At 41.5% G+C, this 503,094-nt stretch overlaps 4 protein-coding genes across 18 annotated transcripts; 2 read left to right on the top strand and 2 right to left on the bottom strand.

Annotated features, from left to right (window-relative positions):
• Positions 1–41,560: 41,560 nt before the first annotated feature.
• On the top strand, positions 41,561–380,627 carry SHANK2 (SH3 and multiple ankyrin repeat domains 2). 8 transcript variants are annotated; one of them, XM_083408314.1, is made up of 24 exons: positions 41,561–41,951; positions 81,888–82,116; positions 99,777–99,980; positions 103,437–103,508; positions 104,853–104,961; positions 105,128–105,279; positions 106,235–106,402; positions 113,425–113,541; positions 119,050–119,127; positions 136,088–136,154; positions 178,557–178,866; positions 185,425–185,594; positions 192,745–192,858; positions 222,355–222,430; positions 236,477–236,559; positions 238,149–238,273; positions 321,926–322,061; positions 325,232–325,312; positions 330,040–330,060; positions 352,059–352,118; positions 352,354–352,484; positions 357,934–358,045; positions 360,678–363,093; positions 376,224–380,627. In XM_083408314.1, exons 2-24 carry the CDS (start codon positions 81,913–81,915, stop codon positions 376,795–376,797), a joined length of 5,580 nt encoding a protein of 1,859 aa, XP_083264440.1. In that variant the 5' UTR covers positions 41,561–41,951; positions 81,888–81,912; the 3' UTR covers positions 376,798–380,627. The 8 variants fall into 8 exon arrangements, with proteins under 8 accessions (XP_083264440.1, XP_083264443.1, XP_083264445.1 ...); XM_083408319.1 differs by lacking the exon at positions 41,561–41,951 and adding an exon at positions 48,106–48,225 and having other exon boundaries at positions 361,719–363,093; XM_083408313.1 differs by lacking the exon at positions 41,561–41,951 and adding an exon at positions 48,106–48,225.
• Positions 339,459–352,052, top strand: LOC310677780 (uncharacterized protein). The gene is made up of 2 exons (XM_083440998.1): positions 339,459–340,771; positions 346,234–352,052. Exons 1-2 carry the CDS (start codon positions 340,684–340,686, stop codon positions 347,088–347,090), a joined length of 945 nt encoding a protein of 314 aa, XP_083297124.1. The 5' UTR covers positions 339,459–340,683; the 3' UTR covers positions 347,091–352,052.
• Positions 380,628–392,432: 11,805 nt separating the features above from the next.
• Positions 392,433–430,084, bottom strand: CTTN (cortactin). 3 transcript variants are annotated; one of them, XM_083434720.1, is made up of 17 exons: positions 430,037–430,084; positions 428,395–428,465; positions 417,900–417,983; positions 417,105–417,178; positions 414,452–414,581; positions 411,301–411,411; positions 411,038–411,092; positions 410,032–410,142; positions 409,000–409,110; positions 407,691–407,801; positions 403,947–404,002; positions 402,881–402,950; positions 401,790–401,938; positions 398,384–398,497; positions 396,974–397,157; positions 396,245–396,313; positions 392,433–394,201 (listed from the first exon to the last, which is right to left on the bottom strand). In XM_083434720.1, exons 3-17 carry the CDS (start codon positions 417,981–417,983, stop codon positions 394,065–394,067), a joined length of 1,566 nt encoding a protein of 521 aa, XP_083290846.1. In that variant the 5' UTR covers positions 428,395–428,465; positions 430,037–430,084; the 3' UTR covers positions 392,433–394,064. The 3 variants fall into 3 exon arrangements, with proteins under 3 accessions (XP_083290846.1, XP_083290847.1, XP_083290845.1); XM_083434721.1 differs by lacking the exons at positions 428,395–428,465; positions 430,037–430,084 and adding exons at positions 405,836–405,946; positions 421,547–421,626; XM_083434719.1 differs by lacking the exons at positions 428,395–428,465; positions 430,037–430,084 and adding an exon at positions 421,547–421,673.
• Positions 425,817–479,580, bottom strand: PPFIA1 (PTPRF interacting protein alpha 1). 6 transcript variants are annotated; one of them, XM_083422502.1, is made up of 31 exons: positions 478,315–479,561; positions 476,683–476,946; positions 459,279–459,380; positions 457,675–457,839; positions 455,726–455,800; positions 454,596–454,697; positions 453,917–454,138; positions 453,026–453,172; positions 452,077–452,211; positions 451,308–451,391; positions 450,585–450,716; positions 449,926–449,988; positions 449,010–449,089; positions 448,733–448,880; positions 446,920–447,143; positions 445,603–445,837; positions 444,148–444,177; positions 443,165–443,316; positions 442,550–442,722; positions 441,233–441,326; positions 439,177–439,258; positions 438,885–439,085; positions 436,866–436,928; positions 435,934–435,960; positions 434,708–434,883; positions 434,514–434,611; positions 432,938–433,113; positions 432,586–432,654; positions 430,037–430,202; positions 428,395–428,465; positions 425,817–427,213 (listed from the first exon to the last, which is right to left on the bottom strand). In XM_083422502.1, the coding sequence occupies exons 2-30, from the start codon at positions 476,944–476,946 to the stop codon at positions 428,407–428,409; spliced, it is 3,744 nt and encodes a 1,247-aa protein (XP_083278628.1). In that variant the 5' UTR covers positions 478,315–479,561; the 3' UTR covers positions 425,817–427,213; positions 428,395–428,406. The 6 variants fall into 6 exon arrangements, with proteins under 6 accessions (XP_083278628.1, XP_083278629.1, XP_083278630.1 ...); XM_083422503.1 differs by lacking the exon at positions 444,148–444,177; XM_083422504.1 differs by lacking the exons at positions 435,934–435,960; positions 444,148–444,177.
• Between the last annotated feature and the right edge of the window lie 23,514 nt (positions 479,581–503,094).

Genomic DNA, 503,094 nt, shown 5'->3' with positions numbered 1-503,094 from the left:
TTGCAACCTCCATCTGTAGAGTAGTTATGTGACTCCATGTTTGGATACAAGCATTTAACAGGATTTAACGCTGAACAAAGACCTATTGCTTCCTTCAACTTCAGGCACACATTTAATGATGACTAGTTCCTGTGTGAATAGCATGCTTGTGTGTAAAGCATCTGACTGAATGGTGAATGTTGCCATCCAGGGAGCTTCGTGGCTGGGCAGACATTAGAACTTGGGTGTTCTCAGGCTCAGTCCAGCACTCTATCCCACGATGCCAAACTGGTTCACAATCAACTACACAAACTGTAGATGTTCGATTTTCTTTACCCTTGTAGCAGAAATGCATTTCAACACCCCCCAAGTCTCAGCATAATGCTTTGTTTTTGTGAAATCATCATAAGTGTGTGGTTAATTTACCTGCCAGAACATTGGGCTTGTTTTTCCTCTCACTGTCCCTGAGTGCTTTGGCCAATTAAGTGGCTTTTAATTAACCTTCTGCTGCTGCCCTTGTTAGGCAAAAGTAATAGCTGCTAAATAAATAATAATCCTTCCAAATATGCTATCATAATTATTGGGAGCTTTAATGATTGTGTAATTAACCATGTAATGCTAATGTGACTTGCATTAATTGCACAGCCACTAAACAGATATGAATAAGCAACCTGTTTTAATTTGTTTATTAAAAAAAGAAGCTGTTTTGAGATGTGATTCGTAGCAAAGTGGCCTGGAGTTTTAGTCATGTCCCTAGTTAACTCAACCAGGTTAACTAAAGTAAGTAAAGTCTACAAACAAATAGTAATCTATCTTCGTGACTTAAGATGCCAAAGAAACCCAGTACCAAACAATACATTTGTAATACATTGTAATACATTTGTTGGTATAGGGTTGGAGACAAAGAAGCACCTGTGGAATGGAGGGGTAGAAGGTGACTCTCCCCTCACCCTGACAGCTTCCCCAAGTCCCTGAAAAAGCCTGGCATAGAGGGCAGCTGGGCAGCTTCCACAGCAACCCTCAAAATTCACATACAGAAAAGGGGGCCTCCTGCCACTGCACTAATCTGTAGTGGCAAGAAATACAGTGATCTATAGGAAGGAATGGCTGTAAGTGGTTAAGATTCTGTTTTTCATAGTGAACCAGTGTAAGACATAAGGCTTTCCTTTCTTTCAGCCAGTAGGCATGTGGTTCTTTGAGGTTGTTTAGAGCTTGCTTATGTGGGTTGTCACAGTGATTTTCTTTTTAATTGATTATCTGCATTGATGAGGAATTTAGTCATATGCCCTTATTCATTATAGAACTCCCGACTATCTAGCTAATTGTAGGAAATTCCTATAAAGAAAGAGAAGCGCTCTCTCTCTCTCTCTCTCTCTCTCTCTCTCTCTCTCTCTCTTCAGGGACAATATGCAATTTAATTGCCAGCAACCCTTATTTTTGGGAATTAAAATGAACACTGCAGCTTGTGAAACTTCAAGAAGAATTACAGCCAAGTTTTTTTCACTCAGCATTGATTAGCACCAGTCACTAACTGGTGTTAGACCAACTAATGAGTGGGGTTTTTTTGCGGGGGGGGGGGGGGTCCTCCCCAATCCTATGATTTATAGCTGTAAAATTGGATTATGAAGAAATGGGAAACTACTAAAATGCTGAAAATTAACACCTGAACAAAAACAGATAGGCTGGTCTGAAACCAGTGACTTATCGTAGAAATGGAGTAGCTGGACATTCCCTCCTGAGGTCTTTCCCGCCTCACATCCTTGCTGGAGCTGATGTCATCAAAGCAGGTGTGTGTATGTGAAAGACAACAGAAGAGTGAGGCAGTCTTGGAGCTGGGATGAAAAGAGGCCCAGAGGCCTGGACTATCCAAAAATTATGGTTTTAGTAAAACACACACACACACTGCAAAAAGCCAGAGACGTAGGAAGTAGGGTGCGGGCCGCCCTGGGTGCCATCTCTGAGGGGAGTGACAAAATTCCCCCCTGGGCTGGGATCGCCTCAGATTGTCTCGTTGATAGCCCCCATGGGTGGGGTTCACCATGCTGATCTTTCCCCTGGGCGGGGATCGCCACGCCAATCACACCCCTGGGCGGCCCAGCCTGCCCTGTGGGCAGCCCGCCCCCAGGTGCACAGCACGTGTGCTGCTCCGGGTGCCCGAGTGGCTAGCTACGCCACTGCAAAAAGCACCAACTGAATAGTCCATCAACATCTAGAGGACTACTGAATTTCTACCTCTGCTGTAAAGGAAGGCGTATGCCCATTTCCCCACTTTCGATTTCATCGCTTTTGCAAGGAGTATCCATGACCAATAGATCCCCTGTGTATTGTACTCCATTGTGGTTGCTTGGAGAATAAAATGCTAATGTTTCATCACAGACCAGTAGATTAGCAATATAACCCTGAATGCATTTATTAGAAAATAAATCTGATAAATATTTTTAGAATAATCATATTTCTGTTCCCTGCATTCCCCCTCCCCCATTTTTACATCTCCCCAATAGTTTTCATCATAGCACCATGATTTTTATTTCTCTTTGATATTTATTCATTTTATTTCAGCACCAATGTCTGGAGCAATAAATCTTGCTGGGGTATATATTTTAGCACGTTAACTTAAAAAGGACAAATGTCAAGTGCCTCAAGAAAGAAAAACGATTCAAATATACTCTTGAAACTAGTGTTGACGAGCGGTACACCAGCATCTTCTTCTGAATCAGGTACATGATTGAGTATCATTTATGTGACTGGGAAAATGTTGTTGACCGTGGATGTGGTGGCAACTATGTTCATGCCTGAAGTGATGTCAGAATTATGCTGCCCTCTCATACTCTGCATTGAAACTCTCTTTTATGTCACACATTGATAAAGATGTTGAGCAGGGGAATCAGCCTCTGTTTGGCATATGTTGCCTGAAGCAGTTGTTTCACATTGCTTCATAACAAGGCTGACCCTGAGTGCAATATATATATATATATATATATATATATTCTCAGAATAGGCATGCTGAAAATGGTTAGTTTAAATTGTCGCTCTAAGAGTGACAATAAAAAACTCAACGGAGGAAAAATTTAACCCGTCAAAAGAAAATTACATTTCTGAAGAACTCTAAAGGAAGCAATTTTTTTGTCCAACTTGCCAATACATAATAACTTCAGAATGGAGCTGTGTAGAAGGAAAATCTCACTGGTGTATTTTCATTCTCAGAGACCAAATACATAATTTAAAATATATTCTTAGAATTACCTTCCTCCCCCTTAAACATGCTACAACTATACAAAGTGGTGACATGACAAACTTATTGGACTTGCAGAAGGCAAACCTTCGGATCTGTGTACCTTTGTGTGCCTTTAATGGAATTAAACTCCCAACAAATCAATAATTATTTTAATCATTAACACACTTACTTTTTAATCAATGCATTAAAATGGATGACGTTTCCTGCACATTTTACATCATTTTCATATAACCAAACAAGAGCATCTGTGAAGTATTCTGGGACCTGTAGGGTTGTTCAAAGAGTCAGGGCAGGGGAGTGTGGAACCCCATGCACTTCATAGAGGCGCCACAGCACAGTGGTTACTTCAGTCCTATGGACAGCATATTAATATAGTAGCTTAATGAGATGTTAGACTTTGAGGTTGTTTTCCAAAGTCACCAGCTTAGAATCACTCAGTCTGAGACAGGCAGGCAGTTCTCTAAGGAGCAAATAAACCTCTAGAAAATACTGCTGAAGGATATTGCCAGAATGCTGTGTTGATTCTTTTTTTAGAAATTATAGGCAGAAGCAGATTCTTGAAGGACAGTGTCTATGGATAGCATTGCAATAACCATATACATAACTGGAAATCTCCCCTTTTCTTTCTCTTTCCGGCAAAACAACATTCTGTATTCAGAAGTCCTTGTCTTGTAGCTATATTCATCAGGCCAGCTGGGACCGAGGTTTGAATTGTCCATGCTCAGAATATGAATCTGCATATTGCAGCTGATTTCATTTTCATGATGGAAGGCGCTTGATTATATTTTGAATATATACATGTGGGATCCTATTCAAAATTAACAGCCTGGTATATATTGTGAAACAGGAATTAAGTAAATGCTGAGTCTGGGGGGGGGGGAGAGAGAAAATGTAACCCCCTTTTCTGCTGAGAATGTGTTCAGACCAGAAATCCTGCTAAATTTACGTACTTGTCCTTTGTTCCCCCCTAGAATCAGTTACATCTTTCCTATTCATGCCTTATCCTCCCAGATTCTCAAGAATAATGATAATTTTTGCAAGTGTACTTGTACAGCTATGAATATGTACTTCAGTAAAGAAGATGTAACATGCTGAAAAGTGTGGAAAGCATGTTGCGTGGACACTCTTCTCCAGGAAGGGGCCTTACAAGAATTCAAATGGACACTTTTTCCTCATTCCCCCTGTTATAGAAGTATGCCATGTAATACATGTTTTAACCCACTCCTACCCTATTGTCACAGTTTGCCACTCTAGCGAAGCTCTTCCACAAAGTGCATATGACAGCACCCCAGTGTATGCTTTCGGTAGCTGTAATATGGGGCTGCCCACCTGCCAATCACCAGACATCATAGTGACATCAGATGCTGCTGTGCTTTGAAGCTCCAACTGTTGGGACTTCAAAGTGCAGTGCAGGGCTGTTAGAAAGTCCTTCTAAACCTTGATTTCTGGAAGTTCAAAGACCAATGCTAAGCTGTTTGAAAGCAAACAATTCCATGCTGCTCTTTGGGGCCGGCTCAGTCTGCCTTGTTATTCCCCATTCTACTCCTGCCCTGCCCCCGTTCCACCCCATTCTGCCCTCTTCTGGGTCTGAAAACAGCCCACACATGCACGGTCACACGTTCTTTGAACACGTGAAAAATGAGGGTTGCCTGTATGAGAACAGAATCCTTCAAATTCACACTCATCTGAATTTTGGGGTGTAGTTCTCCAACTAAACAATGCTTACAAAAATGCATGTATTAAGAGGAAGTGTGTGTAGAAATGAGTGTATTAGTGAAAATACCATGCAAAAATTGCATGGTATTAGCAGAAATTGAATGTAGAAATATGCAAATTAGTCAAAATTGTGTTTATTATTCATGCCAAAATGCTGAAGAGGTTTTTAAAATAATAATAATAATGATTGTGGGCTGCTGAAAATTTTGCAGAACTGAATTTGAGAGTGGGAAAAAATGAGAAAATGAGGGAGCTGAAACTGACTGATCCTCCTATCTGGACTTGTGAGCCAGTGACGTAGATGTACAACTTCAAGGCTCCAGCTTTCCCTTCTTCAGAGTCCCTTGTACTTCTTTCTTACGGTTCTTTATCTTTACGATGGTCTGGACAGCCCTTTAAACAGAAGACAACCTTCACAGAGAGGACAAAACATCCCTTCAAATTTGAGGGCTTTCCTCTGTATAGCCCTCTCCTGGCCAGGGAGGGTCCATTTAGTTGTCTTGGCTAATAACTGTTTACAGTGCTATTTTTCTAGAAAAAGAGGTGCCGGAATGCACCATGAACGCCTCCCTCGTTCTCTTAGAATGGCAATGGAGCCCACCTGAGAGGCGCCAGAACTAAGTTCCAGAAAGTTCCAGCTGAAGAAAAGCCCTGTTTATATATACTCAATAATTTATCTAATTGTCTCTTCTTCTTTTTAACCACTAGTAGACATAACCATATAGCATGGTAGCGAATTCTACAAGGTAGTAATGCATGGTGTGCTGAAGTCCTTCCCTTGTCTCTTCTGAAGCAACCAGACAAAGTAACAGTTAAGTTGTGGGAGAACATATCAGACAACACAGCGATTCTTCCAAGCAGCTCTTTATTTGTAAGCTGGAACAGAACTGAACTGAGGAGCTCAGTCAGCCTGCTTATATAGAGCTCCACTAGAATGCAACAGTAACCATTTTCTGTAACTAGCCAATCACTGAATGTCACTTTTGATCCTTCATTTGCATACAAACTATCCAATCACTGAACGTCACTTTCGATCCTTCATTTGCATAACCATCTACAGTATCCCCCTGCTGGCCCAGGGTGAGAACTTCAGTACATAACACCCCTCCCCACCGATATAAGGTGTTAGTTACAATCGTAATGGTTACCTTATATACAGCACTACACGTAATGGTTCAATTAGGCACAAGCATATCGGTTACATTTCACATACTTAGACCAACAGTGATACATGTCCAACAACATAGTCCTTTAAATCCTGCTGGCCCAGGGTGAGAACTTCAGTACATAACAGTAACAGTCTTAAAATATGTGCTTTTGTGTGTGCAATACTTAATCTCAAGAGCAGTCCTTGGGATCTTGTTATGAAGGCTGCTGTACTCCAAATGAGTAGACGACACCCCTTGGGCTGCTTGCATTGCTGTATTTGCAGAAAATCATTGCTCAGTGAAATCCAGGTATCTGTTGTTACCCTGCAGCTTCCATGGCAGCAAGCTGTGGTATGTAATATTTTTTGCACACAGATGATCCTCGTACATCTGCCAGGCATTGTTGTATGTCGGGAGGCAAGTCCTCCACACTCAGCAGCTTTATTTTATTTTCCCCGGCACTCTTGTAAAGAGCATTTTTTAATTGCTCACCATGTGCTAAATCAGTAGTCTGGCCCACACGCACAGCGAGCACTGAATTAACATGACATGACCCAGAGATGCAAAGGGATTTCTTTCATTACCAGTGTTTGAATGCAGGGGAGAACGCGAGCTGCGTTTCCAAGACAACCACCAATGCTTAGAGAGCCAAGCAGACTAAAGAGCAAGTTTTTCATGTGGAGGAAATCAGTTCAGACAATATTCTTTTAAAAGGCACACATGAAATGTAAAAACTCCTTGTAGAAAATTAGCTAAGGGGAAAGGTGGCAAGCTGTACAGCACGGGGTAGGAAACTCTGAGGGCCTTTCTGGTCAATCAGTTTATAGTGCAATAAATGCGCAGCTGTCAAGTTTCAAGGACACTAATGATTTTTTTTAAAAGAAATAAATGGAAAAGGCCCTAAGGAGGACACATGTATTCAGATTTCTTGGTTTGCCCTCCCACAAGAAGCAGCTACTCAAAAAGCAACTACTCAGTGTAGCTTTTTACACACATACATTTAGCTGTGATTCCTACATTGCTGAGGGTTGGAGAATATGACCCCTTGGGTACCTTCAAACTCTTACAGTTATATGATTCTATGATTTTAAAGTACATTCAATGCACATTCCTCTCCCCAAATAATGCTGGGTGCTGTAGTTTGTTGGGAATTATAGTTGTTGTTGTTTAGTCGTTTAGTCGTGTCTGACTCTTTGTGACCCCATGGACCAGAGCACGCCAGGCACTCCTGTCTTCCACTGCCTCCCGCAGTTTGGTCAAACTCATGCTGGTAGCTTTGAGAACACTGTCCAACCATCTGGTCCTCTGTTGTCCCCTTCTCCTTGTGCCCTCCATCTTTCCCAACATCAGGGTCTTTTCCAGGGAGTCTTCTCTTTTCATGAGGTGGCCAAAGTATTGGAGCTTCAGCTTCAGGATCTGTCCTTCCAGTGAGCACTCAGGGCTGATTTCCTTAAGAATGGATAGGTTTGATCTTCTTGCAGTCCATGGGACTCTCAAGAGTCTCCTCCAGCACCAGGGAATTATAGTTATGTGATGGTAAACCACAGTTTCCAGGATTATTGAGGGTGGTGGGGGTGGAGAAAAAGTGCTTTTAATGTATTCTTGCATGCCACCACAATCTCCTAGCAATGCAAGATTCCAGGGGTTCCAGTCGCTTACCCAGGGTTTGGTTTCTCCTGGAGTGATAGTAGTGGAAACTGTGCTGCCTTTATGATATATGATTTATTTACACATATATACAACCTGAGCTTATGGTGGAGGGGCTCACAGCATCAACACCCCAAGAGGGACTTGCTTCTCTCTTAGCCACAACCTTGGATTCCAAGAGAAATAATTCATGGCTCTGTCTCTGGCTTCCCAGATTCTACCTTCTAACTCCTTCTAGAAGGTCTCCTACCTTCTAGAAGGTCTTTGCCCTTCTAACCACCAGTGAATTGAGAGGGCGGGGTGTGTGTGACACAGAGTCACTTCCTTTGTTACCTTTTTTAAAATAATAATATTTATTGAATTTTCCACAATACAAAGACAAATTTACAAAGACAAAAAACCAAATACCACAAAATAGAAAAGGGGAAAGGGGAAAAAAGCAAAACCCCAAAAATACATAAAAACACCCTCCCTCCACCCCACCAACACACACACACACACACACACAAACAAACAGAAAAAAGAGCAAAAACATTCAAAAAGAAAAAAATTCAATTTTTCAAATTCCATCTTTCTGTAACTTATTTCCTCGGCCTCCTCCCACCTCCCTTTTTGTATTCCAGTTATTAATCAAATCAGCAAATTCTTTCCATCTTTCACTGTTTACTGCTTACTACTTATTCACTTACTTCCTTTGTTACCTTTATGGCCCATACTTAGAGGACCCCATCACCTCACCAGGAAGCTAGCCTGACTATTCCAGGAATTGAATCCGTGCTGGATCCAGGAATTAGAAGGAGCTCAGACATACAATCTGTTTCCCCAAATTCATAACACTACCTCTAAGTTCAAGCCATCTGTCCCCATATTTGCAAATGGACAGCTGAGATCACATACTTTAATAGGCATTGCACTTGCACATATATTACAGAGCAGGGCAGTGGGTACCACACAGTCTTCACTGAAGCATCTCACCTAGCCGACTGCCCTCCAGTAGAGTGGAGAATGTTGTCCTGTCACCTGGGTTGAAGATTCTGAGTGGCTTCTACACACTGAATGAGGGAGGAATCATCTCGTGCTCTTTGCTTCAGGCAGCCAAACTTCTTGGATTGGCTCAAATTGTAAATTCCAGTTGGTATGAAATATTTTATGTGTGTTAAAGGCAGATATTGGGATACACTGTCCGGTACATCTAACCTTAAGATTGCAGTGATGGTTGGATTAAAAGATGCATTGAAATCCAGATTTCAGAGTTTCAGTTCATTCAGGACAATGAACCTACACTTTCTTCCAAACTGGTACTGACGATTCTTGTCCTCTTGAATATTCTGGATGCATCCCACTCCCACCTAGTTAGAATAAGTGAAAAATGGAGTGCTTCATGTTAGAGTCGCAAGGGAAAGATGTATTGCTTTGTGACAATCCAAGTCTCTCCTAATGGAACTTGGGTAAGTTTTACTAATGTATTGTTTAAATGCGGTATTGGATTTTCCAGCACAAACAATACTGAAGTGGCACTTAATCACTCAGCCCAGGCCTAATGTGCATCCATTCACTAAATCAGGTAAATTGCGGTGCCAAAGGAGTGCTAGTTTAGGATTTAATGTCGAGGTTTAACTTTAGCTTTGCCTAATTGTATTTGATGTTACGGCCTTCTATGCTTCCGCAGGGGTGTGCATTCTCTTCCCACTGGTCTCTGTCAGATGGTGTGTTTTGCTTTGACAGAGGTATTCTGCATGAAGTAAGGTAACGGTGCTTTGCAGATTTATTTACATTTCAAGGCATCGGTAGAAGGTTTGCAGAACACTTACTGAGAACAGAAAGAAAGGAGGGACAGAGAAATGAGCCCCCTCCCCCCAGATACTCAAAACCAGGAAGTTTATTATGTATAGAGCATCCAACACGCTTAAGCTAAAGGAGAGTAGTTCTGGACACCCTGGTTGTTGAGCTTTCATCCTGGTTTGTTTGCAGGGAGATTAGACAACATCGACTATTTGATGAGCATTCCTTCTGATTTGTTTGTGATGAGTGTTAAAGCAAATGTTATCTCACACTTTCCAGGGTATCTTTCCATTTTACACATACTTTTTATTTACTTTCCCAAAAGCCAGTACACACAGGCTTTTGACCAAACCTTATGAAATACCCAGAAGGAAAAAGTTTAATAACGAACTGTGCAGACCAGGACAGGCAGAAGTTTTTAGTGAAATTTCTTTTAAACCAATGAAAACAAATGGCCAAGGAAAACAAAACATTAATTTATTTTTTTAAAAAATACTTATTTAAGGAATTTATATCTTGCCCTTTAGCCAAAAAGGCTCTTAGAGTGGGTAACAGAAACTAGCTAGTGACATTTTACCGGCTTAAACCTTGGAGTTTCAGAGAATGCGGAAAGTTCATTGCGTATGTATAGGATTGTACTACTTGTGCACTGTCTTTTTAAGAATTTTATTGTATAAGCATAAGCATGAGAATTGCTGCTGGATCAGATCAAAAGCATATCTAGTCTGGTATCCTGTTTCACACCCGGCTATATAGCGTCTTGCCCCAGATCTGTGCAATGAGGATAAGTTTCAAACTGTTGCTGCAAACTCATTTATTGCTCGTTCATACTGCAATTTTAATTTATCATTCGCATCCTAGCCATGCCAGGATATGTTAATTGCATAAATTGCTTTAGTTTATATGGGAAGCTGCCAAACGTTCTGCTTAGATCTTTTAATTACTTCAGAAAACGTTGGAAACTACTAATAATATCTGACAGCACTGTGGTTATTGCCGTGCTGATCACAGGACAGCAAGACAGACCATGTGATCTGTGGAAGGGTAATTAAATAATCAACTTCAGTATTTTCCTATGATGGGCTTTCCAGTCATCCTTTTAATCCATGAAGGCTGATGATGTCCAAAGGCCGGGAGTCCCAGGTAAGGTTAGGTTTTACTTTCGATTTGCCTTTCAGTGTTTTAGTTTGGATGTTTACATTTTGGGCTGGATCACACTTTCTCTGCTCTCAAAACCCAGAAACCTAAAAGTTTCCAGCTTATTACTGCCTCCTGCCTTATTTACGCCACTAATCTCTAGCCCATTTAAACAATGCACACCTTATTCCTTCCTGGCACATTGATGGAATCTTACCCTCCTTTACAACAGGTAGTAGAAGAGATGGAGGCAGCAGTGTAACAGGAAATGAAGAACAGAGGCTCTGTAGATTTAGCTGCTTTAGCTTCTGATCAGCCTTTTGAAGAAGCATGTGTCAGGGCTGCTGCTGCGGGCAATGTCAACATTCCCCACAATGCATAGAAGTTTAGTCTGGGCACCAGCATTGTTCAAGCTCAGTTGGGTTTTTGCCTGTTCAGGCCTTGAGCACTGGGATCAGATTTGGGTCAAAACTGATCTGTGGTCTAAGCTAAGCAAAGGAAAAAATAAAACACCACTGTGGCTTTCCTATAGTGGCATTACAATCTGCCCTACTTCATTATTCCCTAGCTCGCCTCTTAAACTATGGACATTTTATTAGCTACAAACACACACAGTTATAACACACAATGATTGCCTGTTTTGTCTATATAATAAGCATATGAGACAATTTTTGTTTTGTTTTCCTTTGAATGTATTCTTAATGCTTCCCTGAAACAGTTACATTAGACATGGCAGATGTCTCATATGTAGTTGTGTAGTCAGGTGGATTTTGCATCACTACTTTTCTGAGCGGGGTTTACTTCCTTCCACCTACCAGCAGGTGTCAGACTTACACAAAGTTGGCAGAACTGGCAAACTGGCTCTCCGCTACTCCTTTCAATAAATGTTCTTCTGTCTAAAAGTTCTACAGTTTAGCTCACACTTTGGGGCTGTGTCCTGGGCTACAGGGGTACAGTCAGTGCTGGATTTACATATAAGCTAAACAAGCTATAGCTTAGGGCCTCACTCTCTTGAGGACCCCCAAAAAAATTTAAGGGGGAAAAAACTTGGATGTATATTTCTAAAATATAAGATAAAAAACAAATAAAATAAAACCAGCAACAGTGTTTTGTGTTGTGTAGGCTCCTATTTGTTATGTGCAAGTGGCTTTAGATATCTGTTAGGTCCAGAAATTACCATACAGCGTATATTCAACACAAAAAACAGTGAGGATTTGTTGTTGACAAAGGACAGCTGGACATACAAAGGGCCCCATTACCTTCTGTAGCTCAGGGCCTCATCAAACCTAAATCTAGTCTTGGGTACAGTAAGTCACAAGCACACGTAAGTACAGGGTATAAAGACACTCAGAGGTGACACATGGGCTTTTATAGCAAAGCACAGAAGTAGGGAAGCTCTCTGTTTGAAGGACTGTCAAAGGAGTCCTATTTAAATGGATGTCCCATCCAAGTCTGGTTTGAGATAAAAACCCTAAGAGATGAGACCAGGAGCCTTGAAGTTGCCCATCAAGGAAAGGACACAGCCCATTGGGTCAAAATTTTCCCCGCCAAGGTTAAATGTATTTCTATTTAAATTATAGTAATTATTTCTAAACTGCATCTATATGTACAAATTAGCATATGCAATTTTTATGCACATCTGTGTTTTCTTTTGTCTTCTTTTTTGGCGATGCACCAATGGTCACCCTAAAGAACCCAATTTAGCAAGCAGCTTGCGTAAGATACTTCAGCAGAGCATGAAAGAAAAACTTGGCTATGATTTCAGGAAAACATACTCATGGGGAACTCTGGCATTTGTTTTTACAAAGTCTGCTGATTTTCATCCGCTATGCTTAAATTGGTTGGCTATGCATTCACGTTTTCGTTGTAAATTTTCTGGCTCCATCGTTTAGTTCACAGCAGCTCTAAATATGGGCGTTTGGGGTTTGAAAAATAAAATAAAATATATCAGTGCCTTAAGAGTACTGGGCTGAAATTTGCTATTAAAAAATTGTGGAAAATTGGGTCCCCCCACCCCCAGAGATTGCCCAAACTGTCACCCCCCATATAATGTTTTGCAAAATTCTCCCCTCAGTGTTTTCATCTGTGAATACAGCAGTCCCTCTCTTAAAATGTTGCTGTCTCTCAAAATGTAGATGAACATGATGCAATTGTGCCATGTGCTGTCCTTTCCACAGCTCACGTCTCACCTCTCAGCAGCATACAGACGCAAGCAGCACACCACCCAATGATATCACATGCCATATCACAGGAAACCATAAATTATGAGGAAAAACGGGGAGAGATACAGAATGCTGGCAGCGCAGCTCCATGTCTCTCATAATGTCTTTTTCCACTTTCTCTATAACCAGGCCTTTGGCTGATTAAACATTTGACAGCCTTTTAAACGTCCTTATGGGACAGGGGTTATTGGTTTGTTTCATTATGTATTTTGTGTTCTTATTTGGTATTTGTATTTTTATTATTTCATTATGAAATTTTGTTTCATTATGTATTTTGTGTTCTTATTTTGTGTTTTTATGAACCACTCTGTTATCTTTGGACAAAGGGCAGGAAACAAATTTAATTAATGAATTAAAAACAATAATTTTCAAATTAATATTGCATTGTGCAAAATCTCTCACTCTCTTCAATGGATGCATAAAGCTGCAGCGCTATGAATACTTACTTGACAGTAAGCCCAGCTGAACTCAGTGTGTTAATAGGCAATGTTTAATAATAATAATAATAATAATAATAACAACAACAATAATAATAATAATAATAATAATAATATAAACCCATTTACTGGGTTTCCACAGCCACTCTTCCAACAAATTAAAACACAATACGACATCAAACACCAAAAACTTCCCTGAACAAGGCTGCCTTCAGATGTCTTCTAAAGGTCAGACAGTTGTTTATTGAATGGGAGGGAGTTCCACAGGGTGAGCACGACTACTAAGAAAGCCCTCTGCCTTGTTCCCTGTAACTTCACTTCTCTCAGTGAGGGAATGGCTAGAAGGCCCTCGGAACTAGATCTTAATGCCCAGGCTGAATGATGGGGTTGGAGAGGCTGTGATTTCATTGCAAAAAGAGCAAAAAAAATAAAAATAAAAAATCTTTCTGTTGCTTGCAAGTTCTTGTCTAAGTTTTGATTGGTTTGGGGAGAATCTGTATAATGTGTCTTCTACATAGCTCAGTGTTTCCCAGATAGTTTCTTGGGACCTGGCAGTGCAATAATGGAGCGCTTTTATTATACATCGTTACCACACAAAGTCTGAGGGTTCTAAAAAGAGTCTTTTCTGTCCAACAGAAAACCAGCCTTATTGCAAGGACCATAGGAAGCTGCCTTAACATCGAGGCAGAAAATTTGTCCATCCAGCTCAGTATTGTTAACGGAGGCAGTTGCTCTCCAGGCATTCAAGCAGGTGCTCTTAGCAGCCCTGCTGGAGATGGCGGGGACTGAAGCTGGAATCTTTTGCATGCGAAACACGCACTCTGCTATTGAGCTATGACCTTTTGTGGCATTTCTGTACCACAGCAATAAAGTACGATTCCAGGCATACGACTGAAGTCTTGTCTCGATTATTTTGACCTTGCATTTCTGCTGGGATTTTACAGCTTCCCCTAGTGCTGCCGTAGTTCAGCGGCTGATATGATGAGGCCGTCAGATCCTTCCCCTGCAAAAGGAAGTAACAGCATGTAGGCATTCTTATGCTTCAAGGGCTCGTGACAGATGCTTACATGGAACTCCTTCAGCTTCGTTTTCGTTTCAGGGGATTTTAACAAATTTTGAACTAACATCTGCAAGGTGATGTGTGCTGTCAGCACCTATTACCTGCACCGGATCTGTCTTCCAGGTATGCAGCAGAAATACTGGTTTTCTTTTTGACTTCTTTGTTATAACAACAAACAAATGCATTCAGGGAAAGTTTTAAATAAAACAAAACTATATCCAGAACAAAAACAGACACGAAAAAGGTTGTGAAAACCACACAAGGAGCTGTGTTATCGTAGATGTGGCTTTAATACTACATATTGATTTTCCCCTTTTATTTAATAAAAAAAGTCCAATTCTTTGTGCTTACATGGGACACTTTTTGTGCGTAGCTTCCCTAACTTTCTCTCCTCGGATATAATAATATTATGCACTTGCACAGAACTCTTCCTCTTCATTAATTAAAACTGATGCCAGTTAATGAATTACCCATGCTTGCTCATTCCATTATTAATTTCCAGCCTTCTAGTGTCTATGCATGTTATTCCCTCCACAACCTTATTATTCATTGCAAAGAACTACCCATTAGATACTGGTAGGTCCCCCCCCCCCCCAGCACAACAGTCTTTAGCTTTTTATTTAAGCATTGCCTTTCTTGCTTATGGCAGCCATGCTTGTAGTTCCTTAATTTTCTCTTTTTGCGGGTGGAAGGGATCCATCAGAGTCATCAGTCTTCTTCAGTCCAATCCTAACCACATTCACTTGATCTAATAGTGCCCTAGAACGAGTGGAAGACTTTTACTATCACAGGAGGTAGTCACTATTTGTGCTGATTGATTCCCAAATGCTGCAGACGGAACAACATTTCAGCCTCGAACACTGCATTCACTGCAGAGTGTCCAGGCCTTCAGGAGTAGTGTGAAGCAAATGGGGACTGAGAAGAGAAGAGGAGCAGGGAGGGCCCTGCTCTGTGAACAGATTTCTGCTTCTCGTTGTTAGGATCCAGCTGATTTTCGTGGAAGCAAGTTCCAGTGGGACATATTTCACAGTAACTACAATCAGAATTGTAAAGATTCTAGAGGCTCCCTAGGTATGTCTGAAGAGTGTTATGTGGAGTAATTTGGAAGAAAAAAATCCTGCTTTCTATTTTTCACTTCTCTGTGAAGAAAGTGCATTTCTGAAATAAACAGCTATGCCTGAAGCTTGCCCTTATGAGAGTGGATGTTGGTAATCTTTCGCAATATGGCGCCTAGCGTAAGGCCAAATTTTGGTGCCCCAAATAGTTCTTCTCAGTTATGAATCTTCTCAATTTTATACCCCCTTGGTTCAGCACCCTGGGGAGGGGGTTGCCCCCACCACTCTAAATCTGACAGTGACCCTTGCATTTTTTTCATTTTCAATGTGCTCTTTTGCCCTTTAATACTTTGACGCAATCTGCCTTTGCCTGAGGGCTGGCCATTGCTGATTGTGTTTCATATGTATTCAGCAAGACTAAAGTCAGATGGGAGACAGATATTACTGTTTTACCCAAAACACCACAGTAATGTCATTGTCTATTTGTTCCCTGTTTGCTAACACAAGACCAATAAATAACAAAACATTAGCACCAGGGCATTCCGGTTTTCTGTTCGCCTGAGGTTGATTAAAAAGCATTTCACCCAACACCACTATCCATTGACCATCTTCTGTGCCTCACTGTATGCCGCTCTGGAAGGTTTCCTCACCCTCAGGTCCCATTTCCCCACATATCTGAAGGGCTGCAGGAGAAAGTTGAGCCGTGGAAATGACTTTTGTGATTTTCAACATTGCTTTCTTCATGAAGACAAGGGCCTCATGGCGCACGCCTTTGTATGGGTTTCCAAACTGAGATGCATACGTGTTATCAGACTACTAAATAGGTTGCATCCCTGAAGTTGCCATTTGCGTGTTCAGACCCAGAGACCTCCCCCCTAAATAAATTCACACTTGACTCAAATTTTAGTTTTGGTTTTTGGCAGAATTTAGGCCACAACTTTATTGATTACTGAAGGTGAGTGGTTGCATAGGCTCTGGTTTGACTAGCTCCCTGTACCCTTGCAGGCAGCGCTGACCCAGGGCACCAGCATAGGTCAGCCAAGGGTGAACACCTGGGTAGGCAAAAAGCCGGGAACGGACTATGTTCATCACCCAGATGCCCCCCTGGACTCAGGCACAGGCACAACCCACTCTCGGTGGTTGACCAAACCAGTTGAGTCCCTGGATTCCTTTAACGGAATACCCTTCACATAGGGATGGTGAGATTGCTCTCCCATCCCTATCACCTGAACCAGTGCCTATCCGCCACATGAGCACCGTGCTCGTCGCCAACCACTCACACCTGTAACCAATCCCTTAACCCCGTTGACACGGAGGTCAGCCACAAATCATTCCCAATTACAGACAGGTGAACCCCATCAAGCCTGTAAAGGGACGCATCACAGAAGGTAATGCCTGGGTGACGGATCACTGTCCTGCCCAAGGCCAGAACCTTCTTGGCCACTGCGCTCTGGACATGCCTCCTGGCCCTCTCAGGCATTGGCTACCATGCCACACACATTGCTGCAACAGCTGCGACAAAAAAAATTTGAGTCCAGGAAGAGCTGCCTTCAACTCTTCCAAGTCCTCCTGCATGCGGGTCCGCAGGCTCAAGCTGGGAGCTTCCGGCAAATCGTTCTCGCCCAGCTGCACCACCATTGCCGCAGGCGTGCATTCCACAGACACCTTCGCCTGCACCATTGGGAGAAGCTCCTCCCAATGCATTTCTCAACTGGACACCCAGGAGATGCACATGTGGTCGGGGAGTCCAAGCCTGCGTCCGAATCCAGACTCCACCACCCTCCTGCCAGCCCAGTGGACAATGCTGTGCCTGACTATCCAGATGTGCAGGGTAGGCAGACCTAGGAATGAACAAAACAACATTAATAACTGCACCTCAGTGCTGCATCCAAACATAACCCCTGTATGCGTCAGATTTCCAGCGGCCCCAGCGATGGACAGGCCCCAGTGTGCAGCGGTAGTAGCTGCACCAAAGCAGAAAGAATGAGGTGCAAACTCACTGGTCAACAGGCCACACGTTGCCAGCACCTTGCGTATTACTGCAGCAAATTGATGCCTCCTTAACAGGGACCCATCCTCGTAAACCAGGAAGGGACCATCCCCAGGTGGGCGAAGTGACAAATATCTCTTGGCATCCTGGACAAAGGCTGGGCTTACCACTGGCAGGTGGGCTCATCAAGGCGCCTCTGCCCAACTGGTCCGTTTTGGAATTTTGAATAGTGAGCATCATCAGAAAACTCAACGTCCTGCAAAAGCAAACCCCTGGGAGCCCTTCCCTGTGCTGCCTCCAGCACCACTTTGCCCACACACAGCTTAAGCTGAGGGACCGCAGAGGCCAGAGCTGAATGCAGTGACTGAGATGGACCTCTAATCACCCTCTTGGAAGGGAGAGCAGGACTGGGATTCCTTTTAGTAGGCATCAGGATCCCTTCCTTACTGGGTGGAGGGGGTACCAAATCAACGTTCACACAATACCAATGGGACCCAGGCCATTAAGATGGCGCTCCCGCCAAAACAAGATGGCACTCCCACCAAAACTAGACAGGGATGAACCTGTCCTTGCAAAAGGAACCCAAAATGGTGGCCAGAATGAAAAGAAGGTGTTTTCCCCGGCCTTAGACAATACCCAACAAGCCTTTATTCAAAAGGGGGCACACAGAAATCAATATTGCAAGGAGAGGGAACTCTCAATGCAGCGAAACTACTCAAAGCGCTAAACGAAAGCAGCCAGAGAGTGACAATCGCAAATTGCCCAAAGTCATGTTAGCTAAAACCCCCAAGCTGCAGGTGCAGCCAGGGACACCAGCCGCTGCAAGGAGAACCGAGTAGGCAGAGAAACAACGGGGAGTGGCAGGCTCTGCAACTGGGAGCACTCAGGGGCTGAAGCCCCTATGGGGCAAAGCCCCGCTAGAAAGAAAGGAGGGGGGGGAGAGGACAACTTAAAAGGGAAACAATAAAGAAAGCAGTAACAAAAAGGGGAAGAATAACGGAAAGAAATCACCAAGACGATCCGTCAAAGGTAAGTCTCTCAGCTGCACAAAAGACACACTGTTAGCTTGTTCCGAATGCATGAGCCGAAAGAGGAAGCTCTGGGTCACATGCATGGGTATAAAAAGGTCCCTCGATCTGTTTAGACTGCGCCCCATTGGCCAGATTGAACACAACATTGAGGGACCTACCAATCGGGTGTTGTGGCTAACCAATCCAACCCACCCACAACACAGGAGGTCAGTCTCCAGGTCTCACCGCAACATGTGCCCTCTTTTAGGGAGGACACGATTTGCACAGATCGTACAGCTGATTCCATTCCCCCCGCACACACTTTTGCTGCTGCTGCAAGCTCTCTTTGCTCCATCCCACCCTGTTAGCTTTGTTTCGATAACATCTGTTTAAGAATATAAAAGGAGGCACAGAACCTCGCCTATATGGTTATGACCTAGTTTTTGCATTTCACTCAGCTCAAAGACAAAAGAAGGTGAGAATGTTTGAGGGAATGAAAAAGTGATTAATTGGCCTTTGTTACCTGCCCCAGAATACAGAATGAAATTGGGACGAGATTTTCCCAAAGCTAAGTGCACAGAGAGCAGCAGCCAGGCCCACTCTGATCAGCAAAAGCACAATCCTTACAACATGACACTTAAAATACAAATGATTCAGAAATGCTGAACAGCACCTGTCAGATTAAATACTGGATGAACTTCACTGGGGGGAGACAGGTGGAGTAACATCTTACTCAGTGTCTTTTGATATTTTTGATCAATATATACTCCCAGGCCATCTGTTCAGGATGGGTATCTGAGGCACTGAGGTATCTGAGGAATGGTTCATTCCTACCTGTGCAGTCACGTACACAGAGTAGCATTGGGTCATAAATACATTATTAGCATATTTCCATCTCAGCCAGAACAAGGTACATACAGTACTTACTGCGGCATAACTCCAGCTCAGCTGGGAAGGCCAAAGATCCAACAAAGCCCAAACTTTATTCATCCTGTCAGATCTTTGGTTTGTATTGCACTGCAAAACATACAGCACCAATTCATTTCTGCAGTTGATCATGAGGTAATGGGTGCTCATTTTTTCTCGGTAATTTTTCCAACCTTAATGCCATTTCGCTTCATTTCTACATCAATTTGTGTACTTTTGTTTGCCTTTATCATAACATGCACATTTTTGTACACAACGTCCCTAATACGTGCCTTTTGGCTAGCAATTTTCCCTAATAAAATGCAGTTCTATATCTTATTTCAAGCAAGCTCACATAAGCTGATTTTAACTATACTGCCATCCTGCCCTAATAATATGTGTAAAAGGACTCAGTCAATGGGGATGGGAAACCGAAGCTTTTATGAACGTACATCCTCATGCAAAAACTTTCACCCAAGGAAATATTCTTGATGAAGCATGTGTGCTTAATAGAAATGTAATTCTGGAAATACTTGGATCATTTTTCAGAAGAAAAAGCTTTTTTGTAATTAATATAGCAGTAGAAATTATGTTTTCCACATATAATATCAAATAGGAGGGAATGCTACTCTTCTGTTTATAAGCTAATTTAGAACACATTGGACGCGGGTGGCGCTGTGGGTTAAAGCCTCAGCGCCTAGGGCTTGCCGATCAAAAGGTCGGCGGTTCGAATCCCCGCGGCGGGGTGCGCTCCCGCTGTTCGGTCCCAGAGCCTGCCAACCTAGCAGTAGATAAATAGGGACCGCTTACTAGCGGGAAGGTAAACGGCGTTTCCGTGTGCGGCTCTGGCTCGCCAGAGCAGCGATGTCACGCTGGCCACGTGACCCGGAAGTGTCTTCGGACAGCGCTGGCCCCCGGCCTCTTTGAGTGAGATGGGCGCACAACCCTAGAGTCTGTCAAGACTGGCCCGTACGGGCAGGGGTACCTTTACCTTACCTTTAGAATACATTATCAAAATAGCTAAATCCTGTGCAAACAGTCCAAAGCAAAATGACATTTGGGGATGTTATCTCTTCCCAGTCTTTTTTGTTTTTTTTTTGCGGGGGGGGGGTGTCAACTCATTGCAGCCATTCAGAAAATTGGAGTGTGTTTCACATAAATTGTGGCTGCCTTTCTTGTGCATAATGGAAAATTCAAGCTAAATGTTACATGAGACAGAAAGGTAAAGCTTTTGAGATGAACTAAAAGTCTAGATTTCGTTACATTGCAGCAAATGTGCGATACTTGTTTTTGTAGATTTGCTCATATGAATGACCACGTTAGCACAGCTGCGAAGAAGAGCATATCTCTAGGCTGCTAAGTTACAAAATGGGACACAACTAACACACTGTAGTGGCGTCTAGATATTTTGAGAAATGAGGACACAGGAAATAGAACATCAGCTATATCTTCAGCATAACATAGTCCAAAGACTGCTGTCTGGCTGCTATCTAAGGCCTGCCTGCTTATCGGGTATACTTCTCAGTCAGGTGATAAACCTGGGTTTGTGACTACTTCAGGTTGCAAAAAGGGGGCTGATGACAATGCTCCTTCAGACAGAAGAGCCAATTTTTAAAATGTCCAGGGTAAGGATAGGTAATCTAGTATCCCTAACGCCTAGCCTTTTTATATGTGGAGGGATATTTTTTTTAAAATGGAAGAGCTTTCAGTCATATGAGCTTCACCCCAGAGTCTGAAGTGGTACATCAGAGGCACAGATCTACTGCTTCAGTGAGCATTAGGCCTTAAAAGCAGGTCTCCTTGCAGTTTGTGGTAACAGACGCAGCTTCCAAATGAAAGCCTTATTGCTCATAAGGCACATAAGTCTCTTGCTCTTCTGTCCTTGGCTATGAAACTTAATGTACTTTCCACTCTGACATGAACACTCCTCATGTCAATCTACTCCATCCCACCAGACCATCCTTTCTTTATGAACATGCATGCAGGATAGCCCTTTTAACATCTCAATATATATTTCAGAGATGGTCATGGTGAAAATAATGCGGACCCTTAATATGGCAATTATAACCTTGTCACTTAAGGAATCTCCAGACAAGCCATTAAATCCGTTAAAGAAAGTAATTGGTCAGAGTGTGTTCTAAAATCTGCCACCCTTGGACAAAAGAGCTGTAAAAGATGCTGAAATAATTTATAAGGCAGGCCAGAAAACACATAGAGAAAACGTTTTAAAACGTTCAAATTAAATAGGCCAGAATGAGCCAGAGACTGTTTTACAACAGCGGCTGAGTGCAGTCCTAGATCCCAGGTGGACAAACTGCAGCAAACAACAAGGTAAATGTAGTTAGCAAAGGGCTGGTGTCAAATGTGTTCACAGTTCAAATGATGGTGTAGCTTCCCTGTGGTGGGCTCCCCATGCCAAGATTTCAAATATGCTAACTATTGGGGTCTTAAATGGGACTGTTGTTAAGGAAGATTAGTACCATGGTGCTTAGAGGTCAGAGGTCTTTGCCCCTGTGATCAGGGCTTTTTTCAGCCAGAACTTGCTGGAACTCAGTTCTGGCACCTCTCAGGAGGGCACCAATCGCCATTATAACAGAACAAGGGAGGTGACCATGGTAAATTCAGGCACCTCTTTTTCTAGAAAAATAGCACTGCCTGTGATTTTATCTCAAAATCGCCACCTATAGCTGTTTCTAGACACAGAGGAAGCTTCCCTTGGGAGCAGTGGAACAGTTCAGAGCATATGTCTGGGTCTTCGCTACATTCAATAACCACTTGCCTGTCTTTCACCTGCCTCAGACCCAAGGCCTTTTTGTCCAGCTCCTTCTGGTTCAGCCTCAGCCAGTCACACTCAGAACTAGCTTATTTATGTCCAGCTAGCCTGTCCTTCAATCCATTAGATCTGAGTGATATAGAATTCTACCCCTCATCAGACCACTTTCCCCATCCAATAAATTTCTATCCAGCAAGCCAATCAGAAGTGAAATTTAACAATCCTCTAACTCAAGTATAAAAGAGAAACCAGCTTTTCCCAGACTAATTTTCTGCATCTAAGTAACTGCCAACTGTCAGTCAGCAATGGATACTTAGTATTTAAATTTAGCCCTTCACATACCCCACCTACAGCAAACTCTTATACGCTGTACAGTAGTACCTCGGTTTACGAACTTAATCTGTTCCGGAATTCTGTTCTGAAACCAAAACCCTTTCTAAACTGAGGCACACCAGTGTGGTGTAGTGGTTAAGAGTGGTAGTCTCATAATCTGGGGAACCGGGTTCGCGTCTCCACTCCTCCACATGCAGCTGCTGGGTGACCTTGGGCCAGTCACACTTCTCTGAAGTCTCTCAGCCCCACTCACCTCACAGAGTGTTTGTTGTGGGGGAGGAAGGGATAGGAGAATGTTAGCCGCTTTGAGACTCCTTAAAGGGAGTGAAAGGCGAGATATCAAATCCAAACTCTTCTCTTCTTCTTCTTCTTCTTCTTCTTCTTCTTCTTCTTCTTCTTCTTATGAGGCCTCCCGCCGCCAATGGCCTTCTACCATTTGGATTCTGTTCTTAGACCAAGGTAAAGTTTTCAAACCAAGACACTATTTCCGGTTTTGCAGAGTTTGTAAACCAAATAATCCTTAAAAACCGGACTGTTCTTAAACCGAGGTACTACTGTATAAAACAAACCCTATATAACAAACCCTGTCTCAGTAAACACATTTAAAAGGTATTCCGTCTATAGAGGCCATTTGATGTCATTTTGCTTTGGCCCACTGTTTGTATTTTTCTTTACAACAATGCCCATGTCCTATTAATGAATGCTATGATAACATTTCTGAAATAATAAATATTGTTTCTTTGGTGGGTCCAAACAATTTGAGAAGATGTGTAAAAGACCCTACCCTAGTTACAGTTTAATAAATAAATGGTGCAGCAAAAGGAACATTTTAAATTTAAACTGCAACACTCCACTTTCTTTACCTCTGTTCAAAGGGACTAAGCAACAACGACTGTAAAGTATCTACCCACTTATTCAGGAGACCTTAAAAACATATTAATATCTAATAATTTTTTTTAAGGAAAGCAATGAAGTATAACATCTTGCTTACCACATAGGCAATTTCTTATTTTTTCTTGTTGATGAAAAATGTTGAAGCTTAAATTGTAAAATAAATAAAATTTATTTACATAGCTTACCACAGGCTAAGACTCCACATATTATTTCCTCATGTTTGCATGCGCTTTGTGGTATGATACTTACTTGGTAAATTGCCACCTGCATTCTGCACCATCAGTAAGACCACAATAGGAGTTAATATTTGTTAAACTGAAGTAACTATTCTTATTATCAGGACTTAAATATACCCACATGTAACAACATTCCTTTCCTATCTTATATTTCTGTATATGTGAATCACAGATCTGCCTCTATAGCTATGTTTAATTGCTTCAGTTTTTACAGCCATGCTAATAACTGTGAAACAGCTAGTTCTGTATTATACTTTGGGTATGTTCCAGCTCAATTAAACTTACTAGCAGCTCTATCATTTACTCCAATAGTCTATTTTGCACCTATTATGGTTGCTAATACTAGCTGGACATGGATGCTGAGACAATTAGTATAATAATGACTCAAACCCCAAGGTTTATACTGAGCACATTCTTGTACTTCTCAGCTGGCTGAATTCATTAACGAGACTATCATCCTTAGCCATTGCTTAGCCTTGTATTTTTGTTCAATAAAGTAATAAATTGAACCTGTACTGACTGCCAGGGTACTGAATTAGGTGCCTGAATACTCTGATTTGCCAAGGCAAATCTTTTCCCCCACAGTGCTTTGTGTATTGATGGCATTAATATTGTGAAGCTCGTAAAATCAATGATTAGTTTAAAAGTGTTTTGCATGTTTTATAAATTAATCCGTTAATGCCGAATAATACTGAATTGTTCATATGATTGCCTTTCAGGAGTGTGCAGCCTATCTCAGATGAGGTATTGAAAAGTTCATTTAAAGTTAAGTTTACCATGAAACAAATTAGTTCTGATGTTAATGTTGATAATTATTATCATTTTAAACCAATCCATCTTGGTGCAAATCAAATCAAATTTTTGAAGATGCAGTAAATCTGAGGAAGTTCCTGTTTTTATTTATGACATTTGAATCCTATTCATCTTCCAAAAAGCCCAGGATAGCATGGTGTGGTGAAAGTCCAGAATTTTCAACACTTATGTATAACTTGCCTTTGAATGTGTCCTTAGAGGTCTGAGTTATGGTGGCATGTGAAAGAGCATTCTCAGTAGTGGCCCCCAAGCTCTGGCACTCATGTTGTAAACATTTTGGCAACATGCCAAGGCACACCACTGGAGGAGTACATTTTACCCTGGATATAAATTTGGAAATGCTAAGTTTGTTAAACAAAATACATGCTTGATAGGAAAGATCCCAGTTCTAACTAACTACAGTGGAGATACAAAGAACCATGCTTTTGTTGTTGTTGTGAGCAGAGGAGACACGTTATGTCTCCTCACTCAAGCTGAGGATGAAGAAGGAAGGGGAGGGGAAAGAGGTCAGCAACCCTGAGAGTATCATTCCTGAGGGAAAGTCAGCACAGGTTAGGTCAGAAAGGACAGTTTAGGAAATTTGGAGGTTCTCTCTATCAATCTACTCTTTCCCATGCAGACATACCACCAACCTTCAATACAAACTGAGTCGCATCCCAACACTTCCATCACAGCCATGGTCATTTCTGCAAATTTACAAAAGTGTTTTGTGATTCTGCTTGTTTATCTCTTATCTGAAATATACCACAAAACGTATGTTCTACTCCCCAAGCATTGTGCTGAAATCTGAGAGATGAAAGAAATCGCATTTCTTACTGATCCTTTCAATCTGTTTCTATAACTTAAAGCTGCTCTTTCTGGAGACAGATGCTAAAAGGTTGACTTTCCCATGAATTGTGTTGGTTTAAAGAAATATGTTAACTTTTAAAATGAAAACTGAAAAAAAAAACTAAAGAGGAAAACACCATATCACGATAAGGTAAGACATGAGACATTTATCTTCTGAACAAAGAAGAGAGAACGATATCAATTAATGAAATAAAATGGTTAATTTGCTGCCACAGGATATGGTTATGGCCTCTTAGATATTTTCAAAAGAGGGTTTGACGAATTAATAAATAGTTGTTTCAATGGCTACTACTCATTATATGCAACCTTCAGGTTCATAGGCACTATGCCACGGGTTCACAAACTGTGGCCCATGGTTCACAAGCCTCTTTCCTGTGGTACTGTGGTAGAGAGCCAGTGTGGTGTAGTGGTTAAGAGCGGTAGTCTCGTAATCTGGGGAACTGGGTTCGCATCTCCGCATGCAGCTGCTGGATGACCTTGGGCCAGTCACACTTCTTTGAAGTCTCTCAGCCCCACTCACCTCACAGAGTGTTTGTTGTGGGGGAGGAAGGGAAAGGAGAATGTTAGCCGCTTTGAGACTCCTTCGGGTAGTGATAAAGTGGGATATCAAATCCAAACTCTTCTTCTTCTTCTTCTTCTACTTGGCATGTCTGTGGATTTGTGACTGAAGATAGAAGATGGACCCATTGCGATAAATTTTAATTTTAATTGTATTTTAATTGCTTTTATTTCTTACATTGCAATCGACAGCACTGCAGTTTGAATTCTATGGACAGCGCACTACAATTTCTACAATAGGCAGTAAAATTAGAAAGTGGTCCACCAAGACCCTAAGCAATTTTCAAGGCACCTGTGTGGGGTGGGGTGGGGTTTGGGAGCCACTACATTATGCTACGTAATCTCAGATGCTTGAATTAACATAAGAAGCATCTGGTTTGCCACTGTAGTAACCAGGATACCAAACCAGAGGGACATTTTTTCTAATTCAGCAGGGTTCTTATAAAGTTTTCAACTTCTACCTGATTCAAGAGAAAATTGACTAGAAAGAAACTTGACACTGTAGGCTCTGCAGGCCATTGTATTAAACTTTCCCCCAATATATATTTTTTAATTGTTGCTAAATGTGGTGAATTGTTGTATTAAAAACCGTAAAGATATACAGCTGAACTTGGTTTTACCATATTTAATAGCTCTGAAGTACATGTTCCGTACCAGCAGGAAAAGACAAGTGTTTGCTACAACCAAAAATCACTCTTCGAACTCTGGTGCTTATCCTCAAATTTAAATGCTAGAATCTAGATAATTTTTTGAAAATAACCACAGAATATAAATTAGCATTTTTCCTGAGCATTTCATAGAAAAATTAGCTTTCAAATTCTCAGGGTGTAAAAATGTCACATAGCCGAGTTCTTAGGGGTAGCACAAAAGGAATGAATATAGCTACACTTGTTAGCTTTCTTAAATTTCTGAGTCGCAGTTCAGTGTCCTGAAAATTCCAAGTCCAAATTTTAGTTCACTCCTTTGATGTAGTTTTTTAGGTGGTGGTGGTGAGGTTGGTTTTACTGTAATCCCAGTTCCATAAAGTAACAGAAATGCAAAACACACATTTTCATTCTTGCTCCTACAGCCTCACCTTCCTGCTGGAAAGTGGAAGTGGAAGAAGATGAATAGGGTTACCAATGGAGAAAAAACAATGTTGCACAGATAATGTAACATTTGAACTTTAGGAAATAATTGGTTTGTAGCCTGTGGATGCAATCCAGGCACTCATTAAAATAAGAAGCAAAACTCCTATTGATTTTAACAGAATTGGATTGCACCATTTTAAAATCTGGCATTCAGATAATATCCCAGGGCACTGTCAATATGGTCAACAGATGTTTTTATCTACCCTGCTGCCTCACAATATTTAATTGCAGTGATTTAATATTATTTAAATCAGATCAAGACTAACACTTTCATTTCACAGTTCTCTTTTCTTATGTTTGCTCAGCAGCTCTGGATGGCAGGCCATGTAGGTCATGTACATCAAAAATAAATGAAGGGGAAAGTGTAGTCACATCACATTGATGTAACACTGTGGCTGCACTCTCCGCCTTACACTTGGTGAATCTAACATATCTTACATCTGATATGTATGCAAGTATTTATTTATGTATTTGTCAATTAAATTTATATCCCTTCTTTCCTTCCAAGGAGGCCCAAGCTACAAACACACCAGTGAGAAAACTATGCGATGAAAAATAAAATAAAAACATGCAAAAACAATCACATGCTCTCACAGCTGAAAGGAACAATAATCTGTCTGGGTGAAAAAGGAATGTTTTTAATTCCAGTTTGCTGGCCAAGAGCACAGGGAGATGGCTCCGCTGTTCCATTCCATGGTTGTTAGAGCACTAATAATAATAATAATAATAATAATAATAATAATAATAATTTATTTATACCCCACCCATCTGACTGGGTTTCCCCAGCCACTCTGGGCGGCTTCCAACAAAACATTAAACATTAAACATTAAAAGCTTCCCTAAACAGGGCTGCCTTTAGATGTCTTCTAAAAGTTTGGTAGTTATTTTTCTCTTTGACATCTGATGGGAGGGCGTTCCACAGGGCGGGCGCCACTACCGAGAAGGCTCTCTGCCTAGTTCCCTGTAACTTGGCTCTCACAGCGAGGGAACCGCCAGAAGGCCCTCGGCGCTGGACCTCAGTGTCCGGGCAGAACTTGTACACAGAGAGAGCGTCCCAAGGCCTTTCCCAAGTTCTTCCTGTCTAGGACTGCACTGTTAAAGGTCTTGATTGTTGGGGTTATAAGGTAATAGGGAGAGAGTCAGGGAGCCACAAAGAGTACTGCAGTTGTTACAATCAATGGCCTTCTTTTTCAGGAATGAAAGTGGCTGAATTCTGTATGCTCACTAAACACAACATTTAAGAGCAAAGCATTTTGTTAAACCCTTGGCATACTTAAGTTGCTAACATGAAATATGGAGGTGGCCCTTCTCCAGCCTAATGCCCTTGAGATGTTTTGGTCTACAATTCCTAGCAGCTCTAGCCATGCAGCACCAGCTCTGGCTATTTTCCTTTTTTAAAAATTGCATACCTCAATTTATGTTTTAACTAAAAATCCTGTTCACCTTGTAAAGAGTAAACACAAAACACTTTAACTGAGATGAAACATATGCCGCTTGTTATAAATATAGGTTATTTCAATGATGTCTGTCACATAGACTCATATCTGATGTATATCATATACAGTGGTACCTCGGGTTACATACGCTTCAGGTTACATACGCTTCAGGTTACAGACTCCGCTAACCCAGAAATAGTACCTCGGGTTAAGAACTTTGCTTCAGGATGAGAACAGAAATCGTGCTCCGGCAGCACGGCGGCAGCAGGAGGCCCCATTAGCTAAAGTGGTGCTTCAGGTTAAGAACAGTTTCAGGTTAAGTAGGGACCTCTGGAACGAATTAAGTACTTAATTTGAGGTACCACTGTAGTGGCTTGGGATCACTTTTCCTAAAGGACTACCCTTCTCCGCATGAGCTTGCCTTTTTCCCTGAGCTCATAATTTGAAGCCTTTTCTATGTGCTGCCTCCATCCCCCTGTTTTGGGGATGCTTTCTCTTGGAAGAGCCACTTGGCATCAACCTGGTCATCGTTTTGGTCCTGGATAAAGGCATTTTTGTTTTCCCAGGGCATTGGACAGCATCAATGATATTATATTGTCCTATTCAATTTGTTTTTAACATTGTTTATGTGCAGTGGCGTAGCGTGGGGGGTGCAGGGGGGGCCGGCCGCACCGGGCGCAACATCTGGGGGGGGGCGCTCGCACTCGCAGCTCTCTGCCCCTACCTGGCTCAGTCACTCTCTCTCACTGCAGTGCTGGCTGTGCGAATCCGATCCGAGCCGCTGGGTCGCAGCCCACTGTGGAGGGGAGGGTGCCAGGCGTGCGGTGCGGTGCAGTGCGGAGAGAGAGCGAGGGACTATTTGGGGGAGGGACAGTGCAGCGGGGTGGGGGCGCAAATTACTTGCCTTGCCCCAGGTTAGGGGGCGCAAATTACTTGCCTTGCCCTGGGTGCTGACAACCCACGCTACGCCACTGTTTATGTGATTTTATTGAATGTTTTTACTCTGGTTGTAAAACATTTGGAGGCTTTTTAATTATTATTTTTATGATTTTCAGTTTTATACATTTCAATAATTTTACAATCTTTAACATTTCAAAACTCGACTTACTTCCCCCTCTTTTTTATATTTTCTGCATATTCCAAATTAACTTAATCTACTTATTTATTCATCTACTTTAAATATATGCTCTTATAAAACTACAGGTTATTACAGTAATCCTGCCAATGTTCTTATCAATGTTCTTTATAATTTATTTGTAAATAAATAAATTGTAAATATTGTAAATATTCAAGAAACCATTTCCATTATTTTTTTTAAAAGTTTGTTACCTTGGTTTCTTATTTTTCTGGTAAGTTTTGCTATTTCTGCATATTCCATAGGTTTTTGTATCCATTCTTCTTTCGCTGCATCTTCTTCTTTTGAGGCTTTTTTTTAAAGCAGGAAGCAATGTATAAACTGAATAAATCTACACCTAACTTAGAAATATATTTATTTCTAAAAAGAATCGCATTAAATGAAGTCAGAGGCAGTTTATTCAATTCCCACCCCCCCACCCCCATTCTCCTTAAAAGGAAAACTGTATAGAAACCTCACGGGTAAATTATAGAAAGTGAACAGCCGATTTGGGTTTTATCGTTCGCATGAGAGAACTCCCTTTGGTAGAATTACAGCTCAATAATAAACCAAAGTAGAATGTTCATGTCACATTGATTATAATTTGTGTGTGACAAGCTGTTTGCAAACCTGTTCACAAGATGTCTATGTTTTTATTTGTGTTTTCATTTCAGAGTTATGAGGAAAGACAATACCTTGTCAGTATCCCCAAAATACAGATTTATCAAGGAACGCTTTACCTTAATTTATATATGTAGGAGAGTTAATTAGCAGAGCGGGGGGGAGTAAAAAGGAACTTTTTAGCGTTTCAGGGATATTGTCATGAAATGACTGCCAAATAAAATTATAGAAACTCACAGATTAGAATAAATGACTGGTGCAAGTTGCTAATTAACTGAACAAATCTTTGGGAAACAGAGCAGTGACATAAGACAACACACTCATTCCCACAGGTTAAAACTATCAGAATTTCTGACAGAGCTATCAAAAGACATTATGGCACCTTTGACGTGAGCCTGCAACTCTGAATGCCAATCCTAAATTTAATAATCAACATGTTTTTCCTTCAGTGATACCTCAGATCCACCACCTGAGGCATTTGCCTTATTTTGCTAGATGGGGCAACACATTCAAATTAGGAACAGAAGCAAAGGTGATAAACTAACAGGAAGGATTCGAAACCGGCGGGACCAGAAATTCACAGAAAACTGGAGTAAATTTATGGACTATTCTAAAAGTATTTGTGAAGATCAGACGACTTTTGTAGGTTTGCAAGAAGTTTTGTGAGGAGTATTATTGGAAGTATTGCAAAAATGGAGAAGGGGAAGGATGATTTGTTAAGAGATGTAAAGGCAATATAAAGTTAAGAAATGCACAAGAGGTGGTTAAAACGGTGGATCATCAGAGGTGCTGATGGAAGTCTAAAAAGATTGTATAAGTGATAAGTTTTGTGGTACATTTTACAATTTATATGTTAAAATCAATAAAAATTATTTTTTTAAAAAAGGAACAGAAGCAAAGGTTTTAATTAATTCTTACATGGAGCTGACTATATTGTCTGTAAACCTTTCTTTAACTGGCACAGTGCCAATGAATAATAATAATAATAATAATAATAATAATAATAATAATGGTTGAACCAGCTATCAGAACCTGGACATGGAAATTTGAGATCTTAGGAACATTTTGAGCAGTTATTTACACTGGCCCATTGTTGACTTCAACACATAACATATAGTAATGAAAGTATTTCCATAAGTACTTTCCATAAGTATAAGTTCCATAAATACTTTCCATAAGTATTTCCATCTAGAATTGGCAAAAATTGGCTTCCCAGCTTTGTCAGCAGGGTACCCACTGAGTATAATTCTGTTCTGGAGATATTCTCATAGGCAGGAGCAAAATTTATATCCAGCCATGACATATTATTTCTTTTATTTGCAAATGTATAATCAAAGTATTGTAGGACAAGTAGCATGCCTGCTGACATTGTGTTGAATTCTCAGCAAGCTGTTGTTGCAGCCTCCAAGGCTGCACCTCAGTTTGTAGCTAACTCTCAGATATTTCTTCTTCGTGTTCAAAACTTTCAAATTCTCCTCTATCTCTGGTCTCACTCTCAATCTTACAGTCTGCAGGTAGATTGCCCATTCAGGATAAATGTCCTCCGACCATTAGTGAATTTCAACCAGTGACTTCTGAATGTTGGCAAGCAATCAGCTCTCACAGCTGGTCCCAAAGTTTCCATAACAATGTGGAGTGGAACACAAAACAGTAAGATGAAAAGTGGCTATAAACTCTGTCCAACCACTGAGAAGTTAGAAAGAGAGACTTCTGGTGGCATGATGAATACTAGTAACAGTGAAGCATCAGAACGCTTCTCGCTTAATTGGCATATTGCCTGTGTAGTCATTCCAGGGCTTCAGCTGAAATGTTTTGTCTCTGAATTATGTGGTTATTTTTGTACAGCAGATACTCCAAACTAACTTCATTTGTTTTCTTTTGGTTTGAGAGGTGGGCGTGAGATAGCCAGCACTGCTAAAGGGACAACAAACAGTTCTTATGTCTGGTAAGAAGTTTCAGCTGTACAACCACAGAAGCAAACAAACCATCAAATCCTGTTTGTGGCTTGAAACACAACAAGGTAATTTCTCTCAGCTTCATTTCAACCCAAATTTGGGCAGAGTTGTCCACATCAGAGAAGCGGCAAGGATGTCTTCATCTGACGCACATGACTTTATTGGTTCCTGCATCCTTCCTGGAACTCTTATTCATTAAGCTGTCATCTGAACTTGCATGTTCATCTATGTCTGAGTGATGGCAGTTAGGGTATGCTCATTTTACTGCTTACTCCACATCCAGTTTCCTAATTGGATTGAAGGTGATTGGGGCGAGGGACGCATCCAACAGCAGTATTTGTCAAGAAATTACAGGATCTATATGTGTTGTGGCTAACATTGTGTGAGTGGGGCTTCAAAAATTAGCAGTGGAAGCACACTGGATGCATAATGTGTAGTAATGTGAATGCAACCTGAGTTAGGAGAAGTCTGCACCGGATTGGCTGTGTCCTTAAAAGAATACATCTGCATAGTCATATAGTTACAGCTTTTTAATTTCAAGGGGGTAATTTTGAAAGCATAAAAAAGCTTTGCTATGAAAGCTCCTAATAACCCTTTAATTATTATACCAAACATTATCCAGTCCATTAACTTTAACAAGTCTGTAGCCCTTTGATGACTGTGACCTGATTCAGCAGCAACCATTATCTGGGCAATATAGTTGCTACTGGAACAATGTGGAAGCCTAATCACACAGTAAGCTATTTTTAATTTTTTAATTTTATAAATTTCTCCCCTTCCCTTCAAAAACATCTAAGGTGACTTCTACCACTCAGATGTTCAAAACCAAACTAAATTAATCAATGTACATGATATTATATCAAAGCAGCAATAAAAAGCAGGCAGCCTTCAAATCCCAATTAAAACTTGCTGTTTTTTTAAAAAAAAGAAAAAGGCTAAAGCTCAACACAGAAGTTCACTTCCATAGTTTGTCAAGGAGTATATTTCAAAATATTGGGTCACTGCAGAGAAGGCCCTGCTTTGCTCTGCACCTGTTGTAATTTGCCCTTCTGATAAGATCCTCAAAGCTTGGGTTTTCTCTGGTGGGGCTGAAATAAAATTACAGGGGCATCACTATGATCATGTGGTCATGCCCCTCAACTTATGCCACCAGGCATAAGCTGACTGAAACAGCACTTAGTACTCATTTAAGTTTATGACTGATTGCCACAATCACTTATGCATTGCTTTTACTTCACACACACACACACAATCACAGAACTGTAGAATTGGAAGGGACCCCAACGATCACGTAGTCCCACCCCCTGCAATGCAGGTATCTTTTTGCCCACATGGGTCTCAAACCCACAACCCTCAGATTAAGAGTCTCATGCTCTACCAACTGCATTATCCCATACATGACATGTATTTCTGAAATAGTTCAATGGCTGGCTGTCAGCCATGGCGTGATTGCTTTCTGACCAGAAACCCTGTGGACAATGCCATTGGTGGGATTCTTTTTACCTTTGAACTTGCCTAGCTTTTCAGCCAGCAACAATGGAGTAGGAAAGATGCTTGCCGCAGCTCCACTGGCTACTGCTTTGTTTCTGGGCACAATTCAAAGTGCTGGTTATGACATCTGAAAGACCATATTCCCTCATACAAACCTGCCCAGGCTTTGAGGCCCCTCTCCCACTTGGTAAGGACACAGGAGAGGCCCTTCCCAGAGAACATAGATTGCCTCCCTCCTTGTTCCTTCCACTGGCAGTTGAATACTATCTTGTTCCAACAGGAACTGACTGTTTTTAAAGGGCTGTGCTCTTTTTATTGTAATTACAGTGGTACCTCGGGTTACATACGCTTCAGGTTACATACTTCAGGTTACAGACTCCGCTAACCCAGAAATTGTGCTTCAGGTTAAGAACTTTGCTTCAGGATAAGAACAGAAATCGTGCTCCGGCGGCACGGCGGCAGCAGGAGGTCCCATTAGCTAAAGTGGTGCTTCAGGTTAAGAACAGTTTCAGGTTAAGTATGGACCTCCGCAATGAATTAAGTACTTAACCCGAGGTACCACTGTATTTGGATAGTTTTTAACAGATTGTGTGTGTGTGTGTGTGTAGTTTTTTAATGTTTACCCCAATGTTTTTAGCTGTATTTATTTTAATATGTAAGCTGCCTTGAGTCCCTGGATAAATAAATAGGGAAGAAGAAGAAGAAGAAGAAGAAGAAGAAGAAGAAGAAGAAGAAGAAGAAGAAGAAGAAGAATGCAACAAACTGGCCCTTTTGAGCCCAAGCATTCAGAGATACATGGAAAGAACTCATTGGGAAGCAGTTCTGGCACCACCGCTAGTAATGTATGATACAATCCAAAGGGTTTTGACTTTGGAGTAAGAAAAGTGCACATGGGCATCCGGGTGCCATTGTAATGGACACTACGCTAGCATATTGTGTACAGTGCTGGAAATATCTGTAATGAAATAACAGATCACAAGGGGGTTGAGAGAGTGATTGTCAACTGCCTATGGAAGCTGAAGATTAGCATGAGACTGCTATCTTAATCCCTGTTGTAGAAAAGACATATGAGAAGTGTTGCATGTAAATTCTTCTAGATTTAATCAGTGGAATAAAGCACAACAGATCAAACACATGCAAAATATTATTCACAAGTTACAGTAGCCATCAAGCTACTACTTAGAAAGGGAGCCAGTGTTGTGTAGTGGTTAGTGTGTTGAACTAGGGTCTGGGAGACCAGTGTTTGACTCCCCACTCGGCTATGAAGCTGACTGAGTGACTGTGAGTTAGTTGCACTACTCAGCCGAACCTACCTCACAGTTTTGAGTTCCTTGGAGGAAAGGTAGGTCATAAATGTAATAAATAAATAAATATGGATGGTTTTCACACTGTCAGGTCAGTGTCTTGAGGGGAGGCATGACAACTGTCTTTGAATATATGATGAACTATGATGGAGCAGACTTGTTCTCTTTTGCTCCAGAGGGCAGGACTTGAACCAACAAGTGGAAACTATAGGGAAGCAGATTGCAATTGAATGTCAGGCGAACTTCCTAAAGGTAAATTGCTCTTTAGCTGTTAAACAGGCTGCCTTGGGAGGTGATGGGCTGTCCTTCACAGGCAGAGACTGGGTAGCCAGGTGGCTACCCAGCATCCTGCATTGTAGATCCTGCACTGAGCAGGCGGTTGGACCAAATGACTTCCAAGTTCCTTTCCAGCTCTTGATATACAAGTACATTATCACAGCTGGGATAGCTGAGTTGGTAGAGCTGGTAGAGCATGAGGCTCTTAATCTCAGGGTTGTGGGTTCAAGCCCCACATTGGGGAAAATATCGCTGCATTGCAGGGGGTTGGGCTAGGAGGTAGTCCCTTCCTCTTTGTCCCTCCCGTCGCTTCAATTCTCTGGTTCTGTGTTGCAGTGGTATACACTACATTAGATAGACACAGATTATCTGAAAAATAAAAATGAGATTTCAATAGCTACTCAACAGGATGTCTATTTTGATACCAATAAAATTAAGTTTCATACAACATGTATTTTATGTGACAGGAGAAAATAAGGTGCGTATAATTATATAGACATGAGAGAGAGAGAAGATGACAATAAAATGAAACAGGCTTGGTACTGAGGTAGTTTAAAAGAGAGAGAAAACAGTGTACCTCACTGACATCACAATTTCATTGAATGATAAATCTTAGAAAACCATATTGGCAACACAAACAAACCAACCTTAAAAATAAGTGTACCGCTCACAAGGTAAAGAAAATCCGAACCCAAAGACAATTATAACATTTTTCTTCTTCATGATGCATTTCAGTAATCTCAAAACAACTCATTGGATGCTTCAGTTCCAACTTCAAGTTTTATGGGCCCGTTGGACAAGGAAAGCTTTGAGGAACTTACCCATCTCTACTTGCCACTGCTTGCACTCTCTCAGACGTCAAGGTGAACATGCAGCTACAGGACCAGGGCCAAGAAGCTCCTGATGTTATCAGCAGTCCCTCTGCTGGGCTGCAGGCTTCAGCAGGTGTCTGATAGTACTGCCTCCTGGTGCTGGCCCTGGGATGCACTCAACCTGGGCAAGATCTTAACAGTGTTCATCAGACTTGGGAAAGGGGTGGGGAGAGGAATTAGGTCTAATAGCTCTGCTCCATTCCTATCTGCATTCACACCTATGTGTGAAAGCACCTATGTGCATGTGAACTGTATGTGCATTTGGGGAAACTTTGAATAGGTAGAGTTCCTAAGCCCATATGTATACACTTTGGGTGCTTTTGAAATGATTAAGCTCTTTCAGACATGCACCAAATGTTCCTAAGTTTGGATAGGGCTAGTGACTGTGAGCATAATCCCTACTCCTCTCTACATATGTTCAGATGCGCTTCTGAACAGTTCAAATTGTTATGCTTATGGTTAGCCGCTCTGGATGCTAAAGGGCAGTATAGAAATGTGTTACTCAATAAATAAAGCAGTGCTCTCACTTATCATCTGGAAAGTTAGGAACATATATTAATTGTCTGATGGTCACAGAAACAGTCAAGCATTATTACACTCAGCTAAAATGAGCCGTGAAAACGATTGCGCCTGTCAATGCTGTGTCATAATCTATCATCATTACATCATGAGACATTGATCAATACAAATACTACCAAAAAAGAAAGGCAAATGTAGCATCCTAATATTGGTCTATTTTTCAAACTGAATTCAAATTTTAATTGCACAAAACAGTGTGTGTGCATGTGAGTGTATGTGGTACCTTTTCAATACAGGTTGGGGGAATAGTCAATATTTATTAGCATCACACTCACATAGAAACAGGAGGCTGAAGTACTTTAACTATGAAGTGATACTCAGAAATAGTTGAGATCTTTAACTGAGGTAAACTAGTGTAATTGCCCCCAAGTTCACATTGCAGAAAATATAGCTTATATTTGGCACATCACTCAAAGCCTTATTCTTTCCATCTATTTTTTTTCTAGTCTAAATGATTACCTTTACATGCCTCCTAAATCTTCTGCATTATTATGACAATGCTTCAGGTTCTGTCAGAATAAGAACTTAATGTTTTCATTTTTCGTTTGGTCACAGCTTTCAATGCATTTATTGAAAATGGAATACAAGGAATCCCTCTTCATGAACTATGCTGTCCTATTTTCAGCGATATCCCTAGAGTTACGAAACAGGATTTAGCTAGTCAGTTTCCTCTCGTCAACTGGAAGAAGAAGAAGAAGAAATGTTCATATGCTTTAAAAATTAAAGACCTTGGTTAACCATGTTTGATGGAATGAAAACCTTCCATTAAAAGATGGATTCTACTCTTTCATTTTCTGCTAGTGATTTCTGGATAAAATTTCAAAACTGCCTTTTTTCTTTTGCTTACAACAGGCAACAGAAAGGGATAACCAACAGCGGGAACAGAAATGCTATAAAATAGCTTCATGGCTTGTAACTAGCAAATGTGAAAATGGTTTTTACACCTGCAAATGCATTTAATGCCTCTGTCTGTACCTTTGTGGTAACCATGTTTTTACATTTATTATTATTATTATTGTTGTTGTTGTTGTTGTTGTTGTTATTATTATTATTATTATTATTATTATTATTATTATTTCACATTGCCGTCACTGCACAATGTGATTGTGTTTTGCCTTTTTGCATCAGTAAAATAAAACAAAAACAGACCTCTGTCTCAAGGAGCTCATAGCTTGAAATTTGAAAGTGGAGAGAACTTAGGAAGGAGAAATGCAAGGGGAAATGTATAAGGAGAAAGGAATGCAGTTACACCAGTGATCAAAGTGGGATGGGATGAGATGCCATTCCAGTTCTTTTAAGGCAGTCTTGCCTAACCACCCCCTTCCTTTTTTCTACCAGTTTGACAGTGAGTTATATGCAGACTTCATTGCTGTTGGAGGTGAAAACATAGATTCTGGGGAGGAAATTGAAGGAAAAGACAGGCAGGGCCATAGTATGGTCACATGTTGAACGGACCTCTCTTTGAAACACTGTCTAGTGCAAGTCCAGATTGAAGCTAAAGAAACAAAAGACAGGAGAGCAGGAGCCTTGAAGCTGCCCATCAGCAGTTAGGACTGGACAATCTTGCGCAACACTTTGCAAGCGGCTTACCAAGACCTGAGGAGCCCCTTTTAGCAAGACTTGCAGAGTCCTGTGCACAGTGCTTTGCAAGCACCACCAATCAGATGACACCCACTATTAGACCTGTGGGTCCCCACCCCTGGCTTAGATGCATATTTCTCACATGTGTCTCACACAGCAGAGTGATATTGACCACATCACCATGTCCCCTTCTGCCTCTTCTGCAATCCTGTACCTATTTACCTGGTAGTATGCCCCATTAGACACAGGGACTTACTTCTGAGTAGAAATGGCTTACCATTGTGTTGTTGTTTAGTCATTTAGTCGTGTCCGACTCTTCGTGACCCCATGGACCAGAGCACGCCAGGCACTCCTATCTTCCACTGCCTCCCGCAGTTTGGTCAAACTCATGCTGGTAGCTTTGAGAACACTGTCCAACCATCTCGTCCTCTGTTGTCCCCTTCTCCTTGTGCCCTCCATCTTTCCCAACATCAGGGTCTTTTCCAGGGAGTCTTCTCTTCTCATGAGGTGGCCAAAGTATTGGAGCCTCAGCTTCACGATCAGTCCTTCCAGTGAGCACTCAGGGCTGATTTCCTTAAGAATGGATAGGTTTGATCTTCTTGCAGTCCATGGGACTCTCAAGAGTCTCCTCCAGCACCATAATTCAAAAGCATCAATTCTTTGACAATCAGCCTTCTTTATGGTCCAGCTCTCGCTTCCATACATCACTAATGGAAAAACCAGGGCTTTAATTATAAGGACCTTTGTTGGCAAGGTGATGTCTCTGCTTTTTAAGATGCTGTCTACACTTACCATTGTAGTGTAAGCTAACTCTACAGTGAAGCCTTGTGAATGCCAGGACTTCAGTTCCTCCTGCACAGCAGGAGACATGACTACGACTCTTTGCAAAGTTGTTGTATTTTTTATTTGCCATGGGGTGTGGGAGCCCGGCAATTTCTGGGCGACTAATGCATATGTTCTAGGCCAAAAGAGGGAATGGCTAAAACGTTTAAGAAGACAAGAGATCCTAGGTTAGTCTTGTAGAACCAGCAGCACAGTGTGGTGTGTCATACAATTAAAGCCATTATCACATATTTCACTGTACCTTTAAAAATCTAGAAACACAAACTGTTGGACCCCTGGTCCTAAGTGGTCAAATTAACTGTTGTCTAAAGGCAGTAATGAGGAGGGCAGTTGTACTACTACAAAGCCACCTGGGGTGGTAGTTAAATGAATATGCCAGGTAGGATTATAATTTATTTAAGGTTTTCCCACTCTGGCAGAGAAAAATATATATTGCAGGGCAATGTGAGGCAATGCCAGGATTTACTCAAGGGGGAATATCCCTATATAGTTCCCCACATTAGAGTTCCCAGTAGAGCCGTAGCAGGCCAGGCGGCTATACTTGCTGGATGGAGACAAGTGTATCATTATGATAATGAAATTCTGACTGAATCTGGTTTAATTCTTGGGTTTTTTTTAGTAATGCTGACATTTTAAACACTTCCTGGTTTTATTAAAATTGATTTTGCTATATACATGTAGTTTTTATTGTTTTTTTAAAGCCACTTTCACAGTGGAGGCGGGCACATTAGGGCAAATGGGGCACTGCCCCACCAACCCCAGCCTGCCCTCAGCCAGTGTCACCAGCCTGCCTTAACTTCCAGCTAATCAGCTTCCTCCTTTTCACTCTCTTAGCAGACAGGAAGGTGGGGACAGAACTAGAATTAGTTGGCTCTGCCTGTCCTTGAGTCTGGCTCCACCCACTACTCCCTGCTTTCCATGCTACTGGTCCCATAGGGCACCGGCCACCCCTGAACTTTGGAATGACTTTGCTCAGAAAGGCAGTACTTAAAATAAATAAATAATAACACACACACATCCACCCTAAAGGAGAAGAGGGCAGAGATTGGCATAACATTTGCATATAACTATTTAAATTACACTAAATGACTATTGTAATTTAAATAGGGGGGGAAATGCACTTCATCACAGTGGTGAAGGCTGTGATCAGTTGACTCTCCAGGTGTCCACTGCTGATGGGCAACTCAAGGTTCCTGCTCTCTCTTCTTCATACGATATCTTTACACTAGACTTGAACAGACAGTTCCTCAAATAAAGGACTATCGTCTACAAAGTAGGACACATGGTCACCCTAAGTTCTGCATTCAGTTCCCTAGAACTGCTGTCCAATGGCTCTGGAAGCTCAAAAGCTTGACAATTCACCCAGATATCAAAGCTCAGAGCTTGTAGCCCTGGAACAGATTGGCAGGGATGACAGGGCAAATTGTCTGAATTTCCCTGCCCCTTCTTAGCTATGGATTTGCGGGATATTACAATTTTTCAATGTTAAGAGTGTCCTATCCTCAGTGAGACGAAGGTAGGGACTGCCTACATGTAGAAAACTATTATAGGAAATTGTTTCCTAGGTGGTCTTTTCTAACTGACAGCAGCTCTTCAGGGTTTCAGGAAGAGGTCTTTCCCAGCCTGTAGGTGGACATGGGACATTCTTTAATACTACTGCGGTCCATAGCTTGACACCTAATTTTAAGCTGAAAATTAGATTATAGATTTTCCCAAATGCATTCCAGGCACCAGTTCGGGTTTTCCCATATGCATTAAGGCACTCTAAAGGCACAAACAAACAACTGAGTGTCACACATGCAAATATATAGTGCTTTTTTTCTTTAAAAAATGTTTAGGGGTGCTCTCATTTTCATACTCATATTGAAATATTGCCCCTCAGTGGGACCAAACTTAAGATTCACAAAATGTTTAGGGGTATACCTCCAGCCGTGTCCCCCCAGAAAAAAAGCACTGTGTGTGTGTGTGATAAATATAAAATCTGGCAAGTGTGAATGTTTTACTGAAAGCTGAAGCGACCCTTGAAGAATCTTCTGGTCAAGGCGACCTTCATTTTGTATGCAAATGTAGGACAAGTGCAAGAAATGCAATGAAAAGTGTGTGTGAAAATAAAATAAAAGTCTTTTGGGAAGACACCCTCAGCTCCTCCCTATAACCTGCACGCTGAAGAATGGCCTTCTTCGCCCAACTAGGTGCGCGCAAGGACTGTGTCAATGACAAACAGAAGATATCGGTCCCACTCGACCGGCTCTTCCACGCTTTGCTCCGAGGTGACTTGTGGTGGGAGAGAAGAGAGCTGCTGCTGCTCCTTCCTTGCTCACAACGGCACTTTCTGTGGAGATTTCTCTCCCCCCCGCCCCCCCCCAATCCGAGCGTATGAAATCAAGAGCAAGGTTGGCTCTTCTCTTGTCATCTGTGCCCTCAGGAAACGTCGCCTCTCGCCGAGCCTCGGCTGCAGTGCCCTTCTGCGCGCGCCTTCCTGGATCTGGGGTGGGCCGCTGGAAGTGAGGCGTGAACAGAGCTCTTCTCCCCTCAGGGGGGGCGGGCAGGGGAAGAAGCCGGGCACCGGTCGCCTATTGTCACATCGCATCCATTTGCAGCGTGTGCACGGGAGCGCAGCGCCCAGCTAGCTGGGGAGCTCTCTCTCTCTCTCCCTCTCCTTCTCTCCATTCCCTTCCCCTTTTCCCAAGCAAGTTGCCAGGCGCCTTTGCGCACCGGACCTTTTCACATCCCCAGCCCAACTTTCCCGTCGCCTTGCTGATTCCGCGGCAAAACAAACATGACGGATTACAAAAGTGGCGGCGGAGGGAGCAGCAGCAGCAGCAGCAGCCGCGCCGACCCTTTGGAACTGAGGCTGGGGTAGTAGCGGGGGAACCAGGGAGGCGCGCCGAGGAGAGCGCGAGACCGACGCCGTCTCCGGCGGAAAAGCTCGCCCAGCCCCGCGCCGCCTCACACTGCCGCGGGCGCAGGTAAGGAGAAGCTTCGCTGCCCCTCTGCCCCACTGAGGGATAAGTAAACAAGGGCTGGTTTTTTTGGGGGGGGGGGCTTGTGCTGCTGGTTGCCGCCTGTTGGGGTGTTTTGAGGGAGACGTGAGGCGGCCTCAGCGCTCACAAGGTTAATTTGTTCGCCTGCTTCCCTCTCAACTTTGAAGGAACCATTCTCTCTGCGCGCTTACTTGGGAGCAAGTCCCCCATTGGAGCCGGGGAGGCTTGTTTCCCCGGGAATATGTCGAGGAGCCGGAGTTAACCCCTTCCTCCCCTTCTGCGCCCCTTCCAGTGCCTCTCGGCTGTGTGAATGAAGGAGAGAGAAAAAGAAGAAGAAAAAAATAACTTTTAATAACTAGGAAGGAGGCACCTCTGCGTTACCAGGGAGCGTATTTGAAATTAGTTATTCCTGAGAGATGCATGCCTGGGAGGGTGCAGCCGATCAGATACATTTTGTGCAAGTAAAATGCCATCGATTTCACGATGCAAGTCGTCGCGTTTAGCATTTTAGCCGTCGGGGTTCATTCTCGCCAAGGGGAAGCCCATTCATGCCCTGTGCAAATTGTATGCGGCAAGGTCAGGACTTTACATTGTCCATGGAAGGTGAATTCAAGTCTTTCTGCCTTCTTCCTGAACACACATTCTCCTCACAGCCTGGTCTTCTTTGGGTGTTGCCTCGGATATGCACATCTTTGTCCTCTCCTGCAGAGAAGAATTCAGGGGCAAAGCAGGGTTGTGTTTGGGGTCCCCACAAAAGAGACTGACCCAGCTTCTGTATGCCTGAACTATGTGTGCAAAGAATAAGATCTATGAATCCATGGACACAAGTTTCTTCCTCTGTTAGGAAAGGCTGAGAAATAAAAAGAAAAGGTTGGTGGGGGAAAATAAATTCCCTGTTTGTTCCCCCTTGTCTATCAAGTTGCCCTTTATCAATTGCTTATGCTTGGTAACAAAGAATTCAGTGTACTCTGAAATAAGACCCATGGCAAGTAGCTCAGGTAGAAGAACAAATGGGGAGTATTCCGTTGTGTACGCTGGAAAACCTTGACAACAGGCAGCTCCTCTTGGGGAGTTCTGGTACTTGTTTTTAGCTGCACTGTATATAGTTTATGTTGGATAAGGAAAGAATTGGTTTACTCCTCCCATCAATGATGGGGAATTTCTGCCTTTTATGCTGCTGCTGTTCTTTTTGAACCTTTAATAGAAAGTCAACAGGTGCAAGTGCCTTGCCAGGAAAAAGTATAGCAATTCTTGCTCCCCAAATTGTCATTATAGCAATCTACAATTGTAGCCTTGTAAAGTAGAGTCTACCTCTACTTTAAGAGGTAGACTCTTAATTTCACGTTTAGGACTCAGGCCTTCACTAAGAGAAATGGAGATAATTAATATGCTCTATTGTGGGAGGCAGTGGAAGACAGGAGTACCTGGCGTGCTCTGGTCCATGGGGTCACGAAGAGTCGGACAAGACTAAATGACTAAACAACAACAATATGCTCTATCCATGCATTGTACTGCTAATACAGGTTCTGTTGCCTCATCATATCAAGTGCTCGAGGAAAAATTTGGTGTTTGTGAAGAAATTTGGGGTTTCCACAGTCTTGACATAGTAAGGCAGTTTTGGAACATGTAGTTTTGGTACTTGAAGCTGAAACGTGTGTTTATGGGGGCTTCCCCTCCATTCTTCAACTTTGCCTAGTATAAACAGGGCAAGAGAAAGTTGTAATTCCACACAGCCCTTCAAATGCTGCTTCCGCTTCGCTGCCTAGCCAGAGGCAATACTGTGAGCAGTAAAACTTCCTGATATTTTCAGGTCACAGTACTCCCATTAATTGCATGCATTAATGCTGCTATCATTCTTTTTAACCAGTAGCTAAGTCCCTGTTTTAAAGAGCTGAATTGAGATTTAGGCTGTGAAGTATGCTTCAGTGGCTGCAACATCACTGCACTCAGCTTTCATAGCACCAGTTTTCTATGGAGAGCTTGCTCATAACTGAACCAAAACTGGACTGTTTGTTGCATGACAGTTTCTAAGAAAACGGATTATATGGTCACCTCTTAGACCATACAAAAGGAATATGTATTAATCAGTTTGCCTGATAGGAAAGGAATCCACTGAGTTCAAATCCTGATGCATTCCCCCCCCAAAGGCTTCTCAAGAAGATATTGCAGGCTAGTTTCATACTCAGTTCATCTCTCTGAAGTCTATCCATATATGCATTTGCACTGGACTTTAAACTGAGGGTCTGGCTCTAATACGCATGCAGCAAAGTAGGGTGATAAAATGGGCGGTGCTAATTCAGACTGCGGGTGGGAGATGCCATTTCTGAATGCATAAATTCCTTCCAGGTATATGTCTAGCACTGTGAGCTGGGCTGCTATAACATTTTTCTCAGGTGCTCTAGCTTTTTACTTGGTAAGACCTTTTTTCCACACAAGGAAGCATTCAAAGTATGGGGTCTCCTAATGGCAGCTTGAAGTGCTGCACTCCATTCCTTGTTTCTACCACTTAATTCTTCTGCAAGTGTAGACCATGCCTGAGGAAGGAGTTGAAGTGATGGGGTCACACACACGGCAGTAGTAAATTATCTTTCTTTGTGTATCTTCCCTTCCCAAGGTACCACTGTGCTTCTCTCAGGAGGGTGTACCAAACACTTCTTAACCTGTGCCTAACCCTTTTTTGGCTTGAGGGGCACATTCCCCATTGACTAACCCTCTGTCTGAAGGCTGAATGCTAGCAGTCTGTGTGGCCATATTCAAAGTGGGTGTGGCCAAAGTGGATGAGGGGGTAGCTCTTTTTCAAAGTCACAGAGAGGAAGACACACACACACACAGCTGACAGACACACTCTCATACATAACAAGCAGCAGACTCACTTTTTCCACACACTCTCTCACTATTCACTGACTACCTATATTGCCTCTTTACCCTGCCCATCAGATCAATCTGATGAGGTTTGCTTTTACTTCATGGGAGATGCTACTGGAACCATCAAGTGTTAAATTTTCCCACCTGCCTTCCCTTCTCTCCCCCCCCCCCTATGCCCAGGACCCTTATGAGGAGGAAATACTGCTTAAGTATTTAATACTGGGAGGCTGGATCTGGCCCAGGGGTCACCAGTTAGCTACTCCTATCTATCATCTATCTATCTATCATCTATCTATCTATCTATCTATCTACCAGAGGTCTACCAGAGGTCTCAGGGTGGTTCATAGAACAAAATCAAAAGATAAAACTACAAAATATACAATCAAAATAAAAACAACAACCCAATACCCCACCCTGCTAACAGGGAAAAAAAGGGGCATGGTGCCTCATTGTATGATTTAGTGTCTTCTTTGGGGTGGGGGCATAAACCCATGGATTGAGTAAGGATGATGCTGGACCATGAATCCTTAATGCTTACACTGATTTGGGATGAGGCAGTATGGGAGTACTGAAAATGGATAAGTGCTGGGATAATCTTAGTGTGGACCTAGTTCAGGTGGAAAACCTCAGAAGGGTTTTATTGTTGTTTTTTTATGGGAGCCTCCAAAGTGGATATTTCTTTGAATCACACTGTTCCTTAACTTTTTCTGTCATTGTTTGTCCTGTATCCAGGCCAGCCTTTCTGTGTCCTATTTGACCTTGTTCGGCTAGACTGGTTTATTATGAGAGAGAGAGAAAGAGAGAGAGATCGAGAGATCAAAAAGCAACTAGGTCTATTACAACATTTTCTTTCATGCTTACTTTCCAAAGAAACAAACGAAAAAGTAATGCGTTGGTTAATGTGTAATTTAACACAGGGCAGATGACTATATGATGAAAGAGTGATAGTTAATGTCAACGGTCCATTTACACATTTCCCTCCTATGTTCTGCTTTTTGTCTGATTTTACCCCCGATTCCACCTTAGTGGGTCATGTCAATAAGAAGTGGGTGGATCTTCATAACCAGAGGGACAAGAGACTTTCCCTGTGGAGAATTATCACTGCAGGCAGAATCCAAGGCTTAATTTAGAACTTTAAGGAGTAGTACCAGAAATCATCTCTGGAACATAACAAAGTCATTACAAAGAATTGAGTGCATCTGAGCATATGATTTCTTTTCCACAACTGAGTAACCACAGTCAGGCCAACATGCAATCTTGAATTGAAGGTAAGGTTTTTTAGAGGATAGAGTGTGGCGTCCTTGGATGTTGCAGACTTGTCTCTGTAGAAAGGAAGCACTAGAAAGGTGGCTTGCTGAATTCCCATGGCTATCGGATGCTGGTATCTAGCCGGTCCTATTGTTTTTAGCTGCCATTGTTGTGTGTTTTACTGGTTTTTAGTTATTCTGTTATGTGATGGTTAATTTTTATGTTCTATTCCCTGCCATGGTATTTATGTACAAAGGTGGGATATAAATATTTTAAATAAACGAGAAAATAAATTTGTGATTTATCTATTTATTATTAGAAAATAGGCATTGAAGGGAAATGGCTACAATGGCAAGCCTCAAACTGCTTTCCAGGCCTTAGAGGTTGTTGCATTTTTCCCAAGGGAACGGCCACCATACACCAACTAGACACCACATCAGATGGATGTGGTGGTTTCCCTTCTGTTGCTGAGGGAAAGGGTGGCTGGTGAATACAAGAGACTTCTTCTCAACTGCACTACATAGCTTTTATGACTGTGTATAAAAGAAATAATAATAATAATAATAATACCTCACCCATCTCAGGGTGGCTTACAGTACATATAAAAATTGTAGCAAAGGTCGTCTCTTTCTCCTTCCTCTGTGCGCCCTCCAAATCTCTTCTAGGTTTTGAGGAGGGCTAAGGACACACACAGGTGAGGAGAGTGGGGAAATCCTTGTGTTGATGGGGCATGGTAGTTGAAAACTGCCCAATAATTTGCAGTCCATGGCATTCTGATGTCAGCATGGTGCTTGTTATTACTCCCTCAAAGGCCCCCACCTCTCTTTATTAGCTGCTTATCCTTACTAAAAATGTGCACAGATGTGGGTAACAGAACTTACCTATGTCCCTTTGGGTGTACCTGCCATCTCATTTAAATGGGAACCTCCACTGCTATGGACTGTTAGTAACTCAATGCAGCAGCTCCCTGGGTTACAAATCCCAGGTGTTCTAACAGCGCCTGTGTAGTGCCTGAGTTCCTCCTCTAAATAGTACACTGGATGTGTGCATTCTGCAGTCACATTATTGATGCTGTCTGTGTCATGTTTCCATTGGTTTTAAGACAAAGTCCTTGTCATGTCACAAGTCCCTCGAGTTCATATTAAAGTGGGTTTGGTCCTTTCTCACATAACGCCCACTTTAAAAAGTACTTTAAAAACCATTCTTTTTTTCTTTCTAGTTCTCTAGTTCTAAATGCATTTATTTCCTCTTTCAACCTTCCTGTTCCATTTCCAAAGGCAATATTTCACACTATCTTATCTCCTTTGGATGGCTTCCTTACTGGGCATTTACTGTGAAACAATCATGCTTTGTTCACACATTTTTAATAGGGCACCTGCATGATTCATGATCAAGACATGCCCTTCCCACATCTTACCTTTTCAGCTTCTAGTTTCTTTTTTTGAAGTCAGAAAATCCAACATTTTAATATGCAATAACATCTGTACGATTTCCTCAAATGTAGATGGCACAGCTCTTCTAGCCTAGATAGACCAGTAATGGGCTGTATAGATGGCAATCTCTAGCCACTTCCTTTCCTGTGGTCTCTTTCTCTTTCCCCTTTCTAGGAAGCAGTTCTAGCACTTTAACCCTCCCCTTTCCAAACATCATTGCTCTTATATCAGTTTCCCTTGCCCTTCAGTTCCAGCAGGAAGGGAACAACCTTGTTCTGGAGCGCAGTGAGATTTCCAATGCTCCCCCAAACCTTGGAAGTTGTGGGAATGGGCTGATCACTTGGCTATAGAATGTTACTTGTATCCTAAGAGTTGGAAAGCAAAGTTCCTTTTCCATTTCCAGTTTAGCAGAATAGCAATGATCATATGCTGCTAAATTGTCCACATCTGGCAGCACCTTTGGTGACTCTGTTGAGAAGACCTGCACTTTCCCCTCAGCCTTTTCCCTTTTACATATCAATTGGTTTTGGTGTGCTGTGTGATTGGCAGGGGAGAGAGGAGGCTGGGCTGCAGGATAACACAGGCTCGGGCTCATTGTTCTACAGTTTCAGCTGAAAGTCAGAGCACTCCCCGGGAAGTTTGCCTTCTATAAATACATTTCCTCATCCTTGTGCCAGCTCTCCTAAGAACCGATATTTTGAGACATGCCACAGGTAAGGGTTCTGTGTACCAAATGGGTGGTTTGGGAGAGGGAAGCTGGAAAGTAACAAGATGAGTTATAGACATGCTTCTTCCTTCAACAAGTGAAATTCATTTTAAAAAGGAGAAATGCATTACACAAGCAGCTGCTGCACGTTGCGCTCTTATGCTCCTGGCTTCAGTTTCACTGAAAGATTTTTGTTTACTTTGTTTTACAAGGTGGAGGGGCCTCACACAGAATAGTATTCTTGTATACCTAGGGCCCTTTCAGAGATTGGAAGTCCTTTTGAAATGTCTGATTTTGTTCAAGAAGAACAAAACTACTGCGTGATTAGTGTTTAATCTTTCAGTAGGAGAATACGGCAAGAGTCTGCGATCTTTTCTTTTCTGGTTTTCGTATGTGCTCACCCACCCACATGGATGCAGTGTTAAAAGTTGCTAAAGATGGCTATTGTTTCTCTTTGCTAACTTGTTTTTCACTTCTTCAAAATGGAAAGGCACATGTAACAAAGTACTTTTTATTAATGCAAACTTTTAGCTTTACTAAGCCGGTTTTGTTGATGCATGGCAAAGCTGCTGATTTTTTGTTTAGGAAAGTTTGATACGTTGGCTTTTTCAAGAATTAAAATGCTTCCACATTAACATTATTTAAAAGGAAAACTGAGAGCTGGTTACCACAGTTGCCTTTGCATGTGCCAAATATGGGCTGAGTTTATCTGCATTATTGCCAAGTGTGCATTGTTGGTTCTCCAATTACCTCAGCATTTGATCAAATTACTGGTCTCTCCATGATGAAATGAGTGAACCTTAGCCAGTACCTAATTTATAAATGGAGAGAGCTATGGCTGAAGCGTTCCATCTCTTTCCTAGGTATCTTGTGTGCTTCCATACTGAGTTTACGGGGGTATTCAGCAATAACAGGATAATTAAGGAAAGACTCTCCTTACATGCTCAAAAAGGCACTTCCCTCTTATTTACTGCTTCACATATTAAGTTATTGAATGGAGATTGTGGAGCTGATCCTGGGCACAACTGAAGCCCTGTCCTAAGCAATCTGGGTACACATAAGATGATCAGGCTAAAGGTTTATCTCATCCACTGTCGTGCTCTTACAGTGGCCAGCCAACCAAATGCCCATGGCTACAATGTTGGTCCCCAGTTGTGAGTCAGGGAATTGACCATGGTTTGCTCTGATCACTTTGCTACACTCCCAACTGCAATATGGATCCACTCAATCTATCCCTTGGGGCACTGGGTGAATTAGATGTTTCTGATGACATTCCAGTTTGTGTTTGTAATTGAATTGCGTTTGTGCTTCCCTGTTGTGCAAGCCAGGCAAGAAAAAGATAGCATGGACACCCTCATGGTGGCCATTGATAATGTGACTTTTCTCTTGAAGCAGCTGCTGTTTCTAAGAGTCTGACTTTTGACAGAATCGTTTTCTGTGCTTTCTCTTGAAACCTTCTGAATCATTCAGCACCTGTCCTTTGAAACCATGTATTCCAGCTATATCATGATTCATTCTGATAATCAGCTTTGAAGGGACTTGAGTTTACACTGAATGCTTTACTCTGGAATTTTTAAGGTTTAGCACACTTCACTTTATTACCCCAGTGGTCTTCTAACAGCTCTTTAATGTTTCACAAACCATAAAAAGATCATGCTAACTAATTCTGAATGTGGAACTTTCAGAAAAGAATTAGAGAGCCTGGTTCAAGACGTAACAAAGTTGCATAATTGGATTGTTTTCCCTCTGTGTAATAACCACTAGAAAAGGCTACCCTGCATTGAATAATTTATGTTTCTTTTACAGTGGTACCTTGGGTTAAGAACTTAATTCATTCGGGAGGTCTGTTCTTAACCTGAAACTGTTCTTAACCTGAGGTACCACTTTAGCTAATGGGGCCTCCCACTGCTGTCACGCAACCGCTGCACGATTTCTGTTCTCACCCTGAAGCAAAGTTCTTAACCCAAGGTACTATTTCTGGGTTAGCGGAGTCTGTAACCCGAAGCATCTGTACCCCAAGATACCACTGTATTTCTTTTAAGTGGGAATCTTTGGTAGCGTTTTCTGATTTATATTTTACTCTTTTTAAAAGTCTTTTTGCTCTTCACATCTCTTGGTGGCTTATGTAATTAATTGTGCAAAAAATAAAAAGTACAATTGGTCTACAGCACAATGTCAATAGGCAGCATAGTACAATTGGTCTACAGCACAATGTCAATAGGCAGCATAATTTCAGCAATAAACTGCGCCATACTAGCAGAAAAAAGCTTCACCATCCTCCTAAACAATTAATTGGCAATATAGTATTCTCCGCAAGGGGCATGTCTATGGCAAGCACCAGGAGTGAGGACTTGAGCCAAAGGGTTGTATCCAAAGTAGTGCTAAGTAAGCCTATCAGTGCAAAGATTTCCACCTGGGCAACAGAACTCCAAGCTCTCTTCCATATGCATGTCCCCTATATATGTTATGGGGTTTTCCCCAATCCTCCAGAGCAGATTTGGGGAGGGCACAGAAGGAGAAACTGAGGTGGTGGTGGTGGTGGTGGGGGATCCTGTTGTGCAAATGGAAATCCTTGCATGGGGTTCCCTCTTCATCAGAAAATGTCTTTCCAGGGCCTGGGTTAGCAGAGTAACATCACCAGTAAGAAGGTTATACCAGTCAGACTTCTGATAGTAGCAGCACCTTTTTTTATGTATCTTGGGTGATTGTAGAAGGCAGTTATAATACGGAAGTTGCAATGAACTTTACATAAAGCTTTGACAGATGACCAGTTTTTGCAATATATTAATGCACAGTTTTAATGAGCTGGTTATAAGATTTTTGCTTTGGGTTTGAGCACATCCAGATTCAGCCCCTATTGTGGCTTGAACATGTCTGAAGGAGACCTCCATGTGCCTTTTTATAGGATAACCCAGTGGTCCTGGATGTGCTTTGTAGCCCTTGATAGCCTTAGCCTCCATGAATTTGTCTAGTCTGCTTCTGAAGCCACCACTACATCTTGTGCTAGTGATTTTCATAGTTTTAGCTGTGTGCTGTATTGTATACACAGGGTATGTGACACATTAAATGGCAGCAAACGAGGGTTAGCCACTGAATGCTCAGTGATGCAGGATTGGTTGCAGCTGACATGTACCTCTGAGATACATATATTTTCAAACATGCTTTGCAATGTTAGGTATACACTAATTTTTGGGATACCTTGAATACTCTATTAATTTGAAGATAAACTAAGTGGTGCTGCTATGTACTTAAGTCAATTTATTTCCTATATGTGGAAGTTTCCAAGATTACAGAAGTTCATAGCTTGGGCCTTTTCTTTGAAAAACTGATGCGCTGTCACACCCATTAGTTTGGTTAATGGCAGGTTTTATGTATAAAATATGTTTTATGCTCATTTGTGAGAAAATAAAATAGAAAGTGCTTTTGAAATCTACCTTTTGTTACAAAAGGTATTAGAAGCATTTTTTAAAATAATGAAGAGCTATAATTACTTTTCAAAGGCTTTTTAATTTCATGCCTTAGGAAAGTATAACCTCTGGCAATGTTATTATATGAATACATAAAGATCAATGTGAATAATAATATATAATAAAAGCATGCTTTAATTATATCCAAAGAATGGCACAACTAGTTCTGTGTACCTAAAGGTTATGCAAACAGTAAACCCTCCCAGGCTGCATAGCAAACAGCTTTTGAAATTGAAACAAGTTTCAAACATAGTTTGTGATATGACATTGCCTTCTGCCTTTCAGTAAAAAAAGGATAAATTCCCACTGGACATATCAAAAAAAGCCTCTGGTTACACCTATAGTAGAGCTGGATTCCAGCCATTGAATTGTTTACTTATGTCATATTTAATTTTTAACCAGTGTAGGAGAGTTACAGAAGTAACAGGTAAAAGCAACAATGCATCACAGACCAACGTGGACATTCAGGCTGATATTTAGATTAGAATGACTGTTGCAAATGCCAAAAATAGGAAGTGTACATGGTACACTGGAATAGGAGTATAGACGGGACACTGAAGCCTCCTTCAGAAATACATGTAGAACAGATTCCAACTATATTTTTAGGACACAAGTGCAAAGATATGTGCTGTTTGATAACAGAATAGACATGGTGGTGAGGAAGAAGGGTTGTCTTAAATGCACCAGTATCCCAATTTGTTTCCATATGAAAAATAAAACTGGGGTGAATAACTTGATTCTTGGACATAACTCTACTCATCAGACATCTTCACTAAAAATTTGTTTAGCTTGGTGTCATGAGGATATCTCAGTTAGTAAGAGCATGAGACTCTTAATCTCAGTGTTGTGGGTTTGAGCCCCACACTGGGCAAAAGGTTCCTGCATTGCAGGGGGGTTGGACTAAGTGATCTCTTCCAACTCTACAGTTCAATGTAGAAGTTAACAGACTGGCTGAGCATCTCGCACTGGTGATTAATAGGCATGGCCGAAATAAGCACACGTTGTATGGGCAGAGTCAGGTCTGCCTGACTATTGAAAATCACACCAAAGGTAGCCATCAGTTGAAATAATGGTTTCTGATGACATTGCTTCCACAGATAATTTCAAAATCAAATTGCAAAAAATACTTTTCTCAGCAGGACCACTTTCAGGAGATAATTAAGACTGGGGATGGATGGAAATAATCTAAGTGAGTAAACAAGGAAATGACTGACCACTTATTATTATTATTATTTTTTAGAAATGAAAAGCTAGACTGAACTAAATACTAGTGCTATTTCCTTCCCCCCATGGATAGACCCTAGAACAGTGGTGGTGAGCCTATGGCACGAGTGTCACAGGGAGCACTCGGAGCCCTCTCTGTGGGCGCCGTCGCCCCAGCACAGAGCCAGCAGAAGGCGAGGGTGGCGTGTCAAGTCCTCAGCTCAACTTGGGCAGCTGGAGTGCCATGTGCGTGGTGGGTCGGCGCAGGAAACTGCACGGCCGGAGTGGGATGTAATGCCGTCAGGGCGCCGACTCTCCAAAATGGGGGTTACAGCTATTCTTTGGCCCAAGTTCATTGCGCCCAATTGCACAGAGGCTTCCGGAGCATATTGTGGCAATTAGTATTTGGTGTGAGTGGATTGCGGCAATGATTATGGTGGGCCCTCAGTTTCTGATGTTGCACAAGCAGGACAATAAAGAGCTGAAATCCCCAAACTGGCCCGTCTGCTGCAGCGCCTTTAGGGCTCCTTTTGCTCAGCCACTCTGCGCGGGATGTCCAGACAGAGAAGGCGCCCTTGTGGCCAGGGAGGCACAAAGGGAAGGGCCAGGTGGGGCATTGGTGCCCCCAAGCAGGTGCACATGTTGTTTTCAGAGGCTGGGCGTGGATCCTGGTACTTGTGTCGCCTCGGGTGGGGCATCGGGTGTGTGTGCAAAATGGAGCCACAACCCCCAGAGCATGTGTTTCCCCTTGGGGAGCCTCCACTGTAGGTGGGGAGGGCGCACCACTCTGCACATTCTCAGAGGCGTGCTGCCATGTTGGTGGGCCACTGGGAGTTCCAAGTGGCCGTCTTCCTTCCCCTCCTGCTGCTGCGAGGTTGAGGCATCACATTAATTGTTCAAAAGCATGCCAAATGCAAACTTTTACCTTTCAATAAAAAGTTGCTTGCATCATTCAAAGCTCTGTTATTGTGTTTTACTTTTAAGACAAAAGATTTTAGTGTATGAGTTGTTTTTTCTAAACTAAAACCTCAGTGTTCAGGTTAAATTGCCGTGTTGGCACTTCGTGATAAATAAGTGGGTTCTGGGTTGCATTTTGGGCTGTTTGGTCTCTAAAAGGTTCGGCATGACTGCCCTAGAACATCACACAGAGTGAGGAGATGGGAGATGTCTCCTGGCAGGTGGAAATGCTTGTGCTGATGGAACTATCAAATTAACACAATGTTGAATTCCACCTGAAGTGGAAGTTGTGGGTTATGACTAATTAAAATGCCCTCATAGCCATTTTGCTACCGACTCGACTATAGCCCTTTTTCTGGCTCAGTTCCCACATTCTCCTGTTTTCCGCTATTGTTTCCTTCCTTAGAGTGAATGAAAGAAAGTTCTTAAGAATGTAAGTTGATTCAATTTGTGTGTGTGTGAGAGAGAGAAAAACTTTGTAATCAAAATAGTTTGCTGAGAACTGCATAATGTAAAGCTTATGGGAGAAAGGTAAGAGTGACAATTGGCAGGCTAGGTAGTTATATAATGGGGAACTGTGTTGAATAGGATGGAACTCTGTGTGCACAAATGAATGACTTCATGTTCACAAAATTTAATTAGCTGCCACAGTAATTTGCCACTGAGCAGAAAACCTGAGTAAAGAGTTTACATTAGAAGTTATTTGCTCTCTGATTGGAGTTAGTTTGGTTTGTTACTTATTTTAAACAAATTAACTAAAGCTAAATAGTTCTAAAAAATGGCCATTACTCTGATTTTGTTTATATATATACATACTGTATCTACAGCTGTATACACATCTGGATTCCAAACTGATTTAAAATGCATCTAGCAATTTAAGCAAGGCAAAAGCTCAAGTTAATATTTTACTAGCAATTGATAACAGGAAAATGCCATTCTAATGACATCATTTGGATTGTGCCAATTCTTAAAACAAGAAAACAGACTCTAATCTGAAGATTGGAATGCAGAAAACTTTCTTCATGAGAAACTACTCAAATCTTCTTGTTTCTTAAGACAGCTTCTGTGAATTGTTTGTTTTATGCCTGTCTTAAATTATGGAGCAAATACAGGGATGGTGAATATATTCTTATAACTGATGTCTCATAAAATGCAACCTGTAACTTGAAATTTTAGATAACAAATGCTCATGAAACTGGAGGGTGGCAAATAGGTAGCTGATTTTAAAAAGTATATCTTGAAGACAGCCCCTCTTTGACAGATTTATATTCTCAAAGTAGGAATAATATACCTATCTAACTTTTCAAAATGCTTTCTTACTTGAACCAATAGTATTCAAATGCAGGACTTAGCATTGTCTGTTTCCAATGCCTACTAATTTTGGGGTAAAGGTTTATTAGTAAATTGGTTAAAATAATGGATAATGTGAAATATGACATTTGTTTCCTAAAATAATGAAACATGCTACTGTATTCTAAGTAGCTGGTTTGTTTTGCAAACTTAACATTTTAACAGTTGAAGTTAAATAAATATTAAAGCAGTAAAACAGTTATGTAACATGCTGATTAAAAGAAATGGAGCAGAGACCTGGGTTTGTTTTTTTTAATATCACAATTTACTGAATTTGTCTTTGGGGAAATCTAACCTAGAATGGTAGAATGAATTCATCCATCCGAAAACAACTTGTGAGGCCATTATGGCTCATAGTACACTGTGGTTTTTTAATTTTTGGAAGCTGCTTGCTGTTGCACTATGAATATTGAACACAATTACTTTTCAAAGGTAAATTATAGTTTAATAAACAATAAATAATGACCCATACTCTTGTTTTAATTTACCTTAATTCACCTGGTCTCCTCTTGAGGTTAGAGTCGAGCTAATATACCTATCAGTGTGTGTTCAGGGTGGAAAACAAGTTTTTCATCTTAAACACAAAGTGGGCATTTTGTGTCTTTCCTAAGCTACTCTAACCAATCAATAAGTAAGCATTATATTGGGATGGAAGCTAAAACCACCTCTGCACCAGTTGAAAACCTGATGTATCCAATGTGTGCGCAGCCTGCGAAGGAAGAGTACAAATACACAGCCAGAAAATACAAAAACTGTGTAAAAATGATGGACACACCTTGGAAATTCTACCAATGCCCACCAATCAGTCCATGACAGCTACATGCAGCGTGGAATCAAATTAGCTCACAGTGACTGGGACATGTCCCAAGCACACACCCCTGCATTGCAACACACAATAGGCATGCAAGGAAGAGGCGAGAAGATACACAACACAGCACCCACATAGCTTGCTGGGCAGGATGCCTTCAGAGAGCACACACAACCTTCCTAGGACAAGGGTTCAAGACCATTGAAGGGAGGCAAAGGGTCTTTTGGGAAGCAGCCAAGTAGACAGAACAAGGGTACAGTTGACATGTGCCAATGGTAGCAGCTTCCAGTGGCTCATGCACAGGACACAGGGTTGGGGAACAGGAGAGGGTGATCAAGCCCTTGGAAAGGCAGGGAAGGGTCCACCTCATAGGTGCAACTGAGGCATGCAGGAACAGTGCTGCATGGACCAGTGAACTGGCTCCTGCATAAACCCTCTAGACCAAGCATAGGCGAACTTGGCCCTCCAGATGTTTTGAGACTACAATTCCCATCATCCCTGACCACTGGTCCTGTTAGCTAGGGATGATGGGAGTTGTAGTCCCAAAACATCTGGAGGGCCGAGTTGGTCTGTGCCTGCTCTAGACTTTCTGTCCCATCAGTTCTTTCCTTCTATATGCCTGATAAGGCAGGCCTGCCATGTACTATCTCCGTCTCCATCCACCCGACTGCTTCATACTCTTTGGCAGCAGCACCATATTGCCTGTGCACCTTTGCACTCCAGCTAGCATGAGTGAGCAGGGTGTAGGGGCACCATAGGCCCTGAGCCCTATTGAGGCAAATAGGTTAACAACCCCACAAGAAGGGTTGGGAGCATCCTGGTCATGGGCTGGACCTCTTTAATGGATGACACATATCAGCACTTGATCCTGTGGATCCTGAGACTATAGGACAATTGCTTGTGGAGTAAGGGGAGAGGTGCTGAGAGAATAACAAGCAATTGTCATCAGCTGTACCATGTACAGTGGTACCTCGGGTTACATAAGCTTCAGGTTACATATGCTTCAGGTTACAGGCTCCACTAACCCAAAAATATTACCTCGGGTTAAGAACTTTGCTTCAGGATGAGAACAGAAATTGCACGGTGGCAGCAGGAGGCCCCATTAGCTAAAGTGGTGCTTCAGGTTAAGAACAGTTTCAGGTTAAGAACTGACCTCCGGAACTGACCTCCGGAACGAATACAGTACTTAACCACTGTACTGTAGTGTACTGTAGTCCCTGGAGCAGGATGCAGAATAGGTCTGAGGGACTAACAGAGAAGAGCAGTGCCACCTGGGTACTTAGCCAGGCCTCAGCCTCTTCTGCCAGGGTGGGTGGTCGTGGGGACTTACCCACCCCTGTTGCAGTTTGTAGGGATATACTGTGTGTTCAGTACCTGGTTGTTCTGCTTCATACATCTAGGCTGTGACACTGCAACACTAATGAGTGTTTGGCTGGCAGTAGGTTTGAGTAGAGTGGTTGGACTGGGTCTTTGCTTACATGGGTGGTTGAGTGTCTTCCTTGTATGTTACCTGCTGTTATGGGCAGAGGATAGAGTATCAGAGCAGTATCACTCACACTCAGACATGACACAGTATTCATGAACAGCAAAAAGGATGAGTAGAACTATGGGAGCCATAGTTCAGTGCATGCAGGAGGCCCTACGTTTGAACCCTGTCATCTGCAGGTAGGGCTGGCAGAAAACCCTATTTGAAATCCTGGTGAGCCACTCCCAGTCAGCGTAGACAAAAGTGACCTAGATGGACCAATGGTCTGACTCAGTACAAGGCAGCTTCCTGGGCTCCCCTTTCTCTTGTTTATTGTGGAGCTTTAGATGCATGTTTCTGGAGTGCAAAGGCAAGGTACCTGGAGTTCTGGGCTGAGAAGTATAAACAATGTGCTCAAATTGAGACATGCTGCTTTGTGCACAGTGCTCCCTTTGTGTTTGCTCATGGGAACTACCAGAATGCTTCCTTGGAATCTCTGTGCCTGGGGCCAGAGAGGTAGAACTACATGGAGTATAACACATTATTGTTTCCCCATGTGCATTTTATATATTATTGGTAGCTTGTTATGATTGGGTCCTGTGTAGCATCATACTTTGCCATGGTGGCAGCATGGTCATTGATATTGAGGTGCCTCCCCTCCAATCCCTCCCACTGAAGTCAGTGGGATGAAAAATTCCCATGATCAGTGCAGATCCACTAAAATGCATATACTTTGCTATTTTATACCAGTTAAGAATCCTATCCTTAGAAATAGGATTGAACAAGAAGCACACTCTTAGTGAGAGGTTATGGGCATTTTAGAAAGGTTTCTTTTTCACTTTATTCATTTTGTTTATCAGAGACATCTCCAAGCTGGAGTTGTTACGGTGATTTTGCAAAATATAATGTCGTTTGGCCTTTCTCATGTTTCACTTTGTCCTTCTGTAGTACTTTTCCTAGTCTTTTGTTGTCCCAGTAACACTTTGCCCTTTAAATGGCTTCAAATAAACTTGTGTATACACTTTGGCTTCCACATGCCTGTGCCATGGGAATGAGGAATTCTGTGTCTCCCAGGAAGACAGTAAATCCCCTCTGTTTGCATTTTCTGGAAGAAGGCAACTATGTATTTCTTCCTGAATTATGATTTGTAGTGCATTGCACTACACCGATTGCCTGTTTCACACCATGTGCCAACGTTTATTATTACTTTATAAAACCCTGCTTGAAAAATGCTTACATATTCAAAGATAAAGAAATCAAAAGTTAAAACGGAAGATAGTACTTTATTTTGCAGGCAACTATGTATCTGGTGTGGCTTATTCTTCTGTTTAGGCTATTCGACACAAAACGTAAGATATTTTAATAAATGAACCCTGGTTATTTTTTGAAACGGAGCCATAAGTTTCTCAATGGAAGAAAAATCTAGAGAAGAACACATTTCTACAAGTGTACAATCAAAGACAGCATTCAATACCTGCAAACAGAGGGAGACTTTGTTTTACAATAGGCTCAGTTCTGTATTGACATTCTTCCGTGACATTGTAGAACAAACCTCTGTGCCAAATTAGTTTGTGCATGTTATTCTCTGTCACACACTCGGTCACCATTATGCTTGAAATGTAAGCTACAAAAGAGTGCATTAAGAATGAAATCCTGAAGGTGGGGAGGGGTGAAAACCAAAAGTGGTTGATCCGCCTTATGCAATCATAGACTCATAGAAGCATAGAGTTAGAAGGGACCCAAAGGGCAATCTAGCCCAACCCCCTGCAATGCAGGAATCTAAAGTAAAGCATCCATGTTCTGCTGGGATCTCACCAGCAGGTTGGAAGTAAGGGTGGAACATTCATGACAGAGGAGCTTTTCTTCACATAGCACATAGTTAAATTATGGATCTGGTTTTCTCAAGAGGCAGTAATGTCTACCAACGTGAATGACTTTAAAGTAGGATTCATGGAGAATAAGGCTGTCTGTGGGTACTAATCACAAAGTTTATACTCTACCTCAACTGTCGGGAGCAGCATGCTTCTGAATGCCATTTGCTGGCAATCACAGGTGAGGAGAGCCCTGTTGTTCTCAGGTCTTGCTTGCAGGCTTCCCAAAGGCACCTGGCTCTCCCCTTTGAGAACAGGATACTGGACTAGATGGGCCATTGACCCAGTCTAGCAAAATATTTTCATGTTCTTTGGTTCTCTGACCTTTCTTAGTTCCACCATTCTCCCGCCAACTAATTTCCCTCTCAATGGGAATTCACTTAAACAAGCCCATTGCTGGCATGGTTAGGGGCATGCCAGGAAAATGGAAATGCTATGGATACTTCATGTCTTTCCACACCCCCCCCCATCCACCTCTGATCCATCCCGTTTTTGGCTCTACCAATGTTAGAACTCTGTGGTTGGTAGGGGACGGGCTAGAGAGGGTTTTTTTTGTGATGATGAGAAGAAGGCATTTGACATGGGTTGTCCCTCTCTGAGGTTGGACCTCTCTCTGCGTCCTCAGAGAGGGAGATCTAGAGTGGTATTGAAATCAATGAACCTAACTTAGTCTTGGGGTGGAATTCAATTCCACGCTAAGGCAATCATCATGTCAGCACAAGCATTTCTTCTTGCTGAACAGAACAATCTCCCCACTCCTCCCCCTGTGTGCTGTTCTGGGGGCTCTCCTTAGTAGTTTGGGGAGGGCTCTGGGGGTGTGTTGGGGAGGAGAAGGCAGAAAATCCCACTGCGTCTAAAGGATTTGTTGCGTTGGTTTCTGCTAGTGCAACAACCTAGTTGAATCTGGCCCTGTTCAGTGGGCCTTAGTTCAGTATCACCTTCTGTGTTTTCTGTGGCCCCTGGGACACCATCCCAGGGGCCATAGGAATGCAAGCCCATATCTATCTATAGGGATTGAAAATCTGCTGCTTCCTGCTGCAAAAACTAAGACTAAGGACCAAGACAAGGTATTCACAGAACAGTCACAATCAGTTTCTTCACCTGCAGTGTAACTTCACAATTTCAGTGACATACAAACAAGTTGGCCACAGGGTCAGCTGTCAGTCTCACCTCATGCTTCAGAAGTTCTGTCTGGCTTTTAAAATGATTTTAAAGTGACACACGTGCACAAGCATTTTTAAAACAGTTGCAAATTTGCTTTGGGGGCTTTGTGGAGATGTGTTGGTGATAGGACAGTCCACTCCACAGTTTCCACTGAGTCTAGGAGAGCCACAATGAAAACTTGCAAAACTGTTTTGGAGAGCTCACCCCAGGAGTGGAAATTCATACTGAATGGTGTGAGGACACTTTGAAACCAGTACTTCCATTCTAAATACATTGATCATATTTGCACAACACGGTGAGCCATAAACAATGGCTTACAGTGAACAAAAGCATGCTTCTGGATCGCTCCTGTGCCACACCAAATGAATCATCCTAGTAAGCCATTGTTTTTGGAGTACTGATTGTGATCTGTTTGGGAGAAATAAACCACTAGTAGTGGTTCACACAGTAAGCCACAACTTGTGGTTTGATGCTCTGAGCTCAAGGGAGCATAGGAGGCCTGTGAAGCCCAAAGCAACAAATGTCAGCACAGGTGAGATCTGGGAGCCCCATTTTCCAGTTCCTCATCCTTCTTTCCCCGTGTATGACCCTGCTATTATAGCCCTGGAGAACAACAAAAAAGAAACAGGAAAATGTTTTTCATACCATTTGCACAAATTAATCATTTTCCCCATGCTAATTAGATACTCATCTGATTGCATTAGCACTTTGTGATGAATCTCAATTAGCACTGCTTATAGTTGTGTTCCATATGTGGATCATACTGGACTTCCAGTGCTCTGTGCCCTCTATTTCTCCATTGGATACACCCACACTGCCATTTTGTTCATTGCCATAGAAATGACTGGGAGAGGAGCACAAGTTACCCCCTTCTTCAGCGTTGATTCAGGGTTGTCAGGTGGTTTTCTTATGACCCCACCTATGTCCTTATTGTTTTCTACTATAAAAGTGAGCAGTAATAAGTGGAAAGTGAAGTTTTGCTGTTGGAAATACTGTTGTGGTGGGACACAACTATTCCCCAGCCCAGACGCCATGGTTGCTAGAACCTGTTGCCCCAATTATATTTTGCACGGCCGGGAGTTCTCTCTTCAGCTTCCTGCTAACACAGATTTCCTGCCCTCCCACCCTTTCTTCTTGCGTTCGACACTCTGACCTTGCTATGGACCTCGGTTGGTTGCCTGTTGAAGGGGCCTGGTAGTAATTTTTCCACTTGGCAGATTGGCACCAGCTACTTGGTTTTTCGCATACCTCGTAGCAAATCGTCACAACTTCGTATGGTTTGGTGGTTAGGCATTGGAAAAGCTTGTTTATGGGAGGGGAGGTTGTGGTCATCACCTGCCCCTCCCCTTTAAGGGTATTCTGTTAAAGGAATCCAGGGGTCGTGGTTCCTGTCCGAAGCCTGGGTAGAGGCTAGGGCCATGGCATGACCTCTCTGGTGACCCTGAGGGGACCTCTGAATTGATGTACATCAACAGGGCTCCTCCTACTGGTGGTTAACCATTGTGAGACTTCCTTCCATAGCTGTCAACTTTTCCCTTTTCTTGCGAGGAATCCTATTTGGAATGAGGGAATTTCCCTTTAAAAAAGGGAAACATTGATAGCTATGCTTCCTGCATGGCGGGCAGGAGTCAGATATAGTCGGTTCGGGTCCAATGCCTAAGCCAATACCACTCACATTATGTAGCCAATAAAGTTGTGGCCTTTATTAGCCCATTAACCTAAAATACTGGTGTCTACGTGTCATATTCATAAGTGTGTGGGGCGGGCGGGACCTTGACACGCAATCACATACATTAATTTCAAGACCTGTTCATTGATTTTCTGTACAAAACTTTTAAGTACATCAGGACAGTGGTCCTTCTGGCCCAGCATCCTTTTCTCCCAGTGACTAACCAGATGCCTGTGAGAAGCCTAAAGTTGGACAGGAGCACCACAGCTCTCGGCCCACCTGTGATTGCCAGTAACGAAGTACTCAGAGGCATAATACCTCTGACAGTGAAGGCAGAACATATAGTAATCATGGCTAGTAGCCACTGGTAGCCTTGTCCTCCATGCATTTGTCTAATTCTCTTCTAAATAATAATAATAATAATAATAATAATAATAATAATAATAATTTATTATTTATACCCACCTATAAAGCCACTCCACCTTGTTAAAGCCACCCAAGCCTTGAATAGCTTGTGTTGTAATCAATTTGCAGTCTTCTGCTTGTTCTTTGTGAACAGACTACTCTAGCTAAAAGCTCAACACATCGATACAGTATTTTACCTGACAATGCTTCTAGGAATGAAACCTCTAATGGATGTTACTTTTGCCCCCTTTGAAACAATTTTACGTAGTTAATTCATGCTTCGTTTCCAATTTGCTAAGAAGACATCACATAATTAATTTGTGATGGTACATAGTAAAAATTCAGCACTGCAGGGCTGCTCATCGTTATAACCACTCAGTGGATCGAAACATTTGAATTATACAGCCTGTGAATGTTAAAGGAAAATTGTACATGCCCTCCATCTGTGGAATGTTCTCCCCAGGGAAGTTTGCCTGGCACCTTCATTATACACTTTTAGGCGCCAGGCAAAAATGTTCCTTTTTAACCAGGCCTTTGGTTGATTTCATTGACACCCTATGTCCTCTTAAAATGGTTTTTTGGGGGGGATATTGGGTTGTGGTTTTATATTTTGATTTTATTCTGTGAACCACCCTGAGACCTCTGGATATAGGGTGATATAGAAATTCAAATAATAATAATAGATAATTCATATACTTTTGTCAGCCATGGTAATGTTTAAAAATGGTATGTATAGTTTGCTTCATGCAAACAGCTGGTTTTGTGTCACAGTCTTTGAAAATGAATTTACTTACAGCCCAAACATGAGCATATTTACTGAGATGTTGGTCTCATTGAGTTTAGTGGGATTTACTTTCAAGTAAGTGTGCATTGCTTTTTTTATTAGTAATATCTGCCATTTAAAGAGAACTTGCACAGCATAAAATGAAGGGGATCTGATTGCATACCATACATTATACAGCACTTCTCCGTATTTGTAACCTAACATATTTAGAATAATTTACTTGATAAATCCAGAATGTGATCAACCTATTTTTAAAGATAACAGGTGGTTCATTTGAATTGCATTAGTAAATTCAAAGTACACAGCATTAAAAAAACAAAATCAGGTATCATCAGTGCTGTCTGCAGTTGATATGCAGTCAATCAGTTTGTCAGTCAGTCAGATTAACTTGCTAAAAGCCACTGATCACCACAAAATTATAGAAATACAATATGGAAGTATATTTTAAGCATAAGTGGTCGCCAGCATATTGGATCCCATGATGTATAATGAAATTTTGTCTTAATATTTTGGACACTAAGGCCAGTGTAGAAACCTTGTATGTAGTGTATCCACAGCCACCAGCAAATAACATTGATATGCATCTCAATTATATGTATGTTTTATTAGACAATGGCACTTTTATGTTCAATGTTTAATGTGTGACATTTTAATGTATTTTTAATCTTATTGGAAGCTGCCCAGAGTGGCTCTCAGACATGTATGGATAAGTACTGCCGTCAAGCTGTTTGAAATATGCCATTTTCAAATATTAAGTCATGATGTAACTCTTTCCACAGTAATTTTGATGTCTGTACGACTCTAAAGATGAGTAAATAGTCCTTCACCCTGTGTTCTTGCCCTTATTCTGATTTTTAAAATACTGAGATAATAAATACTCCGTTTAAAATACTCTGTTTAACTCAAACTGAACCTAAGTTATATTGTTTATGTATAGCTAGTATGGATAGTTGATTTCTGTCATAGGGTCTTCTTATAGGGTTTTTATATAGCTTCTGTTCTACACTGTTTACATAACTTTGTGACTTTAAAACCCCACCCGTCTTCAGCATACATGATGACGATGCTCTGGGAACGTTTGGGGAACACAGTACAAAACATACTGGCACAATGAAACCTTGGTATGATGGATCTTGAATATGTAGGAGATTGATGCAGGAGAGACATGTTTTATTGCAGCTAGGGCAGATGCGCCAGTTGTGCTGCTGCAGATGCTCCATGGTGTTTCTTCTATCTGTGCTCCACCCAGCAGTCATTTCTCCTCTGGTCACTGCTATGGATGCACAGCCTGGGAGTCATTTTGGACTCACAGCTGTCCATGAAGGCGCAGGTCAATTCTGTATCCAGAGAAGCTGTCTACCAGCTCCACTTGGTATGCAGGCTGAGACCCTACCTGCCCTCGGACTGTCTCGCCAGAGTGGTGCATGCTCTAGTTATCTCCTGCTTGGACTACTGCAATGCGCTCTACATGGGGCTACCTTTGAAGGTGACCCAGAAACTACAACTAATCCAGAATGCAGCAGCTAGACTGGTGACTGGGAGCGGCCGCTGAGACCACATAACACCAGTCTTGAAAGACCTACACTGGCTCCCAGTATGTTTCCGAGCACAATTCAAAGTGTTGGTGCTGACCTTTAATGCCCTAAACAGCCTCGGTCCAGTATATATGAAGGAGCATCTCCACCCCCATCGTTCTACCCAGACACTGAGGTCCAGTGCCAAGGGCCTTCTGGCAGTTCCGTCACGGCGAGAAGCCAAGCTACAAGGAACCAGGCAGAGGGCCTTCTCGGTATTGGCACCCGCCCTGTGGAATGACCTCCCATTAGATGTTTAGGGAAGCTTTTAATGTTAATAGGCTATTGTATTTTAATATTCTGTTGGATATTGTTGGATATGGCTGGGGAAACCTAGCCAGATGGGCAGGATATAAATAATATATTATTATTATTATTATTATTATTATTATTATTATTATTATTATTAGATAAACAGCTACCTGACATTTAGAAGACATCTGAAGGAAGCCCTGTTTAGGGAAGTTTTTAATGTGTGACATTTTAATGTATTTTAATCTTATTGGAAGCTGCCCAGAGTGGCTGGGGAGACCCAGCCAGATGGGCAGGGTACAAATAATAAATTATTATTATATTATTATTATGATGGATGCACAGCCTGACTGTCTGTTTCCAGGTGCTGCGGTCGTCTGCAAGGGATTCCCAAATGGCAGGGTTGATAATATAGCTAATGTGAAGTAGAATAAAAAAATGGGTAGAAGTGCAGTTAAAATAAAGCTGAGGAATGACCTCGTGGAGATAAAAACTTGTTCCTTCCTCATAGTTTTCTAAAAGGGGACATAGACCTGAATATTTCAGGCGGTTTGTGGCAGGGTGGGCTCCTAATCTGTATGTTTGTTGTAGTGTTTCCATTGTTTACTATTTTATTTTACTTTAGTTTTATATTGTTTGATTACATTATTATGATTTTTAATGGCTTTGATATGAGAAAGTTGGTATATCAATATTTTAAATATGTAAGTAAACAAACAACTAAATAAAAGGAACCTCTTAATTGCTTTTTTCCTTTGACCATATGTCAATAGAAATAGCACATTGGGGCAGAATTTGGCACAATCTAAATTCTCCAGTGAATGGAAGGCAGATGTGCCACATAGTCTTCAAAATATTAATTATTACTGGGGGTGGGTCTTGCTGCCCTGTAGAGAAATGATAACTAACGAGCATTTGGGGAACCATATAAATTATTGCTCACAAAGGTGCAGAAGAACAAAATGGAGCCATCTGGACTGCTACACAATCACACATTTTGCTAGAGTGAAGTGATCCAGAAAGTCATTTTATTTATAAACATCTGTTGAGAAGAAATTAATTGAAATGTGTTTTGTGTATGAGCTGTTTTTACTGTTAACTGCAGGCATTCCATATTAGTTTGTCAACCAAGCAAAACGCTTTCTTGCATTAGCTAAGCATTAAAAGCCAAAATTGTTTGGGTTTCCTAAGTAAGGTTAAGGCTACATTTAGTCCTAGAGATTTGACACTGTATGTCCCAGTGTATTCTTTTCTAAGGGCATTTAAAGTCTCTTTAAGAAAATAAATAAGGAAATGTAAAACAATTTTTTTCCTCCATCCAGCTAGTGAATCACAAGTGCCTAGCTGGCACCATTGGCGGTGTGTACAGGTATCCTAACAAGATATTTTGGACCCAGTACATTGTATGTGAATTGGGTCTTCTGTCACAAGCACAACATAGGGGTAACTTTACCCTCTTTTTTGGGTGGCGTGGAGTTCCCAGAAATAAATCAACACCCCCACAGAAATAATGAGATGTCTGACAGATGGAATGTAAACTAGTGAAGCAAAAATCTCATAGTGTTGTAAAACTATGTTACTGTTTGGTCAGTTTATTTTATGCTGGCAATGCTACATTCAGCTCAAGGTGAGTTGTGGTATTTCAGGTGGTTGGCGGGAGCGTGCATCCAAAGAGATTGTAACATTTACAGCAAGCAAGGTTCAGGTGCCCGCGCTTGAATTAATTCATGATTCAGTGGTTAAAAAGCAAGCAGTGTCTCCATTTGCTGGTTATTTATTTATACCTCACGATGACCGCAGCAACGTTACCACCACAAGTCATAAACTGCCACCCTTTTCTTTTCTGAGTAGAAATGATTTGACATGAACATACCTGTTTTAGTATTATTCAAACAGAAACAATCCACACCCCAAAACCCCAGTGATACCCTCACCCCATGGGGAATTTGGCATCATCCCAACCTTCATTTCCCTACAAAACAAAGCAAGACAAAACCAATACGACACAGCAAGATGCTGGATAAAAACACCGGACTACACTGCAGGGTTCTCATACACTACTCTCTCCCAACACCCCCTCTGGCCCAATATTAGTACTACTGTATTGCAACACTGGGCCACTTTCCAAGGCTGATGTAGCCCATGCTTTAAATAAAAAGAAGCATGTGAAATGTTTTCCCCATTTTTCTTATTTCCCTTAATTTAGTACATCATAAATGTACTGTGTTAGTTTTCTGAAGGACATTAATAAAGCCATTTGGAAAAGTGTAATATATAAACATATGTACATGAGAGGGGAGGAAGGCAACCATACATTCAGCAAATAGCTCCATCAATCCAGGCGTAAAAAATAAATAAATAAAAGTGAATAGCCTATTCCATTTAGCTGTATTTCAGATAAACGTGCAGCATGATGAATTGAACTTGCTCTGTAAGTAAGTTTAAAAGTTCTTAAACATCAAGGGTAGATATCAGCATAGTTCATGGCTTATTGGCTGTAATTTTGTTTGAGCTTTGCTCATGAAGGTGTAAAGCTTTATCTTACTTTCTCATTCCAGGATGCCTTTTCTCTTTCCTCTCTGTTCACGCTCCTGACATTTATGGAGTCTGCAAATGGGAAAGGCAGCTGCAAATGAGAACACCATGCTGCTTCATAATCAGAAGCAATGTGTGGATGGAGCAATGTCAGAGATAGGCTATAAATCTCCCTTTTCACCTTAGGTGTCATGGTGCAATTGTAAGTTTTAAAGAGCCACAAGAAGTTGAAATCCTGTGTTGAATCTGGCAAAGCGTGTTCTCATTAAAAGAGAGCACGTGTTGCGGTGGGGGCCAGCCAAGACACCCCTCTGTTGCCAGGCAGTTTGGGATGGTATGGCTCTGGCAGGGATTGGTAGCCTGAGTTGATGTTGCCAATTTGGGGGTGGGAACAGAGTTTTTTTAAACAGTGCTCGCGGCGATCTGCTTTCTCTTTCGCTGCGTGCACCGGATCACCCGCCAGCCCTCCCTTAATTTGGGTCTTGTGCGTTGACCTTGCTATGCCTGTCATGGGGTCGTCTGCAGTTTGGGCAGGGTCCTGGTAGGAATTTTGTCCATTTGGCCTATTGGCTGGTGCCATTTGGTTTTTGCCTACTGCGTAGCAAATCGTCACAACTTGAAAGGTTGCAGTTAGGCATTGGTTAAAATTGGTTGGAGGAGGGGTAAGGATTGGCTGGACCTGCCCCTCCAATGCTGCTGCTGCAAGGGAATTCCATTAAAGGAATTAAGGGGCTTGCCATCCTTTCATCCAAACCCCTGGAATCAGGTTCGGGCCGCGTTAGCCCCTGGGAGCATGCGGGGAGAAGCTGAGGGCCTGTGGCGCAGCTCCAGTTCTCCCCAACATTGTTTCCCCTCAATGACAGAAGTCAGTTCTGTCCCCAGGTGGGGGGACAGATAGTCCTAACCAATGCCTAAGCAACCACTCACATCCATGTATGTTAATAAAGTTGTGGCCAAAATTATGCCAAAAAACTTAAACAAAAATTCTGTGTGAAGTGTGTGTTATTGGGGTGGGGGTGTCTTGGGGACCTTGACACACAACCAGTTACTTTAGCAAGAAATAAGTAAGTCAAGGAAGCTATATATTTTAACATATTACATTCATTAAATTTTGTTCAATTGGGTTTATTCACAGTGCAGAGGAGCATGACAGTGTAATCCTATATAATATATTTAGTCAGAAGTAAGTCACTTTGAGTTCAATAGGACATTCTCTTAGGTAAGTATATGTAGGACTGCAACCTTACACATAATAATTGGTTCATTTACGCTACAAAGGTATGCTATTTTTGGGATGTGTATGAAAGTTCCGTTTATTTAATGTAGATGAAAAAATAGTTCACTGCAGAAGTGTTTTACGGTCCTCTCTTAATAGAAGCACACTACTCTCTCTTTTTCTTTTTGTGAAAGTGAACTTGCATTATAAAAGTCAGCTATGAATTTTATTTCTTCAACTTTGTATTGACTTTGAGGAGGAGTTTCTCTTCTGTTCACTGTGTCCTCTACTCCCTCTAGCAGTGAGTTAGAGACCAGTAAATCATAGGAATAGATATGGTCTGGTGGATATGATTCACAGAATTGACTTAATTATCCTTTCCCCTCCATGGAAAAGAGAGGTCAGCTGGAAATTGGCAAACAGAGAGTTGTGTGTGTGTGTGTGCTTATAGCAAACTCAGGACTAGCAGTATCATAGTGCTGTCAAGATGGCGAACTCTAGAGGTGCTAGTGATATTTTTGTGAATACATTTCATATCAGTTGGGAGAAGTGAAAATACATCAATGCTTGCTTATTCCAGTGCTTGCTTATCAGGGCCGTCTTCACCCAGGGGTGCAAGGGGTGCGGGGCCCATGGGTGGTGAATTCTGGGGGGTGCCAGGCGCTGAACCTGCCTAAGCTCTTAACTATCTACCTGTTATGAAATAATAATTTTGATCAAGCTAGAAAAACAAAATACATATATACCTAGGTATTACTGAAATGTATACCTACTGTTTCACTAAAGGACTTTCGACTTTGTGCGCTCATTTACCAAAGACGTGCCGCACCAGCGCTTGTCATTCACAACGGCGGCACTTGTCAGACTCAACAATGGTGCTTGTCATTCACAACGGCGCTGTGCACACGAAATTCACTCTTACATCAAAATATTATGTTACATATTGTATTGAGCTGCTATGTCACAGCGGGGTCAGTGGCACCTTTGACACGACTGATGTTTCTCCTAAGTAGGTGCTTAAACAATACTTATAAGTTTAAGTGTGGTGGTGTTGTATACTTAAGTATAAGTGTATTGTAAATAAATGAGCAAATAAAAAAGTTTGTTTCTCTTTCCTCCCTTCTTTTGTAAAAAAGAGATAAGGCCTAAGCGTAGTGTCTGATATAACCATAAGAAAAGTTAATTTGGGGACTAAACTAAATTTGGGGGTGCTGGGCGTATCTTTGCACCCCGGTGGTGCATATGCTAAAGACAGCGCTGTTGCTTATTCCCCTTTATTTCTTCTATGGCATTTGTGCTCTGTATGTACCAGTGCAGATTTGCTGCTGAGGTTGACTGTGGATGTGTGATCAATCCATGCAACTGAGTTTATTGGTTTACAGTTTGCTTTTGGTTTACACTTTACCCCTTTTGAGCTATTAAAAACATTTTAGATGAACATCACAGTGGCAGAGTCCTCCTGCTCCCTCGTACATTCATTATAAGGGGATGTATCCAATATTAGTCATAACTCAGAGTGACTAGGCCCGTTAATTTCATGGGGTTTCCGCTGTGTAGGTAGATACAACCCATTATACATGCAACCCGTGTTCATGTCCTGCGTGTAACCTTTCCATGGCCATCAGGTTGGTTACTGTAGAAACAGAATGCTGAATATCTGGGCCTTGGTTCTGATCCAGTAGGGCTCTTCTTATCTTCTTACCTTTGCATGTGCAGGCTCCCTACACACACAATGAACACACAAAGAAAGAGAGGAACTTGCTGCTGTGATGCTGCCCCAACCTGTGCTCATTTAATCTTTCATAGCAGAAAAGGGATTTCTGCCATGTTTGAATACTTCCTTAGTCAACGTGTTTGCATCTGTGTCTTCAGCAGTGCTGGTGCTGAGTTGTCCCATGACATCATCTTTAAACCTGCACATTTCCTTTGCAGATTGTTTCTCATATCAGCAACAACACTTACACAAATGTAAGCAGAAAACAGCTATACAACCTCCAAGGGTTTCTGCTTGGCCAGGACATCTTAATTCACTGTAGCTCACTTTCACATGATTGAAAATATGGCTCTGTAGCTGTCCTTGTTGTGGGTACAGCTTCAAGATAAATATCCATAGCAGACAGAACTTTATTTGAAGAAGAAGAAAAATAATGCAATATGTTCATTTAACTCGGTTTCTATAATGTATTTTTTAAATATTCCAGTGCAAGATTGAGTTGTTTGTTTCCTGCAAGGGCTTCTAAATGCTTTCTGCACACTTTGATTATAAAACTATAATCATTTCTGTTCCTTGATTTCTCTAAATGTTCTTAATAATATTATAAATGGTAATGAACTGAAGTTGTGATTAGAATAACATTTTTGCCTGTCATATCACTGTTTCTGGGGTGGATATATTTTAGCTATTGCTCTGCCCAGTCACTGGGCAGCAAATTCAGTTTTCCCTCTAAACTCACAGTCCTAATCTATTTCATTTATGTGGCATTCCTATAACCTCTTACCTAGGAGTAAGTCCCATTGAACTAAATGGGACTTCGGAGTAGGCATGTATAGGGTTACGGTGTTGGCATTTCTGCATGTTCACAGTTTAGACAGAAACAGATTAAAATCTGAATAAATACACTTCTACATAATTATTCATTTGTTATCCCTGAAGCGTGTTTCATGTAAACAATTCATGTGGGGCTTGGGTTCAGTGTTCTTGTGAGCAGAACTCCATTCATGGGATGCTCCCACTAGAGGAACGGAATTAGGCATTTTTGTTGTTTCCTTCTTCAGCCTCCTCCTGGATGACATTGGAGGGGAAAGTCCACTTTCTTCGGCTGGATCCTCTGTTGTACTGTATGTCAGCCCTTCCATGTGCTGAATGAGATGGGAACCATAAGTGTTTCAAATGCACAGCAAAAGAATCCCCATCTCATATCCACTGAATCCAGTTCAGTGAAGGATTTATTCAGAAGCCTTTATGTGGTCTGTTTTGAGTACCTCCCTTCCTCTCCAATGATGCCGGAATAGAATCCATATGGTGTGAGCCCCAATGAAATCTTCCCTGCATATCTGCTATAGTAGGCTAGTTATTCTTTTCAGTTACCACTTGTGGTTCACTCATATGTGAGCTTTTCTTTTGAGCTGTGATAGCCAGCACATGCTGGAAGGTTTAAGAGACCAGTCTTATAACCTGTTACAGTGGTACCTCGGGTTACATACGCTTCAGGTTACATACGCTTCAGGTTACAGACTCCGCTAACCCAGAAATTGTGCTTCAGGTTAAGAACTTTGCTTCAGGATGAGAACAGAAATCGTGCTCTGGTAGTGCAGCAGCAGCAGGAGGCCCCATTAGCTAAAGTGGTGCTTCAGGTTAAGTACAGTTTCAGGTTAAGTACGGACTTCCAGGACGAATTAAGTACTTAACCCGAGGTACCACTGTATTTGCAGTCAACACATGTGAAACTTGCTTCTGTCGGCAATCAGAATTTACCACAAAACAACTCGGGAATGGTATTGTAGGAAGGCAAGGAGGATGGGTGTTGTGCTATAAAACTATAACACAAATAATGATAATCTGTGGGGATGGAAACAGCCCACAAAGGGTACGCATTATCTCATCATTTAATATATATTAGAAATGTTTCACAACTGCTACTTTAAATTGTAACATTCAGGAGCATTGTTCGCAATTCAAAAATCATTTCTAAAATGTTAGATAAATGAGTTCCTGTTATAGCTCTGACAGAATTGAAGCCAAAACAAGGTCACTGTGAAACTAGAGAAGTACAACAAATCTTCTAGGATGAATAAAACCTTAAAGGGGCAACCACCCCAAATAGCCTAGAGATAATTGTGAATGCCCAGTAACTAGGTATCCATTGAGGGGGGGAATCAAATAAGCAGGGTGGGGAAATGGAATGGAATACTGTATCCTGGAAGACTGAATGATGGCCTGGGAACCAGAACAGGAGCACTCTGCACTGCAACATTTTGTTGCCAATCCCTCTTGGTAGAAATTAATTGACAAGTGCACAAATCCCTGAGGCCTTCCACATTTGCAGGTTATTGAGGCTGAGGTCAGAAACATAGTCCTGCTGTCCTCTTCTCCATGCATGGTTTGTATTCATGGAGAAAGGTTGAACAGGCCTTTCTGTCTGCTATTAATGTGTTTATGTAAGGAAAGCACCAAGTGACAGAAGATTCTTGGAGTGCCAATAAATATGGACAGGGATTTAGAAAGGTTTTTGCCCACTCTTTTAATAATGTGTATGTGGAAGCAATTATTCATCTATTTAAGATGGATGTACAGTGGTACCTTGCAAAACGAATGCCTCGCAAGACGAAAAACTTTCAAGATGAAAGAGTTTTTCATTTTCTGAGTTGCTTCGCAAGACGGATTTCCCTATGGGCTTGCTTCGCAAGACGAAAACATCTTGCACCCTTTTTTTAAAACGGCCAATGCATTCCTATGGGAAATCGTCAATGTACAGTGGTGCCTCGCAAGACGAAATTAATTCGTTCTGCGAGTTTCTTCGTCTTGTGAATTTTTTCGTCTTGCGAAGCACCACTGTGTATTGACGGTTTCCCATAGGAATGCATTGGCGGTTTAAAAAAAAGGCGCAAGACGTTTTCGTCTTGCGAAGCAAGCCCATAGGGAAATCCGTCTTGCGAAGCAACTCAGAAAACGAAAAACTCTTTCGTCTTGCGAGTTTTTCATCTTGCGAGGCATTCGTCTTGCGAGGTACCACTGTAATAAGTTTTTATTACTTCTCAGTGGTGAAAGAGGGAGTTAAGTCCCTGTAATGTGAGGCTGGGTTGGGATTATAGAGTTATGTAATATTTTATGTATATTTTATCATACATTTTTAAACATCTCAAGGCTATTTATTTACAGTAATGAGAGCAGGAGGTGGCATTGCAGGGCCTCTCCATTGGATCTGCTGAATGAACAACAGGCCTCTCTCTCAACCATCAACAGCTATTCCTCCATCAAGTTATATCAGAGGGTGAGAGTCAGGAATGCAGGTCCCCTCCACTGGCTTTGCTGAAAGACCAGCAGTGTTTAGTTCCCCCTTTTCAAACTTTTTCGTTCCTTTTGTTCACTGCAAAATCGCTGTGACTAAGAACTAGTGCCTGAGCTTGCTTTTTTCATCCTACCTTCCAGTCTCTTTCCCTTTTGTGTCCTGGCTCTCAGACTGTGAGCCCGAGGGCAGGGCTGCTGTGGGAGCCATTTTACAACAGCAGCAGCAGCAGCAACAGCAACAACAACAAAGATGAGAGATATTATAGATCAGGGGTGGCCAACTCCCAAGAAGCTGCGATCTCACAGAGTTAAATCTGGCAGTGATCTACCTCCCCCCCTTTTTTGGGGTTCATGTCAAAGTTCTTGAGCTTTTTTTAGGGTAGCTTCTTTGGGGGAGACAGTGATCTACCACAAACGTCCAGTGATCTACCGGTAGATCATGATCTACCTGTTGAATGTTCCTGTTATTACTGTTTGTGTAATGAGAAAGTCCTTTCACTTGTACTTATAGTAGATTTTGCCAGTGGATATTCTGTTGGAAACAAAGGAAGAATCCCCTGAATGCCTTGATTTCATATACTTAGCAACTCTAGCCTTGCATATCTCATTGATGTAGTCCACTTGTAGGTGGACAATAAAAAATGCTTTCCTCTTGGACAGAGAGTAAAACTAAGTAAATGCACAAATATAAAATTAATAAGCATCTGTGCTTCTTTAACACTAGGGACATGGGCTTGGGCAGAATACCTTCTGTAAGCTTTTTATAGTCTATTATGTTAGAAATGTTATTTAATCCCTTATGCCCTTTCCTTTTCCAGTATTTTAAAGCCTTTTCATATTTTCATATCAAAGTATAGGCTGAGATTACAGACTTGGAAGATTTTAGCGAAAGCAAAAATTCATGGGGAATAGGGGAAGGAATATTTTTGTAAAGAAAGATTATTTCACCCATTATGCATAAAGACAGTAGAAAGCATTTTTAAAACAAAAGGGCAAAGCACTGTTATTCCTCATAATGAAATATATGCAGTACTTTCCTTATTCTGCAACAGTGTTAGAAACTCAGATATATAAGCCAGGTGCCAAATGGCTCCTTAAACCAGACTTTCAGTGGCCAAAATGGAATGTCTAGTTGCCATTTTGGGCAAGACGGCTCTAAAGTCTTATTTTTCAAATAATGGACTGGCTGTGACTGAGTATCAGTTAAACATCTGGGCTAGTTCAGATGACACCTTGAGCTAGGTTAAAAACTTAGAAGCTCAAAGAAGAAAAGCCACTTTATCCAGGGACACTCCATATGCATATTGGCCTATTCCCACCTCTTTTTCTTAATGGTGACACAAACCATTCATAACATAAGAACACTCTTCATAACTGTAAGCAGGGCAGTGGGGCAGGGTAAGTATAAACAAGCTACAACAACTGACTATAACCAAGGGTCATCTTGTTGAACCCCCTACAATTACTCAGAGAGGGTGGGGAGGGGTATTACACCACCCTTCTGAGTAATATCCTTCCCCACCCTCTCACTTTATATAAGGGTCTGGTGACTTCTGTTTCAGTGTACAGTGGTACCTCGAGTTGCAAATGCTTCAGGTTACATACGGTTCAGGTTACAGACTCCGCTAACCCAGAAATAGTGCTTCAGGTTAAGAACTTTGCTTCACGATGAGAACAGAAATCGTGCTCCAGCGGTGCGGCAGCAGCAGGAGGCCCCATTACCTAAAGTGGTGCTTCAGGTTAAGAACAGTTTCAGGTTACAGACCTCTTGAACGAATTAAGTACTTAACCCAAGGTACCACTGTATCTGAAGAAGTATGCATGCACACGAAAGCTCATACCAATAACAAACTTAGTTGGTCTCTAAGGAGCTACTAGAAGGATTTTTTTTATTTTGTTTTGACTGCAGCAGACCAACACAGCTACCTACCTGTATCTAAAAAGAAAAGTTTTACAGGAAAGTTGTTTTGTGATAGAATATAGCCTTGAAATTGTATAAATAGGATCCTGTTGTCCCTGAAATGAAGAAGGTACTGGAGATATTAAGATGAGGAATTATTAAAATGATGCAATGAAGATGGCACCTATTAATTTGTGTTTGGAGGTATCACACAAGTCAAAATCCAAGGAAGGGTTTGCTTGGGGTTACCCAGGGCGAAAAGAGCTTTTAAGATCTTCCTTGCTTTGGGATACTATTGCGAGATCTCATGGTACAATGCTACTGGATTAGAACAAAGGTGTATGTAATCCAGCATTCTCTTTCCCACTGTGGCCAACCACAGTGGCTGAAATTTAATATTGCCTATGAGTGAAACTATAGTTGTCAATCATTTCGTGTGTGGGGTTCATCCCCAGCCTCTGCACCCATTGGCGGAACACATATAAACATGCCCTGCCTCACCCTTTCTGGGTTCAGCACCATTTGTGTGTGTACGATTGTGCATCATTTGGATGTGTGTTAATCGGTTGTTGCCTGTTCAAATATATGTTCTTGCCAAGGTGATGTGAATGTAGGAGGTGTATTTGTAGGGGGAAATCGGGCAGAGAAACCTTTCCTTTGTTTACCAGTTCTCCCTGCAAATGCCATCTCACCTGCCAATCATTTCCCCATCTCACAGCCTAGCCTCAGAAAGCTGTCAGGGGGCTTTTGCATAAAAAGGAGGCAAGCCTTTTTTTTTTTGGAACCCCGTGTTTATGTCATAATGTATCATTCAGTTTTAAGGTTCCTGCTAACTTCAGTTTTTTTAAACCAGTAACTAACTGTGATTCTCTATTACCTTTAACAATAACAAAAGGATAAAATATAGAGGAAATAATAATTTATAATAAAAATTTTAAAAAGCACACACTTTGAAATCCAGGAAAACAAATATATGAGCTCTACAGCTGTTATCAAATTACCTGAAACAAAAGGAGCTCCTAATAATTCATGTGATCATTGTTTGGTAGCTGGTCTAGTCTTTTGTCTTCACTGAAGTAGGTAAGACAATAAAAAGCAGGATAAGGGAAGAAAGGGGGAAGGGGCAAGGAACATTATTGTGGTTAAGTGCCAATGAGGCAACCAGTTCATGGCATATAAATCACAAGAGCAATACCTTATGTCACTATAGTTGTCATCTAAGAAAGGTGTTTTGTATATACTAATATACAAAATACTAGGGATAGTATTCTACAAATGTGTCCTGCCAGCACAAAGATTCCCTCCTGTGCAATGGAACTCCCCTCCCCCGCAGGCCCTGCTCCCTCTAAACATCACCAGGTGGTTGAGGGAACCCCTAGAACAGATTTAAGGGTACGTGGGGGAGAAGGAGAAGAGGAGAACATCCTATTGTGCAGGCAGAAATCCTTGTGCTGCTGGAATCATTGCCGTACCACTGGTATTGAATTCCAACCTAGGAGTTCCACTCTCCAGTCATCAAAAGCCACCTTGAAGGTCTCTGGAATGAAAAGTGGGATTAAAACATTGTAAATGAATAAGACATTCAGTGGAGAGTTGAATTTCCAAGTAAATTATTAAATACCCATTCTCTCCTGGCTGATCAAGCAACACAGTTTCTCTGTAGCCCAGCTGCTTTTGTATTCAGCAGGGGGCACTACTGTAATTTGTACCTGAAATATATGCTCCTTTATCAGATACATGTGAGAATCAATAGTGGGCCATGTATGAGAGAACTTCTGTTCTCTAGCATCAGGAGATGAAGACCAGGTGGTATAGAGGATGTGAGATAGCATGTGTGCTATGAGCCACGGAAGAAACTTTGGACTTGTAAAGCTACTCTCGTACCTGAGGCAAGTGCCTCCGATTTATATTTCCAAGACAAGAAAATGCAAATGTTAGCACCATCACTAAAATCAAGTGGAGTTTACTTCTTTAGATCTAAACTTTTGCATTGGTTGCATTTTAAAAGCTTTAAGGAAAAGAAAGTATTTTAAGAAGATGTTATTAAAAAGTTTAAAAATAATACTCAGCAAGTTTTATAAATTAGAGACATAGTTGTTTCTGTGCCGAACTACTCATTTGTGTGCTTTCAGAGTATGCCAATCTGCTAGCTAGAATGAACAATTTAAATTTCTTTCTCATGCTGGTGTTCATCACATCTTAATGATGTGTTAGTGCAATTCTCTAACATTTGCAGTAACATTGTTTAGTAAATCTGCACCACTAATGTATCACTATATTGCAATAGAAATAAAATCCTTCTCTCTGTGTGTATTTAATGAAGATTGAAACCAGCATTTAATATGTTTATTCCTGTAATGCAAAAGATTGGATTACAAAAACACCTATTCTTCATTTACACTCTTAGTGCCACTGTTTCTATAAATCTTGGAGCTCGCAGAGAAAGCAATTATGTCTGAAGCCATTTCTGGCCTGATTTGTGCATAATGTTAAATCATAGTTAAAAGTAAATTGGGGTTTAATGTGAATGAGCAGTGTGCTGATGAAAGCTGGAAGGGGAAAAAACCAGAGGCTGGTTTAGCATTATATGTGAACTGTTGCTTGAATTCTGTTTCTCTTCAAACAAACCACAAACAAAAATTCAAGATTTGTTCTTTGTCTCACCACCTGGTTTACTTGGGGAAAAGAGGCCACATCTGCTATTGGTAAGCCAACCTCTGGTTTGCTGCCTCCTGGCTTTGGAAAGAGCAAGTTCAACAGTATCTAATAGCATGCTGTACATTTGCACTGAACTACTGAAATAAACAATGATTGAAAATTGTGTGCAAACTGGACCACAAGAAACAAAAGTCTGCCTTTTACTTTCTTTCTCCCCCCCCAGATTTTTTCCTAGCAAGCCTCCTTAAATGTGTTTTCAAGCCGTGAGTGATGGGGTCATTTACTAAAAGATGACTCAGTGTGATAAAACAATTATGAAAATGTTTTCACAAGGTTGTCTTTGAGCCAGCCCTTGAGTACAAAGCATTATATCTATCTCAGGTTCTGACACTGGCTTAATGTCAATGATGTGTCTATGTCACAGATAGCCAAACTATGGCTTACCGAGGCCGCACAAAAGTGCAGAGTCCCGTAGAAGCTTTTACAGCTAAATGACTCTGCTTTCTCTTTTTTACATTCGTACCACACAAACAAATTGCAGCTCTTTATTAGCTGTGGTTCAAAGATACACTAAGCCAGACCTTGACTTAGTTCACTGTAGCACAGGAGTAAAGAAGAATGCAGACGAGCAAAGTGACTGCAGGCTGCTTGTCAGCAGTCCACATTTTCATGCGGTCCTGGTAAGCCATAGTTTGGCCTACCATAATGTGCGAACCAGGCCATTGTGTACTTATATATGAGAAAGGAGGAACAACTTCTTTCTGTCAAAATTCTCCAGATGTCATGGACTGGCTGGATGCCAGGGAGTGGTGGGAGGCACCAGCTAGGAAACCCCCAGGGGAAGAAGGTTGGGGGCCAGAGGACTGGTGGTGGGATGATGATGAGTAATCAGAAGGAGCAGGAGCAGACTGTGAGGAACAGGTGTCGGAAGCAGGAGAGGTAACAGGGTTGGGTAATCAGGAAGACACGGGAGCAAAGAGCAGTCCTGATGAGATGAGGCCAGCTGCCGAAGAGTCCAGGGAGTCTCCCTCTCCTCTTGCGACCAGGTCCCCTCCCCCCTGGTCTCCCAGAACATGCAGAGGAATGAAAAGAGCAGAGGAGAGATTGGTTGTGTGCAGCCACAGTCTCTGATTGCTTGGGGGGGGGGAAACCTTGGAATAAAGCATTAACTTCGCTGACAGTGTTTTTTATTGCTGACCTACACCTGACCTGATACCGCATTATGAATAATTTGATAAATCTTTGGAAATATGGGGCATAAATGTATTAAATAAACAAAACTTGTATGTTTGATTCCTCTTAGTTTAAGAGTGTGCTCCCCTTCGCAAACAATGTATTCAGCGTAAGTCATGAATATTGCACAGCTCAGTTTTACTTCTGTAGGTTGTGCAAATGCGATTTACCCCCCTCTTCACTGGAGTTCCCATTGAACTATGCATCCAAGCTGCTTTTTATGAAGGGAGAAAACTGATATTTAAAATATCTTTTGACTTCTAGCCATGTTGAATTTTGCTTTGTCTTTTTAAATGGTGCAGACGGGCCAAAATCTTTTTCATTTGTCAGTGGGAGAACAGAGAAGCCAGTGCAGTGTTTATGCTCTCTGTTGAATTTAAGGGACAATACTTCAGAGAGCTGTATTAATCCACAACTCATTGAAGCATACTAAAATGAAATATCCCCTCGAGGAATTCTCTGCTCAAAAGAAAGCCAATGTAAATTGATTTCTTTTCAAACACGGAATTTCAAAGCAATGTTTTAACATGTATTATTAAATATGGATTTATTATATCTGAAGTAACTGCATACAAGATAGCATTGCTCGAATGTATAAAACTGTTACCACAAATAAGATCATTTTACAATATTGGCAAAGTACACAGCAAACAGCTGCTACTGTTAATTACCTTTATGTCTGTGAGTCCAGGAAGATTTGCTTCTTGCCTTGCAGGCCTCTTCCACCTGGCTTGGGAGGGTAGGTCCCTGACTGACACCAGATGTTTTGGGACTACACTTCCCATCGACCCTGACCACTGAGAATATGAGAATGGGCCTTTCCTGTGGTGGCTCCCTGTTTGTGGAATGCTCTCCCCAGGGAGGCTTGCCTGGGGCCTTCATTACATATCTTTAGGCACCAAGTGAAAACATTTCTCTGTAATCAAGTTCTTGTGGGAGTGCGTGTTACTGGTTTGTTTTTGTTTTATTATGTATTTTGTGTTTTTATGTTGCAAAACACCCTATGATCTTCAGGTCTACAAATTTAATAATTAAATAATAAACCTTACAAAGTTGGTCATTGTAATTACAATTTGCATTTTAGGAATAGGGAACAGAGTCTGAGATACTAGAACACTGAATACGTGCAAGAAACATATGTTAGTTTTGAAAGTCTCCATAGACCTTGTCCATACTGACTGTGTAGTTCTTAAAAATGAATGAACATAAGGACTCCTCCTACAATCCTGGCCCTTACCCTCACATACATTCCTTGAAAGCCTGAAGAAACTACTATTGACCATTGGCCATATTGCTGCCGGTGTTGCTGCTGCGGCTGCTACTATTTATTGAAATAATCATGCAAGGTTGATGTGTTTTATATGATATTTCAATAGCCGATTAACTTTTAGTTGTTTTTTATAATGGCCGTTAACTATGTGGATGTTTACAGATAGATAAACAGATAGACAAATAAATAGACTTTTGCCATAGTTTTGAAAAGGACAAATCTAGCATGATATGGACTGCATGCTATTCTTCCAATGCTCCCATTAAAGAAATCAGCCTGAAATATACATGGGCATTGTATTTCTTTACAATTACAGTGGTACCTCAGGTTAAGTACTTAATTCGTTCCAGAGGTCCGTTCTTAACCTGAAACTGTTCTTAACCTGAGGCACCACTTTAGCTAATGGGGCCTCCTGCTGCCACCACGCCACCGGAGCACGATTTCTGTTCTCATCCTGAAACAAAGTTCTTAACCTGAGGTACTACTTCTGGGTTAGCGGAGTCTGTACCCTGAAGCGTATGTAACCCAAGGTACCACTGTAGCTCCCCCCCTGTAGGTATGTAATATTCCCAAATGTAATTTATAGCATTGTTCACCAGACAGAAACCTGGCAATCCTGCTGTTTATACAGAGACTTTGCGTCTGTGGAAGAATTATTACTGATACTGAGAGGAACCATGTTTTTCATCCTTTACTGTCTCTCACATTTTATTAAACTGCAAATGTTTTTAAATCTCAGTTACACTGGTTTGGCTGATAAATAGAAAAAGATAAAATATTTATATAGATTAAAAAAACCCCAACCCTCCTCCCTTTCTGCTGCCTGAACTACATTCAAAATGTAACCAATATAATTTAATTTTGACTTTGTCTATTTCAGCCAAATGCAGTAAGAGGTGCTGAACATGCCTCGCAGTCCAACGTCAAGTGAAGATGAGATGGCTCAGAGTTTTTCAGACTATTCAGTGGAATCTGAATCAGACAGCTCCAAAGAAGAAACCATTTACGATACTATCAGGGCTACCGCAGAGAAGCCAAGCAGCAGAATGGAAGACTCCAAGAGCAATACATTAGTGATGCGGATTATAATACCTGACCTACAGCAGACGGTAACGTGAACTCCATTAAAAAGTTTATTGACCAAGGCCATACATCAGATTTGAGCTGAAGTAGTCAATTAAACTATTTCAGAGTCTGGTCAGGATGTTTAATGATTAAAGCATGTAGGTAGTAGTTCTGTCATGTAGAATCATAGAAGCATAAACTGAAGTTATAGGGTATGGCAATAATTTTAGAGCAGTTTTGTTTTCTACATTAACTAAGATGGAATGTGTAATGTACCTTGTGCATGTTACTTTGGTAAGTAGACTGAAAATCATTACAGCATGCATTCTTTCATTTGCTCATTCATATCTGGCAAGAAGAGGCTACCTAGAATACAGGGAGTTACCGTATTTTTCGCCCTATAGGGCACACTGGCCCATAGGACACACTTTTTTGGGGGGGGGGGAAGTAAAGGGGAAAAAAATCATTTCTCCCCCCCAACCCCAAAGAGCAAAGAAGCCGTGTCCTGGCTTCGTTTTTAGCCTCGGGGCTGGGGGTCCGGGAGCAAAGGCAAGGTTGCGCAACCTCGCCATCGCTCCCGGAGCTTGCGGGGCTGGGGGTGGGGGAAGCCCGAGCTTCCGACCCCTCTCACTCTCCAGGCTTCAGCGAAAGCCTGCATTCGCCCCATTGGATGCACACACATTCCCCCTTCATTTTTGGAGGGGGAAAAGTGTGTCCTATAGGGCAAAAAATACGGTAAATCCTCACCTTTTGTGGATGTTTCTATGCATATTCCCACTGTTCCTTTACATGTTTTTCCAATATGTTTTCAAAGGGACTGAGATGTAGATTTTGAACTCTTTAAAAATCCTAAATGAAAGGGTTCTATGTTCTGATTCTTTAATCTCTATTTCTCAGAAGTACTCCTTAGCCACTGGAATTCAATAAAAATTAACAAAAATGAAATGAGGAATGTGGTTTTCTTACTCCTAAGTGATGGGTGGTACAAGAACCATCTGGTGAGATGGAAGGGTACTTTGGGCTGACAGGAAATATGTGTATGTCCTCATTAATTTTCTATTTTAGTCACAGATTTAGTGTGGCAAGAATCATTACTTTAATTGATTATGGTATTTTAAAAAGTAAATAAAATAAAATAATTATGTATATCAGAAATAAGTCAGGGAAAAAATTAGGACAATACAGTGGAACCTCGGGTTACGGTGGGGATCCGTTCCGGAGGCCCCGCCGCAACCCAAAAACGCTGCAACCCAAAGCGTCGCGTCTGTGCACGTGCGATTTAGTACGATTTAGCGCTTCTGCGCATGCGTGAATGGCGCAAACCTGGAAGTAACCCGTTCTGGTACTTCTGGGTTTGCGCCCATCTCAAGCCGAGGGTGGCATAAGCCAGAGACAACGTAACCCGAGGCTCCACTGTAGTTACATTTGGTTTTATTCAATACAGGCATGGTTGGGGACTTGAAACTAAATTCACAGTAAACTGGGGGATAAATGGAGGGCACAATTAAGTGTTTTTTAGTCTTATTGATTTCAGAGAGGGAGATTTGGGCATGTGTATAACTCTCCCATTGAAACCAGTGAGATGCCAAAGTGCACAGGGTAGCGGGACTACAAAATCCCGACATCATTTTAATCTCTTATATTCACGTTTTAGCCTTGAGTATTTGCCAGGAGTTAATTATTGCCTTTACCTGGAACTGTGACCTGCGCTAGGTCACCATTAATTCTCTGGAAACAGTTTTCCGATTGCCTACATTTGCATTTTACAACTATCTGGTAGATGTGACACATTATAGTATCATCTGCTATTCCACCACATTGTTTCATTTTCCCTTTTATTCCCTTTTTTGACTAAAACAGTTAGTCTGGCAAAATATACTGTAAATTATGTTGATGTAGACAGAATGAGTGCTCTCTTCTAGCTAAAAGCAGTGTCTTATCTCTTAGGTGGCATTCAGTGCTGCAGAATCTGAGAGTCAAATTAGATATGACAGATCTGGGTGGGTTTTGTTTTGTTTTAACGTTAAAAGGTGCACATAGGTGTAGGGAGCTAAATCCTTCTCCTGCCTTGCCTCCTACGAGTAGTACATTTCCCCTCTTTCCCCAGATTTGAAGTAATTGACTGTGGACAGGTAGCTGGGAAAGCAGTGTCTTCATCTCTGCATCCCTTTTAATGTAAAAAAATTGGATCCCTCTATGCTTTATATGTGAATGAGGCAAAGACATGAATAAACAATTGTGGTTGCTTTTCCCCACATCTACTTTGATGCTGAGAGTTCAGTGTTTGCCCCAGAGGCATAGGGGTGTTCCAGGTTCCGGCCTGAGACAGGGAGAGAAGTACCATCTGGCATGTTTGGTCTGTTTTCTTTCCCATACATTGGTGATGTGGCTGGACAAGAGAGTGAAAAGAAGAGAATCGGTCCATAGCTATTTCACTGCAGGGTGGATAAAAAGCAATGTATTGTTGTTGTTTTTAATTTTTGATTTAAATCATTTTTTTTATTATTAAAATTGGATTTTTAAAATAAAATGCTTCTGGAGGAAAAATCTTACTAAATATAGTTTTCTCTTTAAGTTACAAAGGCTATTCATCAGGAAATAAGGATTTGTTTTAAGTTTTTCATGTGTGCTAAAACTCAGCCTATGTTTTTTTTTAATTGTTTAACCACATCAGTTAACAAACATAGATACATATGCTATAATGTTATTGTTTTATTTAAATAAATTGTTTAAATTGTTATTAAGGAAATTATTTTTCTCCTTCCAATAAAGCACAGCAGAAAAATTGTCCAAATATAAACAGTTAACTTATTAAAACTCACAATAATTTCATAATTATCTGTCTATGTATTTCTAATGGTATAACCAAATCAGTAATTTTGATATAACTGTAAAAACTGCTCTGAAAATTTATTATTCCAAAAATGAAACCTTCCACTAGTTCTAAATATTAAGATGACACCAGCAAGAATAAGTCTTTCTGTAAAAAAAAAGATTTATATCAAATCTTACTGACTAAGTCAGATAAACCAAATCCCCCCTGTTTCACTGGTTATTCCATTTAATGGGAATCAAATGGCTCTGACTTGTTAGATCATGTAGCAGTAATATTTGGTGAGCTCCCTTGCTGAGGAGCAGGAGTCGCTGGCATGGCAATGCTGTGCCATTATCTTCCCGACAGGGATGGTGCAGGCTGGGGAGGATTTAGGGCTGTGTAAGTGGTGTGCAGGGACGCGGGTGGCACTGTGGCCTAAACCACTGAGCCTCCTGGGCTTGCTGATCAGAAGGTTGGTGGTTCGAATCCCCACGACGGGGTGAGCTCCCGTTGCCCAGTCCCTGCTCCTGCCAACCTAGCAGTTCGAAAGCACGTCAAAGTGCAAGTAGGTAAATAGGTACTGCTCCGGAGGGAAGGTAAACGGCATTTCCGTGCACTGCTCTGGTTCGCCAGAAGCGGCTTAGTCATGCTGGCCACATGACCTGGAAGCTGTATGCTGGCTCCCTCGGCCAATAAAGCAAGATGAGCGCCGCAACCCCAGAGTCGGTCACTAGACCTAATGGTCAGGGGTCCCTTTACCTTTAAGTGGTGTGAATGCACCGAGAGCTGAGCTGATGGGGTGCCGTCTCAAAACCTAGCATGGCTTTGGACAGGAGGCACAAGGCCTCTGGCAGTCCCTAGAGTCTTCCTTCCTAAAGCCTAGTTAGTGCTTTCCCAGCCCTGCCTTTGGGATGACAGCACAAGTGGGGTGGGGTGCCAAATTTTGGCCTTGCACAAGATGCTGTAGTACTCAAATCCACCACTGATGCAGGGACACGGCAGTGGCAAGGTAGAGGCTGAATGTTATGCACCAGTGACCCTGCTGTTGGCAGGACTGCAGTGTGGCCCTGCACTGCCCCTGCCCCCCAGTTACTCCTGATGTAAAATTTTCAACTGTAAGCAGTTACCTCCTTTGGTAGTAGTCCTGGTGGGACAAAAGGAATATGATCCACAGGGCTCCTAGTTTAACAGTGCTTTTCAAACACACTGGGAGTTGAATGGGCAAGGCTTCCAGTGCTTCAGGCTGGCATTGCACATTCCATGCAGGTCAAGATCCTGGTCTGCTACTGCAAAGTAGGGACCCAACACTATCATTGAAGGGAGAGGGGAACGGTTAATCATTAATATTATCTACACATAGTAAATTCCGACACTCTGCTAGGATGGTTACACAAGCTCAAACCCAAAAATGCAGTTATTTGCAAAGTCTAAATCAGACAGGTCAGGAGGCCGTTTCCTGTCTAACCAGCTATCTGAAACTGCTGATGTTAGTTACAGGTCAGAAGGTCGTTTCCTGCCTAGCCAAAAACTGCTGTCAACTAAAAACCACTAGCAAGATGTTTCCTGCTTTGCTTCTGCTTTAAGTAATGCAAGATAAGAAGAGATACGAAGGGAATGCTTAGCTAGCAAAAGAATACACGTGTACAAGGAGGTGGGAGGGGGTGCTTACTGAGCAGAGAAAATGCTTAACCAGCAGAAGAAGTGCTTAGCTAGCAGCCTTAGCCAGCAAATATAGATGTGCCATATAAGGAATAAGTTGGAAACTTGCCAGCTGATTGGGGAAGTTTTGGGGGGAGGTCTGGGAGGTGGGTAAATACTCTAAAGTATAAGAAGGCTTGCAGATGCGTATTGCTGGACAGTCAGATTTCAGAAACTATATTCTGCTGACTGTCTCTGTGCACAGATTTGCAATAAAACTCTTTTCTCCAAAGAAGAAACTTTCCTGGAATTTTTTTATTCTCTTCTCGGTCCTGGGGACGCGGGTAAGCAATTCTCTGGCACAGTAAAGGGCATAAGCCTACAGCTTGGTGCGTTGGCCGGGAATTGCCCCACCCCAAGGGGGCCGGGAAGAGCCAGGCTCGACCAGGTGAACAGCTCGGACCGGAGTTTGCAGGCTTCAGCGCGCACCCTACTGATTCGTGGGGGAAACCGGCCACACCGCTCCTGAGTAGGGACCTCGGTCGAGGGAGGAAAGAGGACTGGCCAGGAGGGAATCCGCAGCGGAAAACGGTAAGCCCAAGGGACAGGGCGTGGGCCCCAAGGAAAAGGGGGGCGAGGTCTGATCAAGCCTCACCTGGTTGTGCAGAGGGCCGCCAGTAAGGTTGGGTACAAGGGAAACAGAGGGGAGAACTGGCCGATTGCAGTAGTTTGCCGCCAGTAAGGTTGGGTACAAGGGAAACAGAGGGGAGAACTGGCCGATTGCAGTAGTTTGCCGCCAGTAAGGTTGGGTAAAAGGGAAACAGAGGGGAAGTTGTATTGGTGTGTTTTGTGTGTTGCATGTTGAAATTATAATGGTGTGATTTGTATGTTATATGTTGCATGTCAGATACTCCAGTGACTGAATTGTTGTCAAGTGTGGGTCGGGGCCTAGCGTTCCCCTTGGCCGAGCGATTGCAGGGTTGTGCGTTTTCTGCCAGGGCGACCTCGTGCAGACCACAATCTGTATCGTGTGAACTGTGAAAGAATTTACAGCCCAGTCAGGTGCGGAGTATCTGAAAAAAAAAAAAAAAAAAAAAAAAAAAATAAAAATGGGGTCTGGGGCAAGCCAATGTAGTCCTCTGGAATGTTTTTTAAAGAACTGGAAAGCGGCCACAAAGCATGATGATTGGGGAATCAGATTGCGAAAACAGAGAATGAGGACATTATGTGAAGTTGACTGGCCCGCACAAACTAATTGGCCGTCAGGAGGAAGCTTTGATTTGCAACTAATCAGCCCATTATACCAGAACATATTGAATGTCCACCCCGACCAAATCCCTTACATTTCTACTTGGAAAACCAATGTAGAAAAGAATCCACCGTGGTTGAAAGCCTGCCAAGGCGACGCCCCACGAAATACAATTTGTACAGTTCGACCGGCAGGGAAGGCAGAAAAGCCCCCGGTGATACCAGACCCAGAAGATGAGGAGGGGGGAATCATCAAACCGCCACCACCCTATGCTCCACCAACTGCCCCTCTAGCAATTCCCCCAGGCCCAGGTCCCCAAGCACCGGGAGGAGCTAGCCCCCAGCCTGAACCCCCCAAGGCTGATGAATCAGAAGAGGAAGAAGAGGATGATGAGGAATTTGTAAAGGGATTGGTTGAGTTAGCAAAGAAGGGAAGAGAGTGGACTCAGTATCAGTCTTTGAGATTGCAACAGTATGTACAACCCTATGCGGAAAAAGTGGATGTTAGCCCCCACGTGTTGGCTGCAGCAGGATGCTCCTCAACACAAGGGAAGAAATGGCAGAAGGAATGGATAGAAGCAGCAACCAGGGCAGCCTTCCATAAGTCCCATGAGGCACAGAAAAAGGGTGGGGTCGGAGTAATGCCCCTCCGAAGGGTTTATGACCCACCGGGACCTCCAGGGCCTGGTGGGGCGGAGGCACCACGGACCTACACGGTCCAGCATATACCCTTTTCAAGTGCAGATGTTTGTAATTGGAGAAATCAAAATCCTTCCTTTGAGGAGAATCCAGCTAAAATTATAAAATTGTTTGAAGGGATTTTTAAAACCTATAATCCCACTTTTGATGATGTGCAGTATTTGATGGATGCGCTGCTAACCACAGAAGAAACTAGGCGAATCCATGTTGAAGCTCGAGTACACATGAGAGCACAGGGAACACCGGATCCAGACATTATAACAGGATACCCTGATAGTACCCCGAATTGGAATTATCAGACTGCTGATGGCCAGAAAACCCTCACTACCTACCGCCAGAACGTATTAAATGGTATGAGAAGGGCAGCCAGGAAACCCACCAACTTTGTGAAGGTCAGAGAGGTAGTGCAGGGGAATGAAGAGGCCCCAGGGGCTTACCTGGAACGCCTGAAGGAAGCCTACCGTCAGTATACTCCTGTAGACCCAGATGAGGCTGCCAACGCCCTTATTGTAAAGGCTGCTTTTGTAGCTCAGGCAGCGCCCGATGTCCGCCGAAAAATTCAAAAACACGAGGGGTTCATGGGCCACACCCTTGAGTGGATGTTAGAACTGGCTCAAACCACTTACAATCAGAGGGAAGAAGAGGAACAAAAGAAAAAGGAGAAGTATCAAGCAAAGAAGTTGATGGCATTACAGGCCACCGCACCCATCCCTCAGAAAAGAGGAAGTGCCCGGGGAGGAGGGCAAGGCCGCCTGGGGAGGAATCAGTGCGCCATCTGCCGGCAGGAAGGGCACTGGAAAGGAGAATGCCCACAGGCCCACTTAGGAGGGAGAGGACGAGGAGAACGAGCCCCAGGCCCAACCCCCAGGGGACCTGGACAGGAACTGAGACCTTGGTCATCGACAAATGCCAGCAGGGGTAGAGGACGTGGACAGGGACCTCCCTGGTACCCCTCAGCCCAAAGGCAGCCCGGCATGATGAGCCTGAGAGAGGAGGAAGAATACTAGGACAGACCGGGCCCAGCTGCTTTAGGTTCCCGTGAGCCCATGGTCAAAATACAAACAGGGAACCAAACTATCCCCTTTATGGTTGACACAGGAGCCGCCCACTCTGTTTTGCCAGTACCAGTGTCCAAGCCCACCAAGCAAACAATTAACATAATAGGAGCTACAGGCAAATCACAAAGAGCCCCATTCCTGCAATCTGTTGTCTGTCGCCTGGGTGGCCAAGTAGTCCAACACAAGTTTTTATATATACCAGAGTGTCCCATCCCATTATTGGGCCGAGACCTGCTATCAAAATTGCAAGCCCAGATTTCCTTTCAACCGACAGGAGAAGTGACAATGACTACAGGGCAAACAGGAGAGCTTTCCTTAGAAGTACCCTTAAGGGAACACTGGCGCTTAATGATGGTAAAAGAAGAGGAGGGGATTATTCCAGAAGACCTCCTGCAAAAAGTAAACCCTGGTGTATGGGCAGAAGGCAACCCGCCCGGAATGGCAAAGAACATCCCACCTATAATAGTCAAGCCCAAACCATTCGCCAACCCTGTGGCTGTGAACCAGTACCCTATCCCCCGGCGAGCTGCAGAAGGAGTATGGGTACATTTGGAACGGTTACTTCGCCATGGCATCCTGAGGCAGTGTCAATCTCAGTGGAACACCCCACTCTTGCCGGTGAAGAAGGAAGATAACTCGTATCGTCCGGTCCAAGACCTCCGATTGGTCAACCAAGCCGTGGAAACCCTCCACCCCAATGTGCCCAATCCTTACACACTGTTGAGTTTAATACCTCCTACTGCCTGCTATTTCACGGTACTGGACTTGAAGGATGCATTCTTCTGCTGCCGTCTGGCAGAGGAAAGTCAGCCCCTGTTTGCATTTCAATGGATGGATCCAGGAACAGGCACCAAGGTGCAATATACGTGGACGAGGCTTCCACAAGGTTTCAAGAATTCTCCAACCCTTTTTGGGGTAGCATTGGCCTCGGACCTGTCTAGCTTCCCCACCAGCCCACACAGGGTCTTGTTACAGTACGTGGATGACCTTCTTTTGGCCTGCTCAGACGAGGACACGTGTATGAAAGCCACCAAGGATTTGTTGAATCACTTGGCTGAAGCAGGATACCGGGTATCTAAGAAGAAGGCCCAAATATGCCTACCCACTGTAAAATACCTTGGATTTGATATATCCCATCAGCAACGGACCCTTAGAGAAGAAAGGAAGCAAGCCATTATCCAGATTCCAGAGCCAAAGAATCGCAAAGAACTTCGTGGTTTCTTGGGCTCGGCAGGATTCTGTAGAATATGGATCCCTGACTTCAGCACAATTGCCAAGCCTCTGCACGAGTCAACCAGAGGAACTGAAAAGGACCCCTTTGTGTGGGGAGAGGAGCAACGGCAGGCCTTCAAGGATCTGAAAAGGGCATTGCAGCAAGCACCAGCGCTGGGTATCCCAAATCCTGAGAAGCCTTTCTCCCTGTTTGTGGATGAAGACCAGGGAACAGCAAAGGGAGTGCTATGCCAAAAATTGGGAAGCTGGCAGCAGCCCGTGGCATACCTATCTGAGCGCCTGTCGCCTACAGAACAAGGCTTACCGCCGTGCATGAGAGCAGTTGTGGCAGTAGCCACCCTACTGAACAAAGCAGACAAATTTACTTTTGGCCAAGACACTGTTTGTGTGACTCCGCATGCAGTCCCAGCACTGCTTGACGTGAAGGGTACCTATTTCCTCTCCCAAGCGAAGATGAGGAAGTGTCAGATGTTATTGTTGCACCCACGTTTGAAGTTCCAGGTCACCACCGCCCTCAACCCAGCTACCCTGTTGCCGGTAGGAGAAGGTGAGGAGCAGACGCACGACTGCATTGAAGTAATGGACGAAGTATATTCCAGCAGGCCTGATCTCAAAGACAAAGCAGACCCCCACTGGCTTTCATGGTTTGTGGATGGAAGCAGCTTTGTCGAGGCTGGGCAGCGAAAAGCAGGCTATGCAGTGGTAGCCCTGGACGACCAGGTGGTCGAAGCAAAGTCACTCCCGCCTGGAACATCGGCCCAGCTGGCAGAACTAACTGCGCTTACCAGAGCCCTGAGCCTGGCAAAGGGACAGAAGATAAACATCTATACTGATTCTAAGTATGCATTCCTGACCTTACACGCCCACGGAGCCTTATGGAAAGAGAGAGGTTTGCTTACCTCCAGAGGAAACCAGGTGGCCCACCCACAAGCTTTGTTGAACCTTCTGGATGCTGTATGGGAGCCTGAAGCGGTAGCGGTTATCCATTGTTATGGACACACAACTGGACCAGGGGAAGTGGCCAGAGGAAATCGATTGGCAGACAAAGTGGCCAAGGAAGCAGCTCGGGAACTAGCCCCCATCCCGGTTATCGGAGCACTAGTCCCAGAAGAGATTTTAAGCACCGCTGACAAGCCAGCTTATACCAAGCAGGAAAAGGACACTGCAGACGCCCAGGAACTGACATTGACCAAAGAAGGATGGTACCTTACCCCTGATGACAGGATATGGATTCCAGAGTCTCTTTCGCGGCAAATAATTCAGAGGTACCATGATTCAACCCACATAGGACCCGATGCTACAACCAAGCAGCTGGAAAAATGCTTCTATATAGCCCACCTCTACCAACTGGCAGCCCAGATTTCCAGGAAATGCCTGCTGTGTCAGAAGAATAATCCCAGAGCCGGACCACTGGCTCCCCCAGGGGTTCAGCACAGTGGAACGGCACCTATGGAAGATCTTGTCGTGGACTTTACTGAATTACCCCGTTGTGGACTGCACCGCTACCTGCTGGTAGCAGTGTGCACCTACACCGGATGGGTCGAAGCATGGCCCACAAAGACTGAAAAGGCATTTGAAGTAACCAGGTGCCTGCTTAGGGAAATCATCCCTCGCTATGGATTGCCAAGGTCCATAGGATCTGATAATGGACCAGCATTTGTTCATGCAATCCTACAGGGGCTGGCAAAAGCGCTCCAGATCAACTGGAAGCTGCATACTGCTTATAGACCCCAGAGTTCTGGAAAAGTAGAGAGAATGAACAGAACTCTAAAGAATCAGCTGTCCAAGCTGACACAGGAAACCGGGTCTAATTGGGTGGCCATGTTGCCCTTGGCATTACTCAGGGTCCGCAGTCTTCCGTCAAAACGGACCCACTTGTCATCTTTTGAAGTTCTGTTTGGGAGACCAGTCCCATATGTTAGAATGTTAAATCCGTATGTTAGCCAAGATGTGCAACTGAATAATTATGTACAGTCACTCTCCCGAGTTCTTTCTTATCTCAACAGGTGGACCCAGGCTCGCACCCCATGTGTGTTGACTGAACCGTTCCATCAGTTCGAGCCAGGTGATGAAGTGTGGGTGAAAGACTGGCAGCGAGCCCCCCTACAGCCCTGCTGGAGGGGACCATACACCGTGCTACTCTCTACTCCTACTGCTGTGAAGGTTGCCGGCATCACCCCGTGGGTCCACCATACTCGAGTGAAGAAAGCCATCTCGGATTGGACAGTAACACCAGATCCAGAGAACTCCCTTCGGCTGACCATCTCCAGACGCCTGGCAGACGACCGCTCTGCTGATATCACACCGGAAGCTGATATCTCAACGCACAGCTGAAGAATTGGATGGGAGGGGCGCCCGCGGGCAGCGTCCCCAACTCCGTGCCAGGACTAACCCAGGAAGCTCACCAGGACATTTAATATTTCCATAGGGACTTTCTCTTTTCTTTTTGTTATCTGCTTTATGTCCCACAGCCCTGACCCCACTGAGCCATACCGCATTTATTGGCCTGATGGACTCTGCTACGACTGGTTCGTCTTACCGGTGGTAAGAGATGGTGTGCTCTATGGCTATTGGAAACTGGGATTTGATGAGATTGCCGTCTTAAAACACCCCACTGCCCCGTTGTGGCTCCTCTCCCACACCACTGTCCGGCATGCGTGGATAGTGCTCATACGGGAAGTTGCAGAGACGCTCGAACTCTATCGAGTTCTGGACCGCTTTTGCTGTTGTGGGAGGGTAGTCAACTGTTATATGGGAGGTAGAGCACTGTACCAACCTCATTTGATAGACCAGGTCCTACTCTTAATGCAGGCGATAGATGGGACGGAACCTATCTTAATGCAAGTATTGCAGGGGTGGGAGCCTTAACCAGGTGTGCATTGAAATTGCTAAACAAGTGGTTCAATCCACCCATCAGGGTTAGCAGAAAAGTTGACCCACGTAGTGGGAGCATCAGCTCACCAGTGGACTCTCATCCTTGAGGCTCAACAGATAGTCGGGCACAAATATCAGTGAGCTCTTCAACAATGAGCACACCCCCTGAATATTGGTGGGAGGAACCATGGAAGGATTGGGGTTGGTGGATAGGGGTTATCTCAACCGCTCTTGTCATATGGATGTGTGTTTTCTTTTGCTGGCATGAGCGTCACCGATTTTGTGGGAGGGAACAACCAGCCCCCATCCCCTTGACCCTTCTGGTACTAGCCCTACTTGGGTTGGGTCTGGGAGATGACTCACATATACGGAAAACCGGCCGGTCAGAGCCCTATCATCAGATTTGGAGTAATAATACCTATGTTAGAGATATAGATCGTTTCTCTTCTATGCTTAATCTTTCTGAATGCTGGGTTTGTATGCATATCCCTCCACAATTTAAGAAGCCTGGCATACTACTGCATAGTATTCCAATAAATGAGTCATTTAGAATTAGTAATCTTATGTCAGATGGTCGCACCTATTCACCCCCAGTGTTTCTGTCACTCATGGAACAGGCACCTCGTTGTCTCCGTTTCAATCATAACAGCAGCAATTTTTTAGGTCACTATCCATATTGCAATTGGACTTATGAGTATATTAACGGATCCTCCTGCTTCCAAAAAGGTACTTCCATTTATGATGCTATGTGTGTCGATTTTTATACTTGGTTTACCTGGATGACGGCGCGCAGCAGATCTAACTGCCTGCTCCAGTCTGATTTGTGGTTGCTCTGCGGCACAAGAGCCTACAAAGAAATCCCCTCTGCCTTTTCTGGAACCTGTACTTTAGGAGTAGTCGTACCCCTGGTGTATAAGATGGATAAGCTCCCAACAGTCCGTCTGCGTAACAAAAGGGACGCGAAATCACCTATTAACCAGTATACCGGCACAGCCATCTCTAGGTCCCTTCTACCCCCTTTGGGTGTAGCCATGAATTACCGGGATCTGCATAGATTGGCAAACTGGACCGAGGCTTTGTTTAACTCCACCATCTCGGCCTTAAAAGCAATTAATAAGGAAATGTCAGAGATAAGGGAGGTAGTCCTTCAAAATCGTTACGCTTTGGATGTAGTCCTTGCCTCTAAGGGCGGAGTTTGTGCCTTAATTCATTCCCATTGCTGCATGTACATTTCAGACCAGTCAGCAAATATTTCAGCCACCATCAACCACATGGAAACAATGATAGCTGAAAACCCGCTGAAAGCCACCGGGAGTGATGCATGGGGTTGGATGTATTCCTGGCTCCCTGATGGCAGTTGGCTCAGGAATGTTATAGTATTATTAGCAGGACCGCTATTAATCCTTTTGCTTCTTTGCCTCTGTATCCCCTGCTTATTGCAATGCTTGCAGCAAATGATGCAAAGACTCCTGTCACGGAAGCTAGGACCCACAGTCATCGCTGTGATGAGGGAGTATAGGCCCATACCCCAGAACGAACCTAAGTATTAGGTTGTTCAGAAGAAGAGGAGGGAGTGAAGGGAGAGGGGAACGGTTAATCATTAATATTATCTACACATAGTAAATTCCGACACTCTGCTAGGATGGTTACACAAGCTCAAACCCAAAAATGCAGTTATTTGCAAAGTCTAAATCAGACAGGTCAGGAGGCCGTTTCCTGTCTAACCAGCTATCTGAAACTGCTGATGTTAGTTACAGGTCAGAAGGTCGTTTCCTGCCTAGCCAAAAACTGCTGTCAACTAAAAACCACTAGCAAGATGTTTCCTGCTTTGCTTCTGCTTTAAGTAATGCAAGATAAGAAGAGATACGAAGGGAATGCTTAGCTAGCAAAAGAATACACGTGTACAAGGAGGTGGGAGGGGGTGCTTACTGAGCAGAGAAAATGCTTAACCAGCAGAAGAAGTGCTTAGCTAGCAGCCTTAGCCAGCAAATATAGATGTGCCATATAAGGAATAAGTTGGAAACTTGCCAGCTGATTGGGGAAGTTTTGGGGGGAGGTCTGGGAGGTGGGTAAATACTCTAAAGTATAAGAAGGCTTGCAGATGCGTATTGCTGGACAGTCAGATTTCAGAAACTATATTCTGCTGACTGTCTCTGTGCACAGATTTGCAATAAAACTCTTTTCTCCAAAGAAGAAACTTTCCTGGAATTTTTTTATTCTCTTCTCGGTCCTGGGGACGCGGGTAAGCAATTCTCTGGCACAGTAAAGGGCATAAGCCTACATCATCTACCATTCAGAGATACAGATACTTGGCAGCTTCTGTGTGCAGCCTGTTCCAGTCTGGAGACCAGCTGTCATGCTGCAACCCAAGCTGGGTGGGGGAGGAGCTGGTCCCCATTATTGCAGAAGCTATGGAGCAGTTATAGTTGAGAATAGCACATCCTGAAATGGAGCTGATGGCCACTGGTCCCTGGGGTGCTGCAGGCTTACTTGCTCCAAGTCCCTCCTTTGACCACTTTGTATATTCATGATTTGTGGCCTTATATCTTAATAACAAGTTCGATATTTAATCCAGCTTTAACAGAGTAGGCCCACTGAAATTAAGGGGCTTAATTTAGGCATGTTCAGAGTCTACTCGGGGTAAAACTTAGTTGAATGTCACCCCAATAGTTTAGCCAGTCATTCTACAAATCTTCAACTTGAGTCCATGCCGGATTTTACAACAGTTGATGTAGATGGATTTTTTATTTTGCAGTCTCTTACTACTTGAGAAAAGCCTGATAAGTTGTACTTAACCTTTAAAAAGACTGCGTGTTTTCTAAGCAGCATGTTATAATTCAACATGCACTGCTCTCTAAATTACAATGATTATATCTGAGCAGCCATCACACTGGAAAGTTAGTAGCCACACAGTTTCCATGCCACAGTTGTTCTTCAAGCAAGACGATTCAGATACAGTACAGTGGTACCTCGGGTTACATACGCTTCAGGTTACAGACTCCGCTAACCGAGATATAGTGCTTCAAGTTAAGAACTTTGCTTCAGGATGAGAACAGAAATCGTGCTCCGGCAGCGCGGTGGCAGCAGGAGGCCCCATTAGCTAAAGTGGTGCTTCAGGTTAAGAACAGTTTCAGGTTAATAATGGACCTCCGGAACGAATTAAGTACCTGAGGTACCACTGTAACACAATTGTTATTCTTTTTGTTAATATTACTGTACTGTGCAACATACTCAAAACACCTAACCACAGTTCTGCTGTCCTATCCACTGACAGTGGAATTTCTTTCTCGAATAGTAATTGACATTGTTTTACTCTCTCTTTTGCCTGCAGACACTGATAGTAGTTCACTGGCCATGTCAAACATTTTTTTGGTGTAGTTTAGACACAGCTATTCCATGGAGTCTGCCAGCAAACATATTCATGTATCACTACGTTAAATGGACTGCCCGCCTGGAGGTTAATAAGGGCTGTTCAATATGTATGCCAAGGTGAAAATCATATTTGAGGAAGGTAGAAAGCCTAGGCTGGAATCCAAAGTTCCTCTTCCACTTATTATTTTCTTTTTGCTGGTAGTTATATGTATAGCTTGCGTAAAGCTTGCTCATCCTCAGGCAAAACTGTCTAGTCTTTCTACTTCTGTCACAGTTCTGTGGTTCCAGCCATATACTTATCCTATTTAAATCAAAACCATTTCCTTTTTCCATGGAATGCCCTTGGAAATGGAAGCAAGAGAATGTCATCACATCACGTCATTTCCCAGGAGTATTTAAGGTTTCTGGTTTTGGTGTGTGGTGCAGCAGTAGGCCAGCAGCAGCAGCAGAGCTGCCAGTTTGCTGATTATTGATTGACTGATTGATTTAGAAAGCTACCACCTGCTGGCAAACTTCTCTCACTTGGAACTCCTCTCTGGGCATCTGATTTACCAGAATTCTACTGGATGTGCAGGGAAAGAGGACAACAGTTCAGGCAGTGCTGGAAATATCATAGAGTCCCAAATGAAAGAGTACTTGGACTGCTTTCATTGCCAGATTTAAGGAGTAAAATTGATAGTTACATTCACGTAACATGTGACAAGTAAAAGGATCTAGGAGTGAAAAGGATCTAGGAGTCTTAGTTGACCACAAACTTGACATGAGCCAATAGTGTGACGCGGCAGCTAAAAAAGCCAATGCAATTCTGGGCTGCATCAATAGGAGTATAGCATCTAGATCAAGGGAAGTAATAGTGCCACTGTATTCTGCTCTGGTCAGACCTCACCTGGAGTACTGTGTCCAGTTCTGGGCACCACAGTTCAAGAAGGACACTGACAAACTGGAACGTTTGTCCAGAGGAGGGCAACCAAAATGGTCAAAGGCCTGGAAACGATGCCTTATGAGGAACGGCTAAGGGAGCTGGGCATGTTTAGCCTGGAGAAGAGGAGGTTAAGGGGTGATATGATAGCCATGTTCAAATATATAAAAGGATGTCACATAGAGGAGGGAGAAAGGTTGTTTTCTGCTGCTCCAGAGAAGCGGACACGGAGCAATGGATCCAAACTACAAGAAAGAAGATTTCACCTAAACATTAGGAAGAACTTCCTGACAGTAAGAGCTGTTCGACAGTGAAATTTGCTGCCAAGGAGTGTGGTGGAGTCTCCTTCTTTGGAGGTCTTTAAGCAGAGGCTTGACAACCATATGGCAGGAGTGCTCTGATGGTGTTTCCTGCTTGGCAGGGGGTTGGACTTGATGGCCCTTGTGGTCTCTTCCAACTCTATGATTCTATGATTCTAAGTATAAAAAACCCCCTATTAATTGTGGTGTGTGTGTGTGTGTGTGTAATTTCAGCAGCAGTTTCCTTAATGGCCTACTGCTACAATTTTTTTTAGTATTTATTAACTTGTTTTAATGAACAATTAATTATTAAAATGAATGGGTTGTATCTAACTAAATTATACTCAGAGTAGACCCATTGAAATTACTGAACCTAAGTTAGTCATGTCCATTAACTTCAAAGGGTCTGCTCTGAGTAGGACTAACATTGGATACAACACCCAGAAACAACAATTATAAATACAACACAAGGATAATTATTATAAATAATGAAAATTAAAAATGAAATATTTTAATTTCCATTGATTTTATTTCAAGTTAATTCCCATTTTATACTTTAAACTTCACATCTCTCACTATCCATCTATGATGTAAAAACTTGAGGCAGAGTATTTATACCAATGTCAAAGGACATTTCTTATAATTCTGCTACTGAAAGGCACTCTGAAACAAATCAATGCAGAGAAGCATTTTGGAGACAGCTTTACATCTGTATTCATGAGCAATCATCTCATTCATAAATGCATTAATGTGTGATACGTATTATTGCAGCATCTGCTCAGCTGTATATTTTCCTGCTATATCATTAGCAGTATTTCTTCAATTTTGGTTTGAAAAGTAATTAGCAGAACCTAAAGCACAGCCTACTATCCCTTAAACAGAAATTTGTAAGCACTTATAGTATTCCAAATGGATGACCATCTGTAAACATAATATATCCAATGCAGCTCATAATGTCATGAGCATATACTGCAATGTCAATTCAAATCAGTTGCAGTCTCTGTGGGCGCACAGGCCTTGTTAGCGGACCACAGTTAAATGACAGCAGCAGAACAAGGCGGGCTGTATGTAGATGCATGCTCAACTATAGCTGGGGGCACAACTTTTAGTCATAAGCTGGTGCATCTGTGTACTTGCTGCTTGGCAGATTTGGACAATAAGTACAGACTTCCCTTTTCCTTGGCTACCACTCAATCATGGTATCCTGATATTACATACGAACTGCATCATTGTAGTCACCATATCACAATGTTTGTCTAGTTTACATATGGAAATGCTTGTATACTGAAAATGTTCATATATTATCTTTAATAGCATCTACTGTGAATCAGAAAGTTTAAATATGATATGTCTAGGTAAAGGAGAAAAATATGCAATACGTCATTATCTCCTGTGGGATGGACAAGATTGTTTGCTTTATATAAAGCATCAGCATTTATATTAAATAATTAAAGAGGTACTCACCTTATGTAGCAGCCCTGATAATTTATGTGAATTGATTTATGTTTTGTGTGTATTAATTGCCTTTTCTACTTTTTGTGTTTTCCAGAAGTGTATTAGATTCAATCCCGAAGCTTCTGTATGGGTAGCAAAACAGCGAATTCTTTGCACATTGAATCAAAGTTTGAAAGATGTTCTCAATTATGGCTTGTTTCAACCTGCGAACAATGGGAGAGATGGGAAATTTTTGGATGAAGAAAGACTTCTTATGGAATATCCACAACCTGTAAACAAGGGTGTTCCAACCTTAGAGGTATTTTAATGAACAATAATTTATTTAAGGTTTGCGTACCACAGTATGAAGGTTGTTGTTGATTTTAATTTATTAACTGCCCTTCACCCTAAGGTACTTGTATAACGTATATACAGAAGACTCACATCCTGGTACTCTGAAGCTGTTTTGAGTGGGGAGAGAGAGGATCTGAGAAAAGTTACAATTGAAATAATGGAGCTAATATGATGGGCACTTACATAGGATCTTGTCAAGAATGTCTCTTGCTCTTTGGTAATCCTTGACAAAGTGCTCTAAATTTTGCTTCCAGGTCAACCACCTTTCCCCATTCCGTTAGTGCCAGCATATACTGTGACCATTGACTCCTCCTGAGCCCTACCTAGCAGGCTATCTGTTCTAAACAATGTGCGACATCTTCAACCTCAGCCCCAGGCAGGCAAATAATCATTCAGTGCACCTGCTTGTCACCAACCCAATTTATCGATGCCACTATGATGATATTACGGGACACGGGTGGCGCTGTGGGTTTTAACCACAGAGCCTAGGACTTGCCGATCAGAGGGTCGGCGGTTCGAATCCCCGTGTTGGGGTGAGCTCCCATTGCTCGGTCCCTGCTCCTGCCAACCCAGCAGTTCGAAAGCACATCAAAGTGCAAGTAGATAAATAGGTACCACTCCAGCGGGAAGGTAAACGGCGTTTCTGTGCGCTGCTCTGGTTCGCCAGAAGCGGCTTAGTCATGCTGGCCACATGACCCAGAAGCTGTACGCCGGCTCTCTCGGCCAATAAAGCGAGATGAGTGCTGCAACCCCAGAGTCGGTCATGACTGGACCTAATAGTCAGGGGTCCCTTTACCTTTACCTAATGATGATATTACACACTACAAGGAGCCTCCTGCTCCCATAAAATTTCTCACTGTGAGAGGATATCTGTTAGTCTCTCAAGGAGTAGGTCCCTTCTTCCTCAGAGTAACATTGCACTCCCTGAAAGTGGGAAGCTACTATTGCCTCCCTGAAGGCTTCATCCACCAACAACTCTGAGCTTCTCCAGGTCAGCCAACTTGGCCAACAGAAGTGAACTGGTCCCCTGAGGTCCAAGAGCTCAGTGTCTAGCAGACGGGATATTTGTGCATTACTTTCTACTTGCATACCTGTCAATATTGAATAGAATTACCTTGGTGCATGGGATTTGTTAGGTCACAAGGGGGGAAACATAGTCCATGCTGCCCTTCTCACACAGCTGTCAACTCCGTTTGTTACCTTGTGTTTGCTTTGTCAGTGGGACCAAGATGCTTCATCAGCTGGATTTCTCTTACTTATAGAGCAGCTTCCCTATCAGGTTGCCCTAAATTTATAGCTCTAGTTAGCTTTCCCTAGCAGAGGCTGCAGCCAATTGTGGGTCAGGAGAGTTGCTCAGTTACCTTTTGGTAGTGTTGCTTCTAGACACAACTGTCATAGAGTTAATTTGCTAGGGGATGAGGAAGGAATGCCTGGACTAAGTCTTCTTTCCTAAGGGGGAAGAGATGGGAAGAAGAAAGAGACTATTTTTAAAAGGAAACATTCACAACACTAACGGTCATTTCTCTTCCTCCAGAACTGAAGTAAATGATTAAGGATGGCAATTTTGCTCATCAACATGTCTAACGATCTTCCTTTTCTTCATCATCTGTGCATAGTAGTTTTTGAATTTCATTTAGTAAACAGAAGTCTATTTTTGACTTTGGTTCCAATGTATAATTACACGTTTTGGGGGAATTGCAACATGTTGAGAGCATGAACAGCAACTGCTGTATAGTTTAAATGAAGAAATCTGGGGGGGGGGGGAGTGAGGTTATTTTTAAAAGAAGAATGGTACAAGAATATAGAACTCCACTGCTTTCAAATTTGAGATATAATTATGTGAGTTGACAGGCCATGCCTCAGGGGACTAGAGCAGGTGTATTCTAAAAAGCATTTCTTTTCTAATCTTTGAATACAAAATCTTACAATTCCATGTTCTTATGAAGGAGTTCACTATATTCTCCTATGGACAGGAATTTCAGTTTATTCTGGGTGATCACAAACAATTAATTTCTTACTGTTGGGCTAGAATGCAGCCATCTATTTGCAGCAGCACCCATTTCTTTGTGTCTAGAGTATGGATCTCGTGGAATTCATTCGTTGTGAATTATGATCCAGACTGAATTAGAGCATTATCTCCTGGACTAAAGTACAGATTTGAAGACTGTTAACCTTCAGATTTCACACTGAATCTTGCTATGTAGTTTTCAGTTAAAACACACATGCACCAAAGGGGGGTGTCTATTTTAATGTATGTTTTAGGAGAAAATACGTTAGGAATTTGAATCTTGTGAGAAAGGTTAAAATATGTATTTAGATGCACATTTTGTGCTGAACCATTTTTTAAAAGCACATATTAATGCAGAAATGAGACAGAACAAATAATGAATGAAAGCACACAAAAGTGATACAGACCTGAAACAGACTTATTTGCTCATCCCTGGTCTAAAGTGATAACACAGGTGAGTTGAGAAAAAAAGGAACAACAGGGAAAGAAACTGAACCCATCTGATACCAATTTTTGCTGAGCTATTGCTGTGCTGCCCTAAATTTCTGCTTACAGAATATACTCAAACTTTGAAGCTTCATAGTGTTCTTCTTTATGTATAAGAATTCCTCATGAAAAGTGCCATAGCGTATGAAAGCCTAAACATATACTTTTAAAGAAACTCAATAAAATACCGTATTTTTCTGTGTATAAGACGCCCCAGGTATAAGATGACCCCTATTTTTTGAGCCCAGAATTAAGAAATAAACAATTGCAACATTCTGTGTATAAGACGACCCCCAATTTTAAACTTTAAAAATTTTGGGGAAAATATAGTCTTTTACATGGAAAAATACAGTATATAGGGCGCAATCAACTATAGTTGGGCATTTTAAAGGCTTGTTGTTTTTAATGGATGCACATACACCCATGATATTTGACATTTATAAGTTCAGTTCATGCTAAGATATTGTTTGGCGTGATTAATAAATGGACAAATAATGCTTTGTGATCAGCCAGCAAAACAGAATAGGAAACCATGGTTGAAGTAAGTTTCCAAACTATGGTTTGTGTAGACTATGGCTTGTGGTATCTGAAGTGCTTCTACAGAGAGATGCACATAGAGATAGGAAGTGGAAAAAATGAAAGCAGACAAGCAGTTCTAAACCATAGTTAATTTGTAAGTATGGAAATTCAGACAATGGTTTTGGTTGTCAAGAACAACTAACACAAACTATGATTTTGTGTGCTGTCTTAATTAACTCATAAGCATTCTGTTGGTTGTCCCAATATCTTGAATGTTATGGAAACTGACCCTTCAAAGCATGTTAACATTTTCCTGGTTGCTTTTTAAAATAATAGTCACCATAACTATTCTTTTTCTAGAATATTTCTAAAATAAAAAGTAACATTCAAATAATGTTGCCATTTCAGTTTCGGTATAAGAAAAGGGTGTACAGACAATTTAATCTTGATGAAAAGCAGCTAGCCAAGCTCCACACAAAGGTATGTCTAAGTGAAGAGCCTCTAATGTGGTAAGAATAAAGACTAGCAGAAAATGTCGTTTAAGGTGTATTTTAGCGACTTTTGTTAAAATCCCCCTGATTATAGGAACAAGCTAAGGAAATTACAATGCAGATAGCAATCAGGCTGTTAATAAGATCTGACACTGTGCACATCCCCCCCCCCCATTTATTTAGTTGATCTGGTGAAACATTAAGAGGCTAATATCATTAATAAAAGCCTCAGCGCCTAGGACTTGCCGATCGAAAGGTCGGCGGTTCGAATCCCCGTGGCGGGGTGCGCTCCCGTTGCTCGGTCCCAGCGCCTGCCAACCTAGCAGTTCGAAAGCACCCCCGGGGGCAAGTAGATAAATAGGGACCGCTTACTAGCGGGAAGGTAAACGGCGTTCCTTGTGCGGCTCTGGCTCGCCAGAGCAGCGATGTCACGCTGGCCACGTGACCCGGAAGTGTCCCCGGACAGCGCTGGCCCCTGGCCTCTTGAGTGAGGCGGGCACACAACCCTAGAGTCTGTCAAGACTGGCCTGTACAGGCAGGGGTACCTTTACCTATCATTAATATATTGAAGGATTGTCGAAGGCTATGAAAGAGCATTAACACCAGGCCCATGCAGGTGGGTGAGAGGCAGCCAGGTACACTTGGCCTGTGCCCTGGAGGGCTAGGCCAGCCCAGGGGCCCTGCTAGGAACCTGCTGGACTTAACACTGTCAAGCCAAGAACAAGACTCCCATCCCATGCCTCAGACAAGCTCTAGTTTAACACTATTGCCCTGGGTAGGCATTATTTTAAGCCTGCAGTGCACTGTTGTTGTTGTTTAGTCGTTTAGTCATGTCCGACTCTTTGTGACCCCATGGACCAGAGCACGCCAGGCACTCCTGTCTTCCACTGCCTCCCGCAGTTTGGTCAGACTCATGTTTGTAGCTTCGAGAACACTGTCCAACCATCTCGTCCTCTGTTGTCCCCTTCTCCTTGTGCCCTCCATCTTTCCCAACATCAGGGTCTTTTCCAGGGAGTCTTCTCTTCTCTGCAGTGCACTAGCCACCATTTACTAACATGTGTTCACACAAAGATGTATAAATGAGGTAGATTCCTATGCATAGGTGTTTAACACATATCATCCTGGGCTCCTTTTGGAGGAAGGGTGAGATATAAAATCTAAAAAATAGTAAAATAATAAACCAAAAGTAAATGGGCAGTAAGGTGTGTTTCATATGCATACTTTTATTAATGTTTACACATGATTTTGGATACACACTAGATGACGATTGTTGCTTATAACTAAACTGTATATTTTACAGTAGTAAAATATTTCACATAATGCCATCTTTCAGGCTAATTTTCGAAAATGTATGGACCACGTTCACCACCTGTCTGTTGAAAAACTAACAAAGATGCTGGACCGGGGACTTGATCCTAACTATCATGACTTGGAAAGTGGAGGTATGAAGTAAATGATTCTTACGTGTTAGCAGAAAATACACACATATTTAGTAAATTGCGAAGAAGAAATGTCTAGTGTATATGCAGTGAGTTGAATTTATATTCTTTATATAACTTAAGAGGAGTTGCATAATTATTTATTTCTTTTCATTCTTTCCCACTTTAGAAACTCCACTGACTTTGGCAGCTCAACTTAGCAATACTGTTGAAGTTATCAAAGCCCTGAAAAATGGAGGAGCTCATTTAGATTTCAGAGCTAAAGATGGCATGACAGCATTACACAAAGCAGCTAGAGCCAAGAACCAACTTACCCTGAAGGTAATTCATGTGTTATGTTCATTATGCATTGTTTTATATAGAAGAGTGAACGAAGGAAAATGCTTAATTATCAGCATCCTTAATGGATCTTTTAATCTACATTCACTCAAAGGTTTCTTTTGTTGGCTTCGGACTTCCAAGATTAGCTTTCAACAAAGAATTCATTTTGGTGGAAATAAAAAGGGTGGTGAAACTTTACCTTGTTGCCTGATAGGTAATACCTGTTTGTGGAAAATGGGAATAGAGCTACAGCAATTTATCTGACTTTGGAAGAGAATATCCGTTTCAGCGGGTTACTATCTTTTGTAGTGTTTGCCCTTTAAACTTAATGTGCATGGATTTCTTAATTTGTTGGGGTTTTGGCCATGTTGTTCAAACAGTGGAACAGAAGAATAAGCGTCTGTATTTTGAAATTTCCTGATGAAGGACCTAATAGGTCAGAAAGGTGCTGGGTTATGCATTTTTGGATATTATTTATTTAATGCTTTGTTTTATTTAACAACATTTTGCAATAATCAACAAAACTCTAATCCCAAAATAAATACATTAAATATAGATCGACATAAGAAAAACATTTATTCTAGAAAAATTCAAAACCTACTTGAATGTGCTGTTGGAGGTAACGGTTTTGTTGACAGTACTGTTTCTATGGTCACCTGCCATTCTTGGTCACATATATGATGTTATGTTTTGCCGTTATCACAAAACCCCAAATTTCATTAAACCTTTGTGAGGAATTCAGTGTTGCACTAAAACAAACATTCTGTCAGCACAAGCGCGCCTGCTTGGTTGACCAACCGACCTTCCCTCTCGTCCCCTGCATGATATTCGGGGGTTTTGAACAGTATATGTATGGTGTGTACATTGCCTTATGCAGAAATAAGAACCATAGTATCTGCAAATCATCTTTGTTTAGTTATTAGTCTAATTCTTCAAAACCTATCATTACTTACAGACTCTCTTAGAACTTGGAGCATCTCCCAATTATAAAGACAGCTGTGGACTGACACCGTTGTATCACACTGCCGTAGTTGGAGGAGATCCATATTGTTGCGAGCTCTTGCTTCATGAACATGCTACTGTAGGTTGCAAAGATGAAAATGGATGGCAAGAGATTCACCAGGTAGGAAAGATTAACTTTGGTGCATTAAGATAAGTCCAGGTGCACAGTGCAGCGGTGGAGCAAGCCGATTGGGCACCTGGGGCGACACGCATGCCGTGCGCCCAGAGGTGGGGCCAGCCACCCCCAGGGCAGGGTAAGCTGTGGCAGGACGCTCCGTGGGGCCTCCAAGGAGTCTGCCTGCCTCCTCCCACTCAGTCACCCTACAGCTGAGGAGGAGGCAGCGGGCGGACTGTTTGGGGCAGTGCGGAGCCTGCGGGCGCCCAAGCCACCACGCCACTCCCAGGAGAGACACGTGGCTCTGGCGTGCTGCAGGCCCGGTATTTTGTCACTGCCTTCAGGGGTGACACCCGGGATAGCCTGCCTCCACACACCCCTTCCTCCGCCCCTGGCAGAGTGAGATTTATTTTTCTGTAATCTTAAAATATATTAGAAGCATCTCCAACAATCTACACCTAGCACATGGTCGCTCCTTTAGCTTTGTACAGACATTACTCTTATTTTGGTAAGCCATTTCAATTAGGGTAGACCTGAGCCTACTTACATCATTTGTAGTAATTTCTGTGGCTGTTGAAAAAAGGTTGCCAGTTTTGGGTGATTTTTGGCACTCAATGTGAATACATTTATGTTCTTTCAGTGCTGCCCTTTTGTGTGATATTTCCCTTTCTTTTTTTCTTGATGTCTTCAGCCCCATTTCCCTGACTGTCATTTAATCTTCTTGGCTGTGATAAGCCATGTGATTTTGTTCAGGTAATGATATAATGGATGCTCAAAAATTGGGACACTTACAGTAAAGAAGAAGAAGGGAGATTGTGCCAATAAGAAATAACAGTAGCTAAGAGTACAAAAGAATTCACTTTGGTGAAGTGAAGTTTGTTTGGCTTCATCAAATGTGATCCATTCAAATCAAATATTGAAATGAATAAAATACATGGTACAACTCTTGTTTGTTTGTATGTTTTCTATACTGCCCTATACCTGAAGGTCTCAGGGCAGTTCACATAAAATAATTTAAAATGTTCACATAAAATAAAATAGTTTAAAATGCTTTTCCTTCTTTCAGATTTTTGGTCTACTTTTCTTGATAATTAATTCTGCCATTAGAATGCAAATAGTTGTCTGAGCCTTATCTATGTGGGCAAAATGATGTAGATTATTGATAAGGAATGACATGAGAAAAAACACATTTCTTGACATGCCAGGTGCTGTGATCATTGTATGTGTTGCAGTGGAAATTTGACCCTTTGGATCCTTTGTTTTTAAACCAGTCTCTAAATTTACACTTTATGAGCAGCCAGATAGTACATAGAATCATAGAATCATAGAGTTGGAATAGACCACAAGGGCCATTGAGTCCAACCCCCTGCCAAGCAGGAAACACCATCAGAGCACTCCTGACATATGGTTGGTTATGGAATCTTCTTTCTTGTAGTTTGGATCCATTGCTCCGTGTCCGCTTCTCTGGAGCAGCAGAAAACAACCTTTCTCCCTCCTCTATATGACATCCTTTTATATATTTGAACATGGCTATCATATCACCCCTTAACCTCCTCTTTTCCAGGCTAAACATACCTGATCAAATATAATCATAAACATAAAGCTGTAAGAATCATGGTCTCCCTCACTTTGTAAATGAAGCTCTGAAACAATTGCAATAGAACAGGGTTCAATACAGTATTTAGCAGGCTGAACCATCTGCTCTATCATTAGAATGGTGAAGCTTTCTGGATCTTACTTCATAGCAGTGCTTCTGGTGCCCTCTTGAGCTACTCAGTGGAATGAATAATTCAATATTAATTAGGCAATGCTACAATTTGTTCATCTCCATAGCATCCATAACTCTGTTTGTCTTCACTGCTTTCAGTGCTAAAAATGCTAGTAGTCTGGGAGAGTCATAAGCCTAAATGAGTGCCAAACATATAGTAATTAGTGTTACCAAACTCCAGAGAAGGGATTCATAACAGTTTCACATTCCCATTTTCCTGTTCAAGCTATGCAAAGTAAATGGAAGATGGTTCTGCAGTAGGTGCCAACTAGTATAATCAGCCAGAGCAGCAGATTTACATAATTTTACAACGCTGTTGGGTGGAATGGGGAAATGTGGGTCACTTTGTTGGACTCAAAATGTATTCGCCATCTTCGAACCATATTGTTAATTTGTTTGAATAATTTGCTAGCCACTCTTTAGAAATCATAGCCGGCAATTAAAAATAAAACGACCATAAAAGCAACAGTTCGCCTTCTCCAGCTAAAAGAACTCAACAACAGAAAACTTAACTGCTGTGGATAACAGCAGTAGCAGCAGCAAACTTACATGAAGGGAGCTCCTGAGGTGAGGTGCCAAAACATAAAGAGTCCTATCTCCAGTCAACACTCCATATTTTACTCCAGGTGGCCTTTGAGGCCAGTTTTAATAGTTGATCATGTCGGGGTTGGGGAAACGGGACCATATAGTCTCTTTTTAAAATTATGTATTGGACATGGAGGTTGTGTGCTTAAGATAACATGTAATTCTTTGGCTTTATGTGGAAGGAGTGTGGCATAATGGTGCATAAACAGCTTTTATGCCTCATTCATCTCTCTTCTGTGTTGTGTGGCTTTGCGAAGGTGTGCATGGTTTTTTATTTGGTAAGAAGTGGAAAAATTGATGGAGGGGTATAACCTCTGGTGGGAGACATGTTGTGTTTCTTCGAGGGTAGTTTGTCTGCCTTTGGTCACCACCCTGCATTCAGCTCTCACCTGTGGCTCCTAGGAGTTGTCAGCATGTGACAGCGGCCACACCCTGGGAAAAAGGTTTTGATTGGCAAGCTGAAGCAGCTGATGGGTCTAAAACCCTTGGTGAGTTAGGAACTTCCCCTGCAGGTGAAGACAGGCTCTGGCAGATTGAGCAGACGAGACCAAGACTGGGCCCAACAGTCAAGAAGGAGGTTTCTACACAAGCTGTAGAGGGAAGTGAGGGGCAGATGGGGCTAGTTAACTGGGGAAGGTAGCCCATCTAGGAGAAGGAAAACTCTGATCCTAAACCTGCTATATAGGATATCTTCGGGAGAAGAAAAGGCTAAGGAGTAAACCCTATACAAATCCAGAGTGGAGTCCCTAAGACAGGTGGGGAAACTCCCCTATGAGGAAGGGTCGCAGTCTGTGCAGCTGTGCAGGTCACTGCTGTTCTTCTGGCTTCCAAACGCAGCCCATCACTGGCACTTACAGTAGCGGCAAGCCTTGAGTTAGTTTTCTCTGTCTTTCTATCTGCACATAGCTTCATTGTGAATTCTTACACTTGCTGAACCTGAGATATTAATTCATAATTTCCTTTTCAAAAGGCACTGTGTGCACCTCAGGGCCCTTGTTTGCACTGGGAACTATCATAAGAAATCAAAAGCAGTCTTTTGTAGTTGTAATCGGAGACAAATCAGGTTGGTTTACATCAAGAATGTGGGCTAATTGAAGAGTACAGGCTCAATAGGGGGGGGGGGAGTCATCATTCAGAAGACTGTAATGCAATCCCATTTGGTCTTATCAGTTGTGGTAGGTGTGAAATATCTTGGCACAGTGAAGGAGCCTTCAGTCACCACTTGCCTTCTAGAAATTTTTCTAAAAGCACTGTTTTTTCTTACCTGTACCTGCAGTTCTACATAGCTTCCTGTCTCATTTTATATAAAGATGGATATAACACAATCGGTTCCACTAGAGGTGTCTGTAGACAATTTTAAGTCATGTTAATTTAATTTGGAGTAGTATTTTAACCTAAGGATTGAGGGTATCATAGGAGAAATTTAGGATAGGCTTTTCTTTGTTTTAAGTGATGGCTTTTTAAAAATTGTGTTTCATCCTTAAAAAAAACAACAACAAAAATGCAGGTAATACTTTTCAGAAATGCAAATTTTTGGTAGATGGCATTGCATCTTCAGGAGACCTCCAGCAAATCAGTTTTTAACAGGCTGGAAAATTCTAGCTATGGTCACATCCACACCATACATTTAACACACATTTAAAGTACATAGCTTCCCACAAAGAAATCCTGGGAATTGCAGTTTCCCTTCACAAGGGCACAATACCTAGCACCTTAAACTGCAGTTTCCAGAGTTCTCTGGGGAAAGTCATGTACCTTACATTTGAATTAAATGGATGCTCTGGATATGACCTAGGACATGCAGCATCCTAAAAATGCTATTAAACTTTCCAGAACAGGAGTGGGAAACTGGATCTGAAAGGCAGATAAGATATTTCATCTCCCTGAAGTCAGGTGATTCCCCCACCTCCATGGTTTGAAATCAAACTCTGCAGGCAAATGCTCAGCCTTTGAAATGGCCATTCAGAGTGTTCCTCAAGACCAAATCGTCAGCTGACCGTCTTGTGGCCTGTTTTCTAATTTTTGCATATTTTCTCCACAGACTCAGTCACTTATATGGCATACATATGCAGTATATGTACATGTTTTTTACTTGCAATAATTTCTAATATGCACAACTCTTGTACATATTAGTAAAATTTGTGGTCAATGCACATTTTTGTAGTTTGTATTTGGTTTGTGGTATTTGTAAGGCAAGTCATTTATAATAATTTTAATAATAATTTTAGCTATTTCTCAACATCCCTTAAAAACTGGATTTGTAGTATGATCATTAGTGCCATCTAGTGGGCTTGGCATTTTATTTGGCATGCCCAGGAGTTTTCAGCTTCAGTTTACTATAATACAGTACTAACCTTAAGAATAATTTTGTAGGTATATACAGTGCTTTTTTTCTGGGGGGGACGCAGGGGTATGCATAATCCTAAACATTTTCTGAATCTAAGTTTGGCCTCATTGAGGGGCAGTATTTCAATATGAGTAGAAAAATGAGAGAACCCCTAAGTATTTATTTTTTTAAGAAAAAAGCACTGGGTATATAGTTACTCTTTCTGTATTAAGAGCTCAAATATATGTCTAAAATATTATTATAATGGTAGGAATAACAGGGGGGACACCACCTTTGATTATTAATTTATAAAATTCTGCAAATTGTATACTTGGTTTGGGGGAAAGGTAAAATCTTTTGGCTTCTTTGGCTATGCAGTAAAATTGGAAAAAAGGCTACTGTATGCTAAAAGTCACGGAGTCAAAAAGGCACAAAGATGCCAGATTGTTGTTGTTACAGTTTAGAGTGAGTGATACAGCCTTTTCAGGCCAGCATTTGTAATAACAAACTCTCACTCACCTTGAAAACCCCCTTATACCCCCCTTTGGAGGAAAAGAAGATCCATCAGAAGGCAAGCAAGAATAAAAAATATTATCATCTAGTGAAATTCTAAGGGTGTTCCCAGTGGCCTTTCTAACCTCTAAAGAGCTTCTGAACAGTCCTGTAGCAAGGCAGGTAAAAAGCCTGTTGAGAAAGATAGTCTCAGTAAAAACTGATTTTGAGAAAGGGGGGGAGGTGAACTTAATTATCTGTTGAAAAACAAATAAAGCCCAGTATGTTTAGATCCCCAAACTTGCCAAATAACTTACAAGTAGTTGGTAGAAAATAGAACCCACCTTAAAAATTATTATGTAGGAAGGAGTCCCCCAAAGGGCAATAGGCGCAAAACAAATTCAGGACTGGGACGTTGTAGCTGAAGAGGGAAACCCCTGTTTCCAGATCATTTCTTAGTGAGGACAAGAACAGCAAAAGTTTCAGGAATAGCTCAGAACCTTTGGATAATGAGACATTTGAGGATACACTATCACACAGATGTTTACCGTATTTTTCGCTCTATAAGACGCACATATTCCCCTCCAAAAATTAAGGGGAAATGTGTGTGCATCTTATGGAGTGAATGCAGGCTCCTTGGCTTCAGCGATAGCCACGCGAAGCCTCCGAAGTACAATGGGAGCGCTCCCGCCGTGCTCCGGAGGCTTCGGGTTACCTTCACTGAAGCCTGGAGAGCAAGAGGGGTCGGTGCGCACCAACCCCTCTTGCTCTCCAAGCTTCAAAGATAGCCGCCTGAAACCTCCGGAGCTTCGCTGAAGGGGCGCTGCGCAGAGAGGGGGGGGATTTTTTTGTTTTTGTTCTCCCCCTCTAAAACAAGGTGCGTCCTATGGTCGGGTGCGTCCTATGGAACGAAAAATACGGCATTTTCTCTCTCTCAAGTTCTTCTGGATGCTTTATTGCTAAGCAGGTTCTCATTAATTGCTCAGTTCACGTGTCACATTAAGTCATAGTTTGAAACAAACAATGGTTAAATGTAAACAAGCTCTGCTCCTTTCCTGCTTCTGCTAGTGTCTTGCCACCAGGAAACAAGGCACTCCCCAATCCTTCCAGTTGACCAGGAGGGTCTGATGGAGCCTGCTAAGCATGTTAGGCTACATTATCAGGGTTCCTGATTGTGAGGAAGGTTACAGGTTGAGCCTCTTTTAGAGCTTCTTACTCAATGTTGGTGTGTAAAGTGCAGTGACAGAGGCATTGGTGTGTGTGTGAAGATAGTGCGTGTTCTCCCTATAAACTTTATACCGTTCCCTATTCTTTCAATGACTAGACAGATCTAGAGCCTTTTATATTTTTATACTATTTTAAAGTGCTATACTTAGGATCAAGCTAACATTTTATTTCAGTGTAACCTAGTCATATTGTAGGATATTAACGTACACCCCCCCCCCCCCGTCTTCTGGCTTGACAATTTTTGGAAAATTAGAGTAAAACTGTTTTATTACAACCTGCTACTTGAAAAGGATTGTGCTATCACAAGCTTCCCTGGTTAGGATCATTATTCTAGAATTTTTAAAAAGCAATTCTATGTTAAAACTGTGTATGGTATTGCTGTTGAAACTCTACTGAAGTAGATACTTCACCACCAAGCCGTACACAACTTCTGAAAATGTGGGCTTGTTGGAATGGCAGCGGATGACCACTGCATTTTGGAGTCTCAGCTTGCAACACACTTGGTAATACTATACACCTCACTGTATATAGTAATATGTTCTCAAAACTTCAGAATACCTGTATAAGTGAAATGAATTATGTTAAAAATGTAGATCTCATAATTAAAATATCAACCTTTTATGTTCATAGGCTTGTCGATATGGGCACGTCCAGCATTTAGAACATTTTCTGTTTTATGGAGCTGATATGGGAGCACAAAATGCCTCTGGAAACACAGCGTTACATATCTGTGCACTTTACAACCAGGTTAGTTGTTATAGTTTCATTGTTGTTCTTATGTAACCTACTGAAATGAAGCAGGTAACAGAAATCATTCCTAGATATATATTTTTTAAAAACCTTGCAAGGATCAAAATTCAGTGATTTCCATTCCCTGGTATTAATTATAAATTACATTTTTAATATTCCACTTTTCTTCCAGAAAAGCTCAAGGCAGTTATCTCTTTCCCTTTCATCCTCACACTAACCCTGTGAGGTAGGCTAGGCTGAGAGAGCCTGACTTGCCCTAGATCATCTAGTTAGCTTTATGGCTGAGTGAGGATTTGCACCTGGGTTCCCCTGGTTTAATCCAACACTCCAAGCATTGCTCGGTCCCAGCGCCTGCCAACCTAGCAGTTCGAAAGCACCCCCGGGTGCAAGTAGATAAATAGGGACCGCTTACTAGCGGGAAGGTAAACGGCGTTTCCGTGTGCTGCGCTGGCTCGCCAGATGCAGCTTGTCACGCTGGCCACGTGACCCGGAAGTGTCTGCGGACAGCGCTGGCTCCCGGCCTATAGAGTGAGATGAGCGCACAACCCTAGAGTCTGGCAAGACTGGCCCATACGGGCAGGGGTACCTTTACTAGGTGGGGCATGGCCAATAACACTCCCCAGGAGTGTTGTGGCACTTCTCTCAATCACTCAGCTACCTGGAAGCTACACTACTGGGATGTTTAGAAGTATCCAGCAAAGTACTTTGGTTAGCATAAGTAATTTTCACTGTGAAATGGAACACCCCATCCTTCAGTTCTGCCCACATACCCCCTAAATTTGTTCTGGGTTTCCCCCCAACCATCTGGAGCAGATTTGGGGAGGAGACGTAGGGAGAGGAGAGGAAGGGGAAGTTCCATTGCGCAAGTGGAAATTATTTTGCTAGCAGACATACTTCATTGGACACCAGCCATAACATCATTATATTATACATATAATTAACAATGATACAGTATATAATTATATACTGTATACATTATATACATATACATATTATGCTGGCTAACTCACATGGCTCCTGCAATAATATTTCATATATTTTGAAAAGGGAGGTGAAAGTCAGTTATAACTATGCTTATATTTTCCAAACCATTAACGACTAACAAACTCTTAGGTGGTCAGTGGTGTGTTTAATTCTGTTAAGTTATTTGGTTTGAGTGGTGTATTATCTGATTTACATAGTTAGAAAATCTTACAATTCCACCTGTGTAGGATATATTTTTAAACTCTTAATATTTGGAAGTGAGTTTTAAAGCGCTGTATTATTCTATGACATCTAAACATAAATATGTACTTCATTTGACACCAGAAAGCATATGTTTCAAGATAACATTTCAGAAGTTCTGGCGGGCTTGTTGCTAGCACCCCTAGGAAGCAAGTCTTTCGTGCTGCTCTGTGAATGACATCCTTGAGTAATGCATCAGAAATGTAGTTATTTTTGCTTGTCAGTTGTTGGAAGATAAATGGGGGCAGTTGAAAACACAGCCTGGCCAATTCTTCCACTTTTAATTAATATACAGATGCCAAGCACTGTTTTATGTAGGATGAACAAGAGGCTTAAATAGATAACAGAAATGGAATACAATTAATGAATTTCACAAATTAAAAGAAGCAGTTTCATACCACTAGTTTTTGCTCTACTCCTCTGGGGCCAGTAGCAGCTTCTGTCCTGGGCCTTGTGGTAGGGTGTGGGGTTTTTTGTTAGTTCTGTGGCACAAGGAAAGGGTTACGTAAACCCCCCAACCCACTACCCACACTGCAGTTTTTTATCTATTGGGGGACTAATTGATTTTAAAACAACACCACACAGATGTGAATACATGTCTAACAAAATGTGCATTTGGGCCCTTAATGTTGTATATTAACATTCCCTGAAGTTTACGTGCCTTTTCTTCTCTAAGCTGGGATGCACAGTCCTTTGTTTTCAACTATTGAGTGCAATAGTTATCTGAAAAACCTGAACTCTTATTAATATGAATATGTACCTTTATCAAACAACTCCCTCCCCTGGCAGAGGAGGCACTCGAAGAAGGGCCTCAGATGATGATCACAGGGTGGACATAGCTGGGCGAGACCAACTCCACCCTACTCAGCCACCCAGGTCTCAGTGATGCAGACCAGATGGGCTTCCTTATCCATAATCAGATCATGGATGAGGGAGGCCTTATTCAGAGCCAACCTGGCATTCAGCAACAGCTGCTGCAGACCCAGTGGCTGGCTGATAGGACAACTGCAATTCCCCAGGTTGGAGGAGGGGCTGGCACATGGAACAGTCATCAGCTGTCTGTATCATGTGCCCCTTACCTGCCCTGCCCCGCCCTATCTCCCCTTATTTTGAACCACTGTGATTGCCCCTCTGCTCTCCTCAGCATCTCTCCTCCCGGACACATCTCCTCTCCCTCACTAAGAACAACGACAACAACAAAACTGCTGCTTTACGCAGTAGTTTTGCTATCTTAGCATCTCTAAACATAAAACTCTGTAAGTAAGAGGGACTTGCAACAGAACTCTAACTGCAGTCCAGAAAGTGGGTCAGTGATCTGTTGCTGCAGATTTTCCTTTGTCTGTGAGAGCAAAGGGATGTACTTTTGTTTTGATGAACCTTTTAAAGTTTTAATGTTACATTTCGTGTTTGCTTTTAGGGCCACATTAGGCATGACACAGGAAAATATGTGATGGGACATTCTGCTGTTTTTATGAAGCTGAATAGTGGCAGCAGTGGGAGTCGATGTGGTTTAATCTGATTGGGACTGTGTCTCTGGGGGAAGGGGATTTAAGTCTCCCCCCATATTGTTATCCTAATGAAAATTCCCCCTTCCTCAATCTGGAGTGGAAACATAAAGCTGCCATTTTTAATTTGGTGCCCTTTACAAATGTCAATAATGCATTTTATAGTAATTAGTGGGAGACAGGTTTTATGGCAGCAGCTGTGCATGCTGACTTAGCAGTGAGTGCTGCACATACTCACTTTATTTTCTTACATCTCTATCCCACATTTCTCCTGTCACAAAATCCAAGGCAATGTACATGTGAGTCCTAGACTTTGTAACTTCAGCAAGGTGAGACTGTATGACCATACCTGTGCCATCAGACCATACCCATGGACCATACACAGACCATGAAGCTTTGTTCAGATTAGTAGCATTCATACAGCTCTGCATGTATTGACTTTTGGCAGATCTCCAAATGGGCTTTTTAAAAAAATGCTTTTCAGCAGTGTGCAGGGACATTGCAGTGGATCATTTCCACCTTTGCTTTCCATAGGAAGATATAGACTGTAAGGACCACCTTTCACCATCTCTGAAACTTAGGCTCTCAGTATATCTGTTTGAATGGGAGAACTCTTGGTTTCATGAAGAATATTTTCATGTAGTGTGGAGTCCTTAAAGCAGGCACCCCCAACCTTCGGCCCTCCAGATGTTTTGGACTACAATTCCCATCATCCCTGACCACTGGTTTTGTTTGCTAGGGATCATGGGAGTTGTAGGCCAAAACATCTGGAGAGCCACAGGTTGGGGATGCCTGGCTTAAAGCATCTCTGAGCCATAACGAGGCTAAGCTACAATAGCAATGACTGATTTTTTATTTATTATTTCATATAATTTATGCACCGCTTGATTGTAAAAAGTCTCAAAGCAGTTTACAAAAGATAAAACAACAGTAATACCAAGAAAAAAAATTATAACCCTACTTTAAAATAAACAAAAGAAAAATAAAAACATATTAAGATTACCTCAGTTTTCTAATCATCTGGGTAGACTTGTCTAAACAGGAATGTTTTTAGCAGGTGCCAAAAAGAGTACAGTGAAGGTGCCTGCTTGATCTCAAGAGGCAGGGAGTTCCAAAGTGTTTGGTCGGCTTCAGAGTGAGACTTGTGTCACCTGCACTCGAGTCTTCATCTGGCCTGTTTCATAGTCCAGAGCTCCTCAGATGCTCTGAAATGTTGGAGAGAATGCTCAGGAGCAATTGTGTCAACCACCCGTTTAATCTTGTCATTCCATAGTGAGATGAGGGCTTCAGCAGGATCACCAGCTTTCTCTACTGCAATTGTCTGTCCAGACTTAACCAGATAATGGTCCGACTGTGACATGGGAATGGATTGCACTCCCCCTATCTTTGGTCCATCCCTCATATCACTACATCAAGATGACCATCTGAGAGAGAACCATGGTTGTCATGGAGGCCATGAAGTCTCCAGTTAGCCCGACAGCAGCCTCCGCATGGATATTGAAGTCACCCAGGATTATCATGTTAGGGTCCTCCAACAATATATCAGAGACTATCTTGGCCAGCCTGACCAGGGATGCTGCCAGGCAACAGAGTGATCAATAGACCAACAGCATTCCTGATCTGTCTCTCTGGCTGCAGACCCTCTAAGCCCATTCAAAGGTCAAGAGGCTTCCTGGTTAAGGGGAGGTGTACCTATAGACAGTAGTAATAGCCTCAACCCCTAGTCCAGCCTGGTGTGGTACTTATGGATGTGGCAAACAGTTGGTGATTCTAGGATTGGGTGAAGCACCAAAAGCATAGTGGTGGTCTGTGGGCAGAGCACTGATGGCAAGACAGAGAGAAGCAGGACAAGGTGGAGAGCCAGTAAACACACAAGACAAGCAGACAAGGTAGAGGTGAGCAGGGTGAAAAGAGGAGGGAGTCAAATGACTTCATTTGACTATAGTAGCTTGTTCAGACTGAAGGACAGCTATAGGGCCTGAATATAAGGGCTATGAAGTTGTTGGTTTGTTCTCCCTGGTCACCTGGCCTATAGGCTTGGCAGGAAACCAGTTTGGTAATTTGTTTTGTATAATTAGAGTGGACAGTGTGAATTAATGAATGAAATGGCTGCCTTTTTATAGCCATAAATCTGTGGTAGTTTGATGTGGTATCTAAACAACAAATACTTGTGCCACATTAGACTCTTTTTGTTGGATTTGTTAATACCAAAGTTTTGATACTCAAAAACTTACAACAAACAAAGCTTTAGGTTATTTTTAATAAAACTTCAACATTATAGGCATAGTGATTCTAATGCTGCACTGCCTTAGAAATACACAAGTAATGAGGCCTGTTATAACTCATATAACATCTGTTAGAGCATCTGCTTCTTCATTAATTATTGCTTCAATTCTTTAAAAAAAACCATCTAAGCAGATAACTTTCTTTTCTTTGGTATATCTCTTAATTTTGGAAATGATTGTATTTGGAGTACACTCTTCCAGTATGCTAGCAGGACCAGTGGTCAGGAATGCTGGGAATTGTAGTCTCAAAACATCTGGAGGGCTGAGGTTGAGGAAGCCTGGTCTGAACCAAGGCATAGGTGGAAAGGTTTAAACCAACTCTCACCTTGTGCCATACTCTTGATGAAAATTGCCTCCCACTGGTAGCTGTTAAGCTCTTAAAAGAATTGTGCACATTTAGTATCATGACTAGTTTGGCTCTATTTGTGTATTGAATACCAGCAGTGCAACTTGATTACAAGGTTGTAACAAATTATGTGCTTTATTTACAGGACAGCTGTGCAAGAGTTTTGTTGTTACGGGGAGCTAACAAGGAGTTGAAGAACTATAATAGTCAATCTCCATTTCAGGTAAAAAAAAAGGGGGGATGCAGGGCAACTTGCATATTGGTACCAATGAGAGTTGTTGACACATTTTCTACCTGGGAGAAGAAAAATATGAATGCAGCAACCAAGTTACTGCACATACTTGTTTGTCATATTTGTATCTCATTCATCTTCAGGGAATTTATGATGGTTTATGTTGGTTATTCAACTATGTACTCATTGAATTCTGTGCTCATGTAGATTAGGCTCAGGCAACTGAAGTGGCGGAACTGTGGACTGTATGACTTCACACTGCAGGTTGGAGGTTATGGGGTGTGTTCAACTAAATGGTTGTGCTAGCAGGATTGGGGAACCCTTTTGGCTCCATGGGCCAGATGCTTATCAGGCTAAATTTGTTAAGTAGGCAAGTCTGTCCAGCTGTCAGAATTCATTTATCAAATGGTACTTTGCTCCACTTCTCATATAAGTGGGTGCATGGCAGTGGGCTGTGGAGGGGGGGCTTTCCATCCCCCCTACACTTAAAGGAGAAGGCCAAGGGCTTTAATCTCAAATTAACATATGATGAACCAAGATTAAATCTGGCAATTTAGGCTGCACTGCACACTCCTATTCGCTGCTTGGAACAGGGTGGTGCAGGCAATGTAGAATTAAGCCCTGTCCTCCTGCCCAGTGATGCCAGCTGATGAGTGGGCATGGTTTGGGGAAGAAGGCCTGATGGACCAACTTGGCATCCTTAATGGGCCAATATTAGCCCATGAACTGGATGGTTCCCCACCCTTGCACTAGGAGAAACCAGCACAAGGATCTCTGCTAGTGCAACAGGTATGTTCCCTCTTCCTTCACAATGCACCCTACGCCATCCCCCAATCTATTCTGAAGTTTTGAGGAAACCCCCAAAACAGATTTTGGGAGGTGGGTGATGGGGGGAGAAGGTTCTGTCTCTCAAGGAACGTCCCTGCACTGAAGGAACCTTAGCCTTAGTGCTAAGTGGAATACAACCCAATATTTTTAATGCTCACCTACATAACACATTTTCCCAGGCTGCAATCTCTTACCCGCTTAACTTGGAGTATGTACCATTGATTTCAGCTAGGGTTGAATTTTATCTGTCCCCTAGATGCTCTAGCTTACTATATTGAATGAGTTTTATTAAGTTTTCATAACAACAGTAAACAGAAAACAATAAGCAGAACCACCATCCCCTTCCACATAGACAACAAAAATAATTATAATTACAGTTACAATTACTCTCTCTCTCCCTGATTGTTTTGATTCACTTAGCATAAAAACGGAATGCAGTATCTTCATAGGCAATTAGTGCAAATGTATAGTTTTGCATTTATTTGCCTTGTTCCAGTCACTGAGGATAGGAATGTGTTTTCAGTCCTCCATTTTTTGTAAGGGTGGGAGTCATTATTGTGGATAAAGACCCCGTCAAGCTTACAGAACCACTCAGTTTTCCTTTTGGCCCATTTTAATTTGCACACTCAGAACTCCCCAACCATATAAACAAATAGTTGCTCCCTGCTTCCTTAAAAGAATTGGTGCACAGGTCATTTAAAGTTAAAAAGGTTAAAAAAAGGTAGAGGGCCCCTGGATGGTTAAGTCCAGTCAAAGGCAACTATGGGGTGTGGCATTCATCTCGCTTTTCAGGCCAAGGGAGCCGGCATTTGTCCTCAGATTTAAAGTAACTGCATTCAGAAATAACAAACCATGGTTGATTAAGAGAGAGAGCCTTGGGTTCACATGCTGCTCTGCCACTTTTACCACCCTTCATGTACCAGGTGAGAAGTTTGAAATCCTCCATTTGTTGTTTTCCCCCAAATCCTTGTTATGCCTGTATATGGGAAATTAGTTTGTGCAAACCATGGTTAGTTTATTATAATTTAAAGTACCAGGTATGCTAACTTTCATTTCAGGGCAAAGCCTTAAGTCAGCCCCAAAGCCGTTTATATAAAATACAAATTAAACATTCTAATAACAATGAATGAAAACAGCAAAAGTTTACAGCAGTTTGACACCCAACTCTCAAATTCTTTTAGATGACATCTTTCACAACCAGGATATAAAACCACTGGTGGGGATCTGTTTGAATGTTTCCACATAAAATTTGTTGTTGTTACCTCAACATCAACACATTGATGCAGTATTTTGCCATTGGATTTGGAAAAGAAACAATTGGCAAACAGTGGCCACTGTGGAAAAGGCAGTTATATACAGGTGAAAGGACAAGTTGTGCTTTGAAGGTGGAATTACGGCAATTTGTACTTGAATGAAAGAAGAAATTGCAACGAAGTGGAAAAATAACTGGGCCTATTCGCTTAATGACAGTTGGGCTGAGGGCAGTAATGCATTCCGATTATGTACCTCAAAGGGGCTCACACCAACACCTCATATGTTAAAAGCACATGTTATCGGGCTGTGGGGTCAGGCAGGCCAGTCCTGTCCCTATCTCTTGATGTGTGTGCACTGGCTATGTCCCACTGGAGATATGGTCAGCTGCTATGTGAATTGGCCCTATGTTCATTAGGCCTGGACAACATATTGATACATCGCCCAGGACCGGTATGAGGGCCAAACCACCATGGTTGCTTCACTCGGTGGTATATTGTGGGTGAAACTGCCTCTGCTGAGTCCCTCTGCCACCAGTGCTCCACCCGTCTACCTTACTAGTATCAGACCAAGCCATTATTCTGGGAAAATAACGAAGCAACTGGCTTGAGGTGCCTTAAATAGGAAGCATCTAATCTCAGGCACTTCGTTGTTGGGTAGTTTGTTGATTTTTTTCCTAATAGGAGGCAGAGACAGCAATGAAGAGGAAGGAGTGTGAAGGGAGAAACAAGGCTGATGGATGGGTACACATATCAGCCAGTTAAGTTGAAAAGGCTGGTTTGCAGTGCTATGAACCTCTTTTTTATTATGTCTTTCTCCCTCAATTCATTGCTATCTGCTTTGTTTTGCTGACCTATTTGATACAAATTACACTATCACAAAATTACATGGGATCCTCTTGAGTTAATGGGGTTTTGCATACTAAACTGATACTCCTGTAATCAGTACATTGTAGCAGTGAACTCTATGCAATGTATCAAGTGCCCATTCATTAGCTATTATTAAATACTGCATTCAGTTTGTATCAAAACCTCTAATTTAAAATACCTTTTTTGAAAAGGAGAGAGAGAGAGAGGCCGTCTGTAGAATTTTATTCAGTGTTTCTGCGTCTGCGATAAGATCATTTTTCCTTGGTTAGCGAAAATTGGAAAATAGAACTATCCTCATAATTGAAGAAAAATACCATACTAGATAAAAAGCTTCCACTTCTTTGAAGAAGTGAGGTTATGAAAGTGGGTTTGTTCTTCCATTAGCTGTAAATAGAAGGTCATTGAAATTGCCTCCAGCCTGGAGGGAAGATGACAGACTGTTTAAAATATATATATCATAAAAATGCTGAGGATTTGCAAAGGTTTTAAGAAGGTGTGTCTCTAGAATTACAGAAGGCAGGGCACAATCTGATTCATGTCTGATTAGAACTAAGCCCTATTGAGTTCAACCTTGTATAGGACTACAGGTTTAGTTTAGGTGTTGCAAAACCCAGCGATTCACAAGGCTAAGTCTTTCAAAGACTTATAACTAGATTTGCATTTTTTGCTTAGAAGTAATCCCCATTAAGGTCACTGGGATTTAATTCTGAATGGAAACACATACAGTACGTGGTACCCAGTGAAGTATTTCTACTAACTCGAGGATCTATGGTTGCTCAGTGGAATGTCTCCTGCCTCTCCTCTGCCTGTGCGCCTCTGGAGGATTGGGGGAATACCCATAACAGATTTAGGGGGGCACACAAGGGAGGGGAAGTTTCATTGTACAGACAAAAGTCCTAGTAGGAGAACTTTCTTTGCTACTGCCAGTAGTATCAAACTGCATGAATAGGAATTATGGAACCATCGTTTTGCGTATTGTCCCCACGTTCCTTTTTAGGTCTTTGACCAATACTGTGTAATTTATAAACTGTCTGATGTTTGTGAAATTTATTTGTATCAGAAATATTAGCTCCCATATAGAACAATAGCAGGCAGTAGCTCAGAGCCTCACCATTTTCCAGGTTGTACAAAATTTATAGGTCATAATGCCCAGAAACTTTCCCCAGTGTTAGTTTCTGCTGTGGAACCAAATGTCTTAAGTGTGAATTTACGCAACCACAAACAAGGAAAAGGCTCAAATCATGAGAAGTATCTTTTTCCTTCGCAGGATTAACTACAGGACTCCCCATACTTGCCACATCACATTATTTATGCCCTCCCACAACCTATACATTGGGGACGGGGCATGCCTGTAGAGGAAAAGCCTGCTGAATGCACATAGGCTTTTCCTGTGATTTATAACTCCATGCGATCATGCAACAGTGAGGGTGGAACCTGGAAGCACAGCCCCAGTAATGCATATTGTATTCACGTGAGGAGGACATGACTGAATATGGCAGGGGTTTCCAAACTGCTTGTGGTCCGTGGCATGTTCATAAGAACATAAGTTAAAATCATACAGCTTCTTGCACAGCACAATACAATTGCTATGACAAGCAGATAAAGCATTGTGTGGTCCACCAAGACCCTCAGCAATTTTCAAGTGGAGCATGGGGGATGGGGGAGTTGGGGAACAACTAGACCAGGACTTATGTAACTATACACAGAGGTGGCATTTTCAATTTGTAGAAATCAGCCTCAGACTTTGATACTATGGAAGAATCAGATGTACTGGATATTTCTATGATATGGAGAGTAGGTTGGAGAGTAGAGTGTACTGTGTTGAGGTAAAAAAGCATGTAGTGGTTCCATGTTGATGCTAACTTGCTGTAAGTTTAGTGCTCCACTACGTGGCAGCTTTGTAGTGTTGTGGTCATTGTGGGTTGATTCCTAAACAAGGCTACATCGCCATATGGCCAAACCATACTGGGTTGTATACCTGCCATATCAGTCTGTATGAATCAACCGGTTATATCTCCAGTGAAAGGAAATTTAAAAGAAATTTTGCTTAACAATGCTTATATTTTATTCAGAACCAGATTGAATAGAACTCAGTTTTATATTATTTTGCTTTGATACTTTTCAAAGAACAGAGGGAGGGGGGAATAGAAATTTGAAGTCAAAATGTATTTTCTTATTAGTTGCCTTTCTCTTTTGTGTTTCATATTGAGTAACAGCCAGGCATTATTTAGTTTCATTAAGTCTCCTTTAAAATTAGTGCTCAGTCATGTAAGTTGTAATAGGTGTTATATAATCACTTGCCTTGGTAGTTCTTCGCAGTATGACCTAGATTTCTCCATGAAAAATACACACCTGTATTTGCTCCTTTTTACATTTAATTTATTAAAAGCAAATCATAAGGGATTTCAGAATGCATCTTTCTTGTGAATGGTTTTCTAGGTGGCATTTTAAGCTATCAAAAGGCAGTGGAATACATGAATGCACCACTGTGTTCTTCATATTTACTTAATTGAGCAAACATTAGAATTTCATAAGCTTGGTGTTTTAGGGTAATAGAATAAGGACTTTAAAAAAGTAGAGGAGCATATAATGAAATGTTTGCAGCTAAAGCCTCGCTCTCTCAAATATATTTATTTGAAATGTGTCTGGGGAAATAAATATTAAAATTCTTAGCCAAACTATAGCCCACCATTAATATTTGTCAGTTTTAACTTTTGCAATACAAGATGGCAGCTTGCATATACAATCCTGTGTTTTTCATGTGTAAAGCTATATTTGCATCATCAACCCATTAGAGAGTGGCAAATGTAACATATTTATTGAATGTGTTATGCAGTTAACCCAGGTTCAAATATAGAAAAAGCAAACTGTTGTCTGCCTTTGGAGCCTCATAGGTAGAGCTGCCAAGAGATTTATCTGAGCTTGGTACACTGTATGTAGATTAGGCTGTACCAAAACCTGCCATCTATTGGCAAGTGCTTTAAATGCTATCTGTCTCCTCTTCCTATAGACATAGAGCTCCCAAATCTTAAGAACTGAGGTAGGACTAGATATAAATATTTGCCATAAGTTGCTGTATATCCTTTTGTTTTTTTATTTTGTTTACATTTACCCATGAGGGATTACTTGTGCAGCCTGATTCTATCTGTTGTTTTCTGAGATCTGTGTGAAACAATTTCAAAGGCTTGCTCTCATTAAGTAAGTGTAGGATTGTAACATAATTTAAACTGTCACAAGCCCTAGATTTCTGCAACTGACAGGTTGGTGTGGTTTATCCAAAATTCCCCTTCCCCTGCCTACATTTTGTATTGCACCTCCCAAAAAAAAACCAAAGGAGAGGTTTTTGCAGTGAAGATTGATGGAAGCCTACTTTGGATTTGAACCATAGGTTTAAAGATGCCTTGCGCCCATGCTAGGGTTCTGATCTGGATCAGAAATCCTGCATTAGAAATGTGAAATTTGCTATCTAAGGCGGAACTACATCATTAAGGTCATATTTATTTTGACCCTCAGAGAAGATGGCTTTTGGATATCATGTTAAAGTAATTATATTTCAGCATTGCCTTTGTACATTGCTGAAATATAGTTTGTGTTTATCCTTACAGAACTGAATAGTGAAAAGGCATTGCAATGATATTACAGTGTTTCAGCAAATGTAAAATCATTTAATAAATAAGTGTTGGACTTTCCCCATGATTTATATTTGCAGTTGCTAAAACTAGTTGTTGAGCAAATGTATAATAGCTATTCTAAGACTACTGCCTGTCAATATCTGACTACAGATGGCACCATGAATCATAGCTTGAAGAAAGAAAATGTTAGACGCTATGCCAGAGTTGCTAGGAGAATTTCTGGGCACAGTGTACCACATGTGCTGCTAAATTTTAGAACAGTATCAGCATGCATTCTGGCTGAAAAATTTCAGTGGTAGAAGAAAAATCACACTCAAAAGATCAGTAAAAGGAAGATAACGCTAGCGTGGTCTGTATTATCAAGGAGAGAAGATGAAATTACATTCAGCCAGATAGCCTGTTGAAAGCATCCAAAAGGTAATGCTCAGCAAGAGAACAGATCAAGCAAGAGAATTAGAACTGCACAGCAGAAATAATTTGATTGGGGGAAGGGTGATTATGTAAACTGTGCCTCTGACACTTGATGTTAATCAAATTGCTAATGCCTTTCATTCCTCTGCATAATAAGCATGTACAAAGTTACATGACCATGCCAAGTCAAATATTTTAAAACTGTATATAATAACTGTATATAAACTGTGTGTGTATTTGCAATGATGTAATTGGACTGTGTGAAGAGCAGATTTTGCATGGTGAAGCAGGCTGTTTAGTGTTGAAGATGCAAAGTAGTGTTGCTCAACAGCAGTGAGATATTCTGGACCAGCATATAAATGTTATTATATTTGCCCTTCATAACCAAAATCTGTATAAATTAATGTATGAGGACAAAATTGTAGAATACTCTTGTTCTGAATACTGTGGGGCAACTTTGCAAACACTTTTACATATAGTTGCCACTTAAGAAAAATGTAATTATCCATTACTTGGTTGATTCTCAGATATTTCTTGTTTGTTTTACTTAAATATGCCATTAATATATTATGTCAGTTGCTAAATACGAACCAAACAATAATTCATGCTGTTTGCAAAATATTTTACAAGTGAAGATTTTAACCTTTTAATAGTCCAAAATTGCTGTTTTAAAATGTAGATAGAAGCTAAGTCTAACAATTTTCCAACAACTATTTTTAAGGTAGTAAATGGGTTGAGCAAATGTTAGTTGCTTTCCTTATAAGATTGTGTCAAGTGAAACTAGGTATGTATTTTGAATTAACATAGTCTAGAAGTTCATGTACACAATAAGATACAGATAAAGATAGGAGATAAAATTAACAGATGCAAGTTGAACTTTTATTTCTGAAATGAAAGTTTGGCTTATGAAATCACATGAACCTTACAAGCAGCTTTGTCATAATTTAACTTGGTAACACTGTCTGGCTCTGCTAGGGTTGCTCAGCCTGGAAAAAGAGGCTTGGAGAATGTCATGGTGTTATTCGCAAACACTGTCAATCTGAACCCTTAAAAGGGGGTCTTTGTCATTTAGGGCCCCTTCTTAATGGCACTGGAACTGCTGCAGCTTGACAGCTTCCTGAAAGATCAAACATCCTGAGCTATGTAGCAGAAGCCCAGCCTTCCCCCTATACCAGCATTGCACTGGTTTTTGGAAGTAGGAGGTGTGAGGAGCATCCATAACATGGACTCCTCCATGTTGCATTGGCTTCTCTGGTATCCAGTGCTTTTATGTATATGTCAAAGAGACTGGGAGATAGAATTGAACCATTGAGAAACTATATAGTACAACTTTTAGAATCAGGGAAAGCAACCTCCCAGCACCAACTTTTGGAATCTGTGGCCCAGAAAGAAGCAGAACCACTGCAAAAACCGAGTTCCAACCTCTAAACAAGAAAGCTGGTCTAGAAGAATACCATAGTCCCTTGTATTGCAAGCCAGTGAAAGGTCCAGGAGTTTTAACAGGGTCACATTCCTTTTTCTGGCAGAGTTCCAGCAGGTCTAAGGCAGTTCATGCTCAAAGGTCAGGTTGGAAACAAGTTTGAAATGCATCCAGATACTTGGGAAATAATTGCAAAAAGTTTTCATGTAACCAATCATTCTTGTCTTTTATCATCTGTTCAGTAATCTGAACCGCCTCCACAAATTCTGGAGTTCAATGGAAACCAGCCAGAGATTACTGTTTAGTACTAGGTTTAACATACCACCGTTCTACATGTCCTTAACTTTCACGGTATATAGTGATTTTATATCTATCTATCTATCATCTATCACACAATTCATAAAACTCAGTCCCCATTGAATTTCTGAGGCACCACTTTTAAATGATACTGTCATTTATCTTGAATAACTTCACATTCCCTATGAATGAAACCTTTATCAAAATATATTTTGCCTGACATTTTATTATACCACATTGTATGGGGTTGTGGCCTTTTAACTTGGTCAGGCCTAGGTTTACATGAATTAGAAGTGTTTCTGAGCACAATTCAAAGTATTGGTGCTGACCTTTAAAGCCATAAATGGCCTCGGCCCAGTATACCTAAAGGAGCATCTCCACCCCCATCATTGAGCCCAGACACTGAGGTCCAGCTCTGAAGGCCTTCTGGTAGTTCCCTCTCTACAAGAAATGAGGTTACAGGGAACCAGGCAGAGGGCCTTATAGGTGGTGGCGCTCACCCTGTGGAATGCCCTCCCGACAGATGTCAAGGAAATGAACAACTATCTGACTTTTAGAAGACATCTGAAGGCAGCCCTGTTTAGGGAAGTTTTTACTGTTTGATGTTCTATTTATTGTGCTTTTAATTCTGTTGGGAGCCGCGCAGAGTGGCTGGGGAAACCCAGCCAGATGGGCGGGGTATAAATAATAAATATTATTTATTTATTTATTTATTATCCACAATCTATCCTATCCACTGTTGGACAAGATGATTGTGTTTTTTTGTTTTGTTTTGAAATTCTGTCACGAGGAATATAGATAGGCCCCTGGGTCCTGTTTGTTGCATTTATTCTGTAACCAAAAATCAAGACAAACTTGGCATCATAATTGGTAGGGTGTCCTGAGACACAGAGTACAGGACTCGTGTACCTTTAAGAGCAGGGCAGCTGAGGAATAGGCACAGCTTTTCACTTCTCTATGTGACAAACTGAACCTGCTAAAATTCCCTGTGCTACATACCGCCTCAGTTTATATGTAACACGAAGCTAAACTATGGTAGTGTGAATGCCTTGGGTTTTCAGAGAGGAGATTGCAGTTTATGTTCTACTCACTCCAGGGGCTCATGGTTTGCATATTACAGACAAACCATCAACCAAGGTTGGGATGACATAGCAAGTCAAACCATGACTTAACCCCTGACTTAACCTACGGGACCGCCTCTCCTGGTATGTCCCACAGAGGAGCTTACGGTCTTCAAACAAAAACATCTTGGAGGTCCCAGGCCACAGACAGGTTAGGCTGGCCTCAACCAGAGCCAGGGCTTTTTTGGCTGTGGCCCCGATCTGGTGGAATGCTCTGTCACAAGAGACTAGGGCCCTGCGGAACTTAAAATCTTTCCACAGGGCCTGCAAGACAGAGCTGTTCCACCAGGCCTTTGGCCAGGGCACAGCCTGACTCCCTCCTTTGGCAATCCTCACAGAACTCTAGCCCAATGGTTGCCATTAATCTGATATGAATTAATTTTATAATGAAATGATTTTAGAATGTTTTATCATTTTACTGTTGTTAGCCGCTCTGAGCCTGGCTTCGGCTGGGGAGGGCAGTATATAAATTATTATTATTATTATTATTATTATTATTATTATTATTATTAACCCAGTAGTGGCAGGACCAGGGGAGGAATATAGCAACCATGATCTCTCTGGGAACACTTGCATTTGTTCTAAGCCATAGTTTGGCTTAACTTTATGTGTGAAGCTGGTGAGTGTGTTGGTTCAAATCATCTGAACAAAACAACCCAGAAAGTTTTCTTTTTTAAAAAAAACAACAACCCTACATTTCCCTGTTTCTTCAAACCATTTGTTTGTATCCTGGCTTCTTCTGAATGGATTAACCATACTTTCCTGATCTGTATGAAATGGGAAAGTATAGTTAATGAAATACTTATTGGGTTCATGTGAAGCAAAAGAGTGAAGAGGCTGCATACATGGCCGCAAGCCTCATTCATATCTTAAATTTTATGAAGCCAAGATATGATCATCCTGTGATTTAAAAAGTACAGTACTGTCTGGTCACTCAAAGCAAAGCTGTATGGAATCTCATCATGTGCTTCCTTATCCATCACCCTAGAAATGGGACATCATGCTCTTATTTAATATTTTAGCTCTAAAATGGGGGGGGGGGGTTCCTGAATTTAAGAACATTTTTATATTACGAAGAATTATATTTTCCAAAATAATTGAGCCATAGGTATGTGTTATTTATTTTCATGCATCAAACATGCATACATTGGCATTAAAATGATATGGAATTATGGAAGGCTGCACTACTAGATGGGTTTATTTTATTTTGACTTCTTCTACGCCAGCTACAGAGATTTGAAACACAGAATGATTTCAGTGATCACCAAACAATACCCAATTTGTATCTTGAAACTGTTCTTCTTACAAGAGATCTGATAATGGATACCACTTAAGATTTGTGGCATTCTACTGTATTATTATAATCAGCACCCATGGCATTGAGCTCGTTTTACAATACACAGTACAATTGCATACAGCTGGGTCTTAGCAGGTTTTAGACTTTATTAAACCATACAGTACAGAAATATGCTTACTCTGCTTTCTCATGCCTCAAAGGAAAAAAATGTTTTTATCATAAAATAAACTTCTGCATAATTTCATGCAACTTTATTGCCCATGAGAATAAAAATTAGAATAGAACCAGGAAGAATTGTGATGGAGATGAATTGTCCTCCGCCCCCTGCTCCAAGTAGCAGAGTTCTTCTACCACCAGTTATCCTTTTCCACACTTTGCCCCCCCCCCCTTTTTTACACAATGTAAGCACGGGTGTGAATGATCCACAGAAGTCTTTTGGGATTCTGGAAGGCTAGCAATAATCCCACAATGGTGTGGCGCATGTATGGTACTGAAAAGCACCATTATGATGGTGCCCTAATATCTGGAATGAGAAGCAGGTTTTGCCATTGGTCAACCCTAATACTTCATCCACTCCCCACCTCCCCGGGGTAGTTCAATTGAAGCCATAGAAAAGCAAGATAAAACTACTTGATCTTTCTGTCAGGTAAAAACAGCTCTTCTCTTGGACTGAAATTACTTGGAATTAATTCAAAGGTTGCTGGACTCTAGCTCTCAACAGCCTCAACCAGCGTGGCCAAAAGTCAGGATTCATGAAAGTTCAGCAACATTTATTTGTTTATAAATATAAATAGTATCTCATCCTGTAGGTTCCCAAGGTGGTAAATGCACACAATAGACCCATTAGAATTAAGTCAAACACAATCAAATCACATTAAGTTAATAATAAAAAATAGTAGCAGCAGCAGCATAAAAGATAGCCAGATCAACACACAGCCCTCTCCTCAATGCCTGTATGAATAAGGTTTTTAAGCAGTCTTTTAAAAGCCATCAATGAGGGGTAGCATAGGGAAGGAGTTCCACAAATAGGCTTACCGAAAGAAGGTCCTATCCCATTCCATCACATATCAAGGTATGCTTGCTGATATGACCACGGGACTTGCATATTACAGGATCCAACCTTGCAGGTAGGGAGATAAGTCTTTCGTCAAGTAATTGGGTCCTAAGTAATTTAGGGCTTTGTATGTTAAAGTCAACATCTAGCAGGTCCATCAGAATGGAGAGGTATGGCCTCCTCACATGTTAATTGAGAAAACATGGACCTAAAGGACAAGTAGGCAAAAGGAGGAGGCTTGAATAAAAAGGCAGAGGAGCTCAAATATGGATGAATTGAAAGGGAGGGCTCTGAAGAAGCTGCATGGTGTTTAAGGTCGAGAGGACCTGTATGCACTGGGGTTATGGGGCATGTGGGGGAGATTGGAATCCTTAAAAGGCCAAGGGCAGAGTTGCTTAATGAAGTGGACCAGGTAAGGAGTGGGCTGAAAACTGTAAGTGGAAATACAGTCATACTTTGAGTTAAATGTGCTTCAGGTTGAGCGCTTTCGGGTTGCGTTCTGCGGTGACCCGGAAGTAACGGAACACATTACTTCCGGGTTTCACCACTTGCGCATGAGCAGATGGTCAAAATGACGTCACACGCATGCACGGAAGCGGCAAATCGTGACCCATGCACTCGCAGACGTGGGTTGTGTTTGCTTCTGCATGCGAACGGGGCTCCTGAACGGATCCCGTTCGTATCCAGAGGTACCACTGTATGGAGTTTTAAGAGCTTTAATGAAAACTAAGTAGCCAATTATTTGGCCGCAGGCTCCTAATATTCGAGACATAATTAAATTACAAAAGAATGTCAGCTTTTCCAAAGGTATCTCTAAGCTACACAGGCAGTGAACTGATTGTGTTAAAGTATTGCATTTTTTATTATGCATAGTGCTTTTTAATGTTTTGTCATAAAGTGTGGAAATATTTTTCCTTTTTTGCTGTTACACCTTGACACCATGTTTCAGCCACATTCAGATAAATTGAGCTGAGACTGACGGTTCCTTTGGAAATGAGCTGCTGTCAAGATCAGGAGGGAGCTGTTACTGTTCTTCCATTTTAATGCTTGAGCAGTATTAATGAAAATGTCTCTCTCTGGAGCTATAAAACATATTTACCTTTTTTGTGTGGAGGAGATTTACTGCTTCACATCAAATATTCTGTCATTTAAAAAATGTGTCTTAGATTTAATAGCTGTAACTCTTCAGTGTTTGAGTTCTGAGTGTTAAGACTGAGAGGTTGTGTTGCTTAAAATAAATTGTTGTCATTGGATGAGCATAAGTTGATGATGAGCCCATACCCCTTATCTCTAAATGAACATTACAGTATTTGAACTTACATGAATGGAGCCTGCCAGAAACAGCCTGAATTAAGACAGATGTTTATTTTTCCAAGCTCCATTGCTACAGAGAGCTTGCAGCCCACAAAAAATAATCACATATTTCTTAAAATTATGGCGCATTCATTGCTAAAGGGCAGGTTCAGAGATACTTACACTGATTGGCTGCTTATCTTATTGAGGTTAATGAATGTATTTGTGGAAGAGAGTCCTATTTAGCTTCACTACATGTATAAAACTATTACCGTGGAGAGAATCATAACAATGTCAGTTGCAATGGGTATTGCCAAATCACTCATTCTCTCTGTACCTTAGCACACTATATGATGTTTATCTGTGAATTAAGTGCACAGTACTATAGGAAATTAAAGGTAAAGGTAAAGGTACCCCTGCCCGTACGGGCCAGTCTTGACAGACTCTAGGGTTGTGCGCCCATCTCACTCAAGAGGCCAAGGGCCAGCGCTGTCCGAAGACACTTCCGGGTCACGTGGCCAGCGTGACATCGCTGCTCTGGCGAGCCAGAGCCGCACACGGAAACGCCGTTTACCTTCCCGCTAGTAAGCGGTCCCTATTTATCTACTTGCACCCAGGGGTGCTTTCGAACTGCTAGGTTGGCAGGCGCTGGGACCGAACAGCGGGAGCGTACCCCGCCGCGGGGATTCGAACCGCCGACCTTTCGATCGGCAAGCCCTAGGCACTGAGGCTTTAACCCACAGCGCCACCCGCGTCCCACTATAGGAAATTGTACACATATAAAATAGAGCGTTTAACTCTTGAACATGACAAGTTTTGTTTCTTAGAATTGCAAAGGCAATGCTCTTCTTTTGCTAGATATCATAGTTAAAAAGTGACAATCAGGTAAGGGTACCTTGAATAAATTTTCAGTGGTGAGGCAGATTAGACATGTAGGAAGGTTAGCACACAGTCGTAAAGAGGTGACTAAAATAAGCATGAAACCCCACCCCCCAATCACCCTCATTTACTCAATCAAAGTCACTATCAGAATTTACTCAGAAATTACTGTGGGGGGGAATTCAACGTTGTAATATGGCAGTTCTTCCACTAGGGCAATCCCCTAACAGAAAATCTCTCTTCTCTCACCACATGCCGTTCCAGGGACTCTCCCAGCCCCCAAGCCAATTTGGAGAGCAAGCCCCCAGCCCCCAATTTGGGTGGGGGAGCAAGGGGGACTTCTGCACAAGCAGAAGTCTTTGTGCAGGGATTTATTAGTTGAATCCTGCCACGTGCATTAACATTTTTTGCAGGTTTCCCTTCCCTTTGGTGGTGGGTCTGTTCTAAGGACATAAGAACAGCCCTGATGCCTCCGGCCAGGGACTTGTCTAGCCTAGTAATTTCCGCTGTAGCCATCGAGATGCCTATGGGAAGTCCTCAAGTAGGACATGAGGGAAATAGCTCTCTCCCACTGCTGTTCCCTAGCAAGCTGGTATTCAAAGGCATGCTGCATCTGTTCCTGAAGGTAGTATGCAGTCCTTAATAATCTTATCTTTGAGGAATTTGTCTAATCCCTTTTAAAAGCTGTCTGGGTTGGTGGTCATCACCACATCTTACAGTAATGAATTCCATAGTTCCAACTATTCACAGTCTGTCCTAAATCTTCTACCATTTGGTTTACTTGGATGAGCCCAGGTTCTACTATTATTTATATGACAGGAAGTATAGCTTTTTAAAGCCCACTTCCTTCACAACATGCATAACTACGCTGCCCACACATTATCTCTCCCTTTCTTGTTTCCTTCCCCCTCTAAACTAAGAGTGCTCAAATAATGGTAACAGGGGGGTTGTTTCTGTCCCATGATCATTTCAGTTGTTCTTTACTGTACCTTTCCCAACTCTAAAATATACTTTTTGTGATACAGTAACCAGAACTATACACAAAATTCCAGGTGTGGGTGCACCATAGATTTGCACCTCAGGTTTACAATATTGACTAATGATCCCTAACATGGAATTCACCTTTTTAACAGTTGCTGGACTCTGAATCAATGTTTTCATTGTGCTATACATCACAACCCCAAGTTCTCCTTCCTGGTCAGTCACTGCCAGCTCAGACCCCATTACTGTATATACATCATACATCACTTTACATTTAACATTGATCCACATTAGCCATGTTGTTCCCTATTCTCTCAGTTTGGAGTGCCTTGCAATCCCTTTTTTGATTTTGCTCCCTTAATAATTTGTCATCACTAGTAAACATGCCACTTCAGTGCTCAGCCCTAAGCCTAGATCATTTACCAAGAAGTTAAAAAGCGTTGGTTCCAATCCAGATTCCTGGGGAAATAGAGATTCTTACATTCATTCATCCATTATATGGGCAATCCATTTAGTCCTCCTATCTGGTTTTTAACTGATTAATATTGTAGTCTTCATAGATGAAGATGCTGCAGTCTTCCTAATTTAGCTTGAAAGTCCATGTTGTATAACCTAAGAGTACTAGGTGACTTTGGGTCAGTCACTCTCTCTCCTCTAACCTGCCTTACAGGAACTCCTTAAAGGAAAGACAGGTTAAGGAATAATGTTTGCAGGTATTTGCAGAGCCAATTACAATTTCCATCTTGTCATGTGAACACACATTTAACTGCCTTGACATTGACTCCCTTTTATTTATTCATCTGATTGCCACTTTTTGTCCCAAAGGCCATTAAAGCATCATACAACATATGAAATACAATATAATCAATACAAATACAACACAGCAGAATTTTTTTTCAAACTGAACAGCTTAAAAGCGGTAAATTTTATGATTATTTTACAAATATTCGAGTGGGGAGCATTGTGGCATTTGCAACAGAGATAATCATACGGTATGACAGAGAACATGCTTTTGGGGTGCTGTAGGTTCCGGGTTCAGTTACTGGTATCATAAGTTAAAAAGAAGATCAGGAAGTAGCTAATTTATCCAGTTGAGATGGGCAAATAGTCTGACCTGGTATAAAGCAGTTTTCAGTGTCCCTACTGTCAAAAACACCTGATTGATCACAATATTTTGCATCAGAACCCAACCAAGTAAATTTCTGCAAAATCTTAATAAGGCCTCCTCCAGTGAATCTTCTTTTATTTTGTTTGTGTATTGTAATCCATTACTTTTTTGTCTGTTGATGGAAGAATATGTCAATATTTGGAGGTGTTGGTGCCAACTGTGCTTCTACCAATTCTGTGGCCAAAAAACTATTTCTATGAATCACCATTGGGCAACATGAGTCCTATGATGTTAAAATATGCATTTATGGAAAGCCAAAGCATCTGTTTTACAGCCAGCATGCGTATGAACTGTATGTGAAAGTTTAAAAATAAGCATCAGCAAGGATGCTATATAGGGAAAAGTATCTACTCAATATTTCTCTGTATCTGCTACTAGAATTTTAATCACATATGGGACATAAAATTTAACCCCAAAATCTTAAATGCACTGTGTTCTCTCATCTTTTAGGTGGCAATAATTGCTGGAAATTTTGAGCTCGCTGAATATATCAAGAATCACAAGGAAACTGATATAGGTATGTAATAAATATATATATATCAGCATGTAAATTATGACTTCTAATCAATAAAGTTACTATATTCAATTATAAGTAAAGAACATACATACATACTCATAGATGATTGTGACCAGTGGAGATACCAGATGTTTCCATTTTGTACATTGTGTAGTAACAATGGGTAATAATATCTAATGTTAACCATACTCAGAAAAGGCCTATTTAAAAAAGTGGACTTGTCCCTTGATTTTAATTTATCTACTCTGAGTATGGCTAAAGACTTTCTTCTTTCATTGGATATCCTCAATTATCAGCTGAAATATAATCTGGGGAGATGCTGTGCCATATTCTGTCATTTAGGGACTACTATAGAGTAGGGCATGGGTTAGAGCCTTCTCTATAGATGTTACACTGAAGAATGCTGAGGACTGCTTTGCTCAGTGTTTACTAAGTGGTAGAGGGGAATGGCTGAAGCATGCTTTTTTCATGAGATCTTTGCAGCTGTATCCTTTTCCATGTCATGGAGGTCCATGCTACCCTTATAAGCATGTTTCAACCATTTCCTGTTTTTACAGGAAATGTCCAATATATTACACAGCATCATATGTACACTTATTTTCCTGTGGGGTGGCAGTTATGAGTGCATGCTTCTGGCTCTCAGGGAACATTCGCTTCCATAAAGTCACATTAGCTGACCTTGATGCTCAAAAGGACAGAAAGATATGTAGCCTTTGGGGACATCATAGATCTGCTGCTGGGCTGACAGCCATGCTAGGAGTTAGAAGGGGTAGAAGATAAATTCTAGTATTGTTTAGTCATTTAGTCGTGTCCGACTCTTCGTGACCCCATGGACCAGAACACGCCAGGCACTTCTGTCTTCCACTGCCTCCCGCAGTTTGGTCAAAATCATGCTGGTAGCTTCGAGAACACTATCCAACCATCTCGTCCTCTGTCATCCCCTTCTCCTTGTGCCTTCCATTTTCCCCAACATCAAGGTCTTTTCCAGGGAGTCTTCTCTTCTCATGAGGTGGCCAAAGTATTGGAGCCTCAGCTTCACGATCTGTCCTTCCAGTGAGCACTCAGGGCTGATTTCCTTAAGAATGGAGAGGTTTGATCTTCTTGCAGTCCATGGGACTCTCAAGAGTCTCCTCCAGCACCACAACTCAAAAGCATCAATTCTTTGGCGATCAGCCTTCTTTATGGTCCATCTCTCACTTCCATACATCACTACTGGGGAAACCACAGCTTTTACTATACGGACCTTTGTTGGCAAGGTGGTGTCTCTGCTTTTTAAGATGCTGTCTAGGTTTGTCATTGCTTTTCTCTCAAGGAGCAGGCTTCTTTTAATTTTGTGGCTGCTGTCACCATCTGCAGTGATCATGGAGCCCAAGAAAGTAAAATATAGTCTGACCGTACTTGGAATTCCATTCACTGGTGATTGCACTTCAGATACACTTCATGAACATTAGGCAGGAACCTCACTATGTACAGTAATGCCCTATCTTACGTGGGTGTTTGGTTCCAAGGGTTCCATGTATACGTGGAAATGAGGCAGGGGCGGGGCAAGGTCCACTTGGGGCACTGGATCTGGAAGTCAAGAGATGCCCTTGCGGGATCTCACAGGCCATTCCCATGCTGACACCACCATCAGCTCACAGTGTGGATAGAGTGACCATAAAGACACAAATCTTAAATTAAACATATAAGTTAATATAAACCCTCCCATTGTCCAAATAGGTTCCCACATGAATTGATGTCTCTATACAATATATTTGAATGTAGCCAGGACAGCGAGGTCTAAAACTATTGTGTAATAGACGGTGGGTATTTATCCATCTGGGCTTTAATACTTCCACTTCACCATAAGGGCTTGCAATCTACATCTGTTTTCCATTTATTAAGCCTTATACTACAGAGATAAAAGCGGATGAATACCTGAAAATATCAAGCATTTTGCCAATACAAAATTGATACGAGTAACAACTTCAGACCAAAAGGAATATATCACTGGACAAGCCCTCATCCTATATCAACAATTTCTGGGTTATTTTTGTGTTTGCATACATCGGGATGCACTGTTAGATTTCCATTCCTTCATTATTTATCCTTAAAAAAAAAAAAATTGTGATCCACCTTTCCACTAAATGGTACTCAAGTGCCTCACAATAGAAACAAAATATAATTGTTGGCATCCATCTGTCCCAAAAGACGGTGGAATGCACCTCTGGGAGTGAAGTGAAACCGGTGCTTTAACAGCACCGAAATGACTTTCCTGGGGCACAAGTCTGGGCAGTGTATATGGAGGTCCTGGGCTGCCCAGACAACAAGACCCCCCTCTTGGCCTCGCTCATGTGGTCCAAATGAAAACAGAGCAATATGTTTGGCACCAGCTTGGCTGCAGGAGTTGCCAGAAGAAGGCATACCAGGCGCCATCCAACCATCTTAGGGACTCCACTCTGGTTTTTTGTAGGGTTTACTCTTTAGCCTTATCTTCTCCTGAAGATATCCTGCAAGACATCCAGCAGAGGTTTCCCTTCTCGTAGATGGGCTACCTTCTCAGGTTGATGAGCCCCATCTACCCCTCACTTTCCTCTACAACACATGCAGTAATTGCCTTCTTGACCATTAGACCCACTATTGGTTTCATCCGCTCAATCTGCCAGAGCCTGTTTTTGCATGCAGGGGAAGTCCCTAACTCATCGAGAACTATAGGCCACCTTTGCCTGATTTAGCTGGCCAATCAAAGCCATTTCCAGGGTATGGCCACTGTCACATGCTGACAGCTTCTAGAAGGTAAGTGCAGGGTGCGGACCAAATGTGTTCGCCACCAGAGGTACTATCCCTCCTCTAACATCCCATATAGTCCTAAATGCAATAAAACGCAAAGTAAAAAAGATATGTGTTAGGTAAAACCAATAAAAAGAACCACTTAAAACCAGTTTCAACATATATAAAATATTTATGAGCCAAAGGCTTATCTTAATATTATTATATTTGCCTCCTGGAGAAAGTTCATTACAGACAGGACTATCTGAGCCTCCTTTGGAACGAGTCATCAAGACTCTTTCTCAAGTTCTACCCAACGTGCTTCAGATGTTGATGGAACAGACAGAAGGATCTCTCTCAAGATCATAAAACCAGGCTAAGAACTTAAGGGAGAATGTGGTCTTTCAGATAACCTGGCCCCGAATCATGTAGTGCGCTGTGTTTCATAACCACCACTTTGAATTGTTTCTGGAACACGTCTTCAGTATCTGCTGATAATTATCCTCAATCAGTCTTGCATTATAGTCTGTACTGAGGTTTGCTTATACAACAATTAGGTTGTATCCCAGGACACCTCTCTCTCTCTGTGTGTGTGTGTGTGTGTGTGTGTTGTGTCAAAGAAATACACAACCCCGAGTAGCAGTTCCTTATCCTAAACATTTGCGCAACTCGCAATACCATCCTGCAACAGGGACATAACATCAAGGGGCCTGTTTGAAGGAACTTCTATTCACCCCACCTTTCTCAACGAGCTTCTCCTCTGTGACCTCTTTACGGTCTCCTTGGGTAAAGAGGTGGAGCTAGGAGATCCCATGAGTGCCCCTCCCATTCTGAGGGGCAAATTACATCTAAATAAGTCCCTTGATTGGGGTATTTCATTATCAGTGCACTTGTTACACCCCATTTCCAGTACTTAATGGGAAAAGGATTGGACTAGAATCCCTTGCCCTATAAGAAATGAATTCTTATATCATTAACACTTGTCAGTTTCATATTTGATCAAATTCTTCATTGGAACGATAAGAGGCAGGGGCAAAAAGATAAAATATTAAGACTGAAAGTCACATTTCAAGGTAATTTATTTTATGACATGATTTGAAAGAACAAGACATCTTTATTGTTTACTGACATTCAGGGAGTGAAAGGTATCCAGTTAATCTGTCACAAATTTCTTTTACACACATTTGTATTTCAAGCATCACACTGAACACAACCTATCACCTTGCATTTTTCAAATCTTACATTCCCAGTAATAAGCTTTTATAAACATTTCTGATATATTGGAGCATTTTCTAAAATAACTGGGCACTGTCAATTGTTGTTGAGATCTGGAAAGATCTTACAGTTCAGTGTCTGCACAATACCATTTTATTTTTGTGCTGAAAACCAACATTGCATCTTTGAACACTGCAAGGCTTTAACAAACTGTCCAGCAGCTAAACCCCATTGATTGACATGTATTTGCCCTCTTCTTACTGCAATTAGTTGCAGCATTTTTATTTTTATTTATCTATTTATTTTTATTGAAGACTGAAGGGAAAGTAATGGATTAAAAGCTGTGATGAATAGAAAAGTTAATCCCTGATTGTTTTCATCCAGTCTACAGCTGTCTGCAAGTAAATGAGCACAGAAGGTTTAGAAAGCATTTGCTATACAGCTTTTACTATGGCTTCTATAGGATGGAGATACAAAAAACCAGCAATAATATATATAGGAATCTTGAAGGTCTCTTTAAATACAGCTATGCACATATTAAATATGCTGCGAACTGAGAATCCTTTACTTGGATAACCTATTTTTAAATCTTTTTATTTTGTTTTGCCTTGGCTCTTTGTGGTGAGATGAATTATCAGATGGATTAAATGACATGGGTTGTTCTTCCTCAAGTGAACAAGGTTTGTTTTATCGTTTACCTTCTCCTTCAGCAGCTCTGAAGATAGAAACAAGAGGGGTTTTATTTTTAAATATGAAACACATTGAGGTGGTGGTGTGTGAGTTTTGGGTAGTTGATTAGCAGACTAACTAATACTTGGATACTGTTGCTAGGCTTCAAGTCAGAGTTCTTGTATTCCTCTATAATTATGCAGAGATGTGTATATGTGATGGTTTGTGGGTGTTTTCAAGCATATATTTTTTGTAATTTAATTTTTTCTGTGTGTGTACCGTAGATACCAAATGGCTGCTGAGCTTATTCTGTACGTTGTGTGCTTTTAGTATGGCATTTGCTTTGGAATAAAGAAAAGTATGTTGGTTTTCCAGAAATCAGGACAGTCGACATGCTGCATAAAATGAAAAATGCATTTTGTTTATATTTTGAACAAATAGGCAATGGTGTCGTTTATCTCTGTTTGCTTTTCAAGCAGTTATTCTGAAACTGGTGTGATTGAGGTCAATATTGTTGATTCCTGAGCAAGAATTTAAATTAACTGCCATCTGGTTTAATTCTACCATTTATTTCTGGCTTTTTAAAACGAACTGTTCAGCATTGAGGTTTTTTCTTTAAAAAAATCAGATTCTTGCAGACTGTTGTATATGTTTCAGTTTAAAAAGCAAACAGCTTTAAGCAAACAAAAACCACAAACACTATAGGAACATTAAATAAAAAGGAATATAAATCCCTGAGACAGTGAGCAGCATGAGTGAGTGGCTCTATTTTTATCTTGCCTTGCTTAATAGAACTAAAAAGGGGAGCAAGAACAAGCATGTATTGTAGCCATGTTCATTCACCATTTCAGTTATGAGTAATCTTAAGCTTTATTCATATTCTACAAAGAACTTCTCATGTAAAGTACATTTTTAAAATAATACTAACCAGAATAATAGTCCTGAAATCTTCATGGTTTTATGTTTAGTGCAAGATGTTATGAATCTAAAAACTTGTCAGTTTTGTCATATGTGGTTCTTTAAGGATAATCTTTTCCAACTTCTATTTTGAGCCCAGGAATACCTACCCCCCCCCCCAAAGTAACATCCATAGGCAAGCACAACCTCAATATCTAAAATCAGTTCTATGTATTTCAGTAGAGTACACGAATGTTTCCAGTTATGCATCAATATAATTATAAACGCATGCAATTTATTTGGCGTGTCAAAACATACATGTTAGGTAGCCAAGCTGGAAATTAGATATTTGTTCTTATTTTGCATAGTAACATTCAGGATTTGAGAAAGGTGCCAAAGTTCCTCTGCATTGTTCACGGCCGGTATCATTTATGCTTTGTTTATTATATTTTGATCGTTCCCTTCTTTTGAGCAGCTCAGGGTGGTGTTCATGCTCCTCCCACATTTTATCTTCCCAATAATCCTTTGAGGTAGGTTAGGCACGGTGAGAGTTACTGATCCAAAACCATCCGGTAAGGAGGGATTTTAACATGGGTCTTTCTGGTCTGTCACCAAACCATACTGACTATCACGTTTTACAACATATTCTATGAATTAAGTCGTTACCTTTTTGCCACTTGAGGCAAACCGCAAAATGCCCCTACTTTGGCCAGAGAAGACTGGGTGAGTGAAGATTTATATCAGGAACAAGGGCAGAGGAATCAAATCAATCTTGCCTGGCAGTTGAAGTGGGACTCAAAAGAAAATTGCAGAAGGGAAAGGGGCCCATTCTGAATCATGCTGGGCGGGGCAGGAGACGACCAGCAGGGCCTCCTATTTGCTGAGAGGCTGCAGTAGAGGCAGCATTGGGGGAACACTGCCAAGGAGGTAGCAGATCCAGCTTCCAAGGAGTACGCCACAAACATTGCTGCTACCGTGGCAGTGGCTACAGCAGCCGGTGATGCCTTCTTTGGAGGCTTAATCTGCTTCCCCTGTTGATCCTGCCACCTGAGGTGGTTGCCTCACCTTATCTCAGGGTTGGGCTGGCCCTGAGTCTTTAGATGCAGCCATGGGCACTGCAGCTTCCACACTTGTTACCTCTGACCTTTCTCTCCCCACAGAACCCTGTCAAGGGGAGGGATGGTCAATTCCTTTGGTCATGGGAGAGTTGGCATGCTTAGGGTTACAGTCAAATGAGATGTGACATGGTAACTCCATCAAGTTTAAACGTGGGCTTGTCCCACTTATTGAGTGGCGTCCAATTGAGTGGGACAGTTGAGGAAGAGCAGGTCCATAATTTTGAGATCCTCCAGAATCTTCTGTTGTCTTCTGAGGCATACGTAGCCTCAGTCATGTGGAGTAACCTCATAATTAAATTATTGTAACGTGCTTTACGTGGGGCTAACTTTGAAGACTTTTCAGGAGCTACAGCTGGTGGCAGAATATGACTGCCTTATTGCTGATAGGCTTAATGCAAGCTGATCATATAACACCGATCCTGGCACAGCTACGCTGGCGGCCTATACATTTCCAAGCTCATTCAGCATGCTGGTATTGACCTATAAAGCTCTGTACAGCTCATAACCGCAATATCTTTTCAAGCATCTCTTCTGCTGTAAACCCACCTGGGCATTTTGGTCTTAATATGAGATTCTCCCCTGAGGAAAGTCAACAAGGGAGAGGGCATTTTCAGCTATGGTTCCCCCATGGTGGAATGCTTTCCCTTGGGAGGCTTGCTTGGCACCATCATTAACATCATTTTTGGTGCCAGGTAAAATCTACAGTATGATCACTTCTTAAGCACATTCAACTTGTGCAATTTCACCTATATGTATTTGAAAGCTGACTGGTTGAAATCCTTCAAGTTATATGTGGCACTGGCATGTTGAGAGAACCTTGCTTGAGAAGCAAGGCAGAGAGCTTAAAAACTCTTCGCACCAGATTCTCCCAGCGCAAAAAGAGCTTTTAAACTCTATCTTGCTTTCCAAGCAAGGTTCTCTTTTCTTGTTTGGCCTGGAATGCTCCTGCGAGATATTTGAGGAACTTGCGTGTTCCCGTTAGATCTCGTGAGATCATTCTGGGGCTTATGGAGGCAGCACACTGGTTCCGGAAGCCCTGGGATGCCCTGGGGGGGGGGGGGGGGCGGTTCCAAAGGCTTGAGTACAGATGGAACCCTTGGAAGCAAACCCTGTGTAAAATGTGGTTATACTGTATTTGATGGATTATATAAACAGTGTTCTTGTTTATTGATGAAACGTTTTCTGCGGCTTACATTTTCTTCCATCTTCTAGGTTTATTTTATAGGTTTTCTAACGGTTTTATTGTAAAGCATTGTCTGGTTTTATGCAATGCCTTTGGCTTTTATTTTCTGGGTTAGTTGTGCAGAGACTTAAAAAAAATATATTTAAATGACTAGCAGTGCAAATAAATAATGTTACGGTCTCCCCCATTTTATCTCCTTGCAGCTCCTCTGTCCAGACACTCCTCCCAGTAAGAGTTACTGGAAGTAATGTCTTGTGCTCTATAGACCCTTTTATCTCTCTACCTTATGCAGATCATATCTCAGAATCTGCTCTTACCTTGCTAGTTTCACCAACAATTTCTAATTAGATCATCAGCAAGTCAGTCTTGTAGCTGGCTGCATTACTTTCTCAATGTAGAGCTTTGGCCAAAATTAAATAAGGATTTTCAGAAGCATTCTTTTTCTTAGTGCCTTTGTTAGATTCGGTTATTGTTACTTCTTACTATATATGTGCCTTAGATTAATGATAGAATAATACAGTGCTGAAGCTCACACACACACACACACACACACACACACACACACACAAATAGTACTGGAAAGAATTGAGCAAGAGGGATTTCTGGACCTCCCCCTCCATAACTTATCTCCTTACTCCTTTTGCCCTGCAAAATTTTGTAGGTGAAAACTCAGTTTAGCCCTAACAGCAATAATAATATGTGTCACAATAAAGAAAAGGCACACAAGGCAAGGAGATAACTTGTGTATCTCTAAGCGAAACTATGAAAAAAGATGAAACTTGGGAATATAAAGGATGAATAAAAAAGCAAGGTATTTTGGAAAGAAAAATGTAGTAGCAATTTCTCTGTTGTGGCTGTGAAATTGTTTAAATGTCAGCTTGTATGGGGAAAAAACTTTATTCTGTAGGTTTGCAATTTATTACAAAATAGAAATATATACAGTAGAAGAAATAGGAAAGAGAGTGAACAACCAATACAGTAAGCTAAATAGGAAATCACGTGTGACTGTGATGTTTGTTCAAGGTATAAAATTATTATTTTCATAAGAAATGAGTTTTCAGTAAAGATTTATTATGTAGTCTAGGTGTGTGTTGAATTTTTAAAAGGTTTCTGCTGGGCACACAGTCCATCACTGGAAAGTGTTTAAACAAAGAAACACCCCACAAATAGGTTTTTAAAGAAATCTTTCAGTCGCAATTGAATAGCTAAGGCTTCTGGCTGCTTACTAAGAGAAAACATCAACCCCTTTTAAAAGGCCCATCAAGTCTCACAGTGAAATTTAAGATGGCAAGAAGTAAAGGTCTGCTGTGAGGCACCAGTTATTTTTATGCTTTGTGATGGTCCACTGACTCCAGAGAGCACAGGATTAGTAACAAAGGAATTTCTGGGCTTCAGCTATTTGAGGACATTGGGGCTTTGTGCAGTTCTGAAATTTTAATTATTCCCTGCAATAATTTATTATGAAAGTGGCAGTGATAACTTCATAGGAAGTAATGAATGCCCCCCCCCCCGCAACAGACTTTTGTTTCCAAGAAAAATGGACTTTACACAAAAACAAGGTGGGGATAGATTTGCAATGAAGGGATGAAGGGATGAATCAAGAGAGACAAAAGTAGGTTAGGAAGAACAACAATATGAGCTGTATTGTCTACATTTCTTTTGGATTAACATGGGAGAGTGCTGTTGTGCTCAGGTCCTTCTTTCAAGCTTCCCATAGGTGTATCGTTGGCCTCTGTGAGAACAGGATGCTGGACTAGAAGGGCCTTTGGCCTCATGCAGTAGAATGCTTACGTTGTTATCATATATTTTCAGTGTACCTTTTCAGTGACTTGGTATTTTTATTGACCCATCTTTGAAGCACTACATTGACACCGGCCCTTAAAATAATAATTATTTATTATTATTTATTCAGGGCGGTTCACAAACAAGACCACAACATATAAAATCAAACCAAAAACAATAATCCAATAAACCCCACCCCCCAAAAAGATCCACATTCTAAAAGGGTGTTGGATGGCAATAAGATCAACCAAAGGCTTGGTTAAAAAGGAACATTATTGCCTGGCGCCTAAAGGTGTATAATGAAGGCGCCAGGCGAACTTCCCTGGGGAGAGCATTCCATAGACGGGAAGCCACTGCAGAGAAGGCCCATTCTCATGTTTTCACCCTCTGGACCACTCAAGGAGGTGGCACACAAAGGAGGGTCTTGGAAGATGATCTCAGGGTCTGGGTAGGCTCATAAGGGAAGAGGCGGTCCTTGAGGTATTGTGGTCCTTCCTTCCTTCCTTCCTTCCTTCCTCCTTTTGTCAAAAGACCAGAGGGCAGGTTACAGTATAGAACACCAATGTCAACGCCATAGCATTCTATCTATACAACATAAAAAATCAAAGCAGTTATATAAATACAGTTGTAATAATAAATGCATAATAAAATATCATAGTGGTGATATAAAATATCACATGGTGCAGGGGTTTTATGGTCATGGTTTTCTGATCCCAAACATGTAATCATCGATTTGCTGAGCACTGGCAAGAGGATGAGCACAGAGACGGTATATAACAGTGCATTTGCTTTAAAGTGAGATATGGAATTTCAAGAACTGTACATTTCCAATACAGGCCATGGGCATTGTTTAGAGGAGATGTCAATACATGAGAAATTCTAGGCCAAGTGCAACCTAAGGCAGCAGGCAGCTGACCCACTGAACACCCGACAACATGCATATAATCTTTTCCTGTTTCAGATGCCATAGCCTCTATGCCATCACGAATCCTGTTTTGCAAAAAGAAGTGAATTGGGGGAATTATGCAGATGGATATCCCCTGTATCACTTTCTATTGCAAACCAGAAGTGATTGGGAAGATGAAAATAGTTGCTAGAACAATATTCACATCAGCACCAGTGTTTCTCCATGCCTTATTGGAATAGGATTCACAAGAAAGAAATGACAAGGAAAGAAATCTATAGTGTGGTGGTACAAAGAGCGAGTGTCAGAGCTGGCTCCAGGTCCCAGCTCACAGAGGACCAACGCTAGCCGGTAGTAATGTACAAAAGTCTTTATTGAAGTACAGTTTCCATTTTCTAGCCGGAGCGCCCCAGCTCTACGTCTAGGGTTTAGACCGGCGAAGCTCCATCTGAATCTCCGCCCCCTGTACACCAGTTTAAGATTCTAGCCTTACTCCACCTCTTCCGTCTCTCCTTTCTCCTCTGGGTCCTGCTACCCCCCGGGGTCCCTTCCTTCCTGGATTCTTCCGACGCAGACGTTGACCCCCCTGACTCCTCCCGCTCTCTTCGGCGGGCTTTAGGACCTGGCTCCCTATCCGGGCTGCCAACTGCGCCGCCCTCCTGTACATTTGAACTTGGCGCGCGCGCCCAGCCTTCAACCTTCCTCTCGACCGTTTCCTCGCTCCCCGATGGAGGCGTGGCCAGTCCTGCCTCCTGTCCTCCTGCTGGCAGCGCGCCGCCTGATCCCGATGCCTGGGACTCCTCCCCCCTACTGCACTCTGGTGTGGACGCTGGTCCTGATTTCCAACTGCTGCTCTCTGAGTCCCCTCTGGCCCCTTCTTCCTGGGGTGTCCCCCTAGGCACCCCCCTTGCCCTGACCATGGGAGCCCCTTTCTGTGAATCTTCCGATTCGCTGGAAAGACTCAGAGACCTCGGACCGCTGTCATCGCTGACATTTCCTTCGGACTCCTCCCCCTCGCTCTCCATTTCCTCCCTTTCCTGTGCCTCTGCTCCTGAACCCCTGACAGCGAGGCATGTTATTCCGTTGTAATTACAGTGTTGAAAACACTTCATGTACAATGCACTATCCCATTTCAGTCCTTACAGTTAAGTTAGAACTCTTACTGAAAGGTGTTCTACTATTATTATTAATAATAACAATAACCCTTTAAGGCCAGTCAGCATTACTACCCACAAACTGCAGGTTGAGGAGCTGAGGCTCAGAAAGAAAAAGTGTTTTGCCTGTGCCTACATAGTGAGATAATGGAAGAAGTGTGATTTGAACCAGAGGCTTCCTAATCTGCACCTCACGGTCTTTCATGGTAAACTGCATCAACATAGAGGAGGAGAACATTGAGGTGCTGGTTTTATAAATCCTTGTCATCCCACTGTAGATGATGGTTAGCTCAAATAGGCTCAGTTTCCCAGTGTGAACATTCAAGAATTAGCCCCCTTCATGTGTTATATGCCCAAAGAGGGCTCTGCACGAAGAAGGAGAGGTGGGTGCATGCTGCTGCCACTGATCTTGCTGCCATCTCCAGAATGCTCCTGGTGTCCACATGTTGAGCTCAGACATCTGGAAAAGCAAAGCATACACATACAGAGTTCTTCAGATGACATTGTACAATACATTCTTGCCAAAGAGTACAAGCTTGCTTCCATTTCACCCCCCTCCTCTGGGATCACCTGGGCTCAAAGGCTCCATTTTGAGATGGAAGTGTTCCGCCCTCTACCCACTGTCCTGGGAACTGCTGGAAGGACTAATGCTTAATCTTACTCCACTTCCTAGTTCAATCAAGACAAGGCTGGGAGCGGATTCACCTAATGTTGGCAAGGACATCCACTTGCACAATGGGGCTCCCCTCCCTCACGTACAACCCGAAATTGGCTTGGGGGGGTGTCAGATAAGCCCCTAGAAGAGTGTACATTTGGAGAAGATGGGGGGTTATTTTGTCTTGCAAGCTGAATTCATGCATGGATGGAATGTTCAACAAAGTGCAGCATTGAATTCATGACTATATCATTTATCCATTGGCTATTGAGAGCCCTGAGTTTTTGCGTGATCGCTCAGGTTGTACTGTAACACAACCACCTGGGGTGAAACACATCCCCTTGTCATGTTGAAAAAGATCACCACTGTCTCTTTTGTTCACCTGGAAACCACCCTTAAGAGGACATCCCAGTCTTCTTGTGCTTGGCTTTAAAACTAACTGATTTTAGATCCTCAAAATCAGGGTGATTTCAAGAGTAGCCCTGCTTGTAGCATCATTCCTGGCTAGCTTTTGAAATGCCTTTATTAGGCTGCCCATCTCTGCACCACCTGCTGCAGCAACCGTTGCTCAGGGAAGGCTTGCTGCAGTAGAGGAAAGCCTGTTCTTTCCACCTCCTCCTTGTAGATACCCTGATACTAAGGACACTTGCTTCCCTTCCCTTTACCAGCTTTCCAGCCTCTTACAGTTCAGCTCTCCTTCATCAGAGTGCTGTGCCTCGCTTCTTGGCAGTTGAGGGTTAGTGCGACAGCCACTCTGCCCAATTCTTAGACAGTGTGGACTTCAGCTGAGTTGCTCCTTTGGAGGGTTGAGGGGAACTTTAGAGTGGCTTTTTTCACTTGCTTTATACTGTCTGCTTTGTAATTTTAATTTGGCTGATCTGTTATTTTGGTCATAGCTGGCAGTGCGTGCAGGCAGGTGGCATCAGGTTGATCAAGTTGCAATGGCAGGCACCTGGTGACATCTCTCTGTTAGTCACTGACGTCCCTCATTGCCAGATAGTTCAGGATGTAGAGATGACAGCCCCTTTGGTGCTACATGGCTGTGTACATGTCATACATTTAAAGAGCACCACCCTAAAGCATCCTGGGAACTGTAGTTTGTTAAGCACGCTGGAAACTTTAGCTCTGTGAGGGGTAAACCATGGTCCCCAGGATTCTTAGGGGGTGCTTTAAATGTATGCAGTGTCAAGCATGGGTATAGTGGAGCAGCAAAGCCTCAGCTCAAGTTGGTGGGCTGGCTGTGGGGTTCAGGTCAGCCAATGGAACCAGGTGGATTTGGCCAGAAGGTTTGGGGGGGTGGGGTGCAGTGGAAAACAATCCATCAGTCTCTGAGGGTGTGTGTTTTGGTGGGTGGGGGTTTCCTACTTGCACTTGTGCATGTTCTGTTGACTCTTGCAGATCCTGGTTTGAGCTTTGACACCCCTGGCCTCATTCCTTGCTCTCTCATCCATTGTAATCTGCTGGAAAAGACATAACGGGGGTTCCTGTTCCATGAAAAAGGATTCCCTCAGTGTTTGCCAGGCCTTCCTGTTTCACTTGGGTTTTATTTTTATGCTCTCATTGTTTAACTTGTGCTTTATTGGATTTGTAATTATGTTTTATAATGCTGGGTAATCCACTTTGGATTGTACAATAAATAAATAAATGACTGGCACCAAAATACATTTCTGACAAACTCTGTAGAGTTACATTCAAATAGCATATTTTGGAAGAAAATGCAAGTAGCGTAAAGACAAATTTCATATTCTTGTTCTTAGTAACTTTTGTTTTCTGCTGCTCTCTCTTGGGGCAGAGAACTGTGCTTTTTCCTGTAGTGAAGGAAGGGGGTTCTGTGGGAGCTGTCACTATGCACCTCTCCTATGGCAGGAAGTCAAACTTTTGTGAGGGTGCACTTGGTGAGCAGGACCACCCCATAACCAGCTCAATTCCCTGCCAGCTCCACTGCAGGTTGCTCTTGCCGGCAGCTCTAGGCATGGCAAAACAGGAAAAATGGGAAAACCCTCTCCCTTCCCAGGGCTGCCAGCTTGGAGAATGGAGGCATGTCAGGCTGCAGTTGTGCAGGAAGACCAAGCGGTCCCTTGGATGGTGGCTTTCCCTGGCCTTAGAGAGGGGGCACTCATTCAGGGAGCAGCTACGAGTGCCGATAACCACCAACACGAGCCTTTCGGATTGGGGAGCCCACACAGAAAATCAGTATGCCCAAGGGATCTGGTCCATGGAGGAAGCCAGTCAACCCATAAATTGGTTGGATCTCAGAGTGGTCAGACTGGCTCTCCTCCATTAGGAGAGACTGGTGGAGGGCAAGCATGTGATGATCTGTTCCAACAACATTGCTACCTATATAGTACCAATGCAATGAATGCTACTATATGCAAGGAATGCATGCTACCTTACAGGGGTCATTAGGGCCTCTTAGGACCCCAGGGAACAGAGTGGTATATCCCACTGTGGGACTGCTGAGTTCTTTTCTCCTAACAAGTTGGTCTCTTTTCCTTCCTGTTCTGTTGTTTATTTTTGGGCTATTCAGTTACTTGCTTAAGCACAAACTGAACCGGTGAGGGGGCTGCCCTGCTCACCAGGTGTACATCTCAAACGTTTGACTTCTGGCCAGTGGAGAGGTGGGCTGCGATAACCCACAAAAGATCCCCTTCCTACAGAGAAGGAACATATCACGTTCACATCTGTGATATATTAAAATTGTACATTATTTTGGCTGGTTCTTTTATTGATCTGGAAAGGAATACGTCTATATGGTTAAAGTTTATAATTGATTGAGAGACTGGCTCTGCCTTCTGTCTTTTAAATGTTTATAATTAAAACTTAGGTTTTAAAATTCTTCATAAATGTGCAATATTACGGCATTTGTCAGTGCATATTATTTACCAACTTTCTCTAAGATGTACTATTCTGACATCTTATTCTGTGATCATTGCTGACAGATGGTTTGGCCACACTTTTAACATAAGTAATGGCATTGTGCCACTAGCTATTAATTAACATTTGAACCTGGATACAAAGTAAAGGTAGCATGCAAATAAGTGAGTTAAAGGGAATAAGTAAGTAAGTTATAGAGAATACTGTACACTCTTAACTTGCTAGTTTGCATCTTTAGTGTATAGGAAGGATACTATTAGACTTCATTAATTCTTAAATTATCAATTTGATGTAAAGAAAATGAATGTTTTGTCTCAAAGCAAGATAAGTACTACTTTAGCATTGTAAAGTAAAACCACTGTGTGTTCGAATCTGCTTTCAGAACTTCCTTTATTTAACATACCGTGGTATCATCACCAAAAGACTGGCCATGATCCAGAGGGAATGAGGCGTGTATTGTGCATCTGATTTTACTCCAGAGCTTTTCAAAGGAGAAATGGGGGGGGGGGGTGTGCATTGGTGGAGGTCACTAGATACATGCACCAAAATCATTTCTCTTTAGAAATCTTCTCATGCCAAATCTCCAAACTTCTAATTATTAAAACAAAATTGTAATATAGGGATTTGGGTGGGGAGGGAGGGGGGAAGGAATCTTTCATGTTGAACAGAGTTTTACATATCACTATTTCTGTGTTATGCACAGCAGTTGCTATGGTAATGGTTCTTTGAAATATGTTGTGCAACAATAGCTTGCATTGACCACCTCCTTATATATGAAGAGCATTTAAGGATGATTCTGCTGTGATTTGTTTCTTTTAGGGGTTTTCTCTCTCATTAAAAATCCTCAATACTGTGCAGAATATAACTGAATGTCTGGTGTTTGCAGCCCCTTGCCCCTTGCCTAGAATTGCCAGGGGCTGTATGTTTAATGCATTTTTGTTGTATCATATCCTTCCTGTTATCAAAGCTTGGAGCCAGTAAATATCAGATACTGCCTAAGCCTGCTTAGCATCACAAATGGAACTACATCTTGGTGAGCTGATATAGCAAGTGGCTGATAAAATGAAGTGGTTCCTATGTCACCTCAGCATCAAACTCACTGGTGGTTTTAGCTAATCTGTTATTCTCTTGTGCTCAGCCCTGTCTTACCTGACCATTATAGAGATTACTAAGATAACATATGTGAAGCACCTGGAAGACTTGGAATGCATGGTATCTGAAATAGCTTGTTATTTATTTATTCATTTGGACCAAGTTATCCTGAATAGGGAAGCACACTGCTATAGGAGAGGCTCTTTAAAGCCAAAGAGTCCGGTTAGAGTTTAGAGTAAAAGGATGCTACAGCTTTAAAGTACAAGATCTGGCACCCAAACTGGGAAAACTTAACATGTGTTCTCAATTAATGTATGGCAATTGACTAGCTGAATGGTGTTAACAAATTCCAGTAATATGTCACAACCCTGCTAATGAAGCTAAATAACCTTTTTGTCGTAATATTTCAATACCTGTCTAGTTTCTCTTGATGTGTTTAGCTTTGATCTTCAAAACTCTCCTGCTAAGAAACAAATTTATATTACATGAAGTATGCTCAGGTGTCTGTACTCCTTGTCACCTCACACTGCTTCATCTTCTTACTTCAAATTTCTCCTCAGAACCCACCTATCGCATGAGTCCTTTGGCTTAACCACTTAATGGTTTCCAGCTACAGTCAAGTTTTAAGTGCACTATGGGAATGTACTGAACTGCATTTTAACTGCATCTTCATTCACATCCAACCATTATTACCTTTGTAGCTCCCTCTTCCTCCTGTTTGTTTATTTGTCAAATTTCTATGCTACAACTTAGTCAAAAAAGGTAAGCATGATGGCTCACAACATCTAAAACAATGCATTGTGGGATTTTGATTTTTGCCTGCCTGACAAGGGACCAAAAAACCATTCATAATTGTTGATTCAGCACTATCTAAAGATCGCCTGTTCTTCTCAGAATTTCATTTGTGTAGCATTTTCTATTGAGTTACAGCTTTTGAATTGAAAGTATATACAGTAGCTCTATAATATTCTGCATTTATTAGAATGTGCCAATTGCCTTGAGAACAGATTAGTTTTCTTAGAATTTATTTTTCCTGTCAGAAACTGTCATGACAATTATTGAACGAGAAATTTAAACCCACATGGGTATCTAAGCTTGATTCCTCTAGCAAAGATAAAGATATGCAAGAACATATAGCAAAGAAGAAGACATTCATTCATAAATGAATATCAAGCACCAGAGGGTTTTTTCCTTTGGGTAGACTGGATGGTATAGCCTGACTCATTTTGATAGTTCAGTTCTGTACAGTCATACCTTGGGTTACAGACGCATCAGCTTGCGCGTTTTTGGGTTGCGTACCTCGCCAAACCCGGAAGTACCGGAACGCTTTGCGCATGCGCAGAAGCGCCGAATCGCAACCTGTGTGTGCGCAGACGTGGTGCTGCGGGTTGGGAACGCTGCAGGTTGCGAACGTGCCTCCCACACAGATCACATTCGCAATCTGAACATCCACTGTACGCTGGTGTCCCAGTCAAGAAAGATGGAGATACTGCCAATTTATTAAAGAATTGCAGTGTTAGTGGATTGGCTGCTGATTTACTAACGTATAACAAATTCAAATATTGGAAGTCTTATTTGTTATCTGGGTGTAGGGTGGGAATCAAAATTTTTGAGAACACCACTCGCAGACTCTGAAGCAGATATTTTCTAAGCTCAGATCTTAAAAGCAGGGTTAGACTAGGACACATCATGCGGCATTATCTGACATTACACAATGCACCCATCAAATTGCATCACCATTGAAACAAACATTGTTCTCAATTGGCCTTCCCCCTTCTTCAGCAATAGCTAAGTAAATGCAATTGTTGCAATTGCACATGACAGTAAGAAGAGGCTGACTATCCATTCCCAGATCAAAGTAGTATAAAGTTGCTATCAGTTCTTAATTCCCTGCTTCATATTTCTGGTTCTCTCTCTAGAATACGTATAAAACATCTCCATCTGTTGACTGAACTTCATAGTATTTTTCTGAAGGCTGAATTGTGTACAGATTAACTTAAATCCACCTTTTCTTGAGCTTACAATGCATGAAACTGAAATTACTGTGCAAGATAATAAGGGGCTATAATGGCATATGGGAACTAATTACTCTATTAAATTTTTAAATATGGTGACCCCTCATTTTTCTATGTCTGCTCTAATGCGTTTGATGCTCTAATCCAGGCCTACACAATTTATGACTAATCACAGCCCATCAATCACACATTTTGGCTAGTCGATTGCTTGGCAGTCCCCCTGTTTTTTAATCCAGACAGGCATTTACTGAACACCTGATCGCTACATGGCTGGATGACTGCATTTGACTTGATGTGTGTGTCATGAGCTTTTCAGACCTACCCTGACCCTGTTGCTTCACTGAGGAGATGAATGGGAGGAATATCCACTAGATGCAAGTTAAAACATGACACCACTAAGTCTAAACTAAGAAGGTTTAATTGAAATCTACCCAAGGGTTTCGAGGGGGAGAGAAGCAAATTGTAGATGCTCAAAGATTTTTGTGAAAGATAAACACCACTACCAGCATTTTCAAAGATAGGCATTGGGTGGCCAGGTGGGGAAAGGGCTTGGGCTCCTGTACCTTTAACAGCTGTGGTGAAGAATGAATTTCAGCAGGTGCCGTTTGTCATATTTAGTTAACAGGTGCAGCTGCCGTCTTTTGCATCTGGCTACCTTAGGCAGGGGAAAGAAAACCAAGGCTAAGAATAATTCAGGGCAGAAGAAACTCAGAAGGAGTAGGGTTAAAGAAAGAGAAAAAGCAGGAGAAGGCAAGGTAGGTTCAAATATAGAACATAGGCATGCATAGCCACAGAACTCTACTCAAGCTGTTGGCTGGGCTCCTGGGAAACTGAGGTGCAGAAATCGGTGCAGACAAATTAGCCCCAGCTGAGCCAGCAGGGCGGGACTGGAACATGATTCCTAAAACAGATACCATGTGAGGATAAAAATTATAGGCTGCCATTCACACTTAATTTGATTTCACTGGATTGAGTCTCCTTAAATAGAACAACTCTTTTTAAAATGTTTGATGCATCAGGTTGATTAAGAATAGTAAGTGGTAGCGGCTTAAGAAAAGGCTGCTATAATATGTTAATTGATGTGATTGATGGTCCTGTATCATTTTATTGCTTATCCAGTACATTTGCTGTTATTTTCTGTGCTGCTTTTATCTTTTTGCCATATTGTGTGCAGTACCTGAGAAATATATGTGGAAGGTAATATTATCATTCAGTAACCCAATCCTTGGGTAAAATCTGCACTTCTGATTTTGCTTTGATAGATGTGATCAAACCTAAGACTGAGGTTTATTTTAAAAAGAGGCTTTTTAAAATAAACAAATTAGCATTTTGAGCATAGATCTCCATTCTGTAGAAGACAGAGGCAAAGCAACGCTTGGATGAGTGGAGCTGCCTCATCCGAAAATCATTATGCTGGTTTTGTTAGAAAACTGTGACCACCAGCATTTACCTCTATGAATTAAATTCCAATCGATTTAGTGTCAGACTTGTAGAAATATAAAGCAAGAAGAGACTCAAAAGCTTCAGTCTCATCTAGGAGTAAACCCCATTGAATTTAACAGGATTTTCTTCTTAATACACATGGCACCTCAGAAAACTCTAAAGTACCTTCAGCTTGTCAGTATTTTGTAGGACAGATTCAAGTGCATACCAGGAAATTTAAAGGTAAAGGTAAAGGGACTCTTGACCATTAGGTCCAGTCGTGACCGACTCTGGGGTTGCGGTGCTCATCTCACTTTATTGGCCGAGGGAGCCAACGTACAGCTTCCAGGTTATGTGGCCAGCATGACTAAGCTGCTTCTGGAGAACCAGAGCAACACACGGAAACACTGTTTACCTTCCTGCTGGAGCGGTACCTATTTATCTACTTGCACTTTGACGTGCTTTTGAACTGCTAGGTTGGCAGGAGCAGGGACCGAGCAACGGGAGCTCCCCCCGGCACGGGGATTCGAACTGCCGACCTTCCGATCGGCAAGTCCTAGGCTCTGTGGTTTAACCCACAGCGCCACCCGCTTCCCACCAGGAAATTTAATGTCCCATAATTGTGATTCATTGTTTGTGTTTGTGATGCTGTTGGGGTGGTTGAGCATGTTCCCACTTTCCACACTATTTTTGTGTATTGCCAAAGGGGCAGTGTTTTGCAGTAATGGATGAAATTGATTGTAGCCCTATTACAACAAATCCACTTAGAAAAAGAAACTTTAGTGATTAGAGGGAAATGCATTGAAAAGTGTGGAATGAACAAATGATTAACAGGAATACATATCAACACCCTACAAGCAATCAGGATTAATGCTCATTTCTGTATAATTTCCTCCGACACAAATCAGAGTGCACAAGAAATACTGGATGTAATCCAACATCTGCGTTAGCTTTGTGCTGGCAAATTGGTGCAAGCTCAATAAGTAAGTCATCTGGAAGAAACCCTAAAGTTGTCATACTGATTTCTTTCCATAAGTTCATTAATGTTCCTTGAGACCTAGCTAAACTGAAGTTACTGTTAGAGGACTTCATTTTATATCATATATGCAGACACTATTTAGCACCTGAGGGTTTGAAAACACTATTTTTTGGGAGGAGGGGTTAGAACTGATAGTGTGTTCAGGAGACATAGAAGCCTCTTAACAATAGACAAACCATGCAGTTACTTCTTCCATATTCATGCTGGGATACCTGTCGAAGTCTTCAAAGTGGGTGGAATTGAACTTACACAACAACTTCACAAGCTAACTGAAAAAAATCTGGGAAAGAGAAGAGATCCCAGCAGACTTTAGGGATGCCAAAATTATAAATCTCTTTTTTAAAAGATGGCAGAACTGATTGCGGAAACTAATAAGGCATCTCTCATATTAGCTGTGGCCGGCAAAATTCTTGCAAGGATCTTAGCAAACCATCTCTTAACAATATCCGAGGTGAATCTTCCTGAATCTCAAAATGGTTTTTGGCCTTCTAGGGGGACAGTGGACATGATTTTCACCGCTTGACAGCTTCAAGAAAAATGCAGAGAGCAAAACCAACCCCTGTATTTGGCGTTTACTGACCTGACTAAGGCTTTTGGCACTGTAAGTCGTAATGCCCTGTGGACTGTCCTTCTGAAAATTGGCTGGCCAGATAAATATTTGAACATCATTCAGCTCCTCCATGATAATATGACCTCAACAATTGAAGATAACAATGGCTCTCAAAGTAAACCTTTCACAGTGGGATCAGGTGTTAAACAGGGTTGTGTTATTGCCCCAACTCTATTCATTATTTTCATTGCCATGATCCTATACTTTGTCGAAAGGAAAGTCCCCCTGGAGTAGAAATCCTATATCGAACAGATGGAAAGGTCTTCAATCTGAGCAGGCTGAATGCAAAGAGTAAGGTTACCATAACTTCCATCATAGAGCTTCAGTATGCTGATGACAACTTAGTGTGTGTGTATGCTCAGAGGATGACCTCCAAACCATCCTAAATATCTTCGCAGAAGCTTACGAGAAGCTTGGCCTATCGCTCAGCATCCAAAAAACCAAAGTGCTTCACCAACAAGTACAAAATAACCCCTCTGCAGCGCCACAAGTGTAACATTGGAAAATGTCAAGCACTTCTCCTACCTGGGCCGACATTGATGCCAAAATCCAGCACTGCCTGAACTCTGCAAGTGCAGCTTTCTCCTGATTGAAGTGCAGAGTGTTTGAGAACCAGGAAACCAAAATGCTTGTTTACAAAGCTATTGTACTATCAACCTTACTGTATGCTTGTGAAACATGGACCACTTATAAATGCCGTCTCCAACTCCTTGAAAGATTCCATCAATGATGTCTCCGAAAAAAATTACGCATCACTTGGGAAGACAGGCAAACTAATACCAGTGTACTGGAAGAAGCAAAGATCACCAGTGTTAAAGTAATAATTCTTCAACATCAACTTCGTTGGACTGGTCATGTTGTTCAGATGCCTGATTATCATCTTCCAAAGCAACTACTCTCTTCCGAACTTAAAAATGGAAAGCTTAATGCTGGTGGTAACAAAACAAAACAAAAGTTTTAAAGACTGTCTCAAGGCAAATTTTAAAAAATGTAGTATAAACACCAACAACTGGGAAACACTTGCCTGCAAGCACTCCAATTGGAGAACAGCCTTTACCAAAGGTGTCTTGGGCTTTGAAGACACTCGGATTCAGGACGCAAGGGAGAAATGTGCTAAGAGGAAGGCACGCTTGGCAAATCCACACCATGATCAACTCCCACCCTGAAACCTATGTCCCCACTGTGGAAGGACATGTGGATCCAGAATTGGCCTCCACAGTCACTTATGAACTCATTATTAAAACCGTGTTTAGTGAAGACAATCTTACTCGGCTACGAGTGATTGCCAAAGAAGAAGATTTTTCTTAATACAATAATTTAACCTTAAGATGAACTATACATGACTGAAGTTAAAAAAATGTTTTGCACTGCTTTTCTATTGTTTGTGAAATGCTAAGCAAATTAAGATATTTGTTTAACTAGATAAGCTTTCTACTACTGCCTTAATTACAGAGAAGGAAAAAAATCTCTTTATAAAAGGAACATAAAGATCAGTGCTTTTTTTTCTGAAGGTACACAGTGGTACGTAGTATTGCCGCCTTGGGGGGGGGGGAGGCAGGAGGGCTCTCGAACCCTCTCAGAGCATCATACCTCCTTCCCTGAGCTGGCCAAATGCTTCCTGGGCTTGGGGAAGGAGGCATGAGGCTCTAACAGGATTCTGGATGGTGTTGCAGCAAGTCATTAAGTTATTACATGCATCATGTAATAACTATATACCAAGATCTTAATGAAGTTGCTTGATGTGTAATTGTTTCACATGTAATTGGGTTGTTTTTTTTCTGGCCCCAAGGAAATTTTGCACCCAGGGCCAACTGTCCAGAGTACTGGCACATTTCTTTTCCCTAGAAACAAAGCACTGGCAAATAAAACTTCTTACGCACCTTATAATGTGATGGACCATTGCATTCCCTATTAGCATTAAATGTGCTAAGAAGTTGAATCTAGTACTGTAATGTTTCCTATTTCAAGATGCATATTAAAATACGTTTCCTGGAAAATACTGTTGCTTTACTTTGCATATATCATCTTCACTGTAGCCCACCTTCCACATACAGGTGTTTTGTTTGCTTTGTGGATACTACAGCCTTATATTCATGCTACAGTGGTTCTTAAGGCCTAAGGCTGTCAGTGATAAATTCTCTCACCTGATGTCAGGATGAATTAGAGCTGGTCATGTAGCTTTCTGCATTAATGTAAAATAGCCCTGTTACAAGAGCTGCAAGATACGCTATATCTGAGAACAGCTTCTTTGTGTTGTTCTTGGCATATAGGCAGCCAGTGCAGATCCTGAAACATGATGCGGTTGATGGGGAACCCTATTCTTCACAAGCTGTAGCTTCTTGACTAAACACAAGGGACGTCCTACATAGAATGCATTGCAGCTGTCTAATTCTGTAGTCTAATTGTTTAGAGGTTACCAATTCTGAGGTTATCAATGTCTGAAGCATAGTGATCCAAGCTATCCCAATCCAGAAACGGTTTCAGTTGTCTTACCAGACAGGTTTGCATAAGGACTCTCAGGTCTAAATGCAATGGGTGCTTCTCTACCCTGCAGCCCTCAGCTGCCCATGCCACTAATACCTGAGAGTTGCTAGGCTCCCTTATCTGGCAGCTGTAGCTGCTGTAATGGTAGCAAGGAAGATAGGAACCTTCTCCTCCTTCCACCCCCACCCCTGGTCCATATTCTGCCCCACAGCTCTTTAACTTCTCCCTCCCCCCTGGTGTCTGGAACACTGCTGGGTCCAGTGGCGTAGCGTGGGTTGTCAGCACCCGGGGCAAGGCAAGTAATTTGCGCCCCCCCCCCCGCTGCACTGTCTCTCCCCCAGATAGTCCCTCGCTCTCTCTCCGCACCGTACCGCACACCTGGCACCCTCCCCTCCACAGTGGGCGGCGACCCGGCGGCTCGGATCGGATTCGCACAGCCAGCACTGCAGTGAGAGAGAGTGAGTGAGCCAGGTAGGGGCAGAGAGCTGCGAGTGCGAGCGCGCAGTGGCATGGCATGGGTTTTCTGAGCTTGCACAGAGTGCTTTTCCTCCCTATGGGCAGAGCCAGCTTGCTCCTAAATACCTGAGCTCTATAGTTAGAGACTCACCATTTCCCCAGTTGGCTTGGCCCCCAATTTCTCTTACTATAGAATTTGGGGCTGGTGGTGGAGGAAATCATTATTCTTCCCCCTTGCTACCCCCCCCCCCAAAGCATAAGAGAGGGACTCCCAAGAAGGTGAAGCAGGATTTCACTCCAGGGCATCTCGGAAGCCCAGACCCCCGATCTCTCCCATCGGCGCTGGAGGGGTCATGGAGGCACTGAGCCCGGGAGGCGGGCAGCCAGCCAGGCCCACGCACCTACCCAACCTCGCTGCGCCCAGGCGCGCTGCTCTCTCCAACTTTCCTCCCTGCCGGGCCAGTGGCTCCGCCTCCACCTCTTCCTTTGCCTCTTTGAGGCTCGGATTGGATCCTGCGGCAGGCAGGCGGCGCCTCCACCCTCCTCCTCCCGGCTTTGCTGCTCAGTGCTCCTCCACCTCCTCCTCCCTGCTGCTGCAGCTGCTGCGCGGCTCTTTTCCCTCCCGCTTCCTCGAGGGGGGCCGGCCAAACGGAGACGACGATCCCTCCCCCCAGCCAAGCCTCGATTGCTTGTCCCTTCCCTCTGGATTTGCGCCCCCCCAAATGTTGCGCCCGGTGCGGCTCGCACCCCTGGCACCCCCCACGCTACGCCACTGGCTGGGTCCCCTGGAAAAATTATATGTCCTAGGATCCCTGCTGCCTGAAATTATGCTGCAATGCCTTTCCAAGAATCAGGGAAACAGAGGGGAAAATAGCTGAAGAGGAAGAAGAGAGGAGAGAGGGAGGCTGGTTTGCCTTCCCTACTGTTGCAGTCACATCAGGTGAGAGCAGAGGAAGGATTCCCCTCTAGTTCTTCAGCTTACACTGACAAACATGAACATAGCAAATTCATGTTCCAAACTAGGTATTTATGAAGCTTAGCAGCACCACTACTTTTCTGCATCACCACATGCTATTTAATCTTATACTGCTCAAGTCCTTTGAAACAGTGCGTATGAATCTTTGGTTCTTCTGTGCTGTCACATTTACAAGTATCACTTTTATGTCCTCCCCTCCCCTCCCTTTCACTTTTGACGATTGGTCTCTCCAACACTTTTAAAATCACAACGTGTAGCATCAATAATATGTGGTAAATTAATTTGTACCACTTTGGGATCTTGTATTCAGCTTGGGAATTTATATCCTGCCTTTAAGTGGCCTATTGGCAATCAAAGCACAGCTTGCAAAAGAGATAAACGGCAAAATGGCACAACACAGAGTTGAAAAATCCAGTTAAAAAGCATGTCTGCTTTATCCAAAAGTTCAGCTTTATTTAGTAAGACTATTACTATGTCACCCAGTAATCAAAGTTCTCTTAGCAGCTTTCGTAAAAAAATAGTTAAAGTACAGTAATAAAACATAAGAATCACAGTATAAACAGTGAAATACCCATAAGAGCAAATATGAGGGACTGTCAGAGATCTCCTGTCATCCAGTGATGTTGTGTAGTTTCCTGCTGCCACCTGCAGCAACTGTAATATTGTGTGTGGAAATCACTGCTCCCCTTCCCTCTAGTGCTTCATTTCTGCCTTCAGAGAGAGAAAATATGCTCCTTTGCGGTCCCAGCCCCAAGGTATGGGGCCCTTGCCCAAGGCAAGACTGCTCCTTCTTGATGGTCATGTTCTTTGTCCATTCACTGCCTCTTCAGGAAACCTCTTCTCTGTTACGCTGAATCTTCTGTGCCAATATTAGTGCTTTGGGTAAAATATTTTCTCCTTAGAGACGTTTGGGCCAGTTAAGCATGGAGCATATAAGTGTCTGTTTGTCTGTCCTTCCAGACCCTCCAAGTGTCCCTATTTTCCAGGGACATCCCTGATTTAGAGAAGTCATCCCGGTTTCTGATTTGATCTTGGAATGTCCCTATTTTCATTGGAGAAATGTTGGAGGGTATGGAGTTACCTGACACCCGAGCCGTCTGAAGGCAATCCCACACAGGGAAGTATTCTAATGTTTAATGGTTTATTATGTTATCATAAGGGACACAGGTGGCACTGTGGTCTAAACCACTGAGCCTCTTGGGCTTGCCAATCAGAAGGTTGGCAGGTCGAATCCCCATGACGGGGTGAGCTCCTGTTGCTCGGTCCCAGCTCCTGCCAACCTAGCAGTTCGAAAGCAAACCAAAAAGTGCAAGTAGATAAATAGGTACCGCTGTGGCGGGGAAGGTAAACGGTGTTTCCGCGCGCTGTTCTGGTTTCACGGCTTAGTCATGTTGGCCACATGACCCGGAAAAACTGCCTGCGGACAAATGCCGGCTCCCTCGGCCTGTATAGCAAGATGAGCGCCGCAACCCCAGAGTCGTCTGCGGGACAGTTAGGTAAAGAACCCCTAACTGTCAAGGGTTCTTTACCTTTTACCTTTTTATGTTATCATATATATTGTTATCATATATACTGGGCAACCCAGTAAGATGTGTGGGGTATAAATACTAAAAGTAGCATTATGGAATGGGACATCCCTATTTTCATTAGATAAATGTTGGAGGGTATGTCTTTCCAACTACTCTCCTTGTAAGCTCTGGCTCTTTCTCTGTGTCTCTTGTGTGTTGTGGGAATGGTGACAGAAGACATGCCCCCTGCTTGGCCTACATGGATTGGCTTCCTCCATTTCTGTGTGGTACGCAGGCATTGTCATCAGCTTGGGCCCTGATTAAGGAGGCGCTGTTGGGAGTTTCCAGTGATGTTTTTGTCCTTTTTGTCTTTTCTGGTCTTGCGGGCTTTCCCCTGCTCTCCTGGGCTGAGCACGCATTGTAGCAGTCTATCTCTCGTCCTGGCTCTGCAAGTTACAGCTTGATCCCATCTATGCCTGCAGGGATAGATGTTGCCATGGAACTGTTATATTAATCCATTTTACCATAATAAATTGGTAGTATATTGCTGTTAAAGATGGTTACATAGTATACAGTTTGAGCCAAAAATATATGTAACTGCTGATAGAATAATTTTTTCTGATATTACATGCTCACACATATAATTGCCAGTTTAACAAATAGGAATGTAAAACCTCAAGAATTTTGTGGAACAATTGGTTTTTATAAATTGAAAGAGACAAAGTTGTCACCGAACTCCTAATTTTATTCCATTTAATGGCACTCATAATTCTACCTTTCTCACAACAGTGCATTGAATTTACACATGAATTAATAGAAATTGTCTCTCCCACTTATGAAGATTTTAGGAGGAAGCAGGAAATTATTCAAGGTAATATGTATGCCAAGTCATTTGTATATCAGGTTTGCATTGGGTCCTTTTGCTGATTATTGCTATCCTATTCTTGTTTATAAAGTAATCTTTCCAGTTGTGTTATATTTGCAGCATCTTGAATCTAACGATTTGCAGGCCAAAATAAAAAGCAGACAAAAGGAAAAGAAGAAAAAGTGCATATAGCAAAATGCAAATCATAGTGCCTCCTACTATAAATAGGCACAATTTCAATTCAGTTATTCATCCATCCCAGCGTATCTTCACTTCCTCCTTCTCTCAATGGGGCTGACCGTATAGAACATTACAAATGCTACCAACACCTCCATATTTGTACAAAAAGAACCCCGCATTACTGCTGTGATATTCTTTTTTTAATCTTCTGTTATTTATACAAGTATGATTCATTAACAGTTATTTTTGCAAAGGAGAATTGCAGCCTACTAATACAATTTAAAACACTCTTATTTTGAGGACCAAAAAGAGCATCATCTCATTACTTTTCTTCCTCTCAGATTTTTTTTTATAAAGAAAAGATCTTGAAAGATCTTTTGACTATAACCTGATGGATTTTTTTTAATTAAAAAAAACTCCTGTTTCTGAAAAACCAGGTATTTTCTCCTCCTTCTCCTCCTCCATTTGTCCTTAAGCCTCCTTTCTCTTTGATAGAGCTTACCAAGAAAGTGAATTTGTACAAAGCTCTGAAGAGATTTGATGCTGAAAGCTTGGGTGAGATTGATGTAAATCAATGATATAATTCACATTGGGCTAAGACATTGGGATTAGTGCGCATGTGTGAGTTTCCAGAGAGGATGTAGCAAATTGTTTGTTCCTGGCCATTTCGCTGCTGCACTGCACTGAGGCAAGCCAGGCTTTGGCTTCATGTATCACCTAAACCTGACCTCATGGTTTAACTCTCCTGGTGAAACCCATGAACTGTTGTTGTTGTTTAGTTGTTTAGTCGTGTCCGACTCTTCGTGACCCCATGGACCAGAGCACGCCAGGCACTCCTGTCTTCCACTGCCTCCTGCAGTTTGGTCAAACTCATGCTGGTAGCTTCAAGAACACTATCCAACCATCTCGTCCTCTGTCGTCCCCTTCTCCTTGTGCCCTCCATCTTTCCCAACATCAGGGTCTTTTCCAGGGAGTCTTCTCTTCTCATGAGGGGGCCAAAGTATTGGAGCCTCAGCTTCACGCTCTGTCCTTCCAGTGAGCACTCAGGGTTGATTTCCTTAAGAATGGAGAGGTTTGATCTTCTTGCAGTCCATGGGACTCTCAAGAGTCTCCTCCAGCACCACAATTCAAAAGCATCAATTCTTCGGCGATCAGTCTTCTTGTATGGAAGCTCTCACTTCCATACATCACTACTGGGGAAACCACAGATTTTACTATACGGACCTTTGTTGGCAAGGTGATGTCTCTGCTTTTTAAGATGCTGTCTAGGTTTGTCATTGCTTTTCTCCCAAGAAGCAGACGTCTTTTAATTTCGTGACTGCTGTCAGCATCTGCAGTGATCATGGAGCCCAAGAGAGTAAAATCTCTCACTGCCTCCATTTCTTCTATTTGCCAGGAGGTGATGGGCCCAGTGGCCATGATCTTTGTTTTTTTTATGTTGAGCTTCAGACCATATTTTGTGCTCTCCTCTTTCACCCTCATTAAAAGGTTCTTTAATTCCTCCTCGCTTTCTGCCATCAAGGTTGTGTCATCTGCATATCTGAGGTTGTTGATATTTCTTCCGGGAATCTTAATTCCGGTTTGGGATTCTTCTAGCCCAGCCTTTCGCATGATGAATTCTGCATATAAGTTAAATAAGCAGGGAGACAATATACAGCCTGGTCGTACTCCTTTCCCAATTTTGAACCAATCAGTTGTTCCATATCCCGTTCTAACTGTAGCTTCTTGTCAACACATAGAGATTTCTCAGAAGACAAATGAGGTGACCAGGCACTCCCATTTCTTTAAGAACTTGCCATAGTTTGCCTTAGTTCAGCACAGAGCAACAGTGGAATACAGGAGAGGAATAAAGGAGTTCTCCCACCCGCCCTACTACCACCATCCTTAGCTTTGGAGAGAAGAAGGTACGGCAAACTTAAGCAAGCTTCTTCAAAAGGGTATGAAAGAACATCATAGCAGGCAGCCGGCTGCTTCATTTCATTTCCTTCCTTGTGTGGTGATGGCAGCTCTGTCTTCTGAGTCACATCTGTTCTTGCCACTGAGGAAGGTAGACCCACTTGTTTAGGGTTTGGTGCATGATTTGCAACGAGGAGTGCAAATTTCTATTAGATGTGTACAAAAATTACTGTGGTGGGAAACAGAAAGCTTTATTGAAAGGCTGGATTGAAATATTATTTTTCTATGCTGTACATTTTGTTTGACTATAAATAGATGTATAAGTGGGTTGCGTTTTGGGTTAAACCACTGGGCCACTTGGGCTTGCTGATCGAAAGGTTGGCGGTTCGAATCCCCGCAACGGGGTGAGCTCCCATTGTTCGGTCCCAGCTCCTGCCAACCTAGCAGTTCAAAAGCATGCAGTGCAAGTAGATAAATAGATACCCCTCTGGCAGGAAGCTAAACGGTGTTTCTGTGCACTGCTCTGGTTTCGCCAGAAGCGGCTTAAGTCATGCTGGCCACATGACCTAGAAAAACTGTCTGCGGAAGCGGACAAACGCCGGCTCCCTCGGTCTGTAAAGCGAGATGAGTGCCGCAACCCCAGAGTCGTTTGTGACTGGATTAATTGTCAGGGGTCCCTTTACCTTTACCCTTTAGGTGTATAAGAATGCAGACTTCCACCCTCCTCCCAAAGGTTACTGTAAGGTGAGCATCTGCACAAACTGGCAGTCTGCTGCCACCAAGCATACTAAATGATCATTTTATCTATACTCAGTGCCTGTCTACCAATTGCATCTTCTGTAAGAAAGTTCTTCTAAATGTGTTCTGTGAGAAAGTTGCAGATGTTTAAGATGGCTTTCTGCAATCTACCATGGAGAGGTTTAGGCACACTAGCCATTATACACTGTTTTCATGACTACAAAAGATACAAGGCATAGGAAACAGTAGTACTAATATGCAAGACCTGAAATTGTACATCTCCTCCAAAATTGGTACTAGTTCAATTAATTTATGTATGTACGCATGTAATTAATGAGAATAAGCTTCAGGTTTCATGTGTTTAGGTTGAAGAAGCCTAGCTACTTCACCAAAAAAAGAACACCAGGAAGTAGCTTTTCCAAACCATGCCAAAACAATGCAGAATTTTCTGCTTTTCTGTTAAAGCTCACTTCAAATTTACTGGTTGGTAGTAACAGTGACACTCTGGCCACACAAAATGGAAAATATGGAGACTTATCCCTCCCTCCCCTCTCCAACTCCTGTTGCACTGCGTCAGCATATAAGAACAATAGGCAGTATCAGTAGTCCTTACGGGAGGAAAAGACTCCCTCTCCCCCACATCTGAAGTGCCAGCTTTGCTGCTTGTCCAGTGAACAAGTAGGGTTTATAGGCAAGGTGCATGGTGTTTGGAGGATCTGAGGCTGGGTGAGTGAGTGGAGACTGGAGTTGGATTTGTCTAGGTAGGATGGGTCAGTCTAGGAATTCTTCCACGGTTTGGATTTAAATTCAAGCTGGAGAAATATTTGAGGCCACCAGTGTCCACCTCTTATTTGAGGTGAGCATTGTGAGCCCCTGAAATGTGTATCCAAGTCACAGGATTATGGTTTTTGCCGGCATCAGCAAAATGTAGTGCGTGCCTGGAGGATTATGGTAGATTATTTGCTTATAAGACTCTTCCTCTTTAGTACTACATGCTGCTTACAGCCATAAGAACAGTGCTACACTTTGAAATAAAATTGACTCTGCCAACACTTGGAATCACAGATGCTTTGCCCTGTTATTTACCAACCAGGCTTAAATGCAAAACTAAAACAATATGACATGCAATCAAGCCACACAAATAAATTCTGAGCACTTTCATTGAAAAGATATTAAAAGGCCTCAGTTTTTTAATACACGAACAATGACAATGGAGGTAGAGTCTACACAGCAACAGGTATGGGTTGGGGTGGATGAATGCTCATTAATTTCTCAAGTGGTTAGTTTCCTTGCACACCAACTCTCTCCCTTACCTTTATTGTCATCTTTCCCAGTAGCAGACCTGCCCTCTCCAACACTAGCATGGCTGCAGCTTACCAGGATGGGGTTGGGGCGACACTGTGTGGGCCTGCAGGCAGAGTCACAGCAAATGGCTGCCTTGAAAAATTGTAAGATTTAAAGGCTTGGAGAGATTAAAGGGTCTTTGTATGGTGACTAAAGGTCATTAAATTTGGCATCAGAAGATTTTCCCCGGGGGAGAACATTACAAAAGAAAAGCGTAAATGCTAAAACGGCCCTTTCCCTGATCACTGGTGCTATGTGTACCAAGTTAAGACCTCAAAAGATGATATTAACAATTGTCCAGATTCATGTAGGAACTGGTGGATGGATGATATATATGTATGTGTGCTTAATTAATTTAGTTCATTTATCAATTTTTCATATTTCAACAGAAATCTCTTCACTGGTTTACATATCCAAAGTAAAGGGAGTGAAAAACACACAAAACCAATACAAATTCAGACCCAAACAACATTACTACCAATGCCACCACTACTGCTACTATTAAGAACCCCATATCTCAGTAAAATAATAAAATAACAATAAATATATCTAAATAGCATTCATAAGTAAAATATCTATGAATCACAAAATGAACATATGCACAGTTGCATAAAATAGGGTTGCCATATTTCAAAAAGTGAACATTTGGACACAAAAGTTAAGGCCAAATCTTGAGCTTTTGGGGGGGGGGGGGTTGAGGGGCAAAGTTTTTGAGCTATTTTTTTAGGAAATTCACCAAAAAACCCAAAACTTTTGATGGGTTGCCATACACCTGGGTTTTCCTGGACATTGCTACCAATTTTCAGAAATTCTGCCAGGATGCTATTTTCGACGGCAGTTAATCTGTGGTGTGCTACAGGAAACAATTTTATCCACAATGTTATTTAATACCTATGGAAAGACATTTGATGTGGTCATTATAAGATTTGTTGCAAGGTGGAATCCAACCTAGTGCTCTGTCTCTTGTTTCATCATCTCCCCATACTTCCCCAGTGCACCGCCCAAGTCTGTTTTCAGACTTCCCTCAACCTTCTGAAACAAATTTGGGGAGAGTGCATGGCCTGCATGGGGGACAAGCTTTCCGCAGACATGTAATTTGTACATTTGTTTATAAAATGTATAGATTCCCGCCTTTATTTTGATAATTTTATTCTGTTTACTGTTATAAAGGGCTTTAATTGCTGTTTTAAGTAATATTTTGGGCCATTTTATGTAAATAACTAAGATGATTTTTTAAGTGACATATAAATTTGGAGGTTTTTAAAATTTAAAATACACACAGCTTTGGTAGGTGGTTCTTTTCTGAAGTCATTATGTGGGCATTAGATAACCTAGGCATGGTTAGTTGGGGAGAAATACATAGCTAGTTCTGTTTCTTCAAAATTGAGATGAGTGTGGCTTCCTCAGGAAAGTGGCAGTCCCAGACGCCTAAATTGTGAGACACAGAGGGCAAGAACTGCATGTGCACATGTCCAACAAATAATAAGGGAGTTTTCACACATTTGACAGTGCAGATGATGCCTATGTATATTTGTGCTCTCCTGCTTTCCCAGGCTAGGCTATGTGTATTTCATCAAAAATAAGTTGTTGATTAAAATAATTTTGCTGAATTTTGTGTGTGTTCAGACCCTTGAAGCCTAAAACCTACTACTTCTAGAGGATGGTGCTTTTTTATATTAACAACAACATAAACACTGTAATACTTGTTGTTGTTTAGTCGTTCAGTCGTGTCCGACTCTTCGTGACCCCATGGACCAGAGCACGCCAGGCACTCCTGTCTTCCACTGCCACCCGCAGTTTGGTCAGAACTGTAATACTAACTGAATCCTAAATTGTTTTCATAACTTATTTATGCTGGCTAACTCTTTGCAGCTATTTTATCAAAAGCGAAAGAAGGTAGAATTTAGCTTAGCGGCTCTTATTTCCATTTTTTTTTTATTCATGAAAGAGTTATTCTTAGCAAGAAAACGAGTTGCACACTTTTAAAAGCAGATACCTTGCCAACAGCAGGCAAATACTGTTGCAGTGGAACTAGGAACTATTATTAGTAAATGTATCCATTTATTCAAGTTTAGGGCAAATGCTATCAGACCACAAATTAGATTCTGTACATGAGCGGTTTCCAATTAGGGTTCCGTGGACCCCTGGGGTCCGCGAAATGTACCCAGGGGGTCTTCGGCCTTATCCCTTGCCTCCCCCCCAACTAATTTTTTGTCATTTATGCATGGTAATATCACACATTTTACGGTCTGTTTTTAGTATACCCCAAATCCTTTGCTTATTAGGGGCTAGCCAGTGTTTTGTTCAAAAAAGTGCTTTGCAGAGGTAACTACCATACAGTTATAAAATTTTTCAAAAGTAGGGGGTCCGTGGCTTGGCTTTTGAAAAATAGGGAGTCCTCAATACAGTAATTGGCTAATTGGGAACCACTGCTGTACATGATACTTCTGAAATTTTCACACCTTTTGATATAATTCTGCCTCCGTTTTGTGATTTCTTAAATGCAGCGTGCTACTTCTAATATTCTATAAACATAAAGAGACATATTCCTTCGTAACATCTCTGGTATTTCAGATAAGTATTTCTAGGATTGGGTTGTTAGGAGCTTTTGCACAGGTGCATATAAAAGCCACCAAACAACGCTTTTCAAAAGCTGTGGTAATTCTAATAATAAGGCATATTTTTTAAGTAGCTGTGTGAAATTGTAAGGTCTCCATTCTTACAGTGGAAGTATGGAAAGTCTACATTTTAGTTGAATAAAATTTCCATAAAGTGGGTAAGGGTAAGAAGCAATTGTACTTTAAAAACAAAACGTGACTGTCTGTTTTGTTCCGATGTTTAGGTAGGGTGTGAAACTTGGAAGCAGTTAATTACATACCAGCAGGGATGAACCAATAGAGTCTAGAAGGCAATTCTAGAAACCGGCGTATAAGTACTGAAAAGCATTTTAGGTGTAAATGCTGAGATTCAGCTTCACGAGCTCCCGCCTCTTCCAAGACTTCCCCTTTAGCCTGTGTAATGCTGCCATGAGATAAGATGAATGATTCCTCTCCCTCCTCCTCCCCCTTCTCCAAATGTTAATTTTGACCCCACTCGGCCTGCCCTGCTTCTCCTTGCCTCAGTCATCCCTGTTCTCCTACACATAAACGTCTCAGTTACAAAAGCAGGAGATCGTTTGAAAGACTCTGTGTCGATGGTGTTCACATGACTAATACTATGAAAGATAGCAAGGTTTTTTGAGCAGCACCAGTCTAAGCACAGTTGGCTCACAGCTGACAGACAGAATGTGGGGTGGGCTTTGTCACCAGAACGCTGGGTACTGCATGCCCAGCTATGCTTGTAGTTATACAGTGCCCAGTAACCTGCTGCTTATGTCAGGTTGCAGGCAGTTAAAACACATAGAAACTGGGTAGCTTTTATTCCTTTTCATCTCAGCAAAGGTTATATAATGAGGGGATTGCTGCTAAAGTAAAAAGGAAAATGAAGTCTTTGTTAAATGCCTTAACAAAGAAAGAAGGTAAGCACTGAACGCAAAGCACTTGACGCTGGAGGACTGCTATTTTCTTCTGCATGCTTAATATGATCTGCTTAGTTACTGTATAATTATTCTAAGTTCTTTCCGTATCTTTTCCAGAATTCCTTTATGTTGGGTTGTCCTTTTAGACAACTCATTATAAGAGCGGGGTGTGACTTTGTTCGTTTTAGTTTATATCAGAGAAGCCTTGTGTTCCTTTCACAGGGGGAAAGCTCTGTATTTGAGTAAGGAGAAGCGATTTCTTAGGTTTATATTACTATTGAATGCTCATTAGTGTTTCCTTCAGATGTATGCAGTTTGATGAAAACATTCCAGTAGATTATGAAACAACGTGTTTTTTAAATTCATACGGGGTGGTACTTTGAAGCATGCTGCTGGTTCTCGCATCAATTCACCTAAAAGCTTTGTTGTATAATTATATTTTATTAAATAAATGAATATATACAGTATAGGGAAATCTATTCAGGAGAGCTTAAAACATGTACTTTCTGTTTTGATAGAAAAGGGGATTTTTTGGGGAGGTGGGATACAATTACATTAGTTATTGTAAACGAAACATGAATCGTATCAAATATATCTAGCCACTTGCAGCTTGCAAACTGATATAGGGAAAAGGTGAGAAAGCACTTGCATAGTTGGAGTTGGTTGTTTATGTCACTAATTATCCATATAACATTCCTGGCATTTGCAGCTTCTAATAAAAAAGTCACTAATTAAAAGCTGCTCTTCAAACCAATGCTTTGTTAACATCAAGTAGAAATTAACTCATTATTTAAAGCCCCTTACACTTACCATCTGATAAGAGGAAAGAGGTTGTGTAAAATGTAGAAATCACTTTGGTCTGGCTCTGTTTCTCCTGAAATCTGTGAGTCCCAAACAGAGACAGCTACACTATACTGTCTACAAGCATGTTTTATTGAAGTGTTTGGAGAAATGTGATTTTCTTTTTCATTTGCTCTCTGCTTAAGCTAAGATCCTTCCATTGATTTCAGTGTGACAAAATAAAATTAAATACCAGCACTCTTGAGTTAAATGCTTTGTAAGGCAGAATTAATGTTTATAGGGTAAGTATTGTACCACACAGATTTGAAATGTTGTTATGAGTAATATTTTTGGTATTTTGGTGATATAAATTCCAAGGGCCTTTACCTAGATACGGCGTTTGAAATCTCGTGTAACGTAACGCATTTAGTTATGTAAAGAAATATATATTGTTCAAAGGGACCACGTGTATTTAAATGGATGATCAGTAGGGCAATAAAAAAGTACAGTGAAGGGTGTGTTTTTTATAACGTACATGAGCATGCATTATGGAACCAACATGTTTTCCTTAACCTCAGTTTTGGCCTAAGTGTTAAAATTTTTGAGCCATGTAGTTTTTATTTATTTATTTATATATTTATACCCTACCTTTTGGCTTGGTAGGCCTGCACACGTACAAGCAAGGATACATTACGTTTACACCAGCAAACATCATGTTTTGTTAAAATCAAAACATGAGTTGACTTGGCTAAATTGTTAAAATTAGATCTTTTTAAACTGTTCAGAGGGAAGCAAAGTAGCAATACTGATTGTAATTCACTCGTCTCATCCCTGTAAAACACATTTGTGGTTTGTTTGTTTTGTGGAATACCTTAAAATAGTATTTTCCTCATTTAAAATACATGTGAAATATTAGCATTCATTTTGAAGTGTGAGGGGAAAAACACACACTCTAAATTTAATTTTGGTAACTCAGTTCTAGCTGGTAAATGCATTCTGGCATTATTGATTCAATGGGAAAGTTGACACTGATTTCCATGGGGTATGAATTGTACCTGCTCGTTCTTATCCAGCAGAAGTCCACTCTTGTAAACATATTTCTTCATGCAGATAAGACTTAGTGCATACACAAATTCCGGCAATGTTGGAAGGGGTACTTCTCACATCAGATTTATGCACCCATCACTGCTGCTTGGGGAGGCTTTTCAATGAAGTTCATCAGAGCAATGATCACTCTTCATTTTGTCCTAACACAGGTGGCAGCCTATGACCCTCCAGATCTTGTTGGACTTCTACCACCTCAGACTTAGCCACATGACCAATGGTGGGGGATGATGAAATCCAGCACCATCTGGAGGGCTCCTGTCCCTTGGTGTAGAGAGTGCAGAGAGAAGAATTGGACATGGGCTCCAGGAACCCCCATTGTGCAATGTACCTCTCGAGGGATATTTAGTAGAGGTTGTCGAGGCTATTTCTGTCCAGCTCATATTGTTTCTGTGAGAATGCAAACACAGGAGCAAATAAATAGTCATTTTAATTGCTTGCAGGTCTCTGGTGTCAGGTTCTGGGAAGACCTTAATAAAAAAAAAACCCTCAAAGTATTTGTTAATATCTTTCATCCTTTTTTGACTGCCTATAAGTGAAAGTATTATGGTATCATTTTGATTTTGCTGTAAAGTGATATAGGTCATTTTAGGTTTGCTGAATCTTCAAGTCATTGTGTCACATGCAAGTCCCAGTGAAGCAACAGGATACCTTTTAAATAAACAATTCATGTGATGTTGCATCAGGGTTTCTTAATGACTGTGTGCATTGATATTTAGCTATCTCTATAGAAACATACATGCATAGGCCTTGTGGGCTCTTTTGCTCGTGGATATATAAAAATGGTTAAAATTATTTTCTCAAACAATACATAGCTCAACACCTCCCAGTAGCGAGAAGCGTCTGAACGTGGGGCATTTTCAGAGTGGGGAAGAGGAATTGTAGTAGTAGTCCGAGACATAATAAGACTAGCTACATATTCATTGGATTTTCCCCTTCACAAGTTTCTTATTCTTTTATTTTTATTAGGATGCGGGTGGCGCTGTGGTCTAAACCTCTGAGCCTCTTGGGCTTGCCGATCAGAAGGTCGGTGGTTCAAATCCCTGTGACGGGCTGAGCTCCCATTGCTTGGTCCCGGCTCCTGCCAACCTAGCAGTTCAAAAGCATGTGAAAAAAGTGCAAGTAGATAAATAGGTACTGCTCCGGTGGGAAGGTAAATGGTGTTTCCGTGCGCTGCTCTGGTTTCGGTGTTCCATTGCACCAGAAACGGCTTAGTCATGCTGGCCACATGACCTGGGAAAAAACTCTGCAGACAAACACCTCCCTCAGCCTGTAAAGCGAGATGAGCGTCGCAACCCCAGAGTCGTCTGCGACTGGACTTAACTGTCAGGGGTCCTTTACCTTTACCTTTACCTTTACACTGCAACCGTGTATCCTAAATGTAGGGAATATAAGCTGCATTTACTATTATTTAACACAAAACTCAAAAGTCTTGTAACCTGATATTGTGAGATGCTACATTGATAAATGCCTCACCGGATCAAGTGCTGGGATTCCAGTAATGGTGGAAAGCAGGAGCAGGAATGGTCAAGTTTGGAATTTTGAGAAGGTGCTATGGATGCCAGTCACAAAATGGCTGCTATGGGGCAGGGCATAATGGCTGCCAAATCTAAAAGAACAGGAAAAGGAGCAGGACCACAAAATGGTAGGTGAATGCCCTTCTCAATTGGGGGAAAGGTACCTATCTCAGCCATCGCTACACTTGCTCATAGAGATAAGCTTTTCACACCTTCCTTTTGTTTGGAACCAATGGGAGGGCAAACGTCAAATCCTGGCATCCAGTTATAGTATATAAGTGGAGGGAGCTCAATGTGGGAGCCAGTGCAAACAGCAACTGTACAGGAAGATTAAGGATTTTTAAAGGGGTATTTACTAAGACCTTTCACAGGTGCTATAGGAGTTACTCGTGGTCATACTGGTGATGACCCTTGGAGTAAGAGAATGACTCTCCCACACAGCAGTCTTTGGTCCAAAACTCAGTCCTAGTGCAACAGCTATCATTCTAGCTGTTTGCTTCAGATCCCCACCCACCCCATTCCATTCCACCCTGTGCCTGTGTAGCCTTGTACCCTTACTGATAGCAGTAGTAGGGATTAGCAGAGTTTAGCACCAAGTACAGAATTGCTGTATAACTCTGCCCCACTTGCCAAATTTAGGATTCTGCTTCAGTTGCAGCACCCAAAACCTCTGATTGAGCAGCTTCAGCTACAGTTCTGTAAAACCTTTCAGTTCTCAGCAAACAACCTTGCATAGAGATAATCTGTGATTTGGTGGGGAATGTTTTGATTTTTAAAACTTAGTGCACTGTATGAATTTTACAGGCCATATTCTGATAATTTAGTGACAGTAATTGAATTTTTTTAAAAAAAACCTCCACTAAGTGTTGTGGATAAACAGACGGAAATGCATAAACACTGTGGCTTGTGTTAAAGAGGGCCACAGATTTACATAACCTTTAAGCAGCATCTTGGGTAACAAACTCTTAATTCCAAGAGCAGCATAAAATCCAATTTTGTACTTACAAAAGAGGTGAGAACCCTTGCCTGATGGGAAAGCTTTTGGGGCATAGGGCATATTGGCATCAACCAGCAAGTTTGATAATCTGCCATTCTGGGGATGAAAAGTCAGGCTGATAGTCTCAACAGTCTTATGCAAATTAATTTCGCCTAGTCTTGCTGAAAAACAAGCAGATGAAAAGTCCTGCTGAGGTTTCCAGCTTCACCCACTTCAGGAGGCATCTGTATAGTCTGGAATGCTTCATCTCAATAACGTAGTAGTTCAAAAGCATAAATACCATAGCTTCAGTGTCCATGGTCACTGTGGCATGAAGATCTGATCAGTCATCCCGATGACCGGGGGGGGGGGGGGTATTCCCAGCATGTACTCATGCCTATACTATGTCTTAAAGTCACATCAAGAAGGGAAACATAATGTGGCATGCTGGGTAAGTGAAATGAATGTTTTCTTGAAGCTCTCTCTCCCCCCCCCCCCCCGTCCCATCATGAGGCTCCTATGCATGAACTGGCTACTTGGCTTTGCCCCATTTCAAATTTATTTCGCACTTTTGCTAAGTGCTCACACAAAGATAATTTCAATAATGCTTCCTGTAAACTAAACCATTGTTATTACCCGGAGATTGTTGGTTGGGAACTGAAGGTGGTCTGCCTAAGCTCAGCCCACTGATTTCCTGCAAACTGCTGGTTTTGTGGGTGAGCTCATGTTTTCTGTTAACCTCCATGCTCTTTATTGTACCTGACTGCACAGTCCCTTGGTACTCTGACATTTGTTCAGAGACCCAACATCAGAAAGTCACATTGCTCTGCTAGTTGGCAACCTTGGTTTTAGTGCACTGCTATACTATGGTTTTTGGGATGCGGGTGGCGCTGTGGGTTAAACCACAGAGCCTAGGACTTGCCAATCACAAGGTCGGCGGTTTGAATCCCCATGATGGGGTGAGCTCCTGTTGCTCAGTCCCTGATCCTGCCAACCTAGCAGTTTGAAAGCACATCAAAGTGTAAGTAGATAAATAGGTACCGTTCCGGCGGAAAGGTAAGCGGCGTTTCCATGCGCTGCTCTGGTTCGCCAGAAGCGGCTTAGTCATGCTGGCCACATTACCCAGGAGCTGTACGCCGGCTCCCTCGGCCAGTAAAGCGAGATGAGCACCGCAACCCCAGAGTCAGCCACGACTGGACCTAATGGTCAGGGGTCCCTTTACCTTTTATACTATGGTTTAGTGTTATGCGAGAGGTAGAGGTAGATTTAGGCAGTGCAAGTGGCGCTTGTACAAAGCAACTTGGGGGAGGAGATAGGAGGGCTCTAGGACTTGCCAGAGCCTCACACCTCCTTCCCAAAGCCCGGCTTAAACTGGTGCCTTGAGGGCTGGGGGTAGGGTATAAGACAGACAGCGGAGCCAGACCAGAGTCTGGTGATGCAGTCCCTCAGAATTCTACCAGAGGGCTGGAGCCTCTCTCTGATTGGCTACCAAGACAGCTAGCCAGAGGGGGCAGAGCAGCACTTTGGGAAGGAGAATAAAAGGAGCCATTTCTGAGGGAGTGTTTGGCTAGGGCTTGATTTGAGATGGGAGATGGGCATTAGGATAGTGTTTGTCTGAGACAGTTGGTTCAAATTTGAGTTTAACATCCACTCTGAGGAGAATATCTATAGCTAGAGGAAGGAGCCTCATAGTTTAGAAGTAAGACCGTGTTGAGTGTCTTGGGAGAGTTCACAGACAGGAGTCGACTGGAGGGTTGAGTTTGAGCCAGGAGAAGTAGAAGCTGTGTGGCTAACAGTCTCCCAAACCAGTTAAAAGGGGGTGTGGTGACCTCCAGGGCCAGTTATGCTATTTGGAAATGCCTCAGGAGTGGGATTGTTAAAAGGGTGGGTAACTGTCAAAAAGCACCCCTCGCTCAGGAACCAAGTATTAAGCTGTGTTGTGTAAAGGAACAAGAGTGAAGTAACAGAAACCGTGTTAAGCCTTTTACTGCCTATTCTAGAAATCTGAATCTGCATTGTAATCAGTACTTACCAGATTATCCTTTCAGTTGTTTGCTGGTGCTGGCCTAGAGAGATTTTGCATGATTTGGGGAATAATGGGAGTTAATTTGTATATGATTGCCTTTTGGAAAAGTCAGTTTTCTGTAGTTTTCACATATTTAGGGTAATGCAAATCTATATAATTGTGCTACAGAGTAGAAAGGAAGGAAGGAAAAGAAGTTCTAATTCTAGTATAAAAAACCCATTTTTGCCCATACCATACTAAGAGCCATTCCATTTCTTTTCTTTCTTTTTTAAGGAGACTGTCCACATTTGTTGGTGAAAGCTAATAGTTGCTTGCCGTTCATAAATCAGAGACTGCCAGCAGCCAATGCTGAAGACCATTCTCCAAACTTGTACTCTTACAGTGAAATAAAATATGGAACTTTCAGTAATATAGAGCTTATTAATTCTAGCTTTTAAGAGGTGATTTCCTCTGAAAATTATCTTTAATTTTAATTGCAGTTTAAATATAATGGTAGTGCTCATCTTGATTAGACAATCAGCCAAGGCAGAGGTCTCTTTTTTATGTAATAAGAATTGAAAGTATATAGTACTGATTTGGGGGAAGTGGGTGGGTGGTCTGATGCATGTGCCTAAAATCAGAAGTATCATTTTGCATTCTTTCTTCCTTCTTAATACAGTGCCATTTAGAGAGGCTCCTACCTACTCAAATAGAAGACGGAGACCCCAGAGCACCTTGACAGCACCTCGTGTCTTGCTTCGGTCGAATAGTGATAACAATCTGAACGTCAACATTCCTGATTGGTCAGCCTCTTCCTTAGCTTCTTCACACCGTAGCCTTTCGCCTAACCTACTCCAACAGATGCAGAATAATCCTAATGGAACTGTGAAAACTGTTGGGAGCTACACGCCATCTTCTCGAAGCCGCTCACCATCATTAAATAGGTTAGGAGGAGAAGATGCAAAGCGGCAGCAACACCGGCACATTAGGTGACTTTTCAATATTCCATTTTTTAAATGTTGACCTTGTGAATCTATATATAGAGAGAGATAGAGAGCACGAACACAGTTGGTTGTATCCTGTTCTTCCTCACCCCCTGCTCTTCCTTGTCCTTGGTCCCTTCTTTCTCCCTACCACAATCCATCACCCCAAATTAAGTTGGAAAAGAAAGGAGAAAAAGAGGAAATAAATTTTACCGTGGTTGTTAGCAGAGACACTGCAGCGTGGTGGGGGAGATGGAACAAGGTGGTGTCAGATGTTTGCTGACAACTCCTTTCTCATGGACATTTTGCCAGATGCTCTCAAACTTCTGTTCTTTAATCTTCTTATTTTATAAGAAAGATTATTTGGGCAGCATCCCATGTGACAAGAGATGCACAGCTTCTTTGTGTTTTCTTTTTCTTACTAAGAACTGTTTATTCTTTTGCAGCCTGGTCCTGTGTGTAGTCATCCAATGCGTTGATACATTTTGTTAGATGCAGCAACCGATTTCCAGTTGTGTAAGATTACCTTTCTGGCCACTAGGGTAGCTCTTAAAAATGAGATTTGCTGCTTTGGTACCATTTCCCTAAGCCTGGGCATGTACCAATTGTGCTGCATGTAGCTCCTTAAACATTACTCAACATCCTGTGGATTCTTCCCTCAACTCACCTTATTTTCGTTTTCTGGGAAATGGCAGAAAAAATGTTGAGTATTTTCAGGGTATTTTAAAGAAGCCTGCTGGCCCGCTGCTGAATAAAGAAAAGAACACTCAAGACTTGAAAAGGCAGAGGGAGGGCTCTCTTGAGATAATAGAGGCTTTTGAGCCCCAACTATACTGGATTCTCAGAAGTGTTCTTTCCTGCCAGGGACCAAGGGATTTGTAGTTTTCTCCACCTCTCAGATTGAATCCAGTTTAAGGAGAGGCCAGAAATGCCTTGTTTCTAGTAAGCTCTCTCTGATGCTGATTACGCCTGAATGCTGATTGAAATCAAACTGTGCAGGAGCAAAGGAGCAGCTCAAGCCACACTGCAAAGGGAAATTATTCACATAATGTTATGGTGACTTAAACTGATTGACAGGTGGGCAGTCTCACATATCTGTCAGAGAGCCTGGTACGGGGAGAGGAGTGGGCAATGGCAGAGGAAGCCTCTCCAGCACCCAGTGCGGGGCGCTGAGGGGCGGGGCGATCTGCCCGGCGGTGCGCGCACAGCACCCATACAGACGGCGCGCGAACGACACCCATATGGATGGCGCTCGAGCGGCGCCCATACCAATGGCACCCGAGTGCTATCGGCCACCCTACAGCTGGGGCGGGGGGAGGCAGCAGGCCATTTTGTCACCCCCCAGGGTGGTACCCGGGGCGGACCACACGCCCCTTCGTATGCCCCTGGGGGTGGAAACATTAGGATCTGGTCCATTGGCTGGATCCAGTTCCCCACATTTGCTCTACGGCCTTGAAATTTCCCCAGCTGTTGCCATTATGATAGTTCCCTCTGCTGGTGGTGAGTTTCTACACTTTGTTTGCTCTTCTGCCTGAGTCCAGAAAATACTACCAAGGAACCGTAGGACCTGCAGATGAAAGACCAGCTGGAGCTCAAGCTGGTGTAGGAACTGAGTAAGGGAATGCTTGAGCTAAGTGAGACAGCTCTAGATAGCTAAGCAAGTTAGATAGCTAAACATTAAGGAGAAAATACCTCATTTTGCGGACAAGGCAATCAAGAGGATGGTTAGGGGTTCAGCACAGGCACTTATATTTATTTATTCATTTAATTAATAATTTAATTTCATGAAATTGACATAGCACTCAAAGTGGTTTACAAAAAGAATGGAACAATAAATTAATCAGAAAACAAAAAAACCCAGTCATTTAAAACATCTCAAAATAATTAAAATCTACAATAAGCGAAAAACAGATTAAAGCACATGTCATTGTTTTACATATCTCGGTAGACTTGTCTAAACAAATATGTTTTTAGCAGTCACTGAAAAGAGCACAGTGAAGGCTCCTGCCTTAATAGGGCACTGTTTACCCAGGAAGAATTCAAAGGAAACTGAGGAACTTGATATTGTCACTGCCAGTTCTTCCTCTTCCTGGTCATCTGCTGGATCATTCTCTGCAGCTGGCTCTTTTCTCTCCTCCATGAAGACCTTGGCAGTAGAACGTTATGACAGACTAACAGATTATCTTACAGTGACTCTGAGGCTTCCACTTTGTTCACTGCCATCTTTGCTCTTGGAGGCAAAGATACTTCAAAATCTGGATCCATATAGAGAAATAGAACTAGGTTTGCCTCAGTGTTTGCTTCATGATTATGGGTTTGTAGCCCATAATCAGAGGCCGTCTGGATCCCCAGGCCACAGTAAACCTATCCCCACTTCCCCTTACATGCTTGTGCCATGGAGCTAATGAATATCTTCTTAGGATGTGGCATACCAGGTGTTGCACTAGCATATCACCATGAAGCGTTTTTCTGGTATGTCACAACTGCGTGTATGTTTGCATAGAATTGACAGTCAAGATAATTATTTCTACCTAAATGTGAAGTCGTAAACACAGATAGTGCATATGTTCTGCAATGAAAAGAGGATAATTTTTCATTATGTTCCAGTCTCTATCGTATATGAAGCCATTTGAAGAGAACACGTGCCATTGGGATCAGGCTTCAGAACTACATCCTTGTAAATTTGCCAAGAGCGAATGTTAAGTTGACAGCTGCTCGAGCAGGAGCTATATCATGTGGCTATTTCTCTCAACAGTATGCTTCCCCCATCCCCTCGCTTAACTGCAGGGATAATATCCAGGATCCCATTTTGAATTCACTGTTCAATTAATCCTAAATGTATCATCACTGTGCTCTGCTCTAATCAGTTATTTCAGTCCAGTACTGTCAGAGCTGGCTCCTGGTCCCAGCTCACAGAGGACCAACGCTAGCCGGTAGTAATGTATCAAAGTCTTTATTGAAGTATAGTTTCCATTTCCAAGCCTCAGCGCCCCAGCTCTACGTCTAGGGTCTAGACCGGCGAAGCTCCATCTGAATCCCCGCCCCCTGTACACCAGTTTAAGACTCTAGCCTTACTCCACCTCTTCCGTCTCTCCTTTCTCCTCTGGGTCCTGCTACCCCCCGGGGTCCCTTCCTTCCTGGATTCCTCCGACGCAGACGTGGACCCCCCTGACTCCTCCCTCTCTCTTCGGCGGGCTTTAGGACCTGGCTCCCTATCCGGGCTGCCAACTGCTGCACCCTCCTGTACATTTGAACTTGGCGCGCGCAGCCTTCCACCTTCCTCTCGACCGTTTCCTCGCTCTCCGATGGAGGCGTGGCCACTCCTGCCTCATGTCCTCCCGCTGGCAGCGCGCTGCCTGATCCCGATGCCTGGGACTCCTCCCCTCTACTGCACTCTGGTGTGGACGCTGGTCCGGATTTCCAACTGCTGCTCTCTGAGTCCCCCCTGGCCCCTTCTTCCTGGGGTGTCCCCCTCGGCACCCCCCTTGCCCTGACCATGGGGGCCTCTTTCTGTGAATCTTCCGATTCACTGGAAAGACTCAGAGACCTCGGACCGCTGTCATCGCTGACATTTCCTTCGGACTCCTCCCCCTCGCTCTCTATTTCCTCCCTCTCCTGTGCCTCTGCTCCTGAACCCCTGACATGTACATTTGCCATTTCACTCTGGCCCACAGGAATTCCAAGATTGTTTCACTCTGCATTTGTACCTCACCTTTCAATACTCTTGGCATCTTTGGTTGTCGGTTTTTATCGTAATCTGTGAAAGTTCGCATATACAGTCAGACATCTTCCAGGAACACTCCTTTACTTAAGCACAAATTTACTTATGCAAAATATTCATGGGTTGAATGTTGTGTTTAGGCACCTTACATCTTTCAATGGGAATTCTCTGTGAGTTGCATATTCAATTCATGTGAACACTTTAAACATTGCATCCTGTGTCAAGTATAATTACAGCAAAGAAACAGTGATAATTTATCAGGATGATGGGCCCAAACGTTGCTCTAAATTTGTTCAGTCTCTAGATGCATTATATAATGACTACACATAAATGCCAGTTGTTAGGCAATGTAATTAGAATATTCCAAATACTGACACCTGCTGCTTCTCAGTATGTAATTGAAGCCAGGCACTAGGAAAGTGTGTACTGGAACCCACATTTTTAATTATTATTTAAAAAAGAAACAAAGCATAATTTAGGAAGTTAGATTACCTGATAAAATATTGCACTGGCAGTTACGATAAGTAAAATTTGATAGAAATGTTAAATTCAGTAGTGTTTAAAAGTGTGCAGTGTGTATACTTGCCTAATGTTATGGTTTGAAAGTTATGATGCCTGAAGCACTTTCAAATTCAGATTCTGAGACCCCTTGCTTCCTAAAGACTCACTCTCATATTCCCAATCTTTTTGTGTAACCTGTTTCAATGGGGGCAAATTGATGGTTGCATACAAATGTATGTAATGAAGCTCCAACATTTTAGAACGAAAAGCAGGAGGCTGCAGTTTTGAGTGTAGATGTGGTGGAGATTGAGTGGATAAGGGTGTTTAGGCCTTTCCCCGGTTGTCTTTTTTCACTCAAAATTGTTCCACATCTGTAGGCACATATCTGGAATTGCATGGAAGTTAACAGAGATTGACAGAGAATGAGCAAAAAAACAGCCAGTGGGGAAAGTGTTAAGCACCCCCAGCCTGTTCCTTCTCCATTCAAAGGCCACATTGTTGAGATATGAACAAGTTTCATGTACAGTGGTACATCGGGATGCGAACGGGATCTATTCCGGAGCCCCGTTCGCATCCTGAAGTGAACGCAACCCGCATCCGTGCTTCTGTGCATGTGCGGATCACGTTTTGTCGCTTCCGCGCATGCACGTGACATCATTTGGGCCATCTGCACATGCGCGTGGCAAAACCCGGAAGTAACGCCCTCCATTACTTCTGGGTCGCTGTGGAGCGCAACCCGAAAATACTTAACTTGAAGCACGTTTATCCCGAGGTATGACTGTACTGTACTCACACAGTCACTTTGGACCTTCCTTCATGTGAGCACAAAAAAGAAGCCTGGAAGCAGTTAACTATAGCTTCCTGTTATATCTGAAGTGAGAAACTCATGTGCTCCATACAGTGGTACCTTGGTTCTTGAACTTAATCCAATCCAGGAGTCCGTTCGACTCCCGAAACATTCAAAAACCAAGGTGTGGCTTCCAATTGGCTGCAGGAGCTTCCTGCACTCAAGCGGAAGCCGCATTGGATGTTCGGCTTCCAAAAAACGTTTGCAAACTGGAACACTTACTTCTGGGTTTGCGCTGTTCAGGAGCTGATTTGTTTGGGAGCCAAGCCATTTGAGTACCCAGGTACCACTGTACATTTAAAGCACCTCCCACAAAGAAAAGTAGTTTGGAAATTGTAGTGCTGACAATTGTAGGTCACCCTTCACCCTCCTGAGAAAAACCCCACCCCACCCTCCCACTATATATAAGGGTCTGGTGACTTCTGTTTCAGTGTATCTGAAGAAGTGTGCATGCACACGAAAGCTTATACCCAGAACAAACTTAGCTGGTCTCTAAGGTGCTATTGGACAATTTTTATTTATTTATTTCAACTGCATCAGACCAACACGGCTACCTACCTGAACTGTAGCTCTGTGAGGGGTAAACTACAGTCACCCCTTTGTGTGTAGGTGTGGGTGTGCTTTCAATGTATGGTTTGTTTGGAAGTTTATTGATTTGGGCATAATACAAATATGTGGTTAACTGTGGCTTCCTGGTTTGTTTCGCTGCTCATGCAAATGGATAACTGTTGCATGAAACTTATATATAAACTTCTTTATATCTCTGCTTATTAAGTCAAGATTTGATCATCTTAGTGTAACTTCCCAAAGTGCTTTTAATTTTTAAAAAGAAATGGCAGGGCTTCATTATACACCATTGCTTGTGATATGTAACTTGCCCTTACAATTTCCCTAAATCAGTGAAAACAGTTGAACTTCCCAGTTAAAATATATTTAGGATTAATGTATGCATTTAAAGCCTCTCCCCCCCCCCCCCACAGCATAGAGTTGAATTAAAAAAGTCATTATGGCCAATAATGTAGCTGGCACAAATAGAATTTCAAGATGAATGAATGTTATTGTTAGTCTGGATATTCAGCTTTGGCTTTCTTCTATAAAGTTGCCTCCTACTGTATTTCTGACGCAGCCTTAACCATTAAGTGTTAGACCCAGCTACACCTCTCTCTTGCTCTGTCTCATTTTGTTTAACCAGTGGATTGGAAACCTGGAATCAGTTATTGCCTTTTTTGTGTCCACAGTGAAAACAATTATTATTATTATTAAGTGACCTTTTCCACATAGAAATGTATTTGAAGGTTAGAAAGGATTGTCTAGACTACCAGGCAGCCGGTGCTAATGGAGGTTCAGCAATCTGATAAGCTTTTCCTGATGAAATGGGGAGTAGTAGAACCGTATACACCACCTTGAACGCCTTAGGGAATAGTCGGGAAATAAATGTAATAAATAAAAAAATAAAAAAGGGAAACTAACGCTGTTCATTTTGCTCTCTTTCCAGTGCCAGTTATAACCCCAGTGCCAACAAGGATACTATATCTGCCTTGGATTATCAGGGTCCAAAACGCAAACTTTATAGTGCTGTACCTGGAAGACTATTTATTGTCGTGAAGCCATATCAACCTCAAGGAGAAGGGGAGATTCATTTGCACAAAGGGGACAGGGTGAAAGGTCAGTCTCTTCCCTTTAAATGTTCCTGAATGATCAGATCAGCTTTCCCCTTTAGCTGAAGCAAGGAGATGAACATACAGATTTGTTGATTGATAAATTAGTTATGGCTAAGTTCTAACCTCAGCCAAGGTTCTTCCCCCAAAAAACAACAACAACGACAACAACAATGTAGCTGTAAAAAAGACCAGGGGGGAGGGAAGCAATGCAGCTTTGAGCTCCACTCTGAGAGCTTGCCAAGCTCTCACAGACTTGCTAAACCAAAGTTTTTCTCAGCATGTCGTGCTATCCAGGCCATTGTAAAGACTTGAGGGATGGCCAGCTAATCTTAATCTCTAATAATCACAGTAGAGGCAGAAGGAAAAGACCTATATTAATAGAAGGAAGCTTGATTAAAGCTGCTTGTAAACAGATTGAACTAATAGGTTCTAGCCAAACGTAGAGAGTTTCTGAATCTATAATGGGATACGCACAACATGGCAGCGAAAATGTGGGGCTGTTAAGATCCACATTTCAAAGTCTGCCTGAAAAAGTATGTGCTGAGTTACCTGGGAGTCACAGGATATCTTGGTTGCTCAGGAACAAGCCAGACAGAACAAGCTGAATTCAACAGCAATTCAGAAACATTCTTATAATGCTAAAAGAACAGGAAAATGCAGGAAAAGCAACTACTGCTCCTAAAGAATCAAAAGCAACTATGCTCCGCCTTTTCCAGTTACATAGGAATTCCCCTCTGCAATTGCATCTCCTAATTGAGTGTATTTTCAGGGAGTGCAGAGGGGGCTGCAGAGAGAGACAAAAGATGAGAATGTCCCTTTCTCATCTAAGTAAAGGAATCATTACCATGGGTTTGTGTGCTAGCACTGATGTGGTTTGATTCTGTGCACGGTTTGTCTGATTCTGATATACTATTGCGGCAGAGTTGAGGGACAGCTGAGGCTTCTTTGCTCACCTCTGAGTTCAGGGAGTAAGTTCCTACTCAAACTACCTGTGAAATTGCTGTAATGCTATGTTGGCATTGTAGCTGGAAGCAGTATTTGGGACGCGGGTGGCGCTGTGGGTAAAAGCCTCAGCGCCTAGGGCTTGCCGATCGAAAGGTCGGCGGTTCGAATCCCCACGGCGGGGTGCGCTCCCGTTGTTCGGTCCCAGCGCCTGCCAACCTAGCAGTTCGAAAGCACCCCTGGGTGCAAGTAGATAAATAGGGACCGCTTACTAGCGGGAAGGTAAACGGTGTTTCCGTGTGCAGCTCTGGCTCGCCAGAGCAACAATGTCACGCTGGCCACGTGACCCGGAAGTGTCTTCAGACAGCGCTGGCCCCCGGCCTCTTGAGTGAGATGGGCGCACAACCCTAGAGTCTGTCAAGACTGGCCCGTACGGGCAGGGGTACCTTTACCTATAGGATTTGGTGTAATGCCATTCCCCTCTCTCCTCTGGCCCTATACTATTCCCTGTCATTGCCCTCCCCCATTTTGGCAGCAGCAGAGAAACTGGGAAATTTCTCTTATCACTACTAGGACATATCCCTGATATTTGGCCACTTTTACCTTCCTTGGACAAGATGTGTCTGGAGATAGGTTTTCTCCATCATATCCGAACACCTAACAGCTGGTTTATATTGACCAAAGGATTGGAGAACTCATAAAAATAAAAAGGAGAACTTTCAATTAGTGCTTCACTATTATAAAGTTTTATCAGAAACCCCATTAAATAGCATAAAGTGTATCTTTCATAAACATTTTGAAATAATTTGGTGGTGGTCTTTCTTCATGACCAGTAGCTAAGGGATGCATAAACTGATATAATCAAATGATATGTGGGATACCAATTATTAAATGAAAGCTGAAAGTGGGTCAAGTTCAGGTAGATTTAAAAATACATGTGAATTATTGTATTAATAGAGTATAATGTAATGTAGTTAAAAATAACACTTAGTTTTGTCCATTAGTCATGCACACTGACATCATTTTGTGTCTACCACTCTTGATATTAAGAAAACCACAGCTAACTTTTAAAAATAAACGTGATATTTTGTTTTGGTCTCTTCCCCACCCCCCCAACATTCATGATCAAGGTTCAAAAAGTTCTATCTGGTCTACAGTATTTGTTTCAACCACTGCAGTATCTTACCTTCAGTGTGGGGGGTTTTAAACCACATAACACTGGTTGCAAATTAGAAATGGTAGTTTGCAGGACAAATCTGAGGTATGAATAGTGAGCAGCCAGAATGTTTTGTTAGGTGTTCCCATAAAATATTTTTATATATTTTCTGGTCTGCTATCTTAGATACCCCTCATATAATAAGGTGAATTCAAATATACAGCAATATTTTAACTGCTTAAAAGTTAATTGTAGATAACTGAATGGCATGCTGGTCATCTGTATGCAGCCTTTCTCAACCTGTGGGTCCCCAGATGTTGTTGAACTACAACTCCCATAACCCCTAGCTAGCAAGGCCAGAGCTCAGGGATGATGGGAGTTGTAGTCCAACAACATCTGGGGACCCACAGGTTGAGAACCGCTGTAAAGGCTCATCCAATTTCACTTGACCCACATTTTGATCTTATATTATACTGATTAAATCCTCCAGGTCTTGAGAGCTTTTCTGGTTGTTCCAATCTTACCTGCTGAACTGAAGCTTGGTTAAGCAACAGCTCTTTGGATTCAGATTGGATTTTTGCTAGGCACAGCCACAGAACGAGAAAACCTCTTGGCCCTGGGGGAATTAATTGATACATAATACTAGGTCAAGCAAAAGTGTGGACGGACCCCAACTACTTGGTTAAAACCACTGTTACCAAGTGGATTTAGTGATGTCAGTGAATTTTGGAATCAGCTTCATAAACCAGTTTATTTACATTTGGAATCAAACACTTTTTGAATTTTGGCTCAATCTGTTCCAAACTTTTTCAATCTTCTTCCTCTCCACCAAAACTTGCTTTCTATGGTAGCAACCAGCTTTAAAGCCTCAACTGTATATCACCTGGTTATTTGAATACAGCTTTATTCACCATGCATCTGAAAAATGAGAACATAATTAGGATTGTCATGTATGTAAATGTTAAAAATTATAATGGGACTCTGTTCTAACAATTCCATAAAGTGAGTGTTTCTTAACTATTAATGGGGTTTATTTAAGTGAATCAGAAATCTTACTCTTAAAATACCATATTGGCCTGAATATAAGCCTCACCTTTTTTTCCAAATTCCGACCGTGAAAAGTTAAAGTGTGGCTTAAATTAGCGACCTTACAAAAACTGGCTTTTACAATATCGCTGCTGAAACAGACATTTGGTCAAACAGAACAGGTGTGAGTGCTTGCAGAATTTTAAGGGAGTGGCTTATATTCAGGTATTATCTCCCCCCCCCCTTTGAATTTTAAAGGTGTGGCTTATATTTGGGCCAATATGGTATGTAGAAAAGATCAGTAGATAAGACAGAAGCCTCTTCACACTTTCAAGTTATGAAAGTTGATCACAAGGACGGTCCATGTGATTAAATGAAAGCAGGAGTGCATTGCTGGCCCTGCTCCTAATTTTATTGAAGGAATGGGTTTCCAAAACTCAAAAACTGACTGTACAGGCAGTTTTAAACTGCACCAAAATTCCTATTTTTCCTTAGCTAAAATGCATAAACTCAAGCCGTTGAGTAAATCCATAACAAGAACAAAGCTCTCTCCCTTATCAGTCTGTGGCGGCAATGAATGACCTTGCCAAGTTCCAGTACAGCAGGGATGATGCGTGTGTACTTTATCTTATGTACTGACCACAAAGACGCACAGACCCACATCTGGGAATAATACCAGAGTATGTTCTCGGAAATGGTGACCTCTGCGTCCCAGATAAGAGTAGGAAGAGGAAGACCCTTTTATGGTCAGAAGTACAGGAAGGAAGATCCTTTTATGGTTGAGAGTACCAGAGCAGGAACATATGTGATGTCAACCTGTGTACGTAGGCCGACATGGTTGGGCTCCTAGGGGAGGAGTGAGAGGGTGCCTGGAGGATATATAAACTGCATGAAACCTGTCATTGTACTTGCCGTGGACTCACCACGCAGGTGCCTTCTGCTATCCGGAGAGCAGAATAAATTCTTTCTTTGAACCAACCTCGGTGTCATTTTGACTTCCTTCCTCCTGTCCCGGAGCAACGCAGACCCAATCGGTGAACTCCAATAAGGCTACATTATGATTTGATTACTGTATTTTTCGCTCTATAAGACGCACCAGACCACAAGACGCACCTAGTTTTTGGAGGAGGAAAACAAGAAAAAATATATTCTGAATCTCAGAAGCCAGAACAGCAAAAGGGATCGCTGCGCAGTGAAAGCAGCAATCCCTCTTCCTGTTCTGGCTTCTGGGATAGCTGCGCAGCCTGCATTCCCTCCATAAGACGCACACACACATTTCCCCATACTTTTTAGAAGGGAAAAAGTGCGTCTTATAGAGCAAAAAATACGGTATTTAATTCCTTAATTAAATATATTAAAAACATATTAAAATATATCTAAGCGGTGTACAAAAAACTGAAGCAACAACAAGACAACTTAAACAAAATACTACAAAAATACACAGTTACGGGGTCCAAAGAAACTCTAAGCTCACCTACAAAAGGTCTCACAATGAGAAGAGATCCTGGAATAGCAGACATCATCCTAGTCTCTCTAGACTTTCTTAAAATGGATGGTACTTCTTCAGATTGCCCACAACTGTGTCCCATTCAGCTGCACTCTCCATACTAAGTAGCAGGTAGATCAGGTTTGTTGAGTTTTCCAGGGAGTAAAAAGAATTCAAAGGGCCTTGCTCCGCTCACAACTCTTTTTTTCACCCTCTGTCCTGTCCTCTTCCTCCAGCTGCTTTTATGTGACTTCCCAGGGCCTGTTTCTAAGCTTCCTGTATTCAGCATAGGAATCTGTCAAGGGAGAGTCTAGATGTGTAGACTTCTCTATGCTTAGGCTTCCATATGAGCTGGAACCCTGCATGATTGGGGTTGAAGCACAGTAGAGAGGTCTATTCATATTGGCTTTCCCTGTACAGATGTCCACAGGCAACACATGGATATTGGGATGGGCTCAGGGAAGTCCCAGAACATTGAGAGCAGGGCCAGCAGTCTTACACTTAGGATCTAAGTAGACATGACAGCAGAAACCATGATGGAATCTCCCTTCTCTTTTAATTTCTAGAAGCTCTCTGTCTGTGTGTACATGCATGCAAGAGAGATTCAGATCAGGACTACAGCGCAGAGGCAGAACCATTTTGCCAAGTGCTGTTTTCCTGATGACAATTACCTCCACCCCCCAAAGCTGTTATTTTCCTTGTTAAGAGACACTTACATGCTGCGTGTTGCCGGGGACTGACTTGAGAACATTTTATAGCTTTAGAAGAGCTTGTCTTAATTCACCTTTTTAAAAAACTCCTTAGCAATGGCAAGGTTTTTTCTACACCTTTCTGCATCTCTCAGTTTCACAGTTCTTGCCAAGTCATGGGATCAATTTCCAACTTAACACCTATGCACACTTGAGCTTTAGCCGCGATGCACTCTGCTTTGCCATTTTCCTCTGTGAGAATCAGCAAAATGTTTTAAAATGTATTATAGCTGTGTATACAAGTTATGTGATTATCCATCAACCCAAGCTTACATTCACACAAACATTGGGGGTGGGGGGGGCAGAATGCTGTTTCTGAGCTATGGGGAGGGGGGTGGAATTGGCAAAACCTGGGCTGCCATATGTCTGGGTTTTTCTGGACATTTGACTGATTTTCGCCCGGACATTGCCACCGTCTGCAGTATTCCGTATATGTCTGAGAAATTCTGGACGCATCACAACCCTACACAAACAAAGATAGATTCCAAGTCTTTGGCATTAACTAATTAATGTCATACTAATTAAAAATATTATTAAATCGGCAAGTAATGAAGCTTGCAACTTTGTTTATGACATGCTCAGAATCCATAGGTCACAATTCATATAGTACATACTTTGGAGTAGTTTCTCTGATGTCTCTGAAATATTTCTTCTTACTTAATTGAAGATACAAGTTTGCCTTGACTGGGAGTCCCCACCCCAAAGAAATTAGTATAGCTCAAGGGTCAGCAAATGTTTTAAGCAAGGGGCCGGTCCACTGTCCCTCAGACCTTGTGGGGAGCCGGACTATATTTTTTGGGGGGAAACGAACAAATTCCTATGCCCAGTAGCGTAGCGTGGGTTGTCAGCACCCGGGGCAAGGCAAGTAATTTGCGCCCCCCACTGCACTGTCCCTCCCCCAGATAGTCCCTCGCTCTCTCACCGCACCGCATGCCTGGCACCCCCCCCCCCCGACAGTGGGCGGCGACCCGGCGGCTCGGATCGGATTCGCACAGCCAGCACTGCAGTGAGAGAGAGTGAGTGAGCCAGGTAGGGGCAGAGCGCTGCGAGTGCCCCCCCAAAATGTTGCGGCCGGTGCGGCCGGGCCCCCCCTGCACCCCCCACGCTACGCCACTGCCTATGCCCCACAAATAACCCAGAGATGCATTTTAAATAAAAGCACACATTCTACTCATGTAAAAACATGCTGATTCCCGGACCGTCCGTAGGCTGGATTTAGAAGGTGATTGGGCCGGATCTGGCCCCTGGGCCTTAGTTTACCTACCCATGGTATAGCTTAGCCCCCAAGAAAGGAGTAACTGTAAGTTTCTTCCAGATCTATTGCGCATTAACTGATTTTCTAGATTCCATCTTCAGGATTCACTGAAGAATGGGGATGTACTATTTTTCCTTACCCAAATGTTATGTTCTAAGTATAGCAGAATACTGAGTACTGTTCATTTTGGGGAAATGCTTAGGCTATGAGGTTGCTCAGAAGCTCGTTCTGCACCACTTTAGAGTTCTTTTCATGTTACCTGCTAACAGTTGCCCTGTTTGCTAATTCTTAATCAGATGAGGTTTTCTTTTGTTCATTCTGAATTTTATACATTTCTACAACTGCTAATCATGTCTGTTAAGTTTTTATTCCAACATAGACAGTGGAAATCATAGGTTCTATAGGTGCAATTGCATGTGGCCTACTTCACTGTTAAATGGGACTTTGCATTTAAGCTTGTAAGTTACCATTTAAGCTTGTGTATAAAATAAATTTATGCAGAAGTAAACATCTAATGGCGTTTTCTTATTTCATGCCTAGTTTTGAGCATTGGCGAGGGTGGATTCTGGGAAGGCACCACTCGAGGTCATGTTGGATGGTTTCCTGCAGAATGTGTTGAGGAAGTCCAGTGTAAACCAAATGAAAGCAAACCAGGTAAGATGGTGATATTCCGTTGTAACCCATGTCAAATGATATAAAATGCCTATTATTTTTCCATGTTCATTCCCCTCCCCCCATAATTAATTGAAGATAAGAGTGTGTCTCAAACTGATTGCTTAGCCCTCAGGGAAGGAGTAGCTATTTTTTAAAAGAAAGATACAGCTATAAATTTGGGTTGGGTTCCCCCACCCCACCCCGTACTAATATGTGAAAGCAAAGGTTTGGTTAAACATCTACAACAGAAGTAATAAAATGTGTGATTTTTTTTCTGTGGTATAATACTTGTATGTATCTTTTGCTGGGTATTTGATACATGCACTATGTAAATGGTTCTGTCCAAATTGATGTACCTTTTGTTCTATTGATTTAAATTGGAGAGAATTATGTAACTCTATAATTGCATCACTTTGGCTGTATTGTGGCCAGTATAATGATGTTAGTTGGTGTAGTGAAAATGAGCCTGTCAGGGAACTGCCATCGGAGCGGGAGGCGGAGAGGAGGCTCCAGAGGGATGGTGGAGAGGGTCCCAGTAGGGAGAGAGGTAGCCCATCCGCTGGGGAAGGAAATCAGCGTAACACCAGTGGAGAAGGGGGGCAGATGGGGGAATCAGAGAGGTGGCTCCAGGACTCTTCGCAGGAGACCAGCGGAGAGGGCACGAGTACTCCGCTGCCCACACCCACTTTGCGCAGAAAACTTCCGCGCAGGCAAAGGAGGAGGAGACTAGGCGTCAAACAGCTTTTATGCTGGAAGAGGTTTAAGAAACGGCCACTGACGGATTCTGCCAGCGACTGAGGCAGCCACGGAACTTGAGGCTGTCCAGACAGAAAGGGTTCAACCAGGCAACCTAGCCAGGAGTAACGGCAACTTACACACGAGCAACCCCTAGAACCATTACAGAGCCTTAAACTGAGTTTGACATATTTACTTGCCTACAAATGACAGGGAATTTGGAATGCATCCTTGAATTTATGGAATTTTGTATAAGGAGTAAATGTTTTAATATTGTTAAAATGTTCTTTGTTGCTGTTTGTTTTGGCTTTTAGGTTGTTGTTTAAAAAAGAATGCCCTTTGCCCTCCAAATATGTCACAGGTACTCCGCAATTGGGATTGTGCTTACTCTACATTCGTATTTCCCACATATTGTAAATAATGGTATTTTGCTTTGATGCTTGTTCTAATGTTAAACAGAAGAAGTTGTTAGTGGATATAGGAATTATTATTTTTTATTTTAAGAAACAAACTGAGACTTGGAATAAGTCCTAAATGAGACGGAATTATGAAAAATGCATCAGATGTGGATTAAAAGTAGCCTATGATTAAAGTTAATCACATGGCTGTTATTTGTTTTCTGCTTTGGAAGAAAATGCAAGGTCAAGTAATTGTTTTCAAGCAATCTGTCAGTATTACCTTGGACTAAATCTATTAAAGAAACCTGGAAAATAAATTAGGAGGAACAGTGTAGTAACTAGTGATTAAATACCACCTTCTGGGGCTATTAAAAGGATGTCAGCTGAGAAGCGTCAAAAACCTCCATAAATTATGAGAATTCACACTATGGTCTCTGCAGTGTATAAAAGCTTCTACATTGTTTGAATGTACTCTGAGAGTTTCAGATAACATTACAGAATTCAGCATTTCTCTAGCACAATAGTTCATTATCTCACCTAGATCATTATTTAAATGTAGCCCAGCATCTTTCCTTTAGAAGAATAATAAAATATTTTCTAGCTAAATGTGTGTAGCTATCGAGTTACATATAAGTCAAAAACATGGTGCAGGTCCTGATGTTACATAGCCCTCCAAGAGCTATGTGGATACAACGCTGGTTTCCTAAGGTGTAGCCTTTCCCATCACTTCTTTTTGAACCTTAACTGAAATAGGACTTGGCTGAATGCCCAGATGCTCCCACAAACTGCTACTGGGATCCTCTAGAAAACTAGGTGTTATAGAGAAGGGGTCCAGTCTAGTCTTATTCAGTACATCTGTGTGAAGGGTTTTGGCTTTGGTATGAGCTAATGTTCAGCCACATTGAATTTCCACATATAGGCTGAAGTGTGGTGCAGGCCAGATGTGGGCTTGTCACAGTAGTGAGAATTACAAATGGAATCTGCTGGGGCTATTGAAGTTCTTTTAAATTGCTACAAATGGTTCACGTCACCTGAGCAGAAACCTCCAAATTGCCATTTAAGCAAAATTAACAACACTAAGGAATGTGAACTAGTACTGGCAATGATAGGAACAGTTGTCAGATGTTTTCTTTAGTCACCTCTATTGTTTTTGAGGGAAAGGTACAATATTGCTTTGGTTCAGTAAATTATCCCTCCTTCTGTCCTTCAGAAATATTGTAGACTAACTTGTCATGCGCATACAGACGCATTCTGCGTACAACCATTGCTTCAGCAGTAAATACCTTCCTTTGGGAGCAAGTGATGCTGTGTCATACGTTTTAGAAATATTTTGTATAAACTGCTCCATAGTGTGAAATGCTTGAATAGGATGAAACTATCCATACTTACAGACTTGTGATAAGCACCAGCCAAATAACATCCATATGGTGCATAAGTAGACGCACTAAGGACCTGCATAAAACTTCCTTTGTTGTGGCTATATACAGTCACTTAACTACATATATATTTCCATGTGGCCATAATTAATACTTATGATTCATGCAACACTGTGAGCTTTGAGAACACAGCTATCCTAGAGCCACAAATATGCTGCTTTGTTTAAGAGATTCAGCAACAAGCATGACAGATTTTCTTATACCTACCCGTCTGTACTCTTCACATCTGTAGACAATTATTTAAGTATGATTTCAAAACTTCCATGTCAAAATCTTTACAGAAACTGACAACAGGGAAAAGAGATGGGGATATAGAGAAGTCAAAATCTTACCATACTCGTAGTGGCGTCTGATATGAGGATGCACCATGCTGCAGCACTACTGAGACTGTGTACAGTATTAAGAACTTGGAAGGGATCCCTAGGGTAATCTGGTCCAACCCCCTTCATTGCAAGAATCTAAACTAAAGCATGGTATAGTGGTAGTAGTTCGTCATCCAGTGTGGATTGGGCTACATAACTAATAATAACTAATAATAACAATAATTATTATTTATTATTTCTATCCCACCCATCTGGCTGGGTTTCCCTAGCCACTCTGGGCAGCTCAGGAGTTACAGTTCTTAGTTAAATTGCTCTCTGTAATCAGAGGGCATCTCAGATGAGTTACGCTTATATAGCATAATTGTAAAACAAATTACATCCACCTTAAAGAAAAAACACAGAAGTTAGAAATTCACATTGTTTGGTCTGCAACTGAATCTTGTTAATTCATTGTACCTCAGGGCTCTGTTCCCAGTGGCAATCCTGCTGCTTCATATTTCAGTGGTTTTGCCAAGGAAGGATAGGAATGGGTAAGAAAAAATTCTCCCTTACCCTGGAAGACAGCGACGTCTCGTTTTTTCCTTTCAGCTGAGTGCCAAAAGTCTAGATGGGAGATGCTAAACCCTACACTTGTGGGGATATAGACCTTCAAAAACCTTGTGCAGCTGAGGAAAATGCCATGTGGCACAGCACTGAAAAAGCAGGACCAGTAACTTCACTTTAGGGAAAGCAACTTGATGAACTTAAGAGTCTCATCCTGAAGCTTTCCACACTAAGATGTTCAAAGTAAAGTTTGATAAATGACTAAAGTTTAGCTGAGGATCAGATGACAAATCAAACCTACCTGCCTTTGTTGGGATGATTTATCAGGCTTCCTCAACCTCGGCCCTCCAGATGTTTTTGGCCTACAACTCCCATGATCCCTAGCTAGCAGGACCAGTGGTCAGGGATGATGGGAATTGTACTTTCAAAACATCTGGAGGGCCGAGGTTGAGAAAGCCTGATTTATAGCTTCTTTCACTAAGACATGGTTAATTAAGCCTGGGGGTTGTTGGGGGCTGCTGGGTAACAGAAACAATGCCTGGGTAACAGAAACAGAGTTGAATGCCTCTGATAGTGGCACAATAAATGATTTTCCCTCTGGAACTCTTTGGAGTAGTGTGTAACAGCTGTTCCACTGCAGTAGAGGAAAGTGTGCTCACTGGCTCCATGGAGGGAAAGGAACACAAGAGTTAGGAGATGCCCATCTAGATCAGGAAAACGTACAGGGAGACAGAATTTAGCTCCCCTCCCCAAACACCAATACTATGGGCAAATTATCAAACCTTTGCAGCTGCATTGTTGTTGTTTAGTCGTTTTAGTCGTGTCCGACTCTTCGTGACCCCATGGACCAGAGCAAGCCAGGCACTCCTGTCTTCCACTGCCTCCCGCAGTTTGGTCAAACTCATGCTGGTACCTTCGAGAACACTGTCCAACCATCTTGTCCTCTGTCTTCCCCTTCTCCTTGTGCCCATCTTTCCCAACATCAGGGTCTTTTCCAGGGAGTCATCTCTTCTCATGAGGTGGCCAAAGTATTGGAGCCTCAGCTTTAGAATCTGAGCTGCATTGTAGTAACTTAGGGGGGGAAATTTAAGCAGAAGAATATTTAGAACCAAGCCAAAATACCTCAGAAGATCCCTCTCCCTCCATGCCCTAGATAAAGAGGATCATTTATTCAAATATGTATTCAAATATCAATTGTAATGGCCACCATTTTTGTCCCATGGCCTTGGGCCCAGGGTATGTTAGATCCAGGGCATTGTAGAGGATGCATATTAGTAGACAGACAACAGAAAATGTAGGTGTGTATAGGATTTCAATCTAAGTCTCCTTATTGTCTTTAAGGCATTCAGGGGCACCAGCTGCTGTTCCCTGTTTAAGTGTCCTCTCCAATTTTCCAAAATGCTGTACATTAGCAGCCTGTGCATTACATAGCAGCTATTCCTATACTTAAAACAATAGAGTCCTTCTTAAATTTATTGTTTCACAAGATTTTGTAGCCATAGTCTGCTGCATCAAATGCTTAGCAGGAACAATTAGAAATGCATTATTTTCCCCAAACAGTTCAGTTTTGTAGATGATCACTAGGTGGCATTGTTTATGTACAAAACAGAAGCATGTCAATACTAGGTGGTTCCTCTTAGAAGCATTCTTAGATTTTTCCATGTATACATAAAAAGCAGTGGTAACTGATCTAAAATGTTTTAACAGAACTGAATTAGTCATTCTTTTAAAGTAAATGTTGGCAACTGGGGGTAGAGAGAGACAATGCTGCAATAACTGAAGCTGCATATATAGGGAGCTATGAAAACTGCTGTGTTTCATATATATATTTGTTCTCCAATACAGAGTATCCTTAAGGTTTTTAGAGGCATATGGTTGTGGGGAAATATGGAACCAATGGCATAATTCTCACTGAGGCAACTGTACCACTTCAGGCTGTAGGTGGGACCCACATACAAGAATGTCGTCCCCCCCCACACACACACCAAAATTCACACAGCACCTGCCCTGGATTTCAGTGAGTTTCTAGGCTGTATTGAAAGTGGTTTTTCATTTCTAAAACTCTGCAATGGACTAATACCTGAATATTTTCAGTTTTGGCCTTTTGCTTTGTTGAAATATGCAGTAGAAATGTTGTAGCTGAGTACTCTTATTGTATGTTTACTATTGCATGCACAAACATACATGTACTGTTTAATTCTGTATGGTGTTTAATTGTGTATGGGTGGGAGAACACAGAAGGAGAGAGGAGCACATTGTTCCCTTGATTGATCTGTAGTAAGACCCAATCACTAAAAGTAAGAGAAATTTATACTTCTTTATGAACAAGGAAAGCGGGAGTTAGGGCTGATGGGTGGGTGGATTTTGAAGATAGAGCTTTGAGCACAAGTCCCACCCAACCTTGTTAGCTCAAGATCTTTACTATTTTTTTGAGCTATACCTGGTATTCTTCTACAGTGGTACCTCGGGTTACATACACTTCAGGTTACAGACTCCGCTAACCCAGGGAATAGTACCTTGGGCTAAGAACTTAGCTACAGGATGAGAACAGAAATCATGCTCCGGCGGTGCGGCGGCAGCGGGAGACCCCATTAGCTAAAGTGGTGCTTCAGGTTAAAAACAGTTTCAGGTTAAGAACGGACCTCCGGAACAAATTAAGTACTTAACCCAAGGTACCACTGTATTTCAAATTTTGTGTGTTTTCTGGTTGTTAAAAAAATACTTCAATAAGCATTTTGAATCACTGAAACGTCTTATTATAACTGATCTTTTTTTAAAAAAACTTGAAAAATCTGCATTCAGCTGAATCAGTTTAGTTTGCCCTTTGCTACAGCAGGCTGTGTGAACATAAGTTATTTCTCTGTATTGTGTTGAGTAAATATAGTTACATAAGAATAGCTGAACAGAATGTATGGATTTTTTTGTTGGTGATGGTTTTACAGCATTGCATTTAATTTCATATAAGATTAATGTACCCAGGTGTTTAAACATCCAAGTAGGTTTTGGACTGATCAGGAGAGCTGTGTCTTATTTATGGTTGCTTCCTTAGTGATAGAACAGCCTTGGCATGTGGAAATAGAGCAAAGCTAAATAGAGCAATCTGCCCTGATTTCAAAGCATTCCTCTAATTTATAACTGTGATTGAACTAATGTTGAAATAAATTGCTTCATCTATTTTCCCCATGTGCTCTCTCGCTCTCTCTCTGTACACACCCCATCGTGTTTTGGGAGCAGGGATTTAGGTTACCAACTTTGAGAAAGGGCAGTTTCCGGATAATTGCTGGTTGTATAAACTGTTGTCTTTCTGCTCTGATTAGACAAGGGAGAAGAGACCTTTTAAAAGCCAGTCACTACAGTGACAAACCCAGTCATTAAACCCAGAGAATGCTGCCAGGAATCTTGAAGCCTTGGGAAAAGACATCTCATAGCAACTCAGTTTAGGGCTTGGGTCAACCAAAGGTCAATGAAGTCATCAATAGCCAAGCTATTGGCACCAACTCTTAGCTGTTGTTGTTGTTTAGTCGTTTAGTTGTGTCCGACTCTTTGTGACCCCATGGACCAGAGCACGCCAGGCACTCCTCTCTTCCACTGCCTCCCGCACTTTGGTCAAACTCATGCTGGTAGCTTCAAGAACACTGTCCAACCATCTCGTTTGTCGTCCCCTTTTCCTTGTGCCCTCAATCTTTCCCAACATCAGGGTCTTTTCCAGGGAGTCTTCTCTTCTCCTGAGGTGGCCAAAGTATTGGAGCCTCAGCTTCACGATCTGTCCTTCTAGTGAGCATTCAGGGCTGATTTCCTTAAGAATGGAGAGGTTTGATCTTCTTGCAGTCCATGGGACTCTCAAGAGTCTCCTCCAACACCATAATTCAAAAGCATCAATTCTTCGGCGATCAGCCTTCTTTATGGTCCAGCTCTCACTTCCATATATCACTACTGGGAAAACCATAGCTTTTACTATACGGACCTTTGTTGGCAAGGTGATGTCTCTGCTTTTTAAGATGCTGTCTAGGTTTGTCATTGCTTTTCTCCCAAGAAGCAGGCGTCTTTTAATTTCGTGACTGCTGTCACCATCTGCAGTGATCACTCTTAGCTACTCCAGGACATTTCAGAAGCCAACTGGATTCAGCTGCATTCACCACTTGCTTTTGGAGGTTTATCTTAAGTAGACCCCTCTCCCGTCTCTGTGAAGGTTTTCATCTTAGTGATAATATAACAATAACCTGTTCCTTTAGCAGGTGATGACCATTCCTTGGTTAAGATATGTGAAAGAACAGACAACATTTTTAGGCGAAAGTGGCCATTCTGAAAGCTGTTCAGTCCAAATATATCTGGTCTCTCCCCGGTCAAGCTGTGAGGGTCAAACTGCTTGTGATGTTGATGACATGTTCAACTCAGCTGCTTTTATTTTGAAGAAAAAAGCAGGCAATGTGAAATATGTTCCTGATCCAAATAAGAATGATCCCAAGCTTCTTTCTAACAAGTTCTGTTGAACTTAATGGACTGATGAAGAAATAGGTCAAGGAAGATGCCTTGTGTCAGGCTCCCCAGTGAAATGTAGAAGTTCCTCTTGCACCTTCAAATCTGCCACTGAATTGGGAAATGCTTTCCTGCTCCAAATCACCCCCTCCCGGCTGCTTTTCCCCCTCATGGTTTTCCTTAGTTATTTTTTTGTTTTGGGATTTTGTTTCCTTTGTTCTTTGGTTTTGCCTTCCTCTTACCGTTTCTAGGTGTCCCCTCTCTGCTCTGCTAGTGCAACCTGCTGGTCACTTCATACCCTTTCCTCTCCCACTCAGCAACTCCCCCTCCCATACTGTTATCCCACCACCTAGTTCTCTCTCTCTCTCTCTCTCTCTCTCACACACACACACACACAGAGAGAGAGAGAGAGAGAGAGAGCGCACCTTCTTGCCAGGCACAATGAAGCTGCCTCAGCACCATTGGCTTATCTCCTCATGAGTGAGGATGGTGGCCAGTGAACCTTCAGCTGTGGCCTTTGGCTGTAGCATCTGCACAGTGGCATGCAAGGCAAAGGAAATGCTTGCCCCAACTGTAGAGTGAGGGTGTGTGTGTATGTAAAGGCTACAGGGACAAATTGTGGAGAAATTACCTATTGAGGGACCCTCCACCCAAAGGCTGCTCCAGATGGGAGGCATAAGGGAAACTCATAGAGCAAAACCCCTGCAGTTTTCCAGATTTCCAGAATTGAAAACTGATTTTAGCACGGAAATGGGGACTATATTTTTCTTGGTTTTCAGAAGTGACCTTTACATCGCATGAAAGCTCAAATGTAATGCAGAAATTAGCAGTCAGGGAAACTTTGGGAAAACTGAAATAACTGTGTGAATGCAGCCTTAATCTTTTAAAATATGCAGATAGTGACAGGCATGAGCTGGTACCTTCTGATTCCCTGTGCTCCCAGTGAATTGGGTCCAGAGGGAGAGGACAAATGAATGGTGCCTGGTAAAAAGGAGTGGGCCCCACTGAGTGTATCCTTCCCAAAGGCCCTACAAAACCTGGAAAATCCACTTGTTACAGCACTTGAAAACCCCCCGCTATATTTTCATGGTTTCTGGGGGCAAAGATCTGTGTCTTCCTATAGACTGAAGCATTTGGGCTACTTGATTCACAGTCAGTTGCAGAGCTGACTAGATTCCAAAACTTTCTAGAAGGTATAGCCATTAACCTTCTGCATGGCTCACCTGTAGGTTGGCCGATGTGAACTGCATGTTGACATGGGGAGGGGATACAGGTGCATCTAATTTGTTGCTGTCAGACTAGCACAATCTTGAGAAGGTTACTGCAGCAGACCAATTGTTGCATCTGCAATACGTTGGCCCAGTATTACATCTGCATTTCATGCAAAGAGCTATTTTATTTCTTATTGGAGGTCTTGGCTTTTTTTGGCATTATTATAAAATGTTTCCAATGCATCTGTGATTGGAAGACATGTAACACTAACCATAGGAGCATTGCTGGAAACAGTTTGTTTCAGGTGTAGCGCTTAGAATGCCTGAACATGAACATCACCATTATATTGCAACTTCTCATATTAACTCATTTATGCATGCCACACCCTTTTCCCTTACGTAACTCAAAGACAGCTTGCAGATAAAAACAAAAATCACTAAAAACAAAGGGGGAAATAGGAAAAAAACAATCATGAAAAAACAATTAAACATTAATAGAATTAAAACTATATCCATATATAAACTCTGTTTAAAACGTACAAATAATTACAATAAAAACAGCATGGCACCAGTCCTTTCATTAAAAGCAGTCTATTCCCCAAAGCCTGTTGAAACAAAAAAGTCTTCACTTGCCTATAGTCAATAGCCTAATATGTGGGTGGATGTGACTCTGCCATGATAGTAGTGATCCATAGCAAGATGGTACAGGAATCACTTGCCACATGTATACTTTTGACAAGTGAAAAATGTGTGTTCTGCCTCAGAGGACAGTTAGGTTGTATCCAAACAAAACCGAGGTGATAATGGCCCTGTGTGATCTGTCTTCGAGTAGAGGAAAGGCATCTGTTGTGAGCGGTTTGCCTGAGGACAGAATAATTTCACATTCAGAAATATGGGAGGTGGGGGAGTTTCATCTGAGAGAGCAAGTTATTTGTATCTGGGCTGTGTTGGGTGTGACAAGGTGATGTGGTTCTTCATTTGTGAATCAAAATAAAATTATCAACATCTTCATTTTCTTCTCTCTCTCTGTTTGTGTGTCTATCTATCAATATGTGTGTGTTTTTGTTCCTTTTGGTCAGATGCACAGAAACATGACATGCCAAAATTTCTTGCTTTGCTTAAAGTATTGTGTGGTGGCATTGCCTGGGAACATTTTCCATCAGTTCTGTTTTGTAAAAAGTATGTGACCGTAATTCATGTCTCTGTAATTGCCATGAATGTTCAAAAGATAAAGTGGAAGCAGAACATAGCAACATGACTACTGACAGAAATGGGCAATTGAGTGCTTATTATTGCACTGCCCCTCCCTGCGAATCCCTAGGATCTCCAGAGCCCCAGGGTGCCTCTCATTTTACTCGCACAGCCCTGGGTGTTCTTGTCATCATCAATCCTGTTTGTTGTATGTTTCACTTTTGCAGCCATGTACTCCTGATTACAGCCCCACAGTTTACTGTAAAGTAGTTTCCCTGCCTCATAAAATTCCTTCTCATCTAATTTAAGCTCATCACTGGAGTTTTCTTGGTCCCTAAATCTTCCTCACCCACTCCTCTTTCTATTTTCTTTGCATGGCAATGCCTGCCATTTCTGTTCCTCCACACCTCCTCTTATCTCCCTCTTATCTTCTTCCCCATTTAATTTCTCCTTCTCTTCCATTTTCCCTTCCTTTCCTCTACTCCTCTCTCTCTCTCTCTCTCTCTCTCTCTCTCTCTCTCTCTCTCTCTCCCTCTCCCTAAATGTGTGCTTGGTTGCCTCCCCACTTCAGGCCTGTCATGACCACTTCCCAGTTAGGATGCAAGTTTGAAGGAGCAGCAGGCAGGTTGTTGTGACCTGTCTGCCGAAACCTACCCAGCACCCCTCAGTTCAGTTTGCCCCAAATTCAGTATGTAGCCAGAAACACTTGTACACCATGGGAGGAATTCGCTGTCACAATATTATCATAGTTCACTCAGGACAAGCGTTTTTGCTACCCAGATGGAACAATCTCCACTTTCTTCCCCCATGCACTGTTCTGGAGATTCTCCCAAAGCGCATAGGGCAGAGTGGGAGGAAAGGCCAGTTGCTGTAGTGGGACTCATTGTGTTGCTTACTGTTTTGTTGAATCTGGACCTTAATTACAAAAAATGTGGGCTCATCCCTAGCAATGCCCCAAAGGTAAATAGACTGAAGCCTTTTTGTGCTTCTCTTCCTTAGCCCTCAAACGAAGCAAACCCTACTGCTAAAGAAACAAAGCTAGTGGTGAAAATATTACACCATTTCCCAAATACATCCTGAAGCATACTCTTCATCATCTACCAAAGTCTAGGAAGGGAAGTTTCATCAGTGTGTGTGTAATACAAGTGAATGTAGAGCAGCAGTCATTTTTCTACTACCCACATTAAGGCTCTTTATCAGTGGCAAATATAATGGACCATATGCCAAGGAGCAGCTGCCTTGGACTTTGTGGCCCTCGTGGGACTTGAATGATTTCCATATATCCTTAACAGCATCATGAATTGGTGCTTGGCCCCATGCCCTCCCCAAGGAGCAGAGAAATACAACCCATGTGTGTTCCAACTGATTCTAGCAGCATAGCTCTTTAGGGATTCGCCACTTCCCTCCCTCCCCAAGGATGAAACAATATGGCCTTTCAGTTGAAGTATCTTCTCAGCGTTATTCTTGGCTTATTGTCTAGGATTATGTTCAGGTCATTAGCATGCAAGTTTTTGACGCACTAAATATAATCATGTGTTATGTAATGTCTGATTCCGTCCTTACAGAAACAGTAACCGCAACAAGTTGATAGTTATTAAGTGTGTCTTCACGGCTACTTTTATATATTTCCTTTATATTTCCACTGATCTGCATTCATTAATTGTATAGCTGGAACGACGCAGGCTTTGAAACAAAAAAGACTACTTTTAAATTATTAAGAGGAATCCCTGTACTAGCACAGATTTGGCAATGTTATTCTTTTGATTCCCCCCCCCCCTTTCTCTTATGTCCAGCATGGGCAACAAAGACGAGTGTGTGGTGCAGTATGGCCTAGTTACGCCTATCTTTTGAATCATAGAATTGTAGAGTTGTAAGGGACCCTGAGGATCATCTAGTCCACCCCCTGCAATGCAACCTTGTCCCTTATAGGGACCAAACCTGCAACATTGGCATTTTCAGCACTATGCTCTAAGCAACTGAGTTATCTGTGCCACATCTTCAATGGGTGGAATTCATTGTTGCATTAATAGTGTGATTTTGTCAGCACAAACATTTCTGCTTTGCCAACAGAACAATCTCCACTCTCCTCCCTCTGCATGCTGTTTCAGGGGTTCTTCTGACAGCCCAGAGCTGATTTTTGGGGGGTGCAGAAGGGGACACTCAGGGGAAGGGGAAGGGAAGAAGAGGGGGAATAGTTTTGTTGTGCTAGCAAGTCTTGTTCTACTAGCTCCCACTGGTGTGACTATTTAGTTGAATCCGATTCAATATGCCTATCTCCTTTTCTATTTCTGTCATTAAGGCATGACAAATATTATATTTTTAATAAGGATTTAAGAATGATATTTTGGCAACATGTGGCATGCCCACCAACATTTCCCCTCTAAAAAAGGGGATGTCCTATTTCATACCCTCCAACTTTTCTCTGATGAAAATAGGGACACCCTAAGCGCAGAGCTTTCCAAACTTTTCATGTCAGTGACATACTTTTTAGACATGCATCATTCTGTGAAACTGTAATTCAGTTTTACTACCAGCCCTGGAAGGAGCATGGGGAACATTCTCGCAACACACCAACACGCTGCAGCTGACACACTAATGTGTTGTGACACAGTTTAGAAAGCTCTGTCCTAAGGAAAAGCAGGACATTCTGGGATCAAATCAGAAACCAGGACTGTAAATCTGGGACTGTCCCTGGAAAATAAGGACGCTTGAAGGGTCTGTATGTGGTAGGTAAAATGCAGAAGATTACAACCTAGAAAAACACAATTACTAGGAAGCAAGCCCTAGGGAAACAGTAGAGCTCAATTTTGATCAGGTTGTTAGTGTTGTCTTCTCTAGCATGCATAGAGTATTGCTGTTGAGCCTGACACCTTCATTGTTGCTCCTGTGTAATTCCAGTTAACATCTCTACCATCTGCCCACTTGGTTAGGGTGACTTGCACGATGACACACACATATAAACAACTTGCAGGGCAGCAGGTGCTTAAACTTTTTTCTTTCATTTAAGCCAAGGGAGCAAAGACTCCATTTCTACAGCTCCTAGGGCTTGTTGAGAGTCTTCTCCTTAGAGATGCTGGTCAGTCTCCAGCTGCTGGACCATTCAGAGTCTTTCTTTCTTTCTTTCTTTCTTTCTTTCTTTCTTTCTTTCCTCAGATGGGACCTATGTACTCACATGCTGATTCCTGCTGTTCTTATATCCAGTAATTTCCTGACATGCAAACTCAGAGGCTAAGATCACATTTACAGGTTTAACTGTCTCCCTCTGTGTTCTCTAGTTCCCATGACTACTACTGCAATTCCCAGCATTTATTGCTGTTAGAGGCCTTGTTGATCTTGTCATTGTTGATAATAAAATGCCTAGAATTGCTCGGTTCTGTACAAAAGTGGGAAATAACACACATTTTGCCCTCAGGTTTATAGTCTAAAGATAAAGACACGATCTGTTACAGAGGAAAGGACAGTAGTAGAAGAAACAGTCTGGGAAAGCCAGGGTAATATCTGTCACAACAGGCCAGTGGAAAGGTTTCTTTCTACCTCTGTGTTCCATGCTGAGTTACTGGCTGCTAAGAGAAGATCTAGGTGGCAGTCAAGTCAGTTAGACTGATGGACAGGACCCTACTTCAATTCTCATTCTGTTTGCTTAGCTGCAGAGAAAAGGGCGAACTGCAATATTGAGGAAGTGATTTGGATGAGTAAAAAATGTCTTGAGGAGAAAAGTTGATCTCTCTTCCCCAGCACCACAGTCCCAACTTAAATTGGAGGGGGAGGGGAAAGCAGCTGCATTTAGGCTGCAGTTCTACCTATGTGTAGGGCCAACTGAACTAAATGGGACTAACTTTTGAGTAGATGTGCATTGCAGGACTAGCCAGAGTGGTTCCCTCTAGATGTTGCTGGACTACAGCTCCTATCACCCTTGACAACTGTGCATGATGGCTGGGGCTGATTAAAATAGACTTTGCATGTGAAAGTGTTGATTTACTGCAACCCACTGTATAAATGTATATGTCACTATTTTGCTTGTTTAAACTATATTTGATAAAACATTATCAGTATATATTTCATTTATCCATATTTTCTGCTGATCGGTTTTTTCTTAATTCCTTTACTCCCCTGATAACAAAAGTCTCTGAAGAATGAGCAAAAGCTTTGTTCCGTCATTTACAGAGGCTTTCTGAATAGATCTGCTAGTTTTAAAAATTTGCAAGTAAGTAATGGATCTTATAAGGATTTCATTAGATTCTGTATGAACACTTGTTGTGACATGAAAAGCAGATGGTAGTGAAAATAATTATACTAGTGGGTGAGATACTTCCATGATAATTTATGCTAGTATAGTCCTGCAAACTTCAGTTGGACTACACTAGTTTAAGCTGTCACTAGATAATATCACCATGGGGATAGCCCTCCATCTTTAGTTTATATGTAAAATGTTGTAGCAAACCTTTTAGAAAAGAAAAGATTATGGAGTGTAAATGCTTCCATTCCAATGACTGAGCCACTCTTCTCCATGCCATGACAACTTCAAAACTGGACTGTTGTGATGTACTCTGTGTGGGCATGCTGTTGAAGATGATTTGGGAACTTCAACTGGTCTAAAATGCAACAGCCATATTACTGGCTGGAGTTCCATGTAGAACCCATAGAAAACCTGTTTTAAAACAGTCTTAAGATCTACAGAGGTGACTCTCTTGATGGTAACACCACTCTTAGAAATGTGGGGAATGGCACCCTGGGAGAGGGTTTCTCTGTGACAGCCCCTAAATTGTGGTATTCCTGCCCTAAAGAGGTGTGTCTAACATAGTTGGGAACATTTGGCCTTCCAGATATTGCTGAACTCCCAGCAGCCCCAGTAACCATGACAAATGACCAGCAATATCTGGAGGGCCAAAGGTTTCCCACACTTAGTGTAGCATCTTCATTGCACAGCTTTTGCCATATGCTGAAGTTGCCCCTCTTTAGCCTGGCCTTTGATAGCTCAGGGATTTTGTTCTGTTTTTGCTGAATTTATACTGTTCTCTTCCAGTTGAAACAGTTTCCCTTGTTTGTAATTGTAATTGCTTTATCTGCTTTTATGATTGTATATTAATGTATCCTGCATTCAGGTTGTATATTAATGTAACCTGCATTCAGCTTAGATTGAATGTTGGGTGAATAGTAGTAGTAGTAATAATTCTGCCATTTATGTTAATTTCAATATATTGGTCTAGCAAAACATTTTGCTCTTTATAAACGTTTTCAGAGTTTGTTCTTCTTGTTCCTTGGTTAACAATATACTAACCACACTGGTATGTTTTCCCCTTTCTACTGTCATGCTCATCTTTCCCTTACATTGATTGTGCAGAGCACTGTGATCCACAGATGTAATATGGTTAAATGGATGCTTGTTTGCAGATACTGTCCTTGGGCCCAATTTTATTGTCATTTCTGTTACTGCTTAAATGGCTTCATCCATAAGATAAAATCTATTCACTTGGAGTAAACATCTCTTTCAGAAAATCATGTGTATTGGGATGTGTTAATTTTCCCAATTTTGGGGGGGCAGATCCAGTATAGGCATTTATCTGCCTCACCTGGCTATTTAGTACCACACCTTCACTATAGAAGATCTAGATTAAAAAGAGATGAACTCATAGAAATGGAGGAACCCATGGTGACAGGTAACTTGACCTTTCACTTCCTAATACTCAAATCTGTTAAATGAACATTATAGTTATACTAATGTATATATTTGGCGCAGAGATGGGGGAGCAATGAAAGAAAGAGGTCAGTGAGCTGTTGTGATGAGCATGCATTTTCTATCTCCTTTATTACTTGTTTCTGAATGATAATTGCCATGGTCAGTAGCAATAAGTCAAAATGCTCAAAGCGACCAGAAATGGAGACATTTGCAGGACAGAATTTACATCTGGGTAAACATAGAAGAATCCTGGCCATAGGAATGAGTGTTACGGGGGGGGGGGGGGGGAGGAGAGATAGTACTATATTAAGTGCTTTTTTGAGTCACTCTTTCAGTTCTTCTAGCTGATTGCGTAAAGGCAGTGCCTCAAGAGCCCTAATGAGCCTTAGTATAATTTATCAAGCCTATTTTTTATTGTTCAAATTATATAAAATCTTAACTAGTATACTTATAGGAAACCCTCAAATGAAGGAAGTCAAGCTGCAAAATTTTGGTTTAATTTCAATTTGAGTTCAGCTGTCAGTGAAGTTATTCCTTTGGTTCTGGTTCAGGCCAATAAAGGTTTTGTAACCTATTTGCCACACTTGGCTGGTTCCGTTTCATTACATGTGGGAATATTTTAATTCTATGAAATAGACTGGCATATGTGATTACACTGAGAGAAGCACAGACTATAACTAGATCTCAAGAAGGTATTGTCAGCTTGGGCAATGGAGGAAAAAATAATAGGTCAAATGGACTTTGCTGGGGAAATTATAGGAATGTGGAGGCACACATGAAAGTGTGGTGAGATTGCACAAGAGTTAATTGGGAAAGGGGGTTAGATACGGCCTGCCACCATTCTGGTGTTTTGCTTTTAGGCAGAGCAAGCATATCTGAATCTGGTGTTGAATAGAAGCACTGTGGTGCTGTTCAGGAGTGGGATGTTTTTGGAAGGGATAGATAAAGGTAAAGGGACCCCTGACCATTAGGTCCAGTCGTGACCGACTCTGGGGTTGCGGTGCTCATATCGCTTTATTGGCTGAGGGAGCCAGTGTACAGCTTCTGGGTCATGTGGCCAGCATGACTAAGCCGCTTCTGGCAAACGAGAGCAGTGCACGGAAACGCCGATTACCTTCCCACTGGAGCGGTACCTATTTATCTACTTGCACTTTGACGTGCTTTCGAACTGCTAGGTTGGCAGGAGCAGGGACCAAGCAATGGGAGCTCACCCCATCATGGGGATTTGAAATGCCGCCCTTCTGATCAGCAAGTCCTAGGCTCTGTGGTTTAACCCACAGCGCCACCCACATCCCTCTTTGGAAGGGATAAGGAGGGATAAAACACAACTTTTCATTCCCATGCTCCTGAAGCTTTAACATACTTTGTTATGAAGTGCTAAAATGCACATGTTTACCCTGTCCTTTGACACCTGAGATATATATTTTAAAACACACTTGATTCTAATTCTGAAATAATTATTTCTAATATTGTATTTTAAAAATTTTGTAACCTGCCTTGAGAGCTGAGGGTGATGGGTAGGTAAGAAACTACAGTCATACCTCAGGTTAAATATGCTTCATGTTGAGCACATTTGAGTTGCGGTCCGCGGAACCTGGAAGTAACGGAGCGCATTACCTCCGGGTTTCTCCACTCGCGCATGTGCAGACGCTCCAAATGACGTCACGTGCATGCGCAGAAGCAGCGAAAAGCAACGCATGTGTTCACAGACGTGCCGTTGCTAGTTACGTTTGCTTCTGGATGCGAATGGGGCTCCAGAATGGATCCCGTTTGCATCCCGAGGTACCACGGTATATATTATGGGGTGAGGAGGTTTCTTGAGAATGTGAAGGGAGAAAAACAAGTTTTTACATCTTCTGACAATTCTGCATATGATGCAGGGAGGAGAGGAGGTTTTTTAAAAAATGCATGAGAAGCACCCTACTAGGATACTATAAGCCAGGGGTGGAGATAACAGGCCAACTTTGACAAATAGGTGGGATTGCCCACCTGGTGCCACAATTGTGTTGGATGACCATTTTTGTTTGTCCATTTGTTTTGAACTCAGTTGTAAGCACTAACAATCTGCTGCGTTAGTTTAACCTTCGGTTTGCTAGTAGAAACGAATTACTGTGTTGCAAAACGATGCATATCTAAAAAGTGTGTCACCAACATGAAAAGTGGAAAGCTCTGCCTTAAACACTTAAATCAGGTGTGGGGAACCTTTGAACCCTCAGAGGTTGCTGAACTACGACTCCCATCGTCCCTGGCCTTGGCCATGCTCACTGATGGGAGTAGTAGTCAAGCCAGGGATTGGCAAACCTGGCCCCCAGATATTTTGGGACTATAATTCCCATCATCCCTAGCTAACAGGTTAAGGATGATGGGAATTGTATTCTCAAAACATCTAGAGGGCCAAGTTTGCCTGTGCCTGCAGTTAAGCAGTATCTGGAGGGCCAGAGGTTTCCCACATCTGCTCTAATGAAAGGAATGTACTTCTTTTTCTCCATCAAATATCAGAGGAAGCACTCCTATGCCCTTGTACTAAAAATATATTGGATACTACAGCTCAACTATATTACGCTGAGATACAGTCAGTGACAATGAAATTGGGTTAACTAACAAAAATGACATCCTTTGCATCTCAGCTTTTTTATATTTAAATGGCTGTAATTCAGGGCTTGGAGATCTTTTAATGCAGATCAAAGAAGCAAACACCTCCTTTCTTGTAGTACTAGTGGATTGAAAATAACCTCATGTTCTGGAGGAAATTAACATACAGTGTTACAGCCCTGGCAAAACAAGCATATTTGGCATTTGTGGGAGGAGAAAGGATTTGCATCTGAAGTGCTTTAACTCCTAACATGCACTCATCAAGGTTATTTTTATTATGGGCGTGTTAGAGACAGGGCAAGCAGAGTGGGTTTTCAAAGCTGCTAGAGCAGATTTTGTTTGGCGTCGAGCAACCAAAATGTAGAAACGATAGCTATTAGTAACACAGTACAGCTGGGCTGAATCATTCTTTTTCCTCTCTAATGGCATGCGTAATTGCTCTAGGTTTTCAGGCGTCCTTCACCCGCACTTATTTAGATTAGTGACTGATGCATTTCCATGGAAACCTTAAATAAAAGAGGGAGAAAAATCCAATGGTACAGTGTGAAACTAGAAGGATATGGAGTCTATTGCTGAGCATACAACTTGTATAAAACAACTTGCTTTAAGGTTGATGTTTTGATCTCTGAAGGTCCTTGTCATAGTCAGTATCAAGATGGATTTAAAAGTTTGAAGACGTTTTTCCTTCTTTCTAAAACAGCCTTTTTTTACTTGAAAGAATTCCTATATTCACAATAGGGCTGAAAAACTCAGTTCAAGTAACTTGAAACCTGGGAAATGTGGTTTTGTATGTTGATGGTGATGCAAATACACAACAAATGCAACTGAGATGGTTACATCTAGGTTAGAAATCATGGCTGAGAATTCAAGATTCAAGAAGAAAGTTCATTTTGGAGGTATTGTGTAACTTTGAAAAGTATAAGTGTATGTGTGTGTCTATGTGGTCTAAATGTGGAGAGGTGCTCTAAAAATTAGATGTAAAATTTCATAGTGGTGTACACCTCTACTGTGTATGTTTCGTATATTATTGCATTCGAATGCCAACAGCCTTAAATTAATTTACTGTTAAGTAAGCATGTATAGGATAGACTCATAGTTCTGTAACTATTTGGTATAATTGCTTCTAATCTAAAATAAAACTATAGAATATTTTATAGGTTTAAAAATACAAAAGGGTGTGTTTTCTTTTTTAAAAAAACTGAGGGTTTTTAGAGTTTTTCACATTTATGTTTAAAATTTTTGATATCACAATTTTGGAAAGAACTGTTAATATGTTGTTTGTGGCTAGTTATGACAATCTGTTTTTGAGTGAAACATAGTAATCTAGGACACGTTAATCAACTCAGAAGTATAGGCAAGTATTCATGTTTGGTTTGTCACTTTTGAATAGATCTCAGTTGTCACATGGACCATTTTCTCCCCACCCCCAACCAGTGCTTATATTATTCACATGAACCAATTTTTCTTTGTCTGATTTAACTTCAGAGTATTCTAGATTATAAAAGAGCAACAGTCTTACGATGTTTTTGGCTGATGAAAATCTAAAGAAAATAAATACAAAATGTGTTTGCATTTGTGACATAGTTCTATAATACTGGCAGGGTCTGAAAGTTGTTACTGAGTTTGAAGTTAACAAAAATTAGAAATCCTTGCATTGACAGCAATATATTGCACATCAGAATGTAGCTTCACAATCTTAGGAAACTACCATAATGATTGTTAAATATGTATTTATAACTAAGGATGCAATTCTATAGCACTTAACAGGCACTAAGCCTCAATGGAACTTAACTCTGAGTATATATAGGATTGCATTGTAAATGTGCAGTAAACTTTACATTTAATATACTTAATGGAAAAATTATTGAACACTAATCAGTTAAGTAGTAGCTTTGTCATCATGTTAGCTATATAGTTCCTTTAAAGATTGCTTCAGACATCTTTTTTAGATTTTATACAAGGAGTGTGGCAGAATTGCTAATGAATATTCTAGTGTTAGCTTTCCTAAAACAAGTTGTTTGATTAGCGTATGATACATATGATACATTTTTACTATTTTTTATACAGATCTTTACAGCTTTGTAATTATAAATTCATGTTAAAGAGGCTTTTCATTTTGAGAAAACTGCTGTTCATTGTTTTTTATCCCCAATATTATGGCAAATTCTTGAATGCATAGGTGACATTTTCATTGCCTCCTGCAGGCAGTAGTGTCTCATGCTGTATCTTATTTTGAAAATAAGAGTTTAGAAGGTATTTTGACATGTAGTATAGATTGTAAGTTTGTGCTTGGAGTGGTGATGAGGGGGAGGAGCCAGGACATCTACTATTGTACTTTCTCTGATCCATGGCTTGAATATGCATTTCACAATAATTCATTTGAGGTGTTATAGATATGAGCCCCTTCCAATATTTCATATAACCAACCAAATACAGGCAGTGTAGTAAAATAATGGATTCCTCCGCTGTTTTAAAGTATGATTAGTGGTAAAAATGAAATTTTGATTGTTGGTATCCTAATCAGACAGTAGCATTTATTGCAAATTAAGCAATGAGGAAGAAGATGTAAAATTAAAATTACAAATGTCAAATACCAGGTCCATACTCTGTTTTATATCTAAATAACAACCCTTCCTTGTTCTTTGCCCCTTTTATTTGCTTTGTTTGTTTTTCTCACCAAAAGACAGGACTTGGGTATCTTGTCCACTTCAGCTGGACTGTTGCCAGTGGAATAATTAAAATGTTCACTTTGAGACATGTAGGATTTGGAGATAACAGGATGCTATCAGCGTGAATTGGCCATTCACTATGAAAGTATGACAGTTAGTAGTGTCATGGATGATATGTAAAAAATGAATGGATAGTGGGAGTTAACCTTGAATCTGCAGGCGCCATTCATTTTCATATCTGATAGATGGCATTATTCTTTTGTATATCAACATAAAAGTTAAGTGCCATATTCAGGCACAGTTCAGCGTGCTGAAAATAAAATAAGAGGCAGGTGTGTACCCCAAGGTATATATATTGAGGCGCACCTCTGACCCACCCTTCTCAAGTATGAGCGTTTTATTTGTAGAATAGTTCTTTTCTCTAAAGTAAGCAAAGTTTCATCTGGTTTTCCACACCAAACTTTAGGGTGCTGAAAATTTCATTGTATGCAATAAATTGTTTCAGAAGCAGAGCTAATGTGCAAAAATGCCAGTCAAAATAGGAGCCTTCTAATGCAAATTCTCTTCTCCACCTTCTTGGGAGAAATCCTGATAGGACAGAATTATTCTAATTAAACATTGTTATCCATATGATATCCAGAATCATATTCTCAGATGGACTGTGTGTGCTTGAGTCATATACTGCTTCCTTTGTGCAGTGCTGCGTGTGCGCAGAGAATTGCTGGGTTTTCCAACATGTGAACTCACTCTGTGGTGGTGTTTCATTGTGCTATTTTGTTACATAACTCATACTGAATGCCACAGCCAGCCATGGTTTCCAGCACAATGAAAGCAGGTGTGATTCCATCTACATGCATGCTACATGCAGTTTGTATATATTTTCCTACATGAACTTGTGAAATTCTAAGAGGACCTAAACATTCTCACTTAATGATCTTATGCCCCTGGATTTCTTTCCTTTTTTTAATTGTAAACTTTCTGTATATATAAATAAAAATATTTTGACAACAACCCCCCCTGAAATTCTAATCACACATTCTAAAACTTATGATCTATACTTGAAATACAAGAAATAGTTGATTTCCAAACCCATTATACAATGATATTGTCTTGGTGATGTTTGGGAAGCAGTTAAATGAACTATAATAAGCATTTCCCAAACCTTTTAAAGCCACTCACTTTTTTTGAGTTGTTTTCATTTTACAGTGCCTGATTAATGTCAGCCTCTCAGCTGTTAATGTGTACAACAGTGACACGTGCATTTTTATGGAACTATCAATTTAAACATAATTTAATGAGACAGACTAGATAATCTCAGATTATTTTAATCTCATAAATTTCATCTTGGTGTTCCCCAAAATTAAAACCTCTACAACCATAACAAATGGTAAAAATCACCTTTATCTCTTGCATAACACTAGTGTCTGCCATGATTAATTTTGTAGTTCTGCTGCCATTTCAAATAAGGTAAATGCCATTGTATCACTATCATGTCAGTGCTTTCTGATATTGAGGGTTATTAAAAATTGGCAAAAGTTTCAAGAATAAAAAATTCCATACCTTATTTGTTATTTCTATTTTCAAACTTCCATTCCATTTGGCCGCATAACATTCATACTGCTCCATATGAAAGTTAAACAGAATAGAATATATTTTAGAGAATGGTTATGATCCAATATGTTGTGATCAAGCAGCTGTATGCAGAATACGACTTCTTCCCCTCCTGCAGCCCCCTGTATCTTTCCCAGAGGGTTAAGGGACCCTCTGGAGCAGACTATGAGGGCACAAGGAGGGCTGTCGGAGGGGGGAGAGAAGTCCTGTTGCATAAATACCATTCCACAAATGGGTAGGCATCACCGGAAATTGTCCAATGCATTTTGCTTTCCATAGAAACTAATTTTTCAGACTGTTTTTTTCTTTTAGTGTTTTATGTCATTTTCTGCAGTAGCAAGTGTAATCTAATTTTAATATATTAATATAATTATGATTTTACTCTGTGGGTAGTACAAGCCCCCTTTACTTAAGGCAACCAGTAAAAGAAAATAATTGTAAAAAAATACATTATTAGAAGTCTCAAAATTCTACAGCTTATAAAATGCCACCTGACATATATGATCTACCTGATAAGGTAACAAATGCACCAAATTTCAAAGTGATTGTATAAAAATTGCCACAGGTACAAAATGGCGAAAGTTGACACACTGACCTCTTCTCCCTATTTTTTTTTTTTTTTTAATAGGCGTATCATTTTGCTTTTCCATTTTATTGAAATCTATTGATGTATTTCATTCAGGCTTGTCAATGAAGGCACACTTTCTCTGGTTTGGCAAAATTTTGAGCAAAAGTTCAAAAGTTGTTAAGGTTTCCTTGGCCCATTAAAGCTATAGGAACAACTGGTGGCAAAGGTATACAGTGTATGCTCAGAGAAAACATTATTGGGTTATCCCAAAGCACCAAGTGTTTTGTTCTGTACTCTGGATCTCATGCTTCTCCTTCACTCTCTCAAAATAAAAAAACACCTTAAGCTTTTTATTTAAAATATTAGCTTTCCTTAAAAGGTGACTGGACACATAGTAAAGCAATGCCAGTGAAACCCTGACTCCCACCTTTCCCCAGGGACTTATGCAATAGTCACATGGCAAGCAGAGGGGAAGGGTGTGTCCCAGAATGACAGAGAGCAAATGAACTCATGTTAGATGTTAGAAAAGACATGTTAGTTTTGATATGTATGAAAACAGCAGTTTTTCCCAATTGATTGTGAGTAGGGTAGGGAGTCCAATTCACATACAGTGTCCTGTCCCAGAAAATACTCTTGGCACCTTATAGATCAGATTAAGCTCTGACAGCAAGCGGCAGAATTTGTGTTTTCTTTTGTGTTTTATTTTCTAATTGATATGTATAGATGCTACAATTTGCATCTATACATACCAATTAGCATATGCAAAAGGGCTAGTGCTTCTCAGATTGATGCTGAAGTGATAATGCTTCCACTACGCCAGTATCTGCAGAGGGAACCATTGAGTGGATGGGATGTGCAATGCATATTCCTTTAATTACAGATGTGACAGTGCTGTGCGGTAGAGAACATAAAATGAGCCTGTTGGATCAGGCTAATGGCCCATCTAATCCAGCAGCTTGTTCTCACTGTGGTCCACCAAATGCCTGCGGGAAACCTACAAGCAGGACCCAAGCAGAGAGCAATCACTCTGCCCTCCTGCAGTTTCTGGCAGTGGATATGGGGCCTAGGACCTACGTACCTACGAGACGACCTCTCCTGTTATTCCCCACGGAGGACCTTAAGGTCCAAACATGACAACATTTTGGAGGTCCCAAGCCCCAAGGTGGTTAGATTGGTCTCAACTAGGGCCAGGGCCTTTTCAGTACTGGCCCCGACTTGGTGGAACACTCTGTCACAAGAGGGCCCTGCGGGACTTGACATCTTTCTGCAAGGCCTGCAAGACAGAGCTGTTCTGCCTGGCCTTTGGTTTGGACTCAGTCTGATCCTTATGTTTCCCTCCCCTTATGGTTTTGATCTATGAGCTACTTTTAAAATCAGGCTGCATTTTAAATTGCATTTTAACCTGTATTTTAAATTGTCCCCCGCACACACCCCCATTATGTTTTTACTGTAATTTTACTGGTGTTAGCTGCTCTGAGCCCAGCTCTGACCTGGGAGGGTGGGGTATAAATAAAATATTATTATTATTATTTCGAGAATGGTCCTGGTGAGGGGCAGATGGGGCAGGCAGTCCAAATAGGTACCTAAATGAAATTGATGGTTATAAACTGTGCATTCTGATGTAGAAAGGGCAGTAAGATCTTCAAGCCACCAGGAGAGAGATGGTGGATGTTTGTCCTTCCACCCTTGCAGTATAAGTCTCTTAGCCAGCAGAAGGACTCACATAGCCCACTGTTGTTGCTAATATAATAAGTCTTACTGTTAATGCCAGTTTACTAGGGCTTTGTGTTGTTGCTTTCATAGTTTGTTGCTACCATAGGTAAAGGTAAAGGGACCCCTGACCATTAGGTCCAGTTGTGGCCGACTCCGGGGCTGTGGCGCTCATCTCGCTTTATTGGCCGAGGGAGCCGGCGTACAGCTTCCGGGTCATGTGGCCAGCATGACTAAGCCGCTTCTGACGGACCAGAGCAGCACACGGAAATGCCGTTTACCTTCCTGCCAGAGTGGTACCTATTTATCTACTTGCACTTTGACGTGCTTTCAAACTGCTAGGTTGGCAGGAGCAGGGACCGAGCAACGGGAGCTCACCCCGTCGCGGGGGTTCAAACCGCCGACCTTCTGATTGGCAAGTCCTAGGCTCTGTGGTTTAACCCACAGTTCCACCCCTGTCCCTTTGCTACCATAGGAACTATTATTTATTAGCTATTTTTGTTGCATTTGCAAATAAAAAAAGAAACCTTTATGTATTACTATATTTTAAAGCATAGTTTATAGTTAGTTTGTAGTGATACATACATACATGTACTGTATGCATGTATGCATGTAAAAGCTGCATTTTAAAATTCAAATCTAAAGGCAGTACTCTCCTCCTTCCCAACAACCAAATGAGGACTAAGCATGTCCAGTAGCCACAGAAAGTTGAAAGTGGTGGGAGCATGTTAACCCACCAGTTGTACATTACATTTGGCACCCCACTCAATGAAAATATATCTATTTTATTTTTAGCTCACAGTTTCTTCTTCAAAAATATTCTATAAATCATCTTCTGCTGTTACACAGTTTCTTCTCAAGTACTTGTTTGTGTGATATCCTGATATGAGGGGTTATGCAGAGTGCTATATACATGCTAACTGGGAGATGAGAAGTCTTTTATTCCAAAATGTGTACAATACAGAAGTAACCAAGTGTGCCTGTGCCATAATATACCCACTGAATTCACGAAACACAAAACGTCGTCCTCACCTTTGGCAATCTTATTATTCTGCTTCCTGCTGCAGAAATTTGTAAAGTGTATGTAGCATTCTTCCACTAAACTTTGCCCACAACTCTGGCAACACTGACAACATATCCCATCAAAGATCAGCCCACAGTAGTTTCCTTGGTGACTAGCATACAGCTGTTGAAATGGACTGCAGTGCAAACGCTAGAAAGGGAAAAAGCAAATAAGAAAACAAACCCCTCCCCAACTCTCCTTATTTTCTCAAGTAAATTACTTCAAGACAATCTACAGATCTCAATGTTAGTGGTAGCCTTGGGTGTCAATTGCTATGCTTAATATTTTCTATAACTATTCCATCGCAGAAATTGCTCATTGAGCTATTCCAACTTTCGGGTTAACAAGAGCTCAAAATTTAAGATCAGGAGCAAATACAGCAGTACATTTTTACCTATATAGTTAAGGTATCTTTTGAAGATGTAAATCTGGTTTCCTTTCAAGTTGAAAATATGTTTTCCCTAAAGGAATGGCATGCTCTTGTCTGTGTTTTAAGAGCAGTATTCTAGATTTCAATAGGTTAATACGACTGTGTTTGAGAATTTATTAGGGTAGTCCTTACTGTATTGGTAAGATGTTTAGCCAGCAACATACTATTGTAAATTACTCATTATTCACAATAATTTCTCTGAAATCTGCTTCTGTTGGAACAAGGAGCAGCAGAATGTTGTATACTTGCTATAAAAGTAGAAAACAGAGAAGGGGGGGAATTTGTGAATCACATTGTGGGTCAGCTGCTTAACACATCATGTGACATCAGACTGGATAAATTGGAGTGAGGTGGGGGTGGGGAAAGGATTATGGTAATGTAATTACATGTCTGACATCAATTTTTTAAAAAACCTACTAGGCTGACAATTCCACAATCTGGCTCAATTTCCCCAGACTCCTGGAAGACAATGGAAATGGGACAATCCAGGATTTTAGTGTAGCTATAATTAAACAACAGCATGCCCTTTCCCTCTTCCAAAAAAAATCCAGACAAACTGAAACTCACAAAATGTAGGAGCAGATGGGGGTGGACAGGGAGGGGAGAGGAAGTTTCATTGTGCAGGCGGAAGTTCTTATGTTACACAAATGGGAAAACTACAGTATATTGAATATATCCCAAAGACAGGAGTTTATGCTATTTCTAATTTTGGTTTTATTTCCTGTAAAGATGTGGTTCTTGTTTTGTTTTGTTTTTACTCTTTAAGTACTTTCAAAAATGTGATTCTACTTGTGCTGGATGAGAAGTTTATTAACCCTTTTCCATTGAGGCATTTTTGCTAACAGGCTTTTGGAGTCAGTTATCTGAACAAATGCCCCAGATTACTCATCAATATAGATTATCACCCCGCATACCTGGTATGGTCAAAATGTAAAATGCAAGAATAAATAATTAACTGCTAATCTGCTGATGACAAGACCGTCACACACTTTTGGAAGTACTTGGAAGAAACCAAGGCAGGAATTTGAAATGGGGGGGGGAAGCATGGCTACCAGTTATCTCAGAAACGCTAACCCAAAAAGTCAATTTTGACAGAGAAATGACAAAAAAGAGCACATTTTATCCAGCTTTGTTTAAGTTTATTAAATATGTAAATGAGAGAACGGTGGCCCCAAATACACCAGCAAGATACGCAAGCTTGTGGAGTTTTCACATGAGGGGGACTTGACATCTGAATTCAGTGAAATGGTATCTCTGGAATTCTATCCTGCATCTTCATGCTCCTGTGAAAAGAGACGGAATAATTAGAACAGGCAATGATCATTGTATAATTTTTCTTTGACATAACATTGTTGCGATTTTTGAGTTTCTCCTATGTCTTTGTCATGATTTTTTAACACTGCCCTTTTCCAAAACCCTTAATAAGAAATTATATTTAAAAATATCACACAGCTTCTGAAGTTGCATTTTAAGAGAGTTCCCTTATTTCCGTCCCTCCCCCCCTTCATTATCTCTTTGCATCTCCATTTAATGAGGGAGATTGGAAGTACTATGTACTATTGAGTCCAAGAGCTATGTACTATTGTCTCATCCTTTTGATTCTGTGTGTCGCTGCCCTCCCCCCCGCTAGTAATCTACAGTATCCTGCAAATGCATTTAAAGGAAGTTTGAAATTAACACTGTGGAATGCTTGCTTTATACATGTTAGGTAGCTGAGCAGTACTGCTTCTAACTACATGTTGCGTTTGCTCCCACCCACTTTCAGTACGATAATAGAAGGGTGAGATCATACCTTAGAAATTACTTTGCTGCTGCAACCGATTCCTCCAAAGAGTCAAATAATAATTTTAGAGTTTACAGGTTTTGTCAGAGTGAATACGGTGAGTGAGTGGGATTTCACCTTAAAGACTGGCCATTATGTGACTCCACACTTTAAAACAAATGATGGCAAACTCCGCTGGACTCAGCTGAGAATTAGCCTGATACTTATGAGCTTTCTTCAAGAGCTTTCAGGAAAAAAGCTTGCCTCCCCTGGGAGATCTCTCCTCACTCATATTCTTGGCATGTGTGCTGGCATGTGATGTGCATAACCATGTTGCCTTATCACTTTCACACAGCTCCTAAAACTTCCTTCCATTATTTTATTTTTTGCGGGGGAGGGCATGGACTCTAATCCGAACTCACACATAGCTGTGCAAAAGCCTTCAAAGCTGCATTTTAAAGCTATCCCCAAAGGACAGGGAAGCTCCTCAGCAAAGGAATTGTGCCTTCCCAAACTAAGGTAACACTTGGACTCAGACATACAGTTCTGTAAATCCTCCACCTAGTCCATAAGAGGCCACACCTCTGCTTTAAGGAGTCGTATGGGATGAGGGAATGCTAAAGTGGACCCCCTTTGTACAACAAGCTCCGTTGAGCCTTAAAAACCAACCTTTGGGCTTTTGCCTTGACTGTGGTGAATGTTCAGGCCACACAGAAGCTGTGAGTCGTGCACTCTAGTTTGGGTCAGAAATTCAAGGATATTTTACAATAATGCTCCCTTTTATGTGTTATGACATGTCTCTCAGACATGAATTAATTTACTGCATATTTAATTTTTAAGTATGATTTGGAATTTCTTTTTATACATTTCTGTATAAATATTTATAAAAACAAGTAAGTGTAGTATTTGTAGGAGCCTAAATTAATAAAAGTAAATATTGGGACAACAACACTGATAAAAGACAGCAGTCTCTCCCTCCAGTCCCTACCCCCATAAAAAGAAAAGAGTTTAATGGTAATTTATGAAACAAGAGAGCACGTGATTATTTCTCTTGACAATTGAAAGTTTTAATTAAGTATATTCTGTCTTCATTTTGAACAGAAACTCGAGCAGACAGAACAAAGAAATTGTTTAGACACTATACTGTTGGATCATATGACAGCTTTGATGCTTCAAGGTAAGAGATTGCATTTTTTTTCATACTTGAAATATTTTGTAAGTGTTGGCTTGGTGTTCTGAGTCCAAAAAGGTGTGAGCACCCTCAACTTCCCTTCTGTCTCAAAGCTATTTTTGTTCTATCATGCCTTTCACTAGAACAGAGAGCAGCCAAACACCTTTTGAAAGAAAACAAAGATTTATCCCAGTATGTACTCTAAATTGTCTTGTTTGGTTGAACCAAGGCACTTGTGTTATCAAGGCACTCTCTTCCCTCACCAGGGCACTAATGGCTTGAGGCCTTGTGGGGCACACTATTGTCATTTCTAGTTGTAAGGTCTGGGGGATCATCTTTGGGTGGTCTCTTACTCATGACTGTTGGATGCTTAAGAAAGTTGCTCCTCTGTAGGAATCCATATGAGGAACAAAAATACAGGCCCTACAGTTCTACTCCCATTGTTTCGCCTTTCATCTCAAGATGCTTCCCTTTTTTGTTTTTTCTCTTCTGTCAGTTCCCCTTTTTGGATTTGCATCCTAATGCCAGTTGAAATAATTCCATTTCTGTACAGCAGGGTATGCTTCTTTTGCTGGCATTCTATCAATCTTAGCCTAAGAGGCCCCACTGATTAGTCCCTATTACTTCACATGTGTATTTTTGGGTTGCAGCAACCACATAATAATAGAAGCAGGAGAAGGTGCTTCAGATTCTGCAACTTGAGTGACGCACATGTATTTGAGTAAATTAAATTGAAATTAATAGTGATTGTTTGACAAATTTAGCTGAAGTTGTTACTATATGTATTTAGTTGGAGCACAGGACATGCATGTGGCTTATTGCATAATGCAGGTGGGCTGAACAAAGCATTTCTTGTCACATTTTCCTTCAGTGGGTTTTTATTGTACTATAATTGTAGATTTATTTGATTCCCCCCTCCTGAAATTGCAGTATACAGTCGTACCTTGAAAGCTGAACTGAATCCATTCTGGAAGTCCGTTTGACTTCTGGAATGTTCAGAAACCAAGGAGCAGCTTCCAATTGGTTCCTGATTGCGCAGACACACCAGAAACAGTAGCAGAAGCTGCGCTGGATGTTGGGCTTCCTAAAAAACATTTGAAAACCGGAACACTCACTTCCAGTTTTCGATTGTTCGGGAGCCAGAACGTTCGACTCCCAGGGTGTTCAGGAGCTGAGGTATGACTGTACACACATTTTTATAAATAAATATATTAACAGCAACATTTGCACATAGAAGCAAACACTTTAAGACAGTGCTTTCAAAAGCAGACTGTGAAGGCTTTCATGAAACTGGGACTGTGGGCAACTCTGGCAGAAAATAGCAACAAATACATACACATGGAAACATTTTGAATTGGCTAACACCAGTTTAGAAGGAGTCGTTGTGTGGAAACTCCTCAAGGCTATCAGCTGATTGCATGGGGGGCGCAGACAGAACAAAATATTATGCATTATGAAAGGAATGTAAAACAATACAAATGCTGCTGGGTGTCTAGATATACTAAGTGTTTGATCATGTCATTGCATGTAATTTTGGCCACCTCCCATCTAGGAAGAGAGATAACAGAAATGGAAAAAATATGCTGATGAAAAGAGGCAGAAATGTTCAAATATATTGAAAGCCAAGGAAAAGCTTGTCAGGGTAAAATTTCCTATCTTAGAGAAGAGATCCAGATGTCAAAACTAATACAGGCAGCTTTTGCATAATATAATGTTTTCAACAACCTAGATTCTTGTAAGACAATGGCAGGTTTACGCTTCATTGTTACCATTTGTAGTAACAAATCCCTGGGAGCTAGTTATAATTTGCTGCTACCTGGAACTGTTAACTGTGTATTGGAGGGACAGTTTGGACCTATAATATTCCCTCAGATATTTCCAAGCTTCACTAAGTTATTGCATTCACTGTTTTGAGCTATCAAAACTGCACTATAAAGATCTGGTAATAATAGAAATTTCATGCTGAGCAAATGTGCAGTGTCTGGATTTCAGCCAGTTTATTCACGTACCAATCACCTCATCTGTGGTGCTTCTTAATGTTTGAAAAGAGATACACGTTACAATCTGTGATAGGTCTGTGTGACTACTTGAGCAGTCAATTTACCAGCCCCAAAGTGGTGAACTTTTATGTGTGGCAAAACAAGTTACCTAGGGGAGTTTCCTAATTGGCAATTTTAGCATTCGGAAGGGGGACTAGTGGGATGATGTTGTTCACAGGCTGTTGGCTTCACCCAAATTTGCTCTCTGACTAGTAGCTGTTGCCTAAAAAGAGCACACAATTCTGCATTTCATGTGATTTCTTCAAAAATGCACTTGGTGTGCAAACAAAATGTGACACAGGAAGTTGGGAAGCCAATGCTATAAGGCTTTGTTGTTAATTGTCTAGAATCTTGGGGAATAAATTGTACTATATTTGTATTTGAACCCGAGGACCTGTGAATAAGTCATTCAGTTTTCTGCTCTTGTTTCCTTAGAGAGATTGTCTCATGTTTCTTTCTAAGTCTTGTCCTTTTTTTCTTGCATATTAGGTTTCTCTTTCCACAGCTTGTTTTGGATAGTTAGTACTTTTGCACATTTTAAAATTAAGGCAATTGAAAAATTGTACAATTGGTATTCCAATGACTGCAGAGAGTTGTACAGCCACTGCTGTTTTTTATATGATGAGATAATTTAAGGCCTGGTGGAGCATAGAAGCTGTCAGTTCGTTGAAACTAAGTTGGGAGGAAGTGTTTTAGTACTGTTCTATTGTTGGGCTGTATGGAGACCCTGCTCAGTTATAAGGGCAATGCAAAAGAGAGGTGTAATGCTCAGAACTAGGGTGCTATACAGTTCTGCTATTGACAGATTGGTAAAGAATTTCAATAGTTTCTGCTGTTTTTCTTTGGCCAGAAGGGGGCAGAGAAAGGACAGTGTATCTTGTGACATGATTGGAGTGGATTGCTAGGACAGGAAGGTGGGAAACATGTAGGGAATTGTACTCACATTTGCCACTGGTGTCATCTTAGGTTGTGTTCACACTCCCAATTACTATGGATTCACTGCATTTCCAGTGCTGGGGTTTTATGCAGTGTTTACACAATGTTATCCAAAATGCATATGTACCTTGCACTTGGTTATAAAATACTACGGTTTGATGCGTTGTTTCTCAAACCAGCTTCACACTGATTGGAGTTCTTAAGGTGTTCCTAATTTGTCTCTAGCCAAGGTGTGAATATGTTTGCATAGGGTAAAAACATCTCCATCTCATCAACAACACCTGGTGTGTACACAACCAGAAACCTTTTGAAGCTGATGTGAACATCACTTGGTATCATCTTTGTCATTAAATTGTGTCAAAGTGGCTTGGGGGGGGGGATGATGCTTTTGTAACACTGTGGTTGACTGGTTGGATGGGTGACAAAAGATGGGGGGAAATGAGTGTGCTACTCACCTTTTCCAAATGCAGTTCAAAAATGAGTAAGGATGAGCTGGCCTGTCTGTAAGTCAAACCACCCCTTACATGTAATCAAGATTTCAGCCATCCTTTTCCATGTTACCTGGTGGTTTATACAAAAACCAAATTAGATATTGATGAATATCAATTTCTCCTGCCTGGTTAGAAACAACTTTCTCAGAAGTAGATTCTCATTAAGCAGAGAGTGGATGGTGGTGGGTCCAATCATAGCTTTGCTACAAAATTCGGAATTTCCCAGCTTTCACTAATTTACCATTTGTACACACCTCACCATTTGGCAGTCCTCTGAGCATGCATATTACTGTAATGAAGAATATGGCTGTAATGAAGCATTCTCACTTATGCTTGGATTGGTCTCAGCCTGGGGTACCTGAGGATGTGGACAGGAAAATGTGACTTGTTCATCCTGAAGACAGTCTAGGTGAATGTCTAACTGAATCCATTTCCAATCAGTGTTTCCAAGTGCCTCCTTCGAATTTGTGATTTTCACCCTATCCCAAAGTTTGGTATATCATACTTGTTGGATGTGAAGCTGGGACTTAACTCTTCCACCTGGCTCTGTGCCCTGTCTCTCATGATATTTGTGCTATTTTTAGCATAGGCAGTTGCTAGGGGATGGGAAGAAAAGAGGGGAACCTGGATTTTTGTACTTTTTATATGTGAATATATAAGCTTGTGTACTTTCACACAGACATTACTTTTCAAAAATGGGGGTCAAAATATAGGCTTAGCTACTATCACCATTACTGGTATATACAGTGTTTAGAAACTGAGATATGAAAGCTAGGAGCTAAAAGGCACCTTAAACCTACATTTTAGGTGCAACAACAGAATGTCTAGGAGTGCTTTTTATAACAAGAATACAAAGCTGAAAACGAATGAACTGCAGCTAAAATATTATGTTAATTTTTCACATGGTCTAGTCCTTCCCCTGCCCACCTCCTAATATTCTTAAGAGGGTCCCTTCTTCAGTCTTCAGAGAGTAGCTGGAAGTGAGGAGGAAGAAAAAGGTCCTCCTTTCCTTCCACTCTGCAGTTTTAATCTGAAATCTTAGGCTCAGAAACTGCTCACGCTAATGAAATCCCCTATCGCAAAATGCACCTAGAACAATGGGAGTTTCGAACACTGACGGTGTATGTGTGTAATTCCTACTACTGTCTTTTCTGATTGGACAGCTGCTTTTGGATCTGCTAACTGCATTGTTATAAAATGCTACCTGAATGCTTACAATACAACATCATAGGGATATGCCTGTAGAGAGAACTGGTGCTATTTAAATATGGCTTAAAATCTGTCTCCGTATCACTTTATGCTCTTTTTTCTAGATTTGGTATTTTATCTGAATTTTCACAATCTTGCTTTTCTTTATATTTTGTGAGATAATATCTGCTCAATTATAATCAGTTGTATTATATGTGATGATCATTTTCTTCAAAGAAAGGATCACCAGTTCATTTCTGTGGACTTGGTTAGAATGCCAGGCTCTAGGACCATTTCCAATGGTCCATAATAAAGTGGCAGTGTAAATCTGGCAATAATGGATATAAATTTGATGAGAGAATTTTCCAATTACGACTCTTATCACTTTGATGGCATGCTTTTACACTCCTGTGCCTGCTTTCAGGAAGTCTAAAATGTTCTAGTTCATATCTAGGATAGTCAATCAAGGGACTGGAATTCAGTTCTGGCCAGTGCTTCTTTGGATAGAAGATGAGTCAATCTGGACCTAAAGAGACGGTGATTGCACCCTCAAGAAAATATCGTTGTGAAGACAAGGTTATAGGCTGGTTTATAATATCCTATTTTGGACAGAAGCTTATTGAGCCCATGTTTGTGGAGCAGTTTTAGCTTTTCCTGAAGTAGAAGCCCAGTCAAAAATATTTTACTCATTTAAGACATCCTCCTTTAACTACAAGAAGATAAAATAGGCCAAAAAATTTCACTGGCTAATCTTCAGCTATGCTGTCCTAAACCAAGTGAACTTCATAAGCAAACTTGATTCTGTTGGTGTTTGTAATCATAGGATCATGTGGTTTGGCTGCATAAGCGTCAATGTATGTATTTGGTGTTTTGTTTTGGTTTGTTTTTTTTTAAAAAACAAAACCATGCCAGTGTATTTTCTTCTAAAATCAGCACTGAGTGGACCACAATAACCTCCCTTATGCTTTTAGTAGAAGAAAATTACACCTGGAGATCCAGGAAGGAATTATTATTATTATTATTATTATTATTATTACCTCTCCCATCTGGCTGGGTTTCCCCAACCACGCTGGGCAGCTTACATTACATATAAAAACATAGTGATACAGGGCTGTCTTCAGATGTCTTCTACAATTTATGTACTGTAGTTCTTTATCTCCTGATATCTGATGGGAGGGCGTTCCACAGTGCGGGCCTGTAACTTCGCTTCATTTAGTGAGGGAACTGCCAGAAGACTCTTGGAGGAGGACCTCAGTGTTCGGGCTGAGCGATGTGGGTAGAGATGCTCCTTCAGGTATACTGAGCTATTTAGGGCTTTAAAGGTCAGCACCTTTAAAGTGCTCAGAAATGTACTGGGAGCCAGTGAAGATCCTATTGGATCGGTGTTATATGGTCCCGGCGGCCACTCCCAGTCACCACTTTAGCTGCCACATTTTATATCAGTTGGAGTTTCTGAGTCACCTTCAAAGTAGCCCCACACAGAACGCATTGCAGTAGTCCAAGTGGGAGATAACCAGAGCATGCACCACTCTGGCGATACAGTCTGTGGGCAGGTAGTGTCTCAGCCGGTGTACCAGGTGAAGCTGGTAGACAGCAGCTTTGGACACAGAAATGACCTGGGCCTCCATGGACAGCTGTGAGTCCAAAATGACTCCCAGGCTGCGCACATGGTCCTTCAGGGTCATGCTATCACCACATTGCTGGAGGCTGATAAAGCAACTGCCTATTTAGAAGGGATGTGGTAACTCAAGGCTCAGTAGGGTTCGACCTAGTCCAGTAATGCTTGTGCTCTGACTCATTCCGAACAAGTTACAGGTTGACTGCCTACCTCATTCTTAGCTCGACTATGTGCTTGTTTGGGATTGCTTCCCTGCAGACTGCCAACCCTAAATGTTGCTGTTGTCTGTAGGCAGCTAGCAACTAAAATTACAAAGCTGGTTTCTGGAATACACATCTAGTGACACTTACCTTAAAGAAACGGTAAGGTGTGTTCATATAAGTAGCATAGCTTCCTTCTTCCTTTTCCTTCAATGGAACTGGAATCTTATTTTCTGCTGTACTTAAGAATTTTATGTCATATACAAGTCTTCATTAATATGTGTGCGTGCAAATGAATAGTGCATCAGTGTTACACTAGTTTATGCAATATCATCTTAGTTACCTGGAACAGGAGTAGTTTCTAGGCCATTTCCCTCAACATTCCCTGGTGTTTTTGTTTCTTTAAGAAAGTCTCACATTTAAGAGCTTGCATTGATAAACTGTTTTATCAAATATTGTTTTTGAAAAAATGGAATGCTTCTCCAATTAGAATGTTTAGTGCTTTATTATCAATCCTGCTTAAAACTGAAAATAGCATATTTTTAACAAGAAAAATGAAAATCCTACTTTAAGAGATGCAGAATTCCTCAGGTGTTGGTAAAACCATACCTCTAGTGTTTGCTGTATGAAAATAAAAGCTTCACTCCCCCCACCCTCAATTTCAGCAATGATTTGCATACTTTTAATAGACTTCCAAAAAAACCCCATGACCTCCCCCCCCAAATACTCTGTTCATATCTATGAGAGTAATAGCATGTGTTTGTAATACTAGCTAGTGTTGCAGTGATAATAAAATACTTTGCTAAGTTAATACAGAATGGTTTCAGATATCCTTCCAAGCATCTGTGGCAACATGGATCCACTTTCAGCATACGATAGAAAAAAAGAGACAATATAAACAGTGTTCACTCTGTCATGTCATCCTTTCTTTTCTATGAGCTCTAGCTGACCAAGCTTGTTTTCAGGTCAGCTGCAGCCTATAAAAAGGAACAGGCTGACACAGTACGGGATTGGGGTTTGTTTCCTCCCCACATCTCATTGCGTGCTGCTCTGTTGGCAGCAACTATGGTCAACCAGACCCGGGCTGCCACCAATGTCTGAAAGCCTCCTTTTATTGCAACCTCAAACTATTCCAAAGTTGTAAGTGATAACGTAGCTTTGACGGTTCTAAATAGTTTAGAGCTAGGGACTGTGTGTCTGGGGGTGGGGGTTGTTTTTAATTCAGGGTTGAATGCACTATTGGTATTCAACAAGTAATTAACATTTCCTTCCTGAATTATTTCAGTGCTACGTTCTATAGTACCAGATTGCTCAACTAGATGATCAGTGCCCAGGGAAATGCAATCAATCAAAGGCAGGGTCTATATTAATCTTGAAGTCGTTAATTACTAGAATCATCCACTCATTTTTGAGTTCATTGCAACAGGGGGGAAAGCTATAAATAGGCACCTCTCCACAATCCTGTAGTGGTAGAAAATGTTCTTCATGTTACAACATTTACTCTAGAAATCACCTTAAAGCGGAGTTATCTGCAACCTTCAGTTTTCTGCTTCCTACTTGGATCGCATAAGATATTAATCTAAATGTGACCTTCTGGGGATGGATGTTGCAAATCCATACCAAAGACCTCTCCATTAGTTAGCCAATAGCATACTCCAATTTGTCAGCATTTTGGAAGATATTAGTAATATTGCTTCTCCTGCAACAAGTTTATGATACAATTAAATGGCTTATATAATAATGTTATATATATTCATATTTCATTTCCAGGAGAACTTTATGTACGCTATCCCAGTATGTGGTTTATAGCATCCTTTTGGCTCAGATACTTTAGGTGAAATGTTAGTTGGAACTGCTTTCCATTCCTTAGTTTGGTTTTTCCTCTACACTTTATTGTGTGAATTGTTTTCACACTTTCATACACCACCCTGGAAACTTCTGATAAAATGAAGAAACATTTTAAACCTGTTTCCATAAAACTGGATTTTAAAGAGGTGTATACTGTTAGGTGGAGTCTCCTTTTTTATTCCTACACTTCTTATTTACTTATTATATGTATTTTCAAGGTGGTTTACAGTCAAAAACACAAAGCAATTTGAAGAAGATCAGATACTGTCATAGTTCCGACGATAAACGATGCCAACTAGTGATCCGGCGGAGTTATATAAAAACAAAAAACAAAACAAAAAACAAAGTGCACCTAGTTATTTGGGTGGGAAATAAAGAAAAAAAATTATCCCCCCCAGCCCCAAAGAGCTAAGAAGCCAAGACAGCCGAAGCTCCCTGGGCTTCGGGCTGCAGGCTGCTATCCGCAAGACTTCGGAGCCCGGTGGGCATTCCCGCTGCGCTCTGAAGGCTTGCGGATAGCTTCCTGAAGCCTGGAGAGCGAGAGGGGTCGGTGCACACCGACCCCTCTCGCTCTCCAGGCTTCAGCGAAAGCCTGCGTTCGCTCCATAGGACGCACACACATTTCCCCTTCATTTTTGGAGGGGGAAAAGTGCGTCCTATAGAGTGAAAAATATGGTACCCAGGTCACAGGCCATAGCTCACATCCTCACCATACGTTTAAAGCACTTTTATACCACTTTTACAGTCATAGAGAATCCTGGGAACTGTAGTTCATTAACAGTGCTGGGAACTGTAGCTCTGTTTGGTTGTGTGGTATAAGATTGCTTTAAAATTCAGTTTGAAAATAAACCAGTAAAAAAAATGCAGATCATACAAAACAGGAGAGAGAGAGAGAGAGATTATGCATCAAAAACATGCTGACCTGTCAGCCACCCGACTGCAGCAGTTTGTACTAGTTGTAGTTTTCAACAGTTTTCTAGGGCAGCCTCACCTAGAGCATGTTGCAATAGTCTAATTTGGAGATCTGTAGAGCAGAGGTAGGCAGACTTTGTAGAACTCCAAGATCTACCAGCCAGAACCAAGTGCAAATACAAACCAACCAGTCAGGTGCAAAATACAAATTGAATTAAAGGGTAAAGTGAGTGCCTCTGAGCACCTTCTGAGCCTAGGAATTAGTTTTTTAGTACAGTGGTACCTCGGGACTCGAATGGCTCTGTTCTTGAACGTTTTGGCTCCCAAACTCCGAAAACCCAGAAGTTCTTCTGTTTTTTAACCTTCCTCAGAACATGAACGTCCAGCACGGCTTCCCCTGTCCAAAACCTAGCTGTTGGCCAGCCAGAACCCATGCCTCGGAACTTGAATATTTCAGAAGTCGAATGGTCTTCCGGAATGAATTATATTCAAGTTCTGAGGTACCAGTGTACCAGAACTGAACTGACCCCACAGTCTTTTCACACAAAAGTCTACTTTTGCTTAACTTCCTTCATAGCAGTAGCATCACTTAAGTGTAAAGCGTAATTTAGTTGTTGCTGTTGTTGAAACAACTGGGTGTCAGAAACCTTTGCCATGTTTTTTTTGCAACTCAACCAGAAATCTACCAGTAGATTATGACCTACTTGCTTCCCAGCACTGAATTGGAGCATGGATGACCAAGGTTCAGCTTTGTTAGGAAGGGCTGTGGATCACAAACCAACCAAAGCTGAAAAAGGCACCCCTCACTATTGGTGCCGTCTACACAATCTAGCAGAATCACTTGAGCAAGAAGTACACTTCAGTAGGAGTGTAACACCACCCAGTACAAACTGCAGATCCAAACCTGAGTCAACTCACTACCAGTACTTCTGTTTTGTCTGGGTTAAGTTTTGGTTTCGTCATCCCCATTCAGTCCTTCACAGCTACCAAACAGTGATTTAACCTTTGAACTACTTCCCTAGAATGAGATAAAAATAAAAATATAGAGTTGGGTATTATCAGCTTATACTGATGATTCTGCAATCCAACTGTCCTCTCTGAGCAGTTTCATGTAGTTGTTAGATAAAGGTAAAGGTAAAGGTACCCCTGCCCGTACGGGCCAGTCTTGACAGACTCTAGGGTTGTGCGCCCATCTCACTCAAGAGGCCGGGAGCCAGCGCTGTCCGCAGACACTTCCGGGTCACGTGGCCAGCGTGACATCGCTGCTCTGGCGAGCCAGAGCCGCACACGGAAACGCCGTTTACCTTCCCGCTAGTAAGCGGTCCCTATTTATCTACTTGCACCCAGGGGTGCTTTCGAACTGCTAGGTTGGCAGGCGCTGGGACCAAACAGCGGGAGCGCACCCCACCGCGGGGATTCGAACCGCTGACCTTTCGATCGGCAAGCCCTAGGCACTGAAGCTTTAACCCACAGCGCCACCCGCGTCCCATAGTTGTTAGATACCATACCCCTATGGGGGTATGATGGAGCTCTGCAGAACCTTACAGGCCACCAGACATGGGGAAGAACAATAATCTTCTAGCACCACTTCTGGGTTTTATCTCTCTGGAATGAACGAAGCCACTTTAGCATTGTGACCACAGTTCCCATCCCTTTGTGAAAACCGAGATAGATAGCATGGTCTATGGATCAGTAAACAAGCTCAGAGGTCCAGGAGAATCAACAGGGTCACATGCACCTCATTCAACTTCCTAGGAAATGAGTTGCTGATTAGGGTTTTTAACCACCTGATTGCTGTTGCTTTTGTTTTTGTTTTATTATGTATTTTGTATTCTCATTTTGTATTTTTCTGTTGTGAACCACCCTGGGATCTTTGCATGAAGAACTGTATACAAATTTAATAAATAATAAACATAATTCATCTCCCAGCCCAGATCATCCACTAAGGCAGTGTGATGTTTGCCCTCCTAGGTGGGTCATAAGGAAGGGGTTAAATGAGTGTGAAGTGATTGGCCAGTGGGAACCCAAGGGGAGGAGTTAGAGTTGGGAGTTGGAGAAGGAAGAGGGAGGATAAGTCTGGATTGGTCGAGTTGTGTTGTGAGAGAGTGAGAGAAACTGATAGGAGTCAGATAGACAGTTGGGATAATCAGTTAGCAGTTATTAGGAAAGCTATAGGCCAGGATAGAAACTAAGATTAAGAAACTGCCAAGAAAAATTATCTGAAACCATAAACTTGTTAAGGCTTATAAAATAAACTTGCTTATTTGATTTAATGTTAACAACTGTCTGGACTCTGTGTGTACCTGAGAGAAACAGGTTGGTGGCAGCGGGAAAGCAATCACAGTGGTGGCACACGGATCAATAGACCGTCAAACGTCCGGGGACCCTGTGTGATTGCCACAGGCAGGCATAGGCAAACTCAGCCCTCCAGATGTTTTGGGACTACAACTCCCATGATCCTAGCTAACAGGACCAGTGGTCAGGGATGATAGGAATTGTAGTCCCAAAACATCTGGAGGGCCAAGTTTGCCTATGCCTGCACTAAGGTAACCAAGGAAGTTTTATTGTTAGCCAAAACCAGTCTGAAACTGGTTTCTAGAAGGGATCTAAATAACCATTTTCATCCAAAAACTTTTGGAGCAGCACTACAACAAATTACAGTGGTACCTCAGGTTACATTCGCTTCAGGTTACATATGCTTCAGGTTACAGACTCTGCTAACCCAAAAATATTACCTCAGGTTAAGAACTTTGCTTCAGGATGAGAACAGAAATTGTGCAGCAGTGGAGCAGCGGCAGCAAGAGGCCCCATTAGCTAAAGTGGTGCTTCAGGTTAAGAACAGACCTCCAGAACAAATTAAGTTCTTAACCCAAGGTACCACTGTATGTAGTTTGGCCCCAAAAGGTTTCAAAAATTAGCAGTTTATGCTACATTATAATTAGCCATAGTAGCCATAGTAACCATAGTCACTTGCTGTAGAGGGGATTTCTCAGTCCCTTCCCCCACCTCCACACACAAGATGAAATAGAGGCTATAGGAAAGGGTGGATGAATAGTTTCCTGGGAATGAGGGACAGGGTAGAAAGAAGAGTATGATGAGCAGCAATGGAAGCCTCAGTCCTGCCACTTTAAGCCATGATTTTTATATTTGCTAACTTGGAGGTGACCAGGAGGGGTGGGGAGAAGACAGTTTTCTTCCTTTTTTCTTTAATGCCCCCTCCCCCCTCCTGCCTCTCACTGTAAATCCTTTTGACAGAAACTGCAGTTTTTGCTCAGAATCCAGATGTGTTAGGATTTTACTCCAGACCTGTTCATCTGCACCCTATCTACTAGTGCTTCTATGTCATCATCTGAGAACAAGAGAAAGGGAATCCTGGCCCTACCCCTAGCCAGGAAACCAACTGCCTCTGGCAACCTGCCCTGCCTCTCTCCCAGAAAGAGCTCCATCATAACTGCCAGCTGCTCTGTGGATTTTTGCCAAAGGGTGCTGGCTATTTTGGAATGTTGAGGGAACTTTCCATTATTCCTTTCAGCTGTGAATATAGACACATTTGTGCAAAAGCTAATCAGAGCCTCGGGGATATGATGGAAGCCTAACTAAACAAGTGTGTGTAAATGGGTGCAGGATTGTAGTCTTGGGGATCAGCTAGTTATATTTTGTCAGGTCAGATTCCAGAGTTTCCCCATATTTTATTACCTCAAGAGCAATGGTTTTCTGCCACTGCACCATCATATTTTTGAAGCACGTTACTGTTTTTTAAAGGAAATATTGCCTACTATGCAAAAGAAAGGAGGGTGTACTGTACCTGAAGGCTCTATGTGAATAATTTCTTGGAAATGTGTTGCCATTTAATGATATAAAATATTTATTTTATTATAAAAAACTCAGATCAGCTTAAATCTCTTCAAGTGTTGTGATTTGGCTTAGAAACTTACGCTCAATCTATTCTTTGAATAACTGGATTTTTAATTTTTTTTAAAAAAAAACACTTATCGAAGAGTAATTATCAGATAATTTTTAAGAAGCTGCCTTTTTTTAAAAAAATGTAATGTCTGTCTTTCAGAGGATCCTCTCATTATCAGTTCATTGTGCTGGCTTTCAGGAAGGCTCTGTAATTTTTATAGAAAAAGGTGATCATGAACATACATGCCTTGTTACTATTTAAATTATGCAGATTCTTGATGCTGTGAAAATTTGTGCTTGATGACGCCAAGGCAGCTGCACGTTGTTAGCATTGTAGGCTGTCAGATGATCATGTGGGATCCTTGCAGCATGCAACATTCAATAGGATTGAAAAAGGGCTTTTGATGCAAGGCATAGCTTCTGAATATATCCGTGCCTTTTAGCTACTTATAACAGCAAACCAAGCTAACTTTAGGTTTTAAAATGCTGCCTCATTTTTCTTCTGGTTGGTTTCATTTTGGCTTCACTAGAAGATGCATCTGGTACATCCACGATTGAGGAGTTTATTAATGCTACTGTCGTTCAGTTCACTTTCTTTTCTTTTCGACTCCTAGCTAGCACACAGATGACATGATCACACATTTGTTCAGCTACCACCATGCATGGTTTCTTCCTCTGCTTTTGCTGCATTTTCCCCTCCGTTAAGTTGCACTGTCATGTTCTCCCTTGCCATTAAGCCTTGTCTTTGTTTCTTTCCTTCTTCTGTTTGCCGTTATATTTTCCCCATGTTTGATTACTGCAATATTATTTGATTAACTGGCTGTGATGATGATGAACCTACACACTGGAGGAGCAGCTACTACTGTGGTGATGAAGGGATGTAATAATGGTCGCTATCCTCGGAATTCTCTCTACAGTGACTGCATTATAGAAGAAAAGGCTGTGGTCCTGCAGAAAAAAGACAATGAAGGATTTGGGTTTGTGCTCAGAGGGGCCAAAGGTATGTGGATTTTCTGTGTCTGTGTGATTGGGTGAGTGCCTATGTGAAAAATGGCATGCATTTCTGAAAATAAACAGGCATTATTCCTTATGCATTTGGTTGCTAGACAACAGTGTTCTCTCTGTGCAGTAAAACTGACATGAATTTCTGATTGAGCAGTTTTCAGGGGTATGTGTATGCATGTATATTTCCAGTGCATAGATATATGTATAGAATAGATATGGAGAATAATTCTGAGGGGAAGGTTGCCTACATATTTTGTATATGTTACTGTTCAGTTTATTCACACTGTAAGCATCCTGGCTGTGGGGGTGTCAAAATTGCTTAATTTAAAGTGTTCATGTGTTAAAATTATTTGCGGAGTGAAGCTGCATGTTGCCAACAAGCTTGAAATAGATCTGTGGCTTGCTCAAGGTGGAACTACTGCAGTTTTAGTATGAAAATCAGATCATTTTTATATCTTCAGAAGCTGCATGTATGTTGAGTGGCCTTTTTAGTGTGTTCTGTTGTGAGGGATGCCTGGCTTCATGTGTTGAAATGTGCTAAGCTTTTTCTTATGCCAAATGTACTCCAGTAGATTTAGAATCAAAGGTATATTTTTAAGGCTTTTCTTTCTATTGCTTTTGCATTTCATTTTTTAAAGTGGTGGTACATCCCAGTGCCTGCCACTGAGACACCCCTCAGTTGCTGGATGGGCTCTCCCTCACACAGCCTGGCTTCAAGGCTAGCCCATATGTGCTTATGGTGGATCCTCCACACCCTTCCTCTGGGAATACCGTTTTTATCATTCCTCGCTAGCATGGCAGACACCTATTGGGCTTCCCTAGCTATGTAACAGTTCCTGATTAACCCTCCTGGCTAAATGCACGTTTTAGCGGGGTCTTCTAGAGACTCTGTGACTTCATCACAGTGTAGATCAGCTGGCGCTGAGCTATCTCTGCAGCAAACAGAGGTTATTCTCTTACTATATATGTTAATTTTGTATGGGCCCCAGCTCCCCAGGTGGAATATTCAAGGGCCCCCTTAAAAACATATGCTAATATCCAGCTTCATGTATCATTTGTTATAAATGATGTTTGAGACCTTATTGGAGCATATTGTCTATGAAAGTGTATGCATGTCAGATCATTCAGCATATAAATATGTACATGATGCATAAGCAAATACAATGTTACACCATTAAATTTAATTACTTCATACTGTTTTCATTGTAGCTATAGGTAATTAGCTGCTAAGAGACTTGAAATTTTAAATGCCTGAATTCTCCATGCTATGCCCATATTTGAAAATTAATGATACTGGTTTCAAATGAGAGTCCTGTTCCACCAAATCACTTGCTTTTTTGGCTATATAGCAATTTACCAGAACTGAGCTTCATTGATTTGCTGACTAAATTCAAGTGATCATGAATACACAAGAAAAAAGAGAGGGAGAGAACTATAGAGCAGGGAGATCTGTAGAGAAGGGATTGTTGTACTTAATGAATTTCTGGCACTGCATAAGTAATCATTTAATCACATTAAGTATATATTTCAAGCATTTATCTTTCTTTATTAAAATATATATTTTTAAAAATATTATTCCCAAAGCTGATACGCCAATTGAAGAATTCACCCCTACTCCAGCCTTTCCTGCTTTGCAGTATCTGGAATCAGTGGATGAAGGTGGGGTAGCATGGCAAGCTGGCTTGAGAACAGGAGACTTTTTGATCGAGGTAGGAGAATTTTGAATGTGATCTAACCTTTCCTGTTCAGGAAAATTCTGTAGTTTAATCAGTTTGCACAAGGTTCACTGGCTGCTTTAAACTTGTCCTTCTAACTACTGGCGAAGAGGCTTATTCAGCAGTTTGATGCAAATCCTAGTTGCAGAGTCTTTCATGGCTTCATTATTCAAACCTCCTTTTGCTGTGTTGACACAAATTGTGTGAATATAGATGTGTGTAGTTCTAGGCAGCACATTAATACGTGTGAGAAACCTCCATGAGAGAGGATGCTGTTAATTCTACTTTTGGTAGTTTTGACTAAATTTAATTTTGAAGATAATTGAATGGATGTCTAGTGCTGCAGTATAACATTGAAAGGGTTGTGTTTTAATTACTAGCCTGATCCATCATGCGTGTAACAGCAGGTGGTGGTGTGATGATATCCTCCTCCTTTCCATAGAGATTAGTAATCTCATCTCTATGGTGACAGGGCCTCTTTTATTTCATTGCCCCAACACCAAATAAAGCTTTTATGTATCCCTTTTAATGGATAATATCCTGTATTTGCTGTACACCATTTAACAGTGAAAAATGCATCAAGTGATTAGATAGAGAGTAAGATATTAGTGAGAAAAAGTGTGATTGCATTTCATGAAAGGGGAAGCAGCTTTTGTGTGTCAGATTTAAGTAGACCAGTTTGTTTGCTTGTTAGCTTCTAGTTCACATTTTAACTTTTGGAATTGACAGTGTTATTATTCCTAATGAAAATTCTTATGTGAAATTAGCGATGGTTTGGATGCCCTTTCCATCAGTTTCAAAGAAATTATTGCACATCAGTACAATAATGTGGTTGTTACTTTGTTGGATTTTGAGTATATATCTGGCTAGATTCAGAATTATTCATGCAATGTGAATAATAGTCTGGTATTCATTTCCCCCCCCTGTTTTAAGAAATGGTGATACTCTATTGAATGTCATTTACCCATGTAATTCTTTAGTTTACATTTTTTGATCTTCAGACTGATGAGTAAGTTATTTTGTGGCATATGATATAAAAAGGTAGAATGTTTTTTCCCCTAATGCCATTTACTAATCTGTGCAATTTCTGGTACAACTGGATTAGGATATAGTACTTGGTCATTTTCCCTTATGCATTCAGACTTGAAGAGTAGACTGAGCTTTCTTCTCCCAAGTTTTCATGTTAATCTTTTGCATTTACAAATCACAGTAGGGTCAAGTTTTTAGCAGGAACATGTTAGAAATAATGTGATACAATACAAAATGTATTGGCAAATTCCTTATGGTTATAATGCATCCTTGCATCATTGCCTTATAAGTTTTACTGGGTAGTGAATTGATGGACAACTTCCTATTTAGAAGACTTCCTTGGGAGTTAAACCTGAGAATCACACTTCATAAACCATTGATCCTAACTTTTCCTGCACCAGCAGATAATCATAGGGCATATTGGCATGTGGTTAACTTTCATTATATAAAGAGCTACTTTTGGCACACTGAGAGGTTTGACATGGTTTGTTGAATTTTCACATTTTTTTTCTTCTCTGAATAACAATGTTCAAACTACTTTTGAATTTCTCCAAAATTTCAAACTCAGTTTGCTATGTGGTATGGGCAAACTGCTGTTCAAGAAGCACAAGCCCAAAGCTGACATTGGTCTGTGGAAGTAGTTGCATGGTTTTGTTTTTTGGATGATGGCCAGTATTCCAAACTGTAAGTGTATGCCAGCACTGCAGTGATGTTCTCCGTTGTTGGTAGAAGATACATAGAATCATAGAATCATAGAATCATAGAATCATAGAGTTGGAAGAGACCACAAGGGTCATCGAGTCCAACCCCCTGCCAAGCAGGAAACACCATCAGAGCACTCCTGACATATGGTTGTCAAGCCTCTGCTTAAAGACCTCCAAAGAAGGAGACTCCACCACACTCCTTGGCAACAAATTCCACTGTCGAACAGCTCTTACTGTCAGGAAGTTCTTCCTAATGTTTAGGTGGAATCTTCTTTCTTGTAGTTTGTATCCATTGCTCCGTGTCCGCTTCTCTGGAGCAGCAGAAAACAACCTTTCTCCCTCCTCTATGTGACATCCTTTTATATATTTGAACATGGCTATCATATCCCCCCTTAACCTCCTCTTCTCCAGGCTAAACATGCCCAGCTCCCTTAGCCGATCCTCATAAGGCATTGTTTCCAGGCCTTTGACCATTTTGGTTGCCCTCCTCTGTACACGTTCTAGTTTGTCAGTGTCCTTCTTGAACTGTGGTGCCCAGAACTGGACACAGTACTCCAGGTGAGGTCTGACCAGAGCAGAATACAGTGGCACTATAACTTCCCTTGATCTAGATGCTATACTCCTATTGATGCAGCCCAGAATTGCATTGGCTTTTTTAGCTGCCGCGTCACACTGTTGGCTCATGTTAAGTTTGTGGTCAACCAAGACTCCTAGATCCTTTTCACATGTACTGCTCTCAAGCCAGGTGTCACCCATCTTGTATTTGTGCCTCTCATTTTTTTTGCCCAAGTGCAATACTTTACATTTCTCCCTGTTAAAATTCATCTTGTTTGTTTTGGCCCAGTTCTCTAATCTGTCAAGGTCGTTTTGAAGTGTGATCCTGTCTTCTGGGGTGTTAGCCACCCCTCCCAGTTTGGTGCCATCTGCAAATTTGATCAGGATGCCCTTGAGTCCATCATCCAAGTCGTTGATAAAGATGTTGAATAAGACCGGGCCCAAGACAGAACCCTGTGGCACCCCACTAGTCACTCTTCTCCAGGATGAAGAGGAACCATTGATGAGCACCCTTTGGGTCCGGTCAGTCAGCCAATTACAAATCCACTGAGTGGTAGCATAGTCAAGACCGCATTTTACCAGCTTCTTTACAAGAATATCAAGGGGCACCTTGTCAAATGCCTTGCTGAAATCAAGGTAGACTACATCCACTGCGTTCCCTTCATCTACCAGGCTTGTAATTCTGTCAAAAAATGAGATCAGGTTAGTCTGACATGACTTATTTTTCAGAAATCCATGCTGACTATTGGTGATCACAGCATTCCTTTCTAGGTGCTCACAGATTGTTTGCTTAATGATCTGCTCCAGAATCTTCCCTGGTATTGATGTTAGACTGACTGGGCGGTAATTATTTGGGTCCTCTCTTTTCCCCTTTTTGAAAATAGGGACAACATTTGCCCTCCTCCAGTCTGCCGGGACTTCGCCTGTTCTCCAGGAATTCTCAAAGATGACTGCCAGTGGTTCTGAGATCACATCTGCCAGTTCTTTTAATACTCTTGGATGCAGTTCATCTGGCCCTGGAGACTTGAATACATCTAAACTAGCCAAGTATTCTTGTACTATCTCCTTAGTTATTCTGGGCTGTGTTTCCTCTGCTGAATCATTTCCTCCAAATTCTTCAGGTCGGGCATTGTTTTCTTTATCGGAGAAGACTGAGGCAAAGAAGGCATTGAGGAGTTCAGCCCTTTCTGTGTCCCCTGTTTGCATTTCACCATCTTCTCCTCTGAGTGACCCCACTGTTTCTTTGTTCTTCCTTTTGCTACGAACATACCCATAGAAGCCTTTTTTGTTGCTTTTAACCTCTCTAGCAAGCCTGAGTTCATTCTGTGCTTTAGCTTTTCTGACTTTGTGTCTACACGTGCTGGCTATTTGTTTGAATTCCTCTTTGGTGGTTTCCCCCCTTTTCCATTTTTTGTACACATCCTTTTTTAATCTTAACTCAGTTAAAAGTTCTTTAGATAGCCACCCTGGCTTCTTTAGGCACCTTCCATGTTTCCGTCTCATTGGTATTGCCTGAAGTTGTGCTTTTACTATCTCCCTCTTAACAAACTCCCAGCCATCATGAACTCCCTTTCCTTTTAGTATTACTGTCCATGGGATCTCACCCAGCACTTCCCTAAGTTTTATGAAGTCGGCTTTCTTAAAGTCAAGAAATTGAGTCCTAGTATGCTTGGCTGCTCCTTTCCGTTGTATAGTAAACTTCAGAAGAGCATGATCACTTGCGCCTAATGATCCTTCCACTTCTACCCCATTAACCAGGTCATCGACATTGGTTAGGACCAGATCTAAAATGGCTGTTCCTCTTGTTGCTTCTCCCACTTTCTGGACAATGAAGTTGTCTGCAAGGCCAGTGAGGAATCTGTTTGACCTTATGCTCTTGGCTGAGTTTGACATCCAACAAATATCTGGGTAATTGAAGTCCCCCATTACTACTATCTCCCTTCCTTTTGCATGCTTGGCCATCTGTTCCAGGAAGGCATCATCTATGTCCTCCGTTTGGCTTGGGGATCTATAGTAAACTCCCACAATGAGGTCACTATTATTCTTCTCTCCCTTAATTTTGACCCAAATGCTCTCACTTTGGCTTTGAGGTTCTAAATCTTGGATCTCTTCACAGGTATACACATCCCTGACATATAACGCCACTCCTCCTCCTTTCTTGTCTGGTCTGTTTCTCTGAAATAGATTGTATCCCTCCATTTTTACATTCCAATCGTGGGACTTATCCCACCAGGTTTCAGTGATGCCTATTATGTCATATTTAGTTTGCTGTACCAAGAGCTCAAGCTCATCTTGTTTATTTCCCATGCTTTGTGCATTAGTGTACAGACATTGAAGTCCATTAGTCATTCCCCCGTGTCTCTTAATTAAGGATTTTTTACTCCCACCACTAGGTCTGCTTGCTGTTTGCTCCATTTGGTCTATGACATTTGGATGATCATCTTCATCAATTAATAGACTCCTACCTTCAGGAGCACTGTCTCCCTCCCCCACATTAGTCAGTTTAAAGCCCTCCTGATGAGGTTTCTTAGTTTTTTGGCAAAAACATTCCTCCCAACCGTTGTGAGGTGCAGCCCATCGCTTGCCAGAAGTCCATCCTCAAGAAACTGCAGTCCGTGATCTAAGAATCCAAACCGTTCCTGTTTACACCATTTGCGAAGCCAGCTGTTTACTTCCACTATTTTCCTCTCTCTCCCTGGGCCACGTCGTTCAACTGGGAGGACAGATGAGATGACGATTTGTGCATTTAATTGCTTCAATTTCCTGCCCAGAGCCTCGTAGTCTCTTTTGATCTTCTGGAGGCTATTGCTTGCAGTGTCATTGGTTCCCACATGAACCAAGAGGAAGGGGTATTTGTCAGTGGGTTTTATGATTCCTTGCAGTCGTTCAGTTACATCTTGGATCTTAGCCCCGGGGAGACAGCACACTTCCCGAGACATCTTGTCAGGCCCACAGATCACTGCTTCTGTTCCCCTCAGTAGGGAATCCCCTATCACCACTACACGCCTCCTCTTAGGTTTGGTCAGGGTTCTTCCGTGAGCGGTCCGTTCCAAGGTCGCCTGCACATTCCCTGAGGACTGACTTTGCTGCTCATCTTCATATACGTGATCGACTGTAATGAGGGAGAGATCCTCAAATGGAGTCTGCTCTTCGTCTTCCATGCTAGGGGAGAGGACCTCAAAGCGATTGTGTATTTCTAGACAATCAGAGCGAACCCTGGGCCTCCTACTTCTTTGAGTCACGTTTCTCCACATATCGGGCTCCTGTGTTGGTGAACTAGCCTCCTTCTCAGGGGAGTCCCCTGTCTCCTCCTTGGTGGAGACGGTGTGCTCTGTTGCTTCCAAGAAGAGCTCCAGCTCTCTAATTCTTTGGAGCGTAGCTACACGTTCCTCCAGTTGCTGGATTTTGTCTTTTAGGAGGGCAATCAACATGCAATTGCTGCACGTAAAGCTGCCTGCAACCTTTGGCAAGATGGCAAACATTGCGCAGGAACCGCAGGCGACTGCAGCTGTTCCCTCCCCCTCCATCTTGAGAATGTGTCGTTGGGCTTGAGACTAGCTCCCCTAAATCTAAAAGATGGTTCAAACTGCCCTGCAAACAGTGATAAGCTCCTCCCACAGCTAATCACCTGCCTCAACAGAAACCCTGCCCCCTCTGACCTTTGACCAGGGAAAGCAGCTAATCAGCCACAAGAATCACACACACAAGAAACCCCTTTTGGCTCCTTCTTCAGCCGCTGCCCTGCAAACACATAGACAGAAATATTTAGGACTAGGATACTGGTAAATGGTACAATGAAATATTTGGAATTAATAGTACCCTGGAAAGCATAAGATACTTTGAATAGGTCTAACAGGGGTCTTTTATCACAAGCAATTGAAATACTATTGAAATACTTCAGGTGTGGGAAAGTTATACAGGCACAAAGTGTGGTGGAATGATGTAAATCAACAGGAATAAAGGTCAATTTATGTTATCGATTTAAGTTAAGTTTCTCATTTTAAAATGCATTTATTTCATGAGCAAGCATGTGTACTAAATGGTTGTTGTAGCGAGCAGAACATATTGGTTTGCAATTAAATAGAACATTTTTATAATCCAGGAGCATAATCCAAAACCTTAGATAATATAGGCCACATGCTTTTTGCACTGTGAATCTCTTTACAGTATTGACAAGAGACCCACCTTCTTGGTTCTCTTTCTACACATGCAAAACAAGGGAAGAAAAACACTTTGAAGAAAAAGTCCTATTTTTCTATGGGACCTCAGACCCCATGAGCATATATGTTGAGTTAAGAATCTTTTTTGACCCTCCATTCACAGGTCCCCATACCAGTCCTTTGGACACTGCTTTCTACATATCTCCATCAGGAAAACTGTCTATTTATTCCTACTCTCTGCTTCCTGTTACTTTCCAATCCAGAAGAGGACCTCACCTCTTCTTTCACAACTACTAAACTTAGTTAGGAGTCTTTCATTAGCTACTAGTCATGCAGGCATTAAGTGGTCGGGGGCAGAACCAAGTTATCTGCAACACAATTGGTCAGCTAAGTATTTTAATTTAATTATGTGATGGGTGGGCTGACCCGCACAGACTACACCTATGGTACAGTCGTACCTTGGATCCTGAACACCCTGGAACTCAGACGTTTTGGCTCCCAAATGCCGTAAACCCGGAAGTGCGAACGTTCGTTTGGAACGCCTCAGATTATTTTTTAAAGGCACTTTAACTTCTTTTATTTATTTATTTATTTATAAACTATTTTAAAGTGGGTGTTTTTAAGCATAGGTTTTTATCTTACCCTGACCAAGAACTCTGCAAGACATTTCAGTTCTCTTTAAAATAAGAATGTACTGAATAGTTTGCTGAATCAGGCCAACTTTTGTAGTGAAATAAAGAACACCTTCAATATGTTTTGAAAGCAAAGTCCATCACATACCATAGCAATATGACAAATCACCTCTTCTTTTTTCTGTCTTGATGCTTCAAAATCCCACTGATAATTGAGAAACTTGGCAATTGTCAACCAGGCTCACATTTGTTACTGAGGAATTCTTCTATAAATAAATTGTACTGAATTTTCCATCCTAACATGATAAGTTTTTCTGGAAACTGTAATATGTTAAGGGTTGTGTTTTTTTTTTTAAAAAAAAAAACTTTAATCCCAGAAATAACTGTTTTGCAGTAAGAAGAATTAGAAAGGTTTGTATGCACTTTTCGTTGCTGTGAAACCTCATTATGATAATACTGGATGTAGTTGGCCTTATCGCTTGTTGCCAAGAGATAGAAAATCTTCAATGACTCAGACGTTCACAGTATTACATGCTTGAAGCTCAACCATTTGCTTCTGGCATATGGCTGGGCTGCCATTTTTGTTAAAGAAAAAGTAAACTATTTGATAATTTCATATAGCGCTATTTTATGCCAGATTTATTTTGTTTTGCTTTATTTTCAAAGAGGATTATTTTTCTGCTGCTTTGTTTATAATTTGCGGTATAGAAATATGCTTCATTCCTTTACATTACAGTGTTCTTCCTTATGCATGTATCTTATCATTAGTGCATAGAAATGAGCAAGTCAACAAAAAACCTACTCCATTCATTTTCATCATCTTTTGCAGATTTTCTCATTTATAGACCCACTGGCACGTGGGGATCAGAGGAAAGATGAAACCAAGCAGTTATTAGCCTTTGGCAGTGCCTTGCACCCCAGGAGAGCAGTTACATTCTTCCTCATAGTCATATTGTTCCTCAGGGTTACTTCCTGCTTAATGTGACAACTGTGTGTTAAACAAGTGTTTCATGCAGCAAATGCGTCAAGTGTGAAACAAAGATGGATGGTCTTTAAAATTCATTTTTCAGGCATTACCCCACTTACAAGTAGTAGTCCAATCATTGGTCCCAGGGTGTGCATGGGTGTTCACATGGAATACAGCATGTACAAGTAAACTGGGATTTAGTTGCAAGTGCAGTGAAGTTGCTTTCACAACAGCCATTTTACTGGAATGGTAATCCTTTGTTCACTCACTTTTTGGGGAACACCCAGACAATGTGATTATCAGCCTCTTGCATTGCGTTGTTTTTGTGTGTGCATGGTCTCCTTCCCTTTCCCATAGTCCTGATTATGGGCATTTTTTTCCAACGTTTATAATAAAGCACAATTCCAGCACCAGCTGGGCAAGTGTTGGCAGGCAAGGTACTTTTAAGGCTCTCTGGGTCCCTATGCCTTTGGAGATCTGAAGCTATTTATTGGAACAGGTAGTTTCCTCTCCTTGTTTTTTGAGAGTGGAATTTTGCAACCAAAAAGAAAGAAAACAACAAAAAAATGGTAAGATCCTTCTCCCTTACCCCCTCCCAAACGCATGAATGAAATTGATGCTATTCAAGAAGTAATTCATATGTCATTTATTAGTAATCTACCACCTGTACTCATCATGAAGCAATCAGATACGATAAACTTAAAAGAGGAAACTTAAGCAGCATTGCTGAACTGGACTTAATGTGAGAGTAAATGCTATAGGGAGAGGCATTATATACTAATTATGCATAATATACTGGTATTAAGTCACTGTGTAGAATCTCCATTTTAATTCTGTTCACAGCTAATTTGGGGGGGGGGGGTGATGTCTCAGCAGTGCTAAAGTGTTCTAATGTGGAAGCAACCTATGTGCCCTGTGATCCTAATGCCATATTCTGAAACCTCTTGAGCTGAGGAACCTAGATTTTTAGCTGTTTTACGATATTTCAGTGGGTGATGTGTGGTTGTGTTATGCTTTAACTGTATTGAGACCTATCTGGTATCTGATATTTATTTACTTATTCTTTGCAAGGAAAACGATTGAGCAAAGTAGTTCTAAACATATTCTGCATTAGTACTTAAAGCTGTGAGTTTGGGCAGGTTTATTTAAGTTCTCAATCTCTCTCTCCAACCCCCAACCCACCCACCCCCACACACATTCTTTTCTACACTCATGTCAGCAAATACTCTGGCATTTACTTGCTGCAAAGCTTGTTGCTCTGTATATATTTTGTGTGTTAATCCTTTGCAGCAGGCACTACAGCCACTGAATAATTAAGGGCAGAAAGATCATTTGTGCTGAATTCTCCAAATTCCATGTTTCTAAAACTTTTTAGACTGCTCTACACAGATGGTGGTAGATCCTAAAAACCTTGTAGTCAGTTTTGCTAAACATATTAGTAACTAAGGTACAGTGCAAATACTTATTTTCACATATTTGTTGTTTTATTGAAATACTCTGTGAAGTATTATCCCTTCTTTCCGCTCCTCAGTTTTTCAAGATGTGCACTTGCAAGGAACCAATTTATGAGTTGCTTTTTATATTGTAGATTAATAAAAAATACTGTTATGAATTTGGGAGGGAGACAATCTGGAAGAAACCCAGAGACCCCTTCTAACCCTTCAGTTCTGTACCTTTAGGTGGAATGTATAAAAGGAAGTTTGCCCAACTAGCCCCTTTGTCAAAGTAATAGCTTTAACTGGCCAGTTAAGAGCTCATCAGCATCTCAAGCAATGGAGTAAGTGATGGTGTTCTCCAGGAAACGTGGGTTGGTGTTACACACACACACACACCTCACCTGACTGCAGGCCATGTGATCCTTGATTGGGAGCCGCCCAGAGTGGCTGGGGAAACTCAGCCAGATGGGCAGTATATAAATAATAAATTATTATTATTATTATTATTTATCCTAGGCAGAAGACTAGCCAGAGTAGCTGTGTGTGAGAGCAGAAACCTACAGAGACATGTCGTGCTCTGTGCTGGAAAGCTGTGACTTTAGGGCTCGCCTGGAACCCCAAAGGAGAAGCAAGATCTTCTTGGGCAGCGTTCAAAACTTCCTAAGGACTAGGCGCTTTCTGCAACTTGCTATGGTCCAATTGTGACCAATTATAGATGTATGGGTGCATGTATTGAGCCTAGGCCCTGTCGCCGCATGATATGCCAGCACTCTCCTCCAAGCCCTTGGGGAGGTGGTCTCCAAGGCCCATCCCTGCTTGGTGCTCCAAGCCTGTCCCTGTGAGGGCTGGGCTGGGGGAGAAGGGCCCCAACTCCCCTCTCGGCACTTCAAGCCCTGTCAAGCATGTCCCTGTTTGGTGCACCACGAGTGAGAGGAGGGCTGAGGGAAGGAGGGCTCCCTCTCGGCACTCCGAGCCTCGCCCTGGCGAGGGCTGGGCTTTGGGGGAGGGCTCCAAGGCCAGTCCCTGCTGAACTTTCTAGTAGTTACACATTTGTTTCACTTCCTCTCTGAAATTTCTTTCAAGTTCAGCATCGTAGTAATAATAATCCACAGTAGTCCTAAGGAATTTATATGCTACTTAATTGTCAAAGTTGGCCTCTATGCAGCTTACAAGCATAAAACCAATTACAGTGCCAGTGTGGTGTAGTGGTTAAGAGCGGTAGTCTCGTAATCTGGGGAACCGGGTTCGCGTCCCCGCTCCTCCACATGCAGCTGCTGGGTGACCTTGGGCCAGTCACACTTCTTTGAAGTCTCTCAGCCCCACTCACCTCACAGAGTGTTTGTTGTGGGGGAGGAAGGGAAAGGAGAATGTTAGTCGCTTTGAGACTCCTTCAGGTAGTGATAAAGCGGGATATCAAATCCAAACTCCTCTTCTTCTACAAAATAATATATACATATGCATGTTGTGGTTCGAGGACCCGACCCCCGCGCCGTGGAAATGAATAGACAAGGACACGTGATATATGGTTTATGGGCATGGAAAGGCCACAACTTTATTGGTTACAGCAGTGAAAAGGTATTGGCTTAGGCATTGGATGTTCACCACAGGGGTTGAATCACCAGTGGGCGGAGCCTGTTGATGATAATACAACTATAGGCTCTCCCCTGACGTCACCGGGGGTCGTGCCATGGCCTACCGCCAAGCAGGCATCGGACAGAATACACGACCGCCGGATTCCTTTAACGGAATACCCAAAATTGAAGGCGTAGGCGATGGCCACACCTAGCCTTCCAACACACCACAACACCATAATCCAATGCCTAACCTACCCACCAATACCACGAAAGTTGTGACGATTGCTACGAGGTAGGCGAAAAACCCTCATGGCCTACTGCCATGCGGAAAAACTCCTACCAGGCCCCCCGACTAACCAGGGCGACCAACCTAAGGTCCATAGCAAGGCCGAGACCCTAAGCTAAAGGGAGTGGAGGGTGGGTGACTCTCGGCGAGATGAGGAGGAAAGAGGCCGGGGAGAGGGCTGGCGCTTCAATTTAAGGTTAGCTGGACACGCCCCCCCAGCGGCACCCGATTGGGTGCCGGCTGGTGGGCGGGGCGCCAGCCAGGTGAGCTTAGGAAAGCAGGGGGCGGTTGCCCCCTGCTAGGGGCGGTGCTCGGGCTCCCGCCCACAACCACTCCCCTCTCTTTCAGGGAGGAGAGTCTTAACAAATATGCACAGCAGAACCATTTCATTGAAACATTAAAATAAGCACACACATTAAAAATACAGTAAAGCAAAGACATTCAAATAGTGCAACAGTTAAGAGTTAAAACAGCAATTAAAGCAATTAAAAATTAAATATAGTAACAATAATAGGTGTCCTCATTGTGCTCAAGTGTTCAGATGCTGCAGGTATATATTCTTTTAACCCTTACAACACCCCTGTCAGATATGTCTCGCCTTCCCTGCCCAGCCTAAAATGAAATTGATTCTAGATCACTGGCTGCTGCCTTCCTTTTCCCCTTTTGCCTCTCCTGCCCCCACCCCAGCATGTAAGTTCACATCTAGCACGATACACACAGACACATATACACATCAGTATTTGTAAATATTAATTATTCAAATGACTTGTGGTTTTGACTGCTATTGCAGGGACTGAGCCTTATTTATGTTTGTGGTGTCCAATTAAGAATTGCTATTAAAAATGTGATGTTAACAATGTGCCACTGGTGTGAATTATGAATCAGTTCATGCATTTTGAAAAAATAGATAGAAAGAGCTGCTGTGTTAAGGGAAATATAGCGACTAGCCATTCTGTTTTTGCGCCTAGAACCGAGGTTCTATGAGCAATTTGGCTCCTACCTTTTCTATCTCAGTTTCTAACTCTGTTCTTGGAGTGTTACTGCTGTAAACCACTCCATGATATGCTCAGATTGTATTTATGTGTAAGTAAAACCATGTACAGTCATACCTCGGGTTACAGACGCTTCAGGTTGCATTTTTCCGGTTAAGGACTGCCGAAACCTGGAAGTACTGGAACGGGTTACTTCTGGGTTTCGGCAGTCGCGCATGCGAACATGCCACTGCGCATTGGAAACATGCATCCCACACGGATCACGTGTACCCATGAGCATGAGCGTCCACTGTATCCTAAAGATCTGTATTGACCGGCATGCTAATGTAGAGTGTGTGCAGAGGAGAGCCACCAAGATGATCAAGGGTCTGGAAACCAAGTCAGTGGATGGTGATCTGCCATGGATGCTGTAGTTGAGATTCCTGCATTGCAGGTGCTAGGCTAGATGATCATTGGAGTTCTTTTCAACTCTACCAATCTATGATTCTATGAAATGTCAGCTTTGGGCTGCATTTGCATTTTAAAGCTTTTTGTTTTGGTGACTCAAATTCTCAAAATGAAAAGTCATATTATTAAACTCTTCAAGTTATCACTATGTTTCTTGTGGTACGGATTTTTCTCTTCATTGAAAATGGATTTACCTTGCTTATTGTTCGATTAAGTAACAACTTAATCTGGCTATTTTACAAGTGTTTGGTCGTAAATGTATATTTCTGTCTGTATTGATGACTTTAGTGACATAACATTTGAATTCTGTCCTAGTTAAATTCAAATCACAGCCATTATGCAGGGACAGCTCCTTCAGAAATGTCTGACCAAAACGAGGTGGCTTCTCTCCTATTGTTTAGTGAAGTGTTTAAATTTACGTTACTGTTTCTTAGGTAACATTTCTATCTCATTCTATATATAGGTTACTATGTATTAGCACTGACGATTGCAGAATAACTAGAATTTAAGAAAAGCATTGTTTTTATCATTCCAGCAGGAAAAAAGCAAAAGTTAAAGTTTTAGGGCACAGTCATATACTGGGGAGCCGCTTTTGAGGCATTAAGCAGAATGTCCCAATATGCTAACAGAACACTATGTGCACAGTCACCATGATAGTTATGCCATCAAAACACCTCTGATTTGCTGAAGGAAAACTCCCCTTCAGGATGTATCCCATCCCAGAGGCTGATCAATAAAGGCTTCACCTGTACCATAAGGCTTTTCTTGGTTGCCAAGATTGATAGATCATGGTCACTTTCCTTCACATGATGTGAGGTAGACAATGTTATGGACTCTGTACTAGCGCCCTCTTTTCTCTGCTGACTCAGGTACCCTGATGTGGCGGGGGGCAAGGGCCCCATGATGTGTCCTATTCCTGTCTGGTGCTGGGGTATGTTTGTGGCTAGGATACTGCTCTGCGGAGCTTGCTGGGGGGCTCCAAATCTCTGGAGCTCCCTCTCTTTTGCCCCTGATATTACAGGTTTTGGCCAGGCTTACAAAAGGTAAAAGGGGGCATTTCCATCACTTGCCCTGATGGGAAGTTGCACTCCTTTTCCTGCTTCCAATCCCATGCAATAAGCCACTGGAGGCTGCTGGTGTGCTGCAGTCAGTGTGTGTCTGCCCTTGGCCTAAATCCTGGCCCCTCTCCACTGACCTGCATGTCAGAGGAGTTTCTCCTCCCTGGGTATATCTTGAATCTTTGTCCCAGTAGAGCTAAGTGTGTTCTCTGAGTGTGTCCTTGGAGCTATATGGGTGCTGTGTTATGTGACGTCTCCTTATTGCCCTTTGCATGCTGTGTTCATAAACCAGTAATTGTGAGGGCTATGAAAGGATTCAGATCTCTGCCTGTAGGATTGGGGTCGTTTCTGGTTAAGCCACTGGGGCTAATGGAGTGAGGATGCTGCAGTGTGTCATCTTTTGTGGTGCAAGGATGTGTGCTGGGAACCTGTCGTTGTGAGTTCATTGACACCCCTCACACCCAATCTGTGGCCAATATGTGGTAGCAACACTGAAACAGCCTCTGACCAGTGTTTCCATAGCCATTTTTATTCCATTTTTTAATTCTCTTATGTTTTTCCTGTCCTGGGTTAAATATGCATCTAATATGGCAATTATTGCACCAGCATATTTCTGGCATATCTCAGGTCCTGACATAATGTAAATTTGGATTGCTTGGTTTTGTGGTTCATGAATATGAAACATTTTATTTTCATCCATTTTCTCTCCCCACACCTCGCTATAATCCTATAATTTGCTCTTTTTGACTCTGGCCCTCACCTTGCCACCTCCATCTTCCCCATACTTGTTGTCTTTAATCTCTTCATCTTTGTAGAGATAAAAATAATGAAAAGCAAAAGTAAAGAAATCATTAAATAATCTGAGGAATTCTTACTGTTTGGCGAAAAGTCCACACATGTGCTACGTATTGAAACAATTATTTTCTTCCATAAAACAGAGGCTCTTTGGGGGGGGGGTAGTAATCTAGTTATAATTAAGAGACATCTTAAGAGCAAAAGAGCAAAATTACATGGCTGCTCAGAAAATGGCTGGAGCCAAAGGAAACCTATAGCATGATTTTAGGGTCTTCCATGAGCTGCTGCTTTGGGGGTGGGGATTTGAGTGTCCATGTGTGTATTTCCAAATATCTTGCCATGACTTTAAAATTGGAAATGTAAAAATAGAGAAAGGGTGGTATGAACAGGGGGGGGCACTTTACGTTTTTACCCTATCTACATACCACTGAAAAGGCACAGAGCTTCTATGTTAATGTCCATCCTAAATCAACAACTTCCAGAATTTCTGTTGCTGCCAACTTGGCTGCCCTCCTTTTTAAGAAGCAAGCTTCCTTTGAATTGTAAAAGACGCTGGCAGTATTGTCTCTCCTCATCTATTCCTGGACAGCATACTTGGTGCTTCACCAAGAGAAATGGAGGCCCATTTCAGAAATAGTTTTCCAATCATCCCTAGGAGATGCATTAAAATCTAATTAATAAATAAAATTAAAATGTATGAAATTATTATTTTTAAACTTCTAGGCCATCTTTTTTTTAAAGAAAACCTCAATGCAACAAAAAAATTTTTAAAAAAAATATAAAATCATTAAATAGCTGCACCAAATATACAAAAGACAAAATAACTAAAACCAGTAGGGCAGAGCAGTAGCATGGAACCCACAATTGCAGGAAATGTAAAAGGCATTGGTAAAAATAAGTGTTTTGTGTTAGCAGTTGTTTGAAATTATAAAGTCGCCTTCACCAACTTGGTGTCCTCCAGACGTTTTGGAGTGCAACTCATAGCTGAGGACACCAAGCTGGTGGAGGCTATATAAAAGAGTAATCATGTGGCTGATCTTCCAGAGAGAAAATTCCTTACTCTTCTCACAGACTAAGAACTGAATTAGAAATTATGGTTAAATGCCTATTTGCCTTTTGCGTGTTTGTTTTAAATGCAAATAGTATCCATGGAACATGGTGGTGACTTAGTCTGATAATTATTAATATCATAGTGGCAGGGAGAGGGAATTTAACCCATTGGTACTCATTGTGAATTTCCTCCCAATAGAATTTTTTTTCTTTTCTTTTTGTCAGGACCACAACAGGGAACCTTCCCTGCCTACTGAAATATTGATAATTATCAGCCCCCCACTTCCCTCAGCGGCTAGTATCTGCTACACACACACACACATACACACACACACACAAATTCATTGTAACATCAGGTCTAGTTTGCCCCTTAGCCTCATGTATTTATGATATCAAGAACAGGGAGGGTTGTAAATGATGATACTAGTAGACAGGCATATACACAATGAAGGAAAATAAATATGCTACAGATACACAAGGTTTTTCCTATGCATGACTTTATATCTCAGTCAGCAACTTGAATTAAGTACAGAAGCAATCTAACTTCTGGTGGAGCTGAGCATGAACAAGTGAAATATATTGCTTACACTATTATTATTATTATTATTATTATTATTATTATTATTATTATTATTATCATCTCACCTTTTTCCCTAACAGGTCTCAAGCTTTCTACTAAAATAGAAACAGCTAAAGACATATTTAAAAGTATCATTAAAAGACACTTAAACATTAGTAGAATTAAAATACACACTCATGCATCTATAAATATATATTTATATGTATATATATTTATATACATATAAATGTATACATATTTATATACGTATAAAAGAACATAAACAGATTGTTACAATAGAAACATCACAGCATCAGCCCTTTCCTTAAAAGTAAAGGTAAAGGGACCCCTGACCATTAGGTCCAGTTGTGGCCGACTCTGGGGTTGTGACGCTCATCTCGCTTTATTGGCCAAGGGAGCCGGTGTACAGCTTCCGGGTCATGTGGCCAGCATGAGTAAGCCGCTTCTGGCGAACCAGAGCAGCACATGGAAACACCGTTTACCTTACCTATTTATCTACTTGCACTTTGATGTGCTTTTGAACTGCTAGGTTGGCAGGAGAAGGGACCAAGCAAAGGGAGCTCACCCCGTCATGGGGATTCGAACCGCCGACCTTCTGATTGGCAAATCCTAGGCTCTGTGGTTTAACCCACAGCACCACCTGCTTCCCTTTTTTTCTTTAAAGTAAGCAGACCTAATAAATAAGAAAGTTCCACAGGGCTGATTGCGGCAGGCTGCTGATTCTGTAGGTTCACCCTATCTGTACTGTAATTGTACCCTTGGGAGACAGGCTGCAGCACTTTGTTTTAGAAGCTACAGCAGGTGCAGTCTTCAAGGGCAAAGCCTATATAGTGCATTTCAGCAATCATTACAAGGTCAGAAGTCAGGAATGATGGTAGTAAGGTCTTGGCTTTCCGTGAATGGTGCCATAGTGTATCAGATATAACTGATGAAGGCTCCTCTGGCACCAGAAATGAACTGCAAGTCTAGGAGCAAAGGTGGGTTCAGAAGCAGCCGCAGGTCTCCCTTCTCTTCCAGAGAGAGTATCTCTCTCCCATGGTTGGGCTGCTCACTATAACAAATTGTTCTGTCTCTTGTTGGATGTGCTGCAGCAGCAGCACTGTGACCCTACAAAGTCCTCTAGGGTTGCCATATTTTGAAGATAAAAAAGAGGACACATTTGCTGACTTCTACTTTTAACTATGGATCGTTTTAACTCTACCCATGAAAAAGAGGACATGTCCTGGAAATAAGAGGACATACGGCAACCCTACGAGTCTATGCCTTGAGACCAGGTATAAATGTACTCAGGCTGGATGGAGTTGCGTGGGCATCGGAAGATGCAAGCAGCGGAAGATGGAAGCCTCACCACACAATCCCAGCCACTGTAAAAAGGGTACATGGGAGGAAGAAAATGGAAAAGGGGTGGGATGTAAAGACTAGATGGACAGCGGTAATGAATTGGACATCCCCACAAGCAGACCTAGAGAAAGGGCTACAAACCTTGCTTTTCAAAATGTTATGTCTAACTGCCAGAAGAAACTGGGGTGTTGCTGAGGTAGGAGGGGGTGCTTCTATGTTTTCCCATTTGTTCTAAAGTAATTTTACCTGTTGTATTTTATAAGTGTGAATTAAAGAATTTTGGGGAACAGTCAACATGTGCAAACCTCTTGTGTTTCACCTCAGTTAGGCGGGGAACCCCAATAGGTTCTTGCTGGTGTAGGTGTTTATCTTATTTGTTCACATCCACAGCCTGGAAGGAGGATATTTATGATTACTTTGGATTAATACTGTGGAAGGTCACTGCTTCCCCTCACAGAGGACCACTGAGATCAGGCATTGTTGGAGTGACTGATTGATGCAGTATCACAACTGCTATTCATCTGATTGATGAATTGAATTCTCGGGCACAGAAAACTTTGACTATTGTGGATAGTCACTATATAAGCAAATTTATCTAAGAAGCTGGATTGTATATTTTGGATACCTCTTGGCTCCAGTAAGTGCCTGGTATACACACATCAGAGAGTTCACATTTATTAGAACTGCAAATTATTGCAGTCTTCAAGTAAACCTGCAAGTATTGCTGGTGCCATTCAACATTTTGAGACTAGGTGACATTCATGGATTAGGCAGTTGATGTGCACAGTGTTTGTCCTGTCAGCTTACTGGTGCTTATAGAAAAACCCACCAAGATATGAAACTTCCAAGATTACATGGGGATGTGTCTGCTGTTTCCTGCCATTTCCCCTTAATATCTTTGCCACTTTTCATATTATGGGGAAAATGTTAGGATGACTAAAAGCTGCCATCTTTAGATAGCTTGGTGGTGTTCAGAATGTATTACAATGTATTACAATGACGAGAGATATGGAGAAAACGTGTTGCTAAACTATCCTGTGATTTTGGGCTGGGATAAAGAAGAGCTTATCATTCAGGCACAGAAACTTGACCAGTTTCCAAAGAGTGTCAACAGGGCCTAAGATCATTCTCAATCTTCTTTTGGTTAAGCTCAAGCAAGTGGTGTATGGTAGCCCAGCAGTAATTCTGGGAACACTGCTCTGTGAGGAGAGGAATTTCCTAACAAACCTCCTTATGTTCAGCATCAGCCAATTTAATTTATGTTTCTGGGGGAAGCAGGGATTCAAAAGCTGCAAAGAGCTATGGTGAAAGGGACACATTTCCTATTGTCCTAGCTGCAACATTTTGAGGAATTGGAATACCCCTGTTGATTGCATGGATGTAGTGAAAGTCGTTGCCTAATTTTCTGCACAGGTGAAAAAAGAAGTCAGGTTCATGATGGTTCTTCATAGCCTTTTAGGTAGGAATCTTGACCATAGATAGCCATTGTGATGTGCACTTGAGCCCGCAGACTCTTTCCCTGACACTTGTAGGGTCCCCTCCCACTCACCTGTGAAACTAGGCTTGAAAGAAGTATCCTGTTGTACCAGAAGAAGGGTTAAGTGTGGTGTGTGGTGGGTCAATATTGGGAGGGAGGGGGCCAGCTAGGTAGAGGAGCTTCTGACAATGCCCCCACACCACAATTGGCCTTCTGGTGGCTGCAGTAGAAGTTTTCTTTCAAGCCTAATTACAATTGGAGGTGGGAGCGGAAAATCTGCAAAGGGTAGGATTACCTCTTCCCTCCCCCGGCTTTGACTCCCCAACACTGAAAATGCCCCCCACTGCACAATGGGAGGCCTAGCATTGGAACAAAACAACATTGGGACAAAACAACAACTCATCATGGGTTGATGTTTCCCAAGTTTTGAATGATGAAGAGCACTGGGCATGCAGGCCCCCCTACCCTGCAAATATGCAGTATAGATCGGTCAAAATGATCTCTTTGTTGATTGTGGATACAGACTGTAAATCTCACAGAGGTTGTTGCTACTCCGAATTTTTCCATAATGGGTGCTGGGTACTATACTGCATCTTCTTTCTCAAAACTTGACCATTTTGATATAATTCTTGATTATCATCTCCACCCCCATCATCCGACCCAGACACTGAGGTCCAGCTCCGAGGGCCTTCTGGTGGTTCCCTCACTGCGAGAAGTGAAGCTACAGGGAACCAGGCAGAGGGCCTTCTTGGTAGTGACGCCCACCCTATGGAACGCCTTCCCTTCAGATGTCAAGGAAATGAACAACTATCTGATTTTTAGAAGACATCTGAAGGCAGCCCTGTGTCAGGAAGTTTTTAATGTTTCATGTTGTTGCTTTTTTATTATTGTTATTGGTGTTCAGTTGGGAGCCGCCCAAAGTGGCTGGGGAAACCCAGTCAGAAGGGCAGGGTATAAATAATAATAATTATGTAGCCTGGCTCAACACATGAAACAAGCAGGTTTGTAAGGCTCTGTCTTTCATCTCCTATTGCAGGAGCCTCTAGAACTAGAAACTGTACCAGAATGGCTACGCAGTAGAATAGTAGCATTTCTTGCATTTAGCCAAGTCACTTCACGTTATTTCCTTGAATACTCTAATTAAGGACATATTTACTTATCTCTTACACTTGAAAGACAGCAGTGTTTCTACCACATCACTTAACATTCATTTAGCCACACTGTCAGCATATTATCACCCAATTAACAACAAGCAGCTGTTCTTCTAGCCAATCTTCTAGATTTTTCAAAGGTCTAGTGGGCCTTTTATCCTCTCTCTGCTGCATCTGACTCCCTGTCAGCATAGAGTCTTTAACAGAATTTTGAGCCTTCTTTTACTTGCAAGATAGTTCCTTGAAGTCAAAGAGAGCCAGTGTGGTGTAGTGGTTAAGAGCGGTAGTCATGTAATCTGGGGAACCGGGTTCGTGTCTCCGCTCCTCCACATGCAGCTGCTGGGTGACCTTGGGCCAGTCACACTTCCTTGAAGTCTCTCAGCCTCACTCACCTCACAGAGTGTTTGTTGTGGGGGAGGAAGGGAAAGGAGAATGTTAGCCGCTTTGAGACTCCTGAAGGGGAGTGAAAGGCGGGATATCAAATCCAAAGAGTGCTACCTACTTTCCTGTTAATGTGCACATATCATATAACCTAGCAGTAATATTGGTCCTGTCAATAAGTTTGGCAGCAACAGAGGCTGAGGTGCATTTCTATCCCTTAAGAATAGCTGTTTTGGGGTGGCAAGCTAGGTATAGGAGGTGGTTCTCCAAATATTATATTACAGTATTGTTTTAGAGAAGATGCTATTGCATGTGTGTTTTGCAGTGATAGAGAATGAAGAGTTCCATTGCTTGCTGACCTCTCCCATGTGACTTGAGGGGATCTAGCAGGGCCCTACCAGGGACAGGGGGATGCAGTGTGCTGTAGCGATTCCCACAATGAGGAAATAAAGGAACAGATCCTTTTGCTCTGATTTCTAATAACGATAATGATGTAAAATGCAGTAAACCTTCCAAATCTGTATAATCAATGAGCAATCTTGTTTAGGCTTACTGTATTCACCACCATTTTGCGGCAAATGTCCCTATGTTACAGATACTGAAGTGATTAATGCCATTCCCGTTGATTTTAATAGTGTAGGATTGCAGCCATAGCCTCAATTACTCCCTGCAGGATTTTTCCTTACCTCGTGAGCAAACCTGCAGGCACATTTTAAAAGTAGGCTTGCAATAATTGGTCAGTAATTATTCTGTATATTCTCCTGCACAAAACCTGTTCCACAGAGGAGAGAACACAAACAAAGTGTGGTATTCTCTAAATAACATTTCCTTTTTTGTTTTTTGAGCATGGCAGTGCCTTCAGCTTTCCAAAATAGATCCTTGAGTAACATGAGTAGAAGGTGGTGCAATATAAATGTTTAAAAAGCTGCATGATGCTATAGTTTGAAACTCAGAAATTGCTTCTTTGGTCGTTTTTCTATTATGTTGTCAGTCTCTGACTTTGCTGCTTTAGATCTTTTATAGTTTAGCAGTTCAGGTTTGCAGAATGGTAAACTGAAAAGGTGTTTGACAGTTGTTTGAAGCACTTGTCTTTGTAAAACTTCATGATGGCTAGTGCTGCTATAATTTGTTTAGTTAACATTTTGGCTCATTTTAAAGCTGTACCAAAACCATTCTCTTGGCTGCTTTCAGACAGGAGGTAAATACCGCAAGCATGTAATGTGAACCCAGTGTTTTTTTGTATGCACTTTAGCTTCCACGCATTCCCATTTTTTCCCTAGCCTTATTGCTATTCTGCTTCTTCCAATCCACACCAGTGATCAGAGCTTTACATACTGTATCCATTTTGCAGGGAGGTTGTTCCTTCCCTCTACCTCACTGTCTACTATCTTTTCCTGTTCTGGGCATGCCCCATGCCTTTCTGTACTGGGCATGCCCCATGTTCTGGGCATGCCCCATGTCTGCACCTAAAAAAAAAAAAAAATCCCCAGGAAGTATACAAGAGCAAACATTACCAATATTTTTCACAACAAGCAAAGTCGAGGATTGTGGGTTTGGGGGAAGTGGAGGAAGGCTGCTATTGCAGCAGAAATAGATTGATTTCAACCACAATCGGATGCGGTAGTATTCAGATATGTGCCATGTACTCCACTGCTTTTAATTTTTATTTAGATCAGAGCCAGTCCATCCATTAGTTGGTGTGAGGGCGCTGGCTTGGGTGGTGCCCCCGTGGGTGTTTTGCTGCTGGCTGAGAAGCACCAATTTCAAGCAAGACATAACCAAAATTGTGCACCGCCGTCAGCTCCACTTTTGCAGAGGCAGCAGGGCATTTCCCATTTCATCTCAAGTGGCGAAATGGGATGCACCTCCCCTGTTTTAGATAATCTACGAAGATTATCTAAAATGGTGCCACTGAAGTGGTTAAGGAATCCAAGAGGGAACGATAATATTATAGGCCAGTTGGCCTAATGTCTGTTGTAGGAAAAGTGTTATAAAGTAAGCGAACTGACGCTCCTTTCCTCCAAGCAGACTGATGTCCATTCATCTCGGCAACTCAGTAAGCTTTCCAGGTAGAGCTGGGAGAAAACCCTGCCTGAAATTTTGGATAGCCACTGCCAGTCAGTGTCGACTGTACTGAGCTAGATGGACTAATGAGTCTGGCTAAGTTTGAGGGCAGCTTCCTATGTTTCCATTGCACTGTTGTGTTAGGCAATTTCAGTGAGCCTTTGGGTGAAGTGTAAATGACAAAGCACTAATCACTTTGCATAAGAACATTGTGATGAAATAAGTAGATGAACTGTATTGACTTTCTTGTAGAAAATTTCCATAGAGCCCCGCAACAGTAATTCCTAGGATGGCTTCCAGGACTTCCAGAGTGAGCCCTGAAACAGCTACCTTTGAACTCTAACTTGCAGTGAACCTTAGCAGAGCAGCCAGTTCCACAAATTTTTAGAGCTATCAGCAGAACAGAGATTCAAATTTATTTAATGTCACTCTGAGTTATTCTTCTTAATACTGCAAGGAAGAGGGCTGCTCAGTTTAGATCAGCTTGCTTTGTGCTTGCCCCTGAGAAGCTGAAAGGAGTAGATGCAACAACATAAAACAAAAACTAGTGTGATAAACTAGGATAGGATGTCACTGTCTCTGAAGGAAGCAATATACGGTACATCCTACTTCCATAGTCAGTCCAGTGGCCAGTCCACTTTTCTTCTTCTTCAAACATATTTTTATTAATCTAGATTTTCAAGATAGCCTACAAAAAAAGAACCATAAAACAGATCAAAACCACAAGAAACAGTTAAAATCCTGGGCAATGTTTTGATGTTATTTTATATTAGAATGTCTAAAACATGGCTTTCCGGGCAACCCAGCCCTGTTGCGGCTTATAAATAATAGTAATTATTATTAAGAAAGCCTACAGAATGGCAGGAATATTTAGAGAAGGACATTTGGTGCCAGACTTAACAAACAGGTAGGTTCCTTTTAAAAGAAGAAAAGAAATAAAAGCTAACATTTTCAATGAATATATCCCCTCCACAGACACCTCTCTGGTGATAATGGCATTAAAATATCCCGTTCTTCTTCAATAAAAGAAAAAAAAGGAGACCAGATTGTATCAAAGGTATCTTTTTTGGAGAGATTCCCTTGATTAGTCGCCAGTGGTATGTGAGGCGTTCTGATACAGCACTACTCCAGATATTATTAACCCAAGCCTCTATTGGTATATTAGAGGTTTCCTTCCATCACTGAGCAATAACTAGTCTAGCCCAGTGGCATCTTCTTTCCTGTTACACTTGTATGATAGATATAAGCGGCCCCTTAATCTATGATTCTATGATTCTATGCTCAACCAAGGGCCAGTGAAATTTTAGATGAGTAAAAGAGGACTACAGTGGTACCTCTGGTTGTGAACAGGATCCGTTCTGGAGGCCCTTTTGCAACATGAAAAGAGCGCAACCCACAGTGGTGTGTCTGCGCACATGCGGGTCGCGATTTGCCGCTTCTGCACATGTGTGTGATGTCATTTTGTGCATCTGCACATGCGTGAGCGGCGAAACTCAGAAGTAACCCTTTCCAGTACTTCCGGGTCGCTGCGGGACGTAACCTGAAAGAACGAACATGAAGCAGATGTAACCAGAGGTACCACTGTACAGTACTATAAATTCACTCATCTGAAAGTATGCTAATGTGAAAGATGTATAAATGGTAAATATACATTCTCAATATGAATGGTAGATACATGCCCATTTTGTCCAGTTTTAAAACCATACACAGAAAACCCCACATTTTTGATACAAAATAAAGAATCTCTTGAACATAATAATAAAGCCATGGTTTATCATAATGGGAACAATCTCCCCACTCCATTTCTTCTTCTTGAAACAAGCTATGGTTTGAAGTTGGATTCTTTTAAACAAGCTATAGTTCAGATTAACCATAGTTTGACATGTTTAGACAAAATTGAATGCTGCAGTTAATCAGAAACAGAAGTGAAAACTCCCAGTCTCATAGCCACACCAGAGGAGGAGAGGAGTGTGCAAGCGTGAAGTTTCCTGCAGCTCATTCTTGTCACAGTAAACCATGGTTTATCATGATGTCTGAACCAACTCTAATTGTATGCATCATTTAAACAGTGAAAACTTAGACTTGGCTTTTTTAAAAGAAAAGGCTAGAAAGCCGTGTATTCCCTGTGGTCCTACTGCATGTCAATTTTGGTCCTGAAACCCATTTCTGTGAGCTCTGTTAATTCTAAAGGAATTATTTAAGAGATGCTGATGGAGTAGAGCATATTATATTAAAAGGCTTCCTCAACTGATTAAAAGGTAAAGTAACAGATGTGATAATTCCAGAAGTCATTTATCATAAAATCTCAGAACTCAGACTCCTCAGGAAAAACCTATTCAATCCTATGAACTGAGGTAGAATTATTTAAGTAGTATATACTGCAGATATTTTTCTCAACAATTTCTCAAGAATTAAATTATATATATATATATCTCAACAATTTCTGGTGAAGGGAGGTTCCATAACTTCCTTGGTTCCTTCTCATTTGGGATATATATCAGCCAGTTTCAGGTCTGTGTCACTTTGCATGAATTCACTCACCTGAAACAAAAATCCTTATTTTTAATAGTATATTTTACTGTATCTCTGTTTTCAAAATATGCATTTTAAGTGTATTTCAAAACACTGATTTAGCTGAGAACTGAATTGGATCTTTCAAGACGTGTGAAAGCCCATAGATAACCAAATTTCTGATCTCTACAGGTCTGTGTTTCCAAAGTTGGATTCCCCAAGCAATCCTCCTTCACTTTCATCCAAATTAAATGCATTACACCTTATTGAATTCTTATTGGATAATACAGTGTTTGATCCTTAAGAACATAAGGAGAGCTTTGCTGAATCAGGATAAAGGCCTGTCTAGTCCAGCATCCTGTTCTCACAGTGGCGAATCAGATGCCAGTGGGAAGCCCACAAGCAGGACTTCAGCACAACACTCTGCCCACTTGTGATTTTTAGCCGCTGGCATTCGGAGGCATTCTGCTTCTGACTTAGCTTCTTGGGTCCTTATGAAAGGTAGCAGACTCTCACAGGATTCCCAAACAAGCAGAGCACACATTCTTTGTAATGTGTGAACTAACTGTCTACTACAGGGGTAGGCAACCTAAGGCCCGGGGGCCAGATGCGGCCCAATCACCTTCTAAATCCAGCCCACAGATTGTCCGGGAATCAGCATGTTTTTACATGAGTAGGATGTGTCCTTTTATTTAAAATGCATCTTTGGGTTATTTGTGTGGCCTGCCTGGTGTTTTTACATAAGTAGAATGTGTTCTTTTATTTAAAATGCATCTCTGGGTTATTTGTGGGACATAGGAATTCGTTCATTTCCCCTCCCCCTCCCCCCGCCAAAAAAAAAAATAGTCCGGCCCACCACATGGTCTGAGGAACAGTGGACTGGCCCATGGCTGAAAAGGGTTGCTCACTCCGGTCTACTAGAAATAGAATACGGCATATTTTGTACTACTTCCAGTGTGGGGCAAAGTGAAACAATTAAAAAATGCATAATTTTCCTCCCTAAGCCTTCTTTTATAATTAGCTGGTTTCTCTTAAAGCCCTCCTTCCAAATTTTGTTAGCATAGTTCAGGTAATGTCTGATTATTCCTTAAGGTAGATTCCCCACCACCACCACACACATTCTATTTCCTCTATATACCAGAGCTTTAATCACATTTTATTGTGACAGTATTATATTATAGATTAACTGTCAATCTGTTTTCTAGACCATCTTTTCAGTATTTCTGCCTAATACCTTATCCTTTGGTGTGTTTTTTTGCTTATTAGAGAGTTTGTTCTATTATCATATTTCACCTAAAAGGGCCACTGTTGAAGATGTGCTGTTGAATATGAGTATCTTCTGAAAGTGCTAAATAAATTCTGATGAGTAAAAGGATGACAGATCAAAAGGGCTGGTCCTCCATGCATGCTCTAGTTTCTACAATTAATTGTTCTGTTTTGAGTCAGGAGGAATGTATCACTTCAGATACTGAGTGACTTTAGCTTTTCACTCTTTCTTTCCTATCTCCTTGTAGGTTGTTTCATAGAATCATAGCATCATAGAACTGTAGAGTTGGAAAGAACCCATTGGGTGATCTAGTCCAACCCCTGCAGTGCTGAAATCTCAACTAGATCATACATGACAACTTCTGCTTAAAAACCTCCAAGGACCAAGAGTCCACCAAATTCTGAGGGAGTCCATTCCACCTTCTAAGAGCTCTTACTGTCAGAAAGTTCTTCCTTGTGTTTAGTCGGAATCTCCTCTCCGACTAAACTCTTCCTTGTGTTTAGTCGGAATCTTGTAACTTTAATCCATTAGTTTGGGTCCTAGCCTCTAGAGCAGCAGAAAACTAGCTTGCTCCACCCTCCATGAGATCACGAATGATAAATCAGACTGCTTTTTTTTAATTTGTCCTTCTTGCTCTCTGTTAGTGGCATTCTACAATCCATTTGTTTCTATTCTTCTGTTGTCTGGAATTATTGGAATGTAGCATTTGGATGCAGTCCACTTCGAAGGCAAGTCCTGTGGGCATGATTGTGACTGTGTTTCATCTTTGCACATTCACAAAGGGTGGGATTCAACTAATGAGTCCTGTCAGTGGAAACCCTACACAAGGACTTCTGCTTGCACAACAGGGCTCTCCCCTTCCTCTCCCATGTCCTTCTCAGCACCCATGAATATTGGCTTGATGCAGGGGATCAAAAGTGTGGGATAACCAGCATCATATAACCAACATGTTTAAGTCTAATTAATGCTACAGAGTAAGCTGTGCTGCCAGGCTTACCTAGGTCACACCCCCTCATCTTGGGAGGAAGGTAATCAAGGCTTTTCTTCCCTGCTCAGTCCATCTGAGAAACTCAATGTCTTAATAGGTTTTTAGCTGCTTGCTGCACATGGCTCTAACAAGCGTCTCTTGAGTTCCTGCAGCAATAATTTAGGAACTTTCACCGCTGTAACTAAGAGTCAAGTTTTACTGCCTTTTCAACGTTTTCAGAATGCTGTATGGAAAAGCACATGAATCTAACCTTTAGAGATTTTGTAAGTAAACCATTTTTAATTGTTACAATCTTTGTGTTTTGAGGCTTCCTTTAATGATGGCTATAGTCTTTATTTTTTAGTATTATTATTACTGCTGCTGCTACTGCTACTACTACTACTATTCATTACATTTCTATAACTCTTTATCTTTTAAAGAAAAAAACCTTAAAGCAGTTTACAACACATTAAAACGTCAAATAAAACAATCCAAAATAAAACATTACTGAAGAAAGTAAAAAATAAATTATACATTCAAAGCAGAATAATTAACAGGAAACTGAAATATTATCTTTAAAATTTCAAAATAAAACATTAAATGAGGTCAATTACTGAATGCACATTTAATGCGGTAAAGTTAATTTTAAAAATCTTAAACATTAGTAAAGGAAGTCAAATATAAAATGCATATTGAAAACAGCATAATTGACAAGAGAACAAAATATTATTGTACGCATAGCACATATCTGCTGCTGTTCTGCCAATCCTGCCAATGATGGTTCATGGCAGGCAGCAGGCATGGGAACTCAGGCTTGGATGACCTGGTTCTGCACTAAAAGATAGCCAAGATAGTCTACGGCTCCTTCAGCAGCCACAGCTTTTGTAGCTGGAGTCAGTCATGGCCCTGCACTCCCAGGAAAGATGGGCAAAGGCCTATAAGGCAAGGATTGCCTTTCAGGACCCACAGCCAAGATGGTCTTTAACACCTGAACTGTCAGGACACAATTAAAATCTGCATCTCCAGGATAATGAATAGCAACAAAATAAATGAGAAAATTACGAATTTTCATTGCTGAACTCTAGATACCCTGCTGCAAGAATACAAATGCCACAAGTGATAAATAAAATCTCTTGTGGTCTTGCTGTGACAGTTTCATGTTTTCTTCTTTTAGAATTCAGGTAGTGCATGGCTCTTGGAAATGTGTTAAAAGGTCACTTTGGAGCAATGCTGATCAAGGCAATGAGTCTGCTTTAATAAGCTTCCCTTTCCCTTCAGCACCATAGTAATAAGCCCTCCAAGCAATTATTTCATAGTTTGACTGGACTACGTGCTGTGTTGACTTCTTCAGTGACAATGTCATTGTAATCTTCTTGGCTGTTGCCAATCCTGTACACTTCATAGCCTATCTTGGTTGGCTTCACTCTATATATTTCCGCCAATGCCTTTTCATGTCACAATATAAAGCCTGTACATTTTCTCTTGAAATGTGAAACGTAAGAAGACAATGTTCAAAGATAGGTTCAATCATTTTCTTTCTGGATTTCTTAATCTCCCTTGATGCCTCACCTGATGCACTCAGTCCTTCTGCTCAATTTCATTTTCTGATCACTTTTCTGACATGTTTTTGTCTTGAAGCTTGTTTCTCTCTTTCCTTCTTTGAATATATCAGGTTTTTTTCCATTGAATAAGTTTACTTAAAAACTTGTCATACATGATATGTGTATCTTCTACAGTGTGATGAAGGAGATCAGCTGTTCAGCTATGAAGTTGAGCTTGGTCTAGTAATATATTCTCAGCCTTAACCTAGTTTATAAAAAATACTGCTGGAGGGAGGGGACTGGGCAGCTCCAAATAATGCCCCCTGACCACCTTGGAATAAGGATGGGATACCAATAATATTATAAATGATAATGGTAACTCATTAATGCCCACCATTCTTCTTCTTCCTTGCTCTAATAGTATGCCATCCACATTTAATCCCTATATTTGATCATATAAAGTCTGCCATTTTGCTCTTTGCTTCTGTCCTCTGCTTAACAGGAACATGTGTGTAAGGAATGGGACAGATCTGGGTTACAAGTTAGGCTTTATGTCCTCAAAAATGGGGAGTAGCCACTGCCTCCCCCTGCCTCAAATCCTAGATGTGTAACTTGATTCCTATAACACCTAGCAGAAATGTCCTTTGCATACAAATCTCTGCCTTCAAACTGAGTTTACAAGCTGAGTGTATGGCTACAACATCCGGCCTAATTTTTGTATTCTTGTTCTTATTTTTTCTTCTCTCCACCACCACCAACAGTGAAACTTCTTTCCTCATTAAGCGTTCTATAGAACTCAAAAGCTTGCCATGATTTTGTTTTGAATAGTCAGTATATCTCTCTCAAATAAGTTCCCAACAAGCCTCCCCCCCCCCCCCCGTTAGGCAGTATTGTTATGTTGGAAGGGGAGCTCATAAACTTATAAGAAACCAATTGTTATGTGAATGAGTTGTGTCAATTGACAAATGAATCCCTAGTGTCAGGGGCTCTGAATAAACAAATGCCTTTCAAAAACTACTATTATCTGGGGGAGGGGGAATCTATTGGTTCTACTTTGGATTTTCAAGGATGCTTAGTTGTACCTCAGGACTAAATTTGAAACACATATCAAAGATTATTGTGCATGTAATGCCTCCAAGAATGACAGACATAGTCAAAAGTAGTAAATTAATTTGAAGGTGTATATGGTGCCGTTTATGAGAAAATTTGGGATTTTCAAATCTTTGCCTAAATTGTGGTATATGTGAATTGAATTTGAGAAGCAGAGCAGGCTATATTTTGAGTTCAAATCTAGGTATGATCAGGCATAGCCACTGATTTCTATAAATCATTCTTCTTCTCTTACAACTTGTAACAAACTGTAGGAAGTTCATTCCAATCAATGATATTTTTAAAAATGATTTTCAAATCAGTCATCAGTAAATACATAAATCCTTTATAATGGATGTGTGAGAAGATAAGAGTGACTGGACAGCAAGCAAAATGTGAGCATAATAGACTATAACAAATATTCTTGCTAGCAGCACTATTTCACTTTGCTAGTTTAGTAACTCAGAGCAACAGTCTCCTAGCAACGAGCATTGCACTGTGTCACTAGCTGAGATGTAAGACTTGCGGAGGAGAAGGCGGGGGGAGGGGACAGGACAGCTGTTGCAGCTTTTGATGCTAGCCACTGAACCTGCAGATTACATCCAAGGTGCTTTGAAACTGTCTAAGATAGAACTGCCTGCATTTTTATTTTTAAAAGGTGTACAGATGACAAAGTGTCTTGCAGATATAAATCCAGAAATTGATGCAACTGTAATCCATCTCCGCTTAAATAATCAACGGGCCTGGTGGCATCTCTATCTTGTCCTCATTTGTACCAATATTACTTTTAAAGATATTTTTATATCATAAACAACTGTAGGGTAAAAAATAGGTCAAATGGCAGTTCCTACACTGTGATATCTGGTAAACACAGAGGTGGCACATCCTGCTTTGCCACTTGAAGCGAAATGGGGTGTGCTGCTCACCCCACCACTGGCGCTGCCAGCAGAGAAGCAGTGCCAGCACTGGTTTCCAACAAGATCTCACCAGCATCAGTGCGGCTTCTCTGCCAGCAGCACGGCACCCATTGGGCACCACCTTGGGGGTTTCTGCTGCCTAATGCGGCTGCTTCACCCTGCCTCATGGGCGGGCTGGGCCTGAGTCAACAATACATTGAGAGTCATCTTTCCCCTTGGGGTGCATGAATGTGAATTTTGTGTTGTATTACCCCCCTGAAATATCTGAAAAGTTGTTCATTAGTGCAGTGCATAAAAGGAAGAGAACATCCAAATTATATAACTTGAAGCAGGGGGCAATTGGGGGGGGACCAAGGGCATAATGTGTGATGTGGGGGTGGAACTGTGGTACTTAGATTGCAGAGTATTTTTGATAAATTAGTAGGGCATGGGGGGGGAGATTGTTAGTTTTGCTGTTTTTTGTTTTTTTTACAACATGGCACCAAGTCTTCAGGCAGTCATGAGGTGTGCTACCTGTATTAGGATGCTTTTAATGTGTGATGTTCTGTTGGTCTGTTGTTGTTGTTGTTGTATTTCTGTATATTATGTTGGAAGTCACCCAAAGTGGCTGGGGCAACCCTAGTCAAGTGGGCAGGATACAAAAAATAAATTGTTGTTCTTGTAGTTATTACATCACCAGTGACCCATTGCAAAACTCACATGAAGATGAGGCTTACCTTGCCCACATTTATACACTGTTTAGGGATTGCTGGGTATAGATAATGTTGGTATTCAGTAAAGGTCATAATGAATGTCATACTGCTCTAAGTTTGCACACACATCTCTTTCATATTCTCTCTGATTGACAGACAGACCTGAGTATAACCCAGAAAAATTAAATGTGCCTAATCCTATTTAATTACCTGTGGAAAACATTAATGTGATTGTCAGTTATGCCTATCATACACTCAGCACTCCCCCAAGCAGTGTGCAGTGCCAATGACACTACTACCCTCAGGAGAAGGTATTCTCCGAAGCAGCCTCTTAGCTGTGGCATTCCCTTCCCACGAAGGTCTATCTGGCAACTTCATTAGATAGCTTTTGTCGCATGCAGAAGGCAAACAAACCTCTTTTCTCTGGCCCTTGATGCCCAAGATAGATAGATAGATAGATAGATAGATAGATAGACAGACAGACAGACAGACAGACAGACAGACAGACAGACTGTCTGACAGATAGATGAGAGAAACCATCCTATTTTTCTAATTCTAAAGGGTTTAAACTGTAATGTGGTTCATGCTGAGTAGAAAATCCAATAAACAATAATTATATCCAAGTTTGGCTTCCTTATGGATGGAGAGAGGTTATTTGGGTGGGTTCAGCAAGGGTAATAATTATTTCATTAATAAATATACAAGTAAGGCCTAGATGGAAGCAGGTACCAAAAGTACTTCTAGCAGATACATAACCCCCATCCTCAGAGAGAAATGGTTGCCGCCCAAGTTGCCTTTAGTTTCCAACTGAGTTCTGCCTCTCTTTTTCTCCCTATCTCCTTCTGGCCAGAATCTGATATGACCAGCAGACTTGAAGTCATCACCCATCCACTGATTGCCCATGGGGAACTTGATTGCATAGTCAATCCCTTCAGAAAGCAGGTATACAGTCACCACAAATATTGGCTATCTGATCAGGTTTCCTATGGAGAACTCTGTCTCACAACCAGTCCAGCAGTCAGTCAGCTGATGAGCAGTGACTTCAAGCCTGGTTCCTGCAGGGATTGGCTGCATGATTGAGTTCCCCACAGGGATCTTGATCCTACAGCCAGTCCAGCCACATACCTGCCCCACACCTAACATCACATAAGGTATCAGGTACAAGGGAAATGTCCTTGTGGGCAAATTGAGAACTATGCTGGGCCAAATCTGGCCTCCAGGCTGGATATTCTCCATTTCTGCTTTACAGTGGCAATTTCTTTCATGCACAGACCTTAAGGCTACCTTTTAGCTGGCAGCAGGAACAATAAGTCAACTTCTCCTAGGTCTGGTGGCTTTCACATTCTGGGGATAATCTTTATACACCTCAACCATTAGCTTTGATCAAGGAGACATCCTCATCTATTAAAAAGCAATTTCCCAAACAAAGGGCATGACTGGCCAGCATCCTAACTATATTTTATAGTGATAAACAGTGAGTGGCTTTGGACTACACACTTGTTCCTTCAGAGGTAGTACAACCCTATCCAAAAGAGGTAAGCAACTTATATTTCTGACAGTAAAACCACTCACATACAGGACCACCATCTTTCAAGGATTCAGCTTCAGTTTATTGGCCCTTGTTCAGACGATCACTGGGTATAAGCACTGGCTCTGGGCTCATACGGCCACACCTGATTCAGATGTCACTCCCTTTCCCTGATCAGGAGCTGGTCTGTAGTATGTCTCCTCACTTGTGGGTGATGAAAACTATAAAAACCTGGCTTGCCGTATGGTTGTATTTACCTTTCGTCAAAGCAATATAGCATCACTTTGTCAATCACTTTGAAGTTTCCACGGTTCTTAGTAACTTGATTGAAACAGCTGATGAAATACTAGATAGCAATTCTGACATGGCCCAGTGAACTTACAGTGGAGCAATATTCTCGACTGAGTCTCCCTGACATTTTTCAGACCTAGAATATGAGCCAGCATATGCACATTTATATGCATGTAAGTATTTTTGTCCATAGGACCCGACTTACATTTCAGGAGCCTATGCTAGGGTTGGGGAAGACAGACAAGCTCAAGGCTTACTCCTGCATCCTGTAGGATGGACAACCTACATCCCAGTGCAGTGTCAAAAGTTGGCTTTGTTGTATAAAACATAATGCTGTTTCTAAGAGGAAATATTCCTTTTAAAAAAAAGTTCATATGGTTTGTGTATATTAAAAATGCTACATAGGTAAGTTACTCCACCTAATAGATCACTGGTTTCTGTCATTAGTCTTTGAACATAATTTAAGACTGAATGTAATTCACTAAGACTGGATGCAATTAGCATGCAGTAAGATGATAATTTCTATATAAAGATTGAGTAGGTTTTAGAATAAGGAGAGCTAGCCCTGCTTCCTTCTCAATTACGGTATGTGAAGCAATACGTGGAGATTGAGAGCTTTCCTCTGACGTGCCTTATAGTCTGAAATAGTATGTGGAAACTTATATTCCATTCCTGCTCAGCTCTTATATAAACTGTTCTATGAGGAGCATGGGCAAAGGACTGGTGTGTCCAGTGCCAACCAGGCTCCTTAAAATGGTTAGATGACCAGGCAGCAATTTGATTATTGTTAATGACCATTCTCTGACCACTTTTCCTGCATAATGAAGAATTTGATGCAGAACAATTCCCTCCTGGTACTATAGGGCTGGATATAATTAAGTCATAATTAGTATGATATATTCATGATATGCACCTGTTCTTCATAGGAATTTCGTAGAATTTACATGGATAATTTGTTCATTTCTTACATTACTTCCATTTTACTCGCTGTGAATTTGAAAATCCTGTTTTATGGTTGAGTTACTTTTTCTTTTGACAGTTGTACTCTTCTTCCATGTCCCTTTATCATAGGAACCTCAAGACATACAGTTGGTTAATGATATTTTCACTTCCTCTGTCTCTTGAAAACCATCTGGTATTCTTTGGGTGTGAACTAAAATGTATGTCTCTTAATCATTCCAAATTGGTGAGGAGGAGGCAGATGGTGTTGAGTAATCCTAATGCCTATGGTGCTTCTTAACCTTTACCATAACATGGCAGAAAAGTAGGTTGTTACTAATTTTCTTTTATAGAACATCTCTGACCTTAAGTTAAAAAGCTGGTCACAGTGTTCTATTACTTCCCAATGAATGGAAGAACTGACATTACAGGTACACTCTTAAATCACACAACTTTATGACTAATGTACAGGTGTTTTCCTTTTTCTGCATAATATAATTGTAAGCTTGCAACATAAAATTGAAAAACATATGACAGAAAAGTTTACCTATTTCCATTGTTGTTGTTGTTTAGTCGTTTAGTCGTGTCCGACTCTTTGTGACCCCATGGACCAGAGCACGCCAGGCACTTCTGTCTTCCACTGCCTCCCGCAGTTTGGTCAGACTCATGTTTGTAGCTTCGAAGACACTATCCAACCATCTCGTCCTCTGTCGTCCCCTTCTCCTTGTGCCCTCCATCTTTCCCAACATCAGGGTCTGAGGCCAAAGTATTGGAGCCTCAGCTTCACGATCTGTCCTTCCAGTGAGCACTCAGGGCTGATTTCCTTAAGAATGGATAGGTTTGATCTTCTTGCAGTCCATGGGACTCTCAAGAGTCTCCTCCAGCACCATCATTCAAAAGCATCAATTCTTTGGTGATCAGCCTTCTTTATGGTCCAGCTCTCACTTCCATACATCACTACTGGGAAAACCATGGCTTTAACTATACGGACCTTTGTTGGCAGGGTGATGTCTCTGCTTTTTAAGATGCTGTCTAGGTTTGCCATCGCCTTAATACTGGTCATGGTTCTGAGAAATCATTAGCACATGTAAGAATGTAAGAAGAGCCTGCTGAATCCATCTAGTTCAGCATCCTGTTCTCACAGTGGCCAACCAGATGCCTGTGGAAACCAGCAAGCAGGATTCAAGCACATGTGCACTCTTTCCTCTTGGGGTTTCCAGCAACCGGTATTCAGAAGCTTTGCTGCTTTCAACTGCGGAGGTCAAGCATAACTATTATGGCTAGCCTCTCCTCCATGAATTTGTCCAATCAAAAGCCATCCAAGTTGGTGACCATCACTGCCTCCCGCCGGAGCAAGTTCCATAGTTTAACTGTGCAATGCATGAAGTACTTTCTTTTGTTTGTCCTGAATCTTCCGACATTCAGTGGCGGAGCTTCATGCTCTGGCACCGGGGGAGAGAGAGCAGGCGGGGGAGGAGCTGGTGCATATCCCGGGGGCATGACGTGCCGCCTGCAGGGGCATGGTGCATATCCTGTGGGCATGGCGCCCAGTGCAGGCCGGGCAGCCGCGATGGCACCCCACCGGGATCGTGCTGCCGGGAGTGGTACGCTCCCCCTGCACTCCTCTTCCTCCGCCAGTGCCAGCATTCAGCTTCATTGGGTGTCTACAAGCTTTGGTGAGAAACAGAGAAATCTCTAGCCACAGGTGTTCCATAAGCAAATATAGGAAGGAAATGTGTATTCCTTCACCATAATGTCCCAGAGCAAGTTACAGCAATAGAATATACACTTGCAAAAGCAAATAAGGATTGGTTTGGGGACCTATGCTTTTTAGCATGTTTACAAATGTTCTACTGTTAAGAGTGAGCAGTGAGGTGGCCAAGTTTGCTGAATGATACTAAAATTTTCAGGATTGAAGCAAGTCAGTTTTGCATGGTGCTTTAATATGCCCTCATCTGACACACACTAATATTTACCATGTGAGAGCAATAGTCTTCAGTGATTTACTCTGGTGTGGTAACTAATAGCTGTCATCACATGAAGGCTCATTAAAGGTAGGATCCTTTATTAGACAGGAGCATATTAAGCAGCTAGCTTTGTAGGATCTCACCTCTTTTAAGCCACTGATTTTTAGCTCTAAGGATAAAGGAAAGGGGTTTGTGTCTTGTATTTTTAATTTACACCTTAGCTTTGATATGGGCTTTGTAGAGGGCCTGAAATGGGTGTGAATTGAATATTTTCATTCATGACAATTGTTGAAATTCTAAGTGGTTAAAGTTCCCATTTAAATCGGTATCATCAAGCCTGAGGGAACAGGCATTAAAAATAGTGCAGAAAGACCCTATGAGACTCTTTCAAATGAAGATATTTAATTCAGGACTATATTGGAGAGATGTAAGAAACCAGTGGGTATTGTCATTTCGGATCTCTAATTGGTTATCTTCTCGCAGTTGTCAGGCTACTCATTGCTCAGTATTGAAAGGACGCAAAGGCTGCACCAAATTGGTATAAGTTAGTTTGGCAAGTTGCAAAGGTGGAAAAATTAATAAATAATCTGTCTGGCTAAAAGAATGAAATATAAAGCCTTGTTTGTGGCAGATTGGCACTGTTTTATTGTTTATACAAATCAAGATGAAATACAAAGCATACAAAATTTTCTGGCTGCTATGAACATTGTAGATTTGAACTTTAATACTTACTAATGGGCCTTCCTGATCGATTAATGCTTTTGGTTTGTCTTCTCCCTGCCCAATCTTAGACTCCCCTCACCTCATCTAAGAGATGAGGGGATCGTTCTGTGTTATTAAAATTTTAATTAAAAACAACAACAAAAAGCCACAAGGGCTCATTCACTCAACATGTTTACTGCATCGGTTCTGCGTCAGTGGCTACTTTAAGTTGAAAGTCTTTAAGCCCACGATCATTAAAAACAATTTCCTCTGTTACAAAAGAAACGTATGAATCTGAGCAGTATCTGTATATAGTTGGAATGCAGACATTAACACTCCATAGAATAGACATCAATACTAAATATAGACAAGGCTTTTTTTCAGCTGGAACTCAGTTCTGGTGCCTCTCAGGTGGGTGCCATTGCCATTATTAGAGGTGTTTGTGGTGAGTTTCGGCGCCTCTTTTTCTAGAAAAATAGCACTGAATCTTGCCCATTTTTTCCTTTATGGCACAAGGCCTCCTCCAGATTCAACTGCCTGTTGTTCTGTTAGACTATTTATACGGGAATCACACAACTAAGTTTTAAATTTACTTTTCAGTATTTGCTACAACTTGGTTTTGTTTGAAATCTTGGAAGCCCCAAAGCATGTTTGTTGATGGCCAAGTCCAAAGTTATCTACAGTGTCCTGTGAAACAGAGATGTCCAACCTGTAGATCGTGATCTACCGGTAGATCCCCAGCTGATCCTGGTAGATCACAGGATCCTTACTGTGTACAAAATGTTACGGGGGGGAAGCTAAAAAAAACTGTGCAATCCACCCACTCCATGCACACTCCTCCCTTCTCCAATGACAATGGGTAGATCACTGCCAGGTTTTTTTATACTGGGAGTAGATCGCGGTCTCTTCGGAGTTGGACATGCCTGCTGTAAAGCTATGCTGGTGCTTGAAATTCATCAGGTGATATCCAATTCTCCTGGTCCACAACTGCAAGCGACTAGCAGTAGCAGAGCTTAACCTTCCCCAGCAGCGCACCCTCAAAATACCGTATTTTTTGCTCTATAAGACTCACTTTTTCCCTCCTAAAAAGTAAGGGGAAATGTGTGTGCGTCTTATGGAGCGAATGCAGGCTGCGCAGCTATCCCAGAAGCCAGAACAGCAAGAGGAATTGCTGCTTTCACTGAGCAGCGATCCCTCTTGCTGTTCTGGCTTCTGAGATGCAGAATATTTTTTTTCTTGTTTTCCTCCTCCAAAACCTAGGTGCGTCTTGTGGTCTGGTGCGTCTTATAGAGCGAAAAATACAGTAATTTCTGGAGGGTTGGGGAACTCTGAATAAGAACTGGTTGGCTCGGGGTAGGAGAGGAAAGAAAAGTGCTGCTGCACTGGCAGAATTCCACTGACACTGCTTTGGATACAGCCCAGCAACATGTGTCTGTTTCAAAGAACTGAAAGGTTGCTGTTTTCTGTTCCAAAATTTACATGTAGCTTTGTCTCACTTTTTGCAGAGTTGATGTTTTTTTCATTTGGTGGTGTGCCTGCAGTGCTTTCTAAATAATAATAAAGACTAGAATGCAATAATTTGAAGTACAGTGTATTACACACATCTTTGAGGGAACTGTATTGGAAGAATTGATTCAGTTCTGCCGCCTACTATTTCATAAGATGTGAACAAAATGGCAAACATAATGAACTTGAAATAAAAATAGCTGGTCATCTTCAATAACGATACTCACTTCACTAGATCAGAACAAGCTTCTGGCTATTCCTCTAGTCTCAGCACATGAAATTCATTGGACGTGTGCTTCGTTCCCCCGCCCTTTCGGTAGCATATTGTACAGAATACAGCAGTAAAATTAAATGGCTGGAATATGGGCTTTCAATCTAAAATTGGTCATTGATTTGTTTTGAATGTATTCAAAAGGCAATCAAATCAGGTATATATGGGTAGCTGTTCCTCAGTTTATGTCTTATGGCTAGAATTCTATGTGGTTGCTTTTGTTAGGTAGGATGATGTTTCTTTAAATATACAGAGATAAAAATTAAGTCTATTTCAATATAAAAATGCTTGTTTTCATGCCTGGTAGGTTATTTAGAAGAAGGTAGCACTGCACATTCATAAGCAGGTAGAACAAACCAAGTCCATTCAAGTGGGAGGCTTGAACTATACATGTTGCAAAAGTAGTTTTTGATGAGCAAGAGTATGCAAATGGAGTTGTACGCACATATGAATGAATGCTGTCCCAGCAGAATTTATTTCAGTGTGATGCATGTGTGTATGTGCGTGCACTTAATGCTTTTCTTACCCGCTTTTGGTTACCATCAATCAGAGGTGGCCAGCTTTTTTGGGCTCGTGGGCACACCCACCAAGCACTCACCACCATCTGTTATGTTGGCTATGGACGGTGGTGTTCCAGTCATACTGAAGCCTGGGATTAATCATCTTGCTTTATTTAATCTGCCCTCCAGTTGGAAAGACCATTGCAGGGGAAGAGCTACAGACAGAATTTAAAAAATGAAAATAATCCATATGCTTGCTAGCCCATCTGAGTTACACAGTTCCTCCAAACAGAAAATTTGTGGGGAGCAGGGTGGTATTTTAAATTTGCTGGTTTGACCCTCTATATTTTTAAATTGTGTCCTGATTGAACTCAGTTTTGAGTTACTCATATGGTTTACAGTAAAACCAGTATCTTAATATAGATGTTACTAAATGCATAATCAGCATATGTTCATCTTTATTATTAAACACTACAGCCCTTTAGATGTTTTTGACTAATATTTATTATTACTGGCTTTGTTTAGTATCAATGTAGCTATTAAATAACTTAACAGTTCGAAAAACAGTTAACAAATTATTTCAAAGGGCTCCTCTGGGTGACCTTTAAATAATGATTTGTGCTCATGAAGTTATCAGAGCGGTCATACGTGATCCTGCTTTCAATGCTATTTGCGCCTACAGAAGTTTTTGGGTGCCCATACGGTTTCATTTCCAACCAGTGCATATTCTGTAACCTGCTGCTAATGCACCTCTAATGCACTACAGTGGTACCTTGGGTTACATACGCTTCAGGTTACAGACTCCGCTAACCCAGAAATATTACCTTGGGTTAAGAACTTTGCTTCAGGATGAGAACAGAAATTGTGCGGCAGTGGCGCAGTGGCAGCAGGAGGCCCCATTAGCTAGAGTGGTGCTTCAGGTTAAGAACAGTTCCAGGTTAAGAACAGACCTCCAGAATGAATTAAGTTCTTAACCCGAGGTACCACTGTATTTTTGTGTCAATAAAATGCTGTGGAATATTGTTGGGGGCATCCATCTGTCTGAGACAGTGGAATGCGCCTCCAGGGGTGAAAGTCAAACTTCAACATTAGCAGCACTGAAGTGACCTCCCTGGGGCGCAAGCCTAGGCAGTGTGTATGGAGGTCCTGGACTGCCCAGACAACAAGACCCCCCTCTCCTCCTCACTGATGTGGTCCAAAGGAAAGCAGAGCAATATGTTTGGCACCAGGTTGGCTGCAGGAATTGCTAGGAGACGTACAGGGCGCCAGCCAATCATCTTAGGGACTTCACTCCAGATTTATGTAGTGTTTACTCCTTAGATTTTTCTCCTCCCAGAGTTTTCCTCATCTGCCTTCCACTTCCTTCTACTGCACGTGCAGAAACCGCTGTCTTGACTACTATTGGTCTCATCAACTCAGTCTGCTGGAATCTGTATACACATGCAGGGGGAAGTCCCTAACAAGGGTTTCAGGCCCATCAGCTGCCCTCACCTGGTTCAGCTGGCCAGTCGAAGCCATTTCCTAGGGTGTGGCCGTTGTCGAATGCTGACATCTTCTAGGAGCCACAGGTGAAAGCTGAGTGCGGGGTGGGAACCAAAGGTGAACAAAGGAGCATGATGTGTCTCCCACCAGATGTACTACCCCTCCCTTAACACTCTGTACACCCCGCTGCAGAATATACCCACAGTAAAATAACAGTCTCTAGGAGCCAAAAGAACTTAGTGAAACTGGGTTCTGTCTTTCCTCATCCATACCCATAGACTTTATACTTCTTCAGAGCTCAGGCCTCCAATTCCATTAGCCTCCTTTGCTCCCTTCCTGATCCACTTACTTAACAGCATGCAGCTCTTTCTAGCCGTAGGCTGGGCCTGTGCAATATTGGGCCACTAATGACCTTCATTCAACCCATCAACTCTATATTGCACCCTGTCAGGTGTGTACTCGTAGCTTCACTGTCAAGGTCAGCACTGGATTAGCTGAGGAAAAGCAATAAAAAGAGAATAGAAAAATGGGGAAAGGGTTTGTAGGAAGGAAGTCTAACAAAGTTCTGATTTTTCCCATGATGACTGCTTTGATGCTTTTGGGGAGAATATCAAGCATCAAATTTTACACAGACACACACACCTGTTTCCCATGGTTTGGTTTTCATTTTCCCCTAAATTACTTTCTATTTCTAAACAATTAACAGACAGAAGAAACACTTCCAATTAACATTGTAATCAGCTTGGGCAGGCAATATGGAAAATAGGAAAGAACTCAATGCAGAAAGACTGACTGACAAGTATAGTTTGTTACTGCTTGCTATTGTGTTGACTAGCATTTTTTTATCAAACAAAATGGTGTTGGGTCTCCAATATTTTGAAAATCAGGCACCTCTACCCAGTGTTTCTCAACAATTTTCTTGTCTTGGACATCTCATATATTTGCTTTCTTTAAAAGTCAATTTTGTCAGAGTGTCAGCCTCTAGACAAAGTTTGGCCTTGTTAACGCAGTTTTGCTATGTGTGTCTGAAAAGACTTCTTTGTTTCATTTTAAGTATTTATTTCCAATAGAAATGTATGTTTACGGCACAGGGCATTTTAAACAAATAAAAATGGGCCAATTGATTCTGAAGGATTTATTTGTTGAAATTATAATTAAATGTGAGGGCATGGATAGATGGCAAGTTTCTCTTAATTAAGGAATGAAGAATTAGTCCCTTTCAGCCCTAGTGCTTTGAACATGCATAATCAGTTGCGCAGGTGGCATTCTATGTGTGGCTTTTTCTAAAGAGCAGGAGGTTCAGAATACCAGCATTGGAAGGAGTAGGAAGACAGGGAGTGGAGGTGGTTGCAGACTGCAGAAATTATAGCTATGGCAACAGTGTCCCCCCCTTCCTTTTAATCCAATTTAATAAGCTTTGTATGTCTTTAAAATGAGTGTTAAACCTCTGCAGCAAATTATTATAAGCTTTTAATTACTTAGCATACAGGATGCAATTCCACATTTCCGTGTTTATACTGCTTACAGTAAGGGTTGTTGCCATGATCGTTTATAAACATTGCATGGTGTCTCAAAGGCCCATCCTTAAATAGCTAAATATATTAGGGCTGATTTTACACATATGGGCCACTCCATATCAAGAGATCCAACTTTTTTACCTCATGTCATCCAATTTTTCTTAATGTTTTCTAAACTTGTTGAAAGATCACCCTGCTTTGGAAGACATTTTTAAAAGAAAAGCCTGACTAGCTTTTCAGATACCTTTTAATTGAATAACTTTCAAAAGAAATGCCTGAAGTAACTGATATTACAGTTTGAAGTCTTGTTTATTCTGTTATATTTTACTCCAAGAAGAGTAAAATTTATAGAACCCAATAAGGCAGACATGTATGTACAAATGTGTTTTTTTTAAAAAAAAATGTGATCCCAAGATGAAATTTGCAGGTGGCTCTTAGAAATGTTTAATAGTTGATACTTTTTTGTAAATTCGAATCATATTACTTTTTTAATCACTTTTTAAAAATTTTCAATTTTGTAACTTAAATTTAAATTTTAAAGTAAGTCCATCATGTGACATATCATATTAAAGCTCATGAAGTTGAAGTTCTGAAGAGATTGGTGTTTTTAGTTTTGATGTTCTGGGCTGTTGTTAAGGCCAACATTGTCATTTTTTTGAAATTTCAAACCCTCATAACTCACAAAGGGGGTGAAATAAAAAATTAAACATTTTGATTTAAACTTAGTTTTAATCATTCAACAAGTGTACAAAATATTAAGACAACTGGATGACATTAGGTTGGATTACTTGATATGAAATGACCCACATATGTATTTATCATTTGACATGGGCCTCCACTGAATGAAAAGTATTTTTAAAAAAATAATTATTAAAATATTTCTTGGGTTACGAAAATGAAAAGTGTTGTGTTTTGAGACAATTTTCCAAAATTACTTACCAAGCTCACCCTGAACAGATCAGGCTCAGTAAGCAACAGCGGCGACAAAAGAAAGAAAGAACATAGTATAAACCAGGCATGTACAACATGTTGATCGTGAGCCCCCAGTGGACCACAGGGTTGTTTCTAGTCAATTGCAAGGCCTTTCTCTGCTACCTCAGATATGGTAGCAGCCGCCGCCACAACCACCACCACCAGCAGCAGCAGCAGTCTCCACAGCGATGCAACCCTGAGCTGCACATGCGCGCCAAGGGAGACGGAGGGAGGTGAGAGGGAGCTGGGGAGAGGTCTGTGCGATGCTGCTGGAAGAGGGGAGGCAGGCTTAGCGTGGCTTTCTCAATTGAGGAAGGGGGCAGCTGCTGGATATGGAGGGAGTCACGAGTTGCAGGGAAAGGATCCCTATGATGGGTGAGGGGAGGGCAGGCACTATCGGAATCCACATCAGCTGCGCTACTCCCTTTGGGGGGGGGGAGTGAGATCACAGGCTGGTTTGGGGGTTGGGAGAGGAGAAGCATCATTTGGGACAGCACTGCAGCGCAACTGGTTTGGGTGGGGAGAGAGAGATACTTGGGGAGGAGAAAGGTCTGGCTTGGAGGGGGGGAAAGAGAAAGGTCTGGTTTGGGGGGGAGAGAGAGAGGGAGCTGGGCAAACCCTGTTTTTTTGTTTACTACAAAGCCCTGCACTTCTGCATGCCTGAGGGCAGGAGCGCCACACAATTCCTATCTTACTGATACCTTACCTCAGAGGTAGGCAACCTAGGGCCTATGAGCCACAAGCAGCCCACAGTGGTCGTTTAACTGGCCCATGAACCGCCCACGAACCCGCTTGGCGAGTCCCCGCATACTGCGCTAAACCAGCACGGCGCGGGGACTCACTTCCATGGCATCAGAAATCGCACCTGCACATATGCAGATGCTAGAAATTGCGTCTGCACAAACGGTGGAATTCACACACGCACGCAGTCCAGCCCACGGAAGGATCTCTGCTGGAGTGAATGGGCCCAGGCGAGGTAAACCTTGCCGACCCCTGCCTCACCTCTTAACCTTCCAGTAAGCAGCAAGGATGCAACAGCTAGGATGCTACTGATGGTTTGCCCCACCATACCCTCCAACATTCCTCAAAATGTCACTCTTTCCTGAGGAATGTTGGAAGGTATGTCCCACTATGTGAACTGTTTCTGCCTCCATGCCAAGACTCCATTTTGTTTCTCAGTTGCCCCGTTTTGGATCCACTCCTGTTGACATTGATGGCTTCCTAGCTTTCCATATAATCGTATTTCTCACATTAAGACTGGTTCTCAAACTCACCTAGTAGACTACAGCTGTTTAGACTGCAGCTGATTTCAGATCCCAGCACTGACCAAGAATAAAAGTAATGAGAATATTAACTTAACCAATTCATTCAAGCTAGCCAAAACCCATATCACCTCCAACAAACAGAAACATGTATATCTGCTTGATGTCTTGGAAAGCCATCTTCTTCACAGCTGTATTTTAAAGGTGTTTGGTATAACCCCATGGATGGGATTCCAATTTAGCACACATTTCAATGTCATATTCCTAATCCAAAAGGTAATGCATAAAGAGTAGTGCAAATGTCTTTTAAACAGTGAATCAGTTGTTTCAGGGACTATTGTAGTCCCTAGTTCCTCAGTCAGTGTTCAGTTCTAAAACCTGCAATTTATGCTGCCTCATAGTGTGTGTGGTTTCCATCTCTCTGTATCCTGGTGATTGTCGTAGATGCGGAAATCCTGTGCCATTTGGCACTGTACTGTTTATGCAGCCAGGGCAGAATCTGCAGCTCTAATAAAATATTACATCTTCTATAAGCTTGGATCTGATATCTGTAGCAGCATCTTTAAATAGCAGCTGCTTATTTTCACTTTTTGGCTTCTAATGAAACTTAGAAATCCAGTGACAAATTGGATGAATGAGGGCCTATGAAAATATTTACTGATGGCTTGAGTTTTGGTATCACCCATGGCGGTTGTTGTCATAAGTAGGTGCTATCTTTGCATTTTGCAACATTCATTTGATTTCTCTTTATACAGAAGGATGAGAAGAATAGCAGTATCTGTCTGATGTCTTGGAAAGCCATATTCTTAACATCTATATTTTAAAGGTGTTGAGTGCAATCAAATAGGTGTCTCCTAATTTGTAGAGAGTATATTGTGGAGCTGTCCCGTAGGATAAAACTCTCCCTTCCTGCCCCAGGTTGTCTCTGACCATCATCTTGGCCATACCATTAATTCTAAGGCAAGCCCTTTCATGCTTCCTAAGAAGGTTTTTTTCCCCCAAGCCTCCATGAATGGCTCCACTACTAGGCTCTGTGCACAGCTCTACTCGTTTTTACTGCTAGATTTAACCTCAATTTTTTTATATAGATAGAGCACTTTGATGTGCCAGCTCCAGGAGATCATATTGGCTGAGAGTCCCGGAATACTTGCTCTCCACCTTGCAGACCCTTTTCCATCTTGCTTGGGCAGGTGGGGGGCTGACTGACTCCAGCTGCAATAGTTGAGACTGTTGAACAGACTCTTGGGCTGGGGTATTATTTTTTTTAGGGAAGCAGTTATTGCGAGTCTTTTCTGCTGTTATTGATGTTAATCTTTTATACCTTTGTTTCAGTTCTTGTTATGATTTATGTGGAAATTGTTCATTTTGGTTGTCCATTTATTATTTTTGACTACTTTTGTTATGTTTGCGGTTATGCTTTTTTGCATTGTAAGCTGCCTAGAGCATGGTTTTGGCTATGGAGGAGTGGCATACAAATAAGATGATGTATGCAGCACAATTTGAATTTCTTGATTGAACTGTTGGTGAAATCCCCTAGTATTGCTTGAGCTGTGATATCATTGATAGTTGTTAGAGAGTTGTTGACAACAGAATTTTGAAAGTGCAACTGCAGTGAGACAAGTGAAGTGCCAAGTTAACTGAAATGCAAAAGCTGACATAGGATTTAAAGACAGGGAAGACTGTGTGCTGTAAGAGACCTTGCGGAGTCAGGAGAGGGGAGAAGCCAGAGAACTGACTAGACCACAGCTCAGTGGCGGAGCACATTCTTTGCATTCAAAAGGTGACACATTCAATTGTTGGCATCTCTAGATAGGGCTGAAGGGCAAGACCCCTTTCTGGAATTCCGGAGAGCTCCTACCAATCAGTATAGACAACAAAAAACTAGGAGGACATTTGGACTCTAATATTTATTTGTGTGTGGATGGAGGTTTTTTCTTGTTTTTGTTTAAATGATACTTTATTGAGTTTTGAATCAAGATGGCATAACATATCCAGTACAACCGCTCTTCCAAACCCCACAGACAAGTATAGCATATTATTTCCAAAGTTGTTATGTCATTCTTTCATGAAGTTCAGTGAAATTTATTTATGGTTAATCTTGCCGCTGCCATCAAGTTCGTGATGAGGTCTCTTTTGGATGAGATCTTACATATCAAAGTTGTATTTAGTCAAGAGAGGTATATTTGGTTCTAGGACAAAAGTTTGGTTAGTAATTAGTTCAGATTCATTTAACACTTTTGTACAGAATGGTTGGATCCTTGGGCAGGGCCACTAGATAAGCAAGAGGGAGTCATGGTCACGTTTTCCCCAGCAGTTTACAGCATTTGTCTGCTTAATTAGATGCATTTGTAATTCATTTTCATGGATTCCAGAAGTTATGGACAAAAACTGACTTTATCTCAGATATTTTCCTAAAGAGTGTCATTTATTGCTTCACCTAAGTTATGTTCCCAGTAAGACTTCAGGACAATTATTGATTTGGCTGAAGAGTGGACCAAAATGCTGTAAATTATTGATTTAAGGCCTTTGTACAGAGGATCTATAGTATAGATAGAATTTTCAAAATGTAACAGCGGGTGGGTAGAAACTGCTAGGACATTCATCTGCTCAATTAAATATAGGATCTAACATATAATAATCCAGTTATGTGCAGTCCTAGTCAACGTATGCTACAGTTCTGATCCAGTGAGCAGTTTTAGATTTTTGTAGAAGTCTTTAAACTAAAATAGGCCTGTTTGATGGGCATTGGTAAGAGGATATATTAAATATATTTAATCCTCTACAGACCCACGTGTGTGCATTAGCAAACAAAGGAAAAACAGCCTGTTTTTAAAAACCACAGGGCTAGCACATAAAGAATCCCAGTCGCAGAGTTTAAATCCCACCGTTAGGCAGATTAATGAGGCATAGGAGTAGGTTATTATTCTGTTCCAGCTGCTTGTGGCTGCTGCCCCCCACTTCTACCCTCATGCAACGAAACAGACCACAGTCGCTTCAAAAAGGCTTTCCTGCTTACTTAATCCGAGGTCACAGTCATGCATATTGCTCCATGCAACAGCAATAAAAGAAAGCAAGTAAAAACCTGGTTGAAATTCAGTTGGAATATCTGATGGTGTGAGCTAAGTTGAGGCATCTCTGCCTCTGTTGTGTGCAGTGTGGAGAGAAAGAGAGAGGAAGAGAGAGTGAACAGGAAACAAGCCTTGCTTCCTTTCAGGAGAAAGGAAGAAGAGGGCATGTGACATCACTGAGCCTTTTCTAGCAATTTAAAACTCTCTGGTCCTTAACCCCTTCACATTCTAATTAGCATTGTTAGGTTTTACTGCAACTCTCTCACACTGTTCACTTCCACTTTTCACTGTTCACTTTTAAAGGTTTTACTCCTGTCAATGTTAAATGTTATAAAACAGTGTGGAAAATAAATAGTGTGACTGGGGAATTTGAAGAAGCCACTTTGGGATAGGACTGGATGGAGTTTCTGCTGCATTTTTTGGTTCCGCCAATTTCTCACAGCCAGTTTGTTCATATAATCCATATATATATGGTTGAAAGTCATAGATAAGTAGCTTTCTCTACATGTATCTTGTGGTTTACCTAGTGAATGAGGATAATAATAATATTTCTGTATCAACAAATGCAGTGGTCGTCCCCCTTCCCTCAGTAACCTTTTTAATTCACTGAAATTTGTGCAGTGGCACAGCACACTCACCTTGGCCTTCTGCAGCTTACATCTGTTCTTTTAGTTCTTCCTTCAAAACAAGGGTTTTGACATCTTTATCAAGACTACTTAGGTGCTGACAATAATACTTTAATACTTCTCAGGAGGTGGAAGTTACTATGTGAACCAGAGTTTTCTCTCTTAAGGCCAGATGATGCCTTTGGCTGGAAGCCTATAAAACACAGATGCTTCTTATTCCAAAAAGGAGCCAGATTTCATTTTGTTGTGGGGGAGGGCGGACAATATTACATATTCACAGAACATGTACGCTCTAGACCACAAAGAAGACCTGAATAATATTCAGCCAGTCAGTAAAGTACTGTACGTGACAATTTCTGCTCTGTTACAGAATGAACATTGTTTTCTTTTTTGTGTATCATCCTTGCCTTCCCAGCTTAAGAGTTAACACAATGGTCTAGAAATATTTCATAAACCAGAGATATTGTAACGCCCAAGTGTATTTCAAAAGCAAAGTTACATAGTAAAAATCTAGGTATATGGCAGAATGATTACAAAAAAGATGATTACAAAAATTAAAAAATGAAGTGTTGAGAGATATTTTATTAAGAGAAGCTGTCCTTTGATGCTAGAGAAGCATGTGCTTTGGAAAAATGTTTTTCAGAGTGCATTTCACTTTTCCCTACTATGAGTTACAATGGCTTGCATGTGTGTAGAGAATGCTTCTCCACCATCTACGTAAATTATCCGTGATTATTTTCCAACTTTCAGTTTTAGTAATACGCTTTGACGTGTCCACCTTGACATGTAATATTGTCTAGTCTCATAGTCATGTTTAAAAGGATGGAGGCACTCCCAGTGTTTGTGCATGCCTCCTCTCCTTCCTCCCTTGTCTTGCACTCATTTCCTTCCTTTTTTGGAGGAAGTGTGATAATGGTTAGAGTGATAATGGTAATCATGGTTAGCTATGAGCCAGCATTTGTAACTAGTTGAATCAAGTTTGCACATTCTGTTTTGAGCTGCCTATACTTAGCATTATGATACGTTCACATGTAACACAAATTATAATTAGCAGGGAAAATATTGGTGGGGCAAGCACAAAATTATATGGATGTGATCTCTAGCCAATGCTTGGAGACCAGGCACTGTTATCTCTGCACTGGGCAAACAGACATGGTTTTGTTGCACTCAAAATGCATTCCCCACTGTAGTTTGTATTATTTCATTGCCTCCAAAAACTGCTATAAACAAAAGAAAAACAGTTGATAGACGAAAATACAGTGGTACCTTGGTTGAAGAACAGCTTAATTTATGAACAACTTGGATTAAGAATGCTGCAAACCCAGAAGTAGGTGTTTTGGTTTGTGAACTTTGCCTTGGAATAAGAACAGGTTTTGCTTCCCGTTGAGTGTGTTCCATTTGTAAATTGAGTCCGCTGCTATGGGAAAGCACACCTTGGTTTTTAAGAATGCTTTGGTTTAAGAACAGACTTCCGGAATGGTTTAAGTTTATAAACCAAGGTACCACTGTAAACTCAGCATATTATAAATTCAAATCACTTATTTGGGCTGCGTAATATGGTAGATGGCAATGTCAACTTTCTTTCCATACCAAATAGCATCTTTGGGGAAGGAAGTTTGTCAGGACCTTGACAGGAAGATAAGGTTAAACACCCTCATTTTGCACATGCAATAATCCTAATCCAGCATCTGGCAAGGTGTTATTTACAGATTTTGTTTTCTAAGAGATGTGTGTGCTAACAAACTACATGTTTAACATAGTGTGTAGTTTGTTTCTCGCTCCCTTTTCCATCTCTCACCTGGGGAAGTACAGATCTTTACTTTTCCTATGATTACAAACATACCTTGGTAAGGAGTTGCTATCACCACCATGTCACATTCTTGTGGGGTTTACATCAGAGAAAACACTTCCCTCCCCAGAAATTGCTACAGAGCTGAAGTTTAGCTGCAGAGGTTAACAGAGTCCAAGGCAGGGGAGCTGGGGAAGTGAAGGTTATGGGCAGAGATGCATTGGGATATAAAAGGATAAAGATAAAGGAAGGGGCAAGGTCATGGAGGGCACTGAAGATAAGGACAAGGAGTTTGTGCTGGATATGAGCTATAGATAAGATGAGCTATTCAGCTATTCTGCATTAACAAAATGCACGTTTTAAGATACTTTCTTATATCTGAAATTGTTGACCTTGAACAATCAAATAAAATATACTTACACCCTATTTTAAACATCTGCTAAAACAACAAATAGTGCTGCTGACTGTACAGAAGGTCAACAGATTTTTTTTCTGCTTATCTATAGAAGGTAAGCAAAACTGAGAGTCCAGACAGAAAGGTCTTGCCTGAAGTTGCTGTTCTAAACCCATAACATATTTCAGTGTCACAGAAGCACATAACTTTGTGGGATATAAATCTAAAAATTTCCTACAGACTGCTTTGCAATATGCATCTTTTAAAGGGCATATATCTTTCTTACTGTGCTTACTTTCATTCGGGATGATGTAGAAGAAACTGATAAAAGCAGACAGTCACCTTGAGTTTTTGTTTGTTTTGTGGTGTGTTTAATGAAAACCCAAGGAATATAAATCTGAAATCTTTATTGGTACAGTGGTGCCATGCAAGACGAAATTAATTTGTTCTGCGAGTTTTTTCGTTCTGCGAGTTTTTTCGTCTTGCGAAGCACCGCTGTGTATTGACAGTTTCCCATAGGAATGCATTGGCGGTTTTAAAAAAAGGCGCAAGACGTTTTGTCTTGCGAAGCAAGCCCATAGGGAAATCCGTCTTGCGAAGCACCTCAGAAAATGAAAAACTATTTCATCTTGCAAGTTTTTTATCTTCCGAGGCATTCGTCTTGCAAGGTACCACTGTATTCTAAAGTAAAACATCTAAACCAATCCATATATAAGGTAATGTAATTGTACAGTGGTACCTCGAGTTACAAACGCCTCAGGTTACATACGCTTGAGGTTGCAAACTCCGCTAACCTGGAAGAGTTACCTCGAGTTGAGAACTTTGCCCCAGGATGAGAACGGAAATCGTGTGCCGGGGGCGCAGCGGCAGCAAGAGGCCCCATTAGCAAAAGCACACCTCTAGTTAAGAACAGTTTCAGGTTAAGAACGGACCTCCGGAACGAATTAAGTTCGTAACTAGAGGTTCTACTGAACTTCCTTCTGGGGTAGCGGCCTGGTGGAGTAAAATTGCTAGGATTGCAAGGTAGAGTGGCTTGGCAGTGGCAATTCCCTGAGGGTCAGTGTTATTTTTCTTGAAAAAGAGGTGCGGGAACTTACCATGAATGCTTCCCTTGTTCTCTTATCATGGCAAGGGCACCCACCTGAGAGTGCTGGAACTGAGTACTGGCAAGTTCCAGCTAAAAATAAACCCTGGTCACTCCCCTGAAAACTGTCTAAGGGCCTCTCCAATTGAAATCACACAAATGAAACACACAGAAGGCAGAGAGCTTAAAAGCATTTTAAAGAGTTTTTGCAGTGAAAATATTCCCCCCTTAAATGAAAAGCATCCTTGTACTCACTGGCAGGGAAGCTGCCATTGGTGCCAATGGCAGCTTCCATTCCAAGAGAGGCTGTTTTCGCCAGGCCATAGTGCAGAGATAAATAATTTAAACACCAACTAAAGCTTTCCCTGTGTTATTTTTAAGGTAGAAAGTAAGCAGATTAAATGCTTTAACATATCATCTAGTTTGGGCTTCAGAGTTAAACTAGCCTTACCGCCTCGGATGTCTCAAAGCTATTCTTGTCATACATGCAAGTCTTTATAACTCTTATTTATTTGGGGTATGCCATGTATATTCCATATACTAATTTCTACAGCTCTTTTTTTTTTTTTGCTGCACAATTTTCTAATAATTTCCCCCCTTTGGAATGCCAAAAGAGCATCTTTGATGCAAGGGAATCACCTACTCAGCCACTATTTGTTTAGAAGGGAATATGGAGCTAGCCAGAACAGTGGCCTGCTCTACTGGACTGAGTCTATATAAATTTGGCTATAATCCCAAATGAGGGATGTATTTTACAGGAGGCATCATTTTTCTTGAAACACCCCTGCATTTGAGTTCAGTACTAATGTCCAGATAAAACATCAAACATTAAAAACTTATCCGAACAGATCTGCCTTCAGATGTGGCCATTGTTTTGCTTCAGTAGGGTGGCAGTACCTTTGGAGAAATGTTTTATATCTTAACACATTGTATACAATTTATACTTTAATAGATTCCATAAAGTTCTCACAATTTTTTGCTTTCCTTTTCTTGCTTCCCTGCTCTCGAGAATGGCCTTGTTTGTAATAAAAATAATTTTCTCTCTTTTATTTCATTCAATTTTTTTTTAGTATAAATAAATACATTGTATTTGGGGTTATGAGTAAGGCACAGTGTCTAATTTCTGCAGTGCTGGGTTTTCATATATTGTAGTGCTACAGGCACCCAGTTGATCCCAAACAAAGAGACCGTAGCAGCTTCTCCCACACATGTTCTCTACCACATTGCCATTTGTATGCTGAAAATCCTGCATTCCTTTTCCCAAATCTATTTATGCGATGTAGTAGCCAAAACTAAATATATGTCCTTTAAAAGTACTTTAAAATTCTCTTTGCCTCCAGAAGCATAAAGACTATAAAGCTTTATTTCATTGTTCCTTTTTGTGTGTGTGTGTGCGCATCCCCTTATTTAAGCAATGCATGGTGGGATAAATCTGCCGGTTCCATTCACTATTGCCTTTGCTACTTATAGCTTGGAGCTTCTTTGCAGTTCCAGTCCCCTTTCTTTTGGGAGGGATGGAGCTTCCTACATAGGACAATTGCTCCCCACCCCCACCCAGCCTCATATATAAAAAATGTAGTATTCTTCCAGAAAATCCAAAGTGCAGCTAAATTCCTGCCGTGTTCATGTTGACCTTGCAGTTCAACATGGTACTGCAAAAGCATAAACAGAAAAGGGCATGGGGGTGCAGAAATAGATGCTTCAGTCCCAAGACATTCAACAGAGGATCCAGACTTTTGACAAGGAAAGAAGAACCCAAAGAGAAGTCTACTAATTCAAGGATGTTATGTTTCAGCAGTAAGGCTACACCAATGTACAGTCATACCTCATAGAATCATAGAATAGAATCATAGAATCATAGAGTTGGAAGAGACCACAAGGGTCATCGAGTCCAACCCCCTGCCAAGCAGGAAACACCATCAGAGCACTCCTGACATATGGTTGTCAAGCCTCTGCTTAAAGACCTCCAAAGAAGGAGACTCCACCACACTCCTTGGCAGCAAATTCCACTGTCGAACAGCTCTTACTGTCAGGAAGTTCTTCCTAATGTTTAGGTGGAATCTTCTTTCTTGTAGTTTGGATCCATTGCTCCGTGTCCGCTTCTCTGGAGCAGCAGAAAACAACCTTTCTCCCTCCTCTATGTGACATCCTTTTATATATTTGAACATGGCTATCATATCACCCCTTAACCTCCTCTTCTCCAGGCTAAACATGCCCAGCTCCCTTAGCCGTTCCTCATAAGGCATCGTTTCCAGGCCTTTGACCATTTTGGTTGCCCTCCTCTGGACACGTTCTCAGGTTGAAGTAGCTTCGGGATAAGTATTTTCGGGTTGTTCGCCCTGCGGCGACCCGGAAGTAACAGAGAGCGTTACTTCCGGGTTTCACTGCTCACGCATGTGCAGACGGTCAAAATTACGTCACGCGCATGCGCAGAAGAGGAGAATCTGTGCCCGTGCACGCGCGGGCACAGATTGTGTTTGCTTCTGGATGCGAACGGGGCTCCGGAACGGATCCTGTTTGCATCCAGAGGTACCACTGTAATCAAGATCTTGTATCATTTCAGGAATTGTCTGTCAATCTGATGCGCTTATATTGCCCTTACTTTCTTATATTTCAGTAGTTGATAGGACAGTGTAGTTTCTCATTTTTTCAAGTGAATAAGACTCTGTACCCTGAATGCCTTTTCAACTCAAATACGGTGAATGTAAATTGGCACCACTTTTGGGAATTTGTTATAAACCAATTATCCAACAAATCCGGTCACTATTAACAGGATACTTGCATTGCTCTGGTTAGCTTTCCCATAACTCCAAGTGGTATTTAAAGTGCACATGGTCTTTTAAGCCATCTGCATGAACTATCACCCATCTGTTTCAGAGTCTGTCTCTCATCCTGTACCTTGTCAGATTGCCAAAGATCAGTTGGAAGTCTCCATATGGCACCTATTTGGTTTAAATTCCCAAGAAATGAGGCTTTCCCCCACTGAGTCGAAGGCAATGCTGGACCTAAAGAATTACTTTTCAAAACTTCAGAGTGAAAATTCAACAAGATTTCAGGCTTACAGTAGGTTCTTGAGAGTGGCTTTATAGTCAAAGCCAATGCATTTTCCAGCATGCTACCATCCGCTATAATGCTTGAATATTCAGTTTGTCATAAAATCAATACAGTTTGCCCTATCACTCTGAAATTTGAGGTTTGCTGGTGAGCAATATAACCAGACCAAATGTGAGAGGAGGAGGAATCTAATGAAATCACAGAGTAATAGGCATTCAACATTTGTATTGACATGCATGAATGGCTTTTAAAGAAGATGAGACAAATTGATGGAGGATAAAGGTATCATTAGCTACTAGCCACCATGCTCTGCCTCCACTGTCTGAGGCACTATGCCTCTAAATACCAGCTGCTGGAAACCACAGGAGTGAAGAGTGCTCTGGCACTGAGGTCTTGCTTTATAAGCTTCCCATAGGCCTCTGGTTGGCCAATGAGAAGAGGAAGCTGGACTAGATGGGTCATTGACCTGATGCAGCAAGTCTGATCCTGTGTTCTTATAGAATGTGGTCACATACTGTAGACAAGTTCAAAGGAGGATAGCAATAATATGAGGGAAAGTGTGACTTCCATAAAGTTAAGGAAATGTAGGCGGAAATGTAGGCTGCACACACACCGTGCATTGAAAGCACATGACTGCCTTCAGCGAATGCTGAAGAATGTTATTTACCCCTCGCAGAGCTACAATTCACAAAACCCTTAATATAATACTTTTATTATTTATACCCCGCCCATCAGGCTGGGTTTCCCCAGCGACGCTGGGCAGTTTACAGCATATCTAAAAACATAATAAAAACGAACTGCAGTTCCCATGATTCCTTTGGAAAAGTAATAGAATCAGAGAATTGTAGAGTTGGAAGGGACCCCAAGAGATACATAAATTCTGTTGAGTAAAGGGATGAAAGATCAAAAAGGCTGGTTTCAGCAATTAATTGTTCTGTTTTTGACTCAGGAGGAATGTATCACATCAGATACTGAGTGACTTTAGCTTTTCACTCTTTCTTTCCTCTCCCCTTGTAAGTTGTTCCATAGAATCATAGCATTGTAGAGTTGGAAGGGGTCCCGAGGGTCATCTAGTCCAACCCCCTGCCAAGCAGGAATCTCAACTAAATCATACATGACAAATGGCCACCCAACTTCTGCTTAAAAACTTCCAGGGAAGGAGAGCCCACCACTTCTCGTGAGAGTCTGTTCCACTGTTGTTCAGCTCTTTCTTACTGACTAAAAGTTCTTCCTGGTGTTTAGTTGGAGTCTGCTTTCTTGTAACTTGAATCCATTGGTTTGGGTCCTGGCTACCGGAGCAGGAGAAAACAAGTGTGCTCCATCTTTAAGTGATGTGCTGGCAATGTATGATGTGTATGCAGCCCTAGAAGAGGTTGCTAAAACAAAAGGCCAAATACCAGTGCTTTAAAGGGGGGAAAGGGCCAGTACTCACCATGAAGTTGTTACAGTAAGTGCCACACATTTAACATTTGGAGAAAAAAGATGCCAGCATTAGAGTACCCCCCAAATCCTGCCAAATACCATAAACTGGTATAGGAAAGGCTTGGTTTGAGCATCAGTAGACATTCTTCAGTTACAAGAATAAGAATGGAGCTATAAGAAAAAGAATGTTGTAGGACTGAAGTAATCTATGAAGATAGCTTATAAGTGCATACCTGTCTCCATTCATACTAGCTTTCAAAAGTTCATTTCCCGATTTTGGATCCAGGTTGTTGTACTGCTCTTGAAATATTCTTCATTTGCATGCTTGTAGCTCCTTGCCCTGTAATAAATGCTCATTTCTGGGCAATGGGAGAGAGAATGAAAAACAGCCAGAACCAGAGAGGAAATTATACAGGAAAGAATTACTGTAAAATCATTCTGAATATTGAAGTGTGATTAATGAAGATAGTTGTAGCCATCTGTGGTGAGTAAATATTGATTTCGATTTTTTCTCACAAGATGTTTGGCTCCTGTATTTATTTGGAACTTGAATAATTGATGAAATCCCTGACATTCTAATTGACATTATCTTTTAATTTTTATGGGTTGTATCCAGAGGTGTTCCTCTGCTGACAGAATGTGGTGGAAGCTCCCATCAACAGGGAGGGAGCCATTTTCACCAATTTGCCCTTACTATTTCAGAACCCATCTGCCTCACTGTCACAATGACTTCCCCAACCCACTGGAGCCAATAGGGCAACTGCAAGGAGAAGAGTACAGTGGTACCTCTGGTTAAGAACTTAAAGGTCCGTTCTTAACCTGAGGTACCACTTTAGCTAATGGAGCCTCCCGCTGCTGCCGTGCCGCTGCCATGCGATTTCTGTTCTCATTCTGAAACATAATTCTTAACCCAAGGTACTATTTCTGTGTTAGCAGAGTCTGTAACCTGAAGCGTCTGTAACCTGAGGTACCACTGTATGCAAAAGTAGCTGCATACCCCTGTTCTGCTGACAGAAGCCTCTTTTGGATCAAAGAGCCTTATGTTGTCAGAGGGGGCATTTGATACAATCATATGTAATTTTTAATATTGTTTTATTTTGAAATGTATGCGTTTTGTTGTTCTGGGGGGGGGAATCTTTGCAGGGTATTTTCACAAATGCACACGTCAAATCATGAGCAGAAGTGAAACATATTACTGTAATATCTGGACCACAGTGAAGCTATCTTTATGTGTGTGTTGGCCCTTGTTTTTGTGTGTTGAAGTGTTCATATGTTACTTCAAGCTAATTGTTGCCCAGGAACATCCAGCAGCATGAAATTGTAACTGTATGGCACCAGAAACCCAAAGTGTATAGCATAAATAGACTGACTACAATGGAGAAAGTGCCATGGCCTCATCCGGTCTGCTGGGTAGGTGAGCGGCAGTGTCAAGGCCCAGGGTTTAGTGATGAGCAAATCTCTCTTGCTATCTTTCTTGCTCCAATTTCTGCCTTGCAGTTCTGCTCCCAGAATTCAACTCTGCTGTCTTCTGTCATCAGCTCACAATTTTCTTCTTTAGAAAAAAAAAAATCCTCTCAAAATATGCATCTAATCATGGACTTAGGTACAGTTATCTTAGCTGCATGACATGCCAGAAGAAAAGCTGTAATCTTCATGTGTCTCAGAGAGGTTATCTTGTTTGGAATGCAAAACAATGGGATTTGGCCTGTCAGTACTTGGAACATTGCATTACTTTTCCACTCCCTCCCACCCCCTTTTGTTTTTTTGATAGTTGTTGGCATCTGTCTAGAGATATAATAATAATATTATAATAATTTATTATTTATACCCCGCCCATCTAGCTGGGTTTCCCCAGCCACTCTGGGCAGCTTCCAACAGAATATTAAAATACAATAGTCTATTAAACATTAATAGCTTCCCTAAACAGAGACGATGGAGTGTGTCTTTGGGGGTGAAATCAAACTTCTGCATTTGTTGTTGTTTAGTCATTTAGTCGTGTCCGACTCTTTGTGACCCCATAAACCAGAGCACGCCAGGCACTCCTGTCTTCCACTGCCTCCCGCAGTTTGGTCAAACTCATGCTGGTAGCTTCGAGAACATGTCCAACCATCTCATCCTCTGTCATCCCCTGCTCCTTGTGCCCTCAATCTTTCCCAACATCAGGGTTTTTTCCAGGGAGTTTTCTCTTCTCCTGAGGTGGCCACAGTATTGGAGCCTCAGCTTCAGGATCTGTCCTTCCAGTGAGCACTCAGGGCTGATTTCCTTCAGAATGGATAGGTTTGATCTTCTTACAGTCCATGGGACTCTCGAGTCTTCTCCAGCACCATAATTCAAAAGCATCAATTCTTCGATGATCAGTCTTCTTTATGGTCCAGCTCTCACTTCCATACATCACTAATGGGAAAACCATAGGTTTAAATATAAGGACCTTTGTTGGCAAGGTGATGTCTCTGCTTTTTAAGATGCTGTCTAGGTTTGTCATTGCTTTTCTCCCAAGAAGCAGGCGTCTTTTAATTTCGTAACTGCTGTCAGCATCTGCAGTGATCATGGAGCCCAAGAAAGTAAAATCTCAGTGGCCAGCACTTAAGTGACCTTCCCAGGGCTCAAACCTGGGCAGTGCGTGTGGAGGTCCTAGACGGCCTAGATTACAAGACCTCCGCCCCCCACCCCCGGCTTCACTTATGTGGTCCAAAGGAAATCAGAACAATACATTAGGTATCATCTTGGCTGCTGAAATTGCTGGAAGGAGGTGTACAAGGCGCCATCCAACCATCTTAGGGACTCCACTCCAGATTTGTATAGAGTTTACTCCTTAGCCTTTTCTTCTCCCAAAGATATTATTATACTAATGTTATTTGGTACTTACATTTGTCTCCTTTTCTGTTATTTTTACAAAACAAACATGTTAGTGTGTGAAATACTGTAAAATTATTGCCTTATTATTGGGACTCACAGACAACATTTGAATTTTTAATTATTTTTCTTAAGTGCACTTTGCTTGTCAACCCCAAATATTTATGATTGCATTAGTTCAGAAACAAGATGAAAACTTCAATCTTAAGTACACTGACTCAAGAAGTAAGCTCTGTTGAGCTCAGAGGGAATTAATTCTGAGTAAGGATTGTACTGAAATTAATGCGAAAGGATATTATGTGATTGAGGCACAAGCATAATAGATGAGTAGGAAATGCAAACACACATCTCTGGGGCCTGCTGTTTGAGAAGTTTGTGTGAGAGAGGGAGGAAGGGAGGGAAAGAGATAGAGAATACTGAGGGCTGGGAAGAATTCCAGTTCACACTGAGTTTTGGAGCAAACCCTGCTTTATCTCCACCACAGTCCCATGAATGGATTGGAATATTGATCAGCATATTAGTCCACATAATTGGTGGGATGCACTTAGGAGGTGGTGCAATGGCTGCCTTCTCCCCTCCTTGTTATGAAATCTCCACCAGATGAGAGCAGTCAACATGGGAGGGCACTTTGAGCCCCACAATACTGTCTTTGCTTTAGAGAGGTCTTGGTGAGTCCCTGGCTCCTAGTATAGGAGGGTTGAGACTCCTCTCAGTATTAAGCTCTCCCTGGAGCTACTGGGTCAATTTCCATTTTGCCTTCCTGCTCACTCAGTATCTGGCTTCTCTGAAAAGTTCTCTTTCCCTGCTCTTTAATCCAGAAATAATTCCCTGTTGGTCCCTGCTGCATCTCCTGTGTTGTGGTAATTCTTGGCTTTCTAAGGACTCATCCACACTAGAGTTTTATGTGGACTTGAAGCTGTTCGTGGGTCTATTTTTATTTTATTTTTGGTGGCTCCTACACAGCATCCTCCTCGTCCTAGTGGCAGCCTGCAGTTTCCCCATGCTAACTTCGGATTTTCCTGATCTACAAATAATCCAATAAGGGAAGAAAATACTATATGAAATTGCATGTTACCCAGATGTGGATGCCCTAAAGCATATTGGGCAGGTAGGCTTTTTTTTTACACGCTAGGTGGCATCTATCACCACCACCCTCAACTTTTGTCTCTATTAGTGCAAAGGAAGGGATGCACCAGTTGTTGCAGGTGGCACATTCATGGTATATTTTTAAAAAACAGCTGTACGTGCTCTTGCATAAAAGCAGCTGTATTACAAATAAAAATAACAATTGCCCTTGCAGCAGCTAGAGGAGGTGAGAAATGAAATGGGGAGGAAAGGAAGTGGAAATCTTTCGTGTAAGTGACTCCCTAAATTCTTGCCTGACTTCACGTGACACTTTTTTTTCATATTTAAATGCTCTTCTGTGCATATCTGAGTACTTTATTTATTTATTTATTTATTTATTTAATGTTGCAAGGTGTGTGCACACAGGTGTACATACCCATAGCAGACCTCAGGTTTCCGGAACCTGTGGTGGGTGGGGAAGTACTAAACAAGGGAAGGGGACAGAAACACACAGCACAAATACATCTCACCCAGCACCACCCACTAGTGTGGACAGGAGATGTTCTGTGGCATAAAATTGATGTACAAATATGCACATAGAAACAGCGAGTCATGTACACTTCGGTGTCCTAGTGAGGACATAGCTTAAGCATCTCTTCCTTCCAAATCTATGCTGCTCCTGCAGCTCCCCTCTCCTTTTCAACTCCCTCTTTATAGTCTGCCGAGGCGAGAAAGTGCCTCCCACACAACTGTGAGGCTCCATGGAGACAAGGTTCAGCTGCATCAAGCCTCATACAAGACTCAGACAGCCTCTTAAACACATTTTAAACATTTTAAGCTGCTTAGAGCAGTGCTGTTGCTGGTCGTGCAGTAAAATCCCTTTTAAATGTTTCCAGGTAGTGAGTGTACACCATAATGTGCAGGCCCCTCCTGGGGAACTGTACAGGGAACCCAAAGGTACATTTGATAAAAGGAGAAATTTAGAAGCATCCTTATCGTTATAATACTTGTTGAGAGCACATAGAGGAGGGAAAAGATGGAAAGATTATTACTCTTGGTCCACTCTTAGGTTAGAATTGAGGCAGGTATGGAGCTATTAGGAGTGAGGAGATGCTATTCACTGAAGGCCCAGTAGCACAAAGATACATTGCCTGTAAAAGCTCAATCTTAATATTTCACATTGTGCGCTGGAGTGTGGCCCTGTCCAATGAGGGAAGTGTGGCAGCCAGTTAATTATATCTTGAATCCTTCAAACTAAATCCTTCAAATTAAAGCACTACTTTGCATTCAGAAAGATGTTTGGAACGATGATCCATCTATAATTGTGAATTGCAAAAGTGACTATAATAGCTATGAAGACTTTCATGCAATAAATGATGTATGCAGTACAGTGGTACCTCTGGTTACAGACTTAATTCGTTCCGGAGATCCGTTCTTAACCTGAAACTGTTCTTAACCTGAGGTACCACTTTAGCTAATGGGGCCTCCTGCTGCTGCCACGCCGCCGCCATGCGATTTCTGTTCTCATCCTGAAGCAAAGTTCTTAACCCGAGGTACTATTTCTGGGTTATTGGAGTCTGTAACCTGAAGCTAGTTTCTACTGTAACACTGTAGAAACTTTGTAGGGTTCAGTGAGCTGGTGGAGGGACCATAAACTGGTTAGTTGCTAAGTGATCATGTTCATATGTCTATAGCAGACAACAGCGTGACTGTAGTTACTACATTAGGGCAGGGGAAATAATGGAGGTTGCATGGCAGGTCCTTGGAGTGATGAAACAGCAGCTGGATTGGATTCCAATATATTTTTGGCATATTCGAAATGTATGGCTTGCATGTTGGGCATGATGGTGTTATTGTTTGTTTTGTTTACAGCATTTATATCATTCCTCTCCACAGCTTTAAGCTCAACATCATGCTAACTTATTGTAAGATGTTATATAAGAAAGTGCTCATTATTTTTATAAATATATAACTCTGTTGTAGTTGTTATACATATTTATCAGCTTCTGAAAATGAATACAGCACTCTAAAAGTCATATTTCAATGACGATAACCCCAATACCTAATTATTATATAGAGTTCTAAAGATTCCTTTGTGTTAGCAGAAGGAATCCTGCAAGTTTTATCCAGTTTTATTTCCCCAATAGCAGTTCTTGATTTTCCAGGGGTGAGGGAAATAGTCCTCAGGACTTGGGGACACTCAAAAGTGGCATGGGATGTAGTTGTGTGCGAGATTTGTATTTTTATTTGTGTTTGTAAGACACTATGTTAAGATTATTCTTGAAAAGCAGATTATAAATTTGTTAAAGTAGATGAATAAATAACACTGATGGTTCCCCATGTGTACACAGAAATGCCTTCTGCTTGTACACCCGGATCTTTGAATTCAAACCATTTATCTGTCTAAATATTAATGATACATTTATAATTGTGAATGACAAAGGTGAATATAATCGCTAGTAGGACTTTAATGCAATAAATGTTGTGCACAGGGGAAACTATGTAGGGTTCAGTGAGCTTTTTTTAGTAGCTGTCGTAACACAATTTAAGTCCTTGCCGTAGGCCTTTCTTGATCTCCTGCAAGCCTCCAGATGGGCTTCCGCTATGTCAAACAAAATTCATCTTCTTGCCTAGTTAAATTTAATGGTGACCCTGGGGGTCACACACACACAGACCAAAAAAAATCTGCTTCTTTCTTAGGTGTCCAGAGGGCAGTCTTCACATCTGGGATAGCTCTTCCTCATTGGAAGGAAAAGTCAATCGTCTGCTATGTGAGGGAGCCCCCCTCCCCAACATCTCAGACTGGCATCATGTCTTTTGGACAGGAAGTGGCATTTTTCTTTCTTAAGATACTTTATTTATTTTAGCTTTCCTTTCTCCTTTTTGCAGTGAAGTTGGAAGTCAGGGTGTCACATAAAGCTCTTCTTTCCCGATTAGAAGTACTGTTTGCAAAATACTACAAAACTGGTGGCCTATAAAAGCTCAGAACCCCCATTTATACAGTATTTATACCATAATCTTTTAAAGTATGTACTTTTAGGGGAGGCTCCAGGGCCGCGGAACGTGGCGGAGCCTCCCCGAGGCCCAGCCAGGCCTCCCTGAGCCCTAGCTAGGCCTCCGGAGCCGGGGGAGGCTGCGCGGCGTGGCCTGCAGGCCCCCCGGAGATCGTGGGGGTGGCGGGAAGGCCCCCGCCGCCCAGGGGAGGCTCTAGGGCCGCAGGAGGCCCGATTAGGCTGCGGAACGCGGCAGAGCCCCCCCCCCCGAGGCCCAGTAAGGCCTCCCAAAACGTGGTGGGCCTCCCTGCGGCCTAAAAAGGCCGCTTGGAGACCTCCGAGGCCCTGGGGGGTGACCGGGGACACACACCCCCGCCACGACCCGCCACACCCCTGGGCCGCCAGGCCTGGCGGGGGAAGGGAAGGGCCACGTGTGGCATTGCCTCCCCCCCCCGCGGCCCACAGGCCCCCGCAGGCATGGGGGGGCAGCCAGAGGAGCCCCCGTGAGAAGCTCTGGAGCCACGCAAAGGGTGCCCCATGTTTTAAGCGGGGAGCGGTCATTAGCCCATGAATATAAACAATGCCATTTGGAGCTATTTGGCCTCTTAAATGTTTTGTTGTGTGTATACTGTTAGTGTATTGGTACCTGATGGGATGTCCATGAGGTTTCATTTCCTTCTGTGCATGAGATTGTATCCTAGAATCCAGCAGAAGCTATGGTCCTTAATGGAATATGTCTCTTGCATTTCACTGAGAGATTTAAGGAGTTTGGAGAGTGGGAGTGAAGAAATGAACCTGTTTAAGTCATAGGAAGCAAACGAGTGATCCAACAGAGCACTTTCCTAAACCTTTGAGCAAAGTCGTTGCATTCTAGAGTTTTATGAAATAAGCAAGGAGGGAGACTTCAGAGGAATGAATAATAGAATTGTAGTGTTGGAAGGGGCCACCTATTCCAGACCCCTGCAATGCAGGAATCTTTTGCCCAACATGGGGCTCAAACCCATGACCCCTGAGATTAAGAGTCTCATGCTGTACCAACTGAGCTATCCCAGGTCCAATCTTTTTTCATCCCAGAGGGTATACAAGTCATACATAGTTTTAAATGCAAGGTTACATTCTGATCATCTGTTGCAGCTGGATAATGCTAATCTGGTGGAGCAGAGCAATCTCCACTTAAACTAGTAAAAACAACACCTTGCCTTATTCTCCTTATGAACTGCTTTCATGTTCCTTGTGTAAATGTATCTGTAGCAAGCTTGACACAATCACTACACACAGTGCTATTTTTCTAGGGGAAAAGGTGCCAGAGCTCACAATGAATGCCTCCCCTGTTCTCTTACAATGGCAGTAGAGCCCACCTGAGAGGTGCTGGAGCTGAGTTCTAGTGAGTTCCAGCTGAAAATAGCCCTGACTATATATCAGTGGATAGAGTGCTGTTGGCAAAGGTGTACCTAGGATCCCTTGCACCCTTGGGAAGAGGCTGTATAGGTGGCGCGCACACACCCACACACCCCAAAAATTGTTTACACAACCCAAGTGAGGAGTGAGCATGAGGCAAGACTGGAAGTTGTAGTCCAAAACATCTGGAGGGCACCAGGTTGGCAAAGGCTGGTGTAAGGCATGAGGGTGGGAGGCACAGACAGGCACAGGAGCTTTGATAGAAATATATAATCTAATTTTCAAAGGATTAGGAAAAACCAGCTTTTGGGTCTTAATCAGCAGGCAGACAAAAAAAAATTAAGCATATAGTTTTTTCTCTGTTATTTGCCTCTGCCCTTAATCTGTGCTAAATGGGAGTTGAGACTACACAGGAGAAAGGAGGTGTCACTCTGTACCTGCTTTGGGGGGAGGGGGAATCTCTTTATTGGGACCTCTGTTGTTATTTAGTCGTTTAGTCATGTCCAACTCTTCGTGACCCCATGGACCAGAGCACGCCAGGCACTCCTGTCTTCTACTGCCTCCCACAATTTGGTCAAAATCATGCTGGTAGCTTCGAGAACACTGTCCAACCATCTCGTCCTCTGTCTTCTCCTTCTCCTTGTGCTCACCATCTTTCTCAACATCAGGGTCTTTTCCAGGGAGTCTTCTCTTCTCATGAGGTGGCCACAGTATTGGAGCCTCAGCTTTAGGATCTGTCCTTCCAGTGAGCACTCAGGGCTGATTTCCTTCAGAATGGATAGGTTTGATCTTCTTGCAGTCCATGGGACTCTCAAGAGTCTCCTCCAGCACCATAATTCAAAAGCGTCAATTCTTTGGCGATCAGCCTTCTTTATGGTCCCACTCTCACTTCCATACATCACTACTGGGAAAACCATAGCTTTAACTATACGGACCTCTGTTGGCAAGGTGATGTCTCTGCTTTTTAAGATGCTGTCTAGGTTTGGCATTGCTTTTCTCCCAAGAAGCAGGTGTCTTTTAATTTCGTGGCTGCTGTCACCATCTGCAGTGATCATGGAGCCCAAGAAAGTAAAATCTCTCACTGCCTCCATTTCTTCCCCTTCTATTTGCCAGGAGGTGATGGGACCAGTGGTCATGATCTTCGTTTTTTTGATGTTGAGCTTCAAACCATATTTTGCGCTCTCCTCTTTCACTCTCATTAAAAGGTTCTTTAATTCCTCCTCACTTTCTGCCATCAAGGTTGTGTCATCTGCATATCGAGGTTGTTGATATTTCTTCCGGCAATCTTAATTCCGGCTAGGGATTCATCCAGCCCAGCCTTTCGCATGATGAATTCGCATGATGATATAAGTTAAATAGGCAGGGAGACAGCCTTGTCATACTCCTTTTCCCAATTTTGAACCAATCAGTTTTTCCATATCCAGTTCTAACTGTAGCTTCTTGTCCCACATAGAGTTTTCTCAAGAGACAGATTTCTTTAAGAACTTGCCATAGCTTGCTGTGGGCGACACAGTCAAAGGCTTTTGCATAGTCAGTGAAGCAGAAGTAGATGTCTTTCTGGAACTCTCTAGCTTTCTCCATAATCCAGCGCATGTTTGCAATTTGGTCTCCGGTTCCTCTGCCTCTTCTAAATCCAGCTTGTACTTCTGGGAGTTCTCGGTCCACATACTGCTTGAGCCTTCCTTGTAGAATTTTAAGCATAACCTTGCTAGCGTGTTAAATGAGTGCAATTGTGCAGTAGTTGGAGCATTCTTTGGCACTGCCCTTCTTTGGGATTGGGATGTAGACTGATCTTCTCCAATCCTCTGGCCACTGCTGAGATTTCCAAACTTGCTGGCATATTGAGTGTAGCACCTTAACAGCATCATCTTTTAAAATTTTAAATAGTTCAGCTGGAATACCATCACTTCCACTGGCCTTGTTATTTGCAGTGCTTTCTGTAGCCCATTTGACTTCACTCTCCAGGAAGTATGGCTCAAGGTCAGCAACCACACTATCAGCCTTCTTTATGGTCCAGCTCTCACTTCAATACATCACTACTGGGAAAACCAGTACAATATTAGGGATTACTAAACCATCATCCTCTTTCTTTTTGCTTGGTTCAAGGTGGTTTCTATTTTGGGGGGGGGGGTGTGCTTTAAACATAACTCTAGGAATTTGAGAATGAGAAATAAAACTGTTGATAATGTTTTGTAATTGTTTAATATGTCAATCGGAAGCATCCATGGATGTCACAGACGCCACATGATTGGCAGTTGGGCAGCCCCACCTACCTGTCTCCTCCCTGCCAGCAGAGGAGGAAATTAAGATCTGGCCCTTCAGTTGGGGGGATCCTCATCCCAGCTGTAAGGGATGGGGAAGGTGTGGGGTGAGCTGCAAGTGCAAGGGATTGGCATGGTCTAAGGGTGGAAAGTAAATGCCTTTCTTTCTAAATGTGGTATTACTTTTGCATGACTTTTAAACAGGTGGTACTTATTTTAGGAAGTAAACAGAATCACAAGCTGAAAAACTATATTGGACATATTTCAGCAAGCAACATCAACAAAAATTCACATACAAAGGCTTGAAATTGTGCTTTCCTGATGCTGCTCATGAGGGGAAACATACTGTTATTTAACTAAGACTAAGTACATAACACTGAGTTAAAGACTGGAATAATGTGACATCTAGGGTGCCAGGTTAAAAAACAAATTCTCTCTTTGATAATTTCCTATTATTGCTTTCAAATGGCATCTTAGAGAGAGTAGTTGTAATTTCCCCAAGAAAAGAAAGTTAATCCAATTCTCTGCTTGCCGTCTATTGGATCATTTGCATTTCTTCCCCTCCATATGACTTTTGGAGGCCACAAGCTCTCTTGTTAAATAAAACATTGCCTAACAGTTATTTCCATTTGGCAACTCAATTATGTGGAATGTTTCTTCCCTCTGACATGAATGGCTGAATCTCAAATAACTTTCTTAGTGTTTCTAGGCAAATATAAAAAAGAAACAATTCTCGTTTAGTGTGCTTGAAATAAGAAAGAGATGAAAATAACCTGGCCATTTATACACTGATGCTATTTTTCAGGATGGATTTTCCTAGTAGGATCTAAAATACATTTTATATTAAGATGTGGTTGCAATTATATATTTTAGATTCCCAACAATAGCAGCCAAAAGGCAGTACTGCATTTTCCCCCTGTAGGATTGATGTATTCCATTGCCATAAATGTCAGAAACTTTACATGTATGTATGTATGTATGCATGCATGCATGTACAAAGAGTAAAAATGAGTATTAAATAGCATTTGACTGATGGGAATGAATCTCATAACAAATGCAATGCATTGTTTTGTTTGAGATTTTAGTCAATTGCATGCATGAATCAAAACATATTTCTTGAAAACTTCCATGTAGAATTATTCATTCTGGACTTACTATTATTTTATAGATCAGAAATTGAGATTTTGTCACCTCCCATATATTGTTGGACTTCAGTTCCCATCATCCCTGGTCATTGCCAATGCTAGCAGAGAGTGATGAAAGCTGGAGTCCAACAATATCTGGAGGGCTACAGATTCCCCCATCCCAAACAATAGTTTGTCAGCTGTTGAATTCCTCATCACTTCAAGTATTTGTAGTCTGAGAGTTATCCACCTAAATCATTGCTTGTGCTTCTGTGAGTGCCATGGAACTTCTTCTCCCGCTCCTTCCCCAGCACACCTGCCCAAATCTGCTCTAGAAGTTCCTCAGCCCTCAAGAGCTGATATGGGTGCAGTGTGGGAAGGGAGGTTCCTTTGTGTTTGCAGAAGTTGTTCCATTTGCACAATGACTTGATTAAATTCAAGCATTAATTAATTGTGGATACTTGTGTGATATTGTGCTTTTAAGTATTATTTATTTATAAATAGGATAAAATCAATAGGGTCAGGCAAATCAGCTTGTGCTGTTTCTACTCAGCCATAATGAACAGTAGTGTACCTAGTGCCTAAGGATGTTATACATCTGGTTTCCCCCCCCCCTTCAATATGATATAATAATTGGTAGGTACCAAATTACATAAATTCCAAATTACACAGCCGAATTTTAAATTTTTGTTGGGGGTACCCATATTTCAAGTTCCGAAGGGGATCCAATCAACTTCTTGCTTCTTACTGCTGTTTTAATGTCCACAAATCTAACCTTATGGTGTTCCAGTCCTTTCTTATTGTTTTTCCACATCTCTTGTTGTTATTTTCATATATTTTTCCTTTCTCTTTGTGACCTCTGATAATCTCCGCAAGCTGGTTAGAACAGTTTGTAATCCTGCGTGGATATTTTTTTTTTTATCCAGTAGCCATATCCAGACGTTTTCCATATAACATCACTTCCATACATCAAAATAGTCTTAGCGTCATTAATCTTTACCAATCTGCCTCCTTTCTCAAAACCTCTGAGGAGATTCACTAGGAATGCAGTCTGAAAACAAGTCCGGTCTTCCTCCCAGCTATAAATCCTTTGGCAAGATGGCGACTCCGAATTAATTGCTGCGCCATTCCAAAAGCTCTTATTGTTTCTCAATTTCCATAAAGCATACTTTTGGTTAAAGTTTATCTCCACACAGACCTTAATCATCCTGCTTGGGTCAGTTCAACTGACGATTCTAATGAGGAGGGGTTCTTGTAAATCACATAGAAGGAAAGTAAAAAAGGTTTCTCCCCCCCCCATACAGTCCCGTTGTCAACATACCCAGCCTTTGGTGTATCTTCATCGTAAAATATTCCTGTTTCTCCATCCCGTCGTCTTCTTTCGCAGAGGTCACTTAAATTAGCAGACTTCACTCCCCTTCTTCACTTGAAATATGTGCATTTGCTTCTTTTGTAATTAATTATTCCAAATTGCTGCAACTAGTGCGCGATCAGAGACAGCGTCTAGGAGAGCCGAGGTCCACATGGGGGCATTCTGCCTAGGGCCCTCACCCCTTTCTTTCAAATTAGGGGGTGATTTATAGGCACAGCAGGCAAGGGCAGTGTTCCCCATTTCCTTGGGGCAACAAGGGAGGCTGCCTACTCCCATAACAGCCTCTTAATTACCGCGTGTGGGTCAGAGAGATGGTATTATCGGCCATCTTCCAATGCGCCCTCTAGTGCCCCACCCACCCAGTGCTTTTCAAGCTGCACTGGCTCCCGGTAGAGTACAGGGTCAGATTTAAGGTGCTGCTTTTGACCTTTAAAGCCCTTCACGGCCTAGGACCCTCGTACCTACGAGACCACCTCTCCCGGTATGCCCCATGGAGAGCCTCAAGGTCCATAAATAACAACACCCTAGTGGTCCTGGGCTCTAAAGAAGTTAGATTGGCTTCAACCAGAGCCAGGGCCTTTTCAACTCTGGCTCCGGCCTGGTGGAACGCTCTGCCTCATGAGACCAGGGCCCTGCAAGATCTGATTTCTTTCTGCAGGGCCTGTAAGACAGAGTTGTTCCGCTTGGCCTTTGGCTTGGAGCCAATTTGATTCCCTCCCTCTCTTTCTTTCTTTTTTCTTTTCCTTCTCCTCCTGCGATGAGGCTACATTTTAATAATTTAATATTTCATTATTTTAATGTATTTTAATTTTGTTTTTAAGTTGTAATCATTCAACTTGTTTTTATTATTGCTTGTAAGCCGCCCTGAGCCCGGCCTTGGCTGGAGAGGGCGGGGTATAAATAAAAATTATTATTATTATTATTATTATTATTATTATTCTCTAGCACACATCCCTTGCACTAGTGGAACAGGAGTGTTGGATACAGCCCCATGGTTTCTGATGCTTTTGTGCTTCCATCAAAATGCAATATTGTGCTTCCCAGCACAATTGGTAGCAGTTGCTGCCCAGCTGCCAGCCTAACTGAATTCCACTGTATGATTCCTGTAAAAATAACTGCGCAAGTGTGGAGAAAAATGATTATCTGAATCAAATTATATAATGATAATGATATCTGAAACAAATTATATCTTAGGATGAAATTATATTTTACAAATAATTTTCTAAAAGCACATCAGGTTCTTTTCTCCTTTCTCATCCTTCTCTAGTTAGGGTTCCATATTCATTTCTGCGGTCTGTATGTATTTAATTTATGGGTGTGTGTTTCCCTGAGTATCTATATCCTCAGTCTTCTTCCAGAAACTCAAAATCCGCAAATTGTCAACTGATACTTTGCAGCACTTTAAATCCGTCTTGTGTGTGGCAGTCAGTTCTGTAGTTTTTGTTCTGGTTAAGAATTGCCAGGATATTTTGGTTTTCCATTTTGTCAAGCAAAAAGACGCCTGCATAAATATATTAGCTTCACTGAATGAATGCTGAGCTATGTTGCTATGGAACAAATTTCCCCAAGGGCAAACTGTATCATCCTATTGGCATTGTTAAGTGAGGCATTAGATTTACATGCACAAATTAAAGAAGTAAAATATACACCAATGTTTTGTAGAGCGCGCTATATCATGTTTTTGAGTAACATTTCACTTTCAAATGGTTTACAAATAAGACGTGGCGTAACAAAAGGTTTTTGCCTGTGGATGAACCCAGCTGTGACACACATGAAAGGTTTACTTCACCAAATCAGATGAAAAGCAACCAAACACAAATGACTGCTGTGAGCAAATATTGTGATTTGTGTAAGCCTGCAATGGTCCTCAAGTACCTTCACAGTTAGGTAGCAGGTATATGAGCAATCGTGAAATGAGACAGTTTTATTGAGTTGAACTACTCCTTGTCCATCTGAAAAACCTAAGTCCATACATAAATAGGATTAATTTAGTAATGGGTGGTAGTAAAAATAGGCTGGAAAGGATGAATGCCACTTATATTTTGCCAGCCCCCTTCATAGTTAATGAAGAGTTTTGAGGAGGAAGCACTGGAAAATTTCCTTGAGCAATATAATTCCTAAACAAACCCTAGATAGACATGCCCAATGAACTTTCCAGCCTCAGGAAGAAGGAACTGGTCAGTCAGTGAGCTAGTGCAAAATCACTGGGCCTGGGGAAGTCCATGGAATTGTGGCTATTTGTCCTCGTTTTCCTTTTTGTAGGCACAGGTAAAGGGACCCCTGACCATTAGGTCCAGTCGTGGCCGACTCTGAGGTTGCGGCACTCATCTTGCTTTATTGGCCGAGGGAGCTGGCATACAGCTTCCGGGTCATGTGGCCAGCATGACTAAGCCGCTTCTGGCAGACCAGAGCAGCGCACGGAAATGCCGTTTACCTTCCTGCCGGAGTGGTACCTATTTATCTACTTGCACTTTGACGTGCTTTTGAACTGCTAGGTTGGCAGGAGCAGGGACCGAGCAACAGGAGCTCACCCCGTCATGGGGATTCGAACCGCCAGCCTTCTGATCAGCAAGTCCTAGGCTCTGTGGTTTAACCCACAGTGCCACCCGTGTCCCAGGCACAGGTACTCTAGTACAAAAACAGTTCCAGACTGAACCAGCCTACCCATGACTGTAGGGCGACTGTTCCGGGCGGCAGGATCCTCAGGGCAGCAGATCCCAATGTAGATCTTCATTCCCCATTTGATCCTGATGGAGATCTTCACTCAACCCTTCTTCCTTAGCAGGGAAGAGGTGCCATTTTGTGGTTCTCCTCAGGCATCAAAACGTCTTGGGTCAGCCCTGGTTCCATATTTGCTCCAGTTGATAGAACAAGATCTATACATTCAGATGTTTTTGTCTGAAATGTTTACAAGTGTGTGGCTTTTGAAATTTTTTTTACCATACAACCACCACTACCTGCAAGAATTCAGTATGCGCAATTGAAAAGATTACTATATCCTGAGTAGGAATGGAATAATATGTCAATTTGAGTTATCTCAGGTTCTCTTTTTTTCTAATTCTAAATTCAGTTCTCTACATTTCTGTGGCAATTTGGGTTTTTTAAAAACCCTTATGAAAATTGTTCCTCATTTCAGTCTGTTTTTTCTCCTAATAAACACATTTTATATGCCATTTTTTAGTAATGCACACATTTCTGCAAGCAATTTTGGCATTTCTTTATGCACATTTCCCCATAGCAAATGCATTTTTGTTTGATTGATTAGAGAACTGCATCGCAAAATTCAGATAGGTGTGATTTATTTATTTATTGATAAATTTGGCGTTAAATGCAAACTGAGTCAAATATGTGGAGGGAGTATTCCAAAAAGAGAGCTGATACATTCCATATTGATTAATTTTGGGCATATAGGCAGTGGTTTGAGGAACATTCTTGTGTTACCGCCTGAACTGGGCATGTCACATCATATCAAATAATAAAAGGCATATTTGCCCTGGCAGTATTTTGCTGATTTGTCATTGTATGATATATACCCTGAGCCAGTTGGGGTTTTGTTTTGTTTTGTTTTAATTTGCTTTTTGGAATCAGGCTGTCATTGTAGATTTAAACAGACTACAGCATATTTCTCAAATGCCAGTAATGGAATACAAGCTGTACGTGGAATGCAGAATTGTTCTTGTAGTTCAAGAGACAGATATTCCATCATGAATATTAAAGTACAGTTCTATTTTTAAAACTGGAGCCATCAGTGAAATAGTATTGCATGTCATATACAAGAAAAAAAGTTTAAATATTGGGCATCAAAACTGCATGAAAACAAATCACTTCAGAAGCAGCAGTAACTTAGAATCATAGAATTGCAGAGTTGGAAGAGACCCAGAGGGTCATTTAGTCCAACCCCCTGCAATGCCGGAATCTCAGCTAGAGCATCCATCACAGATGGCCATCCAACCTCTGCTTTAAAATCTCCAATGAAGGAGAGTCCATAACCTCCCGAGAGAGTCTGTTCCACTGTCAAACAGCTCTTTCTGTCAGAAAGTTCTTCCTGATGTTTCATCGGAGTCTCCTTTCTTGTATCTTGAAGCCATCAGTTCAGCTTCTACCCTCTGGAGCAAGAGAAAACAATTTTCCATGTGACAGCCCTTGAGATATTGGAAGATAGCTATCATATCCCCTCTCGGTCTCCTGTTATCTAGGCTAAACATACCTACTTCCGTTCAACCATTCTTCATAAGGCTTGGTTTCCAGACCCTTGATCATCTTGGTGGCTCTCCTCTGCACACATTCTAGCTTGCCAATATCCTCCTTAAATTGTGGCACCCATAATTGGGCACAGTACTCCAGGTGTAGCCTGACCAAGGCAGAATATTTCCCTTGATCTGGATCCTATACTTCTGTTGATGCATTAGCTATGGATTTTGTTTTTTTAACTGCTGTTTATGGTCTACTAAGGCCCTTAGATCCTTTTCACATGTACTCGTAAGCCAGGTGGTCCCCATCTTATATGTGTGTAGCTGGTCCTTCCTGCTTAAGTGTAAAACCTTACATCCCTGTTGAAAATCATTTTGTTAGCTTGGGCCCAGCTCTCCAATCAGTTAAGGTCATCTTGAATCCAAGTTCTGTCTACTGCAGCATTAGGTACCCCTCCCAGTTTGGTATAATCTGCAAATTTGATGAGCACCCCCTCAATTCCTTCATCCAAATCATTTATAAATGATGTTTAATAAACAACAATGGAACCAGGACAGAACCTGCAGCACCCCGCTTGTCACTTTTCCCCAGGATTATGAGGAATCATTAGTGAGCGCTTGAGGTTCATTCAGTCAACCAGCTACAAATCCACTTAACAGTTACCTCATCCAGCTTCTCTGCAACAGTATCATAGGGGACTTACTGAAATTAAGATACACTCTGTCCACAGTGCTTCACTGATCCACAAAGCTTGTAACAGTATCAAAAAAAAAGGAAAAAGAAATGAGATCTTAGTAAGCATGACACTCTTTTCTAAGTGCTCACAGAGTGACTGTTGAATTATCTGTTCTAGGTGTTTCCCCCTCCTTCTCAGATGCAGTGAATTGTGACCACAGGACACAGGATCTTTATTGTTTTGGCACCCCAGCTTTGCAATGTATCCCTAGGATGGTTTTACTAGTGTCTAGGTTGTTTTGGCACCACCATTTTAAAGATCTTTTAAGATCCTTGAAATAAAATAACTCTGGGTTCCCACAACTTCAAACACTGGGGTGAGTTGGCCTCAAGAGGTGGTCCCTATCCTACCCCCAGGCCCTACAGCCCTGGGTTGCAGGCCTTGGAAACCACAAGTCATCCTCAATGGAACCTAACAGGGGCCATCAAGCTATGCTATTAAATTGCCCTTCCAGCGCTTTCCTGCCAAAGTGACCAGATAAATCTGTTTAAGAGACAGAGCGCTCAGGTGGTCAGATTAACCTACTAGCCAAGCAAACAATTAAAATACAGATCAACTTATCAGCTAGAAGAGCTGAATATTAAGGCACCACACCTTAAAGTCTCCTCTTCCACGTTTACAGTAGGCAAAAAACAAACAACCCCACCTGCGAAAAATCCCATTGTGGCCCCAAAGCAACCACCACAGTGATACTGTGTTAAAAGGAGAGTAGGAGGGAGGGTGCCAGCCAAGACAGAGGAGAAGGTGATGCAAGCTTTAAAAGGACTCTGCCACCCTTCCCCTGCATGCTGGCGTGCAGTGTGCATGACATGCATATGCATGCCAGCACCTAGAATGGTGGCAGTGGCTTCAGTACCAGGCATCTTTAACAGGATGAAGCGCTGGGCGCCACCATTCCTCTCTGCAAAAAACCCGGAAGTCTCAAACATTTAACTAATTGAGTGACTGCTTGTCGTGCTGTAGTTCCATTGGCATCAGAGCATTAAGTAGAACCTGGGGGATTATACCAGTTGAGAGTTCAGTAATGCCCTCTAGAAAGACATTAAATAAAAACTCATAAATCTTCCTGTAGTTGCATCCTGGTGCATGTTCTCAGCACCCAACCAAAGACAATGACTGAGTCACTTGCATGTTGATTAGTAATTTATTAGGTATATGTCAATGAAGTTTCCCCTATTCTTTTCACCCTTTGACCTCCATTTGTTATTTATTAAATCTGTCAAACAAAAACATATTAGGCATTTGTATTCCTTGCTGCTTGAACTTGTGGTACTCCCCTTTCTTATATACATTTTTCATCAGAAGTCAGTACTGCTTTTCTTATAACCTTCATTATTTTTCTCTAGTTTGTCTAGCATTTCTGAGCTATTGTAAAGCAACAAAGCATTGTGTGTTGGCATTATTGCATAAAATCCCTTTTTAAGTGGCTTTTTTTTTTTTAAACTTCCAGATTTTAATTCCTATGGTAAGCTTTGAGAAATGCATGGATTGGAATATTTCAAATAAAAGTTTCGCCCTTGAGAGGTTTATTGATAAAAAGGCAACTGCAGTTGATTGTATTATTATAATTAACCTGGTATATTTTTGCTATTATTACACTTTCTAATAGTGGCAATTGCAATGAGAGTGTTAAATAGGATTATGTGTTTGAATGTGTGCGTACCCAAAAGTCACTACGAATAAGTTGCCCATTTTGAAATGAGAACATGTGGTGGTTTAACTACAACGTCTTTCAGTTCTTTTGACAGACTTCCCTAGACTTCTTATTCTAATAAATAGTTGCTGAAGTACCGTATATTATTTAGCTACGTTGCAATGGGCTAGAGCCATCTGTTTCAGTTGATGTTTAACCCCTTCCCAACCCTGCCACAGCAGTTAATCCTCTTGGCTAAACAGTCAATATAGTTGTCAATGTTACGGGCATGTTATAGTGTTCTCTGCCACTTAGAAAACAATTAACTGCTTTCATTGTTGTTCTGACATGCAGTGCTGCAGGGCTGGGCAAACTTCTTTCGAGGTTCACATTCTCTCAGCATTAATTTGTCAGGGGCTTCTTACTGGCATTGACTGAGGCTGGAGCCAAAAATGGTAACATCACAGCCAGACACCAGTGGAACCATCAACACATTTTTTTCCATTTTCTTCTCATTGCCACCCACATGAAATTAGGTCAATGTCTGTAGAGAATGGAATTCATAGGTAGCATTCAAGGTTCTCTTCACATTCATTTGACAATATACAGTCAGCCCTAATACTACACAGCACTGGCTTGAAATGTATACTTTTATTGGATACCTCGGGGATCTGATTTACAGCTTTAAACACTGTGAACTCTGTGGCCTCAGGGCTCTTTCTCACTTTAATTTTCTGTTCTCACAGTGTGAATTTTGAAGGATAGCTGTGTTTCTCTTCTTGTATTGGTTTGGGGAAGGATGAATTACATGTTCATGTTGTTTAGTCATTTAGTTGTGTCTGACTCTTTGTGACCCCATGGACCAGAGCACACCAGACACTCCTGTGTTTCACTGCCTCCCGCAGTTTGGTCAAACTCATGTTCGTAGCTCAAGAACACTGTGCAACCATCTGGTCCTCTGTTGTCCCCTTCTCCTTGTGCCCTCCATCTTTCCCAACATTAGGGTCCTTTTCCAGGGAGTCTTCTCTTCTCATGAGGTAGTCACAGTATTGGAGCCTCAGCTTCACGATCTGTCCTTCCAGTGAGCACTCAGGGCTGATTTCCTTCAGAATGGAGATGTTTGATCTTCTTGCTGTCCATGGGACTCTCAAGAGTCTCCTCCAGCACCATAATTCAAAAGCATCAATTCTTCGGCAATCAGCCTTCTTTACGGTCCAGCTCTCACCTGAAGCAGGAACCAGCAAGTCACTCCAGTATCCCTGTCAAGAAAACCCCATGAATTACATAGATTTGCATTAAAATGTGAACAAATTTCTCCCCCGTTCCTAGGGGAGAATGGGTCTTGCCCAGATCACTATGATGATGGTGGTGATGATTGCCTACCCTTCATCTTCAAGTTCCAGGGCTTCTCTTGTTGGCATTGTTGAGAGACAATGGAGTGTGCCGCCGGGGGTGAAGTCAAGTCATTGCATTAGCAGCACCAAAGTGACTTCCTTAGGGCGCAAGCCTGGGCATTGTATATGGAGGGCTGCCCAGACAGCAAGATTCCCATCTTGACCTCGCTGATGTGATCCAAAGGAAGGCAAAACAATATGTTTGGGACCAGCTTTGCTGCAGGAGTTGCTGGAAGGAAACATAGAAGATATTATCCAGCTGTCTTAGGGACTCCACTCCGGATTTGTGTAGGGTTTAATCCTGAGACTTTTCTTCTGAAGATATCCCATAATGCATCAGAAGTTTACAACTGGAGCTTCCCTTCTCCTAGGTGCACTGCCTTCCCAGGTTGATGAGTCCCATCTGCACCTCACTTCCCTCTCCACACATGCTGAAGCCATCTTCCTGACTGTTGAACCTATTATTGGTCTCACCCACTCAATTCTCCAGAGCCTGTCTTCACATGCAGGGGCAAATGCCTAACTCACCAAGGGTTTGAGACCCATAAGCTATCCTCACCTGGTTTAGCCAGCCAGTTAAGCTGTTTCCTGGGGTGTGGGTGCTGTTTAAACAGGTCCGTGTGGGTGAAGTTGTGCTGACCCTGAGAGTAGGAAGGTGTGCAGTGCGCACCCACACACACCAATGCCAGCATGTCCTGCCATATCCAGGGCTAAGGGCCTTCATATCAGGGAGAAGGAGCAAGATGCTTTCAATCATGGCAGAACTAAGCAGCTCTGTCTCATTGCCAGGAACAGGAATGCATTTCTGCTTCAACACCAGAAATAGCTGTAACACTTTTAAGTAGGGGTTGATATATAGGATCAAGCTCATCAAAGATTAACATTAGTGTTGCCTGTTAAATTAATCTTAGTTTTTCATAAAGAACCAAAGACAGATGTATATATGTAACTGTTTTGCATAGCTGGTAATAAGGTAATATTTTCCATAAAAGTGTTCATAATTCTTTGACAGGTTTGCGAATCTTTTATGTGTAGAGGCCAGTGTATGTACAAATATGAGGCAGCTGGTAAAAATGTGTAAAATGAAAGTAGGGTGAAGATTAGTGAATTTTCTCAAACTTTTTGACAGGTTTGTGAATCGTCAGTGTGTAGAGGCAGATAGATGATAGATAGATGATAGATAGATAGATGATAGATAGATGATAGATAGATAGATAGATAGATGATAGATATGAAAGGTGTGTGTGTGTGAGAGAGAGAGAGAGAGGGAGAGAGAATGGGTAGCACAATCTACCAGTTATATCATATGTATGTGAAATCTAGTGCTAGAATGAAAAATTCTCTTCTAACCTTCATGTATAGTATAGTGGTACCTCAGTTTAAGAACAGCCGTTTACGAACTATTTGGTTTACGAACTCCGCAAAATCAGAAGTAGTATCCCAGTTTGCGAACTTTACCTCGGTCTAAGAATGGAAGCCGAACGATGGAAGGGCACTGGCGGCAGGAGGCCTCATTAGGGAAAGAGCACCTCGGTTTAAGAACGGTTTTGGTTTAAGAACGGACTTCGGGAATGGATTAAGTTCATAAACCAAGGTACCACTGTAGTTATAATAGCAATATGAACATGAAATAATTGACAGACATGAGAAAATGCTTTGAACAATCACTCTTGGAAGGGGCTTGCATTACATATTGGTGAAATTAGGAATTAGAGATTTGATGATAGAGTATACTTTTAGTTTTTGAACAGAAATTATCTGTTGCTTCCCTTCAGATGGACAGGACAACTATATCAATTTCTAAAGTAGCATTGTCGTATAATAATTTTCCTTCTTATTTCAACAATTTGCAGAAACTAAGTGAGGGTGGCCTTTACTAAATCCTGGTTGAATTTGTTATCATCAGCTGTTTTAGAATGAAGTCTCAAAAAAAATCTGAATGTACCAGTTCTTGTGGTTTTAACTGAATTGATTTACATTGTACATATTATTTTATACAGCACTGCCTACTTATAACACTTCAAAAAAACAGATGTAACATATTGAGAACACCACATTGGGACAATACATAGTTTCATTTGGGTCTGAGTTAAATGCTATCGATGTTGCCTTATGTTGCTTTCATAGTTAAACTTTTGTTATGGAATGGTCTTATGACTAGATAAAAAAATAACAAATTGGATCAGACTGGTTTGATGCTAATAAGTGAGGGATGCTAATTTGTAATATTAACCACTCTGGTTCTGCAGCTTCAGTAACAGTGTGGCTGTGGCAGAAATCTGGCTATTCACATTGGGATGTGACTTCAACTGTGTGATATTTATGAGCTGCTTCTTTAGAAATGGTGTATGTATGTTTTAGAGTGTGTCTTTTCAAGAGGAGAATGGAGGACATTCCTGGTAGGGATGACTCCTACTGAACATGAGAGGTAGAGTTTGTGGAGCCTTTTTGCTCCTCTCCAGGTTGAGTTGTCCTGCCTACCACATTGCCCTCGTTACCTGTGGTCAACATCAGGTGGATCCTCTTGTATTACAGTGGTACCTCTGGTTACGAACTGAATTCGTTACGGAGGTCCATCATGCAGCTGCAGCTGTTCTCACACCACTTTCTCACACCATCCTTCTCAGCAAGTCCCACAGCCTACTAGTACCAAGTGTGTTTGCTTGAGTTGCTTCCCCCTGCCTTTCATTTATTCAAGTTGGTTGCTCAAAGAGTATAGCAATTTTGGCCAGTTTTAATCTTGGGGGAATTGTGTTTGTCCCTAATGAGTTACAGTTGTGCCTCCTCTCATCCCCCAATGAAGAGTGCTTGGACTGTTTCCTCCACCATCTTTATTTCTGCCAATGCAGTACCCAGTGCTTCAAAAATGGCTGCTTCATCTAGTTCCTCATGGTCTAGGTGGAGTTTAGACCAGAAGTTTAGATGATTTCATCTGCTGCTTTTCCTATTTCTAAAATGCAGCACAAACGATTAGTTGTCAAAGAACATGGTATGGAACTAATTTTGCAGTGGGTTCCTTTGTTGTGAACAAAATCAGCTCCTGCATATATTGTCCTTTAATATTGTACATGCCAGTATTTTTCTTTTTTCGGTCCTTCTCAAAATTACCCATATCAAATGTCTTTGAATTTCTACTACCTGTGTCAAGAAAAACCCACATCAGTAGCAACAGGATATCAATTAAAATCACTTTCTGTGAACATTTCCCTTCTAGAAATTATTTTGCCACCTCAACATTCAAGTAGATGCAATAGCTGTACTGAGACTTGAACCATTTACAGCTAATCTTGTTGGTGAGGGGGAGAAAGAAAAATGTAACCGTAATCACAGCTGCTTTGTGTGTGGGTTGGTGCATTAATGCATTAATCAAAACTCCCCATCTAGCCTAGAATACACATACACACACACACACTCCCAACTACAAAGATTATCGTAGGATAATACCACTTTCCAAGAGTCTTCTGTACCAGTTTTCTAAATATATCTGCCCAGTACCTAATTGCAACTTCCTACCCAGATTTTTAGTTGACAGGCACTGGATGACCTCATACTAGCAATTCAAGTCTCCCCCACATAATCTGATATAGCCAATTTGACCAGGCTCCTGCCATCAAACTGAACTCACCAATTTCTTCCTTCTACCATTCCACTTCACAGATTATGAATATGTTTGAGATAATCCCATCTTTTCCTGGATTCATTTGCTTATGTTGTTAGCATTCTTCTCTGTCGTGGACAGCAGTTTTAGAAGCATGTTAGATAACAAGAAAACCTTTCCATAATATAGGCAGTTTGGGGCTGGCATGGAGCCCCAAGAGGTACCCTATTGTTTACGTTGGGCAATACCTGCAGAAGAGGTCACACTTACTTCATTATTTGCTACCGCTGCGCTGACATTTTCTTTTGTATATCTCCACCATTATCAATTTGTTGGAAAAGGGGAAGGATCTGAAAATTATCAAAGGGAAGAGAAAATTTCAGTGAAATTTTCTTGACTGTGGCACAGCATTTTGTTGCCTTTACCTAACTTTCATGGTAGCTTAGGGACTTAGCAAGAGTATAAATAAGATGACTGGTGGGTCTGTATTGTGTAGTCTTCCCTGGTACCTATGCTTCTTTAAAAGCACCTATCATGACATCTTTGGCTGAGAAGACCTCTCTTCCTCCCAGAGGGGAGGAGTTGTGAGCGGGAGCAGCTTCCCATAGCGTCAGGGAGGCGTATTCGGCTCCCTGCCTCTGATTGCCTCTGCTGCCATGGCCAAGCCTTTCAGCCGGCCAATAGGGCCAGCTGGCGGGCGGGGTTTAGCTGCATTTAAGCAACCACGGCAGAGCTCTGACCCCAGTTGGTTCCTGCTTACATCGGCTCTCCCGCCCTCCCTCCCTTTAGGTCAGTTTCCTCTGCGTATTGACCTTGCTATGGACTTCGGTTGGTTGCCTTGGTTGCCCAAGGGGCCTGGTAGAACTATTTTATCAATTTGGCAAATTGGCACCAGCCTCTTGGTTTTTTTGCCTACCTCGTAGCAACTCATCACAACTTTTTTAGTATTGACGGTTAGGCTTTAGAATATGTGTACTGTGTTGGAGGTTTAGGTATGGCCATCATCCACCCCTCCTCTTTTGGGTATTCCGTTAAAGGAATCAGACGGTCATGCATCCTGTTTGATGCCCTGCTGGTGGCTAGGGCCATGGCATGACCCCCGGTGACATCATGGGGAAGCTTCCAGTTGCATAACAAGCTCCTCCCACTGGTTGTTAACCCCTGAAATGACTCCCCGCTGAGCGGGGTGGAGTCTTGTATTGCTGTTTTATCCAGTGCCTAAGCCAATACCACTCACATGCTGTAACCAATAAAGTTGTGGCCTAATTTTGCCCATTAACCTAAAATAATGTGTCTTTGTGTTTTATTATAATCCTATGTGGGTGGCAGGTCGTCGACTCACAAAACACAACGGCTGCGTACCATGCACCTAACGGGTTTTTTATTTTAAAAAGTTCTGGTATTTTTTGTTATAAAGAAATTGGTGCAGAAAGATTTTTTTTTTTTTTTAATAGGACTTCCCTTAAAAACCAAATCAGAGTGCACTGATCTCAGGTGCTAGTTAGCCACTAAAGCCATGGAATGGACTTGTCAAGTAACTGCTTCCATGGGGCTTTGTCAGATAAGGAACAAAGGAGCTACAGAGAACTATAACCTCAACCCTACACCCACCAAAATTGTAAAGAAATTCTAGAGTGCTAGTAAATGGGAAGAAAAAATAGTAGCCTCTTTCACAATGGAAGAAACTTTTGAGAAATTGAAAGACAAGTTTCAGCATAGTACAACCCTATTGTATGCTGCTGCTGCTATCTTTTTCTTTGACATTTATAATGTTTGTCTTTATGTTCCTGTGCCATATTGTCACTTCCCTCTTCTCCTGAGATGCTTGTTTAGGACCAAACCATAGAAGATTGGATCTCTTTTAAAAAGCAGTCTTAGCTAGTAGTGGCCAAAGCAGGGGTGAATTGGATAAAGACTGTGGTACTGGGAGAGAAAAGATTTATCTCTTTTCCCATGTCACTTGCTTAATCTAAATGACCAAGCTGGTATTGACTTCTTAAGGAAATCAGCTATGTACCCATATGCTTTCCCTAATGTGGCACTAGCAATTGCAGAGAGGAAAAGGATATTTACATTAGGAAACTCCTTGTGATTGGAACCTATAATAAAGATGGCCATCCATAGTTTTCCTGGAGGTCAGACCCCAGAGGCCTCCAATGTAGAACTCTTCCTCCTCACCACCACCACCTGCCTGACTACACTAAAAGATTTGATGATTTTTGTTTTGTCATTTTTTCTGACTTTAAGAAGTTTAAGTTATGTAAGTTGCTTAGAGATTCTTTACGTAGCAAGTGACTAATGAATTTAAATAACAATAATATTTTATGAAAATAAAGTACAGACCTTCTGAAGTGTACTTAAGTACTTGTGGGGGGGAAATCCAATGTGGTTCCTGTGCAGATTTGTGTCAAGAGCAAATTTTGGTCAAAGACACTTTATATTTAATTACATTCACAGCTGTCTGGGTACGCGTTAAAAGGCTGTCATGATTATGGTTTGGCTTCCTGGTGTGTTTACAAATCATGCAAGCAATAGATGTTTCTGGGGGCTGGAAGTTGCCGTTATGGTTTATAAGCATGACAGGGATATAAAGAAAATGAGTCAAATTAAACTAATATCAATATATAGTATCTTTTGGTCTGTTGTACCTTATTTCCACTGCAGTGGAAAAATATTGATTTAATTCTCCATCTATAAGTGGAGTTCAATTCTCCATCTATAAGTGCTTCCAAAATGTTAATTTGTGACAAGAATAATCAGATATGTGTTTAGGGGATTTTTATTGCTGGATTGGTGCTAGCCAAATAATAATAATTCTGAAACAGGAATATCTGCAGATTAGCCAGGGAGCTGCTGATTAGGTCAAAATCAAATTCTTTGAACACTCTTCAAAACCTTATAGATATTGTTTTACTTTATCTTTTACAATCAAGTATTATTTTCCACGTGTTTTAGTATAACTCTGTCCTTTCTCTCTCTCTCCCCCTGCAGGTTAATAATGAAAATGTAGTTAAAGTTGGCCATAGGCAAGTGGTGAACATGATTCGGCAAGGAGGCAATCATTTAGTTCTTAAAGTTGTCACAGTAACCAGGAATCTTGATCCAGATGACACAGCCAGAAAGAAAGGTACATTCTTTTCATAGTTTGAACTGTTTATCGTATTTCCTTTCATTGAGAGAACAATGTAAATGAGAAATTATTTAGAAATATGTAACCCTCCATTAATAGAAAAAATACTGTATCACAGCAGTTTTGAAATCAAATATATCCCAAGAAAAACATTTTTAAAATAGCTGGAGGAAGGTCCCATCTAAGTGTTCTGAAAAATGTCCTTATTGAGAAGTTTTCTTTTGCAGTAAAACAAGAAAAGAACTAACGAGGGACAACAAAAACCCACAACATAAAATGCATAAATCCACAAGAATGGTGTGTAGGGTCTAATTGATCCCAGAGGTTTTTTTAAAACACAAAGCAACATATAATCTATTTATTTATTTGATAGATTTATATTCCATCCTTCCTCCAAAATGGAGCAAAGGAATCTTGTGTTGTTAGCATACATATAACCTCATTATAAATTGTTACATGAGTGTAACAATGCAGTTTGCTGTGAGTTGCAAATGACTTTTACTTGAGCAGCTTATGCACAATCGCCACATTTACAGCACCATGAATATGGGAGGCAGAATATTTACATAAAGCACATTGTTGCTGTGATTTTCTGCCATTGTGTCAATCACAGATATCATGCCTTCACCTTTTCCTGGGGTCAGCATAGGCAGGCTCTACCAATTTTGGAGCTGCCGCTTGACATCCCAGGCAGGTTGGCTATGTGTCTATGCTCAGCTCAGAATTTGATCAACTCCAGATACAAGTATATCAGGAAAATAATATTTTGGGATGTTCACTCTATTGTGGTTTGCTTACCTTCCAAGCAAATATAGGCATTTAAACAGACACCATCAGGTCACAGTTGTGCATACCAGCTTTAGTTTTATTATAAGAAAGAATGATCTCAGACTTGTATTTGTGGACTAAGATTGCTGCATTCTCATGCACTGAAGAAAGGAAAATCACTGTCCTTCCATTCCTTAGCACATAATATGTAAGTGTAAAAACAAAAAATGTTGCTGTTGACACTTCTGAATTTGTGGGAAAGGAACTCTGGGGGGATTTCTGGTTGCTTGTTTTTTCAATGTTGTTGCCATAGTCAGGTTTTTTCCTGCTTATTGGTGAAAAAGTTGTTATATTCTGTCCAGAAGACTGTAAATAGGTTGCTCGTTTGTCAACCACTGTCTGACCTGGAATTTGAGCTGCTGATCGCAGAGATGCCCAAGGCAGCTCTCAACAACATATTTTTCAAATATCTTCATGTAAACAGATAAAATCTAAAGTTTCTCTATGGAGATTTGCCATTAAGTCTGCCCACCTGCAGAGGGGGAGGTACAGGTTGTTTGCAATTTTAAAGATGCAATTGAGATGAAAATGAGCCCCAAAGCAGAATAAATAAGTATTGTTCAAATGAAGTCTACAAGTAGCTATGAGGAAAACAATAGTTTGGCTGTGTAAACAAGGACCTTCTCACTGATAAAAATGTTCAATATACAGTATTAAGGTTTGAAAATGAGTTTTATTGGCCTTTTGGGTATTATTGACCTCTAATATAATTTGTACTGATACTGAGGAAAGTGAGTAATTTGATATAAAAATAGACTTTTTTTATCTATTTTCCTTTTCACAAGAAATTGAAATAAAAGGTTCTAGGCTAAGTATATGTAGCCATAACAAGAAAGTAATAAATTAAGCAGCATTTTGTGAGGTCATTTTGACCCCTAGCACCTAATGTGCATGGTTTTTCAGTTTTTTAGTCATTCCAGTGGGATGGAGTGACTTGGAAACCACATACCAGTTCAAACCTCATAATAGTTGAAGAATACATAGAACCTGGAATTGTGAAAGATTTGCACAGAAGTTTTATTTTTATTTTCAGCACAGTTGGAGTACATATGACCTCAATTATTGATGGAAGGTTAAGTTCAATTTGCACAATTTGAGTTTCATCCCACAATTTAATATGTGTTGTATTATTTTACGGAAGAGTTAATTTCCAAAGTTGAAAAAATACTCTTTTTTAATAGACATCAATTGACATGAGAACTAGTTCCTTCTGGTGCAGTTCTGCACTTTTGGAAAATGTGCATAAATAGCCCAACCATGTGGGCGGGGCTTGTTTAATGGGTCTTTCTTGATTGATTTGAATCCTATATACTATCTCTTATAACATGATCATTTCCTGCATATTCATTTGCCATGGTCCTGTGAAAAAGGGGTCAATAGCATAGTGCATTTACATATGAAGCTCATTTCCTTTTGAAATAACTTGGCCAAAAATATGTCTGCTTGGAGTTGCTCTCCATTATCTACTTGTAAAGCAGGGCATAAGTCAGTTGTACAGTTTGAATGCATGACCCATTAAGCTCAAACGGCTGCCAGTTTTATATATGTGACTTTCAGTAACAAACATAGTAAGGGCTACTTGAGATAAGCTGATTTGGGCAGGGTAGCAAAAATTGATATAATACACTTTGGATGTAACAACTTAAATATTTATCTCTGGTTGTAAGTTCTGGAGCATTTGACTGCTTTGAGCTCCACACAGCTAATGTATCATTGTATTGTAGGCTACAATGACTTACGTGTCTAACTCAAACTATCAATGAACACAGCTTCAATCATTTTCTTTTTAGTTCAGTTTACAATACAAAAGTTGTGTATAGCCTATTGCTTTTCAAAGATTTAGAAGCATTATTATAAACTATCACTTTCTGTGGTTCTCCTGTTCACTTCTTGTGTCCAGTCATGATTTCTGGTCCAACCGACTTGTCAGTCAGATAACTTTCAGGTCATTTGCTGCTGTTGACATGAGCTGTTCATGTGAGGCTCTTTGAGTAATGTAGAAATGCAGAGCTTACAGACTTCTACAGTACCATGTCTCATTTGATAAACCTTTAAGCATATAAGATTCAATAGCATAAGCTTAGTTGTGAACCCGGCATGACTATCTCCTAAAATAAAATATATGTCAAAGAAATACTGCGGTGTCTTCCTTTCCTATGTGTGGAAACTGCTCTATGTAAACGTTGTTTCCAGAGATCAGTTAACTGATTAGCTACATAGAGAAAAACCTATTTTCATTTAATTAGTAATGCATTTTTGTGTTGAATATGAATAATGCATATATGAGCATACAGTGAGTGCTGTTTCTTATCATGTATGTCCTTCTGTTTAATGCAAAGCCCCACCACCTCCAAAACGGGCTCCAACCACTGCACTGACCTTGCGGTCTAAGTCAATGACCTCAGAACTTGAAGAGCTTGGTAAGAAAGTGTTTCTTAATGAGCATGCTGCAATAGCAGAGATGAAAAGGCAATGTTAAGACTGTTTGAAAGTGAACTGCACCCTGTACAGAACGTGGTATTGGAAAATCAATTACATGGGAATGTTGCTTTTCTGGAGATTCCCACGTGTGCATGATGAGCATGAGTGACCTTGTTGTGTTTAATTTTGTTTCCAGCTCTGCGACAGAATGTGTTTTATCATTTATGTGCATTGTTATTTTACACATTAATTTAAAGCTATAAGCATATTTTATTAGCTTGTTTTTCCCCCCTAAGAAATCAGTTTATCTAATATTGTTTTATTTTAAATTTCTGTGGCCTCTCATTAGTGGACAAAGGTAAGCTGCTAGCTGTCGTTCTATAAAAGCTGACCCAGAAACAAAGTGTTGTGCCTGAAAGGAAACTATCTCTTATTGGTGTTCATTGCCCCCAATCCAGCAAAAGCAATTTGTTAGCTTAAAGCAGGTTTCGGCTCTCAGATGTTCCTTACCATAATTTTTATCTCTCCTCCTGGATTAGGGCCTGTCATTATTTATTTATTTATTTATTTATTTGATCCAGTGCAATCCTATGGATGTGTACTCAGAAGTAAATCCCATTGAGTTCAGTGGGGCTTACTTGCAGGTGTGCGTCTATAGGATTGCAGCCTGAATTTGCATGAACAAGAACATTTCTTAATCTTTACTTCACCTATTTTTGTGCAGAAAAAAATAGCGTTCTAGTAGTAGAATCCATTTTTACAATATTTAGTTAAAATATTTCTGATATAAGGTCTTTTTTATTTAAAGAAAACAGTTCAACATTTTCCTACCTTTTAGTAATCAAATATTTGTTACATAGAAAACACTTTAGATATCCTGATGTCTAGTGCTGGATCTAGACACATCAAAGAAGTGTTTCAGTTTAAAGCGTAAATTTAAACAGGGAAAACAGGTAGAGAAAAAAGGGACTCCACATCGCCATCTGGTGGCACGTATTGAACATACAATGCATATAAATCACTATTTCTTTACCAGTCTCGCTGAGTCCTAGGTAACATCGAGTTTGTTTATTTAACACCTTTAGAGGTATTAAGCTGAAACATTTTAAAATAGAAATTACAGAGGCTTCTCAAATGAAGAGTTTATTTTTTATATAATCTTCATTTAAATTTATTTCTTGATTGTGAATTACCAGCAATTTTATTCAGAAATATGCCCTCCTTTGTACTATTTCCTGCTTTAAATAACACAACAGACCAGTTGCAATTAATACTGTTTAGGTTTTGGAGGGATTAGGTGGGAAATAGGGGGCTATTTTATATGAGAGTTATTGGGTTTTAATTTTTTTTTTTTGCCAACCATAAAATTCCTGTTTCACTTGCTTTGAATATCATGAAGTTATCCTTTTAAACAAATTTTTGTATCATAGCACAGTCCTTGTTCATTCGCCATGGAAAAATGGGAAAGGCTCCCTTATGAACCATAAAAATAATGATCTTGTTGGCTAACTAGGGCATTTTTCTTCAATCTGGACATTGTAAGCTAACAAGAAGTTACACCTGAGCAGAGATAGTAATCACCAGGGTGACCTATTTAAGCTATGAAAATGTGTAGTACTCAGTGTAATTGACTTCCTCACAATGCTGCCTTTATAGGTCTTAGCATCCGACTCACGAACCATTTTGAGATTCAGGAAAAAGCTTTCTTTGGGCCACAACTGCACCTTCCTTCTGAGCGCCTTTCTTTTCCCCAATAAAATCACACAACTTCAAAGGAATGGCAGTTCTTCTCCGGCTGTAATTTGAAATCAACTGCCATCAAGGGAAGACTTGGCCTCCACCATGGGCTTGAGTGAATCACAGCAGCTCAGTCTCACTCGCTTGCATCAGAGGTCATCGTTTGGAGCCTGACAGCTACCTGCAAGAGAAAAGTTGCTTCTGTCAGGGGCTGAGCAAGTTCCACTCCCTTCCCTCAGTGGAGATGTTGCCTAGTAGGCAGTGGTGAAAAGGTTATGTCAGCAAAGATGAGATCAGGATAAGCCTGAATGATTAATCCTGGAACCATGTGGATATCGTGGTTGCTCACCATGTCCACAGGGGGCGATAACTGCGGCCCCTTTGCTCTCTTCCTTCATCCCCGCCTACCAGGCCGCACTCGCTTGCTGGCCAGCTGCTGCTGGGGAAATTCCCCATGGCCAGCAGTATCAGGGAGTGGTCTTCCCACCAAGGAGGGCAAATTTGAATGGGAGCTGGAATGAAATAAGCTCAGCAGGAAGGTCTAGGTGTGTCCGTAGGAAAACTTGTGTTTTCTTATAGTTCTTGGTAGACTGCTAAGACCTATAAAAGCAGCTGTGGAGGGAATCAATTGCTACACGTTTTAACACTCTAAACAGGTCAGCCTGATAATTACTCTGTCCAGGTGTAACTCCAGTTAGTTCACATTTTCTCTAAAGAAATACAAGAAATACAAGCCTTCTGGTGGCACATATTGGGTGTTTTATTTTTGAGAAGTCTATCACTGAAAGGATAGACATAAATAACCTTAAAGGAGTTGGCAATAAAGAAAATGTCTTCCTGACCATTATAATATAGAAACTTGAGGTTTCTTCATCCTTCATAATTTTTATATTAAATGGTTATATAATTTTATAGAAAATTAAGTACTTTGCTATGATGAAAAATTGTCTTAAGAGCTAGAGATATCCACACCAAACGTGTTTCAAAGTCCATGAATGTATGAGTAGGAACTTCCTTATTTACTTCCATGACATGATTGTAAGCAAGATTTTCTGGGATTGTGTTGAAGAGAACAGGACACCCTTGATTATACAGGGAAAGAGCACACAATACTTAAAATACTCCTGCATGCCTACCAATGCTGCTAAATATGCAAAGGCTTTAGTCCTCTGCAAACTTAGGAGTAAATACCACTAATGTCATTTCTTTGTTCCTCTGTGTAAACTTGCATAGGATAAGGCTGTAGATGTGATGGTGTCTTTTGAAAGACCACCTACCATTTATAAAAGTATGCAAACGTTCATGCTGCGCAGAATATGGAGTTGAAAATTACGTATTAGTCATGGCAATAGTTTAAATTATTATTGTTGCTGCTGTTGTTACTGTTTATCAACTTCCTTTCATCAGTGATGTCTAACAAAAATAGTTCAAGAAACTATATCTGTTGTGCACATAAATGTTTTATTAACTAGTTTAAATGGCTTTAAAAATATTTTTTTATTTGCCAGTATATAAAAAAGATAGACTTACAGGAAGCTGCCATAAGAACATAGTACAAATATTTGTCCATATATCCAAAATTTCTACAATGACTCTCCATGGTTTCAGATGGGAATCTTGCCCAGTCCCATCTGGTGATGCCAGGGATTGAATTTGGAACATTCTGCATGGAAAGCATGTGCTCACTATTTATCATTGAAAGTGTATTTGTATTGTCCCTCTTCTTAATGGGTTCCTCTTCCTACTTTTCTCTGTACTCTCTCTTCTTAAACTGAACCAGCCTCCCCCCCACTCCACTTTCACAGGGCCATTCATTCCCCTTGAAAGCAGGGTGGGGATGTTGGTGACTTTTATAGGGATGGGTGGGAAGCAATCAAAGAACTTTGGAGTCCATGTGGGTCTACACTTCAGTCATGAATACTTTATTTTTTTAACAATAGAAAAGCTTTGTTGCCACAGTAAATGGCAACAGCCACCATTCCCCACCACCACCCTCAATAACACCTCTGGGAATAATACTACATCATGACACAGCATAATTGTCAGGGGCATTCTGTACTGAATTACAAAGAAGTATCAATGCACTGCTCAGGGCAGCCAAGCTGCCACTTGAAACATTGGGAGAGTTTTTTTAGGGTCCTTTACAAATATCCTCTTCCATCCCAGCCTGAAGATAAGCTCACTCCCACCCTAAAGTTCTTTGATTCTGATCTTCAGGGACGGGTGTTATTCTTCCCCACCTCGAAAGCAACAATAGTCTGGGCTGAATGTCCAACACTACGATTTTCTTATTTGTGACCAATAATATTTCTTACCTTGTGGTATTCCAGTGGAATTTCTTTCTTTTCTTTCCTTTGAACACATGACAGTGCCCTCCTTCTTGTGAATGAATTCTTTTGTTTAAAAACTCCCCCTCAGTTTTAAACCATTCTGTGTATTAAGGGGCTGCTATTTTGGAGGAAACAGCCCATTGGGCCAAGGAACTAATTTAGTGGTTCTGTGGAGCTCATGTTCAGCTTTGTGCCCCCTGTAATATTACACGGCTGCTTCCCAATTAGTGTTGCACAAGCTCTAATTCATGTCTGCCCCTCTTTAGAATCTGCACTGAGATTGTCAGGAACTAATGGCCTAAGAAATTGTAACAATTCTTTCCCCTTTGAATTCAAACTCTTAAAATATTCCCCGCCACCGCCCCTCCACAATCATGCTGATATTTTTAAAAATCTAAATCATGCTGTTTAACTTTTGGGATGAGATCTTCCTTTTCGGCATAGCCATGGTATTCTGCCTTTTAGTTTGTATCTTTTGGAATTAGAGTTTAAACATAGCCTGTGCTAGTTTTGCTAATGCTTATGGTGATTTGAAAAGGGGAAAGCATAGTACTGAGTACGCTCAGTGTTGGTGCTTGAGACTCAAACAGGGATTTATCATTTTAGAATGACCTTCTCTTCACATTTTATTTACCATTCATTCCCTTTCTATTTTCAAGCTTCAGTACGGAAGAAGAAGGGTAAGGGGAAGCATTTTATCTCTTTTAATTTGTTTTTTCTCCCCTACACCTTTTCATATTAAAGGAGGATACATAGTTGTAAATGGTCCAGTTTGTCAGTCATAAAAATAACTTATTAATATGTTTTAGCTATTTAGATAATGAACTGAAATCACATAAAATAACCTAATTTCCTTCACATTTGAAATAGATGATCCCATTTCTTTCTTTTGTCTTGCCTCCTTCATCCCCACTCCCTCTCCCTTTATATGTTTAAGATCCCTTCCCAGTTGTTCCCCAGTCATTATTTCAAAGTTACTGTGCTAACTGGTGATCACTTAGGGCTATTTCATGCATGGCATGTCCCCAGGTAGGAAAAAAATATGTGCACACACGTCATGTTGTATGTCTGTTCTGCTGTGGTTACCTGTATTTGGAACCACCTGCTGCAGCTTCTGAACATGTGTAACCAAGGCAGAATAAACACTTGTGCCATTTTCATGCCCAACAGTGTATGTGGGTGTACACATATTTTTCTGCACTGAGTTTCCCTTCATGTAGGAAACTCATGAATGAAGCAGCCCTATGAAAAGCAGTGGCAAGTAACCGGAGTTTGGTGTAGTCCTGCATCACTTATTTCACTTGCCTGCTTAATAGCCAGTCGTTACTTACAAAACCACACTGCCTCTGTCTCAAAAATAGGCACCTCACACACACCTTGAGTCTTTACCTGGAGAACTGCTGCTCTGCATAATTTCAGGTTGAACTTAGCCTCTTCCACACTGTCCCGTATGCATGGAATGCCCTCCCTGAACTGATCCATAAGGTCACGACTCTCCTCTCCTTTATCTCCTTGAGACCCACCTCTGCTGCAATGCCTACTGAGCCTATTGCACAACTTGCAATGACAGATTGCCAAGTGAAAGGACAGATGGGGATTGTTGACATTTTGTAGTAATACTAATTATAAATAAATATATGTATATAAAGGTTGCATATATTTAGCTGCATCCCTTTTCTTCCTTACCCTTTGTATGTCACCTGCTTTCTTCAAGGCAGGGAACTTTGTTTTTTTTGTATATATGATTGCCTAGCACACTGCTAATCCATAGAGGTAGAAGAAATTGAGGATAAGTCATGTGTAGATTACAGAGTTGTGTGAAGCATTAACTTTGATGCTGTGTTACAGTGGTGAAGCAAAGTGGCTGGAGTTAAATTTACTTAATTTGGTTTTTTTGTTTTACACTTTTCCCAGCTCTCTCGTTTCTCTTCCTTTTGTTGATCATATTAACAAGAGCTCCAAGTACACCTACAGCACTGCCACTCAAACCCTTCTGCAGAAACCCATATAGAATAAAACCTCTTAACTAGTTGTGAGCCCCAGTGACTTGGAACACTTTGTAGTGTAGATGGGTTCTCCAATAGGTATAATGTTTGCGTGTGTGTGTGTGTTTGCTTGCTTGCTTTTGTTTCACTGAGGGTGAGGGTAAATGCCCTGAATATGGATTTTGAAACCATGCACATCCAAGTCCACTTCACGTGTTAGAACATTTAGTGTATATATGCAGTCCATACTCTAAAACTGACATCCACTTTGAACGATGTATACGTTGACACAAAAGTCATTACTTGTGCCAGAAAGTCAAGAATTTGTCTCTGCCACATATACACATACTTTAAAGCATATATGTTTCTTGTAAAGCAGACCTCACATGTGTAGAATTGCCTTTATGCAAAGTTGCATTGTACTTTTCATGGCATTCTATATAGGCAGGGGCTGTCCCAATAGCAGGCATAGGTCCATATGGATATATTTGGTGTTTCCCGTGAAACTGAAGACAATAAGGGAGCCCCTTCTTACTCTTAATCAGAGCCCCTTATTTACAATGGAGCCACTGGATCAGGGCCGTGGTTTAGCTATACAGTTACGAGATAGAATTCCTTGTAAGATTAAAATCAAATATTATGTCTTCCGCTACTTTTAACTTTACTTCTGAATGTTGCATAGTGTTGCTAAAAAAACCCAACTTCTCAATCTGTAATACATCTTTTTAGCTTCCAGTTGTAGACTCACCTGCCAGTAAGCCCAATTTAACTCAATGGAGCTTACTTCTGAGTAGACTTTTACAGGATTGCACTGTTACATTGCTATTTTCCCTTTCATCATCCTTCTCAAACTCAGAACTAAGCCATTCAACTTTAAAATACACATTATTTCAACTTGGAAACTGGTCTTATTTCTTTTGGTTTACAATATTTTGAAAAATTAATACAAATTTGACCCAGAAAAATACACAGTTGAATGTATTAATAAATGAATTAATCTAAATTGTAGGAATTTTTTTGGAGTATCCACTGCTTAGCAAGGTGGCTAGTCTATACCATGAACTCCATGGGGAAAAATCTTAAAATTAGCAAAACAAATAACACAGAGAGATTTTTGCATAATTCAGACAAAACTTTTGCACACCTTTTGTATCTCATAGAGTTTTAGAACAATATATTATATAGCAATATATTTCCTCTGTATAATGTCTATGCATCCTTGCACCGATCCAGAGATCACATATACATGTATATGTATGTGTATGGTGTCTCCCAACCTTTTAAAGGATTTCTTCATTTTAGCGGATAGACCCAAACTAAGTGCGCCAATGATAGGACATATGGGGATAGGGCACCTCCATTGAAATGAACAATGAATTCCATTAACATGTCTTGGTGAAAACAAGATTTATCAGGGCATGTGATAATGCAATGCCCAACAAATCCCCACTGAATCAAACAAAAACATACCCAAACCACAAGCTATATGATTATTTCACCAGTACAAGCACAATATGACTAGAATTTTTAAATTAAAGAATTCCAGCCTATTAATTCATTTTTTTCAAAAATGGAACAGCAACAAAATAAACCAGCCTATCTATAGATTATTATTTTTTAAATAAACCATGAGGCAATGATGGTTTACATGACCAGATAGGTATGGAATTTGTAGGGGGAGCAGGTTTTGCATAGCTATTTTGGAACACTTTTCTAATTCATCAGTACCAAATTTTATCCTAGTGAATTTGGTGTATTAAGCAATGTCAGGTTTCCTTTGATCTTATTTGAGATTTTAAGCCTAGCTAGTTGGTTTTCCCCCTGAACAGTTTCTAAACTGGATATTGTTCAATTCTCCATCTATAAGTGCTTCCAAAATGTTGATTTGTGACAAGAATAATCAGATATGTGTTTAGGGGATTTTTACTGCTGGATTGGTGCTAGCCAAATAATAATTCTGAAACAGGAATATTTTTGCCTTCCTCTATTTTTGTTGATCTTTCTCTTGGGAGTATAAATTTTAATTCTAGAAGAATATTAGAATATCGCCTGCAGAAACATTAGGTTGGGTCATAGTGCAATTTAATACAAGATGCAACTCACCTAACAAAACAATGTTTAATAGTGGTATCTTCTAAAAGAAACGTATCAGTGGCATTGATAATAAAAGCAATAATATTTATAGTACATGGTATAGTATCATTTTTTTCCAGAAAAAAAGTGTGAAATGATGGCATTTGAAACAATTAAGACATAAATTAAATCCAATACTTGAATTCCAAATGTAATAGGGACCGAAAAGTGGCCTCATGTGAAAAGGCTACACACTGCGATTACAGGTATTTCAGCACTGTGGAATAGATCATAGGACTTTCACAACCAAGAAATAGTGAAAGCAGACATGATACCAGCTCTAAAGTGTTCACACCTTCAAATATATCTCGGAAAGATGTTTTGGACAGAATTATTTAAGTCATCAGAAAGAAACCTTACCGTCAAAGATATGGATATTCCTGACGTTACCAATCTAACATGGATCCTCTGAAGGATATTTGTGTAAGTATTAATTGCTGACACCAAATGAAAATCTGAGTTAATATTACTATTTCATGGTATGCAGTTTTAAGTTTTGTGGAGATGTGTTGAATGCACACTTAATCATTTTTAAATGGGGTGATCTTCTGTCTTCTCTTAGCAAATTTATTAAATAACTGTTCATTTATCCCAATGAGGTTAAGCCATATTTATTAATATAGCAAGGAACCAGACTTCACTTGTTTTCTAAGATGTATCAGTAAGAACGTTATCTGTTAAAGAGGTACAAAGGAGTTAGTGAGGAAAGAAATACAAGGGGTGAATTTTTAAGTTCTGTTCAGTACTTTCTGGGAGTTCTCAGAGATAATGAATCCAGGTGCTGAATATTTCTGAAACGTTCAGCATGATTTCATAATCAGGTGGTGAAAATTAGTAGTGCTTCTGAAAATGTTTGCAGTCCTTAATACATGAAGGCTTTTAAAGCTTCCATGTTGCCATTGTTCTTGCTGTCTATTATGAGCAGAATACTCATACAATTATAACTAGTCATGCATCCCCACATGTAAAGCACTTCATTGTCTTTCTTCACTAGAGAAAAGTAATTGAGGGTGACTTTGCCATCCCAGTGAGGAAAACATTGCAAGAGAAAATAAAGTGATGGAATCGTAAGTATTCAAGAGAATCATATTACTACGGCCATTAGGTGTGAAATTTTTGAGCAAAACCCCTGGAAATTGTTGGCTGAAAGATGAGTAAGACTTTATTATATATTTTTAGACTGTTTGTTATTTAAGATTTTCAGAATTTAAAGGTTGCACACAGAACGCATTTTCAAAGCTTTTAATCTTTTTGTCTTTCAGGTGCTGTAATGCTGCCACTGTGATTTAAACTTCAGTATGCCTTATTTAAGGTACCAGAGAGGTGGACAGCATACTCTTCCTTTCTCTCATTCTTTCTTTCCTTTCTTCCTGATTTCCTTCCTTATTTTTTCAAGGCCTTTTCTTCCCATTCCACATTGTTTGTTTTTTCAGTTGTTAACAATGTCATGTTGACTCCTAATTAAAACTGTAAAATAAATTACTCTAGGCATCTTGTAGTTTGTTTTCATTTGCCTTGCTCAGTTCTACAAGCTGGCTCATGTGTTTGCAGAATTGCACCATAACTTACTATAATGTTTGGAAGATTGATTCCCCATCTCCAAATTCCATCTCTTCAAATGCTGGCTCAAATCTAGCACATTTTGTTTCCACTTATTTTCTCAATTCTGAAAACCTTCCATGTTTTCAGAATGAAATAACTTTTTTTTTGAAAAATAAATACTGTGTTTCTAAAATAACTGTTGCTTCTGCAATGTAAAATATCTCTTGTGTTGTAAGATTACAAACATATGGAACATCTATGCATACATTCACACATAATATCTTTTTTCATCTGCATCTGGGGATTTGAGTTGTCATTCCATGTGATGGAGTAAGGTATAATCTAGCATTAGATAACAATGTTATCATGAGGTTATCTTATCCCTAGCAGCTGGTTGTTTGGAATGACTAATTTAGAATGACTTTTCCTTTGGTTCTTCATTCGATAAAAACCACATTACAGAAAGGAAGGTTGAGATTGGGGGTCAGTATGTTCATAAAGCTTCCCAGTAGAATTAATTCAGCAGCAATATTAGTAAATATTCCCAAAAGGCTGATAGTCTAAAATTTGGCCAGCAAAGAATTAATGGATCCCTAGATACGATTCAAATGAATATCAAGTGATTCAACCTGAGTGGCTCTGTGTTCCCTAAGTCTTAAACGTTTTTACTAAAAACTATTCTTGAAGCACGGCATATGTATCTAATATGACCCAGTCATCTCTTATTAGTTTCTGCCCATTGATTATAGTATAATTTATTAATCTATAAATATTATCTTTCATGCATTAGAGTGAAATTTGATTACTGAAGCACACATCATATTTTCCAGATACCTTTTTAATTTGCACCTCTTCCAGATAAGAGGTATATAGGTGTTAAGATGTTAGGTGACAGGATTTGTAAATCTGTTGCTTTCAAATTAATATTTGGTATTAGTTTCATATACCATTTCCCCCACCCTGTACAATGATTCTATCCTGTACAATGTCTGATTTGAGGTGTGCCAAGAAATGCAAGCATCTCCTCCCAGTTCTCTTAAACAGACTATACATTTTAGAAGCCCTCTTGCATAATCTGAAATAGTCAACCTCTTACGTTGGGCTGTACGGTTGCATACTTTACAATACACTGTCTTGATGTCATTTATCTTACAGTTTGGCTTGATTCAGACTTCACACCAAAGCATGCTTTGCACTAATTGTAGCTTAGAACCCAAACCATGGTTTGAGCTTCCAAATGTAAAGACAAAGCATGAGTTAGAGCTGCTTGTTTGCTTTTGTTTGCTCTGCTACATCATGTCAGTTCCTTCCCATGTGGGGCAAATATAGGTAACTGCCTAGGTCCAGTGCTCTCAGAGGCCCACACCTTTACACAGCACACATGACTACAGGTCCTGTACATGGACAAATAGCAGGCCAGTGGCTAGGCAGAAACCATGCATTCACTCACTCTTTTGTGGCTCCAGGAAATGCAGGCATGGGGTAGGGGCATGCCTGCATTAAGAGAAAACTATTTCCAATAAACAATGACAGAAAAGTTATTATTTTCCCTCTCCCATGCGGGGTAGGGGGAGTATTGTTATTTTTACCCTACTTACTTTGCGTCTCATCCCATGTTGAATTCCAAGAATGTGAGGCAACCACATTCACCTATTTAAACTGCATTTGAGGCTCGCAAATCCTGAATCCAACTAATTCAATAATATTTACTTGCGTACAACCAAATATCGTTGTGAGTAATCCTACATAAATGGCATTATACTAAAGACCTTTACTTTTAATAGTGAAAGTTATTACTAGTGCACTCTCTGCTCTTTTCTGTTTCTTGGAGTGGGGGTTGAATGGGATAGAATTTCTTACTAAAATCTAGTATGTTGAAACTGTTTTATAAGGCCACGTGTTATATTTATAATGTATGAATAATAAAGGTGTGAAAAGAGAATATCAATTCTACATTTTGCTGTTACTAAAGCTATCTTATAGAGTAAGTGGTTAAGGTGTATGTCCTAGAAATGCTTTGTATAGAGTTCTAGATTCAAACTCAGGCACCTGTCTAAAAGCTTTATTTGATTTATTTTTTACATTTGTATCCCACCTTTCCTCCAAGGTAGAGTACATGATTCCTGCCCTTCCCTTCACAGCAGCCCTGTGACATAGGTTAGGTTGAGAAGCACTAACTGGCCCAAATATCACCCAGTGAGCTTCTTTCCTCTGTGGATATTTGAACCTGAGTCTTCCAGATTCTGCTCTGGTACTAACCACTACATCACACTAGCTTTTAGGTGTCTTACAGATGTTTTCTCAAGACATCCAATTGTGGTTTCTCTACCTCCTGGTTTAGTTGAATTTCACCTGTATAAAAATGTCATGGAAGTTAAACAATGTACTTTGTCCTGCATCGTGCACACCCTAGGAAAGACCTCCTATCATGCTAAACCATAATAGCAGAAACCATGGCTTGCAAGACCAGTTCATACCATGGTTTCTTATATGATTTGCTGGATAATCACAGGCTATGTGTTATCAATTCAGGCATCACATCATGCTTTGATTTGTGTCTGAATTTGAGTCATTATGTCTGATTCCAGATTTAGATTATTTTATCTTGATACCATCAATTCATCTTTAGTAGCATTCTTTTCATAAATTACAGAATTTCTATGTACAAAATATCAGACTCCCCTGAGATAACATTTTTATGTTATACATTTCACATATGGAGAGAATCTGTGTTTTGTGTCTTAAAATGTCATATAAAATAAGAATAATTCGATTGCATTCATTTTTGGCATCTGTAAAAAGCTTGCAAATGTTAAATAAATTAGCCACAAACTGAATATGGTATCAGTGGTTATTTCTTGTGAGCAAATGTAATTAACTGTCTGACCCGTAACTATTTTAAGTTTGCTTTATTAAACTTTGTTAACAAATAAAATTTATGTAATAATAAAAGAGGAAAATTGTTCTTTTTATAATCAAATAAGTTAATCTTACATACATTTCAAACAGCACTAACATTTCCCCCCTTGCTTTTCCCATTCATGACTATCCTTTTCTGGAACCAATCTAAGCTTAAACACTTGAATTTGTGCTTTTTCAATCTTTGAATTAGTCAGTGAAACCATACTGGTTGATATGCAAATATTCAAGGTTTACTGAGTTATAGATCAGGCTATAAAATCCTTTTTCTTAATTTTAAAATTACATCTTAATGCTAGTCAGCTGTTTAAGAGATGCCATGTCTAATACACGTACACAATGCATTGAGAAACTATCTCAATTTACCTGTCAATGTAGACTTTAAATTAAAGTATATATAGACATGGAATAGATCTATGTTGGACAGCCCCCACAACAAGGTGGAGAGCACTTTCAAGTGAAGTGAGTTTCCATTTGAAGCTGTCACTTTTATATCTTGCTCTTAAGTACATTGGGTGACTATATTGGGCTGAAATTCAAAATTTCTGCCTTGTTTCCCTGTGTACACCAAGATTTCCGGTTTCCACACTTCACAGCAGCCTTCGGTGTCTCCCTGAGAAGCCTCTTAGGAAGATTAGATGATTGTCCAGTGGAGTATCTAGCATAGTGCAAAGGACCGCAGCTGAAAGCAAAACTCAGCAGTATCTCACGTGTTTACAGAAGCACTTCAATCACATCAGCACAGATGTATTTGGCTCCTGGCCATAATCACTCCAAAGTACCATTACTGTTGTTGGGGTTTTTTGGCTAATCTTGAAGCCATATTCTGATGATCCCTCGTACCTACAGGACCGCTTCTCCTGGTATGTCCCACGGAGGAACTTATGATCTTCAAACAAAAACGTCTTGGAGGTCCCAGGCCACAGAGAGGTTAGGCTGGCCTCAACCAGAGCCAGGGCTTTTTTGGCTGTGGCTCCGATCTGGTGGAACACTCTGTCACAAGAGACCAGGGCCCTGCGGGACTTGACATCTTTCCGCAGGGCCTGCAAGACAGAACTGTTCCACCAAGCCTTTGGCCAGGGCACAGCCTGACTCCCTCCTTTGGCAATCTTCACAGAACTCTAGCCCAATGGTTGCCATCAATTTGATTTGAATTAATTTTATAATTAAATGATTTTAGAATGTTGCATTATTTTATTGTTGTTAGTCGCCCTGAGCCCAGCTTCAGCTAGGGAGGGCGGGATATAAATAAAAATTATTATTAATTATTATTATTATTATTATTATTATTTATTGAAATTATTAACATGAAAATGTTTCAGTTGAGTGAGAGATTGCTTAAGTTTCCTTTGCCTTAATGAGAATTAGCAACACCCACAAAATCAACAATATTAAATTATCATAAATTTAACATGTCCAAAGAATGTCATGGATACCAGCAGCCACAGCAAAGTAGTTTTAAGTCCTATTGATTTTAGTGGGTGAATTGAATACATGTTTAAAATTGTGGTCCTGTGCACAGCTCAAGTAAACTTACTGGGATTTGCTTCTAAGGAAGCATGCATATGTTTCCTAGTTGAAATCAGTTGGACTTGAAATTCTTAACTTTGGTTGAAACATGCCACATTATTCCTTTATCACACGCCATATGCCCTCTTCTTTCCCCCCTGCCATGCCTTTCTCCCTTTCCCTCCTAAAGCTGTTGAGAGACAACTTACCAGTACTTCTTCTGCAGTGTACATGCTCGTGTTTATTGCTTTGCATCTGCAATGTCTGCCAAAAAGAGTGCTTTCAAAAGCCATCAGTAGCTAAATATGCACAGAATTTACAAATGACTTTTTAATGTACATTTATGCTCTAATATTTAGGCAGGTACCTTTTGTAAGTTTTAGCTTCTTTCAAACACATATTAGATAACATGGAATAGTTTTCTTTTTAATTGCTCTGAATAAGGAGAAAGCACACTTGAATTGTACTTCGCTTGGGATTTTGCAATCTTACACTGACATGAGACATGTGGTCTAGAACTTGAATGCAGATTCACACAACACCTTTCAGAATATGCATTTTTGCACTGCTGTATGGTAGAATTTATACGAAGCTTTTTCATTTTGTGAATGGCTCCCAGGCCATGGGATCGGCAACCCCTAAAGATTCAGGTTGTCAGTTGTGTGTCTTTTGGTGGGGAAACTGAACATGTGCTAGAACGCTTCACAAGTTCTACTTTTATATAGATCTCATAGCATGTGATGTATCGTCCTTTCATTAGTACATTGGGTGGGTATACTGGGAGGAAGAACAACACACATGAAAAATAGTGGTTATGGTTCATTTCTGAAGTTAATAATGTGGTTGAAGCCACAGTATGAAGGTGCAATGGATGTTGCACCCAGTTTGATGTAACCTATTGTGCATGGCACAGTTTCTATCTGTATCTGTCTTAGGTATTCAGAAACTTTCATCCTATCTAAAGCAGCTTGAACAGTAAGAAGAAGGGGCATGCTGCAAACATGGGCCTAAGTGCAGAGGAACAATTCACGGCTCCAAGAACTTTCTCAAGCGTGCTACTATGGCTGCTGCATTGCTAGCTGTATTTAATTGTACCCAAAGAACTTTCCAGTTATCTGGCAACAAAGAAGATCATACCTACTCCTGCAATCCAGCTGTTCATATGGGGGGAAAGGAAAGAATATATAAGGAAAAGAAAGCAATCCAGTAGTGGAGATGAAAAATCTGGTGGGATCTCAAAAGGAAGGAGTCTTTGAGAGCAGCACTTCCCAGGGGAGGGATCAGCTGCCAATACAAGTGGCAGGTAAGACTCAACATGGCCATAAAGAGATAACTATTTTCAGTGAATCAATTTAAATATGTTTCTTGTAGCTGAAACCTCTGATTATTATAAGTACTGTAGCCTGTGCTCTTTCCATATACTTCCTAGAACTAAGTTGTCCTTGGTGTTTCTTCTGTAGCTTTTATATCATGAATAACTTGTAAATGGTATCCTACATTCACTGAGAAACTAGAAGCATGATAACCATGTTCAAGGAGCCAGCAGTACGCCAGCACCATGATCCTACCCAAGCATCTATGGAGCTGGTGTAGTCCTGACTTCTGGCAACATTTGACAAACATCCTGTCCAAGGCAGCTTATTCTTCAGGGCAGGGAGTAGGCAAACTAAGATTAGTGAACACAAAATTATGAGGTGTATCATGCACATGGAGGTGTCAGAACAATACACCCAGGTGTATGACACAGATGTACTAAATCACAGAAACGAAGGAGGCATCTGATCACATTGAGGAGAGGGACTGTGAGAAGTCTAACACTGCCTCTTTGCACACAACACTTAAAAAATTCAGCCAGTTGACAAATAAAATAATGTTATAGGGGAGATGCTGAAAAGAACCCAAACACACTGTCTGGAGTTTTTTGTTTTTAATTCAAAAACAACAACACTATGGAATGAAAATCTAAAAGAGCACCCGGTCCAAAAATTACCAGGCTCTTGGCACAGTCCTCTTGCTTTCCCTTTCTCCGTCTGTTTTCAAATACATCTTTATAGTTGAGAACTCTGGTAGGCATGCCAGAACAAAATGCAACCAGGTAATATTGATTAAACCATAGTATAGGAAGCCACACATCCACATACCCTATAACTCACTGTATGTCTAGAAAGAAAACGATTGAGTTAGCAGCGGTTTAAAAATACATTGTTCGGTTAGGTAGATGTAGTATGTAAGGGTGTTGGGGTCTGAAGCAGAGTGCAGACATGATGGTGCTGATTTCTTAACCATGGTTAAGAGAGTGGGAGTTGGTCATGCGCAGATACCTTGGGTTGGATACAGGTTTGCGCAGAGCAGAATTGCACAAACTGGCAGGGTCGGCCCACCTATGAGGCAAGGTGAGGCATCTGACTCAGGCGGCAGGATCCACATGGACAGCAGATCCCAATGCAGATATTTATTCCTCCCCCGTCCTGTTCCTGATGTAGATTTTCATTCACCCCTCCTTCCCTGGTGGGGAGGGGGCAGCCATGCAAACTGGATGTTCCCACAAGTGGAAGCTGGAACATGATTTTCAATATTTCCTTTCCTCCTGGAGCCTTCTGTGCTCTCCAAAATCTGCTCCCGAGGATTGGGGGGGATCCTCTGGAACAGCATGGATATGGGTATGGAGGGGGAGAGGGGAACTATCAAAAGTTATCTTCCTCCTCTCACCTACGGGAGCCTCTGCAGGAATTGACTTGCTTTTGTGAATAGAAAGAGGCCTTCGATTTGTTGAACAGCAGGTCTGAATCTAACCCTCTCTTTCCTCTGTCTCCTTTTGTCTCGGGCATTCTTTCTCCTCTCTTTCTCCTTTGAACTTTAATTATATTTATCATTACATCTGCTTTGGTTTATTTGTTCCTATTTTAAATTCATTTCAGAGTCTCACATTTTGTCTGCAATTGTATTAACATGTTTTTATGTAGTGTCAGCTTATGTGCTGGTTTCCTATAGAAAGACAAATATTTTTGAGACTAATAAATAAATAATCTGCAGTGGTACTAAGCATGGTTAAAAGCTTGACTTCACTAAGCATTAATCAGGATTTGAAGCAAGGCTTCAATAAGCTGGCAAACCCTGGTAAAGCTGTTGAGCGTTAATCATGGTTAGTGTTAGCATTACGGTTAGCTCAGTAAATAACTCCTGCGTGATCTTATGTGCAGCTTATTCCCAGTCTCTTAACCATGAGTAAAAGATCAACAGTGTTGCATCTGCACTGGGCATAAATAATTGCTTCATTTTCTTTTCATTATTATTATTTCTACATCTCATTGAGTGTAACCACAAGCTAGTGATTTGTGCCCCCGTAATGAAACCAAATCTGTAGATGAAAAGTATTTAGAAGATAAATACATAATATTGATTTTGTTTACATGTTGATCCTTGCAGTGCAGTTCTTGTATGCTCCTGGTGAAGAACTAGGCAACAATGCAAGATCAAGGCACCTAATTCAAGAGAGAAGTTAACTTGATTTTAATATTTCTAGTCACATGGTGCAGAAGAGTAAGTCATTTGATCATTCAGTCCTGCTGCTGAGCAGCACAGTTTCTAGGCACACCAAATTTCCATTGTCTCCATATTACCAAATGCACTTCTTTCACACCACCAACATAGCACTGGTGCCATCATCTTAACAACTTCCAAGTCCTGAATTTTATCAGGCCAACTTGCAGATAGCAAGAAAATGACCTTTCAAGCAGAGCCTGATGCATATAACACAGTGATGTCAACCATTGTCCCAAGTTGCCACAGTTGCTCTGCATTGAATGAAAATCAGCTTAAGGTTCTCTGTGCCCCATAATAATATTAAATAAAGGCTGTAAATCCTAGTTATTAGAGATGCTTGAACTCTTTGTTGTTAATGTTGCCTCTTGATTCAGCCCCTTCATTGTTAATGGCTAGTCTAACAACCCATCTTAACCTCTTTGAATGTATTCATGATTCATAAGTATTCGACAACAGTGTCAGAATTTAAGTCCATTGATTGTTTATAAACTGTTTACCCAGTTTGTTATTTGTGTGATTGGCCACACATGCCAATCTCTCTGATTGGAAGGCTGAAGTTATTTGCTTAGGAAGACGTTGCAGCGAATAAAATGTTTCTGAGCAATAAGGATTTTTTTTTTCAAGTTAGGAAACTCGATTCACCAATAAATGGCAAATGAACCATCAACATAAATAACAAACTATGCCAAAATATTATTTTATTTGTATATCAATGTTCACACATCAGCTGGGGGTGGGACAGGTTATATTTTATCAGGTCTACTATTTTCCATTTGGTTCTATTGTAAATGTTCAGACAAAGAGTTTTAAAATATGAAAAATGCCTGGCTTCATATGATCAATGATATCCAATAATAATAATATCCCTTCTTTAGAATGGGATGGCCAACTTCTGCATTATAAGCGGCCACTCAGTTCTCTAGATTCCATTCCTGGAAGGGGAGTATATTTTGCTGTCCAATTGGACCTTCTCGCAACTAGTCAGAAGTTGTATTCAGCATGACCTAGGAAAAGCGGTTTCATAGTTATGGTGCATGTGTGCTGGATCATGATTTGGGCTGTTGCATTCAAAACCTGGAGATAGAATCATAGATTTGCACAGCTAACAACGTGAAAGGCTTCTCACACAACCTTTTAAAAAAATAATTTCCTTTTTATATAAAATGTTATTACTGATTAAAATGTAGCAGGGAGTAAGGCAGATAAAATTATTTCCTGGGCCACATCTTGCTCGTGGGCCTCAGCTGGCCATCCCTGCTCTAGAGGTTCAGTTAGAATTTTGAAACAGACATTTGCTCATGTGGTTAAAAATATCCCTGTTTTATATGTGTACCCTAGCAGAGAATTTTGAAAAGTGGATTTTGTGGTCCTACACTATCTATCTGAGGGATATAGGAATCACTGGTTACAGCTGTCGCTGGGCTGGTGGAGCAAAGGTGGGAATTAAAGTGCAAAAGCAGCAGGTATTACATTTAAATTGTCTCGTGAAGTCCCTTTTCAAAGTATCCATGCAGTGGAAGATCCAAGGCTTGCTTGCCGCTCTGTCTCCACATCCATTTTCATAAGGAACTCATGCATATTATATACAAACAGTTTCATTCTCACTTTCCATAAACATGCAACTGGACAGTCTAAACAAACACAAAGAGGTGTGAATACTTTGAATGTGAATATGTTAATTAATAGATGGAGAAATTATTAGCGCTCACAACGTAATTAATGTTGAGATTAAATATTCAGTTATATTGAATCATGAAATGTACAAGGCCCTTTAAATGAATATATGCTTGGAGGGGTTCAGGATTTGGAGTGGTGAGAGAGACCATGGTTTTCTCTAGGAACCACCCCCAACATCCCTCTCCCACTAAAATAAGATGGATGATCTCAAAGGATAAGAAATAATAAGGAACACTGTTACAAATCAGACACATATATACACCCGTGTCCCTCTGGTGCAAATACACAACTCCAAATTAAGTTCATAAGAGCAGCATGTGGTGTGTGTCAATGAGCAGGAGTGACACCTAACCAAATACAAATTCATTTGGAGATTCTGCAAAGCAGGTGCAAATTACTTAGCACCAACCACACAGAGCAACCAGTTCACCAGGAATGATTAGTAGTAGTTACTCTTGTTCACTAGGTAGACTTAGTGAGAGTCATGCTGTTCACACACAAATCTTGCTTAAGATTGGGAAATGTACTTTGAATAAGTGATTATTATGATAATTTGAGAGGACATATCAGATAAATACGAATGGGTAAATTGTCCCAGAGGCAGAAGGCTTACTTTATTTTTCCCCCCAACCTAGGACATTTTCTCATTCTTCATTAGCCTGCATAATATATATAAATGCATAAAGTAACTGCTTAGTTAGGAAGTGCATGCAATATATAATCATTTTAAAGTGTTTGGGGATACATTTTCTTAAGAGTAGATGTGAATTTAAATAACATACATGGACAAATGCCCTTATTTAATGCTTGACCTTTCTTTGTAAACTGCATTGTACACGTGTTATATAACTCTTTATAAAAGTACTCAGTCAGCAAGGCAAGTGCAAGGGAAAGATTTATCTTCAGACAAACAAAAGGCATCCTGGTGAACAATGCCATTGTGCATAATTACTTTCAGTTTAATATTAACAAAAAGGAAATGAATGCATACAGAAGACCTAAGAGACATTGTTCACAGGATAAATTTGATTGACTGCCACACAGATTTTGTGGCAATAATTCTGGAAGGAGTTTAGGGGTGAGATGAAACGCCGGACAAAAGAGAAGATAGCAAGCAGTGCTTCAAAAGTTGCCACACAAGCCAGTGGTGGAGCACATCTGACACCACAGGAAGCTCAGGTCGCTTGGAAAGTTGACTCAAAGTTCATCACAGAGATTTCTGACTGTGACATCACTACAATGCATAGGTGAGCTTTTTGCTAGGTTCACAGACATTTACTGTCACAATCACAATAAGGTGTATTGAAAGATGTTCTTTGGGATCCAGTACAGTTGTATGTGTTATGGGTGCAGCACCGTGTGCATTTTATGAAGTGCCACCTGCACTTTTCAGTCTCTAAATTTTAGTCTGCCCAACTATTTGCCCAAACACAAACACTCTGGTTTCCCAACTGGCTTCTTTCTGTGTGTTGTCCGATGTATGTAGATTCCTCCATCTGCCTGGCCTCAGATACAGTGGTTGTTGCTCCTCTATTTGATTGCCAGATGTCACTGGGCAGCAAGATGGGGAGGTTCCTGGATCTTCTGGACAGCCCAGGCACCAGAGAGGAAGTTCACCATCCACACCTGCAGAAGAGCAAGAATCTTCAGTGCCAGCTTCTGATGAAGATTCACCAGCCAGAACTACAGAGAGTTGGCCATGGCCATTGTCATCATCTGAAACACACAGCAACCTGGGGGAAGATTTTGAGGGATTTCCAACACCAGAGCGGACTCCGCAGTGTACAATGGACATACAATCTCCTGGGGATCAGTCTCTCAGTAGGACTCCCCAATATGAGAGTGACTCTCCTGTGGAGGGAAATGATGAAATGAACGAAGAGCACCATGGTGTTCAGCCTGTCCCTAGGGATCGGGGTTGGAGAGGGCAAACTCAGCTGACAGAGGGAGAGAGGTTATTAATGGAAACCAATAGTAGGATTGTACAGCTGCTGGAAAATATCAAGAGAGAGCATGCACAGTCCATGGGTCTCATGTCCCAGTCCATGGGCCGGATGGAGCTGCAGCTAGGCATTGTGGCTACATCCACAAGAGCCATCCATAACTACCTGTCTGAGATTTTAGCTTTCCTCAAACAACCAAGGACACAGGTCCTTGAAACACGTATCTCCCAAAGAGCCACCCCTCATGTTGAGTTAACGAGTGCCTCAACGTGGACTGGTGAGGATGCAGTGGCAATGCCCACTGGATACTTACCAAGGGATGAAGGGATTAATGACTCTCAAGAAACACTGCAAGCCACACTGCCTCGTCGCAGTGGCCGAATGCAGAGAGCCATAACAGAAAGGGCCTCGCTGCCCATGCCCATGCGCCAAGCAAAGGGGGGAGGGAAGAAAAAATAATTTATCACACTAGTGATAGTATTTTTAAGGGTTTTTTTTAATGTGCCTGTCCTTTTAATTCTTAGCCATAAGGCCATGAGTGGCAGAACTTGACCATTTTTACATTTGGCTAACATTGTATTCTGGCTGACTAGATTAGTCTTACATTTTGTAGTTTATATTTGCATTGTTAACAATGTGTGCTGCTGGTATTTGAAGAACATTTGCTTCTGTTCTTTCACTTCAGCTTCATGAGAGCATTTTTTTACACTGTGCCAGACATTCATTGCTTTTCTTACAAATACAAATCATTTCTGGACACAGTTGTTTTTTGAGTTTTCTTTTTCCATTATCCCCCCTTCCCCCTTTCCCTCTGAGCAAGCATTCTGGAGTTTTTGGTAAGTATGTGGGTCTTGGCAATATTCGCCTCAGAAATTGTGTTCGATCAGTCTTTGCCTGGTGTTTCTGGCATGCTGGCCTGAGGTGTTGGGATTAGCCTGTAAGTGCCTTTTTTGATAATAATCTTATCCTCTGTGGGTCTGACCAGATTAATCTCTTGCCTATTTTGTGGAAATTACATATCTTGGCTGGGTTGTGTAATAAGCAACATGCCAGGACTATATTGCAGCATTTGTGACTTGTACAAAAACTGTGCCAGCAAACCTATCTAGGCACATGAACTACACTTTCAAAAGCTCCTTCCTTGTTGAACTGATGGTTTGGTGAGCAACATTGTTATCCCATGGGGAAGTTTGGAGATTTAGAAACAGAGGAAAATAGCAATGCATTTATTATATGTGAATCACATAAAGAAATATCATAGGAGAAACTATCCCTAATACTATCACAGACACTTACAGATCAAAGCAATCGCCTTCCTTGTAGCCAGACCTTCTCAGAATTTAAGAGTCATAACACGCTGTTGCGTTCTGTGCCACAATGCCTAAATAACAGCTTTGCATTGCAGACAATATGAAAATCTCTCCTCTTCCTTTAGGCCACCTCATTTACTGATGCTAAGAGTGGTCCTAGCACACTAGGCAGATAACTAATGCACATGGGTTGGAGAGCATTTTTATTACTGTTGGGACTGCCTCTGTGAGGGTTGGTTAAAAAGCGGGACACAAAAGCATCTAGATGCATATAAGGAATACAGAGTGGCTTCTGAGTGGTACTCAAGATCATCCTGTTTTCACCACCAAACTGGGTTGTGGGTCGCCACCACTGTTACAGGCACAGTGTAGGCCCTGCTTCACTTTCCAGTTTCACTTTGGAGCTAAATTCCCTAAAGAGCATATTTGTGAGAGCATATTTATCAAGTCCATATCTAAATCCAAGTTTGTGGCTGTATCTAAACAGGCTGTGGACCATGTGGGCCATCTCTTCCACCTACTATTGTTTCAGACGGAAGAAAACCTGAGAGCAAGAAGCATTTTGCTGCAGTACAAACCAGCCATAATATGCTTCTTAGTGAAATATTTGCTTGTGGCTGCTTTTTGCTAAGTGACTGGGCTAATGGTGAAATGCAGCTAGTGTGGGCTAACCCCTCATGCAGGCACAACGTACGGTTCAGGTATCTGTCCTGAGAGATGAGCTGTCATGGGTGTGCTGTCTTGACCATAAACTCTAAATGCACCCGGTCTGTCAGGGATGACCTTTCACACCTGCATACCACTTGTGCCCCATCTGTGCCTGTTTTATTTCTTGTTTGTTTGTTAAACATAATATACCGTATTTTTCCGTCTATAAGACACCTCCATGTATAAGACTATTTTGGGGGACTCAGATTTAAGAAAATGGGGGGAGATGGCCCCATGTATAAGACGCCCCCTCATTTTTGACATTATTTTTTAAGAAAAAAACCTAGTCTTATACACGGAAAAATATGGTATATATAGATGCCTTTATAAATAAATACATTTCAAATTGAAGCATGTAAGAATCATGATGCAAGAATACACATTCCTACAAAATTACATTAAAAAACAACAACCAAGGGGAAGTGTCACAAGCAAGTATGAAACGCAAGTCCAGACCAATGGATTTTGTTAAGGTTCCAATGTAGCTTTCAAAGTCCTAAACAAAAACAAGCTGCAGAGCTCTTTGAAAATTAGCCTTTTATTAATATGTTTGAAAAGGGAAATACATGGAGTTCCACAAACATCCTGAGATCAGCCTAGATCTACAATATAATGAAGATGTGTTTATTTGCATTATGTCACTCTAAAAGTGTGATGGAATTGGGGAGGGGGGGTATTCAGAATTTGACAAATATACTACAGTTCAAACATAACCATTGTTGGAAAGTCCAGATTTCCTCCCTAAATTTAATACATTTAATTCATTGGGTTATACTGCATCCCAACTTCAGTATGCGATTAAAAAAAAAATCAGCACAAAATTCATTCTTTGCAGTAATATACAAAGCCCCCTCCCCATTCCAACTTGTTTCAGCTATCTGTGATTAGAAAGGGTGGCAATACCTGCCATTTGAGTGGAAAAAGCTGTAGGGCAAGGAAAAATGAGCTGACAATAATAAGATCAACAAAAGATAGAGTTTCCCACTAACCTAATGTGTGGTGGCAATATCAGATTTTGTTAGTGGATACCTGCAAACTGATATTGTAGTCAGATCTAGTGCTTGGATCAGACTTCCAATACTGTCTTGCAAAATAATGGAGGTATGCATGGTTTTTATCATTTTCAAAGTGAATATACCCATGCTTTTTTCTTGTATCTGTCAAAGCCTATTCATTATTTCCCTGTAGTTCTCATTGTCTGGCTAGAAATATGGCTACGTGTGTCTTTTCAGTTACAAAAGTTATGAGTTTTTATGTGGAATATTACATTACTTGCAGACATTGAGTAACAAATACTTCCCATCTTCAAAATCTTTCACTGTTGATCACAAAAGGTTTGTGGCATCATTTACAGGACTAGAGAGGCATAACACAAAATCTTCCCTCTTGGTGGTGGATATACCAGCATACCCAAATGTCAAAGATGAAACCTGTAAGGTTTATGTTTTACTGCAAATTGGAAAGGTTTAGTCACAGAATTCAGATTTCTGCTAAATTGAGTATAAATCTTTCACATCACATTTGAATCTTTTAAAAAGCAGGCAAAAAAAAAAAATACAATACTGAAAGATATTGATATTTACAAATAATCTATAGCATTGTCCAGTTCCATGATGTTGGCAGTAGATCTTGAGCCTTCTCAGTGACTTAAGAATCTGCTTTTCTATGACAGTTTTCTTCACAGGTAGAGAAGTTAACAGTGATTCCTATAAACACCATTGCCCTGATCCAGCTATCCCTTGTGGGCACAAGGGCTCTGATCTCACCCAGCCACAGGATCTTCTCCATTCACTTCAGTAGTCGAGGCATCTCTGGTATCACATGCATAGAGATATGCACATAGATCTTTTCCATCCACTGCTGTGATTTGAGAAACCCACACATGCAGGGGCTCTTTGTGCACATTGCAGCACACACAGGGCTCTGGTTCAGGAAGCGTCTCTGCATTTAACTAGATGTGCTACATTAAAATCCATTTTCCTTTTCCCATATACCATTCTAAACCACACTCTTAAGAGATGAATATGCTCTACATATATAATTACAATCTCTCATTTCAACACTCTGCATGGGTGGAATTGTCTGTAGAAAATTATTGAGGTGACTGTATTGAGTTGGTAACTAATGGGCTAGTTTCTCTTTCTTCCTAAAGCAGTTTGCAATGCAGGTATTTTGTATTTAATTCTAGAAAAATCAGTTGGGAAGTATGATGCCTTTAAGACTTCAGTTGTCGGACATGATGAAAAAAAGAAATTGGTGGAGTCTCTTCCAGTTGTTACATAACTTTTTATGTATGCATATATGCTGAGTATCCAGGGCCCTGTGGTTAGGATGAATATTTTGCTAACTTTGCTTTGATAATCTAAATGTTAAAAAAACACCACTGCATATATATAATCTGACTGCATTCTCTGAACATTGATACTGAAGGTGTGGCAAAGAAAGAATATAGGACTATTTTTTATAGTATAAGGTTGGCTCTTATTCCAAGTGTGGAGGATGAATTGATGTGTGATCTTAGATCAGTAAAATGACTCAGTTTCAACATAAATACAAAGGGATGATACCCATTGTATAATGCTATAATCCAGTTGTTGCCTAACTCTAGATTTGAACATTCCTCTTGCATCTTAAAAGGAAATCACTTGTATCGATTGCTTCTATTTTGGTTTGTGTTTGTAATTTGTCGCATTCTGCATTGTGCCTATTGGATCCAAATTTCCCTGTGCTACAAAGGGTAGAGATAAATTTTGTGTGGTTGGCCTCTATAGCTCACTTAAAACTGAGGGCTGATTCTCTTCATAACCTTGTCTGTGACGGGCTGCTTTTATTTATCCAGCTCAGATTAGTTTTCCTACCTTTTGTCCATAGTGAAGTGGTCATACTATGACTTTGAGATCACAGTTTGATGGCCATCACTCAACACACTCTTTGAACATTTGTGGCAAACAGTAACACCATCTGAGTTTGTGGTCAAAATGTTTCATGACTACTTCCTCATAGGCAAATAGGAAAATAGTACTCCAGAGTTTAGAAAGTGGCTTGCTACTAACAACGTGGCCATGAGAATTAGCCCTGAGATATTAATTGCCAGGCTTATAGCAAAGTTTCTAATGAAGATTTGAAACTTGACTCATTGGACCTAAGTATGATTCATTTAACATTTAGAAGTCCATAGAAAATTAAGTATTTGCATATTTAAGAGACTTTAAAAAGTGCTGTTATAGCAGTGCCAAATCGTTTTGTCTAATAGCCTGACATCAGGAGTAGGTTACAAAGTAATAGCATAAAGAGCACTTAAAAATACCTATTATTGTCTAAAATTTCATTAGCATTCTAGTGACTACTGTGTGGAATAGTGCTCTAGAGGTGTAAAATTTCTAAAGGTTTTCTTTCCATTTCTATATAGATATTTTCCCTTCACATTTTGAAGGTTTGAAGAAGAGGATTGTTTTTCGAGTCACACTAAGTAAACATTAAATGCATGCAGGCTTAAAACTAAAGCATGCATGTTACGCAGCAGCAATAAAAGTGCTCGGCTTGCACGACTTACGATGCTGAAGCATTGCCTTGTTAAATTGCCAAAATCCCCTTTTTATTTGCATCTTTAAAAAAAGTTAAACTCTTAATTTCACATTGCATTATTTAGATTTTCAGTCTTTGGACAAATTAGATTTATTTTAGCAAATATTTCTGTGTTACAGATAAAGTTGATGAAATAGTACCAGTTTCCAAGCCATCAAGAATTCCAGACAATGCAGCCGTGGACTCAAGAGTGGCAACAATTAAACAACGACCTTCCAGCAGATGCTTTCCCTCGGCTACAGATATGAATGTGAGTAAATGTACTTGAGAGTTCTGCTATTTTGACTAAATTAAGATCTTTCCAGATTCCTAATAGTAGAGGATAATCCTCCAAGCTTTCCTTTTCTTTTTGCACACTTATCCTTAATTATGCTGACTTGTGCCCATGATCACCTTCTGGAATGACACTCCTCACTGTAACGGATTAAGATTTATTTCCTAGGAAAATTTACTTGGAAGTTAGTCCCATTGAAGTAAATGAGAGGCACCTCTATAAGCTCATGTTCTGTAAAATTACAAATGCCCTTTTAATGGCTAATTGCCAAACTTTGAAATCAACATCAAAACCTTCTTCATTATTTATTGTCATTGTACAATGGGACTGTATCTAGATATGAAATAGATTTAAATATTGAATCAGATCTTGTCCAAGGATCACACATAATGAACTTAAATGTCTTCCTAACCCCAGAGTCGTCCGCGACTGGACCTAATGGTCAGGGATCCCTTTACCTTTTTTACAGTGCAGTATGGTGTGTTTCTTTTCCTTCCCATCAGAAATATTGCTCAGACCAAGAAATATGTTCTGTCCAGAATGACAAATTTGCCACCTATTTCACAAATACTATCATTCATAGAATTTGATATGACTTTAGAAGCACTTACCGTATTTTTCGCCCTATAGGACGCACTTTTTCCCCTCCAAAAATGAAGGGGAAATCTGGGTGCGTCCTATGGTGCGAATGCAGGCTTCGTGGACCTCTCCGCAAACAGCAGGAGCGCTCCCGCTGCTGGCGGAGAGGTGCCTGCATGCTGAAGCCTGCGCGCGCTGAGCTCAGCGCGCCCAGGCTTCGCGGACCTCTCCGCTAGCAGCGGGAACGCTCCCGCTGCTGGCGGAGAGGTGCCTGCATGCGGAAGCCTGCGCGCGCTGAGCTCAGCGCGCCCAGGCTTCGCGGACCTCTCCGCTAGCAGCGGGAACGCTCCCGCTGCTGGCGGAGAGGTGCCTGCATGCCGAAGCCTGCGCGCGCTGAGCTCAGCGCGCCCAGGCTTCGCGGACCTCTCCGCTAGCAGCGGGAACGCTCCCGCTGCTGGCGGAGAGGTGCCTGCATGCCGAAGCCTGCGCGCGCTGAGCTCAGCGCGCCCAGGCTTCGCGGACCTCTCCGCTAGCAGCGGGAACGCTCCCGCTGCTGGCGGAGAGGTGCCTGCATGCGGAAGCCTGCGCGCGCTGAGCTCAGCGCGCCCAGGCTTCGCGGACCTCTCCGCTAGCAGCGGGAACGCTCCCGCTGCTGGCGGAGAGGTGCCTGCATGCGGAAGCCTGCGCGCGCTGAGCTCAGCGCGCCCAGGCTTCGCGGACCTCTCCGCTAGCAGCGGGAGCCAGCACTGGGCTCCCACGGCTTGCAGAGAGCTGCCTGTTTGGGGGCTGGGGTCGGGGGAAGCTCGGGCTTCCCCAACCCCGCGCCTGGGGGGGAAATAATTTTTTTCCTTTATTTCCCCCCCAAAAAACTAGGTGCGCCTTATGGGACGGTGCGTCCTATAGGGCGAAAAATACGGTAGTTCAAATACCACGACTAGTGTGGAAGGCTCTGCTTTGTACAAGTTGTGTGCATCCGCTACTCTTGATTCCCCACCTACTGAGGCAGAAAGAATTAGGGGAGAAACCGACCTGCTGTTTGTTGGATTGCTGTGTGTTCTGGTTAGTGATGGACAGCATACAGGAAGTAATGACCTCAGTTGGATGGAATAATAAATATTCTCCCCCTCAGGGAAGGCATGGCAAAGAAATATGAAACTTCTGATTGTCTTGCTCAGCTCTGGCTTTGATACTTCTAGCTAGTCTAAAGTTTTCCCTTTTCCAGTAAGCTTTTGGGATAGCAGTTTATTTCACTGTATAAAGATACTGTTTCTGAACTGTATCTCCTTCAGTCACAGTTTGCAGGGCAAAAGATGGCATTGAATCCTGTGGCTCCTAGTAACACTTCAGGAACTTCTGATTCTGTGCTTTTCAGGTGCTTGAGGCAGATGTTTGGCTTTTCCCAGAAAGTAAAGTGCCAGAGGACAGAAGCATAATCTCTTGAGAATATTTTTGAAGAATTGAGACTGTCCACCTGTCCACCTCAACTTTTCTTCCCCAACCCATTGTTTTTTAAAAAATCTTTTTAATTTTAATTTTCTTTAGAAAAGTTATACCCCAGTCTTCAGCCCAAGAGGCTCCGGGAGTGGCTTGCATACAATCAAGATAGTCCCTGTCTGTCAGCTTACAATAAAAAAGAAACAGCACAGAAGGAAAAGTGTCAGGGGATGAATGGTGGGGAAACTCAGAGGCCAATTCTTAAAGTTTAAATAGTAGTTATTATCATGACAAGGCGGAATGGAATCAGTTTAGGGACAGGCAGTGTCTGATAGAGCTGGCCTTTCAGTAAAGCTATGGAATGAACCCCACTTCTTATCTCTCTCACTGTTCATTTGCAAAATAATCATTTTCACTTTTATTCTCTATGCACTACTTATGCCTTATAAAATTATTTATGTTATTCAGTGCTCTTGTTCCTTCTTGCGTAAAATTCCAGCTGTTTAGCATCTACTTCCTCTATGAAGCATTTTTTACTTGGGGGGGGGAGTTGGGGAGTGGAGACGGGCTTTCTTCAGATGTGCTGTATTCTTCTTTCAGGAGGAAAATAGATTATGATACATCTGCTGCTTTTATTTGTGTATTTTGTTTTGTTTTTAAAGAAAAGAATTGAGTCTAGGTTCTGGACTGGAGGACAGTCCCAAATCCATCATTAAAATGAAAAAAAAAAAGTGAATTTTTAAGTAAAGCTCGGCGTGTGTGTGTGAGAGAGAGAGAGAGAGAAAGAGAGAGAGAGAGAGAGAGAGAGAGAGAGAGAGAGAGAGAAATTCAGGAGTGTGAGCCACTGCAGTGGAAACAAAAGAAATATCTAGCTATGTGCATAGTTTTCTCACATACTTGCACACAAAATTGGTCTTACAAATTGCCTGTTAGTTAGCTGTTGGTGTGCTGCATTCAATACTTTTCTGAAGGTATCTGTAGTATTGTATGTGACCATGGCTCATGTTTTGTCTCACTCCAAATAACAATACAGTGTTACCTTGGGTTACGTACCGTCCTCCTTACGAACACTTTGGGTTATGAGCTCCGGTACCCGGAAGTAGGTGCTTCTGGTAGCAAACTTTGCCCCGGGATACGAGTGGAAGTCACGCAGCGGCTGCAGGAGGCCCCATAAGCGAAAGTGCGCCTCAGGATAAGAACGGTTTTGGGTTAAGAACAGACATCCGGAACAAATTATGTTCATAACCGGAGGTACACCAGTACAGCCAAAAACGTGAGACCCAATCACATACAGTAGACGCTCGGGTTGCGAATGTTATCCGTGCAGGAAGCACGTTCGCAACCCGCAGCACCGTGTCTGTGTACACGCAGGTCGCAATTCAGCGCTTCTGCGCATGCGCAAAGCGTGATTTAGCACTTAGGCAAGCACTGAAACCCGGAAGTAACCCATTCCGGTAACCTGAAATTGCGCAACCCAAAGCGTCTGTAACCCGAGGTATGACTGTATAAAAAACAGTATAGTGTAGTGGTTAAGATCGGTGGACTCGTAATCTGGTGAACCAGGTTCGCGTCTCCTCTCCTCCACATGCAGCTGCTGGGTGACCTTCGACTAGTCACACTTCTCTGAAATCTCTCAGCCTCACTCACCTCACAGTGTTTGTTGTGGGGGAGGAAGAGAAAGAAGATTGAGGTCAATGTGTTGTGGACTGTTGAGGTCACCTGAGAAGACTAGTGAGGTCTTCTAATAGAAGACGTTATCCTTTCACAGTATACCTTAGGTTGTTATCTCTTTATTACTCCCTGTAAAAGAACAAGGAAAACAAGTTTCTAGTTCTGTTCTGTGGTTTTTGAATAAATGTGATTGTATTGTATTGTAGAGTGTTTCCTTTTCCTGCTTATACTTGGGTGCACTGCTAAACTTCCTTAGTCCCGGGAGCTCCGACTCTTTGCTTGATGTCAACACAAGTGGCATATACCAAGGTGCAGACAAGAAACTGTCATGCAGGCCTAGTATAAGAAGAGACCCTTGGAGGGACAGATTCTGCAGTCTTTTGCTCTACTCTTGTCCACCAGTTTGTACCACCTGGCCAGTCCTCTGTGGATATGACCTCAATTCCCATACCTTTTCCTTAAGGAACCATGTATATCAAGGCGTCACGGGGACTTAACAATATACTTCTGTTTCTTCCGGGTGGGGGGGAGATTGTTCATACCAGAGCTGAATACTAGCGCATTGTGGCTGTAGACCTGTTGATTTCTGGATAGCATGTTATGGCTTACTTGTTTATATTCCTTTTCCTACCTTGAGATGTTTAGGAGAGGTGTGCAGGATAATTATCTAATAATTGATGTCAGACACAAGTCAGGGTTTTGAATGGTGCCTTACCTGCTCTACATTAATGGCTTCTACTCTCAGTTCTTACTTTGCAATATTCTGGTCACCTATGTGTACGGTAGCACATACCACCATTTGAAGAAGATAACAATCCTTTCCTATAAGTGCTTTTCTTCAAAGGGGATGTCTGTTCAACTGTAGTCCACAAATCCATTTGGTACCATTAGCCAAGTTTTCCTTCATCCCAGCTGTCCGGTTCTGAATAGATCCTTCCCCTACCTATGTTTAACTTTGCTACTGCAAGTGACTGAGGGAGGGCCTCTTGCAACACCTGATGCCACTATGAAAGGTTTTGTGAGCCATCATATGTGGCAGACAGGTATGGACAGTTCTGGAAGAAGATCAGTTGTAAGAAATAAACTTGTGATCCATAGAAATGGCCTTCTCTTTTGCCAGCTGAGTACAAATATAAAGCCTTCCATAGCAAAAGCTCATAGTTCACTAGTTTATCAAACCTTCCTTTTTGTGTTGCCGTTTTCCTGTGTAATATAGAAATAATCTGCCCAATTTCCCAAATATCCAAAGAAACAAATATTTTGGATGTCTCAAAATAATGGTCAAATTGTGTAGAGTATAATGTATTTTTTCCCAAATTGTCACTTACTATTTGAAGTGAATATCAAAGCTATGGCCAAGTTGACATGTTTCTTTGAATTGTAGCATGTATTTTGCCACTACCTGCTGTAAATGTTACCGTTCTGCACCAGTAACATATAATTCATCTGCCTAGGCCAAATTACATCATTACTAACCACACTATTCACATTTGCCCCAATCACCAGTATGCAATCTGTCCCTCCTGACATGGTCAGGAATAGAGATAGAAATAGAGATAAAGATAGAGATAGACAGACAGACAGACAGACAGACAGATGATAGAATGACATGAAAGTGACAATGAAGACATGGAACCATACTGCCCAAGGTATTGTGTAAATTAGGCTTATATGTGAGAATGAAACAGAACATTAAATTATGGCTTCAGGTACAATTATTTTTTCTTTTTGTTTTTTGTAGTCTATGTATGAGAGACAAGGGATTGCTGTGATGCCACCAACAGTCCCTGGGAGTTCCCAAGGCCCGTTTCTGGGTGTACCACGAGGTACCGTGAGAAGACAAAAATCAATAGGTAAAATGAAACTTTCTACAAGCGACGTTTCATTATTTTCAACAATTGCTTACAGTGTTTGCTTCAAATGCATTTGTTCATGGGTTGATTTTGAGTCTTGATCAAATAGCCATTGCGTGAGAACAAACTGGCCCATTCACATGTCATATTGGACCATAAAATAAGCTGTACTTTAATGTGAGAGAGTAGCATGCAGATGCATGTTTGAGAAATGGCAGGTATTTTGCTCCTCCCCCTCTGCTCCTGCTGCTGCTGAAACAAGTTGTGGTTTTGCTTCTCTCAAGTTCATGGTTTATTTTTATCCAAATAAACCATGAGCAGAAGCCAAGGTTTGTTATTGGCTTACCGCTTAGGCTTTGCTTGGGGAAAACAAATTATGAGTCCAGGTTTAGACAACATGACATACCAGACCATGGCTTGTTTCCCGGAAGCACAGCAGGAGCAGCGGAAGAGCAAAGCACCTCTGCTTTTTAGAAGCATGCAGCAGCACATTCACATTAAACCATAGCTACCTGTAACTAAGATATCATGTGACATGTGAACCAGGCCAGTCAGTGGCGGAGGAAGCCACTCAGGCACTCGGAGCGGCAAATATGATGTGCACCCAGGGGCGGGCGTCGCTACGTAGCACACATGTGCAGCTTCACAACATACGACGCATGCGCCGTACATAGCAATGCCGCACAAGAGCGCTACATAGCGGTTTGCTGGTGGCAGGGTCCCGGGATCCTCCGCTTGCGGCTGCAGCCGTGAACGGAGGATCCTCTACATGCAGCTGCAGCCGTGAGCAGAGGATCCGGGCACCACACCGCCAGCAAACCGCTACATGGCGTGCTTGTGTTCGCGGCTGTGGCAGCGTGATGGCTGCTCACGCCACAGCGTTGGGGTGCCGCCTTGTCACCCCTGGAGATGTGGCACCAGGAGTGCACCCCCCCCCCATTGCAATGCCACTGAGGCCAGTGTCTGGCAGTAACATTGACTGAATATTACAACTGGAATTTGTGCTCTCTGAAATATACAATTTCTTAGGCAATTCATTGCTTTTTAGCTTGTTTATTTCAAATATTTATTTACTGCTTAATATCAGAATTTCTTAGCATACAAAATGCATTTATAAATTACAAAATTAATAAGTAACGAAGTAACCAACAGCAGACAATCTCTATAAAGTATGGTAAAATACAAAGCAAATTTAATACACATTTAAATTTTATGTTTATTGAATCAAAAGCATCTACTTTTGCACATTTGAAAATGTTTTAGCATTCTGATTTCCATGTGTAGAATTTTGTTTATATCACAATGCCAAATTCATACTACAAAAAGAATTTTTTAAAAGACTATATTGGTAAAAGTTACTCAGAGGTTAGTTTTAAATGAAATCATTCTTCTTTGCTAAAATTGTGTTTTTATAATCTGTGTGTATGTGATAAGATGGTATTTTTGTTCAAAATAATGACAGAAAGCTTTAGGAAAATATATATTAATTGGTCCATTTTGCTGTAGAAGTATTTGGTTGTACAATGAGGAAGTTAAACAGAGTCAACATATGCTTTATGGAAATGTATTTTTCTGCAAAATGATGTTGTTTTAGTCATATTGGAAACTTAGTCAAAGGTCTTATTCCCCACAATTTCAATTGCTATTCTTGCTGTAATAGCAATGGCAAGCAAAAACCGAAAAGATACATTTAACACCAGACTTTAATTAGAGCAGGTTGCAATATGGGAGTTAAAGCTGAGAGGCAACGTTTTTCTTGTCCTTTCTTCTCCTTTATGTTTGAAGGGATATTCTGTTCCCTGGTGAAATAATGAAGTTATTCTTTGCAACTCTCTACATAAAAATAGTTACGGGAAATACAGTGAAAGAAATGTATATTATCAGCTATTACAAGGAAGAGCAATCAGCCCATAGCTTAGATAGACCCTTTTGCTGCTGTTGTTTCATCCTGAACACAAACCAGCAAGCCAGCTATATTATTACTTCAGAGACTGTCTGTGTACGGAGAGCATCTCTTTGCTCTGTCTGTACCAGGAAGTACCACAAGTAGCATGTGAAGCCATTGCCTCATGCTGTGACCTGCCCTGGTTAGTGCTTCACGTCTAGCTTTCCAGCATGAAATCTAGCACCTCATACAACAGGTAGCAATCTCACTCCAAAGTTACATACGTTTGTTTGGAAGGTTGTTTCACAATGCCTCTCTATCCACTCTCTTTACCCATGTAGAAACATTGTTTTATCATGTTTCATGCATGGCCACCTATTCACAAATGCCGACATGCATACATTTATTTATTTTTAAGCTTTCCGTTCCTTTCTTCTTCCAGTCTTTCACAGCTTTTGGCTGACAACTTCCTTTTATGCACAGTTCATAAAAAAACATTACTTTAGGGATGCACAATTCTCTGTGCACATGTATGTAAGAAAATGCTGGAAGATCAGCATAGGGACACTGAGGCAAGCCAAAATGTAAACTGAAGATCTAGTCGCAGACATATTCTAAAACCAAACCATGCATAGTAATATATAATACAGTATTTTCTGTACCTGGTTTACTATGTCTTTGGTGACAATGGATGATAATTAAAATTCAAGAGCAATTTAAAAATTGTAGCTTGTGATTTTTTTAAAGGGATAACAGAGGAAGAACGGCAATTTTTGGCTCCTCCCATGCTAAAATTTACCAGAAGTCTATCCATGCCAGACACCTCTGAAGATATCCCTCCTCCTCCACAGTCTTTACCTCCATCACCACCACCTCCATCTCCTTCTCTTTACAACTCCCCCAAATCTCCAGTGTCTAGAATATATGGGACAATTAAGCCTGCATTTAATCAGAATTCAGGTGCAAAGTTAGCTATTTCAGGTAGATCTGAAAATATGGGAACGGTGATAAGGGACAAAGGGATATATTACCGGAGAGAGATGGACCGTTATTCTCTAGATTCTGAGGACTTATATAGCAGAAATGCCTCAACTCAGGCAAGCTTCAGAAACAAGAGAGGTCAGATGCCGGAGAACCCATACTCTGAAGTTGGAAAAATAGCAAGCAAAGCAGTGTATGTCCCAGCCAAGCCAGCAAGACGGAAGGGAATGCTAGTGAAACAATCTAATGTTGAGGATAGTCCAGAAAAAACCTGCTCTATTCCAATTCCAACTATCATTGTTAAAGAGCCATCTACCAGCAGTAGTGGGAAAAGTAGTCAAGGAAGCAGCATGGAAATTGACCCACAGTCTTCAGAGCAACCAGGACAGCTCAGACCTGAAGATAACTTGACTGTCAGTAGTCCATTTGCAGCAGCCATTGCAGGGGCAGTGAGGGATAGGGAGAAAAGATTAGAAGCCAGGCGTAACTCTCCAGCTTTCCTTTCCACAGATTTGGGAGATGAGGATGTTGGGCTATCGCCTCCAATGCCACGTTTGAGACAGTCTAAGTTTAGTGATGAGGGAATGTTTGGTAATGAAGACAACTTTAGGCAACTTGTATCACCATCTCCTGTCCCAGCACCTAGAGAGCCTGAAAATATTTTTAATAGCAGTGAATCAAGTAATCAAAGTGATGCAAGGACACCAAACCCTTCAACCCCAACATCCATGGGTTCAGAAAATAATGTGTTGGCAACTCAGAATGCTGGTATGTCCAGTTTGGATAACTATGTTCATCCACTCACAGGGAAATTACTGGATCCAAATTCACCTTTAGCCCTTGCCCTTTCTGCCAGAGATAGAGCCATGAAGGAACAAACCCAGCAAATTCCAGGGAAAGGAGAATCTGGCAAAGCAGACCTTAATAAACCCCTTTATATAGATACAAAGATGAGGTCCAACATCGAAACTACATTTCCAGTGACAGCTACAATTGCTAGGCAAAATACGCGTGGTCCACTAAGGCGGCAGGAGACGGAGAACAAATATGAGACAGATACGGGGAAAGAGAGGAGGCCTGAAGAAAAGAAGAACATGCTGATCAATATTGTGGATACCTCACAGCAGAAGTCCGCTGGTTTGCTCATGGTTCATACGGTAGATACAGCACAGTCCAATGAGACCCCTGATGAAAAGGAAGAGGAAAGTGCCGAGACAGATGTGGATACTGAAAAGCCTCCACCAGAGGCGCAGGAAAGTACAGAAACAGCAGAAAGTGGACTAGATGAAGCTGACATGCCTGAGCTACCTGCATCTCCCTGCAAAACTATTGTAGCAGTTGGCTCCGTTGATGATCCAATCATTTTACCGTTCCGTATCCCTCCACCCCCTTTAGCATCTGTTGATCTTGATGAAGATTTCATCTTTACTGAGCCATTACCACCGCCTTTAGAATTTGCTAACAGTTTTGATATCCCTGATGACCATTCTGTCCCAGGCTCTGCACTAACAGACTTGCTCAAACACAGAAAAAATGGAACTCCGCCTGCTTCATTCAATCCTACTCAACCCTCAAATTCAATAGACAGTAAGAAACCAGTGGGTCTTTCAAACTGTTTGCCTGCCTCATTTTTACCACCGCCTGAAAATTTTGATAACGTCACTGACTCTGGGATTGAAGAGGTGGACAGTCGAAGCAGTAGTGACCATCACCTAGAGACAACCAGCACTATCTCAACTGTGTCCAGCATCTCTACCTTATCCTCTGAAGGTGGTGAGAACTTGGATACTTGTACAGTCTATGCAGATGGGCAAACATTTCTGGTGGACAAACCCCCAGTACCTCCTAAGCCAAAAATGAAGCCCATAATCAACAAAAGCAATGCACTTTACAAGGATGCGCTAATTGAAGAAACTGTAGATAGTTTTGTTATTCCTCCACCTGCCCCACCCCCACCTCCTATCAGCGCACAGCCTGGTATGGCTAAAGTTGTACAGCAAAGGACCTCTAAGCTATGGGGTGATGTAACGGAGGTTAAAAGCCCAGTTCTCTCAGGCCCAAAGGCTAATGTCATTAGTGAATTGAACTCAATACTGCAGCAAATGAACAGAGAGAAATCATCAAAGCCAGGGGAAGGATTGGAGTCACCTCCAGGAATAAAAACAGCAAGTCTTAGTACAAGGTAAATGCAACTAAATTATTTTTTGTCTATAGTGTCCATAAGTTTAAATTGCCTTTGTTTTCATTAATAATGTCTTAAATACCTTTTAATCTTATGTTTAAAATTCATGGTATTAATGCTCCAGTATTAATTTTTGATGCTCTTAAAAATCTACAAAATACATTAATTGCTATTATCATTTTTCACCTTTGCCCTTCTTTGTTTATGATATTAACACGTATTGAAATATGCTATCTTTTACTATGCTGCTAGAATCAATTTCACCTCTCCTTTCTAGAAACCCTAGTTATGTGTTTTATGGTTTACCCCTAACTTCTCCACATTTAATGAAAAGGTTTCAAAGTGGCTCTAAGTGACAGCTGACTGGTTATAGTTCTGATTTAATTTCACGTTGATATTGCTTCAGTAGTAGCTGTCTTATTTAGAATGTGTTGAGTAGTTTTGTGTGTTTTATTTTGCATGATACATATGTTTAGTTTACAATGCAGAGGGCTACATGTGGCGCTGCATGTATTTGCCAAGGTTTTCGTCTCCCTGCTGCAATCCATTACAACCTCCAACAAAGCACTCCTGAGAATCCAGTTGGAGGTGCAAGGAAAGAGAGAAATCAGCAGTCCCACATGCAAATGTAGAAGTGTTTTCTGCTCACACCTTTGAATCCCAGCCAGAATCTCTCTATGCTTTTTTAGTAAATGAAATAAAAATCTGTCCTTTATTTGATAACAAATATTCCAATGCAACTTTAGAAAAAACCAAAAGTGACACATTTAATCTCAAAAATATTTATTTTATTGCATGGACTTCAGCACATGCAATCAAGGAGATGCACTAATGGACCATATTCTGGTTTCATTTTTTAAAATCAAGTTTCCTGCTGGATCATGCCAGTGGCGCATTTGGTCTAGCATCTAGTTCTCACACTGTCCACATTCAGTTGTTCCAGTAAAGCGATCAACGTACATTAATAATTCGTTGTTTGAGCTGTTTGGTGTTAATTGTTGGAAGAAGAGTAGTCCCAAAGCCTGTCCTTTAGTCTTTTCGAGGGTGGCCAGAGACAAAGGATAGAAGGGCTCTTGCACCTCTTTCAATTGTGGAATTTTGTCGTGTGCATCTTATCATGCAGGGGTGAAAGCAGCTGCACTTTCCAAAATTTCGTTTTCTACACAGCTATTAAAAATGTGAGAGTTCTGTCATCCTCTCCTCTTCATCAGAGCATACAATTGCCATGGTGAATAATACATTACTTTTTAAAAACTTTTTTAACAAAAATGTTCTCCATGGTGGTAGTATATGGTGAGGGTCAGCTTTTGCATCCCATCTTCAACCACCTGCCTTACAGCCAGTACCACTGAAAGATTGCATTTGACAGACATATTTTTAAACTCAATATTGTGAAATTTATGGAGCCTTTGGCTGGATTTGTTGCACTTGCTGTGATAGGTTCTAGGACTTTCAACTGAAGGTGGCGACCCATGGTAGCGGAACAGTAGAGTGGTGTAAGAAACCCCAAACTCTGAATGTACCATTTTTTACCTGTTGTTGAATGTGCCTATTTTTACCTGTTGTTAGCCGCTCTGAGCCCGGCTTTGGCCGGGGAGGGTAAGATACAAATAAAAAAATATTATTATTATTACCAGGACCTGTTTCCTAGCAAAGTTCAAGCTTCAGCTACATGGGGACAGGTTTTATGTGGTAGAGCAGGGGTGTCCAACAGGTAGATCACGATCTACTGGTAGAGTGCGTGGGGTCTGTGGTCGATCGCGGTTGATCGTGGAAACCCCCCCCCCCCAAAAAAAGAAAGCTCAACAACTTTGGTAGATCACTGCCTTTTTTTTTTTTTTCAGTAAGAGTAGATCTCAGTCTCTTGAAAGTTGGACATGCCTGTGGTAGAGAATTGTCATGAGTCCCTCTGCCCATTACCATACATCTTATTGTATAATTCAAATGATCCACAGGGATCCTATGTGCACAGACACTCAATTCTTGTGTCAGTTCTCACTCAAACTAGGGATGACATACCAGTTGGGCAGTGATGAAATTTCTATGTGGAGCTTCCATATCATGTTACTTTAGGGGTTGAAAAGAGGGGGGGGGGGTGCTGTGCTGCTTCTCCAATGTATTAAGTGAAGTGAACATCTAAACCACAAATGGATACCTAAAAATTAAACTCCTGTTAGTGAATCTAGCAGTTCTTATTTGTTCTTCCCTTTCATTTAGCAATCTGATTTACCAGTGAATAGGCAAAGGGTTCATAAGGTGTACTCTCTGTAAAGTATTTATTTTATTTATTTCACTCCTGCCTTTTTATAAAACATAACTTTTAGGTGTAGGAAGGACACATTTTTTTTACTAATTTCCCCCTTCCCCTTGAAAATATGCTCCAGAAGATTTGTGGACCTTCCAGAACAGTGTTGTGGCTATGGGAAGAAGTGGGGTCTCAGCCATTTCTTCCAGTTCCAGTAGAAATCTTCTCTGGATCTCGATCCTTTCCATATATGGAAGGAGCCCTTCTGTTCAGAAAAGGCCGAATCGGAACCAAACTTGTAATATCAAAAGTACTGCTAAGTTTCTGTTACTCTATAAATTACAATGCTCTCCCTGTTCCAGGGGACTGTTGACACTCAGAGGTGCACATGGAATTCCAAAAAAAACAATGGTTTCCATTAGTTTCAATGGAGGGAGCTAAAACACCACAGGATTTACTCTTTCTGTTCTTGGCTTAGGTCACAGAGTGAGAAAAATCCAAAGGCATGGAGAGTCATATCCATAAGAGCTTGCTAAATCATGAAGTTTAAGTAATAATCAAAATGTCGGCTAGCTTTCTGCTTGTTGTAGAGATGTGAACAGTATGGTTTGTGTGTCTTCAGTGTGTGTTAGCAGTATTTGGAAATTATGATATTGGAAAGCGTATGTAGAGTTGGCAGCCAAATTTGCCATGACATTTGTGGCTTTCAGTAAGGAAATGTAGCAATCCTAACAGTATACTGGAGTGTTGATTAACTTTACAACTTTCAGTTTAGTATGAAGATTCATTTAATTTTAATAAGCAAATTAAGGTAATTTCTTCCTGTGCTGCATACTTATTAAAAATTTGTCCACTCAGCTGGCAGTGGAAGTCCCAATTATAAACTAGCTTAAATGTTAAGGTACTTCACAGTAATTGTATCAGTGTGAGTCTTTCCTATGGTGCCAGTACACTCACCTTTTAATCAGATTTCCCTAATGGGGTATAACAAATATAACATAGCTAAAACATATGAATTAAACTAGACGTAATTAAGGTAGTTTAAAGAAAAAGGATGTCACTCTATATTGACTATGTCATTGTCAATTTTACAAGCTTATCTTGTAGTATCATTTGGATACAGATTTCCCTGAAAACTGTTTATTTTTCCGCATTGCTATAGTTTGTAAGTGCTACAGATAAAAATCTATATACTTCCATATACTGATATTTGAACAATGGAAGGGTTTTTTCCTTATTGACTTTGATGTCATATTTCAAGAAATAAAAACCAGGACACCCTGAATGTTGTTGAGCTTTTTTTCTTTTCTTTTCACAAAAACACCTGAAACCACGATTTATTGTATTGATTTAGGCATGGGCATAGTCAAGGCGGGCAGTAAAGCAGCAGAATTACTTAACTAGCTGGCCAATCACATCGGTTCTGCACCCCCCCCAAAAAAAAGTCCTGGCTACACCCATACATGTGTGCATTAGAAGGCACCACCAGCTGTGGTAGAACAGTGGTTTTCTGAGAGTGTACAAAGCCTTGAAAATTGCTTTTGGAGAGTGCTCTCACTAATTTACATGCACACAAACACACACCCAGCAATTCACACATTCAGCAATTGCTTCTTGCTCCAGGCAAGTGTATAAAGGGCAAAATTAAGAGTGCTCTTCTTCCCTCCCTCCCACACACACACACACACACTTGAAAAGATATAACCAGCCTACCTCTATACCAGTCTTAAAAGTTTGCATGTTTCCAAACAAGTTTTCCACCCTTTGGAGGAAAATATATTTCAACTACTATGAATTTCAAAGACGTGTGTGTGTGTGTGTGTGTGTGTGTGTGTGTGTGTTGAAATTATGCCATCAAAACCAAGTGCATAGTAAAATTGCCAAAATAAAAGAATTAAGTCCTTAGCTGAATTCAATCTGTAAATGACAAGCATAAAAAAATCAGTCCCTGAGCAGATGGTTTAGTTTTTGTTCTTTGTACTCCCATCTTGCTTTAAGCTGTTTATGGGAAGAAATTGGGTGTCCTTGCCACATAATCTTTGTTAAATTAATCATACAAAAAGCAAATTATAAAGACCTTGCAAAAGCCTGTTGATTATCAGAGAGCAGCTGTTTGAGCTCCCCAGCTTTTATTATAAACTCTGTACTCCCTACCACCACCACCCATTCATAAATACGCAGGTAAATACATTAGCAAGTAAATAAGCAGGTTAATCTACCTCTGAACCAAACAGTTGTATTAAAACAGAATGATCAAGTATCCACTGAATGATTACTGTATCAATAGAGTAAAGGAGGTAACTGAAGAGAGAAAGAAAGGGGTGGAAAGCATCTTCAACAGTTTAGGCTGGAACCAGCATCTGTTATCCTGGAGGTTTATTCTAATCCATAATGATGTTACTGGTCTAACGGTCGTGTTACTGAGATTTAACCATAGTTGCAGGGTTGCCAGCCTGAAACTGTTGACTTAATATCTTATTCAGGGAAGATTCTGTTCTTCTGACACTCTTTTGTACGCTAGTGATATTTTTTACTATGTGTCCTCAGTCCTTCCTGAATCCAGGAGGTATTCAAGTGTTTCATTGCCATGCATTAATATACTGAGTTGTAAATGTTTCATTGTCAACACAATTTTGCCCCAGACAGGTAAGTGAAAAGTAAATCAAGAAGATGAGTATATGCATTGGCAGATGTTGAATTGGTCCCCTTTGAACTTCATAACCTTAGAGTTTAATAAATAACCCAACAATCAGAGAGGTGTTTTTTTTAAAGCTGAACTTTGTTACATCCTTTACTTTCACTTCATCTTGTTAACTGTTTGTCGGCCAATTTTGCAGATGCTTTTGCTTTGTAACTCTACAGTGTCTCAGTCATTCCATTTTGTCATTTTATTTGCTCTCATGACTGCCGTTAACAGAAGAGGGGCATTCTGAAGTGCCATGAAGTAAGTGACGACCAAAGGGGGTTTATTTGGGGTTTGTTTCTTTTTTTAATCCATGCATTGGTTCACATTAGTTACTTTTTGTTCGTTTTTCATTCATAGTTTGGATTAGATATTTCTCCTATCCAGAAGTGGTAGCCATTCTTTAAAATTCACCATAGGTCTTCAACATTAGACCCTTTCTTACATAACTTTCACCAGATAGTACTCCTGTTAGGTATCATTCGTCAAGAAACAGGGAAAGGGTGCAGGTAACTTTAAGGACGTTTTCTATGAGTTCTGGGTGTGGTTTACCAGGCTCATTAGGCACAGCTGGTGGCGTGTATAAAGAGAAGAAGTTGCAGTTTGCAACTGCCTGCAGAAAGAGAACACCCACATGCTTTGTGTTTGTATAGCCATAATAAAACTCTTGTTTGAGTGTTTTACACCAGTCTTGTGGTTCTGTCATCTGCCGCCAGGGAAAATTTGCCTCCAACAACTCCAACTCATTGATTTCAACAAGGCTTAGACATGGCTGAATTTTATCCTTTGGCTCAATTCCTCATATTTTAATTTAAATTTTTTTTAACTCTAGTTAGTGTGTAGTTAAAAAATAAATAAATAAAAATATGAGGAATTGAGCCAAAGGATAAAATTCAGCCATGTCTAAGCCTTGTTGAAATCAATGACACAGTCAAATGCTTAATTTATATTGCATTGTACTAGTAAAGCCACTTACCTAGTGTCAGTGATGACTGGTGCCCATTGGGAATGATGGGGCAGAAGGCCAGGTGACCAACAGTAGATAGAGACAGAGCCAGTGATTGGCAGAGCCATCCCCTAACTGGTTAAAAGTTGAACGTCAAACAGGTGTGAGTGGCTGAGAGCAGAATGAGGTTGATGGGCAATGCCCATTAACCCCAATGGACCAACCTCCACTGCCTAGTATGGTGGCATGAACTATTGGCACGAACGATTAAGTTATTGTTCAGGTTGCTGAGGGAAAGGGAGAGTGTCAGTTTGGTTGGGAGTAAGAAGTTGCACAGGGGCAGACTTAGGACTGAAAATAGGTCCTGGGTTGTAGAGAAGTTAATGGACAGAAAATTTAGAGGCAAGGAATCCGAAGGAAGGCTCTGAGGAGGACAATCTTGAAAGTAAAGTAAGCGAAGAATGAGGTAAGGTGCAAAGATGACAGAACTGTGGCAAAAGTGGTCTCTGAAGAAACTTCACATAGCTTATGTCACTCCTGACATATGCTGTAGAAGGAGAGCTAAGTAGGCTAGTTAAGAAAAATGTAGGGTAACAAAGTAGCTGTTAGGTCTATAACAGCCTTCATCAAACTGGTGCCTTCCATATGTTTTGGACTACAACTCCCATGAGCCCCAGCCAGCATGGGCAGGTTGGCAAAGACTTATCTAGAATCTAGATACACCAAGAAAATTCTGCCAGTTAGTGTAGCGTTGTGAACTGGCAACAAGTATCAATAAGCAGTGCAGGTGACTGTATTTCACATATTGAGATTTTCTAGGCAGCCATTTCTTCTAGTCTATAATTGTATCGCACATAATTATGATGATAGAGAAGCCTCTGGTATTTGTTGGCTGAGCTGGTGCAAACTCATGCACTTTCCCAACTGCCAAGGAAACAGTGTTGTCAGAATATTTCCTGAGGTAAGGAGGACCTCTGAAGAAATTGCATAATGCTTAAGGACTAGAAGGTCTATGGGGAAAGAGAGGTTAATGTTGTGGAGAATCTGCACATGCAGCAGATTGGCTAAAGCAGTGGGACAAAGTAGGCAGTGCATTAAAGAGCAGAGGTCTGAGGAAACGATGGGTGGGGAAGGGATGGGAGTTTAAGAAAACAAGAGCCAATGAAAACTTCAGATTGGGCCTAGGAACAATAGTGGCAAGACAGAAGTCCGAGTGTCACTTCTGGAGGGCTGGAGATTATGCTGGGTTGAAGACTATCAGGTTGTAATGGAACTGCTATTCCTTTAAGAGATACATAGATTGGAATTTGTGTTACTGGTGGCATCTGCTGACTCCACCTCTCCACCTCCCACCAAAGCTGGGGTTGCATGGCTTACCAGGTTACATGTCTGTAGCGTTGACTTCCAGGTTCCCCTCCCAGAGAAGTGGTAGCAACCGGCTTCCACCAAAATCTTGCCAGAACTCAGAAGCCTACACTGCAGCTGCTTCTTCTGTGAGATGTTCTGGGTTCCAGGCACTCTTGGAGGAAACTGATTTTCTAGATCCATTTCAGGCAGCATTTAGGCCCAGCTTTGGCACAGAAACTACATTATGATCTCTGTCAGGAAAGAAATGTTTACCAGTCAGTTATTAACTTCTCAGTGGCTTTTGATACTATAAACCTTCTGGAGTGGTTGTTTGAATTAGGGGTGTGTGGCACCGCTTTGTGGTGGTTCTGGTCTTACTTGAATGGTCATTTCCAGAGGGTGATGCCAGGGTTTGCTCTTTGGTCCTGTAGAATCTTCAGTGTAGAGTTCCTTGGGGTTCAATTTTATCCCCTGTGCTGTTTAACATCTACATGAAACCCCTGAGTGGAGATACAGAGTTTTGGAGTATGTCATCAGCAATGTGCTGGTGACACATAGCTCTACTTCTCCTTTGCATCTGCAGGTGTGGCAGTGGATGTGCTGGACTGATGTCTTGCCTCAGTTATGGACTGGATGAGAGCCAATAAACCGAGGCTCAATCCAGATAAGACAGAGGCACTGTCAGTGGATGGTCCCTGGATCAGATGAATGGGAGAGTTCCTGCTTTTGATGGGGTTACACTCCCTCTGAAAGAGCGGTCTCAGGTGGTCTCAGTAGCGTGGAGTGCCTTCCATCAGCTTCAGCTTGTGGCCCAGCTTGTGGCTATCTGGACAGGGATAGCCTAACGTCTGTTGTCTATGCTCTGGTAACCGCTAGGTTAGATTACTGCAACGCATTATACGTAGGGCTGTTACTAAAGACTGTTTGGAAACTTCAGCACGTGCAGAATTCGGCATCCAGGTTGCTTGCCAGAGCAAGACAGCTTGAGCTGCAAAATGACAGCCACTTGAAAGGGGACTGATTGCAGAAGTTGGGGGAAGAGACCTTCAACACAAATTCAGGATTTCCTCCCAATGCAAACAGCCGCTTCAAATGTATTATTTTGGTCATGACTCCAGCAGGGAAATAATAATTTAATCTCTCACTCTCCCCACCCACCGACTGCTGCAATCTTGATCATTATAAGCCCCACACCAGGTGGCTATTATTTGAATTATTTAAAATGCATATTAAAATAAAGATGAACATCATGTACAGTTTGGCTCTACATCCTGTGGTCCTTAGTTCACTTGCTAAATAGCAAATTCCATTGAATTCATGAGAACTTTCTTATGAGTAAACATACATAGGATCACATTGTACATCTTAAAAAGATGTTTGGGCAACATTTTGGCATATAAATGACTCTTGTGTCCATGTAGTTCTTTGTAGCAGGAAAAAAACCACCTTGTATATTGAAGCTTTCTGCTATTTAGGGCTGGGCAATGTCTGATTTTCAACATTGTGATATATCACAAGCTAAACATCGCAATATACTGATATATCACAATGTCTGAAACAAGGATGGAGCTATGTAGAGACATTGGCTGGCTTCATGGTTTTTCCCATACTGTAATTTTTTCATAGCATGCATGCGCGCGCACACATATTGTGATTCACGATACATTGCCAGGTCAAAAATTATGAAACTGATATCACTATATGGATTTCAAACTGGTTTTGGGCATGTTGATATATCGCCCAGTCCTACTGCTAGTAAACGTTTGTTTAAAATGTAGTACTATATTTAAATCCTATTAAAATGGCTCAAAATAACTTAATAGGAATTCATGTCTACAGACTGCTTTTCCTGGGAAAATTCAGTGATGTGACACAGTAATTACATATTGTGAAATAATCTAAGACAACATAATGTGTATTGCAATCAGAGGAATCAAAGGAAGTGAATATTTGCAACAAAATATCACTGTATGCTTATTCCTAATAGAGCCAGCTTTTCATATATATATATTCCTGACAATATAAAAAGCCATATTAGAAAAGTAAATTTAGTTGGAAAGAATTGTCTCTAGTCTAATAACCGCTTATTGACAATTTACGGAAAAGGGTGTAGTCCAAAGTTGCTAACAGATACTTTATTTCTCACAGCTATGGATGTGGATGTGTTTGATATTTCTAGAAGAAACTCTTTCCCCGTTTCTGACAATCAATATTTTAAATAGCTCAATTTAGTAATTTTTTATTTCTGAAAGATTTTTTTAAATCCCTGACTGCTCTATGTTAAATAAAATGCACAGCTTTGGTCTGGATGTCATTTAATGTAATTTTTTAAATATAAATCATTATTTTGGGTAAATTTTCAGGTCCTTTGTGTTTGAATTACAAATCAATAACCTTTGACCAATGTTTCTCTCACTGTGATTGTAAAATAATTATCACAAATTCAAAGAAACTATTTAGACATGCTGGGAATTGTAAGCGCTGGTGATTCGTATTTGACGTTTTTCCTGCAGCACTTCTGTCAGAGAGAGAAGCTACTTTTTAAACTTAACAGATGTTTCCAACTTGGCAGTGGAAAGTGCAGCATTAAATACTTCCAAGTTGTCTTCTTCCTCCCATTCACCTAAATAGCTTCATGGGCAAAGTCTCCTCAGGGTACATTTTAAAGTCTGAGACATGTTTTCCTTTGTGCCAGAGAATGTGGTACAAACCAACCCATACCCCATTGTCCTGTTCGTTAGCATGCCATCAAAGGCATGTTGTCACTATAGACATGCAGTTTGGTATGTGATAAGGCCAGAAGCAATGCACAGAAAGGAAGAAAGGAGCCTGCATGTGCTGTGCACATTTTGACCCATCTCCTTAGTCTTTTTATTCTCTGAGATAACAATCTGCTAAAAATGTAAAACAAGATGTTAGAGATTGAAGGCTTGTCCACAATTCTGCTTGTTCCATGCCTAGAAAGCACAGGTCCCAGAGGCATAGCTGTCAACCATCCCTTATTTGGCGGGAAAGTCCCTTATCCCAGCAACGTGTCCCGCTGCTGTCCCTTATTGATGATGTCCCTTAAATTTCCCGGGTTTCAAAGGAAGCAGCTCTTCTCCCTCCCTCCCTGCCAGCCAGGGAGGAGGGAGGCTCCAACTGTGTTGCTTGGCTGCATTGCTCACCCAATAAGGAGTCTAAGAACGACTGGGGGGTGGAGCTTGCATGCTTTGTGCCGATCAAATCGGCCGCGTTGCCTGGGGACTCACCTTTGCTCAGCGCTTCCCAGCGGAGAGGTGACAGTGTGTTTCCTTGCTGCATCCCCTTTGCTGGGTTGCTGCGTTGTGGGAACCACCACTTGAGGCTTTGTTTGGCTGCTGGTTGACTAAAATCCCTTATTTTGGCTGCTGATCCCTTATTTTCAAATCTGTAAATTGACAGCTATGCCCAGAGGTTTTTCTCTTGCCCTGGAAAAACAAATGGTTTACTACTAAATTGGAACACATGGCAATCTGCAGAAAGCCCAATTGCCACTTGTTCCAATTCAGCATTAAACCATGGGTTTTCCCAGGGGAAAGTGATGGGGAAATTGGAAGTGTGGACAAGCTCTAACAATCAACATTCTAGAATCCACAGTAATTTTTAAATTATTTTTTTACCCACTGTAATTTACAGTGATTTCTGCAGAAATTGAATACTGACCTTAGAAAACCTTTTCTTTAGTTACAAATAACATTTTTTCGTATTCTTGCTAATTCTTTACTACCATGTTGGGAAGATTCGCTGTTTGATTCCCTTTATCCATACAGAGAGCTATTAATACTAGCCCATCCATGCTGCACTTTAAATCACTCCTTCTGCTTCTCTGTATAGGAATTTGACATTTCTGATGTCCCATACATTAGTTGTACTACTACTATGTAGGTTGTGCCACAAATGAACTTCTGAACTCCCTTTTATGACCACACCAGAGAGGGAAGGGGGAAGCATGCAAACCTGGGGCAGGCAAGACTTGTTTCCGTCCATTGACCTGCATAATGCTAAGCCAAACTTTATCTCATTCCAGACAAAGTGTGATCTTTTATCAAATAATTATATGGTTTACCACACATGGTTTGTCTGGGGGAGATAAACTGTGACCAAGGCTGGCCCAAGACATTTTGACACATTCATCATTTTCTTCCTTTGAACGTGGGAGACTAGCAGTGTTAGTCAGATTTCAGATTTCCCCAGGTTAAAAAGAGCCTTCAGATGAGCTGGATCTGTAATAGAATCTTGCTTTGACAAATAAAAACAGGGGCTGCTCTTCCTTATTTTTAGCCTTAAAAAAAATTAAAATGCATTATTTTGTATATTAATAAAACAGGATTCATCAGAAATGCCAAAAGTAAGGATGAATAAAAATCTATAGTCCATACACATTCATTTACTCTTAGTCCCAGAACTCTGCTAGACTGATAAAGAAAAAGCAATTTATATGTGTTGTGTGTGCGATTTAACATTGTGTCACCAGATGGCGATGTGGAGTCCCATTTTTCTCTACCTGTTTTCCCTGTTTAAATTTACAGCGCTTTAAAGTGAAACGCTTCTTTGATGTGTCTAGAGCCAGCCCTGATCATAACATTAAAACAGGCAGGCAGATCTTCAGAGCAATTGATACATATGTGTGTCTTTCATCCTTTAGTTACCTATTGATAAACCCCTCTTGCTTTCCACCCTGCCTAAGCATAGACCTTAGGGTTACTTGTCAGGAACCAAAGCATGTCAGCAAGACCATCTCCAAGATAAAACTCTCTCAAAACGTGTTTTTGAGTGCAGTAGCTGTTCACCAAATTTGATTCACTGGGTGCAAAATGTATTTTCTCTGGATTTTTTTGAGACTTCAGCTCTCTTTTATTTGACTTACTATGTGGGTATGCAAATATCTGCCCCACCTCTGGTCTCTTAATATACTGTACATAGGATCATGGGCGGAGGAAGGGGTGTGTCCTGGGGGCGGGTCACCCCGGGTGTCAACACTAAGGGGGGGGGCGACAAAATGCCGAGTGGCACTCACTGCGGGGCCTGCAGCACCCCCGAGCCACGCATCTCGTCTGGGAATGACACGGTGGCTTGGGAACCCGCAGGCGCCGTGCTGCCCCAAACAGTCCACCCACTGCCTTCCCCTCAGCTGTAGGGCGGCTAAGTGGGAGGAGGCAGGCAGATTCCTCGGAGGCCCCGCAGAGTGTCCTGCCCTGGCTCGCCCTGTCCCGTAGGCGGCTGGCTTTGCCCCTGGGTGCAGCGCACGCATGCCGCCCCAGGCACCCAATTGGCTTGCTCTGCCAATGCGTAGGACTACCCCTGGTGAGCCAGGTCACTGTACTAAGAGCATTCAGCTAGTTCAAAACACACTGGTCTGCCTCCTGAAGGTAAAGTTCCCAAGCATCAGAACTGAGTTCTTCTAGGATTCTGGCCTATGCTTAGCAAGACTGGTTTCAGCATATAACTTACCTTGGGAACTGCCTCCTCTTCTGTACCCTGCTGTGATCTCTTAGATGTACTTTCCTTAGTGCATCATCTGTGCAACAAATTAGAACAATGACACAGAAAATCATCCTTGGTTGTTTTGTCCAGTTTTGGAACTGTCTTGTGAGATTCACCACACTTAAACGCCTTCTGCTACCATAATGCTCTTTGGGGCAATGATTCAGTGGCTAGAGTTAATTTTTAGCAGCATATTTGAGATTGTCTTTGACTTTTAAAATATTTGTAAAGCTTGCTCATAGTTTTCTGCCACTATTGTTTTCATAAAGTCGTATGGTATCTCTTTGGCATTTATATATATAATTAATACGTAATCGTGTCATAAGTTAGCAATGAACTGATTTGTATTTTTAATACGTGGAGAGCCTGAATATTTCCTGTTCATTTTTATTTGTTTATTTCAGGGGCACAGAAGTCATGAGCACTGTCTCAGGTACTCGAAGTTCAACCATCACTTTTACTGTCCGGCCTGGGACTAGCCAGCCAATCACACTGCAGAGCAGATCCCCAGACTATGATAGTAGGACACCAGGAGCAAGACATGCTCCAAGCCCAGTGGTTTCACCAACAGAAATAAGTAAGGACATCATGCCAGCTCCTCTGACTGCTGCTGCTCCAGTTGCATCTCCTTCTCCAACACTTTCTGATGTTTTTAGCCTACCCAGCCAGCCTCCTTCGGGGGACCTCTTTGCTTTGAACACAGGGCGCAGCAGGTCTCCTTCTCCCTCAATCTTGCAACAGCCAATATCAAATAAGCCTTTTACAACTAAGCCTGTCCACCTGTGGACCAAGCCAGATGTGGCAGATTGGTTGGAGAGTTTAAACTTAGGTGAACATAAAGAGACCTTTATGGATAATGAAATAGATGGCACTCACTTACCAAACCTTCAGAAGGAAGACTTGATAGACCTTGGAGTGACTAGAGTTGGTCACAGAATGAACATAGAAAGAGCCTTGAAACAGCTACTGGACAGATAAGAATGGCTGCGCTTGCCTCACATACCTTTGTTATAAATAGAGATGGGCTGGTACTGAAACACCCCAAATGCCTTGGCTCCCCAAGAGTACCACTAAATTGAAGCATCAGTTGGTTTGCTATAGTTTTTGATATGCAAGAGTGTAGATTGTAAGTTTGGTGCCCGGGAGCAGCCCCAAGTAAATGTACGTTATTAAAGGGACTATATATTTCAAAGAGGAAGGAAGAAAGGGGAGAGAATAAGGAAAGGGGGGAAATGCTAATTTAAAAAAATATATATGTGTGTGTGTAAGCTCTGGTCTTACTGAAATAATTTCTAAAATTATTACAGTATTTTTATTTATGGGGCATGGGAATAACATTCATCCTTTGGTATTCATGAATTGTTTTCCTGCCCTTCAGAAATGCCCTTCTGCCTGAACAATACTGTGCCAGTTTCTTTTTGGTTTGAAACATATTGGTGTTTCTCCTTTCACAATAAAGGATTATGTCCAGCTCTTTTTGCAATTTCTGCTCTCCCCACCCCAATCATTCTACATGCCCATTGCACTCAGTTCCATGGCTCCTGTAGGTCCTCCTGTTTTGATTCTCACTTCTGCCAGTTAGACAACATACTAACATACAACATACTAGCATTCACATTTTTTCATTTTTTCATTTACTGGTTTTAATTAAAAATCAATACATTCGTGGGGTTGTAGAAGCAGAGATTTCAAAAAACATACAAACAACTTTCTGACATCCTTTTGGCTTGTTTATTACATTCCTTGGTTTATCTCTAATGAATTTAGTTCTTGTCATCCTTTGTAACTAGTCACACAGCTTTCATTAATTTTTGCCCTCCCACACAGTTAGATTCAGATCTGAATGAGCTGTTCATGCAAAGAAAAGTATTTTTATGCACCGATTGCTTTTGCTGTGTCAAAGTGATCACGTGTGGCGATAGACTCAATTACTGCTATGATCCAAAGTATAAATAAAAGAACAATATATATTGTTTCTACAGTTCTGCATGTGAATGCACAAACCTTTGCACAAGCTATGTTCACAACTGTGCATAGGGTGGAATTTTCCATCTCAAAAGATCATCTTTCTGCTCTTGCTGAATCCACGTGGCACAAAGCCTGTTTTTACATGCAGAAGTGTATCTTTATGTGGGTCATTTATGGCACCAGGAAGAGGAAAATCTAAACGCAATTGCCTGCAGAAACTGAAACTATAAGCAAGATGCAGGTTTTTTCCAGAAACCTGGTGGGCACCTATTATAGATGCAAGGAACAACTTCTGAAAATTCAAGTTAGCTTCAGTTCAGAGGCGCCAGGTTGCCCACCAGATTGAGGGGTTCTGGCATGCTTTGTACACGTGTGATGTCTTGCATGGCACACACATGTCGTGTCACAGGCAATGTGCACTACGACATCACAACACCTGGAGGAGGCCGAGTGCTGTGGAGGAGCCAGCCACTCAACGTTGAGAGGGCCCAACCCCATTCCAACAAATATTCAGGGTGCCAAAGACATGTCAGCTGCCTAAAGTTGGCACACCTTCAGTTTGACTTTGGCTTCAGTTTGACTGAAAATCAAAAATCCCAAAGTTCACTTCTGCATTGTTGCATGAACTAGAGCAGCATTGCAGGAGAATTTGACATTGAGTTGAAAACCAATGAAATCGCTATGGATTGGTTGGAATGCATACTTAGAATGATAGTCTTTATTGTGGGATATATATTTAGAGATTTTGTAGCCTATGGAGATTAGCAGTATTCCCCCAGCTTATTCTCTCTCCCACTGTAAGTAATACACATTATGAATTTTGTGGTTCCCGCCTTCCTGAAGACTTCAGCCTATAACAGAAGGTTAAATCATATGTGGTTACTCAGTCATCAAACTACTTAACTTTCAGAAGGCCTCATATTTTTGGAAGGCATCTAAATTCTTTCCTTAATACGTCCCAGCCTATCTCTAATTATATTTTCTCACAACGAAGTGTCTAATTAGGTCTAGAACTAGTACATAAAATTTAGCAATTTCAATATCTTTCTTTACTGCAAGTTTAAATAGTTGTACAGATAGTTTATAAGCACAATATTTTAAGAATATAAGTGGCTGGTCTACTGGGCAGCCTTTGTGCCACTTCAATGCTAGAAATTTAAAAAAATAAAATAAAACTTTTGTGGTTTACTACTATTTCTGTGGAATAATTATTAAGTCTTGACCTTTTTAAATCAACCTCATTTGGATGCATCTGAACCAGCAGAGCTGTGTTATATTTTCTATCTTTGCTAGAACTTCTTCAGAAGATGAGTGTTTCTTCAAACATGGTTACAATTAACAATGCAGTGGTTAATTATGAAAACTAATATTCATCTCTCTCTTCTCCCCCCACTTCACTTTCTGCAAAAACTGGTCTTTTGACTTAACATCTGTTGTATCCTTCACAGGTTCCTATTTGCATTTGAAAGTTCCAAGTAACCTTATAATTAAAATCTAGTTTAAATGCAAAAGTCCTGAAATTTCCATAATTATATGGATTATGTAGAGGATGACATTCATATATTCAGTGGCTACGAAAAGCCATCAAATATTTTTTGTGTGGTGGTGGGGGTGTAAAAAAAGGAAATGATAATTCAGCCATCATTGTCTTCCATTTGGTGATATTGCAGAATTCAGTAAATAAACCACGAATGCCATGCTCCTTTTTGCTTCTTTGAATACAGTTGGTGTTACCTCTACAATATGTGCCAGGAAATGCAACAGGACACATGGTAGGAAAAGAAAATAGAGAGAATTATTTCTAAGCTGCTGTTAATCATACCCTTTTACTGTTGAATATCTTATGATGGTGTACACCGAAGTTACAAGTGATGGTAATCCCTTTCTTAAAAGGGGTCTCTTAGATACGTATCTCTTTCAGGCACTTACATAGTAGGTACAATAGAATTAGTAGAAAAGAGATTTAAACATCAAAGAGCTAATGAAATAGTTTATTTTTACATTGTGTCTTACGATTGAAAGAGTAATAGGGCCTACAAGGAACTGCTTTTATCAATAAAATACACCTTTGCCAAGAGGAAGTAGTCTTTAGTACTGTTTGATGGTTTTATCACAGAAAGCAATAGTAACAGATACAGTTGCCTCCTAGCATTTTTATCAGTTTTGAAAATGTTGGGAGCAGAAATGGCCCTTCTAATCTCCTGCTACTATGATGGTGCAAAATAAGGTGTTAGAGATAATCTTGTTAATGATATTCCAGGTTTTAGGAACAACTTTTGTTTATATACTGTAATTTAAATAAATTGCATTTACATGCCTAGTTTCTGTAATATTTGTGTATACAATACCAAAATCACACAAGATGTAAATTGTGTATAACTGCACAGACTCTATTCCCTGGGTGTCTGGGAACATTTTAAGTTTTGATTCATATATTATAAAATGACTATATGTGACTGTTGATTTACAGAATTTACATATCACAAAAGCTAACTATTTGTGGTACCTAAGTTAATAAAAGTGATTTTCTGATTCTGAGTTCCTTTACAAACAAGCATTACCCAGTTGATCTGGCAATGACTCTGTGTATGAGCCTCTAATACTGATAATTTTTCCATTACATTTATTTTATTTTCTAGATAGTAATGTTTCTCGCTATAGTTTGTGTAACAACTTGTGTTCATGTTATCTTTGTTGCTGTAATTTTTGTGCTTTAATTCCTCTTATTTCAAATTGATGACAACAAAATCAAGCTCCTGTAACTTGCACTTTCCCTAATCCTTACTACTCTTGTATGGCAACCAAAATTACTGTAAGAAATAAATATAATATTGCACTAAGGTTGTGGTTCTGATTACAAACAGTAAGAACAGTCTGAATCTTTTGTTTTTGAAAAGAGTTGCCAAAACTTGCTGTTTAATATTTCTTTTTTAAAAAACTGTTCCAGTTACCTTTAATTTAGCTCCCACAAGATATCTGAGTACTTATCATTATTGTGGATTCCAAATCCGAATTTCAGATGAGAAATGTGTGTTGTAGAAATATGAGAGAACACACGTTTATGTAAGGGTGATTTGAGTTTGATGGATGTTTTAGCAATCTCCCCCCCCCCCCCCCGATTGTAGTGATTTCAGTGTTCTGAGCTTCCCAAAGGACAATTAGTTGTCATTTCAGATGTTAAATCATTATAGTTTAATGAAAGGCCCCCATGTTGTTTAAGGCACCTTACGAAAGAGACGCAAGGGCTGTGACTCAAAGGTTCTCACGTTCCTCACTGGGCTGCAAATAAGTAGCACCACCATTGCACAGAAGGCCCACCTCTGCTCTTCCCTCTCAGCGTGCTGACCATGTGGAGGAGGAAGGGATTGCCTGCCCTATTGGACGAGAGATTTAACAGCAGACCATTTTGACGCCTTTATTCCAAGCATATCTCCTTTACCGTTTGCCTGATCCTCGTTAAAAGCCATTCAAGTTGGTGGCTATCGCAGCCTCCTGCGCGAGAGTATTCCAAAGTTTAACTGTGCGCTGCATGAAGGCATTTTACTAAATGTGAAGCTAAATGAAGGCCTTTCCCACTCCCCGTTTGCATATACAGAACTATAGTCAGAAAGGGGAATCGGGAAACAGAAGCTTATTTCCTAACGCAGTTCAGGTGTAAGTGCGTTATGTTTCCGTCACTCGTATTCTGCAATTGGAGTTCATCAATTCCTATGGAAGGATTGCATTTCCCTTTTCATGGGAAGAATGTTGACTATCCTAAGCTTTCTGTTTCTTCATCTGATTCCCCCCACCTTTTTTTCCTTTGAGTCAGATGTGGGGAACCTGAGGCCCTCCAAGAGATGCTGAACGCCAGTTCTCATCATCCTTGACCATGGGCCATGCAAGGTGGGACTGGTGGAAGTTTGAGGACAAATACCCTTGGGAGGCCACAGGTTTCCTGTCCTTGGTTTAAATTCTGAAGATTCATGGAAGAAAATGCCTTAATGCAGTTATGAAATTTATGTTCCATAATAGATGGGATTTGGCTTTGTTTGGAGGTTTAGTTTTCTTCCATGCATGGGTTTCTGGTCTATGTCCATTGTGTCTGATATTCAAAGGATTCTGTAGCTTTGTTTTCTTCAGTGTTTAATTGTATTCAGTTATTCTAACTGCCAAGATACATGGATATCTTTATCTAGCTATAGATACGGTTATACCTGCACACATTATTATTTTGTAATAATAATAATAAAACTAGCCTCGCACCATGCTATGGAATTACTAGTGCTGGGTATGGTTCCAGTTAGTAATTTACACATCTTTGTTAAAGCTTTTTCATTCAGGAAACTGGTTAATTTCAAACATATTGCATTGGCCACCTTACAGCACAGAGTGAAGACTTGCATCAACAGGATAATACTCAAGAACAGTACCAGCACTGACCATGAGTTGTATACTGAAATTGTACATCAGAACGCAGTAAATGCAAGGATGAAGTGCGGGCCTCGGACACTTTGAACCTGACTTGTACAAATCATGTTACAAACTGTTGATCTTTTGATGAGAAATACCATTTCAACATCCATGTATTGTAGTTACAGTGCCTTGTATTCTGGATCAAGAAGTCCATCAGTGCACAGCTTAACAAAAAATTAAATTGCTAAATGTTGAGAGAAAAAATCAAAACATTATTTTGCAGCCCTCTCTAATAAAGCTGTGACTTGATGAGTCACCAAAATGAAATAAAAAATTCAAATAAAATTGTGTTTCAGTTGTTTCCCAATAACAAATATGTACAACATCTGTTCAGTACGTAGGGATATAATTTCTGTACTTTTATGCAGATCTTAATTTAACAGTGTACACGTCGCTGTTACGTATCAAACTCCAGCTCTTTACAGATAGATACGCTGACTCCTAGTGGCAGTTGTTTGACAAGTCAGGGCACAATTTTTATAAAGTTATCAAACGATAAATTATAAAGGAATCTGGGTTTTTTAAAAAATAAAAACCACATTTATTTTACTAACCTATTATTTAAACATATATATTTTAAAATTTTGTATTTCAATATAGCATTGAAGTAGGTTTGGAGAATAGTGCCCTAAAAGGCAACAGGTGCATCTTTTAAATAAACATATTTGCAAGTTACAGAGCTATCGAAAAGGGGGGAGAATTAAAGGCAGACAAATCACCCAGTCCAAAGCTCAGGTGAGCTTGTGGCAACAGAGCAGAAGGTAGGTCCACATTTTTTCCTTCCATCAGCTTTGTGGTTTCTGTGTTGTTGTTTATAGTTTTTGTATTGCTCCCAATGGGAAAGGAAGTACGGTAAATCTGTTCTAGGGCCCCTCTCTTCTGGGGGTGTGCTTGGGAGAAGGAAGGAGCAGATTAAAAGCCTTCCCTTACCCACTCCAGTAATGCATTCATTTTGCGCTCTCTGTTGTCAGAGTACTAGTGATGGTGGAGGGACAGTTGCAAGAGCTGGAGGAGATCTCTGGGGCAAGCCTGCTCAACTCAGGGCTTTCCATCCACTGAGGGAGAAATCCACAGTGTCCTACGGCCCCATGGGATGCTGTCCCAGAGACTAATAAGTTTGCAATTTAACTCTAATTGGTTTCAGTGGTAAGGTCCCAGCATGTGATTAAGAATCTCCTATTTAAATAAGTAGATGTGACATATTTAGAGCAAAATGCAGTTGGGAGCCTACTGATTTGGGTATATTTTTTCAGAAAACAAGCTGTGTGTAGGATTGTGTATGTGTGTGTGTGTGACATTTCCTGTTTTATGTTGTGAAAGAGAAGGGATGCAAGTCTCATTTAATTTTTTTTAAGTTGGTCTCCATTGTAGCAAGTTGGTATGCAGTAGGAAGGCCATTTTGTTTGTGGAAATAAATTTTCCAGAAGGTTGCCTAGGAGCATCATGGTGGATGGATTTTTCAGTTGGAAATGGGGAATACTCAGTGGGATCTAGGAACTGTTTAGGGTAATTATGCAAGGGGCTTGTAATACTCTAGCCCATTGTTTGATACTGTACTTTGAAGGGAGTTTCAAAACCAGCTTGGGTGCATAGCAAACTGATTTTGAAACAGCTTGAGAGTCTATGGTTCAAAGCAAAATAGCCTTTAAAAACTTCTGAGCAGGGTCATTGTTGTTTGTCAGATACAGGATGCAGAGAAGGTGGCTTGGCTTAGGTAAGAATGTGTATGTTTATAACACTCCACATGCCCACTTCCTCAGGATCAGATCCATTAATCCAGTATTCAGATATCATAACAAATGGCTTATATTTCAGATGCCAAGCTTTCTTTAGGTTTGAAATGCTAGGAACATTTCCAGCACCCCCAACCTATGTGTCCATTTGATACCTTGCCCCTTTTCAATGGAGGGGGGAACATAGGAAAGAAGGGGATAGTCTTCTGGTGGTGAGCAGAACATGTTGCTTTTCCCTAAAGATTAAGAAAGAGTGGATGAGAAAAAACTAATGAGATTCTTAGTGGCGACCCTCGTGGTCATTTTGATTTATTTATTTCATTTCTTATATCCTGCCTTTCTTCCGAGAAGCTCAAAGTGGTATACATTTTTCTCTCCTCTCCACAGCCCCCCCCCCAAATATTGTGAGGTTGCTTAGGCTGAGAGTACAACTGACCGAAGGTAAACCAGGGTTGTTGTTTTGCTTTGTTTTTGACTAGGACATTATACTTAGTATCACTTATATTTTATAATATAGAATCATAATAAACACTAATGGAATATTAGTTTAAATTTAAACAATAAGTCAAATGTGTACAAAGCGTGTATTTGAACATGCAGTTCCTTTTCCACTGAACAGTTACACTTATAGCAAACTGCTTTGAGGAGCACACAGCCCTATCTGGAACAGCACATTTCCATATATCTGTAATGTTGGGATATGCTTATGCTGCAAAGTCTGTTTCTTTCTGCTTGTGCATATTTTATAGGTGTGCATAGCCAGGGGTCAGCAAACTTTTTCAGCAGTCCACTGTCCCTCTGACCTTGTGGGGGACCCCACTATATTTTGAGGGGGGGGGGTGAATTCCTATGCCCCACAAATAACCCAGAGATGCATTTTAGATAAAAGCACATTCTACTCATGTAAAAACACCAGGCAGGCCCCACAAATAACCCAGAGGTGCATTTTAAATAAAAGGACACATTATACTCATGTAAAAACGTGCTGATTCCCAGACTGTCCGCGAGCCAGACGTAGAAGGCGATTGGGCCGGATCTTGCCCCCGGGCCTTAGTTTGCCCACCCATGAAATAGTCTATATTTATTTGCATGTATAAGTACATTTGCTCTCCTGGATCTCACGCATTAGACTAGCAGGAGCAGAAACAGTGTTCCAGAATTGTGATTCCCAAACAAGCACAACTACAGTACATAATCTTACATATAATCAAACTAACCCTATGCAGATTTAGATGTGCCCAAGCCTTCTGAAATTAAATGCCTGCATAGAATCAGGCAAAAGTACTTTTTACAAAAAAAACCCAACAAAATGAATTCTAGCTAATGCTAGGAGCAATACCTAAAGAGGCCACAATCCATTAGTGAGAATTTGACTGACAATGGGACAGATGATTCCAATCGCTACAGCAATTTGTTCTATCAAAGTACAAATTGTAGGGGAAAGTGGAAGAAAGTCTATGAAGTGCCATCCTTGTACTTTCCAGGAACTACTGGTCTGAGCATTTCAAAACACACCTGAAAACATGCTGGGCTATTTTTATTCTGCTCTAATTATACAAGGAGATTGGACTGGAAACCATTACGCTGTAATTTACAATGAGTTCCCCTCACTTATCCCATTCATGAACAAAATTAATCTGAGCTGTAAGCCTGACAGTTTGTTGGTGTTCTGGGTAGCCAATGAACCTGCCTTGCAAGTTTACAATGCATCCAGTTACCTGAGAAGGAATTGGCAGCACACCAAACCACAGGGAATGTAGCAACACCAGCTGCTCCCCCAGCAGCCATGCCAGTTGTTTGTTTATTTGCTACACTGATATCCTGTCTTTCCTCCAGAGAGCTCAAGGCTGCATACACGGTTCTCCCTCATTCCATTGTATCCTCAAAAAACCAAACAAACGAAAACCACCACAGTGAGGTAGGATAGATGAGACACAGCAGCTCAGGGAAGGATGCACCATGGGAGAATACCTTCCCACAGCTGTATATGGACAAAAAGAGCTGCACAACCAACTCCGCTGCTTTGAAACAACATGTCTTCTTCTTGCAGGAGATCCCAGGTGCAAAGCCTGGCTATGATTTCCCACTAAGAAAAGGCTGGGAGGTGCTAGAGCACAGGGACAACTGCATGGACTGATGGCCTGGTTCTCATATCCCCCAGGTTGGCTTTTAAGCATCATTCTAGCTACGCGCCTTGATGCCTGTGTCCTGCTCACACTACCAGAGGCGATAGGCCTCTAAATACGAATTGCTAGGAATTGCAACTGGGGAGAATGCTGCTGGGCGTGGTCTTCTGGTTGGCTGCTGGAAGAGCAGGAAGCTGGATTAGATGGGCCTTTGGCCTGATGTAGCAGGGCTCTTCTTATGTTCTTATATAGTTTCTGTCCTATGTTTCCTGCACTGAAGGAAGTTAGACAAGATGACCCTCAAGGTCCCTTCCAATTCTGCATTTCTATGATTCTGTGATTCTATCCAGCCACACCTTTCCTTTCTGATTTGCCTGGACCTGCTGATCGTTGCCCAAACAAGCATTGTTGCCCACCAGTGGCGTAGCGTGGGGAGTGCAGGGGGGGCCAGCCGCACCGGGCACAACATCTGGGGGGGGGGCGCTCGCACTCGCAGCTCTCTGCCCCTACCTGGCTCACTCACTCTCTCTCACTGCAGTGCTGGCTGTGCGAATCCGATCCGAGCCGCCGGGTCGCCGCCCACTGTGGAGGGGAGGGTGCCAGGCGTGCGGTGCAGTGCGGAGAGGGAGCGAGGGACTATCTGGGGGAGGGACAGTGCAGCGGGGGGGGGCGCAAATTATTTGCCTTGCCCCGGGTTAGGGGGCGCAAATTATTTGCCTTGCCCCGGGTGCTGACAACCCACGCTACGCCACTGCTGCCCACATTCCCCTTCCACCTCATGCCATCTGACTGACTACATCATTCTGCACAGGAGTAGTAACAGATTTGTGAAATTTGTCAAGAGCCTTCTCCCCTACCCTTTTATTTGTGGGGTGTGTTGGCCTTGCAGCCCCTTGGCAATCCATCAGCAGAGTCTTTGGCTGTAGCACAACCAAAATACTCCATCCCTGGAGAGTTAGAGCAGATCCTAAAGCCCTCCAGACCATGCAACTGAAGCATCGGATTGCACTATATTCACTTGTCATATTAAATCATCTTAAACCATCTGCTGAGAAGTCACTGGTCACATAACTGTTGATTTAGACAATTCAAAAGCACTTTAACCAATTTTCATCCAGCAGTGCCGTTTATAAATTATTTACTCAACTGGTTAAAAGCATAACTGAAATCCGCTAATCATTTGCTATCATTGATTTTAAAAGAGGCCAACATAATCACATTATGGAAGCTCATGTTTCTGCTTGGAAAGGTAGCGGTGCCAACTATGAACTTCCCTTCTCTTCCGCTAACTCTGTTTACACTCTTCATTAGTAACTTTCATGTTAAAATCCAATTTGCTTAATGTGTCTATTTATTGAATTAGTTTAGTTTTTCTAAGTGAAACAAAATGGCTTTGAATATGAGCCTCCTTTAACAGGGAGTAATTACTTCTATCCACTGAAACAGAAACATCTGAAGCAGAAATGGTTGGCTTGGGAAGCATTCGTTGCAGCCCAGTCTCCTGCTGACCAGCCTCAAGGGTTTCACTTCTGAAATCTGAAATTTCTTATTTTTCCTGGAGGGAAAAGGAAGACTGCAAGGGAAAGAAAAGAATGGAGGAGCAAGATGTGCAAACCCACCACTGAGGTAGGCGCAAGCAGTCTCCAAACCATGATTCATTTCTTCCCAGTTCCAAACCACATTTGAAAATTAAACACATTGGGTAATGGATTCCCCATCCCCCACCCCTTAACAATTCTCCTCAGCCTCAAGGCTTTATATAAAATAAATTGGATGCAAGAACATTCTTCACCATCCCCTTAAATCTTGCCATCTGTGCAAGCTAAAAATAAAGTAGCAGCTTAAAGAGGGGCTTTATAAAATGCAGCACAGAAATGCCTTAAGATTGGCTGGACTCTCTCAAGAAAAAAAAAATTATGCTAGGTTACTCCCAGTGTTGAGCACCACAGCCAAGATTGTGCTCTGTTTTTCTTCGCAGGCTATTGAAACCTTCAGGATTTTATTCTGTTAATCTGTAAAGGAGGGTGGGTCAGACCGAGTTAGTGGTTGTACTGGAAGAACACAAACAGCAGAGGGAGTTGTATTCACTCTTAACACAGAATGTAACAAAAACCTTTCCCTCAGGGAGTCTTTATTTTATTGGCAGTGCTAGCAAATAAAAGCAAGTTTGTGTTGAAACAGTTAAAAATTCCAGGGTCTTTACTAGTGAAGCCACATTTTTGGGATCTCAGCCTGCTACAATATGAGATTTATGTCTTCATAGCACTTTCTTCTATCAGCTAGGTTTTACAGGGTCTGGCTGTTTTCACTGACTATCCTTTCAAGTTTCAGGCTTCTGCAATCTTCAGAAGATACTCTGTGTTTGTACATTTTAAAGGTAAGAAGAGGAACCTGTAATTGTAAAGATACCTATCCTCAAAAATACCACCATCATGTCCCGAGATCATAATTACAGCTGTTCCTTTTCTACAGCAAACTCACTAGCTGGAATGCTGGCTAGGGCAAAAGTAACTGGTTAGGGGCCCATCCTGTATGCTGCAAAAACTGCCCTCAGCCATGGCTGCTTTGCAGCAGAGAGTAGGAGCCAGAGATTGAAAAGGTGACTCTGCATGTTACATGTGTCGTTCTTGGCTTTAAAAAGCTTCCTATCCAGGCAGAACTATGACAGACGCAACAAGGGAGCATTGTATGTAATGGGTTTATTCTGCGCAGCAGCTGCCGCCAACTATCAGTAATATACCACAGACTTTCAAAAAATAGAGCAAGCTTTTTCAATACAACAATAATCAGAGGACACAAACACAATCATGTTGTTGGTGGGTGATTCACATTGATTAAGCTGTCTGTAAGCTACCCCGCTGTTTTCCAAATTATTTATTTTCTCTCTTTTTCCCCCTGCTATCATTAAATCTGACAGAGATGAGGAATTCTCCCAAACAGGCAAAATGGACCCCAGGTTTTTCACAGAAACAACATAGGAAGCTTCATCAGGTAGAATGAAATGTATTTACAGCTATACTGCCTTCATCCACCCCACAAAAAAAGTATATACCTTTAAAATATATTTACACAGGGGGTCTTGAAAATGACTTTAAGCCAAGCACAAATCTTCCATATATACCAGTTGTGAACCATTTCATAAATTACATAACATGAATGAGTGTGTGTGTGTGTGTGTCCTAGTCATATCATCAAGTTCATCAATCCTAGCCCCCAGACTCCCTGGAAAAGACCCTGATGGAGGGCACAAGGAGAAGGGGACGACAGAGGACGAGATGGTTGGATGGTGTTCTCGAAGCTACCAGCATGAGTTTGACCAAACTGCAGGAGGCAGTGGAGGACAGAAGTGCCTGGCATGCTCTGGTCCGTGGGGTCACAAAGAGTCGAACACGACTAAACGACTAAACGACAACAAGCCCCCTGACAAGTGTACCAGAGTTATAGATTGGAGGGGGTATCACACCAACTGGCCAGTTTGTTCAGCCCTTGAGGGCTCTAGGGCCTGCTTCTCTATTTAGGTAAGGTAAAGGTAAAGGACGGATGGTCAAGTCCGGTCAAAGGCGACCATGGGGTTGCGACACTCATCTCGCTTTCAGGCCAAGGGAGCTGACGTTTGTCCACAGACAGCTTTCTGGGTCATGTGGCCAGCATGACTAAACCGCTTCTAGTGCAATGGAATACCGTGATGGAAACCAGAGCACATGGAAATGCCGTTTACCTTCCCGCTGCAGCTGTACCTACTTATCTACTTACACTGGTGTGTTTTTGAACTGCTAGGTTAGCAGAAGCTGGGACAGAGCAATGGGAGCTCACTCCATTGTGTGAATTCGAACTGCCGACCTGCCAATCAGCAAGACCAAGAGGCTCAGTGGTTTAGACCACAGTCCCCTTCACCTTCCACATGTCTACTACACCAAGGCAACTTGCCATCTTAAAAAGCTCTGCTGGATAACACTGAGCCCACTATTATGTATTAGCTACATATTTTGCAGAGAAAGCAGCTCATATCCAGGCCAATTTAGTTGCCCTAATGAATACAGACCTAGAGATGGGTGGAATTAGCACATTGATTACACTGGACAACAATTTTTTACTTTTTGAATGTTGTCTAGATTTCTACAACTGATTTAGGGTATTTTTGCACTGCTGAATCAGGAAATGGCATCCGTTTCTCTCCATCAGGTCAGGTTTTTGTCCTATATTGATTTGAAAAAAATCAGATCTTGTGACAAAATCGATTACATTTTTGTGGCATTATCAGCTGATTTTTGTCAACACATAACATCCTAAATATGTTTTTAAGAGAAAAAATGTTTTTCCAACAACATATATTGATTACCTGATAGAAACATCGATTACTGTAAACTGAATGGTGGGCATTGATAAAGGTAAGTACACGTAAATTGCATGTTGCTTCACCATTTTTCAAACTTCAGGGCTTGAACTTCCGTTTCTTGGAACTCCTGGAATGCTCAGCGGCAGGGAGGTCTCTCTTCAGAGTCCAACAGTAGTCAGCCATCATGATTGCGTCCCAGCGACCCTGATACCTGGTCTCCATCTCTTTCATGTCATGATGGAATCTCTCCCCCTGCTCATCACTCATTGAACCCAGGTTCTCAGGAAACCGGTCCATATGTGAAAATAGGTAGTGAATCTTGACGCTCATGTTGCAGCCCAGGTTTCTGAAAGCAGTCAGCATGTTGTTGACAAGTTCTGCGTAGTTTCTGGCCTTATTGTTGCCAAGAAAGTTATTCACTACCAGAACAAATGCCTTCCACGCTTCCAGTTCCACTTCGTTCACTGAGTTTCCGAACTCTGGATCTCTGATGAGCTGACGGATCTGAGGACCGTCAAAGATGCCAGCTTTCAACTTCTCCATGGTCAATCCTGGAAAAGCCTGGCACAAGTAAGTGAAGCAGTCACCATCCTTGTCCAGAGCCTTGGTGAACTGCTTGATTAAGCCGAGCTTGATGTGCAGCGGTGGGAAGAGTATTCTATCTCTGTCCACCAGAGGGTTGTTGATGACGTTCCTTTCTTTGCAAGGCACCAATTCCTCCCGCACAGGCCAGTCCTTCTTCGTGTAACTCTGAGAACGGTCCCTACTATCCCACATGCACAGAAAACATGGGTACTTTGTGAAGCCAGACTGTTGTCCCAACAAAAAGTTCACCATCTTCAGGTCAACACAAATAAACCACTTATGCTGATCATAACCAATTTTCTCCAGCACATACTTCACCGCTTCATAGTTCTCCTTCAGTGTACTCGAGTGAGCCAGGGGTATAGAGGCAAACTGGTTGCCGTCGTGTAGCAGAACACATTTCAGTGATCGCTTGCTGCTGTCAATGAACAGTCTCCAATCTTTTGGGTTCGTACTGTGGCACTCCAAGCTTGAGCAGAAGCTGCGCAGTATCTGCACAGTACACCAAGTCCTTCTCTTCTGAGAAAAAACGGAGGTACTCTTGATGCCTGTTGCGGAAGAAGCTGAGGTTTTTTCCCTTCAAACTGGGTGCCAACAGTTCGGCAGAGTCCTTTGACAAGCTGAGGTCGTGAACTAGATCATTCAACTCCTTTTGGGAAAATGGATGTGGAGCATCATCTTCAAGAACCACTTCTTCTTCTTCATGTCCTTCAACACTGGAGGCATCTTCGTCACTAATGTCAGGAAGTTCTCTGAAGATAGGCACTGGAATTTCATCACAATGAGCTACAGGACGACGTGCTGATTGAAGATCAGGATACTTGAGGCTGCTCCGGTTCTTTCTGTTGATCCCAGTCACATCAACAGCGCAGAAGTAGTAGTCAGTGACATGGTTTGTCGGCTCCCTCCAAACCATGGGAATTCCAAAGTTCAGACTCCTCTTGCCATTGGTCCACCCACGTAGAGTCTCGGTGCATGCTCCACACAAGCGTACATGTGAACAAATACGTAAAAAAACTGACATGTGGCCATAGCTCAAAAACTTGACCTGATTGAGCAAAACCAATGGGATTTTTGGATTCAGCGCATCAGATTCGTCCTAAATCAACTGAAAAACCGCAGACAACAAATTTGTTGTTGACCAGTGTTATGTTGTACCCAAGGATGCAGACAATGTTCTCAAAGGTGTAAGGTCTACTATGTGCTCCTTTGACCTTAGAGTCCTTCCTGGATGGTGAAATCTGCTAGAATCGGGCTGTCCATGTGGCTTACCAATGGTTGTGGATGCCTCATTGAGCGTTGGGAGTGACCAAGGCTTTCTCACATACTCTGAGATAGTTTTGTGTGTTTTTTAAAACTAGCTCAGTATGTGAGAAAGCCTTTAAAACACACACACAAACAGGCTCTGCAGATGGTTCCAAAATTTTATTTGAATATTTAATTTACAAAAAAGGAAAAAAGGAATAATGTATCCTATGAGGTGTCCTATGCAAAACTTGGTAAGATTAACTGCATATAAAATCCGGCCCAACCCAATGTAATACTATTAATGCAATCAGGAGACAAATAGAAACCAGTGGGAAAGGAAACGATCAGGTAAAAGTGACATTCTTCTTAAAGATTGTCCCAACTAGTTAATTCCACCCCCCTCACGACCCCACCCCCAAGGCCTTCTTCCTAGATACACTGTACACTGCCATTTTACATAAATATTGTTTTAATATTCCACTGGGCTTACTTACAAGACTTTTTCACTTTTTCTTGCTCAATCAGTTCCTCCCTGAATTCCTCCAGTCAAGTAGAAATGGACAGGACACACACACTGAACACGTCTTTGGTAGGGATGCTCATGTGATCAAAATTAGTGACTAACCCAATATTTGACTTGTCCCATTGAAGTAGTAGCAAGAACTTCAGCTTAACATTTGGCAAGAGGCAGACACACTTTTACTGATTTGTGTTACTGGCAGTTTCAGCTGAACTTATAAAAAAGGTGGTAGTTTTCTACACATTGCTTAGTAGAGATTATCTGCAAGGTTTTAAGCTCCTCTTATTAACATTCCTTGAGTGAAATATGCTTGCATAACCAGCTTACTACACAGCCAGCCTTCTCCCACTTCCAAATCATAAAAACCCAGTATGTATGTACACACCTATTGCCTCATTTTAACCTTCAAGGCAGCCGCGTTATGAACTGCATGCAGCAGATGGGTGTTATTTGCAAGACAATGACAACGGTCACTTCTTGGCAAGTCTCTCAGGACCAAAAAATCTCACAGTGTTCTGGGCACAGGGAGAAGAAGCAAAGCAGGGTTTTCTTTTGCCAATATATTGGGAGGCTTCCACTGGAGGAGAACACAAGACAACAAATGCTTATGGCAATGGCATCAACCTTCTTTTAGACTGAATGAATGGTGGCTGCACAAGGGAACTCTCCACTGGATTGCAGTCCTCAAGAAAATATTTTTTAAAATGTATCTGCACTGGATCCTTCCTATTATCAATGTAAAAAGGTTTTTCCTATGGAGCAATTGCCATCAACTGCAGCTCTTCTCAGGTCCTCCTGCTATGTTCCCTATATATGGAAATATATATAAACTTGCACGGCTGAGATCTGGGAAACTGACAATGAGTAGCTGAGAGTACGGTGAGAGTACTAGAGCAGCTGGACATTATTACTTGGGAATTCAGCACACAAACAGCTACAAAATGAGACATGCAGTTGCCATCAGAAAGAGCTAAAAATGCCTTGGAAATTGTCGGGAACACCATCACCAATTTGGCCAGAAGGAAAAGCCCCCCTTTTCAAACCGCATTAAAAACCTATGACAACAGGCTGAAGTGGGGAACGCGAGAGTTACAATATATTAAGCGATTTCTGAGCCCATAAACATTTGTAAAAGCATCGGGAAAATATCTTAAATATAAAAGGAATATGTATAGACCCCCTCCATCCTCCGGAAGAAAAAGAACATGATTTGTAGTGTAATAAATCAGACGAATGATCACGGTATTAAGGCATAAATGGTAGGACATTATTTCCTATTGCCTCAGCTCGACATAATTAGCTGGGAAGAGCCCGTATCGGCCTTTGCACACTCCCCTCCACCAGCCATCATCGATCATTTCAATGTTTGTGATGATGTCGTCGGGATCAAAGGAAATTTCATCATCCCCAGCTGTGGAAAGAGCAGAAGCAACTTGCAAGTTAGTATCTCATACAGATATAAAAGGGGGTGGGGTGGGGGAACGGGTAAGGTACTAAATAATAGTATTTGCAATTAGTTAATCTGTCTTCAAGCAGGGTTCTCATTGATGGTTATGAAGAGGGAAAGGGTTGTTGGTGTTGCAGAGTATGCGTTCCACCCAAGGCATGGGAACACAACTCTAGATTGCACCCGAGATCCCAAACTTCCATATGAAATACCTTAATTCTATGAGAAACGTGTGATTCTTTTGCCTAGGTGGTACACGAGAACAAGATTGAAACCCCTGAAGATTGTTCCTGGCAGGTGTGTGCCAGATCATGCCATCACCAAGGACAACTTCCAGATAGGATACCTGTTTTTTTAATGGTCAGGCTTGATGAATAAGTGTCTTTGGCATTCACATGAGAACGCTGCCAGACCCTTTGCTGATTTGCTGTGGCACTGGGGTCTTTGTCCTCCAGATCACCTAGGATGGCAAGCCTGCAGTGGAATGGTTACCAAAAGGGAAATCCCTTTGAAGCAGATTGCAAAAGGGAGACTGTTTGGCCAGGATTCTCAGGGGAATATACTCAGCATACTGGAAAGCGAGTACGGTGAGTGACACAAACCTTGCAGAAGAAAGGGTAATCCAAATCCCAAGAGCAAAACAAAAATGCTTATGTAAAATCTTTCATAAAACTGGGAGTTGCCAGTTATTTTTATCATCTACTCACTCTTGTCACAGATGTGGAAATATATTTTTGAACCTAGAGGTGGAACTAATAACCCTTTCGCCAAAAGGCAATGTGGATTCTGCTTTGGAGTGCTATGTGGCCAACAATTTGGTGTAACGAATTACCACAAACTGAAATTCAGTGGTCTCAATCAGAGTAAGTGATTCCTGCAGAAAATACTTCTCTGCCATATAGCAAAGCTGTGAGATGTAGCCTCATTCCTACCTTCTTGGCTTCTGAGATACCATCAGGTGTTGCCCACATACTCTGGGCAGCTTCCAACAAAATATTAAAATACAGTAATTCATCAAACATTAAAATCTTCCCTAAACAGGGCTGCCTTCAGGTGCCTTCTAAAAGTCTGGTAGTTGTTATTCTCTTTGACATCTAGTGGGAGGGCATTCCACAGGGCAGGTGCCACTACCAAGAAGGCCCTCTGCCTGGTTCCCTGTAACTTGGCTTTTCACAGTGAGGGAACCGCCAGAGGGCCCTTGGCACTGGACCTCAAGTGTCCAGGTACAAAGATGGGGGTGGAGACGCTCCTTCAGATATACTGGACCAAGGCCGTTTAGGGCTTTAAAGGTCAGCACCAACACTTTGAATTGTGCTCGGAAACTGTACTGGGAGCCAATGTAGGTCTTTCAAGACCAGTGTTATGTGGTCTCAGCTGCCGCTCCCAGTCACCAGTCTAGCTGCCGCATTCTGGATTAGTTGTAGTTTCTGGGTCACCTTCAAAGGTAGCCCCACATAGAGCACATTGCAGTAGTCCAAGCGAGAGATAACCAGAGCATGCACCACTCTGGCGAGACAGTCTGCGGGCAGGTAGGGTCTCAGCCTGCGTACCAGATGGAGCTGGTAAACAGCTGCCCTGGACACAGAATTGACCTCCACCTCCGTGGACCGCTGTAAGTCCAAAATGACTCCCAGGCTGTACACCTGGTCCTTCAGGGGCACAGTTACCCCATTCAGGACCAGGGAGTCCTCCACACCCACCCGCCTCCTGTCCCCGAAAAACAGTACTTCTGTCTTGTCTTTAAAGCAGGTGCAAAGGTTAGAAACTTAGTCAATATTCTCACCTACTGAATTTCGCACCTACCATTCCTGTGCTTGTGCGCTGTGTTCAGAAAACTGCAAAATTTATGACACAGCTCTGAAAATGTTCTGCATTGTATGAGATAGTGCTTTTTGAAGAATATTGTGTGTGTGTGTGTGTGTGTATGTGTGTGTGTGTGTAACCCCATGCAAAATATATATTTTTTAAAAAACCAGAACTGCAGAACTAAGAGTTTGTGTTGCTTACCAGCCTGGTAATCATATAAGGCTATCGCTGTTATTCCAAGGTCGTTTTCGTATTCGTAAGTAGTTTCATCTAAAGGGAAAGGGACACATTACTACTATGCATGACACAATAAAAGGATATGTAAATTTCTTAAACTCATGTACTAACATGTAGTCTGACACTTACAAGTTGGTCTCTCCCATATTCAGTTGCATCACCCAACATAGGTTCTAATCACCATTTAAGATCATTTTTATTGCATGAAGCCAAGACCTAGTAGGCTGCGGTTGCAATCCTAGACATGCTTACTGGAGAATAAATCCCACCGAGAGGGACTTACTTTCAGATGCCTAGAATCATTAGATATCCCTGGCCCGGCAAATGCCTTATATGTAACACCATTAACACCTTACAAGTCAAGCTAGTATGCCTTTTCCCCAGCTTTGTTTTTCAGAAAGCACAGACCCCAAATATTTATAGGTTTGTATCTGATGCTACTCTAAGGAGCTCAAAACAGCACAGAGAGGCTTCCCAGGTAAATCTGCTGCCCAGCATTAGCTAGACACAGCCCTGCATAGCTTTAGAAAAAGAAGGAACCATCTACTCAAAAGTATTACCTCCCAGCTCCTGTCACTTACTGAGTGTTTTCTAGCCTGAACATCTCAAACTACCAGATCTGAGAACAGTCTACCGTTGCCTAAAGCCATGACCAAAGAGCTCTCTCCTAGGTCAAAAGATAAGCTGACGAACCTGCTTGATACTGGTTTCCTGCCCCAGCCACTTCATACACCGTCTCAGATTCATACTCCGGCTCCCGCTTACTGACTGCTTCTTGGTAGTCAGATTCTTCAACTTTGTTGTTGGTTTCTGGCTCGTGTGCGGCTGAGTAATTTGCATTGGAATTCTTGTAGCCGGACTCAAAGGAAACGGCATCCTAGAGGGAAGGAGAGGCAGCCAGAACATAACAGACAGAGAGAACTTCAAGTACATTGTTGTTACAGAAATGCAGTTATTACTGCCTCCCTTAGGAGGAGGAAACCTCAAGCCTGGGGGAAGGGTGGTGGGGAATGCAGGGACTCTTAAGGCCTTCTCCAGTCCACAGCCTGGACTGGCATGTGTTCTTGAACTGCTGCTTGCCTGCACATAGGGTGGAGAGGAAAGTGCACACAGAGAGGGTGCACATGTGTACACAAGCACACACAGAGAAACTTCTTTTTTTGCATATATGCTACAGTACAAAAGTGGGAGTTATATTCATAGCTCCATCTGTTTTGCCTCTGACCCCACCCACAGCTGGCATGAGGCTCTCAGAATGTCCCTGTTGGGCTAATAAAGGTGCCCCACAGGACACAGTGCACACCACATCCACATGAATGCATATAGGGCTAAAGTGTGCAGGGGAAGGACACCTCTGTGCCAGCCCCCTGCACCCCCAAATGCTCATCTGCTCCACCTGACACAGAAGCCCCCTTTAGACCTTCCTAAGTGCTTTCAGCTGAACATGCTTAGAAGCCTCCCCAGGACCAGGAACTCCTCCTTATCGGAGTTTTCAAAAATGAGGAGCACATGAAGACAGCCCATGGACTGCTTGCATTTTAGAGACTGCTGCAAGCTGACATTTTGCAAGTGCCCTTCCCGTGAAGATACACAGCAAGTGCCTTACGAGAGTCCGACAGATCAATTCCTTGGCAAAGTAATTTGGCAGACTCGAGGAGAAGCTGGGATGGTGCACTGCAACAGCCGCATCACAGTCATTGTGGGAATACAATTGCACAGCATGTTTGTTCATTATACAGCTGAAAGTCTGCTCTTCACTACCCCGTGATAATTCATTCAAGCGTATTCTCATTTCTCCCCATGATCTCTCCCTTGTCGAATGTTCCAAATTTAGCATAGCAAATGTGATTAAATTTATTACAATGTTATGGTCCTGAGTGGTATAAGGCAGCTTCCAGTGATGCCCCTATTGGACTACTTGTGCATATAGCCCAACATTGTCTCCTCTGACAAGCAGAGGAGGCACAGACCTCTTTCACAGCAGTTCCTACCTGACAGGTAGGTGCCAGTGATTGTACCTGGGAGCTTCAGCATGCATTTGCGCTTCAGCTAGGGTTTTGCTTTTTTCCTGTTTGGCTAAATGACTATAGCTAGCAAACTAACCTCATAGACTGGACTTGATGGCAATTTTTCTTCCACAGGTTGCAGTGTGGGAGCAGGAACAGGAGCAGGAGCAGGAGATGGAGGTGGAGTTTGTTTCTTGGCTTTGGCCTGTTCCTTTAAAAGAAAGAGAGAGAAAACAAGAGTGGGTGGGAGGGAGAAGAGATATGGATCAAAGCAAGATCTGTAGCACAGACATGACACAACAAGAGGAGCAGGAAGTTTGTGACCTGCACTTAACACGCAACACCACCACTAACTTGCCCCTCTATGAAAAAGTGAGAATTTGTAAGGAAGGTAACTTATTTTCTGCAGCAGTTTCACTTATGGAGTCACACTGCAGGAGGATAAAACAGAAAGCAGGCACAATGAGAATACTTAACAGTAAGACTATGATGAGAGCCTAGGACTTGCCTATCAGAAGGTTGGTGGCTCGAATCCCCGCGACAGGGTGAGCTCCCGTTGCTCGGTCCCTGCTCCTGCCAACCTAACAGTTCAAAAGCACCTCAAAGTGCAAGTAGATAAATAGGTAGGTAGGTAAGGTACCTTCTGGTGGGAAGGTAAACAGCGTTTCTGTGGGCTGCTCTGGTTTGCCAGAAGCGGCTTAGTCATGCTGGCCACATGACCCGGAAGCTGTATGCCGGCTCCCTCGGCCAATAAAGCAAGATGATTGCCGCAACCCCAGAGTCGGCCATGACTGGACCTAATAGTCAGGGATCCCTTTACCTTTGTATCCTTAAGCATGGGGGGCTGGTTCCCTTGCATTAATTAACCAACCAGGCTTCAAGATCCTATTTTAGAAATGGCCTCGGAACATAAAGGCACCGCATTTTCCAATGCACCAAACATCACCTTTCTGACAAGCTGATTGGACTTAAGAGTAAAGGACAGAGAGATGAAAGATGGACCAAATGTGAACTGCCAGGTGGAGCACTGTCAGAGGCACCAAGACAGTGGGAATCAGAAAGGAGTTTTTGCAGCCTCCTGTTCCCGAGACTCCCAGAAACAATGATGCCAATTAACAGCAACTGGTGTGAGGTGGAACAACAAAGGTGACACAGGTCACCATTTCTGGAGCAACAAGTGTGCAGCACCCCTATGACAACTGCCAATGGGGTGGGGGAATCCCATAGTCAGAGTTAGGGAAGAAAGGCACCCCAGGATAGGAGTTTGGGTCAAATAATGCTTCTGGGTGAAAGCTGAAAGAGTCACAGAAGGAAGAGCAGCCCCTCTTGTAGATAAGCAAGGTACGTACAGCAAGTACACTTGTGGTCACCTGCTTACTGTAAACAATTGTGGAAACGGCAAGAGTTATGGTAAATCTGCTATATCCTACACATTTCCCTTTATGTATCCATATTTCTACATTGCTGCTGCTACTGAGGGAGGGAAGAGGGTACCGTGTGCTTTTGCTTTCTATTGTTAGTGTGCTGTATTTGTTGTATTTTTATACTCTTCTATTAGCTGATTATTTTGCTGTATGTATCTTTATTTCTCTACCATGGCTGATTAGTGAAATTGCTGTAGGATTTATTAAGCACTGCACTTTTAAGTCTCAGTTGTTCACTTAAGTCAATATATGTCTGGGCAACAAGACACGGAGGAATGCTGTTTTTACAAGGAGACTATATATTTTTACACTGGCCAGGTGCTTATACAAAGAGGTAAACTATTTTTAGTTGCAGTTGTGCTGATGAATTGTTGCTGCCATGACTTTGTGGTTTAGATGATATATTATTGTGTACAGTTGTTTTATCTATTGGCCGTCGGCCGTCCTGAGTTCCACGTTGAAAGAAGAACAGGATATAAGATTTGTGAATACATAAAATTAGTAGCACTGGGTTATAAGTGAACTGTTCATTGTTCCTGCCATAAACATTTAGGTACTGTGCATTTCGCTGATGGTGAATTACAATACACAAGAGCGATGACTATAACATTGATTACTACATATCTCCCCACCCCCACCCACCCCCCGCAAGTAAGCATTGATGGGAAACAAGTCTGTAAGTCTTCCCTTGTCTAGTTAACCCACTAACGAGACAAGACATACTACAAAGCTGGGAGAGGAACTTATTTTTCATTTGTAGTCCCAGGGCTGTGGTCTGACACACTAAATTGTTACCAGGTGTTGTGAATGCAAGCAGTACAGGACTGCTGCATTTCATTTCACGGAGCCCGCATATTCTGTAGCAGACAGGCAATTTCTTTCTACATCAGTGTCTCAAAGGCAGGAGTCAGAGTGGGTGGCAGTAAGAAGACCCATGCTGGGTGCTGCTGCTAGTAATTTTCTCCAGATTAAGCTTCACAGCACTTTCTAGGACTTAAAGGTAGTCCAAAAGAGGTAGGCATTTAGGAGCAATAATCTAGTATCTTTGCTCATTAGAAATAAAAGTAAAAACTACCACCTTGCTATTCTCTTTCTTAGATTTAAATGACATCATCAGGGATACAGATCATATGATGAAGAAAGGAATCGGTTGGGAGCAAGGAAACAGCCAAGTTACATTTCTTTAACAGAGAACACTCAACAGAGGTTGATGCTTTCCAAGAGGCGGGGGGCGGGAGAAAGAAACCCTTCTAGTGTATTTATTCCAGCTGGCTCTACATATTTTACTGAGGAACTGCCTCTGCATTTTGCCAGCTGCTTAACTCAAACCTTACAGGGTGAGAACATTTTAAAATTGCTCAGCCCCATGCAAACATCCTTCTCTATTGTCTAGTTGTGCACCCCAGTCATAGATCTAGCTTTAGGGTCATAAAGGAGGCCTGCCTGCCATCTTCAGCACCCAATTCTATCCCACTGCAGCTCAGAAATGCTCAGCAATGATTCTCTTGCCAGCACCAGAGCAAGGAAATCAGGGAGCTGAATGTCTCTGCTACAAGTAAGGCTAGTGACCTATAGGATGCTAGCAATACAGAGTTACACCAAGAGGTTTCTTAACAATAAAAGGAGCAATTCAGATGGAGATGGAGGTCCTAACAGTTTAGCTTCTAGAGGTTTCTGTGTCCAGTCCAGACACAAAGGGATTGGTTGACAACAGCTCACATTTTATCAGCAGGAACTTTATTTTTGTGAGCTTCATCAGTTGGGATGTACACTGCAGTGACAACCAGAAAGCAGGGATCCTAAAAATATCTAAAAATAGCTTCCTTCCCTCCTCACAGTTTTGAATCCATAGTTTGGATTGCAGCCTAATTAATGAATCCTGGAACTAGGAAGACTTTAAGCAAACAATAACCAGACCTATTTATAATATGTATTCTAGTCCTGAATCGTAAAAGTTGACAGCTTTCTAGAAGTTTTAAAGTTAATTATTTTCAACAAACAAAACAAAACCAATTCTGACTTTTTTCTCAAGGGTGGGGGAGGGTGGAAGAAAGAGGCAAAACAATGAATTTCACTGACTTCCAGCGTCCTCCTGGCTTCCTCTTGTTCTTGCTTGTCCTGTGCCATTCTTTGAGCTCTTTCGACTTCTGCCTTCCTTCTATCCTCCTGCTCTTTATCCTTAGCTAGGTTTTCAAAGTTAGCTCTGATGTTGCTGGTTTTGTTATTTGCTGTAATAGGAGAAATATTGAGACGTTCATTTTACAGGGCAGTTTCCTATGCAAACCTCCACAACATGCAGATCCAGAGTTAACTGGTAACCAAAATTAAGACTAAGCAAATTCTTTATACTTAGAAAAAGTAATGTAATCCCCTGAGAAGCCTGACTCATTCACCTTCCTACTAAAAACAGATGCTGCAAAAATTGGAACATATTGAAAGTTCAGGCCTAAATGACTGACTTAAAAGTTAGGAATTCGGGAGTCGTTCCAGCAACAAGGCCAAGGATTAGCTGACACGTTCAATTTAAAATGATGACTCCCTTCCTGAGCAGACAAAAAAGAAAATACATTAGAAAGTCCATCCAATTTTTATTTCGCCATTCCAAGCATAGAAAGCTAAATACACCTAGGAGATTTAGTACTTATGCTGATGCAATGACTGCACTCCCATGTAATGCTTAAGCATGGCTTGGCATTATGAGGGTGAAATGCAGTAAACCTCAGGCTCACAAACCGCCACCAGCCCTGAAATGTTGCTACAAGGAGTTGAGAAGTTTTCCTTTCATTTATAGATTAACCACATCTGATCTGCCATCTGAACTTGGGAGAAACTGTGGCTCGCCTTAGCTTAATGGAAACTAGTCACCTTCAAGCCATAATTTAAGAAGCTGTCTTGTTTTTATTCACCATAGTTAAGATTAACTTGGGATTCAGTTGCAACACTAAACCGTGGTTAATCCAAAACAAAACTGAATGTTCAGGAATCTCCTTGTGGCCGTGTAAGTCGTGAAGAGAGGAGCACACAAGCCTGAGATTCACAGCCGTCATCCTCATAATGCTAGGCACATAGGCCATCAAGAAGTTAATATATTTCAGGTATAAGGGCAACCTAAACCATAAACAAGGAAAACATTGGACAGAGATTTTCAGCATTTTAAAATATAGCCTTACCAGCTTCCACCGGCTTGGTCTTCTGGTACGTTGAAGACAATTTCTCAATATCTTCAAAAGCTGCTGCATTCTATCAATAAAAGCCAGATGAGGTCACAAACATATTCAGGGACAAGATAACAAGACATTAGAAATGCACACAACAGTTTTATTTGAAGAAGTCATTTTTATGCTCCAAAGTTGCTTTTCATGTACAAGCTGCATGTTCTCAAAGGTGACATGTGCACTCAAAACATATAAAAAGGCTGTGTGATTTTAATAAGTATCCAGACAAAGCAAAATGCCACCTGACACTTGCCAATCTAATGACAAATGAAAACTTGGATGCAAGAGGTGTTTGACATTTTTTATAATTAAAATGAAACACAAAGCTAAATTTCAACTGAGCAGAGAACCCAAAAGAGCAACTCTCAATTTCAAAAAGCAGTAGAGAAGCTTTAAGTGCACAATGATATGAGGTAGCAAAGGGAACAGATGTCTCTATCACAAATATATGAAGGCTCAACATATGAGTAGACATGGTTACAATTGCACGGAAGGTTGAGGATGCTTTTATGAACTGATCCCTGGTACTTTTTATGTTGCAACACTCTTTTTTATGCATTTGGACATTTATATGCTACATTTTTGTAATGTTTTTCTACTTCTTGTGAGCTGCTAAAATTGCAGCTGATATGAATTACCTCACAATTTTTGTTTCTTAAAAACAAAACAACAAAAAGCACTTTCATCATCCACCAGCCACACGTGAGTATGTATATATGCCTAAGAAAGGATCTCTTTTCCAGAACAGTTTCTGTATTAGTCCGCTGTTCTAAAAAATAAAGTAAGAAGCTCCTTTGTATACTTATTCATTGAATTCAGAGGGGATTATTACTGAGCACCTCTGCATTGGACTGGTGATTCTAATCTGAGGCAGCCATTATAAAAACTGATGTCAGGGGGTATTTATTCCACATTATTTAATGCAGACAATTTATCTCTGGCTCCACCCATCATCAGTTCCCAGACAGAAATGAAAGGTTGCCCATCCTTGCCATAAGAAATATTTGATTTACGGTCATACCTTATCCATTCGATCTTTCTGCACGCCATATTTTCCACCAAAGCCTTTCGAATAGTCTAAAAACAGGACAAAAAACACTAATTGTAGGTGATTGTTTCTACCCCTCTTCTGAGTTTTCTCAAATGCAGATGAGTACTGAAAGGAGCTGCATGCTTAAGAGTTCCCAATGACTGCAGCCAAGCAAAAAATGGAAAAGAAGTAGATGCAATAGATGAAATATATATATACATATATATACGTGTAAGATTTTGGAAGAAGTGTCGGCAGATGTGCAAGCTACAGTGGGCCAGATTCATGCTTCCACATTCATCGGCTGAAATGACACTGGATGACCGTTGGCAGGAATCAAGCAAAGAAAAGGATGCTCTCCCTCTCTGGACCCAACACCCCTGCCTGCCACACACCACTTCCATAGAACAGCCTTGATTACTCTACTTCTAGCATTTACTTCTCGCCACTTCTGGCATTCACCATGTCAATGAATGAGCGTTTTAAATGCCAAAAAGACACAGATATATTAACCACAGAGGGCTTTGTATCCAACTAAGCCATAGTCTTTAGTAGATACAATGAAAAGCACTGAACTGACATCAGTCAGGCCCACCGATTTCAGAGAGTCTACTTTGAGCAGGGCATTGTCTCATTAAAGATTGACAACAGAAGTACAATTAAATGCTGGATAGACAAACTTCTACAAAACACACACACTGGGGGGGGGGGGACTGAAGGAATGAAATACTTCTTATTTATAGAAGGATCTCATGGGCTACCTTGCCTTATTTTCATCAAGGAGATTCTATGTAAAGAGAGTTTATATATCTATCTATCCACCTAAAACACTGGAACCAAGTCACCTTTGCCTAACGTTTCAATGAAGACATTATTTACATGTTTTATATTGAACTGATACACTGCATAAAAACAAAATCTCAAACCTTCTAACAGCCAAATCAGGGCATATTTTATATCGGATGGATGGTGCATGACTTTAACATTGCAACATATGGAAACTATTGTACTAGTTCTAGGAAATGAACTGCACATGGCTTTTCCTTTGAAGAAAGAGGCAAGGGAGCTCTCTCTCTCTATATATATACAGTGGTACCTCTGGTTACGTACTTAATTCGTTCCAGAGGTCTGTTCTTAACCTGAAACTGTTCTTAACATGCCACCGCCACGTGATTTCTGTTCTCATCCTGAAGCAAAGTTCTTAACCCGAGGTACTATTTCTGGGTTAGCGGAGTCTGTAACCTGAAGCGTATGTAACCTGAAGCGTATGTAACCTGAGGTACCACTGTATATTTATATGTAATGTTGGCTAGGTTGATTTCACAGTACATGAAGAAAAGAAGATAATCTCATAGTGGTGCCTGTTATGCTATTTCATCCATTGCATTTAAAGAGAGAGACACTGATGTCTGCATTTTTAAGCAGTATTATCAATTTCAGCATAAACCTAAAATGTTGGCTTCTTGTTATGATGGAAGAAACTCAACTGTTTAAGGACGTGGGTATTACAAGTGACATTTCCTGGACAGAATCAACCTTGCTATGGCAAAGACTCAGGCTTTGTAGGCCAGAATCAAGAACCACACAAGGCATGGGAGAGGTCCACTCCTTACATATCATAGAGTCCACACTCAAGCAAAACTATTGCAGACGACTGACCTGATGCGCACTTGCCAAAAATAATAATAATGAAGAATGGCTGCCATTAGCTTTAAAACATTCAACTAAAGATTGCGGCGATGTATTGGGATGATATGATTCAGAGAGAAAGAAATGTTGCCGTGAAACTGCCCGAGGGAGGTGCAGGACTTTCAAAGAGAGCAACTTAAGTCTATGGTAGAAGTGGCAGCACTGGGTAAGTTACAACTAGAAAGCTATGCCTTGTTGTGATTCGTGCTTCGCTAGTTTCTCCTTGTAGTCAAACCCCACAGCTGAGGAGTCCTGCCTCTCTGTTTGAACACCGAATTTCCCTCCGAAACCACTCTTATAGTCTGAGAAATCCAGGTTATATCACGAGGAGAAAGAAGCAAGAGGAGAGAAGGAGAAGGACAGGAGGAAGAGAAACATATTTAGATACAACATGGATGAACAAAAAACAAACACTATTAAAAAGCCCCCAAAAGTATTAATTTATTACCTGCCCCTAACCCTAAGGTACCAGGGCAGGTTGCAACAATTAAAACACAATGTTAAAAAACAGATTAAAACAACTTACAATCACAAAAAATAAAAAATCACAAAAGGAAGGGGGGTCCTGAAAATACGCATCTCAAGTATCACAGAAGCTAAATAATGAAGTTGCCAGACACCTCTATTGGGATGGAGTACCACAACTAAGGGGTTGCCAGAGAGAATTTTCTTTCCTGAGCCACCCCCTCCCCATAGCATCTGAGGGTAGTGGAACAAACAGGAGTGCCCCCCTCTACCAATCTGAGCGCTCAAGAGGGTCCAGTAGGGAAGGAGTTGGTCTTTCAGGTATCTAGAGGCTGAGTCATTTAGGTCTTTAAACACTAATATGAGTATTTTGGAGCCAGAAACAAAATGGTAACCAGTGCAGCTGTTATAAAACAGGAGTTATGTGCTATCTAAATGGAGCCAGAGCCAGTAATCTGGCCACTGTATTTTCAACCAATTTAAGGTTCTGAGATGTCTTCAAGGGCAGCCCCATTTAGAGCACACTGCAATAATCCAATCTGGAAGTTACCAATCGTGGAGTACAATGGCCAGGTCATTTTTGCCCCAAAGGGGCTGAGGCTGGTGAACCAGCGGGATCTGGAAAAAGGCACTCCTGGCCTCTAAGCTCATCTGAGCCTCCAGTAACAAACAGTGCTGAATCCAGCAACAGACCTGCTCCTCCCAGGGGAGTGTAACCCCATCCAGGACAGGCCATCTCCTCACTTCCTGGGTGTAAGAACTCAGAACACATAACACCTGTCTTTCCAAGATTCAGTCCATCACTGTTTCCAAGCAACTGCCTCTCCCAACTCAGATGAAACAAAAAGAGAAAGGTGGGTGTCATCTGCATATTGATGGCATGTCAAATCTCCTGATGACAGCTCCCAGTGGATTCATATAGAGGTCAAATAGCATGGGGGACAAGATGAAACCCTGCAGGACACCACGGGATGACTCCCCTGGCGTTGAAGAGTAGCCTCCCATAACTACTTTCAGGAACACATCATGCAATTCAGAACCAAAATACACACTGAGAAATCTTATGGTCCCAAGACTGTTTTACTTCAGATTGCAGCTGGGAGAAATCACAGCTTGGAATGCCACACGTTTGAAAGCCCATGCCAAAAATCCCCTGCATATACACAGCAATCACACCAAGGAGAAGAAGGTGCTAAAACTTTATCTGATATACCCATCTTTTCAAAAGCAGAACGCATTTTTCACAAAGGAAAGCATTCAGGCATACTATTTCCCTTTCCACCTCACAATATACAAGTGAAATGGTCCAAGCCCATGTAATATTTTTGAACATGTAGTTTGAGTCTGAAAACTCTGAAGAATATTTTCACAAGTTTCCCAGTTCCATCAGCCTCAGCCACTGGTTAGGGATGCTGTAGTTTAAAATCTGGAGGTCTCCACTTTGGTGACCTCTGCTAGAGATCATGTGATGCATATACCTTCCTTCTATATGAACACGACAACAGTATAGTATACAGTACAGTATACAGGATGGTAATCATTGTACCCCTTTATATGTACAGCCAAGAAATATGTATATACCTTTCTGAGATTCGTGCAGTTGTACTTTTTCCTGGTGATCCCAGCCAAGGGCACATTTGTCCTGTCTGTCCGTCTGCACCCCAAACCTTCCACCAAAACCTTTTGTATAATCTAGATAGATAAAATAACACAAGGTGTTACCGAAATAACGTTTTTGTCCTGGAGGAAGTTTAAAATGAATTTATATATTTAAGAGAAAGTAGCTAGAGGTCTTCATCCCCTTGCCAAGTCCAACTCAATGTACGAGTAGGATATTTTTTTTTAACGGTGGGAAAATAGTAGTACACAAAGCTGCAGTCATAAGGACTCAGCGAACTGAGATGAATTAAACTACATGTTTAGGACATTTATTTTGCAATTTCTACTCTGCTACCTGGCTCCACAGTGCCTTGAGAATGCTACTGTATAGAACGCAGCAAATATTCACTATAGTCCAATTTACACAAAACAGAAATGCACAAGAAGGAATACTGCTAATCTTATGAGGTGCAAACTTAAGAGGCAGCTGTTTATACCAAACAAAAAACAAACAAAAAATAGTAGTGTTTTGCCACATCAGCAGTTACTAGTTCTATCATCCAGATTTCCTGCTGGATGCAGTAAATTGTCTGAGCCGAGGTATTCACAGGATATATTTGTGGTTTTTAAGTTATGAACCACTTTGAGATCTACGGATGAAGGGCAATATATAAATTTAATAAATAAACAAATAATCATAGGTAGCTAGTCATGTTAATGATTGTTCTATACTGCTTTTAATGGTTGTTACACTTCTAAATTGTATATATCTATATATTACAGAGGTATTGTATTTATAAACATTTATAAATACTTGTACAAACAAGATTATTTAGATGATTTATTGAAATGATTGATATACCACCGTTTGCACAAGCCACAGGATGGTTTACAGTAAGGCAAACAAATCAAAATCCATAACATCCATAAACACAACACAATCCTTATGAAGGAACTTGTGTGCTGTGAAGTTAGTTCAGAACTTTAATACAACTGTGTATTCTCACAGAAGCCTTCCTTAAGTAATCAACTTTGGGTTTGTTTATTTCATAGGCGTCAGCTGCTGTGGGATTTTTTTATATTTTATTCTAAGGAAAGGAAGGATATAAAAGTAACAAAATAAACAAAACAAAAAGACCGAATAAAGAGAAAGCGAAAGGGAAGAGGATTTTTTTACTTCTAAAAGTTGAAGGTTTCCGTTTATGCAGGGATACTGAAGTATACTAAAAGGCTCAGGCTTAAAGAAGGCCAACCCAAAACCATTTCATGGAATAAAATTTAAAATAAAAACCTTTCTGTGATTCATGTTTTTCAGTTTTGCCCTGGTATTCAAAGCCAACAGCACTTTTGTCCACTTTCTCCTTGTCCACGCCATATTTACCACCAAAACCTTTGGAATAATCTGGAGATGGGATAGAGGGAAAATCAAAAAATCATCACAGCAGTACAAACTAAGACACTAAATTCTTTCTATTGATAGCTATTTGGCTAGCAGTGGTCAGTTCACACATTCTCCTGCCCCTCAGCCCAACTGAGTATTCCAGTGCTGACTTGCATGTGTGAAAGAGCCATCACTACCCAACCACCACAGAGGACACTTTCACATCACAAGACATCGAGTTCATCTGTATTTTTCAGTAAAATATGGAGAAGGAAAAGAGAAGTGGCTTTTTGTTCCCTGAGAAACAGCCGTTTGGAGAACAAGTGCTTGCAGTAGCTCCTCGCTGCCTCCTGCAAAAACTGAACAGAAACAGAAAGAGACTGGTTTCTTCCAGAGAGAATAAAAGTGCATAATTCTGCTCATGGTTTTGCAGAAAGGAGCAGCAGCAGCAAAAACAAAAATATGCAAACAAAAGCCTAACTACCTCTTATCCCTGGCAAACACCCCCCCACCCCCATACCAGAGAACTGAGAAGAAGAGGTCATTTCCCACAAACAGGCATATAAGGTTTGTTGATTGGTTGGTTTTTTTGGAAACCCATTACCAAGCTTTTGAAAAGAGACACTTTTTCTTGGTTTTCCACCACTGCAGCCGGAACTCAGAATTTAGACTCTCCAGGTATTAAGATTTTCTATCAAATCTACTAGATAAGCTTCTCGCCTCCTCTAACGCCAACTCTGGATTGAAGAGAACTCCTATGTTAGCTAAACCGTGAGAATTTTCAAACGCAAAAGGAAGGTTATTTGTTGAGTTGATGCTATAAAAATGAGTCACTGCCCTATTTTTTAAAGAGGGGGGGGGGAAACATTTTACAAATTTACCATCATAGCACAAGCTCCTGAAATTTTAAAAAATGCACAGAATATAATGCAAGCAACAAACCTTTCTGCGATTCATGCTTCTCTGTTTTCCCTTGGTAGTCAAATCCCAATGCGCTCTTGTCTACCCTGTCAGCCTGTACTCCATATTTCCCGCCAAATCCACTTGAGTAGTCTGAGAAACGAGCACATTGAAAAAATGTCAGAAACTGCATGGATGCCGGTTGAACAATTCTGAAGATGATGCTAATTAGTGGCACCTCCTTCAATAATTACCTCCCTACCACCCTTATAACTATGAAAAGAGTGGTTTGAAGTGTGTTAAAGAGTAAATATTTGGCATTTATGTAATAGTGACAGTTACAGTAACTTTACTGAAGGATATCTGATACGTTAGGGGTAAGGCCTAGACAGTGTACCGCCATGCTCCTCACATGATTTTGACGTGTGAAGGAAATGAATGCCCTAATAAGGCTTCCATCTGAGTGGCTATTCAGTTAGGAACAGACTCAATACTGAGGTACTAAACACAAATGATATTCTGCAGAAAGTCTCTTGTAACAAAAGATCCTCTTATTTAAAGGGTCCCATCTTTTTTTTTTAAAAAAAAAACCAACCCTAAAAAAGGAAAGGATTTGCCACAACTCATTATTTGAAAGGTCAATTCTTCTAACTGTGTCATTTGCCAACAGTGACATGGAATGACAGGCTTAACATTCCTGTTCCATAAGCCTTCATGAAGAAAATACAGTGGTACCTCGGGTTAAGTACTTAATTCATTCCGGAGGTCCGTACTTAACCTGAAACTGTTCTTAACCTGAAGCACCACTTTAGCTAATGGGGCCTCCTGCTACTGCCGCACTACCAGAGCACGATTTCTATTCTCATCCTGAAGCAAAGTTCTTAACCTGAAGCACTATTTCTGGGTTAGCGGAGTCTGTAACCTGAAGCTTATGTAACCCGAAGCATATGTAACCCAAGGTACCACTGTACTGGAAAAGAATTCTGCAGCAGCATTTGTTGTGAAGAAGAAAATATGAATTCTACACAAACTCCTCAGAATGCTTTACCTTTCTGAGAAGCATGTTTCTCGGTTTTCCCCTGGTATTCAAATCCCACAGCGGACTGCAGAAATAAATAAAAAAATTGAAAATTATTTTAATAACAATAAAAAGTATTACAAGATATTCTAAACAAAGAAGCACCCCCAAGTGGTATTAATAAATGACACTTACATGTGAATCATCTTAATACAGCCGCATCAACACCTACACTATAAAAATGTAGGAGGCAGCTATCAAACGCATTTCTAGAAAGACAGGAAGTCGTTTACCTGGTCAACCCTATCGACTTGCACACCAAACTTCCCACCAAAACCTTTCACCGAGTCCACCTGGGAACAGTGCTGAGAAAGCTTAGACTGATATTCATGACCAACAGCTGACTGGAAGAACAAGAAAAGACACATTTAATATAAACATTGGACTAATTAACTTCCACCTAGAGGAAGGAAAAACCTATTCATTCAACACAAAACTGAACAAGCACTATGGTTACTGGGTCCTCCCTGTGGAACCCCAAAGAAACTATAGAAATGACATCAGAAAGCTAAGGGCGTCAATGAACAATTAAGAGCGCTTTTAAGATTATTCAAACAAGTTAAACCATGGCTGCTCTGTATTTCTAAGAAAACATGTAACTTTAAAGGTTCAACCTTGGTTGCCTTTTCTACTTAAATTGTAGAAGACAAGCAAAGATTGCAGTCTTGGCTCCATGTATATTGGAGTGTGGGGGACCTTTTTGGCCAGATCATTATCTCCCCCATGCCAGAAGGCCAACTCTGACAGGTGGATGGGACCAGCTCCTTGTCAGTCATCTGTTGTCACACTGAACTAGATGGGACTGAACTCCCTGTGGATCAGCTGATGCAGTTGGTGGTTCAATCCTGCTTTGTGCAGCTTCATCTATACCTGCTTCACACCTGACATCACATATGACATCAGGTGGGCTGGGTTTCAGAGAAACAGCCTCCTGGGCCAGATGCAGAAAGCTGGTGGGCCAAGTTTGGCTTGTGGCCTGGAGGTCCCCATCCAAGATATATATGAACACGATCTCTTCAGTTGATATGATGTGAACATTGTAAAAATCCAGCTTTCTTGTTATTTTTACTTTTCCAAATAAGATTTCAAGTTCAAAATGTATTTATAGGTGCAAAGGCTCTTGAGCAAGTCACTGACAGGGAGGTATTTGGTCATTTCATGGACTAGACTGTTATAGGATGTGTGATCTTTGTTGCATATTTTGTTGTTTCTTCAACTTGGTAAATTGCCTTGTGTACAGCAATATAGAAAGGCGCTATACAAATTAAAAGTGAATGGGGGGGGGGGGAGAGAGAAATTCCATTACCTCAGCTTATAGGAGTCAGTACTTCCATTTACCAAAATATATACAGACTCAATTGTAAATAGCAAAGGGGGGGGGGAGCCAATGCACTAGGTGTATCATGGTCTAGAGAGGCAAGAAGGCCACAGGAAAGGGATAGCCCTTAACCACTACAAACTTCATTTTGAACTATCCTTGTGTGAATGTGGCCCACTTGGTATCTATGATAAATCAAGCATTTACTGTGGCTACCCCATCAGTGTGGAATGTCCTCCTGATGGAATTCCACCAAGCATCTCTGCTTCTTATTTTTTAGATGTCTTTCGAAGACTTACTTATGTCAATAGGTTGTTTCAGCTGGATAAGTTTTATGTGATCGGCCAGATTCTTATGACAGTTTCTGGTCTTTGATGCTTACCGTGACTGTATATGTGCTTTACACGACTTTTTTCTATACAAGTCGTCAGTATATTAAATATTGTTACAAAGAAAAAGTATTAATAAAATAAAGGCTGCCATTACTGCGCCAGCTATTATACCAGAAAGCATCTTCCAACTGCAAGAGAATTCAGCTAAAATTGTGCCTTCAGTGTGCACTATGTTGTGTTGTGTTGCTATCCTACAGGAAGCCACCAGACACACTCTTCCTTTCCCAAAGTCTCTATCAAGCATTAACAACTTCCTCCACATTTGGTCTCCACATTTGTCTTCCTGCAGAGCAGGAGAGAGATGCTAAGCATGTGCCTTATCAAACAGGAGCTTTTCTAGCGCGCAACTTGCCATTTCTGAGTTTCAAAATAAATTAATAACAGAGTTTTCAGCATGGGAGGAGGTACAACAGGCTTCTATTCCAAACTGCAATGACCAGAAACAAAATCTATTGGGACTGTGGGATAAACAATTTAGTGATTGTACCAGGTTTGCATAAGTCAACTGCAGATCAGATTTAAAGAGAAAGTTCTAGTAAAATCATAGCCTCTTTCATCAGCTGAGGTAGTTTCAACTTGACCCAAGAGCTAGTTCCTCAAATCCTGTGTTCAGAATTAAGATACTTGGGGATTTTCCTCTTCATCATTTGTCTGCTGAGGTAAGAGCTTGTGGTTGCTGCAACCCACACTCAGATTTACTAACCACAATTCTCCTTCATGAATTGCAAGGATCAGAGGCCATTTACTGCATGCCACAATGCAGGCCTAGAGTATTGCAGTGTGTATATTCCACCTGGCACCACACTGACTCATATCAAGCACGGAGGCAACATGTCTCTTAGCAAATTTGGCCAATGGCTTTCTGCAATTCTTATTTTAGACTCCTACTACCTCTATGCCTCAATCAATAACAACCTTTTTTCTTTTTAAGCCAAGAATCCTCAGCATTCTCAATCAATTTCAGTTGTCCTTCTAGCCCATTTGAGCACAGAAGTGGTCTTGGTTTGCCCTCTGAGATCACCTTTCCCAGAAGGCAGTCATGAGGGTTTCAATCCTGTGGGTTCTCCTAAACCTCTCAGCGGCTTTCAAGTCTATCAGCAGTATTACCCTTCTGTCATTTCAGCTCTAGGCAGGAGGTTTTATTTTTAATTCAATTTAGCTTCATGTCCTTAATATGACTTCCCCACCACCACTGTCTTTATACTCTTAAGTGTTTTGTTATTGAATTTGTTTTATTTCTTGTTGTGGGATGTCCTAAGAACTCTGTTATTGGGCATTGATAGTGAGGGTCTGTAGAGAGAGGGAGAAGATGTCCAAGGCTTGATTCATGAATGGAAGTCAGCATGAATGTCAATTATGTATATGAGGTAGACATTTCCTCAATTTAGAAAGTGTACTGGAAATATTAAGCACCTTCCCAGGAGCAGGACATGACCACAAGGTCTTTTCACTTCCCTGCAATTAGAAAGCAAAACTAAGAGCTGGACGGATTGCCAAGTCAAGTCAGACCAACTTTTCCACTATCCCAAGTTCCCTGTCAAAGGAATGCAACAATAGCACCAGACACCCAGAAGCAGAAAGAGGGACAGGACATTTGAGCATGAGGCAGGGTCCAAGAAAGCCTGACGAGGCCCCTGTTTGGCACATCAGCCGTGCAAAATCTTCTGCACTTACTTTGTCCATGCGGTCTTGTTCCACACCAAATTTTCCTCCATAGCCATGGGAAGCTTTTGGTCCTGTTTGAAGTTCCTTCTCCTTGAGAGTCTGATGCTCTTGGGATACATTCTCCCTCAGCTTATGAATGCTTTTTGAGACAAAACCAATGAAAAACAAGAGAAATTGCAGGAATAGATGCCACTTTGATCTAGCTCTCGCCTCCTGTGCCATTTTTGCCCTTAACATTTTTAATTATCTTTAGGAAGAGAAAGAAACTACATCAACTCCTCCCATAATTAAATAAAAACCACCATTTGCATACCCGTTTCAGAATCCTTCTACATTATTCCCACCCCTCTGCAAACACATACCTTGCTGCTTTAAACAGAGGAAGAAACCTAGGGGAGGAGTTCAATGTCGTACTAAGGTTTCAGCTTGCCAAACAAAGCAATCCCTCCTCTCCTTCCTCCATGCACTGTTCTTGAGCTTCACCCAACCCTCCCAGAGCCAATTTTGGGGAGCACATAGGGGGCGGGGGGGGGGGGGGACAACCCTGTTGTGCAAACAGAAGTCAGCTTCTGCTGATGGGACTCATTAGCTGAATCCTGCCCGAGAAGTCTGCAGTAAGGAAATTCAAATGCTAATACTGCAGTGCATTACACATCCAAAATGCAAAATATTTTAGTGCTTTCACCATCCTGTCCAGATAGTTCATCAATCATCCAAGATTTCGCAGAGCAAAAATAGGATTTCTTGGGCTGACCGAAGTGCAAGAAGTCACAGGCTATACCCATCGTATCATATATCTCACACTGTGTGGAGCTGCCTTTAAACTATCTGTCCCGCAAATTGATATTGTTATAATTTGGCTATTATTGGCTATTTATTAGCATTATTTATACTAATAAAAATTTACTTATGAAAAGAATTAAATTAACAGTCCCTGTTTTATTGCTACCTTCTTAGCAGCTCCTTTTTGCATCTTTTTTTCCACCTGGAATTCATCCTTCTTCACCATGGGTGACTAAAAATTAAGCACAGTACTCCACATATGGCCCCAGTCACCTGTAATGCAAAGGGCCACCATTTTCTACTGCCCTACCAGAAGTGCTTGAATGTACCCTGTTTACAGCCCATGACATTGTTCAGAAAAGGGCCGTTCATCCAACGCTGTTCCTCCTAACAATAAACATGCAGGTGCTGTCTGCCCTGCCACCTTACCTGATAGCGCAATCTGCATTCTTGTACTATTCCAGAGATGGAGCTACTTCAAGCATCAGTGTACAATGCCAGAGGCTATGCTGCTATTATGGCTTACCATGTTTCTAACATGCCTTTAGGAACAGGCAATTGTCGCAAAAATTTCCAAACTATGTTTTGAAGCATACCACGGACCAAATGACCAGAGCCGAGTAGGAAAACTGGTTCCTCAACTGTGTCACATGCTCAAGAAACATTTGTTTTCAATATTTAGAGCAGAAGGCCATTACAGTCATACCTTGGTTTTCGAACAACTTAGTTCTCGAAGATTTTGGCTCCTGAATGCCACAAACGTGGAAATGAGTGTGCCGGTTTGGAAGCTATTTTTGAAAGCTGAACATCCAAGCGGGGCTTCCACGGCTTCCGATTGGCTGCAGGAGCTTTCTGCAGCCAATCAGAAGCCACGCTTTGGTTTCCAAACATTTTGGAAGTCGACTTCCAAGGTACGACTGTACTGATGTCTTCATAACCTTCAGATTTCATTACAGCAATACTATCTACCTTTCAAAACTGATCATTAGGTTACCATTCAGGTAAGTTACATAAGGTTAGGTTTTTTGCCAGCTGCAGGCCCAGCCTTAGACTGAAGTTGAACTCTCACCAGAGAAATAAGAATGGCTGCAATGCACAGAACTTCGGGCAGAAGATCTGAAATTTTGCCCTTCTATTTCTGAGACAGTGTATGTAGCAATGAAGGTGGTAGCTGGAAGCAGTTTTTCACTTCCCTTTAGAACATATAAAAACATATGAGCCCTCACAGTGACAGCAGTGGGCTGGTGAGAATGCCATGCAATTAATATCTAAACCACAATTAAGAGATTAAGAGTGAGCTGTCTGATAACATGCTTATACCCCCCACAGTCTCTCCCTAAAGCAAACTCCTTACCCAAAGTTAAAGGGCATTTCGACACCGATATTATCAGCAGCTAATGTTAACTACCTGTTTAGCCAAGGATTCTTGACCAGCTTCAAACTTTGGTTAAGAGCCCTGGGTTAAAAGATGAGGCCCATTACGTGCGCACAGCCGCTGTTTGCTGTTTTTCCAGAGCAAGGCTCTTTTCAGGCTGAGGACTGCATTCCCTTCAGGGCAATATTTGTGGTGGGTGGGGCCAGAGGCAAAAATGAGAGGAGCAACAGATATGCATTTTAGCTTTGCACAGTAGGCTAGTTTCCATATATGCAAACACTCCACCCTGCAAGAGACATGCTCAGTATTCACATTCCAGCCAGGCAAAAACACTTGAGGAAGGAAGGATGTGGCTGGGAAGAGACCCAAGGGCCAGAGGGAGAGGGCTCAATGGCCATATTTGGTTCCCAGGGCCTAAGGTTCCCTACCTCTGCTCTAGAAAAGGAATAGCGTGCCAAAACTATCACCAGAATCAGTTTTAAGACCATGAAAGAAGTGGCTTACTTGATGTGTTCTTGGTGACCAGATCCCTGCACAGTTTTAGCACCCCAGCGCTGTTCTTTTTCACTCACATCATTCTGAAAGTACACAGGAAAGAGAAACAGGTTAAGCAGCAATTACAATTGAACCAGAGCGTTCAGAGGTGAAAGAGACTTTAAGGTCTGTAACGACAGCAAATCCTACAATTGCATCCTCCCTGCCTCTTCCCATCTGTCACTGGCCATTTTGGCTAATTTCAGTTTCATATCTTGCCCTCTTCCAACAAGTCCTTCAGCAGGAGAAACATCCAGCTACTAAAAAACCCAGTTAAATCCATTTATTTGTTGCGTACAAACATAAGCATGTCCCTCCCAATGACTCTCAGACTTTGACTTAAAAAGGTAAAGGTACCCCTGCCCGTACGGGCCAGTCGTGTCCGACTCTAGGGTTGTGCACCCATCTCACTTAAGAGGCCGGGGCCAGCGATGTCCGGAGACACTTCCGGGTCACGTGGCCAGCGTGACAAGCTGCATCTGGCGAGCCAGCGCAGCGCACGGAAACGCTGTTTACCTTCCTGCCAGTAAGCGGTCCTTATTTATCTACTTGCACCCGGGGGTGCTTTCAAACTGCTAGGTTGGCAGGTGCTGGGACCGAGCAACGGGAGCGCACCCCGCCGCGGGGATTCGAACCGCCGACCTTTCGATCGGCAAGTCCTAGGCACTGAGGCTTTTACCCACAGCGCCAGCAAGCCCTAAATTACTTGCTTTTCTCTGATTCTAACTAGCATGGCTAGCATTTAGAGAAAGTGTCTAACCATACCACAAAGTCAGGATCCGTTTCCCAGTCATCAGCACCATCATCTTGGCTGACACTGATAGTGTGGCCTGCGCTTGCTTTCCACATCTGAAATTTCAGAAGAAACAGTGACATTAGAATAAAAAAGGTTTCATACTTGCAGTACAAAATAGTTCTGCAAGAATCACATTATTATTGCCAGGAAAAATATATAGATTCCACCCTTCACCCTCTAACCCAATGAAAGGTTGGTTAATGGCTTTGCTATGGTTAGATACTGCCAACAACTGCAATTCTAATGGGTGTACATTTAGCTAACCCCACATTGTTGCAAGCTGAATACATTTTAAAGAATCCTCTTGCCATTATTCCACAGCTAGGAATAGTTACTGGCATAATTTCAAAGGAAAAGGAGGAAATTCATTCCGGTAAGAGTCAGCATGCATATGTTTGGTTCATTCATTCATCTGAAACACATTGTGAACCAGCAACAGAAAGGGAGGCCAGTTCAGAGAAGGCATGACACAAGCTGAACTGTTTAGCCAGCTCACCTCTGCACACTTACAGCAATAGAAGATAGTTTTTGCTTCTACTGTTATTTATTGCAGTTATGGAAATAGGTGATTTTAAAGGTAGCTTCTCTTTATATAAATGAGTTTCAACTGAGATAAAAATGGCCATTGGCATTAATTAAAGACATGTGGACAATCTGGAGCAATTTCTTGCCTGCCCACACAAGCAGTTTGAAGACCACCCGGTTCCATAAAGCTCAAATCCTCTCCCCACAAAACATACCAGACCAAAAATAAGGCTGCAATGCTCTGTGAGTCACACTGAATTCAGCCAGGCTCACTTTAGAGTAAGTGTGCTTGGGATTACATACAGTTATCAACATTCAGAGAGGATCAGAGGTACTGCACAACAGACAACATTTCAGCCTCTCTTCTTTTGCAGACGCAAGAGATACTGAGTTTTCCTTTCCAGCTCTAACCTTTCTAGTTTTCCACTGAACATGGTTAGCAGCTCAGTGGCTTTAAATTTCCTATGCAATTTGCTGTTCTGGCCAATTTCTTTCAAACCAGGCTGGAGAGAAACGTTATCCATGAGTCATTGACTCACACAATTTCTGGAAAAGGGGTAAGGGGGTGGGGAATAGAGAACTCAGACAATCAGACACGCTGGCTACTTTGTTCTACTGATTCTTCAGCAGCCAGAGAGGAATATTATTACTGTATTATTATTATATTTGTACCCCACACATCTGATTGGGTTCCTCTAGCCACCCTGGGTGGATTCCAACATATCAAAACATAATAAAACATTAAAAGAATTTATCCAGACTGTAGTCAAGAAAGGAGGGTGGCATGCAGAGTGTATTTTATACAGCAGGAAAGTAAAAAGTGGTGTAGCAAGTCAACCCCAATTGCCTCAGAGGAATTTTTTCACATTAGCTACCCATCCTATAGGTCTGTGCTGTAGAATATAAGGTTACTGCATTTGTGTACATATCCTCCCTAAGTGAGCAAAGAGCAGGCCTCAAAATAATACCTTAAATTAACCGTTGTCAGTAATCTCCTTTTCATGGGTATTTGGAGTTTCTTGACTTGTACACATTTCTGCAGGTATACTACATATACTGTATGTGCCATTTGGGTCAGAAAGTCAGATACATCCAGCATCTATTAATTTTAGGATTACAGGCTTCTCTGTGCCTTTAAAAACAGTCTGGCATGCAAATACTGAGCAAATGAAGCTTTTCATATCACTAGTTCAATATCAGGAAAACGGTTTGCCACCAACCAGTGTTAGGTAAAATATAAATACACTCTTGATCACTAAACCATGGTTTGGCCATCAGGTAACATTTTGTCTGGACCCAGCTTCTCACGTTGATTAGAAAAAGAGGAATGAGGGAAGCTATGGTCAAACGAATGTTGGGCTCCCAACTCTCTCCAACCCCAGCCAGCATGACCAATGGTCAAGGTTGATAGAAACTGTAGCCCAGGAACATTTGGGGGTGGGGCACAGGCTTGCCAGTCCTGCTCTAGGAAGTGCAATGAGGTAGGAAATAAAACAGAGTGAGACATAGACAATTAGATTCAAAGCTGAAAAGGCAAAGCAATGACCACAACAGAAATAAACATCTTCAATCAGCACTCTTCATTGAAACAGTGGATAGTCCAGTGGTATGTGGACTTCAGAACGAAAGAATGAATGAGTCCAACTTCTGCCTGCGCCATGAGTAACATTTTGTGTGACTGACTGAATCACAGGCAATGAACAACCACAGAATTGCAAGCCGTTTCCAAAGGACAGTATCTGCATCCAGTTGAACTGTGCTCTTATCTGGATTCCGAAAGCACACTGTATCACAGGATGACAAGGGTAGGCCCGGCACACATCAACAAGAATAGGCAGTAGTTTTCAGACACATGATCTGCAGCAGTGCTCATGACCTACTGCCTCCATAAACTACTGGCTCACGTGCCGTGGCCTTTCGATAATTATAAACAAGGAAATGTGTCTAACAAGCGCAAATAGGCATCCCCTCAATGCTCCAGGAAAATCATTGTGCATCTCCCTATTGCATTAATGGCTAAGAAGTGGGTGGGGGTGGGGTTCAATCACAGGACAAAGAGAAGGGCTATTAGCGTAGTGGCAGAGTGCCTATTAGGCACTCAGGTCTCCAGTTTCATCCCCAGCATCTCCAGGTAGCCTTGGAGAAACCTTCCAAGGCATGTAGACAATGCTGAGCTAGGTGGACCATTGCTGGGTGAACCTGGCAGCTTCATATCCTAGAGACACTTACGGGTTATTTTGATGGTCACCCTGCCAGAGTTCTTACCAGCTTTAAGCCTGCGGGGAGCAGCACCCCCAAGATGAAGCTGTCAAATAACTTCCTTCCCCTGAGATCCCACACCACACACCACACAGTGATATTCTCCTACTCCGGACAAGCCCATCCAGTTTTCGTATCCACAGCCACTAGCCTAAATTGCAATCCATGCGCCCAGGAACATGCCAACTGCCCAGGGGGGCGGGCAGTCCTCTCTCCAGCACGATGCTGCCCCCACGAGCAGGCACGGAGCGCGGGCACGCCCGGCGAGCGGAAGAGCGAGCCGGGAAGGCGCTCCCCTCCCTTCGGGAATGAGCGTCCCAGACAAGGAAGCAAGAGCAGCTCAGCCCCCTTCGATCAGCTGCCTCTTCGCCATCGAAGAACAAAGGGCGATCAAAGCGAGGCAGCCCACCCAAGCCAGCCACGGAGATGCCATGTGGCACCCCAGCCCCCACTCCCTCCCTCCCTATACGACTCTTCTCCTTCCTCCTCCCCTCACAAATCTCAATCTGGGCTGCTCCAGGTACGGGCCCCACCTTGCAGCGCCGATGCCCTAGTTAGATCCCAGAGATGGCCATGCTGCGCGTGGCGCAGAAATCGGAGCCAAGGCACCCCCTCCCCACTTGATTTTTTAAATTAATTTTTTTAAGCCCCCACGCCCGGCTGCAGCACCTCCCCGCTCCAGCCAAGACCCGAGTCCCGCTACGAGCAAGCGGATCGCGGGCGGCAGGGACCCTCCCGGCTTGCGGATCTTGCTGCGCCGAGGAGCCTCCCCGCGGCTGGCGCAAAAGGCGAGCGGCGCGAGGGAGCACCTGGCCGGGCTCCTGCCACTTACTTTGTTCCCAGCCCACTTCCTGGCTGCCCAGGCGCCTTCCTCTCCCGATGCAGCGTCTCCTCGCTTTCCCCTGCTGGGGCTTCCTAACTCGGCTGGTGCTGCAATTTCCGCCTCTCCCAAGATCCCGTTTCCTGTTTTTCATCACAGCGCGTCATCAGGTGGGAGAGGACTAAAGCGAGCTGCCGGTGGTGGTTGGCACTCGGCTCCGGGCGGGCTTTGCAGCAAGTCCGCGGAAAGGGGGGTCGCCTATATTGGAAACCCCGCGATGCGTCCCTCGCTTCGCCTATGCAAAAGCTCCCGGACCCCTCTCTCTGCGCCGCCTCTTTCTAACGCGCTTGCTCGGGTCCCCAGCCCGCTATGGGAGCATCGTTTCGTACCGAAGCGTGTAATGGCTTTTGCCATTCAGAGGGTGGGAGTGGGGGAACCCAGGCCGGTGGGTGGGCGGGAAATTTTACTAGCAATTGGATCACAACGTCGATCCAAAAGTATACCACGTCTCACTGATCTGAGTGGGGTTGGCTCCCAGCTAAAATGGGCATGGGGTTATTTAACAAAATTTGCATACCGCCACTAGTACAAAAGACCTCTAAACGGCTTACAGTAGATAGCCTAAAATATTAATTTTTTAAAAATCATTAATAACAAGTCACATAAAAAAATAAGCTTTAAAATAACATCTGTAATTTTAAAACCGTTGTACTTACTAAAATGAGGCATTAAAATTGCATGTTAAGATTACATGCCTGGGTAGCCTTGCTGGAACTAAAATAGTTTTTAGTAGGCACGGGAAAACCATTTGGAGAATGCACCTGCCTAATATCAATGAGCAGAGAATTCCAAAGTGTAGGTGCTGCAGCACTGAAAGGTTGGCTTCTTGCAAGCGTGGAATGAACATTGTATTGCACTTGTAAAAGCACTAGTCCCACAGACTGAAGTGGCCGACTGGACACATATGAGGCAAGGCCCCCCCTTTAAGAAAACTGGCCCCGAGTTGTTGAGAGCAGTAACATATTGCCCTTGACCTGGTAACATACCGGCAGCCACTGCAGATCTCTGAGCAAGATATGCTGAGAGGGTCTCACTCCTGTCAGCGATCCTGCTGCAGTTTCCAGGCCAAGCACAAGGGAAGTCCTGCATAGTAATCCAATACTGAAGTCATTAATGCCTGAACATTAAGGTGCAACAAGCTATCCCAAGCCTGTTGCTGCACCAGTCAAAGCAAACAGAAGCCACTCCTAGCCACCGAGGCCTCCAATCACAACCCCATCCAGGGACGGCAACTGGCCAATTTCTCAGACACAGGAAACCATTCACCCACAGCGCCTCCATCTTACTGGGATTCAAAGCTCAGTTTTTTTCCCCTCGTCCAACCCACCACTGTGTCTGGGCACCAGTCCAGGTCCTGCACAGCCTCTCCTGATTGAGATGTTGTGGAGAAATAGAGCAGAGTATCACTAGCATACTGATGGCACTTTGCCCCCAAAATTACAGCCTCACATGACCGTTTGTGTAGGGCCATCACAAATGAGGAAGAAAGGAGCTGGAGGGATCCAGGGCTTCGGCAGAGGGAGGACAAAAGCAACAGTCTTTGACCTGGAATAACGGGTCACTTCCACTTTTCTGCCTCAGGTTGTTTCCCTTCTCCCCAGCCAAGCTCCTGTAGAAGAGAGAAGCACTCTAGCTGCTTTTGCCAGGCATGTGCATGGGAAGAAGAGGTAAACAGAACACTCTTTTTACCACCTGCAAGTCCAAACTTCAGAGATCCGTGCTTTAAAAATGGCATTTCTATAGCTTAAAAAAGTTGTCTATTGAACTCCAAATAATAGCAATGATGTTGGAAACTCATGTTTGGGGCACAGAGCAGAGACCGACTGCTTAAAAACATGTATGTATGTATTGGAAACTGTTAAGGAACACTTTTCTACTCTTTGGAAACCTGCAGCTTAAAAAAAAATGTTCTAGGATACAATTTCCTATAGACCTTTTTTAGGGTAAATGAGAGATGTTGCACCATTGGGAAAGAAGAGCAGTGATTCACAATACAGTTTAATGGTGGCAAAAATGTGAAGAAGAGTCTAGAAAAGCAACTTAATTTCATCTATGGAATTTATAGCCGAATGAAATTTGGAACATGACTGTTATATGCTAAAAAGCAAGTTTCTAAAAGCTTCTCTTAAAACTGTTGTGGCTGACCTCAACAAGATTTCCAAGTATTAGCACCATCGCTTGCTTCATCGCATTGCTTCAAAATGTGCAAATCTAGCCCTGCTCTCTCTGTGTGTCTATCATTCTGCTGAATAGGGCCCAGAGAGCATCACTGTTCCCAGGAGAGAATATTCTACAAAACTGAAGCAGAAAACTTTTCTTATGGCATGGGGAGAGAAGAGCCAGCCAGATCTCAAGTGATGGAAAGGCTCATGAGGATCTAAGTCAGCTCTCACCAGCCCTAGCCAACATGGGCAATGGTCAGGGATGATAGGAATAGTTATCTGGAGGACACTTATGGACACTGGGCCTTGGCTCAACCTCCTGGAGACCCAGAAGCCAGTCAGGGCTGGGGGGGTGTGTTGACCAATCACGAGGGAGTGGAGAGTTGAAGAAGAGAACCTGACATAAATGGTCAGGTAGCGCTTAGGTGGATTTTAGGCTTTTAAAGGCTTGGCTGGGTGGTCAGGATTTCGCTAGGCTGGGCAACCCAGATTATTTCTGAGGGGAAGGAAAAGATTCTAGGAGGAGTCTGAAAGTGTTTTACTGGCTGAGTAAATAACCATTCTTGGAACAATTAGTTTAATTAGAAACAGGTTTAAAGTAAAGCTTTAAGTAAAGTTCTTAATTACTTCTGTAAAGTGATCTGACTGAAACAAAGTATTGTACCTTCCCAGAGTAATCACTGAGCTTTAACCCTCACTGAATGTGTATAAACAAAATTCCAGTCTTGTTTCCAACATGCCTCATTCATACTTTGATCTACTGGTTGAGGGATAAGTGGCCTCAGGTTTTCCTTTATATAAAGAATCCTTGCTGCTGCATTAGTAAACACTACCATGTACAGAGAATCTCTGACCTCTCAATAATTATTGTCGGGAGGTGTTTTAAATTTTAACGTGCCTTCAACCTGGTCATAGTACCTTGCTCCCATCTTTACTGAGGGAGTTTGCCAGTGTGCCAGACACCACACTGACTACCCAAGGTCTAAGATACTGATACAGAATTAAAAGGGGAAACTGCTGGGAACATTAATCTTCCTCCTTTCCAGGGTTTGAGTTGCAAGAAAAGAAGCTGCAACTCCTTGCCTCTAGGGTAGCAAACATCTGTTTCGTTTGATTCTGTGCTTGCACCTCAAAATGCGAGCGGCAAGTTGTGAACCGCTGAGATGGAAAGGAAAAGCTAGGGGAAATGTGTGATTCATCTGCATTGAAATGACTGCAGAGAGAACCGAGGCTGGTTCCTGTTATCATTCAATATTGAGGAAAGCACATTCAACACAGAGTTGCTATAGCTACCAGAAATATTAATCTGTTTCTACACTAAAGTGCTAGAATAGCATAGATGGGGGGGGAAAGGGGGGGGGGATAATCCCTAGATTACATGACAATAGCTCCTGGTCACAGGGCTAAGCAGCCATTTAGAAAACAAGAGGATGGCAGAAGGCAACAGCAGTTTCATCAGTTCAACTGTGGGGTGAACTTCAAAAGGTTTAAAAGCAACCTACTTACTGAAGCATTCTGGAAATGCTTGTTTTATGTGGCACATTTTGAGACAAATTTTCATCAGCAGGGTTCCTGCACACAGCTGAGGTGCTCAGCCATGCATTGTTATGCAGGCTTACTGCGAAGTTGCACTGGAGTCCAATGGAGTTAACCATCAAAGCCGCAATCTAATGTAGGGCTACACTTTAGGAACGTAAACAGACTGTGACACAGCACAGGCGGTGCTTTCCAGATGTTCTGGGTAATTCACATCAGTCCTCAGCCAGCATGGGCAATAGGAGAATGGGAGTTGTAGTGCAAAGCTACTAGAACACCACATTGTGCTACACCACAGGTAGCTTAATTGTCTTGAAGGTTATGGGACTTGCCTCCGTTTAAACCAGCCTCACCCAAGTTGTAGTCTATTTCTGGAAGTTGTGCTTCAAAATCATCTGGAGGGCATGTGGGCTGGGGAAAGCTGGTTTCAGCAAAGGGGAACATGACTGGATGCTTCACAAGAAATCTCATCCACATCAGTTAATTACTTGAAATCTCACTTCAAAACACTTCAAGCGCCATTGTTGGCAGTGGAAAAAAATGCTTCAGTACTTTATTGAAAGAAAGCAATAAATAATACTGTGATAAAAATAGTTCAAAAGTACTTAGTCTGTACATATTTTGTTACATAATCAGAAGTACACATAAAAGATTAATAGAAAAAAACAACAAAACGGTAACAATGAATTTCAGTCGTACAATTAAAAAGAGCCAAAACCAAAACAGAAAAAGACATGCTGTATATATTATTGCATAATAAATAATGCACCATAATCTGAACTCATTCCTCGCTGGCCTCTTAAAGATGCTATTTAAAAAAAGAATGATGCATTTTCTACTTATATTGGTTGAAATGGCTAACGCTATTAACAATTAATTTTTTGTCCAGAATTTAAAACAAGTTTATAAATATATGCAAAAGATGGCGTAAGAAAAATAAGGCCTTTTTAATAGTTGCACTACTACACGCTTTAGCCTCATGGGCCATCAGCATTTTTGTCATGAGACAGTTGCGCATCATGATTGGTCCACTTAGAAGAATTGCATCAGTATTTTTCCGAAAAACAGTTTCACATCAAAATACAGGAGAGCACTTTGTTGCCTATTGAGTACTATTAGGAGCTATCCTCGGTTAAGAGAAAATATTTCCGCTTATGGCTTATGCTCAGTCAATGAACATAGACTGTACAAATATAGCCACAAAAAGTAGTTATAAATGAGCTCACCAGGTCTCACACACATTTCATAGTATTCAAATAAATCCCACATTTTAGAATTTCATTTAAAGCAAGTTATATTGAACAGAAGACTTAAATAAAGCCACATTAAAATCATATGCTAGGTGGAAAAAGTAGAGTTATGAACGGAAATAGAAGCAGGAACCATGCCCACTTTATTAATAAACATATGCTTCTCTGAAAAAAATGGGATTTATTTAACATTTTAGAGCTAGCTAGCATTTTCCAAATGGCAAAATATATATACTGCTTGAGTCAGGATACCTTTACAAAGATAGTAAAATCCTTTTCACCTGTGTTTATTATTAAAAACGTATTACTGATAATTACAATAACTGCATAATTTACAAAAACCCTACATTGCTTATAGGGGTAGATACAAGCATTACAGTACATTCAGTTGAAGAGACTAAAATTAACAAATCGGCAGTAATTTGATTTATAGACTGAATACAAAGGTAAGTAATAAGACTCACATACACTTACATAAATATAAGAAACATTTAAGTCTAAAATACTTTCTCTATAGTACTCACAAATTCATCTAATTAAAAACTCTGTAATAAAATATTTCAAAGTGTTGATTTAACAAGTATTAACAAGATTAAAGATTTGAATTGTTTCCAAAATACGGTCTTTGATTCAAAATGTTTCAGGTCATCTGTAGAAATAGTGGGGATAAACTGAAAATAAAGTAAGACTCAGTTAGTTGCAGAAGTCAAGTCGGGAAAATGTATGCACCATCTCTCTGATCTAAGGAATGACAAGCACAGAGGGGAGACTACATGCAGTTTTACTCTCTTTTCACAGCCTCAATCAAGGGAGGCAGTGAAAGCCTCTCACAGTGCCAACTGGTTGTCAGGCAAAGGAAGGGGGGAAACCAAACTCTGCCCAGACTTCCCTTTTCCTCTACATCCAAAAGCTGATCAGTTGTATGGAATATTTTATAAATCAGTCTTATATACAATAAAATGTTATGTATTCCCATGCACTGTCTTCCCCAAAGATATAATTAAGGCAGACATATTTTAAACAAAAACCAAACCATTTACTTGAAGAGGCTGATCTAGCCATGGGCGTAGCCAGGCTGCCCCCCTGCCTTCCCTTGGTTATACCCATGAAGGCAGCCTTTATTCCTTAAAGCAGGATTATAAGGGCTGGACAGAATTTTAAGGGTAAGGAGCAGCGTCCTGCATGGCTTTTTGTTCATTCACTTACCCAGTACAACAGAATAAAAATTTTGAAGTATACAGATGTATTTGTACTTACAATACTACAAACCCCAATACAAGTTATTTGCACATTACATAAAAGTTCCCCCTTTTCAATCTTCCAAAAACAAACTAGAAAGCCCGGTGCTGAAAGTACAGTTATCAGCGCATGGAAATATTTATTTTTTTACATTTATCTAATGTAGATTTATTTAAAATATTTATATACTGCCCATTTCACAAAGACAACAGAAATACAGAAATAAATAAAGAAGGGGGTGTGACTCCTGCGCCCAGAGCCTTTCAAAAGGTGTCCCCACAGAACTCAAACTTATGTCTAAATTACGAAGTTTAAAAAGTAGTTTGGGGACTAGGTGTGACAGCTGTTCAAAGGGGGATTATATATTGAGGCTGTATGTGGACTATCACACCAGCTTCCTCTTTACAGCTGCTTGGCTGAATCACAAAACTGCTTTCGAAATTCATGAGGCTGGACAGCAGTTTGTGGTTCTGGGGGACATCTTCCGAATCAATGTGGACTTCAGCATGCCACAGACAGCAACCAGAAAGATGTCAAGAATGTGTTCCTATATTTGTATACTGTAACTTTAAAAACATCAATGCACCACAATGAGGCTATCACTGTTACTTACCAATAAAAGGCTTTAGCATGAATAAGTCCTTACTGTAGCAGAATCCAATCTTTGTGTTGCTGATACATTGCCTATTCCAACAATCAGGAAGACATGCAGAACACAGCATGCAGTTAGTATTAGAATCACATATCAATGCAGTTACAGTAACAACATAAAGTTACAAAATGTTAGCTACGCAGAATGTAACATAATTGGCTACATATTCACTACTTTGTATTTGTAAGCCACTTTATGAAAAGGATGGGAAAACCTTGCGCATATTGAGGGCCACCGATAATTGTCAAATTGGCTGCAGCCCACCAAACTACACCAGCATATACCTTCCATTCTCCTAAGTAGGTCAAAAGAACCACACGCCCCAATCACAAATTTGGGAAAAGTGTCATAGCTCAATGGCAAACCACACGCTTTGTGTGCAGAGGGCCTCAGGAATTGGAAGCAATACTAATGGACCAATGCTCTGAATTGGTGTAAGACAGCTTCCTAGGTTCTTTAACAGATTTATCCCTGGAACAGCATTCAATGTGGTGCCTGGGGTCATGAATTTATAAGCCTCATACTAGCTATATTCACATGGCAGCTTCTCACTTAGGTGTTTAAGGTCAGGTGACTCCTAGCCTTATGCTCCTGTGCCAATACTGACCATATACCTGACTAGCATAGCCCATAAAAGAACTAATCAAAATGAAGAGAGGTCAAGGAAAGGGGACAGCTCAGTCAGTAGAGAATTTCAGGGTCATGGGTTCGAGCCCCACATTGGGCGAAAGATTCCTGCATTGTAGAGAGTTGAGCTAGATGACTCTCTTGGTAACTTACAACTCTACAATTCTATAAAACATGAGAGAGGGCACTATAGCAGGTGTCCCATCTGCCCTGAGGGAGGCAGCTCTGTGTCCCTTCGTTAAGATGACCTCCCTGGACCCAGAGTATTAAAACTATTGCCCAGTGGCAAATATACCGTTTTGGAGAAAGGTGTTTGAGAAGGTGATGGTGGCCCAGCCTTAGGAATGCTTGGAAAAGCCAATTACTTGGATCCATTCCAATCTGACTTTAGCCCTGGTCACATCACTGAAACTGCCTTGGTTGTCTTGGCTAATAAATATCATTATTGAGAGAGCGCATCTGGGCCAGAGACTCCCCACCCTGTGTTAAGGAATCAGGTTGTTTTCTAGTAAGACCTGCATAGCTGGTAGAATCTACCACTTACAGCTGTTGAATAATACCTATCCACCAAGGGGACTGGAGAAGAACACCATACAAGCTCAGCTGAAACTGGATTACGTACAGCAATAATACTTTGTGGATTGCATGCAACAATATTGCATTATGTGCTACATGGATAATAGATTCAGATGTGTTCCATTACCACACAGAGATAAATGTTTTTTTAAAAGATTTCTAAACCATTTGAAGACAATCCTAAAGTTTGCTTCATTAGATCTCACAGAAAGTCAACAGTTATTAATGCTGAAATAGTATTACTAATGCTGCCATCATTCACTGACAAATTAAAGCATTACTGAAAGTCATGCACAGGGTTAAGTCCTCCCCGCTCCCCATACAAAGAAAGCAGACGATTCCACTTACAACCTCAGGCATAAATCATCAGCATGCTTAAAAAAAATAAGCACTACATTACCATCAATTTGCATCTTCTTTGGCTGCATAGAAGGTGAAGACATTGAGGTGTTAACTCTGAAGTTTGCAGGGAGAGTCTCTGCTGATCCAGCTGCTAAACCCCGTATGTCCTTTGGTCTGAACTTCTTCCTCCATGAAGGTGCTCGTCTAAAGCTTTTGTCATCATCCTATCAAGTTAACAAGTGTAACAAAGATTGAACATGAAAAAAAGAAATGCAATACACTTTAATATATGATTAACATACAACACAACCATGATATTCAAGAGGGCTCAGAACATTGTGCTTTGATTTAGATTCTTAGATGCTTTGAAACCACATATTTTGCACGTTGTTGATTGTTTTATTGGTGATGTACCGTATTTTTCGCACTACAGGATGCACTTTTTCCCCTCCAAAAATGAAGGGGAAATGTGTGTGCGTCCTATGGGGCGAATGCAGGCTTTCGCTGAAGCCTGGAGAGCAAGAGGGGTCGGTGCGGACCGACCCCTCTCGCTCTCCAGGCTTCAGGAAGCTATCCGCAAGTCTGGGGAGCTCGGCGGGAGTTCCCGCCGGGCTCCCAAGGCTTGCGGATAGCAGCCTGTTCTGGGGGCTGGGGTCGGGGGAAGCTCGGGCTTCCCCCGCCCCAGCCCCGCGTCTGGGGAGGAAATATTTTTTTTCTTTATCCCCCCCCCCAAAAAAACTAGGTGCGTCCTATGGGCAGGTGCGCCCTATAGGGCGAAAAATACGGTATAAAAATTCAATATTCATGCATCTTTTTCAAAGACTATCTACTCCCATGGCTGTCAGTATCTGAAGGAAAGAAGTTTACTCATCTTTCCCCCGTCTAATAGGAATTTGCAGATACTACATTAATTACAAATATTCAGTACTGAATTCCAAATTAATGCAGAAAAAAAACGTTTCTGCAGCCTTTTGTGAGAAGGGCAATTATGTTGCCATTTTGTGTACATTGAACAGTTTCCTTTTTGCTTTGTCTGAGAAAATAAGCTAAGCAAAAATTTAGCTGGACAGACAAATCAAGCTGTGAGTTTCCCACAAAATTCTCATTGATGTGGACGAGAGAGTGATTCAAATAGCTTGAGATCTCCAGGACTACAGTTCTCCTATGGTTCTAATTCAATCGCTGTAGTGCCTATTAATTGGCTACCTACAGCCCTGAGAAATAAACAACACAAGCAGTATTGTAAACTGAACTTCAAAAAACAACAACAAAAAAAAACCTTGAAAAGCTTACTACCTTTTTGTTAAACAAGGACAAACAAGACAGTTGGCTTTCCTTTTTGTGTGCCTGGAAATTCCCTTTGCAGGGCTACTCTTTCGTTCAATCAAGCCTCTTTCCACTCAGCTTTAACAGCTCTGGAATGCTGGAATTCCCTTGAATTTGAGTTCCCTTTGGCACTGACCACTCCCCTTTTCCCTGAGTATCCCTTGTCCCTCACCCAGTTTGCAAGTTCCCTCCTGGTGTGTCCTGTACCTCACTGAATCACCATCACCTTCTTTGGCATTTCCAACAGAACGTAAGGAAGGAAAGACAAGGTGATGTTATACTTCTTCTTTTTTAAGCCTTTTCCTTCTGTGAATTCCCCTCCGACCAGCTCTCTTCTCAGAAGCAGAAAGCTACAGTGCACAGCTGTACCATTCATCCCACAACTCCTCCTCCTCACCCTCTTGTGCTCTCCCTCTAGGAAGCCTTTCAATAGTTAATCATCCTTTTTGAGATAAAATCAAGAAACTATTTAAATTCATTGAGAAGGAGTACAATTTACAGAAACTCAGCTGTCTCATAAACAAAGCAAGCCAGGGATAGCATCCATAGATCTCCAAGAGGGGTTGGAGGGTGTATATTGTGCTCTGTTCTGTTGAGATACTGAACAACAATGAACCAACACTTATAAAATTTGACCTTTCCATTTGTCCCTGTTCACTCTTATATGTTTAGTCTGCTTTTTTAAAATCAAGGCTTACTTGATTATATGACTGCTCAGTTCTTTCCAGTGCTGCATAACCATAATTAAACCTCAGTTTCTAGAAAAGCCCTGACCTCACCTCCATTGCTCCCCATGGTAAGTGGGCACTTTGCCACCTAAAGTAAATGATCCTAAAGTTATTCACACCTGACCGCTTTTGTAGTTTGGTTAGTGTGCTACTTTGGGGGAGGGGGAGTCCAAAAACACACTACAGTTAAAAGTCCCCATAATTGAGCCCAAGAATTGCTGCAGGATTTCATTAACTCATGGTGGCTGTATGTACAAGAAGAAGGAGGAGTTTGGATTTGATATCCCGCCTTTCACTCCCCTTCAGGAGTCTCAAAGCGGCTAACATTCTCCTTTCCCTTCCTCCCCCACAACAAACACTCTGTGAGGTGAGTGGGGCTGAGAGACTTCAAAGAAGTGTGACTGGCCCAGGGTCACCCAGCAGCTGCATGTGGAGGAGTGGAGACGCGAACCCGGTTCCCCAGATTACGTGACTACCGCTCTTAACCACTACACCACACTGGCTCTCTAATAAGTCTGGATGGAATCATAGAACTAAAAACCAAAATACTCACTTCATCAAACCTCCTGTCTGTGCCCATAACTAGAAGGTTGTTGAACTCTCGTTCCAGCACAGCACGAGCCTAAGTGAACAAGAATTAGCAAAACTTATTTCAAACTTTTGGGTTACAGTTGAAGAATCTATATGAATAAGATATTGAATATCTGGCACCAAGAGTCAACATATGTTTTCCCACTTCTGCCTTCAAAAAACGTTAAATCCCAATCCCACAGATTCATTATGCTCTTTGACACCAATACAGTATTTCAGGGTTAAAATATGCCACACACTACAAATTATTATTCAGTGCTATATTCTGATAATGAGTAAGAATCATCCCCATCAAATTATTTCTGCATTATTACCTGTGTATTTTGAGTGGGAATTTGTAGAGAAAGAGCTAATGCATTGTAATCAAAAGTTTCATCTAAGGCCACAAGTGCGCCATGAACTCCACTTTCTATAAGGTTATTTGCATATTCTTTGAGACCAATCGACACCACCCAGTGAATCATTCTGTCATTGCTCCAGACAAGGACATCTGTAGGGGGGGAAGTAAAGTTATGAGTTATTAAAAAGTTGACAATATATATAAAATACAATTTCTTTCAGGTGTGGTTCCTGTACTGCATACTACTGAAGCTTAGAAATAAATGTTGGGACTGCATTGCCACTTGATTAAAATTAGTATCAAATGAAGTGTTTTATACATTGTCAACAGTTTGTATTGTTCTGCACCAAATACAGATGGGACTGTAAATACGGAAGGTATGAAGCAGCTAAATGTCTGATACTGGCATATAATGGTTATGAAATATTCCTTCAACACTGTAGACACTGGGTGGAATCTAACATTGCACAAGGCAACTGACGTAAACCTTTCTCCCCTCACCCCTGTAATCTCCCCAAAATTGTTCCAGAGCATTCCCCAGCACTCTGGAATAGATCTTGAAGGCACATAGGTAGCAGTAGGGGAGGAAAGGAAGACCAAATATCATTGCAGGAGCTCAGTTTGTTGTGTGAACTGAAATCTACTGTGTTTGCTCATTGAGTGTTGGATACAGCTCTTAATATTAAAAAACTTCAAGGCAAATATTTCTAAACATTAATTATTTTGCATTTGTTTGCTTCAAGAATTTGAATACTGTTTAATCACGGTAGTCTCTAAAACACAATTTTAGCAAACTTTATGTATCCTTTAAAGAAACAGAAACATCCATAGCATTCGAAATCTGACCTCAAAGCTCCTTGTGCAGCTATTCCAGTCTCTTTTGATGCCTAGCATTTCTCTCTCACTGGAGTTGCAAATGCGCTTTTATTATATTAATTTTACCCACTCCCTTTGGCTAAATATTTCCACTCAAGTTAGATGTTGTATTGTGTTTTAATTTGTTGGAAGCCACTCAGAATAGCTGGCGCAACCAGTCAGATGGGCAGCATATTGAAATATTATTATTATTATTATTATTATTATTATTATTATTTTATTATTTATTCTTGCAACTACGAGAGTAAGTACTATTTAGAATACCTGTATCTTGCCCCATTAAATTGCACCACAAGGGAGAGATCAGAACAGCACTAGTTTTTTACTGCACATATTCTTCCTTCTTTCACAAATGAATAGGGCCAGTAGTTGTACATATAATTGTTTAGGAAGGAAAAGAAATATAGGCACTTGTTAACAGTTCAAGGGTATTTTAGGTAGCACACCATAGATTTAGTGGCTCCAGTATGCAGTCAAAACGTTCTGAACACAGGACCTAACAACACTATGCTAGACCCCATAAACACCAGCTCTATACAAAATATAACACTGGCATGAATCTACCATTGAACATACTTGCAACTTGGGAGATTTTACAACCAACAGAAAATATAGGATCATGATTTCATATACTTCTCATAAACAGTGTCAAATCCAGGAAAGAAAATGGCTACCTTTAATCTCATTCAAACCTTCTTCTCTTCTTCTTTCAAGTTCTTTTCGGTCATAATTTAATCTCCGCAGACACATAATGCCACACTGGAAACTATTTCTGTTAAAAGGTTAAAAAGGAAATAGGCATTAGGAAAGTATGTTGAAATGCACAGACCAAATGCTCGTTAATAAAGACTATTTTAAATCTATTTACCTGTGAAAACTGTCAACCATTTTAAGTTGACCACGGAGATCTTTTTTAGTTAAATGGTCCAGCATTCTAGCATCCACAAGACATTCCATAAAATAGCTGCGATACTGAGGGAGCCCCAAACTGGGAAGCCACTCGTTGCCAATCCACTCATGGTTCATATCACCATAGGCTAAGGTCTATTTAAAGAAAACCATTGAAGTGTAATTTTAAATAAGAAGGTGTAAAATATTTAGTCAGTGCCTTACAGTTTCACACAAGAAAGAGGTTGCAACTACTGAAGATGCAAAGCAATGTTTTAAAAATTAAAACCACTTCACACTTTATTTATACAGCAACTAGCATTTATTTAGGTGAACAGCGAAGAATGATTTGAAGACGCACATCGTCAAACTCTCTGATAGTGCCAGGGCTGCAGCTTCCTGGTACATTTCAATTCCCCATTTCAAACTTTGAGCTGCTTTGCACAACTGGGTAGGGCAAACAATGACTTGGTAAGACTGTGAGAACCTGCTCTTGCAGAGGAGCTGTTTTCCTCTCCTCTGGACTTTCATTTTGCTGCCTTGCACTGAGCAAAACTAAGTTCTCTCCTGACTAACCACGAGCTACAGAGAAATTTGTTCTTGGCTACAGCTCATGGTTAGTGAGAGGATGACTTAACCATGATTCCTGGTTTGGATGATACACTAAAGCCAAACTTTAGCTTAGGCAGCATGGTGCAGTTGTAAAAATGAGTATGGAGGGGCAAATGAGATCTGAGTTCCCCTGCATGTTTGCACTGCCTCAATGAAGTCGTATTTTGGCTTACCATGTCATGTGAAGCCATCCCTTCACGTGTTTACAATGTGAATCACTGGCATTGGCCAGCTACCCAAAGTGGGAAGTGGCTGCTGTTAGAAAGATGTTATTAACTTATTTAAACAGATTTTAGTTGAATCTGAATGTGTTGTGACAGAAACAAAAATCAGCAAAAGGCACACATTTTGTTGCTGTGCTATCACAAGCCGGTGATGAACCCCAGGAGAACAAGCCTCAAAATTAGGTAATATAATGCCAACCTCCATGCCAAATAATTTCTCAAAATAAATTTTGGGCGAGTTAACATGTGAAATATTTACTCATTAATTTCCCCTCAAAAATGTTTTTCAATGTATTTTTTTTAAAAACTTTTCTATGGTTAAATAAACTTTGATGTTTTACACAGAAGGTTTAAAAGAAAAGTCTCCAACCTGAGCCCAGCTTCCTTCCACATCTTCCTGATGTTACGTAATTAGAAAAGCAAAAGAACACACAAATGTTAGTATTTGTAAGTTTAGTAATGCAAGAAAATTCAAGGTGATGGCCGCAGTCCAGTGTGCAAAAAATAATCAAATGGCTTAACTGTGCAAACCTGTAGAAGGCTTAATGTCAATAAACTTATCAAAACAAGCATTATGGCTGTTGAAATAATAATAATAATAATAATAATAATAATAATAATAATTATTTTTTATTATTATTATTATTATTATTATTATTATTATTATTATTATTTATTTATTGAATTTATATACCACCCTATCCCCGAGGGTCTCAGGGCAGTTTACAGAATAAAATCAAGATATAAAACCACAAAATACATAATAAAATTATGTCACATTTTAGTATATGTATCCTAGCAATGAACAATGTACATAGTCCTTTCTGTGCATAAAATGACACCTCTGGAATGTGGCCATAATGGAAAGGCAAAATAATGGCATGCTAATTGTTAGGAATGCAAGCATCATGCATTCAAAGTTATGTACATAAGAATTTCTCAATATATTTATACCCTTGTGTAAATTGAAACACCACATGCTGCTTAGTTTATCCACACAAGAAGCAGCCTTTAGCTGTAAACCCAAGTAAAATATTAGGCAACATCTTAAGAATTCCAAAATCAATGAACTGATTTTGCCTTCAATGCACATAATTTCTCCCAACCCCATGATGACCTTGGTGGAAAAACATTTTACAGCATAATTATACATTTCAGAGAAGGTTAGTAATTAAAATAGGCCATAACCAAGAAGAATTAATATTTCTACTCTTTTCAGAGACATTAAGAGGCACATGATTCAAGCACTCAAGAAGTGGGAAAAGCACTGTAAACACAAAAAGGTTCAGTGCTATAACTAACCGTTTGTGGTGTAGATGTAAGATTTTCCATTTCTTCATGTGTTACCCAGACATTTCCTGTGGTCTAATATGACCCCAAAGTGAACCAATCACATCCAATGAAAGGAAAGCAGTAACAAAGAGGAAAGGTTGCAGAATATATAAGCAACAGGTACATATAAGGAGCAGGCATGGGCAAAAGCAATGGTTTCTAGATTGTTAAGTACAGACTGATGTAAGATGCAAGCCTGCAGGCAAACATTTCCCTTCAAATAATAACTTAATGTATACCCTGTATTTAAGCAAAATTAGAAAAAGTATAATTCCTCATAATATGACTTCTGGGTGTACTCCTTACACTTAGCAGTGCCAAGTAATACTGTGGGATACTTCATTTTAGTTCCTTAGAGTGCATCTATCCATCTGAAGAAACTTACTGTATCCCCTTGTATACTATGTGCCAATTCACATGCAATGCCAAATCATGGTTGGCAGTACTTGAACAAGTTGTGTTTGTGTACTCATGCCTCTCCTTGCACACTCCAAAGCACTTACAGGTTTGTGGTAAACCATAGATTTTTGTTACATCCGAAAAACTATGGCTTGCCTTTGCTCCAAATCAGGATTGCAAACCAGAGTTTGAAGATCAATCATGTAACACCAAATCATGGCTGGCATTATATGTGAACCACCTCAGTTTAGGCAGGTTGCTTTTGAGACCAAATTATATAGAATGCAATCAGATTAAGTTTATACATAATATAATACATAAATATACATAACATATATTTATGATAAGCCAAGAGCATATGTGGCAATAATTGTTCCAAGAGCACAGGAACTCTGGATCCTAACATGAAATGGATCCTGCTTATTCTTTGTCAGTCAGTTTTCTTTCAAATCACTCTAATAACATAGCAGGTATTCACAAGACGCAGTCACCATCACTCTCACTCCAGCCCCACAATGAGATGTACATATGTAGCCTATATGGATGCAGATTTGCATCTGTATGCACATCCACAGCACAGTATTTATCAAGGCCCCACTGAACTGGCTGACATTCTGCACCCCAGACATAAATAATAAAATGTGATTCAATTGTGGCAGGCAAAACAAGCTGCCTTCAACATGTGCCCCCACCCCACACAAGAAAACAACACAGGTACAACTTCCTTTAGTTCCACTTTTAAAAGGGGATTGATTTCATGTAACATGCCTGAAATAGGGTGGTACTGTATCTTTAAATCCTGGGTTCACAAATTTTGGCTGGCCTTGGTAGCCAACCAAAGGTTTGACTTGTCAGGACTCTGCCTTTCCTCCAGGACAGGTTTTATCCCCAATCTAAGTCGGGTGCCTTTCAAAGGAATCCCCTCCTCCCTTTTGAGTCCCAGAAACTGTGTTGTGTTATACAAGGTACTCAAAGTGTCCTGGAAGAACACAGTAAAATCAAGCCCCACACCTCTTCTCCAGAGCCAAAAACACAAAAGGATCTCTGCTCCAAAATATTCTAAACTGAGATGAGGGTTGGGGGTTGCTTTGCTGCTGTGCTTCCAAATTGCTTGGAAAGCCTTAGAAAAGGAGCAGTACTGTGTGGATGATACTTGCCCCATTCCCCAGCTCCAAATTTGGGAGGCTGGAGGCTTGTCATGCTCAACAGAAGGACATAGGATACTCATCATGGTGAGCAAAATTGTGGACCCCTGCTTATAGTAACAAACATCTAGTTAAAAATATTAGTGTTGCCTAACATTTCAAACATGCCTTTAAATCTTAGCATGCCATAAATGATCCCAAGGACCTGCCTAAAACTGGTATTCTTCCTGCAGTCATTACGTTTTTAAGCACAGTTACTAACCATAACGTTTTGCAAACTTGTTTCAACAGGTCACTTCATTTTGTCATTTTCTAAGAACTATCCCTAACTTTATTTTTATTTTATTATATTTTTCTTTTTTAATGCAGACCTCCACAAATGCAAAATTCTAAAAGATATGCTAGCTTCTCTTTAGTTAAGAGACATCATTGCTTTCCAACTTACCGTTCTTGATGTAGGAGGAGCAGATGGACTTGTTAGTGACATAATCTCTTGAATGGCAAGTCTCAGCTTTAACCTATGTAGAGGGTTACTGATTCCAATTTCACGTTGTATTTCAGTATCAGATAAGGCTGACATTATAGCACCACTTTTCACATTTGCACGGCAAGCAGCTACGTACCAGGCTGGCATCCCAACCCACAACTGGCAAGGAGAAAAACAGGAAGAGGATCACCTACAAGTTTCAAGTTAGAAGCCATGCTGCACTGAGTTTATTATTGTAAAGACTCCTTACCTCTAACCAGACAACCACAGTTGGCCCATCCCACTGAGCAAAGGGTAAACCTTGCCTCCGGGCTTCCTCAAGCAGTTCATGCCTTTAAAAAACAGCAAAATATACTTGTGAAGTGCTTATATTTTTACTGATTATCCTCCAGCGATTTCTCCCTTTGTTTCAGCAACTCTAGGAACACAGCAAATTGTCCAAGAGCGACAGCAGCATGGCAAGCACACTGCATGAGATAAGTAGAAAAGTAACATTAGAATAATGGATTGCACCAGACCTTTGGAAAGCAGAATCCATTACACTGCTGAAGCTCCTGGTCTAAATTAGCTATCATGTGCAGGTGCACTAGAGAAGCACTACCTAGGGGGAATAGTTTCTACAGGAAAGGTTTGGGCAGTCTCAATATGAAGGGGTTTCAGAACCTGTATTTACTGTTACCAAGAACCACTGACAAGTATATTAAGTAAATGCATGCAACATTCTTTTGGGGTTCTGATTTTTTAAGCAGTGTGGGAAATGCTATCTTTTGGGAAAGTCTATTAGTGATCTTTTTCCTTAAGACCTCTTATGACATTGAGGATTCTAAGGGTTCCTAACACAATTTGAGAAGTACCATCCCTTAAAATTCGAAAACAAAGCAGAAGAGGGCTGAAACTATTTTCTACCTTATTTTATTATATGACTATGAGTGCATGTTCTCTACTCTAAAACATATGCTCATTTTCTAAATACACATTAGACACAGTGAAGGGAGAAACTGTATGTGAAAATGCTAGGGAGTATAATGGTAGATGAGCTGAGGAACTTGACTGTTCTGTAGCCTAACAGATTCACTCTTCTTCGGTTGTCAACAGCACGCACTACAAAAGTACAGTTCTACAATACAATTTTTTTAAAAAAAATCAACTCAAACAGTTTAAAATCAAATGCTAGGACAAAAGAATTTATGTCAAGAATTTTTGTTTGACAGCACATGACAAGTTATGGCAGGATTCATGAATTATACCTAATTCATGAAGATGCTGACAGGGTTTTGCTGAAAATGTTTCAGCAGAATATTCTTTAATATTAATCTTGCAAGGAAAATAATTCAAAAAGGTAATGGCTGATGTTTAACACAAATCTTTTAAACAAGAGTTTCCCAATACATCACACATTCACATTCTGCAAAAGTTAAATTAAAATCAACTTACCCTGATTTTGCACTACCACACCAAATGGAAAATTTAAAAGGAAATAAAGAAAATAAAATGTAAAACTAAAACTTGAAAATCACTTAATTTAGATAAAAGTGAATATGATAGTGTATGGTGATGCACTATGGGTGAATAAAAGATAGACAGAACACTGACTGATAAGACGAGCAATGTATTTATTTTTCTACTTACAGGATAACACAAAATGAATTTCCTCTAACAACCTTTCCCCTGTCCCACTCTGTACCCATGTTATTCACTCAGGTCCTGAGACTCGCTGTACCAGCAAAGATTATTTATTTATATTATTATTTCAACCTACAGCTGTTTCTCAGTTCCCAATGCATCATATAATAATAGTGATAAAATGAACAGGAAACAGTATTTTAAAAAGACAACAGCATAAAGGCACTTTGAATCTCACCAAATCATGATGCTATGCTATGGGAAAACTGCATACAGACATGGGGATTTGGGACTTTCCCCTTCTCTCCCTATGGGCCCCTAAAATCTACTCCCGAGGATCCCCCACACCCTGGAGCAGATTTGGAGGCGATGGCTGCAGGAGAGAGAAGGGGGAAGTTGTGCAAGTGGAACTCTGTTTTTTGAGCTCAGCAGCAGCACGGGATACAATCCAGTATAGCCATCTTTCACTCTAGCTATTCTTAAAGGTTCACTAAAGATGCATAATTTAAAGGAAAACAGCAGACATTTCTTAAGATAAACCTGATTTTTTGTCATAGTTTTATATCCATTTTCTTGATTTCTTGAGATTTTTGGTAACAGGAAAATTCAATTCTAACTTGAAGCAACAGTTTGCAGAACATTCACTGTTTGGATATCAGAACTGAGGAGAAGTTAAAACTTACTTTTTTTGCAATTTTCTATTTTTTTCTGCTTGTCCTCCCAATTTTCCAAGTCCCAAGCCATCCTGAGTTGAACTGTCTGCTTCCATTACACTAACTGCAAGAATGAAAAAAACCTGTCATGTACTTCTTGGAATTAACTTTAGCACGCAGCAGAATTACAGTAATGAATGTCATTTGTGTTTATTTCCAACATACAAGTTTGTTTGCAGTACAACAGTGTAAAATGTTATATATACATTGGGCAGGGTCCAGAATTAAGACACAGCAGTTACATTTGCGTTAGAGGAGACAGAGGGAGGCAGGCAATTTTTGCCCATTTTCCTTCCCCCTGAAAATGTGCTCTGGAGAACTGGGCTCTCCAGAAGAGAATGAGAGACAGCGGTGAGGGATGAAGATGGAATTAGTGGATGGGGACCCTTTCTCCAGCAGGGAACTTCCAGTGGATCACAGTTGGTCCTATGAGCAAAAAGAACTCTTTCCTTTATGGAAGTGACTCTCAAGTTCCAACTGTATAGTTCAAAAGCCAGTAAACCTTTGTTTACCAAGAGACAATGAACATCAATATAAAATGGAGACACCCTGAGCTCCTTAGAGAAAAGGTGGGATATAAACACAGTAGTAATAAATAAAATATTATGATTGTAGTAGAAACTGATACACCTACATTTCCTGTAGCTATCAATTTCCTGCAGCTACTTTAACTGATGATTTCAAAGCCACATAACAATTGAACAAAAGGACTTTCCTTGATATGTAAAATTGAACCCTGTATCATTGGATTTTTATATCTATCTGCTTTTCTACATCTTTAGGATGTATGCCGATTTATACTACTTATACACCACTTGGAAATACTTCTAAATAAATCCATCCATCTACTTAAGAGCCCACCCCTAGTCTCCTTAACATACTCAGTGGTGGATGCTGTGAATTGACCCAGATGGGTAGGCAAAGGCCAGGGACTGCTTGGTCACTGCTTTGGGGTCTCATGGCAGTGAGGTGCAAGACAATGGTGCTTACGTGATAAGCAGCACAAGTAGTATTTTGAACAGCAATCAAATAAATATAAAATGCTTACTAAGGTCAGTTCTGGAAAAATCACAGTCATCTGCCTCAGATCTAATACCTTGCATTTTGGACTTCTGCTGAGACAGACATCGGCATACCCAAGGAAGCCAACTTCCACTTATGCCTATACTAGCATAGGTAGGTGTAATCTGCATACCACACAGCTAGGACTTCTTTACCTTATACCCTATACAACGATTAGCCTGAGAATTGCTGTGCCTTCTGTTCTAGGTACAATAATGCACCAACCTTGTCCTCCGCTCTCTTTGCTGATCTGTCCAGGTCGACCCTTTTCTTTCTTACCAAATAGGCGCCCGATTGAGGATTTTATCCCCTTCTTTTTAGGGGCTTTGTGAAGGGAATCTTGGCTACTATTACTGCTGCTGGGATTGCTTACTTGTCCATCTTGAGAACCTGTGGAACTGTAGAGCAGATACAGTTAAGTCTATAAAAATATGCACTATACACATTTTGGGTTATATTCAACCCAATTAGTCTGTCCACACAAGTATTTCTGTGAAAGTGTCTTCGGGATTTTCTGTTTGTATTCTATTTTCTGTTTTGTTCTGTTTCAATTGTACACCACCCAAAAACAGTAATAGCTGGTATAAAATTCTGTAAATAACTAACTAAATAGCAAACAATGGAAGTAGAAGTCTGAGGAGAAAGGGAGCCAAGGAGGAGAAAGGGGAAGTTGAGGAAACACACAGTATGAGCTGTTGGGAGTCAATGAGAAATCCTGAAACTAGGAGTTTGCATCCAAGGACTCCAAAAAGCCAATATCATATACTGATTTTATGTTACGTGACAAAACATAGGATGACAGTCTTCAGTTTAGCTATATTCTATTTAAACATAACTTACTTTCTTAGATCTCTTAAATCTTCATGGCTCACTGTATGCAAGGCACCCTTATAGGTTCTATCCAAATGCAGAGATCGAGGTGAAGAGGGTGGTGAGGTCTCACATTTTATTGTAGCCTTGTCATCTCTAACTTCTTCTCTTGAAACTGGAGACTGCAAACAAAAACAATTTAAGTATTACTTCATCTCTAAGAGGCAGAGTACTCACAGTAAAGAGTCTTAGGTGTTATAGATTTTATAATCTCAACAGCTGCTACATCTATATGCTTCTGTTTCAACAAAGAAAAATTGTATGCAATGATACAATATCTTGTTCTAACCAATCCAAGTTCATGTATTATCTAGGGTCTGCCAGTTTACACAGAACACATATTTCTTGCAGTTATAAGCATTTGAAATAGACTTTGGTGGAATCTGAGACTAATTTTGAAGTCAACGCCCAGAATTCAGAGGGGTATTTAAACGGATTTCTCTTGTCCGTGGACATGCTTTGAGCATCTGTTCCAAGTTCTGATGGTATGCATGTACTATTTTCTGGCATGGCTCAGGTTCCTTCCCACTTTGCTTTGGTAGAAACCTGAAGTGAAGAATAGGACTGAACTTCTACCTGTTCTAATATCTGCTCTACTGCTGCAGGGATTGTAAGGGGATTAATCAGCCATGGAGAAAATACACAAGGAATACCTACTATGCACAATGCAAACATAGCTCTTCAACTGGAAGGGAAGACATTCTAAATGGCAGGTGTGTAGACTTCATATATCTTTATTTGTCCCCCACCTTCCCTTAATAGCAAAGTGTTACCATAGAAATAGTATAGGGAGATGAGCACACCTGGCAAGCAAGAGAGCAGTGGAGGTATGCATGGAGAACTCTTTGTTCTGGTCATGATGATCAAAAACCACTTACATTTTAAAAATACAGTTTAATTATACTAGACTTTATTGTTCAAGATTCCACAGAGATTAATGGCTGAAGAGTTACCTTTCTATGATGTTTCCTTAAATCACTAGGCTGACAGAAGCATGCAAAGAAGAGAAATTAAGATAAAGCAGGTATTTTGATTATTCAAACTAGAAAGCATGAACACATGGGACGATTTTCGCAGTTATAAAACATTCTCCGGGAGAAGACAAGCCATATGCTCTATTTAACCTACTCATGAAACCATTGCTCAAACAGACCACTTCTCTAAACTGAAAATATTTACGCATAACCCTGGAAAGCAGCATTTAAGATTGATGCAGACATAATGGATGGAATACCTTAACCATAAGTAAGGGATCACTCTGGAGTGTAAATTACCTTCATGTATTGTTGCTGCAGTATCACACGTCAGTTTTAAAAATTGGATTCTTAACACTAGTTAAGCATTGCTATAAATGACTTTTTTTTAACATGAGGGATTATTTTTAAGTAATTTTCTAAAAGCCACATAAATAAAGGACAGAAGTAGAGTGCTCTTTCTGCTTCTTCTACCACGGACCAAAATGTCAGAAACCTTCCATAAACATTGGTTTTGAGCTGAGTCCCTTGGAGATGACCAAGTAAATTCTCATTTCTCCTGCTTGAAAGGTAGGAAATGGGAATCACAATCCCCTCCCCCTGCTGAACCTTTCATGTCAAAGCTGAGCAAAATGCATTGTAGAAATAAGGAAAAGGAACAGCACAAGCAAGAACAAAAAGAGTACCCAAGGCCCTGGACTAGAGACCTTGGAGGGAAGCCAAGAGTGATGGAAAAGCCAGGTAAGAGTGGAGTGCAGTGTAAATGTGATTAGTTGCAACTCTATACCTAGAGTGGGTGGCGCTGTGGTCTAAACCACTGAGCCTCTTGGGCTTGCTGATCGGAAGGTTGGCAGTTTGACTCCGTGCAATGAGGTGAGCTCTCATTGCTCTGACCCAGCACCTGCCAACCTAGCAGTTTGAAAGCACACCAGTGCAAGTAAATAGCATTTCTGTGCACTCTGGCACTCTTCATCGTGTTCCACTGCACCAGAAGCAGTTTAGTCAAGGCAACATGACCAGGAAAGCTGTCTGTGGACAAACGCCAGCTCCTTCGATGAGCACCGCACTCCACAGTCACCTTTGGCTGGACTTAACTGTCCAGAGGTCCTTTACCTGTATCTTTTATCTCTACCTAGAAGGATGTAGCCTTGGACACCTCCCAGGGACTCAACTCATGTTTAACATTCATGGTAAATTTCCAACATTCCGTTCCAAATTAAGTGTGCATGTGGGGGAGGTGTCAAAGTTGAACATACACTAGACAACTTCTGATGGGTGGGTTAGGTGGTTGCATGCTACATGCAAATAGTCTGAAACTCCTGATAAAGGTGACCAGTATACAAACACAAGAATACAAGACACACAGAAAAATGGGGAACAACACAAGAGCTAATCATAGGGATTTCCCCCTGGAAAGAAAACAGAGACACTTACTAGCGTCATGATGCCTAGTCTGTCCACTTCTCGAGCAGGACTATGTGGCATTCGTCGCGGGGTGGAACGACCACTGCCAGGTGGAGAGGAGCCAGAAAAGGAGCCACCAGGAAAGGGAGGAGGAAGAGAGCTCAATGACCGAAATCGGCCAAGATTCTCTAAACTCCCACTACCAACACGGCTTTCAATTTCCTCTGCTCGCTGCTCAGTGTTTTCCTTTTCTTCTTGTATCAGTCTAAAAAGAAAGAAAGAATGCAATTCCTTTATGCAATGTATCTGCCACAAGACGCACATTTTATCCAATGTTATCAAAGCTTCACTGCCATCAATTAACTTTTGCTATTTTCATCAATAACTCAAGTATGATAAGCTGTTTAAGGGTACAGTTTAAGGTTCTTGAACGGCTTAGTTGACAAACAAATCAGCTCCCAAATGGTGATAACCTGGAAGTGTTCCGGTTTTCAAACGGTTTTTGGAAGCCGAATGTCCGACGCAGCTTCCGCTTGAGTGCAGGACGCTCCTGCAGCCAATCGGAAGCTGCGCCTTGGATTTCGAACGGTTGCAGGAGTTGAATAGACTTCCGGAAATCATTAAGTTTGAGAACAAAGGTTCCACTGTACTTCTTTACAAGTCCTCATGAAAGGTACAGTATTACTACTGGAATTCTACTGAAGAGGTACTCATTTGGGACTGCATCCAACACTGTCCCTTCATGGATATATGCAGTATTTGATCTAACAGAGACTTCTGTGAGGAAATAAGATTGTGAGGCTATTTTTGCATTTTGCCCCCAGCCTGCAGCCTCCTACACTGTTCTCTGCATATATATCCCTTTCGGGGGGGGGGGGGAATTCTTCAAGAGTGGCAGCTACTATTAAAGCTAGGTAGGGACATTAAATTTACTTAAAGCTCTTTTTCATGAAAAATAATTTGCTGTTTGTCTTTAAGGCAAATGATTCAACACTCACAAAATAACCAAATACAGCAGATCTTAAATTTTTGCTCTGTGTTCACAGACATGATCCTTCATTAAGAAAAAGTAAAGATTCATGCTGTTTGGAGAAGCCATGCTACTACCACAGCAGTTAGAAATAATCACATTGAGTTAATTTTTCAAGAACTCTGGCAAAGTGACAATGTAGAAAAATCATATCTATATCCATGCAAATGAAGAGCACTGGGTAAATTAAACACACCTATTGCTATAACTTCTGTGAACGAAAAGAAATGAGAGTAAACAAACTAGACGTACAGGAAGAATACATTCTCACATCAAATAGTGGAAATTTAAGTTAATGATACAAATGTATACTGTACCTAATTTCATTGTTGATGGCATCCAACTGTTCCTGAAGCATCATGGCTAAAGTCTGGGCATCTGCCTGACCACTAGGTGACAAGATGTCAACTGAGCTGAATATTGTTTCTCTGTCATCCTCACCGTCTGAGATATCAACATCGCTCTCAAAGGCTTGTGCAACATTTGCCAACACACTTGCTTGTTGTGCACGCTCCCAGTCTTGCTCATTAAGAGTCTGAACCTGTTTAATATATGTGATCTGAGTTTTAATTGCAAATTTCTCTCAGTTAACATATAGATAAGATAAGATAGACAGATAAAATCACTAAGACTTAACTTACATGCTGCAGTAATCCATCAAGGCAGCAATATTAAGAATGCAATAAAACCAAAACAATAATTGTAATATCATGTTCATAGTCATTATTATTTCTATCGAATAAGATAGATTATAAAAAATCAAGATATAGTACATAAATGCAACATTATGTAAGTGAAACAAAAGATAATTCCATTACTTAAGTTTCTTGAATAGCTTTGGAAACTTCAGTTTTTTAGATGAGAATTTTGTTTTTGTCATGACCTCATTCTAGCTGCCTAACAGTAATTAGCGGGGGGGAAGGACACCCAAAATTCAGTAATCCAGCTTCCCACAATTAACTCAGTGTGTCAAAGCAGCAATGCCATCTATTTATTACTTCACACAAATAATTCAAATCCAGCATTTGGAACTAGGTGCACAGCTTTAGCTGGTAGGAAAAAGAAAATGATCAGACCACTCTGTTCCTTCATAAAGGAATTTCATATGGAACGTCTACATATCTGAGTTTCCTTGGTCCAGAGGGGTTCAAATTAGATAAGTAATACCGTATTTTTTGCCCCGTTGACCGCATCGACCCATAGGGTGCGCCTAGTTTTTTTTGGGGGGGGGAGAAAAAAAATTATTCCCCCCCCCCCAGGCGTGGGGCTGACTGCTATCTGCAAGCCTAGGGAGACCGTCGCGACGTCGTGCTCATCTCCCCAGGCTTGCAGAGAGCTGCCCGAAGCCCGGGGTGCGCGCCCCAGGCTTCGGGATGCAGGCAGCTCTCCGCAGGCCTTGGGAGCCCGGCGGGAACTCCTGCGGGCTCCCAAGGCTTGCAGATAGCTTCCTGAAGCCTGGAGAGCGAGAGGGGTCAGTGCGCACTGACCCCTCTCGCTCTCTAGGCTTCAGTGAAAGCCTGCATTCGCCCCATTGGACGCACGCACATTTCCCCTTCATTTTTGGAGGGGGAAAAGTGCGTCCTATAGGGCGAAAAATACGGTAAATCATTTTCTTTTTTCCTTCTGTATGCTTTTTGCTTCTTTTCATAGTAACACCCCTTTTTTGGTTTGCGCTACCCTGTTATTCTGTTCATGGACAGTTCTTTGACCCAGCAGAGGCTTCTGTGAACAAGGGAGAACGAGACTATTTTATTTTATTTTCTTATTCCTCTTTCCCTCTGCCCCACCAGGGTGGGGTTTGGGGGGACTGTCCAGAATAGCATGGGAGGGCTGCATAAGAAAGGGGAAATTGCAAAAGAAACCTGTCAATCAATCACCCTCCCTTTCCCTTCCATTCATGAAAGCCTCCGCTGGATCAAAAAGTCACAGAGTTTTAAGTCACATTTTGCAAGTAGTACTTTTGATCCACCCTCAAGTCTTTGATAGTCAAGAACATCTTCAAACTTGTTTTAATATGGACCTTATTTTGTATATATAAATATCATTTCAATAGGCTTCATATAGCTTTGAGATGAAAAACTGTGTGTTAAAACATGCTATTATAAGAGTGCTTTAACAAAAAGTTCATACCTTTGAAGGTTCATCTCGCAGAGCTGCCAAACGTCCTTTTTGTGGACGCCTTAACACTGAGGTGCTATAAGAATCTGTTTGATTGTCAGCTATGGCTGAAGGTGCCAGTGGATATCTGAAATCTGGCACACTACCCAGATGTGGTCGACTGAAACCAGAGCAGATACCATATTTTGCATTAATAAGAGACACTCTCTCAAATGTCAGTAATTTAGATGCAGGCATTCATCTAGCAATATTTTATAATGAAGAAAAGCATATGTGTTGTTACTTATACCTATGATGAAGGGAAGGGCCTCTGATCCTCATCTGGTCATTTTCAGACCTCATTGCTTCAATGTTTAGTACCAGTTGATCCTACAAAGAAAAGCAAGTAATAAATTCCTTTTACTGTTATATATTTCTTTTCAAAACATAAATCACATACATTGGTTCATAAGGTTAGTATTGTTTTGAATTTCTAATGTTCAAGGCCCATCTCAATGAAAAGTTTTTTCAAAAACCATTTTGGTCAACTGTCCCTCACTTACTTATTATTTCTAGAATGGCTCTGAATAACTATGATATTTCAAAGGACAGGGGACTGGGTCTATTCCTCCCTGCACCCCAACAGCTGGGATGGCTAACCAGTTTTGGCTCAAGAGCCACATTTACCTTTGGGCCAACCCTCCAGGGAACCATATGCCAATGGTAAGTATACCCACCTCAGGCTCTCACATGCACAACTCCCCCTCCTCAAATAATCCATGCAGATTATCTGAAGGGGGTTATAGACCCCTCTTCTGTCAAATGATCAATCTGATGACTGTAGAAGGGGCAATATGTCAATGTTAGTACTGCGTCTACTACATTTTTTCTTTTTGCTACCTCCACCAACATCGGGGGGCAGAAAGAATTACATGGGGGAGGTGTAATTAGGCCCCAAACTGGAAGTTAGCCACCCCTACTGTAAAGAGAAAAAACCTCAGCAAGTTTCTGGGAATGTCTAAACAAAAAATGACTCCATTACAGATGTATGCTTTCCGGGCATTAGTGATCCTTGGGCTGTTGCAGCATGATCTGTGGTACAATCAACTTCGAAGCAGGCATTTTTTTTAACAGTTGTGGTAGTTTATTCTTTTTCTCATGCCTAATTTTGTTTCACTGCTTTACAACCATGCTATAAAGTAATGCATTTCATTTTCAGTCAATACCTTTTCATTCTGAAGCTCTTCAACGTGTTTCTTAGCATTTTCAACTTCACGAACAAGAGCATTCTGGAACAAAATTAAGTTCATTAGGACTTTAGAATGTGACCCTTTGCAATACTTAGCATTTTAAAGTTTTTAAATACTATCAAAAAGTTATAGATGTGAGCACCTGCTTGTTTAACTCTACTTGTTTGCCTCTTTGGCTCAATTTAAGATACATGAGCTCTTGTACACTCTCCTTAAATAAGATAAACATTAATATAAGAGAACTACATATAGTTCTTTATCACCTGGTTCCAGGGTGGTGTATAATAAAATACGCTTAACAAAAGATCTATCCATCCATCCATCCATCTAAAGAGCCATCTATCTACAAGTAGACAAAGCTGTAAAAAGAGCAACAGATTGCAGAGCAGGAACCTCACACCGCTGTTTTAACACACTTAACACAAAAGGTATATTCCTAGGAGAAGTTTCTCTGCCCATAACAAAGTAGTAGTGTTACCACAGCTGTGCACTAGACATCCCCACGGTTTATATAGTTCTTTCGCTGGCTCTCTGTCTTGCCATAAACAGAAGGCTAAATATCCATCAATAAATTGGTAAACTACAACTGAAGCTGCTGTTGCATTTCAAGCAACATTCATAACATTCACAATTACTTTATCTTCCAGGGCAGCCATTCTTTCTTTAAGGTGAAGCTGAAGTCTCTCATTGGATTCAGACAAAAGTTTATCAACGGTATCAGATAAACGTTTATTATGCTCTTCATTCATTTTTTCTCTTTGTCGAGCCTAGATTTTGGGATGTGCGGGAAAAGGGCATAATAAGAAACAAAGTGAGTTTATAAGCATTTGTACACATCCAAAAGCAAAAATCACATAAGCCAACTCTTTTTTCTGTCTCTAATTTGTAGAAATACTGAAGGTCCCAAAGTTATTGGGCTATACATATTTTTCACGATGCTCTAATTTATAGCATAATATATATTTGCTTTTCCAGATTCAAGCCTGAGCCTGCCCTAAAAAAATAGCAATGTGATTCTGAATAATATTTATTATGATAGCTTCCAGAACTTTCAGCCACTGATAATTTTGACAGCAGTTGTACAAGAGGTCCTTTCACTAAACATGTTCTCTAATTTGTTATTTAAAAATTTAGGTATAGGAGCTGACATTGTTCTAAGAGGCCAATTCACCCACCAGTGCTATTGAACATCCAAGGCCCAGGCAGGTACTTCAAGTATCCAGCTAAGATATAAGCTTGCCCATTCAGTTCACTTTATGAGGAATATAAGCCTACATTTTGCATTGCTAACCTGCTTTTTTTTTTCAAGTTTGGAAGGAGGGTGAGGGGAGATGGTAGTCATCACTGCTTTAACATACCCTTAGCAATTCCTGATTTTTCTCCTCTAGCTGGGCTTCCATCTGCCTCAATCGTTCTTCAATGTTACCGTGTCTTTCTTCAGCCTATTATAAATCATACTGCTAATTAAAATTTGAAAATTCACCCAGAAAAACTATTAGCAAATGAGAATTTTGTGATTTATGCAGACTGCTATTTCTGTTCACACACTGCAATGGAATAAAATACATTGAACACTGTTTCTTTCCTACTAACTTTCATTTTAATGGTTTTAAAAAAGCCATGCATAGAGAAATAAGGATTAGCATCCCTTGTACAAATTTGACCTTCCTTAGCTTGGATTACGTTCCAACTGTTTAGCAAATTTAGCTGCAGAATTCCCAGGAGGCAAATGTCAGGTAACGAAAGACAATAAGGAACAGAAAAGGTGGTAACAACAACAACAACAACAACAACATGAAGACTGTAAAAGGCAGCCAATAATCCATTTGTAAATACTGGGCATAACATTGCTTACGGATATAAGTTTACTCCACCAGGAAATGCAGAAGGACTTTATAATGCAACACCTACAGCTGACACAAGAGTTGCTCAAGCAACCTCCAAACTATAAAAACATGAATTGTTTTATGTTACAGAACTAAGAAATCATATAAATATAAAGCACTATGTCAAGCTATTTTGTTAACCCAGCTGGGGGTGAAGGGTGGGATTAGAACTAAATTACTAAAAACAAATTGTTTCCGCTGAAGACACAGTTTTTCACAGTACAAAGTATCACAGCCCTACCTTTGTAAGTGCTGCAACTCTCTGAGCCAGTTCAGCCTCCACCTCTGGCAGAGTCTCGGCTTTTCTGAGAGTCTGCTGCAATTTTTGCTCAGCTAGTTCCAGTCGCTCCTGTAACTGCCTGTTCTTATCTTCACTCTAGCAAGGCAAGAAAACCATTAATTTACTTATAACTAATGCTCCATATATTTTTCCAAATGTTACTTTCAAAAGCTCTTTTTATTGGTACTGAACAGTCATGTTGTGAGAAAAATTGTGTGAAATTGTAGGGAATAGTTTTTATTAGCTTCCAAGATCATGTAAGTTGTCTCGCACACAGCACTGCTCACAAACGCAGATAATTTTCATGAGCAACATGTGAACATGGTATACACGTTTCAAATGGAAATTCAGAAGTTCATTTCCAACATACAGTACACTACAAAAATAACCAAGGATGGAATGCTACTGTAAACAACAGGGTACAATTTTTAAAATAAAAAATAAGCTCCTAATATCATGCTCTGTTGAGTTTACCCATGGCCATCTGTGCAGTATACAAGCCATTTTTCTGGTTATAGTTAGATATAACTAATTATCACCAGCAAACTGAATATTTTTACCTATTGTGCAAGTCACTTACTGAAGTGCAAGGCTGGCAAATTTTCTTAGATTATTTCTTCCTGCTGCTGTCCCCCAGGTGATATTCCAACCCTTTTTTTCCTGAGGAACCCCACCCCAGAAGCAGTTTTTTGGGGGAGTACATGGTGGGAAAGCTCAATTGCACAAGTGGCCTTGTTCTCACACAACTGTTGCATAAAACCAGTTATTTAATTCTTTGTGAATGCATGGCATTCTACCTGCACTGCTGCAAAGTTGTCTCTTTCATATTTCTCATATCAAGTACGTTAAGCAGATTATGGGGAGCTATCACAGCTCGATAAAGTTTTGCTTTATAATTAACAGTTTCTACCTGTCGGTGCAGAGAATCTTTATTAGCAATTTCGTTTTCAAGTTTATCATTGAGGTCATGCACGGATGTAGCTTCACGTTGTGCAGCGAGGTAGCGTTTTTCAAGGGTTGTGATTCGCTCTTCCATATCTTCCTTTTGAGCCATTGCCTAAATTGTAAAAATTGTAAGGAGATTAAGGAAATACATAGTCCCTAAGTGTTAAATAGTCTCTCTTCATTAAGTGTGTTTAATAGACTATCTTGAGAAATCAGGCATGGAAATATAAGAGTGATCAAAAGATCCTTTGAAATAATTGCACCTTTATTTTACTTTGTGGGTCTTGACACTATGCAAGTTGCCAATTCTTACTGATCTTAACAAGTTCAAGATCAAGATTTGCAAAAGTTTCCAATCTATGATAATATGCTTTGGAAAATGAGGAGTGCTTCAAAAGAAGTTGTGATAAGGAATAATTGTAGGTTGTTCCAAGCAAAACAGTCAAGATTCACAAGGGTAATTGTAAGCTTTAAGCCTAAATAGTTCTTTGAATCCCTAGTCTATGTATATACTCAATACCAAAGTATGTGATGTGGTTACTTTAGCCCTTTTAATAGGAGGTGCTCATCTTTTCAAGATCCACCAGTAATCATATTAATCAGGTGCCAGCCTATGCAGAAGTTAATAAAAACAGACTTGGATTTTCCCCCGATCAGAACATTAATTTATATGGCTGCCAGATCAAGATTCACACTGCATGTAAAACCTAGAAAAAAAGAGAATTTTTGAACAGAAGTTCATACAGCCAACTATAAATACAAGTTTAAAAATTCCACTTGAGAGTTTATTAAAACATGTTTGCTCAATCCTTCCGTTAAGTCACAAGCAAAACATTTTAAACTGACATTTCCTTACCTCTCTTACATCTCTTTGCAACTTTGTGTTCATTTCTTCAGATTTTATTAGATCTTTCCTAGCGGTATCAAGATCTTCTTCCAGTTCTGCTACTCTGTTAGAAAGGGCCGTTATACGTTCTTTCATTTGAGCCTGCTCTTTAGTTTGCATCTCTATGACATCTTGAAGTTCTATTACTTTAGCAAGGTCTTCATCATGACTTAGAGAGCCATTGGAAGATCTCTATATGGAAATAAAATTATTATTTTTAGAAGACCAGTACAATATGATGTACTACATACTACCATAATTTTTCAAGTTAAAGCTATCATAATTCAGGCATGATTAAGGTCTGCTCATTTACTATTTCCTAGGAGGAAAAGATTCAAAAGGATGAGTCTCTGGTCTCATTGCCAGAGATTCAAGAAACAATGAGTAAATCAAACTGAAACCATGTTTATTTAAAAATGGTGTTTTCTGTACCACAAACCTATTACCTGAAAAGATTTGGAGTGTTTGATCGGGAGATGACAGAGATAACACATTTAAGTGATGTTTGTATAAAGCTGCTTTCACTCACTACTTTCTCATCGGAATGAGATGATGGTGTAGGTCCACCTGAGACCCACACTGTGTTTAAGATTTATTTCCCCAGAAATGAAGAGTGAACAGTGCCTACAAGACCAAGGTTTCCACCTACCTTCCCATTAGTGCTAGGTGCATTCTCCTGATCATGATTAACATCAGGCATCCCATCAGCTTGAGTTCTTTTCTGATTGTTCTGTTCTTTCAAAATCATTAACTGAAAATGAAATTAAAGTATTGTTTCAGTTATGGTAATAAAGGATATTAATTCAGAAATTTAAAAAGGAGCAGTTAACAACATTTGCAAAGATGGAAATTCTGCATTTATGAATAGGCAACAGATATACTACCACCCTCAATTTTAAAGCAGAACTGGGACTGATTTCTATAATCTAAATAGATTATATTTCCTCTAAATAATTTGTCAAATGGTAAGCTTGCCTTTGAGGAGTACTCAACTGTCAGACAGGAAACCTTCTGCAAAACAAATGATCTATGACTGCCATTTACTTAATAAGTGAATGGAGTTGGGTGAATTGGCTCTTAGGACTGACTGAAACCTTGCAGTGACATGTCCACAGCTGAAAAGATTGCATTTAGAGAGAAGACTCCATGGAAAACGTATTCCCAACATCACCAAGCTGCACAAAGTCCCTATCCAGCAGAAGTCAGGGAGGGGTGTTTCTAGCTACCCCACCCTTTGCCCTTAGGAAGCCTTCGAAGAAGCTGCTGCAGGAGAGGGACTATGAGCAACATCAAGGGAGGGGAATTTCTAGGACTAAGGTGAAACTGTGAAACTCCCTTGTTATTTTTGTATGAATGCTGCATGTTGTTTAAGTAATCTTGCTATATATTTCTAGTATAGGAATGTGTTTCTGGGTATGTCATTATATTTTTGTTTTGCTGTGTATTATGAAATTGTTACTATGCTATAGTTTTCCTATGCTGTGATGGGGGGGGGGGTGTTTGAAATGCATCCGTTTCTTTGTTGTAAGCTGCTTTGAGTTTGAGGGGGGAGTTGTCAGAAAGCGGTACACAAATAATAAAGTGAATGAATGAAGACACACTGCTTCACAAATATTTGAATCAGTGTTTAGAATTCGCAGCAGGACCAAGAGATGCAATGGGAGCATTTCACTGATTCTAACCCTCTCCTTTCAAGTCATAGTTCTTTGGGCCCCTCAAAAAGTCAACAGCTCCTTCAGAGATGACAAGATGAGTTTTTGTTTTAAAGAAATGACCTACCTCCTTGTGTGTAGTACCCAGTTCTTCCTCCAACAAGCTACATCTTTCAAGTGCTACTCGTAATCTTTCCCTTACCTAAAAAAGATAGAGCCAAGGTGTGAACACAAGCAATTCCAAAACTAAACTGTGCAGAAGTTTTGATTTACATGCAGTTATATATTTATTTTTGGCAATGAACATTATCTTTAATTCTTAAAAACAATGAAGTAACAACCGAAACATTTCTTCCAATATCAATGGAATGCCAAACAACAAGCAGCTTATGCAAAATCAATATGGAGCCAATATACATTCAGAACTCCTATTTCATTTGCAGGCAATGAACCTCTGGCTCAGACAAGCTTAAGAGTATAGTATTAGCTATACTACAGAAATGTGGACTGGTAACAATATCATGGTTAGATAGGATGAATTGATTTTAAATATATTAATTTTATCATATTGTATTTCATCTTTCTTGACTAAACAAGCATAGAGATTGGTTGTTATAACAATTAAAATATAAAAGTTTCAATTAATCAATATGTCACCTGTGAATACGCTGTATAAACCTTATGGGTCTGGATCCAATAAAGCCCAAGCATAAGGGTAAATCTTGATCATGTAGAAGCTTCTCATTTCCACAACCCAACCCACCTACAATCCCTACACCACATCAAAAGTCTTACTCCATGAGCAAATTTCAGCTCACAATCCCTACAATCAAAGCCACCGTCCATGGCTTTTCTACTAATGAAATATTTGCTTAAAGACCAGGTGTGCCATCTGATGTTAGTCACACTCAGAGTAGGTTAATTGAAATAAATGAACTTGTTTATTGATTTGAGTAAGACTGCTTACTCAAAAGATCTGAGTAAGATTGCTTATTCAAAAGGCTAAATGCCCAGAACTTCCCAAAAGCAAGAGATGGAAGCTACTGAACAGAACACCGTTCTCTATGAAATGGGAAATAAGGGCACAGTTCAACCAAAGTTAAGGATAAGTCTCTTCTGAAGTCATTGGGACTTCAACTGCTTAACTTCAAATTTCACAATGCCTATCCATACTGTTTGATGGACAGTCATATAGTCATACTGAACTGGATCCATAGAAAAAGCACACAGGAGGCAACTGGATGAATTCCCTGCCTCCCCATCTCCCTCACGACCCACTGTTTTCAGTGATCCCCTTTCCCCTCAGCCCCCTACATCACAGCCCACCTTTTCAGAAGGGTGTCCCAACCCTCAGAAGGGAAAGAAGTCAGGAAGGGGACTTGAAGAAGCTAAGCTCTCTCTTGCATTACAGCATATACGTCTAACAGTATTAGGCTAAGCTGGCCCCTCTGCTCTTACCACTTCTTTTTTTTTCCTATGTCACAATTTAAAAGTGGCACAGATCCCACCCACCACCCAAATGCATTAAAGTGTTTTCATTTCCTGTCTCTTCCCCTATGCACATACCAAAAGCTGGGGAAAAGGGAGGAAGAAACAGAATGAAGCAAAAAGGGGAACGGAGAGTTGAACTAAACGGATGAAAAGGGACTGGGAAGGCACCATAATAAAAGATTGTTGCACTCCAATTTGACACTGCCACCACTTTCCTGGCATCTATATTTTGGAGTAGACAGCAGTGCTATCAAGCTTCAACTGAACAAAAGTAGAAGGCAAATGTTATTTTCACTTTTTCTGTTTGTTTTACCAAGGGGACTGCCTCAGAAGACCAATTCACTGGCTGACACCTGCTTAGAAAGGCAAGCTAGTTATAACAAGGTAAACTTACAAAGGTAAGCTAGTTATTACCAAGACAAACAAGTTTTACAAGTCAGCCAGCTATTTTTTCCACTTGCATTTATTGCTTACATGAGTAATTTTGAACGGCAGACTGTTTTTACACTAATGCGCTTAATTAGTTTGCCATAACCATTTATTATACATTTCTCAAATAATAAACAATGCACTCAGTACATTTACCTTTTCATCAAGGGCTTTGTGGTGTTCAAATAGGGATTTTAGTGCTTTGAGAACTTCTACTTCACTAGAAACGCCTGCTGGAGATTGAGCCTGTCTCTTTACTACAGTCATTCTAAGAGATCGCTCATGCCGGGAGACAAGACATTCCAAATGCTCTAACAGCAGCTGAAAAATAACGAAAATTTAGATGAGGAAGACAGATGAATTCCATTCTAAGCATCTGAAGAGAAACACTATGCTATTGTTTGAAAATAAAATCATGATGCAATGTGCACCCCAAACCCACAATGATGGATTGTTTATGACCACATGAGTTACAGAATTCTGTTTGTCTTTAAAATGATCTCTTTTAACTTTGACTGCCTGAAAAATTGTGTAGCAGAAAGTTTCATGGCAAATTCAACTGAGGAAAAAACCATGTACTTTGCTAACCAAAAAAAATAGGAAGACATTTTCAAAAGTTTTCTTTTTTCCTCAAGTCAGATAAATAAACTACTGGCACTGACTACCAAATATAAATTCAAGCTGATTCTCAAAACTATGCCTGGAGGAGTAAAGATGATGAGATCTCCAAGAGCTACCAGTCCAAACATGCAAGCTTTTGGTTGTACTCCTGGGGATTTCCAGAACTCAGTAAAACAGTACGTTAGCTAATAATGTTATATCCGAAGCTTACGATGGGCAATACTGGCAAGAAATCATACCTGGTGGCAATTTATGATTATGATTTCATTCTGAAACTCTTAAGTTCAGCATTCAGAAAAATACATTTGAATGGTAAGGAAAAATTCATACTTTATCACACAGGAGTCATATTTGCTGCATTAATACCAAAATTCACTGTGTGGAATATGTAGGTACAAAAGGAAGATATCCATTCCCACCCATGTAGTAGGCATGCACCCATGAGCCACTCTACTACATTTCCCAGCATAAATTCATACAGTCGTACCTTGGATCCCGAACGCCTTGTGAGTCGAACGTTTTGGCTCCCAAATGTCGCACACCCGGAAGTGAGTGTTTGCGAACGTTCTTTGGAACCCGAACGTCCAACGTGGCTTCCGCAGCTTCTGATTGGCTGGAGCTTCCTGCAGCCAATTGGAAGCAGTGCCTTGGTTTCCGAATGTTTTGGAAGTCAAACAGACTTCCAGAACGGATTCCGTTCGACTTCCAAGGTACCACTGTACCAGGCAATAACACTGTTTGGTCATCCTTGGGCTGTTATACTTCCTCTTCCACATACATACTCACAATTCATTTACTAACTTCCTCGTTTGCAGCATTTTTAGCTCAATACAGCTTGCATATAACACCTTACTTGTTATATACATTGCCCTATTAGTGCAATACGTGGCTTATCTGATTTTGATTTGATGGTTGTATATTTATATAATTTATATATTTATATATTTATTTATTCATTCATTCATTTTTTCAAGCCTTGCACATCCCAAACATACATGTCACATAGAAGCACCATATTCAGAAAGGTAAGAACATAGCTTAAGGTTCTATCCATTCACGTCCCCCTTTAATTTTAAAAGCAAAGTCAAGAGCAACATTGCATGCAATAGCAACAAAATGATATCAGATAATTAACTAACCCTTGTATTATTTCGTTCTGCTTTCAGTTCTGCAATTTCTTCTTCCCTTTCAAGGAGTTGTTCTCTGCAAACATTAAGTTCTTTAGTAAGTGCTGCAAACTCCTAGAATCGAAGCAAACAAGAATGAATTCATTATTAATACATCCAAACAAATGCATTACATGTTAGGCAACAAATAAAAGAAAAGCAGCATTATGCTAAGGTAATCCTACTCTCACCTCTTCTACCAACTTCAATTTTTAGAGAATGGTAGAATATTAATGCTAGTAATAAAGTTAGCAAATTAGTCCTCCTGTCTCCCACCACCGAGCAAAATGAATTTTCCACCTGCTACTACACCATTCTGTTCAATTTAATAGCCCTGCTCAGTGCATCTTGCATTGCCATTACATTTCAGGGCAGGCCTACCCATTCCATCTCCACTGCCTGTCTGCAAAACTCAGCTATAGGTTTTCCATTTTAAAGCAGGCTGAGACTGCTAGCAAAGAAGCCATTCACTATTCACTTAACTACAATCCCCCAAACTCACTTCTAGATGGAAGCACAGTCTAGGAGCCTTTGCTAGGGGGAGGGGGGGGGGGAAACCCCCAGAAAGAGAAGGATTAACAATTGACCTTCCTGCCCACTTCTTAACCACTGGAAGTCAAACCTTCCTCGCTTTGATTTATGGTAGAGAAACATCTCCTGAGTTTTGAAGACATCTGGTGGAAACAGAATGTGTGTTCTACCCTATGTTTGTTGTCAGGAGTCCATGTCATCAAACACCTGCCAAGGTTATTGCCTCAGCAGCTTCTTTCTGGTCCAGTTCTGCTACTCCTTGCTGTTGCTGCATAGCCATCAGTCCTCTCTAAGAGAGCAGGCAGTGACAAGGGGAAAAGGAGTGATCTCCACTTCACCTTGTCACTCTCTCATGCTAGCTATCTAGACTGGACCAGAAGAAAGAGGGTTAGTGTACGAGCAACAGTAACTGAAGGCCAGAAGAAGTATCCCCACTTGGGGGATCTTGCTCAAAGATCTATCAAAACCAGAAAAGGACAAGCGCTACACTTACAACAAACATTGGCCGCACGTTGTAACTCTTGCCTTCTCTTATTATGGTCATAGTTAGGCTTGCAATGGATTGTCTTAGGAAAAATAATTTCCTAGCCCTAAGTTAGACAGTGTTCTCGAAGCTACAAACATGAATCTGACCAAACTGCGGGTGGCAGTGGAAGACAGAAGTGCCTGGCGTGCTCTGGTCCATGGGGTCACGAAGAGTCGGACACGACTGAACGACTAAACAACAACAAGCCCTAAGTTGGGGGGGGGGGAGTCTAAGGATCATATTTTAGGAGAATAATGGGCAAACCTGGAGACAAAGGTGTGTGTGTGTGGTCCAAGGCAAAAGTGGGTAGAATAATGGATATGCCTCTTAACCTTTGTACAATAAGATAGCTCCCAGCCACACAGAAGCCAGGGGTTTCTAAATGCACCCACCTGCCTCAAGGAGGGTTTGAAGAAAGACTGGTGAGAGTTGCAGCCCATGGAGAGTTCCAAGGGCCACGTAAAGGGTGGGGTGGGGTTGGAGGGTCACATTCAGCAGCTGGGCTTAAGGTTTCCACCTCTCATTTAGAATAGGGATGTATCCTATATTGCCGTTTCAGTCGCACCACAGACTTCTGATTGCATAACAAAACACTGAAGATCAAGAAGGTAATCAGGAAAGCGTTTGTGGAGCTCATTCAGCTATCCTATGTAGAAAGTTTATATAACAAGACTGATCTTTACTGCTGTACAGGTGGTGGCCTTCCATTCTAACTGAGGTTATAAAGGATTTAGCTCATGCCCCTACTTCCAAGATATTTCTTGTCTATAGTCTAGCTTTCAGATTCAGCTGGACTCCCCCTTGTTATTTTTGTTGAATAGTTCAGGATTTTTTGTTTTTGTTTCAGAAGGCTTTTGTTCCAACTAAGTAGATAATGTTTCTATCTAATGACCATTTTATCTGCTCAGTTTGTCTCTCTTGTACTTTAAATGGCTATTTTATTAAGTGTTATTGTATTCTATAGATGACCTTAACTGCGGCAAGCTGTCCTAAGTAATGACTATGCATTAGAAGGGTGGGGTGTACATATACATTCCATCTGTGTGAATATATGGCCTGTCACTTTAATATAGAAAACACTAACACACATTCCATATAATTTACAAATACCAATTTGGATGGCAATGCTTCTTAGACTTAGATGTAGTTTCATCAAAGTAGTATGACCACATTATTTAACAAACATTTTATGACAGGGTTAGCCTCCAAGTGTTGTTGAATTACAACTTCCATCACCCCGATCACTGGCGGAATACTCTGCCAATAGTAATTCAGCAGGCACCTTTTGTGACAACTTTTATATGCATGCTGGGGGGGGTTGTAATTTTTTTTTTTTTAAATTGCTTAGTAACATAACATTATTATATATATTCTATAAAACAAAGAATACAAAACAACTTTTAAATGCATGCTGAAAATTTTCTATTCTGCCAGGCCCACATAGGCAGTTTGAATACACCTTTCCACATTGCTTAATTGATGTCTGTTTTTAACTTTTTAATATGGTTTATATTGTAGAGTTTTATGTTTTACTGTTCTAAACTGCTTTGATTTTTTTTTTTAAATGACATGCTATATAAATATTTTTTGTAAATAAAGAAAATCTAACCAAAGATACATGCATCTTTTTAGTATGTACCGTATTTTTCGCTCTATAGGACACACTTTTTCCCCTCCAAAAATTAAGGGGAAATGTGTGTGCGTCCTATAGAGCGAATGCAGGCTGCGCGGCTAAGCCCAAAGCCAGAACAGGGAGACAGAGCGCTGAGGAGCGCTCCCTCTCGCTGTTCTAGCTTGCGGATGGCTGCGCAAAGCCTCCGCAGGACAGCCCTGCAGAGGCTACGAAGGCTGTACGAAGGTGGGGGGGAAGGCTGCAACGCTTCCCCCCACCGCCAGCCCCACAAGCTCAGGGGGCAGCGGGAAGGCGGCGCGCCCCGACCTGGCCTATGGGGCTGGCGGTGGGGGCAAGCAGCACTTCCCCCCGCCAGCCCCAAAGAGCAGGTCGAAAGGAACTCCCACTGGGCTCTGGAGGCTTCAGGTGAACGCACCTTGAACGCACAGAACACACCTTGTTTTAAAGGGGGAGAACAAGGGAAAAAAAATTCCCCCTCTTTGCGCAGCACCCCTTCAGCGAAGCGGCAGGAGAAATGGAAGCGGCTCTGTTTCTCCTACTGCTTTGCTGAAGGGGCGCTGAGCAGAGAGGGGGAGATTTTTTTTTCCTGTTCTCCCCCTCCTATGGTCCGGTGCGTCCTATGGTCCTGTGTGTCCTATAGAGCGAAAATATGATATATGTTACGAGCAGAAAACAATGAAACATGCATTTTTTAAAAAATCTAGAATCTAAGATTATAAAAGCCTTTTGACTAAATTTAAAAGTCATGCATGCTTTCCCTTCTTCTTTTGTGTTACTTTATACCATTCATTTTGCATCTAGAATGGGAGACTCATGAGCAGCCAGATTTAATCTGCACCTTCGATCTGGTATCTGCTGAAGGAAACCCCTTCCATGAGTGCAAGGGGGCTAACTATATTATACTCCACCTAACGTTTAATACACTAGCAAATTAACAACAATCTACTTTGACCCTAAAGCTTCTCTAGTCACATATGAACAAGCTGTAAAAGTGTAACAAGAACTTGGATGGAAATGCCATTCTGTCAAGCATTTGAATAGAATGCAACTCAAAGCAATATTTTCTTTTCAATGTATTTCAAAACACTTATGTTGCCAGCTAGGCAACAATGCTTCTTATGATGACTAAAAACAAATTATTGTAATGTTTTCAGCAATAAACGACATCCTGTGTTGTATATTTCATATATGCCTAGCAAGTTATATGCACATGCAAGATCATTTACAAGAGCGTTCAAATATGCATAGCCAGTTATAAGCACATGCAAGATCATTTACAATAGTAGATTTCCTTAGCTTAACTGAGATGATTGTCAAGCTTCAATAGATCTTCTTTAGAAATGTTAGTGTTCTATTATGAAACTGCAGGTCCAAAGTTAACTGACTGAATGAAACACATTTTGAGTGAAATCTAAAATATACCGTATTTTTCGCCCTATAGGACGCACCGTCCCATAAGGCACACCTAGTTTTTTTGGGGGGGAAATAAAGGGAAAAAATTATTCCCCCCCCCAGGCGCGGGGTTGGGGAAGCTCGAGCTTCCCTCGACCCCAGCCCCCAAAACAGGCAGCTCTCTGCAAGCCGTGGGAGCCCAGCGCTGGCTCCCGCTGCTTGCGGAGAGGTCTGCGAAGCCTGGACACGCTGAGCTCAGCGCGCCATGCAGGCAGCTCTCCGCAAGCAGCGGGAGCGCTCCCGCTGCTTGCTGAGAGGTCCGCGAAGCCTGGACGTGCAGAGCTCAGCGCGCGCAGGCTTCAGCATGCAGGCAGCTCTTCGCAAGCAGCGGGAGCGCTCCCGCTGCTTGCGGAGAGGTCCGCGAAGCCTGGACGCGCTGAGCTCAGCACGCGCAGGCTTCAGCATGCAGGCAGCTCTCCGCAAGCAGCGGGAGCGCTCCCGCTGCTTGCGGAGAGGTCCGCGAAGCCTGGACGCGCAGAGCTCAGCGCTCGCAGGCTTCAGCATGCAGGCAGCTCTTCGCAAGCAGCGGGAGCGTTCCCGCTGCTTGCGGAGAGGTCCGCGAAGCCTGGACGCGCTGAGCTCAGCGCGCGCAGGCTTCAGCAGGCAGGCAGCTCTCCGCGAAGCCTGGACGCGCAGAGCTCAGCGCTCGCAGGCTTCAGCATGCAGGCAGTTCTTCGCAAGCAGCGGGAGCACTCCCGCTGCTTGCAGAGAGGTCCGCGAAGCCTGCATTCGCCCCATAGGACGCACACACATTTCCCCTTCATTTTTGGAGGGGAAAAAGTGCGTCCTATAGGGCGAAAAATACGGTATTTCCTCAATTTGACTGATGTGGGGACATAATACAGAATAAGTTGAGGAATGTGCAGGTAAAAATATTTAACTCAACTAAATTTCTTTATACCTAAAGAGTGGGACTCGTTTCTTCATATTTCTGACTGAATTTTTTATGAGTATTTATGGCAACTACTTTAAACATTCTTCATTCGTGCTATCTTGGAAATTGAGTTTTAGGATTACTGAAACTGTAGTAAAGGTAAAGGTACCCCTGCCCATACGGGCCAGTCATGTCCGACTCTAGGGTTGTGCGCCCATCTCACTTAAGAGGCCAGGTGCCAGCGCTGTCCGGAGACACTTCCGGGTCACGTGGCCAGCGTGACGAAGCTGCTCTGGTGAGCCAGCACCAGCGCAGCCCCCGGAAACGCTGTTTACATTCCTGCTATAAAGCGGTACCTATTTATCTACTTGCACTTAGGGGTGCTTTCGAACTGCTAGGTGGGCAGGAGCTGGGACTGAAAGACAGGAGCTCACCCCGCCGCGGGGATTCGAACCGCCGACCATGCGATTGGCAAGCCCTAGGCGCTGAGGTTTTACCCACAGCGCCACCCGGGTCCCTTTTACTGAAACTGTAGTACTCTGTAACTAAAGCATTACAACACTTCTGGATACAAATGTTTTTTCCAGTACAAAAGCTTGGTATACATTACTGGAAAATGACAGCACTACTAGATGAATGATCTTAAATTAGCTTCCCACCACTTTCTGACGCCATATTGGAGACAGTCATCTGTACAAGGGTACTTCTTGGATTTACACCAGATGCAAACAGTAGAACCATGTGTCATTCTACTGCTTGCAGATGCTTTGCATATTTTTATTCAATTAGACTTCTGACTTTATCTTTACAGATAAAAATAAGCATATCTCATGAAGCATATTTTGAGAACACAAAGATATCAATTACTTATTTTTAAAAATGGACTCTTTCAAAATGAACAGCAAAAAACATACTGTAGAACAGTTGAAATACTGCTGTGCATACAAATTAGATAATTCCAGGAAGCATCATATAATCAAACATGCTTTCCCACAACACATTCCAGCTATAACACAGGCCAAAGTTGCTGCTAGGGTAGGATTGACACACTGGACAACTGACAGTCTATTTCAGGGGTAGGCAACCTAAGGCCCGTGGGCTGGATGCGGCCCAATCGCCTTCTCAATCCAGCCCGTGGACGGTCCAGGAATCAGCGTGTTTTTACATTAATAGAATGTGTCCTTTTTTAAAAAAATGCACCTCTGAGTTATTTGTGGGGCACAGGAATTCATTCATTTTTTTCTTCAAAATATATTCCAGCCCACCGCATGGTCTGAGGGATGGTGGACCAGCCCATGGCTGAAAAAGGTTGCTGACCCCTGCTCTATTTGATACCAGTCAAATATAATCAAATATGCCAAAAATGTCACTGTTTGGATGTCAGCTGACCTTTTGTATTTCACTGTGCTGCCTGTGATAGCAAAGGGAGCACAGCCTCTAGAATTCAAAGACTCAGCGGCAAAACCAGTAGCACAGCAAATCTTTTCCCACTACCTACTATAACATTACAGTGGTACCTCGGGTTGCAGACGCTTCAGGTTACAGACTCCGCTAACCCAGAAATAGTACCTCGGGTTAAGAACTTTGCTTCAGGATGAGAACAGAAATCGCACAGCGGTGGCACGGCGGCAGTGGGAGGCCCCATTAGCTAAAGTGGTACCTCAGGTTAAGAACAGTTTCAGCTCAAGAATGGACCTCCAGAATGAATTAAGTTCTTAACCCGAGGTACCACTGTATAGTACATTCAAACAAGAACACAAACAGTTATTACTACCTAGAGCAGAGGTTCCTAATTAGCTGATTACAGAGGACCCCCTTTTTTTCAAAAGCCAAGCCTCGGACTCCCTACTTTTGAAAATTTTGATAACTCTATGGTAGTTACCTCTGCAAAGCCATTTTCTGAACAAAATGTGGGTAGCCCCTAATAAGCAAAGGATTTTAGTTACACTAAAAAAAAGAGTAGGGCTGAGCAATATCTGGTTTTCAACATTGTGATATATCAGCAGCATTTTCAACATTGCAGTATTCTGATATATCATGATGTATGAAATTGGAGATTCCAGGCATGAGGATGAGGGAAGGAGCAGCCGCGGAGATCAAGCCGTTGTCCATGGGGCAGCCAGCAGTGACAGCCAGTGAAGATGCATATCCACTGTGCCTGCTACTGCTTTCCTGCTGACTGAGAAACACTGTTTCACCTCAGTGCCAGGGGATGGTAGTGCCACGGTGCCTTGAAGTGAGGGCGATCAGCTGCCCTGGTCTCCCTCAACGTGAGGGAAGGCAGTTCAGATCAGCGGTGCCTTGAAACCGGCTTCCCCGCTCTCCCTCGCGCGATAAGCAATATATTGCTGCGTATTGCTGGGTCAAAATTGTTATCGTGGTGTGATTTCAAAAATGTTTTGGCCAATATATTGAAAAAATGCACAAAATGACAAAAAACTAGTTGGGGGGAAGGCAAGGGATAGGACTATGGACCCCTCTTTTTGGAAACCACTGACTTAGAGGATAGAGTATAAGGCTAGGAACAGGAGCACTTGCATTTAAACATTGACTCAGGCATTACTCATTCAGCAATCACATGCTCAACCTAACCTATACCATAGCTTTTTTCCAACTATTAAACTAACAGGACAGTGGGAGGTCCATGTACACTACCCTGACCCCTGTTAATGTCATTGTTTCACAGTAACAGCTACAGTGGTACCTCAGGTTAAGAACTGAATTCATTCTGGAGGTCCGTTCTTAACCTGAAACAGTTCTTAACCTGAGGTACCACTTTAGCTAATGGAGCCTCCTGCTGCCGCCGTGCCGCCACAATTTCTGTTCTCACCCTGAAGCAAAGTTCTTAACCCGAGGTACTATTTCTGGATAGCGGAGTCTGTAACCTGAAGCATCTGTAACATGAAGCGTCTGTAACCTGCGGTACCACTGCATTTGGTTTTTGTAATTAACATAGCTATCTAACCTGTTGGTGATTATCTTCTTTGCTCCCATAATGTTAATGCCTTTTAAAAAACCAAACAAAACATTGTTTGGCAATACAATTGTTTGTTTGTTAAACCTGTTTTAAAAACCCTAGTCAATTGATCAACAGAAAACCTCTTGTTCTATTTGATGGCCAGAGGTATCCTCTCAAAAATCCTCTCACCACTGCAAATGGAAAACTATTGGAAAACTTACTAAAAAATGCCTGTGGCAGCTACATTTTTCCTTATGAATGCGTTCTAGAAACAAGTATGCTTTACATATTCTAGTGGCCTACATTTGACTTTTCAGCACCAAGAGTTCTGAATTTCTCATTAAGCTTTTTCTCCACAGTTCCCCTCAGTGAAATCGAATGGTCCTGGGGCCCATGGAGAAAAGTATGCCAGGATTTCACAATAGAAACATTCACTCTCCTATAGTGTGTTTTGGTTGGCAGCTGATCTTGTAAGGCTGTAGGCATTTATCTGCAGTACTTGTGAGCAGGGAACTTTCCCTAAATCACAGCTCTGCTCAATGCACACTGTAAAGTAGAATATACATATTAAATAAAATGCCCAGTACTTCTATTTCAACAAGTTCTGAGTAGGAAAAAACAACAACGGCCCACCTAATTTTCAATGATTCTTTGAAGTAATTAAAAGCATTGATTGCATTTCACTCCTGACAAAACTGGAATTAACTGTTCTGGGATAGCACTTGTCATTCGCTCATGATACCTTTTCCTTCTACTCCCTGTGCCAGTTGTTTAAGATTCTTTTTTCAGATTTCACTAGAATTCTGCATTTTTGCTGAGATATCACAATTAAAAGGCAATGACCATTATATGCATATTGAAGACTAAATTATTTTGAGGTAAATGTTGCTGAACTACAGTATACGCTTCTTTAAACAAGAACCTTTTTTTGCGTAATGCCAAGCACACACTGTTCAATACAATAATGCTAGCTGGCACTCTGGAATTAAACTTTTGGACATTCTGCAGATTTAACACTTGCCAAATACAAAAATAATAATTTTAAAATGCAGTGTTTAAGTGCTTGCTGGTATGTCTAGCTACTTTTGATGTAGCTCCTTGTTTCTAGCCATCCTAGGCAATGCCCACTATCAAGCACATAAAAAATTAGACATCTACAGGAGGAACAGAGTAGCTGACATGATACTTTGAGACAAAGAACAGACAAAGGATTCTAGTGCTACTTCTAAAGTTTTGTTAATACAACAATTATTTAAACTACATTAAACAAAACTTGCTTCCCAAAAACAACAGGCAGAAGAAGGATGACAACTAAAATACTTCAATGACTTATAAGCTGCTCATGAACTGTTCCAAAGTACAAAAAATAAGAGTCATCACTTTGAGAGAGGAAGATCTAGAATTCTGCTACAGGGTTATGCAATATCAGGCATTTGTGATCAGGAGGTTGGTTACATGTTTTATTGATGTTTTCAATGTTTGGGGACGCAGAATTAAGAATACCTTGTCCTAGCTGTTTTTTCGCAAAAGACAGGAGCCATACAACTTTGCCAGTGATAGCAGCTTTCAATGCATGATGACATTCTAAATCGGGTGCAAACCAATTACATTTTATTGGGAAATGTGCTTTAAATATTGCAATTAGGTGTTGACACAGATAACATCTGAAAATCTTCAAATTACTGAAAGAACTTGGCCACCCTGTAAGTTGTAAACTCCCGTCTGCATTTACAGCTTTCAAGTTCATTACTGCTTAGAATGCAAATGCATTTTGTAACCTCCAACTTCATAAACAAGAATTTAGCCACCTCTTTCATGGCAGTTCAAAATGTACTCAATTTAGCATCCCTATATACTTGTAAGCAAGAAAATTTTCAGCAGGAACAGTTCCTGAAACAAGCTGTGTAGTTATTTGGAGGTGTAAGGTTTAGACTGCGTTCATCACTATAATCATTTTTATCTCCAACATCTAATATAATGTACGGTAATACCTACAATAGCTAGAATAAATGTTGTGTTTAAACTTCCATATTTGGCCCAGTGCTTCACAAAACTACTGATGGAAGAGCCACTTCTTTCCCCCTCTCCTAGAATTAGAACACTTTACACTTGCACCCTAAGGAAATATTGTTTTAGAGAAGGGGTGGACAACTTGTTGCTCTCCATACATGTTGTTGGACTACATCCTGTATCTGCCCCAGCCGGCATAGCAAATGTTGATGAATGATTAAATTGCAATTCATCAACAGCTGGTGGTCCATTCATTATAGATAGTTAAGAGCAAGAATTATACACCATCAGTGGAACTGTCTTTACACATTTCTGCATGACTCACAGTTCTGGGATTATCACCTAACTAGAAGGAGCCATGCCTAGAACAGTGACTCATGCAGAAACTTAATAGAAAGCCTCCTCTAAGTATGAGCAATTATGCTGCTTCACTACATTGGGAGGTGTTGAATTGGCCAAATGCATTTAGAACCAATGTTAGGATTACATGACCTGTGGAGGCCAAATGGAAAGAGGCAAGGCTAGAGCAGTCAATTTTGCAAAGATGAAATAGGGAACTGAATATGCCATTGGGTTCCTTAGGCTTAAAAGAATATTTGATTTCTCATAGCGCAAAAACTAGCTTCTCATAGCACACTACTGGGCCCTGGCACCAGTGGCAGACCTACATTTTGGGGCCCCTAACGCTTTGGGGGTCCCTTTACAACCAGCCACAAGGTCTGGGTAACCACTGTTATCTTCTTCAATAGAGTTGTTCCATGACAGATCACCACACCTTTACAACATCTGTGCTGCTGACTTTCAAACTTTGAGATTGTTGTAATATACACAACACAAAATTGAGTCATGAGACTCAAATTGGGTCTACTAGACCCCGTTTTTTAAAGCAATGTGGACTCAAGTCACTTCAGGGCCTCCTATGGGATTAGGGGCCCTGAAGCTTAAGCTTCATTAGTTTCATAGTAGATCCACCTCTGCCTGGCGCTCTGGGAATTACTGCTCTACGCTCATGAACAACATCTGCATGTACCAAGAATGTAAGCAGAGATATGCTGGATCAGGCCAAAGAGCCGTTTAATCCAGCATCCTGTTTCCACAGTGGCCAATCAGATATCTATGGGATTCCTGCAATCAGGACATGAGTACAACAGCACTCTCTTATATGCTCTCAAACAACTGGGATTCAGAGGCATACAGTCTCTGATACTGGAGGTAGTGAACAGCTATTGTGATCAGGAGACACCAATAGTCTTCTCCTTCGTGAATTTGCCAGCATTTATTTTAAAGCCACGCAAGTTGGTGGCCATTACTACATCCCGTGGGGGCTTACCTGTGCAATGTGTCAGGGGTGTGGAACCTTTGGCCCTCCAGATGTTGTTGAACTTAAATTCATTTCATCCCTGGTCATCAGCCATGCTTACTGGGGCTGGTGGGAGTTGAAGTTCAGCAACATATAGCGGGCCAAAGGTTCCCCACTCCTACACTACATGAAGTACTAACTACATCCTTTTGCCTGTCCTGAATTTTTATCAGGTTCCATACTGAAAAGACCCAAATATTGTAACTTTTTTTTTGTAGGGGAGTTGCTCCAGCCTCTTAAGAATGTGGATTACTCATCAACAGTGGGAGAGGCCCACACCTCTGTGAAAAGATTCTTCCTCTTCAAGAAACAAAGCAGTGTATTCCATATCTCTTTCTAATTGTGTTATTTAACAACAGCTGTAATGCAAAAGCATACCACATGACCATAGAGAAGTTTACAAGTTTTAGAGAGCTCAATTAATGCTGACCTGAGCCATCGTGAAAGAAAACAGGCAGGGACCGATTCTAGAAGCAGGCAAAACTTTTGTAGCTTGTACATTGATACCACAGGGCAGCCTCAGCATGCTCACAGCTTAGATGGCATTGTGTAGGCCTAAATAGAGATATTTTGGGGTACTTGTTGATGGCTGTGGACAGAAAAGTCTTCTTTCCCATCAGAACTTGTGTAGGTAAGGGGAGAATATGCCTAAACATTAAAGGGATCTATGCCACCGAGGCTAATCCTAAACGAGTTCCTACATTTAACAGCTTGCTCTCTGTGATTCAACCTTTATCCAGGGTACAAAAATTCACAGCAAAGCCTAGTTGGAGAAATTCTAAATCAAACAAATCAATCAAATTCTGGGGGAAAAACCAGCTTAACTATTTAAAAGAAGACCACATTGGAAGCTTACACTAAGAAACTTTTTCAGTAATTTAGAATATATTAGAGATTAAAAGCTATTTGGACAAATGTATTGCATGTTCTGCACTACAGTATTAGAATAACATGAAGGGACACTGATACAAGGGCATTCAAGTCTTTTACATTTTAACATTCTTTTCTGCAGAGTTCATGTTATGTGTCACAAGCAAATCACTATAATTACTCGTGTAACAGCAATTATGACCATTTCTTTTACAACAACTTAATCAGTACTGCTTGAAATTACTCATCCTGCAGGCCTATAAAGAAGTGCAACTCTCTATGCCTGCAATTTAAAAACTGTTTCACTAATTCCAAAGCCTATTTTAGTAACTGCATGTTGAGGGGGAAAATAATTTTCTTGATTTTTCATTCACATGTAAGCAGGTCCATGCAGGGAGGTGCAGCCGGGTACACTTGCCCTAGGCCTCCGAGGTCTAAGCCAGCCAGGAGGCCCCGTCAGGGACTATCTGCTTTTTTCGTTTGAGTTGATAACTTTATTCTAACAAGACTCCTGCCCCTGGCCTCCAACAACCTCTGCTTGTAAGTACAGGTGCAGAAATACACCATGTGTTGTAGATTAAATAAATATGTATTTAGTTGTGAAATGTATCGCTGTAGAGCCAAACACATAAAAACTATTTAAGACTAACTTTCATGCACTAACCAACAATAACACATACCCCCAATATCATACCTATGTATTCAATACATATTAGATTTTCACTTAATTTCAAGAGGTAATGGGTACAGTTTTAGTTGTTGCCACTTTTTATTTTGGTAGTCAGTTATTTTGCTTGTTTAGCTGTATGTGATTATGAAAACATGTAGTCTTTAGGCACTGAGCACCAAGTTAGATAAGTTGCCTCAAGTTTCCCTCGTGTCGTTTTCCTCTATATATTAAAGAAACGAATAGCTGAGTATCCAAACAACATGACACATTGTCCAGGTTAAAATTAGACATGTGAATTTGATTCACCCATCAACTTATTTCCTAGGCTTTATGCAGCGTTCAAAATTCCCATTGTTCGAAGCATTTTGAGACAAGGAATTTCATTAGCATGAGCAGTTTCTGAGCTCTGAGCACAGTACTGTGCCTAAGATTTCAGATTAAAGCTGCAGATTGGAAGGAAAGTAAGGCCTTTTTCTGCCGCCCCACTTCCAGCCACTCTCTGAAGACTGGAGAAGAGACCGTCTTAAGAATATTAGGGGGGGCGGGCAGGAGAAGCACTCTACATGGGGCTGCCCTTGAGACTGACCCAGAAACTCCAGCGGGTGCAGAATGCCGCAGCGAGACTCCTTACGGGGTCCTCGCCGCGGGATCACATTCACCCGGTGCTATACCAGCTGCACTGGCTCCTGGTGGAGTACAGGATCATATTTAAGGTGCTGGTTTTAACCTTTAAAGCCCTATACGGCCTAGGACCCTCATACCTACGGAACGGCCTCTCCTGGTATGTCCCACGGAAGACCTTACGGTCTTCAAACAAAAACATCTTGGAGGCCACAGGGAGGTTAGGCTGGCCTCAACCAGAGCCAGGGCTTTTTCAGCTGTGGCCCCAATCTGGTGGAACGCTCTGTCACAAGAGACATGGGCCCTGCAGGACTTGACATCTTTCCGGAGGGCCCGCAAGACAGAGCTGTTCCACCAGGCCTTTGGCCAAGGCACAGTCTGACCCCCTCCTTTGGTAATCCTTATAGAACTCTAGCCCAATGGTTGCCATTAATTTGATTTTGAATTGATTTTAAAATGAATTGGTTTTAGAATGCTGTATTACTTTTACTGTTGTTAGCCGCTCTGAGCCTGGCTTCGGCTGGGGAGGGCGGGATATAAATAAAATATTATTATTATTATTATTATTATTATTATTATTATTATTATTATTATTTGTTTTTTTGAAGTCTTCAGATGAGGACTAGACCATATGGAAAATGAATATAATATTTTAGTTGCAGTTCATTCATTTTCAGCTTTGTGTTCTTGTAAAAAGTGTGCCTAGACATTCCGTTGTTGCACCCATAACCTAGGTTTGCGGTGCCATTTAGCTCCTAGGTTTCATAACTCAGTTTCTAACACTGGTTTTAAGAATAAGTTTTGAAAAGAATGGCCAGAAATTAGTCTGGAGAAGCATTTCCATTCCTGTTGTCAAGCATTTTAAAAACATGCTTGCCTTTAAGACTGAGGCACTGTTAGTGCGTGGTTTCCTAGACTGGATGGATAGTAGGTTGCCTGTTCTTGATGGGGTTACACTCCTTCTGAAGGAGGGAGGAACCAATAGGATTGCCTCTCTAAATCTTCAACTTTCATTAAGCCAACCATATGCACATCCAAAGAAGTCCAAATGCTAGAATCTAGCAAACAATATATCAAATATTCTCAGTGTAATGCTATTTATTTATGAAAGTTATCCCTACACTAGGGATGAGGAACCTCCAACTCCATTTGCCCTTGCCAGCATGACACATAGTTGCAACCCAGTATCTGGAGAGCATCAGGTTCCCCATCTCTGCTTTAAATAAAGTTGTTCTAACAATCTCTACAGCAAGCAAGAATGCCATGTGGCTTCACCATGTTCAGGCTTTGAATATAATCAGGTTCTAGGTTCAATTTTCAGTATTTAGTTAGCAACAGTGAAACTGGATTTGAGACCCTTTGTTACACTGATCTACAGGGACTATTTACTTTCTGATCTGACCCAACATAAGGAAAAACTATTTCTGCTTTCTTGCTTTTCTTGTGGTGTTTTTGAGTGCTGATATTTTAAATCGTAATGATGTATAATTTGTTCCATGTCCAGAGGAGTACAAGTGTTAGTCTCTTAAAACAAAAACAGAGTCCTGTTGCATCTTTAAGACAAATAAGTCCACAAAAACTTATGTCAGAATAAATTACTTCATCTTTAAGGTATCACAAGACTGTTTGTTAAACATATTACTGTAATCTCATGCCAATTATTAGAGAGGTATTGTCTTATGCAGTGGAATCAACTTGTAGCATACTTGACAAGAGGTTGGCTATAGTTGGGCTATTTGCTTCTTTATTTACACATATACAAACAAAAATAAAATCCTATTGTTTCTCTCCTCTGGCAGTCTCCAAAGTAACTTCTTAAACTGATACACCCTCCCCCCTCTCCAAACATATCCCTGTGGGAGAGAAAGCCTTAAATATCCTCTTCTAACAATTATATATAACAAATGCATTGTGTTCTCATTTAAGACTACAGCCAAAATAAGGAGCTTTTCTCTGCAGACTCTGCATTCCATTAAAGCTCAACACATATGTCAGTATTTAAGTGGCAGCTTAAAAAAACACACACCAAATAATCTGAAGAGACTTAATACTGAAGCAGCACAAGGGCAACAAGTAGTTAACCAGATCCAAATCTCAGAAGTAGGTATGATGGTTCAGTTAAGAAAGGAACATAAGAAACTTTTTAATGGGAAGGGCTATAGCTCAGCAGTAGAGAAGAGAACACGCTTTGCATGCAAAAGATCCCAGGTTCAATCCCAAGTATCTCCAAGTAGAACCGAGAAAGACCCTTACCTGAAACCATGGAGAGCTATTGCCATTTCCTGCCTCCCCTGCCAATCATAGGGCCTGAGATCAGTTGATATTGGCAGAGGCTCTCTATTTAGGTTGTTGGATCACAAGCCATTTAGGGGTCACACCCGAACACTCATCCATCTAGTGCAGTATTGTTGACAACAACTGCCAGTGGCTCTCCATGGTTTCAGAAAAGGGTTTCTCCTTGTACTACCTGGAGATACTGGGACTGAATATGGGACCTTTTGCATGTACTCTATGGTTCGAATCCCCACAACAGGGTGAGCTCCCATTGTTCGGTCCCAGCTCCTGCCAACCTAGCAGTTCGAAAGCACATCAAAGTGCAAGTAGATAAATAGGTACTGCTCCAGCAGAAAGGTAAACGGCGTTTCCATGCGCTGCTCTGGTTTCGCCAGAAGCGGCTTGCCACATGACCCAGAAAAACTGTCTGCAGACAAACGTCGGCTCCCTCGGCTAGTAAAGTGAGATGAGTGCTGCAACCCCAAAGTCGTTCGCGACTGGACTTGACATGTCAGGGGTCCTTTACCTTTTTATTAAAGATCAATCATCTGCTGCTATTTCTCCTAGCATTAACTGGAGAGATTCTATATTACAGAAGTCTTAAATTTCTGCGTCAACTACATCTGGTGACCACAAACTTGATCCAAAACCCCACTGAGCTCTGACGCTCGCATATCCTGGGACCAGTAACTCTTACAGGTAGGCTGGGCTTTTTCTTTATCAGGAGAAAGAAAGGGATACCCTAGCACTTGAGTGGCTCACTATTTTGCTAGAGAGCCTAACAGAATAGTGTCTGGCAGCTGCTGTTAATAGGATAGTCCAGCCTCTGACAGGAGAAAAGGACACAAAGGGTGCAGGGGTGGGGCCATAATGTGCTTGTTTTCTGATCTATAGAAACCTGACTGCAAACTATGACTGCTGCTACAGCTCTCTCCTGGCACAGAGAATGATCAAGATGACAATTTCTTAATATGGAGAAGAACAGTGGTTCACTATGTTTGACACCTCTAGATTCTCCCTCTCCCACTCTCTCCCCTCCTAAGAAATAATAGGGGCACAACCAGAATTGTAGGTTTTTTTTAGAATTTATAATCCCTCCAGTTGCTGCTCAGATTCTATATGTGATTAATTCCACCTCTCTAAAGATGAACCCTAGATATCTTTGAGAGTAAAGCAATTCACCTTTAATGCCAATCAATTCTGTCAATTTACACTACAACACCACCACTCTACTTACACTATTACAAACCTTACACAAAAGGTTTGCTTATTCTAGCCTTAGAAATCTTGCTGGCCACCTTGATTACAAACTGTTACTTCTAAAAAAGCTAAAAAAGCCACCTAAAGCTAAATTTGCAAGGTTCTGAGAGTCTATCCTGCAACAGCAGTGCAGTATAAGCAACCTTCAAAGTTTTTCTGCTCACATTAAACTTTTTGTCTCATATTTCCTATATTATTTCACTAAGCAAAGGAAAAAATCATGCTATGGGCTCTTTAAAGTGTTTCATTTAACTTGCATGTTAATTCCTGAAGACAGTGATCTAAAGTTTAATGATATCAAAGTTTGCTTGTTTATATAGATATTAAAAAAACATACCTGTGGCAGTGCAGTATTAAGCTGTCGTTGTAGAGAATCCCTTTCATGACCAACTTCATGCAGTTTACCCTGTGTTAATGCTAGTGTCTCTTGAGTCTCTCGCAGTGTGTCCAAAAGGCGATCTCGTTCCTCCAACATGGATACCATTAATTGCTCGAAATGGGAATCAGCATCCGACTGTAGGGGGGAACCTGAACCATGGCTTCCACCTCCCCCTGAGGGAATCTCTGCCTCACTGATAGTTGGCATCACCTCGCACATCATCTTGAAATGAAATTTAAGACTTATTTAGTTATACCATTAACATGGCAAAAAATACAAATCCAGAGTAAGAGCTTTTACGTGCAATGGCCTTCCCCAATGACATAAAGTACCCCACAACCTCTTTAACTTATCTGAATGTAGAAGTGGAGGTTTATTATCAGTGTCTTTACAACTGTGTCATGTCAAATGACGTTTATGAGCTAAGTATAAAACAACTATGTATTACTAGTACTAACTGCTAACACAATACCTCATTTTCTAACTTGCTACTCCTAACAAGATTCTTATGCTACATTACCTATAACCTGACAAAACCAAATGCCTTTAAAGTCCTCAGATTCACTTAACACAATTGTTCAACACACTTATCCTGTTGAAGTTATTAGAGGCAAAGGGGTGAATCACCCACATATTTGTGGGTGAGATTAGGAAATCTTATCTGCATTGCAAGTATAGAACCACAGGCAGTAGTTATTAAGCAATGTAAATGCAATGATTTAAAGAACATGCATCCTATCCTGTAACTGGTACAAAACTTAAAAGCAAGCTTATGATGCATATAAAATCAAAGATCTACAGTAGAACTACAATCAATTATATGGAAAAATAGGTACCCCCAGGTTCTTAAAACTGCCCTCTGCCCTCATGAAAGCTAGCTAGGTTTTACTGTCTACATGAGCTTATTATTGTAGCTGCACAATCTCCATTACAGAAATTTGTTGCCATTAAAATAGCATTAGAGCCTTTTTGCAGTTGGATGCCGCCATCAATTAATAAGCAGGCAGGTTCTTAGGAAGTACAACACAAAAAGCAACCTCATGAACAAGCAGAAGATCAAAGCACTAACAGCAATACAGCATCACTAGACCCTACAATGCATCACAAAAAGCCACCATGGGAACAAAATACAAAAGCATCAAAGCACATGTTAAACTATTTTAATAATAGTGACTGTATAGCTCTTTAAGTTTTAATATGTATGTGGACATATACACTTCAGTACAGCATTACAAAAAGTACCAAAAAAAAACTGAATAAGTGTGTCTGTTCCCTGACAAAACTGAACAGCTAACTTTCTATTAAAGCCAACCAAATTAAGCAGTTCATCTAATAAAGTCCTTTATCCTTCCTTAGATGTTCATAAAGACTGAGCTAAACATAAGCAAGCAATTTTCTCAAGGGCCATGCAATGGGACCAATTCCACTCCCCATACGTTTATGATTATATAATGAAAAACTTCATTTATAATTCTTAGGCATTAATCAACATAATCAAAGTGGAATGTATGTAGTTACTTTTCTCTTAGTTATCTCATGTTTTATAGCTGCTAACTAAAATAATTTATAAGCTTCCATTGTTTCATTTACCTTGGTCGGTGAACAAAAAAGGCTTTGCCAGAGGCTAAAATTTTCCAGCAATATCAGCTCTTTTCAGCAACTCGGCATGATTTCCAAAAACATTTCAAATGGTAGAGCAGCCATCCAGCTTGACTACAAAATCCATTCATTAAATAATCCTTGAACCGCAAACAAGAGGATAAATAATCTTGCTTGGAAAAGGAGATGGTCCAACAGGAGCAGCAGCAGCAAGATAATATCGTCCTCTGGGGTAAAGAAACAGATACGGAACAACCTAGTCTTCAAGCTAGCTCCCTTCCTATCTAATCCTGGCTTACAAAAAAAGCCAGGTTAGGAGAAGCGTGTGGCCAAAAAAAAAGGGCCAACTGTTTTCAGTGCTTCTAGGCCGACAATCAATCAACAGTGCACAGTATACAAAGCTCACTTTAGGTCACGATGGCGCTACTTAAAAAAACCCGAAGATACAAAAAAAGTTGGGAGAACTTCTCTATTCCCGCAGGAGCTGGGAGGGCGCTCCTCCAACCCGCCTCTCGTTAGGCAGCGCAGGAACTTTTCCTTCTTTCAGCTTCTCGGGTCTCTTGTCCCGCATTTATAATTCCTCTTAAGCGGGTTGTTGGTTGTTTTCTTTCAGAGAGAGGCGGCGGTGGGTGGCGGCGTGTGCGGTAGGGAAGCTTCAAGGGGGCGCAGAAACCCTTCTGGGCATCTTCCCTGGAAGTTTAAAAAGGGGGGGGGGAGCAGCCCCAATCCTTAATCCCCACCCCAAAGTGTAGAAATTGGATGGAGAAACCAATAAAACGCAGAAGCGGCTGAAAAGTTGGGAGTGGGTGCGGGGGAGCCCGAAGTTGAGCTGCTTCTCCTCGGAGGTTCCCCCCTCACCAGGAGGAAGAAGAGGGGGCAGGAAGGTGGGGCTTCGCTTCCCTTCCCCGGAGGCCTCGGCGGAGAGAGGCGAGCGCCCCTCACCCTCGAGCCCGGCCTTCCCACCCGCAGGTCGCTCCGCCTCCTCCTGCCGCCACCTCCGCATCCGAGGTGGCCACGGCGGCGGCGGCGGCGCTGCTGCTGCTGCTCTCTCGGCGCTCCTCCGTCCCGCGGCGGCGGCCTCTGGCCCGGTAGGGTCCCGCTGGTGGAGCCGAGGAGAAGCTGAGCGAGTCCGGCCGCCGCTGCTGCCTCCCAAGCCGGGCCCTCAGCCGCCGCCGCCTCCTCCTGCTCCGCGCCGCCGCCGCCGCCGTCGTTCAGAGTTTCGTCGCCGCCTCCCGCCGCTCCCGGCAGCCTCCGCGGCTCCTGCACACAACAGTGCGTGGCCCACAATGCACCGCGCGTCAAGGACTGGGCCGCTGCCTCGCGTCCTTCTCTCCCGCCCCGGAGGCTCGGGGCTGCGGGTTCGAGACTCCGCCGCGGGGAGCCCGCGATGGGGATCAAATCACGCGCTTTTGTACTGTTGTGAGGGATGTTTATGGGGGCTGCAAGTGGGATTGGGGAGAACTTCTCTCTCTCTCTCCCGCGGAGGGAAGGGGAGACCAAGGCTGCAAATCCTGGGCACGTTTACCCGCGAGTAAGCCCCGTGGAACGCAGTGCTGTCTTGCTCCCTAAATGAAGGGGCCTAATGCTGCGCTGCCTCTTCACCCTGCCATCATCACCAGGGGGGCTCTGGGGCTGCTTTCCGTTGCCTCTCGCCATTCGCTGGTGGAGATCTGCCCTCTCGCCACGCCAGCAGTGTTCTTCCCCCTGTGAGCTGGAAGCGCAAGGCCAGCCCCGGGGGTGGGGAGGAAGAGGGGGGACTCGCTGGCAGGCATCTGGTACAAGGATGGAAAAGAAAACATACCTCCTAGCAGGGGCTTCTGAGGGCTTAGCCGCAGGGGATTAACATTTTTGTGAAGGGTGAAGAGGGTGGGGGAAGGGAACTGCCCCGGTTAATGAGTTACACAGTGACCAACGCTCAGCTGCTTCTGTTTCTGTCGTGTTCCTTGGGCACTGAACTCGAATCCGGCCGGGAGTCGGTTTCTCGGATCCTGGATTTTAATATGTCACGTCTGCAGCTGTTACACGTGCATTTGCAACAATCTAAGAAGAATTCAGAATTAACGATTAGGCATTCCTCCACTGGAAGCGGAAGTAAAGCCCACTGAATTTAGTGAGAATAAATATGCATGGGATTGGCCTGTGTGTTGTACTCCAACACATTGCGCCTCTTGGGCTTGCCGATCAGAAGGTCAATGGTTCCAATCCCCGTGACAGGTTGAGCTCCCGTTCCTCTGTCCCAGCTCCTATAAACCTAGCAGTTCGAAAGCACACTAATGCAAATAGATAAATAGGTACTGCTGCGACAGAAAGATAAACGGCCAGCATTTCCATGCACTCTGGTTTCTGTCAGGGTGTTCCATTGTGCCAGAAGCGGTTTAGTCATGCTGGCCGCATGACCCACAAATTTTCTGTGGACAAACGCCGGCTCCCTCAGCCTGAAAGCAAGATGAGCGCCGCACAGTGGCGTAGTGTGGGGGTGCAGGGGCGGCCGGGCGCAACATCTGGGGGGGGGGCGCTTGCACTCGCAGCTCTCTGCCCCTACCTGGCTCACTCACTCTCACTGCAGTGCTGGCTGTGCGAATCCGATCCGAGCCGCTGGGTCGCCGCCCACTGTGGAGGGGAGGGTGCCAGGCATGCGGTGCGGGGCGGAGAGAGAGAGAGGGACTATCTGGGGGAGGGACAGTGCAGCGGGGGGGGCAAATTACTTGCCTTGCCCCGGGTTAGGGAGCGCAATTTACTTGCCTTGCCCCGGGTGCTGACAACCCACGCTATGCCACTGGCGCCGCAACCCCATAGTTGCCTTTGACTGGACTTAACTGTCCAGGGGTCCTTTACCTTTTTACTTCAACCAGTAGCTTATGGCAGCTCAGGAGTCGCCAACCTTCTTGGGCCCATGGGTACACATGCAAACCAAATAAACTGGTGAGGCACTGCACACATGCCACAACCAAGCACACACTGCACTTGAGGCTGCCTCCACCCCCACCCCACCCCCAGTATTTCTGCTGCCTCATCTTACCCCACCCCCAGGGAGCAGCTGCAGCACTCAGAGCCAGGAGGACAGCACAGCAGTACCTCATCTCAGATGCCAATATTTTTCTGTGCCTTCACATTTGAGAAACTTTCTAGAAACATTATTCTTTACCTATTTTGTGAAAGAAGGACAGTTGTAAAAGGAAAAAGAGATCTTCACACGTGCATCATAGGAGCATTCATAGGTTTAAAGAAAATGTGAGATGGATATACTAATTTGATTGTCTGACCTCTTTCCCTCCCTTTCTGGATGGCAGTGAAACCAAGTTCCCATCACTACCCCAAAGAAGAGAAAACGGCAAACAAGCAGGAGCTCCTCTTTGCCTCAATCACTGCTCACTTCTTTGTCCACTCTCTTGGGAGAGAGCAGTGACAAAATAGTACTAGTGGCCTGTTCCACAGTGAGACAAGGCTTTCCTGCTGACAGCATCTTGCCCAAGGCCCTCCCCCCAAACAACAACCTTCTGGAGGTGGCGCTGGTGTCCATAAAACAGAGAAGTTGCTATGGAAAGGGTTTTATAAGGGTGGGTTATTTGTAAGCCGCTGAGATAAATGAGCAAAAAGATGTCAAGAATATCCTATCTGCACCACCTGGGGAAATGGTGGTCATTCTTCATACTGATGTCACCAACATGGTGCCTTTGAGGAGTCCCCTGATACCCATAAGCCCCACCCTGCATTGCCTCCTTTGTCATGTGACGTCAGTTACTGCCCCCTCGAAATATACAGAAAACCAAAGGAGGAAATCGGAAGAGGAATGCTGTTCTTCCCACTTCCTCTTCTAGCTCCATGCACTTTCCACAGCTCTGACTGGCCCCTGCACAGATGAATTGAGAGTGGGTGGGAAAGAGGAACAATCTGGGAGACTGCAAGGGGAGTAGATTGGAGGGACCAGTGGTGAGCATGTCGGTGCTGCATATAGGAAAAGCACTGAAGGCTAATTTGATTAATGGAATACCTAGCCTCTAGGGTGTGGGGCTTTAATGTTGTACTCTAGAATCAGCCCCTTCCTTCAGGTCATCAGTTACATTTTCTACTGTTAAGGCTTGGTTTCATGTATATACGTGAGCTGTTTACTTCACTGGATGAAAAGACAAACTCTGCTAAAGAAGGAGAGGGTGGAATATCTTAACACTGGGTGAGTAAGGAGATATTTCCCTGACAGGAGGACTGATTTTTAGTCACCTCCCTCCAAAACACTGCAGGAGTCAGGCTAGAGATGGAGAGAGTGCCAGAGAGTGAGAAGGCATTAGAAAAATAGATGCTGTTGAAATTGCACAATATTTTCACAGTTGCCCACCACCCACCCCCGCCATCAAATCACATCTTACATCTGTTTCCATTGACTGAACCATACAGATCACAGATTTAGTATGGCACAAAAACATGAGGTGGTATTCCACTGAGCTACACTCAGAGTAGATCCATTGAAAGTAATGGGCCTAACTCAGTAATGTTCATTTATTTCTATGGGTCTACTCTGAGTAAACATTAGCTGTATACCACTAATGGATTCTTTTGCTTCTCATGATTTTTTTTTAAAAAGGGATCATTTGTGGATGGTTTTGTTGCCAGTGGAAAAATAATGAAGATTCATGTGTAAGTTCTAATTTGATGGTTGTGGGGAGTGTCTAAAATTCTTCAATTTCAAGAGGAGCTATCTGAATTCTACTGGATATGACATTTACCAGACCTCATAGGAAAAAGCACAAAATGTGTGTGATGCACACACTTTTTCTTTCTGTGAAAGGGAGGAGAGAAAATTATCCAGGGGAAGCAGTCCTTATGGCATTCTAAAAAAATCCAAATGTATCCTTCATTTTTGAATGTATGTAAATTAACTTACTGCCCTAGGTTCTTCACACATTCCTAAAAGACAGTTTTGAATAGGACACCTAGAAAGGAAGGAAAGTGAATGGATATATTGGTTTGGTTTTGATATGACACATGAAAATGGAACTACCCACATTAATAAAAGTTGAAGGTGGCAGAGTAAAGAGAGTTATACAAAAAAGACCCCAAAACCCCAGAAGATTTCAACTGGGGCTTTGCAGAGATGTTCATGCCCCATAGTATTTTTTAAAAAAAAACAATAACCCAACAACTAAGAGGGAAACGTGTCTAAACTGATAGTTGCTCTAGAAGGAGATTTTATCTGATGCATAACTTCAGGCTGCTCTGATGCAAAGGAAAGATAAGAAGGGCTCATAAGAGAACCAGCTGGATGAATAAGGAGCTGTCGGATGTCCTGAAAACCAGAAAGGAAACATACAGGAAACAGCAGGACACACGATTACCAAAGTATATAAAGAAAGGCTTTTGTCACAGTTCCAGTTGAAATTCCTTTTGGCAAATAACAGATGTTATGTTGCCCAGCTGATTGGAGACACACTACAAGATTGATCCAAAGTTAGTTGCGTCCTCGTTGCTCACACAAATGAGCCTTACTATTGACTATAGACCACAGCAGCTCCAACTTCACATCCCCTATGAAGATCATAGCCTGCTCTTGACTTGTGTTCATTGGGAGATGTGCATTTGGAGCTGCTCTGATATTGTAGGTGGGGAAATGTGAGTTAGTGAGTGTGTATATTAGAATATCTGCATGTATGAAGGAGCTCCTCCGGTGGGCTTAATGAATCGTAAATGAATTTATCAGAGGAAGAAACAAAGTGAATTCTACATGGTTCTTTTCTTTCAGCATTTGCACTGATAGCACCATCAGTGCTTGTGGCATTTTATAGAGTACAAGAGGAGCTTATAACTTGAAATTATTTTTGTGGCACACAGAGGAATGGGAAGGAAGTGCAGGCATGCATATATAGGGTAGCCATATGCAGTTTCTTCCGTCCCTTGCATGTGTTTAAGTTTGCTTACAGGTGGGTGCTGTATGAGGATGTGAATAATATACAAAGTTGATTGGTGTATTATCCACATCCTCATTCCCATGCCCTAATGTAACTCTTACCTGTGATTAAACTTAAGCTACACAGGTGGGTAGGTGTATCTGTTAAAAATGCCATTTAGACCTCAAAACACTTAACTGGAAATTGAAAAATGAAATGTAATGAATAAAAAGATAAAGCACTATGTGAAAGAAAGAAATGTTTATAAATACTAGAGGGACGTGGATAGCTAGTCTCTGACACGGCTGAGAGGATTTGTGGATTATAATTGATCGCTGTCATGAGCTGAGCTCGAGTAGGAATGACTGAGATCACAGTAAGATTTTCTCCTTACATTTTGTTCTGGTGCACTGGCTTTCTGCTGCCTTGCCCATGGTCTAGGGTTTGTGCACTGCACAAGTTTCTTTGTACTTAACAATTGCTAAAAGTAGGTCCTAAATGGGTAAAAATAATTCCTCTTAACTATGTGAGACAGATGTGAGACAGCTTTTATCATTTCATGCATGACTCATTCCGGTGTGTCTTAGGGCTATTTTCCTTTTGTGTCTGGACCAGAAGATTCTCCTGACAAACGTCAAGGCCATACTGTGCCGTATTCCCTACATTTTCCTATAACACTGCAGCATTCTGCTGGACAGAAGCCAGTCAAAGCTCCAGAGATGGTGCAGTAGCTCAGTGCAAAAGTCCATGCATACTGTATTAATGTAATGTTACTCTTACGGGACGGCGCATGCCTTGCACACTGAAGGTCCCAGGTTCAACATCCCACATCTCTGAATAGGGTAGGGAAACACTCCTGCCAAAACCCTGGAGAGCTGCTGCCACTCAGTGCTGAGCTAGATGCGCCAGTGCTCTGACGTGCGCAACAGCTGCACATGCAACAGTGGTCACGTGGACATGACATTTACTATGTCCCAGCACAAAAAACAAATGAATGTAAATATACTAAGTACTTTGTGTATACTTTATAAATGCCTATTAGCGATACAGTGGTACCTCGGGTTACATATGCTTCAGGTTACAGACTCCACTAACCCAGAAATAGTGCTTCAGGTTAAGAACTTTGCTTCAGGATGAGAACAGAAATTGGCCTCCGGCGGCACGGCAGCAGCAGCAGCAGGAGGCCCCATTAGCTAAAGTGGTGCTTCAGGTTAAGAACAGTTTCAGGTTAAGTACGGACCTCCGGAACAAATTAAGTACTTAACCCAAGGTACCACTGTATTGCATCAGCCAGTTCTCTGCTATGACACAACAGCAGGACATAACAATGGCCTGTTGGTGGGAAAGAAACTGCCATGGGGCTATCAAAGGTTCTGCACGGGAGCCTCTTGAAGTCTTTTGGCCTTCAAGGAGCTGTGCATCCTGGCCCAACTGCAGTGGTACCTCGGGTTACAGACGCTTCGGGTTACAGGCGCTTCAGGTTACAGACTCCGCTAACCCAGAAATAGTACCTCGGGTTAAGAACTTTGCTTCAGGATGAGAACAGAAATCGTGTGGCAGCGGCGCGGTGGCAGCAGGAGGCCCCATTAGCAAAAGTGGTACCTCAGGTTAAGAACAGTTTCAGGTTAAGAACGGACCCTTTGGAACGAATGAAGTTCTCAACCTGAGGTACCACTTACTGTTTCAGCTGTAGTTGCTTGGGCAGATGTGAACAGGCAGGCAGTGGTACCTCCTTCCTAGGCATCAGATACCACAACTACAGCAGCTCAATGGAAGCAGACAGATCCTGGAAGTGCTGCCTGTCTTTTAGGTGAATGAAGTAGGATGGGATAGGTCAGGGGTACACAGGTATTAGACTTGTGAGGTCTGCTTTCACTTTTGTTTACTTGAACCCTGAGACCCACTATCCAGAGCCAGGCACAAGAGAGTGGAGATGCCCTAAGAATTAAGGATATATCTCATGCTTCCATGCAAGCAATGGAACGATTGTGGAATATGGATATAAAATTTACAGCATGTTATGGTTTAAGAGAAAATTATATGAAAATGATATATCGTTGGTACCTAACACCGAGTCAACTGGCAAAAATGTATAAATCTAAATCAAACAAGTGTTGGAAATGTAAAGAGAAAGAAGGTTATTTATATATATATGGTGGTCTTGTAGTAAGGTTAAAGCTTACTGGGAAATGATATATAATGAATTGAAAAGGATGTTCAAAATAACCTTTGTAAAAAAAAACAACCATCCAGAAGCTTTCCTTTAGGGAATTATAGGGACAGAACTACCTCAATTGTATAGAAATTTATTTATGTATGCTACTACAGCAGCAAGAATGCTACTCACCCAAAAATGGAAAGAAGCAGAAGTCCCAGCAAAGGAAGACTGGATACAAAAACTTATGGAATATGCAGAAATGGCAAAACTTACCGGAAGAATAAATCAAGATAAAAAACTTTTTATAAAAGAATGTAAATGGTTTATTGAATATTTACAGACAAATTGCAAACAGAGAAAAACATTGGCAGGATTATTGTAATAACCTGCAGTTTCATAAGAGTATATATTTAAAGTAGATAATTAAATGAGTAAATTAAATGAATTTGGATATGCAGAAGATATAAAGTAATAAATTTAAGGATCCACAGAAAGAGGGGGAAAGAAGTCAAACTTTGAAATGTTAAAGTGAATGTAAAATTAATGAAATGTATAAACTTGGAAAGTATAAATAAAATCTTTTTTAAAAAGAAAAAAGGATAGGATGTATCTAACTACTTGCTCATTCCAGAGCAAACGCCCACTTCTGGTTTCTTCCCAAGCTTTCTTTATTTCAGTAGCCTATTTTAGAAATGGAGGGGTGAAGGGAACCTTTTAACTGTTCCAATTGTTGCACAAATGGGAGTTGGAAGCCCTTGCCAGTCTACTGCAACTGACAGTACATTGCAATCTGCCTTCCACCTACCCCTGGGGGTTGTTGTTGTAACACTCTTGGAATAAGGGGAATATTTCCAGAGGTGCTCAGAGGATCATTCTAGGGACTCATGCATGGGATGATTACTTTATGCTTTGAATCTGCTCAGCATTTCAGAAAGGCAGTTTAAGAACAGGTTATTTCACTTAATCTTTTGAAAGAGAGGGAAAAACCCACCCTCTCTCTTTGGTGGTATTACACAATACAAAGAAGGATGCCTTCGTAATAGCTTCCTGGCTGATAAGAGGTTTTACCATGTTTTGTTATTGTTCTCATTTCTGCTGTGCAAGTTCATTAACAGATTGCACTTGTATACAGATTGTACTTTGTATACGGTTTATAAGATAATATGATATTTTTAGCTGCAATCACATGTAACCCCATTCTATGTCACTGACAGCAAATCATCAGCACAGGATGATTCATCCAAGGTCCATTGGATAAATATCTAAGACAAAAACCCAATCATAGAATCAAGTTCAAATGAACTGAAGGATACAAAAGCTCCTTTTCTTCAGCTGTTGACATGTTAGAGCCTAAAGCTTAGGAAAAGGGGTTAGCGTTTTTGCTTCTTCCTTTTTAAACACACACACCTGTTTTCTTTCCTCTTGACAGTCATGGCATATGAGGACAAGCTCTTGACAGAAGCAGAGTTTTAATTCTGATATTAATCTAGGTTCTTAAGTAGGCTTATTTTGTGTCAGTATACATGAAAAATATAGTATGGCAGCTAACAGTATATGCAATGAGCTGGGCTAACCCCTATACAGAGATTGCCTTATAGGTAGCCATTAGCAAGTCACTAATCTCTCCGTTTGTCCCCCACCCCACCCCACCCCAAATATGAAAATAACAATACTGATCTATAGCTATTACTCTCTGCTAGGGAAGAAGAAAATGAGTTTGGATTTGATATCCCGCTTTATCACTACTCAAAGGAGTCTCAAAGCAGCTAACATTCTCCTTTCCCTTCCTCCCCCACGACAAACACTCTGTGAGGTGAGTGGGGCTGAGAGACTTCAGAGAAGTGTGACTGGCCCAAGGTCACCCAGCAGCTGCATGTGGAGGAGCGGAGACACGAACCCAGTTCACCAGATTACGAGTCCACCGCTCTTAACCACTACACCACACTGGTGTGTTCATTTCGGTTCCTCTTAGTTTCTTTCTTTGCCAATCTTAAGTTCACCCCATTTCTATACTGGCTAGCATTTAAAAAAAGAAGTCCAAATGAAAAATCTGCACACATTTTCATTCACATGTCTCTGAATAGAGACAATGTTGTACTGCATGTGATTTTGTTTAAAGCAGTTTTCCTCAATATAATACAGTACGTATATTTTTCATTAACACACGCTTATTGTGCACTTTCCCCTAAAATACCCTTTCCTGTACATACAGTATATTCTGGTTGGGAACCTACAGCACAGATTCAGAATTTTGGGAAAGTGCAAACTTTGGGTTCTGTGTTGCGATTCACATATTTGGGAAGTGTGAATTCTCTCCCATCCCTAATGTCTGTAGGTTCTGCTCCCCCCCTTTTTTTTTTTTGCCCCACAGATGAAGTTGGACTTCAGCTCCCATCCACTCTAGCCATTATGGCCATTGGCCAGAGATAATGGGAGCTCAAGGTCAACAACATCTGGAGAGTCACACATCTCACCCTGCACTGTATAGACAATATATTATACATGCTAAATATTACTGTACATTGTACAGTGATATTGTACATTGTACACTATTGCATATTGTAATATTGTATATTGTACATTCACATTATTTCAGATGAACCCTCTATACTGTTTTGTTTGATATCGCCCAACATTTTCCCTCAGAGCTACCCTAACCAGTTTACACCCTTATTGGAAAAATAGCTGGCTTGCACAGTTCTCTTCCTTTCTGCTCCCATACGTCAAGCACCTTATTTCCACTCTCTCATGAGTAAACATGTATTCTGCAAAGTGTCCATTGCATGCAAACTTGAATGATTTGAGAAGCAACGGAAGAGAGTATTTTATTTTTATTTTTTGCCTAGGGCACTCGTTTTTATTTTGTTCGTACAATGATGTGACCTAAATGCTGCCTTTCCCCTTAGAAGATGCAGGTTAAAAGAAAGATTATCCTCTACAGAGACAGAAGAAAACCCTGAGGCTAAGCCACAGACAAGAGTCTAGATATATTTAAGGAAATGCCCATTTATTTTTATGTGTGTGCATTCAAATGTATGCCATCCCCTTGATTATAGAAGTGAAGATTTCTAGAAGCATGAACCCCCCCTCCTCAGTTTTCTGCAGAAGATAGTAGAGCTGTAGGACAGTCCTATTCATGGTCACTCAGGTGTAAGCCCCGCTGTGTTCACCAGAGCTTAACCCCCTGGTAAATGTGCAAAGGATTTCAGCCTCAGTGTTCATTTGCCCAGGTTTTGCCATTTAAGGATTAGCATCTAACAGCACAATCCTATCCACATCTACTCAGAAAGATATCTCACATTGAATTCCATGGGACTTATTTCAAGGAAGGTGGGGATAGAATTGCAGCCTAACATATTATTGAGCTGGGTTAATGTTACTTTTGTTAGATAAGGATAAAAGAGAAAAAGACAGCTGTTTAAAATTATTTCTCAAAAATGAACACCTATATTTCACACTTAGGACATTTCTCTTGTATCCATTCTGCAAACATATGCAAGCAACTGGTTTATATTAAATGTGAGCCCCAGCCTCCCAAAAAAGGAGCTTGTGACTTAGTGATAATTTCCCAACAAAAGTCCTGATTTTTTTGTTGTTGTTAATGCTCTAAAGTTCTGAATGACGTTCGTAGCCCAAGCATTGCATGTGATTGTAGCCACTGCTTCAGGGACAGGTGTGGTGACCTTTCAGCTTCTCTTCTGCTTTTGTCATTGTGTTACCGTGGCCTTATTGTTTATTGCCTTGACTGTGGCACGTGGGCGGGTTTCTACTTCCCTGTCCACCCATCGGGTGTCTGGTGGTGGGGAGTGGTAAACTTCTAAGTAGCCTAAAAATTGGCCTCAGTTCACCCATTGAATGACTGGAGAATTGACTTCCATCTCTTGCATTCTTTTCTGACACTCATATTTTATTTAATCCATTTATATCCTATAATTCCTTTTTTTAAAAAAAGCTTGGAGCAGCTTACATGGGAGAAAGCCTCATGGAGCTCAATATTAAATATACACAGGTTCAGGTTCAGGCTGCATACAGCACATAGACTAGTGGCCAAAATTGTGGAAACCTTTTGGGGAAAGTGTATTTCCGAGGTTTGATGGCTCATAACCCCTGACTGGCTCTCTAAACACTCATGCTCATTGGCTACATGCAAATGAAGGAAACCTAAGCAAGTTGTGCTTCCTTTTACTGGTTATTTGGCTATACCTTTTGATAGAATACAGATAATTGAGCATACTTTGTTGCATTACATTCTTCATTAAATTATCTTTCCATTGATATATAATTTTATGGTATTACTCCCCAAAAAAGTGGTGTTATGAGCCATCAAACCTCAGAAATATACTTTTCCCAAAAGGTTTCCACAATTTTGGCCACAGTGTAGTAACATTGTGAAATTCGCAAAATTGTCATCTGAAAAGAGAATTAAATAAATGTATGGAGGACAAGGCTCTCAATGGTCATTATTAGCCATGATGCTTATGTTCTGCCTTCACTGGTAGAATAGACCAGTAGCTGTGTATCACAAGTGAGCAGATTGTGGCTGCAGGCATCTGGCTGGCCATTGTCCTTGCCTGTGCTGGGCTAGATATGCCTTTGGCTTGATCCAGTAGGGCTTTTCTTATGTTCTATGTACAGTATACTCAAACTAGCTTAGTCCCATTGATTTCAATGAAGCTCAGACAGTTTAAGGGCAGCTGGCATAATAAAGGCTTGTGGCACATGCCCTTTATGTGTGATTCCTTGTCTTTCAAGAACATACACAACCACTAATCAACTTTTCCCTGATCTCAGTCTGTGAATAATAAGAATGAAAGTATCCCAATGAAAACAAACTGCCTAATTTGCGACCGTAGTAATGTGCTTGCTTGTAGGTAAAGCATGCCCCCAACACAATGAGCTGCCAAAAATGATTTATCCGATTACATTACTTTGTATATTTACTCCTTTCTTCACATTATTGTTTTGGACAGATCAATAGCAATTCTGTTTTGGAAAGGCTAAGTTCCAGCTATTGCCTTTAAATCTGTACTTTCCCTCCAGCACTGTGGGTGAAAAAAGAAGAAAAGAAAGGATGGCGATATGTCAGGATCCGACATGAAGGATGAACATGAATGACACCTGTGTGAAATAAACAGCTAGCTATAGCTAACTGTTGCCTGAAGCAGAAAGGTATACCTTTTAAAGAGTTAAAGCCAGGTTCAAACTTGCAGAGACAGCAACTGAAGTTGCAGAAACAACCTCATCAGAGAATGAGAATGAGCACTCTGGGAACATTTATGTGAACCTTAACCGACTATGAAACAAAAGACATGAAGGAAATGCATAAGTTGCAAGGTAGAAATGTCATAACCTACTAACCTGGCAGTCATGGGAAATCCCTGCATGTGTTAGATCTCAGCACTTGACCCTCATACAGACATGTCACTGTAAACATTGTGAAAGAAGAAGCAGAAGAAGGAAGAACCAGCGCTGTTAGCAGTAACAAGACAACTGCAACTTAATAACATAAATACTTCCCTTCTATGTATCAGTAGATTTCCAATTTAATTTTAAAAATTGGCCTATAATTTAACCACTTAAATATATTAATAATGATGATCATCAAGATTAGTTTATTCTTCATTGCTGGTGAAACTTATGGGCCAATTTATGACCAAGCCCTACAAATGAATGCTTAGGACTGGCTACAACAACACACCAATGCAACATCTCAAACCACCCTTGCATTGAACAGCTCACCTAGTCATCATAGACATCAAGGAATTCCACAGTGGTGAATACATGGAATTCCACCCAGGTGAGTAAACAGGCTGGCAAGAGAAGGATAGAGTGGTCCATCTTTCCTTTGCCAACACGCTTAGTTTCCATGCTAGCTATGGAGGAAATGAAGTCTCTTTCTCCCCGGTCACTATGGAAACATAGTGGGCTGGCGGAGGAGAGAGGGATAGATCAATCTGTTCCTTCTGCTCCAGCCCACTTGTGTTTCTATGCTGGCTAGGGAGGAAGATCACAGAAACCAAGCCAGCTGTCAGATGAAGAACATAATAACCCAACCTTTCTGTATGAACAACAAAATGTGTCTCTCCCACATCGGTCTCTACAGCCACAGCAGGTGCTTCAAACCTCCCATAGTTTGGCTTCACCTGCAAAGGCACACTCCTCCATTGTTCCCTGAGACAGACAGATGTCAACACCAGTCTGTAGTCAGTCACCCACCTGGTAGAAAGCTCCCCTCCCCCAGCCTAAGAGGCTAGTTTGATTTTTTAAAAATGCTTGTAACATGCTTTTGACAGATTTTAGGGCTATTATTCATAGTGATATTGTGTGTAGAGATACAAGTACCATATTTGGGATCCTGAAGACCAGCTACTTTAACATATGATTGCAGAGACAAAAGTGTGTAACAACTTCATCCCTAAACAATGTGGAAGATGCTCACAAGCCTCTGTCAGGCAACAGAGAAACCTTTAGAGGTGTGCATTAGAGAAACTTTCTTATTAATCCATTGAGGTTTCTTTTAGATGTATGTTTTGATTTCCCTCCGCAGGCATTAGTATGCCTCCATGTCATGATACACAGAACTATCATTATTTCCAATCTCTGTGTCATTTTCAAAATTTTCCAATCCAATTTCCTGGGTAGGAAAGGGGGAAAAGGGGAGGTTACTGCTATTTGTAGTGCTACGGCAATGTTTCCAAAACAAGATGTACTATGTCCTGAAAGCAGCTATTTTGATAACTGTGGTTCTGCTCCAAGTTATGAATAGTAAAATAAGACAACACTTAGTTTTAAATATGCTTTTAATGCACTGCTGGAACTGAGAACTCTAGCAAAGCCGTAAGCTCAGTTGTGAGGGGCTCAGATCATTGCCCTGAAGTTCATCTCAGTCTTTTAACAGCCGCTGAAGAAAACAGGACAACTTTACATACTATTCCTGGTTAAATTAGCAATGTCATGATCATTCATGTGACGCTTCAGTAGACTTTGTGAGTAGTTCACAGTTCATGGAGAAGGTGGAATTGACAGCTTTTAGTAGATTTCCATTAGTAATATTTTACTTTCTGATGTTTAGAGGATATTTTGTTTAGTTGTTTGCTATGTTTACTACACATTTTCCTTGTATTTTTGTAGCTGATTTTTATGTGTAATGTTGCATTGAAGATGATGTTTTATTTAGTGGATCGTAGAAAGTCTCTGGGGTTTGTTTGTTTTTTATATTTGCTTTTAAAAAAAAATCCTAGTAGTATATAAATTGAACAAACAAACTATCAACAGGCTTTTCAATACGACTGGAGAATAATTCAGTTTACATACCTGGGTCACAATCTGTGAGGCAAGTCTCATTAGGGAGTTCCATGTTCCACCTGTAAACATTTCTACATGCACCTTGATTGGATCAGACCAGGGTGGGCAGACTTCAGGCTTGTCAAATCTATTTTGTTTTTCATTAGAACTCCAAGATCTATCAATCAAAGCCATATGCGAACCAGACATCTGTTTGGAATGAATAAAGTGCTTCTAAGCCTATTCTGAGCCTTTGTTTTCAACTCCAGAACTGAACTAAGCTCATATTCCTTTCACAAAAAGTCCACTCCTGGTTAGCTTTCTTCATTTCAGCAAATGAATTAGAAGGGGAAAGTTATTTTGCTGTTGCTCTGTGGCTGGGAGTCCACAAGCAAATGATCCAGAAAAGGACGAGCAGGTTCAGATTCACCAGCTTCCCACCCCTGGATTAGAGAACAGGCTGTTCCACTTCACCTCCTCAAATCAAAGCAATTCAGAAGGCTATGATTCCCCATCTTGTTTGTTGCCAGTCCTTGAGGCTAGGGAACTAAACGAATCACAGGCCTGTTTTCCCAAAGCATTTTGAAATGTTGCCTTGGGCCCAGTGACTGCCTTCATCTCTCAGTTTGCTTTCTCTTAAACGGCAAACAACAGGGAAGCATTCCAAAAAACCCAGTTACGACTTTTGACTTCAGGGAGACCCATTATGAAATCAGATATAAGCCGGATATAATTCTGATACAGATTCTTCTAAAAATATTTACATACTGGGCTTTTCCTACAGTCCCTTATCTGGTCCTATCAACTCATTTCATACATCTAAGTTGTGTTTGGTTGGGAAGCAACTTAGACCTTGGAAGTTCCTGCTCAAGGAAACCTATTTAACTCGCTCTCCAATGCATGTGTGCTACTGGAGCAAGGCATTTTTTCAGCTGGTATTTGACCTTTTATGTCATCCATTTCCCATGTGCCTATTATTATTATTATCATTTATATACCGCCCTATACCCGGGGGTCTCAGGCTGGTTCACAGAATAAAATCAAGATATAAAACCACAAAATACATAATAAAAATGAAAAGAACAACCCAATAGCTACTATTGGGAGTTAGACCCCAACTTCCATCAGCCCCAGCTAGAACGATCAATGGTTAGTGATGATGGCAGTTGTAGTCCAGCAACATCCGGAACTCCACAAGTTGCCTACCCTTGCATTACATGATATTTGTTATCTGTAGTGCCCCTGCCTACTGTTGCCACTATTGGCCTGCTCTAGACATGCTACTGTTAATTCAGTATGCTGGAGTCCCAGAAGCTGCGACTTCTGAATCAGAGGTAACAGCATTATTATATGTAAACAGCAACCTTAGTCCTTGACTTGAGTTTACCCCTCAAATTCTGCTGCTGGTCATGAAAGAGGTTCTTACTTGGCCATTACTGATAACGGCTTTCCCATCACACTAACAAAGCAATCCTCAGGCTGCAATCTTAAACGTACTTACCATAGAACAAGCCCTGCTGAACACAATAGAAATTATTGCTCAATAAACATGTGCAAGATTGCATTGCACTGTAAAGCTGCAGTCCTATGTGTGCTTGCTTGGCTGTAAACACCACTGAACTCCATGGGATCCATTTTTTATCCCCCCACCCCAATGTTTAATGTTCTATTACGTTTTCGTTGTCAAATCTTTTTTTATTAAGTTTTACATTGCAAATTAAAATTCAAACATTAAACATCAACAACATCATGGGATCCGTTTTTGGGTAGATGTGCATAGGATTGCTCTGCAGAACTTTCTACCTTACGCAAAACGTGGAAAAAAGTTTCCAGGCTTCTTCCTCAATGTGACTTTTTGCTCTGTCTGCGTTTGGAAAGACTGCAAAGGATCATCAGACTTCAAGCTTAACATCAGTCAAAAAATTAATAATGTGTAAATTGCATTGATTTTTTTCTTGCCTTTGAACAGATGATGCAGGGAATTCTAATCCAGTTTTGCCTATTGCTCATTAAAGTGTTTATATGAAAATAAGGTACTATGGCCAAGTATTATCTTGTGTAATTAACAATATGATATACAGCGCTGTAAACAGCCTTAAGGCATACCCTACGCTTAACAGCACATAGTGTTTGGTGCCAATTTTTGTAGACATGCATCTACAGTAGTATTCACATGCACAAACATGTACTTTTAATACACAAAACAAAGTGTACATTAGTATATGCGTAGCGTTTGGATGTCACATTCAGATGCACTCGCAAACATTGCAAGAGGAATTGTGTGTTTTGAAAAGTTCAGGCATTTCAAGGCTCAGATTTATTGTTGGCCACACTCAGGGAAAGGAGAATGTATTGTGACCAGCGCAAATACCTCAGCTCAAATTCAGCAAAAGCGCAAGACGATGCTGCAATTAGTCAGTGAAAAGACTGCATGAGCAGTTGTCATGCATGCGATAAGTTGTTATTTCAGGGCGATGGCAGAAATCCTAGAAGAAAAATGAAGCACGTGGGTGATTCAGAGAATCGAGGCAAGTGAAATGTCTCGCTTCAATGGGCTGAAAAGGGTCTTTTCTACAAAGATCTTTTAAAATGAATGTTGCAGAGATTTTGTAAATTACTGACATTTCCTTCTTCCCTCTCCCAGATGCCTGAGGTGAATAGCAATCAATTTTAAAGTTGGCAATCAATCAAAATACGGTACATTAAAAAAAATATATTTTAAATAAATCCCCAACCTTAATCCCAGCCCAAATGAAGAATTCTTACATTCTGAAAACAGAAAACCACAGGCTAAATAAATAAACAAATATTTATTTATTAAAAATCTGGCATTGGTGAGTTTTAAAAGGAAAGGATATTTAAAGTGGTGATGTAGCTATTAAGAATACCTTTGCTTAGCAAATCAGGCACAGCACTGAGCATGTGAAGAGGGCATTCAAGTTGGAGTCAGAGATCACTGGCAAAAGCCAGTTAGGCTGCACTTACCCGTTATTGAAGTCAATGGGGCTTACTTCTGAGTATACACAGTATACTCAGGTATACACAGGATTTGCTCTTCAGGGCTGGTAGGTCAAAATCAGTACCTTTGAATGAGCTCAAAAGGCACTAGGTAGTTTGTTCAAATAATCAGATTATTAATTTATATTCCATGTTTCCCCCAAGGAGCTTGTGTCAGCATATTTGCTTCTCCCTTTTAGTAGGATTATTCTACAACAGCTTTACAAAGTAAGCTTAAGAGTATGAAATTGGCTTCACACAGGGAAGATGCAAGTTAGCATTTAATATGAAAGAGACATTGGCCTCTGGTTAATCTGGCCAGAAGTGGATGGGAGATGTTTCCATTTTATTTTCTCCACTGCCACTGCACTGCTAATTCCAGGGCTGGTACAGCCTGAGGGCTCATTTGGGTGTTGTGAAGGGGCCCCTGACCATTAGGTCTAGTCACGGACGACTCTGGGGTTGCGGCGCTCATCTCACTCTACAGGCCGAGGGAGCTGGCGTTTGTCCACAGACAGCTTCTGGGTCATGTGGCCAGCATGACTGAGCCGCTTCTGGTGAACCAGAGTAGCGCACGGAAATGCTGTTTACCTTCCCGCTGGAGCAGTACCTATTTATCTACTTGCACTTTGACGTGCTTTCGAACCACAGCGCCACCTGTTAGTTGACTAGTCAAAAGACCTCTTTTCTTTTTGTTATAATGCTTTGTGATTTTTTTTTATTTTTTTTTATTATTTCTACTTGGGTTTTTTTTTGTTCAGTTTTGATGTATGGCTTTTTTCATTGTACATTAATAATAATATTTTTATTTTTTATTTTTTTAAAAAAGAAACCTGTTAATTGATGTCCCGACTCCTAGATTGCCCCATTTTGCCCCCCCTGTGCTATTGGAATACCACTGGTGGTACCACCTATTCGACTTTCCACAGATATGCCCAAGGTAGGAAGACCTGTGGCAACAAAGATGCCCATCTCTTGCTGGGCCTTCTCTCTGCCAGTGGAGTCCTTCTCCCAGAGCTTCCTATGGTACCTTAGTTGCTGAAAGCCAAATGCAGTCTTGGAACTAAATATTTATTATTAATTTCCTATCTAACATTCTGCTCCAGGGTTTGGGAGGGGGTGGAAGAGGGGGAAACTCTGCATTTTGTTTATATTTTGTTGAAAGCCAATAAAGCCGGTTGTTATTATTATTAGCATCCTTCTGTCTCAAGAGACACTGGAGTGTGCCTCCAGTGGTGAAGTCAAAGGCTGTGTTAGCAGCACCAAAGTGACCTCTGCAGAGCGCAAGCCTGGGCAGGGTGTAGGGAGCTCCTGGGCTGCCCAGACGACAAGACTCCTCTCTCAGCCTCCCTGATGTGATCCAAAGGATAGCAGAGCAATACGTTTGGCACCAGCTTGGCTGCAGGAGTTGCCCTCCCCCCAAAAGGTGTACAGGGCGCCATCCAACTGTCTTAAGATTTTCTTAAAAATAAATAAAAACAAAGTTTACATTTGCCAAGGATGCCAGTAAAATTTCTATTGTGTAGGGATGGATCACATAAGGCATAGCCTGCTGTTTCAAGGTCAAAGTTAACAGAAATTTGGGTTAGAGAAAGGAGAATTCTGCAGATTGGCTGAATACTAGACCTTTAATGTTTTGGCATACTGCACATCTATGTTTTTGAGATGTTGCTACCGAAGCTGCAAACAAACTAACAAACAACCAACCAACAGAATTGGAAATATTATTTTAATATTAAGAAAAAATAATAATCTTAAGAGACATATTTGCGGAATGTAGGTAAACCAACAGATCTGCCCCTAGAAATGGGTCATTTCTAAACTCTGTTGCAACAAAACACACAAGGATTCTTGCCTAGATTTCTTTCCGGTGTTCTTCGCTTACAGCAAAATCTCTGCTTTGAGAAAACGCCTTCAGAAAAGGAAGGAGCAGGATGAGTAAAGAGTCAAGGTATGTTAATTGTTTTCAATTATATAAAAGGCTGCTGTAACAGGATGAAAAAAAAGGGGAGGGGAAATTCTCCCCAGTGACTTACAGAGAATAACAGGGAAAGTCAGCAGTTTAAGCGTGTGAGCAACAGAAATAAGTAGCAGTAACTAACAATTAGGAAATTTGGTGGCAACCCACTAGAGGGAATTTCTACAGTAGAATCCTGTAAGAGAAGCTCCCACCCACCAAAGTCCCTTCTATCTAACCTTACTACAGTGGTACCTTGGGTTACATACGCTTCAGGTTACATACGCTTCAGGCTACAGACTCCGCTAACCCAGAAATAGTGCTTCAGGTTAAGAACTTTGCTTCAGGATGAGAACAGAAATTGTGCTCCGGCGGCGCGGCAGCAGCGGGAGGCCTCATTAGCTAAAGTGGTGCTTCAGGTTAAAAACAGTTTCAGGTTAAATACGGACCTCCGGAATGAATTAAGTACTTAACCCGAGGTACCACTGTATTAAGATTGCTATATTTTATTTTATTTTTACTATAACTCCTTCTTGAACAGCCACACGTCAAGCAGAATTTCAGCAAGTGTTTACCGGCATGAAAATGAACAAAGATTAGCACTGTCCATGCCGAATTGCCTCGTGTTGTCTTTTAAGTGTCACAGAAGCCCAGCCAGAAGCAAATAAGTCACCCAGCCTTCTTGATAGGAATGACACAGGCACATACAGGAACGTGCCCTGGGCACAGACAACTGGTATGTCAGTTCCAACGGATTCCCCTTTTCCTTGGCTGGTCATAAGATCACAAGAGTCCTGCTGGACCAGGCGAATGGCTCATCTAATTCAGTTTCCTGTTGTCACAATGGCCAACTAGATGTTCATGGGAAGCTCACAAGCAGGACCTGAGCACTAGGGCACTCCCCCTTCCTGTGGTTTCCAGAAACCGGTATTCAGAAGCACACAGCTTTCACTATAGTTGTAGTGTGATAGAGGCTGGATGTCCACCTATGAGGGACAGCATAGTAGTGGATTGTAGGCAATGGCCTGTGGCTGTGACCTTTGAGGGCCTTTCTGACTGCATGATGCTGGTGGTTCAGAACAGGGGAGTCAAAGCTTACTTTACATAACAATCACTATAGTTTTCAGAGTCTTTAAAAAATAAAAATAAAGTGCTTGTCTTTTGGAATCCTTCCAGGCATTCAAATTCAGCACCCAAACACCACAAAATGACAGATCTCAATGCTAGTTCCACTTTCATTCATTTTTCTGTACGATGGGAGTCTTTAATTACACAGATCGCCTCTGTCCAAAAGTTGTTCAGCTACGGTTCAGTTACTGAAAATTGTATGCGCAGAACATCAAAGAAAAAGCCATGGATTGCCTCTTCACTCGTGTACTTGAGAATGTCCACAGCACTCATGTGAAATTCATGTGAGATTTGCTTTCCATAGCTCAGAAATAGAGTAATTAAAATTGTGGTAGAGTCCCCGAGAAAGTTTATTGCAGCTGAAGTCAAGTATTAACTTGCCAATTTTACAAGCAACAAAGCCAGCCGTGTGTGAGATGTTAGCGGAAAGCACGTCAGCTACATGTTGCTGTCTTGTAACGTTATTTTGTAAATTCAGCGCTAGATTCAGGGTCTGCCAATTCCTTCCTAGTGCCAAACACAAAGAATGCGCCAGTTAACCGGCAATCTTTCAAGCTGCACAAGCGTGAAAAGGAAATGTAGCACCTTGGGGCAAGGGCAGGTCCCCTTTGCAGAAGGCGCATGGATAAGCAGCGAAAGAAACTCAAATATATAAGCTACGGTAGGCGCCAAATGGCTCCTTGAACCGGGGTTACAGTTGCCAAATAGAAATGCCTAGTTGCCATTTTTGTGCCAGGCAGCTCCTAAGTTGTACTTTTCAATACTGCTTTTTGGTTCCTGAAACTCATTCTGATTGTGCAGATGAAATCCAATGGATAGATGTGCTACTAGTGTGTGAAAACAGTCCAGGTCAAAGGATCCCCAGGCATGCACTTCCAGGTGCCATCCTGCCACCCGGGCATCTTCACTTGGTCGCAAGTGGTCAATAAGGTAAAGGGACCCCTGACCATTAGGTCCAGTCGCGGACGACTCTGGGGTTGCGGCGCTCATCTTGCTTTATTGGCCAAGGGAGCCGGCGTACAGCTTCCAGGTCATGTGGCCAGCATGACTAAGCCGCTTCTGGCGAACCAGAGCAGCGCACGGAAACACCGTTTACCTTCCCGCTATTTACCTACCTGCACTTCGTGCTTTCAAACTGCTAGGTTGGCAGGAGAAGGGACCGAGCAACGGGAGCTCACCGTGTCATGGGGATTCGAACCGCCGACCTTCTGATCAGCAAGTCCTAGGCTCTGTGGTTTAACCAGGTGCAAAATGTGCCTGGCTAATTTTGAACACTGTGGATATGGCTATATAGCCAACGTATTATCTATTACAGTCGTACCTTGGTTCTCAAACGCCTTGGTACTCTCACGTTTTGGCTCCCCAACACTGCAAACCCAGACGTAAGTGTTCCAGTTTGCAAACGTTTTTTGGAAGCCGAATGTCCGGCGCGGCTTGAGTGCAAGAAGGTTCTGCAGCCAATCAGAAGCCGTGCCTTGGTTTTTGAACCATTTCAGGAGTTGAACGGACTCCTGGAACGGATTGAGTTTGAGAACCAAGGCACCATTGTATTACTGTTATGTACTTAAGAACAGAACAGAAAAAAACATTAAAATGATTGGCTACTCAAGAAAATGTTAAACAACTGCACAGGGCTGTCAGCATAAAGCCTTCAAGGGACGCCTGAAAGTCGAAAGTGTGAAAGCCTGCAGAATCTCCACTTGAGACGGGCTAACCCTAAATGTCCAAATTCTGGTCGAGGCCGGTGGGGCCTCTGTAACATGGGGGACAACTAACCGCGATCTTCCAGATGATCTCAAGGATCAAATGGGGATATATGAGCTTAGGCAGTCCATCTGCCCCATCAGCAGTCTAGCCGCTGATGCCTTGTGCACCAGCCAAAGCTCCCAGACTGGGGCCCAACATGTACAGACATACCGCTTTCCTTCACAATCAAGAACTTGGTGCGTACAACAGTATACATGCTGGGTGCTTTCTGACTAATGCTGTATGTGTGGCTACCAGAGGGGCAAGATGGCATTGGGCACAGGGCTAGTACATACAGTCCCGCCACTCCGGTCAAATGTTCATTGAATGGCTATGGTCCCACCCCTCCAAAAAGATCTATTCAATAGTTGTTTTTCCATCTAGACAGAAATAACAATATGGTGGCCCTCTGCTGGAGGAAGCAACCACAAAGTACTTATAAAGTCACCTGGGTAGCCAGTTTGTGACACAGTGCTACAAACAGCACAGGCAATCCGGGTTCACGGTAAGCTTGGACAAGAGCAGGAGCTCCAATGACATGAATGGGGAAGCCTGTGGCTCTCCAGATGCTGCTGGACTACAACTCCCATCATCCTTCACCATTGGCCAGGCTGGCTGTGGCTGATGGGAACTGAAGTCTAACAACCTCAGGCAGGCTCTACATTGGCTACTCCAGTTTAGGGTAAAGGGATGGTGGCACCCTCTTGAGGCGATCATGAGTACTGCGGTGAACGCTATGGCATGGGGAAAGAAGTGCAGGGGCCAGGGAGAGGCAATGGTTGATGGTAAAACCAACCTGGAGGCAGGCTATTCACTAAATGGGATGCTGGCTCATGCAGAACTCGCCCCGATTGGCTGCCACAACATTCTCCCCAGTGTGCCTGTTTGTACTCTTCCCAGCTGCACCCAGTGAGAGTTCACATCCAGGCCTAAACCTGGGGCCTCTCACACAAGAGACCCAGGTTGCTCTACAGCAGTGGTTCTTAAAGGGTATGGCAAGAGAGGATGGCAAGTGGGGCGGGGAGATTCAAGAACAACCAGTATCATATTTTGGGAATAATTCATGTTCTTATGTAGCTGCATTGTTTTTTACTTTCTGGATGTCCCATGATCATGTGTTCTATGTTATAAATCAAGGACTGCTAGTTGTTGTTTCTTTTTTGTTTCCCAATGGATTTCTTATAAAAATGTGGTGTGGTGCAAGCAAATTTTTATTCTGAATGTGTGGCCCAGAGAAAAAGGTGTGAGAACCACTGTTCTGCATGAGCTTCATGGTATCCCACACATTGCATGTAGTGGGGAAGAGGGATGCCATGGCGGTATTTTCCTGTTTCTGGAAATGGATTGGCTCCCTATATGCCTGACCAATGTAGGAGCCTACTTGCTGCCCAGCAATTGGCGAGAACGTGCGATATTGCTCTGGAATTCAGCTGATTGGCTCTGAAAGCCCATCTTTGAAGGCTACTGTAGCTCCTGCTCAGGTGAACTCTGACAGGTGTGGTGCCACTTGCTATCTATGTAATAGCAGCTGACTTGGCTGGTGGGTAGTTCCACCTGTCAAAGGTGGCCCACAGAGAGTGGAGGATTAAGGAATCCAGCCTGCAGTCTGGCCCATTTCCCAT

The sequence above is a fragment of the Podarcis tiliguerta genome (assembly GCF_965153285.1).
Source record: "Podarcis tiliguerta genome assembly, chromosome: 1".
In the NCBI taxonomy this organism is placed as follows: Eukaryota; Metazoa; Chordata; class Lepidosauria; order Squamata; family Lacertidae; genus Podarcis; species Podarcis tiliguerta.
Note: the sequence above shows the minus strand (reverse complement) of the source record. Positions and strands in the feature narration are given on the sequence as shown.

Coding starts and splice junctions, on each gene's coding strand:
- LOC310677780 (XM_083440998.1), top strand. CDS start 340,684: ATGAAAAATCTGGTGGGATCTCAAAAGGAAGGAGTCTTTGAGAGCAGC. Junction 340,772..346,233: donor GCTGCCAATACAAGTGGCAG/GTAAGACTCAAC, acceptor TTTGATTGCCAG/ATGTCACTGGGCAGCAAGAT.
- CTTN (XM_083434721.1), bottom strand. CDS start 417,983: ATGTGGAAAGCAAGCGCAGGCCACACTATCAGTGTCAGCCAAGATGAT. Junction 402,951..403,946: donor AGAAAGATCGAATGGATAAG/GTATGACCGTAA, acceptor TTTTATTGATAG/AATGCAGCAGCTTTTGAAGA. Junction 394,202..396,244: donor CTTATATGATTACCAGGCTG/GTAAGCAACACA, acceptor CTCTTTCCACAG/CTGGGGATGATGAAATTTCC.
- SHANK2 (XM_083408314.1), top strand. CDS start 81,913: ATGCCTCGCAGTCCAACGTCAAGTGAAGATGAGATGGCTCAGAGTTTT. Junction 113,542..119,049: donor TCTGTGCACTTTACAACCAG/GTTAGTTGTTAT, acceptor CTTTATTTACAG/GACAGCTGTGCAAGAGTTTT. Junction 358,046..360,677: donor GAGAAGACAAAAATCAATAG/GTAAAATGAAAC, acceptor ATTTTTTTAAAG/GGATAACAGAGGAAGAACGG.
- PPFIA1 (XM_083422502.1), bottom strand. CDS start 476,946: ATGATGTGCGAGGTGATGCCAACTATCAGTGAGGCAGAGATTCCCTCA. Junction 439,086..439,176: donor CTGTGGTTGTCTGGTTAGAG/GTAAGGAGTCTT, acceptor TCTCCTTGCCAG/TTGTGGGTTGGGATGCCAGC. Junction 435,961..436,865: donor TTACATCTACACCACAAACG/GTTAGTTATAGC, acceptor ACGTAACATCAG/GAAGATGTGGAAGGAAGCTG.